This window comes from Staurois parvus, unplaced genomic scaffold (genome assembly GCF_062004578.1).
Source record: "Staurois parvus isolate SC_StPar_1 unplaced genomic scaffold, SC_StPar_1.0 ptg000275l, whole genome shotgun sequence".
Taxonomy (NCBI): domain Eukaryota; kingdom Metazoa; phylum Chordata; class Amphibia; order Anura; family Ranidae; genus Staurois; species Staurois parvus.
In genome coordinates, this window is record NW_028318071.1 from 2,511,399 (window position 1) to 3,033,104 (window position 521,706).

The following is a 521,706-nucleotide window of genomic DNA, read 5'->3' on the forward strand; positions in this document are numbered from 1 at the left end:
CTCCTCCTTCCTGAAATATTTTCATAAAAATAACCCTCAGGTGTTCCACGCAACCTTTGAGGAAAAGAGAAGATTTTGAAGATGTCACAAAAACACCCCTTTCATATGTTCCCTCGAAATCGCAGACCCCACAGGAAGATACTTGCTTCTACAAGGAACAATGTTAGATATGGAAGTAACCATAGTTAACTATTATGCCCCTAATGCCCATCAGGCCCGTTTTCTTTCCCACTTGTTAAGAGTTATCTCTTCACATAGGAAGGGCACCTTGATCATCATGGGACATAGCAACATGGTATTAAACAGGCAGTTGGATAGATCCCCCTCAACCACCTTCCCCCCGGTGTACATGGACAAAAACTCGCAAGCAAGCTTTGGTGAATGCCTGGAGGGAGTTTAATCCCAGAGGGTGAGACTACACATTATTCAGCGTCTCATAATTGCCATGCACGAATAGATCACTTCTTCATCCCCCCATTCGTTCATTCCGGATGTTCTAAATGTCAAGATCTTATCCACACTCTGGTCCGACCATTCGCCACTATTACTCACTTGTAAATCCTTTGCGCCAACCCCTCAACACTACTCCTGGTGCCTTATCGACTCCTTGCTATCTTTCTACGAAACAGTCAGTAATCACCTGTTATGATCCGCCAGGTGGTGCCTCTGGCTGCCCACTTGACAGACCTACCCAAAGCGTGGAGTCTAAGTCCCGGTCTGTGCTTTCACCAGGGCCCCTGATGGTGGGGATGGACTTGTAACAGAACAGGACCAGGTCACGACCTCTGAGCAGGTCCACCAGTGGTAGAGGGAACCTCCGGGGATGTATAGGTACCGGGAGAGCCAGATGTGAGGAGGCCGGCAGGACCTAGCAGGATGGATCACGAGCAGTGGTCCCGTGGGGTAAGCGAGGTACAGAATCGGCAGGCGGAGAGTAGTCAGGTCACACGCAGGGTCAGCAGGATAAGTCAGTCCGCAGATAGGTCAAACAAGCCGGGGGTCAGGAGAGAAGGCAGAGTAGTCAGGGCAATCCAGGTCAAACACAGGAGAAGGCAGCGTAGTCAGGACAATCCGGGTCAAACACAGGAGAAGGCAGCGTAGTCAGGACAATCCGGGTCAAACACAGGAGAAGGCAGCGTAGTCAGGGCAATCAGGGTCAATATCACAGGTTCAGGAATTCAGAATCACAGATAGACCTTGCGGCAATCTGTGACAGTGCAGGGCATCTTTAAATATCGCGCCCTGCACTATCATTGGCCGCCCAGGACGCGCCCCTGGCTGTCATTGGCCACCCAGGGCGCACCCGCGGCTCCCACTGCGCATGCGCGAATTCCTGTCAGCCGCAGCCCGCCGGGACCTGGTGCTTGTATCCCGGCACGGACTGCCGCTAGTGCGCGTGCGCTGGGGAAGGCGCCGCGGCCGTCCCTGACAACACCATTCATGACTCCATCTCCATCTATTTTGCCGATAAAATTATGAATGGGCTTCTTTTCTTCCAATTCTGTGGGAAGCTTACAGAGCTACACTCGGGGAAACTTATACAACTCGCATCCCACAAGAAGGTTAGGGATTCCCAAATAACAGCTTTATTCTCCCACCCTGCACAGTTGGAAGCTCAATTTAAAGTATCCCGTTCCCCCTCTTTATGCAAACAACTAGATGTGATTAGGGTAGAGCTAAACGTCTCCTGAATGATAAGGTGGAAAAGCAAATCAGCTGGGACCTATACTGGCTAACCTACCAAAGCCCACACACGAGACACTAAACCGATTATTTTACATTTACCCAACAAAGTCATTACAGCTAATCCTACAAAAATTGTGGACTTTTTTTACTTTAGTCTTATCCGCCTAGTATCAGCCTTCAGAACCAATTCGATGGGACCTGGTGGACATCTTATTTCAAGACGTCCACCTCCCTAGCTTTCCCCCTTCCATGTTGGATAAAATGATTGCTGACATAACCGTCCCTGAAGTCCTCGCGGCCATTAAAACACTTAAGATGCAAAAAACTTCTGGACCTGACTGCTTCTTGGTGATGTATTACAAAAAGTTTTCTGCAATCTTAGTGCCTCATTTGACCAACTTATTTAACCACTTACACTCCTACTCTGACCTACATTCCTCATCCACGGCTGCCCACATAGTTATGTTTCTGAAACGCAGAAAGAACTCCCAAGACCCACATAACTTTCACCCTATCTCCTTACTAAATGTCGACATTAAAATTCTCGCTAAAATCCTTGACATCAGAATAAATTCATTTTTACATAACCTTCTCCATAAAGACCAAGTGGGCTTCATCGCCTTTTTGGCAGGCCCCCGAGTAATTCATTTAATCCACCTGATGCAACAAAAACGTATCCCTGGTATGGTCTTCAGCTTGGATATACATAAAGCATTTGACTCCCTTTCCTGGGAGTACATGCATTAGGTTCTAGAAAAGTGGGGATTCCCAGTCTTGGATGGGAGCTCTATACTGCATTCCTTCAGTCTTGGTTCCCCATCTTTCTCGGCAATCCCCTTCTTTCTCAATTCACAAGGACACACGTCAGGGATGCCACTTATCCCCTATACTTTTTATTCTAGCTTTGGAGTCATTACTACACCTTATTAGATCCTACTCAGATATTAAGGGAGTTACAGTTGGCCAACAGTCGTTCAAAGTCAGCTAGTTCACAGATGACCTGCTTCTGACTTTGACTCAACCTTATACTACGCTTCCTGTCCTCTTTTCCTTCCTCGCACGTTTTTCTACTATTTCTGGCCTTGTAGTAAACGAAGATAAATCTTCTGCTCTCAAAATTTGAGGCGGAGGTCACCTTATTAAAACAAAACTATTTCCAGTTCCAACGCCGTATGGAGCGGAGGTGAGCTGTCCCTGCTTCTGCCACCCTCCCAAGCCCACTACACTTCAGAGGGGACCCCCCTCTCTTTCCGGGGATCTCATGGACCGCTTTGTGGAGTGGCCCCAAGCCCGCTCCTCTTCAATCCCCCATCTGTCACGGGGGGGACACAGCGGCTGCTGCAGCCAAGAAGGCCCGCTGAAATCATCCCCAATGACACAAGGGATCAGCAGAGCACACAGCAGCCACACTCTCTATCCCTCAGGCTCCGGACCCTGCCTCACCAGCTGGCATCGCCCACGCAGTCATGGCACTCCTGGCACCTACTCTCACGGCAGTGGTCGACAGTGCTGTTCTTAAAGGGCTAGAATAGTTGTACAAAGATCTCCATGAACAGGCTCAGAGCATTACACAGATGGAAGATAGGATCTCCTCCATTGAAGACGACTCATTGGCTGTTTCTGCGGCAGCAGCCCAACTCACCATGGCCCAGAGAGATCTTCAGGATAAGGTAAATGATCTAGAAAACCGCTCACGGTGGAACAATTTGCGCATCATAGGCCTGAGTTGTATTCTCCCTCCATGCTGATCACCATATGTACTATGGCCATTCCGGAGCAACTAGACCTATGACACCCCTGCGTGGTTGAAAAAGCCCACCATATCGGCCCACCGTCCGACTCTCGCACTAAACCTGTGCCGGTCATTGTCCACTATCTGAACTACGCTGACAAGCAGGCCATCCTTCAGAAATTCCGGCGCACACATACCTTATCTGTGGACGGACACCAATTGCTCCTGTTCAATGTTCATTGACTATTCAATGGAGGTTCAATGTTCATTGACTATTCAATGGAGGTTCAATGTTCACTGACTATTCCATGGAGGTTATGCAACAAGATAAGACCTTCTCTGTGATCTGCTCCACTCTCTATCACAGACAGGTTAAATTCACCCTGGCTTATCCAGCTGTTCTTCATATCCAGCCGCCAGATGGAGAAAGGATATCCTTCACGTCACTGTTGGAAGCGTAGCAATACCGTAACAATATCCCTGAAACAGCCATGGATCAAAGTCCTTCTTGTGCACATTCTTCCTCCTCTCCCCCAAGGGGAAATTCTGCGCCCTTCCAGAATCAACCAAGTCCTCAAAAGCCACCAGATAAACGGGTGCGCTTTGGTCGGGCCGAATACCGCTATGTTACCCGCTAACCTGTTTTATCAAAGGATATGTAATGGTTTCCTTGTTTTTCTATGCTTTCTCAGGGACTGATGTAATTTGTCTTAAATCGGCTACTGTTTGATATTTGTCTGTCTTGTTCATGCCTCCCCTGATGCTATCTGCCTTGCACACCTGTACCCGCCAGATGGGCAAAGAGGATCTTCAGGTGTTTTTATTTCTTCTTTAGCTATTCCCCCTCCCTCCCCCCCTTATCTATAGATATGCTTAATCTGCATGATGTATGGCGTCTCCAACACCCGACAGACCGGGAATACACATTCTACTCGTCCCCTCATGACTCTTTTTCTCGCATTGACTATCTCTTTTGTTCGCAGCCTCTCTTGTCTATGCTATGTAAAACAGCCATTTCCGACCACTGTCCCATCCTATTACAGCTGTCTGGGCTGAAAACTCCAAAATCCCTGAGCTCTTGGTGCTTCACCGCTTATTTAGACAATAATGAAGACTTTGTCTCATTTATTTGCGGCGTGGCAGGAATATGTGGATAAGAACGGAGCACATTTAACCAATCCTAACCTCTTCTGGGAAATTAGGAAGGCGTTCCTTAGAGGGCGCATAATCTCCTATACCACGCAATTTAAGAAAAGGTTCCACCTGCTTTATCAACAGGTGAGCGAGTCTCTTCGTCAGGCACATATTGCTCTTTCCGTCAATCGCACGCACGAGAATAGGCTGAATTGGCAATCTGCCAAACAAGCCTTTGATTACTGGGCTGAACACCAGGAAACAGCCAAATCGGCCTTTTCCACCTTAAAATGTTATAGATATGACAATACGGTGGGAAAGCTGTTGGCACAGCTTAGAGCGGGACCTTGTACTCCCACTCATATCTCTGCGTTCTGGTCAACCGCAGGCAATGTCTTAATGCTGTCATCTAATATTAATGACCTTCTCGTATCCTACTATACTTCCTTGTATTCAGAGGACCCGACTGATTCTAGGGCTGCTGAGGACTTTCTAGCCTCTATGAATCTCCCCAAGCTTTACACGAGACGATATTTGTGCCACTATTAAACACCTGCCCTCGGCTAAAGTTCCTTGACCCGACGGTCTTAGTGTGGAATTTTACAAATTAACTTCAGAATTCATCCCAGACACTCTGTATCATGTCTATAAAGCAATGTGGGAGGATGGCCCATATCTTCCGACTGGTTCCCAGGCACACATTTAAGCTCATAGCTTAGAAGGGGAAAGACCCACTGCTCTCAGGATTGTACCGACCTATTTTCTTTAATCCGTGTAGACGCTAAAATACTTTCCAAAATCGTGGCATACAGGTTGGCTCTACTGCTTTCCGAAATAATATATTAGGCCCAATCCAGGTTCATGCTGGGTCGCTCAGCTACGCTTAACATTCGCAAAGTATTATTAGCCCTGGAACATACTAAAACAAACCCGCAGATAGATCTAGCACTTATATATCTTTAGACGCCAAAAAAGCCTTCAACAACATAAGCTTTGCCTGGCTCTTCATGGTTATGAGGAGGCTTGGTTTTTCAAGCCCTATTTTGGACTTTCTACGACACATGTACTGCTTGCCCATGGCTGGACTAGTCACACCTGACTTTATTTCTTTGAACATTCCCATGACCAAAGGCACTAGGCAGGGCTGCCCGCTGTCCCACCTACTCTTTAATATCGCCTTTGAACTTTTGTCCAGACGGCTCAACTTCACATCGGAGGTTACTGGTGTCTCGATTGGTGACACTCTCCGCTCAGCTCTTTGCGGATGATATATTACTGTTTTCCTCAGATCCACACAAAGACTTCCTACTACTTCAGGACCTGTTTGCGACCTTCCGAAAATGCTCCAGCCTTAGAATCAATTTTGATAAGCGTGAAGTACTTCGTTTGAATGCTACTACATCAAAGTGTTGGATTCCATTCTCTTTGGTATCCCTACCCAATACATTACATATTTGGGCATCTGCATAGGCAGAGAACCATTGTCTCTATATTACATAAATTACCCTCCTTTAATCAACAAGATTGTACAGGAACTGGAGGTTTGGACGACTCTTCCCCTTTCCCTCTTTGGGAGATGTCATCTTTACAAAATGGTTTCTTTCGCAAGATTGCTCTATGCTTTGCAAACACTCCCTCTTCTGTTAAAGCATTCTGATGTTCAGAAGATCCATAGGGCTCTACAGACCTATCTGTGGCAGTGTAAAAAAACGCATATTGCATTACAAAAGCTTAGTCTCCCAGTGAGGGGGGGGGGGGTGCAGGCCTGCCGAATATTAGATTTTACAACCTGTCCTGCCTCCTTCGTCAGTCTTGATTGGATTACTGGGAAATTGTGTTATTCAAACTACTCCCTAGAAGAGGCCCTGGTGTCTCCGCTACACCTTCCAGCCATTCTGCACTCTAACCTCAAGGCCTTGCCTCAATCCCTCCATTCGAATCTCCTGATTAGAGACACAGTACTGGCCTGGAGGGAAATGTGGAAACTACTTGGCCTACCGCCAAGGATATTCTCCCATATACTTATTCTTGGAAACCCTATGTTCCCTCCAGTGAGTGAGCATGCAGCATGTACCCACTAGTCTCATAGTGGACTTACTAAAGTCATATCTATATTTGATGACACCAAACGTACCTTACAGTCCTTTTCAGTACTAGCTGCCAAATACTCCCTACCGGGATTTCATGTCTTTCATTACCATCAGCTAGTGACCTTCCTACGGACGTGTTATTCTCCAAAACAACATCCTTTCCAACGCTCCTTTATAGAAACTCTACTACGTCAGGATAAATATTCTATCTCAGCAATTTACTCCCATCTAATCTCACACCAGTCTGCAAAGTACCATCTTACTCCTTTTAGGCCATGCACTCCCACACTGCCTACTGACGATGCTCCAGACAAAATATTGTTGGGATACCGGAAAATCGATTTACTCGTCCTCTGTGAAACATGGCGGGAAACTCAATTTAAAATCATCCACAGAGCTTACTATCCTTTTTCAGCAAATTCAGCTGTCACTCCCCATCCTGCGTGTCCTTTGTGTGACCACACTCGACCTACTCTGTTTCATTGCCTTTGGGAATGTGCCAGAGTTTCCATCTTCTGGCACTGAGTTCTTCGTTACTTTAATCATCTGTATAACATCTCTCTCACCAAAGACTCTCTAATCTCTGTCTCCAATTATCAAGATCCAGAGATGTCGACAAGTTCTACTGCACTTCCTCAGTAGATTCGCAGAGCACTCATGCAAGATTGGATAAAGTCAAACCCTCCACAGCTTAAAATGGTAATACAGACACTAACTGTCCTATTTAATCTGGAGAAGCTGGACACCATTACCCAAAACTTTAAATCTGCATGCTGCTTCATCTCTAGATGGCGGCACTTTATGGAACACTCCTTTACGCCTGCGGAACTAGCCACCCGTATTTAACCTTTTCGATATTCAGTTTGGTATGTCAAAGCTCAACTCACCAATATGCTGGGCAAACTATGATTATCCAACTCCTCTTGTAGCCCCACCCCACAGCTCTATATTTCCCAGTCAAGTAATGGAACCCAAGCTCCCCCTTATGTTTCTTAGCCCTTATGGCACTCTCTCAATTGTCTTTTTGATAGTTGTTATTGCTCAGACCTGCATAATCAAACTTCCGTTCCTAGGGAATTGCTTAAAAAATCTTTTTGTTGGAATTCGGCTTATGTTGTGCTGCTTTGTTGTAACATTGGATACAGTCTTTTTCCATTACAGAAGTTGTACTGACTTCTGTTCTCACCACTGTTATGAAAAAAAAAATGGTTTACAGAGTTGTATGTCAAGATATTCAATAAATATTGTTTAAAAAACCCCCAAAAACTACAATTTCACCTGGCACAATGCTCATCTAAACTATTTAGGAATCCGCCTCACCAAATCTTATTACACACTGTATGAAGCCAATTATATTCCAGCTTTTCGCTCTCTCAAAACTTAACTTGTGGCCTGGTACCACCATCACCTTTCATGGCTAGGTAGAATCAGTGCCATAAAAATGACGATCCTCCCTGAGCTTTTATATCTATTCTGCACCCTCCCCATCCCTATTCCCTTAAGTCATTTCAGAACTATGTTCTGAGATTTATATGGTTAAACAAGAGACCTCGTATCTCTAAATGCACCAGGCTCATATACAGGAAACAAGGGGGACTGGGAGTTCCTATTTTTTTTCAAATATTATGTAGTGGCCCAAATTGCATCCATAACTTTTATATACACTGCACAACAAGCCCAAATATGTGATCTCCACTTCTAGGTGCAAATAATCTCCTCCAAATGGCAGCAATGCCTGCTCACCTCCCCTCCTTGACCCACACAGGGCCCCAAAGCAGTTACCACCTCAGTGGTGTATCTCCTCTGGCAGACTCCTTATTTCTCCTCCTCTCTTATTCAGACTCATAGAAAGACATAACACTTTCCATAGTGTAGCATATTTATTAAGAAAAGGGTAAAGCCACAAATAATTCCACTCACATGGTCCTCTTAATCAATAAGCATTTTTACCACAGCCTATGGGTAAATCTGCATGCACTTAGGGGAATCCAATATGGCCGCGGGGGGCGGTAACCCTGATGAACTCACGACGCACGTGACGCAACGAGTCGGTTCGTCATTTCCTGGTGACGCATGTCCGGACGCCGCGGCCATATTGGATTCCCCTAAGTGCATGCAGATTACCCATAGGCTGTGGTAAAAACGCTTATTGATTAAGAGGACCATGTGAGTGGAATTATTTGTGGCTTTACCCTTTTCTTAATAAATATACTACACTATGGAAAGTTTTATGTCTTTCTATGAGTCTGAATAAGAGAGGAGGAGAAATAAGGAGTCTGCCAGAGGAGATACACCACTGAGGTGGTAACTGCTTTGGGGCCCTGTGTGGGTCAAGGAGGGGAGGTGAGCAGGCATTGCTGCCATTTGGAGGAGATTATTTGCACCTAGAAGTGGAGATCACCTGTGTTTTCGAAAAGCACAGTCACATGCATGGACGTTTTTTCTGTTTCACTTATGATGTATATGTAATGTGTATGAATTAGGCACTATTTTATGTGGATAATTATTATTCACATTTGGTTATGTATTGGAATTTGTTATATGCACGGTATAATAGGTTTTTTTAAAGTGTGTGTTGAATCACTATAGTTTAATTATATTTGGTTGCACTATTTTTTTCTCCCACTAGAGGGAGGCATTAATGTTCATTATATAGATTTGTCACACAGGAATATCAGAATCATATTTATATTAATTCATTTCTTATTTCTTTTTGAATGCACTTTACTTTATTTATGAGATATAAGCGCTTCACTATTTTTTCTTTTTGTTTGCACTTCTTGGTATTAGTTAAGTGACAGCAGCTGTATTATAGTAATCATTCCATCGAGCGCAGGAGGATTCCTTATATTTTAGTTCACCTTATACCATTACACCTTTTGCAGCTAATATGGAGATTTTCAAATTTATAGAGAATAGAACAATTAATATAGAGGATATTTTTACAAAGACAGAGAATACCCTTAATGGAGATTTAGATACTCTATATAGAAGATTAGGGCATTTAATGGAGAAGAAATTGTCCACATGGTGGGACATGACCACCTTTGAAAAATACCTCAAGGACCGTTTGGTTCATAGGAGGTTTAGGTGGGACGTACCCATCTGTGATGGACTAGTTGATGTTGAGGCCACTGATGAATGGTTCAACTTCTTTCACGATAAAGGGTTGGAACTCCTGAGATTTTTATTAAAAAGAAAACAAAAGAAAATGAGACAACTCGAATCACAGATAGAAGAAATAAAAAATATAATCGAACCTCTGAAGGACTCTCCAGACTTAGAACCATATAACAAAAGATTAAGCAAAGACTTAGAAAAATTGGATCAGGAAACTAAATACAGGAAAACAAAAAAGTACCAAAGAGATCTTAATGATTTCAAAAAAGAGCAGGTGTTTAAATGGCAAAGTTCCTCTGCCGAATCAGAAATAGCCTCCAATAATACAACCCCGATTAAAGAACAGAAGGGGGAAACAACAACACTTTCCTTCATAACCACTCAGGAAAAACAGAAAAATAATAATGAAAAGAAGGGTAATTATCACCCTAATGGTCCACCGCATCACACCCCCCGAAATGGATGGAGACCCAATAATAATGGGGGCTCTCATCGGAAAAAGTTTAAGGGAGGTGGCAATAACTGGAGACCGTATCAAAATGGGGGAAGACCAAATAACTATTACAAAGGAAATAATCATGGTCCATATAGACCAGATTATTACCAAAGACCCGTATATAACTATTATCAAGAAAGAAGTCCAAGGCAATATCCACAAGAAAGGTGGTACCCACCGTATGGTGAGGGAAGAAGTGCTATAGGACTGTACAATAGATATGAGCCACTGAGAGATGAATTACCACAGAGAGATTTTTTAGAGAGGGACAGGAGTCCAGAGAATGTAAGGTGGAAAAGTCCACCAAAAGGAAGGGGTGCCGGGCAGGGAGGAAACAACAAGAAAAAGAGAATAATAGGGGAAGGGGTCTTTAACTTAAGTGGATGTGAACTAAAGAAGTTATGGCCCTTGATAAGGACCTGAAGTTCGCACCACCTAAGGCAGCAAATAAATTTGAAGTTTACGTAGATGCACAAAAATTTATCCGTAAATTAAACATTAAAAAGTACTTTTTAAATTTACCAGGAGCAAAGATCAATTTAGCTAATGGTGCTAGCAGTAACATTTTACATAGTCATCTTTCAAACAAATCGCTTTTTAATCCGCAGGTATATAATAATGACCATATTGAAGTATTCAAACAGATGGTCATTAAGGATCTGGACAATTTGAAAATCCCTAAATGTAATAATAATATAGGCATCCAAACAGGGATTAATAGACTCGCTAAGAGAGACAATATAGTCATCAGGCCTGCTGATAAAGGAGGGGGTAGAGTGGTGTTATCGAAAGACTATTATTTAAAAGAATTCACACAACAGTTGGCAGATGATACCACCTATAAAGTTATTTCGAAAGATCCCACGTTGTTATATAAGAAACAATTGGTCAAACTCATAACAAAAGGAGAAAATAAAAAAATCTTGAAAAGGAAACCAAATATTTGGTACCTCATACTTGCCGTATTCCGGTGATATATACTGTACCAAAAATTCACAAGAATTTGAAGGAACCTCCAGGTAGGCCAATAGTGAATGGCATTCAATCGGTTCTATCGAGACTTGGTCAATATGTGGACTTTTATCTACAGCCGGTAGTGAAAAGAACTAAAGCTTACTTACGGGACACGAAACATCTAATTCAAATATTAGAAAAAATTGAGGGTCATCCTGAAATAATTTTAGCAAGTGCAGACGTGACTTCGCTGTACACCATCATTGACCATGATGGAGCGATGGACGCTGTGAAGTGGGGTCTTGAAAAATATAGTGAAATCCAACGAGTACAAAGGAAATTTTTATTAGAGTGTCTAGAGTTTTGTCTCCTACATAATTATTTTTGGCACAATCACACTTTCTTCCAGCAGATTAGGGGGGTCGCGATGGGGGCAAGGTTTGCCTCCAGTGTTGCCAATCTGTATATGGCCCACTGGGAGGAGGAAGCCATTTATAAACAAACCCCACATGAGCTTATCTCATATTATCGATATATTGATGATGTAATCATCATATGGAAGGGAAGTAGCCAATTGTTGATTGATTTTTTGAATGGATTAAATAATGTAAAAAATATAAATTTTTCCTGGACATATGACAATGAAAAAATTAATTTCTTAGATCTCAACATCATTAACCAACAAGGGAAAATCTGTACAAATACTTATTTTAAGGAAGTGGATCGCAATGGATTCATACCATCAGACAGTTGCCATTACCGCCCATGGCTCTATAACATACCTAAGGGCCAGTTAGTGAGATTGAGAAGGAATTGTTCTGAAAAGGAAGAATATAAGAAACAAGCTAAGATCATAGGAGATAAGTTTATTAAAAAAGGCTACCCTGAAAAAGAAATAGAGAAGAGAATAATTGAAGTTCAAAATATGGAGAGGGAGTCACTGATTGTGGACAAGAACAAAAAGGAAAACTTTGATAGTCAAATGGCAATTATTTTAGACTATAATGTCCATCAGAAGAAAATTGAGAAAATATTTGCCAAACATTGGTCCATCCTTAAAACTGACCCTGATTTGAATAAAATTTTGGGAGATAATCCAAAATTTATATATAGGAAGGCCCCTTCCCTTAGGACGAGACTAGTAAAAAATGTACTCGATCCGCCAGTTAAAAAGAAGAGTATCACATTTCTTGACCAAGTCGGTTTCTTTCCGTGTCGACACTGTTATGCATGCAGAGAAACAAAGGGTAAAAATGGCAAACATAACACTTTTAAGGCCAATTATGATGGTACGGTATATAGGATCAAGGATTTCATTTCATGCCACACAGAGGGAGTAGTATATGGCCTCGAATGTGAATGTGGTTATCAATATATAGGAAGAACAAAAAGGCCTTTGTGGAAACGCATGAGGGAATATGTGCAAAATATAAAAAAGGGGTTCCCTAAACATAGCGTTTCCCGGCACTTCCTAAGCAGCATAATAAAGACCCTTCAGGACTTAAGTTTTGGGGTATACAGAAGTATGTAAGTCATTGGAGGGGGAGCAATAAGATTAAATCCCTAAGTCAGGCAGAGTCTAGATGGATGTATATTATGCACACGCAGGCACCATATGGCCTTAACATTGAGTCTGATCTCAATTGTTTCATCAGTGATTTTTAAAGTTGAATTTTATAAATGTTTGCTGACTCATCTAGTAATACAATTTTAGAATATGCAATATATATGGATTTTATTAATATAAGCTTGGTTGAAGTGATATTTGATTAGCGACTATTTGTAAACCCAAGCTATGGCTATTTGTGCATGTCACGCTTATATTTTATAACCCATCCTTTTAATAAATATTTTTTTAAATAGGGATTTAATGGATTTAATGTATTTTATGACTATTTATTTAAATTAACTTAGTGTGGCCGTGTAGACAATACCCTTTTACCTTAGATTTGTTTTTTTTTTGTTTGTTTTTTCATTAATTTTCATCTTATTTCTGATTCATTTTTTTTAATTTATTATTTTTTATTTATATTTTTTATTTTATTTTTTTATTATTTTTCATCTTATTTCTGATTCTTTTTTTATTTTTCATCTTATTTCTGATTCATTTTTTTATTTTTTATTTATATTTTTTATTATTTTTTATATTTTTTTTATTAATCTTTATTTTATTTTTGATTCATTTATTTCATATATTTTATTTTATTTTTTTGGGTATATATATCCTCCCAATAAGCAAGCCCATTAAGATCCATGAAATAGAATTATTTTTAATATTAATATATATTAGTCTCAGGAGTCACATTAGTGTATTAATAAAGTTGTAAATTTGGTTTTAAAATGTTCGAGTATTCTAATTCACTTCATATTTGTATGTATAAATTATCTAAGGAAGGGTTATAGGTATAATCTTTCATTCAGCACTAGAGTTAATCTATGGGGTAGGATAATACAGTCCTATGTATGTGAGTGTTGGACTTCAACAAGATGTCCGCCCTCACTATGGAATTCAATCAGGCTTTCCCTATAAATACAATTGAGTCACCAGGGGGAGGTAATCCTGATGAAGTCACGATGCACGTGACGCAACGCGTTGGTTCGTCATTTCCTGGTAATGCATGTCCGGACGCCGCGGCCATATTGGATTCCCCTAAGTGCATGCAGATTTACCCATAGGCTGTGGTAAAAACGCTTACTGATTAAGAGGACCATGTGAGTGGAATTATTTGTGGCTTTACCCTTTTCTTAATAAATATACTACACTATGGAAAGTTTTATGTCTTTCTATGAGTCTGAATAAGAGAGGAGGAGAAATAAGGAGTCTGCCAGAGGAGATACACCACTGAGGTGGTAACTGCTTTGGGGCCCTGTGTGGGTCAAAGAGGGGAGGTGAGCAGGCATTGCTGCCATTTGGAGGAGATTATTTGCACCTAGAAGTGGAGATCACGTGTGTTTTCGAAAAGCACAGTCACATGCATGGACATTTTTTCTGTTTCACTTATGATGTATATGTAATGTGTATGAATTAGGCACTATTTTATGTGGATAATTAATTTTTATTCACTTATTTATTCACATTTGGTTATGTATTGGAATTTGTTATATGCACAGTATAATAGGTTTTTTAAAGTGTGTGTTGAATCACTATAGTTTAATTATATTTGGTTGCACTATTTTTTTTCTCCCACTAGAGGGAGGCATTAATGTTCATTATATAGATTTGTCACACAGGAATATCAGAATCATATTTATATTTAATTTCTTATTTCTTTTTGAATGCACTTTACTTTATTTATGAGATATAAGCGCTTCACTATTTATTCTTTGTTTGCACTTCTTGGTATTAGTTAAGTGACAGCAGCTGTATTATAGTAATCATTCCATTGAGTGCAGGAGGATTCCTTATATTTTAAGCCCAAATATGGATCACTCTAGAAAGGACCTCTTGTCTCCTGGTCTCCCTTCGCTCACTTCTGTGGCTTCCTACCAAATCTAGGCCAGTAATAACCAGCCCCTTATTGTCTCACTTGCTAGGAGTATTGGACTCTACTAAATACTCCACTGGCCTAATTTCCCCCAATTTGCGGCTTCTCCCCCTCTTGGGCAACTCACTTTTATAACCAGGCCTTGAATCTGCTAGCGCTTTCCATTTGTGGATCGCTCACAAACTTCACTGTGCTCACTCATTCCTCACTGGTCGCTCTATTTACACCTGGGCGGAATTTAGGGATAAATACCAAGCCCATCACACTGAACTTTTCCCGATTCCTACAAATCAAACACTGGTTGACCTCAGTGCTTGCTGACAAAGACCCAATGACCAAATTGTCGCTGCTCAAACATATTTGTCATTGGACGCCTTTGTCCCCTCAACTTATATCTACCCTTTACTCTCAGTTGAATAACGTCCAAATCCTAAATACACTTATATTTCCAGGTCGGAAAGAGGTCTTACAGTGCCTTTGAAAAAAGTATTCATACTCCTTGAAAATTTCCACATTTTGTCATGTAGACTTTGTAGAACCACTTTTCACTGCAATTATAGCTGCAACTCTTTTTTGAGGATGACTTTACCAGGTTTGCACATATAGAGAAGTACATTTGTGCCCATTTTTCTTTGCAAAATAGCTCAAGCTATGTCAGATTGGATCAAGAGCATCTGTGAACAGCAATTTTCAAGTCTTGCCACAGATTCTCAATTGGATTTAGGTCTGGACTGTGACTGGGCCATTCTAACACATGACTATGCTTTGATCTAAACCATTCCATTGTAGCTCTGGCTGTATGGTAAGGGTCATTGTCCTGCTGGAAGGTGAACCTCTGCCCCAGACTCAAGTCTTTTGCAGACTAACAGGTTTTCTTCTAAGATTGCCCTGTACTTGGCTCTATCCATCTTCCCATCAACTCTGACCAGCTTCCCTGTCCCTGCTGAAGAAAAGCATCCCCACAACATGATGCTGCCACCACTATGTCCCACGATGGGGACGGTGTGTTCAGGGTGATGTGCAGTGTTCATTTTCCGCCACACATAGTGTTTAGCCTTAAATTTTGGCCTCATCTGACCTGAGCACCTTCTTCCAAATGTTTGCTGTGTCCCCCACATGGCTTCTCACAAACTGCAAATGGCACTTCATATGGCTTTCTTTCAGCAATGGCTTTCTTCTTGCCACTCTTCCATAAAGGCCAGATTTGTGGAGTGCATGACTAATAGTTGTCCTGTGGACAGATCCTCCCACCTGAGCTGTGGATCGCTGCAGCTCCTCCAGTTACCATGGGCCGCTTGGCTGCTTCTCTGATTAACGGTCTCCTTGCCTGGCCTGTCAGTTTAGGTGGTCGGCCATGTTTTGGTAGGTTTGCAGTTGTGCCATACTCTTTCCATTTTTGGATGATGGATTGAACAGTTCTCTGTGAGATGTTCAAAGCTTGGGATTTTTTTTTATAATCTAACCCTGCTTTAAACGTCTCCAAAATGTTATCCTTGGCCTGTCTGGCGTGTTCCTTGGCCTTCATGATGTTGTTTGTTCACTAATGTTCTCTAACAAACCTCTGAGGGCATCACAGAACAGCTGTATTTATAGTGATTAAATTACACACAGGTGGACTTTAATTACTAATTAGGTGACTTTAGAAGGCAATTGGTTCTGCTAGATTTTAGTTAGGGGTATCAGAGGAAAGGGGGCTGAACACAAATGCACGCCACACGGCCTGGACATGGAGCTGTGAGCAGGAGAGGAGTAGGAACTCCTGAGGTTGGTGATATGCTTCTGCCACCTTGAGACCGTCCGCCACCCCACAGTGAACCGGATCCTCCACATCTGAAGGCCGGTGGTGAGGGAGTGCCTGCAGAGCCTGGTCCCGCTGCACCCCCTGAGTTCAGGGGAGGGAAACAATTCCCTCTGAGTGCTGCATCCCAAGTGGTGAGCACGTGACGCGGGTGCCGTAGCTTTAGAGTGGACCGTGCAGAAGTTGGGGAGATCCCTGCAGTGGGAGTAGGCAGAGACGCGAGGCTAATAGGGGGATGGAGAGCGGATGTCGGTACTAAGAGCATGAGGAGAGACAAGGAGTTTTCATCACAGTCAGCCATTATCTGACATTGCATGCACATGGAGATTGGTGGAGCCTGAGGAGAGGAAGAAAGACTCCCTGGGTAGGATCAATCACAGATAAATCCCAGGAGCGATCGCTAAATTTGGACTGGAGGGATTGGGTGACCCTGAGACAACCTGGGATAGAGGAAGCAGGTAACACTGAGACACCCGCAAACCAACCACACAGGACTGAGTGAGCTGCTGCCTGGGTCCCCCCACAAGGTGAACCCGCTTTCAAGGAAAAGAAGACAGAAGAGCGTAAGATCAGTAAACGGACACAGCGGTTCTGAAGGTGTGGGTGCATTGCTGCTAGCAATGGCAAGATGTTTTTGCAGTGACATTGTTTTACGCTGTTAATAGGATTACTATGTTTGTGGAGAGAGGACCAGGTGAGCAATATATTGTTTGAGGGGTGCTCAGATGTTAGGAGAAGGGATAAATATCATACTCCCTCATAAAGTTTACTGGAATTGTACAGAGGTTGTCCACAGTCCAGATAATTTCGTCGGTGATCAGAATAAGTAAAAATAAAAGACAAATTCAAGTAAAATGAAAAGTAAATCCGCCAAAGGTGGCGGAGAGAAAACCCCACAATCTAGCGCAAACAGAAGTACTATTAAGAAGTATATGGCCACAAGGGAGAAAAGTCCAGAGAAACATGGTCCTGAGAAACAACATGAAGGAAGTCTGATAAGGAGCAAACTAGATTGTCATATGGAAATTCAATTAATTAATCTATAAATACTGGCAGTGTAATAGAACAAAGTTTGGCAGATCATCAGGGGGCTTTCTCTCAAATTCCTACAAGAACTAAGATTGCGGAAATGTTTGCAAAATTGGAACTCTGTATGAAAAATGAAATAGCGGGGATTCATAATGATCTCGGGTGTATATTAACGAGAGTGGAGGAAGTAGAAGAGAAGATGGACGCTCAGATCCAGCATCTTGAAAAGTTGCAGTCGCAGGTAGACAAAAGGAAAAAATAACAGGAACTAGTATACAGATTAGACGACCAAGAGAATAGAAATAGAAGAAATAATTTGAGGATTCAAGGTCTACCTGAAGTCTCTAAAGAAGAGGCTTTGAGAGAGAAAGTGGGGAGCGTGCTGAGTCCTTTAATAGAGAGACCAGATTCTTTGAAATTAGAGTACATAGAATAAGGGGATCAACAGGAATGGTATCAGAGTATCCAAGAGATGTGATTGTATGTTTCTATCATTATGCGGATAGAGAGAAGATATGGAAAAAATTGAGAGACCTGAAATTAAATATGGAGAGACTAGTCTGCAAATGTACGCTGATGTAGCCCCAGAGACCTTATTGAGGAGAAGAATGCTGAAACCTCTTTTGGATTAGATGAGAGAAGAATTCGATACAATTGGGGATTCCCAGCATGTTTGATCGGATGGAAAATCGTCTAGGTTAAGATATCCAGAAGACCTAAGAGACTTTTGTGAAAAACTAGAGTTGCAGAATGTAGAAATTGTGGGGTGGGCGGAAAGGTCTAGTGAAAACTTAGAGTTGAGAAATGATAATTGGCAGCAAGTGAACAAAAGGAGGTGAGAGTTGGTGGTGGGTGGGAGAGGATCGGGGAGAGGTGAGGTATTTTTGCTATGCTGAGCCTGCCTCTTACCTTTGCCCACTATACAGCTAACTCTTTCTTCATTTCGATATCTGGAGTCCTAATATGATAAGTAATTAAGTATTCTAATGTGGGGTGGGGAATCAGGGAAGTTTTCTATGTCCAGAGTCATATCCCAAAATAGGAATCAGTAGTGGGGAGATCCCATGTCAGATTCCAGGCCATTATGTAGGCCAGGAGGGTTTTAGGGGAGGAATGGGGAGAGATGGGAGGGGGGGGGAGATGGGAGGAAGGGAGAAAGGAAAAAGAGGATAGTTGTCCATTACTTGAAGGCTGGGAGCAGGTTATGTGGCGCTATGAGAGTAGGAAGGAGGAGGCTTAACAAAGAGAAATTAATTCAATTAATATTATGACCTACAATGTAAAAAAGCTGAATTCTCCAACTAAAAGACACAAGGTATTGAGGGAAATACAATGCCATTCTATAGACGTTGTTTTCCCTACAGGAAACACATTTAACGCATGACTCTGATGTTAAGCTATATTCAAGGAACCATCCACAGTGGCATTATGCAGATTCACCGATGAAGAGGGCCAAGGGAGTCGCAATTGGATCTGCAAGAGACATAGGCTTTAAGGTGGAAGAGAGATTGGTCGATCCAGAAGGTAGATATCTAGGACTTAGAGGAATCCTAAAGGGGCAAGAATATACGTTGGTTAATGCCTACTGCCAACACAGGAAGCCTGAAAATTGTATCCAGGATATTCTTGGTAAGATAATGAACTTTAAAAAAGGCTTTCTTGTGATGACAGGGGACTTTAAACATGTGTTTAGGCCCCTGGATGGGTGTATCCTCAGGAGTGCAGAGAGATGAGTAGAGTTTTAAGAATGCTAAAAAAAAAAAAGGTTATATTAAAATCAATTAATATATATTTGGAGAGTGAATCATCCTAGGGAAAGAGATTACACTTTTTCAGCAGCGCACAGATCGTACTCGCGTTTGGACTACATTTTAATTGAGCATAGACGCCTAGAATCGCTGATTGAAGTTGATATTAAGGTTATGTCCATTTCAGATCATGCACAGGTAACAGAAAGTTTGAGAGTAAAAGGAGCTCAGAATAAGAGGGCTATGTGGAGGTTGAATGAGTCACTTATACAAGATATACAGTGGGGCAAAAAGTATTTAGTCAGCCACCAATTGTGCAAGTTCTCCCACTTAAAAAGATGAGAGGCCTGTAATTGGCATCATAGGTAGACCTCAACTATGAGAGACAAAATGAGAAAAAAAATCCAGACAAATCACATTGGCTGATTTGGAAAGAATTTATTTGAAAATTATTGTGGAAAATAAGTATTTGGTCACCTTACAAACAAGCAAGATTTCTGGCTCTCACAGACCTGTACCTTCTTCTTTAAGAGGCTCCTCTGTCCTGCACTCATTACCTGTATCAATGGCACCTGTTTGAACTTATCAGTATAAAAGACACCTGTCCACAACCTCAAACAGTCACACTCCAAACTCCACTATGGTGAAGACCAAAGAGCTGTCGAAGGACACCAGAAACAAAATTGTAGACCTGCACCAGGCTGGGAAGACTGAATCTGCAATAGGCAAGCAGCTTGGCGTGAACAAATCAACTGTGGGAGCAATAATTAGAAAATGGAAGACATACAAGACCACTGATAATCTCCCTCGATCTGGGGCTCCATGCAAGATCTCACCCCGTGGGGTCAAAATGATCACAAGAACGGTGAGCAAAAATCCCAGGACCACATGGGGGGACCTAGTGATTGACCTGCAGAGAGCTGGGACCAACGTAACAAAGGCTACCATTAGTAACACTACGCCACCAGGGACTCAGATCCTGCAGTGCCAGACGTGTCCCCCTGCTTAAGCCAGTACATGTCCGGGCTCGTCTGAAGTTTGCTAGAGAGCATTTGGATGATCTAGAAGAGGATTGGGAGAATGTCATATGGTCAGATGAAACCAAAATAGAACTGTTTGGTAGAAACACAACTCGTCGTGTTTGGAGGAGAGAGAATGCTGAGTTGCATCCAAAGAACACCATACCTACTGTGAAGCATGGGGGTGGCAACATCATGCTTTGGGGCTGTTTCTCCGCAAAGGGACCAGGACGACTGATCCATGTACAGGACAGAATGAATGGGGCCATGTATCGTGAGATTTTGAGTGCAAACCTCCTTCCATCAGCAAGGGCATTGAAGATGAAACGTGCCTGGGTTTTCCAACATGACAATGATCCTAAACATACCGCCCAGGCAACAAAGGAGTGATTTCGTAAAAAGCATTTCAAGGTCCTGAGTGGCCTAGCCAGTCTCCAGATCTCAACCCCATAGAAAACCTTTGGAGGGAGTTGAAAGTCCGTGTTGCCCAGCGACAGCCCCAAAACATCACTGCTCTAGAGGAGATCTGCATAGAGGAATGGGCCAACATACCAGCAAACAGTGTGCGCCAACCTTGTGAAGACTTACAGGAAACGTTTGACCTCTGTCATTGCCAACAAAGGATATATAACAAAGTATTGAGATGAACTTTTGATATTGACCAAATACTTATTTTCCACCATAATTTGCAAATAGATTCTTTCCAAATCAGCCAATGTGATTGTCTGGATTTTTTTTTCTCATTTTTTCTCTCGTATTTGAGGTTTACCTATGATGCCAATTACAGGCCTCTCTCATCTTTTTAAGTGGGAGAACTTGCACAATTGGTGGCTGACTAAATACTTTTTTGCCCCACTGTAGATCTAGAAAGAAGGATAAAAGGAGGAAATTGAACAATATTTTACCTTGAACGAAATGGAGGAAATATCAACAGCCACTATCTGGGAGGCTCATAAAGCTTGCATAGAGGAGTACTGATAGCCCAAGGGATTGAAAAAAAAGAAAGAACGGGAGGAAAAAATGAAGGAATTGCTGGAAGGACTATATAATTTAGAACAGACCCATAAAAAAAAGCAGGAACCAGACATCTATCAGAAGATTATGCATAGCGAGAAGAATTTAAAGATCTAATGGAACATGAGACTAGGAAAGTTTTTAACAGTGTTGCAAAAGAAAGATACAAGTGGGGAAACTGACCAGGGAAATATTTGATGAAGAGGTTAAAAGAAAGAAAGAAATCTAAAAATCATATAGAAAAAATTAAAAATGAGAAAGAAGATCTGGTTTATTCCACCACGGATATAGCTAGTATGTTCTAAAAGTTCTATAGTAAGCTCTATGAAGTGAACTAAAAATAAACAGAAAGGGGTGGATAAGACAGAACAGAAGAAGAGAGGATAAGGAGGAGTGTTGAATTTCTAAAAGAGGCACATTTACCAAGATTAGCGGAAGAGAAACTGGCAGCCCTAGATCGAGTAATATCTCAGGAGGAAATTAACATTGCACTAAAGAACACGGTGGGGGGAAAGAGTCCGGACCTGATGGGTTTACAGTGGGATACTATAAAAAATTTAAAGAAATACTAGTACCTAAATTATGTAAGTATATGAATGCATTAGGGGAGGGAGTAGAATTGAAAGGAATCATTGCATGCATATACAACCGTTATTCTTAAAGAAGGAAAGGCTGGTGCACAATGTGCTAGTTACAGACCGATATCTTTATTAAATATCGATACAAAGTTATTTGCGAAGGTCTTGGCTACAACGATGAAGGAATTAATGCCAGATTGGATACATTATGATCAAGTAGGTTTTGTTCCAAGAAGTGAGGGAAGAGATAACAGACTGAGAACTCAAAAAGCAAGGAGAAGGGAACAGTCGATGATTTTATTATCAATAGATGCTGAAAAAGCCTTTGATAGAGTGGATTGGAGTTTTATGTTTAGTACGCTGGAGGCCTTAGGAATAGGAAATAAAATGAGGTGGATAAGAGAGCTTTACAATGGACCCTCCGCATCACTTAAAGTAAATGGGTCCTTTTTGAGCCCCTTTAAAATGTACAATGGTACAAGGCAGGGGTGCCCATTGTCTCCCTTATTGTTTGTAATATCTTTGGAACCATTATTAGCTATGTGGAAGAAAAATGTTGGGTAAAAATGGAGGAAACACTAAGTATGGCACAGCTGGGAAAGATAATATGGATTCCAAGTAAATTCTGTATGTTGGGGGAAAACACAAGTGTTTTGACAAGGGAGGTATTGAGAGTTTGGGATAGGCTACACAAATCTATGGGTTGGGAGTTTAATTCGCTTAGGATTCCCCTTGTGGGGACCATTTTTTTTCCATCAGGGAATGATGAAATACCAGGAAGATGGTTAGAGGATAGAGATGCAAGATTGGGGGATATTTTAGTTAAAGGGAAGGTGTGTAACTTTCAGGAACTGAGGAAAAGGATTTATTTATTGCATTACATGAATTTAGGTATTACCAATTGGGACATTTTGTTTCAACATTTTCCCGCCCTCTGAGGGAGGTGGAGGATTTGCTTCCATTTGAAAAAATGTTGAGCCAGGATACAGCTTGTAAACATGTATTGTCCAAAATATATAAGATGCTCAATGAGTTAATGGAGACAGAGCCTCCAAGATTCTTAGAGAGTTGAGAAAAAGAATTGGGCACAAAGATGGATGAGCAACAGAAGGAAAAAGTGTTTAAATTAGTACACGGGGCAGTAAATTTGAATACGGTAGAAATGAATTATAAATGTTTGACAAGATGGTATTGTACACTGAATACTGCACATAAATTAAGGAAAAGTTTCACCGCTTTGCTGGAGGGGTTGTGGAGAAAGAGGGACTATGTCACACATTTGGTGGGAGTGTAACAAAATCAGAAATATTGGCAGGATGTAATTGTATACAGGAGATTTTGGGAGTGAGTATCCAAAAAGACCCATGGGTGTGTTTATTTTACAGTACAAGGTAGTGTATTATATCATCTAATTAGTGCAGCTAAAGGTTTGATCCCTAAATTTTGGAAGACACAGGACCCCCCAAGGAAGACAGAATGGATTAACAGGATAGAATATAAATACAGGATGGAGGAGTTATTCCTTATGGATGAAGATAGAATGGAAAAATTTAGAAAGGACTGGAGTAAGTGGGATGTTTTTAAGGCCTCTGAAAAATATTATGAGATATTGGGAGCCCCGGAAGTCGAGGTGGAGAAAGAAAAAGATTAGTTGAGAAAGTAGTAGAAATACATTTACATTTTTGGCTGTAACATGACAAAATGTGGAAAATTTCAAGGGGTATGAATATTTTTTGAAGGCACTGTAAAAGCACCAAAGACAAGGGCTGCTGGTCACAAGTCTGGACCACACTGACCGCTTGCTCCATTAATATCTTAACCATGGAATCAACCTTCAAACTGGTCATGAGGTGGTATCTGGTTCCGTCCTGCCTAGCATATCTCCATCCTTCTGCCTCTAGCACCTGCTTCAGGGGATGTTCTCCATATTTGGTGGACATATCCTATGCTCTCCTGGTGCTGGACAAAAGTCCCTAAACTTCTATGCTCATTATTAACCTGTCGCTTCCAAGGGACCTGTGGCATGTCCTACTACATCTAAAACATCAGGGCCTCAATAAATACCAATTTAAAATGGCTACATATGTTTGCTGGTGGCAAAACAAACTATAGCGAAGGCTTGGAAACAACAGTTCATACCTTTTTCAGATTTCCAGCATTCTTTTAGATACACATGACCAATTCCTTAGAATATGGACTCCATGGATCCAACATGTCCACCCCTCTATGTCAACTGCCAGTTACGCATTGTTATAAACACTGAGCTCCTGTAGCTCAGGTCTAGGCTTTCTTGATATCCTTCCCCGCTTCTCTTTTACGCCCTTTTTTTGTTTGTTTTTTTGGCTCACCCACAGGGCCGATCTGTGAATTGAGATTTGTTCTTATATTTACCTGTTTTGTCTTTTGAATAGTGAAGTTTGCACTTTGCCATTTTATCCATCCACGCTTGCTCTTTGAGATAGCTGCATGGATTTTCTCTTGTTACGTATATTGTTTTCATGTTAGAATACTACTAATGTACTTTTGACATAAATGTTTTGTCACTTGTCGCAGTTAATGAACGTAATGTATTACTGCTCTTGACTCATAAGTCTTTGACTTCATGCTTATATCAGTACACATGACAATGGTAACCAATGTATCTTTAACAAATTTATTTCAACAAAATTTATTTAAAAGTGAATAAAGACCAATTTATGGGTTGCCTTACTGAACCTACCTTAAAGAAGAACTTAATTAAAACCAGCAACTTATAACCACCAGAGACAATAACCACTTTGGTAAGGTCTATGTATAGCATAATGTATAGAGTGCAGGAGTCAGAAGTAAATTAAAAATAAAACATATGGAGTGCAGTAGTCCTCTCTTACATCAAAGTCCCCAGCTTTCCCTCCTTATCTGTCTCCAAAGTCCCACCTTACATCAGTGTCCCCAGAGTTCCACCATATACAGCTTTTCCCCCCATACATTAGAGTTTGTAGAGTTCCACACTACAGCAGAGTGCCCTCTTACATCAGAATCTGGCAGAGTGCCCACTTACATCAGGATGCAGTGGAGTGACCCCTTACATCAGAAACCAGCATACTGTCCCTTACATCAGAATCAAGCAGCGTGCCCTCTTACATCAGAGTTCAGTTGCCCCTAAGTGCGAAGTGGACATGAAATCAGCTGGTAAGTGTGCAAAGCTCCTGGAAGAACAGGGAGGAGGGATAAATTGTGAAGAGACGGGCAAGAAATGGGGAGAGTTCAGATTTTTTTTTTTTTATAATAAGCCAAGGTACAGTTGTGTTCAAAATAATAGCAGTGTGTTGAAAAAAGTGAATAAAGCTCAAAATCCTTCTAATAGCTTTTATTTCCATACACACATGCATTGGGAACACTACACATTCTATTCCAAATCAAAACATGAAGAAAAATATATCAAATTTGTGTTGTTCCTCTAAAAAAATTTAAGAAAAGTTAATATTAGACTGTTCAAAAAAATAGCAGTTTGTATTCTTCTTTACAAACTCAAACATTCACTATATAAACTGAAAAATGTTTGAATATTTTGCTTTCCTTTGAATCACTTAATATTTAGTTGTATAACCACTGTTTCTGAGAACTGCTGTACATCTGTGTTGCATGGAGTCAATCAACTTCCGGCACCTGTGAACAGGTATTCCAGCCCAGGATGATTCCACATTCCACAGTTCTTCTCTATTTCTTGGTTTTGCCTCAGAAACTACATTTTTGATGTCACCCCACAAGTTTTCTATTGGATTAAGATGCGGGGATTGGGCTGTCCACTCCATAACGTCAATCTTGTTGGTCTGGAACCAAGATGTTGCACGTTTACTGGTGTGTTTGGGATCGTTGTCTTGTTGGAACACCCATTTCAAGGGCATTTCCTCTTCAGCATAAGGCAGCAAGACCTCTTCAAGTATTCTGATGTATTCAAACTGATCCATGATCCCTGGTATGCGATAAATAGGCCCAACACCGTAGCATGAGAAACATCCCCATATCATGTTGCTTGCGCAACCATGCTTCACTGTCTTCACAGTGTACTGTGGCTTGAATTCAGTGTTTGGGGGTCGTCTGACAAACTGTCTCCAGCCACTAGACCCAAAAAGAACAATCTTACTTTCATCAGTCCACAAAATGTTGCGCTATTTCTCTTTAGGCCAGTCAATGTGCTCTTTGGCAAATTGTAACCTCTTCACATCTTTTTTTCAACAGTGGGAATTTGCGGGGGCTTCTTGCAGGTAGCTTGGCTTCACATAGGCGTCTTCTAATTGTAAAAGTACTCACAGGTAACTTTAGACTTTCTTTTATTTTCCTGGAGCTGATTGTTGGTTGAGTCCTTGCCATTTTGGCTATTCTTCTATCCATTCAAATGGTAGTTTTTCGCTTTCTTATATCTACAAGGAGAGTTAAGAATTTTCAATTGAGAGGGCAATTAGGTTAGGATAGGAATATTTGCAAATCATGAAAGAGCATCAGATGAAATTGGTCATTGTGGTGAGGAGAGAAGAGTAGAAAAGAACATTTAAAAAATCTAAAGCACCTCTTTAGTAAAGAAAGTAGAGAGGCTAGAGGAGGTGTTAAGTTTGCGTACATGGGGAGCGTACAGTGCCTTGAATGTCAGCACCTGTGATAGTGAGCTCGTAGTGATCCTCAACCAAAAACATGTAGCAGAATACATTTTGGACTAAATTTATAACTATTTTGAGCTTACTATATATTTTTTATAGCTGAAAGTAAAAAATATTGTTTTTCTTCAAAATGTTTGGTCTTTTTTTGTTTATAGCTTGAAAAATAAAAAGCGCACAGGTGATCAAATACCACTGAAAGAAAGCTCTATTTGTGTGAAAAAAAGGGCGTAAATTTCGTTTGGGTGCAGCATTGCATGACCCCGCAATTATTAGTTGAATTAGTTCAGCGACGAGTAGCAAAAAGAATCCTGGTCAGGAAGGGGGGTAAATCCTCAGGAGGGCAAGTGGTTAAGCAGCTTTCCACAGATTTTTACAGTTCCCTTGGCATATTGTGAACCAGTAAAAGTGACCATTGGACCAACTACTAAGCACACTTGAGCCACTGAAATCAAGTAGTGGGCCCCCATGTAGTTCTTTATGGTGAGTAAAATACTCAGTCCTCTGTAACTTAAATATAAGCAGCAACTGTATGCCAGTCAGTTTGCTTTTTGCACTCTGTATCATAATACAAATGTAATAATTTTCATAAAATACTGCTTTCACTATTTTTTTTTCACCTCAGTGCTGCTAAATTCCTTCAGCCTTTTTCAGCCACTTCATATCTACATGTTCCAACTGTACATCATTGCTCTAATCCTGCTTCCTGTTAGTGACAATGGCAGACCATGCCTGTGCAATGTGCGTCAGTATCTTGTAGTATCCATCAGGGACACGTGACAGGCTGACAGCATGAACAAGGATCTTCACATCAGAATCACTATGTGTTATTTTTTTATTTTCTATAATCAATTTTGTTGTGTTTCAGTAAAGAATACAAGAGTCAGATACAAATACAACACCATCACTATTTTTACGTGTTTGTGCATAGATCGTTAAAGAAAGAATAATTGATACATTTAACAAACTTTTTTAATCATCCCCTCTTCTTTGCTATACACATATATGGCATTGAAAGAAAAATTTTTGTGATACTTGTTGGTAGTTGAAAATCAAATAGCTGCTGTTCGGTGATTTTAGTGGGTATAGCAATGAAAGGTATATACTTCACTTTTAATTAAATTAATACGTTCTCTGTCATTTCCACTTCCAGGCATACAACAGTATAACATCATAGGTACAGTAAGTATCATTTTTATTATGGATATTTCTTTGCTAGGCCTAGCACCTACATATCCTTACTAAAGCAAAGCTTATACCTCAAGGAAAGAAAATGTGTTGTATCCAGATTGATGGTACATAAAGATTCAAAAGCAGTGGCTTTTCTGTGGCTTCAGTTATTTAGTAATAAAGTCGGACAATTGCCTGTATCTCCAGTGTTCCATGAGGAATCAACCTGCTACTTCACGGTCTCTATAGATAATAGCTTTCCTTAAGGAACAAACTTATAACATTTTGAGTTGTCATTTAAAAGGGTAACTTCTTCTAGTTCAAACCATGTAAATCTGCCTAAGGGGAATAGCAGGAACATGGAAGTTTCTAATTTAATTTTGACATGGACTCTATCCTATAGTTTTAAAGTGGCAAGAGTGGTGTTTGAGGGCCAGCTCAATAGGGCCCTGTAACTAGCAAGGACCCAAGGGGCACCAGCTAAGTTACGGTCTGCTATTGATTTCTCCAAGGAGACCCATATTTTTTCAGTTAAATTGTGATTTCAGTTAATTATTCAGGTGAACACCATAGCTGCATAATATAGGCCTATACCTTGGGAGGCCCAATCCTCTATTTTATTCTGCAAAGTGAGAAATAAGCTAGTCTAGGCTTTTACTCCAGACACTCCATGTTGCTCAGTTTATGTATTTGGCTAAAGGACATTTGATGTAGCCCTAAGGGAATTGCATACAGTAAATATCTGTGAGGTAAGACATTCATTTTAATTCTATTTATTCTCCCTAACTCTGTGATGGATGACTGTTTCCTTCATTGAAACTTCATAGTTTCTGGCATATAATAGCTTAGGATCAGGAGAGAATTGAGTGCCCAAGTAAGTAATAATGTGAATCAACAAAAGATTTTGTCCTTCGCTAAAGAACTGGACCAACTCTATTGATATAAAGTGCCTTGGAAAAGTATTCATACCCCTTGAAAATTTCCACATTTTGTCATGTTACAACCAAAAACATGAATGTATTTTATTGGGATTTTATGTGATAGACCAACACAAAGTGTCACATAATTGTTAAGTGGAAAGAAAATGATAAATGGTTTTCAAAATTTTTATATCTGAAAAGTGTGGCATGCATTTGTATTCAGCCCCCTTTACTCTGATACCCCTAAAATCTAGTAGAATCAATTGCCTTCAGAAATCACCTTATTAGTAAATTCCTGGTGAGTCCACCAGTAATTTAATCTCAGTATAAATACAGCTGTTCTGTGAACAGCATCATGAAGGCCAAGGCCAAGTCAACTAATTGGTAAAGAGAGTCCACCTGTGTGTAATTTAATCTCAGTATAAATACAGCTGTTCTGTGAAGCCCTCAGAGGTTTGTTAGAGAACATTAGTAAACAAACAGCATCATAAAGGCCAAGGAACATGCCAGATGTGCAAAGCTGGTAGAGGCATACCAAAAAAGACTTCAGCTATAATTGCTGCAAAGGTGGTTCTACAAAGTATTGGCTCAGGGGGGCTGAATACAAATGCACGCCACACTTTTCACACATATATTTGTAAAATAATTTTGAAAACTATTTGTAATTTTCCGTCCACTTCACAATTATGTGCAATTTTGTGTTGGTCTATCACATAGAATCCCCCAAAAATACATTTACATTTTTGATTGTAACATTACAAAATGTGGAAAATTTCAAGGGGTATGAATACTTTTTCAATGTCACAAGTTAGCCTGCATTTTCGTTTGTTTTCTTACCTTCTTGCTGCAGTCCTGTTCCTGATCCCTTCTCATGTTTGTCTGTGCTCATCTATGGGCGTCATCTGCTGTCTTCTGGGTTTTTATTTCCTTTCCTTCCATCACTTCCTGTCCCGCCTCCTTGGTTGCCTGTCTATATAAGATGTGCTCAGACTAGGCCACTTTGCCTGAGCAACTTCCTAGTTGCTGGAGCTCCCGTGTGTTTCTGTTGTCTTGAATCCTATATTGGACTAACCTTGTACTGACCCTGGCTTCGTTCTCTGACCTTGCTTGTTTTCCGCCTGTCCTGACCTCGGCTTGCCTATTGGATTCTGTTTGTCTTCTCCCGTGTCTCCTCCACCTCAGCTGGGTGTACCTGGGGACCGCGATCTAGTCCCAGCTTGCTGCAAGTCCATCCCCACCATCAGGGGCTCTGGTGAACAAGCAGGCTGGGGCTTAGACTCAGCGCCCTGGGGAACCCCAAGTTGAGGATCACTAAGAGCTCACTATCACAGGTGCTGACATTCAAGGCACTGTACGCTCCATGACTACAAGGTATTTATTTATTTGATCAAAAGTGCCTAGAACTTGACTCCTTGTTATCTTCTATAGTTGAAAAAGCATTACAATGGTCCATAGTTACATCTTTATTACATAGTAACACCTCCTTTATGTTTGCCAGAAAGTTCAAGCAATCTATACAACCTCCCAATGTACACAAACTTAACACCTCCTCTGGCCTCTCTACTTTCTTTCCTAAAGAGGTGCTTTAGATTTTTTAAATGTTCTTTTCTACTCTTCTCTCCCCACCACAACGACCAATTTCATCTGATGCTCTTTCATGATTTGCAAATATTCCTATTCTAACCTAATTGCCCTCTCAATTGAAAATTCTTAACTCTCCTTGTAGATGTGGAAGAAAGCGAAAAACTACCATTCGAATGGATAGAAGAATAGCCAAAATAGGCAAGGACTCAACCAACAATCAGCTCCAGGAAGATATAAGAAGGTCTAAAGTTACCTGTGAGTACTTTTACAATTAGACGCCTATGTGAAGCCAAGCTACCTGCAAGAAGCCCCCGCACAAAAACACAATATATTGGCCAATTATTTGGTACAATATAAAAGATGAGGGTATGCCGAGTAAATAGATACCAAACATGACATGCTTTAAAACTGCGCATGCCCCGTGCAATGGCGACAAACTGCAAACATTTTTAATATCCATAGGCAACGTTTTAAAAGCTACCATTTTAGATTTACAGAGGAGGTCTAGTGTTAGAATTACTGCCCTTGATCTGATGTTGATGGCGATACCTCACATGCATGGTGCAACCGATGTTTACATACCGCCACAGGGTGAAGGCTTGTGCACACAGGTGTGCGCGCATGAAAGGGGCGATTTTTTTATTTATTTATTTTTTTAAATTATTTTTACATTGTATCTTTCATTTTTTTTTGATCACTTTTAATGCTATAACAGGGAATGCAAATAGCCCCTATACCTTCAATGGGCATTGTCATATATTCTTTTTTGAGAAATCTGGGGTCTATCAGACTCTGGATATCTCCTCTGCCCTTACATTATCTAATCAAACCAAAATCGGTGTGATCAGGTGCTTTCCCAATTTACAAATGGTGCTGTTTATATCCTGCGAAACTGAAGTGAGGTAATGCTTGTATCTTCCGCATTCTTAGACTATAGAGATGATTGGCACCACTCTGGTCTCCAATCAGCTCTATGGTCAGCTAGCAGAAATACCGGCTGCATTCTCAGGTTCCCTCGATGGCACAAGACTGCCCGAGAAGGTCGTGGAAGGCAGCGGGGGAGGGGGGCATCATCTCCCGCTGCTTGTAAAAGCAATCCTGCAGCTAATTAGCCACTATTATTATTAATATTATTATACAGTATTTATAAAGGACCAATAGTTCGCTCAGCGCTGTACATTACAATGGGAGACAGTACATTAGACATTACAATAACAATACAGTGCGATACACGAGGGGTTCGAGGGCCCTGCTCCTTGTAACTTACAATCTAGGAGGGAGGGGATAGTGGTACAAGAGGAAAAGCTGTGGGGGATGGAGTGGTAGGAAGAGTGGAGGAGATCGGCAATTAGCAGGGGGCGGGGTAGGCTTCCCTGAAGAGGTGGGTTTTCAGGGTGCGCCTAAAAGAGAGGAGAGTAGGTGATAGTCTGATGGATTGGGGTAGGGAGTTCCAGAGGATGGGTGATGCCCTGGATGCGGGCATGGGAGACCAGGGAACTGGAGAGTAGGAGGTGTTCTGAGGAGCGAAGAGTACGTGTTGGGTGGTATATGGGTATCAGGTCGGTGATGTAATATGGGGCAGCTTTGTACGTCAGTGTAAGCATTTTGAATTTGATCCGTTGGGCAATCGGAAGCCAGTGGAGGGATTGGCAGAGGGGGGTGGCGGAAACGGAGCGGTTGGTAAGGTGGATGAGTCTGGCTGCTGTATTCAGGATTGACTGAATCGGGGATAGTCTGGGGTGAGGGAGGCCAGTCAGGAGGGAGTTGCAGTAATCGAGTCGCGATATGATGAGGGAGTGGATGAGTAGCTTAGTGGTTTCTGGGGTTAGGAATGGGTGTATTTTGATGTTGCGGAGGTGAAGTCTGCATGAATTTGTTAGCGATTGGACTTGGGGCAGGAAGGATAGATTGGAGTCAAGAATGACACCAAGTACTCTGGCTTGTGGGGTGGGCCTGATGGTGGCATTGTTGGATGTGATGGAGAAGTCAGTGGGGGGGGGGGGGTGCGCGGGCTGGGGAAAAAACTAGGAGCTCAGTTTTGGAGAGGTTCAGTTTAAGGAAGTGGAGCGACATCCAATCTGATATGTCGTTCAGCAGGCTAGTGATTCAGGCAGAGACTGAGGGGGTGAGGTGAGGGGTCGAGAGATAGATTTGCGTGTCGTTGAGATAGAGGTGGTAGTTGAAGCCGTGTATCAGTTGGCCAAGGGAGAAGGTGTAGATGGAGAAGAGAAGGGGCCCGAAGACAGAGCCTTGAGGGACCCTGACAGAGAGGGGGAGTGAGGGGGAGGTGGTAGCGTTATAGGTAACGCTGAAGGAGCGTTGTGATAGGTAGGACGAGAGCCAGGAGAGAGCGAAGTCTCTGAGGCCAAGGGAGTGTAGTTTTTTGAGGAGGAGGGGGTGGTCGACTGTGTCGAAAGCCGCGGAGAGGTCAGGGAGTAGGAGCACTGAATAGTGGCTATTAGCTTTGGTGGTTAGCAGGTCATTGGTGAGTTTAAGTAAGACAGTTTCGATGGAGTGTAGGGGACGGAAGCTGGACTGTAGGGGGTGGAGGTTGTTGTCGTTGAGGTGGGAGCTTAGGCGATTATAGACTAAGCGCTCAAGGAGTTTGGATATAAATGGCAGCAGGGAGATGGGTCTAAGGTTGTTGGGGTCAGAGGGGTCCAGGAGGGGCTTTTTGAGTATGGGAGTGATGTGCTTTTACATGATAGCTTTTACATGAAAGCCGATCGCCGGCTGAAAAAATTGATACCAGGATGATGCCTGCAGCTGTAGGCATCATCCTTGTATAACCATTCAAAGTCCAGTGATGTACCAGTACGTCGCTGGACCTTGTTGGGTATATATACTATGTTCTTTTATTTTTGTATGCAGCCTGTGGACTGAATAAAAAAATAAGAAGAAATCTCTGCCAGAAAAAGTGTGTGGTATGCCCACAATTAGAATATACCACCCTGCATCCACCCACTTCTAATGGTGGGCACACATTAGGTCACAGTTTGCCACAAGCAAAAGTTCCAAAATTGAACAAATGTCTAAAGAGTAGCACGCTTGAATAAAAATTGTCCACGTCTAAGTGGTACCCCATATGGAAAAAGGATGACACCAAGTCCCAAACTATCTTGCCACTGCTCCCCATGTAGTCTGGGCATCCAGGGGGCTCCACGTAACTATCTTTTCCCTCGTAAATCCAAAACTTATACGTATAGCCTGTTGTCCTCTCACAGGTCTTCTACATCTTGATCCCATATCTGGTATGCTTGCAGGTGAGAAATTGTTTGAATGCAAGGCGGCCAGAAAAATTAATCAGGGACTCATCAACGCAGATGTTTTGCCGGGGAGTATAGACATCTGCAAATTTTTGGTTAAGGTGATTTGCGAGGGGCTGAATTTTGTGGAGCCGGTCATATTCAGGGTTACCCCGAGTGTATTGTCGTTGAAATGCATAAAACACATTATACTCTCATATCTATGCCTGGCCATGGCAGCAGAGAACACGGGCATATGATGAATCGGGCCTGCGGACCAATACAACCGCAATTCATTTCTTTTAGTAATGCCCATTATGAGGGTTAGGCCCAAAAAAAATGTAAATTCGAAAACCGTAATGAGTTTCCATGCGAATGGTCTGGCAAGGTTTGAATTTGGGTTGGCGGTGCTAAATTGTTGTGCATATAAATTGCTTTGATCCACAATCAACGCATACAGATATTCTGTGAAAAACTGCTCAAAAAATCAAGGAGGTATGTGAAAGACCAAGATGTACTAGACCAGTGGTCGGCAAGCCGCGGCTCGTGAGCCACATGCGGCTCTTTACACGCTTTAATGCGGCTCTTGTGTGTCGGGCGCCCGCTCCCCTCCCTCCTCTCGGACGGCAGGGACTCTGCGTGATCCAAAAAAAAAAAAAAAACAGCCAGGGCAGCGCGCTCAAATGCAATGATTGGCCAGTCTCGCTGCCACTCACATCCTGATAGCCAGTGATTGGCTGTCAGGATGTGTGTAGGCGGGGCAGCGTGACGAACGTGAGAGGAGCTAGGCTCCTCTCACAGTCCGCCCTTAAGACCGGAACGGCGCGGGAACACGGCGAGAGGAACGCACGGAGCAAAGGTAAGTGAGTTGACACAGGGGGGACTTGGCTTACTACTTGCTACTTACTTACTACTACTATATGAGGGATGAATTAATATGGGGGATGAATTACTATAGGGGGGATGAATTACTATAGGGGGGATGAATTACTATAGGGGGGATGAATTACTATATGGGGGATGAATTACTATATGGGGGATGAATTACTATATGGGGGATGAATTACTATAGGGGGGATGAATTACTATAGGGGGGATGAATTACTATAGGGGGGATGAATTACTATAGGGGGGATGAATTACTATGGGGGATGAATTACTATGGGGGATGAATTACTATATGGGGGATGAATTACTATAAAAACTTATTGAAACTAAAAACAGTGTACCATCCTATGTATTTTCAGTTTTAAAAATGTGGCTCTCAAAATAAATTTCAATCGTGGTTTTGGCGAGATTTGGCCCAGTTGAAAAAAAAGGTTGCCCACCACTGTACTAGACCACTGGTACTCGCCAGTTCACCAAAAGGTAGAGCGGCACTAGTACTGCCACTCTGCTGCATATGAGAGTCATCAAAATTTACCGGCAAGTGCTAACAGAAATCAGGCCTGATTCTGCGAACACTGCGGTTTTGTGTGCAATGTATCAAGTGACAGTGACCTACTGACACTGCACTTGCTGGGGGAGAAGGGGGGGGGGTAAGCATAGGGGCTAAACGCAGGTGCCATGGCTGATCCCGCTAACGCTGCGTTTTTGGGGACGCTATACTAATGTGAACGCTGGTATAGTGCTGATCTGATCAAAGATATTGACCTGTTCAGACACTATACTAGCAATGGAGGTTTATTGTGCATGAGCATGCTCCTGGCAATCAAGGGGTCAAATGTGATGACTGGTGTACTGACGGGCAATCTGAGAGGGGCGTGAAAACCACGGGAGCGTGAATCACGTGTGTGTGTGTATATATATATATATATATATGTGTATATATATATATATATATATATATATATATATATATATATATATATATATACATATATATACATATATATGTGTGTGTGTGATTTTACGCACCCATGCCGCCCTGTACAGTAGTGGTATTTCTGCTATAGGGCAGTCAGGAAGTGGTTACAGAAGTGGTTTGTGTTACGTCGCTGCGTTACTTTAACTGACAATTGCACGGTCATGCAACACTGCACCCAAATTTAAATTTACATCCTTTTTTTCCCCACAAATTGAGCGTTCTTTCGGTAGTATTTGATCGCTTGTGCGGTTTTTTATTTTTTGCGCTATAAAAAAAAAAGACTGACAATTTTGAGAAAAAAAAAACAATATTTTGGACTTTTTGCTATAAAACATGTCCAGTAAAAAAATGTAAAAATCAAATTTAGTCATAAATTTCTGCCAAAATGTATTCTGCGACATGTCTTTGCTAAAACAAAAATGCCAATACATGTAAATTAATTGGTTTACATGAAAGTTATAGCGTCTACAAATGGCGGGAAAGATACTGGGATTTTTTTTATATTATACTAATAATGGCGGCGATCAGCGACTTATGGCGGTGATCAGTGATTTATGACAGTGATCAGCGACTTATGGCGGGACTGCGGTGGACATTTTGACACTGGGGGGCAACTGACTTGGGGTCACTGACATCCCCAGTGACACCAATACAGTGATCGGTGCAAAAAAAAAAAAAAAACAATGACACTGTACTAATGGCACTGGGGAGGAAAGGGTTAACATTTTTTATTCAATGAAATAAAACCCTCAACTGTGTGAGGGGAGTGTTTTACTAGTGGGTGGGGGGGTGTGTATTTCACAGGAACACGCTGATCCCCAGAGATAAAGTCTTCTCTCAGGTTCAGCATACTCTGAACTGACAGCATGGCTGCAGTGTTTACATTGCGGCTCTGCTATCTGTCAGTGTTTACCGGTAATCGCCAGGAGCCGGCGGGTAATGACCTACCGGTGATCCGATGGACTCCCGCTGTCGCGATCTGCGGGATGGGTAGCGCGGGCACGTGCCTCCTACCTCTTTTGCAGAGCGCTGTTTAAAGACAGCGCTGTGTGCACAGGTGCCGCCCTGCTGCAGTAAAAACACTGCGGCGGGTCGGCAAGCGGTTAATGTTGCAGAAAGAGATAAACAGCTGACAGCATGTAGGAAAGTTGAACTGCTACTCTCACACAGTGTACCAGTTTCAGTGGTCTGACAAGCCCTCTCTAAACATTTCTTCAAACCAACAGCATTGCTTAGGGAGTAAAAGCACTGATTAGAGTAGTGTGCAGTCGGACGTTTCAAATTCTTGGAGAGCCAGGCTGCTGCCTTGCAAGAGCAGTAGTCAGACTCTCCTAGGTGCAGCCAGCATAGGGTTTTGAACCTTTGTTGCAGCATGTAGCAGCTAAATTAAAGTTTAGAATATTTATTACTTATTATGTATTACTGTATATGCCTGAGGAGTTGATCTTATTTTAAAGCAGAACTGCCACAGACACAATGTGGGTGCTGGTTAGACAACTTGTGTATTCCCAGTTCTCCAAACAAAAATAATCTTCAACTATAAAGGTGCTTAACAGGCTATATTTAGATAGCCAAAACATCTGACAATTATAAACATTAGAAATGCTTTAGGATAATTCTTAAACAAATACCCAATTATTTGTTTTGGGCTGGGGGAGGTTACAACTGTTAATATTTCCATACTACAACAATATTTAGACCTAAATCTAAAGACATTAATTCAGGATTTAATTCCTTCAATAGTCACTTACTAAATTGTAAAAAAGAAACTGTAGCAAAAATAAAACTCTTAAATTTTTATTTTACTGTGGTCCCTTCCATTCACTCTATTCTTAAACCCCTTTGCGCTGCCTTTTCAAGTATCCCAGGTTGTAATCTCTTGGCCCAGGTGCTCGTGCTCGTTTTGGCTGCACTTGTGACTGAGCAGTGAGTTGCAGTTTTATAGCACTAGAGTTCACTTTTGCAGCTACTAAAAGCTCTTTCATTCCTTTCATTTTCTGACTCTGGAAACTAAGTGAGAGTGGTTGTGCAAATTCCGCTTCCTCTCCTCTTGGTTCTGGGGTTGGACGCTGCATAGGGTGAACAGGTTCCCCAGGTCTTGAATCTCGCCGAGGGGCTCTTCGTCTCACTTCTTCACAGTCTTCCTCTTCAGTAGCAGGTTCTGAATTTACAAGCGTGACCTGTTGACGTACCTGTGTGTAAAAAAGAAGTTAGCATTGCTACCCATGATGGCAGTTTACATGATTGGTTTAAGCACCTCAGTTCTCATTCCTTTATACCCCTATGGACCAAATCAATTTTTAAATCTATACTATGTGCCTAGTATAAAAATCACATCAGCATAAAGCATTGCATGCTGATATGAAATCATCTTAAATTAATTCAAAATGTTTTTGCTCTTTACGTATATTCACATCTTCCCATATCCCTATATAATGTGTTTGATAAGATGCCCATCTAAAACGTTTTTCAAATTATCCACACTTCCTGCTGACTCCACCAATTGTGGTAGGGAGTTCCACATCCTAACTGCCCTAACAGTAAAACAACCAAAAACAAAATCCTACACAGTTAAGGATAAACTGCTTCTTGTCGCACTTCATTGAATGTTCTTGTGTTATCTTAAATGACCTGATACTTAAAGAAGAACTCCAGTTAAAATTTATATTTTCCCCTGCAGTGGGACTGTGCCTGCAAGACATTGGTTAACTACTAGTTTTGTCAAGGAGCTGAGGGTAAAGCTGTACTTACCCTAACCTCCAGAAAACTGCTCTCTCATGTCCAGTGGTGGACTGTTCCTGCCATCCTCATGTCCAGAGCCGGTCTATGGGCGATAAAGATGTCAGGATCTGCCCATTCACAACTAGATTATAGGATCAGCAGATTAGGCAATTATATATGTGCTTTCTGAACCCCTGGACAAAAACAAGTATCTAAACCATGCAGTGTGGACGCAGCCCCACCGCATGGGAAAATAAAATTTTTGCCTGGAATTCTTCTTTAAGAGTACATTAAACATTACCCAATTGTTTGTAAAATATAACAGATGAGGTTGTGTCGAGTAAATAGATAACCAACATGTCAAGCCTTAAAATTGTGTATTCCCCTAAAACGGGAGCAAACTTCAGTACCTTACATTTTGTATTGTTAAAAAGTTTAAACAAAGAGTTGCCCTTTACATGCTTTTTGCCCATTAACCTGCTCTGCTTATTCTCGTGAAGAGGCTATTAGCCTATGTATTTGTACAGAGTAAGGGCCCCTGCACTGTGTTCAAAATGCTCTGCAATTGCGATCTGTAGCAGTGTCAATGTTAACGACACCCCAACGCAGTTTGTAAATGCAGTGCGTTTGTTTGCAACAGATTGCATGGTACATAAGTGTGAGCACCGTGGAGTACTGAGGGCACTGTGGGTACCAAATACTGTAGAGCTACTCTGAGCACTGAGGGCAATGTGAATACCGAGGAACACTGAGGGCACTTTGAGTACTGTGGAGTACAGAGGGAAAACTCATAGTACTAAGGGCAATGTGAGTATCGAGGAGTATTGGGAGCACTGTTAGGGAACTGGGAGTACTGAGGGGGCACTGTGAAAACTGAGGACACTGTGTGTACCGAGGAGTGCTGAGGGGGGAATGTGTAGTGAGTGGATATTCCTGTTACTTCGTAGTTGGGGCAAACAGATAGCGACCAGCATAAAATACATTAAAAATAAATTAACTAAATAAATTATCCCCATTACATTACTGGGTAACATGTCCTACTTGGTGCACATCTTGCTCAATGTATACATTCCTAGAACAACCTTCAAGGGCAAATACTGTTGATAAGATGTGAGCAATTTGTTTAGAAGCCCAGATCCTGGATCTAGTAAATCAGCTGGCAACACTGCAAAGCATCAGCAACCGAGATAGAAGTGCAGACCCTACCTGTCAGGTGCTGGGTAAGGCCAGTATAGAGGAGGCTGGTGAGACAGAGGAGCAGATGCCAGAGGTAAGTAGCTGTGTTACATTTGGAAGGCAGTGAACAGGGAAGAGCATTAAACAAGCTATCCTAAGTTGAAACATCAAAATAAACATGACAAGTTGAGTGATGTTGGGAAAATCAGCTAAGGAGTAGCACTGCTGGAGCAAATTATCTCCCCTAGCTGCCTGGGAGGGGGGGGGGGTAACTACTTCAGTAAGGATGGGGCAAAGTTACAGGCAAGGGCAGACAGATACTGGTTGTCAGGGATCCTACAGCGGTAGCCTCTAGCACTCCACAGACTGGATTCCCCCAAGGCGCGGAATCTAAGTCCCTGCCTGCTTGTTCACCAGGGCCCCTGATGGTGGGGATGGACTTGGAGCAGGCCAAGACCAGGTCGCGGCCCCTGAGTTCACCCAGCTGCGGTAGAAGCACCGTTGGAGGTGTATAGCAGGTGAGAGTCTGATGTGAGGAGGTCACAAGAGCAGCGTCAGAAAGGCCGGGTCGGTAACAGTGGTGGCGGCGTGGTACAAAATCAGCAGGCAGAGGAATAAACAGGGCACAAGCCGGGTTCGTTAACAGAAGATCAGAACGTGCAGGCTTAAGCAGGAGAATGGTCAGACAAGCCAGGGATCAGAACAGGAGACAGACAGCAAATCAGGGTCAGGCAGGGTCGGCAACAAGACAATCTACTAAACAGGAACTTCAGGAAACAGACCATACGGCACTTGAGCATTGCAAGAGCTGGGTTTAAATAGGCCGCCCAACTCCTGACAGGCGCTCCTGGGTCCTAGTGCCTCCCCAGGGCAGTCATTGGTGACAGGCGCGCCTGGGTCCTAGTGCCTGCCTGCCTATATGTCTTGTCAGGATTCTACGTATGTGCAGGTTTGATCGCCGAGGCGATCTTCCCATTCCCTGACACTGGTGGTAGAGGACTCAATTATTAGAAGCACAGATACAGCAATCTGTCACAAAGACCACAGTCACTGAACAGTATACCATTTGCCAGGGGCTCAGGTTTGGCACATTGTGGACTGGATGGACAGATTGTCGAGTGGGGGTGGGGAGGAACCAGCTATCATTGTGCATTTTGGTACAAATGACAAAGTCAGAGGCTCCCTAAAAATGATTTCAGAGACTTAGGTGTTATTTTAAAGAAAAGGAACTCCCAAGATACTATTTTCAGAAATACTGCCTGTATCTTGACTAACATCAGAAAGGCAACAGGATCTTAGAGGTAAATAAGTGGCTGAGGAACAGGTGCAGGAAGGACGGTTTTGGGTTCATGGAGAACAGGACTGACTATGCAGTTGTTTACAGGCTGTTTAGCAGAGAAGTACTGCATGCTAAAGGGGAGGTGTCACGATCGCGGCGTCAGACCCCAGACCTTCTCACCAAACTTGTGACCGAAGGACTAGCCGATCTAAAACCGCGATGTCACATGCGTAACAATGCCACACCCAGCTGCACCCCGCACAACAATTTTCCAGCTAATTGGACCACAACCGATGTACCGGCAGCCTGAGCGATTGTTACTGGGTCAGGTTAATTACGCAATTAACCCTTCACACTGCCACCACCTCCTTTTTGTACAGAGAAAGGGGAAACTCGGTGATATCCGCAATAACACTATAATGGCTGAGGTAATCATCTGTATAACACGGTTATACAGAGAGTTAAACAAACACAGTAGCATTCTCTTTAGAGGCAGGAATTCGTAAATTGCAATACAGAGCTATAGAAACAGTTCAACACTTTCAGAAGGAAAGATTTATTACTAAAAGGTCAAATGGGTGCAATATTTACAGAAAAAGATGTAACTAAGATATATATATATAAATATACAGAGACTAACAGCAGAGCAAAGAGATATCAGAGAAAGCTGAAAGGGTTAAGGTACTTGCCAAAGTCCTGGGTTACCAGATCCAAGTTTCAGAGCGAAAGGGCACGGGTCTCCCCCAGGTGGTACTGATGTTAAAATGGGAGACGTCTTCAACTCAGCTCTCTTAGGCCTGACAGCTTATTTTGTAGTTCCCCAGCAGGGGGTGTCTCTGAAGTCAAGGACCAATACCCCGTTTAGGCATGTAGGTATGGGCGGATACCTCAACTAGAGCCAAAATCTCCTGTAGCTCATATTTTGGCCAATAACTTTCCATCTGCACAAGTGACATTCCACCCATGGGTAGATTATTATGCAGACACGTCTGAGGATTGTTTAGATATGAATTATGAAATTATACACTGGTTCACGAGATCTATTTTGGTAACCTACCAAACTGTTTGCCTTCTCGTGGCCAATCTGATGATATGTCCAGTTTTTATGTAAGTATCATATTCCAAGATTCCAAGATATAAAACTGGATTTTAACAAGTGTTAGCTGGTCCCGCGTTCCTTGGAATGTCTTGAACTCTGGGGAAAGCTTGCCTTATCTTATACGAGGTGTTACATTTTAGGCCCCAGCTCCCTTGGGGACTTTATAGCTCCTAGCCCCCTGCTGGGCCCTGGCCTCTTGTGACATTCCTAACACACATACACACTGGCCAAATGTCCCTGGGACTCTCAGAAAGGGAGGGGGAGAATGAGGGGGAAATATGTTTGTTGGGATGGTTAACCCCTTTGCCAAGATGAGGGTTCTTAACAAAATGGAGGACTGCATCAGTCTCTGGGTATACACTGTTACAGGAGGGTGTGGCTCTGTTGGGGAAGAAGATAGCCAAAGGTTGGAGGAACTTATAAACTAGGACTGGGGGGGATCAGTAAGAGGTATACCATGCAGTAAGCAAAGGTCAAAGTGTGCAGATGTGGGCAAAATTAGGGGGAAGGGGTCCTTGAAATAGATGATAAAGCAACTAAAGTATCAAGGACTAATACTCGTAGGCTGGACAAAACCTACTGTAGCCAAAGAGCAAGCAGGGATAAAATAATATGTCTGTGTACAAAATGAAAAAGCATGCATACAAATGCTAGTAGTCTGGTTATTAAAATGGAAAAACTAGAACTTCTGCTATATGAGGAAGGTTTTGATTGTGTTAATATCACAAACCTGATTTGCCAGCTCACAGTTGGCTTGCAACTGTCTAGGGGTGCTCCCTGTATAGGAGGGACACTGTAGGTAGAAGAGGGGGAGGGGTGTGCCTATATGTCAAGAGTGATTTGCTAGTAAATATAGTATGAATGATGATATTGTGAACAGGGCTTCAAAGGGACAAAACAAGTGGAAAACTATTTCCAGGTGTATGCTATAAGTCCCCAAACATTAAGAAGGAGGAGACCGATCTACTTTCACAGTTAGAGATATCGAGGAGGCAAGAGCAAAATTATAATCATGGGGGACTTTAACCATCTTGATACTAACTGGGCAGATGGAACTAAAAACTCAATTAAGTCTTGTCCTGACAATTCAATCAGGAGTCAAATGGTGGAAGGCCCAACTAGAAATAAAGCTCTGCTGGACCTACTAATTACAAACAAAACAGCTGACTGCAGATGTGGAAGTGAGGAATAATTTAGGCAATAATGATTACAGAGTATTTTCAAAAGAGCCAACTTTAAAGCATTATTAAACCCAAAAGAAAAAACGTATTATATTGCAGCTTACCTATTCTTAGATGTAATGGCTGCATTAGATTTCTTTATTTAGGCTTTCTTGCTTCTGTTATCACCTGGTGATCCAGCCAGTAAGTTGTTTTTTACAAGAACAAGCTGTTCTGAAAATGTATCAGTTTTACAGTTATGAATTCTTATACTGTACCGCGCTCCAATATTATCAACCTTTTGTGATTAACCTTTTTTGGTTGTGTGAATTTCTTAATATACCACCTATAATCCAATCATTACTTACTTCTATGGTGCTTAAATATACAATTAACATAAATTAATTTATAAATATGAATTAAAAAATTATATGTGATTATAACAAATATTAATAAAAAATTAATGAAAAATTGGAATGTCAATTCTATGTGAATAAAATAATAAAAAATTAATAAAACAAAAAAAAAAAAAAAAAAAAAAAAGGGAATGTCAATTATTTTCTTTGAATTTGAGATGGTGTTGTTATTCAATTTAGTTAATGTGATAAGTCTGTGTTGGCAGCTTGAACCTCTCCCTCGTCTCCTCTCCTCTCTCCTCAGCTTTCTCAATTGTGCTTTCTTCACTGGCTGCTTTGTTTATTCCTCCATATACGGAACATGCAGAGAAGGGAAAAGAAACATAGTGTAATGTATCAAGATCGTGCTTCAGACAGCCTGGCTGATGTGTTTGCTTGCAGTAAATATACTCGCCGTTCCTCTGTGGATGCGTGATAACGTCACCGCCCCTCCCCTACGCGTTACGCTACAGGGACTCGTAGCTTCCTCTGGGGGATGTGGATTTGCATTCCATCATTCACAGAGGCTATTTATATCCTGCCGGCTCCATTTTTGCTGTGACTTGTTAACTATTCGTTACCTCTCCATTACTTTGGAGTTCAGACTATATCTCAATATTATTCATTGTATATATACAAAGTGCGCATCATCATCCTTCGGCTGTATACTTAATGCTTACATCCACACCCCTCACAATCTGGATTACAATCTAGATAGATTGTACTAGATAGAAACAAACTACTAACAAAAAGTCAGAATAACAATAGTATGGACAATGTTATGACTATTATAATGCCGTACAATAAGCAATATAAAGATGTGCAAAGAATAATAAATAAACATTGGGACATATTAAAGCTAGATAAAGATTTAAAAGATAGTATCCCTGAAAATCCAAGATTTATTTATAAAAAAGCCCCCAATATCAGAGACAAGATAGTGAAGAACGTATTAAATCCACCTAAACAAAATACACTTACTTTTTTTCAGGAAATTGGATTTTATAAGTGTGGAAGATGTTCTAGTTGTATCAGAACAAAAAATAACCCCAGAAAAAGAATGCATTTCACTAATTTGATAAGTGGTAAAACATTTAAGATAAAACAATTCATATCATGTGACACCAAGGGGGTAGTATATGCATTGAAATGTCCGTGCAATAAAATTTATATAGGAAGAACAAAACGCAGGCTAAAAGAGAAAATAAAGGAGCATGTTCGGAACATTTCAAAAGGTTATAAATACCATAATGTATCATTACATTTCAAACTATACCATGAACAAAAAACAGAAGGCCTAGAATTTTGGGGAATAGAGAAGCATAAGGCACACTGGAGAGGAGATAATCTCATTAGAGAAATAAGTAAGAAAGAATCCCAGTGGATATATCTAATGAATTCCTTGCATCCTTTGGGATTAAACAAGGAATTTGATTTAGCTTGTTTCTTGAGCGATTATTAAATATAGAACATAATAAAGGGGAAAATAGAAGGATTAATGATAAAGCATACAATAGCATATACAAGCATTTCAAAGTAGTGTTTAAGTTATTAAGTCCGCATAATATTAAACTTAAAGAATTTTAGATAAACATTTTTAATTTTTATTTTTATTTTATTTATTATTTATTATTTTTATTTTAATTTTTATTTTATTTTTATTTATTTTTTAATTTTTATTTTTTTATTTTTTTTTTATTTATTTATTTATTTTTTACTTTTACTTTTATTTTAATTTGATAAATTCCAATTTTTTTTTTTTTTTGCATTATTTCATTATAATATTTATTTTTATTTTATTTTATTTTATATATTTTAATTTTGTTTATTTTGAATAAATAGTAAATTTTCAATAAATTTTATACTCTCCATTATTATTGATTTTTTATACAGATATATGTAATTTTATTTATTTAAATTTATTTCATATTAAATTTAAATTGAGTGTAGGGTATATATATATTTTTAAGAATTAAAAGTCTGAATTAATAAAGTATGGTAAATATTATATTTAAGTTAAATTTTAGATATTAAAAAACTTTGTGGAAAGATGATCAAATATAAGATTGTAATCCAGATTGTGAGGGGTGTGGATGTAAGCATTAAGTATACAGCCGAAGGATGATGATGCGCACTTTGTATATATACAATGAATAATATTGAGATATAGTCTGAACTCCAAAGTAATGGAGAGGTAACGAATAGTTAACAAATCACAGCAAAAATGGAGCCGGCAGGATATAAATAGCCTCTGTGAATGATGGAATGCAAATCCACATCCCCCAGAGGAAGCTACGAGTCCCTGTAGCGTAACGCGTAGGGGAGGGGCGGTGACGTTATCACGCATCCACAGAGGAACGGCGAGTATATTTACTGCAAGCAAACACATCAGCCAGGCTGTCTGAAGCACGATCTTGATACATTACACTATGTTTCTTTTCCCTTCTCTGCATGTTCCGTATATGGAGGAATAAACAAAGCAGCCAGTGAAGAAAGCACAATTGAGAAAGCTGAGCTGAGGAGAGAGGAGAGGAGACGAGGGAGAGGTTCAAGCTGCCAACACAGACTTATCACATTAACTAAATTGAATAACAACACCATCTCAAATTCAAAGAAAATAATTGACATTCCCTTTTTTTTTTTTTTTTTTAATGTTTTATTAATTTTTTATTATTTTATTCACATAGAATTGACATTCCAATTTTTCATTAATTTTTTATTAATATTTGTTATAATCACATATAATTTTTTAATTCATATTTATAAATTAATTTATGTTAATTGTATATTTAAGCACCATAGAAGTAAGTAATGATTGGATTATAGGTGGTATATTAAGAAATTCACACAACCAAAAAAGGTTAATCACAAAAGGTTGATAATATTGGAGCGCGGTACAGTATAAGAATTCATAGTTTAATTTCATACACCTAGAGAGGGTGTAATTAGTGCCTGGCGATCCAATATTTAATAAATATTCACTTAAGCACACAATTAACACTAATAATAGAGTAAGTTAACTCCTGGTGGCTCACAAATAACTATTCTATTAAAATTAGTTTTACAGTTATGATACAAACCATTTAACACTGAGAGGGGCGCTTACAATGATTAGCTTTTATTCATGTATGTAAAACCTTTATCACAAAAAGGAAAAAACTGTTTGCTGTAACGGCTTATAAACTATTAGCTGGAGTTTGGTGTCCATTTGTTAGTGCATCTTAAACTCCCCTTTCCTTCAGATAGACAATGTTGCTGTCCAAAGGTGCCCCTTGTGCTTAATCCAGAGTGGGGGCACTCTAATACAGAAGGTGTGTTACCAGCCAGATCACCAGGTGAAACCAGATGGGAAAAAGCCTTAAAAAGAAAAACTAATGCAGGCACCACATCTAATGATTGGTAAGCTGCAATATATTACATTTTTGGTTTTGGTTCAATACCACATTAATAAGCTGAGCTCCATACTATATGACACTAAATTGGATCAAATTCTTGCAACAAAGTCACTAAAAAAAGTGGGAGTAATTTAAGGTTATATCAACATGTTCCTGCCCGGCCTATAGCAGACTGACGGCTGGGAGAGACACTCGCCATTGTGACTGGACATCATATGACGCAGCCGGGAGGCAACACAGCGGCTCCACGGGATACATGCCATTCATTGTATACAATTGTATTGTTAGCTGTGATTGATCAAAGCAGTCACATGGTACAGACAATCACAGCCCATCTGTATCATGTTATGAGCTTTGCCCAATCACAGCTAATCACAACAAAATACTGAATTAATCAGTTTCATTCAGTAACAATGATTGCAAATATCAATGAAATACATATGTATTGGCAATCGTAATGTGTAAAAAAAAAATCTTTATCACTTGCCCAGAGTAGTTCAGTGTTACTATGGTAACATTGTATTGCTTTGGTCACAGTGTGTTGAAAAAAAAATAGTTAAAAAATGTAATGTAATAAAAAAAAATAGAAACATTTGAAACCAAAAACTAAAATTATTATTTTTACATACGGTCACCAGTCAGTGTCCCTGATCAACGCCACACCAGTTATATAATCACACTGTACTGGACTGGTGACAATATGTTAAAAAAAAAATTTTTTTTTTTTTTTAATTTCTAAATTTTTCAAAAAATTGTAACAAAAAATTACAACCTCCAAAAAAACTCACCATGCCTCTTACTAAATACTTTGAACTGTCTATTTACCAAAAATGGGTAATTTGGGGGGTATTTGTACTATGCTGGCTTTTTTGGGCCTCAAGAAATGAGATTGGACATCAGTACATTGATCGATAGAGATATATATATTATATATATACAGTGGGGATCGAAAGTTTGGGCACCCCAGCTAAAAATTTGTATTAATGTGCATAAAGAAGCCAAGGAAAGATGGAAAAATCTCCAAAAGGCATCAAATTACAGATTAGACATTCTTATAATATGTCAACAAAAGTTAGATTTTATTTCCATCATTTACACTTTCAAAATAACAGAAAACAAAAAAGTGGCGTCTGCAAAAGTTTGGGCACCCTGCAGAATTTATAGCATGCACTGCCCCCTTTGCAAAGCTGAGACCTGCCAGTGTCATGGATTGTTCTCAATCGTCATCTGGGAAGACCAGGTGATGTCAATCTCAAAGGTTTTAAATGCCCAGACTCATCTGATCTTGCCCCAACAATCAGCACCATGGGTTCTTCTAAGCAGTTGTCTAGAAAACTGAAACTGAAAATAGTTGACGCTCACAAAGCTGGAGAAGGCTATAAGAAGATAGCAAAGCGTTTTCAGATGTCAATATCCTCTGTTCGGAATGTAATTAAGAAATGGCAGTCATCAGGAACAGTGGAAGTTAAAGCAAGATCTGGAAGACCAAGAAAAATATCAGACAGAACAGCTCGCAGGATTGTGAGAAAAACAATTCAAAACCCACGTTTGACTGCACGATCCCTCCAGAAAGATCTGGCAGACACTGGAGTTGTGGTACACTATTTCTCTATAAAGAGATACTTGTACAAATATGGTCTTCATGGAAGAGTCATCAGAAGAAAACCTCTTCTACGTCCTACCACAAAAATCATCGTTTGAACTTTGCAAATGAACATATAGACAAGCCTGATGCATTTTGGAAACAAGTTCTGTGGACCGATGAGGTTAAAATTGAACTTTTTGGCCGGAATGAGCAAAGGTACGTTTGGAGAAGAAGGGGCACAGAATTTAATGAAAAGAACCTCTGTCCAACTGTTAAGCATGGGGTTGGATCAATCATGCTTTGGGGTTGTGTTGCAGCCAGTGGCACAGGGAACATCTCACGAATAGAAGGAAAAATGGATTCAATAAAATTTCAGCAAATTTTGGATGGTAACTTGATGCCATCTGTGAAAAAGCTGAAGTTAAAGAGGATGGCTTCTACAAATGGATAATGGTCCTAAACACACCTCGAAATCCACGGGGGATTACATCAAGAGGCGTAAACTGAAGGTTTTGCCATGGCCTTCACAATCTCCTGACCTCAACATTTTCAACATTGAAAATCTATGGATAGACCTTAAAAGAGCAGTGCGTGACAGACAGCCCAGAAATATCAAAGAACTGGAAGACTTTTGTAAGGAAGAATGGGCAAAGATACCTCAAACAAGAATTGAAAGACTCTTGGCTGGCTCCAAAAAGCGTTTACAAGCTGTGATACTTGCCAAAGGGGGCAGTACAAGATATTAACTCTGCAGGGTGCCCACATCTTTTGCAGACACCATTTTTTTGTTTTCTGTTATTTTGAAAGTGTAAATGATGGAAATAAAATCTAACTTTTGTTGACATATTCTAAGAATGTCTAATCTGTAATTTGATGCCTTTTGGAGATTTTTCCATCTTTCCTTGGCTTCTTTATGCACATTAATACAAATTTTTAGCTGGGGTGCCCAAACTTTCGATCCCCACTGTATGTATGTATATCTATATATATCTATATATATCTATATATATATTATGGTTTGTGGACATGGTTTGATAACTTTCCTACAGACTAAATGCTATACACCAATTATGGGTATTTTCACCAAAGAAATGTAGCAGAATACATTTTGACCTAAATTTATGAAGGAATGTTATTTATTTGCAAAATGTTATAGCAAAAATAAAGAAAAAGGAATGCTTTCATATGTTTTTTTTTAACATGGTACAGTGTTGCATGACTGTGCAATTGTCATTCAAAGTGCGACAACACTGAAAGCTGAAAATTGGCCTGGGCAGGAAGGGGGCAAATGTGCCCGTTATTGAAGTGGTTAAACAATGACATGCATCACTTCATTCCAATTGGCAATAAATATACTGTAAATGAACAAGCTGAACCTGGGTAGCTAAATGCTAGTGTAAAATGGCATAGTAATGAAAAAAAAATACTTAGAACCCCCAAATGCTATATATTTGTAAGTAGAGGCCCTAGAGAATGAAATGGTGGCTGTTGCCATTTTTATGTCATACTATTTGCGCAGCGGCTTTTCAAACACAATTTTTTGGCAGAAGTAAACTCTAATGAATTTTAATGCACAAAAACACAATATAATACCCAATTGTTCAGTAATATATAAAATACAATGTTACACCGAGTAAATACTGTAGATACCCAACATGCTGCACTTTAAAATTGTGCACGCTTGTGGAATGGCGACAAATAACGGTACTTAAAAATCTCCATAGGCTACATTTTAAAAGCCTGTACAAGCTACCAGTTACACAAGAGGTCTGGTGCTAGAGTTATTGCTCTCGCTATAACCTTCGTGGCAAAACCTCCCATTTGTGTTGCGACCATCGCAACCATAATTTAAAAAATTATTTATTTTATTAATTTTTTTTCTTTTTTACACTTTTTTAAATTTTTTTTTAATCGCATACATTTTATGGCTATTTAAGGGATGAACAACATCCCTTGTAATAGCTGGAGCAGTGAACTCAGATCTCTCCTCTGCCCTTCAAAGCATCAGATTAAACCCAGATTGGTTTGATCTAACACTTTTACAGGCAGGTAATGGTCTGTTTACCGAAACTGGAAGTGACAAAATACTTTTAGCTGTTGGTTTTTTAGACCATAGAGATGATTAGGGATGTTTCAGTCCTTGGTCATTCCTATTGTCACCTGGCAGTTCTGCCCTGCTTCAGTACCGAGCTCATCAGAGGGATGGGAGCCTGGGAAGGAGCCGGGAGAGGGGGAGGGAACCCTCTTCCACAGCCTGTAGAAGTGATCCAGCGGCTTAAAAAAAAAAAGGAAGGATACCAGGATGAACTATAAAGAATGAAATAAGAAGTGCAAAAATGCAATAAGGGCAGCGAAGATGAATTACAAGAGACTAATTGCTGAGGAGAGTAAAAATAATCCCCAAAAATTTTTATAAATACATTGCCTTGATAAAGTATTCATACCCCTTGAAATTTTCTACATTTTGCCATGTTACAACCAAAATCGTAAATGTATTTTATGTGATAGACCAACACAAAGTGTCACATAATTGTGAAGTGGAAGAAAAATGATAAATGGTTTTCAAAATTTTTATATCTAAAAAGTGTGGCGTGCATTTGTATTCAGCCCCCTTTACTCTGAAGCCCCTAACTAAAATCTAGTGGAACAGATTGCCTTCAGGAGTCACCTAATTAGTAAATACAGTCTACCTGTGCGTAATTTAAACTCAGTATAAATACAGCTGTTTTTTAGCCCTCAGAGGTTTGTTAGAGAACATTAGTGAACAAACAGCATCATGAAGGCCAAAGGAACACACCAAACAGGTCAGGGATAAAGTTATGCAGAAGTTTAAAGCAGGGTTAGGTTATAAAAAAATATCCCAAGCTTTCAACATCTCACGGAGCACTCTTCAATCCATCATGGAAAGAGCAGAGAGTTTATATCGGGGTGGACATGGTCTCCAGAGAAAGTAAGAAAAGGATTGGTTTAGAATAACAAACAAACATTTAGTTATTCACTGGGGGAAGTGCCTGAACAGATAGGTCAATTTAGGCAAATTATTTATCCTAATAAGGTTTACTCTACCCAGTACCGATAATGGCAAATTCTCCCATGCCTTTAGTTTACCCTTTACATCAAGGAGGACTGGTAGTAGATTCAACCTGACAAAATCTGTATCAGAACGAGAAACCTCAATACCTAAGTAGCAAAACCTGTACATTCACTGCAGCGGCAGCTCAGGAGAGGCAAGGGCACATGCCCCTTGGTCTATGGGAAACAGTTGTGATTTGGACCAATTGACTTGGAGACCTGTAATCTCAGAAAAGGAGTTGAGCACTCTGAGGGATGTAGGGAAGGGCCATGGTCATTCAGAAAGAGAAGCAGATCATCTGCATATAGGGCAACCCTTTCCTTCAGCCAGCCAATACGGGGGCCCCGTACCTCAAGGCACGTACGAAGAGGCTCGGCAATGGGTTCCATGGTGATGGCAAATAGGACCGGAGAGAGGGAACAGTTCTGCCACATTCCCCTCTGTAGCTGAAAGGATTCAGAGAGATTACCTCCTAATTTGATGGATGCTGTAGGGCGTTTATAAAGGGTGCGCAACCAATATAAGAAGCGGAGAGGGGAGCCTATGCACCTGTGAATCTCCCATAGATAAGCCCATTCCCATAGATAAGCCCATTCCACCGTGTCAAACGCCTTCTCAATATTTGGATATTTCTTGGGAAAGCCATCACTCTAGTACCCTGGTTGTTATGAAGGGCATGAATATTACAGAAAAGCCTGCGGATAGTGGTATCTGTAGATCTGTGAGACTTAAAACCTGTTTGATCTGAGTCCACCACTGGAGGAGAGAAGCTTATTGAGTCTGCTCGTTAGAAGTTTAATCAAGATTTTAAAATCAAGGTTTATTAAAGCTATAGGTCTGTAAGAGATACAGAGGGTGGGGTCCTTTGGGCGTTTAAAAATCAACACTATGTGGGCTTCACTCATGGGGGTGGGAGGACATCAGTAGCTAAGCAGATAGAGAAGAGGGAGGCTAGTTTCGGGGCATACATTTCCCCATATGACCTATGGAATTCTATCGGAAGGCCGTCAGAACCAGGGGCCTTCCCACTGGGAAAAGAGTGAATGGCAGCGCTTCTTCCACTGTAATGGGGCATACCAGCAAGTCCCTTTCCCTGTCTGAGAGCCAGCCCAAGGCCACAGAGTCCAGTAGGGGGTGCATGGAAGCCAGGTCAAAATCAGGCAACAGGGAGAGGAGTAGAAATTACTATAAAAGCGTTTGAATTCTCACAAGATTTCATCTGGGGAGGTGATAATCACGCCATCTCCAATTTTGATCTGGGGGATAGTGGTTAAAGGTGTATCCTGTTGGGGTAACAAGGCCAAACATCTCCCATTGCGATCCCCCTGTTCAAAAAATGTTTGCATTTACAGAAGTCCAACCTCGTGATTTCAGCCATATGTAGATGAAGGTCTATTTTAGCAGCCATAAGGGCATCAAAGTTGTGAGGGTTTGGATCAGCTGCATTCAGAACAGTTTTAAAGGTTACAGCCTCTTGCAGCTCTTGGTAAGCAGAGATCTGATTTTTATGAACTGCTGTAGTTGTGGAGATATACTGTCCCCTCACACTATTTCCTGGAAAGAGGAACCCTTGTTCCTACACCAGTAAGTGTGTGTGGGCGGGGGTATCTGCTCTTCAACTTCTAGATGCGAGATCCAGTGGGCCCCAAGTTGCCACAGTGAGCTATTTTGGGTGTGCATGACTCTCAGAGAAAGTTTCATAGGGGCATGGTCGGAAAGGCCACTGGGAAAGTATCTGACATCCTGAACATCCACCAGCACTGCAGGGTTAGCAAAGGCCAAGTCAATGTGGGACGACGTCCAATGTGACGTTTAGAAGCAGGAGTAAGCCCTGGAGGAGGGATATTCCCATCTCCAGACCTCTGTAAGGTTTGCTTCCAGAGTCCAGAATGCCAGACCACTCGTGGTATGTTGACCTGGGGTGGATCTGTCTAGGTCTAGGGCCAGAACAGCATTAAAATCAGCCATCAGTAACAATTTCGTCAAGTGACGAAACGCGTTGGTCCTGGCCTAGTGGACGTGACATTGGAACGTTCCTCCCAGCTGTCGGCTGTGTTGATCGCAGTGCAGGAGGTTCGTCCCTTGGTTTTTCCCTTGTGGATGTGGCATTTTAGAGGCTGTCATTGCTGGTGTCGGCTAGACACCTTCTTTCTTTGCCCATGTTATTGGAAGATCATTTACTGCTTAGCTGTTCCATATGTGCTGCCTAGCTGTTCCATATGTGCTGATTGGATCACTATTGGTTGCTGTTCCTCTACTGGGATATCCTGCAGATCATTGCTCCCAGAGCAAAATGCTATCATGCTGGTTTATAATATAATCAGCATATAGCTCTGGTGAGTGTATTCATTTAACCTGATGTTGGATTTGCACATGGGTGTTTGTTTTCAAGATTGACATTAAGTTGATATTGGACTATCACTGTTATGGTGGCTGGACTTATGTTTATATTTATGAATTCATTTATTTTTATTTATCCTTGCATGTTTTGTGAATAATTAGCACACTTTTTATTTGTACATCAGTAACAATTTAGCTGGTAGGTATGGAGCAATTTTCTCTAGTGTCATGTACAAAGTAAAGTCAGAAAATGGAGGTATGTAGATGGAAACCAATACATAGATTTGTTGCCACAAATTCAGGACCACCACTACATATTTACCCTGGTGATCTGTATGCCAGGGTACACGGTAAATACTTACGAACAAGAATGGAATCACCTCTAAAAAAAGAGCATGAAAACACTTTTGGAACCATGGTTTTTTCAATGTTAAGAGTTTGATGCGCATTAGGTATGTTTCTTGGAGTAAAATAATATGGGGGGTATACAATTTTAGATACTGAAACAGATGCGACCTTTCAAATTTTGAATTTACTCCCCAGATACTACAGGAAAGGATCCTGATGGTGTATAGCCATCTTGATGCCATTGTCTTTGGCAGGGCAAGATGTGCTATAAAGGATAAGGTGAAGGGGGCCCAAGGGGCCGCAAACTGAGAGTCAACACGCACATTTTACGAACATTTGAAAACATGAACACCCAAGCACAAGTGCGCATTCCCTGCCCTTGCTAGCCATGGCTCAAAACAGAGTCAGACGAGCAGGGCCTTTACCCAGGACAAAATGAAAACCAGAAACAAGACTAGTGTCTAGTGAGGAAGACTAGAAACGGTTCTGGCTGCAAGGAGATCAGCGCTGGTAGGCTTATCCGATTCCAGAGGGAACAGAGGAGTCTGTGTGCTTGCCGACATTACCGCCACTATCTGTTTTGCCGGCAAGATGGCCACCGCTGAAACCGAGCGGGGATGGCCGCAGGACAAGAGGGTGGTACGCTGTGAAGAAGGCGTCTTCTGGGCCAGGAGAGAATGGAGAAGTGAGTGGCAATCGTGGGTGAAGGACCAGAGCCAGTCTGTATGGTAGATAGCGCCCGCAAGAATACGTTTCAGGATGGTAGACATGGAGCTCCGGTGAAGTTTTAAAAATAGCTGGATGCATTCCTAAAGGCACAAAATATAACTGGATACTAACTTTTTTTTTTTTAAGAGACAATACCGCCAGGGGTAGTTGATGCAGGGAATATCCAATTGCCTCCTAGGGGATCAGGAAGGACTGAGGTGAATTGAATAATGTTTTATTGTTTTTATGCCTTCCTCTGGATGAACTGTGGGTATAAAATTGTGTATATGAAAGTTTTTGTCTTTTTTTTTTTTCAATTAGTTGAACTTGATGGACTAGTGTCTTTTTACAACCTGACTAACTATGCAACTATAAATGGACAGGCCCCATGATATTCCATATATCTTTTTTGGAGATGTCCTAAGTTAGAAATATGCAGTTTAATGTAAAGTGGTTCTAAGGCCTTGTTTTTTTTTTCTTTAAAATAAAAAACACACCATACTTACCTGCTCTGTGCAATGGTTTTGCAGAGCAGCTCTGATCCTTTTTTTTTCTTGGGTCCCCCACCGGCGCTTCTGGCCCCTCCCCTTGCTGAGTGCCCCCAGAGCCAGCAACTTGCTCTGGGGGCACTCGTGCATGCTCATTCTGAGCCACCATTGTATGTCTATGGGACACACAGAGCATGGGTCAGTCCTGCCCCCTCCTCACTGGCTGTGATTGACAGCAGAGCAGGCTCGCAGCGCTATGTCTCAAACAATGAGGAGAGAGAGTCCAAGGAGAGCCACTCTTGTGCACATCTTTGGATTGAGATCAGGGTCAGGTGAGTATTATGGAAGAGCTGCAAACTGAAGGTTTTTTTTACCTTCATGCATTGAATGCTTCAAGGTACAAAACATTCTGCCTTTAGAATCACGTTAACCACTTCAATACAGGGCATTTTTACTCCCTTCCTGCCCAGACCAATTTTCAGCTTTCAGTGCTCTCGCACTTTGAATGTCAATTACTCAATCATGCTACACTGGTACCTTAACAAGACTTTTATAATTTTTTTCACAGAGATAGAGCTTTATTTTGGTGGTACTTAATCACCACTGGGTTTTTTATTTTTTGCAAAATAAGCGAAAAAAGGGTGAAAATTAAAAAAAAAACTAAATTTTTTGTTTCTATTAAAACATTTTGCAAATAAGTACATTTTCATAAATTTAGGACAAAATTTTTTACTGCTAAATTTCCTTGGCAAAAATAACCCAAATCAGGGTATATTATTTAGTCTGTGTGAAAGTTATAGAGTGTACAAGCTATAGTACCAATAATTGAAAATTGATCACACCTCATGTACCGACTGTCTCTCTCATTTCTTGAGGCCCTAACATGCCAAGAAAGTACAAATAACCCCCAAATGACCTCTTTTTGGAAAGTAGACAGTCTAAGCTATTTAGTAAGAGGCATGGTGAATTTTTTGAAGTTGTCATTTTTTTCATCAATTCTTGGGAAAATGAAGAAATTATTATTTTTTTTTTAAAATACAAAATTGTCATATTAACAAGTTATTTCTCACACGGCATATGCATACTTGTAATTACACCCCAAAACACATTCTTCTACTCCTGAGTATGGCGATACTACATATATGAGACTTTTACATAGCCTGGCCACAAACAGAGGCCCAACATCCAAGTAGCACCATCAGGCATTCCAGGGGCATAAATTACACATCTATTTCCTGACTACCTATCACATTTCTGAAGGCCCTGAAGCATCAGGACAATGGAATTACCCACAAAACGACCCCATTTTGGAAAGAAAACACTCCAACGAGGCATAATGAGTATTTTGAACGTGCCATTTTTTTCCAAAAGTTTTTGAAAAATGTGGAAAGAAAGTGAAAACATTTTTTTTTTAAACACAAAGTTGTCAATTTATAAGATATTTCTAAAAACACAGCATGGACATAGCAAGAATTACACACAAAACACATTCTGCTACTCCTCCTTAGTATGGTGATACCACATGCATGAGACTTTTTCACAGCCTAGCTAAACAAAGGGTAAACAGAAGATTACCTGTGGTTATAGTAGGGAAGTTGTCTGCAGAGGAGAGCAGTGGTTCAGGACGCAGGCAGAGATGTGGTCAGCAATAGCCAAATGAATAGTGCAGGCAGGAACATAGTCCAAAAAAAGTGCTGGGTCATTACAGGCAGAGATATGGTCAGCACAGCCAAAGTACTAGTTCAGGTAGCAGGTAAGAACATGGTTCATAAAAACTCCTGGGTCATTACAGGAAACAGGCAGAGATATGGTCAGCACAGTATTGGTCCAGGCAGCAGGAAGGAACATCAGGCTTAGGGCCTCAGTTAGATAAGACCTGGCCACAGGGGTAGAGGCTTCGTCCCACCCAATCTCTCCGAAGCCTCCAGACAAACAAACCTTGATCCGGGAATTACAAAACCTGGTGAAAGCCAAAAAACTGTTTTTCTCTACTCTGTAGCCCCTCATATATGTGAGACCCCTGTGTTATCTTGCATCCCACTACTACAGTAGCAGGGCAAAAGATCAGTTGAAGCAGCAGGCAAAAAAACATTGTCGATTAACAGGCTGAGGTCAGTACAGGTGGAAGGCAGAAACGTTGTTTAGAAACAATCCAGACGGCAGGCAAAAGCATTGTTGGTAAACAGGCCAGGGTCAGTTCAGGTGGAAGGCAAAAAAATGGTTTGGAAATAATCCAGATGGCAGGCAGAGGCATTGTTGGCAAACACGCCAGGGTCAGTTAATGTGGAAGGCAAAGGCATGGTCAATCAAGACAGCAGGCAAATGATCAGCACGGATTTTAGAAACTGGAAAATGGCAGGCTGTTAAAAATAATGGGAACTATTTTAGTGACGTGATCATGTTGGAAGCAGTCTCCGATGCATAGGCATGGTTGGGAGGGACATTGTGGACAATGAACACTGGTGTCTTTCCTAACTCCTCTTCTGCCGCATACCCACCATTTTTTTTAAACAATTTTAACTCCATGTCTCCATAGAAAAGGACAGGTGTAGGATGTACTGGGATTATTATCGATATACTGCTGAGCTAAAAGGTTTGTCTGGTCCACAAACTATTGCAGTAAATCGGCAGGAAAAACAAATAAAAAAAATAAATTTCAGAAAAATTTTCAGTATTGGTCTGCACACCTGGCTATGCAGTGAAAGGTGGGATTGAAGCTGATCCTGAGCTGGAAGGCAACCATAAAGGGTTTGCCTGGGCGTCAGGAAGATAAGTTTGGGCCCTAATTCTTGGGGTCTGGTGGGGTGCTCCAGTGCCTTTCATCCTAGGGTCTAGCGCAATTGGTTTCTGCTGATTGACCCTTGGGGTGTATGGCACGGCTTGTGGTTGCCTGCTCTTCAGAACGCCGTATCCTTTTAGGAGAGACTGCTTCCTCCTCCGATTCGGTCACTGACCCACTACTTTCTACTGCCTCGCATTCCGAATCGGATGGTGAGAGCTGCCCGCTGCTCTCATTGATGGATGGCTGTGATGGGTACGCTGTTGATGAGCGACAGTTGTGTCGACTCTGTGACAAGTACACTGATTAGGGTTCACTGATGGCTGTGGTGACAGGTAAACTGATGGGCTGCACTGACAGGTACACTGATGGATGACTGACGAGCTGCACTGACAAGTATACTGGTGGGCTGCACTGACAGATCCACTGATGGGCTGTGTACTGATGGGCAGCACTGACAGATCCACTGATGGCAGCACTGACAAATCCACTGATGGGTCCACTAATGGCTCCACTGATGGGCTGATCTGACAGATCCACTGGTGGCATTGACAGGGACACTTTATTAGGGGCAGTGTGGTGCACAGTAGTGAAAGGGTTTGAAAAACTCACTGTTCCAAGGTTCTCCTCCTCACACAAGATCGGTGTGTGAGGAGGAGAAGATAGTAACAGTGAGTGATCGCTGTGTGTTTAAACTTATGATAAGCTGTGACAGGTCACAGCCGATTGTGTTTACACTTATGATCAGCTGTAACAGGTCACAGCCGATCACATGGTAAAAAGCCAATTTCATTGGCTCTTTACCTCCAGCAGGACGCCATATGACGCTCAGTCATAGGGAGAAGAGGACCGCCCGCCGTCAATCCGCTATAGACCGGGCGGCAAAATGTTAATAATGCGAAAAATCACTGTTGCATGCAATCCATAATTTTGTATTTTGGGGCATCTAGATGTTCTGGAAAGCCAAATTAATCTGAGGTAGGGACTTAGTATAACATTGTTACTTGTTAGAAAATGGATTACACAAATGGATCATCCACCAATGGTGGTGGAATGGATATCGGCAGTAAATCTGCCGTTAAAACAGCTGACTTTTCAGCATTGGTGAGCAAAATGGCTTCAGGTACCCGGTCTCGCACTGAATTGGTGAGTATATGAAAGATGATAAAAGCTTGAAAATGTTAAAATAAAATTAAAAATATATAAGAATGTGCAATGATTTAAATATGCAAGATTTAGTTTAGTATTTTTTGTGGCTGTGTTTGGTTCTGTTTTGTGATGTTTTTCTACTGTATATGTGTTGGGAAAAAAATGATCAATAAATCAAATGTGTATAAAAACCCATATATAAAATCTAAAAATAAAAAATTACATTAAATGGACAAAAACAGGATTTTTTTGTTACTGTAAAATCCATTTCACTTTAATTTTCTCTTTCATTGATAGACGCATCTTCCATTCTTGACCATAGGGTTATAACGTCACCTACAGAAGTAGGACACTAGGCAGAAATAGAAACTCGGCACTGCCTATGACCAGCACTGACTGATATAAACCTCCTCTCTGCACAGACAATCCAGTCAGTAACAATCAGTGTCAACAAACAAGAAAAATTCATAGAGGGGTGGGTGCTGTGCCCATCAATGAACTCAGAGAAAGGGATTTGATGTTGAGTAACAAAAATCCCATTTTCTCTGATGTTCATTGACGGACACAGCTTCTTCCATTCTTGACCATAGGAATGTCCCAAAGCAGTGCGAAACAGTGAGGGGTGGAAAAAACCAAGGCCAAAACCTGACCAACAGGAGCTCAAGAGGAAGACATGAGCCCAACCAGAACCCCCCCCCCCCAAAGAGGAAACAGAAACCTCAAACAGCCGCTTACAATACTTTGCGAACAAAACATGCATCCGAAGATGCCAAAACATGTACCTTGTAAAATTTTGTACAAGTGTGCACAGACAACCAGGTAGTCACCTTGCAGATTTGAAACACAAATGCCGGATGACAGAAGGCCCAAGAGGCACTAAGCGCCTGGGTAGAATGCACCATTACGGAAAAGGGAGGAACCTGATCCTTAATGGCATAAGCTTGAACCACCGTCTGCTGTATCCATCTAGAAATGGTCGCAGAAGACGCTGCCACACCTTTCCTTTGCCCATCCGTGATCACAAAAAAAGAATCCGACCATTGAAAGTACTCTAACAGACAGATGCATTTGAATTGCCCAAACCACATCCAAGGCGTGCAGAGCGAACTCCTTAGGATGTGACGGCGAGGACATAAGGACAGTAGGACAATGTCCACATTTAAATGAATGCCAGAGATCACCTTCTCGAGAAAGAAAGGGCATGGACAGAGAACTACCTCATCTTTGTGCACCGCTGAATAAGACCTACAAGACGAGGCCGCCAACCCTGATACTCTGTGGGCAAAAGTGATAACCACTAAAAATGTAATCTTCTGGGACAGAGTTAGCAAGGGAATCTCCCTGATATTCTCAAAGGGAGGATTTTGAAGAACAGAGAGAACCAGATTCAGATCTCATGGCGGCAACAGGGAGCGCACAGGAGTTGTCACACGCCTAACCTCTTGAACGAAAGTATGGATCAAAGAGTGTGAGGCTAGAGGATGTTGAAAGAAAATGGCTTGAGTAGAAACCTGGCCCTCGATGATACTTAACACCAGCTTCTTCTCAACACCCCATTGCAGAAAAGACAAAATTCTAGCCACCAAAAAGGAACCCAGATGAACACCTGCAGCCTCACACCTCTAAATATTTGCCTTCCACGTGCAATGGTATATCTTCCTAAAGTAGACTTCTGTGCCTTTAGCATGGTAGGAATCACCGACTCTGACAGACCAGTCTCTTAGAACCAAGCCATTAAAGCCAGCGGCCATAAAGCAGGGTGGAAGATCGGATCTTGAGACAGATGATCTGCCCTGAGCAGCAAAAGGAACGTCTGTGACCAGCTGCACCATGTCGGCATACTAAGGGTGGCGAGGCCAATCCGGAACCACCAAGATGACCAGAATGATTTCGGCCTCTATCCTTCACAGCAGCCGGGGTAGAAGCTTGAGAGGAGGAAATGCATAGAGGATCCGATACTGGCTCTACGACGCCACCAGGACGACCATTGCATTCGCAAGCAAATCCCTTGTCCTGGCCATGAATGTCGGCACCTTCCTGTTGAACAGAGACGCCAGGAGCTCCACATCTGGAGTGCCCCACTGGAGGCAAATCTGATGAAACATGTCTGGATGTAGACACCACTCACCTTGCTCCAATATTTGACGGCTGAGTACACCTGCCAATTTTTCACGCCGGGAATGTGCACAGCAGAGAAAGCTGGTACATGACGCTCTGCCCACCTGAGAATGCAGGAGGCATCCAGTGATGGTACCACAGTCCGTGTCCTCCCCTGCTGGTTGACATAGGCCACTGCCGTGGTATTATCTGACTGGGTCCAGACTGGGTGCCCCCAAAGATGTTCTGTCCACTGTTTCAGGCAGAACCTGATTGCCCAAAGCTCCAGAACACTGAATGGTAATCAGGAATCCTACGGGGCCCATCAAGCCTGGGCCAAGCTTGCACCCAGCACTCCTCCCGAGATGAACAGGCTGGCATCTGTCGTGACCACCGTCCAATGCAAGGGAAGAAATTATTTCCCCTCCTGAAGAACAGGAGGCCGAAGCCACCAAAGCAGTGGCATACTGGTCTTTTGACCTACACAAACCTGGGTGTTCAAGTAGTTGGGGGACTTATCCCATTTGGACTGGATTTTCCTCTGAAGGGTCCTCGTATGGAACTGAGCATACATATCCGACTCGAAGGCAGAGACCATCAGTCCCAGGACTTGCATGCAACAGCGAAAGGAGGGCCACCTGCAGGACAGCAACAATCAAACCACATCCATAGCTTGGCAGCGGGAGAAACACCTTGGCCAACGTCGTGTCGCGAATCAAGCCCAAACACTCCAGCTTCCTGATTGGTGTCAGAGTGGATTTCTGGATGTTCAGGATCCACTCGAACTCTTGCAAGGTGCGGATCGTGATCGCCACATCGTCCCTCAAGGCTGAGGGAGATTCCACTCTCAGAAGATAACCAATCATGACAATCCCCATTGTTTGAGCAAGGCCAGGACCAAAGCCAGCATTCTGGTGAAAACCTGAAGAGCTGAGGCGAGACCAAAGGGCAGCGCCACAAACCTTCTGCACACGCATGAAGCAGTTAAGGGCTTTGAGAGCCAGGGTCGCGCGAAACCGTCCTTTTATTCTTTGAAACCGTAAACAGGTTGGAGTAGAACCCCCGAAACCATTATGAATCTGGAATTAGAGCAATCACTCCTTGACTCAACAAATCCTGCAGTGCCCTGTATAAGACCTGCAGGGGAGCTGGAGAAAAGTGCAGGTAAGAAGGAAAAAACCTCTGGATTTCTATTTCGTACCTGGACAGGATCAGCTCGTGGACCCACCTGTTGGAGATCAGGGAGATCCATGGGGCAGCAAAGAAGCCCCCCCCCCCCACCCTGGACATGTATGGGGGCAATCCTTCATGCTGAGGAGGACTTTTCAGCCGGCTTGACTGGCTTGGAAGTCCAGGGTCGCTTGCCACCCCCTCTGGGGGCCTTGAACGGCGTGGCACCCTTATCAGCGGATCCAGGGGGCCAAAAAGCTTCTTATGTGCAAAAAAGGACCGCGCTTGTGACATGGTTCTTTTCCCCATTGGGACTGTGGAAGAAAAATACTCCTCCCCCCAGTAAGATTTTTTATGATGTCATCCAAGGTGGCTCAGAAGAGGCGATCACCCTGGAAGGGCAAATCATTGAAAGCCTTCTTTAAAGTCTGGTCTGCAGACCAACATTTGAGCCACAGCGCACACCGAAGCACCACCGCTAAAACAGAAAGCTTGGAAAGCAAAAGGGGACATATCCAGGGATGCGTCACACACAAACCATCCAGGCCCTGGACCAACTGGTCCACCAATTCCACATAAGTTGGGGGAACTAGCTCCCCCCAGGCCGTGGCGAAGGAGTTTGACCCATTCAGTGAGGGTCTGGGACACAAGGGCAGTGGCCAAAACCGGCTGACGAGCTGAGCCAGCAATAGTAAACATCGTTTGAGCAACAAACTCTGCCTTTCTGTCCACCAGATCCTTAAAGGATGGAGACTCCTCCACCGGTATAATGGTTGTTTTAATCAATCTGGAAATAGGAGGGTCCATGACAGGTGGTGCAGTTCACTTCTTCAGAAAAGATTCTTCGAAGCTATAACGCATGGCAAGCTGTTTTGGGACCACAAAGGGTCTTGTAGGACATTCCCAATCCTTGTAAACAAATCTGTTAAAATAAGGAGGTGGCAAGGAGTCCAGGTGGCAATGGGAACATAGGGCCCAGAGAGGCCCGCCACCTCAAGGAGGGAATCAGGCGGGGAAACATGGTCCTGAGGCTCCATCTTTGGAAGGAGATCAACAGGGAAGGCACTGCTAGGGAGACCCACTGTCAAGGTCCTACCTTTCCTCAGAGCTTGTGCATCCCATGTGCTGGTGTCCATCTTGGGTTTCTGAAAAGCATGGTGGGAACCTTTATGCCTTCAGGCATCTGCGGCTCCTCCTCAGAAGGGTGTGGTTCATCACATTTAAGCCTGCTGTCTGCAAATGCTCTCTGCATTCGTGTCTTGTGTGTTAGTGTTGCAATAGCTCTGTTTATACTCTCGTGACTCTCCTGGAATCTGACTCGGCTTTTGACTAGACCATTCTCTGCGTTTTCCTTTGATCTGACCTCCTGTTGCTGAACCCTGGCCTGTGACCTGTTTTTCTTGTCTACTGTTCTGTACCGTTTGTCCGGTTGTTGTCGACCCGGCCTGCCCGACTACGCTATGGTCTGATCTGGTTCCTACCAGCTACATGCCATTTGCGGCGGCCATTACCGCAGCTGGGGTGTCTCGGGGGCAGCGACCTGGTTCCTGGCTGCGTCAAGTCCATCCCCACCATCAGGGGCCCTGGTGAAGGGCAGCCTGGGACTTAGACTCCGCGCCCTGAGGGACTCCGGTCTGTGGGTGGTGGTTGTCGTCAGTCAGTGCGTGACCCTGCCACTAGGCCTGCCCGTCCGTTCCACAGCTCCTGCCTGACACCCACTAGTCGCAAGGAACCCCAAACCAAGGAATACAAGGCCAGCAGACAAAGGATACCCCACCAGGACTCGCCACCACCAAAACATGTGCAGAGCTGCGAGCGGTCCCCTTGCAAAGGAAGCAGGTCAAGAAGCCACATGGAATACACATCCAATACACAGCAGGATGCCCAGGAACAGCTGTCTATGTGATTCACAAGGGCTGGAGATAGCAAGGAAGCTGCCGCAGGGCTACAAGAAAATGGCCACCAAAACCCCACCTACCGAAGCCCAAGCTCCTATTGGGCAATTTAGACACCAAAAACATGGTGGCCGGGCTGTACGACTAGGCTGCTAGAGGAGGAGGAAAGTCTGACCTCAAGACAATGGCCACTGTAGCCCAGCCCCCTGGAGCCCAAGCACAGCAAGGCCCAATACAGTAGAACAGACTGCTGCAGGGCTACAAGAAAATGGCTGATGTTTGTGGAACCAAGGCCATTGGGAAGATGGCTGCCAAAAAAAAAGACACAACAAGCCTGCGGAACCAGCCACAGGACCGCCATGCAGCGCCATTACATGGCGTCCACCACCCCCACAGCAAGCAACACCACCTGTCAGAGCTGGAGGACAGCATGGTTCACAACCCCAAAAGGTAACTGCTAGCACCCAGAAGGTGGCTCAGACCAAGATTGGGGGGTGGAGGGGGGCTCAGGAGCAAATCCAGCAAAACAAGGAGTCTGGCAGGAAGGAGGAGACCCTGCAGGACCGACCATCCCAGGGAGAAGCCATGCCCTGCAACGCACCTGGAAGGGAGAGAGGAAAATGTTACTTATCTATTCAAGGAGGTCGTGGGTATGCTCCAGAGACAGAAACACCTCTCAACTGAAGTGGAGGGGAGGCTGTCACCCAAGGTAGTGCTGTGACGTGGACATCGAGAGCCTGGTCATATGCACCCCTGCAGGGCGTTTGGCCCACCTAACACTTGGCTATGGTCTGTACGCACTCGCTGGCCAGGCTGGGGTGACCACTGGATCTATATTAGCCGGTCACCCAGCCAGGCTGTTGAATGAAGATCTCTGCAGACAAAAACCCAGGATAACTGAAAAAAAATCAGATGGAACCACAGGTCCCAGCAGGGAACAAGGTCACTACCCTTGAACACTATGCAGAAAAAACGGGATTGCCTATGCAGAGAGGGGGTGTATATCAGTCACGGCTGCTCATAGGCGGTGCCGAGTTTCTTATTCTGTTTAGTGTCATACTCATGTAGGTGGCGCTATAACCCTGTGGTCAAGAATGGAAGACGCTGTGTCCATCAATGAATAAAAGAAAAATAGTTTCCATTTTAAGAGACATATGCCACCTTGCCCAATCAGTAACAGTGTAAAGTCCACCCCTTTATGCTTACCTCTTCTCTAATCTTCTCTAATGATGTACTTGGGCACTCATGACAGAGGGGGTTATGGCACAGTTCTTCCTGAACTTCAAGAACCAGCTGATACTGAGTATTTTGGTGGAGGCTTTCACAGAGTAAGGAGCTACAGGGATCCCAGGAGAGAAGAGTATAACATGGCTAAATGGGTGGCCTTTTATAGACACTGGCACATTGCCTTAAATGGGCAAGGTAATAAGGTCCCCTTGATAAGATATTTACTTTAAAAAAAAAAAAATAGAAAATGTGTGCCTGTTCCAGAAGACAAGGTTGGGAATATTACAAACAATGTTGAAAAAACGTTTAGTGGGTCAGATGCTGGAGAGGAGTGCAGAGTATATGACAGCCGGCTGTATGTGAAGGACAGGAGTGAGGAGGGTAGGACAGCAGGTGGTATGTGCAGAAGAAAAGTGTGGAGAGTGACAACTGACAGTACATGCAGGTGAGGAGTCTGAAAGGTATGACAGCAGGTAAAATGTGCAGGAACAGAGGTTATGACAGCAGGCAGTATTTGAAAGAAAAAGGTGTTGAGAGTATGACAAAAGTCAGCGTGTGCGGGAGAGGAGTGTGAAGAATATAACAGGAAGCAGATGTTTGGGAGAGGAGTGCAGAAGATATCATATAAGGTGGTATGTGAAGGAAAGAAGTGGAGAGGGTAGTATGACAAGGGAGAGTACATGCATGAGAGACGTGCGGAGGGTATGACATGGAGCAAAATATTTAGAAAAGGAGTGGAAAAGGCAGCAAAATATTTAGAAAAGGAGTGGAAAAGGCAGCATGACAGTGAACAGTACATGCTGGAGAGAAGTGTGAAGGGTATGACAGCAGGCAGTATTTGCAGGAAAGTAGGGAAGGAGTTCAGAGGGTATGAGTGTGGGCAGTATGTGTAGGAGAGGAGTGGAAAGGGCAGTATGACCATGGAAATTATGTGCAAAAGAGAAGATGGGGATGAAAAATTGGCAGTTTGACAGAAGAGGAGTTCGGAGGGTACTACAGCAGGCAGTATATGCAGGAGAGAGGAGTGAAACATATGACAACAGACAGTATTTTCAGGATCGGAATTCAGAGGGTATGATAATGGGCAGTATGTGCCAGAGAGGAATGAGAAGGGTAGGACAGCAGGCACTATGCAGGAGCAGATGAGGATTGTGCAGTGTTAGGTAAGGGCTGCCTACATACGTAAACCAAACGTAATACCCTCAAACCAGTGATGTGCAACTTGTTAGTCACATAAATACATTTGTCCATTCAGAAAACAAACACATATGCCACTACAAAGATTTATGTCTACACAGGCGAAGGTGCATTTGACCGCCCCTTACTCCCTCCACCAACATTAACCGGTTCCCAACCGCGCTATAGCCAAAGGATAGCTACTGCGCCGGTCGTGGAATCCTGGGACGACGTCCATGGACGTCATTCCAGAACCCGCCCCCCTGTTCGCCCCCAGCGGCACGCACACGGCGTCACCGGTGATCGCTGTGTCCTACGGACACAGCTGATCACAGGGTATGGTAAATGGCCAATCACGGCGGCCTTTTACCACGTGATCAGCTGTATTCAATGACATGGTGATCACCGGGTAAATACGGTTGCCTGATTCTCAGCTGCACTTTCCTCACGCTGTCAGAGCGTGAAGAAAGTACTGCCGAGAACCGGCAGTTGTCACGAAGGGATCGGCACTGATCATCAGGGCACTGATGATTAGTGCCCTGATGATCAGTGCCCAGCAGTGCCGCCCACCTGTTCCCATCAGTGCCACCCACCTGTGCCCAATGTCACTCACCTGTTCCACTCAGCAGTGCCACCCACCTGTGCCCAGCAGTGACACCCATCAGTGCTGCCCACCAGTGCCATCTATCAGTGCAGCATCAGTGCCAGCTCATCAGTGCCACCTATTAATGCCGCCTATCAGTGCCCATCATCAGTCCACATCAGTGCTGCCTATCCGTGCCCATTAGCGCTGGCTATCAGTGCCGCCTAATCAACGCACATCACCGAAAGAGAAAAATTACCTGTTTGCAAAATTTTATAAGAGATACAAAGAAAAACTTTTTTTTTTTCAAATCTTTTGCTCTTTTTTTTGTTTATAGTGCAACTAATAAAACACCCACCAGCGAATAAATACCACCAAAAGAAAGCTCTACTTGTGTGAAAAAAATTATAAACATTTCAAATGGGTACAGTGTTGCATAACCACTCAGTTGTCATTCAAAGTGCGACAGCGCTGAAAGCTGAAAATTGGCCTGGGCAGGAAGGGGGTAGGCAGGAAGTCGGTATAAGTGCCCAGTAGGCAAGTGGTTAAAGTTGCTTCACCACAAATATAACAGTATGCTCCACCACCAATTTTACAGTTGCTCCAAAAACACTATAGTATGCTACCCTCAGTACAATGCACAGCTTACTTACATAATAATTTGACAGCATCCAGGTGGGCCGGAGTGGAGTACAGCTACAGAAAGTGGCTGTTTACAGCTTGAGTGGGCACGTGTACACACAGGGGCACGCATGGGGGTGGGAGCACAGCACACATCAGGAGCAGGGTCTGCCTACAGTTATGACAAGCAGAAGAGAAGTGCCTCTAAGTGCAGCATAACACTTTATGAAGGATCAAAAGTAGGAACACTCGCATGACTGAGGTAAATGAAATGCATAAAACCGTGGTTCGGTGTAACATCGGACAGGTGGGTATGCAGAGTAATGCGCTGTCATCAGTATGGAGTTGTCAGCATGCCGCTGGAGCAGCGTGGTGGCTGGAGGGGGACAGCTGTAGAGCCGGCCGGCGTGAACGTCCTCACTCAAAACCGGGTGGAATGCACGCTGGAATGCAGCGACAGTGTGAACGTGATGACGTCAGATACCCAAGGTGCACTGCGGTGCGTTTCGGAGCATGCGCTGGCCTGGGAAGGCGGAAGTACGCTCCTTTTTCAAGCAGAAGGAGGTGGAAGCCCAATGATGTTTATATATGGAGATTGGGGTTGATTGGCAATCCATTAACCAATCGTTTGGGCACCCTCATACGCAAACCTAACCATGAGCTTCTGGGAGGACAAGTACATATGGCATGATAATACCTTTGCCCCACATATCATCTTTTATGGTCGTTACATAAGACGATATCATCGTCATTTGGGATGGTCCCATGACCCACATAGACCAGTTTGTAACCCATTGCAATTCAAACCCCTTTGGACTATCCTTCACCTCTATCTCCAAAGCGATATTCTCATTATGAAATTCAGAGACAAAGGTTACCCACACAATTTGGTAGATGAGGCTTACTCCTTCTACCTAGAGGGCAGATCCCCCACACACACAGTAGGGAGCCGCGTAACCCTGTCAGATTCATAACCAAATTCCATAAAAACTTTCGTAAAATGGAATCCATCATTACCAAACACTGGCCAATATTACTACAAGACCCTCACCTAATTGACATTCTTGACAAGAAACACAAATATACACATACCGCAGAACCATTAATCTTAAAAATAGGCTTGCCCCTAGCAAATATAACCCCCCTACCTACGCTTCCAACACACTCAGTCTCTTACCCATTGTTGGTATGTACCAATGCAGAAAAGCTCTATGCAAAACTTGCCAATTCGTCAAACATGGTCAAAAAACTTTCAATACCAAAAGGCAAAACCTACACATTCAAAGAATTTTACAATTGCTCCACTGACTACGTGATGTATTGTTTATCCTGTCCCTGTGGCCTCCTATATGTGGGGTGTACCATCTGGCCCTTTCATGCCAGATTTGGTGAGCACAGATGCCTCATAGAAGATGGCAAGTACAAACACAGTGCCCCCCCGCCATTTCCTGGAATACCATCACAAATCCAAATCCACTGACGGCCTACAAGTCTGGATATTTATATTGGATACTCTGTCCCCAGGGGGCCTTAACGAGGAAATAGACATCAATAGCATCCTCTAAACCCCAAACCTTTTTTGCTCATACCATATCATCTAACTTCTTTTTCATCATCACATTTTTAGCATTTTCATTCTTATTTTTATTATTATTTTTTATTTTTCACAATTATTTCATTATTTCAATCATCAATCTTCCGATTTTTTTATTCCCCTAACTCCGCCCCACATTGTCATCGTATCTATGCATCATTCCCCCGCTATCCCATTCCATATATATATATATATATATATATATATATATATATATATATTTTTTTTATACATTACCAGCATTATGCTGCAGTTGTTGCTCACCTGTTTATACTACTGTTATCTACCTCTGTTATTTGCCTTTGTCAATTATCTTTGTGTGCCACTGTTGCAAGGCGATCCCCTTATCCCATGCCACTCACCAAGCACACTCCATTTAGTGAAGTGTTTAGTCCCTATTTTCTACTATTCTTTATTTTTATTTTTATTTTTTTTTTTCATTTTTTCAATTTTCTATACAATCTTTATATATATACACACAATTTTTTATTTTTTCATTTTTTAATCCACATTCTCTAATTCATGTATTTTTACTTGTTTTTATTAACACTTTGACTTTCATTCTCAGAATATCTATTTTTAAATATATTACATTCATGTTATTCATACATAATGATTTTTCATAATAATTTCTATTTTTACAATTTCCATTTTTATTGCATGAACTTTTTCTATACATCGATAACTGAATCCATGCTTCTTTTTTGTTTTTGCTTTTATCCATCCTTTTCATTCATTTTTTTCCATTTTTCCATTTTTTCCCACACCTTTTTATACCATTATCAATGACTTTCCATCCATCTACATTTTTAATTCTCTTCCCCTACACAGTATCACCTTACAACAATGGTTTATGTTTTAGTACCCAAACGATTGGTTAATTGATTGCCAATCAATCCCAATCTCCATATATAAACATCATCAGGCTTCCACCTCCCCCTGCTTGAAAAAGGAGCGCACTTCCGCCTTCCCAGGCCAGTGCATGCTCCAAAACACGTCGCAGTGCACCTTGGGTATCTGACGCCATCACGTTCACGCCGTCGCTGCGTTCTAGCGCGCGTTCCACCCGGCTTTGAGTGAGGACGTTCACGTCGGCCGGTTCCACAGCTGTCCCCCTCCAGCCACCATGCTGCTCCAGCGGCATGCTGACAACTCCATACCGATGACAGCACATTACTCTGCATACCAACCTGTCCGATGTTACACCTGTAGCACGTTTTATGCATTTCATTTACCTCAGTCATGTGAGTGTTCCTACTTTTGATCCTTAATAAAGTGTTATGCTACTCTTAGAGGCGCTTCTTCTCCTTCTCTCATCCTACAGAGTCTGCTACAGTACTTTTGGGAGCATTGCCCTTAGTGCCACACGGGCCCCCCCTTTTCAGTCATCCGCATCATCAGCATTTTTACCATCACCCAACACAAGGATAGCCCAGGACTTTGAGCCAATTTGCGCCGATTACCTCTCTTCATTTTCTTCAATGACAAGCAGAAGACCTGGGCTATAAATTGTGAATCTTTTGATAGGGGGTGCTATAGCTTCCCCAAGCACCCCTCTAGCACTGCCTGTGTGCAAGAACCACTATCATCCACACTGCTCCTGCCTCACTAAATACTGCTGGGTTCAGCTAGGGAACAGAGTTCTGGTCTGCTGGGTAAGAGTTTGCAGCTGCTTCGTCAAGCTTTCTCTCCGCTGTCTGCCTCACTCCCTCCCTGCACATTGCTCAGCTACAACGAGAATTAGGAGTGCAGCAGCTTACTAGCCTGTTCAACAGAGGAATCTTCACGCTTAGAGTGAAACGGTTCAGTAGAAGTCTCTGCTGTCTTTCCTCTTTAAGGATGTAAGGCTTCTCATTGCATCTCTTGAACTGTGTTGTGTGTAGTGCAGCAATACACATCAGTCTTTTCTTTGTATCCTGCATGTAGGCTACTCCTTGCTTACTATTATCCATTACAGCAGTGAAGTGGTTTATCCAGTACACAGAGCTCACTAGCCAGTTTGTACAGTGCCTTGAAAAAGTTTTCATAATCCTTGAAATTTTCCACATTTTGTTATGTTACAGCCAAAAATGTAAATGTATTTTTTGGGGATTTTATGTGATAGACCAACACAAAGTGGCATAATTGTGAATTGGAAGGAAAATGAATGGTTTTCCAAATCTTTTACAAATAAAAATCTGAAAAGTGTGGCGTGCATTTGTATTTAACCCCCTTTTCTCTGATACCCTAACTAAAATCTAGTGGAGCCAATTGCCTTCAGTCAACTAATTAGTAAAGAGAGTCCACCTGTATATAATTTAATCTCAGTATAAATACAGCTGTTCTGTGAAGCCCTCAGAGGTTTGTTAGAGAACATTAGTAAACAAACAGCATCATAAAGGCCAAGGAATATGCCAGACAGGTCAGGGATAAAATTGTGGAGAAGTTTAAAGCAGGGCTAGGTTATAAAAAAAAAATATCCCAAGCTTTAAACATCTCACAGAGCACTGTTCAATCCATCATCCAAAAATGGAAAGAGTATGGCACAACTGCAAACCTACCAAGACATGGCCATCCACCTAAACTGACAGGCCGGCCAAGGACAGCATTCATAAGAGTAGCAGCCAAGCGGCCCATGCTGACTCTGGAGTAGCTGCAGAGATCCACAGCTCAGGTGGAAGAATCTGTGCACAGAACTATTAATCGTGCACTCCACAAATCTGGCCAGAGTGGCAAGAAGAAAGCCATTGTTGAAAGAAAGCCATAAGAAGTCCCGTTTGCAATTTGAGAGAATTCATGTGGAGGACATGGCAAACATGTGGAAGTAGGTGCGCTGGTCAGATGAGACCAAAATGGAACTTTCTGGCCTAAAATCAAAATGCTTTGTGCGTGCGGAAAACTAGCACTGCACATCATCCTGAACACACCATCCCCATCGTGGAACATGGTGGTGGCAGCATCATGTTGTGGGGATGCTTTTTTTCAACAGGGACAGGGAAGCTGGTCAGAGTTGATGGGAAGATGGATGGAGCCAAGTACAGGGCAATCTTAGAAAAAACCTGTTAGTCTGCGGCGGAGGTTCACCTTCCAGCAGGACAACAACCCTAAACATACAGCCAGAGCTACAATGGAATGGTTTAGATCAAAGCATGTTCATGTGTTAGTATGGCCCAGTCAAAGTTCAGACCTAAATTCAACTGAGAATCTGTGCTGTTCAAAATTGCTGTTCACAGACGCTTTCGATCCAATCTGACAGCGCTTGAGCTATTTTGCAAAGACGAACGGGCAAAAATTTCACTCTCTAGATATGCAAAGCTGGTTGAGACATACCCAAAAAGACTTGCAGCTGTAATTGCAGCAAAAAGTGGTTCTAAAATGTATTGACTCGGGGGACTGAATACAAATGCACACCACACTTTTCAGATATTTGTAAAACATTTTAAAAACCATTTATAATTTTCCTTCCACTTCACAAATGTGTGCCACTTTGTGTTGGTCTATCACATAAAATCCCAATAAAATACATTTACGTTTTTGGTTGTAACATGACAATGTGGACAATTTCAAGGGGTAAAAACTGGATTTTTTCTACATATTTACCTGTTAAATCCATTTCTTGGAGTACATCACGGGACACAGAACAGACCATTCATGACTATGTGGGCTTATAGGCCACCTATAGTTGGACACTGGCTGACCAATCAGAGAAGAGGCCCTCCCCTATATAACCCCTCCTACACAGGAAGTACTTCCGTTTTTGTAGCAAGCAATGAAATTCCAGAAAGAGGGGTGGGACCTCTGTGTCCCGTGATGCACTCCACTACAGGTACGTAGAAACAAATCCAGTTTTCTTTATCATACGTTACAGGACACAGAGCAGTCCATTCAGTGGGATGTCCCAAAACAATAGGAAATTTGAGGGGAGAGCGACACCATGATAGCCACCGTCAATAATCCCTCAAGATCTACTCAGCCATCCGTAAACCACTGCGGCCAAAGGCAGAATCCTCTGCAGCTCTGACATCCACCTAGTAGAACCTTATGAATGTGTAAACTGAAGACCATATATCGGCCTTGCAAACCTGAGCCACTGACTTCTGATGGCAGATTGCCCAAGATGCCCCCCACACTCCTGGTAGAGTGTGCCTCCACCCAAAAGGGTGGGACCTTATCTTTCAAACCATAGGCTTGAATGATCAGTTGGAAGATCCAATGTGAAATAATCGCCTTGGATGCTGCCTGCCCCTTCCTAGGCCCCTCTGGCAGCACATACAGAGCATCTGACCTCCTGACCTGTGCTGTCATCTTCAAGACCCTTACAGCGTGTACCACATCCAAGGTATGCAGAGATCTTTCTTTTGCTGACTGAGGCTTAGGAGAGAATGAAGGCAGAAATATGTCCTGATTGAGATGAAAACTAGAAACCACCTTTGATAAAAAAAAAAAAAAAAATTCAGTTGAGGTCTCAACACTACTTTATCATGATGCAAAAACCAGAAATGGTCCTCTGCAAGACAGAGCTGCCAGCTCCGACATCCTTGTTGCAAAAGAGCTTGCCCCTAGAAACAAAACCTTACTTGTCAATAGGACCAGTGGAATCTCTCCAATAGGTTCAAACGTTGGTTTCTGCAAAACTTCTAAAACCATGTTCAGGTCCCAAGGACACAAAGTCAACCGGAAAGGAAGAGAAATGTGCATCACTCCCTGTAAAAAAGTGCGGACCAAAGAGTGAGACACAATGGGCCTAATGCCAAAACCTGGCCCTTAATGGTACCAACACCAAATTCTTCTGCAACCCTGTATGAAGAAATGACAGAATCCTACCAATCACATACTTTTGTGGATGCCATTTGTGAACCTCACACCAGGAAATGTAAGCCTTCCAGATTCTGTAATAAATGTTCCTAGAAACTACCTTTCTAGCACCCAACATGATGGGGATGACAGAATACGACACCCCCCCATCCTTCAGGATCTGGGTTTCAATAGCCACGCCTTATTTAGCGACCGTAAAGCTGAGTGCAATATAGGAGACAACAGGTCTGGCCAATACAGCAGGGACCACGGCCCGTCTACTGCCATCTTCACTATGTCCGTGTACCAGGCCCTCCTGGGCCAAGCCAGAGCAATCAGTATCACTGGAATTGACTCCTCTCGAATCCTGTGTAAGAAACGCGGCAGCAGATGGTTCGGAGGAAAGGAATAAATCAGCGAAAAATGGTTACAAGGAATCAATAAGGCATCTACCCCTGCAGCGCAAGGGTCCCTTACCCTGGACACAAAAAGAAAGACCTTGAACCTGGATGCCAACAGATCTATATCCAGGCAACCCCATCGCTGGCAGATTTCCTTGAAAACATCAGGATGCAAAGCCCATATCCCTAGAATCAACTGCCAGCAACTAAGAAAATCCGCCTGCCAATTTTCCATGCCTGGAATGAACACTGCTGAAAAACTTGGAACATCTCTCTGTCCAGGTCAGAATGTAGTTCACCTCCTTCTGAGCACCTTGACTCCTGGTACCACCCTGGTGGTTGATATATGCCACTACTGTGGCATTGTTGGACTGAATCCTTACAGGCCACCCATGAAGCCTGGATGTCCAATACCTCAGAGCTAGCCTCACTGCTCAAAGTTCCAGGACATTGATGGGTACAACCTTTTTCCCGTGGAAGCCACGTTTCTTGAATTGTTGTCTCCTCCAGAATGGCCCCCCAACCTGAGGCTGCCATCGGTGGTTACCAATTTCCACATCACCGACCAAAGGGATCTTCCTCTCTCCAAATTGCGAGTCATCAACCACTAATTCAGGCTTCGTAGTACCTCTGGAGACAGAGATATGCAGTAATCCAGGGCTGGAATCTTCTTGTTCCAAACAATCAGAATGTACCTTTACAGTGGTCTAGAGTGGAATTGGGCATAGGGAATAGCTTTGGACGAGGACACCATCTTCCCTAGCAACCTCATACAGAGGCGAATTGAAGGATACCTCTTGGCCTTCAAACTGCAAACCTCGTTCCTCAGGGCGAAACGTTTCCCTGGAGTAAGAAATACCTTTGCCTGAAGAGAGTCTAGGACCATCCCCAAATACTCCAGGCTCTGCACTGGTTCCAGGGCCGCCATCTTGAAGTTAAGCACCCAGCCCAGCTGATCCATGATCTGCATCATAAGAACCACATCCTGCTTCAGATCTGGCACCGATCAACCTCTGAGCAAGAGATTATCTAGATAACCTGTGACCGATATCCCTCGAGATCTGAGTAGCCCTAACAATGGGGCAAGAATTTTTGTGAAAACTCTGGAAGCCGTGGCCAGCCCAAATGGTAGTGCTATGAACTGAAAATGCTGAGCCCCTACTGCAAACCACAGAAATCTTTGGTGAGGAATGAATATCAGTACATGAAGGTATGCGTCCTTGATGTCTATGGACACTAAAAAAATCTCCTTCCTGTAGGGAGGCCACTACTGACCAAACTGATAAAATGGCAGTATAGTGAGTGCTCTTCTAAACGCAGCTGCTAGAACACTCAAAGGAAATCACAGTAACCTCAAATTGCAATAGATAAAGTGCAGCGCCTCCTTGTGGCTGCAGGCGGCGATGACAAGAGCGTGACGTCATCGCCGCCTGGAGTCACGAGGAGGCCCGGTGGCCATCTTTTAAAAGGGTCAGTGCTGCAGTACTCTGCAATTTCATGATTGTAATACACTTTGCATACTACCCTGAATACTGATTTTAATCTTGGATATAATAAACAACTATTGGAACATACTACACTATTGGCACCTGTTTTTGGGCTCCAATGTGGAGCTATTAAACCCGCAGATAGTTCCTATTGTATCCAGAGGAGGGAGCCATGTACCCAGGCTGTGCACCAGTCCATCCTTAAGGGAGACCTCTGGACCCAGCAGATTCTCATTCCTATTCAAGCTTGATGACCATTACGTAGAGGGAAGCTCACCATCCGCCCACTGCAGAGTTCTACCAGGTGTTTATATACTCTTATATGCGCATTATCCATGCGCGTCCGGTGAGTGCACATTTTTTATCATTGATTCTGGTCACAAATTTTTAAGAGATCTGCTGTCTTGGAGTTCATCATCTGTGCCATATTAGAACTTTTGACCATTGAATGGATTTTTATTTATCTATTTGTCTACATATGACTAGAGCTGCACTTTATTTATCTACTACTGACCGAACTGATTCCATACGAAAAGACCAGACATTTAGAAACTAATTTAGCTAGTTGAGGTCCAAAATGGACCTGTAAACAGGTTTGAATAAAACCTGTGAAACCTTTCGTCCACTGGAACCTCCGTGATCACTCTCTGAGACAACAGGCACTCGAGTGCCTGAAATAAAGCTCTTCTCTGTGGATTTATAGGTACATTTGATTTTAGAAACCGGGGATGGGGAAAGACCTGAAATTCTAGTCTGTGCCCCGAGAAATCATGGAAATGAACCATTTGTCTTCGATCAGAGCCCTCCATGCAGCCACAAAATTCATAGCCTTCCCCCTAGCCTAATGAGTGAGGGCGCCCCTTCATAAGGAGGCGGACTTAGGATCTGTCTTGGAAGACTTTTGCACCCAGGGCCTCTTTGGTTTTGATTCTGAGTTCTACCTCTGGAAGCTGGGACCTGTGTGCGGCGAAACGGCTGCCAGGTAGATGAGGGGCCAGCAACCGAAGCCCCTGACACCTTAAAAGAAGGGCGCTTGGATCTCCATTTAAAGGGTAGAAGATAACTCTTTCCCCTTGACATCTTTTGGTTATATTTGTCCAAATCTTCTCCAAACAGCCGTGCTCCATGAAAGGGAAAACAAATTACCAACAATTTTGTGCATGGCAGTTTCTGCTGACCAACTCTTCAGCCACAAAACCCTGCGCATGTGCACTGATAAGAGGGCCAAGCAAGAAATTTTCTGAATTGAATCCTTAAGAGCATCAACAGCAAAACAAAAGCACATGGAACATCCTCCAAATCCTCGGCTGAGCACTACCCCTGCACCAACGGTCTTCCAAGCTGTTGCTTGACACGGTCAGAAAGACTCTGGCAAATGCCAATCACTGCCACAGCTGACTGTGCGGCAGGACCTGCCAGGGAGAAGGAGGACTTAAAGAGAGATTCCAGCTTATCTGCTGGATCCTTGGAAACCTGGACATTATCCACAGGATATGTTAAAGATTTATTCAGGGATGAAACAGCTGCATCCACTACAGGCAAACCCCATTTCTTAAACTTTTCTTCTATGGAGTACAAAAAAAGTGGGTGATCCCAGTCAGTATTTTTTGCTGACTGATAGCTAAACTGAGTGGGAAATTTGAAAAAGTTTTACTTTTGACTGCTAGTGATTGCTGGTGCTTGTAGTTGTTTTATTTTATTCTTTCGGTCTTGCTAAAAGCTTTTACTTTTTTAAATCACTTTTTCTGTCACTTTTTAAATAGCATTTTTATTTCTTCCTTTCCTTGTCTTCCTGCAGTTTGCTAATTAACCATTTGCCGCCCGCCCTATGGCCGAATGGCGGCCGGCAAATGTCATCAGTGTTCCGGGTGGACGCCATATGGCGTCCTCCCGCACATGCGCAGAGTGTGCTCCTGCAGAGCCACACAGCGGCGCGATCTGTCACCGGCCGTGTACCTCGGACACGGCCGAAGACAGATCTGAGTATCGGCCCGCGTTGCCGATACCATGTGACCTGCTGTGACCAATCACAGCAGGTCACATGACAGTTGTATACAATGGATGGCTTCATTCATGCCATCCATTGTATACTAGTGTCTAGCTGTGAATGGTCACAGCTAATCACATGCACATGTCATGTGATTAGCTGTGGCCAAATCACAGCTAAGCACAAAAAAAAAAATTCCGAATGAATCGATGTCATTCAGGTAAATGCTTGCTTATAGCAAAGTATTTCTTTGCTATAAGCAAATTGTGTAAAAAAAAAAAAATACTGATCACTTCCCCAAAGTAGTACAATGTTACTATGGTAGCACTGTACTAGTTTGGTCATAGTGAAATATCAAAAAAAAAATCTTTAAAAAAAAAAGAAAAAAAATGCAATAAATAATAAAAAAAAAATATTTTTTTTTTCATACGGTCACCAGTCAGTGTCCCTGATCACCGCCATGCCAGTTATATGATGACGCTGTACTGCACTGGTGACTATATGTAAAAAAAATACAACTTCAAAAAACTCGCCATGCCTCTTATGAAGTACGTCGGACTGTCTACTTTGCAAAAAGGGGTCATTTGGGGGATATCTGTACTGTTCTGACATTCTTGGACCTCAAGAAATTAGATTGGCTGTCAGTACTTCAGGATTGATCAATATTCAGATCTATACCATAGTTTGTGAACTCTATAACTTTCCTACAAACTAAATAATACATCCTACTTTGGGTTATTTTCACCAAAGACATGTAGCAGAATACATTTTGGCCTAAATTTATGAAGAACAATTATTATTTTGCAAACTTTTATAACAGAAACAAAGAAAAACGTGTTTTTTTTTTTCAAAATTTTTGGTCTTTTTTTGTTAATTTAGCAAAAATTAAAACCCCAGCGGTGATTAAATACCACCAAAAGAAAGCTCTAGTTGTGTGAAGAAAATGATAAAAATTTAGTTTGGCTACAATGTTGTATAACCACGCAATTGTCATTCAAAGTGTGAGAGCGCTGAACACTGGCCTGGGCAGGAAGGTGTAAAAGTGCCCAGTATTGAATTGGTTAAACTAGGATTGAGGGGGAGGGTGATTTGGATTATAACAGGGTAGACAGATCAGATGGGGGTCAGTACTTATTGGTGGGTGGAATGGGGAAAGATGGGGGGGAAGGCTATGGCAGATGATAAGGTTCCCATGTTACAAACAACCAGTGGAATTGGTACCATTTGTATGAAAATAAAAAATATGCAAAATACATGTGAACAAGGTGTCAAAGAATTAAAGTGTTTGTTCACCAATGCCAGAAGTCTGCCAAGCAAAATAGGTGAGTTGGAAGCTTTGGTGCATGAAGAGAACTATGATTTAATTGGTATTCCTGAATCTTGGCTTCATTCTTCACATGACTGGGCCATTAATATTCCTGGCTATGTTCTCTTTCGGAGAGACAGGGTAATTAGGAAAGGTGGTGGTGTCTGTCTCTATGTGAGAAGTGATCTCAGAGCGAGTGTGAAAGAGGATCTAGTTGATGGAGTGTGTGATAAGCCTGAAGTATTATGGGTGGAACTGCTAACCCCATCTGGGGTGTCAATTCCTATTAGGCTTCATTTACATCTGTGGGTTTACGAACATGCAGCTTCCCGGACAGAAAATTAGCGCTTTCCAGCATTTTTCGGAAACTCGCTGCAAATGTATGTCGCGCTTCAGTTGCCATTTAAGCTGCGTTTGCACCTGTACGTTGCCAAACTTATGGTAACCCACAGAGAAAACATGCACCGTGTTTTGGAAATGTGTGGCAAACGCATGTCACGCTTGCGTTACCATTTATGCTGTGTTCGCATTTGAGAGTTTCTGAACCAGCTTAGAAAACTGATGTTTTTCCTGCATTTCGATGACGTGCAGAAATGCGTGTCTTGTTGGTGTCACCATTTAGGCTACGTTTGCATTTGTGTATTTCTGAATGCAGGCAACCCGAACAGAAATTGCATGTCTTGCTGTGCGTTTGATAACATGTGGCAAATGCTTGCATTGTCATTTAGGCTGCATTCACATCTGCTTGTTTACAAACATGCAGTAATCCGCACAAAAAAGGTGCGCTTTGTTGTGCGTTTGCACTTGTGTCTCCATAATGGCAACGCAAGCTCATGCGTTTTTGCAGCACGTTTCCAAAACTTGTAGCAAAGGGTATGTTTACTCTACGTTTGGAAATACGCAGATGTGAATGCAACCTTTAATGACACCCCAATTATGGTTAGCAGTTGCCTGCTTTGCCGTGCATTTGTCACGCTACAAAATGTGCTATAAACACGCACTGGATAAGCAAGCAACACTACATGACCAAAAAGGTTCTTGAGATACTTTTTCATGTGAATGGGATGCCCTATGCATGATTCGCACAAAAAAAGTGGGAATGCATATTTCTGCTACACTCAGGCGTGAATGGAATGTGCTTGGGAGGAGAGTTTTTAGGCAGCAAGCATTACCTGGGAGAAGAGGCGAGGGTTAAAAAAAGAAAAAAAAACCCACTTATCTTACCAAAGTCATATAGGAATCGCTTCTTATCTAATGCTGATGCAACTTCTGAGCATTTAACATTAAAGTCTATAGGGCTGAAATTGTAGGGCATCTTTGAAAACAATATGACTTCCCTTGTCATGCGATTCTGTGCCCATCAAAAATTGTACTAGTGTGAAGGGGGCTAATTGGTGAAATGTGCGTTCATGTGCATTTTTGATGCTTTTGGGTACATTTTGTATGCGTTTTGCTGCATTCCAGTATAGTTCAGAAAAAATGCAGCAGGTTCTAATATTTTTTCTGCACTGGAACGGACTGCGCTGGTGTGAACTATGCAGTTGGAATCCATGTAACCTATTGTCCACACGTTTATGAATAGCCTGAAATAAACTGATTTACTAAAATAAACAAACATGTCATACTTACCTGCTCTATGTAATGGTTTTGCACACGACAGCCCTGATCCTCCTCTTTTCAGGTCCCCTGCAGCTTGCCCTGGGGGCACTCGTGCGTGCTTGCTCCCAAGCCAGCCCTGTATGTATAAGACATACAGAGCGTGGCTCAGCCCCACCCCCTCCTCACTGGCTTTGACTGACAACAGCAGGAGTCAATGGCACCTCAGCCATTGAGGAGAGAGCCAGGAGAGCTGAGGCTCTTGTGCACAGTTCTGGATCGTGATCAGACTCAGGTAAGTATAAGGGGGGATGAGGGGGGGACCTGCACACTGGACGGTTTTTAACCTTCAGGTATAAAGGTAAAAAAAAAAGCATGTACACTTTAGAACTACTTTAACCCCTCAGCAATACCCAATGTATGTGCGTTAACTTCTCAGCACCTAGCCTGTGGCTTATGTGTGTTAATCCTCCAGATACAACTATCCAGTGTATGTGAATTAACCCATTGTTGGCTAGTTGCCAGGATCTGTGTTATCCCCTTAGCACCCAGTCCCCAGTAAATTCTTTAACCCCCTCATTACCCAGTCACTAGGGTCTGTGTGTTAACCCCCAAGCGGCTATTCCCTAGCACATGTGCATTAACCTTTCAGCACATGTGGGATAATTCTTTTACAGATCGCTGAGCTGGGACCACCAGCAGGGGTTTGTTTTATTTTTGTACCTAGAGTCCTGTTCTAAGTGGTCAAGACCTAAAAATCCAAATGTGTCCTTCCTTGAACAGAAAATACATTTTTTTCCCCTTCTTACCTGTAAGGTTGCTTTAACTGATTTCATATGCAGATCGATGGTGACCACTTCAATCTACGTACGAGTGAAATTGTAAATATAATGTAACAAGTGTTACATTGTACTTACTCAATGATACCTGCAGACTGACAGCTGAAAATAGTGGTGAGGGCAGTATCAGAAGGGGGAGAGGAAAAAGGTGTAAGTGCCGGTTCACATATACAGGTGAAACTCGAAAAATTAGAATATCGTACAAAACTTCATTTATTTCAGTAATGCAACTTAAAAGCTGAAACTAATATATGAGATAGACTCATTACACGCAAAGCAAGATAGTTCAAGCCGTGATTTGTCATAATTGTAATGATTATGGCTTATAGCTCATGAAAACCTCAAATCCACAATCTCAGAAAATTAGAATATTGTGAAAAGGTGCAATATTCTAGGCTCAAAGTGTCCCACTCTAATCAGCTAATTAAGCCATAACACCTGCAAAGGGTTTCTGAACCTTTAAATGGTCTCAGTCTGGTTCAGTAGGAATCACAATCATGGGAAAGACTGCTGACCTGACAGTTGTGCAGAAAACCATCATTGACACCCTCCATAAGGAGGGAAAGCCTCAAAAGGTAATTGCAAAAGAAGTTGGATGTTCCCAAAGTGCTGTATCAAAGCATATTAATATAAAGTTATGTGGAAGGGAAAAGTGTGGAAGAAAAAGGTGCACAAGCAGCAGGGATGACCGCAGCCTGGAGAGGATTGTCAGGAAAAGGCCATTCAAAAGTGTTGGGAACTTTCACAAGGAGTGGACTGAGGCTGGAGTCAGTGCATCAAGAGCTACCACACACAGACGTATCCTGGACATGGGCTTCAAATGTCATATTCCTCTTGTCAAGCCGCTCCTGAACAACAAACAACGTCAGAATCATCTTACCTGGGCTAAAGAAAAACAGACATGGTCTGTTGCTCAGTGGTCTAAAGTCCTCTTTTCTGATAAGAGCAATTTTTGCATCTCATTTGGAAATCAAGGACCCAGAGTATGGAGAAAGAATGGAGAGGCACACACTGCAAGATGCTTGATGTCCAGTGTGAAGTTTCCACAGTCTGTGTTGATTTGGGGAGCCATGTCATCTGCTGGTGTTGGTCCACTGTGCTTCATTAAGTCCAGGGTCAACGCAGCCATCTACCAGGAGATTTTGGAGCACTTCATGCTTCCTTCCGCAGACAAGCTTTATGGGGATGCTGACTTCATTTTCCAGCAGGATTTGGCACCTGCCCACACTGCCAAAAGCACCAAAACCTGGTTCAATGACCGTGGGATTACAGTGCTTGATTGGCCAGCAAACTCGCCTGACCTGAACCCCATAGAGAATCTATGGGGCATTGCCAAGAGAAAGATGAGAGACATGAGACCAAACAATGCAGAATAGCTGAAGGCCGCTATTGAAACATCCTGGTCTTCCATAACAGCTCAGCAGTGCCACAGGCTGATAGCTTCCATGCCAAGCCGCATTGAGGCAGTAATTGCTGCAAAAGGGGCACAAACCAAGTACTGAGTACATATGCATGCTTATACTTTTCAGAGGTCCGATATTGTTCTATGTACAATCCTTGTTTTATTGATTGCATGTAATATTCTAATTTTCTGAGATTGTGGATTTGGGGTTTTCATGAGCTGTAAGCCATAATCATCACAAATATGACAAATCACGGCTTGAACTATCTTGCTTTACATGTAATGAGTGTATCGCATATATTAGTTTCACCTTTTAAGTTGCATTACTGAAATAAATGAACTTTTGCACGATATTCTAATTTTTCGAGTTTCACGTGTATGTGGATTGGATGCGGTTTGAACTGCATCAAATCCTCATGACATGTGAAATAACATTGCTTCCTATGGTGCCTGTTCACATACACTATATTGCCAAAAGCATTGGGACACTCCTCCAAATCATTGGATTCAGGTGTTTCAATCACCTCCATGAACACAGGTGTATAAAATCAAGCACCTAGGCATGCAGACTGCTTCTACAAACATTTGTGAAAGAATGGGTCGCTCTCAGGAGTTCAGTGAATTCAAGTGTAGTACCGTGATAGGTAGCCAGCTGTGCAATAAGTCCATCCGTGAAATTTCCTTGCTAAAAAATATTCCATGGCCAACTGTTAGTGGTATTATAACAAAGTGGAAGCAACTGGGAACAACAGAAATTCAGCCACAAAGTGATAGGCCACGTAAAATAACAACAAAAGGGTCAGCGCATGCTAAAGAGCACAGTGCACAGAGGTTGCCATCTGTCTGCAGAGGCAATAGCTAAAGACCTCCAAACTTTGTATGACCTTCAGATTAGCACAACAGTGCGTAGGGAGCTTCATGGAATGGGTTTCCATGGCTGAGCAGCTGCATCTAAGCCTTACATCACCAAGAGCAATGCAAAGCATTGGATGCATAGGTGTAAAACATGGCACTACTGGACTCTAGAGCAATGGAGTTTGAGTGATGAATCACACTTCTCTGTCTGGCAATCCAATGGACGTGTCTGGGTTTGGCGGTTGCCAGGAGAACGGTACTTGCCTGACTGCATTGTGCCTAGTGTAAAGTTTGGTGGAGAAGGGGCTATGGTGTGGGGATGTTATTCAGGGATTGTGCTTGGCCCCTTAATTCCAGTGAAGGGAACTCTTAAGATGTAAGCATTTCAAGACATTTTGGACAATTTCATGCTCCTAACTTTGTGGGAACAGTTTGGGGATGGCCCCTTCCTTTTCCAACATGACTGCGCACCAGTGCACAAAGCAAGGTCCATAAAGATATAGTTGAGTGAGTTTGGGGTGGAGGAACTTGACTGGCCTGCACAAAGTCCTGATCGCAACCCGACAGAACACCTTTGTGATGAATTAGAGCGGAGACTGCAAGCCAGGCCTTCTCATCTGACATCAGTTCCTGACCTCACAAATGCGCTTCTGGAAGAATGGTCAAACATTCCCACAGACACACTCCTAAACCTTGTGGACAGCCTTCCAAGGAGAGTTGAAGCTGTTATAGCTGCAAAGGGTGGGCCAACTCAATATTGAACTATACGGACTAAGACTGGGATGCCATTAAAGTTCATGTGCATGGAAAGGCAGGCGTCCCAATACTTTTGGCAATATAGTGTATGTCCGGTGTACTGATGGTGTGGATTCAGTGTGGTTTGAAAAAGTCTTGTATGATTTTGGAGTAGTGCAGTCTGGTTCAGGTGCAGTTTGCAGGCTATTGACTTCTATGGGAACTGTTTCTAAACCGCACATGTGTGAACAGGATAAAATCCTGACCTAATCCTGTCCTGAACCTGATGTAAACCTGACATGAACCGCTGAACAACTACTATGTCAATTAGCTATGAAACCCGAACTTCAATCCTCACCACACATGTGTGAATCCGCTCTAAGGGATACACTCTAGAAACCTTGTTGAAGTTTTTTAGAGCATTTATCACCTAAGCCCAAACTGTTAATGACTTCTAAAGTGGTTCTGAAGCCTAAACATCTATGATCATCATTAATTCCTTGCATTAAAGTAAAAAATGTTTAGGTAGCAGTATGCCCCCTCAATGCACTTATACTTAGCTGAGCCCTCACTCGATCCAGTACTGTGCCTGTCATAGGCTTGGCTGCTGTCAGTCACAGGGCTCAGCTATGCTGTTAGTGTCTAAAGACACAGGTAGCGCTGCTTGGGAGCGAGCCACAGGTGTGTCACAATAGAAAACAGCATCCTATTGTGGCACACCAAGAAGAGAAAAAGCCAGGAGCACCAGTGGGGAGCCAAGAGGAGGAGGATCAGAGCAGGTGAGTTTAAGCCTGTTTGCTATTTAAAAAAAAAAAGTGTTTACAATCACTTGAAATAATGCATAACATTTGGCATTTTATTAAAAAAGTACCAGCAAAAAAAGTTACCTAAATATACTGTATTTGTTTTTATTATTAGGAGGTATTATTCCTAGTATGATATAGACACTTAATTTGGAAGTGATTTTTGTGTTGCCTTTTCCAAGATCAGTACTGCCACAATAGGCTGAATGTCACAGATTCCTGTCAGTTGTAAAACGTATTAACAATGTAGCCAGTTATGCTAGATAAAACATGCTTTAATTTTTTATTTCTACTTACCTGTGCATCAAATCTACCAAGTGACTGCACAAGGAAAGTTGCCCAGCCCACATGCAGTACAGGTGTTGGGCTGTCTTCCTCCCACTTACAGATTCCATCATAAAAACGCAGAAGGTTTGCAAAACAAGATGGATCCTGAAGAGCAGAACCAGCCTAAAGAAAAAAAAAAAAAACCTAAGAGGCTAGACTTGGTGCTCCTAATAAACATAGCTTTAGTAAACAAACAGCCATTTACCTGATTGTTGGATACAGCTTCCTCTTTCAATAAATTAGGTATTAAGTCATTGGCAATATCAAAAAGATCTTTGTAGATTTCTTCATCTTCACGACAATAATTATACCTAGAAAAATACATGTTACAGTTTTTGAGTTTCTAGCAGTAACTACAAAAAAAATGAAAACAAAACAAGAATATATTTATTGATAAAGGCAATTACTAATGGAACACATAAAATTCTTTTCACAGAGTAGGTTATGGTACACAGTATAAACACGGCAGAGTGTGCAGACTAAGTGAATTTTGAAAATGGACAATTGACAACTCACATAAAAGAGGTTAAAAAATGCTTATAAGTCATGAGTTGCAATCTTTGGTGGACAGGACACCAGGATGCTACCATCTAAGGCACAAAAGGTCTCATAGATGTATCACCTGTAGTAGCTAAGAACAAAACACCAGGGACACCAATCTATGTACAGCATAACAGTAAATGTACAAGGCAGACAACAATTGACATAGGTTACTGGCCCATTGGTAGCTGTAGCGCCCAAAATCCTGAAAAACACTGAGTTGAAAAAAAAAACGCAGAGGCATTGAAATGCTTAGCCATGCCCCTTCAGAATCCTGTATCATCACTTCCGGTCTGTCTGCATTCCACGATGTACAGTATCCTGCTTCCTGTGCCTCAAACTTCTGGTTACCTTGGATACCACATACAACCCAGGCAGCAGTGGTGTTGCTCAAAATTCTGGTCACTACAGCTACCAACAGACCAGTGACCATTACTCATACCTACTACATTCTCCTTTCATGCTTTTTGAATGAGTTGCCAATTGTGTGCCTTGTATACAGGTTAAACTTGAAAAATTAAAATATCGTGCAAAAGTTCATTTATTTAAGTAATGCAACTTAAAAGGTGAAACTAATATATGAGATAGACTCATTACATACAAAGCAAGAAAGTTCAAGCCGTGATTTGTCATAATTGTGATGATTATGGCTTACAGCTCATGAAAACCCCAAATCCACAATCTCAGAAAATTAGAATATTACATGCAATCAATAAAACAAGGATTGTACATAGAACATTATCGGACCTCTGAAAAGTATAAGCATGCATATGTACTCAGTACTTGGTTTGGGCCCCTTTTGCAGCAATTACTGCCTCAATGCGGCATGGCATGGAAGCTATCAGCCTGTGGCACTTCTGAGGTGTTATGGAAGACCAGGATGCTTCAATAGTGGCCTTCAGCTATTCTGCATTATTTGGTCTCATGCCTCTCATCTTTCTCTTCACAATGCCGCATAGATTCTCTATGGGGTTCAGGTCAGGCGAGTTTGCTGGCCAATCAAGCACAGTAATCCCACGGTCATTGAACCAGGTTTTGGTGCTTTTGGCAGTGTGGGCAGGTGCCAAGTCCTGCTGGAAAATGAAGTCAGCATCCCCATAAAGCTCGTCTGCGGAAGGAAGCATGAAGTGCTCCAAAATCTCCTGGTAGACGGCTGCGTTGACCATGGACTTAATGAAGCACAGTGGACCAACACCAGCAGATGACATGGCTCCCCAAATCAACACAGGCTGTGGAAACTTCACACTGGACTTCAAGCATCTTGCAGTGTGTGCCTCTCCATTTTTTCTCCATACTCTGGGTCCTTGGTTTCCAAATAACATGCAAAAGTTGATCTCATCAGAAAATAGGACTTTGGACCACTGAGCAACAGACCAGATCTGTTTTTCTTTAGTCCAGGTAAGACGTTTCTGATGTTGTTTGTTGTTCAGGAGTGACTTGACAAGAGGAATAGGACATTTGAAGCCCATGTCCAGGATCCGTCTGTGTGTGGTGGCTCTTTATGCACTGACTCCAGCCTCAGTCCACTCCATGTGAAAGTCCCCAACACTTTTGAATTACCTTTTCCCGACAATCCTCTCCAGGCTGCGGTCATCCCTGCTGCTTGTGCACCTTTTTCTTCCACACTTTTCCCTTCCACATAACTTTCTATTAATGTGCTTTGATACAGCACTTTGGGAACATCCAACTTCTTTTGCAATTACCTTTTGAGGCTTTCCCTCCTTATGGAGGGTGTCAATGATGGTTTTCTGCACAACTGTCAGGTCAGCAGTCTTTCCCATGATTGTGATTCCTACTGAACCAGACTGAGAGACCATTTAAAGGCTCAAGAACCCTTTGCAGGTGTTATGGCTTAATTAGCTGATTAGAGTGGGACACTTTGAGCCTAGAATATTGCACCTTTTCACAATATTCTAATTTTCTGAGATTGTGGATTTGGGGTTTTCATGAGCTGTAAGCCATAATCATCACAATTATGACAAATCACGGCTTGAACTATCTTGCTTTGCATGTAATGAGTCTATCTCATATATTAGTTTCACCTTTTAAGTTTCATTACTGAAATAAATGAACTTTTGCACGATATTCAAATTTTTCGACTTTCATCTGTACTTCTTGAAAAGCTGCTCTTAGATTGAAGTCCTCTGGTGTTGGTTCTCAGCTACTACAGGGGATACATCTACTAGACCTTGTGTGCCTTACCTGACAGCATCCTGGTGTCCTGTTCAGCTGAGATTGTCACTCATAACTGATAAGCATTTTTAACCATTTTGTTGTGTGTTGCCAATTTTCTATTATAACAAATTTTCCAATATCCACTACACTTAGTCTGCACACTTTGCTGTGTTTGCCATTATAGACATGTCTTCAGTCTCCCAGAGGTGCTGCATACCTATGCTGGAGTCACCTGTGCTGGAGTCAGTACAGAACAAGTCTACAGCTTAAAGACTTTACTTAAGGACTTGCATACTAGGTCCAGTCCAGGTTCCGCAGCCTCAAATATTCCTACAGGTCCTAGTAATATTACTTTTCGGTTACACCTCTTACGCCATATTACCTAGACAGGATGACTGTTCTGGCACATAGGGATAATGCTGCTGCATGCAGGAGATTGAATACTGACAGAACAAAGATGTAAGGACAGCGCAGTATAACCCCTCCCGATAACTCCCATTATGTAACTCAGGATGAGTATTCAGGTACAACCCTAATTCCAAAAAAGCTGTTTAACCACTTACCCTCCTGAGGATTTACCCCCCTTCCTGACCAGGCAATTTTTTGCATTAGGGTGCTGGGCTATTTTAACTGACAATTGTGCGGTCATGCAATGCTGCACCCAAATGAAATTTACGTCCTTTTTTCCCGCTAATTGAGCTTTTTTTCGGTGGTATGTGATCACCTGTGCATTTTTATTTTTTGCGCTATAAAAAAATACCGACAATTTTGTGAATTGACATTTTGGACATTGCTGTTAAACCTGTCCAGTAAAAAAAAGGAAAAAAATCTAATTTCGTCATAAATTTATGCCAAAATTCTGTGACGTCTTTGCTAAAAAAAAAAAAAAAATCCTAATACATGTAAATTAATAGGTTTACATGACAGTTATAGCGTTTACAAACTGGCAGTATAGATACTGGAATTTTTTTTTTCTACTAGTAATGGTGGCGATCAGCGACTTTTAGAGGGACTGCGGCGGAAATTCTGACACGGGGGGGCTGACTTGGTGTCACTGACATCCCCAGTGACACCAATACAGTGGGGATCGAAAGTTTGGGCACCCCAGCTAAAAATTTGTATTAATGTGCATAAAGAAGCCAAGGAAAGATGGAAAAATCTCCAAAAGGCATCAAATTACAGATTAGACATTTTTATAATATGTCAACAAAAGTTAGATTTTATTTCCATCAGTTACACTTTCAAAATAACAGAAAACAAAAAAATGGCGTCTGCAAAAGTTTGGGCACCCTGCAGAGTTAATATCTTGTACTGCCCCCTTTGGCAAGTATCACAGCTTGTAAACGCTTTTTGTAGCCAGCCAAGAGTCTTTCAATTCTTGTTTGAGGTATCTTTGCCCATTCTTCCTTACAAAAGTCTTCCAGTTCTTTGAGATTTCTGGGCTGTCTGTCACGCACTGCTCTTTTAAGGTCTATCCATAGATTTTCAATTATGTTGAGGTCAGGAGATTGTGAAGGCCATGGCAAAACCTTCAGTTTACGCCTCTTGATGTAATCCCCCGTGGATTTTGAGGTGTGTTTAGGATCATTATCCATTTGTAGAAGCCATCCTCTCTTTAACTTCAGCTTTTTCACAGATGGCATCAAGTTACCATCCAAAATTTGCTGAAATTTTATTGAATCCATTTTTCCTTCTACTCGTGAGATGTTCCCTGTGCCACTGGCTGCAACACAACCTCAAAGCATGATTGATCCAACCCCATGCTTAACAGTTGGACAGAGGTTCTTTTCATTAAATTCTGTGCCCCTTCTTCTCCAAACGTACCTTTGCTCATTCCGGCCAAAAAGTTCAATTTTAACCTCATCGGTCCACAGAACTTGTTTCCAAAATGCATCAGGCTTGTCTATATGTTCATTTGCAAAGTTCAAACGATGATTTTTGTGGTGAGGACGTAGAAGAGGTTTTCTTCTGATGCTTCTTCCATGAAGACCATATTTGTACAAGTATTTCTTTATAGTGGAATAGTGTACCACAACTCCAGTGTCTGCCAGATCTTTCTGGAGGGATCGTGCAGTCAAACGTGGGTTTTGAATTGTTTTTCTCACAATCCTGCGAGCTGTTCTGTCTGATATTTTTCTTGGTCTTCCAGATCTTGCTTTAACTTCCACTGTTCCTGATGACTGCCATTTCTTAATTACATTCCGAACATTTTTTTTGTGACAGATAGAGCTTTATTTTGGTGGTATTTAATCACCTCTGGGTTTTTTATTTTTTCTTAAACAAACAAAAAAAACACAGAATATTTTGAAAAAAAAAATAACGTTTTTTCTTGGTTTTTGTTATAAAATGTTGTAAATAAGTGATTTTTCTCCTTCACTGATGTGCGCTAATGAGGCTGCACTGATGGGCACTGATGAGGAGGCACTGGTAGGGGCCACTGATGGGCATTGGCAGGTATCACTGATGGGCACTGTTACGTGGCACTCATATATGGCACTGTTAGGAGGCACTGAGTGGCACTGTTAGGTGGCACTGACTGGCAGCACTGATAGGTGGCACTGATGGGCGACACTGAAAGGCAACTCAGATGGGCACTGATATGTGGCATTGATGTGGCACTGATGGGCACTGAAATGTAGCACTGATGGGCACTGGCAGGTGGCATGGATGAGCACTGAGAGCTGGCACTGATGGACACTGACAGGTGGTGCTGCTGGGGCTACACAGATCATCAGTGCTCTGATGATCTGTGTACATGTCCCCTCCGAGGAATGCCGATTACCGGCTCTCTTCTCCTAACGAGCTGTCAGCGTGACAGCTCGTGGGGAGAGAAATGCCGATAAACGGCATTTCCCTGTTTACATGTGATCAGCTGTGATTGGACACAGCTGATCACATGGCCGAGCCGAGGGACACAGCGCACCACCGATCGCCGCGCTCCAGGAGCCGCACATGCACAGTGAGAATGGGAGGACGTCATAGGACGTCCTCCCAGAACGAGAGGACCACCTTGTGTCCGTCATATTACTATATGGCGGGCGGGAGGTGGTTAAAGTGAGAAAATGGACCATTTTAAGGAGGAAAAAAAAAAAGTTATTTTGAAATTGATGGCAGTCTCAAAAAAGTTGGAACAGGGCAACAAACAGCTGTCAAAGTGGAAATAACAAGGATGAGCTGGAAGAATATTTTGCAACAAACCAGGCTAATTGGCAACATGTCAGTAACATAATCGGGTAGAAAAAAAAACTTAAGTAAGTTGTCTCAGCAGTATCTTCCCCTGAATGGTGAGAGGTGTAATGAAACCTAAGGGATCATAAATGCTGTTTACTGTAGACAATACTCCTCTTTGTGAAGGGCTTGTCACAGGCTGCTGCTTGAAATGTGAATGTGTCTTTCCAAAGTAATCCAAGACTGCGTTGTGTAACAAAGGTCAGATCCTAGTTGGGAATTTCTTCACACTGACAGCATGGTCATCAGAAGGAAAGGCTATCATGACCTTGTCACTGTTAGAGATGATTTTGTGAAGTCTGAGGTTTGCAGTGGCATGTTCTGGGTTCTAGTAAGAAGGTCAATAGCTTCTTCTTCATTGGGCAGAAATTTGAATCCGTCGTCTACATAGAAATTCCTTTTCGAGGAACTGTCTTGCATCAGATCCAAATTCTCTCTCACCCTCTTGAGCGGTTTACCTCAGTCTATAAATTGCTACTGCAGGAGAAGGACTGTAACCGAAAACATGAACCTTTATTTGATAGTCTGACTTCATCACTGACATCATTACTGCGGTACCATCAGAACCTGAGGACGTTTCTGTAGTCTTCACGGACAATGAAACAGTGGAACATCTGCTGAATGTCAGCCATAACAGCAACTGGCTCTTGTCTGAAGCAAAGTAAAACTCCTATGAGATTGTTGTTCAGATTAGGCCCAGTGAGAAGATTGTTATTGAGGGAGACATCTTCACGACGAGCACTTGAGTCAAAGACCATCCTAATCTGATCAGGCTTGCAAGGATGGTAGACACCAAAGCACGGTAGGTACCAACATTCTTCTCCTTCCGTAAGAGGAGGTGCACACTCAGCATGATCTCTCTCAAACACCTTCTGCATAAAGTCTACAAAGTGCTTTTTCATCTCAGGCTTATGGTTCAAACTGCAATTTAAAGAAACAAACCGTGATTCTGCGTGTACCCTGTTGTTTGGTAGCCTTTCTTGGGGTACAAAATGGTAGAGGTGCTACTCAACTGTTGGAATCATCTTGGTAGAACTCTTTTCTCATGGTTTTCAAGAATTCTTTGTCTTCTATGGTGGCTGCCAACTCATTGTCTTTAGTGGTTACCTTAAACACTGTGTTGCCGATGTCATCCCAGAAATTAAGAGCTTTCTTATTGTCTTGTATGATGTGCCATTGCGCACCTTTTTCAGTCTTTCTTTCACAATATATATTTATGTGGTTGTTGTGCAGAACAAGTTGTTTGCCAATTTGACAGGACGTGTTTTAAAGAAAGAGACGGAGTAGGACCTCCTGTCCTTGTCTAGGCAGACATTGCCTATGGTGACCCATCCTAGATCCAGACGCTGAGCATATGGTGCATTGTGTGGACCGTTGATTTGATGACGAACTTTGTGTACCCTTAGAATGTCTCGACCGAGTAACAGGATATCGGCACTTTCATCGAGGGCTGGTATTTGGTTGGCTATGTGCTTTAAGTGAGAATGGTGAAAAGCAGCTTCAGGAGTAGGGATCTCCTCTTTGATGCTTGGAATCTGGTTGCACTCAGTGATAGTGGGCAAAGATATTTCCACATTGTCATTCAGAGGAGTAACTACAAGTCCACTGGCTCTCCTACCTAAGAATTCTGTAGTGCCAGAACAAGTGCTTAGAGTATAAAGCAGAGCATCTCCAGTCATGTTTAACAGTTCAAAAAACTGATATCTTGCAAGAGATCTTTTACTCCGATCATCCAGAATAGTATAGTCTTATGGCCTTTTCAGGTTGACCTTTGGGGTATGCAAGTACCAAGCATATCTTTGTACAGGATTTGTCGCAGAATCCTTCTCCACAGACCTTTGTACATGTAGAGAACACTGGGGTGGTAGGTGTTGCTTGATCTGGGCTCTCCCCACCTTGCCTCAGGAAGTTTTTTGTGAGTGTAGTAGAGTTGTGCTAATATTGATGAAGAGCTTGCACATGGTCATCACTGTCACACTCTATACATTTGACGATCGCTTTACAGTCCTTTGCAAAGTGATTTGTGGAGGCACAGCATTTGTAGCAAACCCCAAATTTCTTCAAAAGTTCCTTACGTTCTTGTAGGGTTTTCTTTCTGAAGCCGATACATTTCTTAAGTGGATGTGGTTTATTATGTATTGGACATTGCCAATTTTCTTGTTTTGATCAGTCTTTTTAAGAACTGTAGCAGGCGCAGGTAAAACATTTGTCCTTTTCACTAACACTGGACCTCTATGGTCTCTGTGCGACATACGTGTGTTTGTAGGTCTTGGAGAGAGTGTACAGAGAAGGTTACAGTCCCCATATGAGAAACTTGGGTCATTCTTAGTGTCTGCAACTCTTTTTATGAACTCGCAGAAGTAGAAAATAGGAGGAAAAGCAACCCTGTGCTCTTCCTTATACTTTGATCCAAGCGCTGCCCATCTTTCTTGAATTCCATATGGTAGCTTGAGAAAAATAGATTTGATGCCGTGAGAGGTGTCAAGGTAATTGAGACCAGGTAAGTTGATGTCAGCCTTAGCGAGTTGAAGCTCTAATAGAACATCACTGAGTTCTTGAAACTTTAGATTGTCGCTTGCAGAAATCCCTGGGAAGCTTTACAACCTTTGAATAAAACTTCTTCAATGGCCTCTGGGCTGCCAAAGGTATGTTAAAGTCTGCCCCAAGCAATATTAAGGCCTGCTGCAGGATTGTCAATATGAACTGCTTTGAGCCTCTTGATGCGTTCAGTAGACTGGGGACCAAGCCATCTGATGAGCAGATCTAATTCCTCTGTGGCATTGATGTCAATGTCACTCATTGTGGCCTTAAAAGTGGATTTCCAGCCTCTAATTTTCAAGCTTATCAAACTTAGTGAGGCCTGTCTTAAACTCTCTGTGGAGCATGCATTTAGCAAACTGTGACATGTCTGTGTTTTCAGATTTTGGGTGCATAACTGCAGGTGGAACAGAGTTGTTTGTGACAGTTAGTTGACTTGCGTGAAGTGACTTGGGAACATATGTTGCTGCTAAGGCATTCAATGCCGGAGCTGGCTTAAAGTCCATTGGCATGTTGGTTTGTAGAGTAGTGCATTTGCTAGGAGGTACTCTGTTGGTGCCAAAGTAAGGTGAACGGTCTATTAAGACATACCAGTGCCTGTGGCTAGCTGAGATGCTGCATTCTGATGTATTGGAGGATATAAGGGCAAATCCCCTTGAGGTACAGTAGGTGTAGAGAAGAGACTTTGAGTACTTTGGCTGCTGTGACAGAGAGTTGACGTTCTGGAGAGGTGTGTGAAGGATCTGAGACATCAGATACAACCGAGTGTCTGGAACTGTTGTCTTTCGTTTTCACTAGCGGCTTGTTCTAAGAGTCTTAACCTTGCCATGGCTGTGGCATGCTCATTGTTTTTCCAAAACTTCAATTTCTGCCTTTTGGCATGTGGCTTCAGCTTCTTTCTCTGCTTTCTAATGTGCAGCCTGAACCTCCATTACTGTGGCCTGAGCCTCCATTTCTGCTTTCTTATGTGCGGCCTGAGCCACCATTTCTGCTTTCTTTTGGGCGAAAGCTGCCTGAATTTTAGAATCTTCAGTATCAGCACGGGCTTTTATTATTTGTTGACTCAGTGTAGAAGATATTGATTGTAGGGATTTGGAAGATCTTGAGGAGCGTCTAGTAGACGCAGTGCGATAAGATCTGGATTCATGGAGCTGTGTTATTCTCACTTCTGCCTTTGTCTTTGTTCGCACCACTAAATTGTCTCTTTCAAGATTGAACTCCTCCAAACTCGTTAATTCTGCCAATGTCCTTTGAGTGTTGTACCGCTTTAAGAGTGCAATATATTTAACATACAATCTTTGATAATTCTCATAAGCAATATTCAATTGCTGGATATCGCCCTCTAGTTGTATTGGCTCATGAGATAGTAGGGAGAGAGCAGACATGCATTTAACAGTATTAGACCAGAAGTCATTAATATTAGACAGCAGTTCTTCCTTGTCAGCATTAAGATTCTCTTGCACCTTCCAGGTTGGTTTTGTTAAGTGTTTTTCTCTTTTATCTGATTCAGGGTTTAAATCCTGATCTGGAAGAAGTCCTGTTTGTGGTTGTGTATTAGTTTCCCCAGACTGTATATTACTTTCCTGAAAAATCATGTTACCAAGGAGAGGGGTTATGTTAGGTACCTACCGGTGGTAGCCTCTAGCGTTCCACAGACCGGAATCTCCCAAGGCGCGGAATCTAAGTCCCAACCTGCTTGTTCACCAGGGTCCCTGATGGTGGGGATGGACTTGGAGCAGGCCGAGACCAGGTCGTGGCCCCTGGGTTCACCCAGCTGTGGTAGAAGCACCACTGGAGGTGTATAGCAGGTGAGAGCCTGATGTGAGGAGGTAACAAGAGCAGCGTCGGGCAGGCCGGGTCGGTAACAGTGGAGGCAGAGTGGTACAAAATCAGTAGGCAGCAGGATAAACAAGTCACAAGCCGGGTTCGGTAACAGGAGATCAGAACGTGCAGGGTTAAGCAGGAAAATGGTCAGACAAGCCAGGGATCAGAACAGGAGACAGACAGCAAATCAGGGTCAGGCAGGGTCAGCAACAAGACAATCTACAATACAGGAACTCAGGATACAGGTAAGACCATACGGCAACTAGACACAGCCCTGACCTGTTTTAAATAGGGCGACCTGATCGGTGCCAGGCGCGCATCCGCGATAGCGAATGCGCCGCTGCAATCCCGGGTGCCCAGTTCCCAATGCTCGCACGCTAGTGCGGCTGGGCACACCGTGCATGCGTAAACCCGTGCGCGATCGCGGCCAGCTCTGGGGTCCCTGACATTGCCCCCCCCCTTACGGGCAGCCTCCGGATGCCCACCCGATTCCTCCTTTGAGGCTGGTTACGAAGGAATTCCTGCATCAATCTGGGAGCATGGACATTCTGAGCAGGTTCCCAAGAATTCTCCTCTGGCCCATAGCCTTTCCACTTGATCAGGTATTGTACTTGACCACCCCTTTTCCTGCAATCCAAAATTGCCTCTACCTCGAATTCTTCCTCCCCGTTAATATCTATGGCCTCTGGAGGTCTAGATCTGTGGTCTAAAAAGGGGTCTCGAACTGCAGGATTTAGCAACGACACGTGGAAAACCGGATATATCTTGAGGGATTCTGGGAGAGCCAGTTTAAATGCCACTTCAGTAACCTTACGTTCTACTTGGAAGGGTCCCACAAATTTGGGTGCCAATTTCCTTGATGGACATGTCAGTTTTAGGTTGGCTGTTGACAACCAAACCTGATCCCCGGGGTGTATGATCAATTCCCCCTTTCTCCTCCTGTCACAGAACTTTTTACTATCTTCCTGGGCTCTAGCCATTGTTTCCTGTAATAACTTGTTATTGGTAGTAAAGAATTTTAAGGTGTCCTGGGCTGCAGGGACTGAGTTTTCTGGAACCAGGTCTGGCAGGAAGGTAGGGTGGAACCCATAGTAGGCGAAGAATAGGGATTGGTTGGTGGCGGAATGATTTGCATTATTATATGCAAATTCTGCCATTGGTAGAAGTGTCAGCCAGTCATCCTGTAGGAATGATATATAACATCTCAGATACTGCTTGAGCGTCTGATTAGTTTGCTCTGTCTGCCCGTTAATCTGTGGGTGGTATGCAGAAGAAAAAGATAAGTTGATCTCCAACCCCTCACATAGCGCCTTCCAGAATTTGGACGTAAATTGCACTCCCCAGTCCGAGACAATATTTGTTGGCACTCCGTGAAGCCTCACAATCTCTCTAATGAAAACTTGGGCCGTTTCGGAAGCAGATGGTGTCCTTGCTAGTGGAAGGAAGTGGGCCATTTTAGAAAGGTGATCTACCACTACAAAGATCACGGTGTGATCTTGCGAGGGTGGCAATTCTACAATAAAGTCTAAGGAGATCATACTCCAGGGTCGGTCAGGTATTGGCAAAGGTCTCAACAGGCCCCAAGCCCTGTCTCTGGTGGGTTTATTCTGGTTGCAGTTGGGGCAAGATCTCACGTACGCTTCACAATCTTTGGCCATATTTGGCCACCAAAATGTGCGTCGTGCCAATTCTAAAGTTTTATGTATCCCAAAGTGACCCGCCAGTGGATGGTCGTGGCAATAGCCTAAAACCAGGGACTGGGCCTCCTTGGGTACCGGGATTTGTTCCCCCCTCCAGAAAAGACCTTCCTTGCTCTGTAGTGAGGTCCCAGGTAGATCAGGAACCTGGGTGGAGGCGGCCTGCAGTTTGGACAACAGCTCAGACTGGAGCAATAGGAAGCTACCTGCTGGCAAAATAGTATCCGGTTGGGGCGTCTCTCTGGGGTCCTCAAACATCCGGGAAAGAGCATCTGGCTTAGTATTTTTAGACCCAGGACGGTAGGTAATATGGAGGCTAAACCTCACAAAGAACAGTGCCCATCTGGCCTGGTGTGGACAGAGGCGTTTAGCTCTCTTCAGGTATTCAAGGTTTTTATGGTCGATATAGACCAGAATGGGATGTAGGGCTCCCTCTAACAGATATCGCCATTCCTCCAGAGCTGCCTTAATGGCCAATTCCCAATCTCCGATATCATAGTTTTTTTTCTGAAGGGGAGAGCTTCCTAGAAAAGAGAGCCACCGGATGCATTAGCTCCTTGGCCCCTACTCTGTGACAACACTGCTCCTACAGCCACTTCTGATGCGTCTACCTCTAGTATACATGGCAATGATGCATCAAGGTGGCTCAGAATGGGAGCCGTTGTGAACAGCTTCTTCAATGCCTCAAAAGCAGCCTGTGCTGCTGGGGTCCATTGGAAACGTACTCCCACCTTGATGAACTGGGTAATGGGTGCTACCAGGCCTGAAAAGTTCTTTATAAACTTTCTATAAAAATTGGCGAAACCAATAAACCTCTGAACTCCCTTCTTATCTGTGGGGGCAGGCCATTCCAAAATGGCCGAGATTTTCTGAGGGTCCATAGCGTTCCTCGTGGTGGAGATAATTAGACCTAAAAATTAGATACTTTATTGCTCAAAACAGCATTTCTCGGCTTTAGCGTAGAGCCCATGCTGATGGAGTAGTTCCAGCACGCTCCTGACATGTCCCCGATATGCCTCCGGAGACGAGGAAAATATCAAAATGTCGTCTAGGTAGACGATCACAAAAATGTCAAGAAAATCTTTAAAAATGCCATTGACGAAGTGCTGGAAGGTGGCTGGCGCATTACATAACCCAAAGGGCATAACTAGACATTCAAAATGCCCAAACCGAGTGCGAAAAGTTGTTTTCCACTCGTCCCCCTCACGTATACGCACCAGGTTATAGGCACCCGAGCTCAAGCTTAGAAAAAATGGATGCGGTCTTCAACCTCTGAAACAACTCTGGCACCAAAGGAAGGGGGTAGTGGTTCTTGACCGTAATTTTATTGAAATCCCTATAGTCGACACAAGGTCTCAGGGATCGGTCCTTTTTTTCAACAAAAATAAATCCCTGCCCCGGCCGGTGATGTGGAAGGGCGGATAAAGGGCTCTCATCAATGTATTCCTTCAGGGCCCCTAGCTCAGTGGGAAAATATGTCAAAGGTATTTCAGAACCCGGGAGCAGATCAATGGGACAGTCATATGCCCGATGCGGGGGAAGAATCTCTGCCCCCTGTGGGCTAAACACATCAAGGAATTGATGATAGGCCACAGGCACAATTTGGGCCAACTCGGCATCAAGGCTCACAGCTAATAGGGTCGGTGTTTCTAGTGACAACCTAGGTAAGCAATGTTCCTGGCAGTACAGTGAGGGAAACTGAATTGACCAGGCATTCCAGTCAATTTGGGGGTCGTGAGCTCGTAGCCATGGGAGCCCCAAAATAACTGGAAATAGGGGGGACGCAATAGTGTCCAAACTGAGAAGCTCCTGATGATGCCCTGCCACTGGGATGTGTATAGAAGGGGTCTCCTGATCTACCGTCCCCGATTTCATTTGAGACCCATCGGCCAAGAAAATATTCAGGCCATGCTCTTTGGCGAGTAACGGTATCTGTTGCTGGGCTGCAAAACCGAGATCGACAAAGCAGCTACATGCCCCGTAGTCAATAATAGCCGTCACCTGTATGCTTCTTCCGGGAAGCTGAAAAGACAGGCACAGCCAAGTGAGTGGTGTTGCCTGTGCACACAGTAGATATAGCAGAAGAAATGGAAGAGGACTGACTGTATTTCTCAGGACCCGCTGCTCCGCAGTACAGACACAGATTGTTCGCTCGACGCCTTTGTCTTCCTCTGTAGAAAGGGAAGACCGCATCAGACCGAGCTGCATGGGCTCAGCCCCCTCTGACGGCTCTGGACTCCGATTGCTGACACTGACCCTTGGCATGACTGTTACCCTTGGCAGCATCCATGAGGTTCTTTGCCCCTGGCTGGACCTCTCCTGTCTCCTTTCCCGCAATCTGCTATCGATTTGGATGGCCCAGTCAATTAGGCCTTCCAAGGAGTCAGGGACTCCTATTCTTGCTAACTTGTCCTTTAGCGGTTCCGACAATCCCAACCGGAATTGATGGCGTAAGGCTGTGTTGTTCTATTGAGTGTCTCCAATCCAACGCCTAAACTCAGCAGCATAATCCTCCGCAGCCCGGCGTCCCTGTTGTAGGGAATAGAAGGCTGCCTCAGCTGAGGCAGCTCGATGCGGGTCGTCGTAAAGCGGTACCATTGCCTTAAAGAAGGTGGCTACAGTGTTCAAATGTGGGTGGTGGGCCTCCATCAGGCGATGAGCCCATCCCTGGGGTTCACCCTGCAACAGGGATATAATAAATCCCACCTTCACCGATTCAGAAGAGAAGGTCCGGGGTTGCAGGTCAAAGTACAGCTGGCAGGAATTCTGGAAAGCCCTGAACTTCCCTCGATCCCCATTGAACCGCTCAGGGGTTGGTACTCTTGGTTCTGGCGGAGGGATGGAAAATGTTGCTCCAGTGGAAAGCCCTGCTGACCCCGTGGCAGGAGGCCCCCCCACTGCGCCTGATGTTGTGGGCGCCGGTGCGGCCAGGCTCTGAACCTGTCCTTCCAGGTGTTTGTATCCTTCTTCCAGTGTTTTTACGGCTCGTGTGAGTGCCGCCAGATGTTGGCACATCTCTTCCCTGTCATGGCCGTATGGTTCTGTTAGGTACCTACCGGTGGTAGCCTCTAGCGTTCCACAGACCGGAATCCCCCAAGGCGCGGAATCTAAGTCCCAACCTGCTTGTTCACCAGGGCCCCGGATGGTGGGGATGGACTTGGAGTAGGCCGAGACCAGGTCGCGGCCCCTGGGTTCACCCAGCTACGGTAGAAGCACCACTGGAGGTGTATAGCAGGTGAGAGCCTGATGTGAGGAGGTAACAAGAGCAGCGTTGGGCAGGCCGGGTCGGTAACGGTGGAGGCAGAGTGGTAAAAAAGCAATAGGCAGAAGGATAAACAAGTCACAAGCCGGGTTCGGTAACAGGAGATCAGAACGTGCAGGGTTAAGCAGGAGAATGGTCAGACAAGCCAGGGATCAGAACAGGAGACAGACAGCAAATCAGGGTCAGGCAGGGTCGGCAACAAGACAATCTACAATACAGGAACTCAGCATACAGGTAAGACCATACGGCCCTGCGCCCTGATTGGTGCCAGGCACGCGATCGCGAGTGCACATGCGCCGCTGCAATCAGGGGTGCCCAGTTCCCAATGCTCGCACGCTAGTGGGGCCGGGCACACCGCCCATGTGCAAACCCGTGCGCGATCGCGGCCAGTTCTGGGGTCCCTGACAGGTTAATAGAAAGTTTACAGAGAAATGTATCAATTCTGCGGGGGTGAGCTCAGGTTTCCTAGGCAATGGTTGCAGAAAAGTTTTCTTTCACTTTCTAAGATTTCAGACAAGCCATATGCTAATGCATACAGATGCAGTGTATAAACTTGCAGTTGTAAAACATTCACATCAATAATTTGTTCTGACACTTAGTGTTATGCTGATATATACTTGCAGACATGTACAGGCTTGTGTAGAGATGGCTGCACTCTGTTAGCTGCTATTTCCAATGTCCATATAACATCTCACTGTGTATCCAAAGCTAGCAAGGATTCTATGAAGACATTTCACTGATCTTTTTACTGTTCTGTCTCTCCAATCTAAGCATTGAAAGTGTGATCTTTGTAACTTACAGTTGTGAGGAGATCGCGATAACTCCAATCTTAGTTGAATAACACAGGCAGTGACTATCAGATGACACCTTGAAGATCTTGTGAAGTTTATTCCATAAACTGAGAGAATCTTACAACAATGAACATCGGATAGGTCAAAAGATCATAATGTGATCTGCTTCATGACATGAGGCTATAAGGTGAAATGCATTACTGGGAAAAGGGGTGGGCTATCTATACAGCAAGAACTAAACCAAAGGAAAGGGAGGAGCAGAGACAAAATACAAAGAACACTTAAAGGCATATGACAGTCATGTGAAACATGACACAAGATTACTTAATCCGGGTCACGGCACCAATCTGTTGTCTTATATCCATTGTCCAAGAAATTCACTTTCCAGCAGCAACTCGGTTCATCCAGACACCTTTTTATTCAGCTCCAGAACACTCCAAAATATATTTGTAACAGATGACAAAAGTCCAGCTGAATATTTGTAAATATTACAATGAACAGCCCTCAGAGTCCCATTTAAGATATTTCATGTCAAACATGGAGATACTACACCGTCCACCATATGTCCAATCTATAATATGCAGCTAGGTAGCTTCCATGCGTGCAATAATGTGAGTTATGATCTATACCTGAGCTTCCATTTTAATAAAAGGAAAGAAGCTCTTTCCCAGTCAAAAACTTTCCTTGATATGCAGTTTACTGGTGGGGTTTCTGATTGGCTGAAAAAACACTTTTGATCTTACATGAAAGGACTTCACTTGCCATTGAGTCTAATTACTTAATCCGGGTCAAGGCACCAATTAGACTCGAGGGGGTATTCGTGGGAAATGGTGAAAGGATGACTTATTTACCTGGTAAACCCTATAGGGACCTTAACTGTTCTTTACATAATGGCAAGTGAAGTCTTTTCATGTAATATCAAAAGTGTTTTGTCAGCCAATCAGAAACCCCTCCAGTAAACTGTATATCAAGAAAAGTTTTTGACTGGGAAAGAGCTTCTTTCCTTTTATTAATATGGAAGCACATGTATATCTCATAACTCACATTATTGCATGCATGGATGCTACCTAGGTGCATATTATAGATTGGACAAATGCTGGACGGTGTACTATCTCCATGTTTGATATGACGTATCTTAACCACTAGGGGACCGGCCACAGTATATATACTGCGGCAAAGCAGCCCCTGTAGGCAGGATCACGTATATAAACGCGATCCTTGTTTACATGCTAGAGGGTGCGCACAACCGCCCTGCCCGTGGCACTGATCGCGGCCGTGGGTGTCAATCACCGAGTCCCGGCCAGTGATTACCCGGCGGGTCCCTGCGATTGCAGGCAATCACTAACACAGAGCACAGCTGCATTGTTTTCAGTGCAGCTCTGCTCCCTGTCAGTTCCCAGCTCACTGTTCCGGAAAGCAGAGCTTAGCTTTCCAGGACAGCGTGCAACAGTGAAGTACACATCCCCTGCCAACTAGTAAAACACTCCCCTCACACAGTTAACCCTTTGCCTAAAAAAGTTAACCCCTTCCTCCCAAGTGCCATTATTGGTGTCAGAGTTTTTTTTTTGTTTGCACTGATCACTGTATTGGTGTCGCTGGGGATGTCGGTGACCCCAAGTCAGTTCCCCCCCAGTGTCAGAATGTCTGCTGCAGTCCCACCATAAGTCACTGATTGCCGCCATAAGTCACTGATTGCTGCCATAAGTCGCTGATCACCGCTATTAGTATACAAAAAAAAATCCAGTATCTATACCTCCATTTCTAAACGCTATAACTTTCACATAAACCAATTAATTTACATGTATTGGGATTTTTCTTTAGCTAAGACATGTCGCAGAATACATTTTGGCTGAAATTTATGACTAAATTTGATTTTTACATTTTTTTACTGGACAAGTTTTATAGCAAAAAGGCCAAAATATCGTTTTTTTTCTCAAAATTGTCGAGTTTTTTTTATAGCGCAAAAAAATAAAAAAACGCACAGGTGATCAAATACCACCAAAAGAAAGCGCAATTCATGGGGAAAAAAAGGATGCAAATTTCATGTTTGTGCAGCGTTGCATGACCGCGCAATTGTCAGTTAAAATGACACCGCGCCATAACACAAACCGCTTATATAACCGCTTCCTGACCGCCCTATAGCAGAAATACTCCCCCCTTCTCCCCCAGCAAGTGCAGTGTCGGTAGGTCACTGTCACTTGATACATTGCACAAAAAACCGCAGTGTTGGCAGAATCAGGCCTGATCTCTGTTAGAACTTGCCGGTAAATTTTAATGACTCTCATATGCAGCAGAGTGCCTGTACTAGTGATCCGCTACCTTTTGGTGAACTGGCAAGCACCAGCAGTCTAGTACATCCTGGTCTTTCACATACCTCTTAGATTGTAAGCTCCCAGTATCAGGCCCTCCTAACCCTCTTGTATTGAACTGTATTGTTGCTGTATTGTATCCCATTATATTGTACAGTGCTGAGCAAACTGTTGGCACTATATAAATCCTGTATAATAATAATGCCACATCACCAAGTCATACTGCAGTGCTGGTGAGTCCCATAAGTGCAGTACAAGCTGGTGCGGTGGCGAGCACAAGTATTGTCCCGCAACCACCAAGAATTTGCACATAGGCCCATAGAGCCCCTAATATCTTTCCGGATGTGCTTGCAAATCCCAATTGGCAGCCCACAAATTCTGCAGCACCTGTACTTCCCCCCATTCACTGCCCAACCCGGAATTCAGGTGGAAATAGCAAATTTAACTACTCCCCTTGATTTTTTGGAGCCGTTTTTCACGGAAGATCTGTATGCATTGATTGTGGATCAAAGCAATTCATATGCACAACAGTTTATCGCCGCCAACCCAAATTCAAACCTTGCCAGACCAGCCGCATGTAAACTCATTACGGTTTCCGAATTTACATTTTTTTGGACCTAACCCTCAACATGGGCATTAGTAGAAAAAAATTATTGCGGTTGTATTGGTCCACAGACCCGATTCATCATATGTCCGTGTTCTCCGCTGCCATGGCCAGGCATAGATGTGAGAGTATAATGTGTTTTATGCGTTTCAACAACAATACACTCTGTTGTCCTTGGGGTGACCCTGAATTTGACCGGCTCCACAAAATTCAGCCCCTCACAAATCACCTTAACCAAAAATTTGCAGATGCCTATACTACCCAGCAAAAAATCTGCGTTGATGAGTCCCTCATTAATTTTTCTGGCTGCCTTGCATTCAATTTCTCCCCAGCAAGCATGCCAGATATGGGGTCAAGATGTAAGGGCAACAGGCTATACTTAAAAGTTTCGGATTTACGAGGGAAAAGAGTCACGTGGAGCCCCCCAGATGCCCAGACTACGTGGGGAGTAGTGGCAAGATAGTTTGGGACTCATCCTTTTTCCATATGGGGTACCACTTACCGTATTTTTCGCTCCATAAGACGCACCTGACCATAAGACGCACCTAGGTTTTAGAGGCAGAAAACTGGGAAAAAAATATTCTGAACCAATAGACTGCAGACACAGTACAGGGGATGACCAGAGACTGCGGACACAGTACAGGGGATGACCAGAGACTGCGGACACAGTACAGGGGATGACCAGAGACAGCGGACACAGTACAGGGGATGACCAGAGACAGCGGACACAGTACAGGGGATGACCAGAGACTGCGGACACAGTACAGGGGATGACCAGAGACTGCGGACACAGTACAGGGGATGACCAGAGACTGCGGACATACTACATCATATAAAGTCCCAACAGGGCCCCTCCACCCAGAATATCCAATGATCTGACACCATACACCAAGGAAAAGGACTACAACTCCCAGCATCTGTCATTTTAACTTACAGAAGGCAGGCTATAGAAGGCAGGGGGTGCACTGAGCTCCGAGGACAGGCCACACCAGCAGATAGGACCGGACTGTAGAGCAGGGAGCACACTATGGACACATGCCAGGAAAGGGGAGGCGCTGTAAGGACAGGCCACACCCGCAGACCGGACTGCAGAGCTGGGAGCTCAGTACATAGACATGCCAGGAGCGGGGACAAGCTCCGAGGACAGGCCACGCCTGCAGGGCGGACCGGACTGCAGAGCAAGCTGGCTGGGTTCGGCGAGGGGACTGCCTGCTATGAAGAGCTGCGGGGACAGCCCGCTGAGAGAGGGCAAGGTGAACTTCGGTGACAGCCTGCAGTGGGAGGGGACAGGCTGCACTGGGATGTGACAGCCGCTGGCACTAACACGTCGGCGGTGACAGGTGGAGGACTGGTCAGTATTCGCTCCATAAGACGCAGAGACATTTTCCCCCATATTTTTTGGGGAAAAAAGTGCATCTTATGCAGCGAAAAATACGGTATACGTGAACAATTTTTATTCAAGTGTGCCACTATTTAGACATTTGTACAATCTTGGAACTGGCACGTGGCACCGTGTGCCCACCATTAGATGTGGGTGAATGCAGGGCAGTTAATTCTAATGATGGGCATACCACACACTTTTTCTGGCAGAGATTTCTTCTCTTTTTTCATTCAGTCCACAGGCTGCATGCAAAAAAAAAGAGAACATAGCATATACAGTAATACCTCGGTTTACGAATGCCTCTCAATGTAATTTTAGGTTTGCGAATGAAAATCCATTGAAAATAATGCCTCGGTTTATGAATTTTGTACAAATTTTTTTGCACAATATGAAGTATGTCAGTGCTGATTTTTAAATGCAATTGCTGTGTTTTTTTTTTTTTTTCTTCACTATAGCTCACAACATTAGCTGGCAGTTTCCCCGAAGCTAAAGGATACTTTGTATCTTTTAAGAAACTGAAAGGAAACACTGTTTCTTTTTGGGGAAATGAACTAAAAGAAACTTTCTTTTAGCTGGAGGGGGAAGTGACAGATGAATTTCTGAACTACTGTATAGTGAAGAAAAAAAAATGGTAATTACATTTAAAAACTGACAGCTGAGTGTAAAATAATTTTTTTAATTGGCAGCAATTCTTTTACATTCAGCTGTCAGTGGGGAACCCCGCTGACAGCTGAAACATTAACAGATGGTTGTCACTACTAACATACGGATGAGTTACTAAAATAACTCATGCGGTATTTTAGTAGCGTTTACTGTTTTTCTGACCTCAACGGATTAATTGGTTTTCAACGCATTCCTATGGGAAACAGTATTTTGGTTTACGAATTCTTCGCCATACGAAATGTCCTGCAGAACTAATTAAATTCGTAATCCGAGGTATTACTGTATACCCAACAAGGACTAGCAACGTACTGGTACATCACTGGACTTTGAATGGTTATACCAGGATGATGCCTACAGCTGCAGGCATCATCCTGGTATAGTTTTTTTTTCAGCTGGCGATCGGCTTTCATGTAAAAGCAATCATAGTGGCTAATTAGCTGCAGGATTGCTTTTACAAGTGGCGGGAGACAATAGCTCCCTCCCCCACTGCCTTCCATGGCCTTCTCGGGCAGTCCCGTGCCATCGGGCCAACCTGAGAATGCAGCTGACCATAGAGCTGATTGGAGACCAGAATGGTGCCAATCATCTCTATAGTCTAAGAGAGGCTATGAGCATTTCATCACTTCAGTTTTCACAAGATATAAACAGTGCCATTTGTAAATTGGGATCACACTGATCTTGGTTTGATTAGATAATGTAAGGGCAGAGGAGAGATCTAGAGTCTGATAGAACCCAGATTTCTCAAAAATGAATATATGACAATGCCCATTGAAATTATAGGGGATATTTGCATTGTGATAGCATTAAAAGTGATCAAAAAAAAAATGAAGGGGACAGTGTTGAAATTAAAAAAAAATCAAAATAACTCAAAAAAAGTACCCTAGACCGTGCGCATCTGCATTCGTGAGAGTTGACCCTGTGCCAGTATGAACTATACACCATGCACCATACATGTGAGGTATTGCCACGAACGTCAGATCAAGGACAGTAATTCTAACACTAGACTTCCTCTGTAAATCTAAAATGGTAGCTTGTAAAGGCTTTTAAAACGTTGCCTATGGATATTAAAAAAGTATGCAGTTTGTCGCCCTTGCACTGGGCATGCGCAGTTTTAAAGCATGTCATGTTTGGTATCAATTTACTCGGCATACCATCATCTTTTATATTCTACCAAATAATTGGCCAATATTTAGTGTTTTTGTGCATTAAAAGTAAAAAAAGTGTATTTAAAAAAAAAAAAGTTGCGTTTGAAAAATCGTTGCGAGACTACTATGTGACATAAAAAATTGCAGCACCCACCATTTTATTCACTAGGGTGTTTGCTTTAAAAAAATATAATGTTTGGGGTTTAAATTAATTTCCTAGCAAAAAATACAGATTTTTTTTCATGTGAATAAAGTGTCAGAAATGGCTTGGTCTTCAGGTGGTTAGAAGAGTGAGTGATGTGTGGCATAAACTTCTAATGCTGGGCATAAAATGCCCCCACCCACCAAAATTACTCCTTTTTTGGAAAGTAGACAGTTCAAATTATTTGCAGAGAGGCATATTGAACCAATAGAAGAATTTATGTTTTTACTACAAATTTTTGGAAAATGACAAAACAAATTTTTTTTTTTTTTTTACACAAAATTGTCACTTAAATGATTTATTGCTCACACATGCCATGGATATATGTGGAATTACTCCCCAAAATACATTCTGCTACTTCTGAGTATGGGGGTACAACATGTGAGAGACGTTTGGCAGTCTAGCCAAGTACAGGACCCCAAAATCCAATAAGCACCATCAGGCTTTTAAAGGGCTTTATTTCCTCATTACACTTCCTGACTACCTATCAGTTTCGGAGGCCCTGCAATGCCAGGATAGCACCAAACCCCCCAAATGACCACTTTTTGGAAAGTAAACACCCCAAGGAATTTGATCAGGAGCATGGTGAGTATTTTGCAGATCTCATTTGTTGCCACAGGTTTTTGAAAATTGAGGAAAAAAAACAAACAATTTTTTCTTTTCTTTTTTTAGATTTCAAAAACTTGTGGCAACAAATAAGATCTGCAAAATACTCACCATGCTTCTTATCAAATTCCTTGGGGTGTCTTCTTTCCAAAAAGGGGATCATTTGGGGAGGTTTGGTGCTATCCTGACATTTCAGGGCCTCCACAACTGTGACAGGTAGGCAGGAAGTGTAATGAGGAAATAAAGCTCTTTAAAAGCCTGAAGGTGCTTATTGGATTTTGGGGTTTGGTACTTGGCTAGACTGCCAAAACGTCTCTCACATGTGGTACCCCCATACTCGGGAGAAGTAGCAGAATGTATTTTAGGGTGTAATTCTACATATACCCATGTGAGAGAAATATATAATTTAAATGACAACTTTGTGTAAAAATAAAAAATAAAAATTGTCATTTTCCAGAAACTTTTGTGTAAAAAAATAAATAAATCTTCCATGGACTCAAAATGCCTCTCAGAAGATAGCTTGGGGTGTCTACTTTCTGAAAAGGGGTCATTTGGGGGTGTTTGTACTATTCTGGTATTTTATACACATACACTCCTTTATCTAAGGATCCTTTGTTGGAGTTCAAACGCTCTCGTAAGAGCATTATCAATAAGGGCTATAACAATATTCTGAATAAAAAAGAAAAAGTGTTTCTATGCCCCACTGCACCTAAACTGCCAGTCTTATATATTCTCCCTAAGGTACATAAGGATCCTATCAAACCTCCCGGACGACCAATCATAAGTGGAATAGGGTCCCTGTGTTCTAGGATCGGAGAATATCAATTTTTTTCTCCAGCCATTGGTCTCACAGACCCCTTCCTTTTTAAGGGACACTAAGCATGTATTGAATGAAATCAGCAATATTAACATACTCCCAAGCACGTTCTTGGTGACGGCAGATGTAGCATCTCTCTACACCAATATAAATCATGGTGATGGTATGGAAGCAGCTGACTTCTATTTAACACACTATAGCACTTTACCTGTTCTCCAAAAAAACTTTATTTTGAGCTTATTGGAATTCGCTATATTTAAGAATTATTTCTGGTTTAATAAAGTTTATTACTTACAGATTAAAGGTGTTGCAATGGGGGCTAAGTTTGCCCCCAGTTTAGCTAATTTATTCATGTCCCGTTGGGAAGAAGATTTGATTTATTCTAGGGACTGGCCGGAACTGATACTATACAAAAGGTATATTGATGACATCTTCCTTCTATGGAATGGGGAAGAACAGTCACTCATTAATTTCTTTACTACACTTAATAACCACAGTCTCAATATTAACCTTTCTTACACATACAGCCAACAGGAAATAAATTTCCTAGATCTCACCCTTATGAACATGCATGGGAGAATTATTACCAAATCTTTCTTCAAAACCACGGACTGTAATAGTTACATCCCTCTTGGCAGCTGCCACCACCCTAATTGGTTGGCAAAACATTCCAAAGGGCCAGATAATGAGGATAAAAAGAAATTGCACTAATGATGACACCTTTCAATTACAAGCCAATATCTTAAAGGAGAGGTTTTTGGAGAAAGGGTATGATGAAACCAATTTAGATCATACCATCCAAAAGGTTGCACAAATGGACAGGAACAATATGTTACTTAGTAAACTAAAAGTGACACAAGCTAAAATATGTCTGTTTATAACAACTTTTCGACTCAATACAAACAAATCGGAAAAATTATTAATAGGAATTGGGACATCTTAAAGATGGACCCAGTACTCTCTAAAATTTTACCTGAGACCTGAAATTATCTACCGCAATGCCACTGCTGTTAGGCACTTTATTGCTCCTAATATTGTGGACCCTCTGAATAACATGTCCTTTTTTAAGGAGTTAAAAGGTTTCTACCCATGCAATAGATGTGTCATATGTAAATGCAACAACAGTAGGAAACAGAGTGGATGGTTTCAACTCTTGTGTCACTGGCAGAACTTATGACATAAGAAAATTTATTTCATGTCACAGTAGATTTGTGGTATACCTTTTACAGTGTCCCTGCCAAAAACAGTATGTGGGTAGGACAACTAGACGTCTACGTGATCGTTTACGCGAACATGTGGCAAATATTAAAAAAGGTTTTAGGGAACACTCTTTGTCTAACCACTATAGGTTATACCACAACAAAGATCCATCATCCTTGAAGTTTGTCGGTTTTGATGTTGTTGATAATTACTGGAGGGGTATCAACAAAACAAGAGCTGTTTCCCAAGCTGAGACCAAGTGGGTATATGAATTGAATACATTGCATCCCCTGGGACACAATATTGAAGTGGATGTTAACTGCTTCATAGCCAACAGCTAAATTCCCCTCTTTTCCATTGTAGTTAGTTGTAAGGATATGTTTATTAATCCAGAATATTAAGATATTTTTAGTGAGTTCATCTCTTCTCCTTCCTTCTGATTTTTTAGTCCTCTCGTATTTTTATGATATTGACTATGTCGTGACGGTTTTATTATTCTATTAACCCACCCGTATTCAGAATTATTTAATGATTTTTAGCAGAATTATTTATTGATATTTTTTATGATTTTTACAGAATATATGATGTTAATAAGGTTTATTCCGCTATGATTCAAATATGAGCTATTAATATATTTATGACATTTACATACATTAATTGTTACTAATCATTATATAGTAACATTGATGAATTTGACATCAGCTACATGGAATATTTATTGTCATGTTGCTATGTATATATTTATTTATTTATATATATATTTTTATTTATTTAATTATATTGATTTATTATGTATGACTTTGATTCCTATATACTCATTTTGCCATGGCCTGGTATTAATTCTATTTATTTATTTATTGCACCCACACTGCAATTTAAATAGTTTCCCCGGGTTTATATGTCATTATTTATTTATTTATATTGTTCTTCTATTCCCTGGGGTCTGTGGCATTCACCGCCGCTTGTTTTTTAGTGACGGAGGAGGAGGTACCTCCCATCCGTCTTGATCCTCACAGATCTATGGCACAATGGCGCTTCGGCGCGCGCATGCGCAATGTGTTAGTCTACGGTACAATGGCACAATGGTCCATCGGCGTGCGCGCATGCGGAGTCTATTATTCTACGGAAGAATGGCGGTGGCGCGATCGCGCATGCGCCAGTTCCCCTATATAAGCCAGACGTTGGTCACGCTTCTGTTCAGCCTCCCCTCTGATGATGTGCTTTTAGCACGGAAGGCCTTAGAAAGGAGGAGCTGTACAGAGCATGACGTTTATGCCGCTGGAGCCACGAGGAGGCTCGGCGGTCATCTTTAAAGGGGTCAGTATTGCAAAATCTTTGTAACTGATATATGATGCATACTGCCCTATGTTTGTTTTATGCTTCAAATAAATTTTTCTGAAATACTACACCATTGGGCACCTGTTCTTTGAGCTCCTATGCGAGCTATTACATCTGCAGGAAATCCCTGTGCTATCCAGTATCCAGAGAGGGGAGCCCTTTCCAAAGCAGAATACCTGTCCATCCAGAGAGGGCAGCCCTTTCCAAAACAGAATACCTGTCCATCCTAAGGGGGACTTCTGGACCAGGCAGATTCTCACTACTCGCCAAGGCTTGATGATCAGAGAGGCAGCCCACCATCTATCATTTATTACTACATGCACTGTTAATATGCGCTTCCGGTGAGTGCGCATTTCTGCTATTTTGGTCGGCTGTTTATACCAGCATTCGAAGTACTGAGATACCTGCCTTATAAGGATCTATTGCTATTCGTTGAACTTTTATATATTTATTGTTGGAACTTATCTTAAGCGGTGCAGTTCTTTGAATTTCGAACTTTGATGAGCTGGCACAGATAGACGGCACTGATGAGCTGGCACTGATGATGCTGCACTGCTGGGCACAGGTGGGCGGCACTGATCATCAGGGCCGATCACATCTCTGATAATTACCATTTATCAGCAGTATTTTCCTCATGCTGTGACAGCATGAGGAAAGTGCAGCAGATAAACAACTGTATTTACCCGGAGATCTGCTGTGTCATTGGACACAGCTGATCACGTGGGAAAAGGGCGCCATAATTGGCCGTTTACCGTATCATGTGATCCTTAGGACACAGCAATCACTGGCAGTGCTGGGTGCGCGCAGGGGGCGTGTTCTGGAATGAAGTCCATGGACGTCGTCCCAGAACCAGACAATCCAGATGTAGTCGTCCTTCGGCTATAGCACAGTAGGGAACTGGTTAAGGGAGGTAAATCCTCAGGAGGGCAAGTGGTTAATGAAAGGAAAGAAGCTCTTTCCCAGCCAAAAACTTCCCTTGACATACAGTTTACAGGAGGTGGTTTCTGATTGGCTGACAAAACACTTTTGATCTTACCTGAAAAGACTTTACATGCTATTACTGTAAATAACAATTAAGGTCCCTATAGTGTTTACCAAGTAAACAAGTCACCCTTTCATCATTTCCCATGAACACCCCCTGGAGTCTAATTACCATCAATAAATACTTCTATGGTCAAATCACATTCTTTATCATCCTTACACATGTAAACAATGTACCCTTTGAAATGTCTAATTAGAGAAACAGGCCATTCTCCAAATACCAAAGTGACCTTGCATAAAATTAACATAGCAAAGAGTTCTTTTGATGTGTAAAGTGGTCTTGTCACTGGCCTGTTCAAGAATGAACAGTATGTGTTTTAATATATATACACACATATATATATATATATATATATATATATATATAAAAATCACACAATATACTGCTGGGGAGTCAAAGGTTGAAAAGGACCTGGATGTTCTGCTAGATCATAAACGTAATAATAACATGCAATGCCAAACTGCAGTTTCTAAAGCTAGCACAATGCTTTCTTTGAGTTAAAAAAGGTATAGACGCCAGAGAGAGAGACATAATTTTTCCCTTGTAGAAAGCATTAGCACTACCTCATCTGGAATATGCAGTTCAGTTTTGGGCACCTGCTCACGAAAAGGATATCAGAGAACTGAAGAAAGTACAGGGAAGGGCAACCAAACTGATGAGGGACATAGAGGAGCTCATCTATTAGGAAAGATTAGCTGAACTGAATTTTATAAGGAGGAATATGATCATCATGTATAAATATATAGGTGGTTCAGTGACCTTGGTGTTGAGTATTCTCTTCCAGGTCATTACAGAGGACAAGGGACACCATTTACATCTGGCAGAAAAGTGATTTAAAGCTGAACTCCAGGAATTCAGCTACTTTGTGCAGGCATACTATAAGATGAAGAGGTGCATGCCACCTACTGGACTATAATTTACATCTAACAGATTTATCGAGCTTCTGGGAGACAGCTATCCCTATAGTTCTGGGAGCTCTGACCTGGGCGTTCTGGTCCCCGCTCCTTCAGCAGCAGAGTCAATGCAGCTGCTATGCCTTCCCTTCCCCCCTTCTGGCTCAATCACAGAAGCCTTTTTATTATGTGAGCTCATTCCCAAAATACAAAAGGCATCTGTGAATGGGTAGCAGATGGCATAGGCATAGGCAAGCAGAGCTGCTGTGTGCGCTTTCCTCCTTTCACAGCCCCAAGTGTTTCCTCCAAGAGTGCTATTAACCTGTCAGATGTAAATAATCGAGGCATGCACCTCATTAGACTTAAAGCATAGTATGTCTGCACATTTTACAATGTGGCTGAATTCCTGGAATTCAGTTTTGACTTTCACATACAGAAAGGCTTCTTCATAGTAAAAGCAGTGAAATGCTGGCCAGTGCAGTAGATTGTTTAAAAAAAAAAATTAGCTGAATGCAGACCTAATACACATCTAAAGGCCTGTGTGTGCATGGCACAAGGAGTTGCGTTTACAGGCAGAAAAAAAAAAGGCACACACCTGTAAAAGCAGCCTTTTAAAGCCCTGTATGCATGACCCCTTAATGTATTAAAGATTACATTAATGATTGCAGAGTGGCATTAATTTGTGTCTTTTATATCTGCCTAGAGTTAAGCTTTAAATCATCTGCCTCTATTACAATAATACCTAGTGATCCTGCCATGAAGCTGTGCAAAAAGCACTAAAAAATAACATAATTCAACATGGTTCCAATGGGCTACTGCACAACAGTAAGTACAAAAGTAAAAACACTCACTCTTGAATAACTGCTGATGTCTCAGCCCAGGATTTTAATGCTTCTCTTACATCCTTGTTTCGGCAGTGATAAGCAGCCAAATAAATGTGTGGATACAAGTGCTGGTTTTCATAGTGTACTTTGGAGGACTGTATAGCCTTTAAAGAAAAAAAAAATAGAAAATCAGATACTTCAGTTATTTTTGCAGAGAGCTATATTACCATTACTCAATGTGTAACTTTTACTTTGTTGAGTGCAACTGGGGGATTGTGCCTTCAATCTTGAATTTAGCTGAACACAGAATTTAGCACACATAGTCATTCCCTGGTGAAAATCAGTCCCCAGCACACAGACTGAGTTTCCCCTCTATTATATTCAAACTCCAGCACGCACATATTAGACTTTTCCCCTATCATCTCCCAGCACATGCAATCCCCAGTTTGCCCTCCAGAGTCTCCACACTGCAGTGCCTATACTACCATTAGCACACAAACTGCATTTTTAACATTCAACATGTATGTCCTTCCAATACACATTACCACACTGAGCCCAGGCACTGTCTACAGCAACCATTCTCAATAGGGTTCCGTTGAAAAATAGGGTTCCCCCAGTGATCGCTGGGGTTTCCTTGAGTTGTGACTGTTTTACATACTATTTGATGATGCCTGCATAGTCTAGCAAGCTCCATTGCAACAGACATCCACTTACTGTCTCTGGCCCAGGTAGGCAATGTGCACGTCTCTTCCTGGACACACAAAACCTCTGCAGCCTTACTTTTTCTAAACCGTGTACGCACTTCCCCTCAGCAGAAACAAAAGAACACACCCCATAAAATCAGTTTCAGTTGAACATTTTGCGTAAATCCAGCCATAAGCCCCTAATTGTTTTGATAGTGTTTAGAAAGGTTGCTTTGCAGTATAAGCCAAGGAAGCTTAACTTTAAAATACATAGTGTATTAATGCACTTTACTAAACAGAAAAGGCTGCACATACAAAACTGCAGGAAACAATTTATAGCATGCAAAGTATAACAAAATATGCACACAAAAAACACATGCCCAGACTATCTATCCTTCCCAACAAATTAGCATAGACAATGTATGTAAGCGTATACTAATCAGCTACCTACCTTGTTTCCTGGTGATGGAATCTTCCCATGGTTCCTTGCTTCTTAGAATCCACCAACACACTGGGGTTTATTTACTAAAGCTGGACAGTGCAAAATCAGGTGCACTTCTGCATAGAAACCAATCAGTGTCCAGGTTTCAGTGCCAAAGTCTATTTGAACAAGGTTAGGTTAGAAGCTGATTGGCTATCATGCTTAGATGCACCAGATTCTGAGTGAACCAGCTTTAGTAATTCTCCGCCAAAGTTCCTTATTCCAAGTCTCAGAACAAACCCTTCCTCTTTGACTTCCAGAACAACTGTTTTTGTCTGGTCACATGGCCTGTTCAAAGTCCTATTGCCCTCCCCCTATTTCATGCTTCATCATATCCTGTAGCCCGACTTCCTGTGCTGAGCTCATAAACCAGTCCAACTGGTTAATTTGCATATTAATAGAGGATGCCTTATTTTCTTAACTAGCTGCCGACCACAGATAGCCGAATGACGGCTGCACTGCGGCCGGCCAGTTCTGGGTGGACGTCATATGACGTCCTCCCAGAACGCGCTCTCCTGCGCGCCCCAGGGGGCGCGCACCCGGCGATCTCCGTGATCGCTGTGTCCTATGGACACAGCTGATCACGTGATGTGGTAAAAGGCCAATCACAGCGGCCTTTTACCACCTGATCAGCGGTGTCCAATGACACGCTGATCAGAGGGAAATGCAAGTGCCGGTTCTCGGCTGCACTTTCCTCACGCTGTCAGATCGTGAGGAAAGTACTGCCGAGAACCGGCAGATGTCAGAGCGGGGATCGGCACCGATCATCAGGGCACTGATGATCAGTGCCCTGATGATCGGTGCCCAGCAGTGCCACCCGGAAGTTCCGCCCAGCAGTGCGCCCACTAGCTCCGCCCACCCGTGCCCATCAGTGCACCCACCTGTGCCACTCTGCAGTGCCACCTACCTGTGCCCAGAAGTGCCACCTACCTGTGCCCAGCAGTGCCACCCACCTGTGCCCGCCCACCAGTGCCACCCACCAGTGCAGCCCAGCAGTGCTGCCAGTCAGTGCCACCAGTCAGTGCCCAGGGGTTGTGCCAGTCAGTGCCGCCAGTCAGTGCCCAGCAGTGATGCCAGTCAGTGCCGTCTATCAGTACCCATAATCAGTGTCGCCTATCAGTGCCGCCTATCAGTGCTGCATATTAGTGCCGCCTATCCGTGACCCCTAATTAGTGCTGTCTATCAGTGCCGCCTATCCGTGCCACCTCATTAGTACTGCCTATCAGTGCCCTTTAGTGCTGCCTATCAGTGCCCATCAGTGCCGCCTCATCAACGCACATCAGTGAAGGAGAAAAAATACCTGTTTGAAAAATTTTATAAAAGAAACAAAAAAACTTTTTTTTTTTTCAAATTTTTTGCATTTTTTTTTATTTATAGCGCAAAAAGTAAAGTGCCCAGTGGCGATTAAATACCACCAAAAGAAAGCTCTATTTGTGAGAAAAAAATGATCAAAATTTCATATGGGTACAATGTTGCATAATCGCGCAATTGTCAATCAAAGTGCGGCAGCGCTGAAAGCTGAAAATTGGCCTGGTAAATAAGGGGGTATAAGTGCCTGGTAGGCAAGTGGTTAAACAACACATGGTCTTAATTCTATATTTACAGTATGCTATAAAGATGCTTCCTTGCATGTTCCGATATTTCTACTGCATTAGTGCTGCCTGCATGAAACATTAACAATTTCTTGGCCTTCATTTTGGGCCCTGCACTGCACCCTTGGGTCCTCACCCAGGTACTAGCCCCTGTTCTGACTCCACTTCATTCTCAGGGCATCCCTATAATGGGATATTTGTATGATCTTTTTACTGAGGGAAAAATTAGCTCAGGCTGTTAGTCAATCTCCAGTGAACCGTTATGACCCTACAGAGATATTGGTGAAACCTGAATCTTCAGAAATCAGCAGTGGAACCATCTTGTTGCTTGACAAGTTCTAATCTCTCTTATCCCATTCTTTTACTCTACAGTCCAAGAGTTATCTGATCCGCTATATTTGATCTATTTTTGGTGGTATTTTAACAGTCTGTAGCAGGGCTTTCTGACGTCCATTGTAAGGGGGACATTTATCTAACTGGCCTCTGATGTAATAAGCATTTTTCCCATTGACCCCTACTGAGCAGGATTTAGCAGAGGTTCCCTGAGATTTGAAAATTATTGTAAGGGTTCTTTGAGAAAGCTTGGTCTAGAGATAAAGCACTGAAGAGAAGCGCAGTTTATTTATTATACAGGACTTCTATAGCATCAACAGTTTGCACAGCGCTTTACAATATAAGGGAGACAGTACAATTACAATACATTTCAGTACAGAAGGAATAGGAGGGCCCTGCTTGTGGAGCTTACAATCTAAAGGAAGGGGGAGGTGATACAAAAGGTGATACCTGCAGGGGATGATCTGGTGGAGGTGATCCAAGTACAGTTCTTAGGTGGAGGTGGGGGTAGGCTTCCCTGAATAAGTGGGTTTTCAAAGATCGCCTAAAGGCAGACAGGGTGAGGGCTAACCTGACATATTGTGGTAGGGAGTTCCAGAGGATGGGAGAGGCTCTGGAGAAGTCCTGGAGGCGAGCGGGGAGAGGTGATGAAGGAGCTAGAGAGGAAGAGGTCTTGGGAGGAGTGTAGCAGGCGATTTGGGCGATATCTGCGGATGAGGTTGGTGATGTAGCTAGGGGCAGTGTTGTGCATGGCTTTGTAAGCTGTGATTAGTATTTTGAATTTTATACGTTGGGTTAGTGAAAGCCAATGAAGGGATTGGCAGAGAGGTGCAGCAGTCACTGATCGGTTGGTAAGGTGTATGAGTCTAGCAGAAGCATTCTTAATAGACTGAAGGGGGGATAACCTGTGTAACGGTAGACCAGTGAGGGAGTTGCAGTAATCAAGGCTGGATAAAACCAAGATGTAGATTAGTTGTTTTGTGGAGACATTGGTGAAAAAGGGGCAGATTTTGGAAATGTTCCGGAGGTTGAGGCGGCAGGATTTAGCCAGTGATTGGATGTAGGGCCCAAAGGAAAGATCAGAGTCTAGGGCCTAGCACACTGGCATGAGGGGAAGGACCAATGGTTGTGCTATTGATCTTAATGGTAAAGTCATGAGTGGGGGATCGGGGGGGAAGAAATATTACAAGCTCGGTTTTGGAAAGATTGATTTTAACTGCCTCCCACCCACCGTATAAGGAAATGACCGGCGCAAGGCGGCTCTCTTGTTCTGTGAGGATGTCATATGATGACCTCCCACTCTAACTGCACATTAGCACCCATGGGGGCGCGCAGCATGGCGTTTGGTGCGCAGTGTCCCTGGGACACAGCGGATCACCGATCAATGGAAAGAGCCGAAGACGCCGGCTCTGTCATGTGATCAGCTGTGTCCAATCACAGCTGATCGCATGTAAATAAGGAAATGACGGTTATCTGCATTTCTCTCCTTACGAGCTGTCATGCTGACAGCTCGTGAGGAGAGGAGAGCTGGTAATCGGCATTATTCAGAGGGGACATGTGCACTGATCAGTGTAGCCCCATCTGTGCCACCTGTCAGTGTCCATCAAGGCCACCTGTCAGTGCTCATCAGTGCCACATATCAGTGCCTACCAGTGCACATCAATGTCACATATCAGTGTCCATCTGAGCTGACTTTAAGTGCCATCTATCAGTGCCACCCATCAGTGCTGCCAGTCAGTGCCACCCATCAGTGCTGCCTAACAGTACCACCAAACAGTGCTAGTCAGTACCACCTATCCGTGTTAGTCAGTGCCACTTATCAGTGCCATATGAGTGCTGCCTTTCAGTACCCATCAGTGATACCTGTCAATGCCTATAAGTGCCACCTACCAGTGCCGCCTATCAGTGCCCATCACTGCAGCCTGTCAGTGCCCATCACTGCAGCGTTATTAGCGCACATCAGTGAAGGAGAAAAATCACTTATTTACAAAATTTTATAACAGAAACTACATTTTTTTTTTAATTTTCAGTTTTTGGTTTGTTTAGCAAAAAATAAAAAACCCAGAGGTGATTAAATACCACCAAAAGAAAGCTCTGTCTCAAAAAAATTCTAAAAATGTAATATGGGTACAGTGTTGCATAACCGCGCAATTGTCATTCAAAGCGCGACAGCAGTGAAAGCTGAAAATTGGCCTGGGCAGGAAGGGGGTATAAATGCTCTGTAGGCAAGTGGTTAAGGTAGTGGTGTGACATCCATGCTGATATGTCGCTTAGTAGATTAGTGATGCGTGAGGAGATTGAGCTGGGGAGTACAGAGATATATCTGGGTGTCATTAGCATAGAGGTGGTATTGGAAGCCATGGCAGGTTATCAATTGGCCCAGGGAGGAGGTGTAGAGAGAGAAAAGAAGGGGCCCAAGGACAGAGCCTTGGGGTACCCCAACGGAAAGAAGGAGAGGAGCGGAGGAGTTGTATGTGACGCTGAAAGTGCGTTAAGAAAGGTAAGAGGAGAACCAGGAGAGAGCAGAGTCACGGAGGCCGATGGAGTGGAGTTTACTGAGGAGGAGCGGGTGGTTGACTGTGTCAAAAGGCAGCAGAAAGGTCTAGGAGTACGAGTATGGAGTAATGGCCATTGGTTTTAGCAGTTAGTAGGTTGTTAGTGAGTTTTAGTAGGGCAGTTTTAGTAGAATGTTGTGGGCGAAAGCCAGACTGTAGGGGATCAAGAAGATTGTTGTTGATGAGGTGGCAGTTCATATGGTTGTGAACAAGGCGCTTGAGAAGTTTGGAGGCAAACGGGAGCAGGGACATGGGATTAAGTTATTCAAACAGGTGGGGTCCAGCGAAGGTTTTTTGAGTATGGGGGTAAACCGTTCATGTTTGCGCGGGGAGGGAAAGGTGCCTATGGAGAGTGAGGTTAGAGATGTGGGTTAGAGAGTTTAGGATAGAGCAGGAAGGAGGCTGCAATAATTGTGAGGGGACAGGGTCCAGGGGACAGGTAGTGAAGTGGGCCTTGGAAAGGAGTTTGGTAACTTCCATGGTGGTAACAGGATCGAAGGAAGAGAGTGAGTGTGGTGTTGGGCCTGGTATGTTGGTTGGAGGAGGAAGCTTGACACTAGAGATTTCATCACAAATTGTGTCAAACGTGTTCTTGAAATGACTGGCAATCTCCTGTGCAGTAAATAAGTTGTTGGGTGGAGGCAGTGGGGAGCAGAGTAAGGAATAAGGGTAGAAAAGAGTTGACGAGGATTGGATTAGAGTGTTTTGATGAGAGTGTTGTAGTAGGTTTGCTTAGCAGAATGGAGGCTGGAGTTGTATTTGAGAAGAGTGGATTTGTAGAAGGTAAAGTCTTTCAGGGATTTAGACGTGTGAAACTGGACCCGGAGGCCGGTAGATGACTGCAATCTTCAGACAAACAGGAGAAAAGAGACAAATACAGTGCACTTCAAAAGAGCAGAGGGACAGAGACAGAGGGGCAGGAAGAACCTGGAACGTGCTTTGTGGGGAAAGAAGTCCGATTCCGCCCCCTTTTCGTCCACTGGGTCTGGGCGCGTGAGTTTAGAAGAGGAGGCCACCAGTGCAGCTGGGGAGACAGTTGGAATCCTAGAGCCAGGTTTCAGTAATAGAAAGTAGGTTAAGGGAGTGGGAGAGGAAGAGGTCCTTGATAGTAGAAAGTTTGTTAGAGATTGAGCGGGCATTACATAGGAGGGAGGGGCCGGCGCGTGGAAGCAGGGGAATTGAGATAAGAGATTGAGGGTTGCAGCTGAAGCCAGAGAGGGGAGGCTGCTGCTTCTGTGGGTTGGAGTATGATGGTGGAGGGCCAGGGTGTGGGGCGATGTCTCCGGAAGTTAGTAGTAATAGAAGGATGAGGGAGGTGAGGTGGGAGCGGGATTTGTATGAGGGCAAATGCCGCAGTGATTTTGTTGTGGTGACATTATGTGGACCAAGGGAGAACAGGAGATAAGTGCAATGATATTGAGAGGACAGAAGTAAGGGTGATATGTACAGGTTGTGGGGTGGGGAGGAGGGGTAAAGAAGAGAGAGTTTGAGGAGAGAGGGCATTATAACATCAAAGAAAGTTAGCAAAAGCATGTTGAAGAGAGGAGAAATAACAAAGGAAGGCTGAGGGAAAGAGGTAAGAGAGGAAAGAGCACTTGCAGACTACTTGAGGTGGAGCACCAATGTTTGTACTTGCCTTAGTCAAAGTGCCATGCACTTAGCACCAGAGTGCCACTTTGCACAAGGAATGGCCAGCCTGTCCCCTTGCCAGCCGTCCCAAGGACTGTACTGAATTTATACTTGGATGGACTGGGGGAGGTTAGGAAATAGTTTAGTATCAGTCTCTGCCCACCTTCACTCTGTATAAGTGAAGTTTCTCAAAGTGTTTTGCTAACTGTGATATGTGTAGTGCATGACTGAATGGGTGTATAATAATGTATAATATTTAGGATTAACTAGCTGCCGACCGCAGATAGCCGAATGACGGTTACACTGCGGCCGGCCAGTTCTGAGTGGACGTCATATGACGTCCTCCCAGAACGCGCTCTCCTGCGCGCCCCAGGGGGTGCGCACCCGGTGATCTCCGTGATCGCTGTGTCCTACGGACACAGCTGATCACGTGATGTGGTAAAAGGCCAATCACAGCGGCCTTTTACCACGTGATCAGCGGTGTCCAATGACACGCTGATCAGAGGGAAATGCAAGTGCCGGTTCTCGGCTGCACTTTCCTCACGCTGTCAGATCGTGAGGAAAGTACTGCTGAGAACCGGCAGTTGTCAAAGCAGGGATCGGCACCGATCATCAGGGCACTGATGATCAGTGCCCTGATGATCGGTGCCCAGCAGTGCCACCCGCAAGTTCCGCCCACCTGTGCCCAGCAGTGCGCCCACTAGCTCCGCCCACCTGTGCCCAGCAGATCACCCACCTGTGCCCAGCAGTGCACCCACCTGTGCCCAGCAGTGCACCCACCTGTGCCACTCTGCAGTGCCACCTACCTGTGCCCAGCAGTGCCACCCACCTGTGCCCGCCCACCAATGCCACCCACCTGTGCCCGCCCACCAGTGCAGCCAGTCAGTGCCCAGGGGTTGTGCCAGTCAGTGCCCAGCAGTGATGCCAGTCAGTGCCGTCTATCAGTACCCATCATCAGTGTCACCTATCAGTGCTGCATATTAGTGCCGCCTATCCGTGACACCTCATTAGTGCTGTCTATCAGTGCCACCTATCCAAGCCACCTCATTAGTGCTGCCTATCAGTGCCCTTTAGTGCTGCCTATCAGTGCCCATCAGTGCTGCCTATCAGTGCCCATCAGTGCCGCCTATCAGTGCCCATCAGTGCTGCCTCATCAACGCACATCAGTGAAGAAGAAAAAATACCTGTTTGAAAAAAATTTTAATAGAAACAAAAACTTTTTTTTTTTTTCAAATTTTTTGCAATTTTTTTATTTATAGCGCAAAAAGTAAAGCGCCCAAACATGCGCGCGAAACATGTTGTCCCAGCAACAGGCCTCTTCCTTCTAAAGCTGCGGCTCCAGCAAGAGTTCCCCCCCCTCTGTCTCTCCACATCGTGGTGACGTCATCCAGGACGCTGGGACGTCGGGTAAACGTGGTCCCTGCACTGACAGGCATTCTACTCCACTGCTTCCCTCTGAGCGGACGGGCCGTCCATCTTGGAACCTGGCTTCCTAAAGCCACAGGCTGGTTATTTATTATTGTTTTACCATATGACTTATTAAAGACACACCTCCATACAAGGTGTATTATTTCTATCACAAAACTACACAGCGCCTGGCTCCTGTTCATACCATTCTTAACCTCGGAAACTACTAAGCAACATATTCACTCCCTTGTTATCTCTGTATCTGCCACCCCTCTCTGCCAATCCCTCCACTGGCTTCCCATTGCTCAACAGATATAATTGAAAACATTAACAATAACATATAAAGCCATTTATAACTCTGCCCCAAAATACAACACTAATCTTGTCTTCAAATATCACCCAAACCGTACTCTCCACTCCTTGCATGACTTCCTGCTATCTAGCTCCCTTGTCTCCTCCTCCCATGCTTGTCTCCAGGACTTCTCCAGAGCTTCCCTCATCCTCTGGAACTCTCTACCCCAATTTATCAGACTATCGCCTACTCTGCTCACTTTTAGGCATCTCTGAAAACCTATCTCTTCAGGGAAGCCTATCCTATCCTCAGCTAATAATGGAATCTTCTACTCCTACCAGTCCATCCCCCACAGTTACAATCTTTTGAACCATTAGCCCCTCCCTCCTAGATTGTAAGCTCCAAGGAGCAGGGCCCTCCTATTACTCTTGTATTGAACTGTATTGTAGCTGTATTGCCTCACGATATATTGTAAAGAGCTAAGCAAACTGTTGGCGCTATATAAATCCTGTATAATAATAATAACCCATAGTTTGAAGTTTTAGCACTGGTATACAAATTGATTCAATGTTAGCATAGCAAAAAGCTAGGATTTTGCCTGAAATCAAATTATATATTAGTGCAGGTATATAAAAACATCAAGTTAAATCACAAGAATATAATGTAAGTAAAGCTTACAACCTTGTAATAGAGTTCAAGGGGCTTTAGACGGCCAAGTGTTGGAGCAAGGTCTTCAAGATCTGCCAAATTACCCAAAGCCATCGGATACCTAAGTATGTAACAATTGGGGAAAAAAAGAAGTTGCAAAGGAGAAATGGTAAACATGATTTAATCCTTATTATCACGTAAGTGTAAAATAATCCAAAACATATTTAAAGTAGACATTTATCCACAAGCTTTTAGAAATAATTTTTGTGCTGTCAAAGTTTATAAAGTATAGATAAGGGTGCATCTCCTATGAATATCAGATTACCTATTCCTATAAGGACCTCTCTATTCACATTTATTCATAAAGATCAGTGGCAAGAATGATCCATGACCTTAAAAGAGTATTGTGGATTTCTCCCCCCCCCATTAAACTTATCTAGGTGGATGCAGCATTGGTCCGATGCTGCATCTGTCCTGTTCCCCCCAGCTGTAAGGGTGAGAACATGACCGCTGGTTGCCGAGTTCTCCTTTCCACTCTGAGCAGAGAGCGGGACTGTCTGTCACAGCTCTATGCTCAGCCCCCCCAGCACTCACTGGAGCGCTGGGCTGTGGAGGGGGAAGGAGCGGCTGGTGCCCCTTTTGGGTGCAGCTCCACTTTAACAGCTGCTCAAACATGTGTGGAATTATTATTCCTAACGTACATTTTTTAGGGTCTCTATATTTTGGTTTTGTATCAGAATTGCTTTTCTCTCGATACAAGTTAGTTGAAAGCAAAAGTAGCTTAATGAAGATTAGGTGATAGTCAACTGCAGGTCAAATGCACCTGTACAGGGACTCTAAATGTTCTCTGAAGGATCTTAAATGGATGTCAATTAGACAGTGAATTTATCTTCGGCCTGATGCGCACTGATGATTAGCAGCATCTGTGTGCTGGGACATAAAATTCCCAACCCTTTCTGGCACTGGATGAGCCACACGTGCCAGGTACAGATGTAAAAACAAAGAACTGTACGTGGCTGTAAACGGGTAAGCTCCTGAGGCTACTACATTGGCGTTTACCCATGCAGCTCCATACGGCGCTTCTCCCCAAATGTGCCACTTCCATGTTTGGCATGCGCAGGTAAACATCAAAACAGAAGCCATCAGCATTTACCCCAGCACAACTGCATAAGCCATTTATTTGTATTGACAGCTGTATGTGGCACATGCTGCTCCCCAGATGCCTCAGAACACAGGAGCTGATGAGCTTTCATGTGCACAAGGCCTAAAAGCAAGCTGTATTTTACCACCACTAAAGTCTACATTTACTGCATAGCAAAGCAGCGAACAAGAACAGCACAGCCAAGCAGCAACTAGTTACAAAAGCTAATATCAAGTATGAGTGGTGTAGTGTGTAGCTAAATTCACTGAAAAAAAAAAACATGCAGAAAAGATTTTATACATCCCTTGACACTACAGATAACTCAAAACAAAAAGGTCTATTTCACCACTTCAAGTCTGGACAATTTTCCCCCCTTCCTGTCCAGGCCAATCTTCAGCTTTCAGTGCTATCACACTTTGAATGACAGTTGCGCGGTCATGCAACACTGTACCCATATGAATTTTTTAGCATTTTTTTGAGACAGATAAAGCTTTATTTTGGTGGTATTTGTTCACCACTGGGATTTTTATTTTTTTTGCTATGTAAATGAAAAAAGTGTTTTTCTTATAAAATTTTGCAAATAAATAATATTTCATCATAAATCTTGGCCAAAATGTATTCCGTTATCTTTTTAGTAAAAAAAATAACTCTAATTAGTTTATAACCAAAAATTATATTACATTTTTTTTTAAAATTTTTATTTTTTTACATACTGTCACCCTAGCAGTACACTGTCACCATGGTGACACTGTACTACTTGTGGGGGGTGATGATTTTTTTTTTTTTTTTTTTTTACTGATTGCTTTTACACCCATAAAGGCTGTAAAAGCAATAATTTCTCCTTCTCTCTGGCTGCATTCTTGCAGCCTTTGCGAAATACTGTGTGAGCTGTGATTGATCACAGCTTGCCACATGGTACAAGACTGTTGTGAATAGCCTTGTACCATGTGACCTCTGTGACAGGGGCGGACTGACAAATCATGGGGCCCCTGGGCAATAGGAGATCATGGGGCCCCCTGTGTCCCTGCCCACTCAAGCCGCACCCACACAAAACCCCGCCTACATATTACACTACCCACAATACATGCGTTTGTCACAGAATTTCTCTACAGTATGTTCAAAATAAATGTTTATTACACAAAGAAAGAAAAAAAACATACATTAAAGAGTGCAACAATGGTACATTTCAAAATGAAGGTTTTAATGAATTTTTCCTATCCCACTGACACCAATGATAGGGCACTATTCCTCCCACTGACACCAATGATGTGGCACTATTCTTCCCACTGACACCAATGATAAGACATTATTCCTTTCACTGACATGAATGATAAGGCACTATTCATTCCACTGATACCAATGATGGGGCATTATTACTCCCACTGATACCAACGATAGGGCGCTATTTCTCCCATTGACACCAAAGGTGGGATGCTATTCCTCCCCCTAATACTAAACATGCATGGTCTACTCCCACTGATGCCAGGACAATTTCTGACCCCAAAGACCACAGTCCAGCCCCCAAAAACCTGAAGGACAGTAAACTGGCCCTTTGATCTAAATTTGGGGTCTCCAAACTTTCTAAACAAAGCATCTTCATGTGTTAGAATGGCCTAGTCACAGTCCAGACCAAAATCCAATAGAGAACCTGTGGCCAGACCTGAAAATTGCTGTTCACAGACGCTCTCCATCCAATAACACAGCTTGAGTGATTCTGCAAAGAAGAATGGGCAGAAATGTCTCTCTGTAGATGTGCAAAGCTGGGAGAGACGTCCCCAAAAAGACTTGCAGATGGAATTGCAGCCAAAGGGGGTCCTACAATATACTGACTCCAGGGGGCCGAATACAAATGCCGCCACACTTTTCACAGATTTATTGGTCACAAATGTTGGAACCATTTTTCATTTTCCTACCACTTCACAATTATGAACAACTTTGTGTTGGTCTATAAAATCCAATCCCAATAAATACATTGTAACATGACAACATGGGGGACATTTCAGGGGGGGAATACATTGTAACATGACAACATGGGGGACATTTCAGGGGGGGGGAATACATTGTAACATGACAACATGGGGGAACATTTCAATCGTGAGGAAGACTTTTTCAAGCCACTGTATATATCACTGATATCTGTACACTGAGTGCTATTCCTTATATATAAACACTGATATCTGTACATTACGTGCTATTCTCTATATATAACACTGATATCTGTACACTGGGTGCCACTCAGTGTACAGATATTACTGTTTTATAAAGGGAATATAGAATAGAAGACTACTATTAACCCCTTGCCTACCAGGCACTTATACCCCCTTCCTGCCCAGGCCAATTTTCAGCGCTGTCACACTTTGAATGACAATTGCACGGTCATGCAACACTGTCCCCGTATGAAATTTGTATCATTTTTTTGGTGGTATTTAATCCCCTCTGGGTTTTTATTTTTTGCTAAACTAACCAAAAAACAACTGAATTTTGAAAAAAAAAACTTTTTTTTCTTTGTTTCTGATATAACATTTTGTAAATGAGTAATTTTTCTCCTTCACTGATGTGCGCTAATGAGGCTGCAGTGATGGGTACTGATAAGGCGACACTGATGGGCATTGATGACGCACTGGTAGGTGGCACTGATGGGCATTGACAGACCTTACTGATGGGCACTGAAAGGCAGCACTCATATGGCACTGATAGGCAGCTCAGATGGGCACTGATATGTGGCATTTATGTGCACTGGTAGGCACTGATATGTGGCATTGATTAGCAATGATATGTGGCATTGATTGGCACTGACAGGTGGCATTGACTGACACTGACAAGTGACATTAATGGACACTGACAGGTGGCCCTGATGGGGCTACACTGATCATCAGGGCACTGATCAGTGCCCTGATGATCAGTGTAGATGTCCCTCTGAGGAATGCGTGACAGCTGGTGAGGAGTGGAATGCCGATAACCGGCATTTCCTTATTTACATGAGATCAGATGTGATTGGACAAGCTGATCACAAGACCGAGCCGACGTCTTCGGCTCTTTCCGCTGATCAGTGATCCGCTGTGTCCCAGGGATACAGTGCACCACCGATCGTTGAAGTGGGAGGACATCATATGATGTCCTCCCAGAACAAGAGAACTGCCGCCCGCCTGTCATTTCCTTATATGGTGGGCGGGAGGCGGTTAAGTTGCAGTGCTATCAGTGTAACCGGGGGTCGGGGGATTACACACTGACCTGCTTCAGGATACAGGGCAGCTCAGCACAACGATGACTCCGTTCTCTTCTTCGGCTCTTTCCGCTGATCAGTGATCCGCTGTGTCCCAGGGATACAGTGCACCACCGATCGTTGAAGTGGGAGGACATCATATGATGTCCTCCCAGAACAAGAGAACTGCCGCCCGCCTGTCATTTCCTTATATGGTGGGCGGGAGGCGGTTAAGTTGCAGTGCTATCAGTGTAACCGGGGGTCGGGGGATTACACACTGACCTGCTTCAGGATACAGGGCAGCTCAGCACAACGATGACTCCGCTCTCTTCTTTGGGCTGGTATCTTATTATTATTATAGAAGTAGGGACTATGTCATGGAGTCCAAAAATAATGGAGGTGATACTGGAGACATGGGAGATGGGGCAGGGCACTGTTGCTGGGTAACTTTAAAGCAAAAAATGAGGCAGTGGAGCTGAGATCACTATTGGATCAGAGGCAATGTAGATGAGACTGATATTTGCTACGGTACCTTGAATGTGATTGACTGACACCATGCATGCTGAAAAGTTACTATTATGCTGATGACTTAAAGCAGAACTATAATCACCTTTGCTCTAATGATGCAGCCTCCTGGAGCTCCCTGCCGACCGATGACATCTTCTAGCAGCCAGCTTCTGGGTAACAAGCGCCTGCCACTCATTAGCCAGGTCGATATGACATCACTCTCATGCATGAGCGGAGTGTGGTCAGCTTTGGGATTGCAGAATTTCTAGTGAACTGTACATGCGCAGCTCACTGTACAGAGGTGGACAGGCAGGAAGGTCATTTTATTGCAGAAAAGACAGGCAGTATTTTTAATGCAGAAGAGACACTCTGTCACCCATTATTGTTATGTACATAAAGTTAAACTTTAACACACATTCCCTGGAGACCTTTCTGCTAAGGGTTTAAAGCATGTGCTAGATACTAGTCCATGAGGGGCATGTGCTGGATTACTGGTCCTTGACTCAAGATGGCAACTGGACGCTGAGAGGTTTACACATATACGCTGGGTAGTAGCTATTGTCAATAGATCTAGGTCATGGCATATAAACACTGTCAATATTAATATATAATCAAACTATTATTATAATCGTGGAAATTTTTATTTTATGGAACTGTATGTTTACTTAAGAGGTGCTAGGTTTTATGATGCTAAATGTTGTTTGAAGCTGGCTGATGTTACTCTTTCATAGCCTATCCTTGTTTTACTGGCAGGTTGCATAGAGATGGACAAGACTAGATGAAGCCCAATGTCATCACAGCATGTGTGTTAATCCACTAATGATCTTGGCAGGGGATAGATTCATTCAGCTTCAGTTATTACATAGTCTATTACCCATTCGCCTGTCGAGTATAACAGAAAAGTTCACCTTTAGAGCAAAAATAATAAATGTACATTTTTTGTAGGTAAAATAAATGTGCATTTATTATTTTTGGCTGCAGGAGCCTGTAGAGCATTGCATCAGTGATCATCAGATCGCTGGTGCCATGCAGGTCTCGTGCAGACCTGTCTGTATATCTGCTTGTAGGGGCAAGTAGATATACTGACCGGAAGATTTAATGAACTACCATGGTGCTCCACAGCAGCGTGGCAGTTCATTGAGAACTACAGATATGGTGAAAAGTTGCAGCGCTAAATAGAACATAAAGTCCCAATCAAAAAGAATGGCAATATAATAGATGACAGCAAAGTCCATGTGGATTTCCCATATACAGAAATGAAGAGCTGTGCATAGGAAAGGGGTTCCAATCCAAAGAAGAGACCAGCACCATACACCCAAATAAATTGGCCTCTTACCAAAAGAGTTGACTGCCCAACAGGTCAGCCAACATGAGAAGTGTAATAAATCCAGCAGGTACTGAACCCGGCTTTTGTATAGGAAACACTCGCAGGATCATCCAAGATATTCCTCCAAAAAGAACTTCAAATGGCAAACCTCCCATCAGGCAACCAAAGCATCATCAGTTCTTCGATGTGATGGATGCAGTCATTTTCTTATTTAGGCTTTCTTTCCTTTATTTTAACTGGGTGATTGGGCCAGTGTGTCTGTTTTTTCAACAGAACAAGCTCTCCTGCAAATGTAGCAGTTAGGAGGTTGAGGCAAACTATTGTACCGTGACAGGGTTGCTTATCAGCTTTTATTTATTTGCGTAAAATCTTTTTCCTGAACTTGACTTGCTAGCAGCAGCTTGTAATCAGCAGAATACAGACTGGGAAAGGGAGGGGCAGCACTGGGATCCAATTTGATGTACTGCATACAAAAAGAAGATGGTGACAGAAATCCACATGGACTTTGCTGTCATCTATTATATTGCCATTTTTTGTGAATGGGACTTTGTTTTAATTAGCGCATGCAACTTTTCACCATATATCTTTTTTTGTATGCCTATATGTGCAAGTTGCTTTGTTTTTATAGTAATTCCAAGCAGTGTCTTCAGTATACATATTGAGAACTACAAGCTGACAGCCGCTAAGGCTGTCGGGTCTCGTAGTTCATCCATTTCCAGAACACTGTGAACCCTGAACAGAACACTGTGAACTTATCCTTTAAAGCAGAACTTTACCCATAATAACTTGATAAAAAATAATATTCTTTAGCAAGGAATATACATTACACATTAATTATGCAACCAAAATTTGTGTATACTGTAAACTGCCTTTATATTGTTCCTGTTTCTTCTTGATGGAGGCTGTCATTTTGCTGATCTGGTGTTCTCTTTGCTATTGACGAGTGTGGTGTCATCACACCAAAACCAAAAGAGCCTAAGAAGGCCCTTTGAAAAAGGCTGTGGATGTCTGAGTCTGGCAAATAAAATATTTTTTTTTAAATTGTCAAATTATTTGACACTAATCAGTCCACTATAAGGAAATTAATATGCAAGGAGTAGAGTTTTCATATGACTGCTAATTTGTCAAGAACTGGCCAACCCAGCAAATTCTGCATATGAGCTGACTAATGCTAAAAGAGGTCTCCGAGAACACCAAAATGTAATTGAGGATCTATAGGTAATTCTTACAACAGCTGGTGTCAAAGCACATGCATCTACAATCAAAAAGAGACTGACGTGATTTCATCTGCATGTAAGATGTACCAGAAAGAAGCCTTTGCTGTCCTAAAATATTAGACTTTCAGGAAGAATGTGCTGTGAACATGTGAATCAAAGATCGTTTTTTGGACACAGTAACAGTACATGGGTGAGGCTCAAAAAAAAGAAAGCATTGTAAGAGAAAAACCTTATGCCAACTGTGAGGTGAGGTAATGGTGATGAAAATGTTTAGAGTTGCATTTTTGCTTCATGGCATAGACAGTGTGCAGTCATCTACATTCTGCATATCAGTTTGCTTGATAAGAATGCAATGTTAAAGTTGAACCAGAAATCTATATTTCAACATAATGATCTAAAGCACACTATCACAAATCCAAAATGGCAGGAAAAAAAAAGTTAAGGATTAGACTCATCGAACGTCCAGATTTGAATCCCACTGAAATACGGCGGTTGGATTTGAAATAGGCAGTTTATTCAAGGAAGCCCACAAACCTCTTGCAAGTGAGGAAATTTTGCATGAAGAAACTGTCAATGTCAGAAACATATGGCCACTGGGGGTAATCCCCACTAGAAGCTGTTTCTGCAAAAGGGGTCAATACCAGCATCGGAGTCCAAGAGTGTAATACATTTTTAACCACTTGCCCTCCACAGGATTTACTCCCCTTAATGACCACGCCTCTTTTTTGCTATTCGGCGCTGCACTAATTCAACTGATAATTGCGCCGTCATGCAATGCTGTACCCAAACGAAATGTACATCCTGTTTTTCCACACAAATAGAACTGTCTTTCGATGGTACTTGATCACCTGTGTGCTTTTTATTTTTCGTGCTATAAACAAAAAAAGAAAATTTAGAAGAAAAACAATATTTGTCAAGCCGCTCCTGAACAACAAACAACGTCAGAAGCATCTTACCTGGGCTAAAGAAAAACAGATCTGGTCTGTTGCTCAGTGGTCCAAAGTCCTCTTTTCTGATGAGAGCAACTTTTGCATCTCATTTGGAAACCAAGGACCCAGAGTATGGAGGAAGAATAGAGAGGCAAATACTGCAAGATGCTTGAAGTCCAGTGTGAAGTTTCCACAGTCTGTGTTGATTTGGGGAGCCATGTCATCTGCTGGTGTTGGTCCACTGTGCTTCATTATGTCCAGGGTCAACGCAGCCGTCTACCAGGAGATTTTGGAGCACTTCATGCTTCCTTCCGCAGACAAGCTTTATGGGGATGCTGACTTCATTTTCCAGCAGGACTTGGCACCTGCCCACACTGCCAAAAGCACCAAAACCTGGTTCAATGACCGTGGGATTACTGTGCTTGATTGGCCAGCAAACTCGCCGGACCTGAACCCCACAGAGAATCTATGGGACATTGCCAAGAGAAGGATGAGAGACATGAGACCGAACAATGCAGAAGAGCTGAAGGCCTCTATTGAAGCATCCTGGTCTTCCATAACACCTCAGCAGTGCCACAGGCTGATAGCTTCCATGCCACGCCGTATTGAGGCAGTAATTGCTGCAAAAGGGCACAAACCAAGTACTGAGTACATATGCATTCTTATACTTTTCAGAGGTCCAATATTATTCTATGTACAATCCTTGTTTTATTGATTGCATGTAATATTCCAATTTTCTGAGATTGTGGATTTGGGGTTTTCATGAGCTGTAAGCCATAATCATCACAATTATGACAAATCACGGCTTGAACTATCTTGCTTTGCATGTAATGAGTCTATCTCATATATTAGTTTCACCTTTTAAGTTGCATTACTGAAATAAATGAACTTTTGCACGATATTCTAATTTTTCGAGTTTCACCTGTATATTGATTGCTTTGTGTGAACGTTATAGCGTCTACAAACTATGGTGTTGATACTGCAATTTACGCCATTTTTTTGCTATACAGCACTGTACTAGTTTAACTGACAATTGTGCGGTCATGCAACACGGTACGTAAATGAAATTTATGTCCTTTTTTCACACAAATAGAGCTTTCTTTTGGTGGTATTTGATCACCTGTGCGCTTTTATTTTTGGCGCTATAAACAAAAAAAGTTGAGAATTTTTTTTTAAATCATATTTTTTCACTTCTGTCGTAAAAAATATCCAGAAAAACTAAAATGTCGTCATAAATTTAGGCCAAAATGTATTCTGCTACGTTTTTGGTTAAAAAATCCCAATAAGTGTATATTTATTGCTTTGTGTGAAAGTTATAGCATTTACAAACTATGGTATAGATAATGGAATTTACACAGCTTTTACTTTCTGACTGACCATCACATTTCTTGAGGTGCTAAAATACCAGGATAGTACAATCACCCCCAAATGACCCCTTTTCGGAAAGTAGACACCCTAAACCAGGGGTCCTCAAACTTTTTAAACAGGGGGCCAGTTCACTGTCCCTCAGACCGTTGGAGGTACAGGAGATGACCAGAGACTGCGGACATACAACAGCGGCAGGAATACTGGGCCGGCCGCTCCATAAGACGCACAGACATTTCCCCCCAAGTGTGTCTTAAGGAGCGAAATAGTGCCCCATCATTAGTGTCAGTGGGAGGAATAGTGCCCCATCATTGGTATCAGTGGGAGGAATAGGGCCCCGTCATTGGTGTCAGTGGGAAGAAACGTGCCCCGTCATTGGTGTCAGTGGGAGGAATAGTGCCCCGTCATTGGTGTCAGTGGGAGGAATAGTGCCCCGTCATTGGTGTCAGTGGGAGGAATCGTGCCCCGTCGTTAGTGTCAGTGGTGGGTGGAATAGTGCCCCGTCGTTGGTGTCAGTGTGGTGGGTGGAATGGTGCCCCGTCGTTGGTGTCAGTGTGGGGGGGGAGGAATGGTGCCCCGTCGTTGGTGTCAGCGGGGGGGAGGAATGGTGCCCCGTCGTTGGTGTCAGCGGGGGGGGGAGGAATGGTGCCCCGTCGTTGGTGTCAGCGGGGGGGGGGGGGAGGAATGGTGCCCCGTCGTTGGTGTCAGCGGGGGGGGGGGGGGAGGAATGGTGCCCCGTCGTTGGTGTCAGCGGGGGGGGGGGGGGAGGAATGGTGCCCCGTCGTTGGTGTCAGCGGGGGGGGGGCGGAGGAATGGTGCCCCGTCGTTGGTGTCAGCGGGGGGGGGGGGGGGGAGGAATGGTGCCCCGTCGTTGGTGTCAGCGGGGGGGGGGGGGAGGAATGGTGCCCCGTCGTTGGTGTCAGCGGAGGAATGGTGCCCCGTCGTTGGTGTCAGCGGAGGAATGGTGCCCCGTCGTTGGTGTCAGCGGAGGAATGGTGCCCCGTCGTTGGTGTCAGCGGAGGAATGGTGCCCCGTCGTTGGTGTCAGCGGAGGAATGGTGCCCCGTCGTTGGTGTCAGCGGAGGAATGGTGCCCCGTCGTTGGTGTCAGCGGAGGAATGGTGCCCCGTCGTTGGTGTCAGCGGAGGAATGGTGCCCCGTCGTTGGTGTCAGCGGAGGAATGGTGCCCCGTCGTTGGTGTCAGCGGAGGAATGGTGCCCCGTCGTTGGTGTCAGCGGAGGAATGGTGCCCCGTCGTTGGTGTCAGCGGAGGAATGGTGCCCCTTCGTTGGTGTCAGCGGAGGAATGGTGCCCCATCGTTGGTGTCAGCGGAGGAATGGTGCCCCATCGTTGGTGTCAGCGGAGGAATGGTGCCCCATCGTTGGTGTCAGCGGAGGAATGGTGCCCCATCGTTGGTGTCAGCGGAGGAATGGTGCCCCATCGTTGGTGTCAGCGGAGGAATGGTGCCCCATCGTTGGTGTCAGCGGAGGAATGGTGCCCCATCGTTGGTGTCAGCGGAGGAATGGTGCCCCATCGTTGGTGTCAGCGGAGGAATGGTGCCCCATCGTTGGTGTCAGCGGAGGAATGGTGCCCCATCGTTGGTGTCAGCGGAGGAATGGTGCCCCATCGTTGGTGTCAGCGGAGGAATGGTGCCCCATCGTTGGTGTCAGCGGAGGAATGGTGCCCCATCGTTGGTGTCAGCGGAGGAATGGTGCCCCATCGTTGGTGTCAGCGGAGGAATGGTGCCCCATCGTTGGTGTCAGCGGAGGAATGGTGCCCCATCGTTGGTGTCAGCGGAGGAATGGTGCCCCATCGTTGGTGTCAGCGGAGGAATGGTGCCCCATCGTTGGTGTCAGCGGAGGAATGGTGCCCCATCGTTGGTGTCAGCGGAGGAATGGTGCCCCATCGTTGGTGTCAGCGGAGGAATGGTGCCCCATCGTTGGTGTCAGCGGAGGAATGGTGCCCCATCGTTGGTGTCAGCGGAGGAATGGTGCCCCATCGTTGGTGTCAGCGGAGGAATGGTGCCCCATCGTTGGTGTCAGCGGAGGAATGGTGCCCCATCGTTGGTGTCAGCGGAGGAATGGTGCCCCATCGTTGGTGTCAGCGGAGGAATGGTGCCCCATCGTTGGTGTCAGCGGAGGAATGGTGCCCCATCGTTGGTGTCAGCGGAGGAATGGTGCCCCATCGTTGGTGTCAGCGGAGGAATGGTGCCCCATCGTTGGTGTCAGCGGAGGAATGGTGCCCCATCGTTGGTGTCAGCGGAGGAATGGTGCCCCATCGTTGGTGTCAGCGGAGGAATGGTGCCCCATCGTTGGTGTCAGCGGAGGAATGGTGCCCCATCGTTGGTGTCAGCGGAGGAATGGTGCCCCATCGTTGGTGTCAGCGGAGGAATGGTGCCCCATCGTTGGTGTCAGCGGAGGAATGGTGCCCCATCGTTGGTGTCAGCGGAGGAATGGTGCCCCATCGTTGGTGTCAGCGGAGGAATGGTGCCCCATCGTTGGTGTCAGCGGAGGAATGGTGCCCCATCGTTGGTGTCAGCGGAGGAATGGTGCCCCATCGTTGGTGTCAGCGGAGGAATGGTGCCCCATCGTTGGTGTCAGCGGAGGAATAGTGCCCCATCGTTGGTGTCAGCGGAGGAATAGTGCCCCATCCTTGGTGTCAGTGACACCAACGATGGGGCACTATTCCTCCCACTGACACCAATGACATGTAACTTGCTGACCCCTGTTCCAGCATGGTGCTGCTGCAGCCAGCATACCTGGTTACAGCAGCACCATCAGCACGGCACACTTACCTGTCAGCTGTCCTTCTTCACATCGGCCTCTTCCTCACTCGATGTTCTCGGGGCCGCTCGGCTCCGCCTCCTCGCAGGTGATTGGCCGCCTGTGTGCCTTTCCTGAGCTACAGTTCTGGCGCCCAATCACCGGTGAGGAGGCGGAGCCGAGCGGCAGGAGTGAGGGAGTGGCCGGAGTGAACGAAGGAGCAGCGCTTCCTGGACTGGATTGTCGTGGGACTGGGACCGGAGCCAGGTAAGGTACAGCAGCCCCCTGCCTGCTCCTGTACTTAGTGTCCCCTCCTGTCCAGCCCCTGCCAGCTGGCCGGATAAATGGCCTCGGCGGGCCGCAGTTTAAGGACCCCTGCCCTAAACTATCTGCTGAGAGGCATATTGAGTCCATGGAAGATTTATTTTTATTCCACAAGTTTCTGGAAAATGACAAAAACTTTTTTTTTTTTTTTACACAAAGTTGTCATTTAAATGATATATTTATCACACAAGCCATGGGTATATGTGGAATTACACCCCAAAGTACATTCTGCTACTTCTACCGATTGCTACCAATCGGGATTTGCAAGCACATCCAGAAGGATACTATGGGCTCTACAGGCCTGTATACGAATTCTTGGTGGTTGCGGAACAATACTTGTGCTCGCCACCGCACCAGCTTGTACTGCACTTATGGGACTCACCACATCACCAAGTGATACTGCAGTGCTGGTATGTGAAAGACCAGGATGTACTAGGCCGCTGGTGCTCGCCATTTCAATAAAAGGTAGCGTGGCACTAGTACTGGCCCTCTGTTGCATATGAGAGTCATCAAAATTTACCGGCAATTGCTAAAAGATCAGGCCTGATTCTGCGAACACTGCGGTTTTGAGTGCAATGTATCAAGTGACAGTGACCTACTGACAGTGCACTTGCTGGGGGAGAAGGGGGGGGTAAGCGTAGGTGCTGGCAGGTGCCGGGGCTGATCCTGTTAACACTGCGTTTTTGGGGACACTATATTAATGTGAACTTTGGTATAGTGCTGATCTGATCAAAGATATTGATTCGTTCAGACACTATACTAGCAATAGAGGTTTACTGTGTATGAGCGTGTTCCTGGCAAGCAAGGGGTTAAATGTGATTACTAGTGTACTGACAGGCAATCTGACACTATCTTGGAGGAGCGTGAAAACCACGGGAGTGCGAATTGCGTACATGTGATTTTGCGCACCCGTGCCGCCCTGTAGCATTATTTCTGCTATAAGGAGGTCAGGAAGCGGTTTGTGTTATAGCGCTGCGCTACTTTAACTGGCAATTGCACGGGCATGCAATGTTGCACCCAAATGAAATTTATGTCCTTTTTTCTCCACGAATTGAACTTTCTTTCGGTGGTATTTGATTGCCGATGCGTTTTTTTTAGTTTTTGCACTATAAAAAAAAAATCTACAATTTTGAGAAAGAAAAACAATATTTTGGAGTATTTGCTATAAAATATGTCCAGTAAAAAAAATTTAAAATCAAATTGTATTCTGCGACATGTCTTTGCTAAAAAACATCCCAATACATGTAAATTAATTGGTTTATGTGAAAGTTATAGAGTTTACAAATGGCGGTATAGATACTAGATTTTTCTTTTTATACTAATAACAGCGTCGATCAGCGACTTATTGTGACAATCCGCGACCTATGACGGTAATCAGCGACTTATGGCGGGACTGTGGCGGGCATTCTGACACTGGGGGGAACTGACCTGGGGTCATTGACATCCCCAGTGACACCAATACAGTGATCAGTGCAAAAAAAAAAAAGTACTGACACTGTATTAATGGCACTGGGGAGGAAGGGGTTAACATTTGGAGGCAATCAAAGGGTTAACTGTGTGAGGGGAGTGTTTTACTAGGGGGCGTGTACTTCACTCTTACACACTGTTCCGGAAAGCTGAACTTAGCAATCCAGAACAGTGTGCTGAAAACTGACAGGGAGGAGAGCGCCATTGAAAACAATGCAGCTGTGCTCCCTGTCAGTGTTTGCTGGCAATCGCCGGGCTGCGGCGGGTAATCACCGGCCGGGATCCAGTGATTGACACCCGTGATCTGTGCAGCGGGTAGGGCGGGCGCGCGCCCCCTACCCCATAAACAGGACATTTATAAACGTGATCCTGCGCACAGGGGCCGCTTTGCCGCAGTATGTACTATGGGCGGTCCCCTAGTGGTAAACAGTACATCGTTCCATCTATTGATATTTATGGTTAATAAAGGGATTTTTGCACTCACCGTTAAATAATTTTCTTGGAGTCCATTGAGGGACAGTAAAAGTGTATAAACTTTTGGTTCTACTGCTGTCTACAGGAGGTTTGAACACTGAAAAACAAAAAGAAATCTGTAGGCCAACCAAGAAACTCCTCCCACTACCAGCAGGGTAATAAATAAGGAGGGAGGGACCTGTGTTCCTAATTGGACACCAGTAAAACTACTGCAGAGTTAGACGAAAATCCTGTTTTCCTTCCCATCCTATGAAAGACACAGGAAAACTTTAAGGCTCATTCACATGGGCGCTTAGCCCCATACAAATTGAATAGTTGCTAGTTTACTTTTTGTACTAGTGCTGGGATGCATGCAGCCATTCATATAAAGTTAATGGATATGCATCAGCTGTATAGACTCACCCCCACAGACAAGTCTGACAGGTACACACGGACAGGTGGATGGACTGGGATGCACAGGCTCTGCATCCAGGCTATGCACCTGTCAAACTCAACTTAGTACAGAAAGTACAAAAAACAAACACTGGGGCTAAGCACATGTGTGACTGAGCGCTTAATGTTCAGGATAACCTAAAGCAACCCAACTGAGGAGTGGGCAAAACCACAAACGCATGCTAACAAGCCCAAAAAAACAAGAGAAGGAACCTTGCACCTGAAGCTTGCATCGGACGAAGCAGAAACACCCACCTGGAAGAATTTAGAGATTGTGTGGACAGAAGAGAAAGTGGGAGCATGCAAATCTGAGAAATAATGCTTGATGCTAGAAAGCACAAGAATCACTTAAAGTTCCAGCACACACCTTGAAAGGAAAAGGTGGAACCCAATCCTTGTGACCATAAACTTGGATGATGGTTTGTCTTAGGCTAGAGATGGTGTAATGAGAAGCCAGTGCACCTTTTTAGGGTCCATCTGGGATAAAAAAAAAAAAAAAGGGATTCCAGTATTTTGTGACAGAAGCAGTGGCAGAGACAGACACTCACTGCCCGAATCACAAACAAATAATGATGGGGAATTTCCTTTAGGTAAACTGGAGCTGAAGAGAAGGATGAAGAATGATGACTTTGCTGAGACACAACCTTAGGGAAGAAGTCCTGGGCCTCAACACCACCTTGTCCCTAAGCAAAACAACAAAGGATTCCTTGCAGAATAAAGCTCCCAGATCAGACATTCACCTTGCAGACATGGCTACAAGGAACACTGCCTTCTGGGTCAAAATATAGAGAAGAATGTCTCCAATGGTTCAAAATAGCGGTTACTGAAGTGCAGGGGAAACCAGATACAGATTCCATGGAGTCACAAGGAAATGGAAGAGCAAACTACAGGACCTCTGTACAAAGGCCCTAATCAAGGAGCAAAGAGACAATGGTTTCTGAACCAGGATAAACAGGGCAGAATCCTGTCCTTTGAAAGTGCTGACATCCAAACACTGGTCCAGATCAAGCCCCAGGAAGGAAAGGATTTATCTCACAAAGAAATTCCTAGGGTGGAAGCCCTGAGACTCATACCAAGTGAAGATGTAGCCTATTCTTGACTTTAGCATCATAGGAATCATCAGTTCATAGATGTCTCTGTCTCTCAAAATAACCATGTTGTTATAGCCAGCAATCATGAAGCAGGTAAATTGAGACAAAGGATTCTTAACAGGTTGGTGTACCACATCCAGTTAAACCAGTCCAGAGTAACAAGGATTACTGGAATGCCCTCCATCATGATTCTATGAATCAGACAAGCATTTAGTTTTAGGGGAGAAAAGGCATACGTTGGGGTGCATTGATCCCACAGAGCAACCAGAGCATCCATTGCTTCCTCTCGAGGATCCCTGTATCTTGAGAAAAACCTACCATTTTTCTTGCTGAACCTGAAAATCTACATCCGGTGTCTCCCATATGTGATACAGATTCTAGAACACCTCCAGGTGTAGGGACCACTCTCACAATTCCTGGCACTACTGGCTGAGGAAATTTACTAGCCATTTGTCTACCTCTGGGATCCACATGGTGGACAAGGCTGGAAAGTGAAAATCTGCCCAGGAAAGAATCTGTTCTACCTCTCATTATAGCAAGACCTGATAGTTTGATGAATACCTCTGCTGTGGCTTTGTCCAATAGGATCCATATTGGATGGCCCTCCAGCAGAAGGTGCAACACTGAAGAGCGCCAAATTGATTGAAGCTTCGGGATGTTGAGACTCCTCTGATGACCAGGTTCCCAACCAAGCAGTCATCCATCATGTATATCTGTTAAAAGATGGGAAGATGGGATGTTCCTGTTTCCAGAGCAGGATTCCTGAGCTACCAAGTCAGCTACAACCTGATTCTTGGCATCAAATGAATCAGTTTGTCCAGGGACTAGACTCCTAAGCCACTAAGTCAGGTACAGCCCAGTCCTTGGCGTCAACTGAATCAATCTGTCCAGGGACTGGAATAAATTATCAAAGACAGAATGTTACATTGTGGGAGGTGTAAAATGAGAAGGGCATGCAGGTATGCATCCTTGATGTCCATGGAAAGCCATATAGACTCCTTGGCAATGATAGATGCAGTGGATGCCATTTGATTTATTTACGTCTGCGTTCAAATGAAGACATTCCATGCTTTTTGGGGTTTTGAATTGGTAAACAGGTTGGCGTAAACCCTTAAACTGTTCTTTCACAGGAAATGGAGGTTCAATAGAGATCTGCTAATGTATGGCACGGTGTCACAGAAAAGTAATAAGAAACTGACAAGATGGCAGAGATTGAAACTTGTAGCTTTGGGATACCATCTGCTGCACCCAAGTTGTCCATGCACGTGGAAAGATTAACAACATTTTTTCACTCGCTCTCTAAAATAGGGCACACCTTCATGCAAAGGAAGGACTGTCTGAGCATTTGGACAGCTGAATATGACAGATCATGCAGGCCAATTGGGACTCATGCTTGGAAGGCCTTAGCAAAGACGACAAAGGAGTTATGAAAAAAACGTATGATACCTAATGCGGAACTAAACCCATCGCTTTAATGGTTTCCCAAAGCAGTTACATTCAAAGCAGGCAGTGAATGATAACTGTCAGTTGCCTAAGCTTTCAGCTGAACTGTGAAGCCATTAAATGGCTGATGTCCTAACTGATTACATGTGCAGTACCATATCAACCTCAGATGAAACAAATCGCTAAGATGGCAGCTTACCTGGCTGTAAAGGGCAGGAGGGCTTAATTACACTTTAACAGTTTAAGAGAGGGAAGACTTTGCAGTCTGTTCCTTAGGCTTTTACCACTGAGGAAAATGGGTGCTTCTTTGATAAGTTTTCAAGAGTTGGTCTGAAGAAACAATCGTCGAAGACCATGAGAATCAAATGCTTCTTGCATTCCTCCCTTTAACTAAAGTGCCCTACAGATGTGCACTTACATGGGACATATGAGTGAGATGAGATGGGAGGCTTCCAGCAGACTGTTACAAGTGAAATTTGTTCAACCATATCTTCCATGAGTAGTAGTGCTACTCAGTGCATACCCTACCCTACTCTTTGTATGTGCACTTTGGGCAACTGTTCATTGGTGAATACTGTTGCTCAAGATGTAAGCTTGTTGTTCGGAAGCCCAGATTCTGGATCTAAATCAGCTGGCAAAACTACTGAACACTGGCAACTTTGAAAGCAGTCTGAACCTTACACATTAAGTGTTGCCCAAGGCCAATATAGAGGTAGGATAAAGAAAGAGAGGTGAATAGCTGGATCACAGTCAGAAGGAGGGGTAGGGGGAAAACTATTAGAAAGACTAGTCCAAAGCTGATCCATCCCAATAAATATGTTCAGTTACATGATTTTGGAGATATCAGCTAAGATACCCCTGAAGGGATGCAGGGGTAAAAGCAAACAAGGGATTTTGGTTGTGGGGGATTCAATCATTAGATGGACAGACAGGATAATCTGTTACAATGACTGATTGCCGACAGTCTGTTGTTTTACTAGGCGCTTGGGTTCAGCACACTGCAGATATGTTTGTTAGAATGTTAGAAGGGGCTTGGGAGGATCCAGTGGCCATAGTATATATTGGTATGAATGAAAACATTAGAGGGAGATGTGAGTATCAGGGAAAAAAAACTATTTGCACGTACTTGTGTCACAAACTGAAGAAAAGGATCTCAGTATATTGTGAAATTCATTTAGTGCCACAAACCTCTTTAACCACTGGACCGCCAAAAGTTTTTTTAAAAAATAAAACCTATGTCGCTCATGGCCAAAGTTAAAAAAGCTATAAATAATAAGAAGAGAGCTTTGAAAAAAATATAAAAATGAAGGAACACTACCATCATTTCAATGTTACAAAGAATATAACAGAACATATGAAAAGGAAATCAAAGAAGCAAATATTCAAGACAAACAACAGATTGCAAAAGAGAATAGCACAAACCGCAAAAAAATCTTCAAATATATTAGTAGTAAAAAAGGTCAAGTCTGAGCATGAAGACCCTTTATAAAACGATCTAGAATATGTGAGTGGGGACAAAGAGTAGGCAAATATATTAAATACCTTCTTCAGCTCTGTGTACAGTGGATACACAGTCAGGTCCATAAATACTGGGACATCGACACAATTCTAACATTTTTGGCTCTATACACCACCACAATGGATTTGAAATTAAACGAACAAGATGTGCTTTAACTGCAGACTGTCCGCTTTAATTTGAGGGTATTTACATCCAAATCAGGTGAACAGTGCCTACAGGGCACTTATACCCCCTTCCTGCCCAGGCCAATTTCCAGCTCTCAGCGCTGTCGCACTTTGAATGGCAATTGCGCAGTCATGCAACACTGCACCCATATGAAATTTTTATAATTTTTTTGTGACAGATAGAGCTTTATTTTGGTGGTATTTAATCACCTCTGGGTTTTTTATTTTTTCTTAAACAACCAAAAACCGCTGAAAATTTTGAAAACAAAAATGTTTTTTCTTAGTTTTTGTTATAAAATTTTGTAAATAAGTGATTTTTCTCCTTCACTGATGTGCGCTAATGAGGCTGCAGTGATGGACACTGATAGGCTGCACTGATGGACACTGATAGGTGGCACTGATGAGGAGGCACTGGTAGGTGGCACTGATGGGCATTGACAGGCATCACTGATGGGCACTGAAAGGCAGCACTGACTGGCACTGTTAGGTGGCACTGACTGGCACTGATAGGCGGCACTGATGGGTGACACTGAAAGGCAGCTCAGCTTGCGCGGCGAGAATGGAAGGACGTCATATGATGTCCTCCCAGAACGAGAGAACCACCTTGCTCTCGTCATTGGACTATATGGCGGGCAGGAGGTGGTTAATAAGGTTTTTTCAGCCTTCCTCTGAATCACCTGTGGGTATTGGATAGTGTATATGGAGATTTTCTGTTTGTGCTTTTATTTCTCTGTTGATTGAACTGGATGGACCTGTCTTTTTACAAACAAAGAACCTATGTAATTATGTTTTACCCCCTTCATGACCAGGCCATTTTTTTGCTATTCAGCACTGTGCTACTTTGGCAATTGCTCAGTCATGCAACACTGTACCTAGATGAAACGTATATCATTTATTAAAAGACAAATAGGGCTTTCTTTTGGTGGTATTTAACGTCTTCATGTGCCTCCAGGCCCTTTAAGGGGTTTCAGATGCCGGAAGGCGAGGCGGGGTTTTAGGGTCATGTGACCGCCATGATTCGCTGTCACGGCAATCACATGATTGGAAAAGGTTCCGATCGCAAGGGAAGATTGGGACCTTTCCGTGAGACACCGGCAGGGTGCTTGCTCTCAGCACATATGTGTTTTTTAAATGGTACCCAAATATACGGCGCTTGGCGTCAAGGCCCAGTCACTGAGAGGCCAAATATTTGCATACGGTCGGCGTCAAGGGGTTAAGCACCATTGGGTTAATTTTTTCCTATACAAATAGCAAAATACAAAAATTTTTGAAAAAAAACAAGTTTTTCTTAGTTTTGGTTTTTAAATTTTGCAAATAAATAAACTTTCTTCACAAATTTAGGCCAATATGCTTTTTACTACATTTCTTTGGTGAAAATGACCCGAATCAGTGTTAATTGTTCAGTCTGTGTGAAAGTTATAGCGTCTGGCATGAAATATTTGAAAATTGAGCAGTCCTGATGTACTGACAGCTCTTATTTCTTAAGGACCTAAAGTGCCAGGACAGTACATGTAACCCCCCCCCCCCTTCAAATGAAAGAAATTAAATAAAATGTGCGTTTTCTTCACAATGTTTCCCATGCTGTCACCAGTGCAGTACAGTGTTATCATATGATTGGTGTGGCGGTGATCAGGGACACTGCTGACAGTATGTAAAAAATAAATACAATTTTATATTACATTTTTAAACTTTTTTTTGTGTTCCTATTTTTTTTTTTTTTTTTACATATTGTCATCAGAGTAGTTCAGTTTCACCACAGTGACACTGTGCTACTATGGGGGGTGATCAAGGATTTTTTTGTTTACACTATTGATTATAACAGTGACGATTACTGTTATAAGCAAGATCTATGAATGGCTTTCATTCAGGACTTAGTGTTTACTATTGTGATGCGGTAATTGGTCACAAGTGATCACATCATACAGGGTGCTGTGATTGGTACCACGTGATCACTTGTGACTAATCACAGAATGACAACAGTAAGCAAAATGTCATGCATGAAAGCCATTCATGACTGTTTGCTTACAAGTTGTCATGTGATCGCTATGATTGGATGAGATCTATGATGATATGCTAGCCGGGTACCGAGCACTATGATCTGTTTCGTTCACTGGACACAGCGGTCATGGGACTCGCCAGGGGAAAAGCCAGTGTGCTTATGCTCTGCCGCATACAGGTATGTTGCTGAGCCTGCAGCTGCTGCCCACTAGCAGTAAATCTACTGCTGGGGAGCGACAAGTGGTTAAAGAGGCAGCAGGTGGTTCAGAAGCTAAGTGGCTGAGAAACTAGAGTAAGAAGGACGGGTTTGGGTTCAGGAAAACTGGGCTGACTTTTTGGTCAGCTATTGGCTCTACACTACAGGGTGCATTTGCACCTTAATGCAAAGGTGCAGGAGCAAAAATGTCTATGACGTTTCCCTGCTATCTTACCTCCTGCTCGGCAGAGCAGATGCTGTTATTTTTTGAATGAAAGAGATGACATCCTGAAAATCCAACTGTTTAGTGTTTTGCATGGGGGGTTTGTACTAATGGATGATTTTTTTGCCCATCCCGGAGTTCTTCTTTAGTTCTCAAAAGCAACTCCATCTTGGTTTGCAAAATAAATATTTGCCTGTGACCAGTAGAGCATTTAATGTGGTTTTCAGCAACACACAGGCCTACAATAAATGTGCACAGCTTTGTCATAATCACTTAGTCTGTGTGATCAATTAAATATGACCTATAGATTTAAATCTCCACATAATCCGTTAGTGCCCTTCCGCAATAATTCTGCATTCACTCCACGTCTTACCCCTACTTAAGTTGTGGACCAATAAGTATTGCTACATATAGCAGACATGTGTAATGACCAAGGAATCCTGACAAGACAAACAAGATAAATTCCAACTTCCAGATACAGAATGTTTTCAAAACACACTTTTTGAAATCTCTTGTATGCCACTCAAACCTTACAACTATGACATCAATGGAATACTTGTGTAAAAACATTGACAGGATTCCTAGCCATATCTAACCCCCGTGCCCGTGACATGCAGGGAAAGAAGTCCCTGCACTTCTAAAGAAACCGCAGCCTGCACAGGAACCTTGATTCCCAGTACGGTTGCGGTTTTCAGTGCGGGTGGCATGCCAACGGGACTGCATTTCTCTGTGCGGGTGGTGCGGCTGCACGGATTTTCGTGTGGATCCGCAGCGGCACCACCCGCACAGATGCCTAGGGGCAGTGATATACACTATACTTAAATGAGAAGAATGGGATTTTTTTTCTCCTCCAAATCATACTTACCTAGGTGGATGCAGCATCCGTCTGGTATTGCATCTATCTCCTGCCGGCTGTGAGAGCTGATTGCTGAGTTCTCAGCACTGCTGTAAGCATAGTCTGCTCCCCCCCCCCCTACTGGAGCTCTGGCCTGTGGAGAGGGAGGGAGATTACTGAGAGGCTGAGCCAGGTGCTGCTCCAGACTCTGGGGTGGATCCCAACTTCGAAGTCAGGATATTTCCTTAGCTTGGACCAGCTGAGTGACGTCAGCCAACAGCGAGCTTCAGCCTGCTATCAGCTGAAAGCAGGTCACAGGAGTGCTAAACGAACTGCACTCCTGTGATCCACAGGAGAAATACAGCCAAAAGAGCTTTGGCTGTACTTCTCCTTTAACTCTGAAAAATTACCATATGCTGTATGCGCAAATAGGAAATTGATTTGGATATAGAATTGGATCTTAATGATTGGTATAAATTGACAATTTGTGCTTCTTAATCCTATATAAATACCTCAATTATTGAAGCAAATTATAAACAGGAAAGTTAAATTCCATTTGCCCGACACCCGGGACATGCTGTTAGCTCTGTTGCAGGAAATTAGCAGGGTTTAGAGCTGATGATCGGCTCTCTTGTAAAAGCAATCTGAGTGGGTAACTTGCCACTGGATTGCTTTTACAAGCAGCGGGAGAGGATGCCACCAAACCCTGTAGTGTGCCGGTCTGTGTGGACGTAGTTCACTGACAGAGCAAGGTTTGTAATAAGTGTGTACCAGGTGGCTGCAATGACTGGTCTGCACAGTGCTCTCCTTCTCTCCTGTGCCCTCCCCCTGTCATTGCCCAGGCCGCAGGCAAGGGAGTGACAGCAAGCTTGGCTGCCAAGTAACTAGTGAGTAAGCTATTGCTGTAGGTGTGTGTGTGCGTGCGCCGAGCCATCCTTCTCCACTTATCACTGTGTGGGCTCAGTGCCCAGCTGTCCTCCTTTGCCCATCACTGTGTGGGCTCAGTGCACTCCGTCCCAGCCAATCCTCCATGCTGCTAGGACGCCCCACACCCACTAGGACCCCAGAACCCCCCCTCCACTGTTGCGCCACCTCAGGGATTCCTTGGTGCCCCCTTCATTTAGTACTGCTGGCCACTTTCACCTTCTCCCTCTCCCATTGGCTGCAGCTAGTGCTGGAATGGGAGATCGGTGACTGGTGCAGTGTTCAGGAGGGGAGGGAGCTGCTAAACATGTCATGTTTAATAGCTCCTTCCTGAATGGACACCTGAGCAATCGGTACAGTGGAAGCAGTGGCTGCAATTGGGAGCAGTGGCTGTGTCTGTGCAAACGCTGCATCCCAACTGACATAAATGTGACTGCCTGCACAGGGATGCATGGAACACCTATGCATCCCCATGCTCATAAACCGTGAATGTCAGATTATGGACAATAATTCTAGTACTAGACTTCCTCTGTAAATCTAAAGTGGTAACATGAAAAGGTTTTAAAGCGTCGCCTATGGTTAGTAAAATTTATGTTGTTTATCACTGTTGCACGGGCCACGCAATTTTAAAGTGTGACATGTTTGGTATTTACTTGGCACAACATCAGCTTTTACATTTTGCAAAAAAAAAAATGGGTTATATATTGTGTTTTTTGCATTAAAAAAAATGGTATTTTCCCCCACAAAACTGCATTGGTCCAAACGAAATTGAGCACACGGGGCTTCCTAGGTATGTTTTAGGGGTTGTGGTCAGGTGAACTCTCCCGCACGCAAATAAACCTCATTAAAATCTTTAATAAATAAACCTGTAGAAGTGGCATCCTGCCATTCCAAAAAGCAAAGCACTTATCTTTATAGCTGGTACGGGGTTTAATACCGCTTTAAGTCAACGGTCACACAGCTGCAATTTAAAATTGTGCGATTTGTGTGCAATTTCAGGTGTGATTTCTTAAACCGTTATTGCTACTTGTGAAGATTTTCAATCATTTCTTGCAATTTGCAGTGTGATTTCCATTATATTCTATGTATGTGAAATCGCAACAAAACTGCAGAAAAAGTAATGCAAGAACTACTTGCAGCAAATCGCACATGTTAAAACACTGACATTCACATTCTTTAGGTGCAATTTCAGGTGCAATTTCAATTCATAAAATCGCACAGGTATGACTGGGCACTAACTTGTCTTTACTTTCTCATGTTAATATATTGTTTAACCACCTCCCGCCCACCATATAGTAATATGACGGGCGCAAGGTGGTTCTCTCATTCTGAGAGGACGTCATATGACGTCCTCCCATTCTCACTGCACATGCGCGGCTCAGGGAGCGCGCAGCGCGGCGATAGGCGGTGTGCTGTGTCCCTCAGACACAGCAGATCACCGATCACGGAAAGAGTCGAAGATGTTGGCTCCGTCATGGGATCAGCTGTGTCCAATCACAGCTGATCACATGTAAACAGGGAAATGCCGGTTATCAGCATTTCTCTCCTCTCGAGCTGTCACGCTGACAGCTCGAGAGGAGAGCCGGTAACACTGTTCAACAAATTTTTATTTTTTGCCAGTTTTGGAAACAAAAGGATCCATTTCTTAATGAATTTCACATTCTGAGTTCAAATATAACAATGAAATTTGTCAATTGGCTCTAGTTTTTCTGTAAACGGAAAGTTTTCTACTATAGGCGTAATGACTACATAATGCACAATAATTATATAGATAGATGTCTTTCCACAAATATAAAGCAAGTGATATTGACTACATAACAAAGCCTAAATGGCATAATATATTGCATAGGATTACCAAGAAAAATTATAGCCATAAGCTAAGTTGAATCATTTTAATACTTAGGATTCTCACTAGTTTTGTCTTCAGTTTGTGTCGGTTTTGCTTCTCTTGGCTTTTCTCTTGTATTCGAGGAAAGGGCTATCTCTTACAACTGCACGTGACTACACACTTCAGGTTCTTCCTCACTTGACTCAACCACGAAGGATTCTGGTGCTTTAGGAATTGGTAGCTCCTCTCCATGACGAACTGGACGTATTGCCGATGGAATATTTGGATAGTGCACAGATAACTTTTTCTTCTTATTTAGCCCTTTTACAATTGGAGGCACCATACAAAAGTAACAATTACTAACATGATCTGTTGGCTCTCTCCAAATCATTGGCACAGCGAAAGGCATAGATGCCTTTTTTCCATTCAACCATTGCTCCAGTGCCGTCCCACAAGAAATGCAGCATATATGTGGTGCCCAGCTCTTGTCCTGGTCTCCTATCTTGCAGCCAAAATACAAGTTGTAGGCTTTCTTAATCATTCCTGTTATCCTCCTTTTTTGTGAGATAAAAGTTATTTCACCGCAGATATAGCAGAAATTATCTGCTTTATTCACACAAGTTCGAGGCATTACTGAGTAGCCTATATAAGCATAAAACGAAATGTAAAGACGCTGTCGAACTACAATCAGCTACAGATACTGCAGCTTTTATGCAGTGAAGTGATGCAATTAAAGGCTAATATTGCATCATCTCAGTATACATGCAATTTTCTATTGGTCACCAGTATCAATTGCGCAATATGCAGCTGAAGTTGCATCATAATTTTGAATGGCTTACGTCATTAGATGGGTGAATATATCATGGAAACTAGAGCCAATCAACATTTTTTAGGGTCATTTTCGTTTTCAGCACCCCAAAATTATGTAAGATTAGCTAATTTTATGCCCAAAACTTTTTACCTGTTGAACAGTGTAATCGGCTTTCCGCGGAAGAGACATGTACACTGATCATTAGGGTACTGATGATCAGTGTGCCCCGATGATCAGTGTAGCCCCAGCAGTGCCACCTGTCAGTGTCCATCAGTGCCTTACGTCAGTGCTCATTAGTGCCTCATGCCAGTGCCCATCAGTGCCACATATCAGTGCCTACCAGTGCACATCAATGCCCCATATCAGTGCCCATCTGAGCTACCTTTCAGTGTCACCCATCAGTGCCAGTCAGTGCCACCTATTAATGCCAATCAGTGCCGCCTATCAGTGCCGCCTAACAGTGCCAGTCAGTGCCTCCTAACAGTGCCAGTCAGTGCCGCCTAACAGTGCCATGTATCAGTGCTGCCTTTCAGTGCCCATCAGTGATGCCTGTCAATCCCCATCAGTGCCACCTACCAGTGCCTCATCAGTGCCCATCAGTGCCACCTATCAGTGTCCATCAGTGTCCATCAGTGCAGCCTCATTAGCGCACATCAGTGAAGGAGAAAAATCACTTATTTACAACATTTTATAACAAAAACTAAGAAAAAAAATTTTTTTTCAAAATTTTCAGTGGTTTTTGGTTTAAGAAAAAATAAAATACTCAGAGGTGATTAAATACCACCAATATAAAGCTCTATCTGTCACAAAAAAATTATAAAAATTTCATATGGCTACAGTGTTGTTTGACCGCACAATTGTCATTCAAAGTGCGACAGCGCTGAAAGCTGGAAATTGGCCTGGGCAGGAAGTGGGTATAAGTGCCTTGTAGGTTAGCGTTAAAAACCTATTTTCCGGTCACAAGAGATTTTCATTAAGGCTATAAGGAAGGTCAGCACTTACACCAAGATCAGAACAGTGTTTTATTATTGCAAATGATTCTCTCCTCTTTCTCTCCATGTATAATGCTCTAATGGTTTTATAAGTAGACTGTGCAATTTTGTCACTGACCCACACAATATATGCTTGCACTTTCACTTGTCTAAAATTAATAAAATATTGGAACAGAATAAACTAGATTCTGGGGGAGGGAGGGAAAGGATTTTAGCACATAGTGAGCAAGAGCCACCAAGTGTACAGGATATAGAGGTGGGTGAAATAAAAAGGGAGGTCAGGCACAAATTTGATAAAAGCAAAACTATATTACCTAAATCTGATGCAAAACGTACTGCAAAAACAAACTGCAACAACAGAGTGAGCAATAACAAAATACTAGGCAGTGGTACAAAATTAAAAGGCATATATACTAGCACATATGGAAAAGATAAAAACACTCAACTGTTATATATAACAGAGTATGTAAAAAGGAAACCAAGGTCACACATATTTCAAACAAATGACAGATTGCAAAAAATAGCAGGACAAACCTCAAAAAATTATTAAAATATATTAATAGTAAAATGGTCAGGTCCGAGCATGTAGGCTCTACAAAGAGTGGGTGACTGGGGACAAAGAAGGCAAATTTATGAAATACCTTCTTCAGCTCTGTGTATACAAAGGAGCATGGGGGAGCTATATATGGGTGTAAAATGTTACAAAAAGTGAACATATCCCTTAATGTTTAATACTAAATGAGACCAAATATTCACAACTAAGAGCACAAAAGGAGAAAGGGAAGTGTTTAAGGATGCTTTTAAAAAAATGGCATTTGACAGTGCAAATCCACTGAGTAATACTGTACAAATGAACAAAAGATAATGTTGCTAAACCAGTCTTAAAAAACTGGCCTGTAACCGCATCCTGACCACCCTATAGCAGAAGTATATATATGTGATTTTACATTTCTGGGTAGGGGGCGCACGCGTGTGCACTCTCTACCCGCGCCGCTATTGACTCCTCTGCCTGTCAATCACTGGGTCCCGACGGCCGATTCTCGTCCAGGACTCTGTGATCGTCAGCGGAGCTGATAGGGGAGAGGTCTGTATATAAAACACAGGTCTCTCCCGTCAGCACAAACTGGATGCTTTGTATTGTTCTGCTGATCGTCACCATTACTAGTAAAATAAATAGATAAATAAATAATTCTAGTATATATACCGCCATTTGTAGACAATAACTTTCACGTAAACCAATTAAATTACACGTATTGGGATTTTTTTTAGCAAATGTAGCAGAATACATTTTGGCCTAAATTTATGAAGAAATAACATTTTTTAAATTTTTTTTACTGGATGTTTTATAGCAAAAAATCAAAATGTTTGTTTTTTTTCAAAATTTTCGTTTTTTTAGTTTATAGCGCAAAAAATACCACCACAATAAAGCTATATTTGTGAGGAAAAAAGGACATTTCATTTATGTACAATGCTGCATGACTGCGCAATTGTCAGTTAAAGTAAGGCAGCGTTGTATTGCAAAAAATGACCTGGTCAGGAAGTGGGGTAAATCTTCTGGAGGGCAAGTGGTTAAAAAATACAAAGTGGTAAGGAAAAATTCAACATTTGAAAGTCACAAGAAATGCAATAGGAGATGCAAAGGAGCAACCAATGCAGCTAAAATAGATAATGAAAGATATTGCTGAAGAAATTAAAACAACCACCCCAAAAAATCCACAAACATAGTTTATCAACAGTAAGAGAGTCAGGGCAGAACAAATGGGCCCTTGGAAGGACAAATGTGGGTTTTTAGTCACAACTGAAAGTGAATGGCAACTTTCTGAAAAATTAAAGTTTCCTAAAAGAGCTAATCTGGATACAAAGGAAAAAACAGGGGTCCAAAACAGACCGGAAAAGCTAAATCATCAGTACCTGATGGCCTACACTCTTCAGAGAGCTTAGCTCGGTGGTAGCCAAGCCACTATTTCTGACTTTCAAAGATACTTTATCGACTGGAATAGTACAATCTAATTGGCGTAAAGCAAATAATGGTACCAATATTGAAAAAGACGTTTGGATGTATGGCATGAAACTACAGACCTAGCCTAACATCAATAGCCTGCAAGGTGTGTGCAAAATGTGACAATAAGTTAAAGTGTTTTTTCACCAATGCCAGAAGTCTACGAAGCAAAGTGAGCTGGAAGCTTTGGTGCTCGAAGAGAACTATGATTTAATTGGTATTGCAGAATCTTGGCTTCATTCTTCACATGACTGGGCCATTAATATTCCTGGCTAGGCTCTCTTTTAGAGAGACAGGGTAAAAAGGAAAGGTGGTGGTGTCTGTTTCTATGTGAGAAGTGATCTCAGAGCGAGTGTGAAAGAGGACCTAGTTGATGGAGAGTGTGATGAGGCTGAAGCATTATGGGTGGAACTGCACATGGGGGTGCGTACTACAAAGGTAATCATTGGAGTTTGGTATAGGTCACCTGATGTAAATGAGGAGGTGGAAATTCAGCTCCTTGCACAGATAGAAAGAGCTGCCAGGACTGTCACAGTGAGAATAATGGGGGATTTTAACTACCTGGAAATTGACTAGAGTAATAGCGCTGTAGGAACAGTTAAGGGCAAAACTTGATAAACGTACTACAAGACAATTTCATGGTATGGTTCATAGAGACCCCAACTAGGAATGCTGCTCTGCTGGACCTGGTAATCTCAAACCATGCACAGCTTATTACTGATGTTCATATAAAAGAACTGGGCAGCAACGACCATAACATGATTTCATTTAATGTTAGCTGTAAACAACAAGCACATTTTCAAAGGATGAGGGCTGCTCTCCAAGACTTAGATGGCAGTGAATAGTCGAACACAACACAGAAATGGGAGTTCTTCAAAAAGACTGTATGTGAACACACTTAAAAATAAAACCCCTGTAGCTTTTAGAATATATAAAAATGAAGGAACACTATCATCGTTTTAAATGTTACAAAGCATATAACAGAATATGTAAAGGAAATCAAGGCCACAAAAATTAAAAATGAATAACAGTCTGCAAAAGATAGCAAGACAAACCCTCAAACATTCTTCAAATACATTACTAGTAAAAGGTCAGGTCTGAGCATGTAGGCCCAAAATAATCTAGTGGGTGACTGGGGACAAAGAAGAAAAATGTATCAAATACCTTCTTCAGGGGAGGAGCCTGGTCATGGCGGCTGTGGGGAGTGAGCGGTGCTAGCCTTCGACTAGGTACCGCTCCCCGACCTCCCTGGTGACCCTTAGGAGCCGACTCACCGGAGTCTGGAGGGCCGAGGAGTGGAGTCCTGAGAGCCGAAGATGGGAGGCAGACGGGGGTTGCAGCGACGGACCGGCCTCTCCGGTCCTTGGTGAGAGAAGGACCCGGACGGCTAGAGAGTGGAGTGACGTGGCGGGGGTGTGTGACCGGCCGCAGAGGCTCTCTGGGAGAGGAGAAAGCCGGCCGGCCGCCTGAATTGACGGAGAGACGCCGGCTGCAGTGGCCGGCTCTCTGCTGCCCTCAACCCCCCGGCTGACTGCTGCCCATGGTCCCCGGCTGGCTGCTGTGTGCAGCCCCCGGTCTATTACTGCCTGGGGCCCCCGGCCAGCTGACTCTTTGATTCTGGGTCAGGGAGCCCGGGAGCGCCAGGAGACCCACCCTGCATCCCTGGGACGAAGCCCAGAGGCAAAAGGAAAAAAATAAAACGAAAAGAAACCGAGGTGCAGAGTTGGAGGCCCGGAGGAATCCCCCCCAGGACAGAGCTGCTGTGGAGACCTTCCGCCCAAGCTTGGAGCCACCATCTGGGGAAGAGAAGGGTGAGTGAGACCTGCTGGGGGCCTATTGTACTGTATAGTGGATTCCTGAGTGACAGTGGGGAACAAGGGGCCAAGGAGAAGAGGAGAGGATTCCCTGTGTTTAGAAGAGAAGAGACCCACGTTCCCCTAGGAGAGCACAAGTTAACTCAGTAAACCTGTCTGGATTACAAATCATAGAGGAGAGGTATAATCCCATCTAGAGAATATAGAAGACAAAAGACTTATTGAGGATATGAAGAATAAAGGTCCTAGGGGAGCAGGGCTTAAAGGGTCTCAATCAGGCACGATAAAGAAATTTACATCACATGGAAACATTACGCCAGAAAGGGCCCAAGGCGCAAGCGCCAAAGGGGAAATGGACACTAGCTCAGGAAACAGCCCGAGATTATCACTGGGTATGAACAGTAGTTGTAGCCAACAAATAGCGGATGGCCTGGGTCAAAAAGAACTTGATGGTGAACTACAAATACCGAATAAGAAGGAGATGATAGAAATGTTCCAAAGCTTGGAGAAAACGATAAAACATGAAATGACAGTAATTCGGAACGATTTAGGACATCTGCTAATGAGAATGGAAGAAACAGAGGAGAAAGTTAAAACCCAGGCCCAAACCATAGATAAGCTAAGGAAAAAAATAACCCATTTGGAGAAAACCCAGAAAAAACTGTTCTACAGGATGGAAATTCGAGAAAATAAAGAAAGAAGGTCTAACCTTAGGGTGAGAGGAATTCCAGAGGCAGCAAAAGGGGAAACATTACATGAACTAGTTAAAAAAATCTTAAACTCCATAAGAGACAGACCTGAAACAGAAGTGATTGAACTGGATGGAGTTTTTAGAATAGGAAAGTTCAAACAAGATACTGAGAGGGAAAGACCGAGAGATATAGTTGTACAGTTCCAGAACTTTGGGGTCAAAAATGAGATTTGGAAGAAGATCAAGGGAAGAACGTTGATCAGGTATGGAGATTTGACTGTTCAGGTTTTTGCGGATTTGGCACCGGAGACTCTTTGGAGAAGGAGATCCCTGAGACCCCTGTTAGAGCAAATGAGAAAACAGAACGTGCAATATAGATGGGGCACTTCAGCATCCTTAATTGGCTGGAAGAGTGGGGTGACAGCATACCTGAGATTCCCGGAGGAACTGAGAGATTTCTGTGATAGACTGGGCCTGCAAAGAATGGAGATAACTGGGTGGGAAGAAGAAGAAGAAAAAGGAGACTCGGACGATGCGGGAGGGGAGGATTGGCGGCAGGTCGGGGGGAAGGGGAGAGAGGTCCAGGGGTTGAGGAGAGGGGGGAGGGAGAGGTGAACAGGAAAGAATACGTTTTTTTTTTCTTTTTTTTCTCTCTCTTGTTCCCTTGCCCCCCCCCCCCCAGTATCCCCCTTTTTTTTTGAGGTGGAAGTCCCTCTGGAGGATCCGGTTGAGGTGGGGAAGTAAAGGTTTTTGCAGAGCCTCGTAGATAGAGAAAGGGGTACTGGGGAGGTCGGAGGAAAGGTGAGCCGTCCATGGGCGGAGTCTACGCCCAATATTTTAAATCAACTGTGGAAACAGTTCCACAAATGATTTGTAGGCAGTTTATAAGCCTAAAAATGGGTAGGGGAAAAGTAAGAGAGGGGGGGCGGGGGTGGGGGGGGGGAAGGGGGGGAGGGGGAGTGGGGCTAATATTCTGCAAATCATTCGGTCCTAATAGGAGGAGGCGATTTAGAAGGGAGATAAAAAAAAAATCAAGAAGGATGGAAGAAATACAGTTTATAACATATAATGTGAATGGGTTGAACTGCCCTGGGAAAAGATTTAAGTTGTTTAAAGAGTTACATCATAGGGCAACGTCAGTGGTATTTTTGCAGGAGACACATTTTGAGATAGAATCTAATGTGAAACTAAAATCCAAATATTATCCTACATGGTATTATGCTGACTCTCCAATTAAAAGAGCAAAGGGGGTGGCAATAGGATTGGCAAAAAATATGAGATTTGAGTTGGAAGATAGAAGGACTGACCCGGAAGGGAGATTCCTGTTTTTGAAAGGTAAATTACAGGGAATTGAATGCACACTAGCCAATATATATTGCCCCAACAAGAAACCTGAGATCTTTCTGAAGGGTTTGCTAAAAAAATTGATAGATTTTAAAAAAGGGCGTTTGATAATAGCAGGAGATTTGAATCTCTGTATGGACCCACAAATGGATGCAACCTCCCTTGTGCGGAGAGAAGGGGGTAGGTCGCTGAGAGCTTTGAGGAAGGCGATCCACGAGTACCAACTGGTGGACACCTGGAGAATAATGCATATGAAGGACAGAGACTATACCTTCTTCTCTAATGCACATGAGATATACTCGAGACTGGACTACATTCTAATAGACCATCAACTCATTGAAATGCTGGTTAAAATAGAAATAGAGATAAGAACGTTTTCGGACCATGCCCCAGTCGTAATGAAAATAGGATGGGGAAAAAGGTGGACGGGAGGTTTAGGATGGAGGTTGAATGAGGCTCTTCTCTTGGATGAGGATATTGTGCAGAAGATCAGAGAAGAGATTAAGGTATATTTCCGGGAGAATGAAACAGAGGAAGTATCGTCAGCTACAGTATGGGAAAGTCATAAGGTATATATAAGAGGAATCCTGATTGCGATGGGAGCAAGGAAGAAAAAAGAAAGAACAGAGAGGGTTAGTGGACTCTTAAAGGAAATCCTGGAATTGGAGCAGATACACAAGAAAAAAATAACAATAGAAACAAGACAGAAGTTAAGGGATAAAAAAGATGAATTAGAGAGACTGATGGAAGAGGAGAGGAGAAGAGTATATAATAAAGTATTAAGTGAAAGATATAGATGGGGTGATAGACCAGGAAAATACTTAATGAGAGCCCTGAATAAGAAGAAGAACAGGAATTATATAGAAAAGATAAAAAGCCCTAAGGGGGAGATGGTCCACTCAACTAAAGAAATTATTAAAGTATTCACGGAGTATTATAGAAAGTTGTATAATATCAGTAACCAAGGATCACCAAAAGAAATGCGGGAAGGTATTAACGAAAAAAGGAGGACATATTTAAAAAATGCGGGATTGCCAAAGCTTAGTGAAACACAATTGAACTCCTTGGATGCAGAAATCTCTCAGGAAGAAATAGAAGCAGCATTAAGAAGTACAGGGGGAGGGAAAAGCCCAGGCCCGGATGGTTATACAGTTAAGTACTATAAAAAATTTAGTGAAGTACTGTTACCAAAGTTAAAGAAATATATGAATGACTTGGGAGGTGGGATGGAGGGGAGGAGGGAATCCCTTCAGGCCCATGTAGTTCTCATCCATAAGGAGGGAAAAGATCCCTCTCAGTGCTCTAGCTACAGACCAATTTCATTATTAAACACTGATACTAAGTTGTTCGCAAAGGTCCTAGCAAACAGGCTGAAAGATCTAATGCCCGAATGGATTCATGGAGACCAGGTGGGCTTTGTTCAGGGGAGAGAGGGTAGAGATAATGGCTTGAGAACTCTGATGCTTATCCAGAAAAGTAGAAAAGGGAAAGCCCCGGTAGTGCTCTTGTCAATTGATGCCGAAAAGGCGTTTGATAGAGTGGACTGGGGCTTTATGATGGACAACTTGGAAGTGTTGGGGATTGGAGAGAGAATGCGTGAATGGATAGGTAAACTATATAAGGAGCCCACTGCAATCATCACGGTAAATGGGGAAAGATCGGAATCCATTGGGATGTCCAATGGAACAAGGCAAGGATGCCCATTGTCCCCCTTGCTGTATGTATTGACATTGGAACCCCTGCTATCAATAATAAGGAATAGTGGAGCGGTAAGGGGAATCCAGATAGAAAATATAGAACATAAAGTAGCGGCCTTTGCGGACGACCTACTGTTTTATGTAGGCAACCCCCGAATAACACTACCAAATATTATGAAGATCCTGAAGGAATACGGTGAACTATCTAATCTAAAAATTAACCCAACAAAAACTGAGATTTTGAACATTAATATACCTAAGAGCGAAAAAGAAAAGCTACAAAAAGAATTCCCCTTCATTTGGAGAGAAAACGATATAAAATACCTAGGAATAAAACTTGCTACCTCATATAAAAAACTGTATAGATTAAACTATATCTCTCTGATAAATGAGATTAAGGACGAACTAAAAAGATTAGAAGGAGGAAATCCATCATGGTTAGGACGTATGAACCTAATTAAAATGGTAATTATACCTAAAATACTCTATAGATTTCAAATGATCCCGATCAAACTCCCAGAGGCGTTTTTTAAGATAATGAGAAAAATGTTAACAAGATTTATATGGAGGAATAAAAAACCAAGAGTATCATATGAAACACTAAGTAGGACTAAAGAGAAAGGGGGGATGGGACTACCTGATGTCAAGAGATATTACAAAGCAGTAATGTTAGCAAGAATTTATGACTGGACTTTTAATCACAAGGGGAAAAGTTGGGTAAAAATGGAAAATGATCTGAGTGGAATTAATTTGAGTAAGATGATATGGGTTCCAGCACACTATAGAAGAATTAAAGAGGACACAAGCACTTACACCTTAACTGTCTTAAGGATATGGGATAACTTACATAAACACAAGAAATGGGAATTCAATTCTATATTAATGCCTCTTGCAAACACAGAGTTTTTCCCCCCAGGAAAAGATGAGATATCAGGGAGATGGTTTAAAAAGGAAGATATCCAATTGAGAGACATATTGGTAGAGGGGGAACTGAGAACACTTAAAGAATTAAAAGAGAAGGGAGGAGATATGTTTACTAAAATAGATGAATGGAAATACCATCAATTAAAATGTTTTATAGGAAATCTCCCAAAACCCTTGAGATTAAAAAAGGAGTGGAATATGTTTGAAAGGTTATTAGAAACACGTAGAGATGGGAAACACGGTGTTACAAAAATGTATAGAATACTTACAGAACTAGACACAGACACAAAGTTAATTTTCATAACAAATTGGGAAAGAGATATGGGGGTGGGGATAGATGAAGAGCAACAGAATAAGATATTTAGATTAGTTCACGAGAATGTTAGTATGAGAGACGTTGAGATTAACTATAAATGTTTGACACGATGGCATATTACACCGAGCACTGAGCACAGGATGAGGGGGGAGAATTCAAAAATGTGTTGGAGAGGATGTGGGGAAGAGGGCACGGTGTTTCACATATGGTGGCAATGTCCAAAAATTCAGGTTTTCTGGAAGACAATAGTCAAATTAATAGAAATAATAACTGGAAATGACATAGGATTAGACCCAACCATGTGTCTCCTACATAGTGTCGAGACAACAGTAAATAAATATAAAGAATCAGGAGTATGGTATTACCTAAGTGCAGCAAAAGGGTTGATCCCCAAATTTTGGCGGAAGACAGAGGTACCAACGGAGGAGGATTGGATCAATAGGGTAAACCAGATTAGCAGAATGGAAAAATCTTATCATATGCAGGAAGACAGGATGAAAATATACTATTCACGATGGGAAAAATGGGAAAAATCTGGATTAAAAGAGAAATATAGAAAACTCTAAACTAGGAAGCTATTCAAAGTGGTTGGGCCTAGAGAGACTGGAGATTTTGCAGAGGGGAGGGAGGGGGGGAAATGGTGGGTTGGGAGGGAAGGGAAATAAAAGAGGTAAATAGAAGGGACAGAGTAGAAATGTACTGATATTTATAAGTATTGTGTCTCTTCTTATGGAAATTTTGTAATAATGTGAAAAATTAATAAATATTTAAATTAAAAAAAAAAAAAAAAAAAATACCTTCTTCAGCTCTGTGTATACAAAGGAGCATGGGGGAGCTCTTTTCCACAACGGCCATGGTATTGACACAGCCCCAAATGATCCACAATGGATCAAAATTGATATAGTCCAGAAATATTTAGACAGAATAAGGTGAATAAAGCACCTGAACCGGATGGCATACACCCACAGGTCCTTAAAGAATTTAACTCTTTCATTTCAAAGCCATTGTTTCTAATTTTTAGGGACCCTTTAGTGACTTGCATAGTACTACTGGATTGGCAAGTGGTGCATATATTTAAAAAGGGATCAATCTTTACCAAATGACTATACCTGTTAGTTTACCTTCTATAGTTGGGAAGATAGAGTTTAATAAAAGAGTTTAATAAAAGAGCACATAGATGAATTCTTGCAGGCAAAAAAAAAAATATTTTAAAAGGCTAAGTTCACCTTTCTTTTCTTTTTTTTTTTTCTAAAATCCAGCTTCCATATGCACTAATATACCGTAATATACCTCAACTGCAAAAATATACAAGCTCTCTTTAATTTTGAGAACAAGGCCTTACCCTAGCAATGGCTATATTTCTTGGAAAGCTTTTGAACTTCGTGGAATGTCATATGACGTCCTCCCAGAACTCGCCCTCAGCGGTGCTCACCCGGCGATGAGGTAAAAGGCCAAATCACAGTGGCCTTTTACCACTTGATCAGCTGTGTCCAATTACACAGCAGATCACAGAGTAAATAAAGTTGCCGGTTATCGGCAGAACTTTCCTCACGCTGTCACAGAATGAAGAAAGTACTGCCGATAAATGGCAGCTGTCACCGAGCAGATCGGCACTGATCATAGTTACATAGTTAGTCTGCCTGAAAAAAGACAAAAGTCCATCCAGTTCAACCATTAAAAAAAAAAAAAGTTATAATCCTATACCCACAGTTGATCCAGAGGAAGGCAAAACAAACCCCAGCAAAGCATGACCCAAATTGCTCCCGCAGGGAAAAAATTACCTTCCTGATCCCCCCGATAGGCAATCGGATATTCCCTGGATCAACTTTACCTACAGTGCTGCCCAGCAGTGCTATCCACCAGTGCCCAGCAGTTCCACCCACCAGTCATTGTATGCACTATCGGTATAATTTAGAGGCACACTCTTAGTGAAGAACACTACAGCACATATTCACATCATTACATATGTATGGAACGAGCACATAGTGGGGAAGCCCTCGTCTTGGTGGGACTTTTAACCACTTGCCCTCTAGAGGATTTACCCCCCTTAATGACCAGGCCTCTTTTTGCTACTCGGCGCTGCTAATTCAACTGATAATTGCGCAGTCATGCAATGCTGTACCCAAACAAAATTTACGTCCTTTTTTTCACACAAATAGAGCTTTCTTTCGGTGGTGTTTGATCACCTGTGTGCTTTTTATTTTTCGCGCTATAAACAAAAAAAGACCCAAAATTTTGAAGAAAAACAATATTTTTTTACTTTTGGTTATAAAAAATATTTAGTAAACTCAAAGTTGGTTATAAATTTAGGCCAAAATGTATTCTGCTACATGTTTTTGGTAAAAAAAATCCCAATAAGTGTATATTGATTGCTTTTTTGTGAAAGTTATAGCGTCTACAAACTATGATATAGATACTGCAATTTACGCCTTTTTTTGCTATACAGTGCTGCACTAGTTTAACTGACAATTGTACGATCATGCAATACGGTACATAAATGAAATTTCTCCTTTTTTTCACACAAATAGAGCTTTCTTTTGATGGTATTTGATCACTTGTGTGCTTTTTATTTTTGGCGCTATAAACAAAAAAATTTTTGAAAACAATGTTTTTTTTTTTTTTTTAAAAAACAATATTTTCTCATTTCTGTCATAAATATAAAAAAAACAAAAATGTCATCATAAATTTAGGCCAAAATGCATTCTGCTACATGTTTTTGGTTAAAAAAGTGTACATTTATTGCTTTGTGTGATTTACACAGCTTTTACTTTCTGACTGCCCATCACAATTCTTGAGGTGCTAAAATACCAGGATAGTGCAAACACCCCCAAATGACCCCTTTTAGGAAAGTAGACACCCTAAGCTATCTGCTGAGAGGCATATTGAGTCCATAAAAGATTTTTTTTTTTTTCACAAGTTTCTGGAAAATGACAAACTTTTTTTTTTTTTTTTTTTACACAAAGTTATCATTTAAATAATATATTTCTCACACAAGCCATGGGTATATGTGGAATTACACCCCAAAATACATTCTGCTACTTCTACCAAGTATGGGGGTACCACATGTGAGACATTTTGGGAGCCTAGCCACATACAGGAGACTGAAATCCAATGACCACTTTGAAAGCCTGAAGGTGCGCAACTTCCCCATATCACTTCCCCACTACCTGTCACAGTTTTGAAGGCCCTGAAATGCCAAACTAGCATCAAACCCCCCACCCCAAATTACCCCTTTTTGGAAAGTAGACACCCCAAGGAATTTAAAAAGAGGCATGGTGAGTATTTTGCAGATCTCATTTTTTCTCACAAGGTTTTGAAATATAAAAAAAAATAGAAATTTTTGTTTTTTTTTTCTTAAATTTCCAAAAACTTGTGGCAACAAACGAGATCTGCAAAATACACACCATTCTTCTTATCAAATTCCTTGGGGTGTCTACTTTCCAAAAAGTGGTTATTTGTGGGGGTTTGGTGCTATCCTGGCATTTCAGGGCCTCCGAAACTGTGATAGGTAGGAAGGAAGTGTAATGATGAAATAAAGCCATTTAAAAGCCTGAAGGTGCTTATTGGATTTTGGGGTTCTGTACTTGGCTAGACTGCCAAAATGTCTCATATGTGGTACCCTCATACTCAGGAGAAGTAGCAGAATGTATTTTGGGGAGTAATTCCATATATACCCATGGCATGTGTGAGCAATAAATCAATTAAGTGACAATTTTGTGTTAAAAAAAAAATGTTTTGTCATTTTCCAAAAACTTGTAAAAAAATAAATTCTTCTATTGATTCAACATGCCTCTCAGCAAATAGTTTGGGGTGTCTACTTTCCAGAAAGGGGTAGTTTTGGGGGGTGGGGCAATTTATGCCCAGCATTAGACGTTTATGCCACACATCACTCACTCTTCAAACCACCTGAACACCAAGCCTTTACCGACACTTTTTGTTCACATGAAAAAAAATCTGTATTTTTTTGATAGGAAATTAATTTAAACCCCGAAACATTATATATTTTTTTAAAGCAAACACCCTAGTGAATAAAATTGTGGGGGCTACAATTTTTTATGTCACATAGTACTTGCGCAGTGATTTTTCAAACCCAATTTAAAAAAAAAACACTTTTTTTACTTTTATTGCACAAAAACACAATATATTGGCCAATTATTTGGTTAAATATAAAAGATGATGGTATGCCGAGAAAATAGATACTAAACATGACATGCTTTAAAACTGCGTATGCGCCATGCACTGGCGACAAACTCCATAGGCAACGTATTAAAAGCCTTTACAAGCTACCATTTTAGATTTACAGAGGAGGTCGTGTTAGAATTACTGCCCTTGATCTGACGTTCATGGCAATACCTCACATGCATGGTGCAACTGCTGTTTCCACACTGGCACAGGGTCAACGCTCACGAATGCAGGTGCATTCTTTTTTTGAGAAATCTGGGGTCTATCAGACTCTAGATATCTCCTCTGCCCTTAGTATCTAATCAAATCAAGATCGGTGTGATCAGATGCTTTCCCAATTTACAAATGGCGCTGTTTATATCCTGCAAAACTGAAGTGATGAAATTATTATTATTATTATTACTACGAGTTTATATAGCGCCAAAGAATTTGCTCAGCGCTGTACAATAGGGGGGACAATACATGGCACAGTACAACAGCAACAAACAACGTACGAGGGGTAAGAGGGCCCTACTCTTACGAGCTTACAATCTAGGAGGGAGGGGGTAAAGGTACAGTAGGAAGTGGCTGAGGAGGATGAAGTGGTGGGAGGAATGAGGGAGGATGGCCGTTAGGTGAGGGTGGGGTAGGCTTCCCTGAAGAGATGGGTTTTGAGGGAGCGCCTGAATGTGAATAGGGAAGGCGACAGTCTGATGGATTGGGGCAGTGAGTTCCAGAGGATGGGGGAGGACCTGGAGAAGTCCTGCAGTCGTGCATGGGAGGAGGAGACCAGGGAGCAGGATAGAAGGAGGTCCTGTGAGGAGCGAAGGGTACGGGTAGGGTGGTACTTGGTGATCAGGTTGGTGAGGTAGTCAGGGGCAGTGTTGTGAACGGCTTTGTAGGTCAGGGTTAGGAGTTTAAATTTGATGCATTGGGCAATCGGGAGCCAGTGGAGGGAGAGGCAGAGGGGGGTGGCAGAGGTGGAGCGGGTGGTGAGGTGGATGAGTCTGGCAGCTGAGTTCAGGATGGTCTGGAGCGGGGAGCTTCCTCGTAGCTTCCGATTTCTTAGACTATAGAGATGATTGGCACCATTCTGGTCTCCGATCAGCTGATTGGCACCATTCTGGTCTCCAATCAGCTGGCAGAAACACCGGCTGAATTCTCAAGTTTCTCAAGATGGCAAGGGACTGCCCGAGAAGGCTGTGGAAGGCAGCGAGGGAGAGGGGGCATCATCTCCCGCTGCTTGTTAAAGCAATCCTGCAGCTAATTAGCCACTAGGATTGCTTTTACATCGAAAGCTGATCGCTGGCTTAAAAAAATGATACCAGGATGATGCCTGCAGTAGTAGGCATCATCCTGGTATAACCATTCAAAGTCCAGTGATGTACCAGTACATCGCTGGTCCTTGTTGGGTATATACAGGTGAAACTTGAAAAATTAGAATATCATGCAAAAGTTCATTTATTTCAGTAATGCAACTTAAAAGGTGAAACAAATATATGAGATAGACTCATTACATGCAAAGCAAGATAGTTCAAGCCGTGATTTGTCATAATTGTGATGATTATGGCTTACAGCTCATGAAAACCCCAAATCCACAATCTCAGAAAATTAGAATATTACATGCAATCAATAAAACAAGGATTGTACATAGAACAAGATTGGACCTCTGAAAAGTATAAGAATGCATATGTACTCAGTACATGGTTTGTGCCCCTTTTGCAGCAATTACTGCCTCAATGCGGCGTGGCATTGAAGCTATCAGCCTGTGGCACTGCTGAGGTGTTATGGAAGACCAGGATGCTTCAATAGCGGCCTTCAGCTCTTCTGCATTGTTAGGTCTCATGTCTCTCATCTTTCTCTTGGCAATGCCCCATAGATTCTCTATGGGGTTCAGGTCAGGTGAGTTTGCTGGCCAATCAAGCACAGTAATCCCACGGTCATTGAACCAGGTTTTGGTGCTTTTGGCAGTGTGGGCAGGTGCCAAGTCCTGCTGGAAAATGAAGTCAGCATCCCCATAAAGCTCGTCTGCGGAAGGAAGCATGAAGTGCTCCAAAATCTCCTGGTAGACGGCTGCGTTGACCCTGGACTTAATGAAGCACAGTGGACCAACACCAGCAGATGACATGGCTCCCCAAATCAACACAGTATGTAGAAACTTCACATTGGACTTCAAGCATCTTGCAGTGTGTGCCTCTCCATTCTTCCTTCATACTCTGGGTCCTTGGTTTCCAAATGAGATGCAAAAGTTGCTCTCATCAGAAAAGAGGACTTTGGACCACTGAGCAACAGACCAGGTTGGTTTTTCTTTAGCCCAGGTAAGACGCTTCTGACGTTGTTTGTTGTTCAGGAGCGGCTTGACAAGAGGAATACGACATTTGAAGCCCATGTCCAGGATCCGCCTTTGTGTGGTGGCTCTTGATACACTGACTCCAGCCTCAGTCCATTCCTTGTGAAAGTCCCCAACACTTTTGAATTGCCTTTTCCTGACAATCCTCTCCAGGCTGCGGTCATCCCTGCTGCTTGTGCACCTTTTTCTTCCATACCTTTCCCTTCCACATAACTTTTTATTAATGTGCTATGATACAGCACTTTGGGAACATCCAAGTTATTTTGCAATTACCTTTTGAGGCTTTCCCTCCTTATGGAGGGTGTCAATGATGGTTTTCTGCACAACTGTCAGGTCAGCAGTCTTTCCCATGATTGTGATTCCTACTGAACCAGACTGAGAGACCATTTAAAGGCTCAGGAACCCTTTTGTAGGTGTTATGGCTTAGTTAGCTGATTAGAGTGGGACACTTTGAGCCTAGAATATTGCACCTTTTCACAATATTCTAATTTTCTGAGATTGTGGATTTGGGGTTTTCATGAGCTGTAAGCCATAATCATCAAAATTATGACAAATCACAGCTTGAACTATCTTGCTCTGCATGTAATAAGTCTATCTCATATATTAGTTTCACCTTATAAGTTGCATTACTGAAATAAATGAACTTTCGCACGATATTCTAATTTTTCGAGTTTCACCTGTATATACAGTAATACCTCGGTTTACAAATGCCTCAGTTAACATAATTTTCAGTTTAGGAATGAAAATCCATTGAAAATAATGCCTCGGTTTACAAATTGTTTTTGCAATACGATGTGTATGTCGGTGCCGATTTTTAAATGCAATTGCCAGATTTTGTTTTTTCTTCACTATAGCTCACAGAATTAGCTGTCACTTTCCCTGGAGTTAATGGAAATTTTATTCCTAAAAGGAATCCTGTTTCTCTTAACTCGGGGAAATAAAACACTCTTTCTTTTAGCTGGGGGGGAAGTGCCCGCTGAATATCTGAGCTCTAGTGAAGAAAAAAAAAAAAGCGGTAATTACATTTAAAAACTGGCACCATAATAAATTAAAAAAACTGCGTGGGGTCCCCCCTAAAATCCATACCAAACCCTTATCCGAGCATGCAGCCCCGTAGGTCAGAAAGAGGGGGGGGACAAGCGAGCGCCCCACCTCCTGAACCATACCAGGCCACGTGCCCTCAACATGGGGGGGGGTGCTTTGGGGCGGGGGGGGCTCCCCCCCAAAGCACCTTCTTGGGGGGACAAGAGCCTCTTCCCCACAATCCTGAGCCGGTGGTTATGGGAATCTGCGGGCAGGGGGCTTATCAGAATCTGGAAGCCCCCTTTAACAAGGGGGCCCTCAGGTCCCGGCCCACCCCCTATGTGAATGAGTATGGGGTACATACTCATTCACAAAAAACAAAGTGTAGTGTGAAAAAAGACAGGACACGGTCTTTGCAAAGTCCTTTATTGAAAGAAAAAACTAAAAGAATGTCGATCCGACATCAATCACGATGCCTGCCGTCACTGCTGCTGCCGACCGGAAAAAAGAATAAAAAAAAAAAAAATGCTCTACACCCAACGATGGTTTCCAGCCGTCTGCCTGCTCCGGTGGTTTGACAGTTCTTAAATATGTAAGGGGCGGGGCCACCCGGGGACATCACGCACGTGACCCCATCAATGATGTCACATGGGGCGGAGTCACTTGGGTGATGTTCCCGGGTTGGGCCGACCCTTTCGTATTTAAGAACTGTCAAACCACTGGAGCAGGCAGATGGCAACAATCAACGGGAGCGGAGCCTTTTTTTTTTTTTCTTTCTTTTTTCAGGTCGGCAACGGCAGTCACGGTGGGCATCGTGATTGACGTCGGTTCTACTGCGGGTGACATTCTGTTAGTTTTTTCTTTTAATAAAAGACTTGTCAAAGACCGTGTCCTGTCTTTTTTTCACACTACACTTTTTGTTTATTGTGAATGAGTAGGGGTACCATGTACCCCATACTAATGCACATGGGGGCCGGCATTTGACCCAGATTCCGATAAGCCCCCCACCTGCAGACCCCCACATTCACCATCTAGAGTTGTGGGGAAGAGGCCCTTGTCCCCATCAACATGGGGACAAGATGCTTTGGGGGGGCCCCCCGCCCCAAAGCACCACCCCATGTTGAGGGCATGTGGCCTGGTATGGTCCAGGAGGGGGGGCGCTCACTCCCCCCCCCCTTCTTTCCTGACCTGCCGGGCTGCATGCTCGTATAAGGGTTTGGTATGGATTTTGGGGGGACCCTGCCTTTTTTTTTTTTAAATTGTGGCATGGGAGTTTCCTGAAAAATTCATACCAGACCCAAAGGGCTTGGTATGGATGGGAGGGGGGAACCATGCCTTGATAAAATAACTCATGCGGTATTTTAGTAGCATTTACTTTTTTCTGACCTTTGGAACAGACTCAAAATGGTGTCTTTGTACCCCCAGAAAGGCTTGAAAATACTCCAACATCTGAGAAACTAGAGTGAGTCGGGACAGGCCTATCACCACTGAGGTCAGTCGCAGCAACCCCTCCCCGGCCGCGAGGTGCACGGCGTCACCCTGCTGACATCAGCACGATGACGTCACGCGTTGTGCCGCCGCACGAGAAACAGACCCAGGGAGAGAAGCGGCCTGGGAGAGTGTGGACCAAGCCTCTCTCTGGTGGAACATCCGCGCTGCCTCAGATCCCGGTCCTAAAGGCCACCAACCCCAAACCAGGAGCCGCGGCACCCATGCGCAGGGGAGACACAGGAGCGGCGAGAACAAAGACTAGAAACAAAGACACAAACAAGAAAGAGCAAAGAAAAGGAAAAGAAAAAAAGATAATGGAGACAGAAGGAAAGGAAAAAGAAAGAGGGGGAGGAAAGATAAGAGACAAAGGAAACATGGATACGGCAATACATCCACATGACATCAAGCATTTTTGACAAGCATGATAACATACAATAAAATATCAAAACAATATAATTAACAAATTTTGCGTGCAGCAACAGCGATAATGTGGAGGTAAAAAAAAAAGGGGGGGGGGAATTGCCAAGGATGAAACTCAGGTCAGGGCGAAACGGATAAGTCAAAAGTCCCTTTCGCATCCTCCTGACACAAATCCCTCCAAGAAAGGTTTGAAAGACATGGATTCATTTAACCCTGAGAAAGTAGTGGCATTTAATCTATGAATCCATCTGAGCTCACTTTGGAGCAGACTTTTGTGCCAGTCACCTCCTCGTGAGCTGGGATGGATTCTGTCCAAAAGTAAAAATTGAATCTTGAACATTGTTGGATTTCATGCTGGAAATATGGCGATAGGCCCCGACGCCAAAACTCCAATTTGGTTTTGCCTACATAAAAGCAGTTGCAATCACATGTTAATAGGTACACTACAGCTTTGGTTTTATAGTTGCCATAATGTTTGGGAGTAAATGTCTCCCCATTGGTTAACAAGACCGATTTCTTAGTATTCATACATTGGCAATAATTGCACCTTCCACATATAAAAGGTACCTGGATATTTACATGGATCTTGATTTTTTTGTAATTGATATTTACTATGTACTAAATGGTTCTAAATGAGCTGGCTCGTTTGAAAGTATAATTGGGGGTATCAGATACAAACTTGTTAATCGTAGGGTCGATTGTCAAAAGGTGCCAATATTTTCACACAATCTTCTTGAATTGCAGATATTGGTTGGAGAATTTAGTTTTTATCCGAACATGATTATTATCTTTTGTATTTTTGGTTTTTTTTTTAATTTAAATATTTATTAATTTTTCATATTACAAAAATTCCATAAGAAGAGGCACAATACATATAAATGATCCATACATTTCTACTTTGTCCCTTCTATTTACCTCTTTTCTTTCCCTTCCCTCCCAACCCACCATTTCCCCCCTTCCCCCCTCCCTCCCCTCTGCAAGATCTCCAATCTCTCAAGGCCCAAAAACTTTAAATAACTTCCTAGTTTAGAGTTTTCTATATTTCTTTCAATCCTGATTTTTCCCATTTTTCCCATCGCGAATAGTATAATTTCAACCTGTCTTCCTGAATATAATAAGATTTTTCCATTCTACTAATATGGTTTACCCTATTGATCCAATCCTCCTCCGTCGGCACCTCTGTCTTCCACCAAAACTTGGGAATCAACCCTTTTGCAGCACTCAAGTAGTACCATACTCCTGTTTCTTTGTATTTATTTACTGTTGTCTCAACATTATGTAGGAGACACATGGTTGGGTCTAATCCTATGTCCTTTCCAGTTATTATTTCTATTAATTTGACTATTGTCTTCCAGAAAACCTGAATTTTTGGACATTGCCACCAAATATGAAACACCGTGACCTCCTCCCCACATCCTCTCCAACACATTTTTGAATTCTCCCCCCTCATCCTGTGCTCAGTGCTCGGTGTAATATGCCATCGTGTCAAACATTTATAATTAATCTCTACGTCTCTCATACTAACAATCTCGTAAACTAATCTAAATATCTTATTCTGTTGATCTTCATCTATCTCCACCTCCATATCTCTTTCCCAATATGTTATAAAAATTAACTTTGTGTCTGTCTAATTCTGTGAGTATTCTATACATTTTTGTGACACCGTGTTTCCCATCTCGACGTGTTTCTAATAGCCTTTCAAACATATTCCACTCCTTTTTTAATCTCAAGGGTTTTGGGAGAGTTCCAATAAAACATTTTAATTGATGATATTTCCACTCATCTATTTTAGTAAACATATCTCCTCCCCTCTCTTTTAATTCTTTAAATGTTCTCAATTCCCCCTCTACCAATACGTCTCTCAATTGGATATCTTCCTTTTTAAACCATCTCCCTGATATCTCATCTTTTCCTGGAGGGAAGAACTCCGTGTTTGCAAGAGGCATTAATATAGAGTTGAATTCCCACTTCATGTGTTTATGTAAATTATCCCATATCCTTAAAACATTTAAAGTGTAAGTGCTTGTGCTTTCTTTAATTCTTCTATAATGTGCTGGAACCCATATCACCTTACTCAAATTAATTCCACTCAGTTCATTTTCTATTTTTACCCAACTTTTCCCCTTATAGTTAAAAGTCCAATCATAAATTCTTGCTAAAATTACTGCTTTGTAATATCTCTTGACATCAGGTAGTCCCATCCCCCCTTTCTCTTTAGTCCTACTTAGTGTTTCATATGATATTCTTGGTTTTTTATTCCTCCATATATATCTTGTTAACATTCTTCTCATTATCTTAAAAAACGCCTCTGGGAGTTTGATTGGGATCATTTGAAATCTATAGAGTATTTTAGGTATAATTACCATTTTAATTAGGTTTATACGTCCTAACCATGATGGGTTTCCTCCTTTTAATCTTTTTAGTTCGTCCTTAGTCTCATTTATCAGAGAAATATAGTTTAATCTATACAGTTGTTTATATGAGGTAGCAAGTTTTATTCCTAGGTATTTTATATCTTTTTCTCTCCAGATAAAGGGGAATTCTTTTTGTAGCTTTTCTTTTTCGCTCTTTGGTATATTAATGTTCAGAATCTCTGTTTTTGTTGGGTTAATTTTTAGATTTGATAGTTCACCATATTCCTTCAGGATCTTCATTATACTTGGTAGTGTTATTCGGGGGTTGCCTACATAAAACAGTAGGTCGTCCGCAAAGGCCGCTACTTTATGTTCTATGTTTTCTATCTGTATTCCCTTTATCGCTCCACTATTCCTTATTATTGATAGCAGGGGTTCCAATGTCAAAACATACAGCAAGGGGGACAATGGACATCCTTGTCTTGTTCCATTGGACATCCCAATGGATTCCGACCTCTCCTCATTTACCGTGATGATTGCGGTGGGCTCCCTATATAATTTACCTATCCACTCACGCATTCTCTCTCCAATCCCCAACACTTCCAAGTTGTCCATCATAAAGCCCCAGTCCACTCTATCAAACGCCTTTTCGGCATCAATTGACAAGAGCACCACCGGGGCTTTCCCTTTTCTACTTTTCTGGATAAGCATCAAAGTTCTCAACCCATTGTCTCTACCCTCTCTCCCCGGGACAAAGCCCACCTGGTCTCCATGGATCCATTCGGGCATTAGATCTTTCAGCCTGTTTGCTAGGACCTTTGCGTACAACTTGGTATCAGTGTTTAATAATGAAATTGGTCTGTAGCTAGAGCACTGAGAAGGATCTTTTCCCTCCTTGTGAATGAGAACGACATGGGCCTGTAGGGATTCCCTCCTCCCCTCCATCTCACCTCCCAAGTCATTCATATACTTCTTTAACTGTGGTAACAGTACTTCACAGAATTTTTTATAGTACTTAACTGTATAACCATCCGGGCCTGGGCTTTTCCCTCCCCCTGTACTTCTTAATGCTACTTCTATTTCTTCCTGGGAAATTTCTGCATCCAATGAGTTCAATTGTGTTTCACTGAGCTTAGGCAATCCCGCATTTTTTAAATATATCATCCTTTTTTCATTAATACCTTCTCTAATTTCTTTTGGTGAACCTTGGTGGCTGATGTTATACAACTTTCTATAGTACTCCGTGAATACTTTAATGATTTCTTTAGTTGAGTGGACCAACTCCCCCTTAGGGCTTTTTATCTTTTCTATATAGTTCCTGTTTTTCTTTTTATTCAGGGCTCTCATTAAGTATTTTCCTGGTCTATCACCCCATCTATATCTTTCACTTAATACTTTGTTATATACCCTTCTCCTCTCCTCTTCCATCAATCTCTCTAATTCGTCTCTTATCCATTAACTTCTGTCTTGTTTCTATTGTTATTTTCTTCTTATGTATCTGCTCCAAATCCAGGATTTCCTTTAAGAGTCCACTAACCCTCTCTCTTTCTTTTTTCTTCCTTGCTCCCATCGCAGTCAAGATTCCTCTTATATATACCTTATGACTTTCCCATACTGTAGCTGTCGATACTTCCTCTGTCTCATTCTCCTTGAAATATACCTTAATCTCTTCCCTGATCTTCTGCACAATATCCTCATCCAAGAGAAGAGCCTCATTCAACCTCCATCCTAAACCTCCCGTCCACCTTTTCCCCCATCCTATTATCATTATGACTGGGGCATGGTCTGAAAAAGTTCTTGTCTCTATTTCTATTTTAACCAGCATTTCAATGAGTTGATGATCTATTAGAATATAATCCAGTCTCGAGTATATCTCATGTGCATTAGAGAAGAAGGTATAGTCTCTGTCTTTCATATGCATCATTCTCCAGGTGTCCACCAGTTGGTACTCGTGGATCGCCTTCTTCAAGGCTCTCAGAGACCTACCCCCCTCTCTCTGCACAAGGGAGGTTGCATCCTTTAGTGGGTCCATACAAAGATTTAAATCTCCTGCTATTATCAAACGCCCTTTTTTAAAGTCTATCAATTTTTTTAGCAAACCCTTTAGAAAGATCTCAGGTTTCTTGTTGGGGCAATATATATTGGCTAGTGTACATTCAATTCTCTGTAGTTTACCCTTCAAAAACAGGAATCTCCCTTCCGGGTCAGTCTTTCTATCTTCCAACTCAAATCTCATATTCTTTGCCAATCCTATTGCCACCCCCTTTGCTCTTTTGATTGGAGAGTCAGCGTAATACCATGTTGGATAATATTTGGATTTTAATTTCACATTTGATTCTATCTCAAAATGTGTCTCCTGTAAAAATACCACTGACGTTGCCCTGTGATGTAACTCTTTAAACAACTTAAATCTTTTCCCAGGACAATTCAACCCATTCACATTATATGTTATAAACTGTATTTCTTCCATCCTTCTTGATTCTGTCTATCTCTCTTCTAATTCGTCTCCTCCTATTAGGCCCGAATATCTTGCAGTATATTAGCCCCACCACCCCTCCCCCTTACCCCCACCCCCCCCTCTCTTATTTTTCCCCTACCCATTTTTAGGCTTATAAACTGCCTACAAATCATTTGTGGAACTGTTTCCACAGTTGATTTAAAATATTGGGCGTAAGCTCCGCCCATGGACGGCTCACCTCTCCTCCGACCTCCCTAGCTCCCCTTTCTCTATCAGCTAGGCTCAGCAATAACCATTACTTCCCCCCCTTAACCGGAGCTTCCAGAGGGACTTCCACTTCAACAAGGGGGATACAAGGGGGGCAAGGGAAAAAGAGAGAGAGAAAAAAAAAGCATATATTTTACTTAATTCTCCCTCCCCTTTCTCCCCAACCCCAGAGCCTCCCTCCCCCCGACCCGCTGCCAGTCCTCCTGTCTTGTATCATCCGTATCTCCTTTTTCTTCTTCTTCTTCCCACCCAGTTATCTCCATTCTTTGCAAATCCAGTCTATCACAAAAATCTCTCAGTTCCTCCGGGAATCTCAGGTATGCTGTAACCCCATTTTTCCAGCCAATCAGAGATGTCGAAGTACCCCATCTATATTGCACATTCTGTTTTCTCATTTGCTCTAACAGGGGTCTCAGGGATCTCCTTCTCCATAGAGTCTCTGATGTTAAATCCGCAAAAATTTGAATAGTCAAATCTCCATACTTAATTAACGATCTTCCCTTGATCTTCTTCCAAATCTCATTTTTGACCCCAAATTTCTGGAACTGGACAACTATATCTCTCGATCTTTCCCTCTCAGTATCTTGTTTAAACTTTCCTATTCTGAACACTCTATCCAGTTCAATCACTTCTGTTTCAGGTCTGTCTCTTATGGAGTTTAAGATTTTATTAACTAGTTCATATAATGTTTCCCCTTTTGCAGACTCTGGAATTCCTTGCACCCTAAGGTTACACCTTCTTTCTTTATTTTCTTGAATTTCCATCCTATAGAACAATTTTTTCTGGGTTTTCTCCAAACGGGTTATTTTTTCCTTGGATTATCTATGGTTTGGGCCTGGGATTTAACTTTCTCCTGTTTCTTCCATTCTCGATAGCAGATGCCCTAAGTCGTTCCGAATAGCTGTCATTTCATGTTTTATCGTTTTCTCCAAACTTTGAAACATTTCTATCATCTCCTTCTTATTCGATACTTGTAATTCACCATCAAGTTCTTTTTTTCCCAAGCCATCCGCTATTTGTTGGCTACAACTGCTGTTCATACCCAGTGATAGTCTCGAACTGTTTCCTAAGCTAGTGTCCATTTCCCCTTTAGCACTTGCGCCTTGGGCCCTTTCTGGCGTAATGTTTCCATATGATGTAAATTTCTTTATCGTGCCTGATTGAGACCCTTTGAGGCCTGCTCCCTTAGGACCTTTATTCTTCATATCCTCTATAAGTCTTTTGTCTTCTATATTCTCTAGATGGAGTTGTACCTCTCCTTTATGGTTTGTAATCCAGTCAGGTTTACTAATTTTGCTTATGCTCTCCTAGGGGCACGTGGGACTCTTCTCTTCTGAACCCAGGGAATCCTCCCCTCTCCTCCTTATCCCCTTGGTCCCCAATGTCACTCAGGAGTCAACTATACAATAGACCCCCAGCAGCTCTCACTCACCCTTCTCTTCCCAGGACGGTGGCTCCAAGCTTGGGTGGAGGGCCTTCACAGCAACTCTGTCCTGGGGGGGTTCCTCTGGGCTTTTAATGCTGTACCTCCATTTTTCTCTCTGGCTTTCATCCAAGGGATGCAGGGTGGGTCTCCTGGCACTCCCGGGTCTCCCTGACCCAGGATCGAACAGTCAGCTGGCCGGGGGCCCCAGGCAGCAGTGAACCGGGGGCTACAGACGGTAGGTAGCCGGGGGTTGTAGGCAGCAGTTAGCCGGGGGTTGTGGGAAACAGAGAGCCGGTAACCTAAGCCGGCGTCTCCCTGTCCAGTCAGGCGGCCGGCCGGCTTTCTCTTCTCCCAGAGGTCCTCCGCGGCTGGTCACACTCCCCCGCTACGTCACCTCGTCTTCCAGCCGTCCGGATCCCTCTCTTGCGAAGCACCGGAGGGGCCGGCGCATCACTGCAACCTTCGTCCGGCTCCCATCTCCGGCTCTCCGGGCTCTATTCCACGTCCCTCCAGACTCCGGTGAGTCGGTCCCTGAGGGTCACCAGGGAGGTCGGGGAGCGGAACCTAGCCGAATGCTAGTGCCGCTCACTCCCCACTGCCGCCATGTTCAGACTCCTCCCCGAAGGACGTGTTCTTTTGTATTTTTGGTTTGATAGAGTAAAGAAAGTCTAGATTTGTTATATGCTTTTTTAAGGCATGTAGAGGAATATACTCCTTGATAGATGATGCCTTCGTTTATCTGCTTCCTTTTTGTAAGATACGTCATCAGAACAAGTTACGTCTAATAGACAGATATTGGCCATATGGGATGTAGTTTACCAGAGGACTAGGGTGAAAACTATTAGCATGTAAAATGGTATTACCTGCAGTACACTTGCAGTAAAGATCACTACCCAAAGTACCACCTTCACTTTTATAAATTTGAATATCCAAAAAAGGAATTGTTTTGCTGTCAAAAAGTCTAAAAATTGAAGTGGGGGGAATGAACCTGAGTATGGCGCCATGAGTGGGTAGACAGATGAGCTCCGGACGCCGATGGAGGAGGAAATGCTGCTTGCCTGAATGAGCTGAGACCTCTCAAAGACTGTGCTGCAAAGTGGAAGTCTCATGTCCCATACCCGATGAAGCAGTGAACAGGAGCAGAGGGAGAGGATCGGGTTTCCCCATGGGGCTCAGCGCCAGCCGGTACAGTGAGTCATCCACGTGGTTGCAGTAGAAAGACCAGGAGACACTGGTCTGTTGCCGGGGAGACGGCATCGGAGCTCCGTGAGCAGGGGAACAGCTGACAGATCCGATGGTGCCTCAGGCTGAATAGGAAGAGGAGAGAGTTGACATGCACGCTGAGCTCCCAGGTGGAGTAGACTGGAGCAGAGGAAAAGCAGCATGGGGAAGCCAATCCCTTAAAACTCCTAGGAGGATTAGCGTTTCACATACTGGGAAGACAAAAATGTAAGGGACTATAGGAAAAATATACAAGTGGACTGATAAATTAAAAGACAACTCAGAGAATAAAGAGCATCAGTAATTCGTTAACAGAGGAGATATGGGATATCTGGAACAGAAAAATCACTCGCCCAGGAACCCATAAGAAGTTAGATAGACATACCTGTCAGGACTGGATGAGTTGCGGTGGACAACAGCTAAGCTTATATATTAAAATAAATGTATTATTAATGCAGGAGACTGGATATCTGTGAAGAAGAGTCTGCGCGGGTAAGAAAAAGTAGGTGTGGAGGCTCTTTAAAAGGGCCAAGGGAAGCAAAGTTGATAGAAAGTAACCTTATCTCATATTTAAGTGATCATAATTTGAATTGAATGCATTCAGATTAATATTCCCTGTCGCGCCTAAGGATAAGCTTAAAAGAAATGAAGAGCAGATCCACTAAAGGAGGAGGGGTAAAAACCCCCCAAGCGAACACGAGTACCATTAAAAAATACATGCCAATTCAAGAAAAAAGTCCCGAGACTCATGATCCGGAGAATCAAAAGGAAAAAAAAAAAGGAAATCCGATGGGGAACAACCCAGAATGTCTTTTGGAACACGGGAGGAGAATCAACCGCATGAACTCACAAACAATGAAAGTGTGATGGAACAAAATGACACAGACCAACAGGAAGTCCTATCGCAAATCCCTACTAAAAATTAAATGGCAGAAATGTTTACAAAATTGGAACGGTCGATAAAAAAATGAAGTGGCAGTGATTCATAAAGATTTGGGACAAATGCTATCAATAGTGGAAGAAATAGAAGGGAAAATGGAGGCACAAGAAAAGGAAATAATAAAATTGAAAACGCAAGTTGAAGAGATGGAAAAAGAACAAAGGAAACGGTTATATAGATTGGAAGATCAGTAAAATAGAGAAAGGAGAAATAATCAAAGGATTTGAGGGCTACCAGAGGATATAAGAGAAGAAGATCTAGGGAGAGGAATCAAAAGTGTACTTAATCCCCCTACTCGGAAGATTGGACACGGATCCTTTGAAATTAGAAAGTACACAGAATTAGACGTCCCCTAAGAATTACATCAGAATTGCCAAGAGATGTGATTGTCCGTTTCCATAATTTTGAAGAAAGAGAGAGAATATGGAGAAAACTACGCGAGACCCCCAAGATAAAATATAAAGAAAAGAAATTGCAAGTTTTTGCGGATGTTGCACCAGAGACCTTAATGAGAAGAACCCTAAAACCATTGACAGATCAGATACGAGAGAAAGGAATAAGATACAACTGGGGGTTCCCGGCTTGCTTGATCGGGTGGAAAGATGGCAAGACTGAGATATCCAGAAGAAATGAGAGACTTCTGTGAAAAATTAGAACTGCAGACAGTAGAGATAGAGGGATGGTCTGAACGGTCCAATGAGAGGTTAGAAATAAGAAGTGAGAAATAGCAGCAAGTAAATAGAAGAAGATAGTTGAATGGGGGACTGGAGGGGGGGAGGGGGGGTTGATTGTGGGAGAGGTGGCATGAGAGGGGATGTTTTTTTTTTTTTTTCTCTCCTCTCTTGCTTGTCCTTCTCTTTTAGATCCCGTCCCAGCTCGTCGCCTCCACTTTCTTACATCTGAACCCCAAGAGGAAGCATAGGTAAGAAATTATATTAAACGTCCGGAGTCTCCTAGGGGTCGATATATTAGAAAGGAAGGAGAAGTCTTTATGTTACAAACTGAGGACTCAAAGTGATGTAAATGCTCATACCCCAAAGAAGGGATCGTCGGTAGGGGGGTTCCATGTCAGATTCTAGGTAAATATATAGAGTTGGAGGTTTTTAGGAGGGGGAGAGGGGGGGGGGGAGGGAATGGGGAAGAGGGAGGTGGGGGGGAGGGAGATTGTCCATAGGAAGAAAGATTTTTGTTTCCCTATCTGTAGATGGAAATACAAAAATGAAAACAACTAATGGATAGAAACTTGATAAATATCATGACATATAATGTGAAGGGTCTTAACTCTCCAACCAAAAGATACTTAAGGAAATACACCAACATTCAATAGAGGTGGCCTTTTTACAGGAGACACATCTTTCTTATGAGACCAATATTAAGTTATATTCAAAATTTTACCCAATCTGGTATTATGCAGATTCACCAATAAAGAAGGCAAAAGAAGTAGCAATAGGATTTGCAAAAAATATAAACTTCAAAATTGAGGGGAAAATGGTAGATCCAGATGGTCGATATTTGGGATTAAGAGGGAAACTACAGGGACAAAGATATACATTAGTAAATATCTATTGCCCAAATAAAAATCCAGAAGATTTCCTTTCAAATTTAATGGAAAAAATATGGAATTTAAGATAGGATGCTTAATTGTAGCTGGAGATTTTACTGTTGTATGGACCCATGGATGGATACATCTTCAAATGTGCAGAAGGATGGAGGGAAAAAATTAAGAAGGTTGAAAAGGAGAATGCATCAAAACCAACTAATAGATACGTGGAGAGTAAGACACCCCAGAGAAAGGGATTATACTTTCTTCTCCTCTACACATAGTTCGTACTCACGACTGGACTATATATTAATAGAGCATAAACAGCTGGAATCTTTAGTTAAATCTGATATAGAGGTTATAGCTATCATGGACCATGCCCCTGTTACAGTGAAATTACGAATGGATAGAGAAGGAAATAGAAGGGCTATGTGGAGGTTAAATGAGACACTCATAAATGACCCAGATATAGAAGAGAAATTGAAAGAAGAGCTAGAACAATTTTTTTAAATAAATGAAACAGAGGAATTAACAATGGCAACGATATGGGAGACACAGAAGGCATATATGAGAGGAATTTTGATTGCAGCAGGATAAAAAAAGAGAGATCGAGAGAAGAAGGTAAGAGCTAACTGAAGAGATATATACAGTGGGGATCGAAAGTTTGGGCACCCCAGCTAAAAATTTGTATTAATGTGCATAAAGAAGCCAAGGAAAGATGGAAAAATCTCCAAAAGGCATCAAATTACAGATTAGACATTCTTATAATATGTCAACAAAAGTCAGATTTTATTTCCATCATTTACACTTTCAAAATAACAGAAAACAAAAAAATAGCATCTGCAAAAGTTTGGGCACCCTGCAGAGTTAATATCTTGTACTGCCCCTTTGGCAAGTATCACAGCTTGTAAACGCTTTTTGTAGCCAGCCAAGAGTCTTTCAATTCTTGTTTGAGGTATCTTTGCCCATTCTTCCTTACAAAAGTCTTCCAGTTCTTTGATATTTCTGGGCTGTCTGTCACGCACTGCTCTTTTAAGGTCTATCCATAGATTTTCAATTATGTTGAGGTCAGGAGATTGTGAAGGCCATGGCAAAACTTTCAGTTTACGCCTCTTGATGTAATCCCCCGTGGATTTCGAGGTGTGTTTAGGATCATTATCCATTTGTAGAAGCCATCCTCTCTTTAACTTCAGCTTTTTCACAGATGGCATCAAGTTACCATCCAAAATTTGCTGACATTTTATTGAATCCATTTTTCCTTCTAATCGTGAGATGTTCCCTGTGCCACTGGCTGCAACACAACCCCAAATGATTGATCCAACCCCATGCTTAACAGTTGGACAGAGGTTCTTTTCATTAAATTCTGTGCCCCTTCTTCTCCAAACGTACCTTTGCTCATTCCAGCCAAAAAGTTCAATTTTAACCTCATCGGTCCACAGAACTTGTTTACAAAATGCATCAGGCTTGTCTATATGTTCATTTGCAAAGTTCAAACGATGATTTTTGTGGTGAGGACGTAGAAGAGGTTTTCTTCTGATGACTCTTTCATGAAGACCATATTTGTACAAGTATCTCTTTATAGTGGAATAGTGTACCACAACTCCAGTGTCTGCCAGATCTTTCTGGAGGGATCGTGCAGTCAAACGTGGGTTTTGAATTGTTTTTCTCACAATCCTGCAAGCTGTTCTGTCTGATATTTTTCTTGGTCTTCCAGATCTTGCTTTAACTTCCACTGTTCCTGATGACTGCCATTTCTTAATTACATTCCGAACAGAGGATATTGACATCTGAAAACGCTTTGCTATCTTCTTATAGCCTTCTCCAGCTTTGTGAGCGTCAACTATTTTCAGTTTCAGTTTTCTAGACAACTGCTTAGAAGAACCCATAGTGCTGTTTGTTGGGGCAAGGTCAGATGAGTCTGGGCATTTAAAACCTTTGAGATTGACATAACCTGGTCTTCCCAGATGATGATTGAGAACAATCCATGACACTGGCAGGTCTCAGCTTGGCAAAGGGGGCAGTGCATGCTATAAATTCTGCAGGGTGCCCAAACTTTTGCAGACGCCATTTTTTTGTTTTCTGTTATTCTGAAAGTGTAAATGATGGAAATAAAATCTAACTTTTGTTGACATATTATAAGAATGTCTAATCTGTAATTTGATGCCTTTTGGAGATTTTTCCATCTTTCCTTGGCTTCTTTATGCACATTAATACAAATTTTTAGCTGGGGTGCCCAAACTTTCGATCCCCACTGTATATTAGAACAAGCGCATAAAAAAAGCAGGATTCAGATCTATATGGGAAGATAATTCTTAAAAGGGATGAATTAAAAGATCTAATAGAGCAGGAAACAAGGAAAACCTTCAACAGAGTTTCAAAAGAAAGATACCAGTGGGGGAATAGACCGGGTAAATTTATGAGGAGACTGAAGGAAAAGAAATAAAAAAATTATATAGAAAAAAATTAAAGATGAAAATGGGGGCCTGGTCTACACCACCACTGGTATTGCTGAAAGATTCCAACGGTTTTATAGTGAACTGTATAATGTGAACTTTATGAAACAAAAAGTAATAAAGGAAGATAAGAATAGGAGAAGGCAAGAATTTTAAATAAATGCAGACTTACCAAAGATTGCAAAAGAAAAACTAATATCATTAGAATGAAATATTTCTCAGGATGAAATTAGGAAGGCTTTGAAAAGCACGGTGGGAGGAAAGAGCCCAGGCCCAGATGGCTATACGGTGGCGTATTACAAAAGATTTAAAGAGATATTAATGCCCAAATTCTGTAGATATATGAACGCGTTGGGAGAGGGAATGGGAATGAGAGGAGAATCATTACATGTCCACATGACTATTATTCTTAAGGATGGAAAAGATGGTTCTCAATGTACTAGTTATAGACCCATATCATTGTTAAATACGAACACTAAATTATACGCAAAGGTACTGGCTACTAGGCTGAAAGAGCTGATGCCAGAATGGATACATTTTGACCAAGTGGGGTTTATACCAGGAAGAGAAGGAAAAGATAATGGACTGAGAACTCTGCTCATACTGCAAAAGGCAAAAAGAAGTAGACAGCCAACAATAATATTGTCGATCGATGCAGAAAAAGCCTTTGACAGAGTAAACTGGGGGTTCATGATAAATACACTGGAGGTTATGGGAATTGGAGATAAGATGGTGAAATGGATAAAAGAGCTTTATAATGGCCCTTCAGCGGCGGTGAGAGTTAACAGGATATTTTGTCTAAACCCTTTGGATTGTATAATGGAACCAGACAGGGATGCCCACTGTCGCCATTACGGTTTGCTCTATACTTAGAACCGCTATTAGCATCAGTAAGAAAGAACACAGATATTGCAGGAGTTAAAATAGGAGGAGTAGAACATAAGGTAGCAGCATATGCAGACAATATGCTATTTTTCATAGAGAATCCTAGAAAAACATTACCCAATTTAATGAAGTTAATAAAGCAATAGTTGTCTAATCTAAAAATAAATCCCACAAAATCAGAGATTCTAAATATCAATGTGTCAAAATGGGATAAGAAGAACTTACAAGAAGACTTCCCATTCATATGGAGGGAAAGAGAATTAAGTTATCTGGGTATAAAATTAAAACACAGAAAATGCTGTACAATAGACCCTCTAAAACTATGTATAGTCCAAAACCCACAAGTCCAATCTTTAAATCAACTTCTTCTTGTGTTCAAAAATTCCTCCATTAATGTACCTCAAACAGAAAAAAATATTCACATAGTGCATTATCCTTTTATATGTATCCAAATAATAGTGACTTTATTAAAGTGAATACCCAATCACATAAATCAGTGAAAAAAGTGAACAAAATGAAAAAAATGAGAAAACTGTGAAGCCAAAAAAATTGAAGTGAAAAGCCACGTGAATGTGAATCACTCTTCAGTGCTTTCATCCAACCAGCACTGTGACACTTCTAAATAAAAGAATGCATACCCTTACCAATATTCAAAAAAAGAGAAGCTTTTTCATATATCTTTTCCCCAAGGGGAGGTGGGAGACAGTCCTCCTATTGATCTTTACTCCATATAGCCTTCATATCACCACCAAGATTCATCAGCCTTGAAGCTCCATATATCCAAAATATAAGCATACAGGAAACACAAATAGCATAATACCGCCAGAACCAATCTTAAAAGGTAACTTTAATTAGGGTGCTCACATTTTGACAATATAAAAACCGCTTTAAAAGTATTAAATGTTTAGCAGCAAACCAGGAAGTGTCCAAAGGAAAATGAGACGATCCACCCTCATCAGAAATGGCCGCCGGTCAACTTCCGGTTTCTCGTGTGCGCGTTGACGTCACCTCGCCTGACGCGTTTCGTCATCGACTTAATCATAAGGGATTCAGACGTCAAGCAGGACAGTCCCATTTATCACCCTCCTCCATAAAACTCCGCAGCATGTGCCGCCATACTGAAGAAGGGAATAATGCCCACACTTCCTATTGTTACTCATATATTCGCATAACGGAGGATTCACATATCGTTATCACCTACAAGGCCACCTAATTCTATACAGTAACAGCACATATATATATTCTATAACCAAACTTATACTTAAAATATCATCCATATACATTATAATCCGATAACAGTTTACTATAATAAATAAAATACCTATTATGTGTATATTATCCATATTTTCTAAGAACATCATGTTTAAGGAGGAACTCATTAATAATTATACCCACTACTCAACTTCAAAAATCCTATATATATTATCAGCATTTTATAAATATTTTATAAATATATAATATTCATCTTATAAACCTCAAAACCTCAATCCAATATTATAATATAAAATTAACCTCAATTAATCACAATATTAAAAATGAATTTTAAAAATTAAATTAAAAAGTGTATAATCCCTTAATCTAAATCATATTACACCTCAAAATTATAAAATATAACCTGAATTATATAATTACCTAAAACTAAGTTAAATCAATATAATCACAAAACATTTTTTTAAAAAACATTTTCTTGGTATATTTAATTTATTTTTAATTTTTAATCGATTATATTAATAGTCATAATTTCTATAATTCACCCTATCCTCATTAATTCCCATAAAAAAATAATAAATAATTAAATTACATATAAATTGTATTCCAATATATATTAATAATCCTATTTTCTCATCATTCACCATATTTTACCTACTTCCTATAACATTCTTAAAAATATTAGTTAAAAACAAATCATCCCGGAACCTAATCTTATACGAAGCTAATAATTTGAAACAAAGCAATTCAGGTCCAAATCTACATTTAACCCATTTGGTTTTAAAGTCTAACTCAAATATCCAGAAAGTTTCGTTCCTTGAAATAGCTATAATTCTATCTCCTCCTCTCCAATGCGCATCCACCCTGTCAATACCACTAAATTTCAGACCACTCGGGTCACAATTATGGTAATCCCTAAAAAGGGTGGGGGGGTTGTTGTATTGGATAGATCGGCCTATGAGGAAGTTATGGGGAATATTTTAAAAGATACAGATACATATGTTGAAATTAAAACTAATCCATTGAGCAAATATAAAAAAATACTTCAGGAATTAATTAACAAAGCAAAAAAAGATAGTATTTTAAACGAGAAAGAAGCGAGATATTTAGTCCCACTACATTGTAAATTACCCATTATATATTATTTACCCAAGATACATAAAAGTTTGGTTAATCCCCCTGGTAGACCAATCATTAATGGGATTGGGGGTATACACTCAAGAACGGGAGAATATATAATTATTTTCTCCAGCCCATAGTGAAACAAATGCCATCTTATTTGAGAGATGCTCAAGATGTCATTGATTTAGTAGAATTGAGGAAAGTTTCGAGTGATACTGTGCTGATAACCATTGATGTAAACTCATTATACACTAATATAAGACATGAGGATGGAATTAAAGCGGCTAAATGGGGTCTTAAGAGATTTACAGATTTGCATACAAAGCAGAGAAGATTTATTTTTAAACTTTTGGAGTTCTGTATGAACAGGAATTACTTTTGGTATGAAGGTAGTTTCTATGAACAAAGAAGGGGAGTGGCAATGGGCGCAAAGTTTGCGCCCAGCCTGGCAAATATTTTTTTGAGTAAATGGGAGGAGAATGTTATTTTTAATAAAAAATGGGAGGGATTGGTTTTATGGAAAAGGTACATTGATGACATCTTGCTTATTTGGGATGGTCCTATGGATGCGTTAAAGGCCTTTATTGGAGTAATAGAAGACAATGAGTATAATTTAAGTTTTACGGTAACTATGGATAGGTATTCTGTGAATTTCTTGGATTTAAATATTTTTATAGAAGATAATGTTATATTAACTAAAACCTATTTCAAAGAAACAGATAGGAATGGGTATATACCTATACATAGTTGTCATCATCCTACTTGGATCAATGGGATCCCAAAAGGACAGTTTTTGAGAATTTTTAGAAATTGTTCACGTTTAAAAGAGTATATTGAACAGACAGAAATTATTAAGAGGAGATTTGAGGAGAAAGGGTATGACCCATTTGTACTTGAAAAGACTAGGTTTGAAATTAGTAGGAATTATATAGGAAATAAGAAATTGAAACCTGTACCTAAAAAGAAAAATGGCAATAATAAGGTGGAATACGCATTCATCTCAGGATATAGTAATCAATATAAAGAAGTTGAATCGATTTTTAAGAAATATTGGCCTCTAATAAAAAAAGATTGTATCTTAGGACCTCAGATCCCGGCGAAACCCTCTTATATTTATAGGAAGACAAAAAATCTAAGAGATGTTTTAGTTAAGAATATCATTTCTCCCCCTAAACAAAAGAAGAAACATATGTTTGATTTTACCGGCTTTTACCCCTGTAAGAAATGTATTATGTGTAAAGCTACCAATATTAATGCACGGGTGATCTCTAGTTTTGTATCATGTAGAACAGGTATGAATTATAACATTAAGAATTTCATTACCTGTACTACTCCCTTTGTCACCTATGTATTAGAATGCCCATGTCGGCTTCAGTGTGTGGGTAGAACAAAGAGGCCATTATATAAAAGATTGAATGAGCATGTTACAAATATTAAAAAAGGTAAGAAGGACCATTGCCTCTCAAGACATTTTAGGGATTACCATAATTGTGACCCGAGTGGTCTGAAATTTAGTGGTATTGACAGAGTGGATGCGCATTGGAGAGGAGGAGATAGAATTATAGCTATTTCAAGGAACGAAACTTTCTGGATATTTGAGTTACAGACTTTAAAACCAAATGGGTTAAATGTAGATTTGGACCTGAATTGCTTTGTTTCAAATTATTAGCTTTATTTATTATTAGTTACCTTTTAAGATTGGTTCTGGCGGTATTATGCTATTTGTGTTTCCTGTATGCTTATATTTTGGATATATGGAGCTTCAAGGCTGATGAATCTTGGTGGTGATATGAAGGCTATATGGAGTAAAGATCAATAGGAGGACTGTCTCCCACCTCCCCTTGGGGAAAAGATATATGAAAAAGCTTCTCTTTTTTTGAATATTGGTAAGGGTATGCATTCTTTTATTTAGAAGTGTCACAGTGCTGGTTGGATGAAAGCACTGAAGAGTGATTCACATTCACGTGGCTTTTCACTTCAATTTTTTTGGCTTCACAGTTTTCTCATTTTTTTCATTTTGTTCACTTTTTTCACTGATTTATGTGATTGGGTATTCACTTTAATAAAGTCACTATTTGGATACATATAAAAGGATAATGCACTATGTGAATATTTTTTTCTGTTTGAGGTACATTAATGGAGGAATTTTTGAACACAAGAAGAAGTTGATTTAAAGATTGGACTTGTGGGTTTTGGACTATACATAGTTTTAGAGGGTCTATTGTACAGCATTTTCTGTGTTTTGATTTTTATACATCTTTGGGGGTGAAGGTGTTGGTGGTGCTGTGGGGAATTGTAATTAATTAATTTGGGAGAGTGTTTTTTTCATCTTAACTTGGGTATAAAATTAACCTCTACAATAAAAGATCTGTATCAAGCTAATTATATTCCGTCAATAAACTAAATTAAAGATGAGATAAGACTCTCAGGAGGATGGGCCTCATGGATTGGACGAATAATTTTGGTTAAGATGATAATAGTACCAAAAATCTTGTATAATTTTCAAATGCTCCCAATAAAATTACCTGGATCCTTCTTTAGGATAATAAGAAAAATAATAATGAGATTTATATGGGAAAATAAGAAACCTAGAATTAAATATGAAACTTTATGTAACAAAAAAGAGAAATGAGGATTAAACTTGCCAAATATAAAGAAATATTATATATCAGTATTATTAGCATGGGTGGTGGAATGGACACATAAGTCACAAGAAAAAATTTGGGTTACAATGGAAAGTATAATAAGTAATGCACAATTGGAGAAGATTATTTGGATCCCACGAAAATTCAGAATAATAGATGAAAAAAGTAGCAGGTTGACAAGAGAGGTGTTAAGAGTTTGGGATGGTATACACAAATCTATGGGGTGGAATTATAATTCATTATTGATGCCCTTGGTGAACACAGAATTTTTCCCTCCAGGGAGATAGAAGGTGTCGGGAAAATGGTTCAAAGATAGTAATGCACGTTTGCGAGGCATAATAGATAAAGGGAAGATACGAACTTTTCAAGAATTAAAGAATAAAATTTGTTGCACTAGATGAATTAAGATATAATCAATTAAGCCATTTTGTCACAACACTCCCCCAGTCACTGAGGATGAGGGTCTTATCTGAATTTACGGAAGCAGAAACTCTGACATTCTTAGAGAAATGGGAAAGAGAATTGGGCATAAAAATAAATGAACAACAAAAGAATAAAATGTTTAAATTATTACACGGGGTGAGGAATATGAACACAATTGAAATGAACTATAAATGTATGTCTAGATGGTATTGTACACCGAATGTGGCACATAAACAGCGAGAGGAAATATCACCATTGTGTTGGAGGGGATGTGGGGTAATAGGTACAATGGTACACATTTGGTGGGAATGTCCAAAAATACAGGTATTTTGGCAAGAAATAATTCAAAATATACAAGAGATTGGGGGAATTCAAATCCAGAAAGATCCATGGGTGTGCCTCTGATAAAACCGATGTCCGTAAAACAATATAAAAATAATATAGTATATCATTTGCTTGGTGCAGCAAAAGTTTAATTCCTAAATTTTGCCAGGACCAGGAGCCCCCATCAATGAAAGACTCAATAAATAGAATTGAGTATATTAATAAGATGGAGGAGTTGTGTTATTTTAAAGAGGATAAAGTGGAAGTATTTAAGGAAACATCAAGAAAGTGGTATGAATTTAAAACATCGAACAATTATTTAAAAATAGGAGGTGGTATAACAGTAGAGTTGGGGAATTAAAATGATTTAAAGGTAGACCTAGAAAAGGGTTGGTTTACAGGTGGGGAAAGAGAAGTTTAAGACTGCTATGGACAAGGGGTTTGTCAAGGGGAAGGGAGGGATTTGGGAGGGATTTGGGGGGGAGGGGAAGGGAGGGATTTGGGGGGGGAGGGTAGAAGGGAAGTGATTAATGTGGTTAAATAATAATGTTGGTATTTATGTTTTTTTTATTTACACTGTCAATTTTTATACAAAGAAAAATTAATTAAAAAATATATAAAAAAAAAGTCCAAAAATTACTTTAATTGATCAATAGAACCCTCCCATATCATAAACACATAGTCAATGTATCTATACCATAATTAAATTAATTCAACAAAAGGAGCCAACTCGGTAGTATCCATCAAGGTCCTTCCGACTTCCTCAGGTACAGGTTAGCAAATGATGGAGCACAGTAAGTGCCCATAGCCACTCCCTGTATCTGGAGGAAGTGGGAAACATCAGAGGAGAAAACACTGATATAAAATAAGCTTAACTGATTGCACAATGAATTCATTAAAGCGCCAATTGTCGAGGGCTTTTTGGGATAGAATATGTCATATACAGGCGAGACCTTTAGAATGCAGTACGGAGCAATATAATGCTTGTATGTCAATAGCCACTAGGAGAGCTGAAGTAGAGACCTGAAGTCCATCAATGATTTTAAGTAAGTGGATGATATCCTTCACAAAACTAGGTAGACTTGTAACATATGGTCTTAAATGGTCATCTATCAATTTACTGAGATTTTCAGTTAGTGAACCATTTCCTAAGATTATTGGTCTACCAAGGGGTGTTTTCGGATCTTTGTGTACCATGGGTAGAGAATAAAATGTAGGGATGCGATGAAAGCTTGTTCTCACAAATTCCCATTGAGTTTTTGTAATGACAGCATCCAAATAAGCCAAATCAATGAACTGATAAAATTCATCTTGAAATTTTATACACTTAGCCAAATACTGTTTATTATCCATGATCACTACATTACCTCCTTTGTCAGAGGGTTTTATAGTGATATCATGGTTCGACGCCAGATCCTGCAATGCTTGTTTTGCTTGTGAGGACATATTTAATAGCAAAGGATTAAAAACACTCACAAAGTAAGTAATAAAACAAGCTCATCTGTGTATGAGAGATGACCATTCCCCAAAACGTCCTGCAGGTGCCACCGGTGGTTGGTGTAATAGCAGCTGGGCTGATAGAGATGGTGTGGGACACTGTAGTGGTCAATCCTACAGAGTGATAGTGTTGTAGAGCCAATGCACCGGCATTAGTGCATGAAGGAGCCTAGTAACCAGCCTGGTACACACCGGCAGGATGTGACATCACAGGAAGAGGCAGAGGGTCAGTGAGGAGGAAGAGCACAGACGTGGGAAAGTCAGGCTGACTTTCCCACATGTGTTCCAAGCTGGTTACTAGGCTCCTTCCTGCACAAACGCCACTGGATCGGCTCTACAACACCATCACTCTGTACGATTGGCCACTACAGTGTGTCTCACCATCTCCATCAGTCCAGCAGCTATTGCACCAACCACCAATGGTGCCTGCAGAACATTTTGAGGAATGGTCGTCTCTCATATGCACAGATGAGCTTGTTTTATTACTTCCTTTGTGAGTGTTTTTAATCCTTTGCTATTAAATAGTGTTATTACTACACTCAGACGGGCGCCTCCTGTCTCTTTTCTTCTGTCCCTGCATACAGAGCTGGCTTGCTCCGAGGATGGCTGCCATATTTTTATGCTAAAAAGATTCCAGGCAGATTGCCTGAGAGACTCTTATACGGACTTATTGTACACCAACGCATTTACATATCCTATTTTAAGTACTTGTATGCCAATATTGCCATTATCTTTTACTTTATAATTTTTATCCTTTTCACCCTTACACTACTTTACTCCTATGCACCAGTTTTACTCGTTTTTTACTATTGTAGGGAAATATTACCTTGAGAGGGGAATATTTTCAATTGATTTATTTCCTGGCTTGTTTGGCAAAAGCCGCAACATTAGGATTCAAACTCAAAGAGGGAAATTTATCAGACTTTTTCTTGTTTTTACTTATGCTGCTACTAGTTGGAAAAGACCTAATTTTCTATCTGATCTAACGAATCTAATTATTTTAATATTTCTTCGATGTCAAATCGATCAATAAGATACACTGAATCATTTTCCTGAACGATTGATAAAAGAGTGGTAAGAGCCTCATCTTGTAAATTCGAGGTATCAAGGGATTGACTAATTTTGTTTTTTGTATACATGTATATAATTTTATGGTGAACAATTGTATGTCTTGAATAGCTTCAAATTGGTCTATATTAGCACTGGGACAGAAACTGAAACTCTTAGTGAGAATCCTAATTCCATGTTCCGATAAATTATGAGTGGAAAGATTGACAACACTAAATTCATCATCCCTGGTGGATTAACCATGACATTTTGCCTTTAATTTCTGAGGCCTTTGCTTGGATTGGAGTGTTTGTGACTTTGTTCAAAAAAACCTTCCTTGAATGTATGGGAAATGTTCCCAGAGGTATGAGGAACTGAATTAAGGGGAGTTATATTTTTTGGCATATATGGGATAGATGGAGTGGCAGTGTAATCATCACCACTTATATTACCTCCTACAGCCATGGGATCCCCATTTAAACCATTAATAAGTACTTGTTCGGTGGTACGCTTCTTAGAGAATTGTTCAAACATCCTATCAACTGGAGGACTTCTTTTCCCCTTTCAGTGTTTTCTAGATTTGTTAAAATTCTGAGAAAAAGTAGAAAAATGAGATGAAACCAAGAGAGTCAGAAAGAGTATCATCAAAATTCCCATGTGTTTTTTTTGTTTCAAAAAGTTCTTTGACTTGGATACCATTTATAGGCTTTGAGGTCATGAACTGCCAATTTATCTCTATTAAATTTTTTCTCCTTCCCACTTAGGATCTCCTTGGTATGTTCTATGTGAGTTTTAAGATCGCTTTCAAATTGGACAAATTTAAGGTGGTTATTTAATGGAAATAATTTTGAATATATATCATCTATTTCCTTATCATTTTCCTTTAATTTGCGATTATATTCCTCAATTAGCAAAGACATATTTCTAGAACATGTTTTGAGATTGCCCTCCCATTCATCCTTAAAGGCTGAGCTAACATTTTCTATAGTAGGGAAGATTTGAACTCAGTCCAAATGGATTAATGTCTTCCTTAACCAGTTGCCGCCCGGCCTAAAGCCAGATGGCGGCCGGGCGAACAGCTTGTCCCTCCAGGTGGGTGACATATGGCGTCCTTTCCGGAACGCGCTTTGACCAATCACAGCAGGTCACATGACAGTTGTATACAATGGATGGCTTCCTTTCATGCCATCCATTGAATACAAGTGTGTCTAGCTGTGAATGGTCACAGTGATCACATACACAAGCTGGGCCGATCACATCCCAGCTGTGTCATGTGATTAGCCGTGGCCAAATCACAGCTAATCACAAAAAAAAAACCCTGAATGAATTGATTTCATTCAGGTAAATGCTTGCTTATAGCAAAGTAATTCTTTGCTATAAGCGAATTGTGTACAAAAAAAATACTGATCACTTCCCCAAAGTAGTACAATGTTACTATGGTAACATTATACTACTTTGGTGATAACGCAATATGAAAAAAAAATCTTAAAAAAAATAGTAAAAAAAAATAAATTCAAAATAATAATAAAAAAACAATTGAAAAAAAAATGAATTTTTTCTTTTTTTCGTACTGTCACCTGTCAGTGTCCCTGATCACCGCCATGCCAGTTATATGATGATGCTGTACTGCACTGGTGACAGTATGCAAAAAAAAAAGTGAAAATCATATTTTTAATTTCTTTATTTTCCGACAAACAATTGAGTACTGTCCGTGATACTATTTTTATTTGCACTAACATACAATTTTGAGGACAAGCTTTCGGGGAATGTCCCCTTCTTCAGGTGCAAGCAGTACTGATCACAATGTTTTAGCAGAATGTTAGAAGAGATGTAGGGGATGAAAAAAAAAGTAAAGGCTAAAAAAAAAAAAAAAAAATTACAGAGATAAGACACAGCAAAAGCAAAGTCTGGGGCAAAAGCAAGCTTTTGGGGAATGTCCCCTTCTTCAGGTCCAAGCAGTACTGATCACAATGTTTTAGCAGAATGATAGTCATAAAACTGTTGGATAATGAGTGAGGAATCCAATGTCCAAATTCAGGCCGTTATCTCTTGTGTCAAATAGAATTCTTAGTTCAAAAGTTTTTCTTTCCTGAATGGATTTGAAATTTCCTTTAAGAACTAAAATATTGAGGTCTCCCAAAGTGTGGTCTGGTTGTGCGAAATGGTTTCCCACAGGTGTGCAAAGGTCATCTTCTTTATGTTCCTTGATGGTATGTCTGTGCAAATTCATCCTTGTTTGCAACTTCTGTCCTGTTTAGCCAACATAAGATCCTTTGCTACATTTTCTGCACTGGATAAGGTACACAACACTACTAGAGGTGCAGCTGTATGATCCGAAGATATTGAAGATTGAGTGTCTGACACTTTTTGATGGATTAATTTGGTTGCACAGTTTGCAGCATTTTTTATTGCAGGGTTTGCTTCCATTATTTGTGACAACATAATCAGAAGGAAGTTTCCTACTGATTAGTTTATTTCTGAGGTTGGGGGGTTGTCTGAAGGCCAGTATTGGTGGTTGCTGGAATATTTCTTTCAGAGTTCCATCCTCTGTTATGATGGGTTGTAGATCTTTGATTATTTTTCTTATTCCTTCTAGTGCTGGGTTTTATGTGGTTACTAGAGGTACACCGTTGTTTGTTTTTTTTCTCCTTGTACTGAAGTAGATTTTCTCTTCGGGTTCTCAAGGCTGTGTTTATGCTGGTGTTGATAGTTTTGTCATTGTAACCTTTCTTATGGAAGGAGTCTGCTAGTGTCCCAAGATGTGTATCTCTGTCTCTTGGGTCAGAACATATTCGGTAGTATCTAATGGCCTGACTGTGTATGATGGCACGTTTCGTGTGTTGGGGGTGGAAGCTAGAACTGTGGAGGTAGTTGCATCTGTCAGTGGGTTTCCTGCATATTGAGGTGTGAAGCGTATCATCCCTGATGTATACTGTGGTGTCTAGGAAGTTGACGTGTGTGTTTGAGTATTCCATTTTTAGTTTGATTGATGGATGAAAAGTGTTGATCAATGAGTAAAATTGTTTTAGGTATTCTTCACCTTCTGTCCATATGATGAAAATATCATCAATATAGCAATAGTATCTGTATGGTTTTTGTTCCATGCTGTTCAGGAATTTTTCCTCCAGGTCAGCCATAAATAAATTGGCATATTGGGGTGCCATTTTAGTTCCCATCGCAGTACCCATACATTGAAGATAGATGTATTTATTGAAGGTAAAGTAGTTGTGTGTAAGTATGAATTCAATGAGCTGTGTAACATCCTCAGCAGTGTATTTGTGGTTTGGTGAGGATGATAAGGATCTGTGACATGCAGCTAATCCATCCTTGTGAGGGATATTACTATACAGGGATACTACATCCATAGTCACTAGAAGTGTATTAGATGGTAATTGCTGTATGTTGTTGATCTTGTTCAGAAAGTCAGTTGTGTCTTGCAGGAAACTAGCAGTATTCTTGACTAACGGTTTCAAAATTTTTTGTACAAAGCCTGACATTTGTTCGGTGAGTGTGTTCATACCTATTATGATGGGTCTGCCTGGATTTCCTGGCTTGTGGATTTTGGGAAGCATGTAGAAGTCCCCGATTTCTGGATGATCCGGAATCGCATTTATAAGTTCTGAATGTAGGTGGGCTGGAAGTGTTTTAATGAGACCTTTTAATTGCTTTGTAAAGTCCTGGGTCGGATCATAATCCAGTTTCTTATAGTAGATGGCATTTTCCAGCTGCCTCTGGTCTTCTTGTATGTATTTGTTTGTATCCATCACCACAACTGCTCCCCCTTTATCCGCTGGTTTGATGGTGATGGCCTGATTATTGCGCAAATCGTGTATAGCCCTTCACTCTAGTGGTGAAAGATTGTACAGAATTTTCTTTTGCTGGGTGGATATCAGGGATGTCGCTCGCAATCTGAAACTGTCAATATAGGTGTCCAGTTTGGGGTTGCGTCCTTGTGGAGGTGTGAAGCAGCTGTTCTTTTTCTTTGTGTAGCACTCCATTGTCCTAGGATTCCTTTCATTACTGTGGAAATATTCTTTGAGCCTTAGTCTCCTGAAGAAATCCTCCATATCTGATAATAAATGTAAATGATCTAATTTGGTGGTTGGGCAGAATGTAAGGCCTTGGAGAGGATGGTTAATTCTGGTTCAGAAAGTTTATGATTTGACAAGTTGATGATTCCAAGCTCCTCTGTTATATCCACATTTTCAGTCAGGTCAGCACTTACACAAGGGATACCTTGGGATTCCGGATTAGATTCCAGGTCACTCTTAGTAGGAGGTATAGATGTTGGGTTGCTTTTATGTTTAGGTTGTATCCAAAAGGTATGCTCTTGATGTAGCTTCTGAAGTTTTTTTGCTTCCCATTCATGGCAAGTTTTTGTGTTTTGTCTTTGTAAAGTTTCCAATTCATTCCCGATTTGGTTATTGTTGGTAGGGTCCAATGATGTTAGGGTTTCAAACAAAGACTGCTTTTGTATCCTGATAGTTACACTTTTTCCATACAGTTTGTGAATGAGTTTATTCCTTAATCTCTCGCTGGTGCGCCTGCAAAGTCCTGCTGCATAAGGAGAGTTGATTGTAATTACACAAGGATTTTTAATCCGGAGGCCTTGTGGTATGAGATTCCTCTTTTTGCATCTTGAGAGAAAGAAAATGTCACTGTTGATCTGTGTTTCCTTTGTGATTAGGTTGGTTAACCGCTTCTTTATACCGCTTCTCTATATGCAGTATCTTCCATTTTGCTTGAGGTGATTGTAACCGTATTAGTGCATTTGCGACAGAAACAATTGAGTACTGTCCGTGATACTTTTTTTATTTGCACTAACATACAATTTTGAGGACAAGCTTTTGGGGAATGTCCCCTTCTTCAGGTCCAAGCAGTACTGATCACAATGTTTTAGCAGAATGATAGTCATAAAACTGTTGGATAATGAGTGAGGAATCCAATGTCCAAATTCAGGCCGTTATCTCTTGTGTCAAATAGAATTAGCATTCTTAGTTCAAAAGTTTTTCTTTCCTGAATGGATTTGAAATTTCCTTTAAGAACTAAAATATTGAGGTCTCCCAAAGTGTGGTCTGGTTGTGCGAAATGGTGTCCAATTTTCCGATAAATTACAACTTAAAAAAAACTCGCCATGCCTGTTATGCAATACATAGGGCTGTCTACTTTGCAAAAAGGAGTAATTTGGGGGATATCTGTACTGTTCTGACATTCTTGGACCTCAAGAAATTAGATTGGCTGTCAGTACTTCAGGATTGATCAATTTTCAGATATATCCCATAGTTTGTGGACTGTATAACTTTCCTACAGACTAAATAATAAACACTAATTTGGGTTATTTTCACCAAAGACATGTAGCAGAATACATCTTGGCCTAAATTTATGAAGAACAATTATTTATTTGCAAACTTTTATAACAGAAACAAGAAAAACATGTTTTTTTTTTTTCAAAATGTTCGATCTATTTTTTTGTTACATTAGCAAAAACTAAAAACTCCAGTGGTGATTAAATACCACCAAAAGAAAGCTCTAGTTGTGTGAAGAAAATGATAACATTTTAGTTTGGGTGCAGTGTTGCATGACCACGCAATTGTCATTCAAAGTGTGAGAGCGTTGAAACCTGAAAATTGGCCTGGGCAGGAAGGGGGTAAAAGTGCCCAGTATGGACGTGATTAATTAACAGTTAGGTCCATATATATTTGGACACAAGCACAATTTTAGTTTTTTTCAGGTATTTACCAAAACATATTCAAGCTATAGTTAGATAATGGATATGGGCTAAAAGTGCACACTCTCAGGTTTAATTTGAGGGTATGTACGTCCAAATTGGAACAAAGGTTTAGAAATTACAGCTCTTAAGAGTAGCCATCCCCCTTTTTCAAGGGACGAAAAGTAATTGGATAATTGAATATAATCATAAAAAAATGTTCATTTTTTTTAAATTTTGTTTAGAATTCTTTACTGGCAATGACTGCCTGAAGTCTGGAACCCAAAGGCTGGGTTTAGTTTTGCCTTTAGGTCGAGATCAGGTGATTGATTCAGTCATTGCAGAATATTCCACTTCTTTTCCTTCAAAAGCTCCTGGGTTGCTTTTGCAGTGTGTTTTGGATCATTGTCTATCTGTACTGTGAAGAGTCGTCCAATGAACTTTGCTGCATTTGACTGAATCTAGGCTGACAGTATATCTCTAATTACTGCAGAATTCATCCGGCTGCTTCTGTCACATCATCAATAAACACCAATGACCCAGTGCCACTGGAAATTATGCATGCCCATGCCATCACACTGCCTCCACCTTGTTTTACAGATGACGTTGTGTGCTTTGGATCATGAGGTGTTCCAAGCCTTCTCCACGCTTTTTTCTTCCGGACATTCTGGTACAGATTAATCTTAGTTTCATCCATCCAAAGAATGTTTTTCCAGAACTGGTCTGGCTTTTTTCGATTTTTTTTTGTCAAGGTTTACTCTGGCTTTTCTATTCTTCAGGCTTATGAATGGTTTGCACCTTGTGGTGAACCCTCTGTATTTGTTCTCGTGAAGTATTCTCTTGATTGTAGACTTTGACAATGATACAACCACCTCCTGGAGAGTGTCCTTCACTTGTCTGGATGTTGTGAATGGGTTTTTCTTTACCATAGAGAGGATCCTGCAATCTGTTGTCTTCGGTGGATGTCCATACCTTTTTTATGCTGCTGAACTCACCAGTGCATTTTTCTTTCCTCAGAATGTACCAGACTGTTGATTAGGCCACTCCTAACGTTGCTGCTATCTCTCTGATGGATTTGTTTCGTTTTGGAAGCCTAACATTGGCCTGTTTCACTTGCATGGAAAGCTCCTTTGATGCATGATGTAGGTTCACAGCAATAGATTCCAAATGCAAATACCACACTTATAATCAACTCCAGACCTTTTACCTGCTTAACAGATGAAGAAGCCCACACCTTGCCTGAAACAGCTTTTGATTCAATTGTCCAATTACTTTTGGTCCCTTGAAAAAAGGGGGGTGGCTACTCTTAAGAGCTGTAATTCCTAAACCCTTCCTCCAATTTGGATGTACATACCCTCACATTAAACCTGAGAGTGTGCACTTTCAGCCCATATCCATTCTATAACTATAGCTTGAATATGTTTTGGTAAATATCTGGAAAAAAAACTAAAATTGTGCCTGTGTCCAAATATATATGGACCTAACTGTAGTTCTCAAACGATTGTTCATGCGATTTTACGCAACTTGAAAAATAGGGCTGATAGTTCAGAATCTTTAAATTCCTTCTGACCCATCTCATCATATAGATTGGTCATGAAGGTTTCCCATTCTTTGCCTTTATAGTATGCCATCACAGATTTACTATAGATCATAGCTAATTATTTAGTCTGCATAAGTCAAGAATTTTCTACACCAAGGCTCACAAGTTACCGAAACTTTTTGCACCCCCAGTAAGTGCTCCCCTTTTTCCAATCCTTCTGGTTTTATCGATTCTTTGGTATATATGTACTATCACGATTTATTCATATCTCATTGTTTACTCATACAGTATCATCTGCAACAACATTGGCGATCAGGCAATCTTTTTTGGTCGCCCTTTGGTGGTTGTGGCGGGGCCCCTTCAGGAGACACTACGGGGTGGCGGTTATTATTTTTCCTTGTTTCTTTTTCTTTCAAGTTATGTTGTGAGAGGATTATGGAACCATTGACTACATTCACTTAATTAATGGTTTTAATTCATTGGCGGTTTCTTCTATATTCTTCGCCCCTGAATGGGGCCATGTAAGTGTATAATTATGAATGTAATTTATTGTCTGTGAAGGGAAATGTATGTCTTTTAGGTCTGTCATTTTGTTTTTCCCCACTCCATTTTATATTCCATGTTGATTAATTGTTTTGTATTATAACCAGAATGAGTTAATGAAAATATGCTATGTCAGTTATGTGTTACAGAACTGTACTCACAATATTCTTCTATCTTTTATCTTAGCTTAGCCTTGGTAGAGACGGTGATAGTATCCAACTATTTCTTTGTATTAACAAGCACCTGTTTCTGTTATGATACAATTAAATGTCAAATATTTCTGTCCCTTGAGAAAATAATTGTTTGTTACTTATAACTAATTACAATGCCTGAGAAAGATCATGTTCACAGTCTTGACAAGTATCTAGCCAGATTCTATTGTATGTAGCAGATATGTTTTTTGTAATATTATAGACACATTCCTTATTCCTGGGAAAGTTAAATTTTGCTTCTCATCATTATTCAGGATTGACGTAAATGCTTGTATTTGTATTCAGCCAATCAATTACTGAGAATTAAGTTTTTCCCAGATACTCTGTGCCCCTCACCTTTCTTTTTTGTTATATTAATCCTCTTCCTGCTAATAAAAAAGGTAGATTAATTTCACCTATCACTGTGTGCACTTGTCTATTACTTAGGTGAAGTTAGTCTTCTGGACGTCCATACCTTCAAACAGACTGATCAAGACAGATAGCCAGGGGCTAGCGACAACCTTTCAATTGGAGGTCCCACCGAGATCGGGAGGTCAACCCATTTGCGGTCACCCGGTAAGATAAACAAAATCTGTCTGTCTGTCCGGCTGTCCGTGGGCTCTGACTAAACTCTCGATCTCTGAACTGACAGGAGTATTCTGGGAATACTCCATTGAGTCTCAGGGAGACTCAGATAAGGAAAGGTGATTTCTGTAGACGGGGTCTACATTTAAAATACCTAGACAGGGTCTAGGTTAATTACAGAGTCTTAACTAGTCTGTTGAGGGTAACCAACTTTCTTTTCTTTGCTTCTATTATCAAATGCATAGAGTATAAGATAATTTGTTTATGCAAATAAGTGAACCCGGTTGGTAAGTGAACGGGTCGAAGGTTTTGAAATAGAGTCAATATTTACGTTCTTACTGTCTTACTGTCTATCCTTTGTTGAGAGTGATAAGTGGTCACGTGTCACTCGACCCGCTCCATACTGTCAGCACGGCTGAAGTACCACTGTGACTAGCTCACGTTTATGGAAGGCGCACCAAAGTGAAAACTGCGGTGGCAGCTGAGCACTGTGAGCTTTCCACTAGATCTCACATATGTGTGGTGTATTGATCCAACATACCGGGGTAGATGTAGGAGAACACATAATCAGACACATTTCCGTTGTCCCTTACAACATACACCAAGCGTCTCCTACCATAGATAATCCAAAACAGTACTGTAAAAGACAGTACCTTTATAAACATAATTTTTCCTTTTTAATACATAAAGATTTTATTGGGCAAACTTTAGGAGATTTATGATTTTTTATCAAGTCATTTAACGATTTTGTAGGACCAATATGGGAGGAGGTAAATCTAAATCAATTTCCCACCCCCCTCCTCAAGCTGAAGAGACATGCAAGGACTACATAGCTCGTGTCTGTGGCACGGACTATTTCCTCATTAACCCTTTTGTAGATAATCTTTCCGGGTGGACTGAGTCCATGGGAAGTTGTAGTCCTTTCCCTAGGAACGGGGCAAATGATTCCTTCCATATGGATATGGTAAAGGGGCTGTGTTTAGGGGATAAGGAGGCATGGCCATATTTTGGTCCCGACCCTCAATGGGACCATAATTATATGGAAGAAGGAGGACTAAATTGTTTAACATATGCTCCACACTGGTATGAGACAACTGATAAAATAGTCGGGTTAAGTTTCACGAACTACAAAATAAATTGACAGCAAATATTAAGCCCAACAAACCTCCTCCATATAAACACATCTATCCCTCTTTATCACAAAAGGACATAGATGAACTTATGATGACTAGTGCCACCCTATTACCCCCTCCACCCACTGTTCCCACGGTGCCTGACCAAAGACAAGACATTCCCGGAGCAGACGGTTCACCCATCATAGCAGACACAACAACTCATGACCACCCAGAACAGGAATCTGACGAGGAGGAAAGTCCTCCTCCCTCGAGACATGAGACACAACCTGACTCCACGCAGTCCAAAGCCACCCCAAGACGGTCCGTTTTAAAGATAGAGTTACCACGAAGGACAGGTAGGAATACTAGTAAGAGTAATGAAGCAACACACCTGCCGTTTATGACGGTTGGGGAGCAACTCTTAAAGAAACCAATTGAAATCGAGGACATTAATAAAATAGTGAAACACTGTCCCAAACCAAACACGGCACCACAGGGCACCATTACTTATTTAAAGAAAGCATGTAGGGGGAGAAATTACACTCAGGAGGACATGCGTTTAATCATAGACGGAGTTGTAGGGACACACTCTGGATGGGATTGGACAAAGGTACCCTCCATTAACAACATTCAAACGGGTGACCCCAATGCTAATCCCATTGTTCCCTATCCCACAGCCTCTACCTATGCCCTTAACACCCCAGAGCGACAAGAAACCATGTGGCAGGAGATTATTGACCATATGACGGAGATCTTTAAAACCAGATCCTCCCTTTCCACTGCTATAGCCTGTAAACAGAAGGGCTCTGAGACCCTTACTGAATTCTGGAGGAGATTTGATGCCTGTTGGACTCAGGAGGCAGGACTGGAGAAGACTAATAATGCCAGCCTCCTGATTTCAACATGGATCAGTAATACCCTGCCACACTTGACGGTCCCAATCAGGCAGATGATTCCCTCATGGACATCCGATACACTAGATGATTTTCAGAAACAACTTTATGATAAAGAAGCTGCAGGATGCTTTGACATCAAGAAAACAACGCCCTCTACACATAACTACGACAATATCCTCGCACCACAGAGAGGAAACCATCCCCGTGGAAGAGGTAGAAGGGGAGGACAGACAGGTAGAAGCGCCCCTAATAAATACCAACAACCCCAAACTCATCGCAACTTAGATTTCTCACCAGTCCAAGACCCACAGGTTTGCTATAACTGTGGCAGGCCAGGACATTGGGCCAGAAACTGTCCACAACCCAATAAGAAACAACAACCTAGGAATGAAAGCGCAACAATCACACAAAAGCCAGCACCACACCAGTTCCCCATAGATTGGAATAACCACCAAACCTCACGTTTCTGAAGTGTCCCGGAGGCTGGTATCCCGACTTTTCCTCAGATCACTGACAGTTGGAGGGAGGCTCCCTTGATTGTTCTCAACATCAATGGATCCTCCATTCCATTTCTCGTTGATTCTGGGGCAACCACTAGTGTGATATCTGAAGAACACTATGATGGTCCTAGAGGAAAGTCGGAGCCTTCTGTGGGTATAAATGGGATACCAACAAAAACTTGTTGCACAAGACCACTCATCATTACAACAGATGCAGGAGATGTGGTAACCAAACATGTGTTCAGGATCATACCAGGGTGTCCTGTAAATCTACTAGGGAGAGACCTCTTTGACAAATTAAGTCTTTCCATTTCAGTCTCCCCACATGGTGGGGGATTACAGGCAGAATCTCCACTGTTACCCATCTCAATCCCCAGAGGCAAACATCAGGAAGCCCTACCCGAGATCTTGGCTTTCCAGGATCTCCCAGAAGAATTATGGGCTACAGAAGAGTTTGACACGGGTCTAATCTCCTGTACCCCATACAGGGTCACCTTAAAACCAAATGTGGCCCCAGTGTTTCAAAAACAATATTCCCTGTCACAAGAGAAAATTGAAGGTATCACCCCAATGGTTGAGAGGTTCTTACAGGAAGGTATTCTAGAAGAGATTATCTCTCCCTATAATACCCCTGTGAACCCAGTAAAGAAACCCAATGGTACATACCGATTTGTACAAGATCTGAGAGCGGTTAATGACCTGGTGCAGCCTATAGCCCCCATAGTATCAGATCTAAATGCCCTTCTCACTCGCATACCACATGACGCAGCAGTATTTACTGTAATTGATCTTAAAAACGCCTTTTTCAGTGTCCCAGTTGACAAGGAGACAAGACCCATTTTTGCTTTTTCCCTTGATGGGCGGCTCCAACTGACCTGGTGCAGAATTCCACAAGGTTTTGTGGACAATCCCGTGGTATATAGCACTGTTTTACAGTCCACTCTAAGGCCCTGGCAACCCCCCCAAGGTTCGGTAGTACTACAGTACGTCGATGACTTGATGGTCTGTAGTAAGTCCTGGGAGTCCTGCCAATCAGATAGTGAATCACTGATGTTAAGGTTATGGAAGTGTGGTCACAAAGTGTCTAAGCAAAAGTTGCAGTGGTGTAAGGGACAAGTACAGTATTTGGGCTGTGTCTTCACAAAAGGTCAAAGGAGAATCAGTCCTGAGCACATCCATGCCATCTTGGGCCTGGTCACCCCACAAACTAAGAAGGAAATGCTGTCCTTTCTTGGAATGATAAACTACTGTAGGCAGTGACTGCTCCTATTATGACAACATTTTAAGACAAGCCACCCTGAAAGATGCCCCAGACACCATACACTGGTCTAATGAAATGTTACAAGCTTTTCAAACTTTAAAAAGGTCTATGATTGTCAGTCCTGGTTTAGGACTCCCAGACTACAAACTTGTATTTCATGTGTATGCTAGAGAAAATTGTAAAACCATGGAGGGCGTGCTGGCACAAGAACACGGTGGCAAGCTACGGCCTGTAGCTTATTTTTCAAAGGTCATGCCTCTCCAAGTCCAGGGACTCCCCTCATGTTTGCGGGCGTTAGTGACATGTGCTATGATAGTGGAAATGTCAACTGTTCTCACATTAGGCCACCCCACCGAACTTCATACTTCACACGATGTAGTTACTCTTCTTAAGGGTATACACACACAACACATGTCTGCCCAACAACTCAGCGGATATGAGGTCATTTTGATGAGCAACCCCATGTTGCATATCAAGTATAGCGCAAACAACTCAGGTCCAGCAATGATCCTAAACGCACTGTTGGGTCTCAAATCGTCAAACGATCTGGAACCCGAGGCTCATGACTGCCTCAAATCCATTGAGGCTAATACTTCACCCAGACTGGATTTATCAAACATTCCAATCCCAAATGCTTATGATGTTTTTGTAGATGGCTCCTGCACTAGGCCCAACGATAACACTTACCATGCTGGCTATGCTGTAGTTAAACTCCCTAACACCGTTATAGAAGCAAAACCAATCCCTTTTCAATCAGCCCAGGCTGCTGAATTGATTGCTCTCACTAGAGCATGTGAACTGTACAAAGACCAGTCTGTCACTATTTACACGGATTCCAAATATGCCTATGGAACAGTGTATGACCATGGTGTATTATGGTCTCTCAGAGGCTACATAGGAGCTGATGGGAAAAAGATTGCCCATTCCCAACTAATAGCCAATTTGCTCAAGGCTCTCACACTTCCCAAGGAACTTGCTGTCATACACTGCAGAGCACATACCAAAGGGGACGATGATATAACAAAAGGTAACGCTCTAGCAGATTATGAAGCAAAAAAGGCGGCTCAACAGCAACTTGCTTTACTACAGATGCCCACTCTATGCCCCATCCTCCCAGATGATTCCCAATTGATCACAACCTTGCAGCAGTCAGCTTCCACAGAGGAGCTCAAAGACTGGTGCTATCCTATTTTACAGAAGAATCCAAAGACTGGATTAATCTGCAAAGAGGGGAAACCATGCATCCCCCGGTGTAGCGCCCCGATATACATTGCACAATACCATAGGATAGGACATATAGGATGGAAGGCAACCTTAAAACAACTCCAAAAAGATTTTTATATCACAGAAGTGGCGGAGTTAGTACAAGATTATGTGAAAAGATGCATCACATGTATCAGGAGTAACCCAATCAACCCATATAAAGCCATGCATCAACACCTGCCTTACCCCACAACACCTTTTACACATCTTCAAATTGACTTTACACACATACCGCAACCAAAGGGAGGACAACAACCAGCTTGTGTGGTCACAGATGTGTTTTCCCGATGGCCAGAAATGTACCCCACAAAAAGAGAAGATGCCAAAACCGTGGCTAGATTGCTCACACAGGAAATAATACCTAGATGGGGAGTGCCATTACAGATCAATTCAGATCAGGGTCCAGCTTTCACCTCCCAGATCTGCAAGGAGCTGGCCAGATCTTTGCGGATTGAGTGGAAATTTCACATCCCATATCACCCACAGAGTTCAGGGATAGTGGAAAGGATGAATAGGACTATCAAGGATAAGTTAAGGAAGGCAACAGGAGGCACATATAATGACTGGAAAAGGTATCTCCCAGCTATATTGGCAGAAATTAGGATGACACCAAACAAGACTACAGGATACTCACCTTTTGAAATCCTTATGGGAAGACCATTCCCTACCCCCTGGGCCAGGGATATATTCATGACAGGAGACAACTATGATAATATCAGAGATGAATATGTAAGGAAGCTTATTGAAATATTGATAAAAACTGAGAACGAGGTTATCCGCAAGCTCCCGTCTTTTCCACAGGAAAATACCTACCCGTTCCAGGCCGGAGATCGTATTGTGGTAAAACAACTGACGAGAAACAAGAAACAGCAGGATTTCGCCTATGGACCAGAAACTACGGTCGTAGCAGTAACCAGAACAGCAGTTCTCACTGAACATAGCCCCACCTGGATCCATGCTTCCAGAGCAAAGCTGGTCGAGAAAGGCCCAGGACCAGACCCAAGGGAAACGGGAAAGGAGGTACTAAAGCCCTGACCTCGAACAGGACAATCAAGGAAAGGAGGTACTAACAGGGGCAGAAAGCCCTGACCTCGAACAGGTGAAGCAGGTGATACAAATCCTCGAAGAGTGAGTGAAGCCGGTAACAAAGCCTCTGAAAATAATCAAGATGAGCATTCTATTAGCCAAGGACTCTGGCAAACTATGGATTCTGCTGGGACTGATTACATTTTTAGTGTTTACCCCAATATGGATAGTGACTAACTGCATATACTCCCCAGAGGATTTGGGTGCTGTTCAGGTTATATGTGGTCACAACAACAATGATAAAAACACCTCAGAAAAACACACATTTGATAAAAACACCTCAGAAAAACACACATTTGATAAAAACACCTCAGAAAACTCACACCCAATACACAGTAGGACCAAAAGAGAAACCAATATACCAGCACAGAAACCAAAGGTTGCTATTACCAGAGAGGGGAAGATTATTACATTGTGGTTTGACTCTTCGAATACCTATGTTGCTACCTTTTCTTTCACCTATGACGACCTAACAGAAAAAGGGGATGAAGAGAGTAGCAGGAAAAGGGCGCATAAGAGGGAGGGAATAGGTTATATCTGTGTAACTGATGATTATTGGGGAGCAGTGGGATGGAACATAGGAACTGACTGGGGATACAAACCTGACACAGCCATAAATAAGGACAAGAACGGAAAATCCCTCATAAACAGAATGACTCTTACCAAGCCCAATGCCAAATATACGCTTACCATAGAAAATCCCAGCCCTAGTGATTCGGGAATGTATGTATTTGGGTTATACTGGGGAGGAGGTATATCAGTCACAAGGGGGAAATTTAGGATACAAGACATGCATAATAACAATGATTACAATCCCCTGAAGCCACGTATCAGTACTATTAGGGATATGATTGCCATTGCTGATCCTTCTTTCGAAGATACTGTAGCAGTGGAGACAGGATTTTCAGATGTAAATCTTTGGTTAGAATGGATGAGGTACAGTGCCCTGCAGTACAACAAGTCTAATTGTTATGTCTGTGTAGCAGCCAGACCCCATGTGGGAACAGTGCCACTAAACCTTCCTGAAGATGTTAAAGAATGTTTTCTAAGTCTTTTTACAAGAACACATGACAAGAATGCTTCCTGTGAAACCTGGAAAGCAAAGTATCCCATAGTTACAAAAAAACCCAAACCAGGCGAAGGTTTGCAAATTTACCCAGGGAATTATACCTGCTATAGAGGAGTGGCAAGAAAAAGAAGTTTTGGAAATTTTACAAAAGGTTTTTGTCACACATACAGCAACATCTCATCTAGGCTTTTACAGAATCAGACACAATCTTTAGGTGATATCTACTGGATTTGTGGTAATGGTATGATCACGTCTAGATTGGAGAAGGAGTGGTCTGGTGAGTGTGCTTTGGCCAAAGCTATTATGCCCCTGCATATTTTTAGTGAAATTCCTTCTGAGATCCCTGAAGATGTAACAGGAGGTACTCAGAGGTACAAGAGGGAGGCCCCGATGGGTAGTTTTGACCCACATGTGTATATAGACGCCATAGGGATTCCAAGAGGGGTCCCAGATGAGTTTAAGGCCAGGGACCAGGTCAAAGCAGGTTTTGAGTCAATCATTCCAATCATCACCGTCAACAAGAATGTTGATTGGATAAATTATATATATTACAATCAACAGAGGTTTGTCAACTACACCAGGGATGCATTGAAGGGGATAGCGGAGCAGTTGCAGGCGGATTCCACCATGACCTTTCAATCGTATGGTCTTAGATATGATGCTTGCAGAAAAGGGTGGTGTGTGTGTAATAATAAAAGGAACAGGTACTTGTTGTACCTACATCCCAGACAACACTGGGCCAAATGGCAAGGTCACTATGGCTATAAAAAAACGGTCTGATCTGTCGGAAAAGTTGAAAAGGAATTCAGGGATCAATATTTTGGATGGCTCAAGGGATGGAAGCAGATGCTAGCACAAATAGGAGTGATTATTGTAGTCACCCTGATACTTATAGCCATGATAGTGTGCTGTGTGATTCCCTGTATAAAGAAGCTTATGAACAAAGGTATAGATATGGCTATGTACGAGGAAGAAATCCAAGAACAAACTTCCCCACTGAACCCAAAACCCAAAGAGTACAATAGTTATCTAGCCAAATACAGAGAGAAGCAGAAAAAGAACTATGTTGTATAAGGGGAAATTAACCCCTTCACACCTAAGGGTAAAACAAATCTAAATGCCTAAGCACAATTCTGCAACGTTGACGTGTTAGTAAAACCGTACATATCGTCACAACTACTTTGTACATCCAGGTGGATTATACCTTGTTTTTTTCAGGACAAATTGGGCTTTCATTTGGTGGTAAATGGTAATGGATAGCTCCTAATTTTTTTTTTATTATTAAAGGAAAACTGGGCCAAAATAGTAAAAAAAATATATTTTTTTAATTTAACTGTGTGTTTCTTGTTACGACCATAACCTACCACCAAAGAACAACCTAAAATACATTCTCCAGTTCTTGACGATCGCAGCGATACCATATATGTGTATGTTATTTGTTGTTTGTACCCGTAGTACAGTCCAGAAACAACAGTGCGCATTTTGTTTTTGTCTTTTTTTTTTTTTTACATAAAACACACTGTCACTGACATTGACATTAACACTAACTGACACTGATACCAATTTTTTTTTTAAATCCTGACCTTTGACCCTGACCTTGACCCTGACCTTTGACCCTGACCCAAACACTAACCCTGGTACTGAACTAGATCAAACCTTGATCTAGGTATTATTCTTTATTTTTTCTTTTATTTTTTAATATTTATCTTTTTTTTTTTTTTTTTACAAACTTTTTTTTTATCTATGTCAGGAGTTCGAGAGATACAATGTATCTCTCTTCTCCATTCATAGAGAGAGAGAAAACAAGGGGGCCGGGCTGCACAGTGATTGATCACTGTGATAGCCAATCAGAGGCTATCACAGCGATCACGTGACCCGGAATCGGGAGTCCCGGGTCCCGATCGTTAGAACGGGACCCGGGGCTCTCAGTGACACTGCGGTCTTGGTGCTGGGAGCGCGCCGAGCGGCGCGCTCCCAGCACAAAGACAGGTACGCAAATATGCGGCCCCACGGAAAAAAGCCCAGGTCCGTGAGGCCGTATATTTGTGTTACGTCGGCGTCAAGGGGTTAAAATCATATATGTAAATAATGATTATAAGAGGGGATTGAAGGGAAATGTATGTCTTTTAGGTCTGTCATTTTGTTTTTCCCCACTCCATTTTATATTCCATGTTGATTAATTGTTTTGTATTATAACCAGAATGAGTTAATGAAAATATGCTATGTCAGTTATGTGTTACAGAACTGTACTCACAATATTCTTCTATCTTTTATCTTAGCTTAGCCTTGGTAGAGACGGTGATAGTATCCAACTATTTCTTTGTATTAACAAGCACCTGTTTCTGTTATGATACAATTAAATGTCAAATATTTCTGTCCCATGAGAAAATAATTGTTTGTTACTTATAACTAATTACAATGCCTGAGAAAGATCATGTTCACAGCCTTGACAAGTATCTAGCCAGATTCTATTGTATGTAGCAGATAAGTTTTTTGTAATATTATAGACACATTCCTTATTCCTGGGAAAGTTAAATTTTGCTTCTCATCATTATTCAGGATTGACGTAAATGCTTGTATTTGTATTCAGCCAATCAATTACTGAGAATTAAGTTTTTCCCAGATACTCTGTGCCCCCCACCTTTCTTCTATTACTTAGGTGAAGTTAGTCTTCTGGACGTCCATACCTTCAAACAGACTGATCAAGACAGATAGCCAGGGGCTAGCGACAACCTTTCAGTCTGTTGTATCCATGTAAGATCTGAGATATATATTGATATGCTTATTATAGGCGTCATGTTTTCTGAGCACTTCTGAAGAAGAGATTTATGATTGGTCTCGAAATGCGTCAAATGCAAATATATTCATGCCTCATATCTGCCTATTCATTGTATAATCACGTGATACCACCGTATTTGTAACTATAAGTCTCGTATAAGATTATATAAATAAAATACGGTTCTCTTTTAAATTGTCATTTGATAGAAAAACATTTTTTGTCTAATGTGTGCCTCAAAAGTCCCACCAACAAGAGGGCTTCCCCACTGTATTCTCTAGGGATGATGGCACTTCTTGTATCACACCCATTCCTTTCTTATTTATGTATGGAAAGAGGAACACATAAGAATTTTGTATAGGGAGGTGCATTGGCGCACTCCACACAAGGAGCACTTTCTACACTCTATAGAAACCACAAGGCAGCGCAGCAGTTTGACTCTCCTAAGTGGTTAAAGAGTAACTCCATTTTTGTTGAGAAAAAAAAACAATCCCCTCTGGATGATCACTGTACATTGCAACAAACTTTGTTGCAGATTCCTATCTGTTTCTGCTGTGGTTGTGCATAGTAAATCTGAATGGAAGTGACTTTTTCATTATCAATCAGCTGATGCAGTTACTGTGATCTAGTAAGGAAAAGTCTGAACCCTTCTAGAAGTGATTAACCCTTTTGGAGCAGCTTACCAAAAATAATTTTTTTTCATGCAGAGGATGCCTTAATTCTGGCTTGTATTTTAGTGCAAACTTCTGAGAAAATTAGTGAAACTATCATACAAGCAGGAAATGACATTTCTGAGAAAGTTCTGTACACCAACTGTGTACAGAAAGCCTTCAGGTTATCATAGTGCATTGAATTCTATAGAAAATTACAGTGGTTGCAGATTGAAAGGGATTGGGGATTTTTAAAAACATTCAATTATAACGTAGCTTGTGTAACTACTGTATATGCTATATTATTTGCATTTGTTTCCCCATGAAAATGGAGTTATCTTTTAAGTATATCATCTTTACCTGTAGGCACTGTTTGCATAAAGAACTAATTTTTTGTTTGTTCAAGAATTTTGAGAAAATCCACAAATTTCAATGGAGTGTAGTAACTTGCTCACATGACTGAATTAAAACAGGTAAGGTTTATCATCACCCTTACAAACTACTACAGTGGATATAAAAAGTCTACACATCCCTGTTAAAATGTCAGGTTTCTGTGATGTAAACAAATGAGACAAAAATGATTTATCAGACCTTTTTCTGCCTTTAAAGTGACCTATAAACTGTACAACCCAATTAAAAAACAAACTGAAATCTTTTTTGGGGGGGGAGTAAATATAAAAAACTAAAAAATAATGTGGTTGCACACCTTCTGATACTTGGGGATGTAGCTGTTTTCAAAATGAAGCAATCACATTCAAAATCATGTTAAATAGGAGTCACACCTGCCATCAATTAAAGTGCCTCTGATTAACCCCAAATAAAGTTCAGCTGCTCTAGTAGGTCTTTCCTGACATTTTCTTAGTCGCATCCTACAGCAAAATCCATGGTCCACAGAGAGCTTCTAAAGCATCAGAGGGATCTCACTGTTAAAAGGTATCAGTCAGGAGAAGGGTACAAAAGAATTTCCAAGGCATTAGATATACCATGAAACACAGTGAAGATAGTCACCATCAAGTGGAGAAAATATGGGGCAACAGTGACATTACCAAGAACTGGACGTCTCTCCAAAGTTGATGAAAAGACAAGAAGAAAACTGGTCTGGGAGGCTGCCAAGAGGCCTACAGTAACATTAAAGGAGCTGGAGGAATATCTGGCAAGTACTGGCTGTGTGGTACATGTGACAACAATCTCCCATATTCTTCATATGTGGGCTATGGGGTAGAGTAGCAAGACTGAAGCCTTTTCTTATGAAGAAAAACTTCGAAGTCCAGCTAAATTTTGCAAAAACACATCTGAAGTCTCCCAAAAGCATGTGGAAAAATGTAATATGGTCTGATAAAACCAAGGTTGAACTTTTTGGCCATAATTCCATAAGATATATTTGGCTCAAAAACAACACTGCACATCACCAAAAGAACACCATACCCACAGTGAAGCATGGTGGTGGCAGCAACCATGCTTTGGGGCTGTTTTTCTTCAGCTGGAACTTGGGCTTTAGTCAAGGTAGAGGGAATTATGAACAGTTCCAAATACCAGTCAATATTGGCACAAAACTTTCAGGCTTCTGCTAGAAAACTGAACATGAAGAGGAACTTCATCTTTCAGCATGACAACTATCCAAAGCATACATCCAAATCAACAAAGAAATGGCTTCACCAGAAGATTAAAGTTTTGGAATGGCCCAGCCAGCGTTCAGACCTGAATCTGACCAAAAAGCTGTGGGGGGATCTGAAGAGGGGTGTGCACAATGCCCTCGCAATCTGACAGATTTGGAGTGTTTTTGAAAGGAAGAGTGGGCAAATCTTGCCAAGTCAAGATGTGCCATGCTGATAGACTCATACCCAAAAATACTGAGTGCTGTAATAAAATCAAAAGGTGCTTCAACAAAGTATTAGTTTAACCACCTCCCATCCGGCCGTTGTATATAAACGGCCGGACGGTGGCAGTGCAGGGTCGGGTGGCCATTTATAAACGGCCTCTCCGCTCCCTGCTTGTGCGCGCTCCCTGGCAGCGGGCAGCACAGCAATCCGGTGCCCGCTGTGTCCTTCGGACACAGTGGAACACCGATCGTTGTACGGAACCTCTGTGCGAGGTCCCGATCATGTGATCACTGATTGGCCAATCGGTGATCACATGCAGAGTAGTAAGCAAGATGTCACTTCTGACATCATTGCTTACTGCGTGTGAAATCTGTGAATGATCACAGAGGTCACATGGTACAAGGCTATTCACAACAGCCTTGTACTATGTGACAAGCTGTGACCAATCTCAGCTCACACAGTATTTCTCAAAGGCTGCAAGAATGCAGCCAGAGAGAAGGAGAAATGATTGCTTTTGCAGCCTTTATGGGTGTAAAAGCAATCAGTGTAAAAAAAAAAAATAATTCTTCATCACCCCCCAGAAGTAGTACACTGTCACCATGGTGACACTGTACTGCTAGGGTGACAGTATGTAAAAAAGAAAAAAAAATAATATAAAAAAAAATAAAAATATAAAAAAAAAAGTTTAAAAATTATTATTTTTGGTTATAAACTAATTTGGGTTATTTTTTTTTTTTTTACTAAAAAGATAACGGAATAAATCTTGGCCAAGATTTATGATGAAATATTTATTTGCAACATTTTATAAGAAACACGCAACATTTTTGGACTTTTTCATTTACATAGCAAAAAAAAAATAAAAATCCCAGTGGTGAATAAATACCACCAAAACAAAGCTTTATCTGTCTCAAAAAAATGCTAAAAAATTCATATACGTAGTGTTGCATGCACAGTGTTGCATGACCATGCAATTGTCATTCAAAGTGTGATAGCACTGAAAGCTGAAAATTGGCCTGATCAGGAAGGGGGTAAAAGTGTCCGGACTTGAAGTGGTTAAGGGCGTGCATACTTATGCAACCATATTATTTTTATTTTTTAGTTTTACTTCTCTCCACCTAAAAGATTTCAGTTTGTTGTTCAACTGAGTTGTACAGTTTATAATTTACATTAAAAGGTGGAAAAAGCTCTGAAATTATTTATCTGTCTCAATTTTTTACATTTATCACAGAAACCTGACATTTTAACAGGGGTGCGTAGACTTTTGATATCCACTGTATAACAGCATTATTAACAAAATGAAAGGCAAAACATACTATCCTTATCCACCTACATTGCAGCATATAATACCTAAAATAGGTCAGGATTACAGGTTCTCCAACTTCCAATTTAATCAGTAGCCCTGGCACAGCAATTACTGCAGCCGTTTCATTTGATGGAATCCTAAACATATACAGTATATCATAACATCTGATGGAATCCTGAACATATAACTCTTGAGGCTTAAAACTTGGCTAAGGCTGGCCATACACTATACAATTTTCTGTCCAATGTCTGCCCAATTTCCTTTAGATTTACCTTCAACTATGTAGTGCAAAGGCCTGCCTAATTGGATACAACTGAAAGTTTTGTTTAGGTTTGACCTCCTATTAGATGGTTTTAGTAAATCTAAAGCAAAAATCTCAAGAAAATTGTTTAATGTATTAAAAAGAAAGAGAAAAACTAACAAGAAAATACTTACTTGTCCAAGTGTCCTCCGTCATAAAGAACCCACAGCAAACTCTACAATTACAAAAAAAACATCTTAAGTATACAAAAATTCATATCACATTCTGTTAGCAGATAAATCGACAAAAGGAACACATTATTGGCACCGAACTGTCACGCTTAATATATAGTGAATATTTTGTCAACAGTCAGTAAAAAGTATTTAAAAAATTGATTCCTTGAATGTATTTAACCGCTTCCATACAGGGCACTTTTACCCCCTTCCTGCCCAGGCCAATTTTCAGGTTTCAGCGCTCTCACACGTTGAATGACAATTGCGCGGTCATGCAACACTGCACCCAAACTAAAATGTTATCATTTTCTTCACACAAATAGAGTTTTCTTTTGGTGGTATTTAATCAACACTGCGGTTTTTATTTTTTGCTAAATTAACAAAAAAAAACAAAACTTTTGAAAAAAAGAAACAAACATGTTTTTCTTTGTTTCAGCTATAAAAAGTTAGCAAATAAATAATTGTTCTTCATAAATTTAGGCCAAGTTGTATTCTACTACATATCTTTGGTGAAACTAACCCAAATTAGGATGTATTATTTAGTTTGTAGGAAAGTTATAGAGATCACAAACTATGGGATATATCTGAATATTGATCAATCCTGAAGTATTGATGACCAATCTAATTTCTTGAGGTCCAAGAATGTCATAACAGTACAGATATCCCCCAAATGACCACTTTTTGCAAAGTAGACAGTCCGACGTATTTCATAAGAGACATGGCGAGTTTTTTGAAGTTGTAATCTCTTTGTCATTTTTCGGAAAATGAAAAAATTAAAAAAATTATTTTAACTTTTTTTTTTATATATATACTGTCACCAGTGCAGTACAGCGTCATCATATAACTGGCATGGTGATGATCAGGGACACTGGTGACAGTACAAAAAAAATATATATATTTTTTATTTTTTTTATTAGTTTTAATTTTTTATTACATGGTTTTTCTTTTTTTTAAGATTTTTTTTCATATTGCACTATGACCAAAGTAGTATAATGTTACCATAGTAACATTAATGAAACACAAATGATGCAGCGCTACTACCATAAAAATTCTTCACACATAAATGAATAAGTGAAACCGTGCAAAATTAGTGACACAAATAACATAAACACACAATATTAAATAGTGCCAAAAAACTCAAACAATCACGTGTGACAAGTGTCAATACGAGGTCCTAAAAGGACCAAATAACATACATGGTGCCCCAAGTAATCCAATGGGATCCAATAGTGCTCCAAATCAAACAAGTAAGTCACAACAGGACTCAATGTGCTAAAAAACCTCCCACCAGAGCTAAAAATCAGTTCCAACCATCAGTTGCCCTGATGAAGTCACGTGTTAAGCGTGACGATACGCGTTGGCGGTGACGCACATCCGGTCGGACACCTTCTTTATTTACATTGGACACCCATGCAAGTACATCTGATCTGAGGGATCAAGTGGCTGCAGCCACCTTATGTGCCTGAAGAGGAGATCTGCTGCCCTGTGAGCCTGTGCTTGAATCTGTACATGAGGGGAGGTCAGTGTGGAGAGCTGTGGCTGTGGAGGATTACCTACTATTAAGGGTCCATGTGTTAGTGATCCTGAAGGCCTTTTGACCCTGTGCAGGTCGCAAGAGGGAGGTGAGTGGGCAATTCAGCCATTTTTGGATATCTCTGCACATTTATCAGCACTTTTTTTTTTTTACTTCAAGAATTGCTGTGGACTTTATATATGGTTTTTTGTATATTGTCAGGTGTTTTACACCTCACGGGACTTTATATATTTATTCATGTTTGTTTGCATGATCAGTTCTTAGTTTATGCGTTTAAAGGGATGCATGTGTGTTTTGTGTTATATGGTGGGAACTGATTTTTAGTTCCAGTGGGAGGTTTTTTAGCACATCGAGTCCTGTTGTGACTTACTTGTTTGACTTGGAGCACTATTGGATCTCATTGGATTACTTGGGGCACCATTTATGTTATTTGGTCCTTTTAGGACCTTGTATTGACACTTGTCACACGTGATTATTTATGAGTTTTTTGGCACTATTTAATATTGTGTGTTTGTTATTTGTATCACTAATGTTGCACTGTTTCACTTATTCATTTATGTGTGAAGAATTTTTATGGTAGTAGCGCTGCAATTGTGTTTCATTTATATTTTTTGTCTATGGGTATATGACTGTATGTAGCAGCTTTACCTTTGTTGGTATGTATTAGTTTTTAGGTAGGAGCGCAGGAGTTTGTCACATTGATTCACCATAGAAACATTGTACTACTTTGTGTAAAAAAAATAAATAAAAAAAAATACTGATCACTTCCCCAATTTGCCCTGCCTGTGGCACTAGCCGGTGATTAGCCGCCAGATCCAGGTGATTGCCTGCAAACACTGACATGGAGCACAGCTGTATTGTTTTCAATGCAGCTCTGCTCCCTCTCAGTTTCAATCACACTGTTCCAGAGTTCAGTTTTCCGGGACAGTGTGTTCCTGTGAAGCACACCCCCCCCCCCCCAGCTCCCTAGTAAAACACTCCCCTCACACAGTTAACCCTTTGTTTGCCTATAAATGTTAACCCTTCCTCCCCCAGTGCCATTAGTACAGTGTCAGTGCTTTTTTTTTGCACTGATCACTGTATTGGTGTCACTGGGGATGTCAGTGACCCCAAGTCAGCACCCCCCGTGTCAGAATGTCCGCCGCAGTCCTGTAGTCCCGCCATAAGTCACTGATTAATGCCATAAGTTGCTGATCGCAGCTATGATTAGTATATATAAAAAAAACAAAATCCAGTATCTATACCGCCATTTGTAAATGCTGTAACTTTCACGTAAACCAATTAATTTACACGTATTGGGATTTTGTTTTTAGCAAAGACATGTTGCAGAACAGTTTGGCATAAATTTATGATGAAATTTGATTTTAAAATTTTTTTTACTAGACATGTTTTATAGCAAAGTTCAAAATAGTTTTTTTTCTCAAAATTGTTTTTTTTTATAGCGCAAAAAATTAAAACCGCACAGGCGATCAAATACCACCAAATGAAAGCCCAATTCATGGGGAAAAAAGGATGTAAATTTAATTTTGGTGCAGCGTTGCATGACCGTGCAATTGTCAGTTAAAGTGACGCAGTGCCATAACACAAACCGCTTATGTGACCACCCTATAGCATAAATACTGGGAGGCACAGGTGCGCAAAAATCTCACACACACACACACACACACATATATATATATATACACGTGATTCGCGCTCCCGTGGTTTTCACGCCCCTCTCAGATAGCGTCAGATTGCCCATCAGTACACCAGTCATCACATTTAACCCCTCGATTGCCAGGAACACGCTCATACACAATGAACCTCCATTGCTAGTATAGGGTCTGAACAGATCAAGATCTTTGATCAGATCAGCACTGTACCAGCGTTCACATTAGTATAGCATCCCAAAAAATGCAGCGTTAGCAGGATCAGCCCCCGCACCTGCTTTTAGCCCCTACGCTTACCCCCCCCCTTCTCTCCCAGCAAGTGCAGTCTCAGTAGGTCACTGTCACTTGATACATTGCACACAAAACCGCAGTGTTTGCAGAACCAGGCCTGATCTCTGTTAACACTTGCCGGTAAATGTTGATGACTCTCATATGCAGCAGAGTGCCAGTACTAGTGCCATGCTACCTTTTGGTGAACTGGCGAGCACCAGCGGCCTAGTACATCCTGGTCTTTCACACACCTCTTAGATTGTAAGCTCCAAGGGGCAGGGCCCTGCTAACCCTCTTGTATTGAACTGTATTGTTGCTGTATTGTCTCCCGTTATATTGTAAAATGATGAGCAAACTGTTGGCGCTATATAAATCCTGTATAATAATAATACCAGCACTGCAGTATGACTTGGCAACGTGGCGAGTCCCATAAGTGCAGTACAAGCTGGTGCGGTGGCGAGCACAAGTATTGTCCCTCAACCACCAAGAATTCGCACACAGGCCTGTAGAGCCCCAAGTATCCTTCCGGATGTGCTTGCAAATTCTGATTGGCAGCCCACAAATTCTGCAGCACACGTATTTTTTGGAGCGTTTTTTCACGGAAGATCTGTATGCATTGATTGTGGATCAAAGCAATTTATATGCTCAATTTATTGCCGCCAACCAAAATTCAAACCTTGCCAAACCATTCGCATGGAAACTCATTATGGTTTCTGAATTTACATTTTTTTTTTTAGACCTAACCCTCAACATGAGCATTACTAAAAAAATGAATTGCGGTTGTATTGGTCCACAGACCCTATTCATCATGTGCCCGTGTTCTCTGATGTCATGGCCAGGCATAGATATGAGAGTATAATGTGTTTTAACGACAATACAATCTGTCATCCTCGAGGTGACCCGGAATTTGACCGCCTCCACAAAATTCAGCCCCTCACAAATCACCTTAACCAAAAATTTGCAGATGTCTATACTCCCCAACAAAAAATCTGTCCCTCATTAATTTTTCTGGCCAACTTGCATTCAAACAATTTCTCCCCAGCAAACGTCCTCTCACAGCTCTTCTACATCTTGACCCCATATCTGGCACAACAGGCTATACTTATAAGTTTCAGATTTATGAGGGAAAAGATAGTCACGTGGAGCCCTCCAGAGGCCCAGACTACATGGGGAGTAGTGGCAAGATAGTTTGGGACTTGGTGTCATCCTTTTTCCATATGGGGTACCACTTATACGTTGGAAATTTTTATTCAAGCGTGCCACTATTTAGACATTTGTACATTCTTAGTACTGGTGCATGTAGCACTGTGCGACCTAATGTGTGTCCACCATTAGAAGTGGGTGGATGCAGGGTGGTATATTCTAATGGTGGGCATACCACACACTTTTTCTGGCAGAGATGTCTTCTCATTTTTTCCCATTCAGTCCACAGGCTGCATACAAGAAAAAAAAAACAACATAGTATATACAGTAATACCTCGGTTTACGAATGCCTCAGTTAACATCATTTTCGGTTTACGAATGAAAATCCATTAAAAATAATGCCTCGGTTTACGAATTCACTAATTTTTTTCACAATAGTGTATGTCAGTGCTGATTTTTAAATATAATTGCCGTCTTTTTTTTTTTCACTATAGCTCACAATATTATCTGTCACTTTCCTAGGAGCCAACATTGTTTCTTTTAACTTGGGGTATAAAAATAAAAAACTCTCTCTTTTAGCTGGAGGGGGAAAGTGATAGCTGAATTTCTGAACTACTGAATAGTGTATAGTAAAGGAAAAAAAAACAGTAATTACATTTAAAAACTGGCGCCTGACCGTTGAGCGTAAAAGAATTGCCGGCAATTAAAAACATTTTTTCTAATTGCCAGCAATTCTTTTACATTCAGCTGTCAGTGGGGAACCCCGTGACAGCTGAAACATTAACACATGGTTGTCACTACTAAAATACTGCATGAGTTAATAAAATAACTCATGCAGTATTTTAGTAGCATTTACTGTTTTTCTGACCTTCGGAACGGATTAATTGGTTTTCAATGCATTCCTATGGGAAACAGTGTTTTGGTTTACGAATTTATCACTATACGAAATGTCCTGCAGAACTAATTAAATTCGTAAACCGAGGTACTGGTACAATCGCTGGACTTTGAATGGTTATACCAGGATGATGCCTACAGCTGCAGGCATCATCCTGGTAAAGTTTTTTTCAGCCAGCGATCGGCTTTCATGTAAAAGCAATCATAGTGGCTAATTAACTGCAGGTTTGCTTTTACAAGCAGTGGGAGACGATGCCCCCCTCCCCCACTGCCTTCCACGGGCAACCTGAGCATGCAGCCGGTGTTTCTGCCAGCTGACAATAGAGCTGATTGGAGACCAGAATGGTGCCAATCAACTCTATAGTCTAAGAAATCGGAAGCTACAAGCATTTCATCACTTCAGTTTCACAGGATGTAAACAGCGCCATTTGTAAATTGGGAAAGCATCTGATCACACCGATCTTTGTTTGATTAGATAATGTAAGGGCAGAGGCGATATCTAGAGTCTGATAGAACCCAAATTTCTCAAAAAAGAATATATGACAATGCCCATTGAAGTTATAGGGGATATTTGCATTCCCTGTGATAGATAAATAACCTAAAGTAAATAATGTAGTGCTAACTAAATTATTGTAAATGAACAATAAATACAAATACGTGAACAAGATCAAAACAATGCAAACATAAGTGTTGATCACACAAATAAATAATTCAAGTGAAACTAAATCAAGTATATAAAGTGAACTGATCCACTAGGGATCCAATATGAACAAAGTGAATCGTTCCAATAAGGGATCTGATGACAAAAACTTATTGTGTACAAACAAAAAAATCAATAAACAATGAAAAAATAAAAAGACAGTGTAAACGTGAACTGTCCACTCAGGGATCCAAAGTGATAACCAGAAAGTGACAATTTCAACCAATACTGTGTTTGAAATTATTTATAGTCCAAATTGGACTAAAAGATGAACACTGTAAAAATGGGACTAAAGAACGAGAGGACAAACAAAGGTGTCAAGGGAAACCCCTTAATATCATATAAAACCCAAATATCATATACAAAACATCACTCGCCCATGAATTTGGAAAGTGATGAAAGGTAAAGCTCTAATAAAAAAAACCTAATAGCAAGCATAAATAGTGTGAAACTTAATATAAAATACCAAAGTGACAAATAATGGAAAACACGGAACTGAAAAAAAATCACAAAGTGCAAAACCTAATAAAAATTGTGTAAATATAAAATTGAATATAAACGCATATTAAAATAAATAAAAAATAATAAAAAATAAAATAAAAAGGTCAAATTGGTGCGTATACACCAAGCAATCCAATAGCTCTGGCAAACGTTCAGGTGAAAAGTGGATGTGTGTAACAACGAGGATATCCAAAGACAGCTGAAATGCCCCCTCACCTCCTTGCCACGACCCACATGGGTCAAAACACCTGTAGGATCACCAAACAAGATCCTCCATGAAAAGAGACTCCTCTGCAGATGAAAACCTCTCACAACAACGCTGTCCCCTTCAGTGATATGCATTTATGGTGGTGGGATACTCTCCGGGTAATTAAGGTATGGTATCAAATTAAGAGAAATAAAATCAAATGGAAAGCATGTCACAAGGAATGCAATGTGGTCCAAAAACCCCTGAAGGTAGTCTGGTGGGGAACTGTAGACCTCTGGATAGCTGGTGGCTGACGCATTTTGAGGTTTTACCTCTTCCTCAGAGCCCTGTGATAGCATTAAAAGTGATTAAAACAATGAAGGGGACAGTGTAAAAATAATACAAATAATCAAATAATAATCAAATAATAAACAAAAAAAAGTTCCCCCACCTCCTTGCGCACATCTGCATTCGTGAGTGTTGACACTATGCCAGTATGGAAAGAGCGGTTGCACCATGCATGTGAGGTATCGCCACGAATGTCAGATCAAGGCTGGTAATTCTAACATTTGACCTCTTCTGTAAATCTAAAATGGTAGCTTGTAAAGGTTTTTAAAACTTTGCCTATGGATATTGAAAACGTATGCAGATTGTCGCCATTGCACAGGGCATGTGCAGTTTTAAAGCATGTCATGTTTGGTATCTATTTGCTCGGCATACCATCATCTTTTATATTTTACCAAATCATTGGCCAATATTTTGTGTTTTTGTGCATTAAAAGTAAAAAAAGTGTATTTTTTTTTTTTTAAAAAAATTGCATTTGAAAAATTGCTGCAAGAGTACTATGTGACATAAAAAATTGCAGCACCCACCATTGTATTTACTAGGGTGTTTTGCTTTAAAAAAAATATAGAATGTTTGGGGTTTAAATTAATTTCCTAGCAAAAAATACTGATTTTTTTTCCTGTGAAAAGCATCAGAAAAGGCTTGGTCTTCAGGTGGTTAGAAGAGTGAGTGATGTGTGGCATAAACCTCTAATGCTGGCCATAAAATACCCCCACCCCCAAAACGACCCCTTTTTGGAAAGTAGACACCCCAATCTATTTGCTGAGAGGCATGTTGAATCAATAGAAGAATTTATTTTTTTACGACAAGTTTTTGGAAAATGACAAACATTTTTTTTTTTACACAAAATTGTCACTTAAATGCTCACACATGCCATGGGTATATGTGGAATTACTCCCCAAAATACATTCTGCTACTTCTCCCGAGTATGGGGGTACCACATGTGAGAGACGTTCTGGCAGTCTAGCCAAGTACAGGACCCCAAAATCCAAAAAGCACCCTCAGGCTTTTAAAGGGCTTTTTTTCCTCATTACACTTCCTGACTACCTATCACAGTTTTGGAGGCCCTGAAATGCCAGGATAGCACCAAACCCCCCCCCAAATTACCACTTTTTGGAAGCATGGTGAGTATTTTGCAGATCTCATTTGTTGCAACAAGTTTTTGAAAATTGAAGAAAAAAAAAAACATTTTTCTTTTCTTTGTTATATTTTAAAACCTTCTGAGAAAAAATGAGATCTGCAAAATACTCACCATGCCTCTTTTTATATCCCTTGGGGTGTCTACTTTCCAAAAATGGGGAATTTGTGAGGGTTTGGTGCTGTCCTGGCATTTCAGGCACTTCGAAACTGTGATAGGTAGTGAGGAAATGAAATGAGGAAGTTACGCATCTTCAGGCTTTCAAAGTGGTCATTGGAGTTCAGGCTCCTGTATGTGGCTAGGCTCCCAAAAAGTCTCACACATGTGGTATCCCCATACTCGGTAGAAGTAGCAGAATGTATTTTTGGGTGTAATTCCACATATACCCATGGCTTGTGCGAGAAATATATAATTTAAATGACAACTTTGTGTAAAAAAAAATTTCATTTTCCAGGAACTTGTAGAAAAAAATAAATCTTCCATGGACTCAATATGCCTCTCAGCAGATAGCTTAGGGTGTCTACTTTCCGAAAAGGGGTCATTTGGGGGTGTTTGTACTGTCCTGGTATTTTAGCACCTCAAGAAATGTGATGGGCAGTCAGAAAGTAAAGGTTGTGTAAATTCCATTATCTATACCATAGTTTGTAGAAGTTATAACTTTCACACAAAGCAATAAATATACATTTACTGGGATTTTTTTTAACCAAAAACATGTAGCAGAATACATTTTGGCATAAATGACAAAATTTTAGTTTTTGTGGATATTTTTTATGATAGAAATGAGAAAATATTTTTTTAAAAAATGTTTATAGCGCCAAAAATAAAAAGTGCATAGGTGATCAAATACCACCAAAAGAAAGCTCTATTTGTGTGAAAAAAAGAACGTAAATTTTGTTTGGGTACAGCATTCCATGACCGCGCAATTATCAGTTGAATTAGTGCAGCACCGAGTAGCAAAAAAAGAGGCATGGTCATTAAGGGGGGTAAATCCTCTAGAGGGAAAGTGGTTAAGGTGGATATTTACATTCTGTAAGCATTCAATGTAGCTATGTTTCTATTAATAGTGAATAGAGAACTGCAGAACTGAGGTTGTCACTAGCAGGTTTGTCAGAGCAGTGGATACTTAGAAACGCGTCACCCCATTGACTAGTGGATTTCCTGACTTCCTGCTGACCGCTTCTATGTTCCACACTGCTCACTGCTGTGGTTTACAGGCACTTCCTTTTCCAACTACAAGCCCACAAGCCGCAGGATTACCACTCGTTCCTCAGATGTGGAAGATGACATCAGGTTCAATAGCTACTGCATTCCCTTCACACACAGATATGCTTTTATACCTCTTTTTTATGCAAGTTGCTAATTGGCTTTAATAAACCTATTACTTATCATTGCTACAGTCTGGTGTCCCCTTGTGTTCCTTTTTATTCTTACAGAAACACCCCATGGAGCATCATTAAATCCATATTAACCACTTACCGTCCGCCTGCTGTTTTTAAACGGCAGGGCGGTGGCACTCCAGGGGCGGGTTGCCGTTCATAAACGGCACCAGCTATTTCTAGTTGTGTGCGCTCCCTGGGAGCGTGCAGCACTGCGAACCGGTGCCCGCTGTGTCCTCCGGACAATTGATTGGCCAATCAGTGATCACATGCAAAGGAGTAAGCAAGATGTCACTTGTGACATCATTGCTTACTATGTGTGAAATCTGTGAATGATCACAGAGGTCACATGGTACGAGGCTATTCACAACAGCCTTGTACCATGTGACAAGCTCTGACCAATCACAGCTCACACAGTATTCTCAATGGCTGCAAGAATGCAGACAGAGAGAAAGAGAAATGATTGCTTTTACATCCTATATGGGTGTAAAAGCAATCACTGTATAAAAAAAAAATCATCACCCCCCACAAGTAGTACAGTGTCACCATGGTGACACTGAACTGCTAGGGTTACGGTATGTAAAAAAAAACAAAAAAAAAACCAAAAACAAATAATATAAAAAAATAAAATAAAAATGTAAAAAAAATGTTTAAAAATTATAATTTTTGGTTATAACTAATTTGGCGTATTTTTTTTTTTTACTAAAAAGATAACGGAATAAATTTTGGCCAAGATTTATGATGAAATATTTATTTGCAAAATTTTTATAAGAAAAACACTTTTTTCAAAATTTTTGGACTTTTTCATTTATATAGCAAAAAAAAATAAAAATCCCAGCGGTGAATAATTACCACCAAAATAAAGCTTTATCTGTCTCCAAAAAATGGTAAAAAATTCATATGGGTACAGTGTTGCATGGCCGCGCAATTGTCATTCAAAGTGTGATAGCGCTGAAAGCTGAAAATTGCCCTGGACGGGAAGGGGGTAAAAGTGTCCAGACAGGAAGTGGTTAATAAAATGGAAGGAATATGGCACCACTACAAACTTAACAATAGAAGGTTGCCCATCAAAACTCAGATTGGGCAAGAAGGGCATTAACCACTAGGGCACCGCCCACAGTACCTATACTGTGGCAAGGCGGCCCCTGTGCGCAGGATCACATTTATAAACATCATCCTGCATTTCGGTGTAGGGGGCACGCGCAAGGCGTGCGACCGCCCTGCCGGCGCTGCCGATCACGGCTCCAGAATCAACCACCAGGTCCCGGCCAGTGATTATCCGCCGGAGCCCGGTAATTGCCGGCAAACACTGACAGGGAGGATGGCTGCATTGTTTACAATGCAGCTCTCCTCCCTGTCAGTTTGGGCACACTGATCCGGATGGCTGAGCTCAGCCGTCTCGATCAGTGTGCTTACAGTGAAGCACACTCCCCCGCCCCCTAGTAAAACACTCCCATCAAAAAGTTAACCCCTTCCTCCCCAGTGCCATTAGTACAGTGTCATTGCTTTTTTTTTGTTGCACTGATCACTGTATTGGTGTCACTGGGGATGTCAGTGACCCCAAGTCAGTCCCCCCCCATGTAAGAGTGTCCGCCACAGTCCCACTATAAATCGCTGATTGCCGCCATAAGTCACTGATTGCCACTATTATTAGTATTAAAAAAAATGTAAATCCAGTATCTATACCGCCATTTGTAAATGCTATAACTTTCACGCAAGCCAATTAATTTACACGTATTCTGATTTTTTTTTTTTTACCAAAGACATGTCGCAGAATACAGTTTGGCCTAAATTTATGACAATTGATTTTTACATTTTTTTACTGGACATGTTTTATAGCAAAAAGTCCAAAATATTGTTTTATTTCTTAAAATTGTTGGTCTTTCTTTTTTTATAGCGCAAAAAATAAAAACGCACAGGCGATCAAATAACCCCGAAAGAAAGCTCAATTCATGGGGGGAAAAAGGACGTAAATTTCATTTTGGTGCAGCTTTGCATGACCGTGCAATTGCAAGTTAAAGCAATGCAGCGCCGTAATACAAACCGCTTTTGTAACCGCTTCCTGACCACCCTATAGCAGAAATACTGCTACAGGGCGGCACGGGTGCGCAAAATCAAGTATATATACAGTACATGAATCGCACTCCTATGGTTTTCACGCCCCTCCCAGATAGCATCAGATTGCCCATCAGTATACCAGTAATCACAATTAACCCCTTGATTGCTAGGAACATGCTCATACACAATAAACCTCCATTGCTAGTATAGTGTCTGAACGGATCAAAATCTTTGATCAGATCAGCATTATACCAGAGTTCACATTAGTATAGTGTCCCCAAAAATGCAACGTTAGCAGGATCAGCCCTGGCATCTGCCAGCACCTGTGTTTAGCCCCTACGATTACCCCCCTCCTCCCCCAGCAAGTGCAGTGTCAGTAGGTCACTGTCACTTGATACATTGCACACAAAACTGCAGTGGTCGCAGAATCAGGCCTGATCTGTTAGCACTTACCGGTAAATTTTGATGACTCTCACATGCAGCAGAGTGCCAGTACTAGTGCTACGCTAACTTTTGGTAAACTGGTGAGCACCAGCAGCCTAGTACATCCTGGTCTTTCACATATTAGCACTACAGTATCACTTGGTGACGTGGCGAGTTCCACAAGTGCAGTACAAGCTGGTGCGGTGGCGAGCACAAGTATTTTCCCGCAATGACCAAGAATTCGCACAAGCCGTAGAGCCCATAGTATCCTTCCAGATGTGCTTGAAAATCCTGATTGGCAGCCCACAAATTCTGCACCACCCCCATTTACTGCCCAACCTGGAATTCAGGTGGAAAAAGCAAATTTAACTACACCCCTTGATTTTTTGGAGCTGTTTTTCACGGAATATCTGTATGCATTGAATGTGGATCAAAGCAATTTATATGCACAACAATTTATCGCCGCCAGCCCAAATTCAAACCTTGGCAGATCATTTGTATGGAAACCCATTACGGTTTCCAAATTAAATTTTTTTTTGGACCTAACCCTCAACATAGGCATTACTAAAAAAAAATGGATTGCGGTTGTATTGGTACACAGACCAGATTCATCATATGCCCACGTTCTCTGCTGCAATGATGCGTTCTCTGATGGCCAAGCATAGATATGAGAGTATAATGTGTTTTATGCATTTCAACGACAATACACTCTGTCATCCTCGAGGTGACCCTGAATTTGACCGGCTCCACAAAATTCAGCCCCTCACAAATCACCTTAACCAAAAATTTGCAGAGGTCTATACTCCCCAGCAAAAAATCTGCGTTGGTGAGTCCTCATTAATTTTTCTGGCCAACTTGCATTCAAGTAATTTCTCCCCAGCAAGCGTGTCAGATATGGGGTCAAGATGTAGAAGACCTGTGGGAGGGCAACAGGCTATACATATAAGTTTCGAATTTAAGAGGGAAAAGATAGTCACGTGGAGCCCCCTGGATGCCCAGACTACATGGGGAGCAGTGGCAAGATAGTTTGGGACTTGGTGTCATCATTTCTTCATATGGGGTACCACTTATACGTGGACAATTTTTATTCAAGCGTGCCACTATTTAGACATTTGTACAATCTTAGAACTGGCCCATGTGGCACCGTGTGACCTAATGTGTGTCCACCATTAGAAGTGGGTGGATGTAGGGCAGTATATTCTATTGGTTGGAATAGCACACACTTTTTCAGGCAGAGATTTCTTCTTTTTTTCATTCAGCCCACAGGCTGCATAAAAAAAAAAAAAAAAAAAAAAAAGAACATAGCATATATACCCAACAAGGACCAGCGACGTACTGGTACATCACTGGACTTTGTATGGTTATACCAGGATGATGCCTTAAAGCCGGCAATGGGCTTTCATGTAAAAGCAATTTTAGTGGCTAACTAGCTGCAGGTTTGCTTTTACAAGCAGCGGGATATGATGCCCCCCCCTGTTGCCTTCCACGGCCTTCTCGGGCAGTCCCGTGCCATCGGGGGAACCTGAGAATGCAGCCGGTGTTTCTGCCAGCTGATCATAGAGCTGATACGGGGTAGTAGAAGAAAGAACACATTTGCATTATTACACTATTGGTGGAAAATTACTGGTAGGAATCTGGAGTGACAGATTAATATTAAATTTTGAGTGAAAATTGGCAAAAGTTAAACTTAAGGTTTGTTACAACCAGCTTATGTGTAGTATATTGTGTGTAAAATTATTTATTTATTTAGTGAGAGAGAGAGAGAGAGAGAGAGAGAGAGAGAGAGAGAGAGAGAGAGCGAATAGATATTGAGTGAACAAACATAGACCAGTTACAAGTCCATTTACACATTAAAAGGGAGGTCATTAAGACTGATAGAGCTGGCAGACTACTCCTATGCTAATTCTTCTTAACAGGCAGACCTGTATAACTATAAGGCAAAAAATGTTAATTGATCAGATGTTCAGTTGTTTACGGTCCTGGGTAACAGGGTTTGTAGACACTGTAGTTTAATTGTAAGTCTTAATTGTTGCTTTCAGTAAAATGCAATAGGGTCTTTTTATGTTAGGATGAAAAGTGCTTGACCAACCAATCAACCCTTTTTAGATGGAGGGGTAGAAAGTGTATATAAGCAAGAAACTCAACTGCATGCTGGACAGTCTGCAAGGAAACACACTGGGAAATATCTTTTACATACCTGAGTTCCACTCCGTGTACCTTTTTATATAATACACCCCTCTTCTCCTCTTCATATTACTATCCTCTGTTCCCAAATCTCATTTCTTTACCCCTCTGCTCCACCCCAAAACTTGTACATCTACCCCTCATTGCTATCATCTCCCTACTATTGCTTTCATCACCTCCCCAAAATGCCTCTTCCACTCCTCCTTCTCATTTTCCTCTCATCTGTTCCCAAAATCCATTCACTATATCCCTCTGCTCCTCCCAAACATTTATATATTGTGCCCTCACTGCTTCCCTCACCCCTCTATGGCACCTACCACCTCCTCCTATTACTCCACTCTCCCACTGACCCGAACACCTCCACTAGTAGTTTCTCACGCTCCTGCACATCCCGCTCCCATGCCACCTTTCTCACCCTTCTCCTCCTCATAACCGCGGGGGACATCTCCCCGAATCCTGGCCCTCCACTACCTCCCTCACCCGCCCAAAACCCTCCCGCCTCCACGTCCTGCCGCAACCCCCGCAACTTAGTATCTGTCCCCCTGCTCCCTAAAATCTCCCCCCCGTTTTCATGTGCACTCCTGAACGCCCGATCGGTGTGCAACAAGCTTACCGCCATCCACGACCTCTTTGTTTCCCGCTCCCTCAACCTCCTGGCGATTACAGAAACCTGGATCCAGCCCACTGACTCTACCTCCCCTGCTGCACTCTCCTACGGCGATCTCACCTGGACCCACTCACCCAGGCCCAACGGTCGTAAAGGTGGTGGGGTTGGCCTGCTCCTGTCACCGCTGAGCACCTTCCGAGTCCTCCCAAACCCCCCCTCCCTATCCTTCTCCTCCTTCGAGGCCCACTGCGTCCGACTATTCTCCCCAACCCCCCTGAAGATTGCTGTGATATACCGGCCTCCTGGATCCATACCCCGCTTCCTGGAAGACTTCTCCTCCTGGCTACCCTTCTTCCTCTCCTCTGAGCTACCCACTATCATCCTTGGGGATTTCAACATCCCTGTCAACCTCGACAACCCGGACACAGCCGTCTCCTCCACTTAACCTCCTCCTTTGCACTTGCACAGTGCATACAATCCACCACCCACTCCGACGGTAATATCCTTGATCTTGTCTTCTCCAACCGCTGCGCTCCCCACAACCTCACTAACACCCCCTTCCCTCTCTCTGACCACAACCTGATTACCTTCTCTATCTCCTCATCCTCCAACGCCTACCCCTCCAAATGTCACACTACTACCAGCCGTAACCTCCGCAACCTTAAACCTGCCTCCCTCCACTCCGCAGTTGATCAACTCCATGACCGCATCCTCCCCCTGTCCTGCCCCGACTTGGCTATGACCGCCTACAACAATGCGCTGTCAACAGCCCTTGACTCACTAGCGCCTTTAACCACACGCAACATCAGACCCCGACCGCTCCAGCCCTGGCAGACTGATCACACCAAAACCCTCAAACGACACAGTCGTGCCCTGGAGCGACTATGGCGCAAAACCAAATCCCAACAAGCCTTCACCCGATACAAATCTGCCTTCCACACCTACACCTCCTCCCTCCATACTGCCAAACAAGCCTACTTCCTGACCCTCATCAAGGCCCTCTCCTCCAATCCTCGCCGACTCTTCTCCACCTTCAACTCTCTACTCTCGCCACCCCCACCTCCACCCAGCACCTCACTCACTGCCCTTGAGATTGCCAATCACTTCAAAAACAAGATTGACACAATTCGCAAGGACATTGCCGCAACTCACACGCCTTCTCAACCCGTCCCCTCTCACACAGCTACCCCCTCATCCCCCCTCCCCCTCGACATAACCCACAGGGACTTCGTCGCTGCTCAAACTCCCTCCAACCCCCTTCCCCCTCACTCAGCTACCCCCTCTACACCCCTCTCCCACGGCCCCACCACTGCTCTGACCTCCTCTCCCACCCCACCCTACATTCCTCATACTGAAGCTCCCCCAACACTCCGCACCTTTGACCTTACTACCATCGAAGAAGTCTCCAAGATCCTCTCTGATGCCCGCCTCACCACCTGCCCCCTTGACCCTATCCCCTCACAACTCCTACAACCTCCCTCCCCCTCCATCCTACGCTCCCTCACCCACATCTTCAATCTCTCCCTCTCCTCCGGCACTTTCCCTTCCCCTCTGAAACATGCACACATCACCCCCATACTTAAAAAGCCCTCCCTGGACCCCAATGACCCGAACAACCTCAGACCCATCTCCCTGCTCCCATTTACATTTAAACTCCTCGAGCGCCTAGTCTACGCCCGCCTATGCTCTCACCTCAACGACAACAACCTCCTCGATCCCCTACAGTCCGGCTTCCGTTCCCTACACTCCACCGAAACTGTCTTACTCAAACTCTCCAACGACCTGCTAACCGCCAAAGCTAATGGCCACTATTCAGTGCTCCTACTCCTTGACCTCTCTGCAGCCTTTGACACAGTCGACCACCCCCTCCTCCTCAAAAAACTACACTCCCTCGGCCTCAGAGATTCTGCTCTCTCCTGGCTCTCATCCTACCTGTCACAACGCTCTTTCAGCATTACCTATAATGCCACCACCTCCCTCTCACTCCCCCTCTCTGTTGGGGTCCCTCAAGGCTCTGTCCTCGGGCCCCTTCTCTTCTCCATCTACACCTCCTCCCTTGGCCAACTCATACACTCTCACGGCTTCAACTACCACCTCTATGCCGACGACACACAAATCTATCTCTCAACCCCCCACCTCACCCCCTCGGTCTCCGCCCGAATCACACACCTGTTGAGCGACATATCAGACTGGATGTCGCTCCACTTCCTTAAACTGAACCTCTCCAAAACCGAGTTTCTTGTCTTCCCTCCAGCCCGGACACCACCCCCCATTGACTTCTCCATCATGTCCAACAACACCACCATCAAACCCGCCCCGCAGGCCAGAGTACTTGGTGTCATTTTGGACTCCAACCTATCCTTCCAGCCCCAAGTCCACTCTTTAACAAACTCGTGCAGACTCCACCTCCGCAACATCGCCAAAATCCGCACGTTCCTAACTCCAGAAACCACTAAACAGCTCATCCACTCCCTCATCATATCACGACTCGACTACTGCAACTCCCTCATCACTGGCCTGCCTCGCCGCTGGCTATCCCCGCTTCAGTCCATCCTGAATACGGCTGCCAGACTCATTCACCTTTCCAACCGCTCCGTTTCCGCCACCCCCCTCTGCCAATCCCTCCACTGGCTTCCGATTGCGCAACGGATCAAATTCAAAATCCTAACGCTGACGTACAAAGCTGTCCACCATACTGCCCCGAACTACATCACTGACCTAATATCCAAGTACCGCCCAGCACGCACACTCCGCTCCTCACAAGACCTCCTTCTCTCTAGTTCCCTGGTCTCCTCCTCCCATGCCCGCCTCCAGGACTTCTCCAGGGTGTCACCCATCCTCTGGAACTCCCTGCCCCAACCCATCAGATTATCACCTACTCTCCTCTCCTTTAGGCGCACCCTGAAAACCCATCTCTTCAGGGAAGCCTACCCCGCCCCCTGCTAACTTGCCGACCTCCTCCACTCTTCCTACCACTCCATCCCCCACAGCTATCTCCTCCTGTGCCACCATCCCCTCCCTCCTAGATTGTAAGCTTGAAAGAGCAGGGCCCTCGATCCCCTCATGTTTTGCATTGTATTGGTATTGTTCTGTCACATGTTCTGTCCCCCTTTATAATGTACAGCGCTGAGCGAACTATTGGCGCTTTATAAATACTGTATAATAATAATAATAATATAAGGATATATATCTTTAAACTGCCATCCATTTTGTATACTGCCTCCATTCGGAGATGTAACAGCTTTAGTTTCACTTCTCAGGAATTGCATTAATTTCCGTGTAAACGGATGCACCTTATATGTGCCCCTCTGCTATTGCAGTTTTTCTGCTTCTCACGCAACTATCCTGATAAGAGTAAAATGTTTCATTCGTTATCCTGAATTAAGCAATGCCTGTTGAGTTCTGTATATCATTTCTTGCTTTGTATTAAACTTTTAGAAATATTGCTTTTACAATTCAGTGTCTGGAGCTTTATTTCTCCCGTATTCAGTTGAAGAGATAAGTGAAGACAGGTTGGGCTACAGACAGCCAGAAATTGAATCTATCATTGTATATCAAGAAAATATTTTTTGATTGCTTACACAACATCATTAGGGAAGCACAGGCCTAAGAAGATAGTATACATTATTGCATGCATGGAATCTACCAAGGTGCATATTATAGATTGAAATTATGTTGGGATGGGTAGACTGTCGCTATGCCTGCTAACGTATCATCAGAGCAGGATTGGGTACGTTGAAGGCTTCTGATCATTGTATTTGCAAACAAACACTTTGTGAACTCTGTTCTGTGCTGGGACCCAATAAATACAAGCCTCTCTGAAGAACCAAGTTGCTGTAGGAAAATGTCAATTCTTGGATAGAGACGTTTTGCATTCCATATCGGCTAGCGAACTCTTGCCTCAACAACAATAATTATAATTATCACTCCTCATCCATGATATATGACAACAGCCAAGTGACCAGAAGAGCATTTTCATCAATAATAATCACTCCTTATCCATGATATATGGCAACATCCAAGTGACCAGAAGAGCATTTTCCGGTTCAGTAACAGAAGTAACAGAAGTCGGTGATGACAACAGTGAGGTGGACCCAGAAGCTGTGCTGTGACTCCAAACACTGGTGGTGACTTAGGAGTCTGACCCACAAATCAAAGAAGTTTGGAACCCCAGAATTATTATCCAGAGAGTGGAAAACTGAACAAATCACGTATATGTACAGTGAAGGAAATAAGTATTTGATCCCCTGCTGATTTTGAATGTTTGCCCACTCACAAAGAAATTATCAATTTATAAAAATCGAATGGTACGTGTATGGTATCGTACGGTATGGTACGTACAGAGACAGAAGAGCAACAAAAAATTCAAAAGAAATGCATGTCTAACAAATTATGCACAGATTTGCATGTTCATGAGGGAAATAAGTGTTTGATCCCCTATCATTCAGCAGGATTTCTGGCTATGAGGTGTCTTTCATACAGGTAACAAGCTGAGATTAGAAGCAGTCTCTTAAAGGGAGTACTGCTAATCTCATTTTGTTACCTGTATAAAAGACACCTGTCCACAGGAGCAATCAATCAGACTCCAAACTCTTCACCATGGCAAAGACCAAAGAGCTGTCCAAGGATGTCAGGGACAAGATTGTAGACCTACACAAGGCTGGAATGGGTTACAAAACTATCGCCAAGCAGCTTGGTGAGAAGGTGACAACAGTTGGTGCAATCATTTGCAAATGGAAGAAACACAAAACAACTGTCAGTCTCCCTAGGTGTGGTGCACCATGCAAAATCTTACCTCGTGGAGTGTCAATGATCATGAGAACAGTGAGGAATCATCCCAAAACTACACGTGAGGATCTTGTCAATGATCTCCAGGCAGCTGGGATCACAGTCACCAAGAAAACAATTGGTAACACACTACGCCAACAAGGATTGAAATACTGAAGTGCCCGCAATGTCCCTCTGCTCAAGAAAGCACATGTCCAGGCCCTTCTGAAGTTTGCCATTGAACATCTGAATAATGCAGAGGAGGACTGGTTGAAAGCGTTGTGATCAGGTGAGACCAAAATCAAGTTCTTTGGCATCAACTCAACTTGCCGTGTTTGGAGGAGGAATGCTGCCTATGACCCCAAAAACACCATCCCAACTGTCAAACATGGTGGTGGAAACATTCTGCTTTGGGAGTGTTTTTCGGCTAAGGGGACAGGATAACTGCACTGCATAAAAGGGACGATGGATGGGGCAATGTACCGTCAAATCTTGGGTGAGAACCACCTTCCCTCAGCCAGGGCATTGAAAATGGGTCACGGATAGGTGTTCCAGCATGACAATGACCCAAATCACATGGCCAATGCAACAAAGGAGTGTCTCAAGAAGAAGCACATTAAGGTCCTGGAGTGGCCTAGCCAGTCTCCAGACCTTAATACGATTGAAAATCTGTGGAGGGAGCTGAAAGTTTGAGTTGCCAAATGTCAGCCAGCAAACCTTGAAGACTTGGAGAGGATCTGCCAAGAGGAGTGGGCCAAAATCCCTCCTGAGATGTGTGCAAACCTGGTGGTCAACTACAGGAAACGTCTGACCTCTGTGATTGCTAAGAAGGGATTTGCCACCAAGTACTAAGTCATGTTTTGTGAAGGGGATCAAATACTTATTTCCCTCATGAACATGCAAATCCATACATAATTTGTTAGACATGCATTTCTTTTAAATTTTTTGTTGCTATTCTGTCTCTCAGTGTTACAATACATATACCATTCGATTTTTAGAGTGATCATTTCTTTGTGAGTGGGCAAACATTCAAAATCAGCAAGGGATCAAATACTTATTTCCTTCACTTTTGCATTTCCGCTATTGGCTGCCTCAGCTGTCAATCACCGGGTCCCGGCCAGTGATTACTCGCTGGCACCCATTGATCAAGGAGCATTACCGATGGAGGCAGAGAATTGTAAGTAAACAATACAGTTCTCTCCCCGGTCACCTCCTGCACACTGCTATGCATGGCTTTGAATAGCAGAGCCATATTATTATTATTATACAGTATTTATAAAGCGCCAACAGTTCACTCAGCGCTGTACATTACAAAGGGGGACAGAACATGCGACAGTACAGTAACAATACAATACCATACACGAGGGGTTCGAGGGCCCTGCCATGCAAAGCAGTGTGCTTACAGTGTAGCACACACACACAGCACTTCATGTTAACCCATTCCTGCCCAGTGCCATTAGTACAGTGTCAGTGCTTTTTTTTTTTTTTTTAAGCACTGATCACTGTATTGGTGTCACTGGAGATGTCAGTGACACCAAGTCAGTCCCCCCCCCCCCAGTGTCAGAATGCCTGCTGCAGAAAAAAAGTATATATACTGCCATTTGTAAACGTTATAACTTTCACGTAAACCAATTAATGCACACGTGCTGTGGTTTTTTTTTTTTAGGAAAGACATGTAGCAGAATACATTTGGGCCTAAATGTATGACAAAATTTGATTTTTTTTAAATTTTTTTTACTGGACATGTTAAATAGAAAAATTCAAAAATATTGTCGGATCGCACAGTCGATCAAATACCAACAAAAAAAAGCTCTATTCATGGGGAAAAAAGGACATAAATTTCATTTGGATGCAGCATTGCATGACCGCACAATTGTCAGTTAAAATAACGCAGTGCCATAATGCAAAAAATGGTCTGGTCAGGAAGGGGGGTAAATCCTCTGGAGGGCAAGTGAAGGAATTTTTAGAAAAAAGTGTTTTTGATAGCAAAATTTCAGAAAGTAAGAGAAAAAGGTTGTATCGTACAGAGGTTTTTGATCTTGTTTAACTTTAGAAAATTATGTGATGGGTAACAACATAGACAATGCCCAGTTACAGAATGCAGTTGATAGTAGCAACAAGATCTGTGAGATATTAACCTCCCTGGCGGTCTGATTATGTCAATATTTTTGAATGTCAAAGTGGTACATTATTTTGCATGGAAATGTGTTGTTTTATATTGTAGGCCTGTAATTCTTTGGAATAACTTAAACCTGTCCAAACAAAAGTCTAGTAAACATCCCGGGTATGATAAAGTTTGAAACACGAAATCATAAATTATAATATAATAATTATAAAAAATAATATAATAATAATACATTAAATAATGTAATCAAACCAAAAACACTGAAATTTTAAATAGAGCACCAATTTCACACATCACTGAGCTCAGTCGCAGAATCGTCGCTGTCGTAACGTTCAGTGTCTGATGACAATTCTGCAAGTGATTCTAATTCTCTGTTTTCTAGCAAGTCTAAAACCGCTTTTGACCTAAAGGGACACTTTTTGGATGCCATGGACGTTCTCAAGTTTCAAGGCAGAAAGAACAGTAATAGAGCAGGCAGGGCAACTGGACAAAGCACTAGGGACAAAACAGAGATGAAATGGTTTGATACAGTAATGCAATCCTAACAGATTAAAAACATATTGTATGTATGTCATATTTTGTTTACTTTTTTGAATCTCCCGCCAGTTCCGTCCCTCTGCGTCGCGGTGCTCACAAGGAAGGGAACCTGGAAGACGGATGCCGGCATTGGCTGGAGGACACAGTGGGATGACATCAGGGGATCGCAGGGACAAGGTAAATTACACTACAGTGTAATCCCGAATGTGGCTCGGGGTTACCGTTTTTCGTACTGAAAATGAACAGTGAGCCAAACTCGGGATTACCGCCAGGGAGGTTAAAGAGCCAATCAGAAACTGAGACTCTTAATTTGAAATTGCACACAGTTACTATTGGGGAAGCACTGCTTGAGAAATCTAAACTTTGTGATGAATTATCAGAGGAAAATGAGAGACTGAAATTAAGAGTTATGAAATTGGAGAGCAATTCATAGGAATGCAGATATGCATCAAATCTAAAATCCAGCAATCTGCTGCAAAATGCAAACTCAAACTTCCCATTAAATGATAAAGAATCTCACATCAAATCTGATAATTAATTGCCAGCTGCACCCACTTTGACTACCACAGTTTATAACAATAATAATAATAATGCAGGTAAAGTACGGCTTCTAATGAAACCTTTGAAACCAAAATAATTAAATGCAAACCTTATAGAAATAGGAATGGTTCCTTGCCATGATTTAAACAGATTTTTAAACTAGTTTTTTGAATTGCAGCATGCCAGAAATATGTACAATCTAAATCCATCAGATGTAGAAAGAGTGGTGCAAAATGTTATAGAGAGTGGTCTTTGGTTGAGAATTATACAGATCTGTATTCAGCCTGTAAAAACAAGAGATATATTACTAGATTTATTGTGTGCCATACTTTCTGATGTTACTATTCATGGGAGGATCAAACAATTGCAAAATGAATCTCCCAATGACTTGTCACACAGGTTAACTACTATTATTGAAATGTTGGTTCATAATAATGCTGCGTGTGAGTGTGGAGGCTTGATACACCGGAGTATGGTTCCAGATGCTTTGCGTGAGGATATCCAAGAAAATATTTTATTGATTACCCCAGATCCTCATGATTTAAATGGCATTTTGTTAAGAGCAGATAATTTATGGAGAAAATCAAATAAGCAGGCTGTAAAAGTTGATGTAGCCACATTGTTTATGACAAATACAGTGGGAAAAATAATTATTTGATCCCCTGCAGATTTTTGCCCACCTACAAAGAATTGAAGGGTTTATAATTTTTATCATAGGTGTATTTAAAATGACAGAGACAGAATATCAAACAAAAATCCAGAAAAAACACATGATACAAATGTTATAAAAATTGAGTTGCAGTGATAAGTATTTGATCCCCAAGAAAAACATGACAGTATTGGTGGAGAAACCCGTGTTGGCATGCACAGAGGTAAGATGTTTCTTGTACTTGGTTACCAGGTTTGCACACATCTCAGAAGGGATTTTGGTCCACTCTTCTTTACAGATCTTCTCTAAATCTTTAATGTTTCTTGGCTGTCACTTGGCAACTCGAAATTTAAGCTCCCTCCATAAATTTTCTATAGGATTAAGATCTGGAGACTGGCTAGGTCAGTCCATGATTTTAATGTGCTTTTTCTTGAGCCACTCCTTTGTTGCTTTGGCAGTATGTTTTGGGTCACTGTCATGCTGGAAGACCCATCCACGACCCATCTTCAGTGTTCTGGCTGAGGTCGGCCTGTCCCTTTAGCAGAGAAACAGCCCCAAAGCAGAATGTTTTCACCTCCAAGCTTGACTGTAGGGATGGTGTTCTTAGGGTCATAATCAGCATTTTTCTTCCTCCAAACACGAAGAGTTGAGTTAATGCCAAAGAGGTCAATTTTGGTCTCTTCTGATCACAGCACTTTCTCCCAATCCTTCTCTAAATCATTTAGATGTTCATTGACATACTTCAAATGGACCTGTACATGTGCCTTCTTGAGAAGGAACTTGTGGGCACTGTAGGATTTCAATCCATGAAGGGATATTGTGCTACCAATGGTTTGTTTCGTGACTGTGGTCCCAACTGCCTTGAGATCTCCACAAGCTCCCACCATATAGTCCTGGGCTAATCCCTCACTTTTCTCATGATCATTCTTACCCCATGAGGCGAAATCTTGCATGAAGCTCCAGACCGAGGGCTATTTTGTATTTCTTCCATTTGCGAATAATCACTCCAACAGTTACAGGATCTCCTTTTCACCAAGCTTCTTGCTGATGGTCTCGTAGCCCATTCCAGCCTTGTGCAGGTCTACAAGCTTCTCCCTGACATCCTTTAACAGCTCTTGCCCATGGTGGTGAGTTTTGAATGGAAGAAAGATTCTATGGAAGGTGTCTTTTATACATATAATGAGTCCCGTGAAGAGCACCTTCTTAAATTGACAGGACAAATCTGTGTACCACATGAGCATATGGCCAGTCTGTGTGAGCCAGAATTATTGTTGGTTGGTAGGGGATCAAATAATTATTTTACTCACTGAACTGCAATTTATATTGTATTTGCATTTACATTTGTATCATGTGTTTTTTCTGCATTTTTGGTTGATATTCTGTATCTATAATTTAAAATAAACCTATGATTAAAATGAAAGACTCAATTCTTTGTAAGGGGGGAAACTTACAAAATCTGCAGGGATCAAATAATTATTTTCCCCACTGTACTTAAAATAAAGATCAGAAGGTAAAAACTAATCCAAACAGCCAAGGGGGATTTACCAGGTCAAAGACTAGTGATCTTAATGTAAAAAACAAAGCTAATCAAAATAATAATAAGCAAGACCTGGATACTGTTTCCTCAGTTAAAACACAAATATGACTATCTGAAAATTGTATAGGATAAAATGAAGGTAGAACGTCACATTAAGGGAGCAAGTGAGGAGATTACAGGATGCCAGAGGTGCAGGGACAAAAGGAGGAAGGGGTCATTCAGATCTGTCTTTGAATGCAAATTAGACCTCTATGGCAGTGGGGGTAAATTAGCTTGAAACTGTAAACATGTAAATAGTACTTTGTTTTATCTTCAAGCACAATGTTAAGGACTTTGCTAATGAAGCTTTGTTGGGAGAATTTCTTGTCTTTCAGATGTTGAAGAAGTGTGATAAATGAGTTACAGAGGCACAGATGTCTCCTGAAACTATTGTTCTACTGGGAGAGAACAGAATGCCCTGAAAAGACTAACAAATGTGCTTTTTTGTGTTGATACCACCATACAATGAATTGCAAGGACTTTAAAAATAATGGACTAAGTATTTCTCAAACACTGGACTTTACATTATGATTTTCTTTCCCACTTCTACCATCCTACTTTTTCCCATTTTCTTCTTTTTCTTGTTTTCATTATCTTTTATCTCTGAAACTTTACTTAATAACATTATAATACCATCTGTATATACGTAACTAATAAGGTGAGAAGCTACACGATGGCATTGTATAGCATAAGTTACTGGATGTCTGAGTATTTGGAAAATCGGGTATTTGGCGCACTCCAAGATGATGTTAAGGTGGCATATGCGGCAAAAGTTGAGGATAAGAATAGATTTAAAAGGAAAATATGCATGTCATCATATACATATGTACAAACATAATGGATAATGCACCATAGGATAGAGGCAGCCAGCCAATGACGAGCTAGAGAGGCCCTGTGGAAGATCAGGAAGAAAGAGGCAATGCCCTCTAAGTGCAGTATAAAAGCTCTTTAATTATTAAAAATATATAGTAATACAGGCCACTCACAAGGATAAGAATCGCTGGCCTGACGAGAGAGAGCACACATGCTCCGAACGTGCGCCAATCCCCGCCATCACGCGACTGGACGTGATGTCTCCTTTGCTCTGAGGGAATCTCGGAACTCAGGAGGATATGCTGGAAGCTACCAGCATCATCGCCAGATGCCACATCTCCCCACCCACCTAGAGGTTCCATACTCCTTCACAATAGCGGATGCTCTTTAGACAACAAGAGCTATTCTTCTTATCCTTGTGAGTGACCTGTATTACTATATATTTTTACTAATTGAAGAGTTTTTATATTGCACTTAGAGGGAGCCGCCTCTTTCTTTCTCTCTGAGTATTTGCACACTGTTGCTCAGGCTGGGTAGAATAACAAGTTGAGGATATAATACTTTGGGTGGATTTTTCCTAAATTCATAAGAGGGGTGAGTGAAATTTATCACTCTAGTCATAATTTGAATTTATTGAATCAGTTGTTTATAATATGCTGAAGGCTATGAAATATATGGATGTAAATAACTTTCTACCTTTCATAGCGAAGATACTGGTGAGAATTTCTATTGGTGTTTTGTCTGGAGAGATGATCTGATAAACATTAATGCCAAGCTGATACTATGTAAACCATTTTAGGGTTCTGTTCAGTGGAATTATGTATTGAATGATCAGAGTAACTGCTCTATTGAAGGCAATGTGGGGTCGACCTACAGCGAAATGGTGAAAGCAAATCACTGCTGACAGAAGTTTCATTTAGGATTTGTGCTGAAGATTGGTACAACTGAACAATTCATCTTTAAAAATGAAACCCGAGCCTTGAATGGAGAAAATCCTGCATTTATTTGAATTGGAGCAATTACTTTCAGTGAAATGGTGAAAGATGACTCATGTAATAAAGTGAAACACAGGACTGGACTGTGATGTCAGCTGGTCATTATGCAATACTCAAGATCTTGGTGTGATAGACTTAAGAAAATACAAGCTATTAAATAAGGCCTAACAGCAATATGTTTATAAATGAAACAGCGCAAAATAGACCTTCATACAAATTTAGTGAATCACAAAACATAAATGTCCCATAATCATTGGTGCATATCTCTGTCAAAAAATCTTCAGGAAAGACACCCCAAAACCACTTGTGATGAAAGCTGAGGATTCCAAATGCTTTTAGGAAACTTCCCATTATCACCCATGCACACCAACATCAAATACACTCACCAGATTTTGGTGAATGAAAAGCCTTTAAGGATTTTTGGGAAATCCTAAACCCTCTTTGCATCAGATCAATAGTAGCCTGCCCCACCAGGTATGAATCTTCTCCCAGGTCCTCACCGTAGTATCCTTGTTTAATCCATCGTATCAGAGAAAAAACTTATATAGTGTAATATTGCCAGATAGATATTATAACAGAAGACAGAATCCAGGTCACTCACATTTTTCCAACTTGTAAAAGGCGCATTTATTTAAGCCAACACCAGCCTGATATTAAGAACCAGCAAACAGCCACAAAATCCAGGATTCTTACATCAATAAAAGCCAGTAAGAGCAGAGGAACAGCAAAAGACCAGTCTAATTCCCTCAAAAATGGCCGCTGGAACGCACCGCCTGGCGTGCGCTCCACTCACCGGAAGTGAGTGGCCTGGATTCTGTTATAATATCTATCTGGCAATATTACACTATATAAGTTTTTTTCTCTGATACGGTGGAGTAAACAAGGATACTACGGTGAGGACCTGGGAGAAGATTCATACCTGGTGGGGCAGGCTACTATTGATCTGATGCAAAGAGGGTTTAGGATTTCCCAAAAATCCATAAAGGCTTTTCATTCACCAAAATCTGGTGAGTGTATTTGATGTTGGTGTGCACGGGTGATAGGTGGAAGTTTCCTAAAAGCATTTGGAATCCTCAGCTTTCATCACAAGTGGTTTTGGGGTGTCTTTCCTAAAGATTTTTTGACAGAGATATGCACCAATGATTATGGGACATTTATGTTTTGTGATTCACTAAATTTGTATGAAGGTCTATTTTGCGCTGTTTCATTTATAAATATTATTTGTGTTTTCACATTTTCTGCACAGCAGCAATTTAGAAGAGGGATACACATATTTTGTATTTGGCACTTTTTTGTTGGCGCAGGAATATTTTATTTTTTGTTTCTAACAGCTATATGGGCCAAAGATATTTAACAAATCCTTTGATTGTCATGGTCTAAAGTCATTATCTAATAACTGTTTCATAGGGATATTATAGAGGCTGGTGAAGAGAGATGTAACAAGTTTCAATTTCATATTTTATATGAGCCATTATGAAGCATTCAATACCTCAAATCATGATGCAACCCTTCTAGTTGTTAATATATGTCTATTATTTTTGTTTTGTGGATCAGTTCTGGATAGAACTGATCCAAGTGAGGGAATAGTATATTGTATGTAATAAATATGTTTATATTTACACTTGAAAGGGAGGTCATTAAGATTGATAGAGCTGGCAGACTATTTCTATGCTAATTCTTCTCAACAGGCAGACGGTACTGTATAACTGTATTGAAAATGTTGATTGGTCCAATGTACAGTTGTTTACTGTACTGGATAACGGTGGTTGTAGACACTGTAGCTTAACTGTAAGTCTTAATTGTTGCTTTTAGTAAAATGCAAGTAGGGTCTTTTCATGTTAGGATCAAAAGTGCTTGACCAACCAATCAGCTGTTTTTAGACTGTATATCAAGAAGATTTTTTGATTGCTTACACAACTTCATTAGGGAAGCACAGGCCTAAGATTGCATACATTAATGCATGCATGGAAGCTACCAAGGTGCATATTATAGATTGAAAATATGTTGGGCAGGTACAATATCTCTGTGCCTGCTAACACATCATCAGAGCAGGAATGGGTACGTTAAAGGCTTCTGATCACTGTATTATTTGCAAACACTCTGTGGACTCTGTTCTGTGCTGGGACCCAATAAATGCAAGACTCTCTGGAGATTAAAAGGTCTGGGGGATAAAACATATCAACAGTGACTTTAGTCTGGAGGAAAGAAGGAAAAGGGGAGACATGCTTGAAACCTTTAAATATATCAAGAGGGTGAATGAGGTTCAGGAGGGCAGTATTTTCAACATGAAACCAAAATCAAGAACATGGGGACATGAACTTAAACGAACTGGAGGAATGTTCAAAACTAATCTCAGAAAGTACTATTTTACCTGGAAGAGCAGTTGATGCTTGGAATAAACTTCCAGCAGAGGTAGTGAGTCAGTCAACAGTGAACAGCTTCAAACATGCGTAGGACAAGTAAAGATCTATACGCAGACAAAAAAAAAATAACAAAAAACAAAAACAACCCCACCCCCCAAAACCCCACCCCAAAAAACGGCAGACTCAATGGACCAATCGGACATTTGCTGCCAGAACTTTTCTATGTTTCTAGAATCAAGTTGCTGCGGGAAAAATATAAAAAAACAAGAGTATAACTTGCGAGCCACCTACTACAATTTTTAAAGGTGTCTCCTGCTGCTTCTCCCTTGTCTTTTTCTCTCCTTTGCATATGCCCTCCTTGCTGCAATGCTGCTCCTGATTCCTTCACATGTGTTTGTCTGTCTGTTCTCACCTATCACAGCCAAACACACAGCCAAACACACATGTGAAGGAATCAGGAGCAGCATTGCAGCAAGGAGGGCATATGCAAAGGAGAGAAAAAGACAAGGGAGAAGCAGCAGGAGAGTAGGATCCCAGCAGGGATAGGAGACGGGGAGCCGGCTGAGAGGGATCCATCATTCCTCATATGGTGCAACACACAATACAACATTTCCATTTAGTGAACAAAAGCATTATTAGCCTATTATAGGCTATCTTGGAGGTGAGCGTACATCTTTTTTTTTTTTTAATTTAAATATTTATTGATTTTTCATAGAAATAACAATACTTTCATCTCATTCATAATAAATACAAAATTCTTTCTTATTCTTTATTTTTCCCCTCTTGAAACATTACCCCCTTCCCCCTCCCCCCAAAAACCCCCCCACTCTGCATTCTTCACTACCTTCTGTCTAAAGCAAGCATATCCTACCCATCTACTCATTCTATGACATTCTACATTTCACTTTCTCATATTTTCTACAAAGTTTTCCCATTTCGTGGAATATGCTTCCAACTTATCTTCCTGCATATAATATAGCTTCTCCATCTTACTACTCCAGTTCACGCTCTCTATCCAACCCTCCTCCTTCGGTATTTCTATTTTCTTCCAATACTTAGGGATCAGACTTTTTGCAGCGTTCATATAGTACCCTAAACCTAATTTCTTGTATTTGCTAACTGATAACTCTGAACTGTGCAACAAACACATCCCTGGGTCTAACCCAGGGGTGGGCAAACGTTTTGACTTGAGGGCCGCAATGGGTTCATATATTGGACCCGGGGTCCGGACCAAGAGTAGATGAATGATGTGTATGTGTCATCCATAGTAAGTATAGTAATATTCCCCCATAGTAAGCATAGTAATTAATCCCCCATATAGTAATTAATCCCCCATATAGTAAATAATCCCCCATATAGTAATTCATCCCCCATATAGTAATTCATCCCCCATATAGTAATTCATCCCCCATATTAAGTCCCCAAGTCCCCCCTGTGTCAATTCACTTACCTTTGCTCCACGCGTTCCTGCGCCGTTCCGGTGTAGCATGAAAATCTGTCTCCTATGAGGATCTGTCCCCCTCGACATATCTGCGCATGTGCCAGTTTCAGGCATTAGCAGCCGGTCGGCGATCTCCGACACATGCGCAGATACGTCGAGGGGGACAGATCCTCATAGGAGACAGATTTTCATGCTACACCGGTCTTCAGGGCGGACTGTGAGAGGAGCCTAGCTCCGCGGGCCGGATTAAAAGGCCCGCGGGCCGTAGTTTGCCCATTGCTGGTCTAACCCGATGTTCATTTCAGTAATTGTCTTTATTAAATGTATTATTGATTTCCAGAATATTTGCATTTTTGGACATTCCCACCAAATATGATACACTGTCCCCACTTCCCCACACCCTCGCCAACACCACTGTGATTTCTCCCCACTTATCTTACTTTCTACACTCGGTGTAATGTGCCATCTTGTCAAACATTTATAATTTGTTTCTACATCCCTCAGACTTACATTTTCGTAAACTAATCTATTTATTTTCCTTTGTTTTTCTTCATCTAATACCACCCCCATATCTCTTTCCCATTTCACTATGTGCATTGGTTTAGTGTTTGTGTCTAATTCTGTAAGAATTCTATATATTTTGGCTGTTCCGTGTTTCCCATCCCCCCGTGTATTCAACAACCTTTCAAACAAATTCCAATCCTTTTTCATTCTCAAAGGTTTTGGGAGGTTTCCCCAAAAACATTTTAATTGGTGATAACGCCACTCATCTAACCTGGTGAAGATCTTTTCCTTTTTCAAATCTTTAAAGGGCTTCAGTTTCCCCTCCCCCATTATAACTCTTAGTTGTACATCTTCCTTTTTGAACCAACTACCTGTTATCTCCTCTCTACCTGGGGGGAAAAAAAAGCTGTATTTCTTAGTGGCATTAGTATAGAATTAAATTCCCATTTCATATATTTGTGTATTTTGTCCCATTCCCTTAAAACATTTACAGTGTACAAACTTAAATCTTCCTTCAATCCTCTATATTGTGCCGGTAACTATATAATTCTATTCAAATTACTTCCACTAAGTGTATTTTCAATTTTTACCCAACTTTTCCCCTCTAATATGAACGTCCAATCAAAAATTCTCCCTTATATTACTGCTTTGTAATATCTCTTCATATCTGGAACTCCCTGACCTCCCTTCCCTTTATCTCTACTTAATATTTCATAGGATACTCTCGGTTTTTTATTCCTCCAAATTTATCTTGTTATCATTCTTTTTATTACTTTGAAGAAGGCTTCTGGGAGTTTAATTGGGATCATTTGAAATCTATATAAGATTTTCGGTACTATTATCATTTTTACCAGGTTTATACGTCCTATCCATGATGGAATTTCTAAAGTTTTTAATTCCCCCTTCACTTCATTTACTAATGAAATATAGTTTAGTTTATACAGATTCTTATACGCCACAGTAAGTCTTACTCCTAAATATTTTATATCTCTTTCTTTCCAAATGAAGGGGAATTCTTTTTGTATTTTCTCTTTTTCACTTTTTGGGATATTTATATTTAGGATCTCAGTTTTTGTTGGGTTGATTTTTAAATTTGATAGTTCCCCATATTCCTTCAATGATTTCATTAGGTTTGGTAGTGTTATCCTGGGATTCCCCACATAAAACAACAAATCGTCCACAAAGGCCGCCACTTTATGCTCTATATCTCCTATCCGGATTCCCCTTATATCTCCATTCTTCCTTATTGTTGACAACAAAGGCTCCAGTGACATAACATATAATAAGGGGGATAAAGGACAACCTTGTCTTGTTCCATTTGACATTCCAATGGGCTCTGTTGTTTCCCCATTTACTATTACCACTGCGGAGGGCTCCCTATATAACTTTCTAATCCATTCCCTCATTCTAACTCCAATTCCCAGAGCCTCCAAGGTATCCATCATGAAGCCCTAATCTACTCTATCAAAGGCCTTTTCGGCGTCAATTGAAAGAACCACCACCGGTACCTCCCCCTTTTTACTTTTCTGGATAAGCATCAGGGATCTCAACCCATTGTCCCTACCCTCCCTTCCTGGGACAAAGCCCACCTGGTCTCCATGTATCCATTTAGGCATAAGGTCCTTCAACCTATTTGCCAAGACCTTTGCATATATCTTGGTGTCTAAATTCAACAATGAAATTGGCCTATAGTTAGAACACTGTGAAGTGTCTTTTCCTTCCTTATGTAACAATACCACGTGAGCCTGTAAAGATTCTCTCCTCATATCTATCTCTCCTCCCAGGGCATTCATATATTTCTCCAGTTTGGGGATCAATTGTTCACTAATTTTTTTATAATACCTTGCCATGTAACCATCCGGTCCTGGGCTTTTCCCTGTCTCCATGCTTTTTAGTGCTACTTTTATTTCTTCTTGTGTAATTTCTGCTTCTAGGGAGTTTAATTGATCTTCTCTTAATTTCGGTAGACCCGCATTTTTTAAATACATCTTTCTTTTTTTTCTCTTTTCCATTTCCATATTATGTACTGCGTCATAGGGGTTGATATTATACAGCTTTCTATAGTAATCCATAAATACCTTTGCAATCTCCTTATTTGAATGAACCAGTTCTCCCTTAGGGTTTTTTATTTTATCAATATAATTCCTATTTTTCATTTTCCTTAAGGCTCTCATTAGATATTTTCCCGGCCTATCTCCCCATTTATACTTCTCACGTAACACTTTGTTATAGACTCTCCTTTTCTCCTCCTCCATCAAAGTTTCTAACTCTCCTTTTTTTTTTTGTTAACTTCTGCTTGATTTCTTTTGCTATACTATTTTTGCATGTCTGTTCCAGGTCAGATAAATCCTTTAAGAGCCTACTATTTTCTCTCTCCTTTCTCTTTTCTTTCTTGCCCCAACAGCAATCAGGATACCTCTTATATATGCCTTATGTGACTGTAGCTATCGACACATCCTCTGTCTCAGTCTCTAAAAAAATCTCTCAATTTCTTTCCCAATCCTCTGGGCGGTATCTTTATCCAGGAGAAGTGCTTCATTCAACCTCCATCCCACCCCATCTGTTTTCCGCCTTCCCCATCCCATTCTCAAAACAACAGGGGCGTGGTCTGAAATAGTCATTGCTCCTATGTCTACTTTAACCATTGACTCTAGAAATCGATGTTCTATCAATATATAATCCAACCTTGAGAATGTCTCATGTGCATTTGAGAAGAATGTATAGTCTCTGTCCTTCATATGCATAATTATCCATGAGTCCACCAATTGAAATTCATGGATCAGTTTCTTCAGTAATCTCAGAGATCTGCTCCCTTCACGCTGCAGAGAAGAGGTTGTATCTTTTTGTGGATCCATACAGAAATTAAAATCCCCGGCTAATATCAAACACCCCTTTTTAACACCCCTCTCAAATACATCTCCGGCTTTTTATTTGGACATTATATATTAGCTACTGTACACTCCACCTCTTGTATTTTGCCCTTCAAAAACAAATATCTCCCCTCTGGGTCCACTTTTCTATCCTCCAATTCAAATCTTATGTTTTTTTCTGAACCATATTGCCACCCCTTTAGCTCTCCTAATCGGGGAATCTGCATAATACCATATTGGATAATCTCTAGATTTTAGCTTAACTTTAGATTCTATCTCAAGATGTGTCTCTTGCAAAAAAACCACTGAAGCTTCTCTATGGTATAATTCTTTAAATAGCCTAAACCTTTTCCCAGGACAATTCAACCCTTTTACATTGTATGTGATAACTTGTAGTTCTTCCATCTTATTTATATCTCTCCTTTACCCTACCAATCCTCCTCCGCTTTTCTCTTGCTTTAGTACCCCTCTCGATCCTGCAGAGTATTAACCCTAATATCAATATCCCTCCCCCCCCCAACCCCCCCCTCCCCGTTTTTAGGCAACTATTATACCTACTAATCATTTGTGGGACCCTCTCCCCACCTTTGAATTATTACTAATGGTCAAACTCCACCCATGGACGGCTCCTCCTCCCTCCACCTCCCCAGTACCACCCGTTCTTTTATTAACTCATTATAATTCCAGGTACCTCTTGAAAACAGTACTAAATATCCTTCTATAAAGAAGACTAAGGGGCAAGGAAGAAGAGAGAGAGAGAGACATGAGAGCAACAAAAAAAAAAAAAAAAACTTATCCCACATCCTTCTCTCCCGTCCTCCCCTCCCTACTTCATCCCTCTGGCAAACTGCCAGTCCTCTTGTCTCATTTTTCCTATCTCTCTCTCCTCTTCTTCCCATCCGGCAATCTCCATTCTTTGCAACTCAAATTTTTCACAAAAGTCTCTCAGGTCTTCCGGAAATCTCAAATAAGCTGTAACTCCATCTTTCCATCCTATTAAACACGCTGGGGTCCCCCATCTATAGAACACGTTCTTTTTCCTCATCTGCTCTAAAAGGGGTTTCAAGGATCTCCTTCTCCACAGAGTCTCAGGTGTAAGATCCGCATATATCTGGATATCCATTTCTCATTATCTAATTACTGCTTTTCCTTTGATCTTTCTCCAGATTGCTTCTTTATCTCCATGTTTGTTAAATTTAACAATTATATCCCTTAATTTTTCTTTCCCAGTGCCTTGTTGGCGCTTTCCTATTCTCACGACCTCCTCCAAATCAATCACCTCTAGGGCAGGTCTGTCCATTATGGAGTTTAATATTTTTCCTACTATTTCTTGCAGTGTTTCTCCTTTTGCATTCTCTGGGACTCCTCTTATCCTAAGGTTACTTCTCCTGTCCCAATTTTCTTGTATAATCATCTTATATATCATTTTTTTCTGTATTGTCCCCATATTCTTTATTTTCTTTTCTAATTCCTCGATGTTTTGGGCCTGGTTTTTACATTTCTCCTCCATTTCTTCCACTCTCATCAACACCTGCCCCAGGTCATTTCGAATAGTTGCCATTTCTTGTTTTATTATTTTCTCTAGATCTTTAAACATCTCTGCCATTTCTTTTTTGTTTGGTACTTGTAGTTCACTTTCAATGTTTCTCATCTCCATGGCTCCTAATGTTTGTTAACTACTAACATTTAAACCCAACGATAGTCTAGGGCTACTTTCCAAACTAGTATCCCCTTCACCCTTTCCATTTTTACCTTGAGATCTTTCTGGGGTCACTTTTCCCTGGGATGTATACTGTTTAATCGTTCCTGTTTGGGATCCTTTTGGCCCACTTCCTTTACTGCTTTTGTTCTTCATTTCTTTCATGGGCCTTAATCTCCTTTATACATAGCTGGTTCACATAAATATAAAGGTCCCGTCCTAGCCCAATTAGTGACCGATTTTTCCTCCTCTTTTAAGTTGCCTAATCGTCTTTTCTTTTCTTCCTTTTTTCCTCTCTCTCTTTTATTATTTCAAAAGCCCCCAGGAATCCCCATTTTCTCCCCCTCACCCCTTATTTTCTTCAACAGTGCTATGGGACATTTAAAATAAAACAGTTCCAGGCTCTTTCACTCACCCATGTCTCTCGTCCCTTGCTGTGAAGAAGGTAGGGGTTTCAGGTTTCCAGCTCCTCTGCACAAGTATCCAGCTTCTCTGAACCTTGGGGGGGATTCCACAGGTCTGCTTCTCTTTCTTTCTCTGTTTCCATAAAGGCTCTCCACAGAGAGACTCTTGCCAGGTCCTCAGATCTATGCTCAGCCAGCCAAGGAGCCGACTAGGGAGTAGTACACATTGGGAGCAGTACACGTGGGGAGCAGTACACTTGGGGCAGAAAGCCGCCTTCTCCCTTTCTCCTCTCACCCTTCGGCTTCCTCCGCTCCCAGTGCTCCTTTGCGATTGGACACGTGACCCAACCCGCTCTTCCGTCTCCCGGCAACCCGGCTCTCGGATCCGCCGGACTCCGGGCGGACCTCTCCCCCCTCATGACAGCTCAGTGTCTCCGCTCCCCTGCCGGACACCCCGGCTTTCAGGTATCATCTCTCCGTGGTTCTTACTCCATTTGGTGGGCCCCTGGGGAGGTCACTGGAGTTTAGCTGAGCGCTCCTACACCAAGCCCTCATCCGGAAGAAAGACAAGGAAGAAGTTTTGAGGGAGAAAAGGTCCATCTAATGTTTCAGCTAGAGGATCCCAGTAGTTGAAGACAAATCTGTTCAGTTTGTTGAACCTGGAGGCTAGGAACTCCTCTTGCAGTCTCCCATCAGACCCAGGACTATCATACAAAACTGCAGAGTTGGACAACTACTGAACTGGAGAGTTTAAATATTGGATTGGAGAGTCAAGTTTCACCTGTGACCTGTGTCATGTTCAGGACTAGACTCAGATACTCCAAATAATCAGTTGGCTCTAGAAAATATTGCTGAAGCTTCAGGATCAACCCAAACCACTGTAATGTCTGGGCACTCAAGACTAGTCTGTATTCGCAGTTCCTTCAAAAGGTCATTTAAGTATTTTACAATGAGGATGCTACAAGAGTGCAGAAATGCTGGTACAGGGGCCAGCACCTTGGTGAATGCTCGAGGTGTAAAAAAGAGGCCCGAGAGCAGGGCCACAAGCTTGTAATGTAAGGGATCCACAGCAAAGGGTAGGAAAAACTGATGCGCAGGAAGGATGGGCACATGCAGGTACGCATCCTTGATGTTCACAGAAGCCAAAATGTCTCATCTGTGAAGGGAGGTGATGACAAAACTTGGTGGATTCCATTCAAAATTTCTAAGCTCAGATTCAAGATGAGGCGAATGCTCGCATTGGGTTTTGAAACTGAACAGGTTGGAGTAAATCACTGAAAAATGCTCTGCCACAGGAGCAGTGGCAATGGCCCCTTGATACAAAAGACCTGAGAAGGCTCAATGAGATTAGCTAATCTATGTGGTGATACAGGAAGGTTGGGGGTGAAAAACCAAGAAGGGGGCAGGGATGGAAGTACAAGCTTTTAGTCTTTGGAAGCCACCTTCTGCACCCAAGCATCTGAGATGAAAGCGATTTAAATGTTTTTAAAGGTTAACAAATTTCTCCACTTTAGAAAGTGGGGGTGCACCTTAATGCAGTGGTAGGCTTCAAAGAGAATTTGGCAGACTTTGAGATCCAGTCCCTGTTGGTGGACTGGGAGCAATGCTTGGGGAGTCTGGATGTAGATGATGCAGGAGTGAAGAAACAAATTAGGATTTTCTTAACCGACAGAGATCGAGATGTTTTTGTTAAGAGTTGAGCTCTAGTTAGGCAGACAATCCCCGGTGACACGCTCGGTGCACTCGGCATCTACTGCAGACGGGGCGGGAGCTTCTCCCGCCGACATAGCCAATGTGGCGACTCAAACAGAGGACACGGAACCCACGCTTCTGGAACAAGCTAACTTTGCAGCCCTCATGCAGGCTATTACCGACTGCCAAGCCACCCTAACAGGGAAGATTGACTCCCTCCAGCTTATCCGTAGGAACATGGACATATTCCGCACTCGTCTGTCAGAGTCCGAACACTGCATGTGTGAAACGGAGGACATCCTACATACTCTTCGTACAAAGGTGAAGGCCCTGGAATCCAGAGCCAAGGATGTGGAGAACCTAAACCAGAGAAACAACCTCCATGTCATAGGCCTGCTGGAGCAGGGGGTCAAGACACCACAGCCTTTGCTGAATGCTTACTATGCTCATTCCTTCCTCAGGCTCCATTTTCGGCCTTCTTTACTTTTAAGCTGGCCAGTAGGATGCCGGTGGCCTGGGGCCCTCTAGGAGCCCCTCCATGCACATTTATCCTCCAACTCCTTAACTTCCATGACCGAGACCTGGTCCTATGGGAATCTAGGAAGGTGGAGGCCATTCACTATGAGACTGTGAAGCTGATGGTCTTCCCAGATTACTCTGTGGATATGCAGAAACTCCTCTGGTCCTTTGACCACGTCAAGCTTAACCTCAGGAATTGGGGGATCAAGTACAGCATGCTCTTCCAAACTCATCTACGAGTGCAGGATGGTGAATCTGTTGGTTTTTCCACTTCACCCAAAGAGGCTTCATAGTGGCTGGATACTCTGCTTAAAGTGTGATAATCTGCAGTGTGTCTATGGATGGAAGGTATTTCTCTCACTCTGCTCTGACCCTATGTTGGAATTTCTCTTGTCCCTGTTCCTTATGGGAATGAGAAGTTTTGCTTCAACATTTCATTCGTGCCCCACCGTAGGAGGCCCCACTCAGAGGGCTGAGTACTGTTCCATCTGTACTGCCTGCTGACTCCTATGGCTGCGGACCCGGCGGCTATGCCTGTCCCTAGGATGCCCTGATGTTTCACCCTACTCAGATAGCGAGTGAAGATGCTCAAAGGTGGGGGGCACTTCTCTCTGGATGCTTTCCTCTCTTGGAGTGGTGAGAGAAACATAACTTGCAGCACTTTGTTCCTATTGTTTTCCAACATGTTTTAACTAATGTGCCCTCAGAATCTTCTGGGTGATGTTCAGTCTCTCTACTTTTCTAAGGCACGCATTTTTGTATTTGTTACGGTATCTGCTTTTGGGTGCTTCCACCAATTCCATAGATCTTTGTTTGGCACAACATGCGCATATATTGCTCTGTACTCCCTTCTGGGTTCCGGTGGAGGAATAGATGCCCAGGTAATAATTATTTTTCCCTCTTATCTAATATGGCCCCCCTTACTGTAATCTCCTGGAACACCCGAGGTCTAAATACTAAATTTAAACACCCACTTATGTTTACATTTCTCAAAAAATACCATCCCCACATTTGCATTTTGCAGGAAACTCATCGCACTGGGAGCAAGGTCCTTGCTCTTAAGAAACCCTGAGTTGGTTCCTACTATCATTCTACCTACTCCTCCTACTCCAGACGAGTGAGAATTCTCATCCACAAATCATTATCCTTTATGCTGCTGGACCTCTACCTGAACCCAGAGGGGAAATATATAATTCTCCATGCTGTCTGTGATCGCGTGGAGATAGTTCTTGTGGGTTTGTTTATCCCTCCTCCAGCTACTATGGCAGCTCTAACAAAATGTGCCTCTATACTTGCTCTATATTCTACAGAAAATATTCTTCTGGCAGGTGATTTCAATATGCCTCCCAATCTTATGCTGGACAGATTACATTCGGATTGGACAACTGACTCAGCTTTGTCTCAATGGATGGAGGTGTTTGGCCTTTATGGTGCGTGGAGATGGAAGCATCCTGGGGAGAAATTATTTACTTGTCACTCCACAACATTTGCTATTTTCTCCCCTTCTCCCTGGTGAGTAACCCACTGCTCTCGCGCATTGTGGAGGTCACCATCCTTCCAAGCGGCCATCTTGCTTACGGTGAATAGTGCGTTCTGTGCCCTGTCATCCTGCTGTTTGATCAGGCTGTTAGGTCTCGGCTTTAAAGGAATGTGGAATCTGTGTATCTGAGGAAGCTTCAAAAGGCTATAATAAACGCTGTTTATGATCATGGAAAATGTGAGTGGTCTGGCAAAAGGTTTTTAAACTTATTACAGAGTTGTAGCAGTATTACACTATTGGAATTTTTTTCCCTGCATTGCTGTGGAGCTGGTGAGAGGAGCGAATGAAGGATTATCTACCATCTTGGGTGGAAGAAATCTTGGAGGTCTTAAAGGGGGTCCCATAATAATCCTAAAAGGCACAATACTCACCAAAATCTGGTGAGTGCGGTGTATGTTGGTTGTCTCACTGGTGGATGGTGGAAGGATCACTATTGGCACTGGGAAGAAAAGATTTTTATTTCTATGTTTCACTTGGACTTTTTAGTTGCTTTGTACACTATATTATTATATCACATTATTATTTAACTATATAATTAATTCATATGTTAATTTTTTTCACCATATATTAATATTTTTTCATTATTATTAATTTAGAAGTTTATTTTTGGTATAATCCTCAGTTGCCCCACCTTCTCTCCATACCGGATCCAAGTGTATGGGCTGGGTTTGGTATTAAAATTATAAAACATATCATGCCCCAGGGCCGACATCTCCCCTTTAATACACTTAGGGAAACATTTACCATCCCCACATGGTTGTTTTTCCATTATCGGCAGCTGCGCCATGCAGTGCAATTCCCCTCTGAGGTGACAGTAACGTCTCATAAAGTGGAGCAATTCCTTATCTCACGCAATGCAGATAAGATTATATCCTTGCTCTCAGAATCTTTAGAAAAAGGTACTGGTAAGATTTCCCAATTATTCCAAATCTGGCAAAGGGATATTCTGACCCTAACGACTGAAGATTGGGATGAGGGAATCCAGCAATATATTCCATGGGTAATATGGGTTAAAAACAGATTTATCCAGCTTAAATTTTTGCACAGAGTTTACTATACCCTCCAATGGCTCGCTGAAATATATCCTTAACACCCTGCTATTTGCCCTGTCAAACTGAAACGTCATGCATGTTGTATGGTCCTCCTCACTTATCCAGGGTTTTTGGAGAGGTTGTGGCAGATATTATTTTGGTGGGGGGACTGATGATTCTGACCCACGGGTGCTTCTACTTGGGAGCTGTGAAGCTGTGGCTTCTATCACTCATAAACAGTGTTCTACATGGCCTTCTATGCCAGAAAGGGGATTCTCTTGAAGTGGAAACAATCGGACCCTCCTACAATGTCCCATTGGAAATCTCTCACTGACGTTCCTCTCTACAGGTTTACCTACATAAGTTGTAAATGTCCGTAAAAATTTGATAAAATCTGGGCTGCTTGGGTGAAGGCCTGATCGTGGTCTCTATGAGGTGGAGGCCCTGTGGAGTGGAGTTCTGGGTAGGACCTTTTAATAGTGCTACTGTTAAGTTTGAGGTACTCTGACAATGAGGCTTTTTTTTCCCCTTCTCCCTGATTTCTCCCCCCTCCTTCCTTCCCTGGGATAAGACTAATTAAGCCCTATTTCTCTGTGTGATTTCTATACTTTCATTCGATGCCATTTACTGGGTTCTTATTATTTAAGTGGAAACAGAGGGATGTGTATGGTGATGCCCATGGTTTTAATTTCTGCTGGTTTTCAATCATTGCCTTAGCTTGTTCTTCTTTCTGCCTTTAAACTTAATGTAACCTTGTTAAAGAAAAAAAAAAGTGCATAACTTCCTCATTTCACTTACTCACTGCATATCACAGGTTTAGAGGCCCTGAAATTCCAGGATAGCACAACCCCTCCCTCCCCTCCCTATTCAAAAGACCCCTTTTTGCAAAGTAGACACCCCAAGGAACTGAATAAGAGGCATGGTGAGTATTTTGCAGATCTCATTTTTTTGTCACAAGGTTTTGCAAAAGAAAAGAAAAAATAAATAAAAAGTTAATTTTCCAAAAACTGGCCTGGTTGTACTATTCTGGCATTTCAGGCCCTCTGAAACTGTGATAGGTAGTCAGGAAGTGAATGAGGAAATAAAACCCTTTAACAGCCTGAAGGTGATTTTTTGGAGTCTTGAACATGGCTAGACCGCCAAAAAGTCTCTCACGTGGCATCCCCATACTCAAGAGAAGTGGCAGAATGTATATTGGGGAGGAAATACCCATGGCACGTGTGAGTAATATATAATTTAAGTGACAACTTTTGGAATCGGAAGTGTGTGTCCCTTAGTCTCAGAAGGAAAAATTTCTACACTTCGCCCAAAAGTCCTCAATGGCCACCAACGTTCAGGAGACCAACCATAAACCTCTCACACAATGGTACCGGGTACCCACCACACTCCATCACTTCTCACCAACGTTTCCCAGTGTTTGCTGGTGCTGTGGGACAGAGAGGTACCTTCCTCTATGCTTTTTGGCAGCGCCCAAAGCTGTATTCGTTTTGGAGAGGGTTAACAAGTATAATTACAGTGCCTTGAAAAACTATTCATACCACTTGAAATTTTCCACATTTTGTCATGTTACAACCAAAAATGTAAATGTATTTTATTGGGCTTTTATGTGATAAACCAACAAAGTGGCACATAATTGTGAAGTGGAAGGAAAATTATAAATGGTTTTCAATTTTTTATTACAAAAACATCTGAAAAGTGTGGCGTGCATTTGTATTCAGCTCCCCTGAGTCAATACTTTGTAGAGCCACTTTTCGCTGCAATTACAGCTGCAAGTCTATTTGGGTATGTCTCTACAAGCTTTGCACATCTAGAAAGTGAATTTGTTGCCCACTCTTCTTTGGAAAATAGCTCAAGCTCTGTCAGATTGGATGGAGTGTGTCTGAATAGCAATTTTCAAGTCTTGCCACAGATTCTCAATTGGATTTAGGTCTGGACTTTGACTGGGCAATTCTAACACATGAATATGCTTTGATTTAAACCATTCCATTGTAGCTCTGGCTGTATGTTTAGGGTTGTTGCCGTGCTGAAAGGTGAACCTCCACCCCCGTCTCAAGTCTTTTGCAGACTCTAACAGGTATTCTTCTAAGATTGCCCTAGCTCCATCCATCTTCCATCTACTCTGACCAGCTTCCCTGTCCCTGTTGAAGAAAAGCATCTCCACAACATGATGCTGCCACCACATTTAATGGTAGGGACAGTGTGTTCAGGGTGATGTGTAGTGTTAGTTTTCCGCCACACATAGCGTTTTTTCTTTTAGACCAAAAAGTTAAATTTTGGTTTCATCTGACCAGAGCACCTTCTTCCACGTTTGCTGTGTCCCCCTCATGGCTTCTCGCAAACTGCAAACGGGACTTCGTATGGCTTTCTTTCAACAATGTCTTTCTTCTTGCCACTCTTCTATAAAGGCCAGATTTGTGGAGTGCACAACTAATAGTTGTCCTGTGGACAGATTCTCCCACCTGAGCTGCGGATCGCTGCAGCTCCTCCACAGTCACCATGGGCCTCTTAGCTGCTTCTCTGATTAATGCTCTCCTTGCCTGTCAGTTTAGGTGGACAGCCAAGTCTTGGTAGGTTTTCACTTGTGCCATACCCTTTCCATTTTCGTATGATGGATTGAACAGTGCTCCGTGAGATGTTCAAAACTTGGGATATTTTTTTTTTAACCTAACCCTGCTTTAAACTTCTTCACAAACGTCTGGTGTGTTCCTTGGCCTTCATGATGCTGTTTGTTCATTAATATTCTCTAACAAACCTCTGAGGGCTTCATAGAACAGCTGTATTTTTACTGAAATTAAATTACACACAGGTGGACTCTACTAATTAGGTGACTTCTGAAGGCAGTTGGTTCCACTAGGTTTTAATTAGGGGTATCAGAGAAAAGGGGGCTGAATAAAAATGCACGCCATACTTTTCAGATATTTATTTGTAAAAGATTTTGAAAACCGTTTATCATTTTCCTTCCACTTCACAATTATGTGCCACTTTGTGTTGGTCTACCACATAAAATCCCTAAAAAATACATGTTTTTGGTTGTAACATGACAAAATGTGGAAAATTTTAAGGGGTATGAATACTTTTTCAAGGCAGATGTTTACAATCTCACTGCTGTGGACCTGCGTGATGACCCAGCAGCTTGCCTTCTGCACTTAACAGGGAGACCTATCAAAAAATACAAGACCTCCTACTATCCAGCTACTGAATGCAGCAAAAGCTGATATCCCACTTAGCTGGAAGGAAGTGCACCCTCACAAGCTCTCTAGTTCTCCAAGGTGAACATGGAAAACCTTCACAGCCACCTTGGACAATAAAGAAGAATCCTTCCGTGAAACCTGGCATCCCTGGAAACACTTTGTCTTTACAGACACTTACATGAACGAACTCACGCTTCCCCAAATTCACAAATTTTAGCCCCAATTACGCAACCCGGAAGAGGAGGTATGCCTTACATACTTGGCTCTACTTCCCCTCCTCCCTCTTTCCCGGATTTGGCTTTTTTTTTTTCCCCAGAACCTTTCATTTATTCTTTTTCCTCCCCATCTTCATTCCTCTCAGTCCCACTTCCCTAGTTTACACCTGTGGGCTCTACACCCAGCCCATGTTAAATGTCAGAGAGGGTCGGCAACGGTTTTCCCATCCCTCTATACTCCAGAGTTAGAGTTGCCTCCACATACCATCACAATATACTTGATTCATGATGCTCTTCAGGACATGTTTTTCTGATTGTAACTGGATTCAGCCACTCATGTTTTCTGTTACTGGTTTTTATCCAAATGTCCTATACAAGGAGGCATTTTCTTGTATTGCTGCGCGGTGTACTACTTATATTTATGTTCTTCTTTGCCTCTTTGTACAAATAAAGGGATTACAAAAAACAAGTGACAACTTAGTGGTAAAAAAATTAAATCTTTCATTAACTCAGCATGCCGCTCAGCAAATAGTTTGGGATGTCTACTTTCCAAAAAGGGGTCATTCGGGGGGGCGGGTGTTTATGCTATCCTGGCATTTTATGCCAAACATTAGAAGCTTCTGCCCCACATCACCCACTCTTCTAATCACTTGAAGCCTTTTCTGACACTTATTTCTACTAGAAAATTACTCGGAACCCCCCAAAACATATATATATATATATATGTTTTTTTCATTTTAATCCACAAAACCACAATATATTGGTAAATTCTAAAAGATGATGTTAATAGTTACATAGTTACTGGCTGAAAAAAAACCAAAAGTCCATCTAGTTCAACCATATTTACATTCCCTGTGATAAAAAAAAAATTGATATATAAAAAAAAAAAAAATAATAAAATGAAAGGGACAGTAAAAAAAAATGTAAAATTAAAATCCGTGCTCACATGCAAAGGCAAATGCAAGCGCCAGTCCCGTGTCAGTATGTAAACAGCGATTGCACCATGCATGTGAGGTATCATTGTGAACATACATCAGATCAGGGGAAGTAATTTTAGTACTAGACCTCCTATGTAAATCTAAAGTGGTAATATGTAAGGACTTTTACAGCATTGCCTATGGATATTAACCACTTTACCTCAAGAAGATTTACCCCCCTTCATGGCTAGGCCATTATTTTGTGATCCAGCAATGCGTTACTTTAACTGACAATTGCGTAGTCATGCAACACTGTACCCAGGGTGGATAAAAATCAATGATTTTTTAAAAAAAATCAAACAAAAATCGGATTTTTTTTATTTAAATCGGATTTTTTTTGAATAAAATGCTTTTTGAGGAAAATATATTACCATCCAAAGGTTATTCCATCATGAAATAAAGATTAGGTTTTTAATTATGTAGAATAAGGCTGTATATGTTTAATTTTTTTGGTAAATAAATTCCATTAATCCATTCACAATGTCATGCTCTTCCAGAGGTTTTTGTAAGATTATTGGGCAGTTTCTCTGCCTACAAGATATTATCACAGATGCTTGGTTTACTTTTGCAGTTCTCAAAACTGAATTTGACTCAGCGGAGATCACATGCCTCTTCTTCACAGCAAAAATGTTATAACATGAACAGAGTTAAGAAAAAGACCTTAATCCTAACTTCTACAAACCTATGAATACAGAATCAACCCCTTCAGTGCTAAGTTTTAAGAAGTTCAGTGAATAGAATAGAAACAATATTTTTCTAATTGTTTGGAGTGGAATAGATCTGCACAAGAAAAAAGTGAAACTAAGTGTGAGGAGGAAGGGGCTGACAGTCTAAGTTTCTTAAAATATATATACTTTGTTTAGCCAAATTAGTTAACAAACATGGATGTTTGTTTAAGCAAATAACATATGCTGTAATGTTATTGTTTCAGTTGAATAAATCTATTTAAATTGTTATTATTAAGGTAATGATTATTTTTCTCCTTCCTAAGTACAACAGAAAAGTTGTCCAAATATGAATGATTAACCTATTAAACTGGGGATAAAAAAAACTAATATGAAAAGTTATTCTAAAAATCTTCATCTACTTGCATATTAAAGTTATACCAGCAAGAATTAGTCTATGTAGAAAACTATGATTTAAATCAAGCCTTACTGACTAGTGATTTAAATCGTGATTTAAATCAGTTTGATTTAAATCAAATCCACACTGACTGTACCTAAATTAAATTTGTCATTTTTTTCCCCACAAATAGAGCTTTTTTTTTGGTGGTATTTTATCACCTCTGTTTTCTTTTTAATTTTTGCCCTATGAATGAAAACACCAACATTTAAAAAAGAAAAACAAAAAACAATATTTCTCTTACGTTCATTGTTGGACACAGCCTCTCTTCTTAATCCATAAACAAACAGGGTTTTATAGTCTAATCTACAACAGTAGGACACTAGGCAGAAAAAAAAAAAAAAAAAAAAAGACTTTAGTGTCTTCACGAGTATGGACATGATCTGCTGGGACTTGCAATCCCACAGCCCTTTCCCTTTTTTTAATGAAGTTTGGCTTATTTTCACTTTAATGAAATACAGGCTCTACTGGAGAAGGCTGCGAAGACTCAAACTGAATTACAGATGGCAACAGGAGTATTACACACATTCAGAGGTGGAGGTCCAGTAGGATCAGAATTAAGTTCTGTTGTTGGAAGTACCAAAGCGTGCTTAGAAACCCTTACGGTTCACTAATGCTTTGATTGTGCACAGACCTATACAAAAATTCAAAAAGATCATAAGTCCCAGCCTCAAACTGCACAGGTCTATAGGACCCTAAGACTGACCATCTGTGTGTCTTTGATAAGACATGTTGCACACATAGTAGCGAACAACTAGTTGCCCAAAGTGAAGCAAGGCCTTGCATACTCACAAACCCAAAGACAGTGGAACAGAATATGAGGCCGGATGTGTCACAAGTGAGTCAGAAGTAGGAGAAGCAACAGAAAGGTGCTTTTTCAAGGCTGAGTGGTGGGAGAAGAAATACAGTACATTCCACTTAGAGGAAGTAGTCAGCACTCCATTTCTTCAGACTTAAATATTACTGTGGTGTGTAATGTGGCAATCTTTGGTCCAGTGGGGCCTGAGGACAAGCAGATCCGCTTAGCTGCTGTGTAGAAAAAAACTTAAGCAGCGTTTCCAAATGTATTGATTAAATATAAAAATCATGAAAGATAATCAATATTTTTTAAGAAAAAAAATAAAATGAAAAGATAAAATCACAGTCTCAGCAAATATAAGGAAAAGGCAAGTAACCTACTAGAGCACTAGCAAAAAAGAATGAGCCATGATGACTGGAGGCAGGGTTATACAGGGGCTGGCTAAACGCTTTTTGTTTGCCAGTGTCCAGGCCTCCTGGAGGTGGAAGAATAGCCAAAATGTCTAAGAATTACTACAGTATATTCCTGTGTCCCTAAATGTGCAAAAACAACATTAGATATTTTTTCATGGGTTTAGAAACACTATAAGGGCACAGATAAAATTGGCCTTTATGTATACAAGCAATGCTAGCTTTTCAAACAGCAGTTTTCTGGTAATGTCAACCACTTTGAACCAATCTTCTAGATTAAAAGAAGTAAAGCCAAAGCTCTTTTGTCTGTACTTCTGTGGATCACAGGCGTACAGTTTGTTCTGCACTCCTGTTACCCGTTTTCAGCTGACAGCGGACTTCCAACTGTCGGCTGACATCACTCAGCCGGTCCAGGCTGGGGAAAGATCCTGATTTTAAAGTCAGGATCCAACCCGAGTCTGGAGTGGCACCTGACTCAGCCTCTCAGTGATCTGCAATGTGAGTTCTCATGCTTAGAGTCAGCAGGAGTCATATGCAGCACTGGATCAATGCTGCATCCACCTAGGCATGATTTTAGAAAAAAAAAAAAAAAGGAATTCCCATACTTCTCTTTTAACCACTTGCCTACCGGGGCACTTTCACCCCCTTCCTGCTCAGGCCAATTTTCAGCTTTCAGTGCTATCACACTTTGAATGACTATTGCGCAGTCATGCAACACCATACACATATTACATTTTTATAATTTTTTTTAGACATAGAGTTTTCTTTTGGTGGTATTTAATCACTACTGGGTTTTTTATTTTTTGCTAAACAAACGAAAAAGACCAACAATTAAGAAAAACATTTTTTTTTCTTAGTTTCCGTTATAAAATTTTGCAAAGAGGTAATTTTTCTCCTTCACTGATGTGCGCTGATCAGGCTGTACTGATGGGCACTGATGAGGCGTAATTGATAGGCGGGACTGATGGACACTAGCAGTACTGATAGACACTGTTGGGACTGCACTGATGAACACTGTTGGGGCTGGGGGCTGCACTGGACTGCCTCTGATTTTTAAATACATTTGCCGATTACCAGCTTTTCTCTTCGTGAGGAAAGTGCAGCCGATAACTGGCAAATGTATTTACAATGTGATCAGGTGTGTCATTGGACACTGCTGATCGTGTGGTAAAAGGGTGTTGTGATTGGCCCTTTGCCATGTTATCAGCTGGCACCAACAGACACAGCGATCAGAGCTCGCAGGGTGCGCGCGGGAGGCATAGTTCTTAAGGACGTTATATGGCCTCCTACCTGAACTAGACGAACGTGCTGTAGCCGTCATTCGCCTACAGCCCAGTCGTCAAGCGGTTAAGGAACCAAACTTTAATATAATTAATGTGCATTGATTTGATATGTTTTTTTCAGTTTGCTATGTGCGGTTAAAATGTCCAGAAAACAGCCATATGTATGGCCAGCATAAAGGAACAATGCTATATTTCTGTAACTTACTTTTTAAACTGCAATTAATATAAAACCTTTCAGGTAAAGCAAGAGGCAAGCCAACGTATATGAAAACAACAGTACTTGCAGTCACAAGAAATCTGCACATAGCACTACTGTTTCAGATTCTGATTTAATTCTCAGATTTATAAAAATGTAGCGCATAACGGTCCATTCACACCACAGCTTGCACAGCAATGTGTGAATAATGCATTGGCACTGGTGTAATTTTATTTTGTTTGGTTCCCATAATTATATTTCAAGGATTTTATTCAGTGAAACAAGCCAAGAGTACAGACATGTACAATGAGATCGCATATCAACTCTTAATGGCAGTATAAAAGGAAACACACAAGAAAGCATCATGGTCTCTCACAGCAACAATAAATAAAAACAGAGAGGGGGGGGGGGGGAATCACATAAGACCAATATTCAGTGGAACAAACAGTCAAAATGCATTACAGAACACTCAATGGAGGATAATGAACAAATCCTGCAACAGGTAATGATATGGAAAAACAAGCAAAGCATACATAAAGAAACCAGTGAAACTATTTTGTATGAGTGGACCCCAAATAGGGGAACTGTAGAGATGAGGGGGGAAAAAAAAAGAGTTTTTGGAAAATGGGTTTGGGAATAGGCCAGGAAACACCTCTGCAGCTCCTCAGGAAAGAAAGAGGTATTTGATCTGGGGTCCAGATTTACTTAGTGGACTAGGTGTGTGTAGACTTGTCGTTCAGATAATCCGCTGAGTCTAGATAATAGAACCAACAGGCGCATGTATGGGTGAATTTAGTCGGGGGGGGGGGGGGCCTTGTGCTATGTGTAGAAGTTCCTCCATTTCGGCTGTATGACGGATGCGTTGGAACCATTCCGCTACAGTTAGGGGATTTGTGGAGTTCCATTTCAATGTAATGCACAGTCTGGCAGCATTTACAAGGTGCATAGCTAAAGATCTATGGTAAACAGAACGGGGCAAAGATGAATGATGCAGGAGGTATTGGGCAGGTGTGTATTATAGGTTATATGTAGTGATTTTAGCAATAAGAGCACGTACTGTAGACCAATATCATCGTAATTTGGGACATTCCCACCAAATATGCAACAGGGAGCCTGGGGAGGAACCACACCGCCAACAGAGAGGTGAAAGAGAATTTTATGGAGGAGTTTGGGGGGAGGGGGTTTATACCAGGCAGAAAATAATTTGTATCCAGTTTCTTGCATATTCACATTGACCAAAAACCTATGGGTATGGAACATGACTCTTTCCCATTCAGCTTCAGTAAGATCTAGAGATAAGCACCTTTCCTGCTGCTGACACAGTCTACTGGTCTTAGGTGTAATATGAGAATGGAATAAATCGCTGAGGTCATGTGTCTTTCAGGTTTCGAGAACAGATGGCTTCAAAGGGCGTATTGGGTCTAGCCCATATGCTTGGAGTATTTAGATACTGTCTCAGCTGGACATACGTCCAAAAAGGAAAAGACATATTCAGCATTTTGAGTTGCAGTCTTTCATAAGACAAGAGGACGCCTTTATGAAAGAAGTGTTCAGCAACAATGTGTTTCTAGGGCCAGCAATCAGCTAGAAAATTGTGGGTAAGGCCTGGAGAGAACTCTGGGTTGTCCTGCAGCAGGGTCATAGAACCTGGGGTCGAGAAAAACACAAAGGTGTTGCAGGCCGCATAAAAACAGCGTAGTGAAGGGTCCACAAATGGGTGGTCTTTAAATACACTCAGGAAATGAGACGGGTAACCAAGGGGCCAGATGTAGGGGGGTATGTACCTCCGCATTTTCCAGTTTAACACAGGCCTTTGAAGACTCATGAAGATTCCAATCCACTACGCACATCAAGTGACATGCTAGATAGTATTTATAGAGATCGGGGATACCGACACCTCCATTGGGTTTAGGTTTGGTGAGGAGGTCATAGCTTATTCTTGGACGTTTCTTGCCCCCAAATAAAGGCAATACATCCCCTTCTATAGGAGACAAAGAAAGAGTTTAGTAATTTGATTGGTATAGCTAGCATGGTGTAGAGGAGTCGGGGTAAAACATTCATTTTAAATGATGGCCGCTCTTCCGAACCATGAAAAGAGGCCCTCATGCCATGTCAGTAGATCGCATTGAATAGTGTGCAAAATGGGTAAATAGTTCAGGTCATTGTTACAAAACCATGTCTCCATCTCAAATCTTTTGCGAGAATTTGATACCTATGGATATTTATCCAAACTCAAAATTAACTTTGGCATATCTGAAGCTCTAAATATATCTTTAAATTCTAAAACACTATCAACTACCCAGCATAACTGTCCATTCCAATGGGTCAAAGGGTCCCTTAAATATCGGGGAGTATACTTTACACCACATTTATCTAACTTATATGACCACAATTTTAACACTGTTCTATGAAAATTGACCCTTGACCTCAAAATGTGGACGGCCAAACTTCTTTCCTGGATTGGAAGAGTTGCTACGGTCAAGATGACTATCCTGCCTTGTATTCTATATCTTTTTCATACTCTCTCCATAGCCTTGCCTAAAAGGTTTTTTGTTCAACTGAATGCTGCAATACGCTCATTCATTTGGTCTGGCAAAAGACCCTGCATCAGCCTCTAAACCCTTACCAAATCAAAAACTGTTGGCGGAATAAACTTGCCTAATTTCCTATTGTACTACCAGGCCACCCATATGGCAAGAATAATGGACTAGAAATTGTAATGCACATAACAAGGATTGGGTGTTGCTAGAAAACAGCTTTTCCCAGATCTAATTACGGTTTGCCCCATGGATCCCTTGGGAAGTATGCCCAGAACCCTTGAAAACGCACCCTGTGATTGGAGCAACCCTATCCGCATTCCATAGGGTGTCCAAGAAACAAAAACACCAATCCTCGTTGGGGCCGTTGACCCTGTTGGCAAGAAATCTGGATTTTGTAGCGGATCTCACAGAGGCTAAACTACCACAAAGGCAAGACCTTACCCCCTTGGTGGTGAACCATTGCCTCTCCGGGGGCAGGTTAAAACCTTTTAGGCAACTGCAAGATGAGATGCCTGCAATGCATTTTTCTATGTGGTAATATCTACAACTTCATAGCTATGTTTTCTCATCGGTTAGATGTGGATATTTCACTAGACCCGTCATATTTTGAACAACTCTGTCTTAAAGGTTCTGAAATTGAAAAAATGACATCACTGATATACAGCTGGTTGCAGTCCTTTGAAGCGGATGTAGGGCTGGGTTCCCGCAGGAAATGGGAAGTGGCCCATAGAATGACATTCATTGATGAACAATGGTTCAACATGTGTACGTTAGCTCATAAATGCTCAATTGGCACTGGTTTGCAGGAAACCTCATATAAGCTCTTAACCAATCGGTACGGTACTCCAGCCAGATTGCATGCCTGGTTCCCATCCACCCCTGACCTTTGTTGGAAATGTGGTCAAGAAAAGGGCACTATGCTGCACATATGGTGGGACTGTCGGTTGCTGGACACCTTTTGGAAAGATGTTTGTGGTTTGATTAGATAAATCACGGAAATGAAATTACAACTCACACCAGAATGCTGTTTTTTTACACATTTCTACGGTTTTGCTGACTGCTGCCAAAGTGTTTATTCCCAGACTTTGGAAAACCACACGTGTACCTACCATTCCTGACTGGTTACGCTCAGTAGAGTACATTAGCGACATGGAAGAAATAATAGCAATTGCCGCAGAACGCACTAGGCAATATAAATGCGCTATGAAGACCATGGTTTCTTTTTAAATACTCAACTTCTTATACCACGCTAAGTAAGCAGTGAACTCTCTGGGAGGAACCGAGCGGTTCCTTTTTTTTTTTTTTTTGATTTTGGACTTTCATTGCACCACGCATGATATCAGGGATACTATACCCACAGCCAGTGAACATCCCCTTTATCCTCCTACCTTACCATTCCCATCCCACCACCCCCTTCCTCCTCTTTCGATTAGATTTGCTTTGTTCGGATTTCTTGGGGGAAAGGGGTGGGGGGTGGGGTTTAACACACAAGTGTAAACACTCTCCTATCATGACATATTTATGTTGTATTATGCAGGTTATTTTCCACTCTGTTTAAATACTTACGAAATTATATTTCTCCTCATGTGCAAGATCATCAGTGTACAAAATGCATATAAATCAATGCCAATGTGATGCATACAAATGCTTTTGTCTCTGTCAAATATGTTAAATATGTCAAACGTTTTTCTTCTCTCAATAAAAGTTCAACTGGAAAAAAAAAAATAGTTTAGGTCATATAAGACTGATAAATGTCGTGGAAGTTATATACCAAGGTACATAACACACTTGTCTTGCCAGAGAAAAGGGTAACGTGCTTTTCACTCATCTACTGCCGTTTGGGGTAGAGAAATATTAAGCGCAAACGACTCGGCAAAATTGATTTGGAGGTTGGAAAGTATATTGTAGTGGGAAAAGTATTGTAATAAATGGGGTATCGTGAGTGTTGGGTCAGTTGAAAATAGGATGTCATCCACAAAAGCAGCAATCTTGTGCATGCGTCCAGCAATCTGGATGCCCGCAATCTTAGCGTTAGATCTCAACCGTCGTAAGAAAGGTTCCAAGGTTAATACAAAGAGCAGGGGAGATAGAGGACAACTCTGCCTAGTACCGTTAGATATGGAGAAGGCATCCAACATGTGACCATTAACGCACACATGAGCTGATGGCTTAGAATACAGAGCAAGGATGTAATTCAGCATGGTAGCAGGTATGCCAATGGTTTACAGGGTGGCCCAAATATAATCCCAAGCCACCCTGTCGAATGCCTTCTCCGCATCAAGAGACAGGAAGAAGCCTTGTTGAGCAGAAGAGGTCAGCCAGTGGTGGACATTGAGTGCTTTCAGAGTATTATCCCTGGCCTGCCTCCCCGGAATGAAACCAACCTGATCTAATGAGATCAGAGAAGGAAAGAGCGGGAGCCGACGATTTGCCAAAATGTTTGCATACAGCTTGAGATCCACGTTAAAGAGAGAAATGGGTCCATAATTAGGGATCAGCGTGGGTTCATTGCCCTCTTTAGGGATGACGGAAATATGGGCTTCTAAAGAATGCTGCAACTGATGCGGATGAGAGCCAAGATCATTAAAAGCCGTGAAAAAGGGGTCCAAGAGCTTGTCAGAAAAAGTCTTGTAATACATAGCAGGTAGGCCATCGGGGCCTGGACATTTTCTGGGTTTTGTATATTTTAGAGCTAGAAATGGGTCTGTTCAAGTGACTAGCGTCTGCAGCAGCTATTGGTTTTGGACTATATTGCGACAAAAAGTATTTATTAAGTTGTTGTCTGTGGATGGGATCTGTGGCAGTAAGAGTACCTCAGTATTGACTATGAAACGGCCATCGGGAGTCTTGATAGTATGGATCGTAGTGGCTGCGCGTTCAGCATGTAATGCTCTCGCCAGGAGTTTACCGTGTTTGTTGCCCTGCTCATAAAACAAATTTTTGGTAAAACAAATTTACGTTTAGCAATTAGGTCGGGTTCTGAGAATAAATCCGCCCGAACCTCGTGTAAGGCCTGTAATGGTTTCTGGGCTTGCGACTGTTTGTGCACAGTTTCGAGGCCCTCACCCCATCTTGAGCAATGTGTGAAGATGTGCCTGTTTTTACGTTTGCGTGCCATTAAGGCAATCATTTCCCCCCCGTAGTACACGTTTATGCGCTTCCCATATAGTAATAGGAGAGAAATCCGGGCCAGAGTTTTCCAGAAAGTAACAATGAAAACAAGATGCTAAAAGAGCACAAAAGTGTGCAATTTGTCGGTAAGTAAGGACGTGTCCATACGCCACGAGGCTGGTTGGGGCCTGGTCGTCGGGAAAGTGAGTGTGATGGTAATGGGATTATGGTCCGAAAGCACCATAGGCTCGATGGTGTCTTTCGTAGTAGGATGAAGGATGCGTCAGGTATCGTGAAGAAATAGGGATTGAAGTTGAAGTTTAATACACCAAAGGGCCAGTAGAAGCGTCAAGCAAAGGATGAAGCGGGATGTGAAAATCGCCCCCGAGAACGAAAAGGAATCAATTGAGTCACTACTGACTTGAGGAAGATAACTTTTTTTGTATACGGACAGTAAATATTCACCAGCGTAACTGGCCTATTATGGATTGTGCCTATTAAGAAAATATATCTGCCCTCTTTATCAACCAAGGACTCAGCAATGTGAATAGGCAAATGTTTCGATATGAGTATGGATGCACCTTTGGTTTTGGATTGAGTATTAGTTGCATGGTAGACGATTGGATATGCTGGGTTTGTCAATTTCGGAACGTTATTTGATCAAAAATGTGTTTTCTGGAGGAAAATTATGTCAGTCTTCTGCTTTATTAAAAGGAGGAGCTGCGACCTCTTTTTGGGTGATGCGAAGGCCCCTAGCATTTAGAGAGATCAGTTTCAGTGTGTTTGGATGATCAGTTTGTTTTCAGTGAGCCATGAGTGTGGAAACCAGAAATATCAGGGCACAGTAAAAAGCGTAGTCCTAGTAATCTCAATATAACCCCAATATGCTGTAATAAATAACCCTAAACATATGAAACTAATTTTCATACAATAAGTAAAAACCCCCAAAAAATTCTATATCCAAAAAAGATATATAATAAAAATGTATAAGTCACTCGTGTCCAAAAAAAATAATAGTCATTTCAATCTTTGATTCCAATAATGAAAATTCCGGATCCTTTAATAACGAGCCCTTCTATTCGCTCCCAAAGGAAACGTGAACCTCAAAAAAAGAAAACTCATAGTGCATTAACTTTATAAGATAAAATTTAAATACCCATAAACAATATGCATTGTGCAACTAAAAAAAAAAGTGACATTTAAAGTGAAAGGTTAACACAGTGCAATAACAGTGATTGTGCGTCACTCTGTGAATAAATTAATCCAAGTGACCATTCAGTGTAAACTTCCAAAAGTGAAAGGCATAAATACCCTTAGCACAAGAACAACCAAAAACCGCCTTAATAATGCTGTGGAAATATGCACCGCGCTCCAACTAATTTCTTCCAAGCCTGAGTAACACTCTTAAGATGTCATCAACCACCTTCTCCTAGATGTCATGATGGCTTTTTAGGAAGTACTCCATAGTACTTATAGTACCCATGCTCCAACATATGTGAATGGTATATGAAAAGGATAAAGTGTAATTCCGTATGGGATTAATATAAATATACTTTATTAAATGCTTACATCAAACCAGTATTACAAACGCCTTATTCCCATGCCGTCAAACCTCTAGGGTTGCCGAGCAGCCTCCAGGATTGTTTGCCATGTGTTATTCTAGTGTCCAAGATGGACGATACACCACTTCTGGTTCCTCTCCTGTGCGTCCGACGTCACTTCCCTTGACGCATTTCGTCACTTCCAGGACTTAGTCATAAGGGGTGTATTCGTTGGACTGACCAGCCGCACTTTATAGCTCTCCTCCCCGCAGCTCCGGCCGCCATATTAGGAGAGGTAAAACTGCCAATACTATATGCAATTACGAAGTCATTTCCCACTCGATACTGCAATTATAATGGGACTGCTCTTTTCTACCCAAACGTGTACCGAGGCACTACTATCACCACCCTGACTCCCCTTAATTCAAGAAATCACAAAATGGATCATAAATCATATATAAACAAACAAACAAACAAACAGAATCCTGAACTCCCATATTCCCCATATTCTAAAACTAAAGTAAACATAGATAATCCCTAATCTAAACAATGGTGCATAATCCTATAGGACATACATTCCTGTTAATGTATATATTACAAATATATGGTTATAGTTTAATCTAAACAACACCCATATATATATATATATATAGAATATGTAATGTATGTAATATTGAATATTTTCAATTACAAACTTTAAGACCAAAAGGATTGAATGTTGATCTTGATTTAAATTGTCTTATTTCTAGTTACTGATGACAAGAGCTAGTATTTTTAAATATTAATTAACTGATATTTTAGAATTTTTTAAATAGTATAATAAGGGGTAATAAAAATTATTTTTTAAAATAAAAAATTAGGATAATAAATTTATATTAATATTTTATTATTCTAAAAAAGATATATATATATATGATCAGTGCCCTGATGATCGGTGCCCAGCAGTGACACCCGCAAGTTCCGCCCAGCAGTGCGCCCACTAGCTCCGCCCACCCGTGCCCAGCAGTGCACCCACCTGTGCCCAGCAGTGCCCCCACCTGTGCCCAGCAGTGCACCCACCTGTGCCACTCTGCAGTGCCACCTACCTGTGCCCAGAAGTGCCACCTTCATGTGCCCAGCAGTGCCACCCACCTGTGCCCACCAGTGCCACCCACCTGTGCCCACCAGTGCCACCCACCTGTGCCCACCCACCAGTGCTGCCCACCAGTGCCACCCACCAGTGCAGCCCAGCAGTGCTGCCAGTCAGTGCCACCAGTCAGTGCCCAGGGGTTGTGCCAGTCAGTGCCGCCAGTCAGTGCCCAGCAGTGATGCCAGTCAGTGCCGTCTATCAGTACCCATAATCAGTGTCAACTATCAGTGCCGCCTATCAGTGCTGCATATCAGTGCCGCCTATCCGTGACCCCTAATTAGTGCTGTCTATCAGTGCCGCCTATCCGTGCCACCTCATTAGTACTGCCTATCAGTGCCCTTTAGTGCTGCCTATCAGTGCCCATCAGTGCCGCCTATCAGTGCCCATCAGTGCTGCCTCATCAACGCACATCAGTGAAGGAGAAAAAATACCTGTTTGAAAAATTTTATAAAAGAAACAAACTTTTTTTTTTTTTTTCAAATTTTTTGCAATTTTTTTATTTATAGCGCAAAAAGTAAAGCGCCCAGTGGCGATTAAATACCACCAAAAGAAAGCTCTATTGGTGAGAAAAAAATGATCAAAATTTCATATGGGTACAATGTTGCATGACCGCGCAATTGTCAATCAAAGTGCGGCAGCGCTGAAAGCTGAAAATTGGCCTGGTAAGGAAGGGGGTATAAGTGCCTGGTAGGCAAGTGGTTAATGACCAGGCCTCTTTTTGCTACTCGGCGCTGCACTAATTCAACTGATAATTGCGCGGTCATGCAATGCTGTACCCAAAAAAAATTTACGTCCTTTTTGTCACACAAATAGAGCTTTCTTTTGGTGGTATTTGATCACCTGTGCGCTTTTTATTTTTCACGCTATAAACAAAAAAAAGACCAAAAATTTTGAAGAAAAACAATATTTTTTATTTTCAGCTATAAAAAATATATAGTAAACTCAAAGTTAGTTATAAATGTAGGCCAAAATGTATTCTGCTACATGTTTTTGGTAAAAAAAAATCCCAATAAGTGTATATTGATTGCTTTGTGTGAAAGTTATAGCGTCTACAAACTATGGTATAGATACTGCAATTTGCGCGGTCATGCAATGCTGTACCCAAAAAAAATTTACGTCCTTTTTGTCACACAAATAGAGCTTTCTTTTGGTGGTATTTGATCACGTGTGCTTTTTATTTTTGGTGCTATAAACAAAAATATTTTTGAAGAAAAAAAATTATTTAAAAAAAAAAAAAAACAATATTTTCTCAATTCGGTCATAAAAAATATCCAAAAAAACTAAAATTTTGTCGTAAAATTAGGCCAAAATGTATTCTGCTACATGTTTTTAGTTAAAAAATCCCAGTAAGTGTATATTTATTGCTTTGTGTGAAAGTTATAGCGACTACAAACTATGGTAGGAATAATGGAATACACAGCTTTTACTTTCTGACTGCTCATCACATTTCCTGAGGTGCTAAAATAACAGGATAGTACAAACACCCCCAAATGACCCCTTTTTGGAAAGTAGACACCCTAAGCGATCTGCTGAGAGGCATATTGAGTCCATGGAAGATTTATTTTTTTCCCACGTTTCTGGAAAATGACAAAAACATTTTTTTTTTTTTTTACACAAAGTTGTCAATTAAATTATTTATTTCTCGCACACGCTATGGGTATATATGGAATTACACCCCAAAATACATTCTGCTACTTCTTCTGAGTACGGGGATACCACATTTGTGAGACTTTTTGGGAGCCTAGCCACATACAGGAGCCTGAAATCCAATGACCACTTTGAAAGCCTGAAGGTGCGTAACTTTCTCATTACCTATCATAGTTTCGAAGGCCCAGACATGCCAGGATAGCACCAAACCCCCCAAATGACCCCTTTCTGGAAAGTAGACACCCCAAGGAATTTAAAAAGAGGCATGGTAAGTATTTTGCAGATCTCATTTTTTCTCACAAGGTAAGTTTTTGTTTTTTATCTTCATTTTCCAAAAACTTGTGGCAACAAATGAGATCTGCAAAATACTCACCATGCTTCTTATCAAATTCCTTGGGGTGTCAGGGGTCAATTGGGGGGGGGGGGGGGTTAGGTTCTTTCCTACCCTGCGAAAAAAAACAATTTTTTTTGTCATTTTCCAAAAACTTGTGGTAAAAAAAATAAAATTCTTCTATTGATTCAACATGCCTCTCAGCTAATAGTTTGGGGTGTCTACTTTACAAAAAGGGGTCGTTTTGGGGGGGTGGGGGCATTTCATGCCCAGCATTAGAAGTTTATGCCACACATCACTCACTCTTCTAACCACCTGAAGGATCAAGCCTTTCCTGAAACTTTTTGTTTACATGAAAAAAAAAAATCAGTATTTTATGCTAGGAAATTAATTTAAACCCCCAAATATTATATATTTTTTTAAAGCAGATATCCTAGTGAATAAAATGGTGGGTACTACAATTTTTTATGGCACATAGTACTTGCGCAGCGATTTTTCAAAAGCAAATTTAAAAAAAAAAAAAAACACTTTTTTTACTTTTAATGCACAAAAACACAATATATTGGCCAATTGCTAAGTAAACTATAAAAGATAATGGTATGCCGAGTAAATAGATACCAAACATGATATGCTTTAAAGCTGCGCATGCCACATGCAATGGCGAAAAACTGCATACATTTTTAATATTATTATTATACAGAATTTATATAGCGGCAACAGTTTGTTCAGCGCTTTACACTATATAACGGAAGACAATACAGCAACAATACAGTTCAATACAAGAGGGATTTGAGGACCCTGCTCCTTGGAGCTTACAATCTATCCGTAGGCAACGCTTTAAAAGCCTTTAAAAGCTACCATTTTATATTTACAGAGCTGGTCTAGTGTTAGAATTACTGCCCTTGATCTGACGTTTACGGTGATACCTCACATGTATGGCGCATCTGCTGTTTACATACCACCACAGGGTCAATGCTTGTGCACACAGGTGTCCGTGCATGGAAGGAGCGAGTTTTTTTTTTTTTTTTTTTTTTTTTTAAGTTATTTAGTTTTTTTTATTATTTTTACACTGTACCTTTTATTTTTTTTTTAATCACTTTTACTGCTATCACAGGGAATGCAAATATACCCTATAACTTCAAAGGGCATTGTCATATATTCTTATTATTCTATATTCAGAAATATGGGGTCTATCAGACTCTAGATATCTCCTCTTCCCTTATATTATCTAATCAAACCAAAATTGGTGTGATCAGATGCTTTCCCAATTTACAAATGGCGTTGTTTATATCCTGCAAAACTGAAGTGATGAAATGCTCGTAGCTTCTGATTTCTTAAGCTATAGAGATGATTGGCACCACTCTGGTCTCCAATCAGCTCTATGGTCAGCTGGCAGAGACACTGGCTGCAATCTGAGTTTCCCTCGATGTAACGCAACTGCCTGAGAAGGCCATGGAAGGCAGCGGAGGAGGGATAATCTTCCGCTGCTTGTAAAAGCAATCCTGCAGCTAATTAGCCACTAGGATTGCTTTTACATGAAAGCTGATCGCCGGCTGAAAAAATGATACCAGGATAATGCCTGCAGCTGTCGGCATCATCCTGGTATAACCATTCAAAGTCCAGTGATGTACCAGTATGTCGCTGATCCTTGTTGGCTATATATGCTATGTTCTTTTTTTTTTGTATGCAGCCTGTGGGCTGAATGAAAAAAAGAGAAGAAATCTCTGCCAGAAAAAGTGTGCGGTGTGCCCACCATTAGAATATACCACCCTGCATCCACCCACTTCTAATGGTGGGCACACATTAGGTCACACTTTGCCACATGCGCCAGTTCCAAGATTGAACAAATGTCTAAATAGGGGCATGCTTGAATAAACATTGTCCACGTATAAGTGGTACCCCATATGGAAAAAGGATGACACTAAGTCCTAAGCTATCTTGTCACTGCTCCCCATGTAGTCTGGGCATCCGAGGGGCTCCACGTGACTATCTTTTCCCTCATAAATCCAAAATTTATAAGTATAGCCTGTTGTCCTCTCACAGGTCTTCTACATCTTGACCCCATATCTGGCACGCTTGCTGGGGAGAAATTGTTTAAATGCAAGGTGGCCAGAAAAATTAATCAGGGACTCATCAATGCAGATTGTTTGCTGGGGAGTATAGACATCTGCAAATTTTTGATTAAGGTGATTTGCGAGGGGTTGAATTTTGTGGAGCCAGTCAGGGTTACACCAAGGATGACAGAGTGCATTGTCGTTGAAATGCATAAAACACATTATAGTCTCATATCTATGCCTGGCCATGGCAGCAGAGAACACGGCATATGATGAATCGGGTCTGTAGACCAATACAACCGCAATTCATTTTTTTTTAGCAATGCCCATGTTGAGGGTTAGGCCCTAAAAAAAAGTAAATTCGGAAACCGTAATGAGTTTCCATGCGACTGCTCTGGCAAGGTTTGAATTTGCGTTGGTGGCGATAAATTGTTGTGCATATAAATTGCTTTGATCCACAATCAACGCATACAGATATTCCGTGAAAAAAAAACAAATCAAGGGGAGTAGTTAAATTTGCTATTTCCACCTGAATTCCGGGTTGGGCAATGAATGGGGGAAGTACAGGTGCTGCAGAATTTGTGCGCTGTCAATCAGGATTTGCAAGCACATCCGGAAGGATACTAGGAGCTCTATGGGCCTGTGTGCGAATTCTTGGTGGCTGCGGGACAATACTTGTGCTCGCCACCGCACCAGCTTGTACTGGACTTATGGGACTCGGCACATCACCAAGTCATACTGCAGTGCTGGTATTATTATTATACAGGTTTTATATGGCACCAACAGTTTGCTCAGCGCTTTACAGTATAAAGGGAGCCAATACAGTTCAATACAAGAGGGTTAGGAGGGCCCTGATCCTGGGAGCTTACAATCTAAGAGATATGTGAAAGACCAAGATGTACTATACCGCTGGTGCTCGCCAGTTCACCAAAAGGTAGCGCGGCACTAGTACTGGCACTCTGCTGCATATGAGAGTCCTCAAAATTTACCGACAAATGCTAACAGAGATCAGGCCTGATTCTGCGAACACTGCGGTTTTGTGTGCAATATATCAAGTGACAGTGACCTACTGACACTGCACTTGCTGGGGGAGAAGAGGGGGGGTAAACGCAGGTGCCGGGGCTGATCCCGCTAACGTTGCGTTTTTGGGGATGCTATACTAATGTGAATGCTGGCATAGTGCTGATTTGATCAAAGATATTGATCCGTTCAGATCCTATACTAGCAAAGGAGGTTTATTAGTCATGAGCGTGTTCCTGGCAGTAAAGGGGTTAAATGTGATGACTGGTGTACTGACGGGGCAATCTGACGCCATCTGGGAGGGGCGTGAAAACCACGGGAGCACAAATCATATATATATGTGTGATTTTGCGCAACCATGCTGCCCTGTAGCAGTATTTCTGCTATAGGGCGGCCAGGAAGCGGTTACAGAAGCGGTTTGTGTTACGACGCTGCATTACTTTAATTGGCAATTGCGGCCTGTGTGTTTTTTATTTTTTGCGCTATAAAAAAAAAAAAAAGCTGACAATTTTGAGAGAAAAAAAAACAATATTTTGGACTTTTTGCTATAAAACATGTCCAGTATAAAAAATTTAAAAATCTAATTTTGTCATAAATTTCGGCCAAAATGTACATGTCTTTGCGCATGTCTTTGCTAAAAAAAATCCTAATATCTGTAAATTAATTGGTTTACGTGAAAGTTATAGCGTCTACAAATGGCGGGAAAGATACTGGTATTTTTTTTTTATAATAATAATAATGGCGGTAATCAGCGACTTATGGCGGTGATCAGCGATTTATGACAGTGATCAGTGACTTATGGTGGGACTGCGGTGGACATTTTGACACTGGGGGGAACTGACTTAGGGTCACTGACATCCCCAGTGACACCAATACAGTGATCAGTGAAAAAAAAAAAAAAAAAACACTGACACTGTACTAATGGCACTGGGGAGGAAGGGGTTAATTTTTTTATTCAATCAAACTGTGTGAGGGGAGTGTTTTACTAGTGGGCGGGGAGTTTGTACTTCACAGGAACACACTGATCTTGAGAGCTAAACTCCGCTCCCAATCAGTGACTGCCGGTAATCGCCGGGACCCAGCAGGTAATGACCGGCCGGGACCCGGTGATTAACAGCCGTGGCCACGATCGGCGGCACGGGTAGGGCAGACGCGCGCCTCGCGCACGCCCCCTACCTGTTTTACAAAATTACGTTTTAAAATGTGATTTTGCGCAGGGGCCACCCTGTGGCCATTTTAATACAGTGGCTGGACGGCAACCAGTTAATGTTGTCTATATACATATAAATTAATGGCACAGTAGTATTATAATGAAGGATATATATTGGTGATTTTATTTAGTTATGAGTATATAATTATGTTTAAAAGTCCTTATTATATTCCTTGTTCTATATATATGGGTGTTTAGATTAAACTATACCCATATATTTGTAATATATACATTAACAGGAATGTATGTCCTATAGGATTATGCCTTATTGTTTAGATTAGGGATTATCTATGTTTACTTTACAGTAGTTTAGAATATGGGGAATATGGGAGTTCAGGATTCTGTGTGTTTATATATGATTTATGATCCATTTTGTGATTTCTTGAATTATGGGGAGTCAGGGTGGTGATAGTAGTGCCTCGGTACAAGTTTGGGTAGAAAGGAGCAGTCCCATTATAGTTACAGTATCGAGTGGGAAATGACTCCGTAATTGCAAATAGTATTAGCAGTTTTCCCTCTCCTAATATGGCGGCCAGAGCTCCAGAGCTGCGGGGAGGAGAGCTATAAAGTGTGGCTGGTCAGTCCAACGAATACACCCCTTATGACTAAGTCCTGTCAATGGAAGTGACGTCGGACGCACAGGAGAGGAACGGGAAGTGGCATATCGTCCATCTTGGACACTGAAATAACACATGCCAAACAATCCTGGAGGCTGCTCGGCCACCCTAGAGGTTTGAGGGCATGGGAATAAGGCGTTTTTAATACTGATTTGATGTAAGCATTTAATAAAGTATATTTATATTAATCCCATACGGAATTACACAATATCCTTTTCATATACCATTCACATATGTTGGAGCATCAGTACTATAAGTACTATGGAGTACTTCCTAAAAAGCCATCATGACATCTAGGAGAAGGTGGTGGATGACATCTTAAAAGAGTGTTACTCAGGCCTGGAAGAAATTAGTTGGAGCGTGGTGCATATTTCCGCAGCATTATTAAGGTGGTTTTTGGTTGTTCTTTTGGTAAGGGTATTTATGCCTTACACTTTAGAAGTTTACACTGAATGGTCACTTGGACTCATTTATTCACAGAGTGATGCACAATCACGGTTATTACACTGTGTTCACTTTTCACTTTAAATGTCCCTTTTTTTTTTTTTTTTTTTTTTAAGTTGCACAGTGCATATTGTTTATGGGTATTTAAATTTTATCTTACAAAGTTAATGCACTATGAGTTTTCTTTTTTTGAGGTTCACATTTCCTTTGGGAGCCAATAGAAGGGCTCGTTATTAAAGGATCCGGAAATTTTCATTATTGGAATCAAAGAGTGAAATGACTTTTATTATTTTTTTGGACACGAGTGACTTATAAATTTTTATTATATATTTGTTTTTGTATATATAATTTTTTGGGGGTTTTTACTTATTGTATGAAAATTTGTTTCACACGTTTAGGGTTATTTATTACAGCATATTGGGGTTATATTGAGATAATTTGCACTTTCAAGGGTGAAAGTTAGAACTTTTATGTTAGAGGGTGTAGTTTATTTATTTCTCTATTTTTGTTTTGGATACCGTAGTTCTAGATTTATTGTAGTCCTAGTAATCGCCAAGAGGAATGGCCATGGGTGACTGAGAGGGGAGGGGGTACGAGACAAAACAAAAAAGTATTAGAGGGGGACGGGGATGGGTAGGTACTCGAAGGGAGGAACCTACTATCCTGCCAATGGAGGTCAAAGGGGCTCCCGGATATGATCAGTGGAAGATAGTCAAATTCAGAGAGCATTAAAAAAAAAAAAACACAGCTGGGGATGGAGGTGTCCCGGTTGATGGATATCCAAGAAAGGTAAGAGATTTGTGAATATATAGGGGGTACAGTATGGGCCTCACCAAGGGAGACTGAAAGCTACAGAGGGGGATACAGACGCTGTTTGACATTATGCACATATGTAAGGCAGCAATGGGGAATGGAAAGGTCATTTCAGAAAATTACAGTAAATCATAGAGCAACCAGTTAAGTATAGGAACATAGCTATCAGGACATAGCGGAATGAAATGTGCGATAAAATCTCAAACAGGTTCTTACTGTGTGGTTTTTAGAAAAGACAGCAAAAAAGACAAAATACAACAGGTAAAGTCTATTAAACGCAGCACATAGGGAATGCCCATCACCATATCGTGGAAACGAGCAGCTGCCATGTGACACATTGACTTTCAAGTATAAAAAACAAGCTACACATGTTACACATGTGATAGGTAAGTAAGGCGAATATCAAGCAGCTGCGGGAGGCAGGGTAATGCAGGATCGTTCCAGAGTGAGAGAACAGAAGAGAGACCCAGACATAAGGATGAAAACTTATACAAAAAAACTGTCCACCGGACAGCGGACTTTGGACCTGCTGCACTTTCCTGGGCATCTGGCCTCTTGTCGAGGCCTGCGATGAGCCGGAGATTTTGAGGGACTCGTGACGGGTAGCCCCCTGCTGTCCTCTGGAGGGGCAGAATCAGTGTTGGAAGGCCGCCACGTCAATGAAGCTGAAAATCCATTCTGTCCTCAGGTGGAGGAGTGTGAGGGACAGAGGCGGGACAAAATTCACTGTACCATTCAGGGATGTGAGGTGATGGAATGTCCAGTGTTTCACAGAAGAGTGGGAGATCCTCAGGAACACGGAGTAGCACAGTGCAACCAAGCGCAATAGCAGAGAGGCCAAACGGGAACCTCCATTGGTAGTGTATGCCACGTGATCTAAGGATGTCCAATTGAGGGCGAAGTTCTCTATGGTGCTGTAGAGTTATATTTGAAAGGTCCTGATAAATCTTAATTTTAGTCCCATCAAGAGTGATCTGTATTCTATTGCATGCTTTGCGCAGAATATCCTCTTTCAGGCGGGAGCTATTTAGATAGTATATTACATCTCTCGGTGGGTCTATCTCTCGCCCTTTCGGCTGCAGTGCATGGTGGATGCGTTCCATCTCGATCACAGAGTCTGGGTGTCTGTCTAGAAGCCCATTAAAGATATGCGTAATCACGCTGCAGGGTTGATCTTGCTCAATAGATTCATTGAGACCCCGAAGTCTTAGATTATTTCTGCACCCTCGGTTGTCTAGGTCTTCTATATGTAGTTGTAATTCTCGTATCTAGAAAGTATGAGCATCTGAGGTCTGAAACAGCATGTGAATGAACATCCTGGCGGCTAGTGGCGCAAATCTGTAATATAATAACCGCTGTAAGTCTCTATCCGCAGCAAGATTATGCAGGTCACTCAGGTTCAGCAGATGCTGTGTAGTGTGCCCAGGTGAGGAACGAGATCCCTGCTCGGATGGAAACTGAAGCGTGGTATGTCTCTCAAGGAGACGTGCAGGAGAGCTGGCTGCCACCATGTTGCTGTGCTGTGTGCGGAAGAGCTCTAGGATTTGCTTACCCAGCTGTGTCTCGAGTCTCACGGGGACCACGAACGGGATGTGGAGCTGCAACAGGAGGAGTTCCCCATTTCAGGGGCGAAGGATCCCAGCTGGTGGTAATCCCCACGAGTGGCTGGAACTTGCGTGCTAAGTGGCCATCTTGGTCCGCGGCTCGGACACACCCCCACTGGTGTACATTTTAATATAAAAATCACAATGTGCAGTTAATCTGCATTGCAGTACACATTACAAGGCGTTAGATTGCATCAGAAATGCAATGTGCAAACATGAAATACAATATGTCCAGGAATGCTCAATTTACATCACTCGATGCCCGGAACATGTAATTTTTTTTAACCTTAAACCCTGCTGCGGGCAAGCAGCTGGGCTCACCTGTCAGGTGGAAGCATTCGGGCGACTGAACTGTCGCCCTATTGCTTCCACACAGCCCACTACAGTGCCAGTCTCCGCCCCCTGAACCTCCACCCTGCCCGTTATGTCTCTTGAGCTCCGCTTGCCCATCTGCGGGTCCGGGACCGGTATAAGGGAGGGAGGAGAGCAGACATGTCTGCTCCCCTTCTCCTCATGTCCTGACCCGGAAGTTACGTAATGACATCACTTACGGATCCCCGTTGACAGATTTCCCAGCCATCAAGGCCGGGAAAGATTGTAATGAAGTGCGATGTGCACTGCATTACATTCAGTGGAGTACAGGGGAGGCACCCAAGTACATAACCCCCCCAAAAATAAAAAATGTGGAGGCCCCCCACATATATGCACGTACAAACATAAAAGCACATGATGGGGTGCCTACAAATGAAAGCGTTAATTGCGATACACGTTACATATTGCTGTGCACGCCAGAATGAGAGCAATAATTCTAGCACCAGAACTCCTCCCTAATGCTAAACTGATGACCTATAAGGGGCTTTAAAAGCATCGCCTATAGAAAATGTAGAGTACTAAAGTTTGTTGTCATATCATCTTTTATATATTACCAAAAAAGTGGGTAATTTATTGCTTTTTTTGTGCCTTAAAATTAACTTAAAGTGTATTTTTTACTGAAATGTTGAATTTCCTAGACCTTTTCAGTAATATTATGTGACATAAAAAGATGGCACTACCACTATTTTATTCTCTAGGGTCTCTGCTTTCAGAAAACATATAATGTTTGGGGGTTTTGTGCAATCTTCAGGGCTAAAATGATTTTTTAAGCATGTGCAAAAAAAATGCAAAAAAGGGTTCTGGCAGTGAAAGGGATAAAGGATAAGCTCAACACTCCCCTTTCCTGATGAGCATCCAACCGGTGCTCATTACACTGCAAGGTCTCTCTCCACCCTGCTAGTCCCTGGGTGCAGTTCTGGAGACAGGCAAAGAGGTGAGGAGATAAACAGCCCAATTGGTAAAAATATTAAACTTTTAAGTCGCCATAAAGCCCCGTTTGTTTTTAAAAGCCCCAGACCTTCCTAAAACCATTTCAGATTTAACCATTTCAATACCGTGCAATTTTACACCTTCCTGCCCAGGCCAGTTTTCACGTTTCAGCGCTCTCACACTTTGAATGACAATTCCGCGGTCATACAACATTGTACCCAAACTAAAATTTTATCATTTTCTTCACACAACTAGAGCTTTCTTTTGGTGGTATTTAATCACCGCTGGGGTTTTTATTTTTTGCTAAATTAACAAAAAAAGACCAAAATTTAAAAAAAAAAACTCGTTTTTCTTTGTTTCTGTTATAAAAGTTTACAAATAAATAATTGTTCTTCATAAATTTAGGCCGAGATGTATTCTACTACATGTCTTTGGTGAAAATAACCCAAATTAGGATGTATTTTTTAGTTTGTAGGAAAGTTATAGAGTTCACAAACTATGGTATAGATCTGAATATTGATCAATCCTGAAGTACTGACAGCCAATCTAATTTCTTGAGGTCCAAGAATGTCAGAATAGTACAGATATCCCCAATTGACCCCTTTTTGCAGAGTAGACAGTCCGACGTACTTCATAAGAGGAATGGCGAGTATTTTGAAGTTGTATTTTTTTTGTCCTAATTTTTTGGAAAATGAAAAAATTAAAAAAATTATTTTCACAATTGTTTTTTTACATACTGTCACCAGTGCAGTACAGCGTCATCATATAACTGGCATGGCGGTGAACAGGGACACTGACTGGTGACAGTATGAAAAAAATATATATATTTTTTTTTTCTTATTATTATTTTTAATTTTTTATTACTTTTTTTATTTTTTTTAAGATTTTTTTTTCATATTTTACTATGACCAAAGTAGTACAATGTTACCATAGTAACATTGTACTACTTTGGGGAAGTGATCAGTATTTTGTTTTTTTTTGTTTTTTTACACAATTTGCTTATAGCAAAGAATTACTTTGCTATAAGCAAGCATTTACCAGAATGAAATCGATTCATTCAGTTTTTTCTTTTTTTGTGCTTAGCTGTGATTTGGTCACAGCTAATCACATGACATGTGCATGTGACCTGCTGTGACCATTCACAGCTAGGCACTAGTATACAATGGATGGCATGAATGAAGCCATCCATTGTATACAACTGTCATGTGACCTGCTGTGATTGGTCACAGCAGGTCACATGGTACCAGCAACGGGAGCCGGTACTCGGATCTGTCATCGGCCGTGTCCGAGGTACACAGCCGGTGACAGATCGCGCTGCTGCGCCGCTCTGCAGTTGCGCGAACTGAGCATGTGCGGGAGCACGCCAAATGGCGTGCACCCGGAATGCAGAAGCACTTTTGCCACCGCCAAACGGCCATTGGCCGGGCGGCAAATGGTTAAATATGGTTTTGGTTATTTTTTTTTTTTAATCTGGGCAAGTAGATTGTCATGAATGACAAGTAGATTGGGACCCCGATTTAGTCCCTGGACAAGCTGTTTTTTAAAAAAAAGTTCCACATCCCTGATGTCCTTTTGATTTTAACAATTTAGCAACTTTTTAGCAATGTATATGCTCATACTGTTGTTTTAAAGGATATTTACTTACCTGCTGTAGCTGCAGTAATTCCAGACTGTCTGTGTGAGCATCAATTGAAGGGTTAATGGCACAGACCATGAAAGCTACTTCCATGTGACGGTCACAACGTAGAAATTTCCCATTTAAATACAGCCAACTCTACAAGAGATATTACAAAAAATGTGAGATTATATTTTCACTTTAAAAATGTAACAAAAACATCCAAATAAATGAAAGTGGTTGTAAACCTCGGACATGAGATATGAATAAAGCAAATTCTTCTATAGTGTTTACTTTTCTTAATCCAAAGCACCAAGTTTAATTTCTCTCTGCGGTCTAGTTCCCCTGCGATCTGCATGAGTCCTTTCTAACATGTTTTCCCAAGTCCAGAAGATAAAAAGGTGATGGGAGAAGAAGCTACAGCAAACAGCCTGTGATTAATATCCTGACCTCTGCATTGTTCCTGTGTGCTGTGTGGAGTAACCTTTCCGTCCATTCACAGCCTATAAGATATCTCCTGAGTTGTGCAGTGCATGCCTTCAGAATCCTAGCTCCTACTTTGTGCTTCTTTGAAAAATTAATTTTTAGCTGTGTGTTTTACAAGGCTGTACAGGACATAGCTACAGATAAACAGGCACAACTTATGTAGGAGTGTATCATCTGAGGTAAGTCACTTCACTGGGTATATTTAAAGGTTTACAATCACTGACTAATGAGGATTTTATTTATGTTCACATTTTCTTGAGTTCTCCTAACAAGTGATGTACACATTTGGGAGCACAATCCCTCTGGCATATTGTTATGTCATTTTTGGAGCTCGAACATGTGCCACATCCACTGTTGTGAGATCACTTCTGCCCGCCGAGTGGACCAAAGCTGAGCAGGAAGTGCTGGAAGCCACCGGTACAGCCTTCCAGGGATATACAGTCAGTGGGATTGGACTGGAACCAGACAGTGGTGCTTGCAGCTAGAAGAGCGCTCTCCTTGTTCTTCCTTGTAAGTTGCTTACTTTTTATGCTACACTTTGATGGTGCTGTGTAATATTAATTTTTAATATCCAAACTTTAATTCGGTCTTTAGTAGTTCTGAAATATATGCTGGCAGAAAATACCCTCTTAATTGGATGTGAATGTGAGGTTTTGCATTTCAGTGGTCAGATGTGAATTATTTGTGTCTGAGCTAAAGGTAATCAGCAGAGGTTTAAATTCATGTTTTCTGTTAAAATACTCTATGTAACAGTATACCATATTGTGAATTCTTATAATGAGTCTGAGAGTTTAAATTGTAGTCATAAATCATGGATTTCGACAGTTGTATGTAACATAAGAACTCCAGAGACCTTCTTTCAGAGCCTGCATGTCAATCATGATAATGACTTGGTGGTTTGAATAGGAACACATGTCTTTAGTTAAGCTGGGAGTGACTATGGGAGTGTGTAAGGAGCCCGCGAATTTGAAACAAAGCTTAATGGGAGGACCTAATTTCTCATGCATTTTAAGTATGCAGCTTTTCAAAGAATGAGGTTCAGTTTCTCCTACCTTCTATACACTTCACTTCATTCAGACATACCTACACTTCAGATACTTACACAAAGACAGCACATGGCAAGAGGTTAACATTGAACAAAGGAAGAAACTAGGCCTGAAAATCTTCGATTTAAGCTATTCAAAGGAACTACATTTTCTTCTAATATTCAAGGAACAAGCAACTTATATTCTTTATTTTTATTTCATTTTAAGCTACATATATCTGAATTTACTGTTTTTTATTGACTTTGTATTTTTGGTGTGTGATCAAATAAAGTCACACTGCTTATACTGACCTGGCTTCCATAAGGATTTCTTCCCACAACCATCTACAAGAACCTAGAAATACTAATAGAGTTTTTTCATAACTCTGGAAATCTAACATGCTGTTTCTCTTCTTCTATTTTGCATTCACACAGAGTATCTTCTACTCCTGATGAATCAGCTGCCACTGAGTTCAGCTTTTTGTAAACTTTTGGATTCACCTGCATTTATTTATTGTAATCCTGGGTGGCTCCATCTTGGTGTGCCAAAACACCCTGTTTGTTTTTTTCACAAACTGGAGTACCTACCTTACAGCATAAAACACAGTATAACCAACATACATCAAACAAGGAAACTTTCATGGAAATAAATTATTTAGCCACAATAGAATCTCCTAGATTGTAAGCTCCAAGGAGCAGGGCCCTCCTATCCCTCTTGTATTGAACTGTATTGTTGCTGTACTGTCTCCCGTTATATTGTAAAGCGCTGAGCAAACTGTTGGCGCTATATAAATCCTGTATAATAATAATAGAATGAACATTGTAATAATAACAGCACATACAGTACAACAATTTGTCCCCAGTTCAGAGCATTTTGTATGCAGTAAATGAGTATTTGATTACAATGTGTCACACTCTACAGCTGCAGTCCAGCCATCATAAACAGACTTCGGTCATCTGCCTCAGAAGTATAAAAACACTCAACAGTAAAAAGACCTAGGTTCCTCTGCCTTTGGTGACATCACCAGTGATCTAATCCAACATGTTTCAAACAGTAGACGCTGTTCTTTCTCAAGAAGGGATCCCTGGCTGCGGGAAAGCTGCTAATCAATGCTGCTATCAACACCCCCAAACTGATTAAGGCCCCTTGCATACAGGCATCATCATTTACTGATATTTATTCAGAAACTTGTGATGATTGTGTGCAAGAGGCCAAAAACTGTGTAAAAACCTGAGTAATGTTGAGCATAGGTAAGTAAAGGTGCGTAAGCATATAGAAAATTAAAATTGTAATATACTCATTTATATTAGAGTAAACATGCTTAGGCCCCTTGCACGTGGGCATCATAATTTACGGATTTTTGCTTATGAACTTGTGATGCCCTCGTGCAAAGGGGCCAAAAACTGTGCATAAAGACCTGAGTAATGTGGAGTATAGGCCAGTAAAAGGTGTGTAAGCGTATAGACTAGTAAAATTATTCTTCATTGCCAGTATTAGCTCTCATTGCTGCCAGCAGAAAGATTCCTTGAGCCACACAAATGTAACAAGGTTGCAGGATCACTAAAAATCTAGTTCAACAAATACTGACACAAGTGAATGAATCCATGTGTAGTCCCCACTAAAATAAAAAAAATAAAAACAAGTCACAAGATTGGATTATATAAAACGAAGGTGATATCTGTTCATTATTGAAACATGTTACCTAATGTACACCTTAACTGCTTCCTGTCCGCCCTATAGAAGATATACTGCTACAGGCCGGCAAGGGAGCGCAAAATCAAGAATATATACGTGATTTTGCACTTCTGGGTAGGGGGTGCATGCGACTTTACTAGTAAAAATTTAAAACAAAATCCCAGTATATATAAATATCGCAATTTGAAAACGCTTTAACTTTTTTTTTGCAAAGACATGTAGCAGAATACATTTTGGTCTAAATGTATGATGAAATAAAATTTTTCCAATTTTTTACTGGATATGTTTAATATCAAAAAGTAAAAAATATTGTTTTTTTTCTCAAAATTGTCAGTCTTTTTTTTTTATAACGCAAAGAATAAATGCACAGGCTTTCAAATACCACCAAAAGAAAGCTCTATTTGTGGGGGAAAAAAGGACATAAATTTCATTTGAGTGTAGTGTTGCATGACCGTGCAATTGTCAGTTAAAGTAACACAGCGCTGTAACGCAAAAAATGGCCTGGTCAGGAAGGGGGTAAATCCTCAGGAGGGCAAGTGGTTAAAAAAAATCTAATATATACACTATATCAGGGATTAAAATTTCAAGTCCTTAGCTACTAGCAGGCCTTAAGAGCTACTCGCCACCAGTTGCCCCACCCAACCCCTACCTTTCCTCGCCCCTAAACATGCCCTCATAAATTATCTCATAAAATGACACTGTGAAATGTTTTATGCGGAATAAATATTAACATATTTAATAATATTAATAAAGCAATCTGAACACCTCCTCCATTCCATGTCTTTCTCCTTCTCGCATCCCATCTCCCCGAAAAAACAAAACTGTAGTAGCTATGTTATTAAATTTCTTTTCTATTGGGCAAGGCTCAGAGAGGAATATACTATCCGGTATAATACTCAAGTTAACTATCATTTTTTCAAAAGGAAAGTTGCAGATGGATAATCAAAAGGGATAATAAATGAAGGTAAATATGTATCCAGTTTAAGAAAAACTTAAGTTAATTATTTAACCTCTTAGGTATAAGTGTCCCCTGAAAACAAATTTAGTAATTTTCTTTTTGAAGTAAATTTTTTTTTTATCAAAGTCTCCACTTCTGGGTGATAGATTTAGGGAACAGATGCCTTTTACTTTTAAACCGTCAGCCTGACCCCTATGTACTTCTTTGAAATGTTGCACTAGGGGATTTTCCCTTTCCTTTTCCATTTTTTGGGTTTGCTTTTAATGTCTTTCAAATGCTCACCAATGCAAATCCTTTGGAATATCCCAAATACTCGCAAAAACGGAAAATTGAATGACAGATATATCGTAAATTTATTTTCCTGATGGGCTCCATGTCAGCACAGCTGGGTAAGGGCCCCGCCCCAACCCCCCCCCCCATGCTTCCAGGACCTAACTCATAAATTTGAGCCCACCTGCAGCCTCAGTGTTCTGTAACTAGTCCTATCAAGCTGGGTGCGAATTGTGCTGACATGGAGCTCGTCAGGAAAGGAAAATTACAGTAAGTATCAGTCATTCAATATTCCGTTTTTCTGACAGCTCCATATCAGCACAGCTGGGAACTAACTAGCCACACAGGAGAGGGATAATGCTACACACTCCTCATATCTGGCTAAAAAGCAGAAGCCAGAGATAGCTGAAATGTGGTCCCATAGTGTACTTACGCATAAACCTAAATCAAGCCCCACCTACAGAAACTTCAGAATGTGACAGACTTGTGAAGAGCTCAGTGTAAAACCTTGATCAGCAGCAATCCTGTGAATTTATGTCATATTCCACTATAGGTACTGTTAGTGCTGTTCTTCTTTGCTTTCATAAGAATATTCACAACCTTTACAGAGCCACCGAGATCTATTAGCCTCTGCTTCTCAAGACCCAAGCCATGAGCTCGAGCCTGTCAGGTGTTGGATGAATGTGACTTTGGAGAATCGGATCTTACCGGCAGAGGAAGTGGATCCTTGGCACTCATTAGGAGGGGGCAGAGAGTACCAAGGCCCCTTCAACCAATCTGGAATCACCACCAGACCTATCACCCTTCCTGCACCAGCCTCAGCAGGAAGCTGAGAATCAGAGGCAGAAAGACATAAGCTGTCCTGGAGATCCAGATATCGTATGTACTCTCCAGCGCCTCAGGATATGCACAGCCAAAAGGGAAGCCAAGGGTACCAGGAAGGCGACAACCAAAGGAAATGCTCCAGGGGTGCAGCCCTCCTCAGACGGGGAAATCAGCCACTGGATAGAAAGAAAACAGGTGGCGCACACACCTAGTGCATTATCCAAGGTTTATTGTAGGAGTGAAATAATAAAAACATACTCACAGACGAAGCATGTATCTAAAAAGCATAGAAAAATGACAATGGCAACAACGGCAAGCAAGGTGTTCTCACTGTCAGTGCGGTCAAATGGCTGACGCGTTTCGGGACGAATCCCTTTCCTCAGAGCTGATGACCAACCTGTATGGAGATCAAGTAGTAAATAACCAGGGCTAGATGCCTTGGGAGCAAAGCTCCACCTCCTCTACTTGTTATAAGATGAGGGGTTGGAGGGGGTTATTTAAAGTGCAATCTTTTGTAGTTTTTATAAATGCATATACATACATATATACAAAGATATATACATGCACTAAGAGACAAAGCAAATAAAAAATTATTAAAAATACATGAATATAGCACCTGCAAATGTAGATTTAAAAAAAATTTTTTTTTAAATAAAATATATAAAAAGTATACAAAAAATATAAAAATAATAATCATAGTAGTAACACTGGCAATGATGATAAAAATAATAATATTAGTAAACATCATAAAAATAAAAGTAATAAGACTAGTGGATAGTGGATGATTATCGGTTCAAAGTAATGAGTGTGGCTGTAGACCATATATATCTATTCAAACGTGAAGCGCTGAGCAAACTGTCAGCGCTGTGTGAGTGCTGTGTAGTGATATTGGACTGTTGTTGGAGAAAAAAAAAAAAGTGGGAACATTAGAAGACATGAAATAAAGAGTGTCTGTATGGGTAAATGAATGACCTTTAGTAGGCAATGGTTAAGTGAATGGATGAGACATATGAATATGGTGTAGATACCTCTGATGCCGATGTATGATGAATGGAAAGTAAGAGCCTTGCTGTTGATGCCTGAGTGGGATGGTGTGGGAGTGTGCTTTATGCCTGTGGGGAAATGGCTGCTGGAATGCAAACCACGAGACAGGAAGTAAACTCAGGATGACTCATGTCAGGTATCCCTGGAACAAAACATGAACAGGTGCAGTGACTGCAAGGCTCCTCCCAGGGGGGAAGAAGGGAACTGAGTCAGCATAGCCATGTGGAGGATGGCTGGAGGGGGTGAATGTGGTGTTGTGGTGATAATGGCACGGATGGCCTCGGGAACACAGGGACTGAACTGAAGAGTGATAGGAGGCAGATGATGAGTGTGACAGAAACCGAAGGGGGGGGGGGGGGGAGACAGAGACCTGTTGTGTGATGTGTTCTGGAAATGTAGCTGATAGTAGTGACAGAGCTGGGGAGAATGTTCTATAATGGAAATGAACCTATGAAAGTGGCAGACTTAGGGGGCAAGGAAAAGAGGGGGGGAAAGGGAACCAAGAGGGCAGATATGTTTGTAATGAATAATGAAAATGTAATGATCAACATGTCAGAACTGAGGGGGGGGGAGGGGGATACAGACATGTGGTGAGTATTGTATGATGTATGGAGTGTGACAAAAGTAGGGGGGGGGGGGAGAATGAGAGAACATGAAACTAATGAATAATAAGTCTGAGAAGAGGGAAGAAGAGACAAAAAAAAAAAAAAAATAATATACACCCTCTGATGCGGGTGTATATTAAAAATATGTGATACACTGGTGTAATTGTATTGATTTAATTGATCGCAGGGAATCTGTATATATATATAAATAAATAAATAATCCAAATTCACACCGCACATGATGAAACTGAACATAATCAAACTATGGTGGTGGAAAAATTATGACAATGAAGACTATTAATAAAACAATGAGAACAATCGTGCAATAAAACCATATAAACCCTTGTGGCAAGGGGCGGATGGATCACCCGAGGGTCCGGAGGCAGCAAGGGCCCCATGAGATGCCCCCAGAGCCTCCCCATGGGCCCTTCCGAGTGTGGGCAGGGACGCAGGTGCCCAAAGACCCCCCACTGACCGGGGGTCCCACGAGCCAAAAGTCCACCCCTACTTTTGGCCATGATAGCAGGAAAATGACATCTCTAGGGACTAAAACGGTGATATGCCTAATGTATTGACCACAAAGAAAGTGACTTATCTTAAAGATATCCCATCACCCAGATGGGCATATATATAAAAAATAAATACATAAAAAAAAAGGGGGGAGTCAGTGAAGGGGGATAAATATTTAAAAACTAGATGAGAGATTGGATGTCCAACCCCTCATTTAGCCCTCTGGGTGATAGTGTGCCCAAGCGGTGGATCCAGAAGGTTTCCCTCTGGCATAGATGGCGGAAACGTCTGCCTGTGTCTATGTCCTTAGGTATGCTGTCCAAACCAAACACCCTAAGACCCATAGGGCTCTTGTGTTTTTCTTTGAAGTGGTTTGGGATGGAGTGTTTATCACGACCATGTTTGATGTTCCTTTTCTGTTCCCCAAATCTTGTACGCAAAGTGCGGATGGTACGACCCACATATAATAGACCGCAGGGGCAAATGAGACAGTACACCACATATTGTGTGCTACAGTTGATGAACTGCCTAATGCTCTGTGTTGCCATCATGCCCCATGACCTCTTTTTTCTTGTGCCACGTACTTACAAAAGCCACAGTTGCTGCCACCACATTTGTAACTACCTTTTTGGTCAAAAAGTCTGTTCCAAGGGGACCCCATTGAATTTTGAATTTTTTTGACTCTGTTAGTGGCTATGTAACTCCTATAATCTTTTGGTTTTCTAAAGATAACCTCCGGATGTTCTGGGATGGTACTACTGAGAAAAGGGTCCTGTTTTAAAATGCCCCAATATTTTTTAAAAATATTTCTTATCTGGAAGGCCTTGGGGTTGAATTGAGTGCAGAAGGCAGTACGTTTGGTAAGCTGTTTTCCTTCGACACGAACCCGCTCTTGTTCTGGAATGACCAAGGAATATTGTGCTCTATATTTTGTGTATGCCTGTTCAATGACGGCCGAAGAGTACCCCTTCTCTATGAATTTATTTCTAAGGGTGTTGCTCTGCATATCATAATCCTCTAAACGTGAGCAGATTCTTTTCAGCCTGCAAAATTGGCCTAAGGGCACATTTTTTATCCATCTTGGATGATAGTGGCTGGCAGCATGCAAATATGAATTTCCAGCTGAGGGCTTGAAGTGGGTTTTTGAGATGATGTTGAGTTCGTTATCAAACATCAGTTCCAGATCTAGGAACACAAGTGTGTTATCATTGACCACTTTCGTAAATTCAATGTTAAAAGGATTACATTGGCAATGTGTAAAGAAACGTTCTAATTCCTCGTCTGTGCCATCCCATATTATCAAGATGTCATCTATATATCTCGTGAAAAGAACAAGGTTCGCTCCAAATGGGTTATTACTCCATATATGGAATTTTTCCCAATATCCCATAAATAAATTGGCGTAACTGGGAGCGAACCTGGCTCCCATAGCTGTACCTTTTATTTGCCGGTAAAAAGAATCTTGGAACACAAAGTAATTGTGTGTTAGACAAAATTCTACGCATTGGGTAATGAAATTAGCCTGCAAGGGATGCAGAGAACTGTCCAAAGAGAGGAAGTGTTGGATCGCTGTGAGCCCAAATGTATGTGCTATGGAGGTATAAAGTGAGGCCACATCCAGTGAAACCCACCTATACCCGGGTTGCCAGTGGTATTGCAAAAGTATGTTCAACATGTGTCCTGAGTCTCGAACATACGAGGGAAGAGATGTTACATATGGTTGCAAGAAATGGTCAATATAATTGCCCACATTGCTAGTGAGGCTGTCTATACCAGAGATAATGGGTCTTCCTGGTGGATTGATGGGGTCTTTAAGAATCTTGGGGATGTGGTAGAAATGTGGGGTGAGGGGGAATGGTCTATAAATAAAAAGCAACTCAGGTTTTGTCAACACACCTACTTGTGAGGCTGAGCCTAGTAGAGCCTTGAGGGAAGTTTTGTAGTGACTGATGGGGTCTGCTGTTAGTGTTTCATAGGTCTCACTGTCGCCCAGGAGTCTCAAGGCTTCTTTAAGATAGTCCTGTCTATTCTGGATCACTATACCCCCTCCTTTGTCCGCTTGCTTGATAATATCTGAATTGTTCTTGAGCTTATGAAGTGTCATTTTTTCTGAGTATGACATATCCTGATGTGTGGTTTTTCTTAGTGGTGTCACATAGTTTGCATAAGTCTGAATAAACGACTTCGTAAAATGCAGGGATAAAATTACCCTTGGCCCAATGTGGATTGAAAATGGATTTTGGTTTAAAATGTGTGTGGGAGATTTCGTGTTTACTGTGTGAGGGGAGTGTTTTACTAGGGGGCGGGGGTGTGTACTGGACGGGGGGAGGGAGGGGGGAGCTGATCAGGGAGAGAAACTCTTCTCTCCCTCTTCAGCTTGTCGGGGAACTGTCACAGAGCAGGGCTGTGTGTAAACAATGCAGCCCTGCTCTGTGTCAGCGATCACCGCTCATCAAGGGAAAACGGGCGGTAATAACCGGCCGTGACCCGGCGGCGGAGACCCGCTGCTGACACCCGCGGGTCAGGCAGGGCGGGCGCGCGCCTCACGTGCGCCCCCTACCTGTTTTGCAGAACCACGTTTTAAAACATGGTTTTGCCTACGAGTGCCGCCCTGCAACCGTTTATATGCGGTGGCTGAGTGGCAAGTGGTTAACAGATTCATCCGCCTTTTGACCCTCAAGCGCTATTATGCGATGAAGGACGGCTCCAATCAGACTGACCCAGTTCACAATGATGTCATCGCTGAGTCATTAGGAGCCAATGAGATTGACATCCTAAAAACTCTAGAAGAATTATGGGATGAAGGCCACTGTGACCTAGAGAATCCAGATCCCATACCTCCTGAACAGTCCCATACATATCTCAGCATGGCGGAAATCTCCCACACACATTTTAAACCAAAATCCATTTTCAATCCACATTGGGCCAAGGGTAATTTTATCCCTGCATTTTACGAAGTCGTTTATTCAGACTTATGCAAACTATGTGACACCACTAAGAAAAACCACACATCAGATATGTCATACTCAGAAAAAATGACACTTCATAAGCTCAAGAACAATTCAGATATCATTATCAAGCAAGCGTACAAAGGAGGGGGTATAGTGATCCAGAATAGACAGGACTATCTTAAAGAAGCCATGAGACTCCTGGGCGACAGTGAGACCTATGAAACACTAACAGCAGACCCCATCAGTCACTACAAAACTTCCCTCATGGCTCTACTAGGCTCAGCCTCACAAGTATGTGTGTTGACAAAACCTGAGTTGCTTTTTCTTTATAGACCATTCCCCCTCACCCCACATTTCTACCACATCCCTAAGATTCTTAAAGACCCCATCAATCCACCAGGAAGACCCATTATCTCTGGTATAGACAGCCTCACTAGCAATGTGGGCAATTATATTGACCATTTCTTGCAACCATATGTAACATCTCTTCCTTCGTATGTTCGAGACTCAGGACACATGTTGAACATACTTTTGCAATACCACTGGCAACCCGGGTATAGGTGGGTTTCACTGGATGTGGCCTCACTTTATACCTCCATAGCACATACATTTGGGCTCACAGCGATCCAACACTTCCTCTCTTTGGACAGTTCTCTGCATCCCTTGCAGGCTAATGTCATTACCCAATGCGTAGAATTTTGTCTAACAAACAATTACTTTGTGTTCCAAGATTCTTTTTACCGGCAAATAAAAGGTACAGCTATGGGAGCCAGGTTCGCTCCCAGTTACGCCAATTTATTTATGGGATATTGGGAAAAATTCCATATATGGAGTAATAACCCATTTGGAGCGAACCTTGTTCTTTTCACGAGATATATAGATGACATCTTGATAATATGGGATGGCACAGACGAGGAATTAGAACGTTTCTTTACACATTGCCAATGTAATCCTTTTAACATTGAATTTACGAAAGTGGTCAATGATAACACACTTGTGTTCCTAGATCTGGAACTGATGTTTGATAACGAACTCAACATCATCTCAAAAACCCACTTTAAGCCCTCAGCTGGAAATTCATATTTGCATGCTGCCAGCCACTATCATCCAAGATGGATAAAAAATGTGCCCTTAGGCCAATTTTGCAGGCTGAAAAGAACCTGCTCACGTTTAGAGGATTATGATATGCAGAGCAACACCCTTAGAAATAAATTTATAGAGAAGGGGTACTCTTCGGCCGTCATTAAACAGGCATACACAAAATATAGAGCACAATATTCCTTGGTCATTCCAGAACAAGAGCGGGTTCGTGTCGAAGGAAAACAGCTTACCAAACGTACTGCCTTCTGCACTCAATTCAACCCCAAGGCCTTCCAGATAAGAAATATTTTTAAAAAATATTAGGGCATTTTACAACAGGACCCTTTTCTCAGTAGTACCATCCCAGAACATCCGGAGGTTATCTTTAGAAAACCAAAAGATTATAGGAGTTACATAGCCACTAACAGAGTCAAAAAAATTCAAAATTCAATGGGGTCCCCTTGGAACAGACTTTTTGACCAAAAAGATAGTTACAAATGTGGTAGCAGCAACTGTGGCTTTTGTAAGTACGTGGCACAAGAAAAAAGAGGTCATGGGGCATGATGGCAACACATAGAGCATTAGGCAGTTCATCAACTGTAGCACACAATATGTGGTGTACTGTCTCATTTGCCCCTGCGGTCTATTATATGTGGGTCGTACCATCCGCACTTTGCGTACAAGATTTGGGGAACAGAAAAGGAACATCAAACATGGTCGTGATAAACACTCCATCCCAAACCACTTCAAAGAAAAACACAAGAGCCCTATGGGTCTTAGGGTGTTTGGTTTGGACAGCATACCTAAGGACATAGACACAGGCAGACGTTTCCGCCATCTATGCCAGAGGGAAACCTTCTGGATCCACCGCTTGGGCACACTATCACCCAGAGGGCTAAATGAGGGGTTGGACATCCAATCTCTCATCTAGTTTTTAAATATTTATCCCCCTTCACTGCTTCCCCCCCCTTTTTTTTTTATGTATTTATTTTTTATATATATGCCCATCTGGGTGATGGGATATCTTTAAGATAAGTCACTTTCTTTGTGGTCAATACATTAGGCATATCACCGTTTTAGTCCCTAGAGATGTCATTCTCCTGCTGTCATGGCCAAAAGTAGGGGCGGACTGTTGGCTCGTGGGACCCCGGTCAGTGGGCGGTCTTTGGGCACCTGTGTCCCTGCCCACACTCGGGAGGGCCCATGGAGAGGCTCCGGGGGCATCTCATGGGGCCCCTGCTGTCTCTGGACCCTCGGGTGATCCATCCGCCCCTGGCCACAAGGGTTTATTCGGTTTTATTGCACGATTCTTCTCATTGTTTTATTAATAGTCTTCATTGTCATAAATTTTTCCACCACCATAGTTTATGATTATGTTCAGTTTCATCATGTGCGGTGTGAACTTGGATTATTTATTTATATATATATATATATATATATATATATATATATATATATATATATATATATATATATATATATATATATATATATATATATACACACACACACACACAGATTCCCTGCGATCAATTAAACCAATACAATTACACCAGTGCATCACATATTTTTAATATACACCCGCATCAGAGGGTGTATATTATTTTTTTTCCCTCTTCTCAGACTTATTATTCATTAGTTTCATGTTCTCTCATTCTTCCCCCCCCCCCCCCCTATTTTTGTCACACTCCATACATCATACAATACTCACCACATGTCTGTATCCCCCTACCCTCCTCCCCCCCCTCAGTTCTGACATGTTGATCATTACATTTTCATTATTCATTACAAACATATCTGCCCTCTTGGTTCCCTTTCCCCCCCTCTTTTCCTTGCCCCCTAAGTCTGCCACTTTCATAGGTTCATTTCCATTATAGAACATACATTACATCTGCCTCCTCTTTCCCCTCCTTCCCCCCACCCTCTCCCCAGCTCTGTCACTACTATCAGCTGCATTTCCAGTACACATCACACAACAGGTCTCTGTCTCCCCCCCCCCTCCCCTTCGTTTCTGTCACACTCATCATCTGCCTCCTATCACTCTTCAGTTCAGTCCCTGTGTTCCCAAGGCCATCCGTGCCATTATCACCACAACACCACATTCACCCCCTCCAGCCATCCTCCACATGGCTATGCTGACTCAGTTCCCTTCTTCCCCCCTGGGAGGAGCCTTGCAGTCACTGCACCTGTTCATGTTTTGTTCCAGGGATACCAGACATGAGTCATCCGGAGTTTACTTCCTATCTCGTGGTTTGCATTCCAGCAGCCATTTCCCCACAGGCATAAAGCACACTCCCATACCATCCCACTCGGGCATCAACAGCAAGGCTCTTACTTTTCATTCATCATACATCAGCATCAGAGGTATCTACACCATATTCATATGTCTCATCCATTCACTTAACCATTGCCTCCTAAAGGTCATTCATTTACCCATACACACACTCTTTATTTCATGTCTTCTAATGTTCCCACTTTTTTTTTTTCTCCAACAACAGTCCAATATTACTACACAGCACTCACACAGCGCCAACAGTTTGCTCAGCGCTTCACGTTTGAATAGATATATATGGTCTACAGCCACACTCATTACTTTGAACCGATAATCATCCACTATCCACTAGTCTTATTACTTTTATTTTTATGATGTTTACTAATATTATTTTTATCATCATTGCCAGTGTTACTACTATGATTATTATTTTTATATTTTTTGTATACTTTTTATATATTTTATTTAAAAAAATTTTTTTTTTTTTAATCTACATTTGCAGGTGCTATATTCATGTATTTTTAATAATTTTTTATTTGCTTTGTCTCTTAGTGCATGTATATCTTTGTATATGTGTACAGCTCATGGGGGGAGATCTCTGATGGGGGGCACAGTCTCTGATGGGGGTGCTGCTTCTGATGGAGTGCGGCTTCGAATCTAATTATGCCTTCTCTACTTTCACAGGTAAATGCATCTCTCCTACCTCCACTCCTAACTCAAACGCATTGACTCCTGCTGTTTTCCTCCTGGGTAAATGCATCTCTCCTACCTCCACTCCTAACTCAAAATCGCTTTCACTCCTGTTATATTCAGAACAAATGGTGTATTTATATTTGTGTGTATGTTGAGCAGTCCTCACCTCCAGTTGCACCCAGTTTACGACTGTAGCCTGGTTCCTAAGAGACATCCCCCACTATTCATGTGAGCCTTATCAGCTTCTAATTGGGGTGGAGTTGAATGCTCATTTGAGCATCTCCCTATAAATTTAGATCAGCTTATGGGGGGAGATCTCTGATGGGGGGCACAGTCTCTGATGGAGTGCGGCTTCGAAAGAGTGCGAAGCAGTTAAACGAAGCAGTTAAACACAGCAGTTGAACTTAAGCAGCAGAAAGACACAACAGCAAGAAACTCTACTGCATGCTGGACAGACTGCAAGCAAACACCCTGGGAAACATCTCTTACATGCCTGAGTCCCACTCTGTGTACCTTTATATAATACACTCCTCTTCATATTACTATCCTCTGTTCCCAAATCTCATTTCTTTACCCCTCTGCTCCACCCCAAAACTTGCACATCTCCCCCTCATTGCTATCATCTCCCTACTACTGCTCTCATCATCCCCCAAAATGCCTCTTCTACTCCACCTTCTCATTTTCCTCTCCTCTATTCCCAAAATCCATTCACTATATCCCTCTGCTCCTCCTAAACATTTGTATATTGTGTCCTCACTGCTTCCTTCGCCCCTCTATGGCACCCACCACTACCTCCTCCGATTATTCCACTCTCCCACTGACCCGAACACCTCCACTAGGAGTTTCTCACGCTCCTGCACATCCCGCTCCCATGCCACCTTTCTCACCCTTCTCCTCCTCCTAGCCGCGGGAGACATCTCCCCAAATCCTGGCCCTCCACCACCTCCCTCACCCGCACAACACCCTCCCGCCTCCATGTCCTACCGCAACCCCCGCAACCTAGTATCTGTCCCCCTGCTCCCTAAAATCTCCCCCCCATTTTCATGTGCACTCCTGAACGCCCGATCGGTGTGCAACAAGCTTACCGCCATTAACGACCTCTTTGTTTCCCGCTCCCTCAACCTCCTGGCGATCACGGAAACCTGGATCCAGCCCACTGACTCTACCTCCCCTGCTGCACTCTCCTATGGAGGTCTCACCTGGACCCACTCACCCAGACCTAACGGTCGTAAAGGTGGTGGGGTTGGTCTGCTCCTGTCACCGCAGAGCACCTTCCAAGTCCTCCCAAACCCCCCCTCCCTATCCTTCTCCTCCTTCGAGGCCCACTGCGTCCGACTATTCTCCCCAAACCCCCTGAAGATTGCTGTGATATACCGGCCTCCTGGATCCATACCCCGCTTCCTGGATGACTTCTCCTCCTGGCTACCCTTCTTCCTCTCCTCTGAGCTACGCACCATCATTCTTGGGGATTTCAACATCCCTGTCAACCTTGACAACCCGGACACAGCCCGTCTCCTCCACTTAACCTCCTCCTTTGCACTTGCACAGTGCATACAATCCACCACCCACTCCGACGGTAATATCCTTGATCTTGTCTTCTCCAACCGCTGCGCTCCCCACAACCTCACTAACACCCCCTTCCCTCTCTCTGACCACAACCTGATCACCTTCTCTATCTCCTCGTCCTCCAACGCCTACCCCTCCAAATGTCACACTACTACCAGCCGTAACCTCCGCAACCTTGACCCTGCCCCCCTCCACTCTGCAGCTGATCAACTCCACAACCGCATCCTCCCCCTGTCCTGCCCCGGCTTGGCTATGACTGCCTACAACAACGCGCTGTCAGCAGCCCTTGACTCACTAGCGCCTTTAACCACACGCAACATCAGACTCCGACCGCTCCAGCCCTGGCAGACTGATCACACCAAAACCCTCAAACGACGCAGTCGTGTCCTGGAGCGACTATGGCGCAAAACAAAACCCCAACAAGCTTTCACCTGCTACAAATCTGCCTTCCGCACCTACACCTCCTCCCTCCACGCAGCCAAACAAGCCTACTTCCTGACCCTCATCAAGGCCCTCTCCTCCAATCCTCGCCGACTCTTCTCCACCTTCAACTCTCTACTCTCTCCACCCCCACCTCCACCCAGCACCTCACTCACCGCCCTTGAGATTGCCAATCACTTCAAAAACAAGATTGACACAATTCGCAAGGACATTGCCGCAACTCACGCGCCCTCTCAACCCGTCCCCTCTCACACAGCTACCCCCTCATCCCCCCTCCCCCTCGACATTACCCGCAGGGACTTCGTCACTGCTCAAACTCCCTCCAACCCCGTTCCCCCTCACTCAGCTACCCCCTCATCACCCCTCTCCCACGGCCCCACCACTGCTCTGACCTCCACTCCCACCCCACCCTACATTCCTCATACTGAAGCTCCCCCAACACTCCACACCTTTGACCTTACTACCATCGAGGAAGTCTCCAAGATCCTCTCTGATGCCCGCCTCACCACCTGCCCCCTCGACCCTATCCCCTCACAATTCCTACGACCTCCCTCCCCCTCCATCCTACGCTCCCTCACCCACATCTTTAATCTCTCCCTCTCCTCCGGCACTTTCCCCTCCCCACTGAAGCATGCACACATCACCCCCATACTTAAAAAGCCCTCCCTGGACCCCAATGACCCGAACAACCTCAGACCCATCTCCCTGCTCCCACTTACATCTAAACTCCTCGAGCGCCTCGTCTACACCCGCCTATGCTCTCACCTCAACAACAACAACCTCCTCGATCCCCTACAGTCTGGCTTCCGCCCCCTACACTCCACCGAAACCGCCTTACTCAAACTCTCCAACGACCTTCTAACCGCCAAAGCTAATGGTCACTATTCAGTGCTCCTACTCCTTGACCTCTCTGCGGCCTTCGACACAGTTGACCACCCCCTCCTCCTCAAAATACTACACTCCCTCGGCCTCAGAGATTCTGCTCTCTCCTGGCTCTCATCCTACCTGTCACAACGCTCTTTCAGCGTTACCTATAATGCTACCACCTCCCCCTCACTCCCCCTCTCTGTTGGGGTCCCTCAAGGCTCTGTCCTTGGGCCCCTTCTCTTCTCCATCTACACCTCCTCCCTTGGCCAACTCATACACTCTCACGGCTTCAACTACCACCTCTACGCCGACGACACACAAATCTATCTCTCAACCCCCCACCTCACCCCCTCGGTCTCTGCCCAAATCACACACCTACTGAGCGACATATCAGATTGGATGTCGCTCCACTTCCTTAAACTGAATCTCTCCAAAACCGAGCTCCTTGTCTTCCCCCCAGCCCGAACCCCACCCCCCATTGACTTCTACATCACATCCAACAACGCCAATCCTTTTTTTTGTCCGCAAACGTGCAACTATAACGAAAAAACCCGTAAGTGTTCACAAAAAATGTGCAAGTGCAAAACACCACACGAAAAAGTGCACTTAGGGGTGTGTTTGTCCTACCCCCGAAAGGGTTGGACCGTTCACCCGATCCATCGGGGCACGAAGCTCCTGACAGGGACAAGGTTCCCATTTGGTCCTCCTGGCCAAAAGGCCTGGTGGACCACCGTTCCTTATGCCCAGCCGAAGCCGGACATCCAGTACTAGGCGAGGGGGTTCTCCCGAAGAGAAAACCCCCTAGGGATCAGGGGAGGAAGGAACCGTAGGGCCACACATCCTCCCCCTAGACTTCAGGTAAGGCCCAAGGACCCACACCCTCCATCCGTGAAAAACACACACATAAGAACAGAAAAAGTGACAAAACGTGGGAGTGATTAAATTAAATAAATAGAAAATAAAAAAGTGGTACCGTGCCAAATAGTGCACAGACCAGGCCCTGAGGCCTGTAGCAAAAATTGCCCCGGACTTAGCCAAAAGACCTGGTCCTTAGGGCGCTGTGCAAAAAGAAGTGAAAAACAGTGGCCATGTGTCATTTTCACACCGTGGGGTCCCACACCCAAGTGTTACTAGTGACACCCCTGAGAGCGTCTTCCCCAGGGGGCACAGAGTTTGCGGACTTTTTGCGTCCCCAGCCCCAGGCTAGACCAAGGTAGATCCGTCCGAATCAGGAGGTACTGGGTCTTTCCAGCTTCACCAGAGGAATTACTCCCAAGGCCCCAGAGCTCATCATGGCGCTCCCTGGTTTCTGTCCCTCCGGTTCAGCCTTCCGGACCCCCATCATACCAGTGAGGGTACTATACAACAACCATCCCCGCAGAGCTAGAATGGTCGGGAGCACCCCCACTGGACACTGATAAGAACAGATACTACACTTGATCTTAGCCAAAAGGCCAACAACGCCAATATCAAACCCGCTCTGCAGGCCAGAGTACTTGGTGTCATTCTGGACTCCAACCTATCCTTCCAGCCCCAAGTCCAATCTTTAACAAACTCGTGCAGACTCCACCTCCGCAACATCGCCAAAATCCGCACGTTCCTAACCCCAGAAACCACTAAACAGCTCATCCACTCCCTCATCATATCACGACTCTCGACTACTGCAACTCCCTCCTCACTGGCCTGCCTCGCCGCTGGCTATCCCCGCTTCAGTCCAGCCTGAATACGGCTGCCAGACTCATTCACCTTTCCAACCGCTCCATTTCCGCCACCCCCCTCTGCCAATCCCTCCACTGGCTTCCGAATGCGCAACGGATCAAATTTAAAATCCTAACACTGACGTACAAAGCTGTCCACCATACTGCCCCGAACTACATCACTGACCTAATATCCAAGTACCGCCCAGCACACACACTCCGCTCCTCACAAGACCTCCTTCTCTCTAGTTCCCTGGTCTCCTCCTCCCATGCCCGCCTCCAGGACTTCTCCAGGGTGTCACCCATCCTCTGGAACTCCCTTCCCCAACCCATCAGATTATCACCTACTCTCCTCTCCTTTAGGCGTACCCTGAAAACCCATCTCTTCAGGGAAGCCTACCTCACCCCCTGCTAACTTGCTGACCTCCTCCACTCTTCCTACCACTCCATCCCCCACAGCTATCTCCTCCTGTACCACTATCCCGTCCCTTCTAGATTGTAAGCTCGAAAGAGCAGGGCCCTCGATCCCCTCATGTTTTGCATTGTATTGGTATTGTTCTGTCACATGTTCTGTCCCCCTTTGTAATGTACAGCGCTGAGTGAACTATTGGAGTTTTATAAATACTGTATAATAATATAATAATATAATAATAATAATATGCATGTGTATATATGTATGTATATGCGTTTATAAAAACTACAAAAGATTGCACTTTAAATAACCCCCTCCAACCCCTCATCTTATAACAAGTAGAGGAGGTGGAGCTTTGCTCCCAAGGCATCTAGCCCTGGTTATTTACTACTTGACCTCCATACAGGTTGGTCATCAGCTCTGAGGAAAGGGATTCGTCCCCGAAACGTGTCAGCCATTTGACCGCACTGACAAGGAGAACACCTTGCTTGCCGTTGCCATTGTCATTTTTCTATGATTTTTAGATACATGCTTCGTCTGTGAGTATGTTTTTATTATTTCACTCCTACAATAAACCTTGGATAATGCACTAGGTGTGTGCGCCACCTGTTTTCTCTCTGTCCTGGAGATCCACTCTGAGATCAGCACCTCCACCCCAATTGCTTGTGCATGCTGGACCCTGGAAAAGAAAGCAACATGGTGTTGACTGAGAATGTGAAAAGGTCTAACTAAAGACAGAGCACATAGGCAGCAGGTAGCTGCAGGGTATTGACTTGGGCCAACCCTAGAATCAGAGAAACTTCCTTCAGAAGGGAGACGCTAAGTGCCCCCTTGTTTTGCTGTCTAACTTTACCAGGACAGGTCCACTCTGGATGAGGTCACTGAAGGCTAGGAGAGCCTGAAATTCAGTTCTTAATGCCACCTTTGCTGTTGTCCACCATCAGCCACTAGGTCGTCAGATGGGTATGACATTGCAGAAGATTCTGCTTCTCCAACTACAAGTTTTGGCTGGCTTCCATACAGGGTGTAATCCATATCTTCTGACATAGGCCCTCTGACTGCTACCAGTCCAGAAACCCAACTTGATAGAAGGTGAGAGTTCAGCTGACTTTACCTGACCTGCTGGATCTGAGATGTGAAGAATGAAAGATCTCCCAAATATGTACTGAAATGCTTGCCTTGAATGACTATGTGTCAGTCACCAAAGCTGTACCTATGTTCAAAGAGGAACCACCAAGTGCCCATAAGACCTGTATGGATGGCACAATTCCCAAAATACCAGAAAGCATTCTGACATGAAGCTCTTTGCTGACTTCTTGGATTATGTGTTGGCTTTTTCTTTGACTCCCAGCCAGAAATGCAGAAGCTACCCTCTCTGGAGTGAGCGTGGAAATGGACACATGATCTTCAGTCTCCTTTAACTTAACAGTTGTTCATCTTGAAGCAGGAAGCCAAATTAACCACTATTAATGCAGGCTTCACCTCCCAAGATCAAAAACTATGCAGTTATTGAGTAGGTCCTTGAAAGCCACAACATCTTCTAATGGTAAAGTCAAGTATCTGGCCAATCCCATAAGGAACACACTGACCAAAGGGGTGATTCAAAATCCTTGACATCCTGCTGTGACAACATGCTCCAATCTTGTAGAACAGGCACTAGATTCAGTCACCATAAGGGAATTTTCAAGCCGTCCTCTGGAGGCACTTGAAATACTTCCATAGCATTGCTTCTATTTAAAGGAATTTCATCAACCTTACAAAAGAAGGAATCAACAACCTGGACAAAGGTCGTCCTCGTCTTCTTGTTCAGAAGGGACTGATGGATTGATATGCTTGAGAAGGCTTTGAGACCAGTTATAATGGCCCTACAAGGAAGGCTGGACATTGCCAGAATAGATGGTCCTTGCAGAAGGTGAATTCAGCAATTCTTTTAGAGTGGCTTGACCACATGCTTAATTAATTGTGACAAATTGATCACCATCATCTTAATTACTGTCTACTTAAATAAAGCAGGAATCATACAGTCATGTTCATCCATATGTTCTTTTGACAAATCTGGAAAGGGTTGGTTTGACTGAGAAGGTTGTGAGACTGCTGATTGGCAGGATATATGACCCCTTCACAAGGTGAGAGGAAGCAACTCCTTTAGAATGTATTGACCACATCAGTCAATGAATGTGATACGTTGTTGGTGTCAACTTCTTTATCCCTGGTTGCTTGAACCAGCAGGGCTCATACAGTCATGATCACCTGAATCTTCTTTTGGAAGATTCTGAGGAGGATTGTTTGCCTGGAAGGCTAGGAGACTGCTCAATTATAGAACAGATAACCCTTTCACAGTGTGAGTGGAAACATTCCTTCAGGGCCAGTTCACATTACATGTGTTTCAGTGCTTTTTTTTCTGCATCCAAAATGCACAGAAAATAGGTTATATGGTTGACAATGTCATAGTTCACATCAGTGCGTGCAGTTCCAGTGTGTTCTGGTTGCAGAAAAAAAAAAAAGAACATGCTGCATTTTTTCTGCACAGAACTGCGCTGGAATGCACCAAAACCGCAGTAATGTCCGTCCACATCATCCTTTGTGGAAACTCTGAAGAGGAATGCTTTGCCTGGGAAGATTAGGCAGCTTCTCATTGCTAAAGCAGATAACTCTTTCAAAGGGTAAGTGTAAACCATTCCTTTAGTGTACTGACAATGTGTTTATTGAATCTGACATCCTATTAGGTGTCATCATCTCTATCCCTGGCTGCTTAAACCAGCAGGATAGTCATGCTCATCCGCATCTTCCTTTTCATAGAGTCTGAAGAGGCAGTCTTGCCTGGCATGGCTATGAGACTTCTAAATCGCCAGAACATATAACCCTTTCACAGGGTGAGTGGAAACAACTCTGAGTGCACTTGCTACTTAGTGAATGTTACAATGTGTTGGATGTCATCATCCTCTTTTGTGGTTGCTTGAACAAAGTAAGATTCATATTGTTGTGTTCATCTGTGTCTTCTTTTTTGAAAAGTCTGAAGAGGGTTGTTTTGTATGGTAATTGATATGAGCCACTGCTGTGGCGTTGTCTCTTTGACTCCTGACCAGAAGCCCCAGAGAAGATCCATACAGTGCTCCAGAGATGGCCAGATCGCTTGCAGTCCCAAGATGTTAATGTGTAGTCGAGCCTCCATTGGAGTCCAGTGACCTAGTGCCGATCTTGAACCCAGTGTACCTCTCCAGCTGGACGGGCTGGCATCCGTTGTGACTACCATCCAGTGGAGCAGGAAGAGGACTTCCCAGCCTGTACGGGAGGAGACCGGAGTCACCAGTGGAGGGAGGCCCAGACAAATATGATTGTCCAGGGAAGAGGGAGACTTGTCCGATGTCAAAAGGATTTCCTTCTTCAGAACTCTCATACAGAAATACGCATATGGGATCACTTTCAAGGCAGACACCATAAGACTCAGAGCCTGCATGCAAGACTAAAGGTAGGACTGCTTACGGAACAAGACCAACCAAATGGGGACCGCCACAAAACAATAGTTTGCATCCTCCACTGCAAAGCGAAGTAACCACTGATGTCCTACGTAGATGGGAGAGTGCAGGCTTGCATCTGTGATGGCCATGGACCCCAGAAAATCTCACTGATGAAGAGAAGCCCCCACCGAATGGATGGATTCTATATAATGACATAATCTGGTTGAAAAAAGACACAAATCCATCCAAGTCAACCAACAGAAAGGGAAAAAGTTATATACAGATGTATGAATACACAATCCTATACCCAAAGTGCAAACCAACTTGAACTTTTGCATGCACATGAAGCATTTCAAAGCCATAGAGGTCCAAAAACAGGGGAACCCTGTCCTTTTTTTGGAACCATAAAAACCATACCGGCTGGAGCACAGGGACTATTGCTCCCTGGAGCAGCAGATCCTGCACCACCTTGCACAGGGCCTGAAGGTGCAATGGTGGAAGGAGATGACTGCAGAGAAACAATGTCTCTGGTGGAGAAGAACCTATCCTGTATCCAGACACAACCATTTCGCAGACCCACTTGCCTGGAAAGAGGGCGGTCCAAGGGCCCAAGTAGCAGCAACCCTACCTTAAAAACAGATGGGGGAAAACCATCATACTGATAAGGACCTGTTTGCACAATTGGTGAATTTGTGGGTACAGGAGCTCTTGGTACCACCTGTAGGGCCATTGAAGGACTTGGAGCTTTTGTCAGGGGAGCTAGGAGAATTAAAAATCCTCTTTAGGGCAGTAAAGGAAGGCCCGAGCACGGTTCAATCTCCTTCTTGGCCTGTGGGAGGAAAAAACTCTTGCCTCTTGTGAGGCTCCTGATAATGCCATCCAAGGTAGCACTGAAGAGACATTCCTCCTGGAAGGGCAGATTCATCAAGGCCTTTTTAGAAGTCTAGTCAGCAGACCAGCATTTCAGCCAAAGTCCCCAATGAAGCATGAGAAGGAGAGCTGGAAGAGGCAGAGCAGCATCCAAAGATGCATCAGAAACATAATTCAAGCCCTGGACCAATATGTCCAACTGATCAACATACACCTGATCCACTTGTGGACAATCTTTGCCGCAGAACCTTGACTTATTCAGTCAGCATCTGGGACACCAGTGCTGTGGACCAACACCTACAGAGCAGGCAACAGATTCTGCCCAGAGGTCTGTAGGATTCTTAAAGGAGGGAGACTCCTCCACCAGTATCACGGCTGCTTTATTCAGTCTCGAAATAGGGAGATCCACTTGTTTAGAAGGGCTTCCTTAAAGGGGTAACGTACTGCTAAGCACTTCGGAATCACAAAAGGACGATAGCCACCGCCGCACAGGTACAAGAAAATGGCTGCCATGCACTCTTTCAGCCAGCTCCCATACAAGTCAATGGGGAACATTGGCCAGATGGTTGCAGCCTTGTGGCCACATAAAAATGGCCACCTTGCATTTTCCCAGCCAGTGCCCATTCAAGTCAATAGGAAGATCCACCACAAAATAGGCACCCTTTCTGTCCACCTCAATATTGCCGCCGGATCACAGGTAAAATGGCCACCAGCCACAGTAGAGCATATGGCAGCAATGAGACCTCCCAGATCCCGGAGGGTACCTTCACCATGCAGAACCCTCAGGGACAACTGAGAAGCCCCCCCTTCCTCCTGTCCAAAGAGGCCAGGAAAATTCGGCCTAAGCACCAGGGACTGGGTGGTAGGAGGAGGGGAGAGAGCCTGGTCAGAGGGGACAGGAGGAAATACCAGAGGCCAGGAGGGAGGAGAGAGGCCTTGCAGAACTGACCACCCCAAGGAGTACATACACCCCACACCATGTCCTGGGAGGGAAGGGAGGGGCCATCTACTTACCAGTCCAGTGAAGCGTGCAGGTAAGGCTCACACGACAGATCCTACTCTCTGGGGATGTCGAAGTCGACCCTGTCCGTAGCTAAAGGTTTGTGCGCGCTTGTTGCCCAGACTGTGGTGACCACTGAATCTAGATTATCCAGCTGGACTGTTGATTGAAGGTCTCCGCAGGAAAAATCACAGGAAAAAAAAAAAAAAGGCTATGGAACCACAGGTCACAGCAGAGAACAGCAGAGAGGGGGGTTATACCAGTTCATATGTGGTGCCATGTTCTTTTTCTGCCTAGTGCCCTACTCCTGTAGGTGGAGCTATAGTCAGGGCCATCTTTACTATTGATTGGACCCTGGGCAAACATTTTCTTGAGCCCACCCATGAAATTTCGCTCTCTACCTGTTCTGAGACATACAATAAATAACAGCTCAAAATCAGTTTACTGCAGCAGATCAGGCAGCAATTGCAATTGACTGCCGGAGGTTACAGAACATCATTACCGCTCACTGACTGGTTGCCAGAGGTTACAGCACACATAAAGGCTCACTGATTAGTTGCTAGAGGTTACAGCACATGATTTCTGCTTGCTGATTGGTTACTAGAGGTTACTGCACATCATTACTGCTCACTGATTGTTTGCTAGAGGTTTCTGCACATCCTTATCGCTCACTGATTGGTTGCTAGAGATTTCTGCACATCCTTATCGCTCACTGATTGGTTGCTAGAGATTACTGCACATCATTACTGGTCGGTTACTAGAGGTTACTGCACATTATTAGGGCTCACCCATTGATTGCTAGAGGTTAATGCACATCCTTACCACTCATTGATTGGTTGCTAAAGGTTACAGCATATAATTACATCTCACTGATTGGTTGCTGAAGGTTACAGTAAATCATCTCCTCACTGCCTGTACACCATGGACAGAGAAGGTTAGGGGCCCCACCAATGTAAGGGGGAATGTACACTGACCAACAGCAGAAGTGTTGGTGGCAGGAATGGGGGGGAGGGGGGGGGGAATAATGTAGATATGAATGTCACACTGCTGCCACTCTTTACATTTGAATGCCACATTGCAGCCGCTATTTACATATGAATGCCGTCGTTATTTACATGTGAATGCTGACATGGTCTGCTCACATGAGTCTGAACATCGCAAAAAGATTCCTCCACAAGGACTGGGACCAGGGCAGCTGTCCCTTTTGCCCCTCCCTAAAAACGGCCCTGGCTATAGTCAAGATTTAGAAAAGCTGTGTCTGTGAAAGAACGTAATAGAAATTCAAATTATTTCAGATAAAACATGATTGACTATGCACCACTAACAATTCCACTGAAAGCATGGGAACTTTATACAGTACCCACGACTACACAGAGAGCTATATACCTACTGTAGTATTTTCTCCACCATAAACTATAAACTAGTCTTTGTCAAATTACCATCCGTGCCCTAGTGGGAAGATCTAGGTAGTGTCTTCTTTAATGAACAACAGTCATAAGCTATCAAAATTAGCTTCACATCTTCCAGATGTGTTAACCACTGGTAAATTTCTCTCATAAAATTCTGTCCAGAAGGTACTTACTCCTGCTTGGTAAGCAACTTTTTCCCCAACTAATTCCCTGTATTGCTGGAGGGAATGTGGCCATTTGGAATATTAAGCCAACATACTTCATGCTTTCTGGATTTGCAAAAGCATTCAGAGCTATCGGGCCTCAATATTTAAGCTAAGAGCAGATGTAACCAGTATTATTACACCTCCCACTTCTCAATTTACCCTCGCTGTGGTGGCCATCATTGATGCTGGTTTGCATGTGTTTTTTTTTTACCTTTCTTTGCTTGTAAGTTTATGGGGGGGAAAAGATAAATGCATTTCATTTGAACATACTACACTATGTACAGTCAGGTCCATAAATATTGGGACATCGACACAATTCTAACATTTTTGGCTCTATACACCACCACAATGGATTTGAAATGAAACAAACAAGATGTGCTGTAACTGCAGACTGTCTGCTTTAATTTGAGGGTACTTACATCCAAATCAGGTGAACGGTGTAGGAATTACAACAGTTTGCATATGTGCCTCCCACTTGTTAAGGGACCAAAAGTAATGAGACAGAATAATAATCATAAATCAAACTTTCACTTTTTAATACTTGGTTGCAAATCCTTTGCAGTCAATTACAGCCTGAAGTCTGGAATGCATAGACATAACCAGACGCTGGGTTTCATCCCTGGTGATGCTCTGCCAGGCCTCTACTGCAACTGTCTTCAGTTCCTGCTTGTTCTTGGGGCATTTTCCCTTCAGTTTTGTCTTCAGCAAGTGTAATGCATGCTCAATTGGATTCAGGTCAGGTGATTGACTTGGCCATTGCATAACATTCCACTTCTTTCCCTTAAAAAACTCTTTGGTTGCTTTTGCAGTATGCTTTGGGTCATTGTCCATCTGTACTGTGAAGCGGCGTCCAACGAGTTCTGAAGCATTTGGCTGAATATGAGCAGATAATATTGCCGGAAACACTTCAGAATTCATCCTGCTGCTTTTGTCAGCAGTCACATCATCAATAAATACAAGAGAACCAGTTCCATTGGCAGCCATACATGCCCACGCCATGACACTACCACCAGCATGCTTCACTGATGAGGTGGTATGCTTAGGATCATGAGCAGTTCCTTTCCTTTTCCATACTCTTCTCTTCCCATCACTCTGGTACAAGTTGATCTTGGTCTCATCTGTCCATAGGATGTTGTTCCAGAACTGTGAAGGCTTTTTTAGATGTCGTTTGGCAAACTCTAATCTGGCCTTCCTGTTTTTGATGCTCACCAATGGTTTACATCTTGTGGTGAACCCTCTGTATTCACTCTGGTTAAGTCTTCTCTTGATTTTTGACTTTGACACACATACAACTACCTCCTGGAGAGTGTTCTTGATCTGGCCAACTGTTGTGAAGGGTGTTTTCTTCACCAGGGAAAGAATTCTTCGGTCACCCACCACAGTTGTTTTCCGTGGTCTTCCGGGTCTTTTGGTGTTGCTGAGCTCACCGGTGCCTTCCTTCTTTTTAAGAATGTTACAAACAGTTGTTTTGGCCACGCCTAAAGCTGACAGTCTGCAGTTAAAGTACATCTTGTTCGTTTCATTTCAAATCCATTGTGGTGGTCTATAGAGCCAAAAATGTTAGAATTGTGTCGATGTCCCAATATTTATGGACCGGACTGTATATAAGCAGACCAACAAAGGTAGGCGCTAGTCCTTCTCAATAATAACCATATTCAAACTGCCCCTGATAAAAATGGTGAAAAATTAAAAAAAAAACCCATAAATAATGAATAATAAATAGTCCCCAAACACCATTTACTTGTGGTCAAGAAAAAGAATTAAGTGATCAATTCCATTAATTCAGCAGTGCTTCACCAACATGTCCAGATAAAATTGTACACTTACCAGATCACATCAGTCAACAAAGTAGCCAGCAAGCATGCAATATCAGAGTGTGTGTATGGCCAAATTAGATATCCACTTCTTTATGCAGAATCACAGAAGTTTATCCACCCATAGACCCACTAGTAAACCCCCTCCAGTGCCAAACAAATCTCAGAGAGAAGCTCAAAAGCAACGCTCATAGTGCAATAAATGCTATTAAAAGAAGTAAAATTAAAAGTAGAAACTATATACACTCACATGAAATAGGTGCCAAAGGGGGCCCAAACACAAACAACTCTCTAGGGGGTTCCATTCCTTCACACCGCCGCTCGTACCACAGCCGATGTATGTTCCAGCAACTGGATGTGACCTCAATTCATTTTGCACGATGTGTGTCCTCAGGAAGCTCACTGCACTATGGCCATTTATTAGTCTCTTGTATGGACATTTTGATTAACATTGCTGTGGATGAGAGGGGATACTATTGAAGGAGCAGAGCGAGGATTGTGTTATAAGTGCATGGGTTTTGGAGTTTGGTAAAGGCATATTGAATGAATAAGTTATGTCTGACACAAGGTGGTTGGATCACTGTGGGGACACCGTTTGTACTTTAAGAAAGCTATTATTAAAAAATGATAAACCACTCACATGCAAGAATGTAATTAAAGTGGTATTACACTATTTTCGAATTTTTGTCTTTTTGGTGCCATTGGACACTGCAATTGGAGTTGTCTGCAGGGAATAGCAGGGAGACTGATATACAATGCATGATTACTAATTTCAAGGGTAAGGTTAGATACTGAAGGATTTCAATAGTTGCATGAGGATGCACTTTTAATGGGAACGCATGTAACGGGTTTAGTAAAGCACTAAGCACATAATAGAAATTTGAGCACATTTATGTACTCTAGAGGCTACTTATTTTAAAATGTATTTTGTTATATTGTTTTCAGAGCTTCTATTAGTGAATGCAAAGGGAAGAGGAATATTCTGGAAGGAAAAATTGGTAGTGGATTTCTATCAAGTGGGACTGATGATCCAGAGGGTAAGGGTAGATATTTGAAAGAAGTTGTCACAGGATGATGCAGGTTTTAGTGATGCATGGCAGACAATCACACAAATGAAGATATGAGCACATTGATTAGCTTTACGGTGCATTTTGTTTGGACATACTACACTATATGTTATTTTTTCCTTTTTGTTTTTGAGTGTGACAGGTATAGAAGGAAGAGGATTAATCTACAGAATTGAATTACACTTGTGGAGGAAAGAAGAAACAGGATGCATCTTATTTTCATGCATGTATTTTATTCTGATTCATGAATGAAGAGGTTCTTATTTTATTTGCTGAAGGCCATTGTGAGAACATTTTGATGATGTTTTAGGACAATTGACATTTCCTAAGCTCTGGTTGTTGAATGTATACAATCCAGCAACTCGGTTAGTTTTTAATGCTTACGGGACTTTTCAGTCCTAGTGCACTGGTATTTTGGGAATAATATCTAGGATACTATTTTTGTGAATGAGTAATGGGGGCCAATATCTGGGGGCCCTTTATAAAGGGGGCTTACCAGGTTTTAATAAGCCCCCAGCCTGCAGACCCCCACAACCACCAGACAAGGGTCGAGGGCAAGTAGTATGGTATGGTTCAGGAGGGATGGGGACACATGCTCGTACCGTCTCCCCCTTTCCTGGCCAGACATTCTGCACTCTCAGGTTAAGGGTCTGGTATGAATTTTCTTGGGGATGCTGGGAGAAGGCATACATATACCATGAATAAACACTAGAGCAGGGTTATTGAATTAAAATTCACAAAGGTCCAGTCAGTAAAATTTCCTTCAAGCAGAGGCCTGAATCATATGTTTGATTCTTAAAAGGCAGCTCTGTGCATTGGCAAACACAGAGCGTCTTTGCAAGTGCCAAACAGCATGGTGCCACAGTATCATGAAGCTCGGTATCACGCCATTTAAAAAAAGGGTCAGGGACTTCTTTCTCTGCGTTTCTGCGTATATGGAACCTACCCTCTGATCCTTCACATCACAGTCCTGTTATTACATCAGTGTTCTTCAGTTCCCCTGCACATCATCCCTCCCTTCACATTACAGTCCTTAGTCCCCCTTCACATTACAGTCCACACCCCCTTTATAGAACCACCCTTCACATTGCAATCCTCAGTCCCCCTTCACATTGCAATCCTCACCCCCTTTATAGAACCCATCCTGGACACTGCAGTCCCCAGCCCCTTTTCACATTCCTATCCTCATTACCTTTATAGCACTCCCATTTGCATTCATGTCCTCACCCCCTTTATAGCTCCCCATTTACATTCCTGTTTTCACACCCTTTATAGAACCCCCCCCCCTTCACTCTGCAGTCCCCCCTTCACATTCCTGTCCTCCCCCCCCCTTTTATAGCACCCCCTTCACATTCCTGTCCTCACCCCCTTTATAGTACCCCTTCACATTCCTGTCCTCACCCCCTTTATAGAACCCCCCTTCACTCTCCAGTCCTCAGCCCCCCGTCACATTTCTTTCCTCACCCCATTTATAGAACCCATCCTTTACACTGCAGTCTCCAGCCCCCCTTCACATTCCTGTCCTCATCCACTTTGTAGAATCCCCCTCCTTTCATAACACTCAGTTCACATTCCTGCCCTCACCCGCACCTTTTATATCACCCTCTTCCCTTCACATTACCGTTTCCGGACCCCTTTCACATCACTCCCAGCTTCCCCCGTGCTTCATAGTTGTGACACAGCCCACTTCCCTTGCCTACCTTGCTATGATGCAGGGCAGTCCTAGAACTCAATCAGCTAATTGTTGTGCTACTGCCGTAGGTCAGCCCTGCAAAGAAGATAGTGCCAGCAGCAGCTGGGGGGGGAATGGCTCCTATATGGCGCAACAGCAGCGGGTCTGGGAAGAACATTGAATCGGTCCGCATCCGGACCACGGTCCGCCATTTAGTGATGGCTGCACTAGAGGATAACTAGAGCATCTGAGTCCATAGCCGGAGGATCTCTTGTTTTGTATATAGAGAAGGTATTTGTTGTTATTATTGTTGCACCTGGATTCTAAGATGGCCACATCTAGATTCCCCCATTTTTTGCATATCAAATTGAACACATCTGAATGTGGGGACCATTCCACCTGGTCAAAGCAGTTATGGCTGAGATAATCCACCTGCCAGTTGTGCACTCCTGGAATATGGGCTGCAGACAATGCTGGGCAGAATCTGGTTTGCTTCTTTTCAAGGAATGGGATGGTTGTTCTAAGCCACTGTGGCAGAATTGGACTGTACCTGAACTGTATGTCCAATGTTGGAGGGGCAGCCTGACAGCTCTGAGCTCCATGACATTGATGGGGAGTTTGATCTCACAGGTACAAAACTCCATGTGACAAGAGGTGGGTTAGAATGTTTTGCAAATCTGACCGCCCTTGAACAGTTTTTGGTTGATTTGGCAAAAGAAAGCGGTGAAGTGGTAGAGATTTGAACTCTATCTTGTAATCTTGTACCCTTTTGCAACCACGGATTGAACCCACAGGTCTGGGACATCTATGACCCAGAGACATGCAAATTGCAACAGATGTCCCCCCACTCTTAGGAGTGAGGGTGCCCCTTCATTGTGCGGATGGTTTTGGAAAGGGCTTGATGGCTTTTGTGGGCAAAGCCTTGTGCTGAAAGGGAGGGCTGAACTAAGGAGTAAGGACCTACTGAAGAGGGAGGTTTTGTCCCTCTTATGAAGTGGTCAGGTGCTTCACCAAACAGATGTCCACCTTGGAAGGGCATATGTGTAAGGCAACTTTTACAGGCAATTTCTTAAGTCCAAGTCTGTAACCAAAGGTTTGTACATACAGTATGAATGGAGTTTAGAGACCATCTGATTATTTGTCTCATGATGTGTTCCACGGCATCTACACTAAAAGAAAAGAGAAAAAAGGCAGTTTTCATATGTGTTCCGCAACTGGACAATCCTGAAACACAAGGTCATGTTGGTTATTCATTGTCGTAGTCCAGCTAACTGCAGTTTGACACAAAAATAGCAGAAAAATCTGGTTGCCCGGGCTGGGCCTGACAGGTTGTAGACAATTCTTTCTCAAATTTTCTGTCAGTAGTATCTTTAAAAGAAGTAACATCTTCAATAGGTACAGTGGGCTGTTTGTTTATGACATGGATTGCACAGTCAACCGCAGAAAAAGCCCATTTTTGTGCAAACCCCACCGGGTAGGGTTCAACAAAGATTTTGGGGGGTATAAAATCCTTTCAGGAGTGATCTATTCATTAAATTCTACCAGTTTATGAACAGGGAATGTTTAGCAAATATTTGTAGGTTCCTCTGTGTCCTGGGGGCATGCTGCGATGGGGGGGAATTCAGCCTGCAGTATGCCAGGGCTTTTGCAGATAGAGGCAATGAGCTTCTAAACATTAGCTAGCATATTGTGTGAAGTTCCTTCTTCAATATAGTGACAATATGGGTGAGAGAAATCTTCTGCAGCTTCCTCCAACACTGCCTTGATATTCTCTTCATTCCCCCTTAGTCCACATCCTCAAGGACAAACATGCCAGAGTCCAACTCTGGTCGACTAGCTCCTTTTTGTCTAGTCTCCACCATCGCTACAAGCGAGGGTTTTTCCCTGTGGGTTATTCATGGAGTAAGCATGTCCAGAATGCATTTTCCTGGGGAAAAGGTCAGAGGGAGCACCTGAACACCTTATAAGTGCTCTAGGCAGAAGTGGTTTTAAAGTGGTATGATATAACACCTAATCATTCACCTAAGATTGAACTTTGAGTGGTTGGATTTTAGAGCCAAATTTGAAACGTTTTCACTGCAAAGCGAATATATTAAAAAAATAGCTTCATTTTATACAGCAACGATCAAAAATATAGGGTGACCCTTTCTTATGTGTCCACAATGCTGGACTGTATACAAGTTTAGGCTTCCGCCATCACAGTGGGCAAACCCCTCAACAAGGGTCTTCAGGGACAGGGTTTTCATAGTGATGGACCTGTATGGCACCTGCGGCTAATTCATGCTGCACAAAGTTCCAATGTGAGCACACCATGCAGGATCCAGTGCCTGAAGCAACATTACAGGCCATTACAGTGGTATGGCTCCCAAGGTTTTACAAAAGTTGCACCAATACGGATACACTGCTCCTGTGTAGGTAACAGAAAACAATGAGAGTTGATTGAATCGGAGAATACCACTAATTTCCAGTTTCGGGCCACCCTAGGTTCACTGCTGGCCAGGATAACAAACATCTACAACACCCTTGGGTGTTGGCAACATCAGAACTATGCAATTCTTAGTGAACCAACCCAGGCCCTACCATGCTCTACCAGGCCCTACCATGCTCTTGCCTCCTTTGGACCCCCTAGGTGCATTTCACCTTAGGCACCAAGAAAGGTCTCTATCCTTGCCAAAACAATTTGCTAGGCATCTTACCCCCTTCAAATCTTTACGCCACAATGCAAAAAAATCCCTCATGCACTCTACTTTATAAGTTTCTTACTGCCCCATGTGACGATTTTACCCCACCCCATTTAAAAAAAAAAAAAAAGGAACTTCGAATTTCCCTCTCCAGAACTCAGATATGTAGAGCCATTTCATTGTCCCATAGGGTATCCCTGTCTAACAGATTCAAGGAATAGCACTATAAACTTCTCACACGGTGGTACCATGTACCTGCCCTTCTTCAAAAGCAGATTCCTTAGGTTCCTAGCACGTGTTGCCAATACCAATTTGGTCTGGGCATGCTATCCCACATTTTCTGGGACTATCTTTTACCACAGCCTTTCTGGTTGGAGGCGTGTAAAATAATCTTCCAAGCTTAAGTCGATTTAGAGACGAACCCCATTAGTTACCACCTACACAGACACTGTTCCTCTGAAACACTACAAAACATCACCCACTGCTCAACGTATTACAGCAGCCCGACCATATGTTCTGGCACTGGAAATCAACAACCCCTCTCATGTCTTGCATGAGATTGTCCAGAATTACTGAAATCTGTAAGACAGAGGAGCTGATGACTATCCTTTAATTCAAGAAGAAAAATACACTCTGCCGCCGACTGCCTTCACGACAGCATCCTCTCACTGTCATGTCCTGACATAGCCACCACCTTGTACAATGACTCACTGTCAGCTGCCCTAGACTCTCTGGCACCCCTTACCACACGCATCATCAAACCCAGACCGCTTCAACCCTGGCAGACCGACAGCACTAAACGCCTCAAACGTCGCAGTCGCGCACTGGAGAGACTGTGGCGCAAAACCAGGTCCCCTCATACTTTCTCCCTCTACAAATCTGCATTTCTTATCTACACCTCCTCCCTCCACGCCGCCAAGCAGGCCTACTTTGTTAACCTAATAAACACCCTCTCCTCCTGCCCCCGCCGACTCTTCTCCACCTTCAACTCCCTGCTCTCCCCCCCCCCTCCTCCACTCAGTACCTCTCTCACCGCCCACGAAATTGCCACCCATTTCCACAACAAGATTGACGCTATCCGTAAGGACATCGTCAACTTGCAATCTACCTCCCCACCTAGCCTCCTCGCCCCCGTCACCCCTTCATCTCCCCCCTCCTCTGCCCTCACAACCGCACTGCCCCCCTCCTCTCCCAATGCCCCGCCCACCATAACCCCCCCCGCACTGCACTCCCTCAGCCCTGTCACTACTGAGGAAGTCGCCAAAGTCCTCTCAAAAGCCCGCCTCACTACCTGCCCCCTGGACCCTATCCCCTCTCAACTCCTCCGGTCACCCCCCTCTTCCCTCATCCGCTCCCTCACCCACATCTTCAATCTCTCCCTCTCTACTGGCGTATTCCCCTCCCCCCTAAAGCACGCGCATATCACCCCCATCCTCAAAAAGCCCTCCCTGGATCCCGCGGACCCCAACAACCTCAGACCCATCTCCCTGCTGCCACTCACCTCCAAGCTCCTTGAACGCTTAGTCTACGATCGCCTAAGCTCCCACCTTACTGACAATAACCTCCTTGACCCTCTACAGTCCGGCTTCCGTCCCCTACACTCCACTGAAACCGCCTTCCTCAAAATCACTAACGACCTACTCAACGCCAAAGCCAAGGGCGACTACTCTGTCCTCCTTCTCCTGGACCTCTCTGCGGCCTTCGACACAGTTGACCACCCCCTCCTTCTTAGTAAACTACTCTCCCTTGGCATCGGAGATGCTGCTCTCTCCTGGTTCTCATCCTACCTATCCCGACGCTCCTTCAGTGTCACCTACAATGGTGCCACCTCCCCCTCCCTCCCCCTCTCTGTTGGGGTCCCCCAAGGCTCTGTCCTTGGACCCCTTCTCTTCTCCATCTACACCTCCTCCCTGGGCAAACTCATACAATCTCACGGCTTCAACTATCACCTCTATGCTGACGACACCCAAATCTACCTCTCCACCCCTCACCTCACCCCCACTATCTCCGCCCGCATCACTCACCTCCTAAATGACATCTCAGACTGGATGTCGCTACATTTCCTCAAGATTAACCTCTCCAAAACCGAGCTTCTCGTCTTTCCCCCTGCCCACACCCCCCCCCCCCCATCCTATCCATCATCACCAACAACTCCACTATCACTTCCACCCCGCAAGCCAAAGTCCTTGGCGTCATTCTTGACGCGAACCTCTCCCTCCAACCGCATGTCAAATCACTCACAAACACATGCAGGCTCCATCTTCGCAACATTGCCAAGATCCGCTCCTTCCTCACCCCAGACACCACCAAACTTCTAGTACACTCCCTCATCATCTCACGCCTTGACTACTGCAACTCCCTCCTCACTGGCCTACCCAAGTGCAGGCTCTCCCCGCTCCAGACCATCCTGAACTCAGCTGCCAGACTCATCCACCTTACCACCCGCTCCACCTCTGCCACCCCCCTCTGCCTCTCCCTCCACTGGCTCCCGATTGCCCAACGCATCAAATTTAAACTCCTTACCCTGACCTACAAAGCCGTTCACAACACTGCCCCTGACTACCTCACCAATCTGATCACCAGGTACCACCCTACCCGTACCCTTCGCTCCTCACAGGACCTCCTTCTATCCTGCTCCCTGGTCTCCTCCTCCCATGCACGACTGCAGGACTTCTCCAGGTCCTCCCCCATCCTCTGGAACTCACTGCCCCAATCCATCAGACTGTCGCCTTCTCTATTCACATTCAGGCGCTCCCTCAAAACCCATCTCTTCAGGGAAGCCTACCCCACCCTCACCTAACGGCCATCCTCCCTCATTCCTCCTACCACTTCATCCCCCCCAGCCACTTCCTACTGTACCTTTACCCCCTCCCTCCTAGATTGTAAGCTCGTAAGAGTAGGGCCCTCTTACCCCTCGTACGCTGTCTGTCTTTGTTGTACTGTGCCATGTATTGTCCCCCCCTATTGTACAGCGCTGAGCAAACCCTTTGGCGCTATATAAACTCGTAGTAATAATAATAATAATAATAATAATACCAAAATACCTGTCTCTCTTGGATTAAACCCATACTCTTCCCCCACAAACTGACTCCATGATATATTTACAAAGCCTGGGGCCTGTCCCCTGGAGGAACATCTTTCTAAACCCCTCCCTAGACTCCCTTCTCTTTTTTTACTGTTCATCTGTTTCCTCTTCCTGTTCTAATCTTTATCCTACTTCTTCTCTGTCCATTCCTTTCTAAACCTCTTAAACTGATGGTTTTCTGGATAACATTTTTCTTTTGTTACTGTATACATTTGAAAGGTTATTGCTGTCACAATAGTAAGCGCAGACACCCTTTGCTCAGGTCAGCTTCCCTCTGTCAATATGTCTATAGAGGTTGCCTATCACCAGGCTCCCTCACACAGTGTATCGTGACATTAACTGTATTGATATATTTTTTTTAATATGCCCTGGTAATGCTTGTATTATCTGCCATATTTGGTGGGGACTTTGCTGTATGTAATTTCTACTATATGTTGACATGCTTTGTCTTATCAAAATAAAGAATTACAATTATCGGAAGATTAAATTATACAGAAAAAAATAATAAAATAGTGAAGACAGTTCCTCTGGGAAGGAGAAGAGGTCCATCACCTACAAACACTAGCAAAAAACTAAGGACACAGGAGGTGGTGTGGGGTTATAGGTAAAGCACTCCAGGGAAATGCGTCCTCAAAAGCTTGCCAGTGTCCAATCACCTGAAGGTACAAGCCTATACCATGGAGTATGAACAAGTTACCTGTATCCTGTACTGTACAATTAAAGTAACTACATAGTTTAAAAGGGAAAATACTTCTCCAGAGCAGAACAGGTCCATCACCTAAGAACTGAGAAAAAACTGGAGTCTTCTGGAGTCGATGGGATTACATGAGTACATGCTAAAGGGTGGCCCTATAAAGTTTTCTTGCCAATGTCCAATCACATGAGTGTACAATAGCAGCTTGAGAAACAAAGGAGGATCAGGTTGCCACATCCAAGACCCTGCAGCCAAAGCTGAATGTGCCTATGCAGCCACACCCACCCTGTACAAATTTAGAAAAGGTGTGAGCAAAAGCCCAGGTTGCAGCCTTAAATTTTTTGTAAACTGGAGTCTGTCAACCAAAATTCAGGACATACCAAATTCCCTTACACAGTGAGCAGCAGCAGGAAAATGGCAAAAGCTAGGTAAATAGTCTGACAAATCTATTTAGAGAGTTGTTGATCTATTCTCCCTCAGTGGTGTTCAGGTAAACCCTGAAAAGAAAAATCATGGGAATACACAATCTCTCTTATATAAACCAGAGCAGAGCAAACAGCAGGAAGAGCAATATCCTCATTTAACTAAAGGAGGACACAGTCTTAGGAGAAAAAAAAAAAAAGGTGGTCTTAGGTACCAAAAACCTTTTTCCAGTGAAAAATAGGAAATGGTACCGCACAGGTTAATGGTTTTTTCTTTTAAAATAAACATTGCATACATACCTGCTCTACGCAGTGGCTTTGCAAAGAGCAGCTATGATCCTCTTCTTGGGTCCCCCACTGGTGCTTCTGGCTCCTCCCCCTAGAGCAGTGCCCCCAATAGCAAGCTGCTTGCTATAGGGGAACTGGTGCATGCTCGCTTTCTAGCCCCGCTCTGTGCATCCGTAGATCCCCGGTCTCTCCTTACTGGCTGTGATTTACAGCAGTGGGAGCCAAAGATAACGGAAGTCTGGCTACCAAGCCTTTTGGGCTAGTCTGGAGCCATAAGAACACTACAAATTTTTCCAGCTCATCTCGAGCGGGGTGCGCACGCATTCAGCGGGCATGAGAATAGCGCGCATGCACAGTAGTGGCCGGAGACGGGAGCCAGCCAAATTTGTTTATCGGGAGGCCTGGGCACATGTGGGCTGCTGCCGCTGAGGGATTCCTGTGGCTGGGGCACAAAGCAGGCTATTCAGGGGAAAGTATTGGCCAGCCAGTCAGGAGCTGCCCTTGGTGGCTCATAAGGTCAGCAATTGCATTGAGTGTTTTTCTTCAGCACACTACTTGCATAGCTGTATCTTGTGGTCTGTGTTTACTAGTGGAGGTGCATAGGCTTTTACACTATCTGAAGTAATGTCTTCCAGAAAGTGGAGTGGGGGAGGCACAGCAGGACAGGGCACCAATTTGCCACCACCAGTTCCTGAGGAACCTAGCCAAAGGTCCGCTGTAATATCCTCTCCTGAGAAGCCAGAAGCAACTGGGTAGTCTAAGCCACTGCATTTATCTGGCATTGTGGCTACTAATGGGATATATGCCTCAGCATATGTAACCAAGGATGATCTTGCTTCAGCTTTAGTGGGGTTAGAAGATAAGATCGTTGAAATGATTGCATGTGTCTCAGGGGACTAAGAAGCGTGATAGATCCCTGTCACTAGAACCACCAATCCTGGAGCAGGAATGGGTGGAACCTGAGGATGAGGAAGAACTGGAGGAGGTCAGGAAGTAGAGTCTATGTCTGAAGGGTCACAGCCTGAGGAGAAGCTGGCGGTTTCTGCATCCCAGTCTCAGAGATTATTAGTCCAGGACCTAACTAATAAGGTGCGATCTGGATTCAGGCTACCTCCGATAGAAACCTCTGAGGTTAAATTCTTCTCTGGGCTCTTTGAAGCCTCCACAGAGTACTCAGGCCTTTCCAGTGCGTCCTCTTCTGGAGCAAATTATGTAAACTGACTGGGATCACCCAGACATGGTTTTTGTTTCACCAAAGAGGTTTTCTTTTTCGTACTCCATGGAAGAGAAGATTGTTAAGAAATGGGGTTTGCCTTTAGTAGATGTAGCTGTTTAATCCCTGAATAAATCTTTAGCATGTCCTGTGGATAATGTCCAGGATTTCAAGGATCCAGCAGATAAGAAGCTGGAGTCTTTCTTTAAGGCCTCCTTCTCCATGGCAGGTTTGACTGCATGTCAAGGTCCTACCTTTTCCCAGAGGTTATGTTACTCCATGTGCTAGCATCCATCTTGGATTTCTGCTGAGCATGATGGGAATCTTTTATGCCTTCAGGTCTCTGAGGTCCATCCCCCAGAGGGGTGTGGCTGAGTACATATAAGCCTGGGATCTGCACATGCTCTTTGCACTTGTGTCTTGTGTCTTTGTCTTGCTACAGCTCTGTGTATACGCTCGTGACTCTTCTGGTATTCTGACTCGGCTTGTGACTAAGACCATTCTCTGCGTTTCCCTTTGATCTGACCTTCCGTTGCTGAACCCGGCCCGTGACCTGTGATTCTCTGTCTACTGTTCTGTACTGTTTTGTCCCGTTGTTATTGACCCGGCTTGTCTGACTACGCTATTGTCATTCTCACCAACTACACGCCATTGGCGGCGGCCATTACCGCAGCTGGGGTGTCTCGGGGGCCGCGACCTGGTCCCTGGTTGCGTCAAGTCCATCCCCACCATCAGGGGCCCTGGTGAAGGGCAGCCTGGGACTTAGACTCCGCGCCCTGAGGGACTTCAGTCTGTTGGTGGTGGTTGTCGTCAGCCAGTGCGTTACCCTGCCACTAGGCCTACCTGTCCGTTCCACAGCCCTGCCCTGACATTGCACAGCCAGCAGTGGCAGCTATTGGCATTTGCTAGAGTTTCTCACCGTGTCAAGCGAGTGCTTGGAAGACCGTTGGTGCAGGGGTAATACACAGCCGAGGATTTGGTGGAAGTTCCACGTGCTTTATGTTTTGCAGTTGACGCTTTTAAGGATTCAATTCAGCACATTTTTCGTCTGGTCCTCTTATTAGTGCAGATGCACAGAGGTTTGTGGCTGAAGAGCTGGTCAGCAGAATTGCCATACAAAAAATTATTGGCAGGTTTTCCCTTTCATGGAGAACAGCTGTCTGGGGAAGATTTGGACAAATATATCCAAAAGATTTCAGGAGAAAAGATTTCTCTTCAACCCTTTAAAAGGAGATCCAAGTGTCCTTCTTTTAAGGTGTCAGGGGCTTCAGTTGCTGGCCCCTCATCTACCAGGTAATCATTTCGCCACACACAGATTCACAGCCTCCAGAGGTAGAACTCAGAATCAAAACCCTGGGTGCAAAAGTCATCCAAGGCAGATTCAAAGTCCAACTCCTTATGAAGGGGCGCCCGGCACTCATTAGGGTGGGGGGAAGGCTTTTGAATTTGTTGCTGCCTGGAGGGCTCTAAACCAAGACAAATGGACATTTCCATGATTTTTCTGGGGTACAGACTAGAATTTCAGTCCCCCTCCCAGATTTCTAAAGTCAAATGTACCAATAAATCCAGGGAAGAGAAGAGCTTTATTTCAGGCACTCGATTGCCTATTATCTCGGGGTGATCACGGAGGTTCCAGTAAACAAAAGAATTCATGGGTTTTATTCAAACCTGTTCACAGTCCCAAATCCAAATGGGGATGAAAGGCCCATTTTGGACCTCAAGGGGCTAAATCATTTTCTAAATATTTGGCCTTTTCGTATGGAATCGGTTCAGTCAGTAGTGGCCTCCTTACAGGAAGGAGATTTTTTTTTTAGCGTTCATAGACATCAAGGATGTATACCTACATGTCCTGATATTTATTCCTCACCAATGTTTTCTACAGTTTGCAGTATGGGGGTCATCCAGTTCATAGCACTACTGTTTGAGCAGGCCACGGCTCCCAGAGTTTTCACAAAAATTCTTGCTCCAGACTTGAGACTACTCAAAACTCAGGGGGTATCAGTCATATGTTATCTAGACGATCTCTTGCTCAGAGGTCGATCAGTGCCCAGTCTGAAGCAGGATGTGGTCCTTACAATGCAGATCCTGGAACAGCTGGGTTGGGTGCTCAACTTCAAGAAGTTGGCCCTGGAACCAGTGCAGAACATGGAGTATTTGGGGATGATCCTAGACATGGCTCAGGCAAAGGTATTTCTGCCTCCAGGTAAACGTTTTGCCCTGAGGAATGAGGTTTGCAGTTTGAAGGCCAAGAAGTATCCTTCAATTCACCCCTGTATGAGGTTGCTAAGGAAGATGGTGTCCTCGTTCAAGGCTATTCCGTATGCCCAATTCCACTCTAGACTGCTGCAAATGTACATTCTGTCTGTTTGGAACAAGAAGATTCCAGCCCTGGATTACTGCATATCTCTGTCAGAGATACTGCGAAACCTGAATTGGTGGTTGATAACTTTCAGGTTGGGGGGCCATTCTGGAGGAGGCCACAGTTCAAGAAACATGGCTTCCATGGGAAAGGGTTCTTCCCATCAATGTCCTGGAACTTCGAGCAGTGAGGCTGGCTCTGAGGTATTGGACGTTCAGGCTTCAGGTCTGGCCTGTAAGGATTCAGTCCGACAATGCCACATCAGTGGCATACATCAACCACCAGGGCGGTACCAGGAGTCTAGATGCTCAGAAGGAGGTGAACTACATTCTGACCTGGGCAGAGAGATATGTTCCAAGTTTGTCGACAATGTTCATTCAAGGTGTTGAAAATTGCCAGGTGGATTATCTCAGTCGCCGGCAGTTGATTTCAGTGGAATGGGCATTGCATCCCGATGTTTTTCAAGGAAATCGGCCAGCGATGGGGATGCTCAGATATAGATCTGTTGGCATCCAGGTTCAACAACAAGGTCAATCTTTTTGTGTCCAGGGTTAGGGACCCTCACATGGCAGGGGTAAATACCTTAGTGATTACTTGTACCAGTTTTCACTGATTTATGCCTTTCCTCCATTTAGGGATGGTGCTAGACACGATTCAAGCAACGTTATTTCTGCCTCCAGGGAAATGTTGCGCCCTAATGAACAAGGTTTGCAGTTTGAAGGCAAAAAGGGGTATCCTTCAATTCGCCTCTGTATGACGTTGCTGAGGAAGATGGTGTTCTCGTTCAAGGCTATTCCCTATGCCCAATTCTACTCCTGGTACATTCTGACTGTTTGAAGATTCTGGCCCTGGATTACTGCATATCTCTGTCTTTAGAGGTACTGCGAAGCCTGAATTTGTGGTTGATGACTCACAATTTGGAGAGAGGGAAAGTGGAAGTTGGTAACCACCAAAGCCAGCCTTTCAGGTTGGGGGGCTGTCCTGGAGGAGGTCACAGTTCAGGGAACATGGCTTCCACAGGAAAGGGTTCTACCCATCAATGTCCTGGAACTTTGAGCAGTGAGGCTGGCTCTGAGGTATTGGACATCCAGGCTTCAGGGTTGGCCTGTGAGAATTCAGTCCGACAATGTAACAGTGGTGGCATACATCAACCACCAGGGCGGTACTAGGAATTGAGGTGCTAAGGAAGAGGCCTCAGGGTTGGCCTGTGAAGATTCAGTCCGACAATGTAACAGTGGTGGCATACATCAACCACCAGGGCGGTACTAGGAATCGAGGTGCTAAGGAGGAGGTGGTGAATTACATTCTGACCTGGACAAAGAGATAGGTTCCAAGTTTGTCAGCAGTGTTCAACCCGGTGGTAGAAAATTGGCAGGCGGATTATTTCATTCGCCAGCAGTTGATTCAAAGAATGGGATTTGCATCCCGAGTTTTTCAAGGGAGTCTGCCAGTGATGGGGTTGCCAGGACGTAGATCTGTTGGCATCCAGGTTCAACAAAGTCGGTCTTTTTGTGTGCTGGGTAAGGGACCCTCGTGTAGCAGGGGTAGATGCCTTAGTGCTTTCTTGGAACCAGTTTTCACTGATTTATGCCTTTCTTCCAATTCAGCTGCCACCACGTCTCTTGTGCAGAGTTTGGGAGTGACACGGATTGCTCCAGCCTGGTATGCGGACATAGTGAAGATGGCAGAAGGCCCGTGGTCCCTACCGTCAGACCTGTTGTCTCAAGGTCTTATATTGCACCCAGCTTTACGTTCGCTAAATTTGACATCGTGGCTATAGAAACCCAGATCCTGAAGGATAGGGGAGTGTCGTATTCTGTCATCCCTATCATATTGGGTGCTAGAAAGGTAGTCTCTAGGAACCTTTATTACAGAACCTAAGGGCCAATGTGGTGCCTATATTTAAAAAAAAAGGTCAAAATCTTTACCAAGTAATTATAGACCTGTTAGTTTAACTTCTATAGTTGGGAAGATAGTAGAGAGTTTAATAAAAGACCACATAGATGAGTTCTTGCTGGAAAATATATTTTAAGCAACAGACAGCATGGATTAAAGAAAGACAGAAGTTGTCAGACAAATCTGACTTCTTTTTATGAGGAGGTGAGCAAAACTTTAGACAGAGGTGTGGCTGTGGATTTGGTATACTTGGATTTTGCAAAAGCGTTTGACACAGTTCCCCACACACGGCTAATGTGTAAGGTAAAGTCTACAGGCTTGGAAAAATACGTATGTAAATGGATAGAAAACTGGCTACAAGATCGTATTCAGGGAGTAGTGGTTAATAAATCATACACTAAATGGTCTAGGGTTGTTAGTGGTGTACCCCAAGGTTCAGTGTTGGGACCCTTACTTTTTAATATATTTATAAACGATATAGGGTCTGGGATTAGAAATACCATGTCAGTCTTTGCAGATGACACCAAGCTGTGCAGTGGAATAACGTCCTTACAGGATGTCTCCAACTTACAAGCTGACCTCAATACACTGTTTAATTGGGCAACTATGTGGAAAATGAGGTTTAATGTTGATAAATGTAAGGTTATGCACTTGGGGGCTAAGAATATGCATGCATCATACATACTAGGGGGAGTACAACTGGGGGAATCAATGGTGGAGAAGGATCTGGGGGTTCTGGTAGATCACAAGCTTAATAATGGCATGCAATGCCAACGTGCGGTTTCTAAAGCAAGCAAAATCCTCTCTTGTATTAAAAGAGGTATAGACTCCAGAGAGAGAGAGATATAAATTTTACCCCTGTACAAATCATCTGGAATATGCAGTTCAGTTTTGGGCACCAATTCACAAAAAGAACATTGGGGAACTGGAGAAAGTACAGAGAAGGGCAACCAAACTAAGAGGCATGGAGGAGCTCAGCTATGAGGAAAGATTAGAGGAACTGAATTTATTCTCTCTTGAGAAGAGGAGATTATACATGATCAACATGTATAAATACATCATTGGTTCATATAGTGAACTTGTTGTAGTTATTCACAGGTCATAACAGAGGACAAGGGGGCACTCCTGACGTCTGGAGGAAAATAAATTTATTCTCCAAACACAGAAAGGTTTCTTCACAGTAAGAGCTGTGAAAACGTGGAATAGACTCCCTCAAGAGTTGGTTCTTTCCAGCTCAGTGGATTGCTTTAAAAAAGGCCTGGATTCTTTCTTGGATAACAGAATATAACTGGTTAATAACATTTATAGGTAAAGTTGATCCAGGAAATATCCGATTGCCCCTCTGGGGGATAAGGAAGGAATTTTTTCCCCTGCAGGAGCAAATTGTATTATGCTTTGCTGGGTTTTTTGCCTTCTTCTGGATGAACTGTGGGTGTAGGATTATAACTTTTTTTTTATGGTTGAACTGGATGGACTTTTGTCTTTTTTCAGCCAGACTAACTATGCAACTATGTGTTGTTTCTAGTGGCAATCCCTTCTGCAAGAAGGGTGTCGGAGCAGGCAGCTGTCTTCCTGAGAATCATTTCTGGTTTTGCATCATGATAAGGTGGTGTTGTGACCTTATCCGTCCTTTTTACCAAAGGTGGTGTCTGGTTTTCATCTCAATCAGGACATCGTTCTGCCTTATTTCCTAGGCCTCAGTCAGCAAGAGAAAGATCTCTGCATACCTTGTACGTGGTACGCGCTGTAAGGGTCTTTTTGATGGTGACTGCAAAGGTCATGAGGTCAGATGCTCTATTCGTGCTCCCAGAGAGGCCAAGGAAGGGGCAGGTGGCATCCAAGACGACTAGTTCACATTGGATCCGCCAATTGATCATTCAAGCCTATGGTTTGAAAGGGAAGGTCCCACTCTTACGGGTGAAGGCACACTCTACCAGGAGTTTGGGAGCATCTTGGGCAATTCACCATCTGGTGTCAGTGGCTCAGGTTTGCAAGGCCGAAACATGGTCTTTGGTTCACACATTCACAAGGTTCTACCAAGTGGATGTCAGAGCCGCAGAGGATTCTGCCTTTGGACGCATTGTTTTACGGATGGCGGTGTAGGTCCTGAGGGATTGTTAACAGTGGCCATCATGGTGTTACCCTCCCCTCAAATTTCTTTATTGCTTTAGGACAATCCACATAGTCATGCATGGCCTGCTCTATTGTCCCGTGATGTACAATAAAGAAAACTGGATTTTTTTCTATATACTTACCTGTAAAGTCCATTTCTTGGAGTACATCAGGGGACACAAGTCCCGCCCCTTTCTTGAATTTCATTGTTTGCTACAAAAATGTAAGTGCTTCCTATGTAGGAGGGGTTTATATAGGGAAGGACCTCCTCTCTCATTGGTCACCCAGTGTCCATTCACCCATAGGTAGCCTATACGTGTATGGTAGTTGAGCGAGCGCTCTATAAACAGATAGCAGCTAGAACACTAAAGGAAATCACAACAACCTTAAAATGCAAATGGATAAGTAAAGTGCAGCGCTGCGCTTTACTTACCCATAGGTAGCCTATAACCCACATAGTCACGAATAGCCTGCTCTGTGTCCCGTGATATACTCCAAGAAATGGATTTAAAAGGTAAGTATGTAGAAAAAATCCAGTTTATAAACAAATCTACTGAGCTAGCTATAGTTAGGAGAGGAAGTCTATTCCACATTTTTACTGCTCTTACAGTAAAGAAGCCTTTCCATAGGTGGAGGTTAAACCTCTTTCACCAGATGCAAGCTGTGTCCCCTTATTTTTGCATTGACATTAAAGCAAATTAAAGTGCCACAAATTAAAGAGGAATTTCCCCACCGCAAATTAAAGAACATGCCAGTAGCATGTATGAATAAATGAATCAATGAACGGGCACCAAAAATATCATGAACAGGAAATCTCATTGTTGAAGAGAGGTCACAGCTGAACCAATCACTATGTGAAACTTCCTGAATCCTATTAAAGCGCTTAAAGCTTTGTGGTCCAAAATAGGTCGGGCAGAGCTGTTGCATTTGGGAACGGTAAAAAGTTAGAGAAAACCTCCTGATGCCTTCCTGAAACATAACAAGAGATATATTGAGAGAGAGAGGGAGATTTAAGGCAAAAAAAAAGGTGGGGGGGGGGTTTAATTTTCTATCCTGCAGCTACTACCTTCGCAACCCAAGTTAAAAGTTATCCAAAGAAAAAGACCCAATAGGCCAACTGTCCTTCAAGCCAAAGAATTCCACAATAAATCACTGTAAGCAAGTCAACTGACCTGCATTAAGAGAGACCATAGTTTACCATCATCATCTATTCAGTCATGATTTAAATTCAGTTAAGCTGAAACAAAGTAATAGCCACTGGAGGAAAAACAAAAACAGTCTAGCAAGAGACACCAATTGTTTTCCCCTCATGTTCTTGCAGGATGTGGCATTCACGACTTGGAAATAGTCACCTTGTTAAGGTGAATGGTACAGGCAGATCCAGCTGGTGGAGTGGCCCATCTGTTCACTAACCACACGGGAAAGACAAAAACAGAAAACCATTTGAAGAGAAGCCGGTCAGATTGCTGTTACTCTGGGCTAATGAAATCATCAAAGTATAGTGGAGTAGGAAAAACTTTAGCAGGTCACTTCTAGGCACAGAGCCTTTGATGGAAGCATTGTCCAATTTTAGAATCTTAATTACTGACTGGATAATTATTTTATTACTAACTCATGACTTCTCTCTGCTGAAAAGAAAAATCTTTCCTTTCGCTGTGAGATTGGGAAGAGTCAGTACACGTTTTCCTACATCTTGGAGGGTCCAGGCAAGTTTTGGAAGATGGGACGCACTGATCCATGTCCATGAACAAAAAAGGAGATGTGAGGGACATTTACTGCAAGACCTACTCAGTAGATTGGGTAGCCATGACAAGTAAAACACAGAAGCAGGCAGCTCAGAGGAACATCTGCTGGCATCACAGAATGATCCTGCTTAGGCACTGTATAACTGTGAATTGTACATAGCACAAGCATATATTAAAGACTGCTATGAGGGTTCATCTGCATCCCCACAGTGACTGGTCCACTGCCTCAAGCATGTCAGAAACAGGAAGCAGCAGATGCAGGCAAAAGCAAGGTTACACCTCCAAAACCCTTGCTAAATAGAGAGCAACATATAGGTACAAAGTGCAAACCTTGACTTTCAGAACATACTAGGCTACAAGATCATTTTGCTAGTTGCAGTCAATTAAATAATGGGAGAAGCTGGTAATATTCCATTAGATGTGGATTCACACATGTGCAATGTGAATTGAAGCTGCAATTTCACAACTAATTGACAAAGTAGTTGTTCAGCGGTTCAGGTCAGGTTTAGATAAGGTTCAGGACAGGTATAGATCAGGATCGGGTCAGGATTTTATCCTGTTCACAACTGATGACACGTGCGATTCAGAAGCATTCCCTCGGATGACAATGAGCCTGAATTCGGACCTGAGCTGGACTGCACTGCTCAGAAAATTGAAAGGACTCTTTCAATTCGCACTGAATCCACACTCCGTTTGAACCGCATACAGTTATGTTCAAAATAATAGTGTGTTGAAAAAGTGAATAAAGCTCAAAATCCTTCTAATAGCTTTTATTTCCATACACAGAAATGCATTGGGAACACTACACATTCTATTCCAAATCAAAACATGAACAAAAATATATCAAATTTGTGTTGTTCCTCTAAAAAAAATTGAAGAAAAGTGAATATTAGACTGTTCAAAAAAATAGCAGTGTTTGTATTCTTCTTTACAAACTCAAACATTCACTATATAAACTGAAAAATGTTTGAAGATTTTGCTTTCCTTTGAATCACTTAATATTTAGTTGTATAACCACCGTTTCTGAGAACTGCTGTACATCTGTGTTGCATGGAGTCAACCAACCTCTGGCACCTGTGAACAGGTACTCAAGCCCAGGATGATTGGACTACATTCCACAGTTCTCTATTTCTTGGTTTTGCCTCAGAAACTGCATTTTTGATGTCACCCCACAAGTTTTCTATTGGATTAAGATTCGGGGATTGGGCTGGCCACTCCATAACGTCAATCTTGTTGGTCTGGAACTAAGATATTGCACGTTTACTGTTGTGTTTGGGGTCGTTGTCTTGTTGGAACACCAATTTCAAGGGCATTTCCTCTTCAGCATAAAAGGTAGCATGACCTCTTCAAGTATTCTGATGTATTCAAACTGATCCATGATCCCTGGTATGCGATAAATAGGCCCAACACCATAGAATGAGAAACATCCCCATATGATGCTTGCGCAACCATGCTTCACTGTCTTCACAGTGTACTCTGGCTTGAATTCAGTGTTTGGGGGTCGTCTGACAAACTGTCTCCGGCCACTAGACCCAAAAAGAACAATCTTACTTTCATCAGTCCACAAAATGTTGCACCATTTCTCTTTAGGCCAGTCAATGTGCTCTTTGGCAAATTGTAACCTCTTCAGCACGTCTTTTTTAAAACAGTGGGACTTTGCGGGGGTTTCTTGCAGATAGCTTGGCTTCACATAGGCGTCTTCTAATTGTAACAGTACTCACAGGTAACTTTAGACCTTCTTTGATCTTCCTGGAGCTGATTGTTGGCTGAGTCCTTGCCATTTTGGCTATTCTTCTATCCATTCGAATGGTAGTTTTTCGCTTTCTTCCACATCTTTCAGGTTTTGGTTGCCATTTTAAAGCATTTGCGATCATTCTAGCTGAGCAGCGTATAATTTTCTGCACTTCTTTATATGTTTTCCCCTCTCCAATCAACTTTTTAATCAAGGTACGCTGTTCTTCTAAACAATGTCTGGAACGACCCATTTTCCTCAGAATTTCAGAGAGAAATGCACGGTAACCAGCATGTACAACATTTGCTGCCTTCCTTCCTTAAATAAGGGCAAGAATTGCCACCTATTTTTCAAAGAATGAATGACCTCACTAATAGAACTCCACACTGCTATTATTTTGAACATGCCCCTTTCAATTAGCGATTCAATTACACAGAATCAGCAGCATGCATGTCATGACTGTTGGGTCTGTTGGATTTCTATTACTCTACTACACCTGCTAGTAAATTATTTGCCATGTAGAAATATCATTTCTACCAAAAACAGTGATTGATCAGGTTAGTGATGTCTGACTGCTATTATTTTGAACACAACTGTATATGTTAACAGTCACAATAGAAACCAATGTTAATTCACATGTCATGAATATTGGATGCGGTTCAAGATGCATCCACTTTGTATATACTCTCATCAGCTACTTTATTAGGTACACCTTGCTATTACTTGGTTGGACCCCCTTTTGCATTCAGAAGTGCCTTAATTCTTCGTGGCATAAATTCAACAAGGTGTTGGAAACATTTCTCAGAGATTTTGGTCCATATTGACATAACAGCACGCAGTTGCTGAGGATTTGTTGGCTACACATCCATGATGCAAATCTCCTGTTCCACCACATCCCAAAGGTGCTGTATTGGATTGAGATCTGGTGACTGTGGAAGCCACTGGAGTACAGTGAACTCATTGTCATGTTCAAGAAACCAGTTACAGATGATTTGATCTTTGTGACATGCTGCATTATCCTGGAAGTAGCCATCAGAAGATGGGTACACTGTAATCATAAAGGGATGGACATGGTCAGCAACAATACTCAGGTAGGCCGTAGCATTTAAACAATGCTCAATTGGTACTAATGGACCCAAAGTGTGCCAAGAAAATATCCCCGACACCATTACACCATCACCAGCCTGAACCGTTGATACAAGGCAGGATGGGTCCATGCTTTCATGTTGTTTACACCAAATTCTGACCCTACCATCTGAATGTCACAGCTGAAATCGAGACTCAGACCAGGCAAAATTTTCCCAATCTTCTACTGTCCAATTTTTGTGAGCCTGTGCAAATTGTAGCCTCTATTTCCTGTTCTTAGCTGACAGGAGTGGCACCCAGTGTGGTCTTCGGCTGCTGTAGTCCATCTGCATACCTTCGTTGTAAGGAGTGGATATTTGAGTTACTGTTGCCTTTCTATCATCTCGAACCAGTCTTCCCATTCTCCTCTGACCTCTGATATCAACAAGCCATTTTTGTCCACACAACTGCGGCTCACTGGATATTTTCTCTTTTTCGAACCATTCTCTGTAAGCCCTAGATATGGTTGTGCATGGAAATCCCAGTAGTTCAGCAGTTTTTGAAATACTCAGACCAGCCCCTCTGGCACCAACAACCATGCTACGTTCAAAGTTACTTAAATACCCTTTCTTCCCTATTTGCATGCAATTTGTATTACCAAGCAATTGAACATGTATACCTAATATAGTGGCCGGTGAGTGTTTGTGAAGCGGCTCTAAGGGTGACACCACTATTCACAACACAATCACTGAATCAGCACCTGGTCAACAACAAGGTGTAAAAAGGCAAACATTGATCTTTGAGAGGGGCACTAAGCTGCCAGGCTGTCCCCACTGAGGCTTGGGGAACACACCCCTTCTTTAAAGAGATTTGTCAGAAAAGTTCTCAGAAAAATGAGTGAAACATCAAGAGCCCAATGTATCAGAGAAGCCACGCCCATTTTCTGTACAGTAACTATCTGAATAAGGAAGGCCCTCACAGGTAGCGGCCAATAAGTGGCCCTAAAGTTAGCATAGATTTATGCCCACAGATCAATGGCAGTGAAACAAAGGGGAAAACAGATCAAAGAAGATAGAAGATAGTGTAAAATAAACTACTTTACCCCCTTCACGACTAGGCCATTTTTTGCTATACTGCGCTGCGCTATTTTAACTAATAATTGCACAAGCATGCAACTCTTTACCCAAGCGAAATTTATATCATTTTTTCAGACAGGTTATTTTGGTAGTATTTGGTCACCACTAGGTTTTTTATTTTTTGTGTTATAAACAAAAAAGCCTGACAATTTTGGAAAAAAAAAAAAAAATTTTTTACTTTCTGCTATAAAACATATCCCAGGGGTGTGGAAATATATATAAAAAAAAAAAAAACTACTTGTCCAAGGGACTAAAATGGGGTCCCAATCTACTTGTCCCTCATGACAATCTACTTGTCCTGATGAAAAAAAAAATTTTTTTTTTCCCAGAATGGAAAATAAGAAGGGTTGATGTTTCTTATTAGGCAGAGGTGCTTTTAGGAATGTCTGGGGATTTTAAAAATGAAAAACGGGCTTTATGGTGACATAAACTTTTAATGCTTTTTAGATTTTGCTGAAAATTTCCTAGAACCCACAAATGAGCGCTGCATACAGAGTGCAGGGTTCAGGGGAGCGCTGCGTACAGAGTGCAGGGTTCAGGGGAGCACTGCGTACAGAGTGCAGGGTTCAGGGGAGCGCTGCGTACAGAGGGCAGGGTTCATGGGAGCGCTGCGTACAGAGGGCAGGGCTCAGGAATATATCTCATAGGCCAGTTTACATCCCCCCCTTCTAGCATCAGAGAGATTACATTGGTTCTAAATGGGGGGAGGGGGCAATGTGCTAATTTCTAATGTGGGAGAGAGGAGGAACATCAGGGATAAGTGGGAGAAGAGGGGGACATTGGGAATAGGTGGGAGAGGAGGGGTGGACACTGGGGATAAGTGAGGGGGAGAGGGAGGACATTTGGGATAAGTGGGAGAAGAGGAGGAACATAAGTGGAGAAAAGGGGGGAATTTTAGATAAGTGGGGGGGGGACATTGGGGATAAGTGGAGGAGCAGGGGACATTTGGGATAGGTAGGAGAGGGGAACCATTGGGGATTAGTGGAGGGAGATGTTCATTACGGGTGGGGTACAGCAACACAGCTATTCCTGGAACAGCAGAGGAGCAGAGCTCTGAGCAGTATGCTTCAGGGACTAGAGGTGGCTCAGTGTCCCAGGACTGACAGTCAATATGAAAAAGTCAGGAAAGTATGTATGCACTTCTTGTGAAAAGAGGAGCAAAACTCACAGTTTGGGCTTTTCATTGCAGAAGATTAATTAGCTGAAGTAGAGTGTGGGGCAAGGACAGGCTGTAATACGATACATTAAGGGATGTTTCATAGGATTTGTTGCAACCAGTAAAACCAAAACAGGTGTGTGTTTTTTAAGGGCAGGACAGCTGTCAGCAACACATCTAATATCATCACACTGATTGGAGTCAAGGTTGGCTCACTCCTGGCTCCAATTAGCTCTGGGAGAAGTCATTAAGCTAGGGCCTCACATACTTTTTCCTCCCTGCACTGTGAATGTTTACATGTTATGTGCAATTAAACCGTGGCAACATCTAATGTTTGTGTAGTATTATGTTCAGCAGACTGTGTTCTTCTATTGTTGTGACTTAGATGACGTTCAGAGCACATTTTATGCCCAATTCATGCAAAACTCCACGGAATCCCAAGGGGTTCACATACTTTTTCTTGCAACTGTAATCCCAAGGGGTTGACATATTTTTTCTTGCAACTGTATATATATATATATATATATATATATATATACACACACACACACACATATACACACACACACACATACATTTTAGTGTGTATAACTATTCTTTGTGAATTCATACAGATATGCCTGTACAGGAAATCTTGACAATTTTGCTAAATTTAAGATAGTTTAAATATCTTTTTATCCAGAAAGAGCTACCAATATAACACACATTCATTGTATAATATCTAGTTCAGACCAGGTTTAAAATATTGAATCAATTTTACTTTAAAAGTTATACAAATTTTTAATCTCACCTTTTCTGATATGCCTGGACTTACAGACTGCCCTCTTCGGTCCTCGTTACCCTTGCCATGCCAGGTTACTTCAGCGGTCTGCTCCCCTTCTTTTCCAAATACAACCCATGCATGGTCCTCAGAAAGAGCTAAATGCACATCAGAAAGACCTAGGACTTGACAAGCAGCAACAACTGCAAATGCCACACCAGGTGAATCAAGCTTTGTTCCTAAAACATACAGAGAAAAGTAAATCAACACTGCTTAAAAGTGTTACTGTAAGTGAGAAATAAAGAAACAAAATCTGTAATGGTTTTTCACTTTTAGGCTTAAAACACAAAAATCTTATTCAATCTCCCCTTTTCGCCCTAACAGGCTTCCGGCATCGCTTTACTCAAAAACTGCCCTTGGTCAACAGGTGAAAGTAGCAGCGAGACAACTACTTAACCACTTGCCTAACGGGCAACGGCAACTTCTCTCCTACTACTAAATACTTACAACCCTCAAAGGTTATATATTTTTTAAGCAGAGGCCCTAGAGAATAAAATGGTGGACGTTGCCATTTTTTATGTCACATGGTAATTGTGCAGCTGTTTTTCAAATGCAATGTAAAAAAAAAAAAAACACTTTGACCAGTTGCCGACTACAGATAGCCGAACGACGGCTGCACTGCGGCCGGCCAGTTCAGGGAGGGCGTCATATGACGTCCTTCCAGAACGCGCTCTCCTGCGCGCCCCCGGCAATCTCCGTGATCGCTGTGTCCTACGGATACAGCTGATCACGTGATGGGGTAAAAGGCCAATCACAGCAGCCTTTTACCACATGATCAGCCGTGTCCAGTGACACACTGATCACAGGGAAATGCAATTGCCGGTTCTCGGCTGCACTTTCTTCTCGCTGTCAGAGCATGAGGAAAGTACTGCCAAGAACCGGCAGTTGTCAGAGCAGGGATCGGCACTGATGATCAGTGCTCTGATGATAGGTGCCCAGCAGTGCCACTCACCAGCTCCACCTACCTGTGCCCAGCAGTGCCACCCACCTGTGCCCAGCATTGCCACCCACCAGTGTTTATCAGTGCCACCCAGCAGTGCCACCCACCTGGGCCACACACCTGTGCCCAGCAGTGCCACATACCTGTGCCCAGCAGTGCCACCTACCTGTGCCCAGCAGTGCCACCCACCAGTGCCCATTAGTGCAGCCCAGCAGTGCCGCCAGTCAGTGCCTGGCAGTTGTGCCAGTCAGTGCCCAGCAGTTGCGCCAGTCTGTGCCCAGCAGTGACGCCAGTCTGTGCCCAGCAGTGACGCCAGTCTGTGCCCAGCAGTGACGCCAGTCTGTGCCCAGCAGTGACGCCAGTCAGTGCTGACAATCAGTACCCATCATCAGTGCCGCCTATCCATGTCACCTCATTAGTGCTGCCTATCAGTGCCCTTCAGTGCTGCCTATCAGTGCGCATCACTGCCGTCTATCAGTGCCCATCAGTGCTGCCTCATCAAAGAAATTCAGTGAAGGAGACAAATTACCTGTTTGCAAAATTTTATAATAGAAACAAAGAAACTTTTTTTTAAAATTTTTTTTGCACTTTTTTTGGTTTATAGCGCAAAAAGTAAAACACCCAGAGATGATTAAATACCACCAAAAGAAAGCTCTATTTATGAGAAAAAAATATAAAAATTTCATACGGGTACAATCTTGCATGACCGCGCAATTGTCATTCAAAGTGCGACAGAGCTAAAAGCTGAAAATTGGCCTGGTAAGGAAGGGGGTATAAGTGCCCGGTAGGCAAGTGGTTAACCACTTGCCCTCCTGAGGATTTACCCCCCCCCTTCCTGACTGGGCCTCTTTTTGCTACTCGGCGCTGCACTAATTCAACTGATAATTGCGCGGTCATGCAATACTGCACCCAAACAAAATTTACGTCCTTTTTTCACACAAATAGAGCTTTCTTTCGGTGGTATTTCATCACCTGTGCGCTTTTTATTTTTCACGCTATAAACAAAGACCGAATATTTTGAAGAAAAACAATATTTTTTACTTTCAGCTATAAAAATTATATAGTAAACTCAAAGTTGGTTATAAATTTAGGCCAAAATGTATTCTGCTACATGTTTTTAGTAAAAAAAAAATCCCAATAAGTGTATATTGATTGCTTTGTGTGAAAGTTATAGCGTCTACAAACTATGGTATAGATACTGCAATTTAAGCCATTTTTTGCTATACAGCGCTGCGCTAGTTTAACGGACAATTGCGCGGTCATGCAATATGGTACATAAATGAAATTTATGTCCTTTTTTCACACAAATAGAGCTTTTTTTTGGTGGTATTTGATCACCTGTGCACTTTTTATTTTTTGGCGCTATAAACAAAAAACTTTTTGAGGGAAAATTTTTATTTTTTTTTAATATTTTTTCATTTCGGTCATAAAAAATATCTAAAAAAAACCTAAAATTTTGTCATAAATTAAGGCCAAAATGTATTCTGCTACAAGTTTTTGGTTAAAAAAAATCCCAGTAAGTGCATATTTATTGCTTTGTGTGAAAGTTATAGCGTCTACAAACTATGGTATAGATAATGGAATTTACACAGCTTTTACTTTCTGACTGCTCATCACATTTCTTGAGGTGCTAAAATACCAGGATAGTACAAACACCCTCAAATGACCTTTTTTTGGAAAGTAGACACCCTAAGCTATCTGCTGAGAGGCATATTGAGTCCATGGAAGATTTATTTTTTTTCCATAAGTCTCTGGAAAATGACAAAAACATTTTTTTTTTTTTTACACAAAGTTGTCATTTAAATGATTTCTTTCTCGCACAAGCCATGGGTATATGTGGAATTACACCCCAAAATACATTCTGATACTTCTACCGAGTATGGGGATACCACATGTTTTCTCACAAGGTTTTGAAATATAAAAAAAAGAATAGAAAAAATGTGTTTGTTTTTTTTTTTCTTCATTTTCCAAAAACGTGTGGCAGCAAATGAGATCTGCAAAATACTTACCATGCTTCTTATCAAATTTCTTGGGGTGTCTACTTTCCAAAAAGGATTCATTTGGGGGGTTAGGTGCTATCCTGTCATTTCAGGGCCTCTGAAACTATGATAGGTACTCTAGAAGTGTAATGAGGAAATAAAGCCCTTTAAAAGCCTGAAGGTGCTTATTGGATTTTGGGGTCCTGTACTTGGCTAGACCGCCAAAACGTCTCTCACATGTGATACCTCCATACTCGGGAGAAGTAGCAGAATGTATTTTGGGGAGTAATTCCACATATACCCATGGCATGTGTGAGCAGTAAATCATTTAAGTGACAAGTGTGTAAAAAAAAAAAAAAAAGTTGTCATTTTCCAAAAACTTGATTCAACATGCCTCTCAGCAAATAGTTTGGGGTGTCTACTTTCCAAAAAAGGGTCGTTTTGGGGGTGCGGGTGTTTTATGCCCAGCATTAGAAGTTTATGCCAAACATCACTCACTCTTCTAACCACCTGAAGACCAAGCCTTTTCTGACACTTTTTGTTCACATGAAAAACAATCTGTATTTTTTGCTAGGAAATTAATTTAAACCCGCAAACATTATATATTTTTTAAAGCAAACACCCTAGTGAATAAAATGGTGGATACTACAATTTTTCATGGCACATACAGTGGGGATCAAAAGTTTGGGCACCCCAGCTAAAAATTTGTATTAATGTGCATAAAGAAGCCAAGGAAAGATGGAAAAATCTCCAAAAGGCATCAAATTACAGATTAGACATTCTTATAATATGTCAAAAAAGTTAGATTTTATTTCCATCATTTACACTTTCAAAATAACAGAAAACAAAAAAATGGCATCTGCAAAAGTTTGGCCACCCTGCAGAATTTATAGCATGCACTGCCCCCTTTGCAAAGCTGAGACCTGCCAGTGTCATGGATTGTTCTCAATCATCGTCTGGGAACACCAGGTTATGTCAATCTCAAAGGTTTTAAATGCCCAGACTCATCTGACCTTGCCACAACAATCAGCACCATGGGTTCTTCTAAGCAGTTGTCTAGAAAACTGAAACTGAAAATAGTTGATGCTCACAAAGAGAAGGCTATAAGAAGATAGCAAAGCGTTTTCAGATGTCAATATCCTCTGTTTGGAATGTAATTAAGAAATGGCAGTCATCAGGAACAGTGGAAGTTAAAGCAAGATCTGGAAGACTAAGAAAAATATCAGACAGAACAGCACGCAGGATTGTGAGAAAAAATTCAAAACCCACTGTCAGGAATGGACTAGCCAGCAATGGTGGGACTCACCTGCCTTTTTGATCTGCAGTACCAGGGCTGGCCAGCGGAGGCTCCCAGCAATCAGAGACTCAACTTTGCAGCCAGCTAACACCTGGAACTGATTATGCTGGGGTATTTAAGGGATGGCCAGACTTGCAGACTCTGCCTTGGTGTTGTGTTTCTCTTGGGCCCTGTATCCTGTTCCTGCTCTCTGTTCCTGTCTGATTCTCTGCTACCTGTTCTGATCCCTGGCTTGTCTGACCATCCCTCTGCCTGACCCTCTGTACTACACTGCCTGCTACCTGTTCTGATCCCTGGCTTGTGACCCTGACCATCCCTCTGCCTGACCCTCTGTACTACGCTGCTAGCTACCTGCTGAACCTGGCCTGTGACCCCGACCAATCTTCGCTTGCTCCCCCTGTACCTACCTGCCCTATTGATATTGACCCGGCCTGCCTGACGACGCTTGCTTGTATGTACTGTTATCTGTGGGTGGTTGGTTTGTTTGCACTGTATTATGTTTAGTATTGCACTGCGTTTATGTTTGTATTGTTAGTGTTAATAAATTATATTGTTTATCACATATCTGAAGTCTGCGTTTCCCTGCGTTTCCCTGCGTCAGTCACACACCTCTGGTCACACCTGGGAGCCCTGACATTACACCAAGGCCAATCCTGACCAGAAGTGGCTGCACAGGGAAGCCATCTTGGCTTGTTGCTGGGAAGGATGGATCTGGATGAGGTTGTGTATTTATATCTGCTAGTGTTTGATGACAGGGAGTATGCTTATCAAACTCTGAAGGAGTATCCCAGGGATCAACTACTAGAATGTATACGGCTCGCTCATGTTCTAGTAGATCAGGGCACAGAGTTCTCTGAGGTGCAGCCATTGATTGAGGTTTGTGCTGAGTTGGTTTCATCTGGTTCCCCCGAATGCAGGGATGAATTTTTGCCACCATTTAGTGCAGACCAGGTAGAGTCCCTGGTGTGGTTATTAGAGGATGATGTGGGTTACTTTCTGGAGTGTTATTCCACATGTTCACCACAGGTACTAAGAGATTGTATAAACGCAGTGCAGTCATTGACCAGACAGGCTTTGTGTAAGCTCCGCTTTGTTCAACCCATACTGCAGACATGGACAGACTTGTTGCACCCAGCCTCAGTCAGCTTACAAAAACCCAGTCCTGCTTCTAACTCTACTCCTGTATTCCCACCAGCTCCTCCAGTTACAGCCCAGTATACTTGGCTATCTACTGCATGTCAGTACCCTGTTCCCACTCGCTGCACCTATCCTGCCTTTAACCCTGTAAAAAAGCCCTCTGTAGCAACTGCTCCCTCTCCTGTTCCATCCTCCAGTTTTTCTCTGTCTCCAGCTGCTCCATTCGTTTGCAGACCTGCGTTTACTTGCAGTGCTCCAGTAGTTAAAACCAGAAAAAAGCGAAAATTCTTTCCAACCAATACCATCCTGCCAGTATCCAAACCAGTGAACCTGCCTTCCGTGACTCAGCCTGAAGCCTCTACTCAGCCTGAAGCCTCTCTTCAGCCTGATGCCTCTCTTCAGCCTGATGCCTCTCTTCAGCCTGATGCCTCTACTCGGCCTGATGCCTCTACTCGGCCTGATGCCTCTACTCGGCCTGAAGCCTCTACTCGGCCTGAAGCCTCTACTCGGCCTGAAGCCTCTACTCGGCCTGAAGCCTCTACTCGGCCTGAAGCCTCTACTCGGCCTGAAGCCTCTACTCGGCCTGAAGCCTCTACTCGGCCTGATGCCTGCATTCAGCCTGATGCCGCTACTCAGCATGATGAACTGATCCAGCCCGACGATCCTATTAGGCCAGTTGACTCGATGCCCGCTGTTGATCCAGATGATCCGGTACCTGATCCAGTGCCCGCTGTCGTGCCAATTGACTCAGAGCCCGCTGTCATACCTGGTGACCCGGTGCCCACTGCCTTGCCAGATGACGCGGTGCCCGCTGGCAAGCCAAATGACCTGATGTCTGGTGACCCAGTGCCCGCTGTCATACCTGGTGACCCGATGCCCGCTGTCAAGCCAGACAATCCGATACCAGATGACCCAGTGCCCACTGTCGTGCCTGTTGACTCGGAGCCCACTGTCTTGCCAGACGACTCGGAGCCCGCACTCTTGCCAGACGACTCGGTGCCCGCACTCTTGCCAGACGACTCGGTGCCCGCACTCTTGCCAGACGACTCGGTGCCCGCACTCTTGCCAGACGACTCGGTGCCCGCACTCTTGCCAGACGACTCGGTGCCCGCACTCTTGCCAGACGACTCGGTGCCCGCACTCTTGCCAGACGACTCGGTGCCCGCACTCTTGCCAGACGACTCGGTGCCCGCACTCTTGCCAGACGACTCGGTGCCCGCACTCTTGCCAGACGACTCGGTGCCCGCACTCTTGCCAGACGACTCGGTGCCCGCACTCTTGCCAGACGACTCGGTGCCCGCACTCTTGCCAGACGACTCGGTGCCCGCACTCTTGCCAGACGACTCGGTGCCCGCACTCTTGCCAGACGACTCGGTGCCCGCACTCTTGCCAGACGACTCGGTGCCCGCACTCTTGCCAGACGACTCGGTGCCCGCACTCTTGCCAGACGACTCGGTGCCCGCACTCTTGCCAGACGACTCGGTGCCCGCACTCTTGCCAGACGACTCGGTGCCCGCACTCTTGCCAGACGACTCGGTGCCCGCACTCTTGCCAGACGACTCGGTGCCCGCACTCTTGCCAGACGACTCGGTGCCCGCACTCTTGCCAGACGACTCGGTGCCCGCACTCTTGCCAGACGACTCGGTGCCCGCACTCTTGCCAGACGACTCGGTGCCCGCACTCTTGCCAGACGACTCGGTGCCCGCACTCTTGCCAGACGACTCGGTGCCCGCACTCTTGCCAGACGACTCGGTGCCCGCTGTTCCGCCAGTTGACTCGATGCCCGCTGTTCCGCCAGACGACTCGGTGCCCGCAGTCTTGCCAGACGACTCGGTGCCCGCAGTCTTGCCAGACGACTCGGTGCCCGCAGTCTTGCCAGACGACTCGGTGCCCGCAGTCTTGCCAGACGACTCGGTGCCCGCTGTTCCGCCAGTTGACTCGGTGTCCGCAGTCTTGCCAGACGACTCGGTGCCCGCAGTCTTGCCAGACGACTCGGTGCCCGCAGTCTTGCCAGACGACTCGGTGCCCGCAGTTCCGCCAGTTGACTCGGTGCCCGCAGTCTTGCCAGATGACTCGGTGCCCGCAGTCTTGCCAGACGACTCGGTGCCCGCAGTCTTGCCAGACGACTCGGTGCCCGCAGTCTTGCCAGACGACTCGGTGCCCGCAGTCTTGCCAGACGACTCGGTGCCCACTGTCGTGCCTGGTGACTCGGTGCCCGCCGCTCCGCCTGAGGGCCCGAGACCTGTCGCTCCGCCTGGGGGCCCGAGACCTGTCACTCCATCTGGGGGTCCGGCGCCCGCCGCTCCGCCTGAGGGCCCGAGACCTGTCGCTCCACCTGGGGGTCCGGCGCCCGCCGCTCCGCCTGAGGGCCCGAGACCTGTTGCTCCACTTGGGGGTCCGGCGCCCGCCGCTCCGCCTGGGGGCCCGAGACCCGTCGCTCCATCTGGGGGTCCGGCGCCCGTCGCTCCGCCTGAGGGCCCGAGACCTGTCGCTCCGCCTGGGGGCCCGAGACCTGTCGCTCCATCTGGGGGTCCGGCGCCCGCCGCTCCGCCTGAGGGCCCGAGACCTGTCGCTCCACTTGGGGGTCCGGCGCCCGCCGCTCCGCCTGGGGGCCCGAGACCTGTCGCTCCATCTGGGGGTCCGGCGCCCGCCGCTCCGCCTGAGGGCCCGAGACCTGTCGCTCCGCCTGGGGGCCCGACGCCTGTCGCCCCGCCTGGGGGCCCGACGCCTGTCGCCCCGCCTGGGGGCCCGACGCCTGTCACTCCGCCCGGGGGCCCGCTGCCTGCCGCTCCGCCCGGGGGCCCGCTGCCTGCCGCTCCGCCCGGGGGCCCGCTGCCTGCCGCTCCGCCCGGGGGCCCGGTGCCTGCCGCCCCGCCCGGGGGCCCGGTGCCTGCCGCCCCGCCCGGGGGCCCGGTGCCTGCTGCTCCGCCTGGTGGCCCGCTGCCTGCTGCTTCGCCTGGTGGCCCGCTGCCTGCTGCTTCGCCTGGTAATCCGATGTGCCTCTGCCCGGAGTCCTGCCCGATGTGCCTCTGCCCGGAGTCCAGCCCGATGTGCCTCTGCCCGGAGTCCAGCCCGATGTGCCTCTGCCCGGAGTCCAGCCCGATGTGCCTCTGCCCGGAGTCCAGCCCGATGTGCCTCTGCCCGGAGTCCAGCCCGATGTGCCTCTGCCCGGAGTCCAGCCCGATGTGCCTCTGCCCGGAGTCCAGCCCGATGTGCCTCTGCCCGGAGTCCTGCCCGATGTGCCTCTGCCCGGAGTGCCTTTGCCCAATGTGCCTCTGCCCGGTGTGCCCCTGCCCGGTGTGCCGCTGCCCGGAGTCCTGCCCGGTGTGCCGCTGCCCGGAGTCCTGCCCGGTGTGCCAGTCTTTGATATCCCGCCAGTTACCAGACCCGGGCGGTGGAACATTTTGCCCAGCTAGGACTGTTTGGAGCGTCCTGAGGCCGCTCCTTGAGGGGGGGGTACTGTCAGGAATGGACTAGCCAGCAATGGTGGGACTCACCTGCCTTTTTGATCTGCAGTACCAGGGCTGGCCAGCGGAGGCTCCCAGCAATCAGAGACTCAACTTTGCAGCCAGCTAACACCTGGAACTGATTATGCTGGGGTATTTAAGGGATGGCCAGACTTGCAGACTCTGCCTTGGTGTTGTGTTTCTCTTGGGCCCTGAATCCTGTTCCTGTCTGATTCTCTGCTGCCTGTTCTGATCCCTGGCTTGTCTGACCATCCCTCTGCCTGACCCTCTGTACTACGCTGCCTGCTACCTGTTCTGATCCCTGGCTTGTGACCCTGACCATCCCTCTGCCTGACCCTCTGTACTACGCTGCTAGCTACCTGCTGAACCTGGCCTATGACCCCGACCAATCTCCACTTGCTCCCCCTGTACCTACCTGCCCTATTGATATTGACCCGGCCTGCCTGACGACGCTTGCTTGTATGTACTGTTATCTGTGGGTGGTTGGTTTTTTTGCACTGTATTATGTTTAGTATTGCACTGCGTTTATGTTTGTATTGTTAGTGTTAATAAATTATATTGTTTATCACATATCTGAAGTCTGCATTTCCCTGCGTCAGTCACACACCTCTGGTCACACCTGGGAGCCCTGACACCCACGTTTGACTGCACGATCCCTCCAGAAAGATCTGGCAGACACTGGAGTTGTGGTACACTATTCCACTATAAAGAGATACTTGTACAAATATGGTCTTCACGGAAGAGTCATCAGAAGAAAACCTTCTACGTCCTCACCACAAAAATCATCATTTGAACTTTGTAAATGAACATATAGACAAGCCTGATGCATTTTGGAAACAAGTTCTGTGGACCGATGAGGTTAAAATTGAACTTTTTGGCCGGAATGAGCAAAGGTACGTTTGGAGAAGAAGTGGCACAGAATTTAATGAAAAGAGCCTCTGTCCAACTGTTAAGCATGGGGTTGGATCAATCATGCTTTGGGATTGTGTTGCAGCCAGTGGCACAGGGAACATCTCACGAGTAGAAGGAAAAATGGATTCAATAAAATTTCAGCAAATTTTGGATGGTAACTTGATGCCATCTGTGAAAAAGCTGAAGTTAAAGAGAGGATGGCTTCTACAAATGGATAATGATCCTAAACACACCTCGAAATCCACGGGGGATTACATCAAGAGGCGTAAACTGAAGGTTTTGCCATGGCCTTCACAATCTCCTGACCTCAACATAATTGAAAATCTATGGATAGACCTTAAAAGAGCAGTGCGTGACAGACAGCCCAGAAATCTCAAAGAACTGGAAGACTTTTGTAAGGAAGAATGGGCAAAGATACCTCAAACAAGAATTGAAAGACTCTTGGCTGGCTACAAAAAGCGTTTACAAGCTGTGATACTTGCCAAAGGGGGCAGTATAAGATATTAACTCTGCAGGGTGCCCAAACTTTTGCAGACGCCATTTTTTTGTTTTCCGTTATTTTGAAAGTGTAAATGATGGAAATAAAATCTAACTTTTGTTGACATATTATAAGAATGTCTAATCTGTAATTTGATGCCTTTTGGAGATTTTTCCATAGGCAACGCTTTAAAAGCTTTTAACAGCTACCATTTTAGATTTACAGAGGAGGTCTAGTGTTAGAATTACTGCCCTTGATCTGACATTCACGGTGATACCTCAGTGATGAAACTGGTAGCTTCCGAATTTTTAGACTATAGAGATGATTGGCACCACTCTGGTCTCCAATCAGCTCTATGGTCAGCTGGCAGAAACACCGGCTGCATTCTCAGGTTCCTCCGATGGCACGGGACTGGCTGAGAAGGCCGTGGAAGGCAGCGAGGGAGGGGGGGCATCATATCCCACTGCAATCCTGCAGCTAATTAGCCACTAGGATTGCTTTTACATGAAAGCCGATTGCCGGCTGAAAAAAAATGATACCAGGACGATGTCTGCAGCTGTAGGCATCATCCTGGTATAACCATTCAAAATCCAGTGATGTGCCAGTACGTCGCTGGTCCTTGTTGTGTATATATGCTATGTTCTTTTTTTTTTGTATGCAGCCTGTGGACTGAAACAAAAGAGAAGAAATCTCTGCCAGAAAAAGTGTGTGGTATTCCCACCATTAGAATATTCCTCCCTGCATCCACCCACTTCTAATGGTGGACACACATTAGGTCACACTTTGCCACATGCACCAGTTCCAAGATTGTACAAATGTCTAAATAGTGGCACGCTTGAATAAAAATTGTTCACGTATATGTGGTACCCCATATGGAAAAAGGATGACACCAAGTCCCTAACTATCTTGTCACTGCTCCCTATGTAGTCTGGGCATCCGGGGGGCTCCACGTGACTTTCTTTTCCCTCGTAAATCCGAAACTTATAAGTATAGCCTGTTGTCCTCTCACAGGTCTTCTACATCTTGACCCCATATCTGGCACGCTTGCTGGGGAGAAATTGTTTGAATGCAATTAATCAGGGACTCATCAACACAGATTTTTTGCTGGGGAGTATAGACATCTGCAATTTTTTGGTTAAGGTGATTTGCGAGGGGCTGAATTTTGTGGAACAATAAAATTCAGGGTCACCCCGAGGATGACAGAGTGTATTGTCGTTGAAATGCATAAAACACATTATACTCTCACTCTATGCCTGGCCATGGCAGCAGAGAACACGGGCATATGATGAATCAGGTCTTCGGACCAAAACAACCGTAATTCATTTCTTTTAGTAATGCCCATGTTAAGGGTTTGGCCAAAAAAAAAATGTAAATTCAGAAACCGTAATGAGTTTCCATGCGACTGGTCTGGCAAGGTTTGAATTTGGGTTGGTGGCGATAAATTGTTGTGCATATAAATTGCGTTTAAAATTAAAATTGAAATTTGTTACAATATAAATTGCTTTGATCCACAATCAACGCATACAGATATTCCATGAAAAACAGCTCCAAAAATCAAGGGGAGTAGTTAAATTTGCTATTTCCACCTGAATTCCGGGTTGGGCAGTGAATGGGGGAAGTACGGGTGCTGCAGAATTTGTGGGCTGTCAATCGGGATTTGCAAGCACATCCAAAAGGATACAAAGAGCTTTATGGGCCTGTGTGCGAATTCTTGGTGGCTGCGGGACAATACTTGTACTCGCCACCGCACCAGCTTGTACTGCACTTATGGGACTCGGCACATCACCAAGTCATACTGCAGTGCTGGTATAATTATTATTATTATACAGGATTATATAGCGCCAACAGTTTGCTCAGTGCTTCACAGTATAACAGGAGACAATACAGCAACAATACAGTTCAATACAAGAGGGCCCTGATCCTGGGAGCTTACAATCTAAAAAATATGTGAAAGGCCAAGATGTACTAGACCACTGGTGCTCGCCAGTTCACCAAAAGGTAGCGTGGCACTAGTACTGGCACTCTGCTGCATATGAGAGTCATCAAAATTTACCGGCAAGTGTTAACAGAGATCAGGCCTGATTCTGCTAACACTGCGGTTTTGTGTGCAATGTATTAAGTGACAGGGACCTACTGACACTGCACTTGCTGGGGGAGAAGGGGGGGGTAAGCGTAGGGGCTAAACGCAGGTGCTGGCAGGTGCCAGGGCTGATCCTGCTAACGCTGCGTTTTGGGGACGCTATACTAATGTGAACGCTAGTATAGTGCTGATCTTATAAAAGATATTGATCCGGTCAGACACTATACTAGCAATGGAGGTTTATTGTGCATGAGCATCTTCCTGGCAGTCAAGGGGTTAAATGTGATGACTGGTGTACTGACGGGCAAAACCACGGGAGTGCAAATCATATATATATATATATATATATATATAAATAAAATATATATAATGTGATTTTGTGCACCCATGCCGCCCTGTAGCAGTATTTCTGCTATAGGGCGGTCAGGAAGTGATTACAGGAGGACAAAAAAAATCCCAATACTATACCTCATGCAACACCTACAGTGGGGATTTAAAGTTTGGGCACCCCAGTTAAAAATGTGTATTAATGTGCATAAAGAAGCCAAAGAAAGATGGAAAAATCTCCAAAAGGCATCAAATTACAGATTAGACATTCTTATAATATGTCAACAAAAGTTAGATTTTATTTCCATCATTTACACTTTCAAAATAAAAGAAAACAAAAAATGGCATCTGCTGAAATTTTATTGAATCCATTTTTCCTTCTACTCGTGAGATGTTCCCTGTGCCACTGGCTGCAACACAACCCCAAAGCATGATTGATCCAACCCCATGCTTAACAGTTGGACAGAGGTTCTTTTCATTCAATTCTGTGCCCCTTCTTCTCCAAACGTACCTTTGCTCATTCCGGCCAAAAAGTTCAATTTTATCCTCATCGGTCCACAGAACTTGTTTCCAAAATGCATCAGGCTTGTCTATATGTTCATTTGCAAAGTTCAAACGATGATTTTTGTGGTGAGGACGTAGAAGAGGTTTTCTTCTGATGACTCTTCCGTGAAGACCATATTTGTACAAGTATCTCTTTATAGTGGAATAGTGTACCACAACTCCAGTGTCTGCCAGATCTTTCTGGAGGGATCGTGCAGTCAAACGTGGGTTTTGAATTGTTTTTCTCACAATCCTGCGAGCTGTTCTGTCTGATATTTTTCTTGGTCTTCCAGATCTTGCTTTAACTTCCACTGTTCCTGATGACTGCCATTTCTTAATTACATTCCAAACAGAGGATATTGACATCTGAAAACGCTTTCCTATCTTCTTATAGCCTTCTCCAGCTTTGTGAGCATCAATTATTTTCAGTTTCAGTTTTCTAGACAACTGCTTAGAAGAACCCATGGTGCTGACTGTTGGGGCAAGGTCAGATGAGTCTGGGCATTTAAAACCTTTGAGATTGACATAACCTGGTGTTCCCAGACGATGATTGAGAACAATCCATGACACTGGCAGGTCTCAGCTTTGCAAAGGGGGCAGTGCATGCTATAAATTCTGCAGGGTGCCCAAACTTTTGCAGACGCCATTTTTTTGTTTTCTGTTATTTTGAAAGTGTAAATGATGGAAATAAAATCTAACTTTTTTGACATATTATAAGAATGACTAATCTGTAATTTGATGCCTTTTGGAGATTTTTCCATCTTTCCTTGGCTTCTTTATGCACATTAATACAACTTTTTAGCTGGGGTGCCCAGACTTTCGATCCCCACTGTATGTTATCACCAACTGGTGTGGGGACAATTTCCAAGATAGGCATTATGTAACACAATTGATAGAACAATTATTTTAGGACCCGGTCAGAGAGGGGAGATATGGAAGTTGGTGACTCTCGACCCATATTTGGTCAGAAACAGGACACACTGACAAACTGGATATTATACAGCTTACCTCTTTTGTCCTTCTGAAGGTCTGGACATGTCAGCCCTGATTAAGGATTTGCACATAAAATAACCTATAAGCATATTTTTGATAACAATCGAAAAAAAGGGAAAGCAGATAAAGAGATAAGAGAACAGTGGAAAAACTTTACAATTGGGGACTTCAGCGCCCTCAAAGATTTTATGCAATTATTTGAAGAGAATGCTCAAAGTAGGGAAGATAGCCAGGAGGAATTATTGTTGCTACCGGATGATACACCATCTGGTGCAAGTTTGTCTAGAATTGTCTTTAAAACAAAATCTAACAAATGTCCATATCTATATACTATTGCTAGTGTGTGGCCCTTTCTAATGTGAGTAACTAAGGAAATCAAAAGTATTCCCCTCACTGGTCCTTTTGAGAATAATCTTACTTATGCTCAAAGGAAAGCTATGTTGGAACTACAGAAAATTAAAGTTATTGTAAAGCCCTCAGATGAGGGGAGGGACAATGTAGTTCTAATGTCTCCTGAACAACATAAGGATATGTGCTTGAAAATCATTAGAGACCATGATTGGTAAAGGCCTATTTCTCCCATTACGATTCAGTCTTACATTGATGAGTATAGGAAGATCATACGTAGAAGCCATCAGGAGGCACTCATTGACCAAGACACGTTTGACTCTCTAGATATGAAATTCCTAAAAACACCCACTTTTTACTCACTCCCAAAAACCCACGAGCCTTACATCCCCAATGGAGCGTCCCATAGCACCGGGAATTGATTCCCTTACTGAAAAGGCTAGCCACTTTGTGGACTTTTAATCAGTTACCACATGCAAATCAACTGCCTTCTTATATTAAGGCTACGACCAATCAGAGAGGAGGTCCTCCCCTATATAACCCCTCCTACACAGGAAGCACTTCAGTTTTTGTAGAAAGCAATGAAATTCCAGAAAGAGGGGTGGGACCTCTATGTCCCATGATGTACTCCAAGAAATAGATTTTATAGGTAAGTATGTAGAACAAATCCGGTTTCTTTATCATACATCAAGGGATACAGAGCAGGCTATCCATGACTATGTGGGATGTCCCAAAATAATAAGAAATTTGAGGGGAGGGTGACACTATGATAGCCACTGTCCATAATCCCTCAGGACCTACTAAGCAGCCCGTAAAAAAACACTGCGGACAACGGCAGAGTTCTCTGTGACTCTGATATCCACCTAGTAGAACTTGTGAATGTGTGAACCTAAGACCATGTAGCAGCCTTGCAAACCTGAGCCACTGATGCCTGATAGTGGGTTGACCAAGATGCTCCCACACTCCTGGTGGAGTGTGCCTTCCCCCAAAAGGGTGCAACTTTACCTTACAAACCATAGGCTTGAATGATCAATTGGTGGATCCAATGTGAAAATAGTCACCTTGGATGCTGCCTGACCCTTCCTAGGCCCCTCTGGAAGCACAAACAGATCATCTGACCTCCTGACCTGTGCTGTAGTGCTGTAACCTTCAAGAAGATCCTTACAGAGCGTACCACATTTGAGGTATGCAAAGATCTTTCTCTTGCTGGCTCAGGCCTAGAAAAAAATTAAGGCAGAACTATGTCCTGATTGAGCTGAAATCTAGAAACCACCTTTGGTTAAAAAAAGTCGGTTGAGGTCACAATACCACTTTATCATGATGCAAAACCAGAAATGGTTCTCTGCAAGATAGAGCTGCCAGCTCCAACAACCTTCTTACAAAAGTGATTGACCCTAGAAACAAAACCTTACGACTTCATAGAACCAGTGGAATCTCTCCAATAGGTTCAAATGGTGGTTTTTGAAAAACCTCCAAAACCAAGTTCAGGTTCTAAGGACACAAACACAACCTGACAGGAGGAGCAATACTCATCACTCCTTGTAAAAAAGTGCGTACCAAACAGTGAGACGCAATGGGCCTCTGGAAAAAAAATAGCCAATGCTGAAACCTGGCCCTTAATGGTAACAACAGCCAATTTCTTCTGCAACCCTTCTTGAAGAAATGATAGAATTATACCATTAGAATTGAATAATTACTTGTGAGCCACTAGGAGTTTTCTTACTCTATGATCAATTAATTACGTGCATAAAAGATAAACTACTGAAGTGTTACTAATTATTTGATTACGTGCTTAAATAAATATTTCTAGAATATTAGATCGCCAGGTACTTTTTACACTCTCTCTAGGTGTGTGAATGTAAACTATAAATACCAATGTTGTACCGCTCTCCAATATTTTCAACCTTGTGTTATATTGTAAATTCCCCAGTGTGCCACCTATAATCCAATAATTACATGCATCAATTCTACTTAAATATATACAGTCATGGCCGAAATTGTTGGCACCCTTGATATTTTTCCTGAAAATCAAGTATTTCACACAAAAAAGGTATTGCATTAACACATGTTTTGCTATACACATGTTTATTCCCTTTGTATGTATTGGAACAAATATAAAACAGAGGCAGAAAAGCAAATATGACATAATGTCACACAAAACCCCAAAAATGGGCTGGACAAAAGTATTGGCACCCTTAACTTAATATTTGGTTGCACACCCTTTGGAAAACATAACTGAAATCAGTCGCTTCCTATAACCATCAATAAGCTTCTGACACCTCTCACCCGGAATTTTGGACCACTCTTCCTTTGCAAACAGCTCCAGGTCTCTCTTATTGGAAGGACACCTTTTCCCAACAGCAATTTTAAGATCTCTCCACAGGTGTTCAATGGGATTTAGATCTGGGCTCATTGCTGGCCACTTCAGAACTCTCCAGCGCTTCTTTGCCATCCATTTCTGAGTGCTTTTTGACGTATGTTTGGGGTCATTGTCCTGCTGGAAGACCCAGGATCTTGGACGCAAACCCAGCTTTCTGACACTGGGCCCTACAGTGCGACCCAAAATCCTTTGGTAATCCTCAGATTTCATGATGCCTTGCACACAGTCAAGGCACCCAGTGCCAGAGGCAGCAAAACAACCCCAAAACATCATTGAACCTCCACCATATTTTACCGTAGGTACTGTGTTTTGTTCTTTGTAGGCCTCATTCCGTTTTCGGTAAACAGTAGAATGATGTGCTTTACCGAAAAGCTCTATCTTGGTCTCATCTGTCCACAAGACGTTTTCCCAGAAGGCTTTTGGCTTACTCAAGTACATTTTGGCAAACTGTAGTCTTGCTTTTTTATGTCTCTGTGTCAGCAGTGGGGTCCTCCTGGGTCTCCTGCCATAGCGTTTCATTTCATTTAAATGTCGACGGATAGTTCGCGCTGACACTGATGCTCCCTGAGCCTGCAGGACAGCTTGAATGTCTTTGGAACATGTTTGGGGCTGCTTATCCACCATCCGGACTATTCTGCGTTGCAATCTTTCATCAATTTTCCTCATCCGTCCACGACCAGGGAGATTAGCTACAGTGCCATGGGTTGCAAACTTCTTGATAATGTTGCGCACTGTGGACAAAGGCAAATCTAGTTCTCTGGAGATGGACTTGTAACCTTGAGATTGTTGATATTTTGCCACAATTTTGGTTCTCAGGTCCTCAGACAGTTCTCGTCTCCTCTTTCTGTTGTCCATGCTTAGTGTGGCACAGACAGACACACAATGCAAAGGTTAAGTGAACGTCTCTCCTTTTTATCTGCTTTCAGGTGTGATTTCTATATTGCCCACACCTGTTACTTGCCCCAGGTGAGTTTACAGGAGCATCACATGCTTGTAACATTCTTATTTATCCGCAGTTGTGAAAGGGTGCCAATACTTTTGTCCAGCCCATTTTTGGAGGTTTGTGTGACATTATGTCGAATTTGCTTTCTTTCCTCCCTTTTTTTGTTTTGTCCCAATACACACAAAGGGAATAAACATGTGTATAGCAAAACATGTGTTAATGCAATACGTTTCGTGAGAAATACATGATTTCCTGGAGAAATATCAAGGGTGCCAACAATTTCGGCCATGACTGTAATTAATGTGAATATATAAATTAAATTGTTTTATAAATGTGAAAAAATAATTTTATAGATGTGAAAAAATAAATGTTTTTTTTAAAAATATAAGTAAAAAATATATAAGGAGAAAATTAATTTTAAAAAAATAAAATAAATTTGAAGTGGGAATGTCAGTTCTCTTCTTTGAAAGTGAGATGGTATTGTTTGTTCAGTCTAATTAGTGTGATGAGTCTGTGTTCACTGCGTGAAACTGACATTCCCACTTCAAATTTATTTTATTTTTTTTAAATTAATTTTCTCCTTATATATATATTTTTTACTTATATTTTTAAAAAAAACATTTATTTTTTCACATCTATAAAATTATTTTTTCACATTTATAAAACAATTTAATTTATATATTCACATTAATTATATATTTAAGTAGAATTGATGCATGTAATTATTGGATTATAGGTGGCACACTGAGGAATTTACAATATAACACAAGGTTGAAAATATTGGAGCGCGGTACAACATTGATAGAATTATACCAGTCATATACTTTCGTGGGTGCTATTTGTGAACCTCACACCAGGAAATGTAAGCCTTCCAGGGTCTGTAATAAATGTTCCTTGAAATGACCTTTCTAGTCCCCACATGATGGGGATGACAGAATCTGACACCCCCCATCCTTTAGGATGTGGGTTTCAATAGCCATGTCATCAAATTTAGCGACCGTAAAGCTGGGTGTAATATAGGACCTTGAGACAACAGGTCTCACTGATACGGTAGGGACCACAGTCCATTCACTACCATTTTCACTATGTCCACGTACCAGGCCCTCCTGGGCCAGGCCACAGCAATCAGTATCAACGAAACAGACTCCTCCCGAATCCTGAGTAAAAGAAGCGGCAGCAGCTTGATCAGAGGAAAGGCATAAATCAGTGAAAATTGGTACCAAGTAATCACTAAGGTATTTACCCCTGCCGTGTGAGGGTCCCTTACCCTGGAGACAAAAAGATCAACCTAGTTGTTGAACCTGGATGTCAACAGATCTATATCTGAGCATCCCCATCGCTGGCAGATTTCCTTGAAAAACATCGGGATGCAATGCCCATTCCACTGAAATCAACTGCCGGCAACTGAGATAATCCACCTGGCAATTTTCAACACCTTGAATGAACATTGTCGATAAACTTGGAACATTACTCTCTGCCCAGCTCAAATGTAGTTCACCTCCTTCTGAGCATCTAGACTCCTGGTACCGCCCTGGTGGTTGATGTATGCCACTGCTGTGGCATTGTCGGACTGAATCCTTACAGGCCAGACCTGAAGCCTGGATGTCCAATACCTCAGAGCCAGCCTTACTGCTCGAAGTTCCAGGACATTGATGGGAAGAACCCTTTCCTATGGAAGCCATGTTCCTTGAACTGTGGCCTCCTCCAGAATGGCCCCCCAACCTGAAAGTTTTCAACCACCAATTCACGTTTCGCAGTATCTCTGAGAGATATGCAGTAATCCAGGGCTGGAATCTTCTTGTTCCAAACAGACAGAATGTACCTTTGCAGCGGTCTAGAGTGGAATTGGGCATACGGAATAGCCTCGAACGAGGACACCATCTTCCTTAGCAACCTCATACAGGGGTGAATTGAAGGATACTTCTTGGCCTTCAAACTGCAAACCTCGTTCCTCAGGGCGAAACGTTTACCTGGAGGCAGAAATACCTTTGCCTGAGCCATGTCTAGGATCATCCCCAAATACTCCAGGCTCTGCACTGGTTCCAGGGCTGACTTCTTGAAGTTGAGCACCCTGCCCAGCTGTTCCAGGATCTGCATTGTAAGGACCACATCCTGCTTCAGACCTGGCACCGACCGGTCTCTGAGCAAGAGATAACCTGTGACCGATACTCCCTGAGTTCTGAGTAGCCCCAACTCCAGAGCAAGAATTTCTGTGAAAACTCTTGGAGCCGTGGCCAGCCCAAATAGTAGTGTTATGAACTGGAAATGCTGAGCCCCTACTGCAAACCGCAGAAATCTTTGGTGAGGAATGAATATCGGTACTAACCGTTTACATCCGCTACTGCACATGTGCGCGCACGCCTGCTGAGTGCACGTGCACACGCTCTATGGTCCACTGTACTCCCTCTCAAAAAAAGCCTCCTGGCTATTAAACAAGTTTATTTTTGATCTTCTCAGAAGACATAGCTTCTCTGGAACCCATTACCTCCAGATTCAAGGTCTGGCCATGGGGATGTGTTGCACCCCTTCTTATGCCAACTTCTATCTGGGGGAAGGAGGGTGGTTGCTCGAGAGAAGTATTTACACAGGATCATTTTGCCCCATACATCACATCAATTTTGGGATGATTACAATATATTGATGATTTCGTAATCATCTGGAATGGAACAGCTGACTTTCTCCAAGAATTTTTGGAAAGGAGAGATTAAAAACAGTACAATCTTAAGCTTATGATGCAATCGGATATCTTTCTGGATGTGGAGATTTACATCCAGGAAGATTGATCTTTGGTTACAACCCTTTATCGGAAGCCCTCAGCGGGCAACAGAATCTTCCATGCCCAGAGCTCACATTCGAGGGCTCTAGTGCATAGTATTCCATGTGGACAATATATACGTTTACATAGGAATTTCTCTACAGATGATTTTATTGCTCAGGCTGCACAATTAAGATAGATTGCGGAGGAGGGGCTATAGTAAAGCATGTCTCAAAAAAGGCTCATCACAAAGCCAGAGGTCAGACCAGGACATCTCTTTTATATACCCTGAAAGCAAATGTGACAAGTAACACTACGGAACTTATGTCATACTCAGTGCAACATCAAGAAGTTCGGGATGTAGTACAAAATTATTGTTACCTCCTCACGGAGAATGAGTATCTCTAGACATGTCAAACCATTTCCATAAATTGTTTATAAAAGATCTAGATCCATGAGGGACTGGTTGGTACACAGTCATTACAATAGAAAGGAAGACTGTATGACAGGGGATAGAGGTACGTTTAGGTGTGGGTCGTGCACAGAATGCTCATGGATTTGTGAATATCACAAACTGAACTTACCCAATAATGTCAGTTTTGTTCCCAGATATAGTATCACCTCTGACACAATGGGGGTAGCTTATTTTATGCTTTGCTGATGTGGAGCCTACTACGTGGGCAAAACCCTACATCATTTTCATCAACGCATAAATGATCATGTTTATTATATATCAAATGTAAAATGCTGACACCCATCAGTTATATAGGTATGAAGCATAATGTAGATCTATCAGTTATACAATTCATCAACTTGGATTGGGTCAGGAAGGACCCTAAAGAAGGTGATTGGGACAAATTTGTCCTCCAAAAAGAAACATTGTGGATTCAGAGACTGGCAGCCACCGTCAAGCCAGGTCTCAATGAAATGCTTTCATATCAACCATTTCTTCCAACCTTTTTCCACCTCTATGTGGCAACTTTTGCTCTGGTGGGAGTTGTTTTGCCCCAGTTTCCCCAGAGTTATTGAGGCCCCCATGTTTTACATTTTTGGATGTCTGGGTATCACTTTTCAGGTGCACCCTCCATATACATGACACACTTATGTGTCTTGTATGGATACCTCCCTTTTAATGTGCGGTGGGTGCCATTTTATACACCTCTGGAGGGTTCGGCAGTATTGTTCCTTTCTCAGGCATAACGGGTGGTACTGTTCTGGATGATTGCACGAAAGGCACACCGGACTTGTGTCTTTTTTCATTGACAGGACTCTGGTGGTGCATGGCTGCCAGCATAGCATGCTTGCTTCTACGGATACTCCCTGGCCGTGGCAGTGACCATCTGGGTGGTCTGCACACGTGTTTCAACGAGAGAGCAGGTGGCGGCCACTTTGGCCACCTATGCAAGTGCAATGTGTGATGTCCAGTTGGAGTTTCTGGTCTGCCAGTTGTGGTGGACTTGTGACGCCGTGGAAGGCCATTTCCATTCATTATGGACAGGATATTGTAATTTTATTTTATTTCCAGTGGGTATTTTCTTTTTAGGGTGCTCTTGTATGGGCTTCTTTTCAGTTTTCTCTTGCTGTTTCTCTTCTCTTTGACTGTCTAGAGCAGGGGTCCTCAAATTTTTTAAACAGGGAGCCAGGTCCCTGTCCCTCAGACCATTGGAGGGCCGGAGTATAGTTTAAAAAAAAAAAAAAACTATGAACAAATGCGGACATAGTACAGGAGATGACCAGAGACTGCGGACATACAACGGCGGTGGGAATACTGGGCCGGACGCTCTATGCTCTAAGATGCAGACATTTTCCCCCAAGTGTGTCTTATGGAGCGAAATAGAGCCCCATCATTGGTGTCAGTGGGAGGAATAGTGCCCCATCATTAGTGTCAGTGGGAAGAAACATGCGCCATCATTGGTGTCAGTGGGAGGAATAGTGCCCCATCATTGGTGTCAGTAGGAAGAATCGTGCCCCATCACTGGTGTCAGTGGGAAGAAACGTGCCCCATCACTGGTGTCAGTGGGAAGAAACGTGCCCCATCACTGGTGTCAGTGGGAAGAAACGTGCCCCATCACTGGTGTCAGTGGGAAGAAACGTGCCCCATCACTGGTGTCAGTGGGAAGAAACGTGCCCCATCACTGGTGTCAGTGGGAAGAAACGTGCCCCATCACTGGTGTCAATGGGAAGAAACGTGCCCGATCATTGGTGCCAGTGGGAAGAAACGTGCCCCATCACTGGTGTCAGTGGGAGGAATAGTGCCCCATCATTGGTGTCAGTGGGAGGAATAGTGCCCCATCATTGGTGTCAGTGGGAAGAATTGTGCACCATCATTGGTGTCAGTGCTGGGAGGAATAGTGCCCCATCATTAGTGTCAGTGGGGGGAGGAATAGTGCCCCATCATTAGTGTCAGTGGGGGGAGGAATAGTGCCCCATCATTAGTGTCAGTGGGGGGAGGAATAGTGCCCCATTATTGGTGTCAGTCGGGGGAGGAATAGTGCCCCATTGTTGGTGTCAGTGGGGGGAGGAATAGTGCCCCATTGTTGGTGTCAGTGGGGGGAGGAATAGTGCCCCATTGTTGGTGTCAGTGTGGGGGTGGGGGGGGGGATAGTGCCATGTCAGTGGGGGAAGGGGATAGTGTGCCAACATTGGTGTCAGTGGAAGGAATAGTGTCCCATCATTGGTGTCAGTGGGAGGAATAGTGTCCCATCATTGGTGTCAGTGGGAAGAATAGTGACCCATCTTTGGTGTCAGTGGGAGGAATGGTATGTCATTGGTGTCAGTGGGAGGAATAGTACGTCATTGGTGTCAGTGGGGGGGATAGTGTCCCATCATTGGTGGCAGTGGGGGAAGGAATAGTGTTCCATCGTTGGTGTCAGTGGGGGGTGGAATAGTGCTCCATGGTTGGTGTCAGTGGGGGGGGAGGAATAGTGCCCCATCGTTGGTGTCAGTGGGGGGGGAGGAATAGTGCCCCATCGTTGGTGTCAGTGGGGGGGGAGGAATAGTGCCCCATCATTGGTGTCAGTAGGAGGAATAATGCCCCATCATTAGTATCAGTGACACCAATGATGGGGCACTATTCCTCCCACTGACACCAATGACACTTAACTTGCTGACCCCTGTTCCAGCATGGTGCTGCTGCAGCCAGCATACCTGGTTGCAGCAGCACCATCTGCACGGCACACTTACCTGTCAGCTGTCCTTCACTCCGGCCTCTCCCTCACTCGATGTTCGCGGGGCCGTTCGGCTCCGCCTCCTCGCAGGTGATTGGCCGCCTGTGTGCCTTTCCTGAGCTACAGTTTTGGCGTCCAATCACCGGGGAGGAGGCGGAGCCGAACGGCAGCACGAACATCGAGTGAGGGAGTGGCCGGAGTGAATGAAGGAGCAGCGCTTCCTGGACTGGATCGTCGTGGGACTGGGACACGGAGCCAGGTAAGGTATAGCAGCCCCCTGCCCGCCCCTGTACTTAGTTTAGTGTCCCTTCCTCGCGGCAAATACGCCCCTGCCGGTGGGCCGGATAAATGGGCTCAGCATGCCGCATGTGGCCCGCGGGCCGTAGTTTGAGGACCCCTGGTCTAGAGTCTCATATTTGTGTTATAATACTTAATTTTTAGATGTGGGGCCTTTCTGCCTGTGTCTTCAGCTGAGGGGGCTCCAGTGGCTGTTATATTCTATTGACTACTGGATGTTCAAATGATGTCTTTTTATTGTCTGGGACAAGCAACTAACAGCTTTAGGAACTGGCCCTTCTTTTCTAACACCCCTCTATTTCGCAGTGGACATATTCTCCTTTATATCATATTTGGGTAGGTGTATCCCAATATTAATAGTTTTTTAGAACAAGTAGTTTCCCTTTAAAGTGGATATCTGATGCAATGAGTTAGATTATCTCTTTGAATTTGATTTGGCTTATTTTGTAGGTTTTTTTTCTTTTGAGTCCTCAGAGGTATCCTATGTTTCCCTCCTGCATCCACACATGGGAGGTACCTACAGTGAAGGAAATAAGTGTTTGATCCCCTGCCGATTTTGACTGTTTGCCCACTCACAAAGAAATTATCATTCTAAAAATCGAATGGTAGGTGTATTATAACACCGAGAGACAAAATAGCAACAAAAAAAATCAAAAGAAATGCATGTCTAACAAATTATGCACTGATTTGCATGTTCATGAGGGAAATAAGTATTTGATCCCCTTCACAAAATATGACTTAGTACTTGGTGGCAAATCCCTTGTTGGCAATCACAAAGGTCAGACGTTTCCTGTAGTTGGCCACCAGGTTTGCACACATGTCAGGAGGGATTTTGGCCCACTCCTCTTGGCAGATCCTCTCCAAGTAATTAAGGTTTGGTTGCTGACGTTTGGCAACTTGAACTTTCAGCTCCCTCCACAGATTTTCAATCAGATTAAAGTCTGGAGACTGGCTAGGCCACTCCAGAACCTTAATGTGTTTCTTCTTGAACAACTCCTTTGTTGCCTTGGCCGTGTGTTTTGGGTCATTGTCATTCTGGAACACCCATCCATGACCCATTTTCAATGTCCTGGCTGAGGGAAGGTTTTCACTCAATATTTGACGGTAGATTGCCCCGTCCATCGTCCCTTTGATGCGGTGCAGTTGTCCTGTCTCCTTAGCAGAAAAACACCCGCAAAGCAGAATGTTTCCACCACCATGTTTGACAGTTGGGATGGTGGTTTTGGGGTCATAGGCAGCATTCCTCCTCCTCCAAACACGGCGAGTTGAGTTGATGCCAAAGAGCTCGATTTTGGTCTTATCTGACCACAACACTTTCAACCAGTCCTCCTCTGTATCATTCAGATGTTCAGTGGCAAATGTCAGATGGGCTTGGACATGTGCTTTCTTGAGCAGAGGGACCTTGCGGGCACTGCAGGATTTCAATCCTTGTTGGCGTAGTGTGTTACCAATTGTTTTCTTGGTGACTTTGGTCCCAGCTGCTTGGAGCTCATTGACAAGATCCTCACGTGTAGTTCTGGGATGATTCCTCACTGTTCTCATGATCATTGACACTCTACGAGGTGAGATCTTGCATTGTGCACCAGACCTAGGGAGACCTGTCAGTTGTTTTGTGTTTCTTCCATTTGCGAATGATTGCACCAACTGTTGTCACCTTCTCACCAAGCTGCTTGATGATAGTTTGGTAGCCCAGTCCAGCCTTGTGTAGGTCTACAATCTTGTCCCTGACATCCTTGGACAGCTCTTTGGTCTTTACCATGGTGGAGAGTTTGGAATCTGATTGTTTGATTGCTCCTGTGGACAGGTGTCTTTTATACAGGTAACAAAAGTGATTAGCAGCACTCCCTTTAAGAGATTGCTTCTAATCTCAGTTTGTTACCTGTATGAAAGACACCTGGTATCCAGAAATCCTGCTGAATGATAGGGGATCAAATACTTATTTCCCTCGTGATTATGCAAATCAGAGCATAATTTGTCAGGCATGCATTTCTTTTGAATTTTTTGTTACTATTTTGTCTCTCAGTGTGACAATACACCTACCATTCGATTTTTAGACTGATCATTTCTTTGTGAGTGGGCAAACATTCAAAATCAGCAGGGGATCAAATACTTATTTCCTTCACTGTATAGCCTGGGTGCCTGAGGCCCCTTGGGGCCTTCCCTACCCTTCCCGACCTGATGTTCACCACATGGGAGTATTTCCTGGAGCTACATCCATCTTCTTACAACTTTGCTGTAAGTATTAGGTTCTAAAACATATGGTATTTTTTTATATCATATAAGTCTTATATTTATCGATGTACAGTGGGGCAAAAAAGTATTTAGTCAGCCACCAATTGTGCAAGTTCTCCCACTTAAAAAGATGAGAGAGGCCTGTAATTGGCATCATAGGTAGACCTCAACTATGAGAGACAAAATGAGAAAAAGAAAATCCAGACAATCACGTTGGCTGATTTGGAAATAATTTATTTGCAAATTATGGTAGAAAATAAGTATTTGGTCAATATCAAAAGTTCATCTCAATACTTTGTTATATATCCTTTGTTGGCAATGACAGAGGTCAAATGTTTCTTGTAAGTCTTCACAAGGTTGGCACACACTGTTGCTGGTATGTTGGCCCATTCCTCTATGCAGATCTCCTCTAGAGCAGTGAGGTTTTGGGGCTGTCACTTGGCAACACGGACTTTCAACTCCCTCCAAAGGTTTTCTATGGGGTTGAGATCTGGAGACTGGCTAGGCCACTCCAGGACCTTGAAATGCTTCTTACGAAGCCACTCTTTCGTTGCCCGGGCGGTATGTTTGGAATCCTTGTCATGTTGGAAGACCCAGCCACGTTTCATCTTCAATGCCCTTGCTGATGGAAGGAGGTTTGCATTCAAAATCTCACGATACATGGCCTCATTCATTCTGACCTGTACATGGATCAGTCGTCCTGGTCCCTTTGCGGAGAAACAGCCCCAAAGCATGATGTTGCCACCCCATGCTTCACAGTAGGTATGGTGTTCTTTGGATGCAACTCAGCATTCTCTCTCCTCCAAACACGACGAGTTGTGTTTCTACCAAACAGTTCTATTTTGGTTTCACCTGACCATATGACATTCTTCCAATCCTCTTCTGGATCATCCAAATGCTCTCTAGCAAACTTCAGACGAGCCTGGACATGTACTGGCTTAAGCAGGGGGACACGTCTGGCACTGCAGGATCTGAGTCCCTGGCGGGGTAGTGTGTTACTGATGGTAGCCTTTGTTACGTTGGTCCCAGCTCTCTGCAGGTCATTCACTAGGTCCCCCTGTGTGGTACTGGGATTTTTGCTCACCGTTCTTGTGATCATTTTGACCCCACAGGGTGAGATCTTGCGTGGAGCCCCAGATCGAGGGAGATTATCAGTGGTCTTGTATGTCTTCCATTTTCTAATTATTGCTCCCACAGTTGATTTGTTCACACCAAGCTGCTTGCCTATTGCAGATCCAGTCTTCCCAGCCTAGTGCAGGTCTACAATTTTGTTTCTGGTGTCCTTCGACAGCTCTTTGGTCTTCACCATAGTGGAGTTTGGAGTGTGACTGTTTGAGGTTGTGGACAGGTGTCTTTTATACTGATAACAAGTTCAAACAGGTTCCATTGATACAGGTAATGAGTGCAGGACAGAGGAGCCTCTTAAAGAAGGTACAGGTCTGTGAGAGCCAGAAATCTTGCTTGTTTGTAGGTGACCAAATACTTATTTTCTACCATAATTTGAAAATAAATTCTTTCCAAATCAGCCAATGTGATTGTCTGGATTTTTTTTCTCATTTTGTCTCTCATAGTTGAGGTCTACCTATGATGCCAATTACAGGCCTCTCTCATCTTTTCAAGTGGGAGAACTTGCACAATTGGTGGCTGACTAAATACTTTTTTGCCCCACTGTATGTTTGCTTCTTTTCAGATTTGTTACGCTTACAGCAGTATCCTTTATCTTCCTGAAGAAGCAGGTATAATTTCCTGTGAAACATGTTGAGGAAGCATAGCCAGCTTTGAACTGGATTTCACATTCTGTCAAAAGCTCATGCTCCAACAATACTGTGATATTTATTTGACCGCTTAAAGCCCGCCCTATAGCAGTAATACTTCTACAGGTCAGACTCTCAGCGCGAAATCACGTAATTCGGTGCCTGAGAGATCAATCAACAGATTCAGGACAGGGTCTGTTGATTGATCCCTGTCCTAACAGACATCATCCTGTACCTGTGTTTACATTTACACAGGTACAGGAAATGATGCAAGCAGATCCACGTAAGTAAAAACCACACACACACACTAAAATCACAGTTCGGTCACATTTAACTCCCTGATCATCCTCCAGTTAATCCCTTCACTGCCTTGTCACCAGTGTCATTAGTACAGTGCACAGATGGTTTTTACTGATCATTATATTAGTGTCACGGGTGACTTCAGATAGCGTTAGCATCCCTCCCAGATAGCGTCAGTTTGCCCGCCACTACATTAGTCAACCCCTTGATTGCCAGGAACACGCTTACATACACAAATAACCTCCATTGCTAGCACAGTGTCTGAGCGGATGAATATCTTTGATCGGATCAGCACTATACCAGCGTTCACAATAGTATAGTGTCCCCAAAAACGCAGCGTTAACGGGATCAGCCCCGGCACCTGTGTTTAGCCCCTACACTTAATTCCCCCCCTCCCCCAGCAAGTGCAGTGTCAGGAGATCACTGTCACTTGATACATTGCACACAGAACCGCAGTGTTCGCAGAATAAGGCCTGATCTCTGCTAGCACTTGGAGGTAAATTTTTTTTGTAGTGGTTCAAGCAGTCCCTGACAGCCAGGTGCTCTTTTTCCCGTGAGTCACACTAAGTACCTATAAATTTAGTGGACAAAATGTCCAACAAAAGGTACTCTAGTGAAGAGGCCTACAGGATTCTGAGCATTTCAGAGGAGTGTGAAGGGGATGCCTCACTGACAGAATCTGCCTCAGAATATGAACCTGTAGACAACAGTGGCACCCTGACAGACAGCTCAAACGATGGAGTAGATGTTCCTGCTAAGGTCAGGAAAACCCAGGTTTCTGAGGTGGGACAATTGCATGATGATTCTCATATGCAGTAGAGTGCTGCTCTATCTTTTGGTGAACTGGTGAGCACCAACGACTTAGTACATCCTGATCTTATACATACCAGAACTGCAGTATCACTTGGTGACGTGGGAGTCCCATAAGTGTAGTAAAAGCTGGTGCGGTGGCTAGCACAAGTAGTGTCCCGCAGCCACCAAGAATTCAAACACAGCACCGTAGAGCCCCTAGTGTCCTTCCAGATGTGCCTGCAAATCCGGATTGGCAGCCCACAAATTCTGCAGCACGCATACTTCCCCCATTAACTGCCCAACCTGGATTTCAAGTGGAAACAGAAAATTTAACTACTCCCCTTCATTTTTTGGAGCTCTTTTTCACAGATTTGTATGCATTGATTCTGGATCAAAGCAATTTATATGCACAATTTATCGCTGCCAACACAAATTCAAACCTTCCCAAACCATTTGCATTCAAACCTATTTCCGAATTTTAAGTTTTTTTGGGCCTAACTCTCAACATGGGCATTACTAAAAAAAAAAGTAAATTGCAGTTGTATTGGTCCACAGACCCGATTCATCATATGCCCGTGTTCTTTTTTTGCCTTGGCCAGGCATAGATATGAGAATATTATGCGATTTATGCATTTCAACGACAATATACTCTGTCATCCTTAGGGTGACCCTGAATTTGACCGGCTCCACAAAATTTGACCCCTCGTAAATCACCTTAACCAAAAATGTGCAGATGTCTATACTCCCCAGCAAAACATCTGTGTTGATGAGTCCCTCACTAGTTTTTCTGGCCGCCTTGCATTCAATTTCTCCCCTGCAAGCGTGCCAGATATGGGGTCAAGATGTATAAGACCTGTGAAAGGGAAACAGGCTATACATGCAAGTTTTGTATTTACGTGGGAAAAGATAGTCACATGGAGCCCCCCGGATGTCTTCCACCAATCTGTTTATTCTGACAGCAACAGCGTCTTGCTCTCAGAATATACATAAGTAAATGTGTGCAGCGCTGTTGGATGAGATTTTTCATCCGCAGTTAAAAAAAGAGCATATATGCCGAAGCATGGGGACATGGGGTGGCCAATGGGTAGATGGCCCCTATGCTGCGGCATATATTTTATTAAATTTTTTTTGGCAGAGATTTCTTCATCCGCATTGATTGATGTGAATAGAGGAATCTGTTAGGTTCTTTTTTTTTTCGTTCAGCCCACAGACTGAATGAAAAAAAAAAACAACATCTCATGTGTGCCCGCCCTTAGAAGTGGATGGATACAGGGCGATATATTCTTATGGTGGGCATACCACACACTTTTTCTGGCAGAGATTTCTTCTTTTTTTCATTCAGCCCCCAGGCTGCATAAAAAAAAAAAAAAAAAAAAAAACAAAAAACATAGCATACATACCCAACAAGGACCAGCGAGGTACTGGTACATCACTGGACTTTGAATGGTTATACCAGGCTGATGCAATCATCCTGGTATCTTTTTTTCAGCCGGCAATCAGCTTTCATATAAAAGCAAAGCTAGTGGCTAATTAGCTGCAGGACAGCTTTTACAAGCAGCAGGAGAAGATGCTCCCCCGCTTACTTACATGGCTTTCTCGGGTAGTCCCGTGCAATCAAGTGAACCTGAGAATGCAGCCGGTGTTTCTGCCAGCTGACCATAGAGCTGATTGGAGTCCAGAATGGCGCCAATCATCTCTACAGTCTAAGAAATCGGAACAGCACAAAAGTGGCCGGCAAAACACCTCATCCCTCCGTGTGGATGCCACATGGCGTCCTTACAGGCATGCGCAGTGCGCCTGCCCGCAGGGCCGCTCTGCGGTGCGATCTGTAACCGGCCGTGTACCTCTGACCCCGTTTCCAGTACCATGTGACCTGCTGTTATCAATCACAGCAGGTCACATGATAGTTGTATACAATGGATGGCTTCCTTTCATGCCATCCATTGTATACTAGTGTGTCTAGCTGTGAATGGTCACAGCGATCACATGCACAAGCTGGGCCAATCACAGCCCAGCTGTGTCATGTGATTAGCTGTGGCCAAATCACAGCTAAGCACAAAAAAAAAAACCCTGAATGAATCGATGTCATTCAGGTAACTGCTTGCTTATAGCAAAGTAATTCTTTGCTATAAGCAAATTGTGTAAAAAATAAAATAAATAAAAAATACTGATCACTTCCCCAAAGTAGTACAATGTTACTATGGTAACATTATACTACTTTGGTCATAGTGGAACATGAAAAAAATGTAATAAAAAATTAAAATAAAAAAAATTTTAAAACAAATTTTAAAAAAATTATACTTTTTTTTCGTACTGTCACCAGTCAGTGTCCCTGATTACCACCATGCCAGTTATATGAAGATACACTGAACTGGTGACAGTATGTTAAAAAAAAAAAAAAATGAAAAATGACAAAAAAATGACAACTTCAAAAAACTCGCCATGCCTTTTATGAAATACATCGGACTGTCTACTTTGCAAAAAGTGGTCATTTGGGGGATATCTGTACTGTTTTGACATTCTTGGACCTCAAGAAATTAGATTGGCTGTCAGTACTTCAGGATTGATCAATTTTCAGATATATCCCATAGTTTGTGAACTCTATAACTTTCCTGCAAACTAAATAATACATCCTAATTTGGGTTATTTTCACCAAAGACATGTAGTAGAATACATCTTGGCCTAAATTTATGAACAATTATTTATTTGCAAACATTTATAACAGAAACAAATAAAAACGTGTTTTTTTTTTTTTCAACATTTTCAGTCTTTTTTTGTTAATTTATCAAAAAATAAAAACCCTAGTGTTGATCAAATACCACCAAAAGAAAGCTCTAGCTGTGTGAAGAAAATGATAAAATTTTAGTTTGGGTACAGTGTTGTATGACCGCACAATTGTCATTCAAAGTGTGAGAGCGCTGAAACCTGAAAAATGGCCTGGGCAGGAAGGGGGTAAAAGTGCCCTGTATGAAAGCGGTTAAATTGGGAATGCATCCAATCACACAGATCTTGGTGAGATCAGATGACGTAAGGGCAGAGGAGATATCTAGAGTCTGATAGACCCCAGATTTCTCAAAAAATAATACCTACCAAGGCGTATTGGTAAAATACCAATACCATTGGCAGAAGTGACAAAATATTCGTCACTTCTGGTTTCTTAGACCAGTGGTCTCCAAACTGTGGCCCGGATCAGGCCCTTTGCTTGCCTTTATCCGTCCCTTTTTTTCCCACTGACGCAAGACACTATTTCTCCCACTGGCACCAAAAATGGGGTATAATTACTTTTACTGACATCAACAATGGGGCACTATTCCTCCTAATGACACCACTGATGGGGCACTATTCCTCCTAATGACACCACTGATGGGGCACTATTCCTCTCACCAACGCCAACGAGGAATAATTCATGTTAAGGACATAAACAGCAGGGCACTATTCCTCCCACAGACACCAACAATAGGGCACTATTCCTCCCACTGACACCAATGGGGCACTATTCCTCCCACTGACACCAACAATGGGGTACGAATCCTCCCGCTGACACCACTAATGGGGTGCTATTTCTCCTACTGACACAAACGATGAGGCACTATTGTTCCCACTGACACCAACAATGGGGCACTATTGCTCCCACTGACACCAACAATGGGGCACTATTGCTCCCACTGACACCAACAATGGGGCACTATTGCTCCCACTGACACCAACAATGGGGCACTATTGCTCCCACTGACACCAACAATGGGGCAATATTACTCCCACTGATACCAATGATGGTGACTATTCCTCCCCCAATGCCAAAGATGCACTGTTTATTCCAACTGACGCCAGAACAATTTGTACTCCCAAACGGCCACAATCCGGCCCCCCTAAAATCTGAAGGACAGTAAACTGGCCCTTTGTTTAGAAAATTTGGAAACCAGTCTTGGACCTTGGAGATGATCTGGGACGTTCCGGTCCTCGATCATCTCTATGCTCAGCCAGTAGAACTGACTGTCTGGTGGGACAGGAGAGCCTGGGAAAGTGGCAGAAGGTGGTGGGGGGGTGTGACCCCCCTTTTATCACCTGTAAAAACGATCCACCAGCTATTTAGCTGCTCAGTAATAAACCCAAGATGATTCAGCGCTGCACTATTAAAGTGTAATATAAAACACAATAATAACTCCCAAAATACAATCAAAAGGAAATAAAAAGTCCACATGTTGTGTCTTTTAATTATTATCCTCAACTTTTTAATTCTTATTTCTTCCATAAAAGTGACATACTATGTGCTGCACACACCACCACCATTAGCAGCTCAGCACAATTATTGACCTAAAATCAATTGGTCATATGTACCTGTCCCTTTAAGAGATGTAATCAGATGTAACAAATGGCTGAACTCCTCTCTTGACCCAATCAGACTGTGTATGTACCACCACAGGGGGCATCATAGATAGTGACTACAGCTTGTGAATAAATGCCATTCACTATATGCATCTCATCACTGTCCCCTTTAAAACTGGATTGTGCTCCATACTGCTTACACTGTTCCTTGGTGTTCTTTTCTGTCCTACTGTCCAAAGCAAGATGTCTTACATCACTGGCTCCACCCCTCGCGCGTTATGCCACTGGGCATGGCTTCATCAGAGGAATTCATATTTAGCCACTTGGATTGCTTTTACCTTTCTAGAATGCATGAAGGTAATAAAACCTTGAGACTTTGCAACCACTTTAAAGTGGTTGGAAACCCTTGCACACAAAAAGTCCCATGCGGTCATTGATGTAATATAAACTGTGCCCCAAAACACACATCAAAGACCCTGCATGTCTCCTCTGGGCTCCACTGGATGTATTGCAATGCATATCTCAAGGCAATACATTTCTTCCCTTGCCAGGGAAAGTGACCTGAAAATGACGTCATACACAGCAAGAGGGGGAGGAGAGAGGACATTACACAGCTTTACCACAGGAGCAAGCTGCCAAAAGACCTGCAGACAGGCTGGGGAAGCAGCAGCGTCATCCACACCAGCCCGCACACCAAATCTAGAGCCTGTTTCTCTGGGAGCTCAGGACAGTGCACAATGGGATCCAAGATGGCATCGGACCACCCTGCATCTCCAGCCACCTCTCCAGCAGCCTCTGATCATGGAGAATTTATCAGCTCTGCCAAGGTACACTGCTCCAGTTCAGCCCTCTCACATGCCTCCACACACAATTCTACAGCAGGCTCAGTGCTAGATGACATTGCAGGATACTGGGACATTAGAGAGCATATACGAGCCCTTCCTACGAAAGCTGACATTCTGCAGTTGATTTCCACTGTACAGTATTAATTGAACCGCTTCCCTACCACCATATAGAATAAAAACTGCTACAGGGTGGCAGGGCTGTGCAAAATCACGTATATATACACATGATTTTGTATTTCTGGGTAGGGGGCACGCACGCGCCCTACCTGTGCCACCATTGGCGGCTACAGCTGTAAATCACAGAGTCATGTCCTGAGATTTCCCGCCGGAACACAGCGATCGCCGAGCATCACTGATGGGGGAGAGGTCTGTATGTAAACAACACAGATGTCTCTCCTGTCAGCTCCAGCATGCTGCTTTGTATTGCTCTGCATATAGTAGAGCAATACAAAGCAGCGTGCTTACACAGCAAAACACAGCACACAGTAAACCCCTTGCTGCCCAGTGCCATTAGTACAGTGTCAATGCTTTTTATTAGTACTGATCATTGCATTAGTGTCCCTAGGGATGTCAGTGACAGTCAGTTCCCCCCAGTGTAAGAATGCCCACCGTAGTCCTGCTAGAAGTCATTAATCACCGCCATTGTGTGTGTGTGTGTGTGTGTGTGTGTGTGTGTGTGTGTGTGTGTGTGTGTGTGTGTGTGTGTGTGTGTGTGTGTGTGTGTGTGTGTGTGTGTGTGTGTGTGTGTGTGTGTGTGTGTGTGTGTGTGTGTGTAAAAATTCCAGTATATATGCCACCATTTGTAGACGCTATAACTTTCACGTAAACCAATTAAATTTACACGTATTGGTATTTTTGTTTATTTAGCAAAGACATGTAGCAGAATACATTTTGGCCTAAGTTTATGATGAAATTTGATTTTTTACATTTTTTTTTACTAGGTAGGTTTTACAGCAAAAAGTCAAAAATATTGGGGTTTTTTTCAAAATTGTCGTTTTTTTTTTAGTTTATAGCGCAAAAAATTAAAAACCGCACAGGCGATCAAATACCACTAAAAGAAAGCTCCATTTGTGGGAAAATAATGACATATATTTCATTTGGGTGCAGCCTTGCATGATAAAGTTACTTGTTAAAGTAACGCAGCACCGTATCGCAAAAAATGGCCTGGTCAGGAAGGAGGGTAAATCCTCTGGAGGGCAAGTGGTTACAGGAAAAGTACAGCCAAAGCTCTTTTGGCTGTATTTCTCCTGTGAATTACAGGAGTGCAGTTCATTCTGCACTCCTGTGACCCACTGTTGGCTGACGTCACTCAGCCAGTCCAGGCTAGGGAAAGATTGTGACCATATGGTCGGTATTCACCCAGGGGCCTGAACCTGCACCTGCCTCAGCCTCTCAGCGGTCTGTCGAGACCAATACTCTAGGCAACCTGAATGGAGACCTTAGAAACTTCTCAGTAGGATTTGTTTCAAACTATGGAAAAACTGAGAGATTGCTTCCCGCAAGCATGACACCAGGATAGAATCCATTTTTACCGCAATTGGAAGACTACGAAAAAGCAAGCGGCAGCAGAATATCTGGATTAGGGGCTTACAGGAGGCCACCCACACCCTGGATGTAGTCCCCACTCTCCAAGTGGTTTTCAGCCTCATCCTGGGAGATACTACATCCAAAACAGACACCGGAGCTTGATTTGACTGCTCAGCATGTGTTTGACTGAGCACCCAAGTGCTGCCATGTGCGAGAGTAACCTGAAGAAATAAAAGGGTTTTTTTCCCACATTGGGGTTGGCGCCTCATTTACTCGCTCAACAGATGTGCTTCTGCTGAGCAAACAGCGCAATTTTAAAAAACATTAAAAAGATTAAGTCACCATAAAGCCCCTTTCATTTTTAAAAGCCCCAGACATTACTAAAAGCAGCCCTGCCTAATAAAAATATGGAGCAGGATAGGTACAATCTTTCAAACCTGCTCAGATTGCCTATGCTGTGGGACCATTCAAAATGTGCAGCTTGACTCGCATGTGCACAGTAGGAAGCTGGCTGTGAATCCACAAGGAATCACAACCAGCTTCCCAAAGTAAACATGCTGGCATCGGGGACCCAAAAAAACGGAAGGTGAATAGAGCGCTAGATCCCTAGACAGATAAGTGTCAATTTATTAAAAGTCAGCAGTTACAGTATTTGTAACTGCTGACTACTTTTTGGGAGGGGGCTTAAGATCCTCTTCAACTTCACCATCCCTACCTCTCTCTCGTAATCTACGCTGAGAGCCCTACTAAAATTTTCTAAATGCCTCTCACATTGGGAATACTTGCAAAAGACATGTCATCAGTGATACTATCTAGGCTTCCCTGCATATTCTCGGATCACTTAGCGAAATGCTAGCGCAACTGTGATCACCCAAGAACTCCACTCCAAATATGGTGGTCGTGCCCTATTATCACCAGGTTTTGGGCGGCAATCAACACTGTTCTTTCATCTATAACTCATACACCACTCTCACATTGCACATGGCTTTCCTAGGAAAAGGCACTCCAGCCCTGCCTCATCATATGCCACCATTCATAAATTATACCCTCATTGTTGCCAGACTAGCTGTTGTAAGACGATGGAAAACCACACAGCCACCTTAACTACAATATGTTATTTATATGCTGCCAGACTAGTTGTTTCAAGGCAATGGAAACTGCACTACTGTCTTAACTACAAAATCTTATTTATATCCTTAACAACCACCTTTTTCTCATATGCTAAAGCCCATCTCAAAGCTTCTAAATGTCATTACCAATGGGCCCTTAAGGCTGACTGACAACAGAAGCAACCCAGTCTAAATTCATCTCACCTTTCACTCCTGTCTCCTCCTCCTTCAGGACCTAAAACCCCATTATTGCTACAATATATACCCTAAGCTATCAGGGAACCTTACCTTCATTGTTTAATACTCTAGATCATAACTATGATGTATTATGCCAATGCAATGCCCTGTATATATTTTTTATTTTGCACTACTGTTTTTTGTGGGGGGGTTTTTGCCTAGAAGCTCCGGCCATTATTGGGGTCAGGTGGTCAACCCACAGCATGGCTTTATTATTATGCTGTTATTATTGTTATAAATGCAATGTTTCAAGATATGATTCTTGTGCCTTATTTCTTTTAACTTCTATAGTTTTTCAAAATAAAAGATTTATGATAAAAAAGTGCATATACCAGCTGGGGTATATGGGAACAATAACAAAATTATAAGTCAGTAACTGATAACGATTACAGTGTATAGTGTTGATGAATAGCTCTCCAATATCTAATCTCTGATTACTTTGTGGCTGTTACAAGAAGGATATAGGTCTATAAAGGGAACTTACCAATACGGTTTATGGTTTGTGGATTTAGAATTGATGTGTACATATTTGTACATGTGAATCTAATTAGTGCTGAGATTTCCAGTGATGCTGGTCCACAGGAAAGAAAGCTGTTTAAAAGGTAATGCATGTGCAAGTCAGGCAGCTCTGAGAAAGCTCTGCCTAAAGCAGGCTGCATGCTTGAGGCACTGACTGTGTTGCTAAACAGATTCAACATTTGGACACAATATCTACTGGACATATTGGGTCTCTCTTAGGTTTTTTTATGTAACACTTTTTTGCCAAGCACCTTTATGAGTATAATATCTGATTTTCATAAAGCTCACATCACATGATGCCAGCTTTCTATCTGTTCTATAGTGTGGTGAAAATCAACACTGATCACATCTAAGGCTTTATTTAAAATAGCATATCCCTATATTTTATCACAAAAGTTAAAAAAAAAAAAAAACATAGGATGCTGTAAATATGCACTGTGCCCACCTGTTACAAAGCTGAAAAGTGACTGTATATGAGCTCTGTCTTTAAAATAAGATCGACTGAGACCATTCCAGATGATGTCAGCAACTCTGCGGATTAGGTCTCGGCCAGATGCTCCATTTTCCTGAAGATAGCAAGACAAATCCACAGCCCCCCTTGTTTGAGCTGTAAAGCGGGCATGTAGTGCCTGAGCTACAGCTAATTCCATGGTTGGAAAATAAGACACTCCATGCTGAACAAACCCTTGCTTTGAATGCTCATCTAGATTCTTTGTGCTATCCTTTCCCGGTCCAATCCGTAAATCTTCAGAACGGATGTCCTCTTCAACCACCATTTCTTTGTCTTTTTTCATTTCCAATGCTTCTTTCCCTGCTTTGTCCACTTCCTTTTTTGCAGGCTTTGCACCAGTTTGCTTGGAAGTGGCATCCTTTTCTTTCCTTGCTTGAGGCCCAACACCTCTTTTCTTTGCCAAATCATTCTTAACTCCTCTATTTCCATGTTCCGATTTACAACCACCTTGGTTTGCCTGGCTTGTTAAGTCTCCACGCTTTGATTTTGTTCCTTCACTACTCATTTTAGACAATAGTTCAGGGTCCCCTGGTATACTAGTTATGTTAGTTGGAATCACTCGATTAACTGCCAAAAAGTGTTCAACAAAGCCAAGAGTTAAGGAAAGCAAAGCCAGGTCAGGTTCAGGACGTGAGAGTTCCCATTTGAATAGACTTTTAAGCGATTCCAGGGAGCAGAGTGGGAAAAATGACTTTTGGGTGGGCAGAAGTCCCATATTTACTAAGCTGTGCCTGCAAGGAAAAAAATGATTAAAGAATACATGTTAAACAAAATGTAATAATAATTAAGCAAATGTAATTACAAAGTAGCAAATCTCTTTCCTACAGCTCATGTCAAGCTCAAAACAGCTTCCCATCTTGCATGCAGCCAGGAAAAAAAAAAGAGGTCAGACCCCATGTTGGCAAAGCTCTGCCACTGACAGACCTTGAACCTGTAATGCATCCTATGGCTCACTTGACATGTTGCATTGTGTGCCAAGGGGGGAACCTACAGCAGGATCCAGTTCCTGAAGTAACAATGAAGGCTGCCCCCACACGTCTTTAATTCAGCAGGGCCTGGGTAGGGTCCCTCAAGGCTCAGAAAAGCAGTTATCCAATCCAGAAGAAGCTGCAGTGGCTATAGACCACACAGGAAGCTTGAAGAAACGTAGTGTAAAAAACTGAGGCTACCAAAAAACTGAGGCTAGATTGAGTAGGAGGGGTTATATAGGAGGATACTCCTGCAGCCTTCTCTTTTTGTCAGCATCCAATCACCTGAAGGTAGCTGTACAAAACCCATGTTAATGACAAATATGATTCACTCCTAACTATACTCACAAAAGCACAACGCTTCAAACATGCATATCAGAAACTCAATGTGCAGCGCGAATGCTTGGTGCAGAACAACATCAAATATGCTCCACCCTACATATTTTGTTAAAAATAACATCCTCAAAGGAATTCGGAAGCAGCAGATCATGTACAGTTGTGGCCAAAATTATTCAACCCCCACTGAAATTGAGTGTTTTGGCCAGTTTGACATTGCTTTTGATCATTCAGTCATCTTGCTTACATTTACATTAAAGAGGCACTTGTAGGTCAGACAAATATAACATAACAGTTATAATGAAATAACCACAAATGTCTTTTCTGTGCTCACAGCATTATCAGTTTTATTCAACCCCCAAGTGACATTCAATCTTAGTACTTAGTACAGCATCCTTTTACAGTTATAACAGCTTTTAAACGTGAAGCATAGCTTGACACAAGTGTCTTGCAGCGATCTACGGGTATCTTCGCCCATTCTTCATGGGCAAAGGCCTCCAGTTCAGTCACATTCTTAGGCTTGCGCACTGCAACTGCTTTCTTTAAGTCCCACCAGAGGTTCTCAATCGGATTTAAGTCTGGTGACTGCGATGGCCACTCCAAAATGTTCCAGCCTTTCCTCTGCAACCATGCTCTAGTGGACTTGGAGGTATGCTTGGGATCATTGTCCTGTTGAAAGGTCCAACGTCTCCCAAGCCTCAGGTGTGTGACGGACTGCATCACGTTTCCATCCAATATCTCCTGGTACTGAAGAGAATTCATGGTACCTTGCACACGCTGAAGCTTCCCTGTACCTGCAGAAGCAAAACAGCCCCAAAGCATGATTGACCCTCCACCATGCTTCACAGTAGGCAAGGTGTTCTTTTCATCATAGGCCTTGTTCTTCCTCCTCCAAACATAGCGTTGATCCATGGGCCCAAACAGTTCTAATTTTGTTTCATCAGTCCACAGAACACTATCCCACAACTTTTGTGGTTTGTCCACATGGCTTTTGGCATACTGCAGTCGACTCTTCTTATTCTTTGGAGACAGCAAGGGGGTACGCCTGGGAGTTCTGGCACGGAGGCCTTCATTACGCAGTGTGCGTCTTATTGTCTGGGCTGAAACTTCTGTACCCACATCTGACAAATCTTTTCTCAGTTCCTCAGCAGTCACACGGGGACTTCTCTCCACTCTACGCTTCAGGTAGCGCACAGCAGTCGAAGTCAGCATCTTCTTTCTGCCACGACCAGGTAGCGTTTCAACAGTGCCCTTTGCCTTGAATTTGCGAATGATGCTTCCTAAGGTGTCTCTTGGTATGTTTAACATCTTTGCAATCTTCTTATAGCCATTGCCCTTCCTGTGAAGAGAAATCACCTCTTCTCTTGTCTTCCTGGACCATTCTCTTGCCTTCACCATGTTTGTAACCACACCAGTAAATGTCTAGAAGGAGCTGAGTATCACAGTCATTTTAAAGCTGCCTAATTGGTGCTTATTATGCTTGATTGCTGCTCGGTGACATCCACAGGTGTTTTCAATACCTGATGGAAAGCACCTGTATGAACCTCTGTTCTTCAGAGTGGTAGTCTTTAAGGGGTTGAATAATTGTGGCAATGAAGAAACCACATAAGAACCATTTACTACTGTATTACATAAACAATTGATGTCATTTTAGTTGCATTTGGGTAGTTACAACGTCCTTGTAGGATTTGATTCTGAATACAATTCCAAATGTACACTATAGTCCCTAAACCCCTTTACAGCATTGGGGGTTGAATAATTTTGGCCACAACTGTATATACACATGATTTTTTGCACAGGGAGTCCACCCTGTAGCAGTAAAACTGCTACAGGGCAGACTTATACTTGCTAAAGAGGACAACCCACTCCTGTCACTACTCTATAGACATTTAAGCCATACTAGGGGCGAACAATCAATCATTCTTGCCTATATCCTTTAACTATTTCTTTATACTTACCTATTTTTGTCCTGTCTCTTTGCTGTCTGAGTCCCCGTTTCTGCATTACCATTTTTTTAAATTCTCGTGCGAGATTTAGCAGTGCAAGAGATTCCTTTGCTTTATTAGAATGGCATCATACGTTTCATCTCTCATATGTACCATATGACCATTACCTATTAACCTATTACAGGACAATTTTATGGTACAGTTCATATAAGCCCCAACTAGGAATGATATGTTTACCGCTGCTCAAGGTAAAGAGACTCCTAATTTCCAAGCACAACTACTCCTGTAGCTGCTAGCCCAGCTCGTGTGCTGCATAGATGAGAACAAAGGATGTCCGATCGGCTGCACTCCAAACAATCCACTTTATTGAACAAAAATAAAACAAATACAGACAGTAGAAATACAGTGGGGGGACTGGCAGGTAAACATGTTTCACGCTAAAGACAGCACTTATTCATTACCCCTGGGGTTCAATAAAGTGGACTGTTTGGAGTGCAGCTGATCGGACATCCTTTGTTCTCAGGAATGATACTATGCTGGACCTGGTAATCTCAAACCATGCAGAGCTTATTACTAAAATCCTTATAAGAACATCTGGGTGGCATTGAAAATAACATGATTTAATTTATTGTTAGTTGTAAACAACAAGCACATACAGGAAAAATAAAACCGCTCAACTTTAAGAGAGCTAACTTTCCAAGGCTGAGAGCTGCTCTCCAAGACGTAGATTGGAAGGGAATATTGGCATCAATGAACACAACAGGGAGTTCTTAAAAAAAAAAAAAAAGGTCAAATGTAAACACATTGTAAAATATATTCCCATGGGCAACACATTTAAAAAGCTAAAAATAAAACCTAGGTGGCTTATGGCCAAAGTTAAAAAAAGCTATAAATAATAAGAAAAGAGCTTTTATTAAATATAAAAATGAAGGAACACTATCATCATTTAAACATTACAAAGAATACAACAGAATATGTAAAAAAAAAATCAAGGCCGCAAAAATTGGAAACGAATGACAGATTGCAAAAGATAGCAGAACAAACCCCAAAAAACTCTTCAAATATATTAATAGTAAAAAGGTCAGGTCCCAGCATGTAGGCCCTTTACAAAATCTAGGGTGACTGGAGACAAAGAGAAGGCAAATTTATCAGCTCTGTGTATACAAAGAAGCATGGGGGAGCTCTTGTCCATAATGGGCAAGGTATTGAAACAGCCCCAGATGATCCACAGTGGCTCACAATTGATATGATCCGAAAATATTTAGACAGAATAAAGGTGAATAAAGCACCTGGACCGGATGGCATACACCCATGGGTCCTTAAAGAATTGAGCTTTTTCATTTCAAAGCCATTGTTTCTCATTTTTATGAACTCTTTAATGACTGGCATAGTACCACTAGATTGGCATAAGGCTAATGTGGTGCCTATATTTAAAAAGGGATCAAAATCTTTATCAAGTAATTATAAACCTGTTAGTTTAACCACTTCAAGTCCGGACACTTTCACCCCCTTCCTGTCCGGGCCAATTTTCAGCTTTTAGTGCTATCACACTTTGAATGACAATTGCGCAGTCATGCAACACTGTACTCATATGAATTTTTTAGCATTTTTTGAGACGGATAAAACTTTATTTTGGTGGTATTTATTCACCACTGGGATTTTTATTTTTTTCTATATATAAGAAAAAGTCCAAACATTTTGAAAAAAACATACCGTCACCCTAGCAGTACAGTGTTACCATAGTGACACTGTACTACTTCTGGGGGGTGATGAAGATTTTTTGTTTCTTTTTTTACACTGACTGCTTTACACCCATAAAGGCCGTAAAATCAATAATTTCTCCTCTCTGGCTGCATTCTTGCAGCCATTGAGAAATACTGTGAGAGCTGTGATTGGTCACAGCTTGTCACATGGTCCAAGGATGTTGTGAATAGCCTTGTACCATGTGACCTCTGTGATCAATCACAGATTTCACATGTAGTAAGCAATGATATTAGAAGTGACATTTTGTTTACTACTGTTCCTGTGATCACTGATTGGCCAATCAGTGATCACATGAATTGGGACCTCACACAGAGGTCCCGTACAGAGATCAGTGTTGCGCTGTGCAGAGGACACAGCTGGCACCGGATCGCGGTGCTGCATGCTCCCAGGGAGCGGGCACAGGAAGTGAATGCGGAGGCCGTTTATAAAAGGCTACCACTCCTGCACTGCTCCCGTCCGGCCGTTTATGTACATGGGCCGCACGGGAAATGGTTAACTTCTAAAGTTGGGAAGATACTGGAGAGTTTAATAAAAGACCACATGGATGAGTTCTTGCTTGAAAAAAAATATTTTAAGCAACAGACAGCATGGATTCATGAAAGACAGATGTTGTCAAACAAATACGGTTTCTTTTTATGTGGTGAGCAAAAAAGGACACAGTTCCCCACACATGGCCAATGTGTAAGGGAAAGTCTACAGGCTTGTAAAAATCTGGATGTAAATGGATAGAAAACTGGCTAAAAGACCGAATTCAGAGAGTAGTGGTTAATGATTCATACACTGAATGGTCTAGGGTTGTCAATGGTGTACCCCAAGGTTCAGTGTTGGGACCCTTAATTTTTTATATATTTATAAACGATATAGTGTCTGGGATTAAATATACCTTTCAGTCTTTACAGATGACACCAATCCATGCAGTGGAATAACGTCCTTACAGGATGTCTCCAATTTACAAGCTGTCCTCAATACACTGTTTAATTGGGCAACTAAGTGGCAAATGAGGTTTAATGTTGATAAAAGTAAAGTTATGCACTTGGGGGCTAAGAATATGCATGCATCATACATACTAGGGGGGGGGGGTACAATTGGGAGAATCAATGGTGGAGAAGGATCTGGGAGTTCTGGTAGATTATAAGCTTAATAATGACATGCAATGCCAAGCTTCGGTTTCTAAAGCGAGCAAATTCCTTTCTTGTTTTAAAAGTGGTATAGACTCCAGAGAGAGAGAGAGATATCATTTTACCCCTGTACAAATCATAAGTAAACCCTAATCTGGAATATGCAGTTTAGTTTTAGTTTAGTTTTGGGTACCAATTCAGAAAAAGAACATTGGGGAATTGGAAAAAATGCAGAGAAGGGCAACCAAACTGATAAGAGGCACGGAGAAGCTCAGCTATGAGGAAAGATTAAAGTAACTGAATGTATTCTCACTTGAGAAGAGGAGATGAAGGGGGGATATGATCAACATGTATAAATACATCAGTGGCTCATATAGTGACCTCTGTGTAGAGTTATTCACCCAGAGGTCATCACAGAGGACAAGGGGGCACTCTGGAGGAAAAGAGTTTTCATCTCCAATGTCATGTTTCACATGTCTGTCATATGCCTTGAAGTGTTCTGTGTATTTTGTCTCTGCTCCTCCCTTTCCTTTGGTTTAGTTCATGCTGTATAGATAGCCCCACCCTTTTATTCATTTCCCAGTAATGCATTTCAGCTTCTAGCCTCACGTCTTATGGAAGTAGATGACATTATGATCTTTTGACCTATCCGATGTTCATTGTTGTAAGATTATCTCAGTTTATGGAATAAACTTCACAAGATCTACAAGGTGTCGTCTGATTCGAGTCACTGCCTGTGTTATTCAACTAAGATTGGAGTTATCACTATCTCATCACAACTGTAAGTTACAGAGATCACACTTTCAATGCTTAGATTGGAGAGACAGAACATCCAAATACAGAAAGTTTTCTTCACAATAAAAGTTGTGAAAATGTGAAATGGACTCCGAGAGTTGGTTCTGGCCAGTTCTGCAGATTGCTTTAAAAAAAAGTGAAAATGTCTTCATAGCTTTGGATACACAGTGAGATGTTATATGGATACTGGATATAGCAGCTAACAGACAGTGCAGCCATCTCTACACAAGCCTGTACATGTCTGCAAGTATATCTCAGCATAATACTCATCAGTGTCAGGACAAATTATTGATGTGAATGTCTTACAACTGCAAGTTTATACCCTGCATCTGTATGCATTAGCACATGGCTTGTCTGTGAAATTATAAGAAAGTAAAAGAAAAACCTTTCTGCAACCATTGTCTAGGAAATCTGAGCTCACCCACAGAAAATTTGAAACATTTCTTTGTCAACTTTCTATCACCCCTCTCCTTGCTAACACAATGTTTTGGGAAAGTAGTATACAGTCTGGGGAAACTAATACACAACCAGATCAGGACTTAAACCCTGAATCAGACAAAAGAGAAAAACGCTTAACAAAACCAACCTGGAAGGTGCAAGAGAATCTTAATGCTGACAAGGAAGAACTGCTGTCTAATATCAATGACTTATGGTCTAAAACTGTTAAATGCATGTCTGCTCTCTCCCAACAATCTCATGAACCAATATAACTAGAGGGTGCTATCCAGCAATTGAATGTTGCTTATGAGAATCATAGACTGTGTGTTAAATATATTGCTCTCTTAAAGTGGTACAACACTAAAAGGTCATTGGAAGAATTAATGAGTTTTGAGGCGCTCAATCTTGAAAGAGACAATTTAGTGGTGCGAACAAAGACAAAGGCAGAAGTGAGAATAACACCGCTCCATGAATCCAGATCTTATCGCTCTGCATCTACTAGACACTTCTCAAGATCTTCCAAATCCCTACAATCAAGGTCTTCTACACTCAGTCAGCAACTAATAAAAGCCCGTGCTGATGTTGAAGCTTCTAAAATTCAGGCAGCTTTCGCCCAAAAGAAAGCAGAAATAGAGGCTCAGGCCGCATATAAGAAAGCAGAAATGGAGGCTCAGGCCTTAGAAATGGAGGCTCAGGCCTTAGAAATGGAGGCTCAGGCCGCACATCAGAAAGCAGAGAAAGAAGCTGAAGCCACACGCCAAAGGGCAGAAACTGAAGTTCTGGGAAAACAATGTGACCATGCCACAGCCATGGCAAGGTTAAGGGTCTTAGAACAAGCCACTAGTGAAAACGAAAGAGACAACAGTTCCAGACATGCAGTTGTATCTTCTGTCTCAGATTCTTCACACACCTCTCCAGAACATCAACTCCCTGTCACAGCAGCCAAAAGTACTCAAAGTCTCTTCTCTGCACCTACTGTACCTCAAGACGATTTGCCCTTATATCCTATAATACATCAGACTGCAGCATCTCAGCTAGCCGCAGGCACTGGTATGTATTTAATAAACTGACCACCTTACTTTGGCACCAACAGAGTACCTCCTAGCAAACGCACTACTTTACAAACCAACATGCCAATGGACTTTAAGCCAGCTCCGGTATTAAATGCCTTAGCAGCAACATATGTTCCCAAGTCACTCCACGTAAGTCCACCAACCGTCACAACCAACTCTGTCCCACCTGCAGTCATGCACCCAAAATCTGAAAAGACGGACATGTCACAGTTTGCTAAATACATGCTCCGCAGAGAGCTTGTTAAGACAGGCATCACTAAGCCTGAAAATTACAGAGGCTGGAAATCCACTTTTAAGGCCACAATGAGTGACCTAGACATCAATGCAACAGAGGAATTAGATCTTATCATATGGCTACGTCCCCAGTCTACTGAACGCATCAAGAGGCTCAAACAAGTTCATATTGACAACCCTGCTGCAGGCCTTAATGCTGCTTGGGGCGGACTTGAACATACCTTTGGCAGCCCAGAGGCCATTGAAGAAGCTTTATTCAAAAGGTTGCAAAGCCTCCCAAGGATTTCTGCTAACGACAATCTAAAGTATCAAGAACTCAGCGATGTTCTATTAGAGCTTCAACGTGCTGATGCAGGCCATAGACGGTTCGAAAACTGGCCGTTTAAAAAAAACAAAAAAAATCGGTGGTTTAATAGGCCAATGTTACCACCAACGGTGTAAAAAAAAAAAAAAAAAAAAAAAAAAAAAAAAAAAAATCGGATGATTTTTGTCCCGTCTACGGACAGCATTTAATTACTTCTGTCCCTTGCAGAGAGCTCCACTATTATATTTGACATGAAAAAGTATTGCGGTTGCAACAATGTATCTATTTGTATCCATTTCTGATACAGATGTTTTTATTCAGATACAAATAGATACATTGTTGCAACCGCAAGAGTTTTCATATAAAATATAATAGCGGACTGGAATTCTTCTTTTTCTTCTTCTTGCAGGTCACGGCTCATGCGCAGATTTTTTATTGGTAAAACGATCTGCCGATTTGCCCATCATTGCCGGGAAAATCGGCCGATTTTTTTTTCCAACTTTACCGATAAAAAAATGTGCCAAAACCCCAGAAAATGGCTGACCAATTAACCCATTAATGGTGCGGAAATCAGCCAATTTTTTTTTTGCCCGAAAAATCGGACAATTTTCGGCCTGTCTATGGCCTGCATTAGGGTGACATCAACTTACCTGGTCTCAGTTACCTTGACACCTCTCATGGCATCAAATCTATTGTTCTCAAGCTACCATATGGAATTCAAGAAAGATGGGCAGCGCTTGGATCAAAGTATAAGGAAGAACATAGAGTTGCCTTTCCTCCTTCTTCCTACTTCTGCAAGTTCATCAAAAGAATTTCAGACACTAAGAATGACTCAAGTTTCTCATATGGGGACTGTAACCTTCTCAGTACACTTTCTCCAAGACCTACAAATGTATGACCTACACGTATGTCGCACAGAGACCATAGAGGTCCAGCGTTAGTGAAAAGGACTAATGTTCTACCTGCACCTGCTACAGTTCTTGAAAAGTCAGATCAAAACAAGAAAATTGAGGACCCAAGTCAGCAATGTCCAATACATAAACCACATCCACTTAAGAAATGTATCGGCTTCAGAAAGAAAATCCTCCAAGAACGTAAGGAATTTTTGAAGAAATTTGGGGTTTGCTACAAATGCTGTGCCTCCACAGAACACTTTGCAAAGGACTGTAAAGCGATCATCAAATGTATAGAGTGTGACAGTGATAACCATGTGCAAGCTCTTCAGCAATATTTGCACAACTCTACTACGCTCACAATCTTCCTGAGGCAAAGCATGGCGGGGAGCGCCCAGATCAAGCAGCACCCACCCCAGTGTCCTCTACATGTACAGAGGTCTGTGGAGAAGGATTCTGTGACAAATCCTGTGCAAAGATATGCTTGGTACGTGTATACCCCAAAGGTCAACCTGAAAAAGCCATAAGACTGTATACTATTCTGGATGATCAGAGTAACAGATCTCTTGCAAGAACACAGTTTTTTGAAATGTTGAACATAACTGGAGATGCTCTGCCTTATACCCTAAGCACTTGTTCCGGCACTATAGAAGTCTTAGATAGGAGAGCCAGTGGTCTTGTAGTTACTCCTCTGAATGACAATGTGGAAATATCTTTGCCCACTATCACTGAGTACAACCAGATTTCAAACACCAAAGAGGAGATCACTACTCTTGAAGCTGCAGCCGAGCGACGGCGACGGATCCCCTCGGGCCGTGGTGGTGCAAGTGCGCAGGCACGGGAGCGTGTGGGCGCACATGCGCAGTAGCGCGGAAACTCGCGCATGCGCAGTAAGCATACACGTCACACCAGGCAGGTTATTTAAACCTGCAGAACAGTAAAATCAATGCCTTCTGGTCTACAACGTTCCTGCACATATTACCTGATCCTGTTGCCTGTATTCTGATTTGCCTGACTAAGAAAGAACTACACCTGCACCAACCTCAGCTATCCCTGACCATCCACTTGTCTGCTCTCTTGTACCTTATCTGCCCGCCTGATACTGACTCTGCTGCATCTACTTACCTGCACCTGTACCTGGCTCACATCCTGACGGCTGCCATACTTACCTGCCGCTGCACCCACAATCCTGCATCTGGCTTGCTGTACCCACGGTCTTGCACCTGGCCTGCATCCTGGTCACCGCCATACCTGTCTGCTACTGCATCCACGCTCCGGTGTCCAGTCCCAGTCTGCATCCTGATTGCCGCCATACCTGCCTGCTGCTGCACCTACGTCCCTGCATCCGCACCTGGCCTGCATCCGGATCTCCTGGGTCTCCAGCTACCTGCCGCCAGCTCCAGATCCACCCGGCAGTCGTGCCACTCCTGGCTCTTCGCCCTCTGTTCCCACTATCAGGGGCTCCGAGTGGGAGTCGTAAGAGGATGCCCTCTCTCCACGTCAGGCTCCCCAACCAGGTACGTGACAGCTGCTTTTCACCATTCTCATTTAAAGCACATAGCCAACTAAATACCAGCCTTCGACAAAAGTGCTGATACCCTGCTGTTACTCAGTCGACATCCTAAAGGGTGCAAAAAGTTCATCATCAAATCAACGGTCCACACAATGCACCATATGCTCAGTGTCTGCATCTAGGATGGGTCATCATAGGCAATGTCTGCCTAGACAAGGACAGGAGGTCCTACTCAGTTGCTTCCTTTAAAACACATGTCCTGTCAAATAGACAAATAACTTGTTCCGCACAACAACCACATAAATATATTGTGAAAGAGACTGTTTAAAAAAGGTGCACAACAGCACATCATACAAGACAATAAGAAAGCTCTTAATCTCTGGGATGACAACATCAGCAACACAGTGTTCGAGGTAACCACTAAAGACAATGAGTTGGCAGCTACCATAGAAGACAAAGAATTCTTGAAAACCATGAGTAAAGAGTTCTACCAAGATGATTCCAACAGTTGGGTAGCACCTCTACCATTTCGTACCCCAAGAAAAAGAATAGCAAACAACAGGGTACACGCAGAATCACGGTTTGTTTCTTTAAATAGCAGTTTGAACCAGAAGCCTGAGATGAAAAAGCACTTTGTGGACTTTATGCAGAAGGTGTTTGAGAGAGATTATGCTGAGCCTGCACCTCCTCTTACGGAAGGAGAAGAACGTTGGTACCTACCATGCTTTGGTGTCTACCATCCTTGCAAGCCTGATCAGATTAGGGTGGTCTTTGACTCGTGCTCGTCATGAAGGTGTCTCCCTCAATGACAATCTTCTCACTGGGCCTAATCTGAACAACAATCTCATAGGAGTTTTACTTTGCTTCAGACAAGAGCCAATTGCTGTTATGGCTGACCATCAGCAGATGTTCCACTGTTTCATCGTCTGTGAAGACAGCAGAAACTTCCTCAGGTTTCGATGGTACTGCAATAATGATGTCAGCGATGAAGTCATAGAGTACCGAATGAAGGTACATGTTTTTAGTAACAGTCCTTCTCATGCACTAGCAATTTATGGACTGAGGAAAACAGCTCAAGAGGGTGAGAAAGAATTTGGATCTAATGCAAGACAGTTTGTTGAAAGGAATTTCTATGTAGACGATGGACTCAAATCTCTGCCCGATGAACAAGAAGCTATTGACCTTCATACTAGGACCCAGAACATGCTTGCCACTGCGAACCTCAGACTTCACAAAATCATCTCTAACAGCAACAAGGTCATAACAGCCTTTCCTTCTGATGACCATGCTGTCAGCGTGAAGAAATTCAAACTAGGATCTGGCCTGTTACACAACGCAATCTTTGATTGCTTTGGAATGTTAAACAAGACACATTCACATTTCAAGCATCAGCCTGTGACAAGCACTTCACAAAGCGAGGAGTTTGTCTACAGTGAACAGCATTTATGATCGCTTAGGTTTCATTACACCTCTCACCATTCAGGGTAAGATACTGCTGAGACAACTTACTTCTGAAAGCTCAGACTGGGATACCCCTTTACCCAAGGAGAAACAATAAAGGTGGGAATCCTGGAAACAGTCTCTAAAAGCATTAGAACAACTTCAGATACCACGCTCTTACACCCAAGCATCCTTAAAGAATACCACCAGAAGAGAGACTCATGTCTTTTCTGATGCATCCAACGAAGCCATTGCTGCAGTGGCTTAACTTCGAGCTACAGATCCCAGCGATGAAGTGGGTGTAGGATTTATCATGGGCAAGACCAAGCTCACACCAAAACCTGCACATACTATTCCAAGGCTTGAACTTTGTGCAGCTATGTTAGCTGCAGAAATTGCTGAGCTTATAGAATTTGAAACAGATGTTGAAATAGACTCCTTTGACTTTTATACAGACAGCAAAATAGTGCTAGGATATATACACAATCACACAAGACAGTTCTACGTGTAAGTCGGCAACAGAGTGGAATGCATAAGGAAGTTCTCTACGCCTGAACAATGGCATTATGTTCCCACTAGCCTCAACCCTGCTGACTGCGGCAGTCCTGCAATACCTACTATTGCATTTCTGGACACATCTTGGCTATATCCACCATGAAAGAAGGTTCTGCACACCTTTACTTCAGGCCTATAAAGGAACTAGTATTCTTTTGGCCAAAGAGGAAGACAAGTCATCAACTTGATTTTAAGGGAGGTAAGAAGGAATGGTGCATGTTGCTGCCTTCTCCTCTGAATATGGATTTACATGTCTCAGCCTGGACTTTCGAGACCAGCATTTGCAAGTATTATGCTAAATATATGCATTGTTTTCATTTGTTCTTCCTTTCCCTCTTGTTTTGCAGATGTTCCTGGAAAGAATCTTCATTACTTATATTGGACTTGGACTAAAGTTTGTTATAATAGATTTCGACAGGGAGTGTCACGTTTCACATGGCTGTCATATACCTTTAAGTGTTCTTTGTATTTTGTCTCTGCTCCTCCCTTTCCTTTGGTTTAGTTCATGCTGTATAGATAGCCCCACCCTTTTATTCATTTCCCAGTAATGCATTTCAGCTTCTAGCCTCATGTCTTATGGAAGTAGATCACATTATGATCTTTTGACCTATTCGATGTTCATTGTTGTAAGATTCTCTCAGTTTATGGAATAAACTTCACAAGATCTACAAGGTGTCGTCTGGATCGAGTCACTGCCTGTGTTATTCAACTAAGAATGGAGTTATCGCTAACTCATCACAAGTTACTGAGATCACACTTTTAATGCTTAGATTGGAGAGACAGAACATCCAAATACAGAAAGGATTCTTCACAGTAAAAGTTGTGAAAATGTGAAATAGACTCCCTCAAGAGTTGGTTCAGGCCAGCTCCGTAGATTGCTTTAAAAAAGGCCTGAATTCATTCCTAGATACATAGAATATAACTGCATACTAACATTTAACAACACAAAGCATCAACAACCTTGGCAGACTGACGACACCAGAAATCTTAAACGACATAGCCGTGCACTGGAGCGATTCTGGGGTAAAACCAAATCTCAACAAGCATTCACCCTATATAAATCTGCTTTCTTAACATACAATTCCTCCCTTTATGCTGCCAAACATGCCTACTTTGTCACTCTTATTAATACCTTGTCATCCAGTCCTCGTCATGTCCTCTCTGCTTTTAACTCTCTACTTTCTCTACCTCCACCCAGTACCTTACTCACTGCTCACGGGATTGCAAATCATTTCAAAAACAAGATTTATGTAATTCATAGGGGCATTGCCCCTGCACAGACATCTGTCCCACTTAGCATACCTTATACTAAACCTCCCTCAACACTTTCCTCTTCTGACCCTGCTACTACCGAAGAAGTCACTAAGGTTTTCTCAGAAGCCCGTCTCACTACCTGCCCCCTGGATCCTGTCCCCTCACAACTACTATGGTCACGCTCTTCTTCCATCCTATGCTCCCTCACTCACATCTTCAATCCTTCCCTCTCTACTGGTGCTTTCCCCTCCCCTCTAAAGCATGCACACATCACTCCCATACTTAAAAGCCCTCCCTGGACCCCACCAACCTGAACAACTTAAGACCCATCTCCCTGCTGCCATTTACCTCTAAACTCCTAGAACGCTTAGTCTACAATCGCCTGAGCTCCTACCTCACTGGCAACAACCTTCTTGACCCTCTACAGCAGGGGTCCTTAAATTACGGCCCGCGGGCCACATGCGGCCCGCCGAGGACATTTATCCGGCCCGCCAGGCAGGGGCGCATCTGCTGCGAGGCAAAGGACAAGGGTTTGGCAAATCGCGACCTAAAATCATCGGGAGGGCAGCCGCCGAGCAGAAGCGTGCAGTGTCCTGTCTCTCCGCCCTCTCCTCTCTGAGCTGCGGAAGTTTCATGTGTGTGTATGGGGCCCGGAGAGCGCCGCTCTTTTGTGTGCGATGATCGGATCAGGTAGGATGGGGATGGCCGGGGATTTACAGCAGGATTTACACCCGGGGTGACATATCTGCCAACCTGGGAGGGGGGAGGCGAGGAGGGGATGAGTTAGTCTGGAGAGCGGCACTTCTCACATATCTGGAGAATAGAATAGAGGGGGTCATGGGGGGGTCACTGTATATAGAATAGATGGGGGGGGGTCAGTGTATATAGAATAGATGGGGGGTCAGTGTATATAGAATAGATGGGGGGGTCAGTGTATATACTATATACACTGAACCCCCCATGACCCCATATATTCTATATACACTGACCCCCCCATGACCCCATCTATTCTATATACACTGACCCCCCCCCCATGTATGAAGCACAGCACAGAGAGTTTTGGGCGAATACTGATAACGAGGATGTGCTCTGCTTCATACATGGGGGGGTCAGTGTATATAGAATAGATGGGGGGAGGGGGGGTCAGTGTATATAGAATAGATGGGGTCATGGGGGGTCAGTGTATATAGAATAGATGGGGTCATGGGGGGGGGTCAGTGTATATACTATATACACTGAACCCCCCATGACCCCATATATTCTATATACACTGACCCCCCCATGACCCCATCTATTCTATATACACTGACCCCCCCCCCCCCCCCCATGTATGAAGCACAGCACAGAGAGTTTTGGGCGAATACTGATAACGAGGATGTGCTCTGCTTCATACATGGGGGGGTCAGTGTATATAGAATAGATGGGGGGGGTCAGTGTATATAGAATAGATGGGGGGGTCAGTGTATATACTATATACACTGAACCCCCCATGACCCCATATATTCTATATACACTGACCCCCCCATGACCCCATCTATTCTATATACACTGACCCCCCCCCCCCCCCCCATGTATGAAGCACAGCACAGAGAGTTTTGGGCGAATACTGATAACGAGGATGTGCTCTGCTTCATACATGGGGGGGTCAGTGTATATAGAATAGATGGGGGGAGGGGGGGTCAGTGTATATAGAATAGATGGGGTCATGGGGGGTCAGTGTATATAGAATAGATGGGGTCATGGGGGGGGTCAGTGTATATAGTATATACACTGACCCCCCCATGACCCCATCTATTCTATATACACTGACCCCCCCAATCTATTCTATATACACTGACCCCCCATGACCCCCTCTATTCTATATACACTGACCTCCCATGACCCCCTCTATTCTATATACACTGACCCCCCCCCCATGACCCATCTATTCTATATACACTGAGACCTCCATGACCCCATCTATTCTATATACACTGACCCCCCATGACCCCATCTATTCTATATACACTGACCCCCCCTCTCCCCCCATCTATTCTATATACACTGACCCCCCCATGTATGAAGCAGAGCACAGAGAGTTTTGGGTGAATACTGATAACGAAGATGGACTCTATATATGAGGAGTGTGTCGGTCCTCCTGTGGAATGCCCCCTCCCTGGATGTGTAGTCCGGAGTCACTTTCATATCCTGGTGACAGCCCGGAGTCCCAGATGTGTGAGAAGTGTACACAGATCTGACTCAACAAGGTGTCCTGCATTTACCGTATATTTCGCTCCATAAGACACACTTGGGGGAAATGTCTGTGCGTCTTATGAAGCGGCTGGCCCAGTATTCCCGTCGCCGTTGTATGTCCGCAGTCTCTGGTCATCTCATGTACTATGTACGCAGTCTCTGGTCATCTCCTGTACTGTGTCCGCATTTGTTCATAGTTTTTTTTTTTAAAGTATAGTCCCTCCTCCAACGGTCTGAGGGACAGTGAACTGGCCCCCTGTTTAAAAAGTTTGAGGACCCCTGCTCTACAGTCTGGCTTTCGCTCACTACACTCCACAGAAACTGCCCTACTAAAACTCACAAATGATCTACTAACAGCTAAAACCAATGCCCACTACTCCATACTCTTACTACTTGACCTCTCTGCGGCTTTTGATATGGTTGACCATCCCCTCCTCAAAAAAAAAAAACTCCACTCTCTTGGCCTCAGAGACTCTGCTCTCTCCTGGTTATCCTCCTACCTATCGCAGTGCTCCTTCAGCGTTACCTATAACGCTGCCTCCTCCTCTTCACTTCCTCTTTCTGTAGGGGTCCCTCAAGGTTCTGTCCTTGGACCCCTTCTCTTCTCCATCTACACCTCCTCCCTTGGTCACTTGATAAACTCCCATGGCTTTAAGTACCATTTTTATGCTGATGACACATAAATCTATCTTTCTACACCTCACCTCACCTCTTCAGTCTCCTCTCGCATTACTAACCTACCAAGTGACATGAAGTCGGCATGGAAGTCACTCCACTTCCTCAAACTCAATCTTTCCAAAACTGAGCTCTTAGTATTCCCCCTGTAATGGACCGCCTGACAGCACCTCTATCAATCCCCTGGCAGAACCTCCCCAGAGCGCGGAGTCTAAGCACCGGAGTACTTGTTCACCAGGGCCCCTGATGGTGGGGATGGACTTGGAGCGCTCCGGTACCAGGTCGTAGCTGCTAGGTATCTCCAACAGGGGTAGAGGAGTCTGACAGGTGCTCCAGGGGGCTAAGAGTCTGATGTGAGGGAGCCTAGTGATCCCTGCGGGATGGATGGATGAGCTAAATCAGAGTCATACAGGCCGGGTCGGTAACTAGCGGGTCGGTGAGGTACAAAACGGTAGGCAAAGGATAGTTGGGTCACACGCAGGGTCAATACCAAAAGATCAGATTTAAAGGGGAACATCCAGGAGCAGAGTCAGGCAGGCCAAGGGTCAGGACAGGAGAAGGCAGCAAGGTCAAACAATCCAGATCAAGATACTCACAACACAGGTAACAGCATACAAAGACCATTCGGCAACAAGTGTTTGTGCAGAGCTGGTTTAAATAGCCCGCCCTGCACCTGACAGGCGCATCCTGGATCCTAGTGCCCTGCCACCTACACGTCTTGGCAGACACCTACGCCTGTGTAGACCCATGAGTCGCGATGGTCCCCATCACCCCCTCAGCCCAAGCCCCCTCCCCTGACTTCTCCATCAAGATCAATAACACAATCATCAGTCCCGCCCCTCATGCCAGGGTACTAGGTGTAATCCTAAACTCCCATCTGTCCTTTCGGACCATTCACTGTCCAAATCTTGTAGACTTCACCTCCGCAACATCTCCAAGATACGCCCGTTCCTAACCTCGGAAACCACCAAGCAACTTATTCACTCCCTTGTTATATCTCGCCTTGACTATTGTAACTCCCTCCTCATTGGCATACCTAATTGCAGGCTATCCCCTCTTCAGTCTATCATGAATGCTGCTGCTAGACTCATCCACCTTACTAACCGTTTTGTATCTGCCACCCATCTCTGCCAATCCCTCCACTGGCTTCCCATTGCCCAACGGATACAATTCAAAACATTAACAAGAACGTATAAAGCCATTTATAACTCTGCCCCAAATTACATCACCGATCTTCTCTCTAAATATCACCTAAACCATATTCTCTGCTCCTCGCAAGACTTCCTGCTCTCTAGCTCCCTTGTCTCCTCCTCCCATGCTCGTCTCCAGGACTTCTCTCATCCTCTGGAACTCTCTACCCCAATTTATCAGACTATCGCTTACTCTGCTCACTTTAAGGCGATCTCTGAAAACCTATCTCTTCAGGGAAGCCTATCCTGCCCTCATCTAATAATGGAATCTTCTACTCTTCCAACCAGTCCATCCCCCACAGTTATTATTATTATTATACAGTATTTATATAGCGCCAAAGGGTATGCTCATCGCTGTACAGTAGCAAGTGGGACAGAACATGAGACAAGACAGTAACAATACACTACACGAGGGGTTTGAGGGCCCTGCTCCTTCGAGCTTACAATCTAGGAGGGAGGGGAAGGTGGTACAGGAGGAGATGGCTGTGGGGGATGGAGTGGTGGGAGGAGTGGAGGAGGTTAGTTGTTAGGTGAGGTTGGGGTAGGCTTCCCTGAAGAGGAGGGTTTTCTGGGTGCGCCTGAAGGTGAGGAGGGTAGGTGACAGTCTGTTGGATTGGGGTAGGGAGTTCCAGAGGATGGGGGAAGTCCTGGAGAAGTCCTGCAGTTGGGCGTGGGAGGAGGAGACCAGGGAGCTAGAGAGTAGGAGGTCCTGTGAGGAGCGGGGGACACGGGTAGGGTAGTATTTGGGTAGGTCAGTTATGTAGTTTGGGGCGGCATTGTGAATGGCTTTGTAGGTTAGCAGTTTGAATTTGATGCGTTGGGCAATCGGGAGCCAATGAAGGGATTGGCAGACGGGGGAGGCAGATGTGGAGCGCTTGGTGAGGTGGATGAGTCTAGCCCAGGGGTGGGCAAACTTTTTGACTTGAGGGCCGCAATGGGTTCATATATTGGACCCGGGGGCCGGACCAAGAGTAGATGAATGATGTGTATGTGTCATCCATAGTAAGTATAGTAATATTCCCCCATAGTAAGCATAGTAATTCATCCCCCATATAGTAATTCATCCCCCATATAGTAATTCATCCCCCATATAGTAATTCATCCCCCATATAGTAATTCATCTCCCATATAGTAATTCATCCCCCATATAGTAATTCATCCCCCATAGTAATTCATCCCCCATAGTAATTCATCCCCCATAGTAATTCATCCCCCATATAGTAATTCATCCCCCACATAGTAATTCATCCCCCCTATAGTAAGTCCCCCCTGTGTCAATTTACTTACCTTTGCTCCGCGCGTTCCTCTCGCCGTGTTCCCGCGCCATTCCGGGCTTCAGGGCGGACTGTGAGAGGAGCCTAGCTCCCCTCACGTTCGTCACGCTGCCCCACCTACACACATCCTGACAGCCTCACATCACGCTCCGCGGGCCGGATTAAAAGGTCCGCCAGGCCGTATACGGCCCGCGGGCCGTAGTTTGCCCATTGCTGGTCTAGCCGCTGAGTTTAGGATCGACTGGAGTGGGGATAGCGCTCGTTTGGGTAGGCCAGTGAGAAGGGAATTGCAATAGTCCAGTCGTGAGATGATGAGGGAGTGTACGAGTTGTTTGGTGGTGTCTGGGGTGAGGAATATGCGTATCTTGGAGATGTTGCAGAGGTGGAGCCTGCAAGATCTAGATAGCAGTTGGATGTGGGGTAGGAAGGAGAGGTGGGAGTTCAGGTTGACACCCAGGACTTTGACGTGTGGGGTGGGAGAGATGGTGGCGTTGTTAGTAGTGATGGAGAGGATGGAAGGGAGGGCACGGGGTGGGGGGGGGGGGGGGGGAGACCAGGAGCTCGGTTTTGGATAGGTTAAGTTTGAGGAAATGGAGCGACATCCAGTCTGATATGTCATTTAGGAGGTGGGCGATGCGGGCAGAGAGTGAGGGGGTGAGGAGGGGGGTGGAGAGGTAAATTTGGGTGTCGTCGGCATAGAGGTGGTAATTGAAGCCGTGGGAGTGAATAAGTTTGCCAAGGGAGGAGGTATAGATGGAGAAGAGGAGGGGCCCAAGGACAGAGCCTTGGGGGACCCCAACAGAGAGGGGGAGAGAGGGGGAGGTGGCAGTGTTGTAGGTGACGCTGAAGGAGCGTTGGGAAAGGTAGGAGGCGAACCAGGAGAGAGCAGCGTCCTTGATGCCAAGGGAGTGCAGTTTGGCATGGAGGAGAGGGTGGTCAACAGTGTCGAAGGCCGCGGAGAGGTCGAGGAGCAGGAGGATAGAATAGTGGCCATTGGCTTTGGCGGTTAGCAGGTCATTGGTGATTTTAAGTAGGGCGGTTTCAGTGGAGTGCAGGGGGCGGAAGCCAGACTGTAGGGGGTCAAGGAGGTTGTTATCAGTGAGGTGGGCGCTTAGGCGATTGTAAACCAGGCGCTCAAGGAGCTTGGAAGTGAAGGAGATGGGTCTAAGGTTGTTAAGGTTAGTGGGGTCAAGGGAGGGTTTTTTGAGTATGGGGGTGATGTGTGCGTGCTTTAGAGGGGAGGGGAAGGTGCTGGTGGAGAGGGAGAGATTGAAGATGTGGGTGAGGGAGCGAATGATGGAGGGGGGGGTGACTGGAGGAGCTGTGAGGGGATAGGGTCCAGGGGGCAAGTGGTGAGGCAGACTTCATTGAAGACCTTAGAGACCTTCTCGGGGGTAGTTGGGCTGAAGGTGCGGAGTGTTGGGGAGGCGATGATGTGCGGGGCGTTAGGTATAGTGGGGGGTAGTGCGACCATGAGGTCAGGGGAGGGTTGAGTGGTTGTAGGAGGGAGGGAGGCTGGGTGGATTGTGAGTTGACAATGTCCTTACGGATTGCGTCAATCTTGTTTTGGAAGTGAGTGGCAATCTCGTGGGCGGTGAGTGAGGTGCTGGGTGGGGGTGGGGGGGGAGAGAGCAGGGATTTGAAAGTGAAGAAGAGCCGACGAAGACAGGTGGAGAGGGTGTTGATAAGCGTTATGAAATAGGCTTGCTTGGTGGTGTGGAGGGAAGTGGTGTAGGCGAGGTAGGCGGATTTATAGAAGGAGAACGCGGGAGGGGATCTGGTTTTGCGCCATAAGCGCTCCAGTGCGCGACTGCATCGTTTGAGGCATTACGTGTGGTCGTTTTGCCAGGCTTGAAGTGGTTGGGGTCTAATGCTATGTGTGGTTAGGGGTGCCAGGGAGTCAAGGGCAGCTGACAGTCGTTGTATGCAGTAGTGGCCAGGTCAGGGCATGACAGAGGGAGGATGCTGTCATACAGATGGTCAGCTGCTGGGTGGAGATGGGATGGGGGAGATGGAGAATGTGAGGAGGTGGTGGTCAGAGAGGGGGAAGTGGGTGTTAGTGAAGTCGTGGGGGGTGCAGAGGTGGGAGAAAACGAGGTCCAGGGTGTTTCCGTTGGAGTGGGTGGAGGACTGAGTGTGCTGTGTGAGCGCGAAGGAGGAGGTTAGAAGGAGGAGTTGGGAAGTAGCCGGGCTGTTGGCGTTGATCGGGATATTGAAGTCGCCTAGGATGATGGTCGGTAGCTCGGAGGAGAGGAAGAAGGAAAGCCAGGCGGCAAAGTCGTCAAGGAAGGGGGATGCGGAAAAAGGAGGCCGATAGACTACCGCAATCCGTAGGGGGGTGGGAGAGAAGAGCCGGATGCATGCAGTGGGCTTCGAAGGAGGAGAGGGATAGGGAGGGGGGGTTAGGGAGAACCTGGAAGGTGCTCAGCGGTGGTAGGAGCATACCGACCCCTCCGCCTCTGCATCCGCTCGGTCTGGGTGAATGGGTCCTGACGAGGCCTCCATAGGAGAGGGCAGCGGGGAAGGTGGAGTCAGTGGCTTGGATCCAGGTTTCGGTGACCGCTAGGAGGTTGAGGGAGTGGGAGACAAAGAGGTTGTGGATGGCAGTGAGCTTGTTGCAAACCGAACGGGCGTTCAGGAGTGCAACCGAGAGGGGAGGGAGTGGATGTGGGAAGGAGAGGGAAAGATATGAGATTGAGGGGGTTGCGGTGGTTGGCGTGAGTAGGGGGGTGCCGGGAGGGGGAGTGGGGAGATGGAGGGCCAGCGTTCGGGGAGATGTCACCGGCGGTTAGGAGAAGGAGGAGGGTGAGGAAGGTGGCATGGGAATGGGAGGTGCAGGAGCGCGTGGGTCGGTTGGTGGTGGCTTGTGGGTCGGCGGGGGAGTGGAGTAATAGGAGGAGGTGGTGAGAGCCGTAGAGGGGGGAGGGAAGAAGTGAGGGTGCAATGTAGAGGTGTTTTGGGGGAGTAGGGGGGTAGATGGAGGCGAGTTTGGGGATGGAGGAGAGGAGAACGAGGAGGAGGAGTGCAGGTGGCATGCTAGGGCGGGCAGAATGCTGATCGGGTCGGAGAGGAGGGAGGCTTCAGTCAGGACGTGCGGATGGGGAAAGTCCGTTATGCCATGTCGGAGGTCATCAGTGTCCAATCGTAGGAGGGGAGAGGTGGGCGGCTGGGGCCGCAGCTGGCTGGTTGCAGTCTGTGGGTGCTGTAGGCCGGCATCCGCGGGTGTTGTGGCACGTCGTCGGTGGGCACAGTGGTGTGGCGGCTGGACGAGCCGTGGGACGCGGTGATTGGAGGCGTTGTGGGACCGGCGTCAGGGGTGCTGAGGGCTCGGCGTCGGGAGGCGCTGAAGGTGCTGAAGGGCCTGGCGTCAGGAGGTGTTGAAGGGCCGTCGGCAGGAGGTGGTGTGGACCGACGTCTGGAGGTGGAGTGGGCTAGTTGCAGTAGGGCTCGGCGTCCGTGGGTGAAGTGAGCAGCGCAAGTGGATGTTGCGGGCAAGCGACTGAGGGTGCTAGGGGCCCAGTGTCGGTGGGAGCGGTAGGGCCGCGTGGCAGGCTTGACTCCGCCGGATTGGACAGGGCTTGGGCTGTTCGGTGGTAGGTGCCCGGCCGCGTGGTACCCGGAGGGAGGGAACTGGTAGTGGAGGCTTACCCTCTTGATGCAGGTGGCGGAGGTGCGGCGGCGTTGTGATTCTCGAGAGGCCTGGAGAGGTCCCTGGTCTGGGGCTGGGTGCCGGCTGATGCAGGGTGCTAGGCGGCTTGAAGCAGCTCCCAGGCAGGGCAGCCGGGTGCGGGCAGCTGGGTGTCCTGAGGTGGCAGCTGGGTGCCAGCGGCTGGATGCTGGTGGCCTGAGAGCCAGTGGGGAGGGCTCCAGGGAGACGGGCAGGTCGGCGGGCTGGGTGGTGGAGCAGCAGTCCACCGTGGGGTCGAGCCGGTTCCTGGTGGTCAGCGGTGGTCAGCGAGGACCCAGGGCTGATGGGGAGGGCCCTGGGGAGGCAGGCAGGTCGGCAGGAGCCAGAGGCTGGCGATCCAGGTCGGCCGCGGCTTTGGGTGCGCAGTAGGCTGCGATTCCCGGAGCTCCGGGAAAAGGTCCGGTGGCCTTTCTTGGTGGCCAGGCAGGGACCGGAGTGTCGTAGGGGCCCCGCTAGGGTCCGCTGCGGCCCGGATGGCGTCAGATTGGGGCCAGGAGCGCAGGAGCTCACTGATGTGCGTCCGCTCCCGCCGCCATCTTGATCCAAGTTACCTTTTTGTACCACTAGCCCCTCCCTCCTAGATTGTAAGCGCCAAGGAGCAGGGCCCTCCTATCCCTCTTGTATTGAACTGTATTGTTGCTGTATTGTCTCCCGTTATATTGTAAAGCGCTGAGCAAACTGTTGGCGCTATATAAATCCTGTATAATAATCAATAATAATAATAATTTATAGGTAAAGTTGATCCAGGGAATATCCAATTGACTCTCAGGGGTTCAGGAAGGAATTTTTTTTCCCTCCAGGAGAAAATTTGGATCATGCTTTGCTGGGTTTTTTCCCCCTTCCTCTGGATCAACTGTGGGGATTATAACTTTTTAATGGTTGAACTAGATGGACTTTTTTCAGAGTAACTATGTAATATAACTCTGCAGGCATCTGTTGGAGGGGAAGAAAAGCCCTTCCCCAAGATCTCAAAATTCATGTATGGAAGGCAATGGAGATGCTGCATTCCCGCGCAGCATTGTGTCCTTGTACACTTAGGGGTTGATTTACTAAAGGGGTTGATTTACTAAAGTCAAATAGGCTCTGCACTAAAAGTGGAGTTGCTCTAGATCTGAGGGGAACATGCAAGGAAAAGAAAAAAACTAGGGATGCACAGAAATTTTGGCGGGTAAAACTAGCCCTATCAGCATTTTGCAAGTGGAAAAAGTGATGCCGATAATGAGGGACCAGCCTTCAATGAGGGTCTAACTCAGCAATGGGCAAACTACGGCCCGGCGGACCTTTTAATCCGGCCCGCGGAGCGTGATACTGTCAGGATGGCTGTCAGGATGTGTGCAGGCGGGGCAGCGTGACGAACGCGAGGGGAGCTAGGCTCCTCTCACAGTCCGCCCTGAAGAACGGTGTAGCATGAAAATCTGTCTCCTATGAGGATCTGTCCCCCTCGACATATCTGCGTATGTGCCGGAGATCGCCGATCGGCTGCTAATGCCTGAAACTGGCACATGTGCAGATACGTCGAGGGGGACAGATCCTCATAGGAGACAGATTTTCATGCTACACCGGAACGGCTCGGGAACACGGCGAGAGGAGCAAAGGTAAGTGAATTGACACAGGGGGGACTTGGGGACTTAATATGGGGGATGAATTAATATGGGGGATGAATTACTATATGGGGGATGAATTACTATATGGGGGACGAATTACTATATGGGGGACGAATTACTATATGGGGGACGAATTAATATGGGGGATGAATTACTATATGGGGGATGAATTACTATATGGGGGATGAATTACTATGCTTACTATGGGGGAATATTACTATACTTACTGTGGGTGACACACATACACATCATTCATCTACTCTTGGTCCGGCCCCCGGGTCCAATATATGAACCCATTGCGGCCCTCAAGTCAAAAAGTTTGCCCACCCCTGGTCTAACTATTTGGATGCGGGTTTTTGTGTGTATTGCAGATGGGGAGGGGGGGTGTCAGCGGAGAAAGCAGGAGAGGAGGTAAGCAGTGCATATCGTGAGGGAGCAGTGTATACAGATGGCTCCCTCACTTGCAGGTGCTAAATGTCATTGCTGGTTTTAAATGCAATTTCCAGCTTTTTATTCTTCTCTATTCTGTCATTTGCCCCGCTGCTAAAGTAAACAAAGAGGCGGGGTCACTGGGTAATGTTACTGGGTGACCCGCTCCTTTGTTTACTTTAGCAGCGTTGCGAATGACAGCTTTCTCCGAGTTATAGATTTAAAAAAGCCAGTAATTGCTTTTAAAACCGACAATGACATTTAGCGGCAGCCAGTGAGGGGGTCTGTCTGTATATACTGTGTTGCCACCCGATTGCTTCTACACAGCCCACTACAGTGCCAGCCTCCACCCCCCCGCACACACGAACCTCCCCCGTGCCAGCTATGTCTCCTGGGCTCTGCCTGCCCATCTGCGAGCCTGGCACTGGTTCAGAGGCTGCCGGCAGGTACAGGGGAGGGGGAGAGCAGACACGTCCGCTCCCTCCCCTTCTTGTCCTGACACGGAAGTGATGTTTATGACATCACTTCCGGGTCCCCCGTTGACAGATTTCCTGGCCATGGAGGCCGGGAAAGAATGTAATGCTGTGCGATGTGCAGGGAAGACATCCAGGGCCTTTTAGACCCTGGATGTTTAAATAAAGAGAACGTGTCATCAAAAACCATCACAAAGGAAACTTTTTGTCCCCATGTGATTAAAAAAAAGTAAAAAATAAAAATAAATTTTGTTTTTTAATTGTAAAAAATTAAAGTTACTCCCAAGCACATTACCCCCCCCCCCCCCCAAAAAAAAACAAAAAAAACAACATTACATTTTGAGCCCCCCACCCTTTCATATACACTGGGTGGCCAAAATTGTGGAACACCTTCTGATTTTGTCAGTTTTGGTTGATATCTTTACTTACACCCTTGTTTTTACCTTCTAGACATAAGCTATTCTATACAAATGGTAAACAAAATACGTTGACAACATACGATACAAGTTTTGAGTTCATTTGAGCAGATTTACTGAAAATTAATCGACAGAAAGCTAGCTGGTGAAAATGTGAGGAAATTTTGCCAATTTCGTTTGTATATTATGGTGTATATGTTATAGTATTTGGTCAGAATAAAGCATTATGTTGCATAACAGAGATTCTAGTTGCAATGCCTGCATTTTTATATGGCTTAGGAAACTATTTTCCCTTTTATTGTCTTTTTTACATTATATTAGAATAAATTAAATAAATAAAGAAGATATTGTGCAGTTTTGACCTAAAATGTACTTAAATAACTATATTTGTAGAAATGAATGATACCCATCAATTAAAAGCGTCATACTGTCCATCAAATGAAAGTGTAACAGCAATAACATTTAAGAAGGAAGGTTTATAGTTGTCATGAAATTGCTAGGAATATGGGTCAAGGAGTTTCTGCATCTGGGAGTCCAGAAGCTGTGTACACAATTTACAAACACCAAAAGTATCAAAACACAGCAAGGCAGAGGAAGAAAAGCTACAACACCCAAAACTGACAGGAGAATCACAAAACTTGCTTTGCAGAATAGAAAATCCTCTGCTAAGGAAATCAACAAGGTGGTGTCAGATGGAGGACTAACAATATAAAAATGTGCCAAAATTATATAAACAAATACTTATCTAATCCACCCCATAAAATAACTCTATATCAATATTTCCCAAAAATTTTTTTAAAAAGAAGTCCAAAAACAAGGTCCAAGCAAATTAATATAAGTCCAAAAAAATTCCAAAAATATTATAAAACTGAAATATTCCTTCCAATCCTTCCTCACGACAAACCTCAAACAAGAAGAAAAATATCACATAGTGTATTATCCTTATAATGTAATGAAATATCCGTGACAACACTCTAGTGATTATCCAAAAATGTAATTTATTTTTTAGATAATTAGTGAAAAAGGTGCACCAAGTGAAACTAACATAATTAATTAAAGAAAATTTGTTAGTGCAAAACAACTGTGTACTGTGAATCACTCTTCCAGTGCTCCAAAAACAAATCCACACTGTGCCACTTCTATTATAGTAAGGAATATATACCCTTACCAACACTCCTCAATAAACCTGCTTTCAATATTTATCCTATGGATGGGATCCTCCTAAAGTGCTCCCCTAGATTCCACTGTATTCAGGGCACTATTCCAGCAGGATTTTCCATATCTCCATATCATTGGCACCATATAGACAGAAAGCATATGAGGGACAAATAGTGTGATACCGCCAAAGTAATGTACAGAAAAACTTTATTCAAACTGCTCACATTTAAAATGATTCAAAACCGCTTTTAAATACCGTGAAAACCGCCAAGCTACCATCCAGGGAACATCCAGGACCAACACACAGTCTTTATCCTCTTTTTCCCTTTAGCAAAATGGCCACCGGTCGACTTCCGGTTCCTGTATGCGTCTTGACGTCACAGCCCTTGACGCGTTTCGTCATCGACTTAATCATAATTAATAATATGTATATATATTTTTTTTTTATGTATATTTTGTATAATGTATATTGTAATATATGAAAAATGAATAGGTTTTTCAGTATAATATTTTAATATGAATTTATATCTGATTTTATGGGTATTTTAGTATTTAGATTAGACCTCGTGAGGTAGAGAGACTTCTTTCACATATGATTTCTTCTGGTACTAAAAGATTACTAAGTAGTATATTGGTTTTAGAGTAGTTTGATTTATTAATTTTATTAATGTATTAATTATGTGTGTGGATATATATAATTTTAAACCACATACATGTAGTAAGTGTGTTTTTAAAAATAGTAGATGTAATAGTTCCCGCATTTGAAATCCCGTATGTAGTATTATAATATCCCGGTACACAGGACTGGAATGTGAGGGCACCATTCCCCTCTCTAATATGGCGGCTGGTTGTCGGACGCTATAGGGAGGAGCACTATAAATAGAACTGTCTAGCTTGGCGTCCGTATCCCTTATGATTAAGTCGATGACGAAACGCGTCAAGGGCTGTGACGTCAAGACGCATACAGGAACCGGAAGTCGACCGGCGGCCATTTTGCTAAAGGGAAAAAGAGGATAAAGACTGTGTGTTGGTCCCTGGATGTTCCCTGGATGGTAGCTTGGCGGTTTTGAATCATTTTAAATGTGAGCAGTTTGAATAAAGTTTTTCTATACATTACTTTGGCGGTATCACACTATTTGTCCCTCATATGCTTTCTGTCTATATGGTGCCAATGATATGGAGATATGGAAAATCCTGCTGGAATAGTGCCCTGAATACAGTGGAATCTAGGGGAGCACTTTAGGAGGATCCCATCCATAGGATAAATATTGAAAGCAGGTTTATTGAGGAGTGTTGGTAAGGGTATATATTCCTTACTATAATAGAAGTGGCACAGTGTGGATTTGTTTTTGGAGCACTGGAAGAGTGATTCACAGTACACAGTGTTTTGCACTAACAAATTTTCTTTAATTAATTATGTTAGTTTCACTTGGTGCACCTTTTTCACTAATTATCTAAAAAATAAATTACATTTTTTGGATAATCACTAGAGTGTTGTCACGGATATTTCATTACATTATAAGGATAATACACTATGTGATATTTTTCTTCTTGTTTGAGGTTTGTCGTGAGAAAGGAAGGATTGGAAGGATATTTCAGTTTTATAATATTTTTGGAATTTTTTGGACTTATATTAATTTGCTTGGACCTTTTTTTTGGACTTCTTTTTAAAAATATTTTTTTGGAAATATTGATATAGTTATTTTATGGGGTGGATTAGATAAGTATTTGTTTATATAATTTTGGCACATTTTTATATTGTTATTTCATATCTTCAAGGGTGAAGGTTCATTTGTGCTATGGGGAATTAAGTTGTGTTGCATATTGATTTTTCTAATTTGTCACTTATTATATTTGAAGAAGTGGTAGTTATAAATATACAGATGGAGGACTGTCAGTGTCTGACCAAACAGTAAGAAGTCGACTTGTTGATGCTGGATAAAGAGCTTGAATACCAAAAAAAAAAAAACATTTTTAAAATGCCAAAAAAAAAAAAGAAAAGAGTCAAATGGGCCATGGAACATCAAAATTGGACAACAGAAGATTGGAAAAAAATTATTTGGAGTGATGAAACATGAATTTCTATTTTCGGAAGACATGGTGCTCGATATGTGCAAAGAAGGTCAGGTGCAAAATGCCTTCCTGAGTGCATGACAGCAACAATGAAACACCCTCAAAGCATCATGATATGGAGCTGCATGTCTTGGTATAGTGTTGGAGGAATGCAGGTTATTGATGGCATTATTAATGCAGAGCAATACATCAAAGAGGTCCTGGAACCAAAGTTAATCCCATCAATAAGCGATTTAGCGGACAAAGGCACAGAATTTACTTTTCAACAGGATGGAGCTCCATGCCATACAGCTCATAAATGGTTCAATGACAAGAAACGCATGGTCTCGAGCAAGAATCCAAGCAACAAGCGAGGACTCATTGAGGCTTTAATCAATTCCTAGCATTATTTGATCACAGAAGAGGATGTCAAAAGACTTGTAGAGTCAATGCCAAGAAGGTGTCAGGCAGTTATTAAGGCCAAATGCTACCCAACACGTTATTGAAAAACACATTGTGACAAACTTGAAATTATAATTTTTATGCTATATAAAACAGCCAAGATGCATTATGGTACATTTCCAGCCAAAATTGAATTTATTTAAAGATTTTTTTGTTAAGGCATCCATTTATTATATTAAATTTTACTTGTGCTATGACATTTTTAGAGACTTTTATATAAAAAGTACTTTAAACTAAGAAAGTTTGTAAAATGTAAGGTGTATCCACAATTTTAGCCACCAGTGTATGCATGTACAAACGTAACAGCACATGCTTGGGAGCCTACACATGAAAACGTTGATTGTGATGCACATTACATATAGCCATGCACGCCAGAATGAGAGCAATAATTCTAGCACTAGACCTCCTCCATAACGCTAAACCGATGACCTATAGTGGCTTTAAAATCATCGCCTATAAAAAATATAGGGTACTAAAGTTTGTCGCCATTACACGAGTGCACGCAAATTTAAGGTTTGACATGATGGATATCTATATACTCTGTGTAACCTCATCTTTTATATTTTACAAAAAAATTTGGTAATTTATTGCTTTTTTGTGCCCTAAAATTAAGTGTATTTTTTACAGAAATTTTGCGTTTCAGAGACTTTTGTGGTAATATCGTGTTACATAAAAAATTGGAACTACCACTATTTTTTTCTCTAGGGTCTCTGCTTTCAGAAAACATATGTTTGGGGTTTTTTGTAATCTTCAGGCCTAAAATGATTTTTTTTAAATGTGTACAAAAAAAACGTAAAAAAAGAGCTCTGGCAGTGAAAGGGATAAAAGGTAAGCCTGACACTCCCCTTTCCTGATGAGCACCCAATCAGTGCTCATTACACTGCAAGGTCTCTCTCCTCCCTGCTAGTCCCTGGGTGCAGTGCTGGAGACAGGTGAGGAGGAGATAAACAGCGCAATGTTAAAAATATTAAACATTTAAGTCACCATAAAGCCCCTTTTGTTTTTAAAAGACCCAGACCTTCCTAAAAGCACCTCAGATTTAAATATGGTTTTGGTTGAAATGTATTTTTTTTTTTTAATCTAGTCAAATAGATTGTCATGAGGGACAAGTAGATTGGGATACCGATTTAGTCCCTGGACAAGTAGTTTTTTTTTTTTTTTTTTAAATGTCCACACCCCTGCTTACATATCTGAGAGTTGATTGGAGGGAAGGGACACACCCCCTTCACAAAGCACACAGGAACAGAACTGAGGCTGTCAATTAGCTGGAGGTCCCTCCCTTGTCACCTTTTTAGCTCACAGTGTCAGGAAAACATGTCAAAAGTGACTCATGCTGATAGCAGAGGAAGGAGACAGCAGAGAGAAAGGACACTTAGTGCTTTGGAGTGAAGCAAGCAAACACTATAAAAATATGTGCTTTGCTCAGATTTCATGTCTGAGGTTTACAACCACTTTAAGTTACATTTTAACCACTTGTCTAACAAGGTATGTTTATAAAAGTCAGACAAGTGTCAAGCTCCCACCTTACAGCTGCCTGCAGGGGTGGCTCCACACAATTTTTTGGATGTGCTGTGAGGGTACTAAAAGTATAAGTGGGGATGCTAATACGGCGTGCTTTTGTGGGCATGGACAAAAGTGGGTGTCCCCATGTGATGGAAAAAAAAAAGTAAAAGTAAAATAAATTTTGTTTTTTTAATTGTACAAAATGTAAGTTACTCCCAAGCACATTCGTGGTCTATACAATTGTATAGACAAAATAGCGCCTTGGGGCAAGATGGTTGGAGTACAATAAGCCCAAATGGGATTAGCAATGATACCCACCAGCTAATGTCAGGGTCAACAACCCGAGCAAGTGTAAAGGCCAGAATATCATAAATAACTCTGGCATGTAACAAAAATAAAACAACCAGCCTAGCACAATAATTTGCCCCAAGCTCAGAACAATAATTAACCTCCAGCACAGCACAATACTTACCAACAGCATAGCAAAATAATATACCCACAGCACAACAATTAACCTCCAACACTGCACAATAGTTAACCCCTTAGCACGGCACAATTCCAGCAAGACACAATAATAAACCCCAACATGACACAGTAACTCCCAGCACTGCAATAAACCCCAGGATTGTTAACCCCAGAACTAATTAACCCCCAACATTTAATAATAATTAAGCTCCAGGAGTATAGCAGTCAGTGTGCCCCTTCAGTATGTAGTGGGGCAGAGAGCAGTATGTAGTATGCAATGGGCCAGTATATAGTGGGACACTGAGCAGTATGCAGTGGAGCAGTAAGCAGTGTGTAGTAGGGCAGTATGCAGTGGGGGACGTAAGCAGTATGTAGTGGGACAGTGAGCAGTATGCAGTTGGGCAGCATGAAGTGGCGGAAATGTGTAGTATGCAGTGGGTAGTATGCAGTGGGGGCAGTATATAGTTGGGCAGTATGTAGTGGGCAGCAGTGAGCAGTTTGGAGTAGGGGGCAGTATGGAGTGGGCGGCAGTGCACAGCTTGGCGTGGGGGGGGGGGCAGTATGCAGTGGGGGCAATGAGCAGTATATAGTAGTGCGGGCAGTGAGCAGAATACAGAGGGGTCAGAATGCAGTGGGGACAGTGAGCAGTATGTAGTGGGGAGAGTATGCATTGGTGGCAGTGAGCAGCATGCAGTGGGGGGGCAGTAATTGTTCAGGAAAAAAGCCTCTCCTCTTTAGTCACTCACATGGCTGCAGACTCCCGGGGCTGCCATCGCTGCTCCTCCTCTCTTTCCTCTCCCATTTTCAGTAGAGCGACTGCCTGTGTATGTGGGGGAAGCTGGCCACACCTCCTCCCAACCCACCATCTTGATCAGCCTGTAGAGAAGCTGCAGATATGGGCTGCTGGCACCTCCACTGACTGCCCAATCACTTTTACAGGTTCTCAAAAGGGCACCAGGGTCACAGCTGTCATTCCTTGGCTAGTATAGCTGAGGATGAAGCTAAACATGATGATCTGTTTGAATAGTTGCATTGGAGGGCAGGGGTCATATTAGTAGACCCCCAATGTCTCCTTAATGAGGACTTGTCACCTGCCTATGCTATCACTTAGGGGGCTTGCATACTTTTTTTTCTACAAGTACATGGTACTGCAGGTACATATCAGTAATATGAAATGTTGGGGTAACATTTTTCACTTCCTAAACTCACAGTAGACACTTAAAGTAGTGGGGACATGTCAGTCAAATCCAGGAAGGAGGGAGCAGGGGTGTGAAGAAGCTGTGCCTTGTGTGTCTATGGGTGCACACAGACTGGCTTGGGAAGGAAGAAGGAATGTATGTGGGGGACTCCAGAAGAGGTAAAAGGACCACGGTGTGCAATACCATTGCACAGAGCAGATAAGTATAACCCCTTTTTTGTTTTAGCTTAAAAAAAAAAAAACACAACCTTTCCAATCATTTCAACACAACCATGCAAGAGCCATGAAGACTGGATGCAAACTGAAAGGTAAAGGCTTGGATTTCAAAACGTAGTAGATCGAAAGGCAACTAGTCTGCTACAAGCTTTAGACACACGTGAGCAACAAATGGCACCAGAAACATCTCAAGATCAATGGAAATGAAGATAACGGCATTTCAAAAACAACGGAAACGGATTTAACACAAACCAGATCCAAGAACAATGCTGCAAGGCGACCTCCATTCATTGTCTATGGAAGATATTCGCTCCCATTATTTCACATAAACACAATGTATACACACCGGACGTCTTCACAAAACTTACAGAACAATGCAGAACACACGACCCCAGTGTGTAGATAGACAGATCCTGATACAACGGACTTCACTGGCCAGAGGGGCGGAGCGGAAATAGCACGTGACTAAGTCACTTGATAGGGGACAGCCACTACATCACGACTATTCTAGATTGCTATTGGCTAGTATTTGTCCACTGAAGGGAGGTGGAAGTGATGTTAGAATAGGGAAGAGGAAGTGGGCGGAGTATGCACGCAGTGAATGGCGAGCCCGGGAAAATTCACCTTAGTCAGTGACTCTAAGTTGCAGGAAGGTAGTTATGGGGAGATTTCAGGAATTGATCTAGGGATGGGATGGGGGGAGCGACATTTGAGTGCACTGTTGGTTTTGCAGTCTGGCGAGGAGAGATAGGTGACACTCGGGTTCACTGTACGGTGAGTGGTGTGATAATTATATAATATCAGTACTGCTGTATGACGTGGCGTTACCAGAGCGGCCCTGCGATGGTGATTGGTGCACATGCAGACTGCCGTGCTGTTTTGCGGTGAGGCTTTCAGTGTAATATGTTGGAGACTGCGCACTTTACCCGGCTCCCAGGGACGATTCTGGGGTACCGGCAGATGACTGGGACAAGCTGCAATCTGAGAACTGTTACTGCGGATTGACACATATGCGGTGAAACTGTTAACCTTGAATTCTTAGCCTAGGTTCACACTGAAATGAATTGTGAGAAACCCTTATCCTTGTGCATTTGTCGTACCACATACAAGGTGTACTGCCCTTTGTGATCTGGTGAAGTTGCCAGTGCAATGTTAATGATACCCCAAATGTAGGGCAAAAACTCAGTGCGTGTGCCTGCATCAGATCGCATAGTTGTAGTGCAATTCCAAAATTGGTGCATGCACAAGTTTGGTGTGATATGAGCCCATTCAAAATGAATAAGCTCATATCGCACCATGTTGAATCACATGTGAATTGCACTGGAATGCAGTGCAGTTCATAGTGTGAACCAAGGCTTACTGCACACTTAGTAATCCTGAACTTTCTGCTTTACACTTAGCAGCATAGGTTCAGGTTTTACTCACCAATACCTTTTTAACCCCTGCCCACTAGTACCACAGTTTGAAGCAGCACATTATGCTGTATCATTCCCCTTGTGACCTATTTTTAGGGTCTAAAAGTGGAGGAGTGGTATTGTACACATTGCTACAAATTTTGAAAATTTCTGGTAACTGTAGTCCAGGTTGAAAGATTTTAAATTCTGGTCAGTAATAAGGTGGTTCTAAAGCCTCAAGGTTTTTTTTTTTTTACCTTAATGCATTAAGGTCAAACCTTCTGTGTCGCAGACTCACCAACCCCCCCCCCCCCCATACTTACCTGAGCCCCATCGCGATTCAGCAATGTGCATGAGAGCTGCGGCTCTCTTGGTTCTGTCTCCTCAGTGGGCAGATTGATAGCAGTGGGAATCATTGGCTCCCTCTCCTGTTAATTAAATCCAGTTGCAAGCATTGCATGGCAATCATTGGTTTAAGTCAGAAAAGAAAAAAGTGGTGATAATTGAGTTAGATACAAATACGCCTCTATTTAAAAAAAAAAAAAAAATTATAGTGGGGCAAAAAAGTATTTAGCCAGCCACCAATTGTGCAAGTTCTCCAACTTAAAAAGATGAGAGAGGCCTGTAATTGGCATCAAAGGTAGACCTCAACTATGAGAGACAAAATGAGAAAAAAAATCCAGACAATCACATTGGCTGATTTGGAAAAAATTTATTTGCAAATTATGGTGGAAAATAAGTATTTGGTCACCTACAAACAAGCAAGATTTCTGGCTCTCACAGACCTGTACCTTCTTCTTTAAGAGGCTCCTCTGTCCTGCACTCATTACCTGTATCAATGGTACCTGTATGAACTTGTTATCCGTATAAAAGACACCTGTCCACAACCTCAAACAGTCACGCTCCAAACTCCACTATGGTGAAGACCAAAGAGCTGTCGAAGGACACAAGAAACAAAATTGTAGATCTGCACCAGTCTGGGAAAACTGAATCTGCAATAGGCAAGCAGCTTGGTGTGAACAAATCAACTGTGTGAGCTATAATTAGAAAATGGAAGACATACAAGACCACTGATAATCTCCCTCGATCTGGGGCTCCACGCAAGATCTCACCCCGTGGGGTCAAAATGATCACAAGAACGGTGAGCAAAAATCCCAGGACCACACGGGGGGACCTAGTGAATGACCTGCAGAGAGCTGGGACCAACATAACAAAGGCTACCATCAGTAACACACTACGCCGCCAGGGACTCAGATCCTGCAGTGCCAGACGTGTCCCCCTTCTTAAGCCAGTACATGTCAGGACCCGTCTGAAGTTTGCTAGAGAGCATTTGGATGATCCAGAAGAGGATTGGAAGAATGTCATATGGTCAGATGAAACCAAAATAGAACTGTTTGGTATAAACACAACTTGTCGTGTTTGGAGGAGAGAGAATGCTGAGTTGCATCCAAAGAACACCATACCTACTGTGAAGCATGGGGGTGGCAACATCATGCTTTGGGGCTGTTTCTCCTCAAAGGGACCAGGACGACTGATCCATCTACAGAACAGAATGAATGGGGCCATGTATCGTGAGATTTTGAGTGCAAACATCCTTCCATCAGCAAGGGCATGGAAGATGAAATGTGGCTGGATCTTCCAACATGACAATGATCCCAAACTTACCGCCCGGGCAACGAAAGAGTGGCTTCGTAAGAAGCATTTCAAGGTCCTGGAGTGGCCTAGCCAGTCTCCAGATCTCAACCCCATCGAAAACCTTTGGAGGGAGTTGAAAGTCCGTGTTGCCCAGCGACAGCCCCAAAACATCACTGCTCTAGAGGAGATCTGCATGAAGGAATGGACCAACATACCAGCAACAGTGTGTGCCAAACTTGTGAAGACTTACAGGAAACGTTTGACCTCTGTCATTGCCAACAAAGGATATATAACAAAGTATTGAAATGAACTTTTGATATTGACCAAACACTTATTTTCCACCATAATTTGCAAATAAATTCTTTCCAAATCAGCCAATGTGATTGTCTGGATTTTTTTTTCTCATTTTGTCTCTCATAGTTGAGGTCTACCTATGATGCCAATTACAGGCCTCTCTCATCTCTTTAAGTGGGAGAACTTCCACAATTGGTGGCTGACTAAATATTTTTTTGCCCCACTGTGTGCACGCGCACACACACACACACACACACCTCTTTACACCTGTTCAATTGTTTGGAAACACAAATTGCTAATCAGCAAATTACATGGCAGCAATTCAGTGCATTTAAGCAGCTAGATGTGAAGACAACTTGCTGAAGTTCTGACTCCCCATCAGGATGGGGAAGAAAAGGGGATTTAAGTGGATTTGAAAATGGCATGGATTATTTCAAAAACTGCTGATCTACTGGGATTTTTACTCACAACCATCTCTAAGGTTTACAGAGAATTGTCAAAAAAAGAGAAAATATACAGCGAGCTGCAGTTTTGTGGACGAAAATGGTTTGCTGATGTCAGAGAATGAGCAGGCAGACTGTTTGCTGTGACATTCAGATGGTAGGGTCAGAATTTTGGTGTAAACATGAATGCAGGGATCCATCCTGCCTTGTATCAATGGTTGAGACTGGCGGTGATGGTGTGGGGAATATTTTCTTTGCACTAGCAAAGTGTGCCTTAGAGTGGCTGGTGAGTGTATATTTTATGTACAATTTTTGTGTTCCATTCAATAAAAGTTATTTTACATTACTGGATTGTATTTTTTAAATTCATATTAAATAAAAAGTCAAATATAATAAAATTACATATATAAAATATATTTAAAAAAAAAACTCCATTCCTTTTTTTTCCCAAAGGCATCCATAATTTTCATTGCAGTGCAGAACTAGTTATAACCACCCATTGAACTGGCAGGAATGACTGTTTGTTCCATGCTGACAGAACACTGTATTGCAACTGGAGTGAAACTGAGCAAATGGTACTATGGCATAAAGGGATGAGGTGTTAAAATTATTGTAATAAGGTGGTCTACAAGGCTATCATCGCTCAATTATAGGCAAAGTAGACAGAAGTAAATGTGACTTTGCATATACCAAAGGTAACCACTGTAGGCAGTAATATTTACAAACAATAAGAGTTAATTTTTATTTGAAAACTGAATTAAAACTGGCATACATTCATGACCAAAAATATTGGCACCCCTGTATTTCTATCAGATAATGCACCACTTTGCCCAGAAAATTACAAACGTTTATGCATTCTTATGTTTGTTTCTTTTGTTTGTATAGGTATGACACAAAATTGGAGAGAAACAAACAGCCAAATTTGACACATTCCAAGCAAAACTCCAAAAATGGACTGGACAAAATTATTGGCTCCTTCTCAAAATTGTAAGAAATAATTGCATTCCAAGTTTGTGATGCTCTTGTAATTAAACTTGCCTATATCAATTAACAGATAATGTTCTTGTGCCCACTGTGCTACATTTTCATGATGTTTACAGCCCATGGCACTGTAGCTAAACTTCCTGGACATGGATGAAAGAGAAAAACTTGATCAAAAGATTGCAACGAAGAATTGTTTGGTGAATAAAGAACCTCGATCAACTTATAGACAAATTCAAGCAGGGTACAACTGTGTCAGCTCGCCCTATACGTTGCCATCTAAATGAAAAGGGACACTATGGGAGGAGGATCCTACTGCTGACACAGAAACTTAAAAAAAAACAGATTGGAGTTTGCCAAAACATACCTACGGAAGACAAAATCTTTTTGGGAGAATGTGCTGTAGACAGATGAAACAAAAAATTACAGCTTTTTGATAAAGCCCATCATTCTACTGTTTTCAGAAAAGGAAATGAGGCCTTTTAAAGAAAAGAATATTCAGAACATGGTGGAGGTTCACTGATGTTTTGGGGTTGCTTTGCTGCTTTAGGCACTGGATGTCTTGATGCATGGCATTCTGAAATTTGAGGACTACCAAAGAATTCTAGAGTGCAATGTAGGGCCCAATGTCAGAAATCTGGGTTTCCATCATGGGTCTTACAGCAGGACAATGGCCCAAAGCACACATCAAAATGCACCCAGAAATGGTTTCAGACAAAGCGCTGGAGAGTATTTAACTGGCCAGCAATGAATCCAAATCTCAGTGTCATACTGGCGCTTTGCTTGACATTCCAAGCAAAGGGCCAGTTTGCTTTCCTTTGCCCCCCCAGACTGGCCATTGGGAGTAGAAAGACATAGCATCAGTACCCCATAATTGATTCTAATGGGAGGAATAGTGATCCATTGTTATCAATCAAATGAAGAGTGCCCCATTGATGGTGTCAGTAGGGAGAATGGTGTTCCATCATTGGTGTTAGTTTATGGAATAGTGCCCCAAGGGCCAGATATGAGCATGCAAAGGGCCACAGTTTGGAGACCACTGCCATAGAGCACCTGTGGAGAGATCTCAAAACCGCAGTTGGGAAAAGGAACCCTTCCAATCTGAGAGACCTGGAGCAGTTACATAGTTCGTCTGGCTGAAAAAAGACAAAAGTTCAACCATTATAAAAAAAAAAAAGTTATAATGCTATACCCACAGTTAATCCAGAGGAAGGCAACCCCCCCCCCCCCCCCCAGCAAAGCACAATCCAATTTGCGCCTGCAGGGAAAAAATTCCTTCCTGGTCCCCCGAGAGGCAATCTGATATTTCCTGGATCAACTTTACCTATAAATGTTAGTATCCAGTTATATTCTGTGTATCTAAGAAATAATCCAGGCCTTTTTTAAAGCAATCCACTGAGCTGGACAGAACCAACTCTTGAGGGAGTCTGTTCCATATTTTCACAGCTTTTACTGTGAAGAAACTCTTACGTGTTTGGAGACTAAATTTCTTTTCCTTCATACATAAGAGTGCCCCCTTGTCCTCTGTGATGATGTCAGGGTGAATAACTACACAGAGTTTGCTATATGAACCACTGATGTATTTATACATGTTGATCATTTCCCCCCTTAATCTCCTCAAGAGAGAATAAATTCAGTTCCTCTAATCTTTCCTCATAGCTGAGCTCCTCCCTTTCTCTTATCAGTTTGGTTGCCCTCCTCTGTACTTACTCCAGTTCACCAATGTTCTTATTGTGAATTGGTGCCCAAAACTAAACTGCATATTCCAGATGAGGTTTTACTAATGATTGGTACAGGGGTAAAATATCTCTCTTTTGAGTCTATACCTCTTATAATACAAGAGAAGATTTTGCTCGCTTTAGAAATTGCAGCTTGGCATTTCATGCCATCATTAAGCTCATGATCCAGCAGAACTCCCAGATCCTTTTCCACCATCGATTCCCCCAGTTGTACTCTTCCCCCCCCCCCCCCCACCCAGTAAGTATGATGCATGCATATTCTTAACCCCAAGTGCATAACCTTACATTTATCAACATTAAACCTCATTTGCCACATAGTTGCCCAATTAAACAGTACATTGAGGTCAGCTTATAAATTGAAGATATCCTGTAAGGACGTTATTCCACTGCACAGCTTGGTGTTGTCTGCAAAGACTAAAATGGGATTTTTAATCCCAGACCCTATATCGTTTATAAATATATTAAAAAGTAAGGGTCCCAACACTGACCCTTGGGGTATACCACTGACAACCCTAGACTATTCAGAGTATGAACCAACCACTACTTTTTGAATATGATCTTTTAGCCAGTTTTCTATCCATTCACATACAAATTTTTACAAGCCCATAGACTTTACCTTACACATTAGCCATGTGTGGGGAACTGTGTTAAACGCTTTTGCAAAATCCAAGTATACCACGTCCACCACCACCCCTCTGTCCAAGGTTTTGTTCACCTCATAAAAAGAAATCAGATTTGTTTAACAACTTCTGTCTTTCATGAATCCATGCTGTCGCTTAAAATATTTTTTTCCAGCAAGAAGTCATTTATGTGGTCTTTTATTAAACTCTCCAGTATCTTCCCAACTATAGAAGTTAAACCAACAGGTCTATAATTACTTGGTAAAGATTTTGACCCCTTTTTAAATTTTGGCACCATGTTAGCCTTACACCAATCCAGTGGTACTATGCCAGTCATTAAAGAGTCCATATAAATGAGAAACAATGGCTTTGAAATGACAGCTCAATTCTTTAAGGACCCGTGGGTATATGCCAGGTGCTTCACCTTTATTCTGTCTAAATATTTCTGGATCATATCAATTGTGAGCCAATGTGGATCATCTGGAGCTGTGTCAATACCATGCCCATTGTGGACAAGAGCCCCCCCCCCCCATGCTCCTTTTGTATACACAGAGCTGAGGAAGGTATTTAATAAATTTGCCTTCTCTTTGTCCTTAGTCACCCACTCTAGATTATTTTGTAAAGGGCCTACATGCTTGTACCGGACCTATTTACTATTAATATATTTGAATTTTTGGGGGTTGGTCCTGCTAGTTGGCATTGCAGTTGGCGGAAGAAGAGTGGTCCAAAATTCCAGTAGAGAGGTGTAAGAAACTCATTAATGGTTACAGGAAGCAATTGATTTGTTATTTTTTCCAAGGGGTGTGCTGCCAAATATTAAATTGTGGGTGCAAATAATTTTGTCCAGTCCATTTTTGGAGTTTTGTGTGGAATCTGTCAGATTTAGTGTTTTCTCCTCCACTTTTTTGTGTCATACCAATACAAACAAAAGCAATAAACAGAATGCCTAAATATTTGCAGGGATGTGCAAATTATATCACCTGATGCCCAGGACATGCAGTTCCAGGCATTGGGCAGGTGTTTTCTTTTTAAATTTAGTCCTACTGTGAGCAAGCTGTGATCCAACCCTTCCAGGTAGTGAAAACTGTGTGTGCGCTGGTTCTGCTTGGTGGCCTGGGGATGCTCCGGTGTGGTTCCTACAGCAGCAGGGGTCTTTTATGGCTGCTTGTCTGGGTTTGGTGCACCCCCCCACAGACACATGAATCTCATTTTTGGGCTGGCTGGTAATTGAGGCTGTTACTTTCCGGCCTGCTTTGGCTTGGTACTGTGCCCATCATCTTGTGGGCATTTCCCTGAGAAATAGTGCCCCCCTCTGGTGGGTGGAACTGTGGTGAGCAGTCATCGTGACTCAGGGCTTGCCTTGCCTGTGTTCACTGTCTGCTCACCTCTGACGTTTCCTTCCCAGTTTGACAGCTGGGTGCTGGGATTGCTGCTGTAGATACAGGGCTTCATCTGTTTCCCCTCCTTACCGCTGGGGAGTGTGGGGCAGCTGGTTAGAGTGCTGGAATAGCTTCAGTTCCTCCCCTCCAAAGAAGGAAACAGGTGAAATTGCATTGCCTCTCTGTAGCGAACCCACCACCAATCACATGGATACGGTGGCCAGGTGATGGACAGGCTTTAATGCTGCCTTGGCCCTGTGTCCTAGTGGGCACAGTCTATATACTTTCTGCTGCGTTTGATTTGTGGCTGGGGGGACAGAAGTGCTGTGCCCATCTTTCCTTTTACAGAGATGCACAACTTATGTCGCCTGATGCCTCGGACATGCAGTTCTGGGAGCTGGGCAGGTGTTTTTTTTTTTAATTTACCCTAGCTGTGAGCAAGCAGCAATGCGACTCTTCCGGGTAGGTGGTGCATGCACCTCTTACCCCTGCTGTGCTGTCATTTGCTCCAGCACACGCCAATCACTGGGTCTTGGCCAATGATTTATGGCCAAGAACCTCTGATCGGCTAACCGAATGACATCACAGCTCTGTGTTGTTTACCAGAGAGCAGCGATGTGCTGGCTTTTGTCTCCCTGCAAAGCAGGGAATAAAAACTGGTACATTGCTTAGTGAAAATGGCACACAGTTAACATTAATATTAGCCTAATCTGTGATAGATATATATAGATAGCTATATGTGCATTATCTGACAGAAATGCAAGAGTGCCAATATTTTTTGACATGACTGTACATCATAGTAAATGTGTAAAAAAATAAAAAAAAATATCTGGAACATTCCAATTTTTTTTGTGTGTGTCCTTGAACTGGGTCTACTTGTTTTATGTATTTAACTGCGCCTTCTGGACTAACAAGGAGTTTTTTACAAGGTTATACAGTTATAAACCTAATTCTAAGAAAAAATGTATACACGTTAACAATGTATCAAATATAACAATACTCCATATATTTGCTAGATGATAGTACATAACAGATTATACATATCAGGAAAAGGGAAACTATATGTGAGGGAGAGGAAACAATTGAGTGGTTGTGTCAATCAGTTGTGCCCAAAGGTCCATGGGAGACAGTTCCAGGGATATCAATTCCTCAAAAGGACTTGACCTGCAAGTATATATACTGCTCAAAAAAATTAAAGGAACGCTTTGAAAACACATCAGATCTCAATGAGGAAAAATATCATGCTGGATATCTATACTGATATGGATTGGGTAAGGTGTTAGGATGCCATATCATTTAAGGGAAATGAAAATTATCAATCTACAGACGACTGAGTTTAAAGATACTCTAAAAATCAAAGTGAAAAAATGCAGCAGGCTAGTCCATTTTGCTGAATTTTCATTGCAGCACCTCAAAATGGTACTCTGTGGTTTGTATGGCCCCCACGTGCTTGTATGAGATGCCGGACGGTGTCCTGGGGTATTTCCTCCCAGATGTGGACTAGGGCATCACAGCTCCTGGACAGTCTGAGTTGCAACCTGGCAGCGTCAGACTGAAACATGATATCCCAGAGGTGGGCTATTGGATTTAGGTCAGGTGAGTGTGGGGGCCATTCAATGATATCAATTCCTTCATCCTCCAGGAACTGCCTGCATACTCTCGCCACATGAGACTGGGCATTGTGCACCAGGAGGAACCCAGGACCAGCCTAGGGTCCGACAACGGGTCCAAGGATTTCATCCCGATACCTAATGGCAGTCAAGGTGCCATTGTCTAGCCTATAGAGGTCTGTGCTTCCCTCCATGGATATGCTTCCCTAGACCATCACTGACCCACCACCAAAACGGTCATGCTGAACAATGTTACAGACAACACAACGTTCTCCACAGCTTCTCCAGACCCTTTTACGTTTGTCACGTGCTCAGGGCTAACCTGCTGTCATCTGTGCAAAGCACAGAGTGCCAGTGGTGGAACTTCCAATTTTGGTGTTCAATGGCAAATGCTAATCAAGCTCTACGGTGCCAGGCAGTCAGCACAGGGCCCACTAGAGGACATCGGGCCCTCAGGCCATCCTCCATGAAGTCTGTTTCTGATTGGCCAGAGACATTCACACTAGTGGCCTACTGAAGGTCATTATATAGGGCTCTGGCAGTGCTCATCCTGTTCCTCCTTGTACGAAGGAGCAGATGCTAGTCCTGCTGATAAGCTAAGGACCTTCTACAGCCCTGTCCAGCTCTCCTTGAGTAACTGCCTGTCTCTTGGAATCTCCTCCATGCTCTTGAGATTGTGCTGGGAGACACAGCAAACCTTCTAGCAATGGCACGTATTGATGTGCTATCCTGGGGAAGTTGGACTGCCTGTGCAACCTCTGCAGGGTCCAGGTATCGCCTCATGCTACTAGTAGTGACACTAACCCTCAGGGCTGCCAATAGGGCATATCGCTGGGCCTCCTGTAGGGGCCCTGGGCACACAGGGGGGCCCAGACAGTAAGGGGATCTTTGCAGTAGGGTGGAGGGATGATTACAGAATGGTGCACAGTGCCTGTGTCTTTCCCTCCAGCAGCTGAAAGATGGTTTCTCCCTCCGCTGGCTTTTAGGTGCTACATACAGTCCATCATTCTGCAATCATCCCTCCGCACAGATCCCCTTCTCTGTGCTGCCCACATCTGATCCCCCGTGTGACCGGCCCAGCCCTTCTCCCTGCAGCGCTGGCTCTAAAGTTTGGTGTGCTGAATGTCTTACTTCTGTAAGGCCTAGTTCACACTAGCATTGAAAGGCATTTGAGGGGTGTTTTTAAAGCTCCTCAAACTCCTATGCAAATGATACTATGGACAGCACACAATGCTGTTCACATTATAAAAACATGAAGCGTTGGCGTCGCATCACTTCAAAGTTGAAGCCTCGTAAAGTTTGAAGGAATTTAACGCCTTTCCCCGCCTCTCATTCAATTCTATGGTGATGCTCCACAAACATGCTGGTAGGCATTTGGAGTGCTTTTTTTAAAAAAAAAATAATTCAGGAGGAATATAATGTCCCACAATGCCCTGAAATGACAGAAGAAAGCATAGAGTGTCCTGCAGTGTTAAATATCGCGACACTTATATTATTTAAGTGTCTGTTTTAGGCGTTTGAGGTAAAGTGTTCTAGTGCCAGGCTGATTTAAAACAGTGTGACTTTTATTTAATTCACACTTGGCATCAACATAAAATGAATACAAAAGATAAAATAAAATACAGAGTAAAATATAACAAAAGTTGTAGATTATGGAAAAAAGAAATTAGCTTTGAAAAGAAATATCTAATCTCTTGCCTGTTCCATGACAAATGTTTCAGTCTTGGCAGGGAAGACAACAGGTGTATCAAGGCTTTGTAGGCCTTAAGAAAAAAAAAGTGTGTGCGTGTCCCTCTATCTCTAAGGCACATCTTATATATATTTTACCAGACCAACCCACTAAACAGTTATTTCCTAATTCAGTGTGAGCTAAATAAGTAAAAGCCTTTTTTGTACATCTTCTATACTTATAACTCTTAGTGTCCATATTTGTAAACCTTCTATACTTATAACTCTTAGTGTGACGTTATCTTCAAACCTCTTAGACGACAGAAATACATGATACTGTTACGTAATATACAATAGCTTCACATATCTTTAGCAAGGACAATGATCACATAAATGCATAGATATAACCAACAATAATTGATACTAAACTTATCACACACTATTCCTAACTAATAAATTAATTATATGAAATAATTATCCAACTAACTATATTATAGATTAGACATGATTTTCTTTATAAAAGACATATTCTTTCTTTGCCCTTACTGCATATCTTATTACATTCCAATTGCTATTCTTAAAAGAAGCTTATGACCTGCTGACCTCTTAGACATGAATATACCATGGTTCATCTTTAACACCTGTTTTTCAAAGCCTTCACACACGCAAAGTTAAAATTGTACTAGCTCTGTGACTTTTTAGTTCTCATTTTAGAGGAGACACTGATATGAAAAGATACAGACGTCTGTTTTATGCTGAATTAATTTCCTACATGCAGTCATTTCCTTCTATGCACTTTCTGTTTGTGCTGCTTATAAAAAATGGCTGACATCAATCTCTCTGCGACTGATCCAGGAGGTAGAAAAACGGCCAGAATTATATGATCCTAGCACCCCAAGCTACTGTGCTGCAAGCATGAGGCATGCACTGAAGTATGTAAAGTGGCCTATGCAAACAGCTAGGAATCACTTTCTCCAAGGGAGAGGGAGAATAAATGTGAGTAATTTTCTTTCAAAGTAATCTTGTGACAAAATTTTATTTCCATGTTAATCCAGTTTGCTGTTATTGCACACTGCCCGTATGCACAGACATTAGTTCACTTGGGCAAATCCCATTCACTTTTCTGTGCCCACACATGATGCATTATCCAAATGAATGACTACCCATGTAATGGTCATAAAAAAATGTGATATCAATTGTATATGTTGTAATATTGTTCCTCTTTGTATTTTTGTTTTTTTTTTTTGGAACTGTAAAAACTATCAAACGGAAATCACTCAGGGACAGGTTCAAGAAGGATCTGACGGTGTTAGCTACCCAGTCAAGTGGTTCAGCAAAAAAAATGAAACCGCACCGACTGTTTAATGAGCTGCAGTTCTTGAGGGCTGTAATGAACAATCTGCAGGGGAAAATAATGATTTTCCCCACTGTATACTGTACATGTGATGTTGCCTACTGATAATTGTCACAGAACTTTACATGATTTTCATTTCCTTCACACAGAACTTGAAAAAATATTTCCGACAGTACTGATAGTCAAGATGTCTCCACTCCAGACATGGAGAACCAGGAAACTACAAATATGGGGGATTACCAGTGCACTTCTCCTAATACGCCCTCTACCTCCCCCGTTCCAAGCACCTCAAGGAGACATCGTACACAGAGCTCTGCTTCCAGGAAGAGAAAAGCTGATAACGAAATTCCTCCTTATCAATTTGTGGAAGTATGTAAGGAAATAAGGCTGCTAATGCAGGAGTCACATGATGATCAAATAGGTGGATTTTTTACCTCTATGGCACAGGACATGAGGCAGATTTCAGCACATCGCTTATCCGCCCTAAAATATGATCGCCTTGGGGTCATCCAGCTCTACATGTGCATATCATCTGCTCCTCCCCCACCAGAATCTGTGCAATACTCCGATTCCACAAATCCAAGATATACATATGCTCAACATAGTGCCCCTTCATATTCACAACACACAACATTTCAAAGCCACGCATCAGAGTATAATTCAGTGCCAGCGAACATCACAACAGGTGGGCCTGGAGCAGGTGACAACATCCAGCAAGGCCATTATACTTATTCTAATCATACTAACCACTCCTCATCTGAGTCAGTGTATAGAAACGTATAAATTAAATGCACTAGCAATTTAAAAAAACAGCCATAACATGATGACGATCCACCCAATATTGAGTAGGTCCCTGAACTCAACCAGACCTTGGAAAGTGTGTCCAGGATTTTTGGCAACAAGCTTTCCAAAGCAGTTTACTGCGAACCCCAGATTGCCTTCCTCTCTGGTAACTTCTCTGGTGGTCTTCCCTGACACACTCAGACATGGCCATCCAACCACATGATGTCAAACTATAAATTGATCATTGTCAAAGTGTGTCTAATTTTTTTTTCCTATACCTTTTTTGTCAGGAGCAACATTTTCCCCTACTGCCATTGGTGCCATAGGAGCCATTGGAACAAGATGTCAGCGGTCATTATGTTACGGATTATCATTGTATAGGTGAACATTTATTGGAAGGTTACCTGTAAAAGTATATGCAGCATTGAGTATGTTTAATATAATATTGACATGGGCTACGATATTTAACTACTTGCCCTCCAGAGGATTTACCCCCCTTCCTGACCAGGCCTTTTTTTGCTATTTGGTGCTGCACTATTTCAACTGGTAATTGCGCAGTCATGCTGTATGCAAATGAAATTTATGTCCTTTTTTTCAAACAAATAGAGCTTTCTTTTGGTGGTATTTGATCACCTGTGCGCTTTTTATTTTTTGTGCTATAAACAAAAAAAACCTGAAAATTTTGAAAAAAAACCTATTTTTTTACTCTTGGCTATAAAAAATATATAGTAAACTCAAAGTCATAAATTTAGGCCAAAATGTATTCTGCTACATGTCTTTGGTAAGAAAAAAAATCCGAATAAGTGAATATTGACTGCTTTTGTGTGAAAGCATCTACAAACTATGGTATAGATACTGCAATTTACACCATTTTTTCTTATACAGCGCTGCACTAGTTTAAATTAATTTATGTCCTTTTTTCACACAAATAGGGCTTTCCTTTGGTGGTATTTGATCACCTCTGGGGGTTTTTTTGTGCTATAAACAAAAAAAGGCAAAATTGTAAAAAAAACTATTTTCTCATTTCTGTCATAAAAAATATATAAAACTCAAATTTCGTCATAAATTTAGGCCAAAATTTATTTTGCTACATGTCTTTCGTAAAAAATCCCAATAACTGCATATTAAGTGGTTTTTGTGAAAGTTAAAGCATCTACAAACTGTGATATAGATGATAGAATTTACACAGATTTTACTTTCTGTCTATCACATTTCTTGAGGTGCTAAAATACCAGGACAGTACAAACACCCCCAAATGACCCCTGTTTTGGAAAGTAGACACCTTAAGCTATCTGCTGAGGGGCATCCTAAGTCCATGGAAGATTGATTTTTTTTCCCACAAGTTTTTGGAAAATTATGAAAACATTTTTTTTTTTTTTACACAAAGTTGTCAGTTAAATGATATATTGCTCACACAAGCCATGGGTATATGTTGAATTACAACCCAAAATACATTCTGCTAGGTCTACCGAGTGTGGGGATACCACATGTGTGATACTTTTTGGGAGCCTAGCCATATACGGGAGCCTGAATTCCAATGACAACTTTGAAAGCCTGAATGCGTGTAACTTCCTCATTTCACTTCCTCACTATCTATCACAATTTCAGAGGCCCTGAAATGCCAGGATAGCACCAACCCCCCCCCCCCAAATGACCCCTTTTTGAAAAGTACACACCCCAAGGAATTTAAAAATAGGCATGTTGAGTATTTTGCAGATCCAACTTTTTCTCACAAGGTTTTGAAATATAAAAAAAGACCAGAATAAATAAGTTGTTGTTATCTTCATTTTCCAAAAACTTGTGGCAACAAGCTGAATCTGCAAAATACTCACCATGCTTTTTATCAAAGTTTACTTTCCAAAAGGAAGTCATTTGGGGGGGGGGGGGGGTTGATGCTAACCTGGCATTGCAAAGCCTCCGAAACTGTGATAGGTAGTCAGGAGGTGTAATGGGGAAATAAAGCCTGAAGTTGCTTATTGGATTTTTGGGGTCCTGTACTTGGCTAGACTGCCAAAAAGTCTCTCACATGTGGTATTCACATACTCAGGATAAGTAGCAGAATGCATTTTGGGGGGTATTTCCACATATACCCATGGTATGTGTGAGCAATAAATAATTTAAGTGACAATTGTGTGTAAAACAAAAAAAACTTCAAAAAAACCAAAAACTTCTGGTAAAAAAACGAATTCTTCTATTGACTCAACATGCCCCTCTCAGCAAAAAGTTAGGGTTGTCTACTTTCCAAAAAGGGGTCAGTTGAGGGGGTGGGGGCATTTTATGCCGAGCATTAGAAGTTTATGCCACACATCACTCACTCTTCTAACCACCTGAAGACCAAGCCTTTTCTGACACATTTTGTTCACATGAAAAAATCCAGTAATTTTTTGCTAGAAAATTACTTTGAACCCCCAAACATTATATATATTTTTGAAAGCAGACACCATAGTGAATAAAATGGTGGGTGCAATTTTTTATGTCACATTGTACTCGAGCAGCAATTTTTCAAACGCAATTTTTTTTTAAAAAAATACACTTTTTTTACTTTTAATGCACAAAAACACAATATATTGGCCAATTATTTGGTAAGATATAAAAGATGATGATATGTCGAGTAAATAGATACCAAACGTGTCATGCTTTAAAACTGTGCATGCCACGTGCAATGGTGACAAACTGCATACATTTTAATATCCATAGGCGACGATTTTAAAGCCTTTACAAGCTGCCATTTTAGAAATACAGAGGAGGTCTAGTGCTAATATTACTGCCATTGATCTGACGTTCACGGCGATATCTCACATGCACAGTGCAACCGCTGTTTACATACATGCACGGGGTCAATGCTCGTGCATGCAGGCTGTTTTTTTTTTTTTTTTGGTATTTTGATTTTTTTTGCCTTGAACTGTACTGTGCTGTACCCTATACTAATACTCCACTAGTGTGTTGTATAGTTTACATAGGTAGTCTGGCTGAAAAAAGACAACCATAACAAAAAAAAAAGTTATAATCCTACAGCCGCAGTTGATCCAGAGGAAGGCAAAGAAAATCCAGCAAAGCATGATCCAATTTGCTGCTGCAGGGGAAAAAATTCCTTCCTGATCCCCCCGAGAGGCAATCAGATATTCCCTGGATCAACTTTACCTATAAATGTTATATTCTGTGTATCTAGGAAAGAATCCAGGCCTTTTTTAAAGCAATCCACTGAGCTGACCGGAAACCAACTCTTGAGAGAGTCTATTCCACATTTTCACAGCTCTTACTGTGAAGAATCCTTTCCGTGTTTGGAGATTAAATTTCTTTTCCTCCAGACGTAAAGAGTGTCCCCTTGTCCTCTGTAATGACCTCAGGGTGAATAACTCTGCACCGAGTTCACTATATGAACCACTGATGTATTTATACATATTGATCATATCCCCCCTTAATCTCTTCTTCTCAAGAGAATAAATTCAGTTCCTCTAATCTTTCCTCTTATCAGTTTGGTTGCCCTTCTCTGTACTTTCTCCAGTTCCCCAATGTTCTTTTTGTGAATTGGTGCCCGAAACTGAACTGCATATTCCATATGAGGTTTTACCAATGATTTGTACAGGGGTAGAATGATGATATCTCTCTCTCTGGAGTCTATACCTCTTTTAATTCAAAAGAGGATTTTGCTCGCTTTAGAATCCGCAGCTTGGCATTGCATGCCATTATTAAGCTTGTGATCTACCAGAACTCCCATATCCTTCTCCACCATTGATTCCTCCAGTTGTACTCCCCCTAGTATGTATGATGCATGCATAGTCTTAGCCCCAAGTGCATAACTTTACATTTATCAACATTAAACCTCATTTGCCACATAGTTGCCCAATTAAACAGTGCATTGAGGTTGGCTTGTAAGTTGGAGACATCTTGTAGGGACATTATTACACTGCACAGCTTGGTGTCATGGTGGTGGTAGTGACGGAAGCAGTCCTTAAGGCAGAGACCAGGTTGGCCAGGACAAGAGGGCCAAAAATGGGGCTGTCACGCCTAATTCCATGTCTGCTACAGACACGACATCCTTTTTGGAGTGTCCTTTGGGTTGGGGTACCAGGAATGGCATCTGGAAAATGCCTCTCATGTAGCCAGCTAACTGCATCTGGGTTGGAGGTTTGGGCCACAGCACCTTCTGGATACAAAAAGCCTGTGATGATTTCTTCCTGGAATTTTAGTAAGGATCCACTTCGTCCAGTTGCTTTGTAAAGCACAATAGCATTATATAGAGCCATTTGAAATAAATAAACAGACACTTTTTTGTACCAACGTCTGGCTTTTCAGAAACCAAGTATGGCTTCTTCATATGGTCATTGAAGTCCACCCCTCCCATGTTAAGGTTATCGTCGTGGACACAGAGGGGCTTCTGAACAACACCAGCTGCCGTGGCAATTTGGATGGTCGTGTCTGCGTGAATGGAAGACAGGACAAAAACATCTTGTTTGTCCTTACATTTCACTGCGAGCAATTCCTCATTTCTCAAGCAGGCTTTTTCTCCTTTCTAAGATGGGTATTTACAAGCTGTTGGGGGAAGCCCCGGCAATTAGGTCATACGGTGCCACATGCGCCAATTTCAAGATTGTACAAATGTCTAAATAGTGGCATGCTTGAATAATGTCCATGTATAAGTGGTACCCCATATGGAAAAAGGATAACACTTAGTCCCAAACTATCTTGCCACTGCTCCCCATGTAGTCTGAGCATCGGGGGGGCTCCATGTGATCTTTTCCCTCATAAATCCAAAACGTATATGTATAGCCTGTTGCCCTCTCAGCGGTCTTATACATCTTGACCTCATATCTGGCACGCTTGCTGGGGAGAAATTGTTTGAATGCAAGGTGACCAGAAAAACTAATGAGGGACTCATCAACACAGATGTTTTGGTGGGGAGTATAGACATCTACAAATTTTTAGTTAAGGTGATTTACGAGGGGCTGAATTTTGTGGAGCCAGTCAAATTCAGGGTCACCCCGAGAACGTTAGAGTGTATTGTCATTGAAATGCATAAAATGCATTATATTCTCATATCTATGCCTGGCCATGGCAGCAGAGAACACGGGCATATGATGAATCTGGTCTGTAGACCAATACAACCGCGATTAATTTTTTTTAGTAATGCCCATGTTGAAGGTTAGACCAAAAAAAAACGTTAAATTTGGAAACCGTAATGGGTTTCCATGCAAATTGTGTGGCAAGGTTTGAATTTGGGTTGGCGGCGATAAACTATTATGCATATAAATTGCTTTGATCCACAATCAATGCATACAGATCTTCCATGAAAAACAGCTCCAAGAAATCAAGGGGAGTAGTTACATTTGCTGGTTCCACTTGAATTCCGGGTTGGGCAGTGAATGGGGGAAGTACGGGTGCTGCAGAATTTGTGGGCTGCCAATTGGGATTTGCAAGCACATCCGGAAGGATGCTAGGAGCTCTACAGGCCTGTGTGTGAATTCTTGGTGTCTGTGGGACACTACTTCTGCTCTCCACCGCACCAGCTTGTACTGCACTTATGGGACTCACCACGTCACCAAGTGATACTGCAGTGCTGGTATGTATAAGAGCAGGATGTACTAGGCCACCGGTGCTCGTCAGTTCACCAAAAAGCATAGAGGCACTAATACTGGCACTCTGCTGCATATGAGAATGATCATGCAATTGTAACATCTTAGCAACCTGGGAATGGGGTCAGGTACACCTGTCCTTAGCAGGGACCTCTTCTCCATCGTCTCAACTATCAGGGTGCTGCTGCTTTCTACAGGTTCGTATTCTGAGGCAGATTGTCAGTCAGGCATCCCGTTCACTCTCATCTCATCAAGCTAACTATGCAGATAAAGGACGTCTGTAAATAAAAACAAACTGCAGCTCTGACTAAAGTTGAATAATGCCCTTGCTATAGATGTAGGCCATTTACATACTTCATGAAGCCTGACTGGAAAACTCCCAGGGCTTTGCTAGTTGAGGCCTCCATCACAAGAGTGAGCTCTCAGACGCTGAGCATAGAGCTACTACATCAGAGGAGAGAGAGTGCATGTGAGGGGCTTTGATTCATAGAAAAAGCTTACTCCTATGATAGTGGAGCTGAGCAGTAATGACTAGGCCTTAGTAATTTTCTGGGTGTACTTGGAAACGTCATGGAAGTATTCCAGACAGGGTGCATGAGGTACTTAAATGGCCTACACCTATAGCAAGTCAGGCACACACAATTTGTTATTATTGACAGACACCCCTTATCTACTTAGGTAGGTTTATGGTAAAGGTGAACTATGTATGAAACACAAAACCAAGCAATGGTTGCTACAGCACGGTTTATAATGAGATGTTTTGGGGGGGGTTTTAGCCTTCTTTCCTTTATTTGTAACTAGAGATGTTATTTTTCAAAAGAACAGGATATCTTTACAATGTATCATTTCACAAGTAATATATAAACCAACAGTTGATTTTATCCATTCCTACTTTTTACTACATGCTGCTAGACCTACCCTCCACACTTACTTCCAGTCGTTTTTACTATTTGTATACACATATCTATTTTTATTTTTAATTTTATGGCTATTATGGTCTATATATTTTTTTTTATGGTTATCCTGGTCTATATTTATTTGGTTTTTGATTTTAATGTTCCTCTTTGTTATTTGTATATTTATCATTCCCTATTGCACTTTTGATTATATGGCTGGTTTTGGCTTTTTTCAGTCCCTAGCTACAGTGGGGATCGAACGTTTGGGCACCCCAGCTAAAAATTTGTATTAATGTGCCTAAAGAAGCCAAGGAAAGATGGAAAAATCTCCAAAAGGCATCAAATTACAGATTAGACATTCCTATAATATGTCAACAAAAGTTAGATTTTATTTCCATCATTTACACTTTCAAAATAACCAAAAACAAAAAAAATGGCGTCTGCAAAAGTTTGGGCACCCTGCAGAGTTAATATCTTGTACTGCCCCCTTTGGCAAGTATCACAGCTTGTAAACGCTTTTTGTAGCCAGCCAAGAGTCTTTCAATTCTTCTTTGAGGTATCTTTGCCCATTCTTCCTTACAAAAGTCTTCCAGTTCTTTGAGATTTCTGGGCTGTCTGTCACGCACTGCTCTTTTAAGGTCTATCCATAGATTTTCAATTATGCTGAGGTCAGGAGATTGTGAAGGCCATGGCAAAACCTTCAGTTTACGCCACTTGATGTAATTAGAGATGAGCGAATTATTCAAAAATTCGATTCGACTGATTCGGCGAATTCGTGAAAAAAGTTCGATTCGAGTCGAATATATTCGCTGCGAATTTAACTTATAAAAGGGTGTTTCTAGGCTTCAGAGAGCCTTTATATTAGTGCAGAACACTGTGCCTTTAATTTAAATGCCCTTGGAGTCTGCTGGGGAAGAGAAATAATACTGACAGTCAGTATGACATGCAGATGAGTGCCGTCGATCTTAGAATCACCGCACACTTCACTCATTTGGGCAGTCACGGGGCCAAAACCAGAGTGTGGAGCCACAGTGTGGCGGTGGAGGCAGCAGCAATGGGAGGCCATACAGCACCCTATGACAAAAATGGAAACCACCAGCAGTGTGAGGAGACCTGAAAGTGGCACATGGCAGAGTGTGGCGATGGAGACAGCAGCAATGGGAGGCCGTACAGGGACCCATGACACACTCTGGACCTGGCAGCAGCATGAGGAGGCGGTACAGGGGCCCATGACAGATTACGGGCCTGGCAGCAGCATGAGGAGTCGGTACGGGGGCCCATGGCACACTCTGGACCTGGCAGCAGCATGAGGAGGCGGTACAGGGGCGCATGACAGATTACGAGCCTGGCAGCAGCAACTTGGACAGGAGGACGTTCAGCTTCTGCACCGTCGGGTGCGTGCTCGCAAACTGTTGTCTCTTGGAAACGGATTCCAAGAAAGACTGCTGACGGAATCCGTGAAGAGGAGTAGCAGGAGAAGGAGCATCTGAACGAGCGGAATATGCCAACAAGCGACAGCAGGGGCCCATGACAGATTACGGGCCTGGCAGCAGCATGAGGAGTCGGTACGGGGGCCCATGGCAGATTACGGGCCTGGCAGCAGCAATGGGAGGCCCGTAATCTGCCAGCACCCTATGACAAAAAATGGAACACACCAGCAGTGTGAGGAGACCTGAAAGTGGCACATGGCAGAGTGTGGCGATGGAGACAGCAGCAATGGGAGGCCGTACAGGGACCCATGAGAGACTGTGGACCTGGCAGCAGCATGAGGAGGCGGTACTGGGGCCCATGGCAGATTACGGGCCTGGCAGCAGCAATGGGAGGCCCGTAATCTCCCAGCACCCTATGACAAAAAATGGAACACACCAGCAGTGTGAGGAGACCTGAAAGTGGCACATGGCAGAGTGTGGCGATGGAGACAGCAGCAATGGGAGGCGGTTCAGGGACCCATGAGACACTGTGGACCTGGCAGCAGCATGAGGAGGCGGTACAGGGGCCCATGGCAGATTAAGGCCTGGCAGCAGCAATGGGAGGCCCGTAATCTGCCAGCACCCTATGACAAAATGGAACCCTGGGCTGGGGCAGGCAGAACCGCCGTATCTTTATCACGGTTTTCCCAGGCCACCGAATGGCGACGCTGCATATGCTGACGCAACGCTGTAGTCCCAACATGGGCCCCCTGGCCACGCTTGACTTTCTGGCCACATAGTCGACATACGGCTACGTTTACTTCCTCGGGCGGCTTGACGAAAAATTGCCACACCGCCGAGTAGGAAACTTTGCCCCTGCTACTCCTCACTGGCTGACTGCTACTTCCTCCGTGCACACCGGCACCACTACTGGCCGTGGTGGTAGGCTGCAGTGGAGCTGGTGCTCTACTCCGTGGCCGTTTGCCTCCACTGACACTGCTGCGACCCTGCTGCCTCCTGGCAGCAGCAATGGGAGGCCGTACAGGGACCCATGACACACTCTGGACCTGGCAGCAGCATGAAGAGGCGGTACAGGGGCCCATGGCAGATTACGGGCCTGGCAGCAGAAATGGGAGGCCCGTAATCTGCCAGCACCCTATGACAAAAAATGTAACACACCAGCAGTGTGAGGAGACCTGAAAGTGGCACATGGCAGAGTGTGGCGATGGAAACAGCAGCAATGGGAGGCCGTACAGGGACCCATAAGAGACTCTGGACCTGGCAGCAGCATGAGGAGGCGGTACAGGGGCCCATGGCAGATTAGGGGCCTGGCAGCAGCAATGGGAGGCCCGTAATCTGCCAGCACCCTATGACAAAAAATGGAACACAACAGCAGTGTGAGGAGACCTGAAAGTGGCACATGGCATGAGACACTGTGGACCTGGCAGCAGCATGAGGAGGCGGTACAGGGGCCCATGGCAGATTAGGGGCCTGGCAGCAGCTATGGGAGGCCCGTAATCTGCCAGCACCCTATGACAAAAAATGGAACACACCAGCAGTGTGTGAGGAGACCTGAAAGTGGCACATGGCAGAGTGTGGCGATGGAGACAGCAGCAATGGGAGGCCGTACAGGGACCCATGAGAGACTCTGGACCTGGCAGCAGCATGAGGAGGCGGTACAGGGGCCCATGGCAGATTACGGGCCTGGCAGCAGCAATGGGAGGCCCGTAATCTGCCAGCACCCTATGACAAAAAATGGAACACAACAGCAGTGTGAGGAGACCTGAAAGTGGCACATGGCATGAGACACTGTGGACCTGGCAGCAGCATGAGGAGGCGGTACAGGGGCCCATGGCAGATTAGGGGCCTGGCAGCAGCTATGGGAGGCCCGTAATCTGCCAGCACCCTATGACAAAAAATGGAACACACCAGCAGTGTGTGAGGAGACCTGAAAGTGGCACATGGCAGAGTGTGGCGATGGAGACAGCAGCAATGGGAGGCCGTACAGGGACCCATGAGAGACTCTGGACCTGGCAGCAGCATGAGGAGGCGGTACAGGGGCCCATGGCAGATTACGGGCCTGGCAGCAGCAATGGGAGGCCCGTAATCTGCCAGCACCCTATGACAAAAAATGGAACACAACAGCAGTGTGAGGAGACCTGAAAGTGGCACATGGCATGAGACACTGTGGACCTGGCAGCAGCATGAGGAGGCGGTACAGGGGCCCATGGCAGATTAGGGGCCTGGCAGCAGCTATGGGAGGCCCGTAATCTGCCAGCACCCTATGACAAAAAATGGAACACACCAGCAGTGTGAGGAGACCTGAAAGTGGCACATGGCATGAGACACTGTGTACCTGGCAGCAGCAAGAGGAGGCGGTACAGGGGCCCATGGCAGATTAGGGGCCTGGCAGCAGCTATGGGAGGCCCGTAATCTGCCAGCACCCTATGACAAAAAATGGAACACACCAGCAGTGTGAGGAGACCTGAAAGTGGCACATGTTTGGGGCATGATTCATGGCGGATTTAGTCAGTTGTGTCAGGAACTGGTGGATTGAAATCCAGACTAATCCACGCCTGATTCATTTTCACAAATGTGAGTCTCTCCACACTCTGGGTGGACAGTCGTGTCCTCCGCGGAGTTACAATACCTCCTGCCGCACTAAACACGCGCTCCGATGCCACGCTACTGGCCGGGCATGACAGCCTTTCAAGGGCAAATTCAGCTAGTTGGGGCCAAAGGTCAAGTTTCGTTGCCCAGTAGTCAAGGGGATTGTCTACCTCGGTTGGCAGGGTGCTGTCCAAGTAGGCCCAAGCCTGTTGTTTGAGGTCCTGTTCCAGGTCCACCTGATGCTGCTGCTGCTGCTGCTGCGGCTGGTTAGTAGTTTCCTCACTGCGCTGGTGAAGAAAGCTACTCATCATCGACTGCAGACTGAGGCAGCCGCTGCTGGTGGAGCTGCCACTGCTCCTACCACCCCACCCCTCCCCTGCTGCCATGGCAGCGGAACGTGAGTGCACAGGGCCCACAGTGTCTGAGGATGGACGTTGGCGCAGAAAGGCAGAGACCAACTGACTACATAGGTGGTTTTTATAGTACGTTATTTTGGCCTCCCTCTCAGCAGGTGTGAAAAAGGCCACCATTTTTGAACGGTAGCGAGGGTCCAACAAGGTGGACAGCCAAAAGTCATCCCTCTGTCTGATGGTTATTATTCGGCTGTCGCTACGCAAGCAAGCGAGCATGCTATGGGCCATTTGTGCCAAGGAATGCGAGGGACTCCCTGCCTCCATCTCCACAGCATACTGCCACGGTGCGTCTGGGTCCTCTGTCTCCTCCTCCTCCTCTACCAGATGCTCCTGCTCCTCCACTCCTGTCCACTGAGTGGAAAAACCACCCATTTCACTCAATAATTCCTGAGCACCAATGTCCTCCTCTACCTCCTCCTCTTCTTCCTGTCCTGCCCCCACAGGGGTCATGTGGCGTTGAGATCTGTGCGCCACGTCTACCGCACCCTGACCAGCCATTGTTAACAGCATTTGTTCCAGGACGTGCAACAGAGGAATGACGTCGTTCATCCCATAGTCCTGCCGACTCACGAATAGCGTGGCCTCCTCAAAGGGCCTGAGCAAGCGGCAGGTGTCACGCATGAGCTGCCAATGGCTGACATCGAAGTTACACAGGGGAGTACCTTTATCCTCTTGTAACATCAGGAAATCGGTGATGGCCTTTTGCTGTTCGTAAAGGCGGTCTAACATGTGTAGGGTTGAATTCCACCTTGTTGCAACGTCGCAGATCAGGCGATGCTGTGGAATTCCGTTCTGCCGCTGCAGCTCAAGGAGGGTGTGCTTTGCGGTGTAGGAATGGCTGAAATGCATGCAAAGTTTACGTGACATTTTAAGGATGTCTTGCAGTGGGATGGTGGATTTTAGGAACCGCTTGACAACCAGATTGAACACGTGAGCCATGCATGGCGCATGGCACAACCTTCATTGACGCAGAGCAGACACCATGTTCTTTCCGTTGTCGGTCAACATGGTTCCGATTTTCAGTTTGCGCAGAGACAGCCATCTGTCGATTTCTCTGTTCATTACACTGAGAAGTTCCTCCCCTGTGTGACTACGTTCGCCAAGGCATACCAGGTGCAGCACAGCGTGACACCGTTGCGCCCTGCACATGTGATATGCCGGTCGGGTAATGGGACTTGGCACGGGGGTGGCGGCTGAGGACACGGCGGAAGAAGAGGTGGTAGAGGCGGACATCTTTGCCGGACTAAGGACGTGCAAACGTGGAGGCAAAAGCGGCGTGACCTGTCCAAGTTGCTGGTGCGGCTGTGACGGCACCACGTTCACCCAGTGGGCCGTAAATGACATGTACTGTCCCTGACCGTAGTTACAGCTCCACACGTCGGCGCTGCCGTGCACTTTGGCAGAGACCGACATGCTCAAAGACTGGCCCACCATCTCTTCTACATGTGAATGCAGGGCTGGCACTGCCTTTTTGGCGAAGAAATGACGGCTTGGCACTCTCCACCGCGGCGCGGCACAAGCCATCATTTCTCGGAAAGGTGCTAAGTCCACCACTTGGAAAGGGAGGGACTGCAGCACCAGCAACTTGGACAGGAGGACGTTCAGCTTTTGCACCGTCGGGTGCGTGCTCGCAAACTGTTGTCTCTTGGAAACGGATTCCAAGAAAGACTGCTGACGGAATCCGTGAAGAGGAGTAGCAGGAGAAGGAGCATCTGAACGAGCGGAAGATGCCAACGAGCGACAACTCCCCTCAGCAGAGGTGTTGGAGCCTTGACTGGCTGATAGAGGGCGATTGACGTCGGGTGACGGAGCAAGTAACGGAGCGGGTGATGGAGCGGGGGCTGGGGCAGGCAGAACCGCCGTATCTTTATCACGGTTTTCCCAGGCCACCAAATGGCGACGCTGCATATGCTAACGCAACGCTGTAGTCCCAACATGGGCCCCCTGGCCACGCTTGACTTTCTGGCCACATAGTCGACATACGGCTACGTTTACTTCCTCGGGCGGCTTGACAAAAAATTGCCACACCGCCGAGTAGGAAACTTTGCCCCCGATACTCCTCACTGGCTGACTGCTGCTTCCTCTGTGCACACCGGCACCACTACTGGCCGTGGTGGTAGGCTGCAGTGGAGCTGGTGCTGTACTCCGTGGCCGTTTGCCTCCACTGACACTGCTGCGACCCTGCTGCCTCCTGGGCAACCCAGCGACTGTTTTGCTCGCTGCCAAGCTGCCACCCTCTTCTCCTGATGATGCGGAAGCAATAGCCTGATGACGACGAGGCTGCCAAGTGCGATCAGCCTTATCATCATCAATTAGGGTCTCCGCCTCACTACTAGCCCCCTCGGCTGCGTGTGGGTCAGGAGACAGACCTGTCTCTAGACCGGCTACCGAGCCACTCTCCTCGCCACTACTTCTTCGCCTGGCTGCTGAAGAGGCGGATGTCTCCCCCCGTTCCTGACCGCCCTCTGTTAGCTCTTCCTCACTGTACAGTGGGGCTGAGCCCACAGCATGCGATACTTCGCTTGGTGAGGGAACACCAAAGGACAGGGGCAGGTAGAGGACACGTGATTTCAGTGGGCTTGCTCCCGGGCCATGCCAACTAACGGTTGTGTCTGACGTACCCACCGACCGTTGGCTGTAAGTGTCAGAGGTGACCTGGGAAGAGGAAGACGACCGAGCCAACCAATCGATGACGGCAGGGTTGTCGGTGAAGACACGACCGCTGGATGACACCGGGAGCACTGGCCTCTGGCTGCGACTAGTGCTGCCTCGACCCCTTCCTCTGCTGCCACGTCTGCTCGCTCCTAAAACATTGCCTCCTCTGCCACTCCTCTGCATGTTGTCTGACATACTCTTTAATTAAACGATTCTGTGTCCCTGAGTAACAATTCTGTGTCTGTCCCTGAGTAACAATTCTGTGTCCCTGAGTAACAATTCTGTGTCCCTGAGTAACAATTCTGTGTCCCTCAGTAACAATTCTGTGTCCCTCAGTAACAATTCTGTGTCTGTCCCTGAGTAACAATTCTGTGTCTGTCGCTGAGTAACAATTCTGTGTCCCTCAGTAACAATTCTGTGTTCCTCAGTAACAATTCTGTGGCCCTCAGTAACAATTCTGTATCCCTCAGTAACAATTCTGTGTCTGTCCCTGAGTAACAATTCTGTGTCTGTCGCTGAGTAACAATTCTGTGTCCCTCAGTAACAATTCTGTGTCTGTCCCTGAGTAACAATTCTGTGTCTGTCGCTGAGTAACAATTCTGTGTCCCTGAGTAACAATTCTGTGTCCCTGAGTAACAATTCTGTGTCCCTCAGTAACGATTCTGTGGCCCTAAGTAATGTTTCTGTAGCCCTAAGTAACGTTTCTGTGGCCCTCAGTAACAATTCTGTATCCCTCAGTAACAATTCTGTGTCTGTCCCTGAGTAACAATTCTGTGTCTGTCGCTGAGTAACAATTCTGTGTCCCTCTGTAACAATTCTGTGTCTGTCCCTGAGTAACAATTCTGTGTCTGTCGCTGAGTAACAATTCTGTGTCCCTCAGTAACAATTCTGTGTCCCTCAGTAACAATTCTGTGTCTGTCCCTGAGTAACAATTCTGTGTCTGTCCCTGAGTAACAATTCTGTGTCTGTCCCTGAGTAACAATTCTGTGTCCCTCAGTAACAATTCTGTGTCCCTCAGTAACAATTCTGTGTCCCTCAGTAACAACTCTGTGTCCCTGAGTAACAATTCTGTGTCCCTGAGTAACGTTTCTGTGGCCCTAAGTAACCTTTCTGTGGCCCTAAGTAACAAATCTGTGTCCCTCAGTAACAATTCTGTGTCTGTCCCTAAGTAACAATTCTGTGGCTCTAAGTAACGTTTCTGTGGCCCTAAGTAACATTTCTGTGGCCCTAAGTAACGATTCTGTGGCCCTAAATAACGATTCTGTGGCCCTAAGTAACGTTTCTGTAGCCCTAAGTAACGTTTCTGTGGCCCTAAGTAACGTTTCTGTGGCCCTAAGTAACGGTTCTGTGTCCCTCAGTAACAATTCTGTATCCCTCAGTAACAATTCTGTGTCTTTCCCTGAGTAACAATTCTGTGTCCCTAAGTAACGTTTCTGTGGCCCTAAGTAACGGTTCTGTGGCCCTCAGTAACAAATCTGTGTCCCTCAGTAACAATTCTGTGTCTGTCCCTAAGTAACAATTCTGTGGCCCTAAGTAACGTTTCTGTGGCCCTAAGTAACGTTTCTGTGGCCCTCAGTAACAAATCTGTGTCCCTCAGTAACAATTCTGTGTCTGTCCCTGAGTAACAATTCTGTGTCCCTAAGTAACGGTTCTGTGGCCCTAAGTAACGGTTCTGTGGCCCTCAGTAACAAATCTGTGTCCCTCAGTAACAATTCTGTGGCCCTAAGTAACGTTTCTGTGGCCCTAAGTAACGTTTCTGTGGCCCTAAGTAACGTTTCTGTGGCCCTAAGTAACCGTTCTGTGGCCCTAAGTAACAGTTCTGTGGCCCTCAGTAACAGTTCTGTGGCCCTCAGTAACAATTCTGTGTCCCTAAGTAACGTTTCTGTGGCCCTAAGTAACGGTTCTGTGGCCCTCAGTAACAAATCTGTGTCCCTCAGTAACAATTCTGTGTCTGTCCCTAAGTAACGTTTCTGTGGCCCTAAGTAACGTTTCTGTGGCCCTAAGTAACGTTTCTGTGGCCCTAAGTAACAGTTCTGTGGCCCTCAGTAACAATTCTGTGGCCCTCAGTAACAATTCTGTGTCTGTCCCTGAGTAACAATTCTGTGTCCCTAAGTAACGTTTCTGTGGCCCTAAGTAATGTTTCTGTGGCCCTCAGTAACAATTCTGTGTCCCTCAGTAACAATTCAGTGTCTGTCCCTAAGTAACAATTCTGTGGCCCTAAGTAACGTTTCTGTGGCCCTAAGTAAAGATTCTGTGGCCCTAAGTAACGTTTCTGTGGCCCTAAGTAACGTTTCTGTGTCCCTAAGTAACGTTTCTGTGGCCCTAAGTAACGTTTCTGTGTCCCTAAGTAACGTTTCTGTGTCCCTAACTCTCTCCCTGAATACAGCCAGGTCTGCCTCTGTTGAATGACTGGAGGCAAATGGAGAATTCTAAAATGGCCGCCATTTATAGCTCGACCATTACACAGTGCTGGCTGGCTGGCTGCTGATTGGCTAATGCGATCACATGTCATGAATGAATGCATTATGGGTCAGCGCGCCTTGTCTGCGCGCCTTCCCAGACATCCCCGCTCCGTCGCCGCACATGTCGCCGCCATTTTAGGAAAAATTTCGATTCGCGCATCCGAAGTCTGCTAATTTTCGGATTCGGCGCGAATTTTCGGATTTCGAAATCGAAATTTTCCTAATATTCGAAACGAATTCCACTTCGCCTACTTCGATTCGCTCATCTCTAGATGTAATCCCCCGTGGATTTCGAGGTGTGTTTAGGATCATTATCCATTTGTAGAAGCCATCCTCTCTTTATCTTCAGCTTTTTCACAGATGGCATCAAGTTACCATCCAAAATTTGCTGAAATTTTATTGAATCCATTTTTCCTTCTATTCGTGAGATGTTCCCTGTGCCACTGGCTGCAACACAACCCCAAAGCATGATTGATCCAACCCCATGCTTAACAGTTGGACAGAGGTTCTTTTCATTCAATTCTGTGCCCCTTCTTCTCCAAACGTACCTTTGCTCATTCCGGCCAAAAAGTTCAATTTTAACCTCATCGGTCCACAGAACTTGTTTCCAAAATGCATCAGGCTTGTCTACTGTATATGTTCATTTGCAAAGTTCAAACGATGATTTTTGTGGTGAGGACGTAGAAGAGGTTTTTTTCTGATGACTCTTCCATGAAGACCATATTTGTACAAGTATCTCTTTATAGTGGAATAGTGTGCCACAACTCCAGTGTCTGCCAGATCTTTCTGGAGGGATCATGCAGTCAAACGTGGGTTTTGTATTGTTTTTCTCACAATCCTGCGAGCTTTTCTGTCTGATATTTTTCTTGGTCTTCCAGATCTTGCTTTAACTTCCACTGTTCCTGATGACTGCCATTTCTTAATTACATTCCGAACAGAGGATATTGACATCTGAAAACGCTTTGCTATCTTCTTATAGACTTCTCCAGCTTTGTGAGCGTCAACTATTTTCAGTTTCAGTTTTCTAGACAACTGCTCAGAAGAACCCATGGTGCTGATTGTTGGAGCAAGGTCAGATGAGTCTGGGCATTTAAAACCTTTGAGATTGACATCATCTGGTCTTCCCAGACGATGATTGAGAACAATCCATGACACTGGCAGGTCTCAGCTTTGCAAAGGGGGCAGTGCATGCTATAAATTCTACAGGGTGCCCAAACTTTTGCAGACGCCATTTTTTTGTTTTCTGTTATTTTGAAAGTGTAAATGATGGAAATAAAATCTAACTTTTGTTGACATATTATAAGAATGTCTAATCTGTAATGTGATGCATTTTGGAGATTTTTCCATCTTTCCTTGGCTTCTTTATGCACATTAATACAAATATTTAGCTGGGGTGCCCAAACTTTCGATCCCCACTGTATATGGGTCCTGATGGACCCTATATCCAATATCTATTTATTAATTTATTTTTATGATTATGTATTTGGTTTTTAAGTCCGATTAAGGACGGTTTTCTCTTTTATTGGATTTATATGTTACTTCATTAACATGTTTTTAGTAAAGGGTTTTATCATGTTTATCATATGTATTTAGTCCAGCATCGAATCAGCTAACAGCCTTATTCAAATTTTTATCTATCAAATTCTTTATTCTTTTTGTCCATTAGTTTCCCTATATAGATCGTATTTTCCCTAGTCATCTTCTAGTACAGCTTCACATGACAGTTAGGCTCCTCCCAGGAAACACCCCTTCCACCTTCTTATCCTATAAGTAGCCTCTCTCCCTCGGGGACCCTCAGTACTAGTGTTTCCTCCAGACCAGGAAAAACTGCTCCCGTTTTTTTTTTTTTATGGTCTTCTGGCGGGGTACAGAGGCTGCCTGTATGGGGCTACCCCCGCTAGGTTGAAGCAAGGCAGGGGCCTTGCGGGGTGGCCTTTCCAGTGTTCCCTGCAAAGCCCACCCTTCCTCCGGGGGTTGGGGGTGACTGCACCTTCCTGTTGGTCCAGCGGGGCTCTCCAGGGGTGAGAGCCCACTCCACTGGCTTATCGGGAGAGCAAGCTACCCTGTGAGGCAGGAAGCCTACCTTGCTCTGCTCCACACCGACATCCTGGCAAGGAGGCGCAGGCGGATGACGCCACGACCGGGAGCATCACTTCCGGTCGGCGGGACCCGCTAGCATCACTTCCAGCGCTTGCACAGGAAGAGGTTCCGCCGCCAGCAACAGCCCCGCCCTAATGTACGTATTTCTATTCAATCCTCTCATGTGAAGCTGTCCTAGAAGATGAGTAGGGAAAACGCAGTTATTTACCTGTTAACTGTATTTCCAGGAATCGTAACTCCCTCCCAATTACTGTGTACTTATATGCTGGTGTCAAGTCATGCAATGAAATAGTGATATATTGTTTCTACTGCCATCTTTATGCTTTCTCCTAGGCCTTCAGTCATATTCCTGTACTGAGGGTCCCCGAGGGAGAGGGGCTACTTATAGGAAAAGAAGGTGGAAGGGGTTTTTCCTGGGAGGAGCCTATCTCTCATGTGAAGCTGTCCTAAAAGATTCCTGGAAATACAGTTAACAGGTAAATAACTGCGTTTTAATACATATATTTTCAATTTTAGTGTGATCTGATGCGCAAGATGTTTTTATACTTGTGACTTCAGTTATATCACATTTTTATCTATACTACTTTATTAAGCATCATCTATTTTTATTAATTTACGTCCTATGTCTCCTACATTGGGACTTTTTATATATAATTCATGTAACTACACATATTTTTCCATTTTATGATCCATAATATATTAGGTTTTATCCTTTGTTGACAAACACTGAACTGTAGCCCCAGGGATAAAATGCTCCTCGACAAAATGGCGGCTGCTTTCCCGCGCATACGTACTTTATACTGACCGCTATCATGACCCTATATGGATTATATCATGATTGTCACTTTTAATAGATTCTAGGGTAACCCCTAATTTATCGTATGCCATACACATAGTCCTCTTAGTATCTTTTATGTTACATGGTCCTGTAAAAACTTTCTGTTAGAGGTGTCCATGTTCCACAAGAAAATGGCACCCGTGGTATTCACGCATGCGCACTCCGACAATAATCGTCAGTTATGACCTCATATCTATACACTTCACATTAATGTCTTTGACTCCAGATTACACATATATTGCTCAGGATGATTTGTTTTCAGTATCTAATTCCTTGTTATGTGGAGAAAGGGCTGTTAGCTTGTTCCTCGCTGTAATGACCCACGATAAAATGGTGCTGCAGTCCCGCACATTCGCAATTGGCGTGGATCGTTGGCAAAATGGCGCCCGCGGTCCCGCGCATGCGCAATGGGCGTTGATCACCGGCAAAATGGCGACTGCTTAATTGGCATAAGCGTCCAACTACTATAAATAGATCCACATTGATGTCCGGCTGCTATGGCACACCCCTTTTGATAATGTACGTCTTGTACGAAACGCGTTGAGGAGCTCCGCACGCCGTGACGTCACGCCGCCGGATCACGGAGGTCCGGTGGCCATCTTTGAAACCTAGCTGGTTAGTGCACTAAGCAGCTTTTTATCTGCATATATCCACTTCATATATCTACTTGAGGATTTAATTATTCTTACTAACCCTTGATCCATGGGGTATTTTTTAAAATATGTGTTCATTTACCTTTTTTACTATTTAATAAACTTAATTGAATGAGAAATACTACACTATGGGCACAATTTTTTGCTCCACACCGAGCACTTAATCCCCCCAGGAACCCAAGGTGACCATCCCAGGCCCCAGAGGAGAGATACCTTTAGCAGATCCTCACCACAGCCCTAAAGGGGACCTCTAGATGTGATACGTCATCGCCTTTATCCTTAAGAAGAGGTTATCCACTCCGGGCTGCATCCTTCCCAGGACAGAGGGGACCTCGGGCTTATTTGATTCCAATGCGCATTTATATTGCGCCTCTGGTGAGTGTGCAATCTTACCATTTTTCCCGCACGTCACCGGATTACAGTTATCACTGGGATTAGAGAAGTCACCTGTTTGGAATATTGATACCAACACCACTCTCTGCACTCATTTGAATATTTGTTAATCTGCATATAGTGCCTAGTTGTTGGGACATATACCACTTATTCCTTATATATTTTCACATGGACATTATTCATATTTTCTGCATTAATTAGTAATTTATTTCTTGCGTTTATTAGTAATTTTTATATTGTGTATTTTAAACTTCAGGCATCCGCATCATATTTTATTATTATTTTTATTCATAGCTGTCAAGGATCCGGATATGACCAGAGATGTGTGGACTGACACAGGGAAGAGCAGACTGCAGGAATGATGTAATAATATAATTTATTAAGAACTTACACCAGTACACAGAAACGCACCGTGCAACCAAAAACCAAACCTTAAACTAACAACCAGGAACACAGGCATAGACAGAGCTGGAGAAGTAGAATGGTCAGGCAGGCCGGATCAGGATCAATTGGGCGGATAAGGTACAAAAGTAGCAGGCAGGAGAATGGTCAGGAATAGCCGGGGTCAGTGCAGGCGGAATTCCATCAGAGTCAAGCAGGGGAATCAGGCAGGTAGACAAAAGGATGCAGATAAGGGGTCATGGGAAAACACCAAGGCACTGATTGCAGGCCTGGTACTGCTTAGGACTGGCCTTGGTGCACCGTACAACCAAAAACCAGGGGTCGGTGCAGGCAGAATTCTATCACAGTCAGAGTCAAGCAGGGGAATCAGGCAGGTAGACAACAGGATGCCGATACAGGGGCTCATGGGAAAACAGGCCTGGTACTGCTTAAACACACCTCCTGTAATCAGCCTCAGGTGATGGCTGGCTGCTGAAAGCACCTGCTGGCAAGCACCGGTACTGCAGCCCACACGGCAGATGAGTCCCAGCACCACCAGCGGTGAGTCATTTCCTGACAATAGCGCTGCACTACATGTTTTATGTGATTTTTTTTTTTTTTTTAGAAGGTTTAATGGTTTTCCTTTTTAGTGTTCTAGCCGCTTTCCATCTTTAAGCGCTTGCTGAACCCTAATATATAAACCATTTACCTCTCACAGGGAGCTCTTACAGCAATCAGAATGTATTTGTTTAGTTAAATCCTCTCCCATTATTGAAAAAGTTTGTAGTGTCTGCATTGTTTTAGCTGTATTTTGGCTTCATATTGTATCACTCTGCTAGTGCCTCTCCTCCTCCGTGCTTATGCTACTGTGCAATGGTGCCCGTGCTCTTTCCAGCATAGTGCAGGCACTCTATACAGGATGTATCTTACCACCCATACCATGCTGCTGTCCAATGCTGCCTCTGTTCTCCTTCCAGAATGGAGGCAATCTCTAGTGGATGCTAATGAGAGTGAAGTAACCTCCTGCGCTCCTATCTAAGTCCCTAAAATGATATTAATAAAGAGAATGGAGGTACAGCTGCCAACAGCCAACCATATACCTAATGATCTATACATGAATATTGCATAATGATGTAGTGCTAGCACCAGAGGTTAAAAATGTGAAATGCACAATCGCAAACACAAAATTATATATATAAGATGCTTCATATAAAAATAATAAAACAACATACCATAAGCTTATATATACAATTGTAATTAAAACAAAACATGCAAAGTGACAAACCTCTCAGGCCCTGCCTTTATAAAGAGGTCAAGTAGTGAAGTGAATAATCCCTAAATGTTAAGTAACCTAAGATGATACTAAAAAAGAAAAATTAAAAGTGCCAACAACACTCACACCAATGTGTGTATGATATGATCCTATTTGGATCTAAAGGCTTACCAAGAACAGTCAAAAGGGACTAGTGCATCAAATGTGCCCAAAATGATCCTAAATTGGATCTGAAGGTGATGGGAAAAAGAAAAAAACCTTTCAAACGGTCCAAATGAGACTAATACATCAATTGTGCTAAGTGATGATAAACCCAAAATAATGCACTTGATTGCATATAAATTGCTCCCCCAATCAACCCAAATATAATCCAATTAACTGTAAACTAAAAACACTATACAGCGCACTTAAAAAACACATGCGTGATGATAAATACAAATTTTCACATAACGTGCATACAAAAAAACAGAAACGCATGATACTGAAAATGCGTTTGCTAACTAATTATTATTATATGAAGCATTTTATATAGAGAATTTTGTGTTCGTGATTGTGCATTTCACATTTTTCACCTCGGGTACTAGCGCTACATCATTATGCAATAATCTCTAGTGGATGCACTCTATATAGGAGGTGTGTTAACACCACCAAATACTGTTGTCCAGTTGTGCCCCAAACTCCTTAATCCTGAGCGTTGGAACATACAGGAGGTTTTTATTCTGGACAGCACACCAAGGAAAAACAGATTTAAAAAAAATGACACCACCACATTTTGTAAACTGCATTATATTACCATTTGTGTTTCATACCGCTGGAAAACAATAGACCTTTCAAAGCACCATCACATAGAATTGCCCAGTCAGGAACTCAAGCTGACAATTCCTCCCTTTTAGCAGTGACCATTTATGCTTCAGATCCGGTCACGTGAACTGCTATTTTGGGGGGGCTTTCAACATATTTTTATGGGGTTTTTTAATGGAACATGTAGCTTTGTGGTGATGTCTACCAAAAAGGTTATGGCACTGAGCCAGTTTCCCAAAGGCCCAATATTTTTTTGTTTTGGATAAATTGGAGAGGGATTAAAACACTTGTTAGTATTTATTGCTGTCTGTGGTTCCATTAGGAAGATTCAACCTCTTTGTCCTGCTTACCATTATCCTTGAAAGTGAAAGTAAATTGAAACCAGAGCTAATTTGGGTAAGGCCAAACCCCCTTTCACGCAGTACACAGGAACAGACCTAAGGCTGTCAATCACAGGCTGTGTTCTTGAGCCCTCTGCACTGTTACCTTCTTTATCTTGCTGTCAGAACAACCTATTACAAGTGGCTCATGCAGATAGCAGAGGAAACGAGAAGCAGATAGAAAAAACACTTTGGTGATTTGCTAAAACTGGTGCACTCAGCATCTGGTACAGCTGTGCATGGTAGCCAATCTACTTCAGCTTGTTTAATTACTGTAAGTTTTGGCAATAAAACCTGGAAGCTGAGTTGCAACAGATTTTGCACTCCCCAGTTTTAGTGAATTTCCCCTTTGTACTCTTAATTGATGCAAGTACACAGGATGCTTTGTTCATATTTCATTTAGGAAGTTCACAACCACTTTATGCTTAAAGTGTTACTACACCCAGGACCCTGCATCCACTATATCTGGTCTTCCACAGTACACAGAACATGGATATGCAATTATTTTAGTAAATATAAACTGCTAAATACCTTTTCTCATCAGAAGTTACAGCAGTCTTGTAGCTTCTATCAGTGTTCAGCCAAGCATTAGCTAAAGCTTGTAGGAGTTTTCTTTCTGCTCTAGGAGGATGAAAAACCCCTGACCTCTGTCTGGCCAGTGCTGATGACATGCACTCTCCCTAGAAAAAAAAAACTAGCAATACACAGCAAACTGAGCATGTGCAAAATGCCTACGGTTCAGTCTGTCTTATGGACTTCCCCCATCCTCTGGAACTCACTACCTCAATCCATCAGACTGTCACCTACCCTCCTCACCTTTAGGCGCACCCTGAAAACCCATCTCTTCAGGGAAACCTACCCCTCACCTAACAGCTGATCTCCACTCCTCCTACCACTCCATCCCCCACAGCCACTTCCTCCTGTACCACTATCCCCTTCCTCCTAGATTGTAAGTTCAAAAGAGCATGGCCCTTGAATCCCTCGTGTTTTGTTTTGTTACTGTATTGTCTCATGTTCTGTCCCCCACTATAATGTACAGCGCTGAGCAAACCTTTTAGCGCTATATAAATACTGTATAATAATAATCAGAATATAAGAGGTGGTCGCTTGAAAAAGGGAAGGAACAGAGAAGAAAGTATCAAAGGACTTTTTTTACACAATGCAGAGGATTAACCCTGTGCTGCCTTGTATTACACAAGGCATTCTCTAGCATTCAGCAGTGCCTGTCCCCTTTAAGGCCAGGGACTTCCTGTTTGCTAGCTTGGGAGGAAATGAGCTCATCTCTCCAGACTGAAGAAATTCTAAGATGCGAGTAGATGTGGGATGCTGTTCCCTCTTCATATATGGGCTCAATTAGACCCCCAAAGTCTGTAAGTACCTCTCCTATGTACTGCAGAATGTTATGCATAGCTAGGTAGTTAGATATGTACTCATGTCTGTTTTATTCTGTTTGTATTCCAGTTTCACTCACATTCACATTCATACTTCATGTACTATGTTCACATGTTATCAGTAAAAGATCATCGGTTATCAATCATCGACTGGTTACTGTGTGGACATCAAAGGTTATACTGCCTGTTACCCTCTGTAACCCTTTCATAACTGCAGAGAAGGCAGGACAGTAAAAAGACTTACACGGTTACTTCAGAGCACATTGTGTGAAAACGCTACAGCAAGCCCCACAACACAGAAAAGACTCTTAAACTGTTAATACAGCAGCACGTGTGTTTGAAATCCCTACAGCACAGCCAGTCTAGGCATAGCAAAGTGAAACCAACTCAGCTTCGTGTGCTGAACAGACAAGCAGTCATCATCATTAGCACGCTGTGTACTCCACTCAAACACAATGCAGCACGCAGACACAGAGCAAGATATGAAAGATATCACTAAATTAACCCTTCCTAAAATCTCGTGCGAACAGGAAGAAAATATGCACAGTACGCTGGAAACTAGGTCACAATGCAGCATGCCGAGAACTTATAACAAATCGGATCTGTCATCTGCCAAAGCAGAAACCGCCAGATCTAGGCGTTCAAGTTCCAGGCATTCAAACGTCACAGACTTGTCATCAGTAAGTGCTGGGGCAGCCAGGAGTAAGTATACAAGTTCCAGACATTCTAGCGTCACAAACTTGTCTTCAGTCAGCGCTATCGCCGCCAGGGCACAAGCCAAGGCCGAGGCCGCATGCGCCATGGCCTCCTATGCCATACGGGAAGCAGAGCTTATGAAAGAGCAAGGCTACCTAGATGAAGAGCAGCAGAAGAGTCAAGCTGAAATAAGAAGGAGAGAAGCAGAAATGCTTAGGAGAAAGGCAGAAGTGCATGCCTCTTTACACATACTTCAGCAACAGAAAATAGCTGCAGCAGCCATAGCTGAAGCCGAAGTTCTCGCGAGAGCTGCAGATATTCAGTTTGTAGAGAGCGACGTACTGGAAACCCCGATAACACCTTTCAGTACATTCCAACGCACCCGTGAGTACGTGCAATCACAAGCAACCCTATACCCTGATAAACAGCCTAGTGACGCACCGAAACCATCAAGGACCCAGTTGGGAGCAGACAGCTTTGATGTTACGCATCACTACAAGACTGAACCTGAACCGCCACGTGATAAGTCAACCAATCACGGGCTCAGATACCAAACCGCCAACACGCTAAGAAACCAAGTAGATGGCGATATAACCTCTCCTCGTGCAAGACCAGATCTAGACTACAATAGAGGAGAGCAACCATCTGACCAAAATAGACTTAGTCAAATACCTCAAGGAACCCATCGGTCACTATCAGCCAGCAGTCCCGTGTTTGTACCCAGAACAAATGCACCTGACACAGCAAGGGTTACAGATAGAGATGAGCGAATCGAAGTAGGCGAAGTGGAATTCGAGTCGAATATTGGAAAATTTTCGATTCGCGCCGAATCCGAAAAATAGCCTACTTCGGACGCGCAAATCGAAATTTTTCCTAAAATGGCGGCGGACATGTGCGGCGACGGAGCGGGGATGTCTGGGAAGGCGCGCAGACAAGGCGCGCTGACCCATAATGCATTCCTTAATGACATGTGATCGCATTAGCCAATCAGCAGCCAGGCAGCCAGCACTGTGTAATGGTCGAGCTATAAATAGCGGCCATTTTAGAATTCTTCATTTGCCTCCAGTCATTCAAGAGAGGCAGACCGCTCTGTATTAGGGACAGAGTTAGGGCCACAGAAACGTTACTTGGGGACAGAGAAACGTTACTTAGGGACAGAGAAGCATTACTCAGGGACACAGAATTGTTAATGAGGGCCACAGAATCGTTACTTAGGGCCAAAGAAATGCTAGTTAGGGCCACAGAATTGTTACTCAGGGACAGACAGAATTGTTACTGAGTGCCAGAGAATTGTTACTTAGGGCCACAGAAACGTTAGTTAGGGCCACAGAATTGTTACTCAGGGACAGACACAGAATTGTTACTGAGGGCCACAGAACTGTTACTTAGGGCCACAGAAACGTTATTAGGGCCACAGAATTGTTACTCAGGGACAGACAGAATTGTTACTGAGTGCCAGAGAATTGTTACTTAGGGCCACAGAAACGTTAGTTAGGGCCACAGAATTGTTACTCAGGGACAGACACAGAATTGTTACTGAGGGCCACAGAACTGTTACTTAGGGCCACAGAAACGTTAGTTAGGGCCACAGAATTGTTACTCAGGGACAGACACAGAATTGTTACTGAGGGCCACAGAACTGTTACTTAGGGCCACAGAATTGTTACTCAGGGACAGACACAGAATTGTTACTGAGGGCCACAGAATTGTTACTTAGGGCCACAGAATTGTTACTCAGGGACAGACAGAATTGTTACTGAGTGCCAGAGAATTGTTACTTAGGGCCACAGAAACGTTAGTTAGGGCCACAGAATTGTTACTCAGGGACAGACACAGAATTGTTACTGAGGGCCACAGAATTGTTACTTAGGGCCACAGAAACGTTACTCAGGGACACAGAATTGTTACTGAGGGCCACAGAACTGTTACTTAGGGCCACAGAATTGTTACTCAGGGACAGACAGAATTGTTACTCAGGGACAGACAGAATTGTTACTGAGTGCCAGAGAATTGTTACTTAGGGCCACAGAAACGTTAGTTAGGGCCACAGAATTGTTACTCAGGGACAGACACAGAATTGTTACTGAGGGCCACAGAACTGTTACTTAGGGCCACAGAACTGTTACTTAGGGCCACAGAAACGTTAGTTAGGGCCACAGAATTGTTACTCAGGGACAGACACAGAATTGTTACTGAGGGCCACAGAATTGTTACTTAGGGCCACAGAATTGTTACTCAGGGACAGACAGAATTGTTACTGAGTGCCAGAGAATTGTTACTTAGGGCCACAGAAACGTTAGTTAGGGCCACAGAATTGTTACTCAGGGACAGACAGAATTGTTACTGAGTGCCAGAGAATTGTTACTTAGGGCCACAGAAACGTTAGTTAGGGCCACAGAACTGTTACTCAGGGACAGACACAGAATTGTTACTGAGGGCCACAGAATTTTTACTTAGGGCCACAGAAACGTTACTCAGGGACACAGAATTGTTACTGAGGGCCACAGAACCGTTACTTAGGGCCACAGAATTGTTACTCAGGGACAGACACAGAATTGTTACTCAGGGACACAGAATTGTTACTGAGGGCCACAGAACCGTTACTTAGGGCCACAGAACCGTTACTCAGGGACACAGAATTGTTACTGAGGGCCACATAACCGTTACTTAGGGCCACATAATTGTTACTCAGGGACAGACACAGAATTGTTACTGAGGGACACAGAATTGTTACTGAGGGCCACAACCGTTACTTAGGGCCACAGAATTGTTACTCAGGGACACAGAATTGTTACTGAGGGCCACAGAACCGTTACTTAGGGCCACAGAATTGTTACTCAGGGACACAGAATTGTTACTGAGGGCCACAGAACCGTTACTTAGGGCCACAGAATTGTTACTCAGGGACAGACACAGAATTGTTACTGAGGGACACAGAATTGTTACTGAGGGCCACAGAAACGTTAATCAGGGACACAGAATTGTTACTGAGGGCCACAGAACCGTTACTTAGGGCCACATAAAAGTTAATCAGGGACACAGAATTGTTACTGAGGGCCACAGAACCGTTACTTAGGGCCACAGAATTGTTACTCAGGGACAGACACAGAATTGTTACTGAGGGACACAGAATTGTTACTGAGGGCCACAGAACCGTTACTTAGGGCCACAGAAACGTTAATCAGGGACACAGAATTGTTACTGAGGGCCACAGAACCGTTACTTAGGGCCACATAAACGTTAATCAGGGACACAGAATTGTTACTGAGGGCCACAGAACCGTTACTTAGGGCCACAGAATTGTTACTCACGGACAGACACAGAATTGTTTCTTGAGGGACACAGAATTGTTACTGAGGGCCACAGAACCGTTACTTAGGGCCACAGAAACGTTAATCAGGGACACAGAATTGTTACTGAGGGCCACAGAACCGTTACTTAGGGCCACGTAAATGTTAATCAGGGACAGACACAGAATTGTTACTGAGGGACACAGAATTGTTACTGAGGGACACAGAATTGTTACTGAGGGACACAGAATTGTTACTGAGGGCCACAGAACCGTTACTTAGGGCCACAGAATTGTTACTTAGGGACACAGAATTGTTACTGAGGGCCACAGAATTGTTACTTAGGGACACAGAATTGTTACTGAGGGCCACAGAACCGTTACTTAGGGCCACAGAATTGTTACTCGGACAGACACAGAATTGTTACTCAGGGACACAGAATTGTTACTGAGGGCCACAGAACCGTTACTTAGGGCCACAGAATTGTTACTCAGGGACACAGAATTGTTACTGAGGGCCACAGAACTGTTACTTAGGGCCACAGAATTGTTACTCAGGGACACTGAATTGTTACTGAGGGCCACAGAACTGTTACTTAGGGCCACAGAATTGTTACTCGGACAGACACAGAATTGTTACTCAGGGACACAGAATTGTTACTCAGGGACACAGAATTGTTACTGAGGGCCACAGAACCGTTACTTAGGGCCACAGAATTGTTACTCAGGGCCACAGAATTGTTACTGAGGGCCACAGAACCGTTACTTAGGGCCACAGAATTGTTACTCAGGGACACAGAATTGTTACTGAGGGCCACAGAATTGTTACTCGGACAGACACAGAATTGTTACTCAGGGACACAGAATTGTTACTGAGGGCCACAGAACCGTTACTTAGGGCCACATAAACGTTAATCAGGGACACAGAATTGTTACTGAGGGCCACAGAACCGTTACTTAGGGCCACATAATTGTTACTCAGGGACAGACACAGAATTGTTACTGAGGGACACAGAATTGTTACTGAGGGCCACAGAACCGTTACTTAGGGCCACAGAATTGTTACTCAGGGACAGACACAGAATTGTTACTCAGGGACACAGAATTGTTACTCAGGGACACAGAATCGTTGAATTAAAGAGTATGTCAGACAACATGCAGAGGAGTGGCAGAGGAGGCAATGTTTTAGGAGCGAGCAGACGTGGCAGCAGAGGAAGGGGTCGAGGCAGCACTATTCGCAGCCAGAGGCCAGTGCTCCCGGTGTCATCCAGCGGTCGTGTCTCCACCGACAACCCTGCCGTCGTCGATTGGTTGGCTCGGTCGTCTTCCTCTTCCCAGGTCACCTCTGACACCTACAGCCAACGGTCGGTGGGTACGTCAGACACAACCGTTAGTTGGCATGGCCCGGGACCAAGCCCACTGAAATCACGTGTCCTCTACCTGCCCCTGTCCTTTGGTGTTCCCTCACCAAGCGAAGTATCGCATGCTGTGGGCTCAGCCCCACTGTACAGTGAGGAAGAGCTAACAGAGGGCGGTCAGGAACGGGGGGAGACATCCGCCTTTTCAGCAGCCAGGCGAAGAAGTAGTGGCGAGGAGAGTGGCTCGGTAGCCGGTCTAGAGACAGGTCTGTCTCCTGACCCAGACGCAGCCGAGGGGGCTAGTAGTGAGGCGGAGACCCTACTTGATGATGAGGAGGTTGATCGCACTTGGCAGCCTCGTCGTCATCAGGCAATTTCTTCCGCATCATCAGGAGAAGAGGGTGGCAGCTTGGCAGCGAGCGAAACAGTCGGTGGGTTGCCCAGGAGACAGCAGCAGGGTCGCAGCAGTGTCAGTGGAGCCAAACGGCCACGGAGTAGAGCACCAGCTCCACTGCAGCCTACCACCACGGCCAGTAGTGGTGCCGGTGTGCACGGAGGAAGCAGCAGTCAGCCAGTGAGGAGTATCGGGGGCAAAGTTTCCTACTCGGCGGTGTGGCAATTTTTCGTCAAGCCCCCCGAGGAAGTAAACGTAGCCGTATGTCGACTATGTGGCCAGAAAGTCAAGCGTGGCCAGGGGGCCCATGTTGGGACTACAGCGTTGCGGCAGCATATGCAGCGTCGCCATTTGGTGGCCTGGGAAAACCGTGATAAAGATACGGCGGTTCTGCCCGCCCCAGCCCCCGCTCCATCACCCGCTCCGTTACTTGCTCCGTCACCCGACGTCAATCGCCCTCCATCAGCCAGTCAAGGCTCCAACACCTCTGCTGAGGGGAGTTGTCGCTCGTTGGCATCTTCCGCTCGTTCAGATGCTCCTTCTCCTGCTACTCCTCTTCACGGATTCCGTCAGCAGTCTTTCTTGGAATCCGTTTCCAAGAGACAACAGTTTGCGAGCACGCACCCGACGGTGCAAAAGCTGAACGGCCTCCTGTCCAAGTTGCTGGTGCTGCAGTCCCTCCCTTTCCAAGTGGTGGACTCAGCACCTTTCCGAGAAATGATGGCTTGTGCCGCGCCGCGGTGGAGAGTGCCAAGCCGTCATTTCTTCGCCAAAAAGGCAGTGCCAGCCCTGCATTCACATGTAGAAGAGATGGTGGGCCAGTCTTTGAGCATGTCGGTCTCTGCCAAAGTGCACGGCAGCGCCGACGTGTGGAGCTGTAACTACGGTCAGGGACAGTACATGTCATTTACGGCCCACTGGGTGAACGTGGTGCCGTCACAGCCGCACCAGCAACTTGGACAGGTCACGCCGCTTTTGCCTCCACGTTTGCACGTCCTTGGTCCACAAAAGATGTCCGCCTCTACCACCTCTTCTTCCGCCGTGTCCTCAGCCGCCACCCCCGTGCCAAGTCCCATTACCCGACCGGCATATCACATGTGCAGGGCGCAACGGTGTCACGCTGTTCTGCACCTGGTATGCCTTGGCGAACGTAGTCACACAGGGGAGGAACTTCTGAGTGTAATGAACAGAGAAATCGACAGATGGCTGTCTCCGCGCAAACTGAAAATCGGAACCATGTTGACCGACAACGGAAAGAACATGGTGTCTGCTCTGCGTCAAGGAAGGTTGTGCCATGCGCCATGCATGACTCACGTGTTCAATCTGGTTGTCAAGCGGTTCCTAAAATCCACCATCCCACTGCAAGACATCCTTAAAATGTCACGTACACTTTGCATGCATTTCAGCCATTCCTACACCGCAAAGCACACCCTCCTTGAGCTGCAGCGGCAGAACGGAATTCCACATCATCGCCTGATCTGCGACGTTGCAACAAGGTGGAATTCAACCCTACACATGTTAGACCGCCTTTACGAGCAGCGAAAGGCCATCACCGATTTCCTGATGTTACAAGCGGATAAAGGTACTCCCCTGTGTAACTTCGATGTCAGCCATTGGCAGCTCATGCGTGACACCTGCCGCTTGCTCAGGCCCTTTGAGGAGGCCACGCTATTCGTGAGTCGGCAGGACTATGGGATGAACGACGTCGTTCCTCTGTTGCACGTCCTTGAACAAATGCTGTTAACAATGGCTGGTCAGGGTGCGGTAGACGTGGCGCACAGATCTCAACGCCACATGACCCCTGTGGGGGCAGGACAGGAAGAAGAGGAGGAGGTAGAGGAGGACATTTGTGCTCAGGAATTATTGAGTGAAATGGGTGGTTTTTCCACTCAGCGGACAGGAGTGGAGGAGCAGGAGCATCTGGTAGAGGAGGAGGAGGAGGAGGAGACAGAGGACCCAGACGCACCGTGGCAGTATGCTGTGGAGATGGAGGCAGGGAGTCCCTCGCATTCCTTGGCACAAATGGCTCATAGCATGCTCGGTTGCTTGCGTAGCGACAGCCGAATAATAACCATCAGACAGAGGGATGACTTTTGGCTGTCCACCTTGTTGGACCCTCGCTACCGTTCAAAAATGGTGGCCTTTTTCACACCTGCTGAGAGGGAGGCCAAAATAACGTACTATAAAAACCACCTATGTAGTCAGTTGGTCTCTGCCTTTGTGCGCCAACGTCCATCCTCAGACACTGTGGGCCCTGTGCGCTCGCGTTCCGCTACCATGGCAGCAGGGGAGGGGTGGGGTGGTAGGAGCAGTGGCAGCTCCACCAGCAGCGGCTGCCTCAGTCTGCAGTCGATGATGAGTAGCTTTCTTCACCAGCGCAGTGAGGAAACTACTAACCAGCCGCAGCAGCAGCAGCAGCAGCATCAGGTGGACCTGGAGCAGGACCTCAAACAACAGGCTTGGGCCTACTTGGACAGCACCCTGCCAACCGAGGTAGACAATCCCCTTGACTACTGGGCAACGAAACTTGACCTTTGGCCCCAACTAGCTGAATTTGCCCTTGAAAGGCTGTCATGCCCGGCCAGTAGCGTGGCATCGGAGCGCGTGTTTAGTGCGGCAGGAGGTATTGTAACTCCGCGGAGGACACGACTCACGTTTGTGAAAATGAATCAGGCGTGGATTAGTCTGGATTTCAAACCACCAGTTCCTGACACAACTGACTAAATCCGCCATGAATCATGTCTCAAACATGTGCCACTTTCAGGTCTCCTCACACTGCTGGTGTGTTGAATTTTTTGACATAGGGTGCTGGCAGATTACGGGCCTCCTATAGCTGCTGCCAGGCCCCTAATCTGCCATAGGCCCCTATATACCGCCTCCTCATGCTGCTGCCAAGTCCAGAGTCTGTCATGGGTCCCTGTACGGCCTCCCATTGCTGCTGTCTCCATCGCCACACTCTGCCATGTGCCACTTTCAGGTCTCCTCACACTGCTGGTGTGTTGAATTTTTTGACATAGGGTGCTGGCAGATTACGGGCCTCCTATAGCTGCTGCCAGGCCCCTAATCTGCCATAGGCCCCTATATACCGCCTCCTCATGCTGCTGCCAAGTCCAGAGTCTGTCATGGGTCCCTGTACGGCCTCCCATTGCTGCTGTCTCCATCGCCACACTCTGCCATGTGCCACTTTCAGGTCTCCTCACACTGCTGGTGTGTTGAATTTTTTGACATAGGGTGCTGGCAGATTACGGGCCTCCTATAGCTGCTGCCAGGCCCCTAATCTGCCATGGGCCCCTATACCGCCTCCTCATGCTGCTGCCAAGTCCAGAGTCTGTCATGGGTCCCTGTACGGCCTCCCATTGCTGCTGTCTCCATCGCCACACTCTGCCATGTGCCACTTTCAGGTCTCCTCACACACTGCTGGTGTGTTCAATTTTTTGACATAGGGTGCTGGCAGATTACGGGCCTCCTATAGCTGCTGCCAGGCCCCTAATCTGCCATGGGCCCCTGTACCGCCTCCTCATGCTGCTGCCAGGTCCACAGTGTCTCATGCCATGTGCCACTTTCAGGTCTCCTCACACTGCTGGTGTGTTGAATTTTTTGACATAGGGTGCTGGCAGATTACGGGCCTCCCATAGCTGCTGCCAGGCCCCTAATCTGCCATAGGCCCCTATATACCGCCTCCTCATGCTGCTGCCAAGTCCAGAGTCTGTCATGGGTCCCTGTACGGCCTCCCATTGCTGCTGTCTCCATCGCCACACTCTGCCATGTGCCACTTTCAGGTCTCCTCACACTGCTGGTGTGTTGAATTTTTTGACATAGGGTGCTGGCAGATTACGGGCCTCCTATAGCTGCTGCCAGGCCCCTAATCTGCCATAGGCGCCTATATACCGCCTCCTCATGCTGCTGCCAAGTCCAGAGTCTGTCATGGGTCCCTGTACGGCCTCCCATTGCTGCTGTCTCCATCGCCACACTCTGCCATGTGCCACTTTCAGGTCTCCTCACACTGCTGGTGTGTTGAATTTTTTGACATAGGGTGCTGGCAGATTACGGGCCTCCTATAGCTGCTGCCAGGCCCCTAATCTGCCATAGGCCCCTATATACCGCCTCCTCATGCTGCTGCCAAGTCCAGAGTCTGTCATGGGTCCCTGTACGGCCTCCCATTGCTGCTGTCTCCATCGCCACACTCTGCCATGTGCCACTTTCAGGTCTCCTCACACTGCTGGTGTGTTGAATTTTTTGACATAGGGTGCTGGCAGATTACTGGCCTCCTATAGCTGCTGCCAGGCCCCTAATCTGCCATGGGCCCCTATACCGCCTCCTCATGCTGCTGCCAAGTCCAGAGTCTGTCATGGGTCCCTGTACGGCCTCCCATTGCTGCTGTCTCCATCGCCACACTCTGCCATGTGCCACTTTCAGGTCTCCTCACACACTGCTGGTGTGTTCAATTTTTTGACATAGGGTGCTGGCAGATTACGGGCCTCCCATAGCTGCTGCCAGGCCCCTAATCTGCCATAGGCCCCTATATACCGCCTCCTCATGCTGCTGCCAAGTCCAGAGTCTCTCATGGGTCCCTGTACGGCCTCCCATTGCTGCTGTCTCCATCGCCACACTCTGCCATGTGCCACTTTCAGGTCTCCTCACACTGCTGGTGTGTTGAATTTTTTGACATAGGGTGCTGGCAGATTACGGGCCTCCTATAGCTGCTGCCAGGCCCCTAATCTGCCATAGGCCCCTATATACCGCCTCCTCATGCTGCTGCCAAGTCCAGAGTCTGTCATGGGTCCCTGTACGGCCTCCCATTGCTGCTGTCTCCATCGCCACACTCTGCCATGTGCCACTTTCAGGTCTCCTCACACTGCTGGTGTGTTGAATTTTTTGACATAGGGTGCTGGCAGATTACGGGCCTCCTATAGCTGCTGCCAGGCCCCTAATCTGCCATAGGCCCCTATATACCGCCTCCTCATGCTGCTGCCTGGTCCAGAGTCTGTCATGGGTCCCTGTACGGCCTCCCATTGCTGCTGTCTCCATCGCCACACTCTGCCATGTGCCACTTTCAGGTCTCCTCACACACTGCTGGTGTGTTGAATTTTTTGACATAGGGTGCTGGCAGATTACGGGCCTCCTATAGCTGCTGCCAGGCCCCTAATCTGCCATAGGCCCCTATATACCGCCTCCTCATGCTGCTGCCAAGTCCAGAGTCTGTCATGGGTCCCTGTACGGCCTCCCATTGCTGCTGTCTCCATCGCCACACTCTGCCATGTGCCACTTTCAGGTCTCTTCACACTGCTGGTGTGTTGAATTTTTTGACATAGGGTGCTGGCAGATTACGGGCCTCCTATAGCTGCTGCCAGGCCCCTAATCTGCCATAGGCGCCTATATACCGCCTCCTCATGCTGCTGCCAGGTCCAGAGTCTCTCATGGGTCCCTGTACGGCCTCCCATTGCTGCTGTCTCCATTGCCACACTCTGCCATGTGCCACTTTCAGGTCTCCTCACACACTGCTAGTGTGTTGAATTTTTTGACATAGGGTGCTGGCAGATTACGTGCCTCCCATTGCTGCTGCCAGGCCCGTAATCTGCCATGGGCCCCCGTACCGACTCCTCATGCTGCTGCCAGGCCCGTAATCTGTCATGGGCCCCTGTACCGCCTCCTCATGCTGCTGCCAGGTCCAGAGTGTGTCATGGGTCCCTGTACGGCCTCCCATTGCTGCTGTCTCTATCGCCACACTCTGCCATGTGCCACTTTCAGGTCTCCTCACACTGCTGGTGGTTTCCATTTTTGTCATAGGGTGCTGTATGGCCTCCCATTGCTGCTGCCTCCACCGCCACACTGTGGTTCCACACTCTGGTTTTGGCCCCGTGACTGCCCAAATGAGTGAAGTGTGCGGTGATTCTAAGATCGACGGCACTCATCTGCATGTCATACTGACTGACAGTATTATTTCTCTTCCCCAGCAGACTCCAAGGGCATTTAAATTAAAGGTACAGTGTTCTGCACTAATATTAAGTCTCTCTGAAGCCTAGAAACACCCTTTTTTAAGTTAAATTCACAGCGAATATATTCGACTCGAATCGAAATTTTTCCACGAATTCGCCGAATCAGTCGAATCGAATTTTTGAATACTTCGCTCATCTCTAGTTACAGACGTGTCGAAATACCTGATGCGCCGTGAGAGCACTGGTCTCTTGAAGTTTGACGATCGTCCTGAAAACTACTGGGCCTGGAGGTCATCCTTCCTAAGCAGCACCCAAGACTTAGAGCTGACAGACAGAGAGAAGCTCGACCTACTCGCCAAATACCTAGGACCAGAGTCCTCAGAGCAGGCCAAAAGAATCAGGTCAGTGATCATGATGCAACAGCAGGACTTGCGATGGTCTGGCAGAGAATGGAAGACTGCTATGGGTCACCTGAAGTAATTGAAGAAGCACTTTTAAAGAAAATTGAAACTTGCCCGAAAATGACAAACAAAGACAATCAGAAGCTGAGAGAGCTCGGAGACCTACTCCTAGAGATAGAAGCAGCAAAGACTAGTGGAACTCTGCCAGGTCTCTTATATTTAGACACAGCACGTGGAGTAGAGCCCATAATCGAGAAGCTCCCTTTCAACCTGCAAGAAAGGTGGGTCTCTCAAGCATCCAGATACAAGAAAGACTATCGAGTTGCATTTCCACCATTTGTCTTCCTCGCTGAATTCGTTGTAGACCAAGCGAAGACACGCAATGACCCAAGCTTCGCCTTCCTGAACAAGAGAGTTCCTAGCTTCCCGAGGACAGAGAAGCAGCCGCCAGTACACTACAAAGAACGCAGAGCAACAGTGTCTGTGCGGAAGACAGAAGTCCCGCCTGAGGCTGCAGCCAATCAGGAAGACAACACAAGCAAGGAAGCTGAGGATCCAGACAAACAGTGCCCAATACACAACAAGCCTCATCCACTAAGAAAATGTCGCAGTTTCAGAAGTAAGACATTAGAGGAGCGCAAGGCTTACCTTAAAGACAATCACATTTGTTTCAGATGCTGTGCCTCAATGCAACATCTTGCAAAAGACTGTAAGAGAGAAATACGGTGCACAGAATGCAACAATGACCGACATCTGTCAGCACTGCACCCAGGACCACCACCATGGAGATCAGAAGTTCCAGCAACTCAAGAAGTTCATGGTGGGGAGCAAAAAGAAAGTGCAACACCAGCGATAACTTCAAAGTGCACTGAGATCTGTACAGAACCAGGACTCTCTAGATCATGCTCCAAGATTTGCTTAGTCAAAGTGTATCCCAACGGTCTCAGAGAAAAGGCAGTGAAGATGTATACAGTCCTAGACGAACAAAGCAACAGGTCTCTAGCAAAGACAGAGTTCTTCGACCTCTTCGGTGACAAAGGAAGTTCAACTCCATACACCTTGAAGACATGTTCTGGAGTTATAGAGACATCAGGGATTAGAGCAAACAACTACACCATCGAGTCATTAGATGGAAAGACGCAGCTGACTCTTCCTACCCTCATAGAATGTGACATGATACCAGATGACAGGTCAGAGATTCCCACACCTGAAGTGGCACGTCACTACCCTCATCTCATGCGAATAGCAGACAATATCCCAACACTCAACCCAGATGCTGCAATCGTTCTTCTACTAGGAAGAGACATACTGAGAGTGCACAAGGTCAGAGAACAATACAATGGGCCGCACAATGCACCATTTGCTCAACGTCTTGATCTTGGATCGGTTATCGTTGGAAATGTATGTCTGGACGGACTTCACAAACTTGCAAAGGTGAATGTCTACAGAACAAATCTGCTGCAGAACGGTCGCACATGTCTTTGCCCATGTAACAACAGCATGCGGATTAAAGAGAAACTATTTAACCCAACACATCCCCAGAACACCCAGAGGTTCCTGGAAGATACAGCCTCAGCTGAAGATTCAGATCAGCTAGGCCACAAAGTGTTTGAGAGAACTCAAGATAATGACAAACTAGCACCATCTGTTGAAGATAACCTTTTCCTTGAGATCATGGACAGAGAAGTCTTCAAAGACAAAGCAGGCAGTTGGGTAGCCCCACTACCATTCCGTACACCACGGCATCGTCTTCCCAACAACAGAGTGCTAGCAGAGAAATGCCTTGTGCTATTGCAGCGCACTCTTGAAAGAAAGCCAGACATGAAAGAACACTTCCAAGAATTCATGCGGAAGATCTTTGACAATGATCAAGCTGAAAAAGCACCAGCACTGCATGAAACACAAGAACGCTGGTACTTGCCAATATTCGGAGTGTACCATCCTCAAAAACCAGGTCAGATACGTGTAGTATTTGATTCCAGTGCAAAGCATGAAGGTATTTCCCTTAATGATGTACTTCTCAGCGGACCAGACCTGAACAACACACTTCTTGGAGTCCTTATCAGATTCCGAAGAGAACTTGTTGCAGTAACAGCAGATGTACAGCAGATGTTCTACTGTTTCCTTGTCCGTGAAGACCACAGAGACTACCTGAGGTTCCTATGGTATGAAGACAACGATCTCAACAAAGGTATCATAGAGTATAGAATGAAAGTACATGTGTTTGGGAACAGTCCCTCACCAGCTGTCGCTATCTACAACTTGAGACGAGCAGCGCAGCAAGGTGACAGACACAACCCTGAAGCCAAACAATTTGTTATGAAAAACTTTTATGTAGACGATGGAGAAGCCATTGACATTTTGAAAAGCACTAGAGACTTGCTAGCAGAATCTAACATAAGACTGCACAAAGTGGCTTCCAACAACAGCAAAGTCATGGAAGCATTCCCAGCAGAAGACCGTGCAAAAGACCTAGATCTAGGTACAGATTCACCACCCCTTCAAAGAAGCTTAGGGCTTAGTTGGGACTTGAAAACTGACAGCTTCACCTTCCGAGTATCCAGGGAAGAGAAGCCTTTCACAAAGCGAGGTGTCTTGTCTACGGTCAACAGTCTTTACGATCCCTTGGGGTTCGTAGCACCCATCACCATGCAAGGCAAAGCTCTTTTGAGAGAGATTACAACTGAGCTAGAACAAAGTGATTGGGACACACCTCTACCTGGAGAGAAAGAAATGCAGTGGAAGTTGTGGAAAGACTCTTTGCTGGAGCTTGAGCGACTTAGCATCCAAAGACCATACGTCTGTTTCTTTGTCTGCTACAAAACGAAGAGAGATACACGTGTTTTCAGATGCATCCACCGTGGCTATAGCAGCTGTAGCCTACCTTAGAGTCATAGACACTCAGGGACAAAGCCATGCAGGATTCATCTTGGGAAAGTCCAAACTGGCTCCAAGACCTGCTCACACAGTCCCACGCTTAGAACTTTGTGCTGCTGTCCTAGCTGTGGAGATGGCAGACTTACTCATTGCAGAACTGGACATCGAGATCCATGCAGTGAACTTCTACACAGACAGCAAGATTGTTTTAGGTTATATCCACAACGCTGCAAGAAGATTCTACACATACGTGTCAAACAGAGTAACACATATCAGAAAGTATACAAGTCCAGAACAGTGGCATTACATCAGTACAGACAAGAACCCTGCTGACCATGGGACTAGACCAGCAATGGGCAAACTACGGCCCGCGGGCCGTATACGGCCCAGCGGACCTTTTAATCCGGCCCGCGGAGCTAGGCTCCCGCTAGGCTCCTCTCACAGTCCGCCATGAAGACCGGTGTAGCATGAAAATCTGTCTCCTATGAGGATCTGTCCCCCTCGACGTATCTGCGCATGTGCCGGAGATCGCCGATCGGCTGCTAATGCCTGAAACTGGCACATGCGCAGATACGTCGAGGGGGACAGATCCTCATAGGAGACAGATTTTCATGCTACACCGGAACGGCGCGGGAACACGGCGAGAGGAACGCGTGGAGCAAAGATAAGTGAATTGACACAGGGGGAACTTGGGGACTTAATATGGGGGATGAATTACTATATGGGGGATTAATTACTATGCTTACTATGGGGGAATATTACTATACTTACTATGGATGACACATACACATCATTCATCTACTCTTGGTCCGGCCCCCGGGTCCAATATATGAACCCATTGCGGCCCTCAAGTCAAAAAGTTTGCCTACCCCTGGACTAGACTGGTACCAGCTGTTGTCCTCAAACAGACTAAATGGTTCACAGGTCCATCCTTCTTGACTGGACCAGAAACTGAAGAGACTGATCAGAAAGGAACTTTTCAGCTTGTAGAACCAGACCAAGACAAAGAGGTAAGACCTCAAGTTGCAGTTTACAAGACTCTCACCACCAGAGAAGGTCTTGGCTCATGTAGGTTCGAAAGATTTTCCAGCTGGAAGTCACTCATCCGTGCCATAGGGAAACTCATCTGCTTGACCAGATCCTTCAGCAAAACAGCCAGTGTTGACCAGGGTAACAATGACTATCTTGAGCAAGCCAATGTCACCATTATCAGATGTGTTCAGCAGGAAGCCTTCAAGGAAGAAATTCAAGGTCTTCTCAAGAAAGAAGAACTTTCTAAACACAGCCCACTTAAAAAGTTGAACCCTGTCCTTGATGAAGATGGAGTGATGAGACTTGGAGGTTGTCTACCCGCAGCTGATACGACTATTCTAGAAAAACATCCCTTTGTCATACCCAAGAATCATCACGTTGCCGTTCTTCTGACAAGACACTACCACGAGCAAGTTGCACATCAAGGTCGCCACCTCACTGAAGGAGCAGTCCGCTCAGCTGGATTGTGGATCCTAGGAGGTAAAAGACTAGTCTCCAGTGTGATTAACAAATGTGTAATTTGCAAGAAAATCAGAGGAAAACTTGAAGTCCAGAAGATGTCAGACTTACCTTTAGACAGGCTGGCTTCAGATCCTCCATTCACAAATGTGGGCCTGGACGTTTTTGGTCTTTGTAACATTTCTTCTCGCAAGACCAGAGGAGGCAGTGCAGAGAGCAAACGCTGGGCTGTTCTTTTCTCGTATATGAGTACCAGAGCAGTTCACATAGAGGTAATTGAGTCTCTATCTACCTCAAGCTTCATCAATGCCTTGAGAAGATTTTTCTCCATTCGAGGACCAGCAAAACAGATTCGTTCTGACTGTGGCACAAACTTCATTGGAGCCTGCAAGGAATTGAAGATCGTTGCAACAGACTCAGAGACAAGTAACTATCTTCAAAACCAAAGATGCACTTGGATCTTCAATCCTCCTCATGCCTCACATTTGGGAGAGGATGATTGGAGTAGCTCGTCGCATTCTAGATGCAATGCTTCTAAAGATTGGATCTACTCGTCTCACACACGAAGTCCTAACCACGCTGATGTCTGAAGTCATGGCTATCATGAACGCCAGACCTTTGGTCCCATTGTCTACTGACCCAGAGATGCCAGCCGTCTTGACACCGGCAACGTTGCTGACCCAGAAGATGGAGATGGTGACAGCTCCCAACGGGGACTTTGATCTTAAAGACTTGTACACCAAGCAATGGAAACAAGTTCAAAGCCTTGCCGATATCTTCTGGAAGAGATGGAGGCAGGAGTACCTGATGACCCTCCAACCACGCAACAAATGGCAAGCCGACAAGCCCAACTTACAAGTTAGAGATGTTGTTCTACTAAAAGACTCTCAGGCCCACAGGAACGAGTGGCCAATTGGACTCATTGTGGGGACTGATGCTAGCAGTGATAGCAGAGTCAGGAAAGTAGAGGTCAGAGTAGTAAAACGGGGCACCCCTAAGGTGTACCTTAGGCCCATCACGGAAGTCGTTTTACTCCTTCCAAGAGTTTAATAGTGGCATATCATTATTATGCCAGGTGGGGAGTATGCTGCCTTGTATTACACAAGGCATTCTCTAGCATTCAGCAGTGCCTGTCCCCTTTAAGGCCAGGGACTTCCTGTTTGCTAGCTTGGGAGGAAATGAGCTCATCTCTCCAGACTGAAGAAATTCTAAGATGCGAGTAGATGTGGGATGCTGTTCCCTCTTCATATATGGGCTCAATTAGACCCCCAAAGTCTGTAACAATAGTGTCAACATTAGCAGGATCCAATTGCATTGCACCTGTACAGGTTCTCCAATTATTTGATAAAATGCCAAAGGTGCACTCCACAAATCGCCTAGCTTGTGTTAGCCGATAATTAAATACCCGCTTCTTCAGATCTGGGCCTCTTTTAGGATATGGTTTCATTAGTGAACTCAACAGTGAAAGTGCCTCATAGGCCACTAGCACATAGGGTAGCTGCTGTCCATTCTCTGTTATAGGCCGAGAGGATGGTAGGTAGAGCCTTCCTTCCATAATCCTTCTTCCCATGGTTGAACTGCGAAACACTTGAGAGTCTGCAGAGCTTCCGTAAGCACCAACATGAATTGCAACAAAATTGTAGTTGCTATCAGCAATGGCTATCAGGACTATGGAGAAACACTTTTTATTGTTGAAATACTTGGAGCCACTGTTTGGGGGTATTTGAATGTGTATGTGTTTGCCATCTACTGCTCCAATGCAGTGAGCAAGGTTGCTGTATTTATTGAATTCATTGCTGATTTCCAACCATCACTCAGCTCTTGGTTCTGGCATTACGATTTCCTTTAGTACTTCCACAGTGCAGCATCACGTATTGTGGCTTTGCCCAGAAGGTAATGGATGTGGACGGAAGAGAGGGATTCTCCAGTTGCCAAAAATCTGTTAAAAATACGTGTCATTAGTAATTCAATTCCTTTATGTTTTTAGCATATATACAGTAGGAAATTCAATGTCTGTGTGTGTGTGTGTGTGTGTGTGTGTGGTGGGGGGGGGGGGGGGTCATCAAAGCTGTAGCAGCTGTATACAAAAACTAGATTGTTCAGTACTGCTGATTTTTGGTCAAGCACAGCTGCTAGGAATTCTGGCTTGTCCACTTTTGATACATTAAACAGTATTCTTGTACATGACAGAAAATACAGCAATGTGTACACAACTGTGGCATATATTTGTCACCTTGGATTACTTACCGCAGTGTGACAAATAGACGTTCTTCTGGAGACACTGCAAGCCTCAGTTTGTTTCTGCTGCATATTAGTCAGGGTCTAAGAATCTCCAGCAGTGCATCAAAGGATGTGATTTTCATGTGGGCATAGTCATTAAAGCTTCTGAGGGTAGGTGTGTAAATCATGATACAAGGCATGAAAGTACCCTTTAGAATATCTCTGAGAGACAATTGGATGTACCCAATAGTGCATGGATGCCCCTCTCCTCTTCCTCTGCTCAGCTAATTGCTCATACATCAGCATCATCTGCAGGAGGCCAAAGCATGGTAAAGGAATCAATGCTGCTGCCTTCCCGATGGAGTATGCACAGGCAACATGCACCATGACAAGCCACACCTCAAATTGCTTATTTCCTCTTATGTCACTTCCCTTTCAAAAAAAAAGGTGTTTGTGGAGCATTTTCAACGCTTGCAAAATGTGTCAAAACAGCACATTTGGGAAGCATTTTTAACGCTTGTAAAATGGCAGTCTACAGGCCATGCAAAAGCTCATTAACACCTGTCTAACACTTATACTAAAGCTTATTAACGCCCATACTAATGCTATAGGATCATTTGTTAAGAGTTAGAAATGTAGTCAAGTGTGATCAAGCCCTAAGTTTGTTTATCTGCATGTTCTGATCTTTCCCCTTCTCAGTCCCATTGATTGTGCCTTGTTTAATCTCCCTGTACTCCTTGCAGGGGCGCATTTGCCACGAGGCAAACAAAGCATTTGCCTAGGGTGGAACTTTTCAGGGGGACGGTGCCGCCCCCCCCCCACTTTCCCAGTGCTGTTATGTGTCTTACCTGTGTCCATGTCCCGTTTCGATCCTGTTCACGAAGGAGGGGTAGAGAGGGTGTCCGATGTCCTAAGTTCCCTGGTGGATAATCCTGGATCGTGATGTGAGCGGGATGACATTCCCCCCTGTCATCTGGCCACACCCCCGGGATCACTGGATGGCCTATGGCAGCCTGTCCCTCCCCCTGCAAGCTCCACCTCCTTGCTAGTGATTGGCCGCCAGACCTGTAGCTCAGGGAAAGCACACAGGCAGAGAGGAGGAGCCGAGCAGCAGCACGAGGATCGAGGAAGCTGATCTGAGTGAGGGAGTGGCCGGAGCCGGTGAAAAGGAGGAGAGCGGCCAGAGACAGAAGACAGCTGATCGGTAAGGAAAGTGTCTTTCCATGGACAGCATGTCATCCATTGAGAGAGCTGTGCTGCGACCATGACTACCATGCGCATGTGGGAGTGACAACATTGCAACTTGGCCATCCAAATGCCCGGAACCCAAGAACCCAGAAGGAAGAATAAATCAAGATGGAATTCCTGTCAGTGGTGACAACGCGTCACTGGATTGATCCGTTTTTTTAGGTAATTCTGTCATAATGACCCCCCCCCCTTCCCAACAGGGTTGTTAAAAAAAAAAAAATTGGTAAAAAATAGAATTAAAGGCTCATTCACAAAGGTACTCTGGTTTTATGAAGGAGGGTTTGGGATGGCGCCACCTGTCATTCTGTAGGGATGCAGCAGCTGTACGAACACAGCCGCAGGCCCTAGTTTGACAAGTATGCAGGTGTGAGTAAATGGCCCCAAATGCACACTGTGTCCGTGTTCAGGCCGTACACCTGCATCAACACATCTGACAAATTAGGACATGCCACTGTGTTTGTACAGCTCCAGGTGACTCCAGCCCAGGGGTGGACTGACAACTCATGGGGCCCCCGGGCAATAGGGGATCATGGGGCCCCTGTGTCATTGCCCAAACTCAAAAAAGCCTATGAAAAAGGTACCAGGGGCATCTCATGGGGCCCCCTACTGACCCTGGGCCCTTGGCAGTGCCCGAGTTTCCAAATGGTCAGTACGCTCCTGCTCCAGCCACATAATTGTACCACTGATTTCACACTGTACAGGCCACAGCAGCCATATGAATGATCCCAAGACCTTATCCACAAAGAGCTTCATTTATTAACTCTCTACAGTTTTATCTTTTAGATTTAGCAGGGATTTTGTAAGTTATGTTGTGTTTGTCTCTAATAATAATGAATTTATTGTATTTTTAGCAAAATATTGCTTTGATATGTTCTTGAGAGGGGGGGGCTGTCAGGTAGCCTGTATGAGGCCCCGCAATTTCTATCAGCAGTCTGGCTGACCCTAGCCAAATGCAAAACTAGTGAAAAACAGTCAGAAAAGATGAGTAGGGAAAAAAATGTCAGTGGCCTCCACCTGTAAAACCATTCCTGTTTTGGAGGTCGTCACATTGTTGCCAATCTAGTGCACCTGTTATTAATATCATTAACACCAAAGCACTGAAACCGATTAACAACCACCTCTGCTACTTAACTGACCAGATCAATATCCCAAGAGTTTAGTTGACTTAATACTATACTCTGATTAAAAAGTGTTCTTTTAATTTTTTTGAGCAGTGTATAATGGAAAGGATGCCTAACTACATAGGTAAAGGGAATTAAACAGCGAATTTGTGAAAAAAAATAAATAAATAATAGAGGCTCTCACATGAAGTAGGAATATGTTCACAGCACCTTGCAGCACTAAATCATATATCAGTCAAAGTGGTATATGGAGGGGCCTACACAGATGGAAAATCAAGCATATAATACTGCTTTGAAGGTGGCTACCATCAGACCCAGTACCTTCATGAAGAAACGCATGGTCTGCTTCACAGTATCTGCAACTTTGAACAAAGGCAGACAAGTATGTAAATCAAGCCTGTATCCAACAAATACTATGCTGAAAACCCAAGCAGTGGTCATCTCCTTCATCCAAATATTTGCAAAGTTTTTTTTAATTATCCCCCCACTTGCATTAATGGGGTGTCCTTTAATTGCAAAAGCTGTCTCATCTCCTTTTTTAGTTGGTTTTAGGGTCCAGTTCTTCTTATGAAACTAAAACTTTTATGTTTATTCAAACAACATGAGACCTGAGTGAGCAGCTTAGTTACCAATGGTTTAGCCTTTGACTTTAGGGGTAACAAATTACCGGCTGACGTCTTGTAACTGAAAGCATCTGAGGCTGTGCCAAACAACCTACCTCTCTCATAAGACATCTTTTCCAACTTTTTTGCAGAGTAGCTCTGCCAACCAGCACTTTAACTGCAACATACATATAAACAGACATTAGAGCAATGCAGGATGCTCGATAAATGACATCCCCAAACCATCTACACAAAAGTGCACAGCTTGTGGAAAAAAATACATCATGCATTTTTCCCATATCTGACGTTCCTGGCTTACCTCCATTGCTGCAATGGACGGCTATAAAGAAAAGCATATAAGGAAAAAGAAGCCTTAAATGTGCTTCAAATGTTTTATTAATGGGGTCTTTATCCCCTTCCCATGTGAATGGTCTTCTGTGAGGTTACATATATGCGTACATGTGTTTGTGCTGGGAGCATGCTCTCACTGAGAGTCCTGAGTCCCACATTAATGACATGATCGCTATGATAGTCTCTGACTGGCTTGGGAAACTTAGTTTTATATTTCTTACTATTACCATAGCCTGCCACCAAAGAAAAACCCTAAATATTTTCGTCTGCTCCTGAAAATCACAGCAATACCACATATACCACATGTTATTTGTTAGGGAATAAATATAAGTGAGCGCTTCTAAGAAATAGCTTGACTACTAGCACTAAAAAAGGTGACACCAACCAATCATACAGGAAAAAGAAAATAAAAATCACCTTATGAGTGAAAAATCATCAGTACATGAAATACAAAAAAATTGTGCAAATAGTTTAAGTGCAAAAATCACCTCCAGCTACTGTTCAATCAATGTCCAAAATAAACATCAATCCATATATCATAACTGAACTGGTATTACAGAAAGTAAATCATCAAGCAGTTTTGAAAATAAATATATCCAATCCATAAAGTGTATGTCCAAATTGTTTTAACTTTCAAAACAGTGTAAGGAAAAAAGGAAAGAGCTTGCTCACTCTGTCACCAGCCGTGTACCATCCTCCACCCTCCACCCTCATGCACTCACCAGAGGGCTAAAATACAGAAGCATGTAATATAGCCAGCGATGTATAATCCAAGCACGTGCTCCAGTGTTCCAATCCCTGGTCACCACTCAGATGTCCTTTTCTCATCAGCAGTTGGAGCAGTCTTGTGACTTCTATCAGTGTCCAGCAGAGCACTGGTTAAAGCTTGAAGGGGGAGTTTCCATCCTTCTCTAGGAGGATGCATGACCCCTGACCCTCTGTTTGGACAGTGCTAATTGGCCCTTTGCTGATCACATGCACTCTCCCTAAAAAAAAAAAAAAACCTCTAGCAATACACACCAAACTGAGCATGTGCAGAGTGACTCCAAACCTCACCTCTATATAGAGAGATTCAGGGGACAATGGAAGAAGGGGAGGGAAAAAAAGCTTTATAGCAACATGTATTATAATTAAAAAACATACAAATCCCATGCATTTAAGTGTTTACATATGTGAAATATCATCTAAACATAAATTGTGCAGTGTTATGGGTGAGACTACCCAAAACGATTCCTTTTTTAATTAGTATGTGGAAAAAAAATAACACACACACACACACAACATATACAGTATACAATTTCCCTATCCTCCAAAAGTGATTAGTTGGAAAAAAAAGAAAATTAAAATCCAGTGTTTATTAATGCTGATATCTCATTCTTCTTGTAATGGGGAGGTCTGTGGAGGGGTGAGTGCATATGCTTGTTGTGGTATGTAGTGTGTTAAAGAGGGATTTTGTTTTCCTGGATATATCAGCTTTACTAAGCATTGGATTTTAATTTTCTTTTTTTTTCACTAATCACTTTTGGAGGATTATTGGGAAATTGTTTACTGATTATGTTATGTGAGTGTGTGTTATTTTTTTCCACATACTAAATGAAAAGGGAATCATTTTGAGTAGTCTCGCCCATAATGCTGAGCAGAGTGAAATGCTAGTTCCAACCCCTCCTATACAGGCCCAAATGCAATGGTTCATGGAACTTGTAGTTTCTTATTAGCTCAGTGAACTACAATCTCAGAGGGTATTGCCAGAAGGAAGCAGGAAAGACCCTTTGAGTGCATTTTTTAAAAATGATTCACAAAAATAAGATATCCAGAACGTGAGTAATTTTTACAAAAAAATAAATTATACACATTAAGATCGTCATCAATGTTAAGCATGATTTATGAAGGAATTAGATTTTTAGTGCTGAAGGTGAACTTACACTGTAAGCTTTGACAATAAACCCTGGTTCACACTGAATCCGACCTTGAAATCGCGCAACTCCACTTGAAGTCGCACAATTTCAAAGCTGCAAGTCAGTGAAATTTCAAGTGCCACTTGGCTAATATCTGTGCACCGGTGTCTATGCAAGACACACCTGAAATTGCAAAAATAGTGCAGAAAATGAGGGGTTAAACCTAAAATATGATTGGTAACTCTGTACAGCTGTATCGGTTTTAGTAAATCTCCCCGACTGACAGAAATTTAAAAAATGCTTTTTAATCCTAAAATAAATTAAAATACACTGACCTTAACTCTAACCCTGCCACTGACCTAGATCAAATCCAGATCTACCTTTTTTTTCTTTTTACACTATTTATTTTAACACCCCTTTGGTTTTGTTTACATTAACTCTAACTGTAGAAAAAGATTCAATGTATCTTTGTCTCCATTGAAAAGAAAAAAAAACTTCATTTTCCAGGACATCTTCACAAGAGAGAGCTTTACCCTTCACCCTCTATCCTCCACTTAGATAGGAACAGGGGTGGACTGACAACTCATGGGGCCCCCCGGCAATAAGAGATAATGGGGCCCCCTGTGTCTCCGCCTACACTCAAGCCAAAGCCACACCCACACAACACCCTATATACATATTGCAGCTCCGCTGCATAGAAAGGGCATTAAAAATAATTTAAAAAATAATAAAACAAAGTTGTGTCCCCCCTCCATTCATACCAAGCCCTTCAGGTCTGGTATGGGTTTTGAGGGGAACCCCCACGCTAAAATAAAAAAAATGGCGTGGGGTCCCCCCCAAGATCCATACCAGGCCCTCATCCAAGCATGCAGCCCGTCAGGTCAGGAAAGACAAGCCCCCCCGAACCATACCAGGCCACATGTTCTGAACATGGGGGGTGCTTTGGGGGTTCCCCCCTAAAGCACCTTGTCCCCATGTTGATGGGGACAAGGGCCTCTTCCCCACAGCCCTGGCCTGTGGTTGTGGGGGTCTGCAGGCAGGGAGCTTATCGGAATCTGGAAGTCCCCTTTAGCAAGGGGGCCCCCAGATACTGCCCCCCATGTGAATAAGTATGGGGTACACTGTACCGCTACCCATTCACAAAAAAAAAGGTGTAAAAAAAGACAGGAAACAGTCTTTCACAAGTCATTTATCAAAAGAAGAAAAACAAAAGAATGTCCCCAGAAGTAGATCCAACGTTAATCACGATTCCCGCCCCTGCCTGCCGCTACCCACAACAAAAAAAAAGGCTCCACTCTCAACGTTGGCTCCCAGCTGTCTGCCTGCCTGCTCCACTGGCTTGACAGTTCTTAAATATGTAAGCGGCGGGGACACCCAGTGACATCATGCGCATGGGCCCACCTCTTTGTGACATCATTGACCCAGCATGCCCCGGTGGATGACGCCACAAGGAGGTTGAGCCACACACGTGATGTCACTGGGTGGCCCCGCCCCTTACATATTTAAGAACTGTCAAGCCAGCGGAGCAGGCAGATGGTTGGGATCCAGCGTCGGGAGCGGAACCTTTTTTTTTTTTTTTTTCGCAGTGGCGGTGGCATCATGATTGATGTTGGATCTACTTCGGGGGACATTCTTTTATTTTTCCTCTTTTAATAAAGGATTTGTCAAAGACTGTCTCCTGTCTTTTTTCACACTACACTTTTTTTTTTTTTTGTGAGCAATGGTACCATGTACCCCTTACTCATTCACATGGGGGGGCCAGGATATGGGGGTCCCCTTGCTAAAGGGGGTTTCCAGATTCTGATAAGCCCCCACCCACAGACCCCCACAACCACAGGCCAGGGTTGAGGGGAAGAGGCCCTTGTCCCCATAAACATGGGGACAAGGTGCTTTGGGGGGAGCCCCCTCTGCCCCAAAACACCCCCCCTTGTTGAGGGTATGTGGCCTGGTATGGTTCAAGAGGAGGGGGGGGGTTCTCGCTCATCAATTTCTTGACCTGCCGGGCTGCATGCTCGGATAAGGGTCTGGTATGGATTTTGGGGGTAACCCCCATGCCATTTTTTTTTTTAATGCTGGCGTGGGGGTTCCCCTCAATATCCATACCAGATCCGAGGGTTTGATATGAATGGAGGGGGAATCCCACACCATTTTTTAATTATTTTTTTAATTGCCGGCAATTCTTTATTTTTCATTCAGCTGTCAGCCGGGAACCCCGCTGCCAGCTGAAACATTAACGCAAAGATTTCACTACTAAAATACCGCATGACTTGATAAAATAACTCATGCTGTATTTTAGTAGCGTTTTTTGTGCAATCAAACTTTTTAAAAAAAATTGCTATGCGGTATCATACCGCATACTCGGATGCGGTAAGATACCGCTTAGTGAATTGTGCCCAGTGAACCTCTCACTGGGTACCCTACTGACCCCCGGCCCTTGGGCAATGCCCGAATGGTCAATCCGCCCCTGGACAGGAAACACATGATCCACATTAATTTAAAAAGACCACCCGCCCCACAGTCCCTCAGTTTTGTGTGTTTTCTCTGACGAGATTGGAACACACCTATTGTTTGTTTTTTTCCTGCAAGCTGTCATTCTAGGTGGTAGGGGCCTCCCAGGCATAGTCCTCCCTTAACAGGAGCAGGAATCCTGGGGAGGTACAATTGCCTTTGTCATGGCCGGTCATTTGGTTGGTGGTAGTTACCAGGGTTAGGGACCCCCCTTCCATTTAATTGTCTAGGTGCTTCCTCCAAGGGTGGAGGATTAGCCTGTCCATGCTGGCTGCAGGTATCAGGGGATCTCTCCCTTAAGAATTTGTAGCTCCGGGATGTGCATGGAGTTATTACCTGTGGCAGAAATGCTCCGTGTTGGATTCCAGGTGGTGGTTCTACATGGGGACCAGTGCCTCTGGAGGTTACAGGAGGACAGCAATTCTGGTGGTCGAGCACAATGTCATTTACGTTTTGGGCAGAGGTCAGGGCCTGCATCTTTTTTTATGGGCTGTAGACACTGCAGTGCTTAGGAAGACCCAGAGCCAGCAATTCTTACAAGCAGGCACCCGATCTCTAATGTCATGTTAGGGGCCACACAGGACTGACGTAGGGGCATGGGCAGAGCCACAAATGATTGCATACACCCTTCTGGACGGGAAGTGCTGGATTCTGGCAACCAAGTTGGTGGCCATGTCAGAGACAGATCTGACAAAGCAGGTGGAGACTGGCCCAAAAGTAGGCAGAAGGGGTTGGTGAGGGACTACCTCAGTTTTATCCCACTGCTTGCTGGTGGAGGGGGCACAAGCAAGTATGTTCAGCATTTATGCAGAGGCATACAATGTCAAAACGTCTGCTCTCTGAGGAAGTGTGCCTCTGTTGGGGACTAGTAGTTGGCTCTCCTGGCTTACAGCACTGAGGTCTGGGGTTCTACAGCCAGCTTGGTCTTTGCCTGCACCCTGTTATGTTTTAAGGAGAGGGGCTGGTGGCGGTGCTCTCTCTCTCTTATTTGTTGCAAAGTAATTTTGCTTTCCTTTAGGCCAAAGCCCAGGAGAGAAAGGAGGCGGCAATGTAAGTAAACCAGGCAATGTAAGAAAACCCCCAAAAGGGTATGTGCATCCTGCAAAAAGAAAATGTCAAGTTCTTGGAAAAAGCCGCTGTGCCAAGATTGCAGTGAAGAGAGAATAAGGAAACTTTCTCAAATTGTTTATGGATGGTATGAAAGAAGAAATGGTGCAGTCCTTCCAGTCCTTCAGGACCCTTTTTGGAGTGTAGCATTACTGAGTGCATATGGTTCAAGTATGTTAGCAGCAACTCTTACCCTGAGTTCAACAGTGGAGGAGCAGGGCACGTCTGAAGAGCTGAAGATATACTTGAGGTTTGAATCGTGCCTAAAGGAGGGGGTTCTGGGAGAAGTAAGGAAAATTAAATCACATTTCCAACTGATGAAACAGAAGAACAGCTGAAAGTGATATGTGACACCCTGTGGTTCGTAGAAAAAGAGAAAGCCATGTTCAACTATAGTCAACTATATGCAGTATTACAGAAGCAGCAACTACACACCTTTCCAGTGCATTCTATTCGTAAAAGAGACCATTCTACGAGAATGGAAAGATCTGGAGGAAATAAGTATTTCTTCCAATCAATCTGAAAAGAAGATTTGATTTAAGGAAGAGGAGGAAGGCTTATGGAGAAAGTTCCCTAGATTGGATACTTCAAAATTTGTCCAAAGTTTCTAAGAAAACTGATATTTCATTAAAATACAGAGGGGAACTCAAAGACCCAATGGACCAGAAGGCAAAGCATGATAGGCCAGTGCTGAAAAAAATTTCAAGCTGGCCTTGGCTACCACATGCATACCACGCATGTTAGACCTAGAGCTGAAACAACTGCATGTTCATTTAGAACAAGGTACCCCAATGGAACAAATTCTCAAATCTCCAATGTTGAATAAAACAATGGAGTTTATTGCATACGCCTCAGTGGAAGCAAGCAAATTCACCACTAGATCCACAGCCCTTCTAAACACCACTACAAGAGTGATCTGGCAAGACATGGCAAGGGGACCCAGCATCAAAAGAAAACTCTCCTGCCTTCCAAAGATGAACTTAGAATAGAGCTAGAATCTGTCTTAGAAGGGTCAGCAGATAGGATTTCCAGTGCCAAAAAAGCATCAATGATCCAAGGGATCAAGAAACATCAGATGCCATTAGCTCCTGCTGCTGTCAATCACAGCTTGTGAGCCAACAAGAAGAGAGAGAGGGTGTGGCCGAGCCATGGCTCTATGTTTGAGTGGACACATGGAGCAACGGGTGCCCCATAGCTATCTGCTTGTTGTGGGGGCACCCAAAAGGAGGGAGGAGCCAGGAGCGCTGGCAGGAGACCCGAGAAGAGGAGCATCAGGGCTGCTGTGTGCAAAACCATTACACAGAGCAGGTAAGTATCACATGTTTATTTTATTTATTTATTTTTTAGGTTAAGCCTTTAGTATCACTTTAAACCTGAAAAAAGTGAACATATTTGTAAAAAAGAACATTGGGGAACTGGAGAAAGTACAGAGAAGGGCAACCAAACTGATAAGGCATGGAGGAGCTGAGGAAAGATTAGAGGAACTGAATTTATTCTCTCTTGAGAACAGGAAATTAACCACTTCAATACCGTGCACTTTTACCCCCTCCTGCCCAGGCCAGTTTTCAGATTTCAGCGCTCTCACACTTTGAATGACAATTCAAAAATTTTTATCATTTTGTTCACACAACTAGAGCTTTCTTTTGGTGGTAGTTAATCACCACTGGGGTTTTTTATTTTTTGCTAAATTAACAAAAAACGACTAAAAATTTTGAACAAAAAACACGTTTCTTTGTTTCTGTTATGCAAGTTTGAAAATAAATAATTGTTCTTCATAAATTTAGGCCAAGATGTATTCTGCTACATTGCTTTGGTGTAAATAACCCAAATCAGTGTTTATTATTTAGACTGTAGGAAAGTTTTAGAGTTCACAAACTATGATATATATCTGAAAATTGATCACTCCTGAAGTACTGACGACCAAGCTAATTTCTTGAGGCCCAAAAATGTCAGAACAGTATAGATATCCCCCAAATGACCCCTTTTTGCAAAGTAGACAGTCTGATGTATTTCATAAGAGGCATGATGAGTTTTTTGAAGTAATTTTTTTGTCATTTTTTTAGAAAATGAAGCAATTAAAAAAATGATTTTCTCAATTTTTTACATACTGTCACCAGGACAGTACAGGGTCATCATATAACTGGTGTGGCGGTGATCAGGGACAATGACTGGTGACAATTAATAATAATAATAATAATAATAATTTTTTAACATTTTATTATGTTTTTTATTAATTTTTTTTTTTTTTAAGATTTTTTTTTCATATTACACTATGACCAAAGTAGTATGATGTTATTATAGTAACATTGTACTACTTTGGGAAAGTGATCAGTATTTTTTTTTTTTACACAGTTTGTTTGCTTATAGCATAACAAGCATTCAGTTAAATGCTGGTTTATACCAAACAATTTCTTTGCTATAAACCAGCATTTAACTGAATGAAATCGATTCATTCAGTTTTTTTTGTTGTGATTAGCTGTGATTGGCCACGGCTAATCACATGACACAGATGGGCTGTGATTGGCCCAGCCTGTGCATGTGATCACTGTGACCATTCACAGCTAGATACACTTGTATACAATGGATGGCATGATAGGAAGCCATCCATTGTATACAACTGTCATGTGACCTGTTGTGATTGGTCACAGCAGGTCACATGGTACTAGCAACGGGCTGGTACACAGATCTGTCACCGGCCGTGTCCGAGGTACACAGCCGGTGACAGATCTCACCCCACAAGCCACAAAGTGTGATCCGGGAAGGACGTCATATGACTCCCTCCTGGAGGGACAAGAGGTTCTATATTCCTATAGTGATATGATGGCCGGGCGGGAAGTAGTTAAGGGGGGATATGATCAACATGTATAAATACATCAGTGGTTGATATAGTGAACCTGGTGTAGAGTTATTCACCCTGAGTTCATCACAGAGGACAAGGGGGCACTTTTTATGTCTGGAGGAAAATAAATTTAATCTCCAAACACGGAAAGGTTTCTTCACATTAAGAGCTGTGAAAATGTGGAATAGACTTCCTCAAGAGTTGGTTCTGGCCAGCTCTGTGGATTGCTTTAAAAAAGGCCTGGAATCTTTCTTGGATACACAGAATGTAACTGGATATTAACATTTATAGGTAAAGTTGATCCGATTGCCTCTCGGGCATCAAGAAGGAATTTTTTCCCCTGCTGGATCAAATTGAATCATGCTTTGCTGGGGTTTTTTTGCCTTCTTCTGTATCAACTGTGGGTGTAGGATTATAACTTTTGATAGCTGAACTGGATGGACTTTTGTCTTTTTTCAGGCAGACTATGTATGTGACTATGTGCCTAAAGTATGTGACTATGTGCCTAAAGATTCAGGATGGAGTCTATCTATTCGACAAAAGAACGTTTTTCACCAGATGTCTTTATGGTTTCCATAGACCTGAAAGGCACATACTTTCCCGAAAAGGAAATCTTTGAAGAAGTTCCTAAGGTTCCTGATAAAGGGGCCAGCAGGAATCCTGTGTGCCCAGTTCAGTGTCCTGCCTTTTGGTCCTTCTTCAGCCCTTTACATATTCATGAAAGTGTTGGCAGCGATGCTACAAAACTTATGGATATTAACCACTTGCCTACTGGGCACTTATACCCCCTTCGTGCCCAGGCCAATTTTCAGCACTTTGAATGACAATTGCGCCGTCATGCAAGAGGCAATAATTTTTTTCACATAAATAGAGCTTTCTTTTGGTGGTATTTTCTTGCCACTGGGTGTTTTATTTTTTGCTCTATAAACAAAAAAATAGCAAAAAAATTTGAAAAAAAAAGTTTTTTTCTTTCTTTCTATTATAAAATTTTGCAAATAGGTAATTTTTCTCCTTCACTGATGTGTGTTGATGAGGCTGCACTGATAGGCAGCACTAATGGGTTCTGATAGACGGCACTGATGATGCTGCACTGACATGCAACAACGATGGGCACTGATAGGCATCACTGATGGGCACTGATAGGTGGCACTGATGGGCACTATTGGGTGGCACTGACTGACGGCACCGACTGGCGGCACTGCTGGGACTGACTGGCAGCACTGCTGGGCACTGAGGGGTGACACTGCTGGGCAGCACTGGTGGGTGGCACTGCTGGACACTGGTGGGTGGCACTGCTGGGCACAGGTGGGTGGCACTGATGGGCACAGGTGGGTGGCACTTTTGGGCACTTGTAGGCAGCACTGCTGGGCACAGGTGGGCAGCACTTGATTGGCCTTTTACTACATCACGTGATCAGCTCTTTGCAGTGGTTTTGCACAGAGCAGGCCAGGCTCTTCTCAGGTCCCCCGCAGGCGATATTGGCCCCTCCCTCCTGCTGAGTGCCCCCATGGCAAGCAGCTTGCTAAGGGGGCGCCTGAGCAGGCTCACTCCTGAGCCGCTGCTCTGTCTGACACAGAGCATAGCTCGGCTCTGCCCTCACTCTTTTCTTATTGGCTCACTGGCTGTGATTGACAGTAGCAGGAGCCAATGGCTCCTGTTGCTGTCTCAGTCAATGATGAGGGAGGGACCCCATAGATCCACTGCTCTTGTGGAGCTCAGTTAAGTATTGGGGGGGATGCTGCACACACACATAGAATGCATGAAGGTAAAAAAACCATGATCCTCCACCAAGTAAAGGGAATATGGATTATTCCCTATTTAGATTACCTACTGTTCTTCACAAGTTCAGAAACAGAACTGAAACAAAACCTGGACATCACTAAGTTACTGTATATCTACAAGCCCAAAGATAGATAATCAACAGGTGGCAACTCAACCCGGACTGATGTTCCTTGGGTATACAATAGACTTTGTGGGTGCAAGCATCTTCCTCACAGGGTAGAAAATCAAAAAACTACAAGAAGCCTCTCTAAAATTTCTGATAACTGCAGGGTGTTTTTTTGTACGCTATCAGCCTGCTATTGTGTTTGCTCTAAACGCTGTATATATTTGGTGAAGGTGCATGATTTTAACTACAATAATTCCTATGGAAACGTTTGCATCAGATAAAAGGCAATGTTTTTAAATGCACTACACTATGGAAGTGTTTTTTGCTCGGGTGCCAATCTCGGCAAGCAGAGGTGCGGTGTCGGATCCTATGCTGGAGCCATTGAGGGACCAAACCACTTAAGCGAATTTGACCATTTATAACTTTATGGTCCATCAGATCTGGTAGGAGGCTTCTATCAATGGTGACACATGGTGGTGGAGTTCTTTCAAGTTTAAAGGTGCTGTACACTATAATCGATGGATGAGCTGTGATTTTTTTTTTTCTACGCAAGTTCTTTTTGTGAATTGATTATATCTGCACACTCATGTGGAACTAAGTTGTTTATGTTGATTATTTATCTACACATGGACTGCTATGGACTTTCCCACATTACTTTTTGTTTGTGATTTATTTGTCTACTTAGCGCTGCTTTTTTTTTTTTTTTTCTTTTACAAAGAGCTTTATTGAATATTAAGCAAAGATAAACAAACATTCGGAGCATAGATTTAATGACCAACAATTATAAATTGTATTAAATGAAGGGAAGCTGGTTCAAGGCATGCATCGATAAAGGCAGAAGTTGAAAAGTTTACATAGATGCCCTGTAGGAAAGGATGGGGGAAGGGGTTGGAAGGGAACGGTTAACAAACCTTTGTGGGTCAATGATAATGTAAACTCTAAAGGGAAGTTTTGCTACATCAACATTATAGAAAACGGGAGAGGCACGAAAAGAGGTCTTTCCAAAAAATAGTCCTTATTCATAACCTAGAGTTTATAAAGAAATCTAGATTGCATAAATAGTATTGCGGATGTAGCGCATAAAACAGCAAGCACAATCCATATAATATGTTTAAGGACAGATTGAACAGGAGGGTAGGAAAAGACAAACAGTAGAGCAGTGGTTCTCAACCTTTCTAATGCCGTGACCCCTTAATACAGTTCCTCATGTTGTGGTGACCCCCAACCATAAAATTATTTTCGTTGCTACTTCATAACTGTAATTTTGCAGTGGGAGGAGTAGTGCCACATCATTGGTGTCAGTGGAAGGAGTAGTGCCACATCACTGATGTCAGTGGGATGAATAGTGTCCCATCGTTGGTATCAGTGGGAGGAATAGTGCCCCATCGTTGGTGTCAGTGGGGGGAATAGTGCCCCATCATTGGTGTCAGTGGGAGGAATAGTGCCCCATCATTGGTGTCAGTGGGAGGAATAGTGCCCCATCATTGGTGTCAGTGGGAGGAATAGTGCCCCATCATTGGTGTCAGTGGGAGGAATAGTGTCCCATCATTGGTGTCAGTGGGAGGAATAGTGCCCCATCATTGGTGTCAGTGGGAGGAATAGTGCCCCATCATTGGTGTCATTGGGAGAAATAGTGCCCCATCATTGGTGTCAGTAGGAGGAATAGTGCCCCATCATTGGTGTCAGTGTGGTGGAGGGGGGAATAGTGCCCCATCATTGGGGTCGGTGGGGGGAGGAATAGTGCCCCATTCTTGGTGTCAGTGGGAGGAATAGTGCCCCATCGTTGGTGTCAGTGGGGGGAGGAATAGTGCCCAATCGTTGGTGTCAGTGGGGGGAGGAATAGGGCCCCATCGTTGGTGTCAGTGGGGGGAGGAATAGTGTCCCATCGTTGGTGTCAGTGGGGGGAGGAAAAGTGCCCTATCGTTGGTGTATGTGTGGGAGGAATAGTGTCCCATTGTTGGTATTAGTGACACAAATAATGGGGCACTATTCCTCCCACTGACACCAATGATACTTACCTTGCTGACCCCTGCTCCAGCCTGGGCTCGCTCTCTCCCTCTCCCATCTACAGCCTGCATACATGGCTGCAGCAGCAAAATTTGCACTTACCTGTCAGCTGTCTTCCTTCTCTGGCCGCTCTCCTCTTCACTCGCTCCAGCAGCTCCCTCGATCTTCTTTGATCTACGCGCGCTGCCGCTCGGCTCCTCCTCTCCAAGCTCCACCTCCTCGCCAGTGATTGGCCGCCTGTGTGCCTCTCCTGAGCTACAGTTCCGGTGGCCAATCAGCGGCGAGAAGGCGGAGCTGTTGAGTGATCCCGGAGGTGTGGCCAGTTGACAGGGGCAGCATATCATCCCGCCCACACATCGCCTGAGACAGAAGAGCGGTGTCTCGGTTCCTAAGACCATAGGAAATATGTGTTTTCCGATGGTCTTAGGCGACCCCTGTGAAATGGTCGTTCGACCCCCAAAGGGGTCGCGACCCCCAGGTTGAGAACCGCTGCAGTAGAGAGACACGGACAACACAAACAACAACAGAAGAAAAAAAAAGGGGAGGAAGGGGCTCCAAGGGGATCACAGCAAAATCCATCCTCATATCGACAGAAGGGACTGGTTGAATCTCGAGGGTTGAGCTAGATCCAGCCAGGGATGCCATATCTGCAGAAATTTTGTATGGGTATCCAACAATATGGCCGTCAGTTTTTCATTAACCATTATGAAGTTCATCCGGTTTTTGACAGCCTCAAAACAAAGGACAGGAGTCTTCCAAGCCCTCGCAATTGTCAATTTAGTTGCCATAAATAAGTGTGATGCCAGCTGCCATTCAGAATAGAGAAGGCCCTCCAGTGGTTTAAATAGAAGCGCTTCATATGGGTTATGCTTAATGTCTGTGTGAAGGATAGTGCGGAAGAGGGCATACACCCTAATCCATAATCTGCTTACTTTAAGGCAAGTCCACCAGATGTGAGACATGGTACCCAATTGTTGGCATCCCCGAAAACAGACCGGGGAATATGTAGGGATAAAACTAGCTAGACGAGCAGGCGTATAATACCATCGGTATAGAATTTTGTAGGCATTCTCAAGGATAATGACATTCCTAGAACATTTAGATAATGTTTGGGTCATGTTCTGCCAGTCCTGTTGGTCCAAGGTCCCCCCTAATTCAGACTGCCAACGCTGATGATAGGAGCAAACTGGAGGAGTTCTATAAGATATAATGGAAGAACAAATCAAGGAGATCAAACCTGGGGCATGAGGTCTATGTCTGCACTGGCTTTCAAAGGGGGACAGACGATAAGGTCCCGGATGCGTACGTATTAGTGTATTAATAAAGTGACGAAGTTGAAGATAACCAAAATGTTCTCGGTGAGGGATGCTATAAGAAGAGCGCAGAGCGTCAAAGGTAATTAGTCTAGTGGGAGATAGGAGTGAGTGAACATCATAAAAACCATGCGCCTGCCACCAGGCAAACTGTCTAGTATTATCCCTACCCGGAGGGAATAATGGGTTATGCAATAGACGTAACAGCGGCAGATGAGGAGAGATAAGGCCAGCGGAATATTTGATAGAATCCCAAAGACGTAGCGAAAGCATCAGCATCGGGCTAAGGGTAGATTGACGTTGAGAGATAGGAAGCCATGGCAAGGAGGAGAGCGGTATCGGGTGAGCGTCCATCATATCTACAACAGCCCACAGGGGGAAGTGGTGAGATGCATGAACATGAGCTAAGGGGGCAATGTTAGCCGCCAAATAGTAAGACTGGAGATTTGGAACAGATAACCCGCCCGCACTCCGTCGCGCGAATAAGATATGTTTGCTAATTCTGGGTCGAGAGGAGCTCCAAATAAAGGACAAGTTTTCGCTGATGGATACGCAATATATGCGAAGGTACTGGAACTGGCAAAACACGAAATAGGTAAAGTAGTTTAGGGAGATAGGTCATACGAATTGCATTAATTCTGCCGAACCATGAAAGCGGGAAATGAGACCAAGAGGACAATAGCTCGGTCAACTCATGAAAGACAGTGGGAAAGTTAGCCTGATACAATCCGTCATATGTCGGGGTAAGCTTCATTCCTAGATATGGTAAGGCCGAAAGCCATCGAAAAGGGAATGTTTGCTTCAAAGTAGTCAAAAGTGATGGTGAGAGGGTAACTGACATAGCTCTTGATTTAGCTGGGTTGACATGTAAACCTGAAAGGGTTGCAAAGGAATCGAGAACTGCGAGCAAATTGGGCAAAGTAACCCCCGGTTAACAATAGTATGTCATCTGCAAACAAAGACAATTTATGTTGGGAGCCTGCCACATCAATCCCCTTAATATCAGGATGTATACGAATGGCTTCTGCCAATGGTTCCAAGGCTAAGATAAAAAGTAAAGGGGAAAGCGGGCAACCTTGTCTAGTGCCTCTGGCAACTGAGAACGTAGAAGACTCAAATCCGTAGTATCTAAGCTTCGCTTGAGGGGATGTGTATAGCGAAGAGATCCATCAGAAGAAGGAAGGGCCAAAGCGGTGAAGGACCGATAGGAGATACGGCCAGGATAAAGTGTCGAAGGCCTTATTGATGTCCAAGGTTAAGAGCATCATATCGAGTTTACGAGTATGGGCCAAATGTTGCAATTGTAAAATATGTCTGATAGCATCTCCAGCCTGCCTGTGGGGAACAAATACCACCTGGTCCTTTTTGATCAGACAAGAAAAGAAGGAATTCAATCGAGTAGCCAAGATCTTAGTAAGAATCTTCATATCGATATTGACAAGAGAGATAGGCCTATAATTTGCCCAGGAAGAGTGATCTCGATCCGGTTTAGGGATCATAACCACATTAGCAGTTAAGGAGTCCAGGGAAAAATTCTAACCTCCCTTCACCGCGTTAAACATAGCGGCAAGGTGGGGAGCGAGCACATCAGCTAATTTCTTATAGTATAGTGCCGTATATCCATCAGGACCTGGACGTTTGCCTGTTTTCAGGTCTGCTATGCATTGCAAAACCTCAGATACTTGGATATTACGGTCCAACAAATCCTTATGGGCCGACGTTAAAGTAGGCAGGGGCAGACAAGATAAAAAGTCAGAAATGGACTGAGGGTCAGCCCGGGTGGGATCAGAGTAAAGTTTAGCTAGTCGGTGCCGGAACTCTTCTAAAACTGCTACAGGGTTGCTCGTAAGGGTATTGTGATGAGTACATAAAGATATCGGTTTAGGATGTTGCGCAAAAGAACGCAATCTACGGGCCAACATAGTCTGGTTTGTTTGCTTTGCTATACCACTTTTGGCGAGTCCAACGTAAGGAGCGCTCAGCCTCATCTGTTAAGCACAGATCCAATTTTAAACGAGCCTGATCCAACAGTCTACGATTCGATGGGGAAGGTGACTGTTTAAAATGGACCGACATGGAAGCTAACTTCGATTCCAACTGACGCTGTTTAAGCTGTCTTTCCTTCTTTCGCCTTGAAGCTATGTGGATAATATGTCCCTTAAGAACTGCCTTGTACGCTTCCCATAATGTTACTGAAGAAGAGACAGAACCCGAGTTTAATTGGAAATATTCCTGAGACTTACGATGTAGCTCCGTCTGAATCTCCTTCAGTGAAAGCAAGGAGTCATTCATTATCCATGAAGAGAAGGCCGGCCTAAATAGGAGAGATCGACAGACTACCAAAATAGGCTCATGATCTGACCATGGGACTGTTAGGATAGAAATAGAGCGAACCAAAGGGAGGTGTTTACGTGAAACGAAGGAATGATCAATTCTGGAATGAGAATGATGAGGGTGTGAATAATAAGTGTAGTCTTTCCCCTGAGGATGAAATTCACGCCATAAATCTACCAGATCATGGGTATTTAACGTACGTACAAAGGACTTTGCTGATGCGGAATGGTCAGAGCGCTCCCCTGGATATTTATCTAATGCAGGATTTAGCACTAAGTTTGAATCCCCTGCCATCAAAAGCGTACCCCGTTGATGTGTAGCCAGAAGAGAACATAGGTGTGACAGAAAAGGTCCAGGGTTAACGTTGGGAGCGTAGTAGGACATTATGGTAACATCTATGCCATGGATCGTGCCCTGGAGCAGAAGGTATCTGCCATTGGGATCAACAATACGCCTCACACAGACGAATGGAGTTTTACTATGGAAGGTGACCAATACGTCTCTCTGTTTAGTGGGGCCAGTAGCTTGAAATATCTGAGGGTAACGTGCATCAAAATATTTTGGGGCAGAAGTAGTGGAGAAGTGAGTTTCTTGCAAACAAGCAATGTCAACTTGGTGAGCCCGGAGAAACTTAAATATCTTTACCCGTTTCTGTGGAGAGTTCATCCCCTGGACATCAGTGATAACCAGTTCAACGACATGGTGATCTAAAAAAAGGAAGATTAAATCCACCGTGATCCCCGGGAGCCCTGGAAAAAAATGTACAAAAACACACATGACAAAGGACAAGGAGAAAGAGACGAAAAAGAAAGGAGAAGACAAGAAGACATCTGATATACAAGCAAGATATCTGTGAAACATGGAGGTTGATTCAAACAATATAGTAATCAACTGTGGGTAAAACACCCACATAAAGGCTAGGTAGCGGGCGGGACAGACCAGACCGCTAGCCAGCTCGATGGGGGACACGACCATCCACCTGAACAACTCGGCATTAATATAAAATATAAAAATATTATACAAACAACTAAGGCTAATACACCTGTGAATAAGCAATCCGAAACTCGCAGGACGATGGAGATCTCAACCAATCAGTGCAGAGAAAAGAAACATCCACTCTGGATTGGAAGAGATAAAACACACGGAGATATGAAATCCCTGAACAGATCTAGAGTCAAGTCTAGAAAGTGGCAGCAAAAATCCACATGGGACTAAGCTACATACTGGCGGCCAGACTTCCTGAAAACGCTGGGCCTGTAGGGATCAGAGGGCCTGTGAACCACTTTGACTAGGAGGAGACTTACGCTAAGACTGGGAATTTCGAAGACGCGTAGGGATTGGAGTCTCCTCACTCTGGGATTGTGGCAGTTCCAGGTTAAGCTCCCGTAAGTGACGCCGAAGATCCGCTGGCGAAGAGGCCTGGAATTGACAACCTTGAAAGGAGAATGAAAGCTTGAAAGGGAAGCCCCATCTGTATTTGATATCAGCCGATTGAAGACTTTGAAGATAGGGTCTTAGGGGACGACGTTTGGCAATCGTAACTGGGGACAAATTTGCGAACAGATGAACAGAGTGACCTTGAAATTCCAGAGCTGAACGGTTCCGAGCCGCCTGCAGTAGACGTTCTTTAGTGCGATTAAAAGTGGAATTTAATAATAATGTCTCTGGAAGGACCCTCCATGGGCTTAGGTGCTAGAGCTCTATGGATACGGTCAAACTCCACGTGTTCCATGGGAATCTCGGGCCAACTCCTGGAAAAGAGCAGTAGCAGTGCCCTGCAAATCGGTGATTGCCTCGGGGATTCCGCGGATGCGGAGATTATCCCTGCGAGCTCTATTCTCAGCATCCTCCAGCTTATCTTTCAAAGTGTCCAGCTCAGTATGTAGATCCTCCACTTCTTGTTCATGACCCTCCAAGACTGTAGTCGCCAGATCCATACGTTGCTCCAATTGGTGGGCACGAAGGCCCAATTCCTTTTAGGCCTCTCGCCAGATCAGAAGATAATTTACGTGAGGCAGCAGTAATCTCCTCTCGCACTATAGCACGGAATTTGTGTAGCAAGGCTTCGGGATTGTGTTCAAGAGAATCAGCCATCCCCGATGGGAATTGCCGCTGACTATCGCCGTCAGACTCAGGGTCACCTGGAAGCTGGGTGTTGTCATCAGGCTCAGGCGGGCTAGGTATCAGCTTAGCGATGTGGCCCTGCGGAGAGGATTGCTGATGGGCCCGATGTTTAAGTTTAGTGCGGGGAGTGCGGTGCATTGCCGGGAGTGGTCCACAGGTTTCCAAAGCACCCTCAGACTATTGAAGTGATACGTTAGGGTGTAAAAGCCCAATGGTCGAGAGAAATGTCTCGGTGGCACGGCACAGGGAGGTCACTCTGGCGTTTTCCCCCTGGCCCATGTACGTGTCCCCCACCGGGGAGGTGTTCACAGAAGGTTCAACATAATGCTGCAGCCAGTGAAATGTAGATGGTTATGGTACCTAGGCCAGGTATGCAGGCTTTGTAGAGGCTGCCAAAATATATCCCAGACACCCCTGATTTATTCACTGGGGAAGGGGGTTATTAGATAGAATTCCTTCCCCCATCCAGCACTACTCCTGCAGCAAATCAGATCCCCAGTATCTCGCTGGGATCTTGCAGGGATATGGTGTAATCCACAGGGCCACCAGGAGGATCAGGGGGACCCACTCAGCCTGTCCCAATAGCTGACCTGTGTCCAGAGTCGGATGGGCAGGGCGGTGGTGCGGCGATCTGGCCGCGGCGGCGATCCGCTCCAGCCGCGGATTCAGGAAACAGCGGATTAGGCCTCAAACCGCCCCGCGCCCCAGATGCTCAGAGAAGGGGCAGAGTAGCTCGACACCCCTCCTCGGATGTCAGGCAAGGTCCGTGCACCCGGGGATCTGTTGTGGGTGACCGCTGTTCCCTGGATGGCAGCGGATGGAGGATCAGGGTGCCGGAGCTCAGGGAGAGACGTCTGCTCCCGGCGCCATCTTGGACACGCCTTTTTTTTTTTTTTAAAGGATAAGTTCACCTTTTGACCAAAAATAATAAATGCACTTTTTTTGCACAAAAAAAAATTAGCATTATTTTTGGTTGCAGAAGCCTGTATTGCATTGCACCAGTGATCAGCAGAGCACTGATGCCATGCAGGTCTCCTGCAGACCTCTCAGTATATCTGCTTGCCTGTACAGGATGTAGGGGCAAGCAGATATACTGACCGGAAGATTAAATGAATTACCATGGTGCTCCACAGCGCTGTGGTAGCTCATTTAGAACTACAAGCCTACAGCTGCTAAGGCTGTGGGACTTGTAGTTCGTTCATTTACAGAAAACTGAGTGAATGACGCAGGCATGTGGGCAAAGCCCCGCATGGCTGCTCTGTTTTTAAAAAGTGATAGCTAGTAGGGGGAACTTCTCCCTGTACTACTGTCACATGGAGGGGGGGGGGAGGGGAGGCAGTGGCTGCAACATTGGGAACATGTTACATGTTCCACCCTAAAAACAGGTGGAACAATTATCACAATTGCACAGTGGTTGCTTGTACACTGGTATTGGATTGTTTTTGACCCAGTGCAGATTTATTTTGATTTGATTTGTTTAATATCTGCAGATTGTTAACCCAGAGCAGCCATGAGACTAATGGGATGGATGACTTTGGCTATCCCGGGTGTACACTGAGCACAGTTGCATATAAGGCAGGTACAGAACTATGTCTTGTCCCAGTGTGGACAGTGTACAGGAATCCCTGGACAAAAAAAAGGATCCCAGACTAGGTAAAGGAAGCTATCAACGGGGGGGGGTGGGAACTGTCAAAATCTGCAGGAAGGGTTCCTCTGAACACAACTGAAACCCCCGAGGTTAACTACAGATGCCAGCACTTGGGGCTGGGGTGTACATCTGGGTGAGCATCCAGCCCAAGAAAAATGGGACCCCTATTGAGCTCTCACCCTAAGAGATGTGACAGCAGTGGAAGACGTTTTGTTAGCATTCAAGCCTTTAATTCAGGGGAAGCACATTTAGGTCAGACAACATAACAGCAGTATCATACATCAACAAGCAGGGTGGAACAAAGTCATGTCAATTCATGTGGGTGCCAGAAAATATCCTCCTCTTAGGAAAAAAAATTTACTCTATTACAGCAAGCCACCTGAAAGGGACCCTGAATGTGGCCATTTTCCTCAGAGTCAAAACAATTAAGACAGATGGAATGGTATCTAAATGAAGAATTTTTCTCCCAGATTTTGGATAGATGGGGGATACTATAGGTGAACCTCTTTGTCTCCAGAAACAATTAGAAATTGAATTGCTACTTTGCTCTGGAGAGAGACAAATACAGCCTGGGGATTGGAACTCCAGATTACCTGTGGATGGGGAATCTTTCCACCTTTTTCAGCTCATCCCCAAGGTTATTCAGAGGTGAGGAATTCAGAAGCCAGTGTAATTCTCATTGCGCCATTCTAGTCGAAGAGAGCCTGGTTTTCAGCCCTATGCAACCTAAGCATAAAGCATCCATGGAGGTTACCATCAAGACCACAGTTAATCTACCAAGAACAAGTATAGCATCCAGGTATAAAGAATATGGCTCTCTCAACGTGGCTTCTGAAAAGAACCTACTGAAACAAAAGGTCCTTTCAGAAAGTTATTAACACGATTATGAACAGCAGAAAGCAGTCCACTAACGCGACTTATGGGAAAGTGTGGAAGAAGTTGCAATTTGTCCAGACTACCGCAGTCTTGAGAGGGCAGCAAAGCTTGGCATGTCTGTATAAGCCAGGATGAAAATATAGAGATAGGAGTCTGCAACATCTGAGTACCACTATCACGTTCAGGAGGTTGTTTGGATCTACCTTCCTAAGGTAGTGTCAGATTTTCACAGATCGCAGAAAATCATAATTCCTTCTTAATGTTGGAACCCAAAAAACCAACAGAAACAGAATTCAACAAAATTGATGTAACAAAAATGCCTTATTGCATACATCGAGCTGACCAAGCAATAGAGGAAGTCATCCAATTTGTTTTTTTAAAAGGAAAAAAGGCCACAAAAAATACTATCGCTAGATGGATGAAAATGGCCATTGAAGAAGCATAGAGGAGTCAGGCATTAAACCCTCCTCCAGGGATTAAGGCGCAGTCTACAAGGGCAGAATGGGCTGTGGCCTTCACGAGTCAGATCTGCGAGGCGGCCACATGGTCCAGCTCCCAGACATTTGCCAGACACTGTCACGTGGACCTACTTTCCAGCGCAGACCAGGCCTTTGGAAGGCAGGTCCTGCCACCAGTGGTCTCACCTTAAAAGCTATTTCTAGCTTTTCCTCTCGTGAAGCTCTCCTGGAAGATGACTTAGGAAAAAGAGTTATTTACATGTTAACTCAATTTCCAGGAATCTTCCAGGACAGCATTCCCACTCAATTCTAGTACTGTGCTTTCAAGAGTATTCTTTTTTTTTTTATTTACTTATTCTGTTATGTGTCTTTGGTTATTTCTTACAACTGATGGACTGTGAGGTGGGCCATCTTTTTATATTAATGTGGATCATGTGCTTCCTCTCTAGGTGGAAGTGGCTTCTCTCATTCCTGGAAATTGAGTTAAAAGGTAAATTACTTTTTTTAAATATTTTGTACTATTTTGTGCCAGTTTTCTTTTGACCATAAAAAAATAGATATCCATTACCGTTTACCACTAAATTAAGCCCCAATTTGTCCTGGAAAAAAACAGGGTACAATCCATCTTATTACAACAAGTAGTTGCAATATGTACAGTTTTACAAATTATTCATCCCTTGTAGAGCACATTCTGCAATGAGAATGCACAGGAAAAGACTTGTAATACATAAAGTGGAACTGAAAGCAAAAAATTAAAAATTGATAACAGGCAAGCTTTTTAATGCAGAAGAGACATTGCATTTCTCTTCTGCAATAAAATAAGATTATCTGCCTGTTTGCATTCCACCTGCAAAATGTACAACGAGCTGCACACTCAGCTCAGTATACATTTTGGTACACTGTCAGTGTGCTGGGATCACTGCACGGGAGCGACTTCATCCTACTCATCCAATAAAAACGGCAGAAGACAGGTATTCGAAAGAACCCAGGGAGAAGATGCCGGCGAGCGTCCAACAATTGGAGCTTAGGGTGGTGAATATTTGTAAATGTACTCCTGGCGCACAGAGGTGGCTTATATATGGTAATTAAAAAATAGATCAAAGGCTGTCAAGAGCCCTGTGATAGAAGGCCGTGATCATAAAGGTCCATAAATAGCATAAGTTCTTAAAGCACTGAAGGTCACATGGCGGCAGCCACCCTTAAGAGTATAGCTGGCTCTGGATAATGAGAGCAAGAGAGAAGGAGGTGCCAGCTAAGTGCAGTATGTTAGTAGAACATTTATTTGCATAGGATTAAAAACACTCGCAGGAATAAAAAATAACAAAGCTCATCTGTAAGTCTACGAAGGGAAGTTCCTTTCCATCCTGCATGTACCACCGGTAGTGATCCAGAATGCCGTGGGGATAGGGCTGTGTAATGCCTATGAAATGTGCTGGCCTTGGACCCTTTGTTTCTTCGGGAATTTTTACAAAAAAGCATCATTGCCCATATGCCAGAAGCACGGGGAATGACATTGATGTCATTCCTTAAGACTAAAGGAAAAACTTACAGAGTCACAAGACATTAGACTGCTTAAAGTAGACAAGACTTGTTTGTGAGTGGAACTTGTTTGTGACATTTAGAAATCTTTAAGTTAAAGTAGATCAGACCTGCTTGTGAGTTGAACTTGTTTGCGCATTTAGAAATATTTAAGTTAAGAAAAGATAAGAAGTTGTTTGTGTAGTTAGAAATGTTTACTGGTTTGTGACATTAGGATTGGGGGTATAAGATAAAAAGTTGTTTGTCCAGTAAAGTACTGGGTGTGAGTCTTGTTACCTCATGGGACCTTTTGGTGTTTTCGAGTAAGCGCTTCCTAGAGTTGGCCATTTTAGGATTGTTGCCAGATTACACTGAACCAGAGTATTTAAGAGAGGCCTGGACATGATGAGATCAGGAAGCCCTCCCATGTGAAAGGGGGCACTCTGATGCTGGGACTTTTGCCAAAGCTGCATGTACTCATCTGTCGATCGTGCTCTGGGCTTCTTCACGGTCTCCTGTGCACTATGGTTTCAATGAGGTCTTTTCCTTCCCTTCTTCCCATAGCTTTGGTAATGTATTAATTCTATGCTGTGACGCTGTCAAAAGATGTGTTTATTTCATGCTGCAATGCTCACATTACTATTGGTGTGTGTTTTTATGCAGATTGTGATGACTATAAGATATATCCTCCTGTGTGTTGTGTGAGAATAAAAGTGGAGGTTTTAACAGTGCAAGAACACTGCAGTTGGATTCTGTTATTTCTTGGGGTGCTGAGTGAATGCTGCATGATGTGCCAGGGCAGCTATACACTTGGTAGTGTTTCTCTCACATGCTTAGAAACAAGGTAATGCAAGTGCTGATTGTACCTGTGTTTTGTGTGTGTGACTTGCTCTTGGTTTTTGTGTCCAGCCCTGCATTACAGGTTTAATCCTCTGCCTATGCGCGGACCAGGACACCACACCAGCGTGAAACACGTTCCAGCCCTAGCCCCACAAAATTCTGGATCACTACTGGTGGTAAGTGCAGGACGGAATGAGTGGCTCTTCACAGACTTACAGATGAGCTTTGCTATTCTTTATTCCTGTGAGTGTTTTTAATCCTAAGCAAATAAATGGCCTACTAATATACTGCACTTAGCTAGCGCCTCCTTCTCACTGCATCTGATGAGTATTTGTGACTTTAGTTTTGCTTCAAGGCCCCAGACCTGAGATCCTTGGAACTGTACTTTTTCGAACTTTTGTTTTCACCTGGGTTTCCCCAAACAACAGAACTGAAGAATCTATTTCCATAGATTTGTCCTCTTCTTCAATTATCTCATCTGAGGGTAACAAATCTGCCAGCTGCTGCATTATAGCAAATACTGCCAAAGAGAACTCCAGCTTAGAAACCTCTTATTAGGCTGTGAGACAGAGACATTTGTCACAGATCCTGAGCTAGTCTTAGAGTTCTGAGGAAAGATGTGGGTAGTAGACCTTAATTCATTTAAATCCTGCCCCATCCCCCTGTGTCCCCTGAGAGGCTGTATGTAGTCCATAGAGGCCAGAGCATTTTCTTTGAAAACTAACAGAGAAGGGAAATAAATATGTAGTTAATGGGAGAGAGGAAATTAAATCATCTCAAAACTAGTGCTCCAGTTAATATCCCATAGATTCAGCACAAAACCTGCAGTGCATAGGGAATATTTACCTTGCCTGAAAGATGCAGGGCTATGTTGTTAATAGAGCTAGCTCTTCACTGCTCCTTGGTCAGACTTACCTGAAGGTCAGCAGACTTCTCCCCTGGACCTGAATAGCATACTGCAATTTCACATGGTGTACTATGTACCAAAGTGAGTGCTTTAAATCAGGACCTAGTGTTTGGGCATTAACTCTGAAATGGACCTTTGCAACTATCTCAATGTAGGGCCCAAGTAAAGTTCCTCTAAAAGATTCCTCCAGGAACTAATCTGGATATAGGCCAACGTGCCTAAAAGCATAGGTCTGTGCATTTAAAACGAACATCTTTGTAGTATAGATGATTAGATCCATCACCTAAGGACAGCCCACTGCTTCTGCCAGTGTGGCGAAGATCGGGCATAGTGCCTCCAAACCCCCTGGAGAACGATCTCCTCAGCCCTCACACAGTGGCTGCAAAGATGGTACCTGCCCGACACCTCCATGTGCTCTTCCCCCAGCAGGGACATCCAGCACCCCTGGTCTGCGTACCTGGCGGATGAGTTCTTTTTGGCTCTCAGACCCTATGGTACTTTATAAATGTCGAGATTACATGGGAACCTACTGGCAGGAGGTTAACCAGGGTACATCGACGGGCCTTCAGGCTATCATAAAGGGCTCCTACTGGTCTGGTGTTCAAGCCTTGAAGAAAGCTAATGACTCAAATATACAGGAGTTGTCTCAAAGAATGGTGGATTTGGAGGGTCACTATGTTGCTGATCCATCCTCTCATAATTATCTCCAATGGAAAGATGCCCAGAGATCTTATAATATTGCCTTGACTGACAAAACCCAAAAGACGTTACTGTATCAGGTGCAGCATATTTTTTATTCAGGTGATAAAAATCGCCTTTAGTTAGCTTTGTTAGCCAAACCTCTTCATGAGCCCATAGCTATCCCCAGGATTTTAGATAATGGTGGTACCGACTTCTACTGATTAAATCTTAACTACTTTTTTACAATTTTATGAGGATTTGTACAACTCTAGGGCAATCTATAGTGTAGATGCTCTCACAGGGTATCTCAGTGGCATCCGGCTCCCTACTCTCTCTCTAGAGGATAGAACACTTGGATCACCCCATTACCTCTGAAGAAATTAAAAAAAACCTTGGGCATGTTTGCAAAACATAAGACGCCGGGTTTGGACAGCTTCCCCATTGAATGGCATGTAAACCTTTAAAGAATATCTTGTGCCTTGGGTAACTATCCTATATCAGGCCATTCTGGGGGACAATATTCTACCCTCTTCAATGCAGGGAGGCTTTAATTCCCAAACCCAATAAGGACCCCAATTATTGTGAATCATATCGACCTAACTCATTGATCAATACAGACCTTAAGTTCTTGCTCTCCGCCTTAATACAGTTGTTGCCTCACAGATAAAGTCTGGACAATGTACTACTATCAATCTCTGCATGTTGTTTACCAAATTGCAGATGTTGAGTGCCCTGAGTACCCCTGAAGTATTGATCCCTTTGGACACGCACAAGGCATTTGACTCCATAGAATGGCCTTATTTACTTCACGTTACATTATTTACTCAGCCATTGGCCCATATCCGAGTTAACAGACAAATATCTGACACCCTCCCTATTCCACGAGGCACCAGGCAGGTGTTCACTTTCACCCCTTCTGTTCACTTTGGCAATAGAGCCTCTAGTGGAACTCCTATGGACGTCCCAGTTAATTAGGGGATTCCGGTAGATACTTTAGAAGAATGAGTCTCGCTTTATGCAGACCACATGTTATTATACCTCTCAGATTCTCAAGCCACGGTGCCACATTAATGCCGGACTGCGGCAGGCATTCTGACACTGGGGGAACTGACTGTCACTAACATCCCCAGTGACACTAATACAAAGATTAGTACAAATAAAAAGCACTGTCACTGTACTAATGGCACTGGGCAGGAAGGGGTTAACATCTGGCGCAATCAATGGGTTAACTGTGTGCGGTGTGTGTTTTACTAGGGAGGCATGCTGTTTTGTATTGCTCTGCTATGCAGAGCAATACAAAGCAGCATGCTGGAGTTGACAGGGGAGAGATCTTTATTGTTTACATAAAGACCTCTCCCCTGTCAGTGTTCCTCGGCGATAGCCGAGTATCGGTGGAGACCTGGTGATCGACAGCTGTAGCCACCAATGGCAGCGCAGGTAGGGCCAGGGGCGTATTTACCACAAGGCAAACAAGGCGTTTGCCTAGGGCGGCATATTTCAGGGGGGCAGCACCTTCCCCCGGAAGAAGGGACACGCATGCCATGGAAACCAGGTGGGATCTGAGAGAGGCTGCGGGCTGTTTAATGGTGTATGCAGAGCCTGACTCTTGTTCCCAGGGATGCCTGGAGCTGTGAAGGTGGGTGTCATTTTCTCTGTTGCTGGGGGGGTGGTAGTGGTAGGGTCTCTCGGGTGGGGGGCAGGGGTGTTGCTGGTCAATGTCCGTGTGGGGTGGTGGTGTTGATTGATTACCGTGGGGGCAGACAAATTTGTGTTGCCTAGGGCAGCACAAAACCTAAATATGCCACTGGGTAGGGCGCGAACGGCGAGTGTGCGCTCCCTACCAGAAAATACAAAATCACATATATACGTGATTTTGCGCAGCCCTGCCGATCTGTAGCAGTAGTTCTGCTATAGATCAGTCAGGAAGCAGTTAAAAAAAAAGGCCTGGATTCTTTCTTGGATACACAGAATATACAGTAACTGGTTACTAACATATATAGGTAAAGTTGATGCAGAGAATATCCAATTGCCTCTTGGGGGATCAGAAAGTATTTTTTTCCTCTGCAGGAGCAAATTAGATTTTGCTGTGTTGTCTTTTTGCCTTCCTCTGGATCAACTGTGGGTAAAGGATTATAACGTTTTTTTATGGTTTAACTGGATGGACTTTTGTCTTTTTTCAGCCAGACTAACCATGTAACTATGTTATATTATAAATCCTGTATGTAGGGTGGATGCCATTGCTAATCGCTATTTCTAAAGTGCTAGGATCCCTGGCTATCATAATGATGCAATGGTGTTCTGAGTTTTGAAGGATGAACTGGATCCAAATTGCTCCAGAGTTAGGGCTCATGTACACTGCAGCTGATAAACTCACTTTCAGGAGCTTTTCTGTGTTTTTTTTCAGCAGCCCCTGAACTCTCTCTAATGTTTTTCTATGTGTCCATGTACACATAGTCATTTACAGGTAGTTGAGTTTGCTGTCGTTTTTTCACCGCAGCAAAATTGCTTGCATTCAGGAGTAGATTTTATCAGCGTTTCAAACGCCAAACACTTGTAAACGCGGTTAACCATGTTTATAAGCATTTGCGTTTAGAAGCGTTTTTTGACTGGTCCATATCCAGGGCACAATTCACTAAGCGGTATCCTACCGCACCCGAGTATGCGGTAGGATACCGCATAGTATTTTTAAAAAAAAAACAATTTGAATCCACTAAAAAAGGCTACTATAATACCGCGTGATTATATCAAGTCATGTGGAATTTAGTAGTGAAAAGCATGCATCATGTTTCAGCTGTCAGCGGGATTCCCACTGACAGCTGAATGTAAAAGAATTTCCAGCAATGAAAAAATAATTGAAAAACCGACGTGGGGTCCCCCCTCCCATCCATACCAAGCCCTTTAGGTCTGGTATGGATTTTGAGGGGAAGCCCCTTCAAAATTTATACCAGACCCTTATCCGAGCATGCAGCCCGTCAGGTCAGGAATGTTTTCCAGCAGTCGGTTTCCATCGTTCCGAAGAGTTTTCTCTGACTTTTTTTCTTTTTCTTTTCCATCCCTCTAAAAAAAGAAGCTCACATCCAGCCATTCAGAACCAAAGAAATTATCTGAAAATACAATTTAAAGAGGAACTCCTTGTGAAAAGTCAGCAGCCGTTAACTTTAAATAAAAAGTCACTTTCCAGACTTCCTGTTGGCTCACAGCCAACTACATATGCGTGAGACGTGGTATGCTTTTTGAATGGTGCCGAAGTCTCTTGGGACCTGTGACGTGTCTCAGGAGGTTTCGGGTGACCGGGAAGCAAACTTCCACTCAGCTCACCTGTCAAAACTAAGTACTTACTTCCCGAAAAAAAAATTACAATGAGGAGGGGGAAGAGGAGGATAAGCAGAACTTCCCTTTTCAGGTGAAGTTCCAATTTAACCACTTCAAGTCCAGACACTTTCTCCCCCTTCCTGTCCAGGCCAAATTTCAGCTTCCAGTGCTATCACACTTTGAATGACAATTGCATGTCATGTAACACTGTACCCATATGATTGTTTAGTATTTTTGAGACAGATAAAACTTTATTTTGGTGGTATTTATTCACCACTGGAATATTTATTTTTTTGCTATATAAATGAAAAAGTCCAAACATTTTGAAAATAAAAAGTGTTTTTCTTATAACATTTTGCAAATAAATAATCTTTCTTCATAAATCTTGGCTAAAATATATTCAGCTATCATTTTTAGTAAAAACAAAAACCCAAATTAGTTTATAACCATAAAGTATAATTGTTCAAAATTTTTTCTACATTTTAATTTTTTTTTATATTATTATTTGTGTTTTTTTTTTTTTTTACATACCGTAACCCTAGCAGTACAGTGTCACCATAATGACACCGTACTACTTGTGGGGGGTGATGAAGATTTTTTTTTTCTTTTTTTTCCACTGATTGCTTTTACACCTATAAAGGCTGTAAAAGCAATCATTTCTCCTCTCTGGCTGCATTCTTGCAGCCATTGAGAAATACTGTGAGAGCTGTGATTGGTCACAGCTTGTCACATGGTACAAGGTTGTTTTGAATGGCCTTGTATCATGTGATCTCTGCGATCATTCACAGATTTCACAAGTAGTAAGTAATGATGTCAGGAAATGACATCTTGTTTACTACTATTCATGTGATCACTGATTGGCCAATCTGGGACCACATGAATCAGGACCTCACACAGAGGTCCCATACAATGATCAGTGTTCCGCTGCGTCCTCCGGACACAGCAGGCACCGGATCGTGGTGCTGCGTACTCCGAGAGAGCGCAAACAAGCAGTGAATATGGGGCCGTTTATAAATGGCGACCAACTTCGGCACTGCTCCCCACTACATGGGCCAGACGGGAAGTAGTTAAAAAAAAATGTAGTGACTGTACACCAAATACATCCGTACTGTAGCAATCGTGCGCACAGATATGGACACGGACATCCATTTTGCTCAAGATCCACCATCTTGTGTCATTCTCACTCCAAATCAGTCCCCCCTCCCTTTTTGTTGAATGGCATGTGGTCTGTGTGTGTGCTGACTTCAGGAGTGCACAGGGCACAGCTGGATACACTTCACGGTTGTAAACCCAATTAGCTGGTTCCGGGGTGTCTGACAGACTCTTGCTCTGGCCGGATCGTAAAGCTATAAACCCATCAGTCACTGGAATTGAAAAGCATTCCGAAATAGCAGTAAAACATACATCCCATTTGAAACCACTTTTTCATACAATTTCATAACAGAATATGATTCTTCACATTATTCTACCAGTGAATAGGATGCTACATGTACCTATGGAAGGTTATTGACCATGGTGTGGACTTGAGAGGGATTTGGGTCACAGCCGGGGTCTCCGCCTAAACCCCCTTCCCAAATAAATGATTGGCCCTTGGCTTCAGTAGACACCCCCTGCTGGGGGACAAGGAAACAAGCTGTCAGGCCTGAGAGAGGTAAGATGAAGAGATTCTCCCTTTTTAACACCAGGAACCAACTTTGGGAGAAACGGTACCCTTTTGTTCAGGATACTTGAATCTGCTTAAACCAAGGACTCTGGCAAGTATTCTACCTCTCTAAACTTCTTTCTGTTATCTCTCTGTTGTGTTATTGCTCTCATTATTTATATAAATATCTATATTGGCTACATCTTTTTCTGTAAATATTTTTATTGCACCATTTTGACCTTTTTAGTAATAAATCCTATTTTTTGAAAAGTGTTGAACTGTTTCTAAAACTCTTTAATGCAAACTAAGAATCCCTGTCTCTGAAGAGCGCTACTATGTGTTTTAAACTTCTGCATACATCTGCCTGCGGTGACAGTGTGTATAGACGCTTATTCAAACATCATAGTGTTACTGCTAAGATTTGTGAGTTTCCTCCTTCTCTGTACAAAAAGGTGGTGGTGGCAGTGTGAAGGGTTAATTGCGTAATTAACCTAACCCAGTAACAATCACTCTCAGGCTGCAGCACATAGATTGTGGTCCAGCGAGCTGGAAAATCTTTGTGCAGGGTGCAGCTGAGCGTGGCATTGTTACGCAAATGGCAGCGCGGTTTTAGATGGGCTAGTCCTTAGGTCACAAGTTGGTGAGAAGGACTGGGTCTGACGCCGTGCCCGGCACAAGTACGTCTGCACTTTAGCCACCTTCTGACCATGCTGTAGCCAACATTGCTCTCCAGTTCTGTGACGGTGTCCATGGATGGTGCACATCAGAAACTCTCTGTGACTGATGTGTCCCTTGGACACAGCACATCACAGATCAGGGCATGGGTTCTCTGATTGGCCCTCCCAATCATGTGATGGCTGTGTCCAATCATAGCCATCACACAATGTAAACAGAGGCACACCGTAAAATCAGCAGCTGCACACAGATTACACAAAGTGCAGCCATCTGTAAACAGTTGCACCAAGCATCATCTTTTACAGTGTACAAGTGCAAAGCAACATTTGTACCAGTATACATCAACATCTGTACCAGTGCACAAAAACCTCTGTCTCAGTGAACCAGTGCACAGCAACATCTGAAATAGTGTCCCTTTGCAACATTCACATCTGTCAGTGTCCCTAGTGGACTGTCAACATCTGCCACAGTGCACCAAAGCGTGAAAACATCTGTCAGTGTCCCATCAACATCTGTCACAGTGTACCAGCTTCACATCAATATCTGCAGTAGTGTCCCATTGAAACATTCACATCTGTCAGTGTACAATTGCAAAATCTGTCACAGTGTCTCAGGCCAGGTAGTAGCAGTGGGGTGTCATGTCTGCCAAAAGGAATTAGGGCCCATACCACATGTGGTATCACCATACTCGGGAGGAGTAGCAAAATGTGTTCTGAGGTGTAATTATAAGTATGCCTGTACTGTGTGTTAGAAATATCTTTAGAAATATACAATATTGTGTAAAAAAAAAAAAAAAAAAAATTTTTACATTTCCCAAACGCTTGTGGAAAATAAAATAACATATTCAAAAGACTCATTATCTTGAGAACACCCAGTGGGAAGGGCGAAACACGTTGACGCACTTCTGGGCTGCCGTCTGAATGTCCTGCGCAACTTCCGTTGAGTAGAACTCACGCCGAGTGGTGCATTCCAAGTGGCCATTTTGTGATCTGGTTTTCATACATACTGTCATCCTCTGCAATTCGAGCTGTGAGATTTCTGGAGCTGTTCCTGGATGTTGTGTTTATTCTGTCTGGCCGGTGGAGGCTAATAAATAATGCTTTTATGAATCTTGTGAAATGTGAGTGGCCTGGTATTATTAACTATATGGTATATGGTCATTAGTAATATTACACTATATACACTTTTTTCCCTTTGGCACAACTGTGGAGCGGGTTTGGAAGTCTTTATCAAGAAGTGAGTGGAAGGATCATCCTAGCTCTGTATGGTGGAATGGAGGTCTGGAGGTTGTAAAGGGAGTGTAGGATCCCTAAAAGGCCTACTATTCACCAATATCTGGTGAGTGCAGTTTATGTTGGTCACAGCACTGGTGGATGGTGGAAGCACATATCATAGGAAGATAACCTTAATAATTTTTTGATGAAGCACCCTGGAATTTGGGAGAAAGGACTTTGTTTATTTTCAAGGTTTTTTTGGACACATTAACCTCCCTGGCGGTATGATTATTTCAGATTTTTGGTGCTGAAAGCGGTACCATTTTTTTGCATGGAAATATGTATTTTTTTTATTGTAGGCTGTAATTTTTAGGAAAAACTCACTGAAATCTGTCCGAACAAGAGTCTAGTAAACATCCCGGGTATGATAAAATTTGAAACACAAAATCATAAATTATAATTTAATAAATAATCATAAAAATAATATAAAAATAATAAAAAATGTAATTCAATAATATAATCAAACCAAAAACACTGAAATGTGAAATAGAGCGCCAAGTTCGCACATCGCTGAGCTCAGTCGCAAAATCGTTTTCAGTTTCTGATGACGAATTTCCCCCACGAATCATTATCACTCAATTCTGCAAGTGGTTCTGATTTACTATCGCTGTTCTCTAGCTGATCTAAACCGCTTTTGACCTAAAGGGACACTTTTTGGACGCCATGGACATTTCTCAGTTTCCAGGCAGAAAGAACAGACAAAATGCAGGCAGGGCGCAGGACAAAGCACTAGGGACAATATGTATGTGAAATAGGTTGAAACAGCAATGTTTTACTGTGTAAAATGAAAAAAAAAAAAAATGACATTTTTTAAAATTTTTAAATTTCCCGCCGCCGGCGGCGGCGCCCGTACGTCCCGACGTCACAGGGACAGGACACAGAAGCCGGATGCCGGCATCGGCCGGAGGAGATGGCCGGGGACGCTGCAGGGGACACATCGTGGGAGCGCAGGGTAAGGTAAGTGAAGAACACATGCCGGAGCAGCGCCGCATGGTATTCCCGAGTGTAGCTCGGGGTTACCGCTTTTGGTACTGAAATGTTACCCCGAGCTACACTCGGGAATACCGCCAGGGAGGTTAAGTTGTTTTTGGACGCTATAATATAGTTTACAATTTTTATATAATTTTTGTTTTTATTTATTATTATGTAATTAATTTGGTTTGGGTATTGTTTTGCGCTGTTGATTTTGGTTTATATTATTTGGTGTTTTACACTAGTGTACAGCAGCATCTCATACATTTGTTTGGAGATTATTCTGTGGCGCAGGAGTGTGTATTTTTAATTTTTTAAAAGACTCATTATGCCTCATAGAAACAATGATGGGGTGTTTTGCTTTCCAAAATGTGGTCTTTTTGTGGGTGTTTCCATTGACTGGGTGCTCCAGGGCATCCAAAACTGTGATAAGTAGTCAGGAAATTGGATGTTTACTTTATGCCTCATGTTGGAAGGCGCAACATGTTTTTATTATCAGATATTTCTGGACTGTTGAGATTGGGTTATACCTAAGCCATCTGGAGACTGCTGGGTGTAGTCTTTGGATGCCAGTTGAGCAGGATTACCCAGCAGGGTGTGTATAACAGAAGAGTGCATATCAGAATTCTTCATCTCGAAAAGGATTTATGCATACCCCCTGGCGGTGAGGTAAAGGAATAAGAGAGCTTTGCCTCAGACCACCTGGTAATGTGAAGAATAAAGTGCCTAATTGCCTGGCCTTCAGCTGTTACTGGAAGGCTGACCTGGGCCAAGGCATTTGCCCACAGTAACATAGTTCCGATAGTTTAGAGAAGAAGGCGCAAGGACGGAGCTTACCATCATGCATTTGGAGCAGGATGGTCCCCAAAGATGAAGCATCTACCTCCAAGAAAAAAGTCTGAAAAATGTCCGGATTTTAGTCTGTGGAATGTGTCGACTGCCTCAGAAGGCTAGGTTCTGGCGTTGGAACCCTTTCGAGTCAAAGAAGTGATTGGGGCCACCAGCGAAGAATAGTCAGGGATGAACTGGCGATAGAAGTTAGTGAATCCCAAGAAGCGCTGTGTGGCTTTCAACCCAGAGGGCTGAGGCCAGTTAGAGATGGCTTGGAGTTTGGCAGGATCCATAAGCAGCCCTTTATCCGTGACAATGTAGCCTAAAAAAGGGACCTGGTTTTGTTCGAAGAGACACTTCTCCAATTTTGCATACAGGCGGTGGTCCCGAAGACGTAGGAGAACAGTACTCACGTGCTGACAATGAGTTTCTAGATCTGGGGAAAAAATTAGTATGTCATCCAGATAGACAATGACACAAACATACAGAAGATCAGAAAAAATATCATTAACGAAGTTCTGGAAGACGGCTGGAGTGTTACACAAGCCGAAGGGCATTACTAGATATTCATAATGCCCCTCTCTGGTATTGAAAGCTATTTTCCACTCATCACCCTCAACGGATCCTAACCAGATTGTATGCTCCACGGCAGGGGCGGACTGACAACTCATGGGGCTCCCGGGCAATAGGGGATCATGGGGCCCCTGTGTCCTTGCCCAAACTTAAAAAAGCCTATGAAAAAGGTACCGGGGCATCTCATGGGGCCCCCTACTGACCCCGGGCCCTTGGGCAGTGCCCGAGTTTCCAAATGGTCAGTCCGCCCCTGCTCCATGGAGATCCAGCTTAATGAAAATTTGAGTATCCCGGAGTCTGTCAAAAAGTTCAGAGATCAGAGGTAGAGGGTACCGATTCTTAACGGTGATAGCATTGAGGCCTCTATAATCAATGCAGGGTTGTAGCGTACCATCTTTTTTCTCCACAAAGAAGAAGCCAGCCCCAGCAGGAGAATTGGACTTATGGATAAATCCTTTCTGCAGATTCTCCTGGATGTATTCAGACATGGCTTGAGTCTCAGGAATGGAGAGAGGGTAAACTTTACCTCGTGGTGGAGAAGACCCAGGTTGGAGGTCAATAGCACAATCATAGGGATGGTGAGGCGGCAAAGAGTCAGCAGCTTTCTTGCAAAAGACATCTTGGAAGGCCCGATAGTGCGGAGGGAGTATCGGAGAGGTGATGACCTCAGCCACGGGTACACTCCTAGGAGGACACAGTTTAGGGAGACAAGTCTGATGGCATTGTGACCCCCACGACAATACTTGGCCAGAGTTCCAGTCAAGATAGGGTGAATGTCTCTGCAACCATGGAAGTCCCAGAATGATGGGACTAAAAGACTTCGGAAGGACCAGGAAGGAGATTTCCTCACGATGAAGAACACCATAGTTATGCTGTCAGTTCGAAAGCGTAGATGTCCTAAGGCCAAGATAGAGCTCTCAACTGCAGATACTGATAGGGGTGTCATCAAAGGAACAAGAGGAATGCCCAATTCAGCGGCCAAGGATTGTTCGATGAAATTCCCGGCTGCCCCAGAGTCCTCATAAGCCAAAACCTGATAGGAGTTCAGAGCCCAATGGATGGAGACAGGTATAAGAAATCGAGGGAAGGAGGCGGAGTTCATGTTCTGGTCTAGATCCCCTCCCTCAAAGTGACCTAGACCCGAGAGTTTCCCGGACGGACTGGACAAGACTTAATTACATGACCCTTAGCCCCACAGTAAAGGCATAGACTAAGTCTTAAGCGAGGAGATCGCTCTTGTGGAGTGAGGCGTGTTTGGCCTAACTGCATAGGTTCCTCAGAAGTCAGCCCGGCTGTGGAGGTAGGTGGTTCAGGGAATTTTTGGAACACAGGAGCAAACGAGCCCACTTGGGAGTGACGTGGACCAGACTTTTCCAGATCTTGTTCCTGGAAGCGGACATCGATATGGATGCTAAGAGCAATCAAGTCATCCAGGACGGTGGGTATGTTTCTTCCAGCTAATTCTTCTTTAATACGGTCTGCTAGACCTTGCCAAAAGGTTGCAGAAAGGGCCTCATTGTTCCATGCAAGTTCTGAAGTCAAGGTACGAAACTGAACTGCATACTGACCAACCGTCATGCTACCTTGGTGTAGCCAAAGAAGGGCTCCCGCAGCAGATGAAGCCCTGCCGGGGACGTTGAAGGTTTTCCAGAAAGCTTGCTGGGAGACTGGAGATAGTGGGGTCTTGACGCTCCCACAGTGGCGAGGCCCAAGCCAGTGCTTCACCTGAAAGGAGGGAAATCATGTATGCCACTTTGGAACGATCAGTAGGGAAATGTTCGGCTGCTAGTTCAAAATGAATCGAGCACTGGTTGATGAAGCCTCGACAAGCCTTTGGATCACCAGAGAAGTGAGGCGGTGGAGGCAGCTGGAGTCTCGAAGGATGGTGTTCCACTGGGAGAACAGCGGAAGGTGGAACAACAGGAGCCGGAGCAGGGGCCAAAACCGAAGCTGAAGCACAGGGTGAGGAATTGTCCCTAACCTGTAGCTGATCCAACCGTGAGGAGAGTTCCTTCAAACAGTGCATAATCTGTTCTTGAAAGGCCTGCTGGACATCGACTCTCTGCACCAAACCCTGAAGTTGTTCCAGGAGAGGTTGCGGTGTCTCCGAGGAGCTCATGGACTGAGAAAACTGTCAGCACCTGTGGTAGTGAGCACTCTGATCCACAACTTGAGTCTAAGCCCCAGCCTGCTTGTTCACCAAAACCCCTGATGGTGGGGATGGACTTAGAGCAGGCTGGAACCAGGTTGTGGCCTCCAGGTGTACCCAGCTGAGGTAGAGGAGACCGCTAGTGGGAGCAGGGTACAACGGGAGTAGACATAGGAAATCCAGTTGGCAAGCCGAGGTCAGGACAGGCAGAAAACTAGCAATGTCAGGAATAAAGCCGGGGTCGGTACACAGAAAGTCTATAAAGGATTCTCAATAGTAACACAAGGGAGCTCCGACAACACGTTGCTCAGGCAAAGTGAGACAGACTGAGCAAGTCTTAAATAGGCAAGTCAGCTAGGAGGCGGGCCAGGAAGTGATGGAAGGGAAGGACATAAAGCCAGAGGATAGCAGACAACACCCACAGGTGAGCACAGACAAACACACATGTGAAGGAAACAGGAACAGCAAGGAGGTAAGACTAAACAAACAAGAGGCTGCAGGCTAAGTTGTGACAGTAAACCTTGCTAGTACTGGGTTGAACCCCTTTTTGCCTTTAGAACTGCCTTAATTCTTCATGGCATAGATTCAACAAGGTGTTGAGAATATTCCTCAGAGATTTTGATCCATATTGACATGATATCATCACACAATTCCTGAAGATTTGCACAATCCCCCCTTCCACCACATCCCAAAGGTGCTCTATTGGATAGAGATCTGGTGACTGTGGAGGCCATTGGAGTACAGTGAACTCATTGTCATGTTCAGGAGTTCAGTTTGAGATGATTTGAGCTTTGTGACATAGTACATTATCCTGCTAGAAGTCGCTATCAGAAGATGGGTACACTGTAGTCATAAAGGGATGGACATTGTCAGCAACAATACTCAGGTAGACCGTGACATTTCAATAATGATCAGTTGGTACTAAGGGGTCCAAAGTGTGCCAAGAAAATATCCCCCACACTATTACACCACCAGCCTGAACCGTTGATACAAAGCAGGATGGATCAATTATTTCATGTTGTTTATGCCAAATTCTGATCCTAAAATCTGACTTTTTGATGGAAATGAAAATTATCAACCTACAGAGGACTGAATTCAAAGACACCCTGAAAATCAAAGTGAAAAAATGATGCAGCAGGCTAGTCCACTTTGCTGAGATTTCATTGTAGCAACTCAAAATGGTACTCAGTAGTCTGGCCCCCACGTGCTTGTATGCATGCCTGACAACGTCAGGGCATGCGCCTAGTGAGAAAACAGATGGTGTCCTGGGGTAATTCATCCCAGATCAGGACCAGGGCATCACTGAGCTCCTGGACAGTCTGAAGTGCAACCTGATGGTATCAAATGGAACGAAACAGGATATCCCAGAGGTGTTCTATTGGATTTGGGTCAGGCGAGGGTGGGGGCCATTAAATGATATCAATTCCTTCATCCTCCAGGAACTGCCTGCATACTCTCACCACATGAGGCTGGGCATTGTTGTGCACCAGGAGGAACCCAGGGCCCACTGCACCAGCATAGAGTCCGACAATGTGTCCAAGGATTTCATACCGATACCCAATGGCAGTTAAGGTGCCATTGTCTAGCCTGTAGAAGTCTGTGTGTCTCTCCATGGATATGCCTCCCCAGACCATCACTGACCCACCACCAAAACAGTCATGCTGAATGATGTTATTGGCAGCATAACATTCTCCACAGCTTCTCTAGACCCTTTTACATCTTGTCACATGTGCACAGGGTGAACCTGCTCTCATCTGTGACAAGCACAGGGCGCCAGTGGCGGACCTGCCAATTCTGGTGTTCAATGGCAAATGCCAATCAAGCTCTATGGTGCCAGGCAGTGAGCACAGGGCCCACTAGAAGATGTCAGGCCCTCAGGCCACCCTCATGAAGTCTGTTTCTGATTGTTTGGTCAGAGACTTTCACACCAGTGGCCTGCTGGAGATCCTTTTGTAGGGCTCTGACAGTGCTCATCCTGTTTCTCCTTGCACAAAGGAGCAGATACCAGTCCTGCTGATGGGTTAAGGACCTTCTATGGCCCTGTCCAGCTGTCGTAGAGTAACTGCCTGTCTCCTGGAATCTTCTCCATGTTCTTGAGACTGTGCTGGGAGACACAATGGCACGTATCGATGTGCCATCTTGGAGGGTTTAGACTGCCTGTGCAACCTCTGTAGAGTCCAGGTATCGACTCATGCTACCAGTAGTGACACTGACCCTAGCCAAATGCAGAACTAGTGAAAAACAGTCAGAAAAGATGAGTACAGAAAAAAATGTCAGTGGCCTCCACCTGTAAAACCATTTCTTTTTCGGGGATTGTCTCATTGTTGACCATCTAGTGCACCGGTTATTAATTTCATTAACACCAAAGCAGCTGAAACTGATTAATAACCCCCTCTACTATTTAACTGACCAGATCAATATCCCAGGAGTTTAACCAGTTCCGCGCCGCCCTATAGCAGAAATACTGCTACAGGGCGGCACGGTTGCGTAAAATCATGTGTATATACGTGATTTTGCAGTTCTGGGTAGAAGAATACATTTTGGCCTAAATTTATGCCGTATCGTAAAAAATGGCCTGGTCAGGAAGGGGGGTAAATTTTCTGGAGGGCAAGTGGTTAGTTGACTTGATGCTATACTCTGATTAAAAAGTGTTCCTTTAATTTTTTGTGCAGTATACTTAAGTATTTTATATACTTTCTCCTATGCCACAAGAAAGCTCATAGTAATTATACTACTCCAAAGCCCAAGAGTCACTTCAACAGTTTCAAATGATTATTGTCAAGTCCACCCATCAGAGGCTGTCAAAATATATGGCTACAAAAGATGACAAGGCCAGTGTCTTGCAATCTTACCAACCTTTTTTTGATCTTTTTTTCCACAAGGGCTGTAAGCACCCGGGTAGAGCCTTCTCCCTCTGAATAATTTTTTGTACTGTTTTTTCTGGCAGAAGACTGTAAAAAGTGACATTCTTCACCTGCAGTGGATCCACATATTTCTTCCCTCATTTGGTCTGCCTCTATTCTGTTGGAAGGTGTTCTCTCTTGTAAAGGCAAGAAACTGGAATACCTCTCCCACACTATGTATATTTCAGCAGGTCCCGTGGTTTTGGGACAGTTGCCTTTTGTACTGTTGGTTAATTGGTGAGGGGGTACACTGGACACCTTAGCTGCCATTGTGCTCTTTTCTTGGTGTCCAGTGTGCCCCTGTGCCTTTAAGGAAGGGTGGGCTCCCTTTAGGCATGCTTGCCCTCAACCTATCGACTATTATATATATGCTCCTACTATGCAGACTATCAACATTTATAGGGTTAGGACTGCAGAAAATACTGGGGTGCTGTGGCACCTGAAACGTATGTATGTATTTGCAAATGTGTATATACTAAGCCCCTGGTTTTAACGTGAACTGTTAGACAGGACAATTTGGTTTGTTGAAGGCTGGCTAGTAAGTTTTGCTGGGAATTTTTCTTTGATGTTGTTTGACAAGCTTCACCCTTCCATTAGCTCCTTGCTGCAAAGGCCAGTTGCCGTTTGTTTGTACCATTGGTCTGCGAAACAAGTCCCCAAAAATTCTTTGTTGCAACTTCTCTTCATATGTGACCATCTGTTCAGAGTGTCTCTAGACAATATTATCAAGAATATCACCGGGAGTAAGAGCATGCACTTACCCTAAGCCTGAAGGACCAATAACCTGAAGAAGAACTCAATAGCTTCAACCATCTCTTTGTTCTCCAAGGTCTGTGACAACTTCTTGGCTGGCCAGCTCTACCTCATACAGAGGTTCTAAAAGGCCTTGGCAAACAAACAATACATGTTTTCATCTACACACCCACACCCCTGTGTCTGTCAATCATGGTCTTTGGATCTCTGCAACAGACATCCTGCTACCTGCATGGGGATGTATGGAGCACCTGTGCAACCCCAAACATTACCCTTGCACAGCCGTATGCTATAGTAAGCCTGCATAATCGAGCCCTAAAGTTGTGGTAAATATAGAAGTGTACTTACTATTTCCATGATGTAACAAATCTGCATTTTTTGTGAATTTAGATTATTGATATGATCAATACAGCATGTTAATTTTGTCCTTTGTTTGCCTTTTCAAATATGCAAGTCAACAATTTTCATGGGGTGTACTTACTTTTTTAAATTGCTGTGTCTAGAGATTCTCTTTTTTCTTTTGTAGGGTAAAAAAGGTTCATATTCTAGCGAGAAGATATACAGTACATTGGCTTGCAATTGTTCTACTCACCGTCTCATTGGAATGGATACTTGAACATATGATACAAGTTTATTGTTATTAAACATTGCATATAAATAGAGATGAGCGAATCGAACCAGGCGAACCGGAATTCGAGTCGAATTTCAGGAAATATTCGATTCGCGGCGAAACCGAAATTTTGCCTACTTCGGGTGCGCGAATCGAACATTTCCCGATCAGCCGGCAAAAGTGTCCCTGCAGTGAGCTCCGCTATTTCTGACAGTTCTCTGACAGAAGGAACACATGTTTAGCGGTTGAAACATTGTATCTATTAGTTTACATTTAGGATACAGATGTTTCAACCACTGTTCATGTGAAGAAGCTGTGAGAGAACTGTCAGAAATAGAGGAACTCTGCACATACACTTTTTGCCGGCTTGGAATTATTCTTCTTTTCATCCTACTTCTTCTTCTTCTTCTTCTTCTTCATCCTCATCCTCATCCTCTTCTTCTGAGGATGAGGATGAGGATGAAGAAGAAGAAGAAGCAGTAGGATGAAAATAAGAATAATTCCAAGCCGGCAAAAAGTGTATGTGCAGAGTTCCTCTATTCTGCAGATACACTTAGAGGAGCTCTGCACATACACTTTTTGCCTGTTTGGAATTAATCTTATTTTCATCCTACTTCTTCTTCTTCTTCTTCTTCTTCTTTATCCTCATCCTCAGAAGAAGAAGAAGAGGATGAAGAAGAAGAAGAAGAAGAAGAAGTAGGATGAAAATAAGAATAATTGCAAGCCGGCAAAAAGTGTATGTGCAGAGTTCCTCTATTCTGCAGATACACTTAGAGGAGCTCTGCACATACACTTTTTGCCGGCTTGGAACTAATCTTATTTTCATCCTACTTCTTCTTCTTCTTCTTCTTCATCCTCATCCTCATCCTCAGAAGAAGAAGAAGAGGATGAGGATGAGGATGAAGAAGAAGAAGAAGAAGAAGAAGTAGGATGAAAATAAGAATAATTCCAAGCCGGCAAAAAGTGTATGTGCAGAGCTCCTCTAAGTGTATCTGCAGAGCTCCTCTAAGTGTATCTGCAGAATAGAGGAACTCTGCACATACACTTTTTGCCGGAAACCGCTGTATGGAGGGAATGTCCCAGAACTGTCAGAAATAGTCTATTTCTGACAGTTCTGGGACATTCACTCCATACAGCTGTTTCAACCGCTGTATGGAGGGAATGTCATAGAACTGTCAGAAATAGACTATTAATGGGGACAGTTCAACCGCTGTATGGAAGGACAGTCCCAGAACTGTCATTAATAGTCTATTTCTGACAGTTCTATGACATTCCCTCCATACAGCGGTTGAAACAGCTGTATGGAGTGAATGTCCCAGAACTGTCAGAAATAGACTATTTATGACAGTTCTGGGACATTCACTCCATACAGCGGTTGAAACATTGTATCTATTTTTTTCCATAAATGACATTCTGCAGATACACTTAGAGGAGCGCTGCAGATACACTTTTTGCCGGCTTGGAATTATTCTTATTTTCATCCTACTTCTTCTTTTTCTTCTTATGAGGATGAGGATGAAGAAGAAGAAGTAGGATGAAAATAAGATTAATTCCAAGCCGGCAAAAAGTGTATCTGCAGCGCTCCTCTAAGTGTATTTGCAGAATGTCATTTATGGAAAAAAATAGATACAATGTTTCAACCGCTGTATGGAAGGACAGTCCCAGAACTGTCAGAAATAGTCTATTTCTGACAGTTCTGGGACATTCACTCCATACAGCTGTTTCAACCGCTGTATGGAGGGAATGTCATAGAACTGTCAGAAATAGACTATTAATGACAGTTCTGGGACTGTCCTTCCATACAGTGGTTGAAACATTGTATGTATTTGTTTCCATTAATGGATCCATTTATGGAAACAAATACATACAATGTTTCAACCGCTGTATGGAAGGACAGTCCCAGAACTGTCAGAAATAGTCTATTTCTGACAGTTCTGGGACATTCACTCCATACAGCTGTTTCAACCGCTGTATGGAGGGAATGTCATAGAACTGTCAGAAATAGACTATTAATGACAGTTCTGGGACTGTCCTTCCATACAGCGGTTGAAACATTGTATCTATTTGTTTCCATAAATGGATCCATTTATGGAAACAAATAGATACAATGTTTCAACCGCTGTATGGAAGGACAGTCCCAGAACTGTCAGAAATAGTCTATTTCTGACAGTTCTAGGACATTCACTCCATACAGCTGTTTCAACCGCTGTATGGAGGGAATGTCATAGAACTGTCATAGAAATGGATCCATTTATGGAAACAAATAGATACAATGTTTCAACCGCTGTATGGAAGGACAGTCCCAGAACTGTCATTAATAGTCTATTTCTGACAGTTCTATGACATTCCCTCCATACAGCGGTTGAAACAGCTGTATGGAGTGAATGTCCCAGAACTGTCAGAAATAGACTATTTCTGACAGTTCTGGGACATTCACTCCATACAGCGGTTGAAACATTGTATCTATTTTTTTCCATAAATGACATTCTGCAGATACACTTAGAGGAGCGCTGCAGATACACTTTTTGCCGGCTTGGAATTATTCTTATTTTCATCCTACTTCTTCTTTTTCTTCTTATGAGGATGAGGATGAAGAAGAAGAAGTAGGATGAAAATAAGATTAATTCCAAGCCGGCAAAAAGTGTATCTGCAGCGCTCCTCTAAGTGTATTTGCAGAATGTCATTTATGGAAAAAAATAGATACAATGTTTCAACCGCTGTATGGAGTGAATGTCCCAGAACTGTCATAAATAGTCTATTTCTGACAGTTCTGGGACATTCACTCCATACAGCTGTTTCAACCGCTGTATGGAGGGAATGTCATAGAACTGTCAGAAATAGACTATTAATGACAGTTCTGGGACTGTCCTTCCATACAGCGGTTGAAACATTGTATGTATTTGTTTCCATAAATGGATCCATTTATGGAAACAAATACATACAATGTTTCAACCGCTGTATGGAAGGACAGTCCCAGAACTGTCATTAATAGTCTATTTCTGACAGTTCCATGACATTCCCTCCATACAGCGGTTGAAACAGCTGTATGGAGTGAATGTCCCAGAACTGTCAGAAATAGACTATTTCTGACAGTTCTGGGACAATCACTCCATACAGCTGTTTCAACCGCTGTATGGAGGGAATGTCATACAGCGGTTGAAACAGCTGTATGGAGTGAATGTCCCAGAACTGTCAGAAATAGACTATTTCTGACAGTTCTGGGACAATCACTCCATACAGCTGTTTCAACCGCTGTATGGAGGGAATGTCATGGAACTGTCAGAAATAGACTATTAATGACAGTTCTGGGACTGTCCTTCCATACAGCGGTTGAAACATTGTATGTATTTGTTTCCATAAATGGATCCATTTATGGAAACAAATACATACAATGTTTCAACCGCTGTATGGAAGGACAGTCCCAGAACTGTCAGAAATAGTCTATTTCTGACAGTTCTAGGACATTCACTCCATACAGCTGTTTCAACCGCTGTATGGAGGGAATGTCATAGAACTGTCATAGAAATGGATCCATTTATGGAAACAAATAGATACAATGTTTCAACCGCTGTATGGAAGGACAGTCCCAGAACTGTCATTAATAGTCTATTTCTGACAGTTCTATGACATTCCCTCCATACAGCGGTTGAAACAGCTGTATGGAGTGAATGTCCCAGAACTGTCAGAAATAGACTATTTATGACAGTTCTGGGACATTCACTCCATACAGCGGTTGAAACATTGTATCTATTTTTTTCCATAAATGACATTCTGCAGATACACTTAGAGGAGCGCTGCAGATACACTTTTTGCCGGCTTGGAATTATTCTTATTTTCATCCTACTTCTTCTTTTTCTTCTTATGAGGATGAGGATGAAGAAGAAGAAGTAGGATGAAAATAAGATTAATTCCAAGCCGGCAAAAAGTGTATCTGCAGCGCTCCTCTAAGTGTATTTGCAGAATGTCATTTATGGAAAAAAATAGATACAATGTTTCAACCGCTGTATGGAAGGACAGTCCCAGAACTGTCAGAAATAGTCTATTTCTGACAGTTCTGGGACATTCACTCCATACAGCTGTTTCAACCGCTGTATGGAGGGAATGTCATAGAACTGTCAGAAATAGACTATTAATGACAGTTCTGGGACTGTCCTTCCATACAGTGGTTGAAACATTGTATGTATTTGTTTCCATAAATGGATCCATTTATGGAAACAAATACATACAATGTTTCAACCGCTGTATGGAAGGACAGTCCCAGAACTGTCATTAATAGTCTATTTCTGACAGTTCCATGACATTCCCTCCATACAGCGGTTGAAACAGCTGTATGGAGTGAATGTCCCAGAACTGTCAGAAATAGACTATTTCTGACAGTTCTGGGACAATCACTCCATACAGCTGTTTCAACCGCTGTATGGAGGGAATGTCATGGAACTGTCAGAAATAGACTATTAATGACAGTTCTGGGACTGTCCTTCCATACAGCGGTTGAAACATTGTATGTATTTGTTTCCATAAATGGATCCATTTATGGAAACAAATACATACAATGTTTCAACCGCTGTATGGAAGGACAGTCCCAGAACTGTCAGAAATAGTCTATTTCTGACAGTTCTGGGACATTCACTCCATACAGCTGTTTCAACCGCTGTATGGAGGGAATGTCATAGAACTGTCAGAAATAGACTATTAATGACAGTTCTGGGACTGTCCTTCCATACAGCGGTTGAAACATTGTATCTATTTGTTTCCATAAATGGATCCATTTATGGAAACAAATAGATACAATGTTTCAACCGCTGTATGGAAGGACAGTCCCAGAACTGTCAGAAATACTCTATTTCTGACAGTTCTAGGACATTCACTCCATACAGCTGTTTCAACCGCTGTATGGAGGGAATGTCATAGAACTGTCATAGAAATGGATCCATTTATGGAAACAAATAGATACAATGTTTCAACCGCTGTATGGAAGGACAGTCCCAGAACTGTCATTAATAGTCTATTTCTGACAGTTCTATGACATTCCCTCCATACAGCGGTTGAAACAGCTGTATGGAGTGAATGTCCCAGAACTGTCAGAAATAGACTATTTATGACAGTTCTGGGACATTCACTCCATACAGCGGTTGAAACATTGTATCTATTTTTTTCCATAAATGACATTCTGCAGATACACTTAGAGGAGCGCTGCAGATACACTTTTTGCCGGCTTGGAATTATTCTTATTTTCATCCTACTTCTTCTTTTTCTTCTTATGAGGATGAGGATGAAGAAGAAGAAGTAGGATGAAAATAAGATTAATTCCAAGCCGGCAAAAAGTGTATCTGCAGCGCTCCTCTAAGTGTATTTGCAGAATGTCATTTATGGAAAAAAATAGATACAATGTTTCAACCGCTGTATGGAAGGACAGTCCCAGAACTGTCAGAAATAGTCTATTTCTGACAGTTCTGGGACATTCACTCCATACAGCTGTTTCAACCGCTGTATGGAGGGAATGTCATGGAACTGTCAGAAATAGACTATTAATGACAGTTCTGGGACTGTCCTTCCATACAGCGGTTGAAACATTGTATGTATTTGTTTCCATAAATGGATCCATTTATGGAAACAAATACATACAATGTTTCAACCGCTGTATGGAAGGACAGTCCCAGAACTGTCATTAATAGTCTATTTCTGACAGTTCCATGACATTCCCTCCATACAGCGGTTGAAACAGCTGTATGGAGTGAATGTCCCAGAACTGTCAGAAATAGACTATTTCTGACAGTTCTGGGACAATCACTCCATACAGCGGTTGAAACATTGTATCTATTTTTTTCCATAAATGACATTCTGCAGATACACTTAGAGGAGCGCTGCAGATACACTTTTTGCCGGCTTGGAATTATTCTTATTTTCATCCTACTTCTTCTTTTTCTTCTTATGAGGATGAGGATGAAGAAGAAGAAGTAGGATGAAAATAAGATTAATTCCAAGCCGGCAAAAAGTGTATCTGCAGCGCTCCTCTAAGTGTATTTGCAGAATGTCATTTATGGAAAAAAATAGATACAATGTTTCAACCGCTGTATGGAAGGACAGTCCCAGAACTGTCAGAAATAGTCTATTTCTGACAGTTCTGGGACATTCACTCCATACAGCTGTTTCAACCGCTGTATGGAGGGAATGTCATGGAACTGTCAGAAATAGACTATTAATGACAGTTCTGGGACTGTCCTTCCATACAGCGGTTGAAACATTGTATGTATTTGTTTCCATAAATGGATCCATTTATGGAAACAAATACATACAATGTTTCAACCGCTGTATGGAAGGACAGTCCCAGAACTGTCATTAATAGTCTATTTCTGACAGTTCCATGACATTCCCTCCATACAGCGGTTGAAACAGCTGTATGGAGTGAATGTCCCAGAACTGTCAGAAATAGACTATTTCTGACAGTTCTGGGACAATCACTCCATACAGCTGTTTCAACCGCTGTATGGAGGGAATGTCATGGAACTGTCAGAAATAGACTATTAATGACAGTTCTGGGACTGTCCTTCCATACAGCGGTTGAAACATTGTATGTATTTGTTTCCATAAATGGATCCATTTATGGAAACAAATACATACAATGTTTCAACCGCTGTATGGAAGGACAGTCCCAGAACTGTCAGAAATAGTCTATTTCTGACAGTTCTGGGACATTCACTCCATACAGCTGTTTCAACCGCTGTATGGAGGGAATGTCATAGAACTGTCAGAAATAGACTATTAATGACAGTTCTGGGACTGTCCTTCCATACAGCGGTTGAAACATTGTATCTATTTGTTTCCATAAATGGATCCATTTATGGAAACAAATAGATACAATGTTTCAACCGCTGTATGGAAGGACAGTCCCAGAACTGTCAGAAATAGTCTATTTCTGACAGTTCTAGGACATTCACTCCATACAGCTGTTTCAACCGCTGTATGGAGGGAATGTCATAGAACTGTCATAGAAATGGATCCATTTATGGAAACAAATAGATACAATGTTTCAACCGCTGTATGGAAGGACAGTCCCAGAACTGTCATTAATAGTCTATTTCTGACAGTTCTATGACATTCCCTCCATACAGCGGTTGAAACAGCTGTATGGAGTGAATGTCCCAGAACTGTCAGAAATAGACTATTTATGACAGTTCTGGGACATTCACTCCATACAGCGGTTGAAACATTGTATCTATTTTTTTCCATAAATGACATTCTGCAGATACACTTAGAGGAGCGCTGCAGATACACTTTTTGCCGGCTTGGAATTATTCTTATTTTCATCCTACTTCTTCTTTTTCTTCTTATGAGGATGAGGATGAAGAAGAAGAAGTAGGATGAAAATAAGATTAATTCCAAGCCGGCAAAAAGTGTATCTGCAGCGCTCCTCTAAGTGTATTTGCAGAATGTCATTTATGGAAAAAAATAGATACAATGTTTCAACCGCTGTATGGAAGGACAGTCCCAGAACTGTCAGAAATAGTCTATTTCTGACAGTTCTGGGACATTCACTCCATACAGCTGTTTCAACCGCTGTATGGAGGGAATGTCATAGAACTGTCAGAAATAGACTATTAATGACAGTTCTGGGACTGTCCTTCCATACAGCGGTTGAAACATTGTATGTATTTGTTTCCATAAATGGATCCATTTATGAAAACAAATACATACAATGTTTCAACCGCTGTATGGAAGGACAGTCCCAGAACTGTCATTAATAGTCTATTTCTGACAGTTCCATGACATTCCCTCCATACAGCGGTTGAAACAGCTGTATGGAGTGAATGTCCCAGAACTGTCAGAAATAGACTATTTCTGACAGTTCTGGGACAATCACTCCATACAGCTGTTTCAACCGCTGTATGGAGGGAATGTCATGGAACTGTCAGAAATAGACTATTAATGACAGTTCTGGGACTGTCCTTCCATACAGCGGTTGAAACATTGTATGTATTTGTTTCCATAAATGGATCCATTTATGGAAACAAATACATACAATGTTTCAACCGCTGTATGGAAGGACAGTCCCAGAACTGTCAGAAATAGTCTATTTCTGACAGTTCTGGGACATTCACTCCATACAGCTGTTTCAACCGCTGTATGGAGGGAATGTCATAGAACTGTCAGAAATAGACTATTAATGACAGTTCTGGGACTGTCCTTCCATACAGCAGTTGAAACATTGTATCTATTTGTTTCCATAAATGGATCCATTTATGGAAACAAATAGATACAATGTTTCAACCGCTGTATGGAAGGACAGTCCCAGAACTGTCATTAATAGTCTATTTCTGAAACAGCTGTATGGAGTGAATGTCCCAGAACTGTCAGAAATAGACTATTTCTGACAGTTCTGGGACTGTCCTTCCATACAGCGGTTGAAACATTGTATCTATTTTTTTCCATAAATGACATTCTGCAAATACACTTAGAGGAGCGCTGCAGATACACTTTTTGCCGGCTTGGAATTAATCTTATTTTCATCCTACTTCTTCTTCTTCATCCTCATCCTCATCCTCATAAGAAGAAAAAGAAGAAGTAGGATGAAAATAAGAATAATTCCAAGCCGGCAAAAAGTGTATCTGCAGCGCTCCTCTAAGTGTATCTGCAGAATGTCATTTATGGAAAAAAATAGATACAATGTTTCAACCGCTGTATGGAGTGAATGTCCCAGAACTGTCATAAATAGTCTATTTCTGACAGTTCTGGGACATTCACTCCATACAGCTGTTTCAACCGCTGTATGGAGGGAATATCATGGAACTGTCAGAAATAGACTATTAATGACAGTTCTGGGACTCTGACAGTTCCATGACATTCCCTCCATACAGCGGTTGAAACAGCTGTATGGAGTGAATGTCCCAGAACTGTCAGAAATAGACTATTTCTGACAGTTCTGGGACAATCACTCCATACAGCTGTTTCAACCGCTGTATGGAGGGAATGTCATGGAACTGTCAGAAATAGACTATTAATGACAGTTCTGGGACTCTGACAGTTCCATGACATTCCCTCCATACAGCGGTTGAAACAGCTGTATGGAGTGAATGTCCCAGAACTGTCAGAAATAGACAGAAACTGTCACAGAACTGTCCTTCTTCTCATCCTTCTCCTTCTTCTCATCCTTCTTCTCATCCTTCTTCTCATCCTTCTTCTCATCCTTCTCCTTCTTCTCATCCTTCTCCTTCTTCTCATCCTTCTCCTTCTCCTTCTTCTCATCCTTCTCCTTCTCCTTCTTCTCATCCTTCTCCTTCTTCTCATCCTTCTCCTTCTCCTTCTTCTCATCCTTCTCCTTCTCCTTCTTCTCATCCTTCTCCTTCTTCTCATCCTTCTCCTTCTCCTTCTTCTCATCCTTCTCCTTCTCCTTCTTCTCATCCTTCTCCTTCTCCTTCTTCTCATCCTTCTCCTTCTCCATCTTCTCATCCTTCTCCTTCTCCTTCTTCTCATCCTTCTCCTTCTTCTCATCCTTCTCCTTCTCCTTCTTCTCATCCTTCTCCTTCTTCTCATCCTTCTCCTTCTCCTCATCCTTCTCCTTCTCCTTCTTCTCATCCTTCTCCTTCTCCTTCTTCTCATCCTTCTCCTTCTCCTTCTTCTCATCCTTCTCCTTCTCCTTCTTCTCATCCTTCTCCTTCTCCTTCATCTCATCCTTCTCCTTCTCCTTCTTCTCATCCTTCTCCTTCTCCTTCTCCTTCTCTTTCCTCATCTCCAAGGGCATTTAAATTAAAGGTACAGTGTTCTGCACTAATTTAAAGGCTCTCTGAAGCCTAGAAACCCTTTTTATAAGTCATCTTCGTAGCGAAGAAATTCGCATCGAATCGAATTTCACACTGGAATTCGCCGAATCAGCCGAATCGAATTTTTGAGAAATTCGCTCATCTCTACATATAAATATACAATCTGCAAATACCAAATATTTTCTGAAATTACAAAAAAGTTAAAACTTTGCTCACTAGTAGATATGGCATCATAATTCACTGCATTTCCCAGTCTCCTAGTCTCCACAGAGCGCGAGGTAGCCTTTCAGCCATTCCTTGTACTGTCTAGATTTACTATAGTAAGTCTTTCATTTTTGGTGATATAAGCATTATGGGGATGTAATGCTTCACTTATTACATTACTGTAACTAATAATATAATTATTACGGAAAGACACTTCAACTAAGTAACCTTTGAGGAGATTACAGTAATGACCTGTTTTATGCATAGTACACACGATGTGAAAATCAGTTGAAAAATACTGCTTTCTGAGCGATCATATGATAATCTGATCATTAGTATACAGCTTTCAAGAGCCAATCACAACAATTCATGTAACATTATCTGAGGGGTCAAGCACGAAAATTTTCTTGTACAATAACATTGAACAATTTTCTTTTAATCCGTACAGTACTCATCTGTAAAAAAAATCAAGTGCCCAAGACCGCACATTCTCAGAAACAAAAGAATACATTACAATACAAGACATTACATAATTGTAGAAAGCATTACATCATTGTGAAAAGTTGTATTCTGTTTTACAAGAATTTTTGTAACTTTAGTAACCCATTCATTTTCGATAAGAGACTAGTATGGAAAAAACACCAGACGATAATTCGTCCAATATTCTCATCGTGTGTACGATGGTTTAGTATCTACAAAACTGAAAAATGTAAGAATCTGCTAAAAACTTTACAATGCACATGACTGCCATAGAGAGGACTGTTTTGTTCTCCAACTGAAAGGAGTTTTCACTGCTGAACTGGGAATGTATGGCAGAAGTGTAGAAATCACAAGAATGGTTGAACACAGCAGACCATGGAGAGAAGATTGCAGCGCTCTCCAAGCAGGAAGGGGAAGAAAGGGTCCCCCCTCTGGCATAGAAAAGAGCGAGCAGCGTCCTAAAATGGTTCCAGTAACTCAAGTATGAAGAAAGAATGGATGCTACTCATACCAACCCAAAGAGTCGGATATGTAGAAGATGGCTTCAGCCACC

The 521,706-nt window shown here is 43.3% G+C and overlaps 1 protein-coding gene and 2 long non-coding RNA genes across 4 annotated transcripts; 2 read left to right on the forward strand and 1 right to left on the reverse strand.

Annotated features, from left to right (window-relative positions):
- Positions 1-37,084: 37,084 nt before the first annotated feature.
- On the reverse strand, positions 37,085-410,436 carry MEN1 (menin 1). 2 transcript variants are annotated; one of them, XM_089681660.1, is made up of 11 exons: positions 410,331-410,436; positions 376,231-377,027; positions 338,072-338,280; positions 284,835-284,963; positions 214,521-214,561; positions 124,605-124,692; positions 114,979-115,115; positions 86,078-86,183; positions 85,843-85,995; positions 38,055-38,127; positions 37,357-37,495 (listed from the first exon to the last, which is right to left on the reverse strand). In XM_089681660.1, the coding sequence occupies exons 2-10, from the start codon at positions 377,009-377,011 to the stop codon at positions 38,056-38,058; spliced, it is 1,716 nt and encodes a 571-aa protein (XP_089537786.1). In that variant the 5' UTR covers positions 377,012-377,027; positions 410,331-410,436; the 3' UTR covers positions 37,357-37,495; position 38,055. The 2 variants fall into 2 exon arrangements, with proteins under 2 accessions (XP_089537785.1, XP_089537786.1); XM_089681659.1 differs by lacking the exon at positions 38,055-38,127 and having other exon boundaries at positions 37,085-37,495.
- Positions 389,549-390,349, forward strand: LOC149459083 (uncharacterized). Its single transcript, XR_016313356.1, has 2 exons — positions 389,549-389,872; positions 390,021-390,349. It is a non-coding gene; the product is annotated as an uncharacterized LOC149459083 (long non-coding RNA).
- A 103-nt stretch (positions 410,437-410,539) lies between the features above and the next one.
- Positions 410,540-419,290, forward strand: LOC149459084 (uncharacterized). The gene is made up of 2 exons (XR_016313358.1): positions 410,540-410,736; positions 414,614-419,290. It is a non-coding gene; the product is annotated as an uncharacterized LOC149459084 (long non-coding RNA).
- Positions 419,291-521,706: the final 102,416 nt, after the last annotated feature.

What these genes read in the sequence shown, in the direction of transcription:
- MEN1 (XM_089681659.1), bottom strand. Translation starts at nt 377,011, where the DNA reads ATGGGACTTCTGCCCACCCAAAAGTCATTTTTCCCACTCTGCTCCCTG. An exon ending in ACTTTTCAGCTTTGTAACAG is followed by an intron (nt 338,281 to 376,230) that starts GTGGGCACAGTG and finishes TGTATGTTTTAG; the next exon opens with GAACAAAGCTTGATTCACCT. An exon ending in CCCTTGAACTCTATTACAAG is followed by an intron (nt 115,116 to 124,604) that starts GTTGTAAGCTTT and finishes TTTTCTTTAAAG; the next exon opens with GCTATACAGTCCTCCAAAGT.